Source organism: Streptopelia decaocto (genome assembly GCF_964273445.1).
Source record: "Streptopelia decaocto genome assembly, chromosome: 1".
Lineage (NCBI taxonomy): Eukaryota > Metazoa > Chordata > Aves > Columbiformes > Columbidae > Streptopelia > Streptopelia decaocto.
In genome coordinates, this window is record NC_138663.1 from 189,235,158 (window position 1) to 189,658,247 (window position 423,090).

General features: G+C 42.6%; 2 protein-coding genes across 4 annotated transcripts; one reads left to right on the forward strand and one right to left on the reverse strand.

The window, feature by feature from the left end:
- The first annotated feature begins 38,026 nt into the window (after positions 1–38,026).
- On the forward strand, positions 38,027–85,915 carry SLC7A1 (solute carrier family 7 member 1). 2 transcript variants are annotated; one of them, XM_082069510.1, is made up of 13 exons: positions 38,027–38,154; positions 60,707–61,090; positions 65,272–65,430; positions 67,732–67,906; positions 69,602–69,726; positions 71,242–71,464; positions 72,310–72,449; positions 72,531–72,593; positions 74,106–74,208; positions 75,979–76,190; positions 76,517–76,665; positions 79,100–79,208; positions 79,944–85,915. In XM_082069510.1, exons 2-13 carry the CDS (start codon positions 60,721–60,723, stop codon positions 80,051–80,053), a joined length of 1,938 nt encoding a protein of 645 aa, XP_081925636.1. In that variant the 5' UTR covers positions 38,027–38,154; positions 60,707–60,720; the 3' UTR covers positions 80,054–85,915. The 2 variants fall into 2 exon arrangements, with proteins under 2 accessions (XP_081925636.1, XP_081925637.1); XM_082069511.1 differs by lacking the exon at positions 72,531–72,593.
- Positions 85,916–91,240: 5,325 nt separating this feature from the next.
- On the reverse strand, positions 91,241–410,349 carry MTUS2 (microtubule associated scaffold protein 2). Of its 2 annotated transcripts, XM_082074597.1 has the most exons (17): positions 409,954–410,349; positions 409,437–409,537; positions 378,486–378,551; positions 275,128–277,705; positions 270,203–270,443; positions 259,538–259,744; positions 163,921–164,082; positions 150,964–151,062; positions 144,889–145,097; positions 115,828–115,894; positions 109,684–109,898; positions 104,035–104,140; positions 102,296–102,369; positions 100,631–100,729; positions 99,102–99,221; positions 96,398–96,495; positions 91,241–91,938 (listed from the first exon to the last, which is right to left on the reverse strand). In XM_082074597.1, exons 4-17 carry the CDS (start codon positions 277,405–277,407, stop codon positions 91,722–91,724), a joined length of 4,194 nt encoding a protein of 1,397 aa, XP_081930723.1. In that variant the 5' UTR covers positions 277,408–277,705; positions 378,486–378,551; positions 409,437–409,537; positions 409,954–410,349; the 3' UTR covers positions 91,241–91,721. The 2 variants fall into 2 exon arrangements, 1 of the variants encoding a protein (XP_081930723.1); XR_014186189.1 differs by lacking the exons at positions 91,241–91,938; positions 96,398–96,495; positions 99,102–99,221; ... (10 more) ...; positions 275,128–277,705; positions 378,486–378,551 and adding an exon at positions 407,111–409,307.
- Between the last annotated feature and the right edge of the window lie 12,741 nt (positions 410,350–423,090).

A 423,090-nucleotide genomic window follows, 5' to 3' on the forward strand; every position in this document is an offset into this window, starting at 1 on the left:
TACCCCAAAGACAGCACGTGGGTGTTGGGGTGCAGCATGTGTTTCACCTCCTATAAACCATGAAGAAGAGGGAGAATATGGGGAGGAAATCTGTCCCAGCAGCTTATCTTACTCACATGCAAAAAATTATTTTATTGCCTATTTAATGCCGGCAGAAATGGCTCCAATTTGGAGGGTATGTTGGATGCTCACACTCTGCCTGCGGAGATGGGCATGGCTGGATGTGACGACTGCAGGTAATCGATCTCTGCTTCTCTGTGTAAAGTCTTGACGTCCATACCAGAAAACTGTGATGAGAAACAAAAGTGTGCGGTTGCGAATGCCACCGGCAGTGCTGAGTATGTTGGCTGCAGTAAAGCACAGGAGCACTGAAGAGTGGCCGCTTCCCTCCCTGAGGAGCAGCCCCTGGGTTTTGCTCATCTATTTTTAAAGCACATTTTATTGAGACTTTTACGTGTGCAGCGGTGCAGAGCTGCAGCTGAGCTCTGAAGAGAAGAAAGCGTTTGGGCTTCCGGAAAGGCTTTGCTGAAGATAAGGGGTCCCAAGCCATGTTCAGAGGGGCTTCTGGCCCCTTCCCTGACTGCTGCTGCCCCAGCACAGCCTCCAGCATCCTCTTGCACCTGCTGGCCTACTGACCCTGTGGCTGGACACAGGAGATGCTGGTCTCAGTTCGTGTCTCTTAAGGGTATTTTTTAATTTACTTTTTGATCTCTTTTACTGCCATAGGTCTAAAAGGCTGCCACCACGTGAGCAAAACCTCCTGTGCCTTCCTCCAAGGAGAACTGGGAGGTTTGGTTTCCAATGGGCTGTACTCAGGGTAGAGGGGATCATAGAATCATAGAAGAGTTTGGTTTGGAAGGGACCTTCAAAGCTCATCTAGTCCGGTCCCCTGCAATGAGCAGGGACATCTTCAACTAGATCAGGTTGCTCAGAGCCCCATCCAGCCTGGCCTTGAATGTCTCCAGGGATGGGGCATCTACCACCTCTCTGGGAAACCCGTTCCAGTGTTTCACCACCCTCATTGTAAAAAATTTCTTCCTCATGTCTAGTATGAATCTCTCCTCTTTTAGTTTAAAACCATTACCCCTTGTCCTATCGCAACAGGGCCTGCTAAAAAGCCTGTCCCCATCTTTCTTGTGGGCTCCTTCTATAGTACTGAAAGGCCATAATAAGGTCTCCCTGGAGCCTTCTCTTCTCCAGGCTGAACAACCCCAACTCAGCCTGTCTTCATAGCAGAGGTGTTGCAGCCCTTGGACCCTGGCTCGTATTCGCTGTGTGGGGTTGCAGGTGAACTGTTTGAATAGTACCATGCGGTGTCCCCCTCTGGTCTCGCAAGCAGAGTGGGAAGGAAGAAAGCAGAAAACTTCAGCTGCAGACAGATATAGGGTCTCTGGGCTGGCGACCACCTGCATGTTGTTGGTGTAATTTTGCTGTGACTGCTGCCAGATGGAGCAGAAATGAACACAGCAAGAGAACAATTGCTCTGCTCTTTCCCCGAAGTCAAACACATCCCACAGACATGCCATGGGCCACCACAAGCCTGGCAGGCAGCAATGCCATCCCTTTGAAAGGATATGGTTGTGCATGGGGGCAAGTCCTGCACCTCAGCCTTACTGCTCCAGGCAACTTGTGTCCTTCCCTCCTCAGTAAGACAGATAAAAAGGACAGAGCATGGTTTGTCTGTGACTCAGGTGATGCACAGCTTTTCCTGCAAGGGAGGATGAGCTACATAAAGCTTAACTGACTGTTTTTTTGAGGAAGCTGAGCATGGGCGGGCAGTGGGTGGGCTGGGACTCAGCACTGCACGAGTGAAGGTCCTTCTGGTGGTGAGGAGGTCTCTGGGAGGGTCTCCATAACACCAGAAGTGTGGAGAGTGGGCAGATGCATAGTCAGCATCCCCCCTCCCCTGAGCCTGTGGCTGGCAGACAGATCCCCCACCCCAGGGCTGGGTGGGGGCAGAGGGTGACAGCTGAGGAGCGCGAGACCAGATTTATGTTTAAAGTCTTTTCCAGCCTTATTTTGTGTGGCCCTGCTTCTGTACTTTGTGTGGATTTATTTGTCAGCCACAGAAATAAGAAAATCTGTGTTATTGGGAGATTTTTATTGCCACATGTATGTATTGTTTGACCTTTTCCTCTTAGCTGTCCAAGATGTGCAGTGAGCCCCAGAGCAATCTTTTCACATCATCATAGAAACCGTTGCTGTCATAGCATGGAAACTTAATTTTAGCCTAGATTTTTGAAGGAATGAGGCATGCAAACTCAGCTAGCTGTCTGTCCATCTGTCTCACTGGTCAGGCAGCCAGCTGGGTCTGCCTGCTCTCAATGGCTTCTGATGCCATTGATCAACCCTAACTCAGCCTGGCAGGCAGGTGATGGTCCCAGCGGTGAGAAGCTCTTACAGGTGATGTGAAGAGTAACAGCTGTGTGGGTGAGATGGATGGAGACCTGAAGTGGAAGTGAGTGAGTGGCAGGAACATGAGCGAGGTTATTTGTTGCTGGTTTGATCCACCAATGGCCAAAGCAGGGAACTGGGGGGTGTGACACCAGCGCATGGAGATGGCCCATCTCCCACTGGAGTTACTGGGTAGGAGCCAGCCGGGGACAGAGGAGGGAAACAGGACATGAGTTATGATGTAAGGAGACGAGCAACTGAAGGGTGAAGATTTTGGGCCCAGCTTGGTATGAAATCAGGCTTTGCTCCCTCTGCCATCCCCAGGAAAACCAGCTACTGCAAAGCAGAGCTCAGGCTGGGCAGCTGGAAAGGCGGAGGTGGGGGAGCAGCTGCCCAGGGCTGGCCCAGAGGGCACCATTATTTCCCCATTATTTCCCCCTGGTCAAATCAGGGCAACGCATTCACATTTTGTGTGAGGTCCCAGGGACCAGGCGCTTCGCCTCCCTCCCCGCCTGCCCCAGCCTCGGGGATCTGCCTGCCTTTAGGAGGCCACATGATCATTAATTTAACTCCTATTGTGCAGGCTACAACTGCAGCTTGGGAAACCCTGATTTATATTGCCAGTGAGTGCCTAGCATGGCAGATAGAGGCCAGGGCACCAATTGGCACAGAACAGGGAAGCAAATGGTCCTTTTTTCCCCATGGAGGGAGTCTCTGAACTCAGGGAACCCCAAGGTTCATGGGCTTCATGTGGCAGGAGGATGGTGGAGTGCAGTGAAGAAGGGTTTTCCCATTTTGAAAATGATATTTTAAATAGCTTACAATAACTCCTGCCCCATTTATCCCCTTTTCTGTCTTTTTGACCCTTTAAACACATAGACTTGTTTCAAGAAAAATCTTTGTGAGATTTTTTTACCCCCAAATAATTCCAAATCTCATAAATTCAAACACACTGCATATTTTGTTTCCAAGCATCATAAGCCTCACAGTGAGACTGCAGGGAGAAGCACATTTAGATATTACCAGGGCTTGCTTTGCCACGTATTGCTGATTTTATGGAGATAAAACTCTGCTGCAGGCTGTGCTCCAAAAGCCCATGGTGTAATGGTGACTTTCTCTAAACTGTTATTATAGCATTTTTAACAGATCCCATGTGAAAAGTAACCTTCTCTGACTTATAGATGCCATTTTGCTGTATCCAAACACTTAGCCAATATTTAGACTCTTGCAAGCTATTTTCATCTGGAGAGAAAACAGCCCCAGGATGGCATTCAGTGTATTTCAAGGGTTTCTTCAGCTGTTGCTTAGTATTTGTGTCTGTTGCCTCTTGGTCTTCTTTACCTCAATTTTTAGAGTCATGCCTGTTCTCACTTATGAATATCCAGGCAAACCCACCCTTGTGGTTTGTTGTCTGTCTGGGCCTTGTAATGATACTGCAAGAAAGAAGCTGCATACATCTTACATTTGTCTGGAGTGGCGGCTTTTGTGCCAGTTGACATCAATGGGACCTCCAGGCTCCACTGTGGCAACACGCAGGGGAAGCTTTTCAAGGGCAAAAAGATGACCAGGTTGTAGGTGGTCACCCCCTATGAACCAGATGAGGCTATGCCAAAAAATACAGGTTTGCAACCCTGAAAGACCTTTTAACTCCAACAGACGAGGCCAGCTTTGCATGAATCTGGTTGCATAATGTGACCAAACATCGGGGCCATTCAGAGGAGCAGCCTTCCTTTGCCAGGACTTGCATTTCAGGAGCCTTTTTCCCTTCCCAAGCCTTTCAGAATCAGTGAGATGCGAGGCAGACTCCCGGGATGAACCCTACCACATGCAGGGGGTTTAGGTACCCAGCTGCATCCCCCTCCTGGGGCCTTCATGGCCTCTTACACTAGTGCCCATCACTATGATGATTTTTGAAAGTAATTTGAGGCAACTGTACATACCCTTAGTTTCATAAGAAGCAATGTCATGATGTGGTGGACCCAAAGCCCGTGGCACAGGACAGTGTTGGTGGAGATGGGGACACAAAGGGGGTTGATCTGAGCTTTCCGTGGTCTTGCAGGAGGGGTCTCCCAGACAGATCCTCCTCTTCCCACCTTCCCACCTTCCCCACTCAAGCAGTTTCCAAGCAGCAGCAGCGCTGCAGACCAGCTGTAGGGATGTCAGATCTCACCAGGCTGTGGGAGGAAGGACACAGCAAAATCAATGGGCAGTGTCCATTTACTGTAATGGACTTAGGTTTGGGTCAGTGGGTTTCTTCCTTCTATTAATTATCGTTGCAGCCCACTGTGCAAAGGCAGTGCTGGAAGCGAATAGGGAAACAATCCCATCCCTGCAGAGAACAAAGACAACCCATTAGCAATGCACGCAATGCTCTCTCGCTTGCATTTGCTCTGTCTTTTAATTGTGATGTGGGTTACACACGAAGGAGGGGCTGCGCTCAGTTTATATATCCATTTTTCATTAAAAGGATTACTTGGAAAGAGGTGTCCCACGCATAGGCTTCGCTGATTAATTCTTGACATTTCTGAGAGTCGGAGGTCTCCCCATGCAATTCAGCTTCCTGACAACCTTTTCTTCTGGCTTAACTAGTGCTGAAATTAGATTTTAAAATTACCTGGTAGTCCACACAACTGCTTATGGAGAAGTCTGTGTTTGCCTGTGATGGGAGCTGGGTGAAGGCTCCCATCCACGTGCTACAAACAGCCTGTTATCCCCTGGCCCGCCCAAAACCCCTGCGGGAGCCAGCCGCCGCATGTGCTCCCCCTGCCCAGCCTGGCTGGTGTCCGTGCTCAGTGATGGGGACCGGCCAAGCTGCCTCCACAGGTGTGTGTGAAACAGATTTTCAGTTCCAATGGGAATCTCTCACCTGCTCCTTCCAGCAGAGGGTATTGGCACCGAGACAGGGAGTGTCGCTCGTCTACCAGTGTTGGACCCAGGTGCAAGTCACAGGTGCTGGTGAGGCCAGGGCTTGGTGAGACCCAGGCGGGACATCCACAGGGCTTGGCTTCTGTAGGGTTGAGGAGCCTGTAAGTGAATAATGAAACTGTTGGTGATTAATGGACTTTTTAAATGGGGCTAGAACTTGGAGACAGTCCAGGGAAACACAACCATGAGACACAAAGGAGCTATGCTCATCAGATCAGATTCATTGCTGTTTTCCCAGCTCAGGTCTCTTGTTAGCCTGGTATCACTGATGATGAAGAAAGGTCTGCAGAAAATAACTGGCAAGGTGCGACCGAAAGAACAGGAAGTTTGGACAGAGGCTCAGCATGCAGGTAAACATCATGTCAAATGGAAGAGGCCAAGATTGAACTGGGAGATGAAAAATGAGGACAATCTGAAAAACCTGGTGAAGAATTAATGGCAGTGGTAAGAGCTGTGAAAATGGTACTAGGAGGAACTCAAGCCTAGAAACTCCACAAGGACTGTAGGGTCCTCCCAACATTTTGCTGAAGCTGGGAGTGAGCACATCTAGGACAGCTCCACTGAATGGGTCAGGGTGCTGGAGCATGAGAAACGGCAGCACCCCAGGGATGGGGACCGTGGAAATGAGCCAGCTGGAAAGAAGGCTGCCAGGGCTGGAGCTGGAGAAAATAAAACATGATGTGATGAGGGAAACAGCTAACACAAGGAAATGCCCTGCTACTGAAGAGCTGAAAAAGACAGCTGTGATGACTTGGATGTGTGTCAGGAATGGCTCCTAAAAGATACCCTACATGGCAACACACAGAGGAGTGTGAGGCACTAGAAATAGAAGAATCCTGAGCATGGGGCGGGCACAGTGAAGAGCAAAACTGACCTAAATGGTTTGAAGACACGGGAAGGTACTCCAAGACCAGCAGGGTAGAAGGAACACCCTTTACTGAGCTGATGGACTAGGAAAAAAAGATAGAAATTACAGAAATTGTAATTTTCTGTCTAGGCACCTACCTCCCACTGCAATCCCTGGAGAAGAGGTTGGTGCTGGAAGGGCACCATCATCCATTAGTTTTTTTTCTACCAGGGAGGAACCATGAGGCATCACAGCTGCCTGCTGGGAGCAGGGGTGGTTCAGGGAGATTTTCCATGCAGCTCTTTGATGGCTTTCCAAAATTCTTCTTTACTCAGATTTACGTTGAAATTTATAAGTGCCTAGCTCATGTTTTGGAGCTTTGAAGTGTATTTCAGGTAGTAGTAATGGGGTGGTGGATATGAAATAAATAATTAAACGAAGAGAAGCAGTTAGTACAGACACAAACCTGAAAGCTCTACAAAGAAATGACCCCACTGCTCTTCTTGATAAAATACATTCCTTATGCAGATCAGGATATCTGGCTTTCAGGAATTCAGATGGGTTTGACTTAGTTGAAATAACAAATATGGCCAAGAAGGTAAGAGCTTTGATTTACATTGTTGAAGGAGTGCTTATGCTCCAGGAGGATGGCTAGCGCTGCAGTGGCTCTTGTGCCCACCAAAACTGGAGGAGAACTTTGCTTCTGGGCACAGCTACCAGGGAAAACCAGGGTGGGAATCAGTGCATCGAGTAAGACAGGTTTGCAGGACCGCCTCGCCACAGCAGGATCACGATTTATGGAAAACAGGAGGATATGGATAAAGTGTTTGTATTTTTTTCTTACTGATGAAAACCTGTAGCCATAAATACATATGCAGAGCTGGTCTTACTGATAGATCCATCAGGGCTTGCTCTTCTCCAGGATTTAGCTGTCAACCCAACAAAGGCAGCTGCTCAGAGGCTGAGTTTTGTTTCTGTTCCCACAGTCATCAATTTTTCAGTTAATCCCAGCCTGGACGGCTGCTTTAATCCTTCACCACATCGGCTGTGCCACGCTCTTTCCCCTTGGCGGGGCCCTGGGATGTGAGGGGAGCTCAGGCAGGTACCACCAGGCTGTACCTCCAGCACCTCCCAGGACAGGTGGCACTCAAGAAAGCCTGGAAGAAAGCAAAAGGTTGCTGTCGTTGTTGTTGTTTATTTCCATAGGGCTGTTTTTCAAGCATTCAAGAAGTGCTGGAGGTAGACGTATGGTTGCAAAAGCAATAAAATTGCTTAGCTTCGTTAGCAGGGCAAATTTTTAAGGGAACATCTAAAGAAAAAGATTGAACAAAATCCTGGAAGCAAGTAGGGAAGCATTGCACTAAAGGAATAAAATCCCTTCAACCCTTCCGTGGTAAAATGCTTGGCTTGCTCTTTTGTGAGGCAGCATATTGTTCTGAAATTCATTTAATGTAAAAATAAAACTCCTGTCAGTTGTTGAAATGACAACAAACACTTTGACAGGCATCAAAGTATCTGCTCGTCTTTCTCAAGTTTAGTTTTATAGGAAATTCCAAAACTTATTGGTTTAAATCCAGCAGAGAATAAAAGCCCATTGCAAAACCGGGGAATTCCCCACAAAAATGGAAATTCCAGCTCCCACACAGCACTAGTTACTCTCATTAGCTTTAGTTTCTCACTCGCACGCTCCCTGGTTTCCCTCTGCTTTCTGGGACTCCCCAATGTAACTCCACACCAGCTCAGGCGAGTGAGGAGGGACGGGGAGCTCACCCGGCATGGGAGAAGGTGCCCACATTTCTTTGTGTTTTGCCACCAAAAGCAGTCCAGGAAAACAGCAGAATGGGGCTGGCAGTTTGGTCGAATATGGTCATGAGGGCTGGGAGCGTGCTTGTAGCACCGGGACGGGACACCTTACTGAGGAGGGAGAAGTCCTCCTCCAAACTTGCAGGCAAACTGAACTAAGGTTTGGGCAAATTATCTGCAAAAGGGGAAAACCCAAGCCCTGCTGGAGCTGCAACGTGAACCAAGCCGGGTTCCTCCTGGGCTTGTCCCTGTCAGGAGTGTGCCCATGTGGGTCCTCTGCCTCGCCATGAGTGAATTCTTCTCTACCTGCACATCTATATCTACCAAATGAACAGGATTACTCCTATTCCAGCTTATCTCCACTCTGTAGTTAGGTTATTTGTTAAGGGATAGACAGATGGATCTTGAAGCACTTGTGGGAAAACTGCTTTTCTCCCTCTCCAGCTTGACTGTGCCAGCTCATCCCCTTGAAAACTTGGCCAGGAGAGTGTTGAATGTAAAATGATTTAGCACTGGATAAAAAATTCATGGGAAACTTTTTCCTACCTCAGTGTTTTTTTTTCTTCTCTATCTGGTTTCCACACTTCAGCATCACATAGAGAATTGCTTTCCATGGAAAAACCATACCCACCACCAGGAAAATCAGCTTTCTGCTCTTACAAGGAACAGAGCTGCTCGCCCAGGCCAGATGTGTGTTTGTGTGGGCTCACCCTGGCTGCACCCGGGCATGCAGCCATGGGGAGACATGTCCTTCATGGCCCTCAGATCCCCAGCACATGCAGGTCCTGTGTGCACCTCAGTGTATCTGTGCATTCATACTCTAGTCCTTGACATGTTTTGGGCCCTTTCCAGCAAAATACTGCAGCACAAAGCTTGCCTTTAGCGTGAGAAAGCCATTGCACAAGAGCCCCAGCTGTGGCTCCACATTGCATTTCATCAAAACACGCTTGCATCATGTATGCAATTTTTACACAGTTCTGGCAAACCCTTCTGGGCACTGCTGCAGTGTGCATGGCAGCAAGAAGCATCACGACCTTTGGAAGCATCCCTGCTGGTGCCACATGACCATGACCATGAGCCAGCACTGTGCCCTTGTGGCCAAGACGGCCAATGGCATCCTGGGGTGTATTAGAAGGAGGGTGGTTAGTAGGTCAAGAGAGGTTCTCCTTCCCCTCTACTCTGCCCTGGTGAGACCACACCTGGAATATTGTGTCCAGTTCTGGGCCCCTCAGTTCCAGAAGGACAGGGAACTGCTGGAGAGGGTCCAGCGCAGGGCAACCAAGATGATTAGGGGAGTGGAGCATCTCCCTTATGAGGAAAGGCTGAGGGAGCTGGGTTTCTTTAGTTTGGAGAAGAGGAGACTGAGGGGTGACCTTATTAATGCTTATAAATATATAAAGGGTGAGTGCCACGAGGATGGAGCCAGGCTCTTCTCGGTGGCAAACAATGATAGGACAAGGGGTAATGGGTTTAAGCTGGAACATAAGAGGTTCCACTTAAACTTGAGACGAAACTTCTTCTCAGTGACGGTAACAGAGCACTGGAACAGGCTGCCCAGGGGGGTTGTGGAGTCTCCTACTCTGGAGACATTCAAAACCCGCCTGGACACATTCCTGTGTAGCCTCACCTAGGTGTTCCTGCTCCAGCAGGGGGATTGGACTAGATGATCTTTCGAGGTCCCTTCCAATCCCTAGCATTCTGTGATTCTATGATTCTATGCAGGTTGCACCACTGAGTCCCAGCACCCAGTGATGAGGGGAATGCACCGGCATGCAGGCCTGGGGCAGGATGTGCCTCCACCAAGGGACAAATAAGCAACTGTTAAAAGGAAAAAAAAAATTGGAAGGGGGAAGGGGAAGAGTAATGAACTGAAAGAATAAATTCATTTGCTATGACAGAAAAATAGCTCTGTATTGTTGAAGAATAGCGTATGGTCTACTTTGATTTTTAAGTTGTGTCTCCTATGATTCACAAACTGACTCAGAGCATTGTCAGTTATATAAAGGGATATATTCTTGAAGATTTGTGATGGCTGAAATTTTCATGATGAATAAAATTCAGATTGGAGCCTCTGTTGTTACACTGCTGGATCATCTTGGCAATGACACACCATGGGAAGTGTAAAGAACAGGCTTAAGTCACACAAACCTGTACTTAAAAATTAGGAATTCATAAAGTTTGCCCCAGATAGGTGCTCCCCTACACTCACTGTACTTGGTCACTGGCAGCACAGCAACTAGTCAAGATTCAGATGGATATAAATAAGACAGGGGCTATTTCTGTTTCCTAATGGAAATGCCCAGGGAGATTGAGGGCTGTAGGACTGATAGGACTCTTCTGGCTTATCAAATCAAACCTCCTTTTGCCCCCAGCACTTCACCACCTAGTGCGGCTTATAAAGTTACTGCGCTCCAGACCCAAGTGGATGGGGGCCCTGTATGCTGGGTCAGTGGCTGCTCCGAGCCCACCGGGACCCTCGGTGAATGTCAGCTAAAGTGCATGCATGGCAAGCTGCTGTCACTTTGCTCTTGTGACAGCGCTGGTTTGCAGTTCAGAAAGCTTCTTCAGCCTTCCTGTGCTTGCACTTGAGGTATGAGGGCAGCACTCACAGTCCCTCTCAGACCCTCTCATCAGGCTTGAAATGCGCACTCCACCTGCGTCCTCTCCAGACAGGGAAGAGTCGCTCCCCCAGACACCTGCAGCCATCTCTGCTGATTCCACACAGTTTTGTTTGCCTTGGGCATGGCTGAACAGAGTGACGAGGGCTTCAAAGGAGACTTTCCACCTCCTGTGTCAAATGTGGGACATGCAGAACTACCCCACACTAGCATTGCAGAAGATGCACATGAGTTTTTTGCTATGTCAGCATTCCTACCCCTCACCACAGGTTACTGCAGACATCACTACGACCCTGCCAGGGCAGCCCTTGCACACTGTGCTGTTGCGATGTGTTCTGTTCCTTCTGCTTTGGTCCTCAAGGTGGAATGGTTAGGGTTTGGGCATAATATTACCATTTGAAGGAGCTACATCACCAGACTTTGCAAGTTGTTAGTGTCTCACCCACGGGAATGGATATTCTCCACTGGATGTGGATAGCCCCTTGCATCATACCAAGCTCCAGGTGCTATGGAGGCACATAGACCCTGAAAGCCCTCATCCTGAGACATGGGCTTTCTCTGGGGGAATCAGGGCACAAGCAGGACCAAAAGGCTTGTGGACAGATGAAGCTTTTAGTGCTAAACAAATACATCTAACTTGTAGTGGCTGATGCTGATGCTACAGCCACATTCCTCATGTGGTTTGCTGCTGTGATGGGCATTAAATGTTTAGATTAAGTTTTTCTTTATAAGAGTAGTTGCATCATCTATTTTTTCATTTCATGTTTCCATTTATAAGGCACAACTATTGTCAGCACCTGGAATACTTAAAGTGAGCAATTAGGATAATTATTTTTATTAAGATAACACCAGAAAGCCCTCAGCGAGGGTGAGGACGCTTTGATTTCATGTGTTGTTCAAAGATAGGGCAGAGACTGTTTCTGCTGTACCTGATAGCCTGTCTCTTGCTTGTTATTTATTAAGTTAAAGAGCAGTCAACCTCCTAAATAAGCCCAGAACAAAGACTGAGTAAGAGCTGAGGATTTGACCCACTGCTGTTGCTGCATGGTCAGAGCCAACACCATGGAGAGTTGTCCCCGAGAATGCAGCTTCCTTTCAAATGAAAAGCCTGAGGAGATCTGATGGGCTTTGCAGCGTCCCTCAGAGGTTGCTGGGGCACATGAATTGCTGTTTGCTGGCTGCAGAAATGTTGCATCCAGCACCACCGTAGTGGGAAGCGCGATTCATGTGGACTGAGCAGTGCCAGAAGTAGGATGCTGAGGGCTCACAACCTCTTGCTGATGCAGAGCTGCTGTGGAGGTCAACAGAGGGGGTTTTCCTCTGCAGAGAGGGTTGTGACACTGGGCTCCTGCTCTACATAGGCAGTAAAAATGAAACAACCTGCAATAAACGCAACCTGGCTTGTTATTTATGAAAAAACTTGCTCCCACAGAGAATGATATTAAGGTCTAAGCCTTAACATAACAGATGGTTGAGCCCTTAAGTGTCCTGCTCAGATGCCTCCTATGACATTGACATCCAAGAGAGTGGTTTAGACCTCTGACATTCCTGTGTTAGCTCTACACAGCCTGGCTGAGAAGCGGGGCCTGTATTCAAACCATAATCTATAGGTACCTCCCTAGGGTGCTTTGATTGCTTCCCTTTATTGACCACGGAAGCAGGCAGGGCCTGGGAATGCTGGATAATTGCGGTTTGAATTGCTCACAACTCTCTTGAACACAGGCTTTACAGGAGGCACCAGTACCGGTTGCTGGTGTCATAGAAAATGCCCTGCACATCATAGTCTCTTTTTGAGATATCTGTCTAACCCAAGACACCATTGATCTGGGCAGAGGTTCTTAAATAATGATTTTCCACATATAGAACTCCAAATAAAATTCCAATATTAAGATCTTAATTATTGCCTAAGCAACTTTAGCCTTATTGCCAGCTCTGGCTGAACAGACCCACCCGGACATTAGGGAATTATAGCTAATGCAAACAGAACTCTGATGTATTTCTTCACAATATTGTGTTAAGTAAAATCCTTGAATTCCTCCAGTGTTATTTTAAAGAACTGCGTGTGATAAGTCAACTTGGTTATGTGATCTGTGTGAAAAATTGCCAAATATCCCACAGGGCAAATATGAAAAAGCAGCAGACAAGACATTCTGAAGTAATGAGACTTTATTGACTTTTTCTGTCCCACCTTCAAAGGCCATCAATCAAATATTGTTGAAGACTGTGATTTCACAATTTCATTGCGATTCCAAAGGTTGGGTAGTAAAGTGAATCTCATGTTGGCATATCATTGATTCTGTGATTTTTCTTTTTCAAACCAAAAAAGAAAGAAAGCAAGAGAGAAAACAGTGATGGAGACCAAGGAAACAATGAGAGTCCTTGATTCAGTCCCTTCCGATATCAATGACGGCTGGTGCTGGTCTATTACAAGGACAGGATTCACACAGAAGAGGAATAAGATGGGAAGGCAAAACTCATGATCAGGGAAATTCTTTCTGAGCAGATTAAGAAAATCTGGGTCCCGTATTTGGGTTGGTTTTGTGTTTATTTATTTTTTTTTTTTTTAAGTAGAGAAATTTTAAGTAGTGACACAGGTATCTATTTAGTCTACAGTATATTTTTCTTTATCTTTTCTCCTTTACAGTTGCCAAATACCACTGTTCCAGCAGATCACAACTGAATAAGGTCTTTCATTCTGTTCCATATCATGTTTCTGTTTTGCAAGTGGTATGTCTTGAACAGAAAAAACAGCCTATGATAAACCTATTAATTCATGGATGATTACCCACTGTTGCAGCCGAAGTTCAGGAGAACTCCCAGCGATGGGTCAATGCACAGGAGGACACCTGTCCTTCATGGCCTTCACTCATGCACAGTTGCAACAGCTTTCTCCATCTATCTGACCATGAAGACTTAGACTCTGCTCTACCACCTTGTTTCTACCATCCTCTCCAAACCTTTTAAAGTCCCAGATCACACAGTCCATTACCAGGGGCCATCTTTGATTTTTCTCTTAGTCATATCTCTTGTACTTCAAGGGCCAGAAGTTTTCTCTTTCTTCCTGTTTAGACTGCACATAGACTCTGACAGAATATTTTTATCTATTCATTTATATTTTTTCCTATTTCCACTGTAGTCCCTATCTCAAACAACTTACATGATGAACTTGAAAACAGAGGTCCATATCCTTCAGTGCCTTAAAAGGCCTTGAGCTGATAATTTTCAAGGAATACTATGAATGATACCAGGTGAGGATTTAGAGAAGCAGTGATTTTAAAATGCAATATGCTAAGTAAATTTCTGGTGTGAGCAACAACAGAGGAGGAGGAGGAACCAGGGAGAGCTGCATGCTGAGGATGCAACAAGGGATATCAAGGATGAACAAAATTGCACACGAAAGGGTAAAACTGAGGAGGAGACAGGCAATAAATAACCTGAGGTAGCTTGTGCTAAATTAGAGCACACAGCTGTGAGTGAATTCTCGCTGTGAGGTGGTGTCACAGGTGAACCCAAAGTGTGCAAGGGCCTTTAGAAGCTTCCCTGGGATCCTGTTTCCAGATGTTGCTTCTCAGGGTTGGGGTACAGCTGGAGATGAAACAAAATGAGTTCAAATGCTGCCAGTCATTGACGCTTCTTCCTGGAAGGCTGTGAGAAACTGTTTTTCTTAACATTTCAAATGAAACATCCTTGAAATGTCAGTAAGTGTGACAGTGTGATGAAAAGGATTTACTGCAAACCTGCCTGGAATGTGTATGAGGGGACAACGACAAGCAAGGAAAGAAGAAAATAAAGCAAGCAGAGCTGTAAATGAGTGAAAATAAGGGGTTTGTTTATTAACACAGAATTTAGCATCCCAGTAACAATGCCGTTATTTACTGTTACACCAGAATATGTGTTATACATCAGTATCTCCTGCAAGGCTATTTCTCTTAGCAGTGGGAGTCTTTCTTTCCTACTAGACATTGAATCTGATTTCCAGATTATCTTAATTACTTTCCAACTGAGTCAAGATACTGGAATGTTTCTTTTGGAATTGTCCAAAATGAGCTTTTTCTTCTTTTCTTGGAGATTCACTTCTGTTTCCGTATAGAGCTCATGGAGTGCTTAGTCTTGACATCCTCAGCAGCTGACTAGTTTCAACGGCAGCTCTGCACACAAAAGGCTTTGTCCGAACAGCCCCTTGGCAGCGCTGCGGGTGAAATGCATGAAACTATCTGTGTGAAACTGCCTGATCAGACAAGTATTTTCCGGTAAACTTAAAGGGAAGAGAGTATCCAATTTCCCTGGGCAACTCTGAACAATTCTGCAGTTATTTCTGTGGCGACAGTGACTGACAAGAAATGAAGTGAATGGTGGGGAGATGCATTGAGACACTTATTTCTGTCTTGATTAATACAACTGAAAGGCAGAAGCTGTAGTTAAACATGGGGTCCTGTGCTGAAGTCATTAACAGAAACATGCTTTGATGGGAGGAGAGCAGATGGGCCAAGGTGTATTTTGTATGTGAATATTGCTAAGTATTATGTTTACCTGAGTGTTCAGGAGAAGAAAAAAAAAAAGGAAAGAAAAATGTGCTTTTTTCTGGGTTTAAAAAATTAAACAGAAGCTAAGCGATTGGTTCTCAGCTTTGAAAAACCTGCTTACATGAGTCACTGACAAAGTGACGATGTGAAGCTTATTGAATGTATCAGTTCTTGGAATGGGACTTGAGGCTTTTCACTAAGGAAAAACATTCCCTGAAACTAACTGCTTTATCGATGGGATTAGTGCCATCCAGACTTAACTCTGTACTGAAATCAATGTTGCCTTGTGAGAGGTCCAGGATAGTACTGGGCTCTTGTGAGCAGTTCTCCTTCCTTGTGCAGAGGTGCTGGGAACAGGGAGAGCATAGCTGGTGACACAGCCATAGTTCATGGAACTGGATTTATCTGCATGCTGGGGAATGAGCTGCTCTTTGGCATCAGCTGATTTATTTCAAATTCTTGTTATGAATATTATTCCTGAAGCAGAAAGACTTCCTGACTGCAGTTATATTTGTTCTTATTACAGAGCCATTCCTCATTTCATTGTGCTTAATTTACTTCCATAGTGTTGTCAAGTTGCTCTCAAAATTAGAATCCAAGTTTTGACATACCAAAAATACCAAGCAGGACTCTCCAAAATACACGTAGTCTGAAGGCTGTATAGAATCACCACCCTGGAGACCAGTGAATTATGGGAGAGAATTTTTTAGAAAAAGATAACAAATAATAGAGCTATTTTTGGATGTTCTTGTAAAATCAGCGGCTGTCTAAGAAGGGTGGTTTCTAGCACAAGCTTCATTGTAACTGGAAAATGGATCCATCTCCAGAGCTAAATCACACATATATCACACAGGCTGACAGCTCATATTGTATTACCTTTCTTTAATGCTGCATTTCTAAGTGATAATTATTTTAATGGGTGATTTTTCTAGTTTTGAGCAGTTCAATGATTTTCTGATATGGCTAAGCAGGTGTAACTTTTAAAAACCTTTGCTTCATATAAATTTGCCCTATAATTGATCATATAAGTCTCTGTGATACAATCCCTAGAAAATTATATGAGTAAAACCTACCATTTTATCTCCTTTGAGCTACTTAGATCCATTAGACAAGGTTCTCCATTCTCTCTTTAATTATTTGTTCTGGCAATAAAACCTTTGGTGGCTGTTTAAGAAATAAACCTGGAGTTCAAAAACTCCCAGTAGGAACTGTGGTGAATATAATTTCATTATACATAGCACAGAAAACACATTATTCTGTTTGCTGAACCCTTTGTGGTCTAGTGGGAGAGTCCTGGAACAGAAAGAGGAAAATACCTCCTTCTATGGGTTGCAAATTGGATCATATCTAAGTTTTAATTTTGAGCTGAGACGCCAGTGCCAAATGAGTCACTGGCCAAGTGAAGAAGAAATATGACAGAGTCCAATTTTTCTTTTTGTTTGTCGGTCTTGCCCTAGCCCTGTTTTGGATACGGGACAGGCAGATGCTTCTATGAGCCTCCGTCACTCTTCAGGGAACCACAGAAAGCAGCTTCCTGGGCACAGAAGCTCATGTTTTGGGGGTCACTGGCTAAGAAAGTAAGCCGTGACCATGAAGGCTGTTCACACCATGTCTGTCAAGAGATTCCCATAAGGGAAAATGTCCTTGCCAAGAAAAACTGCAGCAAGTGAATACCTAAGGAAGGAGGACATCTGCTTTTCAAGAACTGCCATCACACGGGAAGGCTCCGGGGCTACTGGTGCCTCTGCTTCTCATGGTGAAAACTGGTGCATGGGTAGATACAGTAGTACTGAATTTTTTTCTCACTTACTGCCATTGCAAGGTAGGAGATTACCCAAGGATTATCCCTGTTCTGAACAGTCTCGAGGGCAGATGTGCAAGTCTGTGATCAACACATTGGGAACAGGGAGGTCCTGCAAATCACTCTGTTGCCTCCATATGCTCATGGAGGAGGAGGGCAGATGGGTCATGATCTGGTCTTGTCCTGTTTCTTGTGACCCAAAGAGGGTGGCCAGGAGGAGGCAAGGCAAGGAGAGGAGTATATGCTTTCCAGGTAGAAAATAAGACACATGACATCTTGATATTTTCTTTGACTTGTCCCTGAATGTATATACCTGTGCCAAAGACTAAATACGTCCATTTGATATTCAGGAAACCTGCGGTCTCCAAAATAACCATAATATTTTTTCTATTCTGGTTACTTTCTTATTCATTATGAATATATACATCATAAATTTGTGATAAACTGGAACAAATGTATTGGTAAGAGAGGACAGCCTTCCCTGTCACAGTAGGATATGTTAAGTCAATAATACCTCATATGTGCTATCAGTTCCTGCTAGACAGACCCTCATAGTCTTTATTACTGGCTCAATATGCTCTGTGAACAGGGAGGTTTCCAAGTGATGTGGATAAAGCTGCAGCTTTTATGAAAAGTCATCTCTCTTCTGGCATACTGTGACTTGCAAAGATGGACTTTATATGACTAAAATCAGTATTAGGAAAAACCCCACCAAGTGTTGCTGGCTCAGAACAGTGTGATACCAGTCAGACATGAGAAGACATAACTGACTGGTCAGGTGAAACAGATCAGCTCCTCTTCATTGACAAGGATATTTGGAGAGGGCTGGTTGCCTGAATGGTTTGGGCTCCTCTGTTGTTCCCAGACACCTGACATGCAAATCTAGAGACAGCTCAGAGAAAAAGTCTGGCCCTAGCACAGCATGTGGTTACAGACTCCGCAGTGCTTTAACATGCCTTGTGAAGACCTGGGAATATTTCAGCCTGCATGGTTCTTGGATGACCAAAAGTACATCTTTGTCAGCTCTCCAGGAGGACAGGCGATCTTTTGTCTGCACCCCTAGCCAATACTCATTCGGTGTCCTGAAGGGCAGAGCTCCTTTGATCATGTTTCATCAGCTTGCTTTGTCGAGCAGATTTCAGCCAACTTTTGATCTGTGGCTGGTAATGCAGTTCTAATTAGCAAGCAGGCAGTTCTGCAATCAGATGTCAGCCTCTGGCTTCAGGCAATGGGCTTCGAGAGGGCACCTGCTGTGGAAAGAGTCTTACCTGGGACGAGCCAGGACAGCCTCGTCACACACATCTGGGTTCACTGCACTCCCTGTGAGAGCAAGCTGGGGCACCCTGACAGGAAGAACTGCTCGTGGTCAGCTGTGACAGCTACACAGAAGCCTGTGGTGAAGTCTCAATAAGCAGTTAAAACATCCAGTTAAATGCCAGAACTGCTTCTCTTATCTGCAAATGTATTTTCTCTCTGTGCGGTAGCATTCCTGGGCATATGCCATCAGTCCAGTCTCACCATGTCCTTCTTCCCAGTAGATCTCCTCTTCCATGTCATGACAGTGGCACATTTGTGCTGGCATAAAACAGGTGAGCTCTAAGTAGAGTTAATTATCATCTTACAACTCCTTCTATGTTCGCCCTCACATTTCTGCACTTCAGCCACTGCAGAGCAATTCAAGGATTGGAAGGTGCCAGCCATTTTATGATACCTTTTTTTGTTTGTTTTTCAAATGAGTTGCTCACACACAGATAAGAGTTCAGCTCTGTGGTGCTGTCAGATGCACCTGCTCTGCAGATGGCCTCAGCCTGCTCTTGCCAGGGGAGCACTAGACATGGAAGTGAGAGCTTTCTCTTGTGAATCCACATCTGCTCATGTTCAGGTGAGTCTGCCGTATTAAAACAGTCATGGCATTTTGCTCAGATGATCGTGAAACATCTGGACAACAAAGCCATGGTCTAGAAGAGGCTGTTAGTGTGGGCATCACTGTTTTAGGTCCTGTGACAATAAAACACATCACATTACAGCTCTAAATGGTGGTGTGTGCTGAGAGGTAGCTCTTCTGCAGGAACCAAAGCTGTGCAGGGTCCATGGGCCAGCTATGGCTTGGTTTTAGCTTCTCAGCCTGAGCTGGGATTCTCATTAAGCCTCAGTCATCTGCCCAGTTTTTCATTTAAATTATAGCTCTGCAGCAGTGTTTTAAAGGCTTCAACTCAGCAGATGTCTTCCCGTGCGGACACCATCTCAATCCATGCTGGTACCCTGGATACTGACCCTGGCTGCAGGGAGCCCTTCGGTACATATGATTTCCTGCCAACAGGGTAGGGCTTGTACTGAGCCAGAAGAGATTTGTCCATCTTCTCGAGAGTATCTGTCCCTGTCACAATGTTGGAATAGACTGTCCTGTCTTGGTCTGAAACCTCTCTATTCCAGTGATTTATCCCCTCTTCTCCCAAGAGACACATGTGTGTCTAATGGCCCTTATGTCCTTTATCACCTGAGCCGTTGGAATAAGGCAGCTACTGCTGCACCAGCTGCATATAAAGGTTGTTTGGTTTTGCCTTACTGTGAGTGCAGGCTGCTTTTAGCTTGTTTGGAAAAGCTGCTGCAGATGCAGGTTAATGCTGACATTTCTTTAACTGTTGGTGTTGAGTAATAACATGGTTGATGTTGCCTAGGGGACTAGCTGGACCCTGCAATGTCTCCTGCTGATTCTTGGTGCTCTTGGCTTGTGCATCTGCTGTAATTGCTTTCCCTGGCATCCAATCAGTGTCAAGTTACAGCCTCTCTGACACCCAGTGATGTCTCTCACAGCAAAAAATAAAAATCATTCTGTAACATTAAATCATGAAACCTGCTGGTGAATTCTCTGCACTGTGCTGGGGTACACAGAGCTGTGAAAGCTTCTTCAATGGAATCAACTTTGCACTGAGAAGAAAAAAAAAAATCCTGTCTTTCATGAAATATTAATTCAAGTTGCCAGCATCAGCATTCTAGGATTTTGCTTTTTCAAACTCATCAGGTTTAAGGAAAATATATTTTCAGTCCTTGGCCCACCAAATACAGAACAGAGTTGCTCTGAGAGTTGTTTGTCAGCCTCATTCTTGCCTAAACTGCTTGAAACTTATTTTCCACTTAGTCTAATCATCCCTAGCCTTGAAATGAATTGTTCTGGAGCCAGAATCTGGCAATGGGAGCACTCAGACCTTGCAGGCATTGTTAGAGCTGGGTTCCTGCAGAGACTGTTCAGAGAACTCTTTTATTCCCTTCCCAAGTTTGTTTCCCAACTGTCATCATATAGTGTTTTCTTGTTTAAATAAAAGCTGCCCATCTGGTCTGGTCTTTGCAGTGTGCATTTAGTCAGCGTTTAGCAAACTAGCCTGAGGAAGTGCAGTACTTTCTGGGAAAAATCCCAGCAAACCCCCCTCTTCACTAGCAAATAAATCAAAGCTCACACTCCAGCACCCTCTGGCAGGAGGGTGCAAAAATGGTATTACTGCAAAGGGGAAGGAATCCCAGGAACACACAGAGAATAATAAGAGGAGACTCGTGATTAGGCATTCCTCAGCAATAACAGTGTTTTAGAGGCTCTTGGCAGAGCTTCTCAGGGCACGCTGCGGTGCTGTGCAGAGGCTCCTGCTACACAGAGCTAAAAAGCTAATGATCAGCTAACGCTGAAAGGAGCAGCCTCTGTCAGCTGTCTTAGTTACTGCATAGTTACTGAACACCATGTGGCATCAACTGTGAAATAAAATGGAAAATACCTCCAGTGAAAGAGGGAAGCTATTCAAGGAAAAGACACAGCACAAGGAGCTACAGGCTCTGTGGCAGACACCACAGAGACGACACTTGTCTTATGGAAGGTGACGCAACACCTGCAGTGGCTTCATCACTTGGCAGCATTGACAGAGGTTGCCAACAGCTCCAGAGCACACATGACTGACCAGCCCCAAACCAAACTGGTTGTTTGGGTTTTTTTAAACTTGGACACAGACGCCTAAATCAGCATGGTGGCAGAAACAGTTCTGTTAACACTGGAAGAGACACCACAGGTAACACAAGACATGCAGTAAACCCTGTAGACTTCGTGAACTAATCTTTAACAAGTAAGAGTATGAAATGCAAGCTCAGGTAAGTACCAAAGTGAATGTAAATTTGTTACATTCAGGAATGTGTATGTGCAGGGAACTGAATCTCTTCATTATCTGGGAAACTTTACCTGCTGTATTACAACAGAAAGGATGGCACTGAAGAGAGGAGACTGAAAGAGGTGAGAGATCAGAACTGGGGAACATACAAAAATCTCTGATGATGGAAAGAATTCAAAGGATTCCTGTAAACATTTTGGGAGGGAGTGACTTCACTGCATACAAAGGGAATGTTTTCTTAAGGGTATACTTGATGCCAGATATTTTTCTATTCTTGACACTCTATCATCAGCAGGTCTCTGGCAAGTCTGTAAAAAAACAGCATGTTTGTTCACATTCAGCATTCTGTTTGGGAGATATTATTTTCTCCAACTACCACTGAATTTGCATTCAGCAGCCCAGATGTTTCATCAGGCCAGCCAACCATCTTTTGTTTCTCTTACTGCAGGGAGGGATGGAGACTGCCCTCACATGTCTTTTAAAGAGCACATCAAGCAAACAACTACCCAGAGTAACACTGGTAAAGCTGACACTGCAACTGGGGTAAGAACTTGACACCAAGCTCCTTCATTCTGCATTTTTTCCTACAAAGACCTGGGAAAACACAGTAGAAGAATCATGCCAACACACCAAGCTGCTCTGACACCAGCTGGAGCGCTTGGGCTAAAGCAAAGTGATCATAATGGAAGACAGCTGCAATGTGTATGTCCTACCAGATAGAAAGATTTACAGAAAAATGTAAGCCACATCTTTCTCAAGCAACATCTGGAAGATGCACAATGCAGAGATGTCTGACAAAATGGGATGCAAATCTTATTCAGGTGGAGAAAACAAAGAAATCACTTGAACTCCTGCTGTAATGGCAACAGCAGGTTGGCTGAGATAGCTATGCGCAGAGACAGGAGATAGGTTTGTCCAGGCTGCAGACTTTTCAACACAAGTGCCAACACATACACCTCAGAAATGAACAGGACATTTTAAATCAGTGAGGTTGTTTGTTTATGCTGGAAGCTATGCATTTGGACCTTCTCAATTGTGACTTGCTCTTACAATTTGGTTTGGGAAAAACAGGCGTGGGGAGCTGTCTCTTTAAGGGAGCCTGGCAAAAGCTGGGCAGAAAGAGCTGTGCTTGCAGAGATGTGTCACAGCCCGGAGCGGCTGGATGTCAGGCTTGGAAAGGAGTGTGTCCCTGTCAGTGTCCTTTGCTAGGACTGATTGTAGAACATATTTAGCTTGCTAACATTTAAATGTACAAATGACTGCTCTGTGACTCAATTAACAGCTCCAGTGCTCCTGGCCAGCCTCTCTCCCTTGAAGGGCAAAAGGCAGCTCTCTGTGACTATTAATGCTCCTGCAACACTGCAGACTTGTTCTGATTTTCGTGTTGTGGCACTCCAGACCCACAACGCCAAGCCGATGATGGCATCCCAGCTGGCTCTCCTGGGCCTGCCTACTCACCATGCTCCCTCTGCCAGGGCAGCACGTCCTACTTCCCCCTCCTCAGAGGCAGATGAGAGGCCGAACTCTTCTTGTTTTGGAGGAAAACTGCTACCACTTCTGATAGAACTCAAGTTAGCAGGAATCGATCCATTGACTCTGAGAAAGGGTGCCCCAGTGGACAACCCCCTCCCAGACAGTGGGACCCACTCTTGACTTCTATGAGGAATTCTCTGCGACCCCACCAAATGACTGCGGGAAAGTACTGGAGCCTGGTCCTCCTCCTGCCCATGCTATGTATGGTCACCAACGTGAACTGCTCTGACCATGTCCTGCATCCCTGCAGTCCCAGGTCATCCGTGATCACTGTGACACTGGGCAGGAATGTGGTGTCTCTGTGGTGAGTGCCACAGGGACAGCACTTGCTGGGGGACAGTGATGATCTTGTCAGGCTCAGTGAACCCTACTCAAGGTCAAGGCCATGGGCCAGGTGGTGGGCCTCCAGAGGCATGGGCTTTCCCAGTGATGGAGACATGTTTTCACATAACACTTCTTTGGCTTCCAAAGACCAGAAAAAACAGACTTGTTTTGGCTGAAGACATTGCATATGGTGATTAGATACAGGTATTGTGCTCTGGAGAAAAGTATTAAACACCATCAATGGAAGAGGAAGGCTGGAGGATTTCTAGATGGCACCACAACTGGAGTGGAACATAATAACTCCTTTGGGTAAAAAACATAAACAACAGCAAACCACCATGACACCGCAGGGGACTGCATCCAAGACCTGTGCATTAAAATAAAGCCTTATTACAAACCCAGAAGTGGGAAGTAAATGGGTAAGAATGTCCAAAGTCTCCTAATTCTGCAGAGGAGCGAGGAAAACATCAAGATAAATCACCACATGCACATAATTCCATGTTGCATTTTCATTGTCATCCCCAAGTTTCCTGCAAGGGTAGCACCTTCTCCCTAAAGACTACATGAAATGTTCCTTCTCGATTTCCTGGTTGTAGGTAACCATCTCAGAGTAGGGGAGGGAGGCAGAGGAGAGAGGGTGAAGGAAACCCATAGGCAAGTAGAAGATACACATTTCACTGGAAGGGTGATGAGCAGAGGTACTGGAAACATGTTCCTGCCTGGGAACAATGTCCATATCGGCTTCTCACTGCTTTGGTATGATGCTGCCTGGGGGAGAGGGAACAGTAGGAAGCAGTTGCAAAGATGCTAGCTTGGGAGAGACTGGTTTCAGGCCACAGCTGATCTAGGCCAGTTTACCCCACACCAGAGGGGCTATGAGACTCTAAAGCAGAGAAAAAGATACAGGTCTGAACTGCCTCATCATGACAGGGCTATTGAACACAGAAGAAGAAAGATTAGGTCTGAAGGGCTGGAAAAAGGCTAAATAAGCCACCTGAAAAAGAGGATCTGCTCTGAAGCTTTTGAGCTTATCTTTAAAGACTTAAGAAGGAACAAGAACAGGGTCTTTGCAGGGACACTTCCAGCAATCCTGATGGCACCCCTACTCACTGCTGGTGGCTGCATCCAGGAATGTAGGACCTTGTGTGGCAACAAGCAGCAAAGAAAGACCCCTGCATTTTGACCCCTAGAAGAGGTATAGACAGTCAATCAAAACTGAGGGACTCCCAGCAACCAGCCTATGGAGTAGCTGCAGAAATAGAAAGGGATGTAGAGTGGACACTGAAGAGGAAGGAAGGGTGATGCTCCTGTAGTGATAGGGACTGCAATGATAAGGTGGCTTTGCCTAGATACAGGCTAAGATGACTAGGAAGAAGGGGAAGGTCCAGGCTGCTGAACGTTGTCCAGAACAAAAGGTGCCTTGTCCAAGGCATGAGGATCTGTAGACACAGGGAAAGGTACTGGCCATGTAAAGCTCTTTGAGGAGGGATTTTAATTGTGGGAATGCCTAGGTGTGCTAATGGTGACGGCAGAAGGAAGGGTGAAACAAGGAAGAAAGCAATGAGATTTTAGATCCCAGGGGGAAGGTTTGTTGGAGGTGTCAGAGGAGATCATTTGACACCTTTTAGTGTAGGGGTGGTGGCACAAGTCTTTTGTGAGATCTGGGCCAGGCTGTGGACAGTTTTCTGAAGGACAACAGTGTCTAGGTAGAGGAATTCAGGCAAAAAAAGAGCAATTAACTCAGAGGAAAAAAATCTGAGAAGAACAGACTGCAAACTTGTAAGCCCAAATAATATATGGCTTACGTGTGTGAGGTCCAGTTGCAAGGGACAAGAATATGAGCTGTGGAGGACACACACCACTCCCCATAGAGCACTGGGAAGAACAAAAGGCTATTTCTAGATGGTGTTTAATTTTTTGGGGGGAAGGACTGACCTATGTCAAATTTCAAAGTCCTTGTGTCCTTTGGTATAATTAAGCAGGTTCAATTAAAAGCTGCAATAGTGACTTCTTTTGCAGACAATACGCCATATTTGGGAACCTTCGAATACGGAAAAGGATGCTCAGGACTGTTCTTCAAGGCCACATCCAGGAAGACTGCTCTCATGACACCAAGAGCCAGCCTTGGGACTGCTTGAATTCAGCAGGTTCCCCACTGTGTTGTCCACACTGGTGATGTTAGCAGGACTTGGCAATCTCCCTGCTCAGCACCTGACCCGGCCAAGACTTGGAAGGCTGCATTAGCCCCACCAGCACCTTCCAAACTCATTGCATCCTGTTTAAGCCAACCAAAACACATAGTCTCACCAAAGTGCAGGCTTTGGGTGGGAATGGTTTTCCCCTTACATGTTTACTGCATTGCATCATGGGTGTGACATAACTTCTGGTTGAGAAATACAACCACCACCTCTAAAAAATGCAAGTGCCTAGCAGCTACAGCGGGTGGGATTTTCTCTTTTCTTTATTTTCATGTCAATAAGGGGGAATTTGTAGGGGTTTTGCTGGAGAGTTTCTCCATCAACCCAACGGGAAATTCCACCTTGGCTGGAGAATGTGGCAAGAAATTAGCACCTACAGAGGTATTTAGGTACCAACATCTCACTGAAATAATGGGATTTTGGTACCCAAATCTCTTTGTGGGCTGGTTCCTCCAAGGGGAGCAGAAGATTTGGGAGTGGGAGTTCAAGCCGTGGAACCAAGGGGCTGCCCTCCTTAAGGACAGCGGTGAGTGCTGTCACAGGAGCCCTCCGTAACCCCTGGGGATCTCAGCGGAGGGGACAGCTGGGGCCTGGCCCAGCGGCTTGGCTGACGAGAAGGCGAAGCCACAGCAACACGCACTGCTAGCCCAGGCCTGAGCGAGGCCGCGCAGCCGCCCTTCGCGGGGCCCGGGTCGGGGCTGGAGGCGTCTGCCCCCGGTCCCTGCCCGGCACGGCTGCCCGAGCGAGGCCGCGCAGCCAAGGCCCGGGCGGGCCGCACGGGGGCGCCGCAGGACGGCCGTGCCGGCGGGAGGCCGCTGGTGCCGCGGCCTGCGGGGGCTGCCGCGCTTCCCGTCTCACCAACCCCTAGGGGCCCAAGGGGGAAGGAAACGCCCTTGATCGCCACAAGCTCCATTCGGGACTCAGTTAACCGCTTTCTGTTAATTTGCACTGTACTTATCCCAGCAGCAGTGGTCACCGTCACAGTCTCCTTGCTTGCACTGTGACTTTCCTGGCTTTTTTTTCACGGACCGCAGTCGCACACCCAGAAACAATCATATAGACCAGTCACAGAGGGGCAGCAAGAATTTGGCTTATCACAGGCTGACAGGGTTATGAGGGGATGTGTGGAAATTAAGGAAAGCCACAAGTTTCTCCCCCGGAGGAGGCACGTGGAGCCCTAACATCGAAGTGTGATCCTGCTCAAGGAGGGACTGTGTCAGAAACAGTCGCCAGCAGGACCAGGGCAGTGATTGTCCCCCGGCACTCAGCACTGGTGAGGCCACACCTTGAATACTGTGTTCAGTTTTGGGTCCCTCACTACAAGAAAGACATTGAGGTGCTGGGGAGAGTTCAGAGAAGGGCAACGAAGCTGGTGAGGGGCCTGGAGCACAAGTCTGATGAGGAGCGGCTGAGGGAACTGGGGCTGTTCAGCCGGGAGAAAAGGAGGCTGAGGGGAGACCTTATCGCTGTCTACAACTACCTGAAAGGAGGTTGTAGCATGGAGGGTGTTGGTCTCTTCTCCGAAGTAGGAAGTGATAGGACAAGAGGAAATGGCCTCAAGTTGTGCCTGGGGAGGTTTAGTTTTGATATTAGGAAAAAATTCTTCATCCAAAGGGTTGTCGGGCATTGGAACAGGCTGCCCAGGGTAGTGGTGGAGTCACTGTCCCTGAAGGTGTTTAAAAGGCATTTAGATGAGGTTCTTAGGGACATGGTTTAGAGGTGGATTTAACAGTTGGACTTGATGATCTTAAAGGTCTTTTTCAACCTAAAAAATTCTATGATTCTATTTAATTCAGGTAGGAAGACAGAAATATCAAAATCTGTATTACTGCGAGGACTGAGATAGAAAAAAAAGAAAAGCAGCAGAAGAGGTTGCAAGATGTATATTAGCAAGACACAGGACCAAAGAAACAAAATTTGAGTATGGAAGAATATGTCACATAAAAATATCTGTGCTGGCTCAGACTGAGGATTTGTCTTCCAAAGTACTCTGCTTCTAGTAGCGGCTATGAGATGCACAGTGAAAAGTAAAAGCAGCGCAAGTATATATATGTGTGTATATATATATATATATGTGGAGATATATATATACGTGTATGTATATACACATATACATATATATATATACACACGTGTGTGTGTGTGTGTGTATATATATATATGTATGTATACAAGCATGTATTGGCTGTAGTCCCCTGGGAGTACTCTCCCAATTTCTGTCTCTTTTCAGTTCAGGTGATTTCCCAAGTCTGACATAATTTGTCTGTAGCTCTGACAGATCCCTCTGCCAAGCACTTGTCCCATGCCCCTGGACAGGTTTTGCATCTTCAGTGCTGTTTGCTGAAGGGCTCCACGAACTCACCTGGCACCATGACCAGTGCCACTTCTTCCTCCTAATTTTGATCCCATCTTAGTGTTATTTGACAGCTTGTGGTTCTTGTTCTGGAAGAGAACACCTTCTCCATTGAATCATGGGATCCACATTTCCCACTGGCCATTTCGCAGCTCTGTTAGCATATCTTCTGAAGTTAGTAATCTCCTTCTGAAGCTGAACCAGTCAAGCCTACTCAGCCACTCCTTACATGTAAATCATTCCATATTTTTAGTGTTCATCCAGCCCTTCTCTGAACCTTTCAGGTTCTGATATCTTCTATTTGAGATGTGTGCACAGTTCTCAAGATGTGAGCAAAGCAGAGCCATAGCAATCCTTTCTGTACCGTTCTCCCTTCCTTTCCCAATGATCCCCTGCATTGGATTTGTCTGCTTGATCATTACTGAATGATGATACTGTAACAGATGATAAAGAAAACTGTGACAAAGCAGGAAGAAAACCGAATTAGTTGAGTCAAAATCCTCTGGGAAACCATGGCAAAGAGGAAAACCAACATGGTGTTAAAGGCCGCTTTTGTAAAACCCTAGACTTCTAATCTCTCTGTAGTATCAAGAATAAATATTGCTGTGAATTGTCAATATGCAAGAGTTTAATGCTCCAGCTGCAAATTCAAGAATAAAGTGATGTGATATTACAGTTGCTTATCCCCACAAATAGAAGAGGATGTATTTTGCATGTCGTTTTAGTAGCAAACATATTATAGAAGAACCAATTGCAGTACATAATTTTGGATCAGTGTTGAAAACATAAAAATTGAACGCGAAAGAAAGAGAAAAAAGGATTAAAAAAATATTGTTCGCTGTTTCAAATAGTACATATAGAATAGTACTTCTAGAATGTCCTGAGTTGGAAGGGACCCACAAGGATCAAGTCCAACTCCTATCCCTGCACATGACAACCCCACAGTTCACATCATGTGTCTGAGGGTGTTGTCCAGTCTCTTCTTGAACACTGTCAGGCTTGGGGCTGTGACACCTCCCTGGGGAGCCTGTTCCAGTGCTCCACCACCCTCTGGGGGAAGAAGCATTTCCTAATGTCCAGCCTAAACCACCCCTGGCACATCTTCCTGCCATTCCCTCGGGTTCTGTCATTGGTCACTAAGAGAAGGCTTCAGCACCTGCTCCTCCTCCTCCCCTTGTGAGGAAGCTGTAGCCGCCATGACGTCTCCCCTCAGTCTCCTCTTCTCCAGGCTGAACAAACAAGAGACTTTGGCTGCTCCTCATATGGCTTGCTCTCCAAACCATTCACCAAGTTTGTAGCCCTCTTCTGGACACTCTATAGCAGCTTTTTTATCCTGTGTCACCCAGACCTGCACACAGTGCTCCAGATGAGGCCGCACCAGTGCAGAGCAGAGCGGGACAATCACCTCCCTGCCCGACTGGCAATGCTGTGCTGGATGCACACAGGACACAGTTGGCCCACTTGGCTGCAAGGGACACTGTTGGCTCATGTTCAACTTGCCGTCGACCAGAACCCCCAGATCCCTCTCTGCAGAGCTGCTCTCCAGCATTTCGTCCCCCAGTCTGTATGTACAGCCATGGTTGCTGTGTCCCAGGTACAAAATCCAGTACTTGTCGTCGTTGAACTTCATGCAGTTGGTGATTGCCCAGTTTTCCAATTTGTCCATATCCCTCTGCAGTGTCAACAGCTCCCCCCACTTTTGTGTCATCAGCAAACTTATTTAATATTCTCTCCAGTCCTGTGGACTGGTCATTTATGAAGACCCTAAAATATGGTGTTTCCGCCCGGTTTCGAACCGGGGACCTTTCGCGTGTTAGGCGAATGTGATAACCACTACACTACGGAAACACACACTTGTGTTTGTTTTGTTTGTTTGTCTTGGTTTTTGTTTTGGGTTTGTGCTGTTTTGGTTTTGTTTGTTTGTTTGCCTCACAGGGAAAATTTTGAGCAATTTAATAAAAGCAGTGAGTTGAGTTAGTCAGTGTGACGAGCTCAGGGATTGCATATGAAGTAGTGTAAGAATTCGTGTCAGACGTAGAAAATATTTCTGGAATTTGCATGCTAAACAAGGGAAAAATGAATGAGGCAGTTCTCCAGAGTTACCTGGATGAATGAATGCTCAAGGAAGGACGCTAGGTGTAAACAGTCTATGGGAACGGATAAAGAGGTCAGTCAGTCTCAGCAGCTATGTTTTGAAGGTCAGAAAACGTAGGAATTCAGCAGCAAGTGCCAGAAGTCAAGCTGAGTTAGACCTTGAAAAGATCTGTGAAGATAAGTGCTGAAACGTTTAATATCTTTATAAGTAGAAACAAAATTAAAAAGGAGGAAGTAGGGCTGCTGTGTACAGAGTAGGAGGCTGAGATCAAACAGATCTGGATTACACTTAGATCAAGGGCCAGATCCAAGAGGGTACGCAGGGCTGTAATGCCAGGAAGTTAATTTGTCTCTGGGAACAAAATTCACAATGCTGAATACATCTTACTCCTTTTTATAGTAATCGAGAGAAAGTTACATTCCCAGGACTAAGATCTACCACAAATTCTGTGGTGTCTGAGCTGCTCATGAGGAAATGCCAAAGACAGCTTTCCAAAACTCTATCTTGTCTGGTTCTAGGTCTGTAACAAAGCTTCAGTCTCTCTGGCTACACTTATGTTAGTAAATAAAATATGGTTGAGGGTTCAGATGCTGCACCAGTCCGTGATTGTCCCCACTGTTTATTGGTTCCTGCTACAGGTACGGTGTGTGCCTGACAGCCCTTTCCCAGGCAATGCCTGGGCACAGTTCATGGGACAGCATGGGATTGCTCTTCCCGGTGAGAAGTCTGGAGGTGGCCACCTTGCTTTGGACTTTTTTTTGGAGGAGAAGAGGGTCTTGCTGTGTGGATGCAAGCTATACTGTGCAGCTTGCCCTCAAGGAGAGAGAACAGGACACAACCCATCTTATTTAGCAGCACAAGTCTAGCCTCTGAGATTGGGATAATCTAAATGACTGAGATGTTACCGAGATAGAATCATAGAATGCCAGAATGGATTGAGTTGGAAGGGACCTTCAAAGCTCATCCAGCCCAACCCCCCTGCAATGAGCAAGGACATCTTCAACTAGATCAGGTTGCTCAGAGCCCTGTCCAGCCTGGCCTTGAATGTCTCCAGGGATGGGGCATCTGCCACCTCTCTGAGCTACCTGTGACAGTGTTTCACCACCCTCATTGTAAAAAAAATCTGCTTTATTTCTAGCCTAAATCTGCCCTGTTTTAGTTTAAAATCATTACCCCTTGTCCTATTGCTACAGGCCCTATTAAAATATCCAAGATACCTTGGATGACCTCAGTCATGTACTGTCAGAGGCCATTAACAACTGGGTAACTGGGTTTTTTTTTGTTAAATTGATAGGAATCTCCTACATAGTACCTTTGAAGTTTCTTGTATCTAAAATAATCTTAGATCTGTCTCCACTTAATGTGCTCTTGTCTGACTTGCTGGAGGAGTTCTCTAGACAGCAGGATGCACAGCATCTCACATCCACCCATTCAAGCAGAATCCTTAGGTTCAGAGGAGTGCAAGATTTCTGCGCAGAAAAGGAGAGCAAAAGAGAGGTAATTGCCCCTGCTTCTAGTTTCCTAGCTGAGAGTTTTACCTGTGGAGAGCAAGTGGGAAAACCACAGGACTTGGATGGAGCCTGTGAGCTGAGAGCAATGAAATTAAATTGTTTCTTCTCTAAATTCAGCTGAAATTTGTCAGGGTATGACGGCATATGAGGAGGCGAACTGGAACTGAAAGGACTTTATGTGGGTTAAATAATTTAGTTCACCCTAAAACACAGTTTTGGCAAACATAAAATTCTTTCTATGCATAATTCTGGGGTGAAATTGATTTGGGTCTTAAGACATAAAGAAACAAAAAAAAAAATCTAGAATTTCCCTTTCACCTGTAATTCACCCATTAACACATTTATTTGAGATACTAAAGACCCATAGATCAACCTGAGGGTGACTTGAACCAATATTTTTAAACTTAGGGCTTACTTTTACTGGAGAAATGCTTTATCTCTGAAGCTGAACTTTAGGATGCTTCTTGCCTGGCCCTACTATTCTTTACAATGGAAAAAAAATCAGACAGATTTGGCTCCCCTTGCATCCTAAGTTTAAAGAAATCAATCATACAATTTTTTTTCCTCTTGTTTGCTTAGGAAAAGTTATTATCGCATTTAATTCTTCCTTGACCCTGAGGAAGAGGTTTTCCACTAACTAGGAGGAAGACGAAGGCCTGGCCAAGTAGAATGGACAAATCCCAGCATATAATTAGAGGTGGAAGTTTAGACTGAAAACCACTCAATGGCTGCTTTGAGTTCAGTAGAGTCAGAGGGTGTCTCTTCAGATGGTAAAATGAGTATTTTATCCACTTTTACTTTCATCAAGACTCTGATGTGTTCCCAGGGGAGGTTACATGGCCTTTCTAAGGTGTCTTTGTCTCCCGTACACAGATGAGTTGACAAGCTGAGTCCTGCGACAGATGGTGATGAGGGTCCTTCTGTGGGGTGAGCGTCCTTCTCCCATGGGGCACAGCTTGTCAGGAACCAGCTGTACTTGGTGCAGGGGGAAAAATATCTGGTCCTGTCCTGCCAGTGAGTGAGGTATATAGAGGATCAGCTACAGAAGGATGGGGTCCAGGACATGATCAGCTGGAGTTCCTTGCTGTGCCTATCAGATGTGATGAATCTGCTAAATGTAATGCAGCTTACCAGATGTCAATAGTAAGACTGTGGTCAATTATGGGAAGACTATATAGCTGTATGCTTTGTAGGCCTTGAATACTTTATTTGGGAAGATTTATTTCTTACTGGCTTTAAAGATGCAATTCAAATTTCACTGGAAAAGCCCATTAAAATTCCCTGAAAATGAAAACTAAACAACCTGTTGTGCAACACATGGAAAGTCCATTTGAATCCCAGCTATTCCTCAGCTTTTAATAACTGTACAAAGCCAAAAGGGCAACATATGTCATAGACACTGTGGTTTTCCCAAGAAAATTGTCTTAGCGTTTCTCAGTATCCTCTGGCATGCCTGGATGCAGCCTTTTCCATGCTTCGCCTGTGAGTGATATCATTTCACAGCTTGGAAAATGCTAAATGGCTTTGCCAGAAACAATTATCTTTCAAGAGCAAAAAGTACAAAAGTCGTTTTCATCTCTGGCGCTTTCAGTGCACACAAAACACATGAATTATATCTAAGAATTTCCAATAAAATCATGGGCTGCTTCCCTCCAAATAAACACAGGATTCTGAAGGAAGCCCACCACACCCATTAAATCCTAATGGGGAAACAAAAAAAAGAGGGAGAAGTTGAATGAGAAAACTAGCCCCAGCATATCAGCAGGTATAAGAACAACTTTGTTAAGAACGCAACTAACCCAAAGCGGTAACAGGATGTTAGCTCTGGTTATTTTAAGAAAAGATTACAGAGAAAAGGGTGGGATTAAGGGTGGTAGTTTCAGATAAAAGTCCTCTGTAAATGAGTACAAAAAGCCTTGTGTTACACCACCCCCTCCCACAGCTTTGGCCAAGCGCATTCTAAGATGTCTCTTTAGTTTTATAATAAAATTATGAAAATGCATGGAGCACACTTCTTGCCATTTCATTGTCGTAAGTCTGGAGCCACTCCATTCTTGGCAGTCACACCTCATCTTGTTTTCAGCATTGCAGGGATACGATTTGGCCAAGAGGACTTCAAAAGCCACTTTCTGATTCCAAGGTGATGTCTTGGCCCCACTTTTGTTGCATCAGCTTTGTCTGATGCATCTCCTTTGATTCCTGCGTCCCTGAACTAGTTCTGGATTAATCAACGCACAAGCAGAGAAAAAAGAAATGGAATAAATCAGAAAGGATGAAGCATGAGAGTATCACTCTGGCCAAAGCAGGAAAGAAGATCCTCCCACTGAAATGGAAATACCTGTTTGTAATTACCCTTCAATAATTTTATTTGCCAGAAGTATGGCTGAATAACTTGGAAAGGAGCAAGTAACTCCCACAACAAAGCAAAAGGAGGAAAACAGACAGATAAACAGATCATCGGGCTTCATTTGTTTTGTTCTGTATGTTGCAATAAGGTACATTTTAAAACTGCTTTAGAGACTCACCTGCTGTTAATTACGACCATAAGGGCGACTAAAATGTCCAGGTTGAGCATCACTTTCCTCAAACATAACATATGTCCCCACACTGGACTGGGAGGCCCCAAGGTGGAGTTCCACCCTCCAGCCCATGGACTGTCTTGGTGGGCTGCAATGGAGCTTCTTTGCAACCAGTGCTGTGGAGCCCTCAGGACAGAGGCTTCTGCCATACACGGCAAATACTCGCCTTGTGGCAAGTGAGCGGCAGCTAGCAGGAGGTGCTGCCAGACCGTATCAAAAAGACATTTCTAAGAGAGCATCTGCCAGCTCCCAGTAAGACTCAAATGCTGTGGGAATTGGGAGGGACCACCTGATCCAGAGCAGAGATACCACCAGCATTTGGGCTCTTTGAAAGGCAGTGTTTCTTTGTTCCAATGCTTTATTCCAACACACTTAGGTGTAATTTGGAAAAAGGAAAATCCAAGCTGGTACACTACTCTTGGAAGCAGGAGAGCTGCGTTTCAGCCCCTGAGCATGGGAAACGAGTGCAACTTCCAGATCCTCCTCTCTTGCTCTGACATTTTAGTTCCAGGGCACACAAAGCACACAACTTTGGAGGTTGTGTTGCCTTATGTTGGGGAGCTGGCCCTACCTCCTTTCTCTAGCACCAGGCAGTTGGCTGGTTTGTGAGTGTTCGTGGAAGGGAAGGTATTGTCATTTCTGTAGCCATGGTGGTTTCCAACCCACACAATGCTGAGAGAGCCCAGACTGAGGTGGTGCCTGGCCTTTGTGAAGCCAAAGCTTTTGAAAATCTGATCCACCTCCACAGTCTCTCTGTTTTCCCTGGGACACATTCTTTTAGATCTTCACATTTGGCTAGACGAATTCTGCAGGGAATGTTCAACTGCTTAGTCACACTGGGTCTGCCCACCACATTGCCTTTTCTACCATGCTATTGTGGTAGACAAGACAGTATTCATCTTACACTTCCCAGATGAGAAAGGGAGGTCTTTTTAACTATCTATGATAAAGACATATAAAAGCCTCTAGAACACAGAGATGGAAATAGGAATAAATTGTTCACTGTCTTTTCCAGAGCTAGGAAAAGAAAGCTAGGACTGCCACTGTATCCAGATGTTCCTCAGGGTCTTTAATCTACCCCCAGGATAGGCTGGATGAACCTAAATTGTACACAACTAAAATACTAAAGACAATGATAACATCACCTCTCAATTAAACAATAGCGGGTGTACTGGAGCAATCGGTAGCGGTATTTCATTCACATAGCTTGTTTTATTTCATGGTGACCTTCTGTCAGAAATTCCAGCCTTGGAGCTAATGCTAGACAAAGGCTGAGCCTCAGGAGTAAACTCCAGAAAGGAGTTCTGGAATGGGACTAATTTTAATTAATTGTGGATGTCTGTAACACAAATAACAGCTGCTAAATTCACTGCTGCAGGCTTGCTGTAGTGTTGGGGAATAAACTAGGGACTCCCAGGGTTCAGCTGACCTGTTTTAGGCTTTTCCTTGTCTGTTGGCTATGAAGTCTGCTTGGGGGACTAGCTTGGATGTCAACAATTCCACTTGCTCAGCTCTTGATGTTGCCACATCTTCTGCAAAGAACCTGACCTGCAGAATGGATCATCTTTCCTTTCCTTCTCATCCGTTCCTTTTGTATTGCACAAAGTTCATGTAATCCAAAGAAGCACGCCATGAAAACTGCCACCTGGCACCTCCCACCACCAAGCTGTGAGCACACAGCTTCAGATCCTCCTCGGTTTTGTTCAGGTGTGACTACTAAGCAGGTAGTCATGGCACCAAGCCTGATAATATTCAAGAAGCATTTGGACAACAACCTCAGATACATGGTGTGAATTTGGGGGTTGTCCTATGCACAGACAGGAGTTGGACTTGGTGACCCTTGTAGGTCTCTTCCAGCTCAGGTCATTCTATGATTCTAGGTGTGACCTTTGCAGCCCCATCAGCAGACAGGACTTCTTCTATGAGTATCCAGGATGCCTATAGACAGCCTGACTGTGAGACATGACCAGCCCGTGCAAGGTCTGCAGCCTCTCCTTTGGCTGGATGTTTGCAGCCATGAGGTCCAGGATAGAAGAGAACACTGAATAATGCCCTTCCTCATTTCCACAGATTAGACTGAACTAGGACAGGCTGACTATCTGCTTAATCAAAAAGCAATGAATGATTAAGGTGCAACAAATTATTTTTAAATACAGAATTTCGTAATTCTAGCAAAAAGAAGAGAAATCCCAGAGCAATTGTTTCATTGTTTTTTGCCTGTTGTTTTGTACCTGGTGTTCCTGGGTACCTCAGTTTGGCATAAAAGAGGTTTTCTTTTTCCTGAAGAATTTTAGGAGCCGTAGTCTCAGACCACTGCTCCCTTATTTATGCAACCACATCCATTAATAACCACAGGAGATGAACCAGGGCTCTATGGCTGTGACAGGCAGAAGTGGACTGCAACACGACAGGTATAGCTGTTCATCTTGTGTGGAGCGGTTGTTACAGAAACATGGCAGCAAAACATCGCTCAGAGTTTTTCTGTGAATGCTCAGCCCAAAATGTCCTACAGCCTTTCCAGTGAATAATCACTAATGAGCGTGGTGCAGTCATAACAGACATTCCTTTGTTGTTTATGTCTTTGCCTGCTTATTCACTGAAGGACTGTTCTACTCTTCTGCCTTTGTTTTGGAAAACAAAACCAACTCCTTCAGCTTTTCATTAATATGTTTCTTATCAGCCTTTTTTTCAGGATTCTCCCAAGTAGGTCTATTCCTTTATGGTTAAATGTCAAAATAAGCACAGCACTCCAGCTGAGGTTTCAGCACTATTGATTACAGCTTCATAATTTCTTTCTACATCCTGCATGCGTTTCTGTCAAGATGCTCTACAAGAAAGATACAGGAATTTGTGTGTGTGTGTGTGTGTGGGGGTTGCTTGTTTGTTTGTGGTGTGGGTTTTTTTGTTCGTTTGTTTTTTGTGTGTGTGCTTTTTGTTTGTTTTTGTGAGTTTTTGGGGGCACTATTAGTATCCTGCAGTAGTCTCACAGGACAGTAATCTCCAGACCTTTTTCTAATAGGCTGCTCAGCCAGCTGTTCCCCACTCCTTATTTGCATGACCTTCCTAAACTATCACTCTCCTCCTTTCTAGAATTCCACTTCATTTTGGACAGTTTCTTCCAGATCCACGTTCACATGCTGTCCCACCCTGCCAACCTTATGAACGGTTATGGAAACGGGATTTAACCAAGCCTGGCATAGACCTCATGCTGTTCCCCTTCCAACATCTACAGCTCTTTTTCGCTGTTTGTCCCAGTTTGGGGGGCAGCCATGGCAATTTCATCAACAGCATATTTCCTTGGTTTGGGGCATGGTGCTTCATGGGAGGCAATGTCAAGAACCTAATCCAAGTCCACCAGACTACTGCCTGTAAAGAGATTTTAGACCTGTACAGTATTGCCATGAACCATATGTTGACCTAAAGAAAATGGGAAGAGCAACAGTAACTCCAAAGTGTCAGAAAATATTTAATATTCAAACTTGTTTTCACATGGACCAAAAGACATGCCATACTCAAATACAAAACCTCTTGTCATCAACAACTGTGACCACTTTAGAATGAACCAGTTCATTGCATGCTGAAGCAACATTGTGGGTCAAGAAACCAGTTTCTGGCATAGCGCTATTTGTAGTTACTTTTGCTGTCTCTGAGAGGCTGCAAAAAATAAGATGTAGACATTAACACCTTGTGAATACATTTAACTTTCCATTTAGCTATAGCTTTATTCAGCACGACTATAGATAAGCGTAGCAGCAAACAACCGTTGACGCTTAAAGAACATTTTAAAAATAAGTACCAAGGCCTCATATTTGTTCTGAAATGGTTTGTTTTATATTCAGGGAATTCTGTTTAATTTAACTGTCTTGGTTTTTTAATCCTGGCATCCCTTGGTGGGACATGTTCTGCAGAAGTTCATCAGCTGTCAGCGCAGCATTGTGACTGACTGGATCGTTCAGTCCAGCCCAGCCCCTCAGCTCGTATTCTCAGAGTCCGAGGGGAAAAGAATAAGTAGGTTTTCAGTACAAGCTGAACTGAAGGTGTGAGCAGTTTCCCTGTCACCTGCCTTTGAGGAACAAGCCCCTCCAGGAGGTGACCTCGTCCTTGTCCCTAAGCCACGCGTGGCCATGCCCAACCACGCGGTTCTCCGGTTACGTGCTTAAACCTGGATCTCGTCCCACGCTCCCTCTGCTGAGGCGCTTTCCCCCACCTGCTACCGGTCTTGCCTTGCCTTGCCTTGCCTTGCCTTGCCTTGCCTTGCCCGGCCCGGCCCATGGCCCGGCCCAGGCCGCTCCCGCCCGCAGGGCCCCGCCCGGCCGCCGGAAGGGCCGGGCCGCGGCGGCCTCTCCCGCCGCCCGCCTCCCATTCATTGGGCGGTGTGAGGCGGGGCCGGGCGGCCCACGCCCGAGGTGTAAAACGGCGGCGGGGAGCGAGGGGCTGTCGTGGCGCCGCCTCGCCTCCCGCCTGAGCCCGCCGGCACGGGGCTGCCCTTCGGCGGGGCGCGGGTGAGTGCGGGGCTGCGCTGCGGCGGGCGGAGCGGAGCGGGCCGGGCGGGCGGGTGGCGGCGGCGGCCCCGGTCCCACGCGGGGCGTCCATTTTGCATGATGCAAGCGGGGCGGCGCGGAGGGTTCCCGGGGCTGGCCGGGCTGCCCTCCCGCCAAGACAGCCGCCCCTCCATTTTCTCTCCCTGGCCCCTCGCTTCCGTACGCCCGCGGTGCCGGCCGGTCCTTCCCGGAGCCATCCCTCGCCTCCCCCGCCTCTCCATGCCGCTCCCCCATGGCCCCTCTGCTGAGGGAGGGATCCCCCAAAATGCCGGGGCCGCCCGCCCGGCGGGAAGGGCCTTTGCTTGGTGTGGGGATGAGAGCTGCCACCAGCGATGCGTGTGCCCTGTGCCAGCCGAGGTGGGCACTGCTGCCTCCAGCCGGGCTTTGCCGGTCCGGAGCCAGCAGCAAGCCAGGGCAGAGCTGGGCATCTCATATTTGTGCGTGCGCGTCTCCCAGCTAACCTGTTTTCTTGCTTATCTCTGCTGTGCAACACGAGCAGCGCCATAGAGAGTGTGCTTTGCTGGGCGGTGAAGGCCCAGGTGTCAAGGAGAAACCTTGGGCTGTTTCCCAGATGGTCTTTCCATGTCCAAGGTAGCACTGCACTGACTGCTGGGCTGTGCTTTGTCTTCTCTTTCAAATAGCAAAAGAGGCTGAGAATTTACTGAAAATGTTCACAGCACTCCACTCAGACCAATACCCTCTGAATTGCTGCTGTGTGCTGTTCCTCAGCCTGCTCCTGTGATGAGCACAGACTTATCTCCATTTCATTTGTCTGCATTTTGTAGGCAGCTGGCCTGATGGATTTTTTTTTTTTTTTTTTTTTTTTTTTTTTGCATGTGTATGTGTGAATGTTGTGGCAGACAGGGCAGAGCTGGGGGGGAGAATAAAACCCTAAAAAACCTCAAGAGGGATTTTATATGTATCTAAAGCTGGACAGAAAGATTGTAGCTATGTACAAAAATGCTAGTTAGTTGTGTTGTCAGCTCCTAGGAGCTGTTGTTTTGGAGCAGGGTGTCATCATTGTCATAGGTGCTCTACAGGCTAGGGACAAAAAGGCAGTTGCGGAACTAAAGAGTTCACAGGCTGCAAATCCAGGCAGAAGAGCTGAGGTGATCACAGTGCTGCAGCTTTATGAGTGAACTGTCTCTTAGCTGAGTGGTTTTGCCACCTGCACGTGGCATGTGTGGTCACTTACAACCGTTAACTTTGTGCTTGAGCAACAAGTTCATAGAATAGTTTGGGTTGGAAGGGACCTTCAGAGCTCATCTAGTCCAACACCCCTGCAATGAGCAGGGACATCTTCAACTAGATCAGGTTGCTCAGAGCCCCGTCCAGCCTGGCCTTGAATGTTTCCAGGGAAACCACCTCTCTGGTCAACCTGTGCCAGTGTTTCACCACCCTCATTGTAAAAAAAATTTCTTCCTAGCCTGAATCTCCCCTGTTTTAGTTTAAAATCATTACCCCTTCTCCTGTTGCAATAGACCCTTCTAAAAAGTTTGTTCCCATCTTTCTCAGAGGCCTCTTTTAAGTACTGAAAGGCTGCAATAATGTCTCCCTGGAGCCTTCTCTTCTCCAGGTGATGTCCATTATCAGGCGAACCAGTGGACCTCAGCCTCCCTCTGCCCACCTCTGTGGGCTTCTCTAAGCCGTGGGCACAAGTGAGGAAGGTGTCACACAGGACCCTCTGCAGTGGGGCAGCTCTGCCTCTTGAAGCTATTCACTCAGGGATGCTTGTCTCTCTGCCATCTCCAAGGCAGAAACAAATGCAATGAACACTTGTAGAGAACAGGCAGAAACATACCTTTCTGGTCAGGCACTCTGGCCTTCTGTTGCCTTCAGCAGTCGACTGAAATGCCTTTTAGATGGGATTTCTGTATAACTCAAAGAAGGGGGACTGCGTAATTGCACAGGCTGCATAGCTGCAAGTGTTGGCCCTGGCAAAAACAAGGAGCAAGCTCATTGATTGCCACAGGTCTTGAAAGTTATTTTGCTTTCAGGTATTTTGAATATCTTGCATTTTGAAGGGAACAGATCTTGACCGTGCTCCTCTGCATGCGTGCTCTAAGTAGTCCAACTGGATTTGAAATAGACCCATTTCCTGAAGAGGAGGACTGCTGGGTGTTTAGTCCCTGATTTTTGCCATTTTCCTGGAATGTGTAAAGTTAGGCTTGTGCTCATCAGTTAGGAGAGTTGTTCAGAGGGCACTCCTTGTTTTGGGTGAGCAGTAATGGACACCTGAGGCCAGCTTGGCTTCTGATTTGAACAATTCAGGTGTGGGTGTGGGTGAGACGTGTGATTGCACATACACAATGTGCTCTTGACTCCACGTGGAGAGAGAAGGATTTGCTATACAGAAAAAAATTACCTGAGACAAAAGGGGAAACCCATAACTCCTTATCTGCTCTAACTGGTTATTGGACCACCCAGCTCTAACTTGTAGTTTTACTGACACCTTTGTCCCCGCCTTCCCTACTGCCAGATTTCAGTCAGGTAGGATTCATCCCCATATGGTGTTGTGCCTGAGCTCTGTGTCTCTGCTTCAGGTTGTATGACAACATGAGTGAGGGTTGATGTGTGGCAATCTAACTGGTACTGAGCACAGTTGATGGTCTGGTCTGTGCAAGAGGGATGGCAAAAAAGTGTGATGGTCATGGTTTAGTCTCGGGTGAGAAAGAAGACAGGGAGAAATATGGTTTCGGTGAAGGAGGGCAGGGCTCTTGTTGCCGTTACTGCTTCTGCTACCTTTTGTTCACTTCTCATCTGTCAAATTCCTTGGCTTGGATCCACCATGACAGGTTAATGAGACTTCAGTGGCCTTTCAGACATCACACTTCAAGTTATAAACCAGCTTTCAGTGATGCCAAAAGCTCAACCGTGTGCAGCATGGAGCAAGAGGAAGAGAGAGTGATGTACTTTGGCTGGAGATGTGCCTGGTGGATGCTGGTTTGATTCTGGTGAGGTTTATTGGCCAAGCCACTGTGGTGCCAAAGGGCAGATGGGACCGTGGCAGTGTCCCTTTGCCTCTCCTGAAGGATGAGCTAAGAAGTCCACTGATTTAACAAACTATGTGTAGAGAAACTAGTGGCATTGACCAGCAGAACCAAGAGGCTGGGTGGTGTGAAGAACTAGTTCAGCACTGCTGGGCAAAATTGGTTGGGGTCAGCTCCAGTCAATACTGTCTCAGAGTTAGTAACCCAGGGTGGATCTTCTCTCTATGTCAGTGTGTTTGGCAGTATCTTGGGTTTTTTTGTTTTTTCCATTACCTGCTATATTACCATCTGTTGTTATCCTAGGGCCAAAATCCTTGCAAACCTGTCATGTGCTGAATGGTGTTGAAGGTAGCAGTCATCTGGCCAAATGTAGTCATCTACGTCAAGGTAGCCAGCCCTAGCTCCTGTTACGGTCAGACAGGGAGGGCTGGACGTTCCTGGGGGGTGATTCATCTCGATGCAGTACATTAAAGCGGATAAGTTGTGACCTGAAAGCTCTTTCCCCTGACTATAAAAGGAGGCATTGGGGGATTAGCTTGGTTGTAAAAGTCTGCACTATATATGTCTAAGTGTTTATCTCAATGAACTTGAAAGGTTCTCGGATTTCTCAGTGACTTTGGGAAGAGTTGTGGCTGTTTGCGTTATGGGTGGGTTGTTCTGGTATTTGAGCACTCCCTCTATAGTGCTGTTGTTGCAATGTCACTTAAACCTACAGGAAAAAAAAAAAAAAGAAAGAAAAAGGCATAGTTGAATGCATTGGTCAAACAAACCATGGAGGCTATCACCTGCCCTGTGAAAGACCCACCGGTTGCAGTGTTCCTGACAACTGCCTGTGGTTCATGGGCAGTTTGGGGGTGTCAGAGATTTGGAGCTGGGGCTCCCATCTTCCCGCTGCAGTTTGTAGAAACCTCGGGACGCTGCTTACCCCAACAGTGCTGGCCAGAGCTGCCTTCCCTTGGTGGTGGGTTGGGAACTGCTGCTCTTGCCGGGGTCCCTGAGTCTGCTGGAGACCACCAAGGTCATAAGACCCCTGAACGATATCTGGTACAGAAGTCCCTTATTTCAGAGTTTCCAAAATAAAATACTGTGAAATTTTTGGTTCCAGGTACATTTTTGAATTACAGTTCAGAAAAATGTGTTTTCATAGAGGTGCAGTTTTTGTGTGTTCAGGAGTTGCAGTAATTGCTATAGGAGAAAATATGCTACTAGCTCCTTTGCTGAGCAGGATCCCTCATTAAATTTTCCTGTTCATCCAACCTGTTCCTCAATGTCTACCGTGCTGTGTCTTGAGCCCTTTTCTGAGAAATCCAAACAATTACTATACTTACTAAAATACTAAATTTACTACCATCGACTTAATGGTAGTATTTAGCTTTGCATTTTCTTACATGTCTTTGTCCTACCTTTTTCTGAGATGAGGGATGACTCTTGGGTTCCCTTTCTCCAGACTTCCAGGCAAATATCCCAGCTGTCTTTTCTAAACTGTACAGATTTCGCAGTTTACTCTTGCTTCATTATTTTCCACATCCTTGTCATTTGTTTCTATCTTTCCGTGTAGATCTTATTTGCCCATTTAATTTTTAGATTACAGGGATGAGGATTTTACTTACTATCCTGTTTTTGAGGACTTGCAATTAGCTACTGTGCCTGTTTACTAAGTGAGCTATGCTTTTCTTGAAATTTAGTGACTATTTGACAGTCAGCCACTTCTGAAAGTTTATGATAAGACATTCTGGAATTCTAAAAAAAAAAATGGAACAATTGTTTTTTTATTTAACTAGGGATTGCCTCTGGTACTGATTCAGGCAGACAGTTAAAATCCACCATACCAGGTCATTTATTTATTCCTGGAACCCATTCTGTCAAATGAGAAAGTGTTCTCAAAATAAATAGCTGTGCGTGCCGTGACCTGTGTTATTCCTGGCTGTGTGTGAGCCTGACTGTCCTGTGCTGCCGGGTATTTTAATGTAGGTGGGAAGAGCGGAGTTGTAGAGTAGATGCACATCATCTCTGGCTGCCGTTGTGCCTGCTGAGAAGTTTGCTGCTGGCGGCTGCTCACTGGCATCCCAGCGACAGAGGCAATTGCTGCTTCAGTTTTCTGGCTGATGTGCTCGAGAGAGCTCTGCTCTGACTTTTTCGGCTCAAATAAGGCTGGTAGCACAGGTAGCACAGTGGTAGGGCTTTGCTGACTTGAGTTAGCAGCTAGGGTATGTGAAAGTTCAGCTAGTATAGTGAATATTATGGTGTGTCTGTAGAAAATATTTGCTGACCTGAGTTAGCAGTGTTTGGGTGAAGTGATCCGTGATGCTGCACAGATAGCTCAGTGCATGGAGCAGAGAGGATGATGACATCGGGGAGGTAGAAGGCAGTGGTGGTACCAGGCATTTGGGGTCACTTACCTCTGCAGCTGGTGAACTTGGAGCTGTTGGAAACCCAGCGTCTACATTGGTACAGTGCTGCTCTGCATGTCTGCAGTCGACCACGTTGGTTCAGTGTTTTGATTAAACCAAAGGTGAGTTTGCTTTGCATGTGGGGTATTTGTGGGGTGTGGTTTAGTGTCGCTTTCCACTGCTATAGAAGAAATACCATGCAAAATCACCTTTTAATTTTATGAGTAAAGCATGCTTGAGATCAGGGCTTTGGAGGACCTACTTCCAGGGAATCTGCTTCCCCAAGCTGCCTCTGCAGTGAGGTTGGGAGGTGGTATAATGCTGTGGATAGCAGAGGAACAGAAGGCCCTCCTATGAAATCTGAAGTCTGTAAGCAAAACCAATTCTGCAAAATAAGAAAGGAGGGGGGGGCAGGGAAAGAAGTGCAAGCTATAAACTGTAATAAAATCAGACCACTGGTAATGGTAGTAGCAGTTGGGAATGCTGATGTAGTAAGTTCATTTTGATGTATATGTGGCAAGAGTAAACTGACTGTGCAAGCAATTATTGTGATTTGAAAAATGAACTGTTTCTTTAAGCTGAAGAAGAGCTTGCCTTTGTCGTGTGAAAGTTTCTTAAAATAAACTAGGTAGAAAAACTGCACTGTTTAATTTGTAGAACTAGGTTATTTTGTTCAAGTGACCCTCTTATAAAAGAGTTTCAGCTAGCAAAGTAAATAATGTGATGTATCTTTAGAAAATATTCCAGAAGGGATTAGTGGGCTCGAGTAACCAAAATACAATCTTTCATCCTTAGGTTGATGATGAAACTCCCCTCAAGGTTGCATGCTACTTGACATGTGAGATAGAATGCAGCAGCATCCTTTGCTTGGGAACTCTGCTATTTTTTTTTCCTTCCAAAAAATTCACAAAACAGGGTGACCTGTAACATGTATTGTGAAGATTTTTATTCTTTGTCTTACTTTGCAGTGACAGTCTGTGCATTGGACGAGTTTGTGTGCTTATAGCTTCCAAAAGCTGAGAGCAGGCCATGAAGAAATATACAGCAAAATCAACCCTTCCTCTTTATTGCTTTACCTAGAGCAGCAACAGAAGTTGTCTTGGAGGTTATTTGCAATAAGAATCATGTAGCTATTAAGAGATATTAACAATGAATGTATGATTGGCACCATAGGAGAAAAAAGTCGCGCAGTAGAGGACATGACTAGCTTGTCCAACACCATTTTAACAACCTGTTAAATAAAGGCACGTGGATGCTGTATAGAAAGGAAGTAATCAAACCAGGTATTTAAAAGTCTGTCTTACAATTGGTACCTGAACTTGGCTGATGCAGGTTTGAAGCGCAAAGGTGCTGTACCATTGTATATCTGCACATGCTGACTACAGGTGCATCAGGCAGGACCTTTCTGGCCATGCAGTCTGCTGGAGGAGCAGAGTGAGATGTTCTGGCACTCTCAGCAGTAAGAAGGCACAACACCCAGAAGTCAGCAGCTGAAAAATGGATTGAGGTGGAGGTGCCACATCCTGGAGGAGAAAAACAGTAGATGTTTGTTGGGATTTTGGAAATGAGAACTTCTGAGAGATGAGAGTGGGAATTTGGCCTGTAGTATCTTTTCAGTTCAGGAAAGGTACCAACACAAGCAATAGAGTGAAAAGCGTAACAGTTAAGAGACTGGAGAGGAGCAGAAGCAAAATATTTATGCTTTGCTCTGAAGGTGCTAGAAACAGTGCTTGGGCAGTCGTGAAATCCAAAGCTTTGTCCAGAAAACACTTGTTTCTGAGGAACACAAGTGTAAGGAGGAGTCATTGTTCTTGTGAGGGAAATGAACCTTCTGAGTTGCTAAAGCCTCAAAGACCATTCAGAGACTTTCACATCTTTCTCTTAACTGTCCACAGAAAGGCGGGTTAAAATTCATGCAGCTGTTTTGGCTTCTGCTGACTCTTCAGTTCAGTCTTTTTTCTGTCTTGAGGAGTGGTCTGGTGGAGTTTTCATAAATGTCTGCTAGAGCCCTGCAGTAGCTGGGCAAGGCAGGTGTCTCTGGAGGATCATTCCTCCCATCTCTCTTCCAAAGTGATATATGTATACCTGGAGGTGCCTGTCTTTGCCTATGAGTTACAGAGGAGGGTTAAATTGATACCCTAAACCCAAATGTCTGCTTTGGAGATGGCTAAAGCTTGTCAAGGGGAACCCTGCCCCTTGTAACCTGGTTAGCATGTGAAGAAATACAAGGATGTCTCCCAAGGAAGATTTTGTAAGTGATGAAGCCACCCTGTTGTGCTTTGACTGCTCCAAATAAACCATCACAGATGTTCGGGTACTTTGGAACCTGCTTTTTCCTTCGAAGGAAGTACCTGGAGAGCAGAACAGCACGGTGCAGGCACCATCAAAAGCACAACAGCAGCTCTTGGCTTTTCATGCTGCTGTTCAGACCCTTGGGGCAAAAAGCTTATTACCAGTTGTTTCAGTTACTTTGCTTTAAAACCACCTATATATATATGTATATATTTTCTTTTCCAAGTCCCAGTACAGTGGAGCTAAGCAGAATATTTACAGCCAGTAGTTTGTTTCCTTCCTGCTGTCACTTGAAGAGCCTGGCAGCAGCAGAGCTTATTATACTTCAAAGTTTCTTCTTCTAGATAAGTGACATGGGGAGAGGTGGCACTGTACGTGCTCAGAGATGTATATTGTAATGTATAATGCAACACCTTGTGGAGATTGTCATATTCAGGTCTCTCTGTGTACATGCTCAGCCCTGTAAATATAATTAAGAGTGATTTCTTTTGATGCCAGAGTGATGATGTGGAAAAATAGAATAAGGTTTTTAAAATGTATTAGGAGACTGGATGATATTAGTCATTTTTCTGCCAATAAAAAGTGAACATGTACTCCAAACGTACTTTTGCTGATAGGCACACCATTTTTTTAAGGATAGCTGTGTAACTTCCCTTGACAGGACTGTGTGCTGGGTGGCTTCCCTTATCTGTGTCACTGGGTTCCAGGTGCAGGTTTGGGGCAGACCAGGCTTCTACATGAGGGGCAGGGAGGTGCAGGTAGCAATTCCAATAAAATCAGAACTCTGAGTAAACTTCTAGCTTATAAACTGGACAACTACTAGGCTGATGGAGTTGATTAAAAAGTATATGGTGAATCTGTCTTTTTTGCTGATGGAAGTTATTCTCTTCTGTAAGTTGACTTGCGCTTCCAAGTGAGCCAGAACAGGCTTCATTCACAGAGCGCTGTGGGTTGTGAGAGCTGGCTTTCTGCCGCACAGACGGCAAAATAAACTGTAGGGCTGGCTACGAGGTAATGCCTGTCCTTGTGCAAAACAGGCGGCTGAGCCCACACTGGATTTTGCAGCGGCCTCGTGGCTGAACTCGGGCCAAATCTGCCAGCTCTTTGCATTTCTTGCCTGCTGGTGTCTCTGCTCTTGCTGCGCCTCCAACCATCACATCCCTTAGTGACAGGGAGCCCAAATCCCTCCTTGGGCTGGCCAGTGTGGAGCCCCCACATCGAGGGGGTGCAGGGTCCTTCCACATGGCACTGTCAACAGTGAGACCTGAAACATATGGCTTGTGGTCTGGCTCCTGGTGTAGATGGTGGGTGTCATCTTTGCTGTTTTGGAAAAACAAAAGAACAAAGCACACCAACCAACCAAAAAACCCCACCAAAAACCAAAAAGCCACACACACAAAAAACCCAAACAAGACAAAATACCTGCCCCCCAGCCCCAAAACCAACCGACCAAGAAACCTTCAGTAAGTCTTGATTTGATCCCAGGCAGGAATGCAGATTCTTGTCATACTTTGAGAAAGGGTCTGAGATTAATATGAAATGGGCTGTGCTTGGACCTCTCTTTTTTTCCCCAGCCTGACCCCATCAGTAGCCTTGAATGTTTGGGATGGGTGGAGGCAAAACTCTCCTGAGACAACAGTTCTCCCATCAGGGAGCAGGGGAGAGCTGAACTGCGAGTTTGTGGCTGAAAAAAAATGAGCTTTTACCCAAAGCAAACAAACTCTACACCTACCTCGCTGTGAAATGTAATTCTGCATCAGTGTTGTACCTCCTTTCTGATTAGGTAGTATATATCAAAACTGAGCTCTGATATCTGTGTGAAAACAGGAGTGGTTGCTTACCCCATCATCAGACCGGTCAAACATCATGCTTGTATCATTTGCCATGCTCTGTACTGAGGAGATGCAGAGTCTTTACAGTGACAGCTTATGGGATTATTTACAAAACACTTCTGAGACTGAATTTTTTTTCCCCAGTCAGACTAATAGTCCCATTTCATATGCCCTTTTTTTATTAGTTGAGTGCTCCTGTCTTTTTGAATAGGGGATTCTACTAGCCCTGGTGGTGCATGGGACTGAAGAACTGCAGAGCCAGGCAGGATTCAGTCAAACACTGAAATGAAAATGAGTGACTTGTGCAGCGTGGAGTTTCAACAGCAAGTGGGTGAATGTGTGGGTGAAGCTGCCATGGAAACTGCTTGTAGTGTTTGCAGAAAAGACCAAACTCTGTGTTGCTGCCATTCCTAAATACTGGTCCTGTTTTAGCTGCCCTCTCCGCTCCTGTGGTCTGGGAAGGTTGTGGAGGGCAGCTGCCTGGGAAGGAGAAGAAGGTGGGGAGATGATGCACGTGAGCAGCATGTTGCAAGGCTGAAGGCAGGGCAGGTGATGGTGCTGCCAGAGCTGGGAGATGGCCAGGATGGTTTAATCTGGGGTGAGAAGTGTATGCCCATCACCCTGTCATGGTGAGGGATGGCTGAAGAAGCTGTGTTCCCTCACAGGCCAGGAGATCAGTGCGTTGTCCATCATCTCTGAGTGTGCTGGCTGCATACCTGGAGCGGTGTTACCCCTTGCCTCAAATGTGGGGTGGCAGGTGACTTTTGTCGTCTCCTGTTTCTTTCTCCTTCACATAGCCCTGTGCTTTACCTCCTCTGCTGCTTTGCATCATGCTCAGCTCCCGTTTTGCTGTGGGTGTCTGTCTAGACTACACTGACGTGGACACATCCTGTAGTCCTGGCAGCTGGGTTCTGTGGCTGCCCTGCCAGTTCCCATCCCGAAACAACGGTCTCTGGTGAGGCATATGTCATGGACTGGCAGGGAATGGGTCATTAACCATCAGTGAGTTGGGACATTGCAATATCCCATTTATAGTGGAAGTGTGCCAGTGGGCTCAGCATCTCCCTCTGCCTTGGTTTGGGCTGCTTTCGAGCTTCCTCCTGTGAGGTGCTCTCTGCTCGTCCTGCTGTTCCCAGGCAGCCGGGGCATCCGTGGGCCCTCTGAATCATGTGCTGTTGGCTTCTTCAGCACTGAGTGACCCTGCTCGGTGGGTATGTCTGGTGTGAAAGCAGTACTGGCTTAATCAGACGGTAGCATTCAGCAATTTTAATGCAGCGTGCATCAGGGCACTGTCTCTCGGGTGAATGTCTTCCTGCAGAGCTCTCCAGTGGGAATTACAAATCTGCTAGGCAGGTGTCAAGAGCCACCCCCAAAACTGCAGACATGTATCATCCCCTCAGCTGCAGGAGAGTACATGGCTGCACACACCAGCCAATGGGGGTGTGAGGTGCTTGTTTGTGCCTGCAAAGATGAACATGTGGGGCTTGGAAGGAGCTGATGCTTCTCCAGCCCTTGAATTATGGCTGGAATGCGAGAATACTGAGTCTGAAAGCAAACGTTTTAGCTCCTTTCATACTAGGCTTCTCTTTGATGTTACATAAATAAAATTTGCAGAAAACTTTAGTATTAGGTCCATAGTCAGACAAGTGCCCTCAGAAGCTTGTAATATATTTTTGAATGCAGCTGCTTTGCTTAATGATAAATTAACTTCAGTTTCTTCAGAAAAATGAAGTTTTTCTTAATTCTTCCGATATGTTGATCCAACAGCCACATCAGGGTGCAGGGCTGGCAGGTCTGACTTGGAGGTGTGTGTGAGGCACGTCCTTGAGAATGGCCTCCAAATCAGCAGAAAAACCTCTGGATTAATGAAAACATATTTTAGTTACTTTTTAATGGCTTTATTATGACTGCAGAAGCCCAAAGCACTGATGTAGTATAATTTGATGTTTCACAGAATGAGTGGTTTGGATTGGAAGGGACCTTTGAAGATCATGTAGTCCAACCCCCCCCGCCATGGGCAGGGACATCATTCACTAGATCAGGTTGCTCAGAGCCCTGTCCAGCCTGACCTTGAATGCTTAATTTGCAGACACAGTTACCTGGGGATCCAAAGTGTTTCTCAGAATCCTGGAGTCATCTTAGTGTAAGGCACATGGAGCTCCATGGCTTGACCATGTACAACGTCTGCTCCCCTTTCTCCCTGAATGGGTGATTGTCCAGGGTAAACTGAGCTGTCCCTTGTGTGAGCAATTCCTCCGAAGTTGGTTACAGAGCATTTCCCCTAAAACAGCTCTTCAGACAGAAACACCGTTCCTGCTTTCCCAGTAAAGAGTTTATTTGCTTCGAGTCAGCACCTGTTACAGTAATGGAGGAAGGTTTTAATTGGGACAGCAGTGTGGTGATAAGCCATGCGCCAGTGCTGGGAGTGTCCCTGTTTGAGAAACATCTGACCTGCAGACACGCTGATCTGTGGGGGTGGCCAAAGGCTAGTCCATGTTCTGGCGCGTTGCTCAGGCAGGATGCCCACACGTCCCTGGGCAGGGGCCACCAGGGTCTGTGGCTGCCGCATGGCTCTGTCTCCAGACGGAGCTGCCACTGCTCACCATGAGCTACCTGCTGGCTGCCACCTGCTCCCCGCTGCTCAGGAATGGAGCAAAATCCGCTGATTTATACCCACTTTGATCTACCCCTTGTCCCTACCTGAAAATCTCCACTCAGCTGTGCCCTTCCTCCTGGTGAACTGATGGTGTTTGGGGAAGTCTTCTTCCTTCCTTCCTGATGTCTGTCTGTCTTATCAGATGTGTCCCAGGTTGATGTTTGTTGTTCTGCGCGAAGGTTGACGCTCTTAATTTTTTATTTGTTTGTTTCTTCACTACTGTTTTAATAATGAACCAACTTCTGTCTCCAGCTAACTTGCTTCCTTATCTCTGAAGGGACATTTCCTACCTTCTTCCAAGGACTATTGTCCAAGAACCACGCTGAATGGCATGGCCAGGCATTTTGGCTAAGCAAGGCTTTGTCTTCACTTTATCTGGGTTTAAGAAGACAGAAGCTCACTTACTGTTTCCCAAAGCATAGATTTTTTTTTTTTTTTTTCTGCTCGATATCAGTGCTGAGTCCCTGGCAGATTATGGGCGATGTGTCACTTCGAGTAGGTCCCTGGCAATCTGTCACAACCTTTCATTTGGCAAGTCTAATTATCAGTGGAGATCCCCTCAGGTTTTCTGACAAATTGAGGGAGTTAAATCAAGCAATTTTCTTGTAAAGTGTAATTTGAAGCCATGCTGAGGAACTATTTGATGAGACTGTACTAGAGCTGGTGGGAGACTTTTCAATTACATGCTTTTTCATCAGAAAATAATGATTCGTGTAATGAGAGAGGTGTGCTATCTTATATTGGCTAGGCAGGAAGACATCTCCTTAACTTTTTGATCCCTGAGGAGCTGTGGATGGCAAATGTGGCACTCTCCTCCTCCTCCTCCAAACAGCTGGGTGCTGTTTTGAGGTGCTGGAGGATCCTCACCGGCTGAAGCCTGATATATGGGCTTAAAGGGCTGAGAGCACCGAAGGCGCCTTTCGCTGGAGGGTACTTCTCAGGTGGGAATCCATCCTGGAAAGTGTCCCATCCCTTGCCCCAGCTGCCGGCTGTGGTGTTTGCCACCTCCTCGGCTGTAGGCACAGCACTAGGTTCATTTCAGCAACACTGTTTGCAGCACAATTCCCCAGGTTATTCTGGTACAGCTGCAGGGGTGATATGTGGTAGCTTGGGGAGAGGAACATCTGCTTTTGTGGTTTAAGCCTGCCAAAACAAACATACTGTCTGGCTGCACCTGAGTGTTCCCTGCTCTGGGGCAGGATGCACTATATCCAGTTTGTGTCTAATGGGTATTTCTCTAACCTGTTCTTGCAACACTTGGGTGGTGGAGACTCTCATCTTGTATCCCATCCCAGCCTTTCATTATGCCTGCAGTTGGAAAGTGAGCATAACGTCAAATTCTCCGCTGCAAATTAAGTCTAATACATTGTGTGTTTGTGCAGCTGCCAAGAACAGTAATTAATGTCTCTCCAACCTTTTACCTGTTGAGTGGCTTACTGTTTTCCACCTTTGATATTAATCACAACTGAAGCTTTGTGGACGTCACTGAACTGCCATTTTGGAGGACCTGAAGCTTGAATTCTGAGGGCTTGGAGCATTCCCCTCAGGACTTTCAGAGCAGGAGCCTCCCTCCTTTATTCTGGTCCAAAATCACTACTCATTTCAAAATAGGTTTCATGTATCATCACAAATAACCCAGCTCAAGTGTTCTGCAGATGTTAAGACAAAACATTGAAGTTCGCCTGCTTTGAAAATTTGGGGAAGTTGAGACTTCTTGTCTAGACTTGGGGAAAAGGACAATCTTTGCCATGTCAGATGTTGTCCTGGGATGGGAGAGGAGGTTCTGACTATGGTCCAGCCGGTAGCTGTGACAGTTTGGAAAGCAGGAGGGTGTGCTGCAGCATGCTGCTGTTCTCCTGAGGCAACACTGGAGCACCAGCACCTTCTTCATGTCCAGCAGGGCTTGCTGTTCCCCTTTCAGTAACTGATTGCTGGTAATTAGGTGGCATAGGGATTAGAGAGAGCACCTCACTGCTCCTTTTCCAATGAAATAAATTCTCCAGGGCTAGGAGACACTTGAAGAGGAACGGGAGATGCTGCTTTGGAAATGTCCCTCATGCTTGGGAGCTTGAGGAACAAAAACCTGCACCGTGCCCAGCCATCTGTGACAGTGGGCAACATGTCCCTCATGCTGTTGAAGCAGCTGCGCTCAATGGAGGAGAGTAATACAGTCCCCTTCTTCCAGGCAGTGTGTCTCAAAAGCAGGTGATTAAGATTGTGTTGTGTATACACTGCACACCCACATTGTGTGTGCGCCCTTATCTCTTGTTTTGTGTGTAGTTTATATTTAACTGGATGGCTTCCTTCTTTTGAGTAGCACGTACATTGCTAGTGGCTGATCTTATTCTTTAATGATAGAATTGACAAAGAATGTAGCTGTATATACACACACTGATGTAAATGTACCTTCCTGTAATGCATATTGAGATATGTGCATACATAGGCACACGTGAAAAAAAAAAAATGACAGTCAACAAGGGGAGAATTTAACAGCACACAGGCAAGAGTTTCCTTGCCTGGTTAAAATACTTGAGCACAACAGCTTCCCTTTACATACAGTGAAACCAGTGCAAAGATTTGCAGTTACTTGGGTGGCTTTTGAATGGGGTTCTGAGCTGTTACCCCTGCCCTGTTGGGATATCCTGGGGCTTCACCCAATGCTGGGGCATGGTCATGCCTTTATTTTCATCTGCCTTTTTCCTGGTGAAAGGCATCTATGAACAGCTCTGGCCACAGCCCCTGAGCTGGTTCTCAGCACTTGTCCCAAGTGTGTCCTCTTGCAGCTGCCGGCCTTTGCCAGTGCAGTTGCTGAGGGTGCTTGCAGCAGCTTTGGGGACACAGCCAGACAAATCCTTGGGGTCTGACACCATGTCCTTTTGCTTCTGTTTCTAGAAGTTTTGAGATAGATGTTCAGGGGGAAAACTCAGCATCTGCTGTAGCTGTCTTTGTGTCTGCTTTGTCACTTGTTGCAGGGTAATTTAACAAAACATCAGAGATTTTCCAAGGCAAGGTGTTTTGGAAGGACATAATCTGACACAATTCCTGCTTTCTACTGTAATGGATCATGCCCAGGGCTGACAGACAGCAGCTGTTGGCTTTCCTCAGTGTGTTTCCGAATGATGGCTCTAGAAGCACTGAGTGGTTCTGGTTTGGTCACTTAAAACATAACCTCTTTGCATCTAGGAGTCTACAGTCAAATCTGACACTGCCAAAATATCTGTAATGCTAGTGGCAGTAGTAGGAATTGAGATTTTCTACCTCCTCTTTTTCTGCGTAGGACTTCTCTGTGAATGATGCGACCTTAGGGATGGAAGTAGCAAAATCAGCCTCTGGAAAAGGGCTTCCAAATGGGTTTGTTAAATATGTGTTGATCCAAAAGTTGGCATAATCACTATGTGCTTGTTTGGGGAGCTGACCCATGTTTAAGTTAAAAATACAGGGCAAAACTCATTCCGCATTGTTTGCTAAACATGCCAACATGGCTTAAGCACAAGTTCTTTGTTTGCAGACTAGTAGCAGTGCTAGTGCAGCTGTATGGGGGATACATTTGTTGAAGACCAAAAGGATGCTGAGGAAAAATAGAACTGCCCATAGGACATCACTTTGCTGTGAGAGAAGGCACTGATGGCAGTAGAAGTTTCCATGTGTTTCAAAATCATTATAAGCATATGTGGGACAATGTTGATAGGAGATTTCTGCTTGAACTTCCTCTGAGGAGATACCTGAGGAGTTCACTGGATGCACAGCAGGGTCAGGAGTGGGTTTTCTTCTTTCCCTAGTGGAAAACTCCTTGTTCTGCATAATCAGCTTTAATTTTATGCTCTTCTGGAAACTGAAGAAGAAAATTCTCAGGAGCAGCAAGGCCTTGAAATAGATAAGGAGTGGTTTCCAGAAGCTGAAACAAATTGTAGTTGTTTAGGAAGTGATAGTACTGCTTATGTAAAATGGTGCCCTGTCAGCTTATTTTTACACATGGTGTTTTAAGTTTAGCTGCACAGATGTTTGTTATGGTTTGCTTTTTGCTGTTAACCACATGCAAGATTGCTTATTTTCTTATGGGATTGTTTTGAAGAATGTCCCTTTTAAAATGTTGTTAATGGGGAAGGAAATCTATCAACCTGATATAATAGGTATGTTAACCATTAGATAAGAGGAGGAAGAATATCTTCTTTTATTTGAAAATACAATACAGTCAAGGCACAAGAATTTGGACAGGGAACAAAAGTAACAAACATAAAATGTGCTGTAAATAAAGAGAAGGACCAGTAGCAGTGGGTGGAATTTGTCTGCTATTGATGTTGGTGGGAGCTTTGCCATCGACTTCAGTGGGACAGGATTTCACCCAAGGATGTGGCCCCTGCGCCAGGGTCCACCCTGCTAAGTTATTGAGGTGCATCTTTGCTTCCCACTGCCCTCAAAGCCCTCGACTCCTGCTGAAACATGAAGGTACCTCTAGAACCTTGGGGTGAAGCCATTTCCTACCCAGGGTCTGAGTGGCCAGGGCTTGCAGCTCTGTGTTTCTCATCAGAGAAACGGGAGCTGAAGCAGGGATGAGGGCTCAGTGCATGCAGAACAAAACTAATCTGTGCTCATTCGGATCAAGTTTCCTCAACTTGAAGGTGGTTATATACCACATGATAATATTTCTGGGATAATTTATATTGTTTTATGTAATTAGGGCTGCATTATGCCACAGGAGTACTGACTGTACGTTCAAAAGAAGGCTTATCGTTTCAAGTGTGGTTGGGAGTGGGGGTGAGAGGAACCAGCGCAGAACACGTTTCCTTACTTCAAAGGCAAGAATGGGTGTTTCAGAAAGTGAGATCACAGCCAGATCCAACTTCTAAGGAGGGAAAAATCATAATCTCTGCCAAAATCACCCTTTGATACAGTTGCGGAGGTAACAAATGGTACCAGAGGAAAGGTTTTGAGCAGAGGTATAAGCCCCAGTGCTGCATTCTACTAAACCAAAAGCTTGTTGTTCTGAAAAAAATCCCACTTGTCTTTAATGAAGGTTTTTTTGCCAAGCTACAGTGAATGTAATTGAAACTGGAAAGGGTGATTGGGCACCTGCTGTTTGAAAAGCAATGAAAACATGTAAGAGATGCTTGGGATGGTGGTCAGTCATCTATGAGATGGGCTGTGCTGTGTGTGGGGGACAGAGAACATGGCTGCAGTGCGGGTCCTGTGCCCTGCTCCCAGCTCCTCCGCTGTGATCTGTGGGCTCTAGGACATATTTTATTCACAAGAGAGACACGCAGACATTCTGATGCTTTTGGGACAGGATGCAGTTGATATCTTGATCTTGAGATCAGCCAGAAGAGCGCTGTCTGCTGGCATTAAGCCAATTGCAAGACATTGACTTTAATTTCTAGGTCTGTCATAATTAAATAGCCCTTGTTCTAAACAAATTATCCACAAAAAGCAGTTCTGCTTTGTTCTTGATAGCCATAGTGTAGCTGGGAGCACCTGTAGGTATGCCTGAAGGAGCTTCAAACTGAAATAATTTTGAAATATATTTATTGTGGGATACTCTTGGCTTTTATAAAAGCTTGAAATAATTCACTAATTTTTTTTTTTTTAATTAATAAATCCTACATTCCCTTACTGCCAAAGACCTTGCCAAGCTGGTGCCCTGATCCTCCATCCTTGCAGCAAAAGGCTGTTTCTCTCCTGGGGATGTTGCCCCTCCCCAGCCCTGTTCTGGACCAAGAAGTGATTTGTCATGTCACGTGGCAAAGGAGGACATCGGGTACCAGATCTGCCTTCATTTTCAGTGCAGAGACAGAACTTCCATTGGTTTTGCAACACCGAGTCATGTTTGTTTTGCCAAACACCAGGTTTAGTTAAGTGACCAGGTAGGAAATAAAAAGTCTACCTTTATTGTTAAGCAGCATGTTTTTGAAGCAGAGGCCTTGGGCCAAATACTGGAAGAGTCTTGGCACCTGCAGCTCCTTGGGTGTCAGTGGTGGTCAAAGGAGGGAGAACGGCTCTCACCTGTGGGTATCCTTGGTCCACCTCCACCTGGAGTCACTTCATAGACAAAGATAATATCATGCTGCACAGCCTGACCCCTCTGCCTTTTGTTTTTGTTCACCACGGAGAAGCTCCTCGGAGATTTTTGAGGTCCGTGGGGACAGTAGGTTACTTACACGCTGCAAGCAAGCGTATCGTTAGTACCTCCTAGCTCTTAGGGCTAGCCCCGTTCCCATCACGTAGGTGGTGTAGAAACCCACTTGATGAGTGAGTGCACATCACAAACCTTTTCCGTCTGCACATTACATGGTCCAACCCTGCAAGACACCTTCCTTCTTCGCCTCATTTTTCAGTGTTAGAAATGTTCAGCACTTCGTATGATGAAACCCAGCAAGGTTAATATCAACTCAGAGGTGTAAACCCCAAGGAACACAAAACAATGCGTAAGTCACTGGAGTTTGGGGAGGCCTGGACCTGTAAGCTCACCCAGGGTGAAATGGCTCTGGAGGATCTCCTCTGAGCTTCTCTGGTATCCCACCACGGTTCATCCAGCTGAGCCTCAGGGGTCCCTCCAGGCCTGCCCACGGCCTCCATGCAAAGGCCAAGTGAGCCCTGCCCTTCCACACGGCATCTCTGCAGGCCTCCCTGGCTCATTGCTCAGCTTCCCACTGAGCTGGGCCATTTTCTCCCCTGCTTTCCTTTTTCTGTCTTTATTAATAGCATCAACTGGGACCCTCCCATATTATTCTGTGTTGTTCGAACTCCTCTGTTCAGGCCCTTGAATGTCTAAATCTTACTATAAATATTGACTTAGCAAGAAGCAAACTGGTTTCCACCAGTCCTTTGGCATTTCTCTATGTTTTTGTGCTGCAGAATAAACCTGTGTTTGTCCTGAAATCCAGAGTTTGGTTCTGAGTCAAACTGGTCTTGACTTTCAGACTAGCTTTGGAAAATAAATCCATCAACACATCCCCTGTGGGTACCTTGCTCACAGTTGGCTGCAGTTTATGGCAGGGATTTCTTTGGGTTTTTTGGAGGGCATTTTTCTATCTTCTGTAGCATTTCTTTCTTGGTGCACAGCACTGGGATCGTCCCTGTTTCCTGGAGCTCCAGACTGAGTGTCAGCCAGCACCACCACCACTGGCCAGGGCGGATGAGTTAGCCCCAGTGGTCTTCATAAGATGCAGGCATCAGTGGGATCTCTGCATCACTCTGAGAGGAGTTAACCAAAGCCAAGGACCCATCCTAGAAAGCAATGAAATTTACAGGGGATGCTCCAGTGCAACGCTTTTGTTGTCATTTTACCCCAGTTCAAAGTTCAGGACTGCCCTGTCCCTGCATTTGAGGAAGTGGGCAGGTGTCCAGCTGAAATCACTCCTGGCTGACAAGGATTTGGGTAAGGCTCAAGTGGGAAGGAGACTACATGAGCAAATTGACATGTGAATACACTTGGGTAAACAGGTCTGTCTTCCTTCTGAAGGGAGAAAATAGTTTTCCCCCTGTGCATATGTTGGGAATTCCCATGGTTCACCAAATGAGAGTTTTGTAACGTTGGCCGGAATCCTGCCTTGCTCCAGCAATCTGAATCCATGTCTCTTGGGAGCGTGTCTGAGAGCTGTTGCTGGATGAGGCAATTCCTGACACAGTGGGACTTGCACACCCTCAGCCTTGTTCCTGCAGCTGTAATTGCTTTCTCATAGTAGGGGAGTTAGCGTAAGGCCAAGAGAAAGGGGTTTAAACCAGTGTTTATGACTGGTGTCTTGAAAAAATGAGAAGGATTTTTGATTTTGTAGCTGATGTTATGGCAACAAAATTGAACCATTTGATTTAATAGCTGACCCGATTAAATTTCTTAGTGTGTTATCTTCCCATATTTACACTTACTTCTTCCACTGTAGGCCCATTCAAGGTGAAGAACATGCTTTGTTACAGATCCCCCAACACTGCTTTATTTTAGCATGTGTTTTTCTGTGTATCTGAATGAGGAGCAATCCAGCAGGTCCTGTGGCAACATCTAGCTGTGGAGAGCATCATATTATCTAACTGCCCAATTCTGAATGAGGATGATGATACTGGGATGAAGGTGGGATGGCTGAGTGTAGGCTGAGGAAGATGGCTACAGCCAGTGGGAGCAACACTCCAAAGAGGAGGGTCGGGGATGGGTAATCAGAAAGAACCAGGGCATGAAAATGGTGGTGAGCCAGCAGAGTGAAACCTCTGTTGAAGTTGGAGGTGGTGCCCATTGACTGGAGAAGAGCAAAGAGATAAGTGAGGTTACCTGTGAGAGACTGGCAGATTCCACTGCCAGTTTCATTTAGTAAGAGGCACAGGAGAGGTGGGAGACTATTGGGTTTTTTTACTTTTAAGCTGAAAGTGAAGAATGATATCTCTCTCTTTTGACTTGAATAAAGCTTTTGATGGGGTGCCACACAGTAAGTTATTTAAGAAGATGAGGAGTAGTAGGAAATTGGCATGGTGTAAAAGGGACTTTTCAGTGAGAAGTCAGGAAAGGAAAGAAGGAAAACAGACACTGGTAGAGGAAATACTCACTGGAGTTCTTAGTGGCTGCTCTTGTTGGTTCTTCTGGTACTTTCTCTTGATGCAACAATTAGAAGGGTGCTAATGGGATATATTGCTGCTCAGAGGATGGTTCAGAGGTGAACAGTTGCAGATAGGGTAAGGCACTGCCTGTGTCTTTGGAGCTTAGATCGCTTACCTTTGCAAAGTTCAGCCTGAGAGGTTATGACAGATATCTAAAGGTACACTGAGGTAATCACCTGCGCAGGGAAAAGCCATTCTTGGCACAAGAGCATGTGGGCAACGCTGCCTACTAAAGCATTTTGGCTGGATAATAGGGGAGTGTTGATGGAGCTTTCCAACAGTGGAGATAAGGCACCTAGAAATTTTTAAGGGAAGGTCTGATGTTACACCATGGTTGCCTGTGACAACTGGGGTAGACTTGGCAGTGGAAAAAGCAAGAAATTCCTTCTAATGCTGCACTCGTGGATTTGGGTAATGCTGTGAGGAGGAGCTCTCTACCCAGTATCTAAGGCCAAGGACAATTTTGAAGCAACATACCTAATTTTTTTCAGAAAGAGTAAGACAAACCTTCTATACCCCATGTCCAAGGACATATAAATCTTGAAGGGACAGACTCCCTAATGGCACTGGTTCCATGGATCTCCTCTAGGAGCTGACTCGGCTGCTGACCATGCTGGTTTGACCAATTGTAGCTTTTAATGAGTGCTGTTACTGGCTGTGTTAAGAGGATACCTATGCAGACAGTTGATTAAGTTGCATAACAAAATCTTCCCATACTGTAGCACCGCAAGAGATGTGTCTCGTGGGAAAAGAAACTCCAGAGGGATTTCCGAAGGGATCCCTCCACAGAGAGGGCTTTTCTTTATCCTGTTGCTAATCCCATCATGGAGCCCCATGCAGGGGAGCTGCATCTGAGCTGCTGGCACACTGAAGCTGCTGCAGGCCACTCTTTGGCCATGCCTGCAGGTCTTTACACAGGAATAGTGCAGTTGCTGAAATGGGACCATGGCTGGAAACCCACTCTACAGTTTCATTAAACACCCCCGTCCTGCTGTGCTGCTGTCCTGGGTGGGACAGGGAGGTTTAGGGAACCCCACTGTGCTCTCATTTCCATTGAAATGCAGAATTGCTTCAGCCTCTGCCTCATGTAACCACCCTAAATAAAATTCAATTCTACGTGTCCTTTTTCCTAAACTGTATCTGCTTCAGCCTGTGCAATTGTAGGCAACAGCAGCCTGTGCTGCTGCCTGTGGTTGGAGCTGGGGCTCAGAGAGGAGAAATGTCCCAGCGGGTCTGTTTGGCTGCAAATGGTGTTACCGACTGTGGCACGTGGTCATGTTCAGCTCTAGGTACCGTGACACGTGTGGTGCATTATTCTGGGATGTAATGCTCAGTTCTTAGTTCACCCTGAGACTTTAAAAATATATATAACTAACCTCTCTGTGTAACTCTATTTTTTTAATTTGCAGCCTAGAAAACTGCTGTGAAACCTGAAAGACGAGCTTTGTGGCTTTGGCTTGCCCACTTCTCTGTGGAATGGGTTGTTGTGGAGCAGGGTGGGAGCTGGCGGCGGGGGAAGCTGCTGTGTCTCTGTGGGATTGCGTTGGCTTCACAGCGTGAGAGGGAGTGGGAAGCAAAAAAAATGCTTGATTTTTGTCCAGTTTAATTCCTAAGTCTAGGTAAAGTACCAAAGGAGGCATTTTTCTGTGTAAAAAAAGTGGAAAGAGGGAAGATATGTTTGGTGAAATGTAACAGGTCTGTAGTGATGTAACTGTACAGTGATGCTGTTTTGAGGGGTGTCCTGGTCCAGGTAATGATGCAGCATCTTTCTTGCAGGCCCAAACACAAAGATGGAGTGTCAGAAAATCCTTAATTTTGGAAACCAGCTTCTCCGCCGGAAAAATGTGGACTGCACTCGAGAAGAGAGTCGGCTCTCGCGATGCCTTAACACGTTTGACTTGGTGGCTCTGGGTGTAGGCAGCACTTTGGGTGCCGGTGTCTATGTACTGGCTGGAGCCGTGGCACGGGAGAATGCGGGACCTGCCATTGTTATCTCCTTCTTGATTGCCGCCTTGGCTTCTGTGCTGGCTGGACTCTGCTACGGAGAATTCGGTGCTCGAGTTCCTAAGACAGGATCAGCTTATCTCTACAGCTACGTGACCGTTGGCGAGCTGTGGGCCTTCATCACAGGCTGGAATTTAATCCTCTCCTATGTTATCGGTAAGTATGGTGGGTGTGCTGCAAGACCTTGGCTTTAGTCCAGGATGGCATCCTGGTTTGTAGGATCAGCCTCGTTTAGTTGCTTTTGTTACTGTTAGAAAATAGAAGCTTGGCTCTTGCACTCACCAAGGATTTTGGGACTCATCTGTGGGTGTGCTGCTGGTGGCTCCTGTCAGTCAGCAAGGTGAGTGATGTGCTGCGGGCTCAGGGTTTGTCCTGAAGCTGGATTATTGATGCTGCTTCCTCTGAATCTCCACGTCACCCCTTTGTGATGCCCTGGCTGCTGCACACTTGTCAGGGAGCAAAAGCGTGTCCCCTCTGCTGAGAAAGAAGCTGCTGATGGAAGGATGTTTTTACACAGCAGCATCTGTACTCCCGACTGATCAAGGATTAATTTCTGGTCCCTTTGAGACGTGTTTAAAGGAACTTGAGATCAGAGTTTTGTCTTGTGAGTGGCTGCAGGATTAAGCTTAGGGTGATCTGCAGGTTCACAGTCTCTGAAACGTCCAAACCAAATCCCTTCTAAGCCCTTGGCTCCCACTAGGAGAGGCCTTGGATCAAGCTCAGAGCATGCAGTGTACAATTCAGCTGATACATGAAAACTAAGCCACACTTTGCTAATTAAGGATTTGTGTCTTTTCAAGCACATTCTGGGCATGCTTCTTGTCATTGTGCCTGTAACTAAGGCTGCAACCCACTTGTCAGTTGAGAGTGAAGACTTGCTAGTTAAAATGAAAATGAATGTTATGCTAAATTGTTATTACTTTTTAAAAATGCATTTTATGGGATGTCCAAGTGTTACCTTGGAGATTAGTTTCCATGGTGCCGGGGAGGGTAAGATCTTGTCAAGAATTATATTGTGGTATAGCGGCTGCTTGTCTGAGATCGTGCTGGCTCTTCTCTGTGTGCTACCTGAAATCCTTTTTTGTCCTCCTTTTTTTTTTTTTTTTAAATAAGAAATGAGAGGGTGAAAAGCCAGAGTCAATTAAACTCATCTCTTTAGGGAATCCGAGTCCAGCAGTTCTTTTATAAATCAGGTTCACTGCAAGGAGGGGATAAAAATAGTTTTTAAAAAAAGTAAGCATACAATTTCCTCCAGACTTCTAAAATGGACTCTGTTTAGGCTGCACATAGAAAAATTGAGCAGACTTCTTGGTAATTTATCTTCTGTTCCAGAAAGGTAATGATAAATCGTCTCCTTCATGCTCCTCATCTAGTTAGTTATTTGGACCTTCCCACCATGATACTGGACCAGCAAAATGACTGACACAGCTGTGGATGCTGTCCCAAAACCTGATTCTGCAAATGCATGATGAAGAGATTTACATACTGAATGTTACATTACCAGGCTCTGGGTGAGGCTGGTATTTCTGAGTTTTGTGGGTTTGGGGTTTGTTTTTTTTTTTCCTTTTTGGTCTCATAATGGCTTTTAAAGCACTCCCCTGGTTTGTATTTCAGAGTTGGCTGCTCATTGTGTTATTACAAGGCGGAAAATTCAGTGAAAAATAAGCAGATATTATCCATGAACATGTTCAAACACAACTTTGTTACTTTTAATTCAGTCCTGTGACAGAAATGTATATTTGCAACTGGCTTCCTCTTAATTTGGGAGGAAGGCCGGCTAAGCAGGAAAAGCAACTGTGGGAAGATGTGAGCTCTAGCAGGCCTCTTTATCTTACCCAGCCTTTTTTCCCCATGCTAATTGCCCCTCTTGTGAGCAAGGACAACTCCCAACAGCTTTGGGGGTGTGGAGGAGAAAGATACGCTGGCAGGCACACGCTGCCATTCAGAGCCGGGGGTTGAGAGGAGCAGAGAGCCAATTTTTTTCTCAGTGATGCTGCAGAACATGCTACACAGTGCCACTGGAACTGGGTGGAGTGGTGTGAGCTTGCACCTGTGAGGGGCACAGGCAACTTCTTGTTCTCACGCTGCAGTTCTCAGACATCTGTTCAGAAAGTATTGTGGGGGTGGAAAAAGAAATCCTGGGGTCCTGGGATTGGTGGCTTGTATTTAACTGAAGTAACTTGGCTTGGGGGAAGACTGGTGTGGGGTCTTGGAGGTGGGTGATGAGCAAAAATGGGTGTGCAACTCATCGGCTGTGGTCTAGATAGAAGGAGGAAGGTGCTCAGGACCAGGACCTGATGCGAACTTTCTTCTGGGATGATGTGGGTTTGGGAAACCGTGCCATACTGTGGGAGGCGCTTCAGGAACTAGAAGCTGGAAGGAGCTGGTAATACGATGAGTAACAGCATCCCTGGTGAGAAGCTGCTGCTGGGGTTTCCCGGGACACGTGGTGACCTCCCAGCTTGTGCCTGTTCCCGCAATGTGTCCTGTGCCTCAGCTCAGCGGCTCCCCGGGGAGCTGTGTGCTGCAGGAGGGAGCCAGCTCCATCTGGTGAGGTTATGCTGACCCAGAATTAGTAAATCCTCCCGGATACAAGCCAAATGTCTTAGCACCACACGCTCTAGCAACAGTAAAATATTATCCAGGTGTCTGCAATCTTGGAAGAATGTCAGATTGCCCCCACTCCCTCAAGGCTGTTGGTTACAGCGAGTTTGGGATAAATGACTGATAGTTACATGGAACTGGCATCCAAACAACTGGCATCTAATATAACACAGGTTGTTCCTGTACTAGAACATAAAATATAAGAGCCAGGACAAAAAAAACCAAAACAGTACTAAAGAAATAGTCTCTTCCCTCAAATTGTGCCAAAGTTAAGCTGAAAAATTGTGATGTGGTATACAATAACTTTTGGAGTTTTTCAAAATTAAATTGATGGCACCGATGTCACTACTCTTTAAAGCATTCACACTGTGCACTTTGCTGTCTCAGTGAACAGAAGAGTCTCCAAACAGGTCTGTTTGTTGTACAGCTTATTTTTGTACTGTTGCAAAGCTGGATGGGGTGGTGAGTGTCCCCAGCTTTGCTGCAGGGGCTGCCCAGTACTGCTGCAGAGAATTTAGCTGCAAGTGAGCATGGACGTGGTTTGACACAATTGCAGGTGCTGCAGTTGGGACGTGAACAGCCGCCCACAGGTGAGTGTGTCAGGACAAACTGTTCCAGGTAGAATGGGGCCCCTGACTGCGTCCTCTGAGGAACTGCTCTGCAAACCCAAACCAAAGCAACTTCTTTTTTTAACTAGGTAATTATGTACTGTAGTAATTATATCATGCAATTAGATCCTACTATATATAGTATACTATATAAGACATTGGTAGTGTAATGATAGCCACTTTAATGCAGGAGAGGAAGAAGTTTGCTGTTACCCAAACCAATTTATTTTACACAGTGCTGTCACTGTCTGGTGGTAACTCTTCATTGTTACTATTTCTGTTCTGTGAAATGACTCTTCTGGCCCAGACAGTGGCCCAGACTTGGTCATCCTGAGACCTCAGCTTCAGTCCTCACACTGGCAGGCTGTTATGTGGTTTGGTGCTCTGGGGAACCACAGCAAACAGCGGCCCCGGAGGGGTCAGCCTAAGCACTTGCTGCCGGCAGGAGTCGTGCTGCTTGCTGTGGGATCATCACCAGTGTCCTGCAATAGGCTGACTTAGGCTCAGATAACCTGCAGGTTATATCTCAGTCTTTATCCTGCTCAGATACTCCAGCAGCCTAGGTTGAAGCAGACCTGCATGTAGCTGGAGATCACAGCCTACAGAGCTGGGTGGGTGTTGCAGTCCAGGCTGCGGTGCTCCAGCATCGCGCTGCCAAGCCTGGCTGGCTTCGGTAAAGTCCCTCTGCCTGGGCTGCAGCCACCCAGCCAGGGCTGCCAGGGACTTCTGCCAGCATGTCACTCAGACCTCTGTAGTAGCAGAAATTACCAGGTTTGGGGGAAGTTCAGGCTGCAGGAGGTGTAAGAAAAAGGTCAGTCTAAGCAGTATCTAAGGCAAAGCTGAGTTTTACTAAGAAGCCAAATCACTGCAAGGATTTGTTTTAATCTTGTCAGCTGAGTAGGAGTCTGAGACCCACCACCTGTGTGCGTTACCATCAAAGCAGAGGCCAGGCACGAATACAGGCTGCGGGCTGGATCTGCAAGGACAAGCTGCTCCCAGCACCCAGGGAGCACATGCAAAGTTGCTTTGAGGTCCTCCATGGCCAAAAGCCATGCAAGGTATACACCTGTTTGGAACCTGTGCCAGCCATGAAGGGTGATCTGCATCCTTTCTGTCCTCTGGTAGGAACCTCAAGCGTGGCCAGAGCCTGGAGTGCGACATTTGATGAAATCATAGGCCAGCACATTGAAGAATTTTGTAAAAAATACATGACAATGGATGCTCCTGGAGTGCTAGCAAAATACCCAGATATCTTCGCCGTGGTGATAATCATCATCCTAACAGGTAAAACCTTGGAGGGTTTTTGAGTCTTGGACCTCCCATTACTGTAATTTCATTGTTTGCTTTTGGAATAGGCACAAAGTCCTCATTTACTTTGAACAACATATTGAAGACCTTTTTTTATTTTAATTACAAGTGTTGGACTGACCTGTGTCACTGCTGTAGTGTTAGCATGGGGCATAGCCTGTTTACAAGGTTTTTAATTATAGGGCAGCATTCTTGGTATTTTTTGAGGCACTTTTAAAACCCTCAATCAAATCTTATGTAAGGAAAAAAAGAAAAGATGACTTGTTATCCTCAATCAGGTATGGAAGTTTAATCCTTCCCTCCACAAATCCTATTACACAAGAATTACATTCTGTTGCTCTGTCACAATTATTTCCCCTTGTATAATCTGCCAGTTTTCCATGTATTGGAATGAGGAAAATGAGAAAAAAGAATATGGGACTCAGTAACAACTTAATGTAGTACTGGTTTTGGGTTTGTTTGGGTTTTTGTGTTGTTTGTTTTGGTGGTTTTTTTTGTTTTTTTTTTTGTTTGTTTTTCTAATATATTTGGGCTCCAGTTTGCAGCAGTGAATGCAAGACTCTAGAAGAATAAATGTGTAATAAACAGTCAGGTCCTCTTTTTTTCTAAAAATGTGCCAAGGCTTTGGTCAGGATTTGGAAAAGTTTCAAAAATTTGTAAAATTAAAACCCTTCTGAACCTCTACTCCAACTGCATCTTGCAAAGCATTGCCAAGTTTATGCAAATTTAAGAAGTTATGCTTCATGTGTACTCCTCTGCGGCTTCCAGAACACAGAAGCTGCAATGTCACCTCAACAAGGTTATCTCAACATTTCCCACTCTGATCAGGATGACGATCTAACAGTGTAACCTGTGCTCACAGGGACAAGCTTCGTGAGCAAGGGATGCTTTGGCATCTGGGTTTGCATTTGGATCCAGGACTATACTGAGGACTGTTGAAGTTGATAGCAGCCCTCCTTTTTTAGGACTGCTTCTGAATGGGAGAGATTTTCCTCTTCGTTCCTCTGTATATAATAGGAGTTGCTCTAGTTTCAAATTAGAATCTGGTCTTCAACTTCAGATACAGTTTACATAATTTAGGACTGCTCACTTAAGCATTACCGAGGTGTAAAACTATACAGATTACTGATATCTTTGTTCCCCTGCGTGGAGCAAATTCCCTGGATTTTAATAAAAATGCAAACCATTTTTTTTCTACAAAAAATCTGCTGAATGAGGAGCTGTTGTCCCAAATACAAGCACTCCAAGTTTATTTCTGCTTGCACCATCTTGAGCTTCAGATTTCTCCAAGGTACCTTGTAAGTTTTCCTGGGCAGATATGCAGTTTTATCTAACACTTCCTGATGTGGCTGTATCAGCTTATTTCCTATAAAAGAAGAAAAGGTGAGTCCACAGGTTGCTCCCCTCTCCTTGCAGTGCCTTGGAATAGCAATAAGGACACCCTGTCGTGCTTCTCTTCTCCTTCATCCCCATGTGAAGTGCTTTACCTTTTCCCTCAGCCACCTTCTTAGATTTGAGTTACAGGTTTGGTTTATTGAAAATCAGGCACCTGAAGAGCAAAAGTAAGTTACTGGAACTTGTTGTTCTGAATGCCAAGCAATGCCTCAGTGAGATGCTTGTTGCCAAAGCCTGTAAAACTGTTCTTCAGATGGTTGCTCTTAAGACCACAAGCTGAAATGCTGCTCTTGCTGAGCTCAGTGGCAAAGGTCCTACTGATTTAAATGGGAGCAGGATTCCCAAGATGCCACCTTCTTCTCTATCTTCAGCACTAGAAGCAGCTGTCTCCCTGGATTCAGTCTCTTCTCATATTTTCCCCTGCTTCTAAGGAAAGCTGAATGTTGTTCATAACTTCTGCATGTGGCCAAGATCTCTAAGACAATGTTCCTTCATGGAAAACCACCTGGGGTGCTTTCTCCAGGTCTCTGGGTGGAGTTTGGCTGTGACTAGGTGTCATCAAGGGGTGACCAGAGCTGTTGTTGAAAGCACTGGAAGCAGCTGAGCTGTGTTAGTGAAGCACTTTACCTGGGGCCTATGCCAGATGGACATGCTGGGTGGGACGGTGTCGCATCCCGCAGTAGTAATGTCTGGGCTGGAGTCCCTGTCCTCCTTCTGGGTGAGTTAATCCAGATTTACCTGAGCTACTTGGCTTTGTGGAGAAACGAAGTGTGATGAGGTGGGCAGAGCACAGCATGACCGCAGCTGGGCCACCCCTGCAAGCCCCAGCGCCTGCTGCTGGTAGGGAAATACCTGACCGCCTCTCTGCCATTGTTTCCTTAGGGCTTTTAATTTTTGGCGTGAAGGAATCTGCCCTGGTGAACAAAGTGTTCACCTGCATCAACATCCTCGTCCTCGGCTTTGTTGTGGTCTCCGGCTTCGTGAAAGGGTCTGTTAAAAATTGGCAGCTGACTGAACAGGACATTTACAACACCAGCCATGGCATTTACGGAAACAAGTAGGTTGGATCTGCAGGTTGGATTCGTAGCTCTGAAGTTGATGGTTTTTCGATGGGAAGTTTTATGGGAGGGTTTGTGGAGTGATTCAGAAAACTGGTGAACAGGATGGACCCCTCCTTTGCCAAATACCTTGGAGTCAAAGCTGGTTTTGGTGGGCATTTGCTGAAAGCAAACAGGTAGGGGGTAGGCTGTGTCACCATGAGCTGTGCTGGATAAGGGACCGTTTCCAGCCTCATGATGGATACAGTATCCAGATTTGAGAGGAAAGAGCTTTTTAGACAACCTTATACTCAAGGCTGCACAAAGGCTGACTCTGGCATCTGTTTGAAGCCATGAGCAAGTGTAGCTCTGTAGTTTCTTTGGACACTTGGGCACTGTGTACCTTGAGGCACTGTGTACCTTTTGGACACCTTGTCCCAAACGCCTCAGGCAAGTTGCAGATTATTTTAATGCATTGCAGCAAGCCTATCACAAATCCATTTTCAGTGGCATTTTGCTACTTGGCCAAAACCCCCTCTTCCTTTAAAGACCAAAATTAAAGAGCTTAGGAGAGTTGCCAGTGCTACAAGACTGTTCTTCTTTGCTTGAGACTGTGCAACATAGAATGAAGGTCTTTAAATACTGCCAAACTGGAGAGATTCGTAAATGTTGCATGGTTCAATTTTGTCTTGTAAAATTCAGCCTGCTGCGAACAAATTGCTGCCTTAGGAAAGGTCCCTCCTTCTTTCCTACTGGTATTCCCATGCAAGGAGCAATTAGTGCAATAGCTTCAAAATGTAACCGTAGCTCTTTGACCTGTAGGACTTACTATTTTCATGAAATCTGTCTGGGGTTTACTTTATCATTATTTCCAGACCAATCCACATTTGGTTTGTGCTATTTCTGCAAATAAAAGGACAGTTTTCATCTCTGTCTCAACAGAGCTTCTATGAGAGTTCAGATGCGTACCCCAATAAGATTTGCAGATTTGGGATTTACTTTAATTGACTTAATTCATCTTTACAAAGGCTTTTCCCTGAAAAAGTTCTGTGAGTCGCTTGAGCAGAAGGGTGTGTTATACCTGACTCAACACAGGCACATGGATCTGGGATCCTGATCCAGAGAGGACTGGGATCAGTGGGTGTCTGTCTGTTGACTTCAGTGAACTTTGGGTGAGGCCTTTGGTGCATCAGGGATGTAGGCTTCTCTCCTCCCTCAGGATCACAAGCACAGGTGAGGTATGAGCTTGGCACAGGTAATTTTGAAGTTAAAAATGGAGGATTGGGTGGATTTTAGGCAGTCATGGCACCCTGCATTGCTCTCTGTCAGCTTCAGCTCTCAGAATTACATGTTGTCCTTTTTCAAAAGCTTATGTTTAAATGAATGTGTCTACATACATACAGTAATATTTGAAGAGGAATTTTAATATTCATGCTATTTTCTTCCTTCCTTAGCTGAGACATTTTTATCCTCTGCAAAAAACAGGTGGTGGGAACAAACCATGAACCATTTTTATTCTGTGCATTTCCCAGGCTGTTGCAGGCCAGTTCAAGCTCAGCAGCAGGGTAGGGCTTAGCAGTTTTGCCTGGTACTTGTATGATAGCGCATGAAAGGGAGAGGGTATTCCTTCAAACTCCAGCTTTGGATTTTGTATGAATAGTTTAGTTACTTTCAACCAGGCAGGATGGCTTCTAACCCAGTGCCGTGCCTTTTAGTCACACACAGGAAGAAATGCTCTATGGTATCGGAGGGTTTATGCCCTATGGATGGAAGGGAGTCCTCTCTGGCGCAGCCACGTGTTTTTATGCTTTCGTGGGATTTGACTGCATTGCTACTACAGGTAAGAGAGAAGATGTCTTCATTCTACTTGTGAACCCGGTTGCTGATAGATTGGCTTTAAGTAATGCCGCACAGCACAGATAATGAGTAATTCAGGACACTGCATTCATCATCTCTCTGAACTGCAGCCCAAAATATACTTTTGGCTCAGCTGTTGAATTGTAGCTGCTGTGGCAGGCAGCTAGACCATAGAACCCACAAAACACACTTTGTTCCTTATTTGCCTGCAGGGCCCAGTCTCATGGTTGGTCACTGATGGCACTAACCACGTCAGATGCCACAGACAACACAACCAGCTTTTACCCATTAGCAAACAGGGAAGGCCCAAGTTCAGATGTTTCGTATGACTCGTGAAGTTCGAACCTGTAGCTCCAGACGATGCTTTTTAATCAACAGGTTATCCTGCAGTAGGGTTGTTCAGTGCCTTCGACTGAAGATGCTCCACTGGCTTGGAGTGTGTAAAAAGCTAGAGAAAGAGAGAGCTGGGGGGGTCGTCACAGTCATCTGCAGCCTAAAACTGTGCCTTAAAATAAGAGAGAGATTTTGTTACCAAAGGTTCAGAGATCTCCTCTGAGAGAGAAACCATCACCATTGTCATATTTCTCTTGGCTAAGAAGAATCCAAGTTCCCTGGAGAAAGGAAAGATTATCTTTAATTTCACATTTGTCAGGAACTGCGTGGATTCAAATCTGGAGCAACGGGAGGAGGAGATCATCACAAAGGCAGATAAAGCAGTACTGCCACATGTTTCAAGGAGTCTGAGAAGTGCTGGCTCCATTACTCCAGCCAGCCCTAGAGCCTCTCTTTGGAGGAGAAGCACGTTAATCCGACTTTGATTTACAGGATCTCTTTTATTGATTCATCCTACTGCAATGCCAAACCTCAGGAGCTCTTGCTTTCAGAGAAGAGCAGCTTTGGAGGACAAGGAAGGCTCAAAGCTGTTTCTTTTAACGTTTGTCCCAAATTTGTTGTCAATAACTATCCATAAAAACTAGAGGAAGTCCTTTTTTTAAGAGGAATTATCAAAGATTCATATGATTTCCAAGTGCTGTACAATGTCTGCCTTTCCCTGGAATGGGGCACTTATGGTGCCTTGTTCACTGTGTAATTGTTCTGGTGGAGATGCTAAATGAAACTGTCACCCAAATATTTGTCCTACAAATGCAAAATAATTTTTTGTGCCATCATTTGTGATCATTGAACTGTTCTTGGGGCTGCACCATCGGTGGGATAGCAGGAGTAGTAGGCAGCAAAAATAATCCTTTTTGGGGAAAGAAACATTTTTAATCCAGATTGTTTCTGTGCCTGATTTTACAAGACCTCCACAAAGGTTTGTCAGACGACACAACAGGAGCAGCAGAAGTGGGAGCAAACAGGCTGGGGCAGGCCAAGTGGATGGGGCAGCCCATCAGCAGCATCACAGTCAACTGCTTTTGACAGCCCCAACCAGAGTGCTGTAGGATGGGATAGAGTTCTTGCTCATTGTTTTGCTGATATTTCAATTTCTTTCTTCTAGGCGAGGAGGTAAAAAACCCTCAGAAGGCCATTCCTATTGGCATCGTGGCATCTCTGCTTATCTGCTTTGTGGCTTATTTTGGTGTGTCAGCTGCCCTGACGCTCATGATGCCTTATTACAAGCTGGATACCAATAGCCCTTTACCCAATGCCTTCAAATATGTGGGTTGGGATGGAGCCAACTACGTGGTGGCTGTTGGTTCCTTGTGTGCACTTTCCACGAGGTGAGACACTGCTTTTCCTTTGTGCATCTCTCCAGGCAAACGTGTATCTCCAGTTCCTTTAAATGATGGTGCATGTCAGGTCTGTGTACTGTTTCTTTGCCTTCACTGGATTCGTCTTGGTCCTGATTGGCAGAGAAGCTGGGACTAGGGATGAAATTCAGAGCTATTGACTTCAAAAGGGCCAGGATTTCACCCCGTGATAGATTTCAGAGGTGCACATGACCAGTATCACTTCAGAAACTCCCATCTTAGCAGCAGACCCATCAGGTGCATCTCTGAAATGTAGATCTGGAGTCAGTGACTAAGTCATGGAGGCAACTCTGCAGGGCAAGCATGGTTTTCCTGCAAGACATCCTGGCTTGCGGAGTGGAGAGCAGACTTGTGTGGGGTGCATCTTCTGGAGCATATGGGACTTAGCATGTCCAGGGCTGTCTGTCTGCAGGTTGCCTGCAGGACAGCCATCTGAATGGGAGGCAGGGCAGGCTGGAGGAAGAATATGTCACCTTCTGCACTCTGGAGACTTATTGTTTCAGATCAGCTTAGACATATTCAATTAGGTGAGCAACTCGTAGAGGCTTATAGAAGTTATGGGTGTTTTGCTACCTGAAAATCAGTCTTTTTTGCATGCACCAGGGCTAGGTTTAGGTATCCAAAATCACAGAGCTGCACCCCAGTTGCCAGCTATCAGCAACGTGGGTGTACAGAGAGAGCCCTTGAAGGAGAAGCTGAAGTGAATGAAAGCCACCTGTTCTGTGTTTGTACTGCCATAAACTTGTTTTCATTTATGTGGCTGTGCTCAGCAGGAGGTGATATAAGTAGATTATTTCACCCTTCTGTGTCCTTAGTCTCCTTGGCTCCATGTTTCCAATGCCTCGAATAATTTATGCTATGGCAGAAGATGGACTTCTCTTCAAATTTTTGGCTAAAGTCAATGAGAAGAGAAAAACTCCAATAATCGCAACAGTGACATCAGGGGCCATTGCAGGTAAGATCCAAATACTTACGTTTATGTGTGAGAAGGATACATAAGCTCATCCGAGGGGCAATTAAGTCTGCCTGACTCTAGCCCACTTATTATTCAGAAGTATTGCACAGGAGGGGTTCCCAGGGCATACCTTGGAGGGGCTGGGTGAGTACGAATAGCTTGTTGTGTGCCTGTCCCTCTTTCTCAGAGCTCGTTGCTGACGTCCGCTCCCTGTGTGCTCTGCTGGCCTTAAAAATAATTAACCCCCTGCCAGGTGGCAGCCAGTGGTCCCCCAGCATCCTTGTGGCTGTTGACCTGGCTTGGCTGAAGACACCATGCTGCCCATGGGCAGCAGTTCAGCAGAAGATGCCAGAGCAGCAGGAGACCGGCAGATGGCCCCTGTGGCACAGGCGTTTGTTAATCCCTTAGTCAAAGCTGGCAGCCGTCCCATCCTCCCCTTCCCTCTCCCAGGCCCCAGGAATATGGGAATTGGAACTCTCCTGTGGCAAGGATGAGCAGCTTACCCTTTTCTAACAGCCACCCCCTTCGTCGTGGTGCCCAGCAAAGAGGAGAGTCCTGCTGCTTTCTCTTTACCTTCTGTTGCAAATGTGGGATGAGCCGTCAGTGTGAGAACACGCCATGTTTGGTGAGGAGTTGGTGCTGAGCTGCCACCATGCACTCTGAGCTCCTGTGAAGCAGCTCAGTTCCTGCCGCTGGGACCCATGGACCCTCCTCACAGCTGCTTCTCTGGCATCTTCCTCTTCAGGTGGCCTCGGGTCCAGACTGGGGAAAAAATAGCCAGATAAAGTAAAGATAACGCGCTTTGCAGTCCCTTCAGGTCTCCTCAGAGTGGTCTGTAGCACCTGTGACCACAGCGCACACGAAGCTGCAGAGGCAGCACTTGCCAGCTGAGTGGAAAGGTCGGGTTGGTTGTTGGGCTCCAGGCGATGTGTTGAGGACAGGCTGGGCCAGGCTCAGCTCTGAGAACCCTGCACTCCCATATGACCAGTGGTGTCACCTGAATGTCTGACTGTGGTGTCTGTCCTCTGCTTACTTGCTTCTCCCTCTGCAGGCTTTTGTACAAAGGTCTGTAGAGCCAGGGGCTTCCTGGTGAGGGTGTATAAGCAGGGTAATCCCTAAGGGATAGCAGTCGGTACCTTTTTTCTGGTAAGCCCCATGACAAGGCATGCTAACTCAACATGCCCTCCTTGATGCTTGGTCCCATTGCGTGCACAAGCCTGGTTTCACCCTAGCTGAGCCAAGACACTGGAGTGAGATGTTGCCCATCCTCTGTTCCCTCAGGCTACTTCCAGGAGATAACAGTGGCCTTAGAGATGCTGCAGCTGCTCTGGGGGACTCCATCAATGAGGCTGTGGTTTAAATACCTGCTCATTGCTGGTAGTTGGGTGAACACACCCATGAGAGACAAGCAGACTGGCATTTACTGTAAATGGTTCCTCTGGTTCCAGTGAGTGAGGCTGTGCTGGGACAGCCTGCAAGGCTCAGGGTATTCGTGCACCAAGTCTTGTCTCTCCCCATCTCAGGACAGGTCGAGCCCCGCAGCTGGGTCCTGAGCAGTAGTCACACATGTGCTGCATCATTGTTAACTCTCCTGAGTTATGCGTGTTATGCCATGTTATTGATTCTTCTTCCCTCTCTCACCTTCTCCTCCTGCAGCTATTATGGCATTTCTCTTCGACTTGAAAGATCTTGTGGATCTCATGTCTATCGGGACCCTCCTGGCTTACTCCTTAGTGGCAGCCTGCGTATTGGTACTGAGGTATGGATGTAGAAACAGCCTCTCTTACCACACAGACAGAAATCAACACAGCAATCAGATGTCCTTATAGTTTCCATAGACCCAGTAAGACCATTAACGTCTCCAGCTACAAGCATGTGAAGAACTTGTTTCTTTAAGGTCATGGAGCATTGCGTTAGTTGGATCTGCAAGGGGGTCCTCTGAACTTGGTTAACCCTTGGTACATGCCACTCCTGCTGTGGTCAGCCCTGAATGCCCTGGGAGATAAGCCAGCGTGTAGGGAGGAGAGATGGGTGGTCCTGGATGCCTGTGTCTTGTCGTCATCACTCTTGTTCCCACTGGGGATACAGTTTCAGGTTGTCTTACTTTTGCAAGGAGATTCAAGATAAAGTCCAGCAGCAGCAAAAAAAGCTGAGCATGTGTTTGTAGGATCAGTGCCTTAGTACATGTCTTTCAGAAGTGCTGAGCTCCCATATCTTCCCTAACCTAAGCTGAAAATTGAGTATCTTCATTGCTTGGCACCTCATGGATAACAGCACTTTACCCATGAGGACTGTATTTTGAAGATTGTGTTACTGAAAAAATACCTTTATGTTGAATTACTTATTCAAAGTGTGGTGGAGGCTTTTTGCCTGCTCACAGCAAATGCATTGAACTAAGAACTGTCTTGCAGGAGGTGAAGGGCCAGCACTGACCATTGCTCTCTGCCTGTGCTCTCCACCCTGCCCCTTGAAAATTCTTGATGATTTTCCTTGCCCTTCTTACTTGTTCTTTGCTTTCCCAGTCCTCTCTTCTCCATACAGCTGTAAATGGCTTCTTAATTTATTTTTGCAAGTTGCTGTACCCATTGTGTGGCATTTTACCCATCTTGGATTTGCAGAGCTAGCAGCCTGGGCACTGGTTTGACTGCCCTGTTGGCTCCTAATGAAGTAGCAACTGAACTGTTGCCAAAGCTATAAGGTCCTACCACTAGTACTCTGCTGTGCCTAGAACCAAGGATTTCACTGCAATTCTCAATTTGCAGTGTTTCACAAATGCCCTCATTGCAAACACATCCCCGCAGGAACGATTTTAAGATGTCTTTCAAAATGGCCCTTTCCTTTAGTCAGGATTGTGGCTGAGAGTCACAGGCAAAACCTTCTGTGAAAAAGAACTGAGTCTGGAAGAGCATTTTTTCTTTATGGATGCACATGGTTGTGCATCAGGGCTCTGTTGAATGAGGTGCTGTCCACAAATGGAACAAAGAATTACTGTTCTTTGTTCACTTCTTCCGTCTTTATGTGGCAGCAGACGTGCCAGCAGAAGAGGCTGGGATGGAGGAGGATGGGACACCAGGAATGTCGCTGTGGGGTGTGATCAGCAGCTGTCAGGGTGTGATATCTGCTGAGCTCTTAGCTCAGCACCTCCATGCCAAAACACAAGAGCTGAACCGCTGCAGATAACCCAACAGCCTGGTTATGACTGTCTGTCCGTCCCTCTGCCACTTTATTCCCCAGTCCTCACTGCTATCATGTTTTGGTGACATGGATGATAAGGTTTTATGCAAGAGAGCGCTGTCCAGTGTAGAACACTGGCATCACCAAGTTGTAGGTGATAATAGCTGACTATATTTGCTCATGTTATAATTACATTATTCCTTGTATTTCACCCTGAAACAGAAGAGTGTAGATATTCTGTGTGCCTGTTCTGGTGCTGTGGTGATCTGGGGCACAGCTGTGACTGTGTGGCTTTTAAACAAACAGCACCCTGCACCAAACCAATATGCTCTTTGTTTCATTTCCCTTTTCCTAGGTATCAACCGGAGCAGCCTAATTTGGCATACCAGATGGCTAGGACAACGGAGGAGACGGATAACAACGAGTCTGTGAGCACCAGTGAGTCTCAGGCTGGATTTCTGCCAGAGGAAGAGGAGAAATGTTCCCTCAAAGCCATACTGTGTCCCTCAAATTCAGACCCTTCCAAATTTTCTGGCTCGGTGGTGAACATCTCAACCTTTACCATTGGTAAGCGGTGGGCAGTGAGCCAGCAAGGAGGTCCTTGTACCCACCATGGTGGGAAAGCTTGCCTGCTGGCTGCAATTTGAATGAGCTCTTGTATTGTCCAAAATATCTGAAGATCTACAGATTCAATTTCTGACTTGAAAAGAAATCCACAGATGGAGAGGTGGGTGTGTATAGGGGGAAAGGCATATTCCTTAGAGTTAGCTTTTTCATGTGTTGCTGTTTTGTTTGTTGAGCTTTCAGATTCTGCTTTGCCTGCTTGTGGTTTTGGGGCTTTTTTTCCCTGTTCCTAAAAACAGAATCAGTAAGCTTTTGGTGTTTCTTCACAGGTTTCCTTATCGTGGGTAGCTGTATCCTCACTGCCCTTGAACCAAGCATTCTGATAAAGGCTGTATGGATTATTGCTGCCATCCTTGTTCTTGTTGTCAGCTTCATTATATGGAAACAGCCTGAAAGTAAAACCAAGCTCTCCTTTAAGGTGAGTGTCCTGGGAGGTGTAGCTTGAAAAGAGCTGTTTGGGAAGGCGTTGGAGGAAGATGTGCATGTTGGCCTGCATCAGAAGGGGGGACTTGGCCAAATGGGCATGCAGAGAACATCGGCAGGGCTGCCAATAGGGCTGATGGTTTGAGCTCTCCAGCTAGGGTGGCTGTAACCTCTTACAATCTGCGCTTAGTGCATAAAGGTGCATCCTACCAGAGTCGAGCTCAGCTTCCAAGTCTGGTTTCCTCTTGGCGTCTAACCTCATATGTCAGTGTAGGTGTTTCGCTGTAGAATGCAGCACGGCACAAGTGTTGTGGGAAGGCTCTGTCCAGCAGTGCGCCAGGTTCAGCACAGAAGGGGCTGAGGGAGTTAACTGAGGGCCTGGAGGAGAGAATCAGGAGGGGGAGCCATGTGTGGTCGGGTCAGAGGCGACAGCAGAGGACTTGGAAGGAAATGTCAATGGTGCTGGAGTCCAGGAGAAGATGGGAGGGCAGAACCTGGTGCAGAGATGTGGCCAGAAGGGAAGGGCAGGACAATGCTTTTGAAAGCAGGTGGTTATTGGATATGAAAGAGACAGAGACCAGAGGAAAAGGGGATGGTTTTCAAGGTCCATGTCAGATGTTGGATACAGAAGGAGAGAGAACTCAAGAAGTAAGCTTGTGTGTGAAGATCAAAGGAATACTTACTAAAAGGCTCTAAGAAAGTGCACTTTCATGTCCTGCTTGGTCCCCATGGAGACCAAGGGATGACTCTTGTCTCCTAAACAGCCTTAAGTATGAGGAACTCTGTCATTTTCCTGCCCTGTTCAAGCACACCCTCCTTTCCATATTAAACAAACACTGGGATGTTGGGTCTTTTTCCTCCAATATAATCCTTCAATCATGTTCTATCATATTGGTTTCAGGCTTTTTCCCCAATTTACTGAATTAGTTCCGGATTCTAATCCCATCCTCCAAACTGCTCTTACTTTAACTGCTCTTTAATAACACTTTTTCAGTAAATTCTCCAATTTTAATTATTTAATCCAAGCAGAGTTGCCCCGGGTGTAGTGTTTGCAGCTCCTCTTGAGGTTATGGTCCCAGAAGTGGAAACAGAAATGTCCAGGAGCAGAAAACTTAGCAGAAAACCGTCATCTAGACTGTTTTCTGAACTTATTTCTGAGGAGATTTCTTTACCTTCTACTCAGGGTGTTTTACTTCCCGTTTTTCCCCTCAGCCACTGCGCTGTCTGAGAACAACAACAACAAAAGACCTGTCACTGCTAAATCTGTAATGGCTGTTTCTTATCTCCTTGTTGTCCTTTAGACATTTACAACCTGACCATGTAGTGATTTTTCTCCAAAGTCTCTCTGGGAATCCAAGGCTGACTGGTTTGTTCCCCAGTTGTTTTTTCTGTTTCTTTTTAATAGGTAATTTGTCTCTCCAGTCTTTAGAGACCTTACCAGTCTACCAAGAGCTCTCAGAGATGGCTACTAATAGTTCAGAGATCACCCCTGTGATCTCTGGGCATATAACTCACCCACCTAAGGAAATGTAATTTGTCCCTACTGACTTGACAAAGCCTAATTTAGAAAAATATTCTTCCGTTTTCTAATTTGTGTGCCCATCCCCTTTCTCTAATGATGTGAACATCTGCTCACCATGTGTGGTTTTTGTTGGTTTGGGTTTTTTTTGTTTTGTTTGTTGTTTGGTGGTTTGTTTTTTTTTTTTTTTTGTGAAGATTAAATTAAGAAAGGCCTACAAAATTTCAGTCTTGTTTCTTTTTGTAAACCTCATTTTCTCCTAAGGAGTGGGGTTCATTTTCCTCTTGGTTTCACCATATTCACGAACCTTTCTATTGTTATAATTTGTCCTTTCTGATTTTGTCTGTACATGCCTGTGCTATTTTCTTCATATTCTGATTTTTGCATTTTGGCTTTACTGTCTCATTCTTCTTTGTGTCTTCAGATCATTAAGGCATTCTAGGTACAACTGCACTTGTCTCTTACAATATTTTGTGGTTTTCTTCTGCTCTGGGATAATTTGCTCTGTATTTCTTAATTAGCTTGGTACGTCCTGGATGAAGTTGCTCAGGTCCCTCCTCTGACGTTTTCCTTACCTTCTTCTGTCTTCAGTAGGTGCCTGTCATGATGCAGTCCTTGGTTTTCCCTTCTTTCCCCCACAAGTATTTAGTAGTGCTGCTAAAATTTGCCTCTTGCCTCCTCTGGGCCACAAAATAAGGACAAGCATTCTTAAAATGTGTGAATAACATCATTCACATTGCTCTCCCGTGGTGGACTGATGTCCTGCATTTTGGTCTAACGTTGCCTTTTCTCAGACCTGGCAGCTGAAGAGCTGGTAACAGCCATTGCTGCCCATTTACAAGGGATGTGATGTTCTTCCCTGCCCATTGATCTGCCCTATGGATGCCATGTATCCTTCTTTCTTTTTCAGGTACCTCTTTTGCCTCTTCTTCCTGTTGTGAGTATTTTTGTGAATGTTTACCTCATGATGCAGCTAGACATAGGCACATGGATACGGTTTGCAGTCTGGATGCTCATAGGTGAGTTTGAGAGAGTAAAAAAAAAAGTTGTCTTCAAAATTACTAGATTTTGTTAACGACACATTTATTTCCAGAGAGAGATTCTGCACTCTCATCATCCTTGGGCAACCTCGGTGACTTAACTGAAGCTATTTAGGCAATGTGTCTCAAGCCTTGTTTTAAATTCAAGGGTCATGAAGCATTTGTGAGGACAGAACAACAACCCATGAACATCTTATGTGTCTTGTTACCAACAAGAGACTGTACAGCATTTCTCATTGGCTGGCCTTGAACTGCAGTCCAGGTGGTGGGGTTTCTGCTTCTGGAGCTGAAGGAGCTGATCTGCATCCCAAGATGCTCCTAATAGCCACATGGAGAAGGCTGAATTGCCTGAAATGCCCAGGAGATTTGTTATGATGAAAACAAGTAAGATTAACATCAGTTTCAGAGATATTTTCCGAGATGGAGGCTGTAGGCAAACAATAGGAGAGAGAAAGCTCTCTGCAGAATGGGCTACAGTGAACTCACTGGAAAGAATGTGAAGTTTGTTCTATAATCAGCCCCTCATTTGGGGCCTGGATAGATTGTCTTTTAAAGACTGATGTCTGTATTAATGTTATTTTTTCCTGAGGAAAGTAGTGGCTGTCTGCTAGAAGCTAGCTATCAGGATAGCCGGACTTACCCCTGGTGTAACCGGCGTTGGTCAGTCTGAGGTTTCTCTTTCCTAACGGTGCCCTCTCCCCTTGGCTTCTGCAGGATTTGTCATCTATTTTACCTATGGAATATGGCACAGCGTGGAAGCCACCTACGCGGCCTCAGCAGATGGGGAAAGAAACACGGATGCTGGTTCGGACAGCTGTAAATGACATCGTGTTTGGCTTACGGGCAACTGGGGAACGGCTACGGGGAAGGAAGCTTTGCAATGGGGGTCCTGGGCCAGGTTACCTCTGGTTAATCAGTAATGCAGGAATAAGGAAGGGTAACGCAGGACTCCCCAGCCCTGTTGCTGCAGCTTGCGGTTTGCTTAGCACAGTTTAAAGGGATCACAAGGAAAAAAAGCCACACGTTTGGCATACTCCTGGCAACACTGTCAGCTACTCTAGGGTTATGCACTTACCTTCCTCCTTCTCCTGTCTGTTTTTTTTTCCCCAGCGTGTAGAAAGAAAACTGCTTCTGTGTGCCAGTTAACCTTAAATGCTGCTATGAAACCAGGCCTCACAAAGGTCTTTCTTTCGGTAGCTCCAGGAATTACCTCCCCACAGACACTCTACCTGATTATAGATGGAGCAGATTTTGCAGTGCTACTGTCATGCTTAGCCCAGGTCTGTCCTTCACCCGACGTGAGCTGTACCCCACGTGTACGCACAAAAAAAAGGCTCTCGCCAAACACCAGCTTTCACCTGGTTAAGAAAGCACCTCCAAGACCTGCATTCTTCAGAGTATCAGGTCTCATAGTTTTTGTTGTTTGTTTTTTTTTTTTTTTTTAACTATGTATTCATATGCTTTAAGGCTCAGCACTGCTGTGGAATGTTGGGAGCGTTTGTGGTTGCTGCTTGTCGGGTGAATGGTCATTTGCCAGCACACAGGTAAGACCAGCAGATGTTTCTGCTGGCTCAGCAAAGGGATTCCCAGGTTTAGCCATAGAACTATTTGGTGCAAGTACTTGAATGGCTTGAAAGGAATGGGTGTCTCCAAAGAGCCGTCCTACCTCTTTGCCTCAGAAATCACCAATGGTGTGGCTGCAATGGTGGAGCACAAGAGAGCCCAGCTCTGACAACAAGGGGGAACCCTATTTTCCTCTCCCCACATCAGTTTTGTGTGCCAGCTGTGTGCGGTGTTAGCAAAGGATTTGGCCGTGACACCTTGGTTTGGTGTCAGTGGGTGGAGAGTGTTTGTGCCCCAGGAAGGGGAAGCACAGGAACATCCTCAGTGGCTTGAACTTCACTGGTGAGCAGTTCCTGGTGTCTGCCCCCTGCCCAGGGGAGGGTGTGGGGGTGCACAGGGGCTCCTCAGTCCCAGTGGTCCCAGTGCAATGTGCAGCCCAGAAAACACCTCTAAGATCAAGGGTCCAGCTTGCTAAGAAGAGCTTTCCATTTGAGGCTGGAGATTGTTTCCAGAACCTGGCCATCGTGAAAGGCGGGAAACTTGGAATTGAGCCCAGGGTCTGTGTTTGGTTGGCAATGCCTTGGTTTTGCTGTAGGATTATTTTTTTTTTTTAATTCTCTCTAATAGCTTTCCCCAGCCAAATTCGCTACCCTAAAAAAGGCTTGTTAAAGCATCAGGAAGGTGGGCCATGCCCATGTAGTGCCACTGATTTAAATTCATGCTTCAGCTTGTACTGATAAACAAATCACAGAATCACAGAGTAGTTTGGGTTGGAAGGGACCTTCAAAGGTCATCTAGTCCAACCCCCCTGCCATGGGCAGGGACATCTTCAACTAGATCAGGTTGCTCAAAGCCCCATCCAGCCTGACCTCAAACACCTCCAGGGATGGGGCATCCCAAATATATACTGCAGAAATCCCTTCTCCCAGCCTGAGTGGATGCTCATTGTCCTAGGTGTCCTCCACCATACTGCCTCTGGACACCGGGTGATCTTTAATCTGTTTATCAGCACTGACAAAGGGACAGGCTCTTGTCCCAGTCGTTCAGTTGGACAACTGAAGAACAGACCCCTGCATGATTTGATCAGGGTCTCACTGGGCATCTAGTGCAGCAGAAAGGGGAACCAGACCATCTCCTGGATTACACAGCCGGACGGTGAACCATCTCTCACAGAGAAACCTTATAGCCTTTCTGCTCACTGAGGAGTTTTAATCTTGGCCTCCTTCTAGTAAACTGGGAGACACTTCTTGCCAGGGTTGGAATTGGAGGGAGTGAAGGCAACATGTGCGTTGTGTTCTGGGTGCATTTTGGGGTGTGTTTTGAGTGCAGTTCCCGCACAGAATGAAATTAAACGCTGCTCCAGCCAATGGGTCCTAACCATCTGCCTTTGCTCTTCATGTGGATACGAAGTCTTACTTAAGCAGGACGAGAAGAATATCAAAAGCCACTAGGTTGAGGTCTGTTTTGTTTAAACACAGGCAGTGTTTAAACAGCTCTACACACTCCGCAGCCTCCCAAAAAGCACTGAATATGTGGTGGGAAGGGGAGAAGATTGTACATTGTACCAAAAGTGTAAGGATGTTTTTCCCTACCTTGAGCACCAGCTTCTGAGCAATTTAGACATTCAGCAATGACCATTTGGGGGTGAATTCTGACTGGAAGTGTATTTCCAAAGAAAATTATTTGAAAATTATTTAAAAATACGCAGATTTCTTGCTGTAAGTATTTTTTTTATATATATATAAATGTTAACTTATTTTTGTTGTCTACTTAGGGATCTGTTCTGGTATTTATATTTCTTAACTTCATTTCAGCTTTTGTGGCATATAATAGCAGCACGTAGAAGAAGGGAAGGTCTTGATGGGGGTCAGTTTTCTTCAGTTGCCTTTTCTCTGAGAAGGTTAATAGGAACACCTTTCTGTGTCACCAGATTTGGTATTTACATGTGCCATTACCTGTAGCAGCCCCAGCACCACCCGCTGCAAATTTGCTAGTGGAGACGGGGATCTTTAGCCCCATCTCTCACTTCTCCATTGTGACTTCTTCAGCCCATCGGTTCCCTGGTTGTGGGTGCTGCCGTCTCTCTTGTGTGTTGCTGCTCACCAGATACAAGGAGGTGGAGGGACCCTACAGCCTTGTGCAGTGACAGGGCGGTGTAGGTGTCTCCCTGGCTCTCTGTCTACCTGCTTCCCCTGTGTCCAGCTGGACCTGGGGACCTCCTGGCCTCCTCATTGTGTGACTTGACTCAGAGAGTGGAGCGGTGAGCAGGTGATGAGTTCAGCACGGCTGCGTGCTCCTGCCCCATCCCCTCCTGGCTGCGTCCACCGCTTGCTTGTACGTTTTGTAAACTGAAAGGCAAAATTTAACTGCTATTTTTTGGGTTTTTTTTAACATCTTCTCTGCCTCACTGCTGATGTCTGTGTGTAACATAGATCAAGCCAGATATCTTTAAAGCAGCTGCTGCTATAACCTTGTCATTGTGGATGATATACCTTCATTAATTTGAGCTTTTCTTTGTAAATAGTTCAGTTGTTATTTTATTAGAAGAATATTTTGTACAGATGCAGAGCATTTTGCTGTATGAAGAGGTGGGAATGGAGAAGCGATGACTGCTTGGTGCGAGAATAGATCCTTTTCTGCCAGAGCTGGGAGGTGTGATAGAAGTGGCCTGCCTGATCTTTCAGGGCAGGCTCTGGCCCAAAGGGCTGACCTTGTTTTGGTGTGTTCGGTTGCTCCCAGTCTCCTCGGCTGAGAGGAGCCTCCGGGGAAGCTGTTGGAAGGCTCCTACTGGCTGCTGGTGCCTGGAGGGTGGCAGTGCCAAGGCTGCAGCGTGTAGTTATATAGCAGATCTGGATATGTAGCCAGCCATCCTTTTTCAGTGGAAAATTATTGTTAAAACAGCTTTAAAAAAAAATAATAATTTGTTTGTGGAAAAATAACTAGCTTTTGCTTATTTGCTTACAACTTTTATTCTTTTCTCACTGAAAATCATTACCGGATGGGTTTAGGCTTCATTTTGCCCTTTTCCTATCCCTTGGGGTGGAGTTTGCTGCTGGTTTGGGCAGTGAGTGCCTGTACTGGGTGTCGGACAGCTGTTTGTCATGGGGGGGTGTGGGGCTGCTCCCCGTCCTGTCTGGGCATGGCAGGGCTGGGATGTGCTGCAGGCACAGTGCCGCTGGTTTGGCGCTGCTGGTGCTTGGTGGCTGCCGGGGGCCACGCCGATGGAAGCACCACTGGTGCCGATGCCATGCGTTCCTGTTTGCTGCCAGGGTTTTGGAAGGGTGAGGTTGTAGCTGGCAGCACTTGCCGTGGGCACTCTCTCCCTTCTTCTGTCCCATATTGGAAACAAGCTCATATTCCTAATGCGCAGAGGGTGCCCGTCACTGCCTGCTGCCTCTGTTCCTGCTAACTCAGCGACCAGAAAGCAATACGATATTATGTTTATTATTGTAAAATCTGTTTGTTTCTTTAGTGATTGCATTTTGTACACTAATGAATTCCAGTGGGATTTCTTAAACTCCTCACCCCCAGAAAGCCGCATACACGTGAGCATTGCTGTCATCTGCCTGAATGAATGGAGGGTGGCACGCAGGTATCACAGTATCACAGTATGTTTGGGATTGGAAGGGACCTCAAAAGATCATCCAGTCCAATCCCCCTACTGGAGCAGGAACGCCGAGGTGAGGTCGCACAGGAACATGTCCAGGTGGGTTTTGAATGTCTCTGGAGAAGGAGACTCCACAACCCCCCTGGGCAGCCTGTTCCAGTGCTCTGTCACCCTCACTGAGAAGAAGTTTTTTCTCAAATTTAAGTGGAACCTCTTGTATTCCAGCTTGATCCAAGCTGGATCAAGGTCTGGCAAGCTGGAGGGGCTTGCTCTGAAGAGGAGGAGGAGGGGTGCTGGTTTTCATGCAGGAGGCTCCGCTGCAGTCCCACCCCTCCATGTGCCTCAACGCCCTCCCATTTGGAAAGAAGCCTTTTCCATCTGGCAGAAAAAGCATCTCCCTTCCTAAACCCATGGATAACCTTGTGGCACCCGCTGGGCTTGACTTTACAGGGAGGTTCTGTTTCTTCCTTTCCCATACCAAAAAATTGCATTTGTTGTTCAAGGCTAAATCTATACATACATACTGCCCTTGCAGCCACCTCCCCTGTCCCAAAAGTGAGCTGAGGGCAAAGCTGCCTCACCAGTGCCATCGGTTGCTCTGCCCACTGCCGCTCAACTCATGGTTTATCATTCATTTCCCGCCCCAGCAGCAATGCCACTCCCACAAAACCCCCCGGGCTGCCTTACGCCCTGCATTACAGTTGCAGGTGGGGTCCCATGGGGTCTCTGACACCCGGCTGGAAACCAGATGATCCAGGAACGTCTCTGCCAGCAAGAGCCAGACCTCGGTTTTTCTCAGGGTATTTGCTCCTGGCTCACGCTCAGAGACGTGAGGTTCATGTGAGACCTGGCAGGCTCCAGCCAGCGAGAGGCACCTCTCCCACTCGATGCCTTGGCGGTGGTTTTGGCAGAGTCACTCGTGGTTTTGGGATCACAATGGGAAGCAAAGGGTTCCCCAGCAGGACACTGTGGCTTCCAGCTGCGCTGGGCTGGGAGCGAGGAGCAGGAGAAGACGCTGGCAGCCTGGAGACGGCGTGTGCTGGCAAACCTGGTGTGAGTTCGGGTCATGTCAGTAAAGGGATTTTTACTGGCCAAAGCCATGGAAAAGTCTGTATATTTTTATTTTTTAATTATTAAGCAAAATGTAAATAGCTTTCTGTTGTCTAACGGTCTATTTTCCTAATGATTTCTCAGAATTTCTTACAGGCGTGATAAATAGTTTTAATGCTTGTTCTGCAAATAAATCTATTTTTTATCTTTTTTTACCTCTGTTTTGATTTTTGTTTTGTGTTTTTACCATGTTCATGTAGCGATTTAAGCCTTAAGTTTTAAAATGTGAACCATGCCCTCCAGAGCACAGCGCGGGTGTGCAGCTAATTTTTATCCTGGCGACACTGTAAATACTTCTCCCCTGAATGATGCTTTTGGAAATTGGAAATTCACTTGCAATTATGTGGTACAGCATTAAAACCTTTTTCTTGATATCTAAATAAATGATGCCTATTGTTTACCCTCATTTGCAAGCCTGCTTCTGTTTTCCAGCTTGTTCCAGTGTCTGCTGGCTGTCCCAAGCTTGGCAGGAGATTGCTTGCTTTGGGAGCTGCTCGTGTTAACTCTGCCCCAGTCTTTGGAGTTTGTTGAGATGGGTAGGATAATAACATGATCTGAGGAATTTGCTGCGGGCTGGGGTCTGTGCCCAGTGCTGAGCAGCTTGTTGCTGCTGACACTGGTGAGTCTCTCCCCATCTTGTACCAGTTCAGGTATTAGGTGGGACTTGGTGAGCCTGCAAAGTTAGCCTAGAATTTACCCAGGTGGTGTAAATTTTGCTGGCTTTGCGAAATTTGTCTCAGGAAATGAGGGCTGTGTAATGAACGAGGGGTTGTGCTGGTGGGGTTCTGCAGGGCAGGGTCTGTAGGACAACCCAGAGACCACTGGGCAGGAGGAGTCTCAGCCCCTGCCACCCCTGCATCATTGGCAGCCTGGTTGTGTGTCCTGCTGTAAATGAGGCAGCGGCCCCACGGACACTGTGATCCTTCTCTCAGTCCTGGTCCTTCCCATGGCTTGGTCTGTGCTGTGTGAGCCAGGCACCTGGTGGGAAATCTTTCTTATTGTGCACATTCCTGAGGTGGGACGTGCCCTGGGCCCCTTTTTAATCCTTGTGGCACAGCCTGAGGAGCTGCGTGCCCTCAGTGGGAGGGCAGGGCGAGGGGAGAGGGTGTTGAAATGTGGGTGACCAGCCTGTTACAGAGCGTGCTTGTTTCCTGCCATGCCCGAACAACCAGCAGAAATGTTCCCCTTACCGTGTGCTGAAGTGTGACACCTTAATAAAAACATTGTGGACCACAATCCCTGGTCTCCTGGGGAACCACAGCCATGTGGGAAGCACCCGTAGAAAACGAATCCATGGGATTTTTATATAATTTATAGCATGTGAACCATAGTCAGGTAACCCAACTGACAAGCCCCATTGCCAGGGGGCTGATTGGCTGTCTAGCTTCAGTCTTTACTGTGATGGCGTGACACTTTAATGGGGTTTTGCTTTGTTTTTCATTTATTCCGGTTTCTGTGTGCACAGACATACAGAAAACACTGCAGGATGCGCTGGTTTGTATGCATTGGCCCACGTGTGTGCTGGCACATGTATTTATTATCAGGAATATATTACACTTATCTGTACATCATAACTGAAATAATACAAACTCTTCCTGTAATCATTAGCCACATAGTAAATGGGACTACAGAACTCCTGCTGTGTGGGAAACTGTACAGAGGCTCCTCAGCGTGTCCATGGGACACAACCACCATCAGTGCAGAGACGTAAAATACCTGATTTTGCACTTGACAGTTTTTCCTTCCCCACCCCTCTGCTGCCCACCACCACCACCAAAAGTCTTTGCGGTTGTGCATCTGCCAAGATAACCAACCTCTCTGTGCCACCAGCTGCGGGAGGTGCCATCCCAGGGGGGCTGAATGGAGCTTTCCTGCAGCATAAAGGAGCTTTCCAGCAGCTCTCCATGCCCCCGCTTGCTGCCGGCTCTCCTGCTGTCCCTGGGCTGTTACCCACTCCCAGTCCCTGGACCCCCTTCAGAGCAACTGTAGGCTGGTTTTATTGCCGCTGCAGCCTTCTGCCTTGAATAAAGATTAACCAAATCAAACGTCTCCTTTTCAAAGACACCAGGGCAATAAAACCCAGCTCAGTGCTGGCTGCGTTCCCTCTGCTGGGAAAGGGCACCCTACCCAGCAAAACAGGAAAGCCCCAGCAGTGGCCATGGCGCTTGGGAAGTCTTCAGCCCCACAAAAGCAAAAGCTTCCCGTTGCTCATCTTTGAGCAGGGATGGCCAGGGAGCAGGGACTAGAGATGTGGCCCCCACAACGCTGGGAATGCCAAGCTCACCATGCACCATCGCAGCTGCCTGGTGAGAACCAGGGTCACCGGCTTGGCCGTGCACTCAGGTCTCCATCCCCCTTCACACCTGCTCCAGCACGCAGAGACATGGAGGGATAGGACAGAGGAAGAGCAGGAAAAAGGAATGACCTTTTTTGGGGGGAAAAATTCTGTGTTTCTGGGCTTGCACCAGAAGGAACTACCCTTCACATCCCCACAGGGATGGGTTGCTGGGTCCCTTCTGGTCAGGCAAAACTTCCTGCAGATTCGCTAGCGATTGGGCAGACCCCAGGGGCCATGCCAAGGAAGAATCCTGTGAAAGGCAGGATTGGGAGGCAAAAATTAGATGAGAAAGTATTGGCAACAATACCAAATGATGGTGGAGCTGGGATTGGTCCCAGTTTTCCCACCGTAAAAGCCTCACTCCCAATGCACTGCTGGAAGCATCTCTTATATATGAGTTTAAACCAACAAAGTGATAAGGAAAGTACCAATAATAGAGGGAAAGAACAAATAAATTAAAAAAGGACAGGCTCAGCCACCTCATCCCAGGCCAGTAATATGCTCTAGTGTGTTTAGCATGGAAAAGTTTAGGTCAGTGTGATAGTAACAACTCTGGTTGTATCATCTGACCCATTTTTAAAAAGGTAAAAAGGAGGACCCTAGAAACCACCAAGTCAGCCTGACTAATCTGGTGGCCTATGATGTTGATTGTTGGTGTATGATTGTTGGTGGATAAGGGATGAGCAACTGATACCATGTACCTGGACTTCTGTAAGGCCTTTGATACAGTCCCACACCACATCCTTGTCACTAAATTGGAGAGAAATGGGTTTAATGGGTGGCCACATCCAAAGAGTTGCAGTCAAGGGCTCAATGTCCAAAAAGAGATTAGCAGCAAGTGGTATCTTTCAGTGGTCTGTTTTGGGACCGGTGCAATTCAATATCTTCAGCAATGACATAGTGGGATTGAGTGCACCCTCAGCAAGTTTGTGGGTGACACCAAACCAAACGGTGCAGTCAACAAGCGTGAGGGACAGGATGCCATCTAGAGGGACTTGGACAAGCTTGAGAAGTGGCCCCATGCAAACCTCATGAGGTTCAACAAGGCCAAGTGCAAGGTCCTGCACATCGTCTGAGGCAACCCCTGGTATCAATACAGGCTGGGAGATGAAGGGGTTGGAAGCAGCCCTGCTGAGAAGGACTTGGGGGTACTGGTGGATGAGAACTGGACATGAGCCGGCAATGTGCACTTGCAGCCCAGAAAGCAAATCGTATCCTGGGCTGCATCAAAAGGAGCGTGGCCAGCAGGTCAAGGGAGGTGATTCTGCCCCTCTGCTGTGCACTGGTGAGAGCCCAACTGCAGTACTGTGTCCAGCTCTGCGGCCCCCCGTGCAAGGAAGACATGGACCTGTCAGAGTAGATCCAGAGAAGGGCCACAAAAATGGTCAAAGGGTTGGAACACCTCTCCTATGGAGAGAGGCTGAGTTGGGGTTGTTCATCCTGAACAAGGCTCCAGGGAGACCTTATTGTGTCTTTTCAGTATTAAAAGGGGTCTATAAGAAAGCTGGAGAGGGGATTTTTACAAGGGCATTTAGTGATAGGACTAGGGGTAATGGCTTTAAACTGAAAGACGGTAGATTTAGATTAGATATAAGGAAGAAATTCTTCACCATGAGGGTGGTGAGGCACTGGAACAGGCTGCCCGGAGAAGCTGTGGATGCCCCATCCCTGGAAGTGTTCAAGGACAGGTTGGATGGAGCTTTGATCTATTGAAAGATGACCCTGCCCATGACAGTGGTGTTTGGACTAGGTGACCTGTGAAGGTCCCTTCCAACCCAGACTATTCTATCACCCTATGACCTCGCTGTATCAGAATTATATGGGCAGACTGCAACATGACAATGCAGTAGGTATTGCAGATATTGGCACATTTAGCAAGCATGAAAGTGATTAAAATTGTACTTGGCAAGGAGAAGCTTTGTATGCATGTATCCTACTTTCAGGTTGCACTTGCTGGACAGGCTAAAATCTAGTAATGCATTTCAACAGTAGCAGTTGGTGTGGCATGTTCTATTCTAACAAGTTTCTCAGTTTACTCAGTATCACAGTACCATGCAAAGCTGCTACAAAAATAAATGTCTCTAAAAAGGAGAAAGAAATAATTTTTTTTTTTTTTTTAACCGTTGTGGAACAGGCCACAGGTGCTTTGATGGTGATTGATGCTGTATCTAAGCTGCAGTCTGTGAATTCTGAGCAGTTCCCAGGAAAGCTGAAGCATGGCTCCCATCTGAGCAGCACGTCAGGGCTCAGCAATCCCACCTCTGCCCAGGCAGGGTGTCCTGGTGCCACCAAACACCCCGGTAGAGAGCTGCCCTCCCCGCAGCGCTCCTGCACCCTGGGGGTTTGCTGCACGTAACATCACCATACCCCGGTGCTCAGAGGAGGAATGTACACAAGGTCTTTGCCCCCAGCTAGATAGGAAAGCGTCCCATAGATCTATTTTATTTTTTAAAATTATGCTCAGGGATATGATTTTTCTTGTCAGCAGTGCCCATGAGGGCCCTGCAGCCCCCGCCGCTCCTCGGCCTCGCCACCCCTTTGGAGAGCGATCACCACAAGCCCGGGTGCATTTTTTTGCTTGTAGATAGAGAAGTTAAACGTAGTTTACCCACTCTTTTCCATGAGTCTTAAAAGTGCTCTGTAACTTTGGGTGAGCTTTAGCAGTGTGAAATAATATATATATAAGTGTGGAAGGAAAGAAATTCTGACCTCATTTGTATGCATGTAGTCCACTGTGCTCTATTTGGTGTTTCAGATGGGAGGAGGCTGGAGCTGCGGCGGGTGCCCCATATCTCATCCTAGTACTGTAAACCTCTTGGCCAGCAAAAGTCAAGGATGAACAACTCATTTTTTCCTTCTTGCTCACGGGACTTGAAATAAATCAAAATTGACAGGAACCTACATCCAGAGATTTTGATTGTATCCAAACCAGGACAAGGTAAAACAAGATTAACATCTAATTAGGATTTAAAGACACTAGATTTGAAACATGTTAACCAGTAACCTCTACCAATTTTGCTAAAACCCTTGGGTTTCTCATCGCTAGCCTATCTCCACTTACAATATCGATGCTGAGAGTTAAAAAGCAGTGAATGGTATGCGTATCCTATCTGGTGTTCAATGCAAAGGTGATGGTTTCGAAGGCAGTACTGTCTCAGAATTTCAAAGTCGCTGGTGTTCATGTTACATAGAGTACCACTTGGTGGTCATTTGGAAGGCGCTTCTACTTCTGTGTAACTTTCTTCTAGGTTGGGTATAAATATTCCTGGGAGGCTAAACAGAAATGCGTTTCGTTTAGATACGAGTCTTAGGCACGAGTTAGAAAACTGCTGACTGTAATGAAAATATATCAGCAATTAGTAGTATCCAATAATATAAAAAATGCAATTCAGAACATCTTCAACTACATATATATGTGTGTGCATCTATATATAGTATAAAGGTACAATACGTACATGTATATAAACACAAACACATATACAGAAATATTCACAACTTGAACTGTATGTGTAACTAACCTGAAATACTGCAGCAAAAGTTCATTCTAATGAACCATTAATATAGTATTTTCCAACTTTTGGCTCTAACCATAGTTAAAATGTCAGCACATCAAACTAAATGTTTTGCTATCCTATCTTTCTGCTGTCCTAGGTTTTGCTATCTTTTTTGCTAGCCTAATCAACATGTCAGAACCAAGAGCTCCTTTATGGGGACTATAAGAGTGCCCTGCCTAGTATAAAGCTATGCAGCTACCGAGCATGCTTGCAGCCACGAGCCCTGGGTGCCTGTTGATGGTAATACTGCCTTGGATGGTAACATATAGCAGATTGGAAATGCATAAAAGGCAGGGGACCTTCAGCACGCAGGCACCGAATCATCGCCGCAAGGTTCTGACTTTTGCTGGAGAAGTGTTCCCTGATGAGCAGCGATAAAAAGAAGTGGAGGATGTGGGTGGGAGTTTCACTGGGCTCACGGCATCTCCCTCCTGCAGCTTCCAGAGGAGCTCTTCATTAGTCCTGCTCAGCTTCTTCTTCTCCTCCACTTCTTTCTCAACGTACTCTTGAAGATTGGCATTCTCCTCTGACAATTGCCTGGAGAGGGAAGCAGGACAACACGTCTGGTGCGCCAGTGTGAAGATGATGGCATTAATGCAGAAAGCACTAAACAAGAGGCAGGACCACTAGCACCTCCCTCCATCCCATCCCATCCCATCCCATCCCATCCCATCCCATCCCATCCCCTCCCATCCCACAAAGAAGGCAAGGGACTTCAGAGATAACCCAGCATGGCCTGCCCCAGCAATGGCACCCCTGCAGCTAAACAATAAGCAGCACAAACTGCAGGTGGGCTCCTTGAATTCTGCATTCTCCCCGGCTTCAATGCCTGGCTCTAGCCACTTTTTCCCTGTGGTGTTTTACAGCCTATAGGTGCATGCAACACTGCCCCATTTTTTTCCAGAACAGCACAGGAGCTCAAGAAGTCCTCAGAGGGGAATAGTCCTGTCTGATTCAGGCTGAAAATCCAAAGTCCCAACTCCATGGACAGCTGGCCATCGGTCCTTCTCCAGCTCCTTCCTCCTTGGTCCTAACAAACCCTCTATTCCTGACTGCAATACCAGGGAAACTTCACCAGCAAGGACCAGGGAGGTGTTTTGCCCAGAATGCACTATAAACTGATGGCTTTTTGGGAGGTTGGCCATGGAACTCTCCCATGGGCACCACAACCTCAGTGAATCTCTCATCTAACCAGGTGACAGGTTTTAAAAGAAATGGGGCAGTGCAGGTAGACTGTGGGACCTGATCAACATATGCTTTGGGCATGTGCTGGCAGTACCACTGTCCCAGAAGATGCGTGCAGGCTTCTGCTGCCCCATTATGCTTGTGAGGAGCCTGGTCCAGATGTGGTCAGCCTGGGGCAGCTTTGGGCACGCACCTAACCTGATTTACAGGCAATTTGGGAGTTTATAGAAATAAACAGGGAGGCACCTAACCTCCCTCCTAGGTATTTCCAGGGTTCAGCAGCAGCTGGGAATGGATTTTGGATGCACACATGAAGTTCTGCACAACTCCTTTTCTGGGTATAGCCTGAAGCCCATGGCAGATGTCATGGACTGCTGGTCCACTCACTTTGTGCCATCAAAAGTCCGTGAGAGGGTGGAGATGGCATTTTTTATTTTGTTTAAAAAACATTTTAAAATAATTTCTGTTTTCTCAGCCTTGATTCCTACAGACATGATGCTCAGGTGATCAAGAATATATCTGTTCTTCTCACACTCCTTGAAAGTTTTGAACCATGAAGCAGTGGCTAGCAGTCAAAAAGGATTAAAAGACACAAGCTGGTAGAAGTTTTCAGAAAGCTGCTTGCATGGTAGAGGGGGAAAAAATCTATTCATGGTCCCACTGGGGAACCAGCTGTGGCATGAGCTCACGGTCTAATGGGCATGAAAAAGTCCACATGGGAGCTCACCCTGGAGAAATAACTCCATGGGGAACCTCTTGCTACACATGGAATTACTTTTTCTTTTGCAGTGTCTAACAAGACAGGCCATAAAAGCTATATACAAAGCCTCACTACATCCTTTTCCAGTCAGCATTAGCTGAGAAAAAAAAAAAAGGCACAAGCTTTCCCTGCCTTTTTGAGGCTCTTAGTGTCTGACTGGCTGGTAAAGCTCAATCTGGGTAACTGGGGAAAGGCTTATCACACCAGCACAGACCTCAGGGCATCGTGAAGGGCTCAGCTGCCTCCTCTGCTAAGGGCACTGCTGGGACACGGGTCAAGTGCAGGCCACAGCCTGTCAGCACATGTCCGCCTCCTTTACATTGGAGGCTTAATGCTGTTTGCTATAGATGTGGTGGGATGGATGGTGTCGGTGTCCCCTGGAGTCCCACACACTAGACTTTGCAGCACTAATACACGCTGCAATGTGCTGGCAGAGGCAGGCTGCATGTTATACGTGTGACCTGCAGGTAAGTAGGGAGATGTCTGAGCAGAGAAGAGCCTTGCAGCCAAGTGCCTGTGAGCACACCATGTGCCATGCATTCGTGTCCTCCAGAGAGATCTGCTTTGTCACACGGATGGAGAAAGGAGCTGTTGCTTGTTGCACTGCTTATTTTAGCCTTGTGCACATTGTGCTGGGAATTTACACTGTGTCACCTGGTGTACCATGACCAGACACAGCAGAGCCAGCTTCATGGCACATGGAGACAGAGGCAGCTGGCATGGCCAGCAATGCCAGCATCCTTCAGCCAAGCCTCTGCCTTCAGCTCAGCCAACCTGAATCTGCCTCTGCTGTGCCATGGGAAGGAGATGGACAGATGCAGCATCACTGCTTGTAAAAGATACAGATGCCCAGTCAGCCCCTCTTTATCGTTCAGGCAGAAGGAGGAAGAGAGGCAATGTAAAAGCAAAAGTGTTCTCACTATGTAAGTTTGTATTTTGAGATATATGTCTCAATTTTAGACCTAACCCACCTAGGGAAACATTTAACCCCAGCATGGCAGACTTATGGTCAGACGTGTTCCTCTCCTGTCCTCCTGACATTTAAGCAGCAGTAACAAATCACAGCCATTAAACCACAGAGGTCTGCAGGGACACACTGACATGATAGGGATGCAGGGGAAGGTGCTTAATTCATGCCCTTGATTTATGTTAAATCCTCTTCCAAAAGGCCCAGAGTTCATTAGGTGCCTGTGCTATGCCAACAGAGACCAGACATCCTCCTGGTCATCTTCATCTCTAGAGTGCCAGAAACTACCATTCCTCAAACACCCTCAGTCCAAAGCACCAAAAACATGCTTGTTGATCTGGAGAGAGAATCTGAGATACTGGGAAATCAGATCATTTATTCAAGTGCTTGAAGTCCCAGTAGAGGCTCTGTGGAGTTCCTCTGTTCAAAGCTGGTGTATAATCTACATGCAAGGAAGGATTCTCTCCCTTCCTTGGTAACTGCCCTTGGCTATGATTGAAAATATGTCTGTGGCATACACCTCAGCTCCTCAGTGCCTCCACGACCCCCTCCTGGCCATGCTGCAAAGCCTGGATTTGCTCTGGCTCCCATTCTTCCTGCTCCCCTCCCTCCTCTCACTGCTGCTGGGCTGCCCCAGCTGCTTGGGTACACAAGCTGCAAATTGGCAGACATATCTCTAATCCTGCTGTTCCCCAGCAAGAGCAGGTCCACAAGCTCCTTCACGCTGCGCTGCCCAGGCAGTGCCAGTGCCACAAAAATGAGCAGCTGGGGTGCCTACTGCTGCCAGGAAAACTCATGGTTTAGTAACTCTGGCTTTAAAGCCCCACTGGACACTGTCCCTATAGCTGTCCCTGTGGCTGTCCTCGAACTGTTACTGTTGAAAATCACTGTCCTCTAAGTTAACTTTCCAGGCTGACCTCAAACTGAGAATTTCTCCCAAAGGATGTTCTTCGAAACCATTGCCTACACACTTACAGGCAAGAAGCACAGCTCTGCGGCTGGATGCCAGTGGAGAGTGGAGGGGCTCTTCCTCCAGCCAGAGGCAGGTGCTGTGATGCAGAATTCAAGCACTGAACCAGGCACCCTGGCTGTTGTCACAGCCATGGATGCCATTTCCAGACCACCATTCATCTGGCCCAAAAGCAGGTGTCTCAAACTGGTCTGGTGAACCAGACCTCAAAAATTCCTTGTTTCCCCCCCAAGAGCGGAAAGGCTGTAGACATCCACTTCAGACAGCAAAATACATGTTACAGGTATTTACAAGCAAGTGAGATGAAACATAATCTTCACCCCAACTCACATGTTAGTAAGCAATGCTGCCTCTTAAAAATATCTACATGCAAGAGAGAATTTTATTTAAAGGCTGAATTGTTAATGAAGGAGACACTAGAAAGACAAAAGCTGCAATTGAATCAGAGATGAGATGCTGAAGCTTTAAAAAGTCAGCTAAAAGTTAAATTGCATTTTAGGCCAATGGCATAATTTCTGGCAACAATGACAGCTAGGCAGCTGGTGTGCTGGGACATGTTCAGCCCCAGCATTTCCCCCGGTACCCTTTCTTCCTGGCTACAGCTGTGGCCTCTTGCCTTACAGCAGATAATAAAGTCTGTGGGAGAGGGACTATCTTATCTATTTCTATACCACCTAACACAAGGACCTTTGTCATCCTTGTCAGGTTGTGACAAGAGTGTGAACAGACAGTGCGCATGAAAAAACCCACCAAAACAAAGGATAACCCTGCCTGGGTGCAGTGGCATCGTTAGGATGTCTCTCCTGAAATTGCCCCATTTCCCATCTTTGTTATCCACTGACTGATGGGTCTCAGGGCACTGACACTGAGATCAGAAGCCACTGGCAACTTTGCTCTCAGCAGCAAAATCATGGAAATACACAGACATATACATGGCCTTCCTTATGTTAAAGTATGCAAACCCCGATATAAAAGGGATTTTAAAATAAAACAAGTAGATCAGAACACCAATACGCTTTCAAGAGGAAATCAGTAGGAAATCAGTTTTTCCCCTTCTAATATGTGTCAGCCTTGGGGAGTTAAGCTCAGACAGATTGCAAATATCAGCACAAACCTTGTTATGACAGTATTTTGCTCAATCCTGGCTCTGAGTTCTTCATTCTGCTGTTGCAGCACGGTGATTTTTTCTTCCAGTTTTAAATTTTTTTCAGCCTGCAACAAAAGAAAGTTTGTTAAGTCTGAAGAAAGCCCAACACTTGATCCAGGAGGATTTGTTCTTTATCTTTATTTGTCTCTAGAGCAACTTCTAAAATTTAAGGGTAGAGGGAGGTGGTCATCTTGATTACAGCTGAGACTTAGAGGTCTGTTTCACACGACATCATACTGGTGAAGTGGGGTCATCAGCAGAGCACTGAGCAGAAGCAGAGCTAAACTAGCCCTTCTAACTGAAGAGGAGGAGGGTCTTAGTCTTGTCCAGCACAAATAAAACATCTTCCTCAGTGATGCTCCCCATACCTCAGGAGCCAGCGTTACCAGCTGCTGCTGTGGACAGGGAGCTGGTGGCACCTGGGGACCATGGGGATGGCCAGCACTGCCATGTGAGAGCTCAGTCTAGCGATGAAGGAGGAGTGCAAGGTGGTGTGATGTGCACCATCCAGCTCAGCGAACCTCATCAGGCACAAATGTCTGGTGTCCAACCTCTAGGACTGTGGTTCCCTGGTTATGCGGAGGAAGGAGTTCCCCACCATGGCAGACTACAGCCAGGATCAGCCTCAGACCGCTGCTGCATTCACAGGAGCTGGGCTGCCCTTTGGAGACACTCCTCTCCACTGCTGACAGCGTCAGCTTACACTAGACATTTAACTCTAAGCTACAATTAAGTGAAGTTAATCCTATCACAAGCATAGGTAGCTTTTACTCAGGAAAGTTCAAGGACAGAGTTCAAGGAGGTCAATAGCAGTGTATTAAAACATCATTAAGATGTTGATAGGCATGTACCGCAGCCTCAGATGCCTTGTTTTTCCCAAGTTTTAAATTTGACGTGCTTTATCACCTTAGTTCTTGGTTTTTCAGCAGCTTGAATTTTGCTGAATTCAACACTTCTGGAAGAAAACAAGATATCACAGGGTAACCTTATCTCTGTGTGAGGTCAGTTATTGGATTTCCCAGCCTTTTATAAAGAACCAAGAATATTGTGCACTGGAGTCAGCAATAACTCACACTTTATGGCAAAGGCATCAGTTTTATACAGTGGTTTCCAATCTGTGCAGGTAACCATAAAGGATACTCCTGTTCCTCAGATATTCTGGCCTATGCTATTAATAGCATGCTTTGTTAGAGCAGAACAAGGATTCTGGCCCCAGTTTGAAATGCTCTGAAAGAGGGAATACCATCACAGGCACCTCCTCTGTTTCTTCGATAGTTTTAGCATGTAACAGTAAGCATGAAGCACGGGAAAAGACCTGTGCATCTCTTTCCTGCTCCACTGCAACCCTCACCCTATACCACTCTTCCCCTGCTACCTTCATTTCCAGTCTCCCGTTCAGCAGAAAGGGAGCCAAGCCTGACCTTGTACTTGAAATGCTCTCCTGCTGCCTTATGAGGCATCCCATCTTTCAGAGCATTTAGAGATGCCCTGGAGATATTCTGGCACTTATAAAGGTAGATCCCTAAACAGAAAGCAGTTGTGCCTTTGGACTGCAGTAGACTCTGTTTTACTGTGATAAAGGGCAGGAGCAGGACTGTGTGCTCACATGTGGTAAATTAGCAAAAGCAGCTAAATGACCAAGAACCATGTAGGCTGTGGTGTTACTTTTTTTTTTTCCAGTGTAACACTACAGCGCATGTTTTCAGATGCTGGCTTAGCTCCAGGAGCAGCGTGTTGGAAGGAGCACAGTTAACAAGTCTCAGTTGTAAAGAGGCACTTTTCTCCACATCCACTTACTCAAGCATCTGTTCAGCAAAATAACCATCTGAGTTCTCAGATTTCCCTGTAAATGGAAACAAATCTTGCTGAATGCTGTGCTGAACCAGCTGTCCTGGCTCCCCAGCTGAGATAGTGCCCCATCCTGTCACCACACGACATGTTTACTGTCACTGTAGGTTATGCCTTACAAAATGAATCCCCTTTCCAATAAAAAATGTGAACTGGGGAGTTCTTTGTCAGGGACCCCCACAAGCAAAGGATGGGAAAAAAACATGGTCTGCAGAAAAGCATTGCTTTAGGGTTGGAGGGAGTTCTTCTAGAGTAAGCCTTTCTAGTGACTGCTTGCTGAATAATGCTAATTCATACTTGTGGCTGGGAGCTCCCTAAGTGCCTGCCCGAGCAGCAGCAACACACACAGATTGATTTTCCTCCACTTGCCCTCTCCAGCCCTGAATGTTTACCTGACTCTTGTAAGGGAGTGTGGTGCAGGCTGGTATACAAAATCAAGCCCTGGAGTACCACAAAGTTCCTCTTCCTCCATTCTTCCTCCACCACTTGCCTCACTGTCTAACATAACCGGCTAAGAAGGTATTGCATGAAAAAGCAATACAGATCAACAAATGTGTGGGAGAAATCAAGGGTATCAGAGGTGGGTGAAGGGACGAAAGAAAATCCCAATTTCTGAGTGACAACCTGAGACATGGTATAGCAGAAGGAGCTATATAAGTTGACAGTGGAACAACATAATATATAGCTATTTATGAACCCCCTTTAACTGTGTCTTGCCCCAGTCTCCTGTGTTTTTTCACCCCTTTTAAGTTCATATGCTGTAACAAAACTTTTACTTTATTACCTCTGTGATGTCTCCTCTGGAGCAAAAATGCCAGCTCACCTGCTTTTCTAGCTCCATAATCATCTTCTCCTGCTGGTGAATCTGATGATTCTTCATTTCCAGAACATGTTTTAAGCTCTTCAGGTCTTTTTCTAAGTGCAGATATGGAGCTCGTACAATCTAGGAAATATACCAGTGATTTGGATACCATAAACAGCCATAAACACATCTTCAGCCATAAGATAAAGTATCAGGAGTGTACCCAGTGGTTTAGGAGTCTCAGTGATGTGAAAAACACCTGGCCCTGGGCCTCCCCAGCCCATCTGAACCCTGATATTCTTACACAGACCACCCTGTTGGCTGGATGGCCAATGGTACCTTTCTTTTGACCAGCCTCATGGCTAGAAGAATGGGACACCAGGTTGTTCCTACTCATAGCTTGGGAACTGCATGAGGTGTTTTACGATTCTGCAAGGATTTTGGCTTGGGAAAAGCACAAACATGAAACTGAGGAAACTGGACAGGGGGCTGGAGGTGTGAACTGCAGTGTTCTGCCCTGCCTGCGCCACTGCAGCACAGTGCCTGTCAACCAAGAGCAGACTGGGTGGGAAAAAGTTCCTCCTCTGCTCAAGAACTTCAGATGCAAGGGTTCAACTCATGGGTAAAAGATGTGCTCTGAATTATACTGATGAAACACTGTCAGTGTTCTGGATTTCTCCCAGTCTAACTCACTCCAGCAAACCGCCTGGTAGTACTTGGCATTAACATCGCTGTGACAAAGCAGAATTTGTCCTTTCATTTAAATTAAATGCTGCAGTGGAGGTGGAAAGGGACAGATGCTACCTGCTTCCCATGGCCAAGCCTGTTCCAGACGTTTGCACTCCTTTCCTAAGGAGTTCTCTCACCTGAAAACTCCTTGACCTCCTTGCTCACCCACTATTTTTGCTGACTGTCCCCTGTGTCATGTTGATACAGCTGCCCATGGGGTTGTGCTGTGAACACAATGAAATGCCTCAAGTTAAAAGAAAACTCTTTTTGGAAGGTCATTTCAGGGTTTTTTCGTTTCAGATAAATAGTTGAAGTGTGTATTTACTTACACACTGTAAATAAACAGCACGGCCCAAATAGACAGCAGTTCAATAAATATTTCATATGATAGGACTGTCCTCTGCAAGTCCAGAAAAAAACTGAGGGAATACAGAGGGTATCAAAGAAGTTGGTTGAGAAGGAACACAGAAAAGAAGCCTAAATGTGAAAATACAAAAAGTAAAAGGAGAGAGGAAGATGGGAAAGAAGAATAGACAGTAAAAAGGACATAGTAAATGGAGCTAATGAAATGTTTTGGAAACAGAGCAACAAATTCTGAGTGAAAGAATAAAGGAAAATAATTAAACTAAAAAAAAAAAAAAAAAAAAGAAAACTAGACTAAGATTTCTGGCTCATCCTCAGAGCTCAAGATTTGGGGTGTCAATTGGGTCCTGCCCCTGTCCCTGGAGTGAGGATCCCATTGGTATCCACTGAATTGTGTGATGTGAGTCATACCGAGAAACACATATCTTGATGACAGTACAGCTATAGTTGCCATCTACCTTCAGTTGTTCCTCAGTGTTTTTCTTCAGTGCCTCTTCAAATCGGTCTGCTTTGGCCTTAAGAGATTGGTTCTGGAAGGTGAGGGTGTCTATCTGGTCCTGGAGGGGAGACACACCAATGAATACACTGTGTTATCACCCCTCTTACATTCATGCAAGTCAACCTGTACTGTGAAACCATCGGGAGAGCTGAACAAGTTTAAAAACCTCTGCAAGGTGGTGTTTTTAACATAAGGCTATTTGAACACACAGTGAGGTTTTTGACAACCCAGTGCCTCAAGCAATCCCCAAATCCTTGCAACTCCTGCAGCTGTCTGACACTGGCTGGCACTAGATCATAAAATGTCTCTGATGCTAAATCACCCCATCAGCTCAGGCTGGATGAGAATGAGCATGCCCTTCCTTAAGAGATCTGGCATTTATATCACAGGCATGGAAGAGATAATTCGTGCAGTCCCTAGAGTCTGAATGAGGTGGTAGGTACCACATTCCTGCTTCCTTCACCTTTCCAGGCTTCTAACATGGTAACAGGCAACGATGAGTTAGTGGTGTGGACTTAAAATGATTGTTTCATCTCAGAGCTAAACATGGGAACAAAATGTTATTTTAAGCAATCATAACTCTGTTGCCATCAAATGCATTCCAGTTACCTCCATATATAGCATCTGTAAAAGCCACAGTTGCTGTGAAACTGGTATTCTTATCTTTCCTATATGTAATGTCTTGGCTATAACATTACATTAGCGCTTATTGCAAAACTGCTGACATGCATCAAACTGTCACAGTGAAGGAAGGCTGTGACAGTTGCTCAGTGCAACGGTATGTGCTAGTCAGAGGGTTCAAAAATTGTAATTCATCTCTGTCTATGAAACCAGAGTTCGCATTATTTGCAGTGGCACCTTGTTCACACAAGTTTTCCAAAATACAGCATGAATCACAGGAGCATGCTTCTGCCCTCCCCTCCTTGGGATTTCTTCGTCTAGAGAGTGAGAATAGCATGGAGTTAACAGAAGGATTGAAAAAACCAAGATGATCCTGAGCTTGCTGTTGAATAGTGCAATGTAGGAGATGGGATGTGCGGGGCTGGCCCTGTCTGGCCATAGCCCAGCTGCACAGCCCTTGGGGCATCCCTCATTAGGGACCTCATTGCCCACTGGTGGGAATGGGGATGTGTCTGCACTGTAGGACCACATTCAGGCAGTGGGAAAGAGTTGAAAGACAGGTGTAGGGCTAGGCAGTTCAGTGTTTCTGAACCCCACGGTTGCCTGCTGGAGGGCACCATGTGGACAAGGTGATGCTCAAGCCACCACAGGTGCTGGAGCTCTCCTTGCTATGCAGGGAAAGGCTCTACTTTGCTCCTTGTGCTGGGCCAGCAGAGTTAAAAGCACATGTCCTTGCTTTATCCAGCTGCCTTTTTCTCCCTTTAGGTTTGTCCTCTTTTCTCTTTCAGGTAGTTAGCATTCTGCAGCACCAGCCAAGGGGGAGGAAAAAACCCAAGGGGTCACCTTTGCTGCTAGATCCCAGTTTGGATGGGCAGAAGACAAGAGGAACCATAGTGGTACAAAGCAGAGCTCTTGTGTGCTGGCAGCTGGCACTGGGGCTGGGGCTGCCCATCAGCTGCTGTGCAACATCGTCACAGGGGTGGGAAATAACGAAACTGCTAACCTGGAGTGACAGCCGCAGTTTTTCAAAATTCTCTTCTAATTGTGCCTTTTCCAGCTTGTGAGCAGTATTCAGTTCTGGGGAAGACACACAGACATGACACTGCTAAGTGACATCCAGCAAACCAGGGTCTGAGAGCACAGACATCACAAGCCAAGTGCAACTGGGGATGTAGTTCTAGGGCATGGAGGTTGAGTAGGAAACTGGTAGTAATACACTTTGTGACCTTATGAGAATTGTTTTGGGGATCAAGACTTCCTGATCTTTCACTGCTTGCAGGTACAGCTACTTCGACATGACCAGTTTCTGATGCAAAAATGCAAATGACAGTGTGTATTCAAGAGCTATGGCAGATGAGCTGTGAGGTTTATTCCATTAATGAGACTGACAGAGCCCGAAGACAAAAAAAGTCCTCCATTTATGTGGCATGATTAAAGGTTTCAGTACTAAAACAACTCAGCTTGGACGTAATAATAACCAGAAGTTTAATAACCAAAGTGGAGTAATGTTTAATCTCTAAACCAATGGCATCAAACTGTCATCCAGTAGCACCTACCTTTAATATACAGACACTCTATTTTTTGTCTCTTTACCCTCAATCTCATGGGGTTCTGCCCTCTAACCATTGCTCACTAGCCTTAATACCAGCAGTAATAATACCAATGCTCTGGTGCTGCACTAGACCTCAGCTGCTGCAATGCCCTTTCCATGCACAGGAGGGCATTTCATACCCGCATCAGGAGCAGGGAGCGCAAACCTTGGCCACCAGAGCTTTGATAAAACACAGCCAAGTTTTATCATTAGAAAATGCTAACAAAAATGAACAGCTGTGAATATCCTCAAGCAAGGAACAACTTTTTAAAAAAAAAAAAAATTCAAAATTGTATATGTTAATTTAAAAATGGTATGCTAGATACCATCTCTGCAGGGGAACTGACTGTTCTCAGCTCATGTTATGCCCTGAACTGTGTCTTTCATTGGCATAGTGCAGAGCTAAGCAATATGGTTTGGGGAAAGTTGGGGGAAAACCTACTAGAGCTATTTAAAAATTAGACCCTCATGCTTATGTAAAAAAAAAAAAAAAAAAAAAAAAAAAAAAAAAAAAAGGGGGGGGGGGGAGAGATTGTACAGATAACTGTTAAATGTCAGCTAAAGCATGTAGACAGATGTTTAGATACTGAAGTGGGAGGGAGGGAACAGCTCTGGTTGCAGCATCAAATCCCATGGAAAAACTGTCACACAAAATAAAGATAACAGTGCTGCGGTGCAGATTTGCACCAGTGTGTGGCTCTGGTCTGCTCAGCATGGCCAGACTTCTGCTACTGAAAATGATGAGCCCTTTTTTTAGAAGCAGTGCAGGCATTTAAGCACCTAAGTTCAGAGATGTTCAATGAGCTCTATCCTCCCTAGCACTGAGGATTCGGCTCTTGAGAAAAGTCTGTGTGTGAAGTGAGGTGGAATTTGGAGTCTATGGCCAGTGACCCATGGAGAAAGCCTTTTCTTTGGCCCAAAGACCTCTCAGATAGTCTCAGGTCCAAGTTAGATGCTGTACACACTGTGCACATCTCTCCCTTGCCCCTAGCATGAACCTGGTGGCCCACCCCACATGAAAGCACTAGACCAACACAAATGTTCTGTATCATCTGCTCTGATGGAGGAAAACCCAGGCTTACACAATCTCACTATAGCACTAATTTCTGCTCTGGAATAGCTCTGTAGCCATTGAGTTCTCTTTGGCTTACCTTGAATCTTGTAGTCATTCTCATCCCGCAGTACTGTAATGGCCACTATGTGGTTGTTTTCCAGCTGTAACATTGCAGCTTCGTGTATAGCTGTGATATCTTCCACCTGTTCCAATGACAACGAATAGAGGCATGGACCCACAATTAGACACGCTGTGGCACACTAACAAGCCACTGCTAGAGAGCTCCAGTGAGCTGGAACCAGCACAGGGATCTAATGAGTGTGACACTTCCAGCACCCCAGCCAGTTTTATTCATTACAGAACAGGCATGTTGTTGCCTTGAGTGGTTGTGTGTAGTCACTGCTGCTAGCATTTTTCTTCATTCAACTTAATGGTGATGAAAGAGGTATCTAAGAAAGCAAAATGCCAAAAAGCCCTAAAGTCAAGAAGCCATTTCATTAATGAAATCTTCAGAAGTCTTAACATCCCATTAATCTAAATTATATTAATGACCTGACCCTCTCTGATGGTCAGATAAACATGCACAGTTCTCAGACATCCTGCTTTTTTTCCTTCATGACACTTTTCTGCAATGATTTTTATTGCAGAATTAACTCCCATGGAAAGTGCCTATGAATTAGTCACAGTTGTAAAATATTTATTTCTAGAGAAAAATTGAAATGATTATCAGTGTGTATGTAAAATGAATCACAATCCATCACACTTTTACTTGAAAAAGAGTATCCAAAAAACTCAACCATACCCAAATTCCTGTTTCCTATTGAATCATGTATTTTGAGTCTACATCTAATAAAGTGATGAAATACATGACACCACTGTTTTCAGTGTAGACACAAGAGTTTTCAGGCTGGTGTGGAAGTAACCAAAATGACAGAAAAGCCACAAAACTTTTTTCTGCTCTCATGCTGAGGTCAGGAGGAGGTTCTGCTGTTGCAGACTGCCCAGCAAACTGCACCACTCACCCCATGGCACAGCTGTCATGGGAGCAGGGGATGCAGTGGGAATGGAGCTGTGGGCAACCTGAGCTCCTGTGCATCCCACGGGTTTGGGACTCCATTGTTACTACATCTCCAATGATGGTGTTTGGGTATGCATCATTAAAGAAAATACAGTGAGAGGTGGTGACCAGCGATAGGCCAGTGATCCACAGCAGTTTCCAAATGCAGTGCATTGATTTGCTTTTCAGAGTTTTGAAATCACAGTGATCTTATTCTCTACATTTAGCACATTATCAATGATATCTGGCAGTGCAGATGCAGAAGATCAAACCATTTTACTTTTACAATGAAACAGCCGTTCATTGCAAAGTGACTTGACTTGAAACAGCTTTTTTTTCCTCACTGTTATGTTAAAGAATTGTAGAAAGATAGTGCAGCTGAGCACGTCTCGACTAGAATAAATGTTATTTCACTGCATTTAACTGTCAAACATATGTGTTAGGTTACCCAAGAGAAGCAAAATCTACAAGCGTATTGGAGAAGGCATGCTCTTAGGACGAAAGATGGGCATTTAACATAGAAGTTAAAATTATCCAGACTCATTTTCATAATAAGATGGGAGACAACTCAGTGGTGAAGCACTGTTTGCAAAAAAAATGAGGACTCAGCTTGCTGATGTATTGCATGAAAAAGCAGGAAAAGGGGGGTTAGATGACTCCATGGGCTACTAATGGGACAGGGAGTATCCCTTGACTTTTTCCAGAGCATGATGTCCTTATATATGATGTCTGTGCGCTGAAACCTCATGAGCATTGCCATGTTCTTTGTCTTGCCCTTGTTGACGTCTTTATTCATACTCTAATTGCTTCTCAGCTGAGGAGCACCTCATAGGACTGATTATGCTCAACTCTGACAACTTCAGAAGGTGAAGGGGTCTCCTTTTGCAGCCATCATCCTTGGCAGGTTATTTATCTATAAAGCCAATTAAATATATTCCAAATGGTCTCCAGGGATTTTTCTGTCTTCAGTATGTTTCATATCCACATCCCAAATGAATCTTTTTAATCTTCCAGTGTGACCTCCTGTCTGCAGTTTTTCATAGCAGATAGTCTACTTGGCACTGGGAATCAGATCTCTTGGACACGAATGCCAGTTTCTCCACTAACTTACTCTATAGGCTTGATCAACTCACTTATGTCATGGTTATTTCTGGCTATAAAAAGAAGCTCTGGTGGAATTTTAAGGGCTTAATCAAGTTAAATCAAGAGGGAGAAGTTCAATAAGTTGGTGGACAAAACAGCTTGAGCCGAGATGCTCAAGTGTGAAACACTGGCAAACCAGGATCACAGCCTTTATAGGGTGTTTCAAAAAGGTGGACCCAATTTCAAAGCAGATTGCTCTTGCAGTTTTGCCCCTAGCTGCAAGGAGACCAGAGAAATGCTGGGATGCATTGGCACACCTGACCGGTTTGTGAGGAGTTTGGTGATCAAGCTCTGTGATGCTGAAAGAGCTGCCTCACCTCCTCAGGGATGCTGAGCCTATGAAATCTGACAACTGTGTATCCAAAGAAAAAACAGCTATATTGTGCAAAAGTAAAAGGTGACTACCACAATACAGGGTGGAAGACTAAGTTGTGACTGGAAACCATAAAGTGAGATGACTAATTTGAAAATTAGATGTGTGGATACAGAAATATCTGCAGATCCACAGTTAAAAGGATTTTGCTATTGTTATTGCCTTCACGAACACAAGCTCAAAATTCCCCTACGCATGTGGAAAGCTCAAGGACCAGGCTTTTCTCACACACAGTGTAAGCTCTCTCGCTGCTGGGTTAGGTGCCTCTGCTCTGACGCTGGCCAGGACCAGACCCGGCTCAGCAGCATCAGCGTTGAATGACTCTGATCCCTTGAGCAGGCTTGCTTGTTTTGGCACGCTCTGACCTTGGTGCTTCTCCTCTTCCTCTGAGCAGGGGCAGGAAGAACCAGAGGATTACAAACCCTTTGGGTCAGCAGATGTTAGGGATCCTTACTCCTCACACACCTTGGTTACTAGATGTTTTCTTGGCCAAGAAACACTGCTGGTAAGCAGCCTTCCAATTTGGCCTGTCAGCCTCCTCAAGTCCAAGGGCACTTGACACAGGATGGGTATGTGGTGGAGTGAGAATACAAAGGGAAAACCTGCTAAAACTCATCATGAGATGCTAATGGAACCATGGGCTGAAAATATGGGTTTAAAGTCTGAGATACTAGGGTCACGGTAGCACTTTCAAAGTAGTGCAGAGAAACAAGGAACAAAGACCTCTGGAGCAAACCAAAGGGCAGGAGGAAAGAGAATTATTTGCCCCACAGAGGGAAAAATGTGTTTCCATTGTTTCTGCATGGTGATTAATAGAATCACAATAGAATATGAGAAAAACAAGTCTACTTCTAGGCAAGTCCTATGATGAACTATATTATTCTTTCTTGCATCAATCAGCTTGACGGGGAAACACCTATCATCTATTCTTGTGGTCCTGGGAGCTTGCATAAACACTTCAAAGAGTAGCAGAGATAAGTTATAAACTGTCTCAGCAAAAAATTAGCTCATGGAACAAATTCCTTCATAAATGCTAATGCCTGGTGATCCAGGAGAGGCAAGGCTTGCCATTAGAGCTAATATCTTCTACTAGGCAAACTGACACACAGGCACAGTGAAAGGAAAAAAAGCCAAGGCTTTTGGAAATATTACCCCCCTTTCACATCAGAAAGCAAAGCAGAAAAATTGAGGGACGTTGGAGGAAAACTATCTTGCATTAACTGAAATGAGAACCAGAAGTCATGGCTCAGCACAACCTCTAAGAATTTACAGAGAAAGATTTTGAAAAATCTTGGTTAGAACAAAAAACCCCTATTTGACAGCACCTTCTAATACATCTTTCAAAATCAATGCACTAGAGAAGAAGGTAGTTTATCTGGGACAAATCAGCCCATTTGGAAAAAGCCTTTGTGTGGCATGTTACAAGCCTGTAGATCAGTAACAACTAGCAGGCACAGCAATTAAAATAGCTAAAATCCAGTGAGAGTGCTTCAACCCCCCCATCAAAGACCCAAACCATATTGCATGGTGGTAGCCAGAGCATCAGACACTCTGGGGCACAGGCTGGGATGCTGTGTGCCTGTCTGGCACGGCTGTCTTACCCATGTGCCAGTGAGGACTACGCTGTACCCAGGCCTGGTGTACCATTGGTTTTACACAAACATCTAATACTGGGCAGCTGTGACATGAGTGACATAAAATTGTCACCATCTCAGTTTGTGTTTCCAGTCCCATTCCAGGAGCGGTTTACAGTACATCAAATACAGACAGTAAATGGTGTAATTTTCATTTTTACAAAGAATTGACCTTAAAGACCATGGGCTGCCATCTCAGCTGTGCTGTGCTCACGCTTTCCTCCCCTGGGGGCTCAGTGGAGGCCTAGGAGCCTCTTTCCCTGGCTCCTGGAGGTGCTTCAGCTGTGGCCATACAGTGCTGCACTAGCCTTTACCTCTTCAGTGGTCTAAATCAGCTTGTGTACAGTCTCTGCTGTTGGGATTGGTTTGCTTCTAAGCCCACAGCAAATGCTGTCATCATCCTTGGGAGCCACATGGGGCATGTCTGCACTCTGCACCCCACTGCGGCACCTGCTGTCAGCCTGCTCCTTTGGTCACATCCATCCATCCATCTCACAGACCACATCTGCACTGCACAGTTGCTGACAATTTACATTGTCTCAAAGAGTGAAAAATCCACCCTCCACCACCTCCAGCTGCCCTGGGCTTTGGTAAAATCTCCAGGTTGGAGGGAACAATGCTGACAAACAGGGGGTCTGTTGGCTGGGCTCACATTTCACAGACAACTGGCCTTTGCCCTGCATCACTGCAGCATGTCAAAGCCTGATGGCACAGATTGCAGAGAACACCTGAGTGTGGCAGATACTCATGTGAGAAAAGCCCTCACAAGCTGTCATGCAGGGCAACAGGTAAGAGTTGCAGCTGGAAAAATCCGACCTGCACCTGCTACTCACTGAATGTAAAATGAGAAAAGACCAGGTAAAGGCATTATTGCCATAATCCAAAGCACAATGTTCTATTACCATGTGAGAGATGCCCATAGGTAAGTTACAATGTTTGTTCACTCCAGCTGTTAAAAATACGACTAAAGTAGCTGCATGTGAGAGTATTCCTACCTACATACATAAAGCAAAGCAAGGAGAAACATTTGGGATGTACAATGTAAGAGATTAGACTGAACGGTGGAGCAGAAATCAGGGAACCCAGCATCTATCACTTGATGTTTAGGCAACATATTGCATGGGCCCTGTCACTTCACTGTACCTCCCTTTAACTAGTATTGCAAATAACGATGGGCAGGGCTCTGCTGGCCTTATCTGTGTTGAGCAGATTAGCGTTCAACCCTTGGTTTCATATTAATTGACTACAATATGTGGGCTGGGAGCAAGTATGTGTGGGGAGCAGAGCTAGTCTTAATATTTGTGTTGTAAAACATCTGGAAGCATGTGAAGGCAAGACGTGGAAGTGCAATGTACTGCTATGTAGAAATACCAACAGGAATAATAAGGTGGAAAAGCAGTAAAGATAGTCAGGAGTGTATTTTTCCAGTCATCAATTCATTAATGGTGTCTTCATGTTGAGTGTTCAATGTATTTCACTACGTGAACCCAACCAATACTGGCATGGTCTACTCTTCAAAGGGAAGATGCAGAGACTGACCTGGTCCTGGTGCTGCAGTTTGACTTGCTCCAGCTGCAGCCTGTGCTGCTCCTGCAGGCTCTCCCTCTTGCTGCTGTACTCCTCCTGCAGCCGCTGCTCCAGCGCCCGCAGCTCCTCCTGCTGCTGCCTGCCCAGCTGCTTCGCCTCCTCCTCAAAGCGCCTCTCCAGCTCCTCCTTCTCGCTCTGGAGTTTCTTCCACCTCGCTGTATTGAGGGCTGTGGAGATACAGCCATACAATCAGGATCTGAACTCCTTGGGAGCAAACAGGCATTGGATCAGTTTGTACAGCACTGAGCACAGTGGTTCTCGCTGATTCTGGGGCTCCTGTGAATCTCAGCCAGGAAGCTCTTGCTGTTGATTGTCTCTCTGTCCCGCTCTCTCTCACACACACACACATGTATTTGTTTAAATAAAGGCACTGGCAAGGTATGAAAAAGCCCATTGAAACTGGGATCTGATGAAGCATAATAGTAATACTTTATTATTATTATTATTATTATTATTATTATTATTATTATTATTATTATTATTATTATTAAAAGCAGAGAAGTCCATGGACCTGGAGAGTGACTGGATATTCTCTCCTGTCTTGGATCCACAAATCGAGGCTTTGGGGTTTTTGCTTTGCCTTGGATATAAGAAACAGCATGTGAGACATTCACTCGACACAAAACCTTTCAACTGGGTCACAAGATTTTCCTTATGTCCTCTCAAGCCACAGTCTTGACTAAGTCCCCACATACAGTGATGTGACAGGAAGGCAGAAGATACTTGGGCTCTCAAGGCACATCTTGTGCACATGTTATGCAGAGGGTATGACTGACCACTTGACCAGGAAAAGGAGATGCATCTCATACAACCCATTTTCCAGCTGTTAGAAGCTGCTCACCCCATAAACCTATCTTTTTGCACCAGCTCCATCGAGGATCTCTTGAATCCATTTATGCACACTGCCTTAAAATATTTTCATATTCAAACCACTATCTTGTGTGCTTCATGGAATCAGAAAGCACAAATGAAAGGCTGGAACTGATAGCAATCAGAAAATGTGACATTTTTACTCTTATGAACTAACCCAGTGACCATGTCTCTGAATTCACAACTATGTCTACAACTGGTTTCAGGAGGTGCAATTCCAACATTTCCATCAAGTCAGAGATATTTAATCTATTTCCTCCATTTGGTTCCTCACCTCTAATGTTCCTCAGGTCCCAGAACAGCATTGTCATGAACATTGTGTCCTTGGCCTTTACTTTGCTAAAGAACAGTTGCAATCAGTACAGATATTGAAAACCTGATTCAAGTTGGACAAGGTCATCTAGACTACATTTAGAGAGCAAGGTTGCTCAGTTGCAAAGATCTAACAGGTAGGAAGTTATTAAGATCATCATGATCATAACATTCATAGAATCATAGAATGTCCTGAGTTGGAAGGGACCCACAAGGATCATCGAGTCCAACTCCTGTCCCTGCATATGACAAACCCACAGTTCACACCATGTGTCTGAGGGCATTGTCCAGTCTCTTCTTGAACACTGTCAGGCTTGGGGCCAAACTACACTAGAGAAGAAGAGATGCGTTTTTAATGGCACTACTAGACCTTTGTTCCGATTTAGACCCACAGTTGGTTTAGAAAAATGATTACCTTTTCAACATACCATCTGTATTAGCCATTCATCCTTCCTTTGCCTTCCAAAACACCTGTGCCATGCACAGACCTCTATGGTGGTGTATATCAGTGAACTGGAATGAGTTGTCTCCCTGGGCAGACAACTTCTAAATGTTTCAAGCCTATATTTATCCTATGACTGTATATTTGCTAAACATCTGGCAAAATTTCCCTGTGTTTTCCTTTATCTTTCTCCTGTGGCATCAGATTGTGCTCATTTTTTTTTCAGGATAGCAATAATTTGTCAAAGTTACCTACTGCTGTGACCACAGCTCATGTTAAGTGTACCCATGCAAGGCAGTTTGGGCACCCAAGCTAACCATCCCCTTCCCTACATAGTTATTTTTCGCCCTGTGTAGAGCTCTGCTTCTACAGTTACTGGACACCAATATCCAGCCTTGTTCAGTATGTCCATACAGATATCACTACTGGGGTCCTGTTCTGATCCTGATGTTTTCTGGAGCACAAAGGGGGACTCTATCACTTCCAAGCTCTCTGCTCCTTACAGAAGGAAAGTGAGCCTAAACCGGAGAGCTTAGCACCACATCAGTGGCACACAGAAAGCTTTCTCACCTGCCTCATCCCCAAAATGGAACAGCACAATTTATATGGTCATAAGCTACAATGCTTTGTCTCCTGGCAGTTTGGATTACAGCTCTAGACCCTGTTGTGCTTCATGATTGATTTTTTATTTTCTTCAGCATGCAAAGAGATCCCAGAGCTGGAGGACAAGAAGTAACACTTGCAGCTCTGTGTTTAGTAGAATTCAAACTTACTCAAGCTTTTAATTGGAGCTGTAATGAACCCCGTCTCTCTCCAGCCTCTCTAATGAGATTACCCAGCATTCAGGGAGAGCTGGGCAATGAAATGACATGCTCTAACTAAAGGAAAGTCCATCTGAAACACTTTCTCAACCTGACACGCAAAAATATGCGCATCTTGCAAATCAATCCCTGATGTAGGTGCAAAATGGAGGGAAGCGGAGAGCAGGGAAAGGGTGTCTGCATGGCATGTTCCTCACACACTCAAGGAGGAGGCGGCACACAGGCTTCAGCTTTCAAACTTTCAGGAACACAGATAATACTAATTTTAAACTTGACATCTGATTGTCTTCCATTCATCTAGGTTTTTATGCATCTCCATACCTCTTCTCAACTCACTTGACATGTCTTTTGCCTGACAGCAACGGAGCAGGTAATTCTGCCATTTAATTTCCATTAGTTTGAAGGCAAACAGCCAGTGTTCCAAATCTCTGTATTCCAGGAGTCTTAGCGTTGCAGCTGAAAAGTGCTTATATTTATAATTTATAATTTATAAAGATGGGTGTCTTGAGTGTAGAATGATTGCTTGTCATGTTTTTATAGTCTTGGCATTTCTAGCAAAATATAAGAGCAAATCTTGTTTCATAAAATACCAAGTCATTCAGCATTTATGGAGGCCACATTCCTCCTCAAGGGAGGGAAGGGAGAAGCACTTTCCTATTGCACTGCATGGTGGTTTCAGATGAGGTGCGATACTTCACAGCAGTGCTGGGGGTAAAGGTGGACAATGTTACTCAAGTATTTTGCCTGGCTCCAGAAGGGTGCAGGTCTCTCTAGGCTGTTTTACACATGCTCCATCACTGCTATTGTTTCAGCAATATTTACCAAAAGAGACTTCTTAAAAATATATTCCTACTTTTCTGAACAGTGGATTATATCTCATAGTTTCATTGCTTTGTATAGCAGAATTCTGAAATTTCTGTTGAAGTTAACAAAGACTGTGTGCTTTCAAAAGTAGGCACAGTCAGCACCTAAATCATAATTCTGAAGTAGAGCTACTGCCTAAACAAGTAAATGTTGGCCACACTGCTTGTATCAACCCTGGGTAGTCCAGCCTGGTTTTACTGATTCATCCAGGCATTTGTATCAGTGAGTCTGACACAGTGAATTTACACATGAGAAACCAGGAATTTCTGATCAACACCCATGCTGTTTAACTGGACTGGTTATTTTTAAATTAATGACAGACTACTTATCAAAGTGACTGAGACAACTCAACTATAATACAACTTGGTTGTAGTCAAAATAACATGCTCTGTATATTTTCCTTAGATTTCTTTATAGAGTCACCTATGATTACTGCTGTCAAATAAATGATGTTTTCATTCATTATTTGCATAAAACTTGGCAGAATACATACAATATTGTACAACATACTGATTCATCTAATAGGCCAAAATAACCCTCCTATAGTGCAGATGGGCTGCATATCTCCAGTAGCTCTCACAGCCCCAGCTTGCTTTAGAGACAGCAAAGACCTGCACTGACAAGAACTGCTCTCATGCACATGGTATTTGCTATTTCACCTTGTCCACAGATTTAAAACACTGGTTGTTTCACAAAATTTAATTTTATAACTTTCTTCCAAAGGAAAACAGACCATCCACCAATTTTTCATTTACACTGGAAAATGTAAACATTAGTATTCCATATGTATGGACACATACCAAGATTTGTACTGCTGATGAATTTTTTCACATCCTGCTGCAGTGCAATAACTGCATATGTTCATCTTTTTGTCCAGCCCTACTGGGAGCCCTTCCACCTGGGCCTGTTGTGTCTGAGTGCTGTACAGAGAGGATTACCTTCAACAAGCAGGACAGGTCACCAGCCACTCCTGTCACTCCTAAACAGCCTCTGCTGAGCATCTTGATGTCTGCCAGAGTGGTGACTTGCTCAGGAAGAGGTGGCCTGTGATGGCTTCTCTTCAGTACACATGCCCACAGGACCACTGAGGAAAGGACAATCTCACACCATGTTTGTCGTCTTTGAGAAAGAAAGCAATGACTAGTCTTCCTTTGGAAGCAATATGGCTCAGCTGAGACCTCAGACTGCTTTTCTGGTGTGCCTGGGGTTTTTACCAAAAACTGTCTCTATTGCCACATGCAGAAGAGCGATGGCAAGGGCAGGAAGTGCAGTGATCTCCTGTCACTGAACGTTCTTCACTGTGACCTCCAAGCAGGAAATCAGTTACATTCCTGGCAAAATTCTCAAGCAAAACCATCAGTGATTTGAATTGTCTTCTGCTATACAAACATGGTGTAACTGGAAGCAGAGCTCTTGACCTCCAGCACTGTACCTCCCTTTCCTTCCCATGTCATTGTCACTTGCAAAAGCACTCAGGAAAATGAGCAAACCCAATGCGCTAGAAAGAGGGAGAGAGAGGAGGCTTTCGAATGAGAAGTGAGTATTCAATAGAGAGCTTCAGATGTGCCTCGCCTAGAGAATGTACCAGTGGCAACAGCTTCTCTGTGGAGATGCAGAGGGTGGATGAAGGCAGGCATCAGGGAAAAACTGGAAAAGCTTTTTTGCTATTGCTGCAGTGTCCTTTGGCCACAGGGACAACCAATCTCTCTATGAAATGATGATCAGCCAAAAAATTTCAGAGGAGCACAGCGGTGAGCACAAGCTGTTGGGCATCAGAAAAGGGTTGAGCTCAGTTTTTCTGCAGTGAATTGTCATAGGAAAGGTGAAGACAAAGCACGGGGCAGATCTGCAGTTCTGCCCACCTCACAGCAGTTTGGGCTGAGCCCACGTTTGTGAACAAAATCATCCTCCCACCACACAGTACAATCAGTGCTTAAAGTGAGTCACAACACCTGGGGTCTCACATACAGGGAAAGCTGAGAGGTACCTCCTGTTCACAGCTCCAGTCATCAGTGGTTCTACCACTTTTGGTACTCAGGGTGTCCCCAGACCAACAGTCCTCCCTCTAGGTGGCCTTCCTCCTCTCTGTTTGCCCTGGGGTAGATGAACCCAACATCTCAACTATTCTGGGCAGATTTAAGCTTAAAAGAACTCAGCCTGTTGGCAGAAGCCAGTGCAAAACCCCATTTTCTCTCTCAAGAGTTGCAACGTCTTGACACCCGCCCTGTCTCTTCTGTCTAGATCAGAAACCAAAGACAAAAAGTAGTGTATACAGATAAACAGGGAATACACAGCCCGAATGCGACATGTTGCTTTTGCTGTCTTTCAACCGGGAAGTGACCTTAGTGATATTAATAAGCAAGTTCTGAGCTTGGTGTCCTTCAGTTTGTAGCTGAACAGCAAAACATACAAATGTCTCTAAGTAAGCGATGCACTCCCAGCCACCATGCACCACAATGGTCCCAAGTTCCCACTTCTAATCATGCTGTGCTTCCTCTTTGGCCATGGTGGTACATAGCTTGAGAATAGAAGCTATGGATTTATGAAGAATCATTTGTCTAGTAAAGATGACGCAAAACTAGCTCCATTGTGAGTCATGATGGACTCATCTCCAGAACAAAGAGTAAAAATCACGGTTCCCTGCAAAGCCACAAAACCCCTTATCACTGGGCTTCAGAAGACACTTTATCATATGTGTACAGACTCCCCACGATCAGGTCACAGGGAAAAACTGCTTTTGTGTAAAGTGAGAAAATGACTTGTTATCACTTTGCTTGTACTACTTACCAACTTCATCCCTGATCTTTGCAAGCTCGACTCCTAACTCCTTTATTTTCACAAGGGCATTTTCATTCTGTTTAAGGAAAAAGAGAGAGAAATATGTATAGTCCCCAGGTTTGTCTCCCAGATAAGTACTTTCACATGTTCATTTAGTAAAGCAGATTAGATTGATTCCTCAGATTTTTTTTTTTTTTTTTTTTAATGGGGGGAAATATTATAATGAACTCATTCAGTTTTTTAAATCAAGCTTAGGAGCCATGACTCACTGGCTACAAATACCTTGTATCTCTGTGAATATATGCACACACACTCATGTGCATAGGACAGCACAGAATATTCTGTTTATTCCAATGTGTCTAAAAATACATTTGTATTTTTCTATCATTTTTTGTGTTCAATCTGTGTACCATTTATGGCTGGACTGCATGTACGAGATGGTTTTATTAATTCTGTTTAAACAATTTATTTATGCCTGCATTTTACCAACTCTAACATAGTAATTTGCTCATAAAATCAAATTTGCAGAGCGGATTACCATACTTACACCATTCTAGGTACAATGGACATACCCATACAGACACCACCAGTGGCATGATGTTCATGCCTGTTTCCACTTCTATTTATGCTATTTTCTTGTCTGCAAAGGAGAAGAGCTCCTTTGCTTGACATCCCTCAAAAGAAATCTGAATACTTAAGTATTGATGAGCTGGTCAAAGAAAATTAAAACATTTTTACATTAACAATGCTAAGATGTTATTAGTAAAATGCAAGGACTTTGACAGCAGATATCTCATGAGTGCGGTGTAAACTGACAAAGAAAAGCCTCAGGAAAATCTATTGGAGTTTCTTTTAGTACAATAAATTCTAGCACAGTGGTTCAAGCATAAAGGCACTTTAAATTGGAATGTATCCTGAATTACATTAGGAAGAAGACAAAGGAACATATCCTGCTGGGAAGATCACTAATGATTAGGAAAACTAGATCAGTCTACTATAAATATGTCCCAGGTTAGAAAAGGCCAAGAATCTTTAAAGGACACTACAGAAAAATTGTTTTCAAGAGAAAAGGCAGTGTAGTAGCAAGTGGAATTAAATGGAGTCTTGGAAAGTAAATCTTTTGGTAATAAGCAAGCAAGCTAATAAAAATCTAGGGCACAGAAAGGATTAGTTCAGCAACAAGATACAAAGCAGGTAGGATAGCAAATCAGTTCCGTCTTACTGAAATGGAAGTGGAAAAAAAATATTTCAGAGCTTAATGTCTCTGTTTACTTTTCCCGCATCTAGTTTTTAACTCTGTTCAGAAAAACAACCCAACAGCTTTATTTTTTGGTAATACCAGGAAATTGGAATCTGGAATCTAAATTAATTTTTTGCCCACTACCCTTCTGGGATGACTTCTACCAGATCCAAGGGACACACTTTCTGGAACGTATTGCTGTGAATGGAGCAACTAACTGAGCTGATTCGAGAGCTGTGGGTACCTGAGGAGACCCAGCTGACATGGGCAACTTTCTTACTCCATTATGGGAAGAAGCCAGGCAGGCAAGGCTGGGCTCCTCCAGGCAGCCAGCTCCATACACTGCTGAGTAATGCACTAGAGGTAGTGTGCCAGGACTGCAGAGTGCCCAGTCCTGACTGGCTGCATCAGGCTCAGAGAAAAAGATGTGATTTTTTTTTTTAAATTATTATAAAAGCTATGAAAAAAAAATCTGAATAAATACAGCCTGGTATGTTTAAAACAAAACCAAAAAAAAGCAACCAAACAAAATTCCTAAAACATAGCCCTTCACAAAATTCCCAAACCAGCAGTCTTACAGAGGTAAGGTTTCCCCTACTGGACATTGCTGCATCTGCCCATACTGTTTAACTCACTAGAGTCATCTTAAGAAGTGTTCTTGACAGATTGGCAGGACTGGTGCCCTTGAAGGTGTATGCACGGGAATACACAGGATACAAGACTCATAGATGGGAGGGACCCACACAAATTACCAGCTCCCACTATTTGAAACAAAAGCCATTTAAAGCAATGGAGATCTGTACAAGTCATTTCCAGTACCTACAGATAAGTGGAGCTTAGTGGAATTGTTGCTATTCTACTTATATGAAGAAAATTAAAAATATATTAAAAAAACAACACCGGGGCGGAGGGGGGAGTTGTTAAAATTTTGATGTCCAATAAGAAATATTACAGACTCCTTTTTTAATGTTAGGTTTTATCTTAGATAAGGTTTGTCCTACCCTTAAGGATGCTTGGTGGTGAGATCCTCTCCAAAAGAGTGGAGAACCACCATAGCACCAGTTTAAAAATGCTATCCAGTAACTTGAGCTCCAGCATGGGCATCACCCCACCACGACAGGAGACCTCCTTGCTGCCTCCCACCATGCTGGGGCTGTGGTTTCCAGAGCATCCTCTGGGGCTCTCTCCATCAGCCAGTGTTGGCACAACTCAGTCACCTTCGTTCTCATGCACCTGCCCTGCCAGTATTTCTTGCATTGTGTTTTGTTTGTGTTAGAGGTTTCTGACTGCTCTTCGGGACCTCATTTTTATGTTTCCTGGGAGGTCAGATGTGCAAATGTTGCCTGTCACTGCCAAGGTCTCAAGTAGTCCCTCTTTCTCAGAGGGTTTTTTTCTGAAAGCAATAGCACACAAGTCCGTATCTTCCTCTTCTTTAAAAGAGGCAATGTATAGTTTTGGCTAATCATCATATCAGCCTCATGGTTTCCTGGATGCAGTGAAGTCACAAATCCCCGACATTTTCTGTTACTGTAACCTGCTTTGTCAGCATACCATGATAGGTTTGGACTGCACGTGTCCCTGTGACCAGTGTAAACATGACATTAATACAAAATGAAAAAGCCTCTCCTTGTTATCATCAGTGTGGCTCTGCAGATAACCAGCATTTCAGTGCCCATGCAGCTGGGGAATTAGGAACCCCAGTGCTTCAGAAACCAAATGTTACACTAGAGCAAAACTGGATCTGACGTGAGAATGTAAAGCTATCAAGTGCAATGCTGACATTCATATAGGCCCAATGTCAAAACATCAAAGCAATTAGAAAATTCACAAGCACGCGAGGAAAAATCTGCCAAAACAAATGTATGAGGAACCAAATCAACAGGCTATCCCATTGAATTAATCAATCTTCATTAATATTTATCTCAACAAGGTATTTGAAAGAGGAGAGTAGGCGGGAACCTCTTCCGCCCTCCTGAGAGTTTTGTGTCTAATGGTGTCAGCATATCAAGGGAGCTTTGTAGGTGCCCTTGGTTGGAGATGAACCATCGAGGGGAGTGACTAAGGGTCAATCCTAACTTAGGTTTAAAACGGCTCAGTGACTGTACTAGTGACACAGCCATTTCCACTGGGTGAAAAGGTCATAGACACTGTAAGGAGATTGTACAAATATCCAGCATTCCAGTGTGGCAATTAAATGGCAAGCAAGAAAAAAATACTTTGATGTGATTTGGGATTAATTTTTTTTTGTCAAAATGTGAAAAAAAAAAAAACAGTGGCTTTTGTACAAATTAAAATGTTGCATTTATTTTTCAGGTACTTAAATAAATGACGGATTTAATTATTGCTTGGAAAACTGATGAGAAACGTCATCCATTGGCTGCATCTCAAGAAATGACTCTGATACTGAAGTAGTTTACATAAAATAAGATTATGCTCATGATGGCGATGAAGGAAATAATCTTCCTCATATCTGTACTCTACAACACAATGGTTAAGTCTTCTCTCCAGAGTATGTCCCATCTCAGACAGAAACAAAAATAGAACAGAATGGATAGAATTATATATTTGCTCTGTGTTTAAACTACTTTACTGCTGAATAAAAGAGTAGTAACTCTTTTTCCTATCACCAGCTTTATAACATGCAGCCCTCCCAATATTTCTGCTGTGAAAGGCTCAGTGACGGACTGCATTTCAGCAAGTAAAACAGACCCTGAAAATGTCACTTACATGTTCTCCATTAAACTCAAAACTCCCTGAGGACAGACTGAGGTATGACTTATACTGGTGCAACAGCTGAGCAGCTCCAGAAAATCTGGCAGGTCATCAGGCAGGTGGGAAGGGAGGAGGAATTTCTCCAGTTAAATAACAGTGGCCAAAACATAGCAGTGTGGTTCAGAAAAAAATCTTCAGGATTTAGATATAATCATGTGTGCACACCTGGAAAAATAACTTGGTAAAAGATGCCATGATACAGGCGTGAGGATGGGCAAGATGCTGGTGTTGTCAGATGAAGAAGTGAAATAGTGATGAAGGCCTTGGGGAGAGGAAAGGCTCTGCTTTAGTTGCATGGAGCTTCAGTCGACAGCTAGACGTCCTCCAGGAGACATGGTCAGGGAGACAGGTCAAGATTTTACTTTGGATCCGGAATTATTATGGGATGTGGAAGCAGAGTTGAGGTTTGCCTTAGAGTATCTCTCCGCTGAGAACTGCAGACTACCTGAGATACTAATTCATTAGAAATGCTAATTAATTAAACCTCCTAGTACTTTTTAACAATAGGCGAGCCATAGCAGAGCCACTGCACAAATGGGTCAGGTCAGTCAAGGAACAGCAAAAAATTGCCCAGAACCCCACAGGAAGTAAACTGCAGCTAGGAAGTAAACACGGGAGCCTGGAGTTACCTCTCCAAATTGATGTCTCTCGTCTCTGCCAGCTTACATGCCTGCGTATATTCTGAGGTCCAAATCTATGTACTATGTACTTACAATGAACATTTCTGAGTTCTCTATGATATGTTGCACTACACACAGATTCTCTGTAGCACTTGTTATTAAAACTGCTCCTTCAGAATAGCTTTTCTGCATCCAATATCTTTCAAAATTTAAACAAAAAAAAAAAGGCCTGACCTGCAAATGGTGCTTAGTCACTGTTGTGCATGATTCAGAGTTCCCTGGGGCAAGGTCTTATATTATCATTGGAAAAAGAGAAGCATATATGTTGCGAATGCTCTTGTACCGGTAAATATTTCAGACAATACTTGTAGAAGCAATAACTGAATCCCACTGCAGCTGGTGTTCAAAATGATCTACAGTCTTCCTTCAAAAAAAGAGATGTTTTAACACTGCTGTTTCAATCCTGCTGGTTATCAGGTAATCCCCACTCATAATACTCTTTAGTTTAAAGTTTATAAGCACCCAGATATCCTCCGGTGACTGCACTTTAACAAGTTTTTTATTAAGACATACATTTTTTTCTTAACCTGGTTAATAGCATATCTCAAGCTGTATCCAAACATATATTAGGTAAATGGGAGACAGTACCAGCTTTTCATTAGACCTAAGTATATAAATATTCTAAAAAGCCAAACTCAAACAAAATATACTACACAGGCATGTGTTTCTGCCAAGATATTTTCTATTAAGCAAATTAAATGTTTATGTTCATTCTCTCCGTCTTTTCTACATGGCAAATTTCCGGAAAGATAATGTGAAAAGTTACATGTTAGAAATGTCCCACAAATTCTCTGCTACCTGTAGCTATGTTCTTACCTCTGCACTGACATTTGTTACACGACTCATTTTGGTGCCTGGGAATTTGCTTGGTTTAGATTCACCCTGACATAAGAAAACATGTAGTTTTGCCTTGTTTCACTTCTAGACTGGAGGATCGATCCTCCATCAGAAAGGAGGATCATTAGAGAGGTAAAACCTTAGGACAGCTAGAGGCTGAATAATCTCTCTTCAAACTTTGAAACTCTGTGCAAGTTTCCTTTAAAACTTGTACTCCACAAGGTTATTAAAAATGTATGAAATCGGTAAGAAATCAAACTGGCTGTTACTACAGAAGATGCCAGTGGTCCCTCCTTGTTTCAGGAGAATCCAACCCTTACATTTAGACTGCAGGATAAAATTATGTAAGGCACTGCAGTGCATGTGAAAGCCACAGCTAGACTTGTCCCTGGTGAACCAGAGTTCAGCACACTGTAAATAAGCCCAGCACCGCTCCCCTCTCTGCCACCCCGGGATGCGCAAACGCCGCCGGTGCCCTCCAGAAGCAGCAGCACCGGCTCGCTCAGGGTAGCGGCTGATTCATGCCCCTTCCCTAAAGGAGAAAAAGAGGCAAAAGTACCGTCTCGTCCTCGCACCGAGCGCGGGATAAACACTTGGAGCAGCATTTGCCCATCCTGGCAGGACCGCCGCCAGCCGGACCGCCACCCGCCGCACTGCCACCAGCCTCGCCCGGAGCCAGAGGGTGAGCCCCGGGCGACGCCACTGTCAACACGGGATGTCGCACCCCGGCACGCCTAGTCCGGCCAGGGCTGGGCGCCGTCCCCTCGGCTACCTGATGCCTCCCGGGGCGCCGGGGGGTGCCGGCGGCGCGGTGCGGGGGCCGGGGGCGCGGAGCTGTGAGCGTGGAAAGGAGGGTGGCTCGGCGGCGGCTGCCTGCGGCTGGAGCAGATCAGCGGAACAGTCCCCGGTTTCGCCTCCCGCGGAGGACTGCCCGCTCCCCTCCCTGCCTGCGCACCGATGCTCTCCGGCTTTCTCAGGCCTCTCCCGAAAAGGGGGGTCCGATCGCTCCGGCTGGCAAACGCTTGCCCAGAGCAGGGCACGTCCAGCAGCGCCATCGCAGGAACGTGCCGGAGCGAGGGACGGCAGCGAAAGGTTTTGAAACTTTGCAGTGAAAGAACCAAACGCGCTGAAATCCGGGAGTGAACCTCGGCTCTCCGCAGGAGGCGGCTCTGGCTGATGCTCATCTTCATGCCGCATTCTCAGCCACTGGTCACTGTAGTCTCCGTCCTCCGCAGCCACTTGAATGGTGCCTTTAACCCGAACGTCTTCCGGCCGGCTGCCGGCGCGGCTGCTCCCCCGCAGCGGTCCCAAATTCACCCTAGGGCGTGAGATGGGCAGTGCGGCTGGGATGCCCCTGGACGGCGGCTCTGCCGCGCTGCAGCCCTGTCGGCTGCCATGCCGGGTCTGCGGCTGGGCACGGCCGCTCCGCGGCTCTGCGCGGCGCTGCGCGGCCCCGGCGCGGGCACTGCGGCCGGCGGGGCGCGACGAGGGGACCGGACCCGCTCCGAGCCGCCTTCTTTCCCCGAGAGATTTTCAGCTTGTGTCGCTGCAGGCTGCGACACCGGCTGCCGGTTCGTTTGGGTCTGCTGGACGCTAGAGGTGTCCCCCCGCTCCCAGGTGTCCCCTAGCCTCCCGCGTCGTCCTCATCTCTCAACAAGAACTTCTGGTGAAGTCGTTTATTTAAATCCCAAGGACGATCACTACTCTCTGGACCTCGGTGACTGCCTGTGATTGCAAAAGCAGAGATCTCTACAGTGTACCTAGAGACTTCGGTAAATCCGCATGGCTTTTTGTTTGGCCATGTACACATGTATATACATGACATAACTCCAGCCCTAACCCCCGCCTGTGTATATATACATAGATGGTGTGTACGTCCACTCCATAGGTGTGTACCTACTGGGAATACATTTTCTTGGTGGACCCGGGGCATGGGGCTGCAGCAGTCTCATGGCACCTCGGCTGTTATCTCCGGCATGATTTATTTTCCTCTAACAACTTACATTAAAGATAATGTTGGAAAGACACAAAACAGTTCAATGACTTACACCCAAGGTGGTATTTGTGCTGCAAATGCCTACTCTGTTTAAACTTGAAAAATATTATTTTCCTGAAAGCCAAATCACTACCAAACATATGAAAATCTACATTGCCCTTAATGCTGAACAGCTCTGCCTTCTGGCAGGAAACATGTAATGCTTAGATCTGTGCCTCTCTGGATAGGCACTTTTATTTAATTGTATTTTCTACTGTGACTGGTGATGCCTGAAAGTGATTTGGAAAATGATAAGACCAACCAGGATCTCCAGCAAAACTTCGTGTTAAATTACATTTAAATGCTCAGGCGACTTCCCAGCTTGTGTCAGTTTCTTATTCTCTGTTTTTCCTCAACCCCAACAGGACTTTAAATAAAGTTTCAGAATACCACAAAGTAATTAAGAAACAAACACCGAACTCCAAACCAAAACAGCTTAAAAATCTCACTCAACATACATATATTTAACACGTGTGTCCAAGATCTAACTTTTCTTTACAGCACATGAAAATTCATTTGGTTGGCTCCTGGATAGCTACAGAGTGGCGGTAAGAAGAGACAACCATGTATGGTGAAACAATTTCATCCTCTGTTTTGCCACACAACCATGATTTGGACCTTTTGCAGTCTAAATCCTGACTGGATACATTTTAACTACTATAGAAAAAAAAATATTCGCACTTCTAGAGAAATCACCACAGCCGTTTCTCTGAGATGGCCATTAGAACTACAGTATTTACATTAACATGTCTGACTCTCAGGCAAAGAAAATAAAAACCTGTCATTACTCCTTTCGTTATGATTTTGAAGTGAAGCATCAGCTGCTTCATTAATAATGGTAGATTTGCTGTTTGCATCTGGTGATAAACCTAAACTAGAAGTTAGCTACCACTATTTTAGTACCACTTATGCACTAAATTGGAAGATAAAATATTTAAGTGGAACTTAAATTAAGCAGAAGCCATGTGTTGTCCTTCTGGCAAGGGTGAATTGGGCCCCCAGAAGCTGATTTTACTTGGTACATAGCACTAATAAGGTATCGAGACGTGATGGGGAGTTGCTGGGCTCTTTGGTCAGCTTAGGTCCTTTTGGAGAAAGTGACCCCAAAGTCATTCAGTTTAAATTAAGCCTCATCTTGCAGGTCAAAGTGTGTTATATTAAGATGATAAAAGATCCAAGCTGAGAAAGCAAAAGTAAAATGGAAACTATTTTTAAAAAGCAGTTCCTCAGTCAAATGCACAAAAAAGGAGGATGAAAAAGGAGAATTCAGGAGGTATTTTGTGGTGGGAGCATGCTCCAGGTTGGAGGTAGGTTACTACATGGAGGACTTCGAATATGCACTTGAAAGCATCAATGCCTATGGGAATAAGGATGTAGAAATGGAAATGAGTAAGACTGAGAGAGGAGAAAAAAAACTAGCAAAGCAGGCACATCATGGGAGAGGACAAACCCTCTGCTCAAATTCTATGGGAACAGATACTTTAAATGGTAGGTTCAGACCAAGGTTTTAAATTATTGATTCTTTTTAATTTTAAAATGCAAGAGTCAACTGCCTGATTTCAGTGGCATGTGGCACTTGGATCAAATACTGAAAGGAATTAAAAAAGGAGAAATGTCAAGGACAATAAAGCACCAAAGGCAGACAGATCCACACCAGTGAAGGCTACTGCCTTTGTACACCAAAAGAGTTTGTACTTTTAGATGAGGCTAATATGTAACTCCCACCTACTAGGGACCAAGTGACTTCAGATATGTTGCCAACCACAACATTGCTCATTAGGCTGGGAAAGATGGGGAGTTGCTGAAGAAGTGTTGAGCAGGGAGGGGCTGTTTGGGGGAAGATGGCAGGGAGTTGCAGTAAATGGAACCACTGCTCCAAGTGGAGGTAATTAATGGGATTGGTCAAAGACCAGTTCTTGGGGCAGATTACATTTACTTATGACGTGGCCAAAAATTTTTGGAGTGGTAATGAGATGCTGGGGTGCTCTGTCCATCAAGGAAAGAGTCAAAACACCATGCTTGTCAAGATGGATGATATTTAGGGCTATGATAGTGAACCTGAGAAGAAACATAAAATACTGGGAAGTCCAAAGTCATAGGGACGAATAACAGGAATTCAAGTAGAAGATGAAGACTCATCAGCTGAAAACAACAGCAAAAAAGACTGGTGTTTATTCAGTCACAGGATGACTGAGAACTATGCCTATGGTACAGCTCTGAATAAAGCAAATACAACCTTAGGTTGCAGGAAAGAGACAAGAAGAAAGTTTAAATGCTTTATGGAAAGCCTCAGAAAGATCTCACACAGCTCTGGTCACCCATATTTTGAGGGTATCAGTTCTGACCCAGGGAACCTACACCACTGGAGGGGTGCCATGTAAGTACACTTTCACTTCTCCCTAAGAAGACAACACCAAAGTTGAAAAGTTATAGCTGTCTATAAATACATCAGGGAGGAAAGCACTAGGAGGGGGAGAAGTACTTCACAGTCAAAAACTATATTTTACATAAGAATAAAAAGGTGTGAACTTGGGAATACATATCTTTCCATTGCAGGAGATTCTGTGACAGTCCTTTGGTAGGAATTGAGGAAAAGATGCTTTCTTTTAATCTGAAATTTGAAAATTTTAGGAAAGAGTTTATTAGGATTTGATTGTTGGCAACTGGAAGGGGCTGGATTTGATGACCTAGGAGCAGGGGTAATGGCTTTTAGCTAAAAGACAGGAGATTCAGGCTAGATAAGAGGAAGACATTTTTTACAATGAGGTGGTAAAACACTGTCTCAGGTTGCCCAGAGAGGTGGTAGATGTCCCATCCCTGGAAACATTCAAGGTCAGGCTGGATGGGGCTCTGAGCAACCTGATCTAGTGGAAGATGTCCTTGCTCATTGCAGGGACAACCTCTGAAGGTCCGTTCCAACCCAAACTATTCTATGACCCTACAATTCCATGATGAACTTTGTTAATCCTGTGCTCCTGTCCATGCAATACTGCTTCTTTGTGTATTGTCACCAATATATTGTTACACATCTTATTGATGGTCCACACCTGAAATGTGAGTGTCCCTCTGCCAAACTACTTTGCATGGAGTTCTACCCCAGCAGATTCTACCCCAGCAGATTTGATTCACATTGACCTTCAAGGCAGGTCAAAGTGGGTAAGACAGAGACCAACATGGCCTGGGAAAACCTGTGCTAGTAGTTAAAAAACACCTTATGCATAAGTTGTACCTTTGTTTCCTTACTGGAAACAGAAAATACAGGTATGTCCCAGAAAGAGAGGTGTTCCTTGTTATGTATAGGATTAGCAACTGGAAAAAGAAGAACAAAGGCTGTTTAAAGCATCAAAATAGTAGTACTCAATAAGTGACTTAACAGGATGTGGTTTACAAGGTACTGAATACTCCAACATTTATAGACTTCAGTGGAAACAAAATGGAGTTAGGACCTCAAAGGGTAAAGCTCCTTGTTAATTAAAGCTCAAGGAGGACATCAATATTTTCTTAAAGGGAAGTTGCTTAGTCTATAAGCAACCTATTCTAATAGTAAAGAGGCATCATAGGCATTGATTTTTTCCTACACTGACAGAATCAATGCCTTCCTCCACAACAGGCATAATACAATTCGTATTCACTACTTAAGTAATTCCAATATTTACATCTATTCAAAATAAATTGGGAGATGTGGGGTGTAATTAGACATTTTGTATCATTTACCAAGATCACCAAATGGATCACATTATTCTCTTAAATTGCATAATGGTCTTTATGTATCAGTGCATAGACTCTTTTATATAAAGGATAAAGAATAAATGATTTCATTTGGATTCTAAATATATATTCTAAAAAATATAAAAGCAGGTTTGGGTTCTTAACCATTAGTATCTGATGTTTCCCTATTTTGTGAAAGTTGGTTGTCCTTCATAGGAGAGACATAGCGCTGTGTCTGGATCTTCACGATGCTGGTCTGCAAAGGTTTCGCAAGTGTGAAGATGAAGGAAGACATGAGAATGAAAACCAGAGCCAAAGTCTAGGGAAAGCTCTGGGAGACAAAGGTAGTAACACCATACTGTGTGTATCACTAAGCAGGAGAATTCTCAAGTGAACTGTGTATTGTTAATCTTCTGTGGAACACTGAAAATGCTTGCTGAGAGGCATGGCATGTGAAGTATGTCAAACAAACACTTGACTTAAGCTGAATAGATGACAGTCTGAGGGCAAGAGCAGGAAAAGACAGTACAGGGACCCTCGAGGGCCACAAATTTGTTTGCAAGAGGACTGTGTGGTCGGGGAAGAGGTTGACAGGAGAGTATCAGTGGTTATGGCAATAAACAGAGGAAACTAGGAGAAAGCTGAAGCCAACAGTGGCTAGAAGTGAGGACCAAGAAGGCTAAAGACAACACCACAGGGATATGGAGAGAGATAATGGGGAGAGAAGGCTGAGGTAGGGCACACCACAAGTTGAAAAGCTGCTTAACCTGGAAAGGAAACACAGATTCAAAGAAGAGATGAAACAGAGGAGGAAGAAAAAAATTGTTCTGAAGTCAGCATTTCAGAGGACAAAGGGCTATGCAGCGGGGAAAGGGGACAGTGAGCAGGAGACTGCAGGAATGAACAGATAAGGAGAGATGTGAAGGTCACATTCAGATGACCTGATGCATAACCGAGACACCGCAACTTCTGTGATGTCTCAGCTCTGGAAGGTGACAAACAAGTCGAGCTATCAGCAACTGCCGCCTCCTGGCATTCTCTGCGGTCAACAGCGAGAGGTGATCCTGACACCGACATGAAGCACCTCCAAAGGATGATGTAAGGAAAAGCCTGTGTGGTGTTCAGTGAGGGTCAGGGGTTTGTCTAAGGCAGTGCTGAGGCAGGGTAGAACAAAGCTATTCCAGTAATGCACTTTGAACAGCAGTCTCAGAAGATGATTGAATGTCAAGGCAGAGAGAAGGGACATCCAGCACTGCCTATGCGATTACCGCAACCTATTTCTCTGCACGTACTCTTTTCAAACACTGTTATATTTTGTGTGACAGAACGTGCAGGTGGACTTCCCCAGAAATCTGATATCTACAAGAGAGAAGTTGAGTATACTGTCAGAATTTCAGACAAGTAGGGAGACTGAATTTATTTTTCAATAAGCCAAGCATAGACTGCAAAGCCTGCAATCCACTGCTAAAGGTATTATCAGTGTTGTTAATTTTTCGATGTCTGCAAGTACTGTAATTTGGAAACAGTTTCAATGGGTCCTAAATACTCTTTCAAAGTTTTGCTTATTGAAAGCGCTAGTCACGTTGTGTTTCTGTGAGCACTTAAAACCAATAAAGATGAGTGCTGCAGTTAAAGAGATGATTTCATCCTTCCCCCTTCTGGTCACTTGTTTTGTCTTTGTTTCCTTCCTTATGGTCACACAAGTATGTGGGCAGTGAATCAGACTGGGGTTAAAACTAAACCAGGGAGAAAGTGGCAAATGTGGGGAGAGACAACCTCCCTAGTGCAGGGGCAGCTTCTCCAGGCCAAATGCATTTGTGGAGTCTGTGTGGCAGCTTCCACACTTTGCTGCCAGCTGGGAGGAGGGTCCTGTCATGAGCCCCTGAACCCTTAATCTTGTCAGACTAAAAACCACAGTGGCCCAAGGAAATGAGAAAAGCAAATAAATCCACTATTAAGTTTCATCTTCCTTGGTGGAGGTACTTTACAAATTTTCTCTGATGCAGCTCTGTTTTTAGTGACATGGTTTTCCACATCGGTATACACATGTAATACATTATTTTCCACATTAGGTTTGTTATTTTTATACTTAGCTAACTTAAAAAAACCCCAGAAAACGTAATATCTGAATATATGAGCAGTCAGTCATGAGTTTCAGCTAGATGATTCAGCTAGAACTGAAGGTCATGCCAGATGACCCCAGAATGGCAATTTCCCTTGGAATTTACAGTAAGGTTTCACATTTGTGTATTACTGAGTACCATAAGGTCTTAATGATGCTCGGGCAGCTTATATGGAAGTAAACATATTTTTTAAATACTTTTTCAATTATACAATTAGACTATTGTATATCTAGAAGAATAGAATGTTTACTCTAGAATTCAACAAATTAGCACAGACTACATGCTCCTTTTTTCTCAAATGGGAGAGTCAAGCCAGCTGACTCCATTTTTAATTCAGTTCTCATATGAAAAGAATGTGAGGATATAAACAGAATTCCTTCAGACTTTTGTTATTTCTGCTAGTGTAGCCTTACATTTATTTTTATGTCAGTAGCTTGTAAGGCCATGGATTAAAATGCACCAGAGAACAATACTTTATTACTATGTTTTCTAGTTCCTGATGTCTGGAACAGTACAAAGTAAGCATTTGCAGTGAATTCCAAATTAACTAGCTCTTGTTGACAAGGAATTTGTGTTTCCTCATATGAAACATCATTTATACACCAAGATCACAAGGATCTAAAACAAATGCATGTTTTCACTGAACTCCTCACCTGCCCTCTACCCAGGAATATATCCCCTGCAGGGCTATTTCTAAATTCCAAACCTATGAGTAGATGGAAGCAGATGGCCATTTTCTTAAATCAACTTTGCGGAGAAATGTTCCCTTCTTCTACCAACAAACAGGGAATCTCCTCTCTTCCACTTCTGAGTTATTCTGGCCCAAACCCAAAGGCAACTTCAAACTGCTGTATTTTGAGGCCAACCAGAGCAAGTGACAAGTGCTGACATCCTGCGACAGCAATGTCAGTGGCAAAACATTTCAGTGGCTTTACATAGACCAAGGTTTTTCCTATTAGGAAGATTCCCAGTGCTCTGGTGAGAGGAGTAGCACATACTCATATTGATGAGAATCCAATATATCTGTTGCAGGCTTGGGATGTTTTCATACAAAGAAAACCTAATTCAGATTATTTTTAGAACTCATTTTTAAAATGCATGATTTATACTAATTTCTCTGTCTCCAGCATCTGTGTAGTTATAGCTGGCTTTAAGAAATAAACAATAATAAACAGTTCTCAAAAACTCCACTACCCTCTGAAAATTATTTCTCTAATGTGTGAGAAGTTAATGTGTGAGAAGTTATTGTAGGAAGCAGCATTTGAATCAGATCTCAGGGGTGAGAGCAAGGCCACGGAATTCCAGGAGATTGCAGCTGAAACCTTTCGGTGTTCATTTCTGGAATTGGAGAGCTCAGGCCTGATGGGAAGGTGAGAGACAGGCTGTATTTTGGGTATCTGATTCAAAGACATAGCTATGTGCTTTTGGATGGCTGTGAGGACACAGAAAGAGTATCAAGTTGTTATGATGTCCCCTTTAAATGACAGCAAAAATTAATGTCAGCGATTGGAACACAATAATTAACATGTGGATATGTCTTGGAGTCATGATCTGTCTAATCCAGATCCTGCATCTAGCAGTGATTATTGCCAGAAACATCAGAAAAAGGTGCAAGAAGTCCTGCATTACAGAGTGTGATCATAGAATCATATAATGTCCTGAGTTGGAAGGGACCCACAAGAATCATGAAGTCCAACTCCTGTCCCTGCACATGACAACCCCACAGTTCAAACCATGTGTTTGAGGGTGTTGTCCAGTCTCTTCTTGAACACTGTCAGGCTTGGGGCTGTGACACCTCCCTGGGGAGCCTGTTCCAGTGCTCCACCACCCTCTGGGGGAAGAACCTTTTCCTAATGTCCAACCTAAACCTCCCCTGGCACATGTTCCTGCCATTCCCTCAGGTTCTATCATTGGTCACTAAGAGAAGAGATCAGCACCTGCTCCTCTTCCTCCCCTTGTGAGGAAGCTGTAGCCACCATGAGGTCTCCCCTCAGTCTCCTCTTCTCCAGGCTGAACAAACAAAGGACTTTAGCTGCTCCTCATACGGCTTCCTCTCCAAACCCTTCACCAAGTTTGTGGTCCTCTTCTGGACACTCTCCAGTAGCTTTATATCCTTTTTATCCTGTGTTGCCCAGACCTGCACACAGAGCTCCAGGTGAGGCCGCACCAGTGCGGAGCAGAGCGGGACAATCACCTCCCTGCCCGGCTGGCAATGCTGTGCTGGATGCAAACAGGACACGGTTGGCCTGCTTGGCTGCCAGGGCACTGTTGGCTCATGTTCAAATGAAAATCTGAAAAAGTTTTCTGCATGGAGATCTCATCTAAATATCTATCTGAAAAAGGCTTCTGACCTTAAAATAGGTGTCTCCCCTCTAACACTTATTGCATCACCAAATGTTTTATGTCAAGATATTCTCATTGTCAATGGATCTTTTTAGAATTCAAGGACAAAGAGATGATTCAATCAAATAACATGATTTTTGTATCATAAGACGTTAAATTTTATGCAGTTACTGTTCTGTAACTGTTTGATGAAAGTATCCCCTCTACAAAGGTATTTGGCAGTGAACTGCAGACATGAAGCTGTAGAGCTGCTGCTGCTTCTCACAGTGGTTTGTTCTAGTATCTGATCATCTCTACTGATGTAAGTCTGTGCTTCCTTCATGTACTGAAGGTGCAAAGCTTCTGCCTCCAGCCAGTGGTTTCTGCTAAACTTGCCCTGCTAGAGGAAAGAACCTTTTGGTATGCAGGAGTACCTTCTTATGGTGATTCTTCTGCTCTGGACTTGAGACCCTTTGTCCTTTTTTACAAAGAAAATCAACTGTGCTCTGCAGTCTCTCACAACAAAGGATTTTTCCAGCCCTCACAGTTGCATACTGATTTTCTCTTTTTCGTCTCCACTTTTTCATTGTTTCCTGAAGAAGTGTGGGCACCAATGCTAAATGTCATATTCTACTATCAGTCTCCCCAGTGCTGAATGGGCAGGTGTTACCATCCTCTTACTTACACGAGATAAGTCTCTGCTTATTCAAGCAAAGATCTTGACTGTTTTTCATAACACATACTCATAGTAGGATCTCACATTGATATGCTCTGACACTAGAAAATCTAATTGCACCTGGAGTTATTCCTTTCCAGCTGATGCCCAGCCCACAGTTCTGTAGGAGTGACCTGTATTCTGCATTTGTGTTTATTCATGAACATCTAGTTACATTACAACACATTTCACTTGAGTGGGCCCAGCTCACTTCATGACCCAAATCACTCCATACCACTGCCAGGTCCAAATACCCTCTCTGAGCCAGGCTCTCCATGTGGTTTGTATCAGCCAGTTATGGGACAGTAGGGGTGAAGCCTTGGGCTTAGCTTTGGACAGGGGCAAGTCAGGACTGTACTGAGACAGCTTCAGGCAGAGCTGGCTTCAGTCAGGCTTTGCTGCATCCATCACTCAGCAAAAATGAATCAGTGCCAATGTAAGCATGTTGGTTTTTTATGCTCAAAAGTGTAGACAGCCTGCAGTCCACAAATCAAATATGTGGCTACCAATCTGCTAAAATTTGTGACCATAATCCACATGGAACGCAATGGGCATTTGAAATCGCACCTGCAAAATTGAAGATCTAATAAAGAAAGTGTTCCTTTTCTGTCAGTATGTCTATACAAGAGAGTTTTGCAGATATGGCACAGAGTCTTTAAAGTTTTAAAGGTGGGAATTGCCTGTATTTTCTGTCTGAATTTTCAAGCCTTTATTTGCACTGGAACAATCTCATATCTTCCAGGAATTTTCATCAACAGGGAAAGTTCCACTATATTGCTGAAAAATCCCTCTGTGCATCAGCTCAGAATGCATCTACTGATGGATCGACATAACATGACTTCTGATATTTACACTCTCACCCCCTGGGACTGCAGCAGTAATTCTGGACAGACAGAGAGTTGTATCAGTAGAACTTTCCAGCTCAGGAATAAGCAGTGGTGAGGGAACACAGTAAATAATCTTCTGAAGTCTTTCTCCAAATGACATTTAAAAATGCCTTTGGGGCAGAGGAGAGAAGACAACACTTTTTCTTAATGTGCCTAAAACTAAATAACCTGCAGTACTTCATTTTAACCAAAGACAGGTGAAATGCTGTTTTACACACAACAGAAGATATTCCAAGACTGTGGGAAAGCAGGTTGAACACTGTAGCCATGTGGATGACACCTACACAAACATATGGCATTATATTCAACTGTTCCACGCCTGTTTCTAAGTTAACCTTTGTAACGTATTTAGCCATTGCTCTGAGTATGTTATGCTCCTTTGTAATATGTCTGCTTTTGAAAATGACAGTTAGCAAACGGTGAAGGTGAAAAAGTCAGGCCAAAGATCTGGAAGCTCATGCTAAATCTACAGGTGATCTCTTTTTCTTTATAGTCAGAGCGGAAAGAAACCCTTGAAACTTTTTGTAACATGGATCCCACTGGAAATGCAGAGAGCCATGGAAAACATCCAGTCCCTCCTGAACATTTTCCTTTTATTTTCCATGACAGGATAACTCTGCAGGCACTTACACCTGCCAAGCATCTCTGTCCCCAGCCTGCAAGCTACCTGTGGGTTGTCATTGCTGCAGAGTGCTCAGAGTACCTCTCCCAGAGGCCATGGGGCTTTGTCTCCTGCCTAAAGTCTTGCCTTGGTGCTTATCTCCTGCTTGGAGTTAAATGTGAGGCAGCTTAAAGCAGGCAGCTCAACATCACACCGATGTTTTCAGGAAGCACCAAAAGTCATGTCCAGGAATACAGCCAACTTCAGCTGCTGCTGGGTTCACTACTTAACAGTCTTGTGGTCAGGCCAATCCCCCGAGCTAAGGCTTGGTCTGAGCGAGGTGACAGTGCAGGTACTGGGAGAATGTCCCATGTGCCAGGTGATGCAGCATTCCAGATTAAGTGAAAAAATACTTTTCTCTGGTCTTGGGGAAGCTGAGTCCCTGCATGAAACCGAAGAGTCACGGGACCAAGAGGGGCCTCCTGCAATGTGCAGCCAAGTACCTGAAGCACCAAACCTTAGATGTATAAAGGCATCTCAGGCACAGCCCTGGAAAAAGGCCAAGTTCAGGCATCTCTCTGGTAGGTGGTGGTGAACCCCAGCATTCCCCAGCAGCACAGTGCCAGGGTTCCTCATACAATCTGTGGGGAGACAGTCCGTATATGCCCCTCAAGGGGAAACATCTCTCTGAGTCTGTCCACTGACTGCAGAGCAAACACAAGTACTCCGCGAGAGCCCAGGCCCCCATAGCCCAACTGACACCTACACTGTGCCCGTGGTTGTGGGACTGAGTCCTGCACTGTACGCCTTGGTCCAGCTGGCACAGGAGCTCTGTTGCAGAGCAGAGGAGAGCCCTATGGTCTGTTTTCTAACATCTATTCATCTCTTGCTCAAAGGTAAGAGACCATTAATGACTAAGTCTTGCTCACATCACATCAAAGATTTCTGGGACTACTCAGTCTACTACTATCTATGTATGCATTTGTCTATAAAGGTATCTTAGCTTTCCTTTGCAACGCTTAGTGATTGTCTCCTGTTAGCTTAATGGACAAGATGCTGATGTTGACATTTACAATAAATGTATATGATTTCAGTTCTATTCCACCCTGCCTTTTTATTTTAGCAGTAGCATTCAATATATACAATTGCATAACACAATCCTTTTTACGTGTCTCCAAACAGAATTCTCTACACTATATATTTCAAGGTCCCTTTTTTCAGTGTACTAAGCAATAAAAAAAAAGGAAGAAATGTAGCTTATTTTTTCCCCACAGATGAAATCATAGTGTGATAACAAGAATAGCTGTGCAGCCTGTTTGCCTTGGAGGCAGCCGTCAGTGCAGCGGTGCTGGCCAGGACACATACTGCTGCTCATTTCTACAGCAGCCCGGAGACACGTGCTGCACCACAGGGAACACCACCAAGGGCAGGTGGGACGAACTTGTGTGGGATGAACAATATTCATCACACCCACTCGGTGTAAAAGAAGGTGAACAGTGGGAATATCCCTGTCTGCAGAAGGGAAGCTGTACTCACTGGGCTCTGTCCTGCAGCTGCTACAGAGCTGCACACACACAACCATTCCTGCCTCCACACCTCCTGATGTGTGTGGTTTTGCTTTGTCTTCTTGGTGCCCTCAATATGGCACTTAGGTGATGCACTGGCAGGAGATGTCACTGTCTGGTCCTTCTTCAGAGGTGACTGTCACTAGGACCCCATTGCTGATCTCAGGCACTGCGACACTCCAGCCCTGTCCCCCACACACTCGCTGAAAATGAGTGTCTTCCCAGAGGATATCTGAGACAGCAGGAGGGACTGTAGATGTGTGCTTGCATGCATGCAGGTGTGTGTATCCCTGTGCAGGTACACAAACATGAGACTATCTTTCCATATAAATCCCTGAATAAACTAGACACATGGCAAACTCCAAGCCTCTGTCACTTTGACTCTCCAGTTTTAATTGGGCTATTGCCTATTTAGATGCTAAGCAGTGCAGGACTGGAACATCTTCTGCAAAAATGTCTAGCACTCTGTTGGCATAACTGTGGAATAATAAACATGTTAATGTCCTAAATTCTAAAGAGATTGTCACATGGATATCAAATATTAACTAGAATGAATACATTAAGTCAGCCAAGTGCTTTCTGTTTTTAATACACCTAGTTCAATCCAGACAACATATTTTTGTTCCTTTTCCTGTATAATTTAATTAAACACAACAAGCTAATATTACTTAAACAGATTTTATTGCACTGGCAAACAAGAAGATAAAAATTGATTTTTCAAGGAAGGCTACCCTTTATGATTTGTGATGGCTAAAACCAAATCAAGGCAATTATACATTGAATTTGCTATCTCTGCAATTATAAAGCTGGCACATAGCTGGTTTGATGGACATTTAGCATAGCCAGAATTTTGTTATGGGTAATAAATCATTCCTCTTAACAGGCGGCAGAAGCAGTAAGATCCCTTAAACAAACTTAATTGTTATTACATTGATCATAATTGCCATTATTATTGTGATGCCTATATATCACATTATTGGATGTGTCCATGTTAATGGAGCCATGCCACTTTGCCCTGGGGGTAATGTAAACAAACGAAACAAAAGTGTTACTGACAGATGTCTTAAAATACAAGCAGGGAGAAGGTAGGGGAGGCTATGGATGTGTATCTGAGGGCAGGAGAGGTGCTGGGATACTCTGATGGGCATCTCCAGGTGAGGGTGCAGCGAGGGACTGAGCCATCAGGTGATGCCTGAGGTTGGCCACATGGGCGAGAGGGACCTGGATCTGCCAGAGGGACAGGTTACTGGAAAGTAACCACCAGCATGTAAATATGTGTCAAGAAACTTGGTGGTCACTTCTTCTTCCATGTGAGCAACCTGGTATCTGCCCTCTCTCTAGGTTGACTGTGACCTCCCTTAGAATTTTGGTCAAAAATTTGGTCTTGATGCTACTTCTGAAGATCATTTGTGAATTGGGGTGTGTCCTCCCATTTTACAGTAACTTTATAGATTGGCATTTGGTTTCATCATACCACTGAAATGAAAGAGGAATCTTCTGAATGTGCTGAGAAGTTTGTCTCTGAAGGGAGATTCAGCTTTTTGACTCCCAAAGAGAGGACAGGTTCCCTCCTACTCAAACAGGCCAGGTCTCAGCCATGCCACTGCTAATGAGAGTTACAGATTCTTTATTTGCTCCCTCTTAGTGAAAACTTTGTCCAGCCTTGCCAAATTTCTTGATGGGTATCTATAAAATTTCATTTGTCAAATACTTCTGTTCCCTCATGGAAGCAGAAAAATTCTTCCATTTCTGGCGTGATCAAAACTTTCATATATGAACCTTGCACCTGCTGATCTACAATGAATTACAAAGTCTTTGCTCCATTACGTTCTTACTAGAAATTTTGGGACAGTATCTGTGGAGAGCAACCAATGAACCAATCAAAGAAAATTTTAAAAAAATGATGATTGATCTGAGGAAAATGCCTTTGCAGTATCTGTCCAGCAGTAGCTGCTGCATTGCACTGCTTAACATCTCTGTGGGCCCTGTGTGAATCCTGTAGCTACCTTGCTGGTGTTGGACCTGCCTGATTTCAAGAACTTCATGAGGAAGGTGCAGGCTTCTCATCCCTTCAACCATGCAGGAAAGGTAATTTAGAAACATCTAATAGTATTATCTCTCCTATTCAAGCAATTTGAAAATGAAAATGGTTAACTCAGAGACAAGGTGATTAATTCAGAGAAAAGCATGCCTACTTCCCAGGCAGTTTGCAATTATTTCAGTTTATTCCACAGTTACTTCGCCATAGGTCTAGCCACTGCACATGCACAGCAGCCACACAGGATCTATGGAAGTGCCGTTCCAGACTGCCTCTACCAAGAACAAATATTCACATGTTTAGAGCAAATGCTGCAAATACATTTCTAGCACAGAGTACTCATCCAAGAGTGTCACAGTCTCTGGATGTCAGAATCGTTATTCACTAATCTATTTTTTTTTTTTCCTGATGAAACAAAGTTTCATGGAAAAATGCAGACACCCTGAGTCCAAAATATATCATCTGGCACACCTCAGTACTGACAGATTGAAGCTATGGCTCTAATAAACTCTGCCTAGATCCCTACTAGATTGCCTTGGATGGTTAATGTGATGCTTTCAGGGTCTACTCCTGAAACATAACCCCAGAAAGAACAAGCACCCCCGGACAACTGATGAAGCCAGAACTGGGTGGCTGTGGTGCTAAGACCAAGCAGTATAGAGATCCTCACATTGTCCTCACACCAGATATTAGAGCTCCCAAGCTCCCTGTTGTGGAAATGAAAGCCAAACCCTAACAAGAGGTCAAAAAATGAAGTTACTGTGACTTAGCAACGCACCTGAGAATGGTATGACCATTGTTTCTTGCAAAGAACATGATCCTTAACTAAAAGTAGATCCTTCAGTTTGAAGTGGAAAATAAATTATGGATCACAGAAAATGAAATTTTGGCTGATTGTGAAAGAGGAATTAAAAACTCATGGAGGGACAGGTTTCCACTGGTTCCTTTGCTGATCTTCAAGAACAGCATGAAAACATTTTGATTTGTGTTTTGTTCTGTCCCTTGCATGAGTGAAGGCCGCAATAACGCTGGAGTCTGTTACTCATCACTGCTTTTCACACAGCTCCTAATGCATTGCCAAATCTCCCAAGCCAACCACCCAATCTGGAGGCTGCCATCGTCACAAGAGCCACTCCTGACCCTAACTCTGCTTTCTTCCTCTGAATGAAGTATAAAATCAAGGCCATCAAAGTCAGTTGCTTACTACAGATATCAAGAATATAAACAAAATTAGAAAATAAATTCATCTTTACTTGATGCTTGGCACACAACCTAATTATGCATCTCTTTGAGGACAAGAGGTAAATAAAGAGATCTTTTATTTTTAATGGACATTTAAAAGCTCTTCAAGAGGAGTATTAGAATGCCTGGAGCTATTTTTTTGGCTTAAAATTTTGAAATATTTATGTGTAACTAACAAAATTCTTATCCAACCATGACTTACAAACATACTCTAATTGCGGGTTGTGGTGGTAGTGTGTGTTTCAAAACAAGGGCATGCAACTATCTCAGATCTTCCCAGGGAAGCATGTTCTTCCACCCCCCAAAACCAAAATTTGCTGTATTTGTCACAGCAGTGGCTGTGAGAAAGCCACTGAGGACAGGGGGAGAAGCCAAGAGGTTCCCTGCACTTTCTTCCTTGTGTCTTGCAGGGACTGAAGCAGGGCAGCCCATGCTGTCTGGGAGCAGAGCAGGGGCTCTGCAGCAGTCTAACATTTGCTGCCAGTTTGGCTGCAAAGCTGTTGAGAGACCCTTCTGGTCTGTCCCCAGCTGTGGCTGCCCCAGGACACCTGCATTCACTGGTGAAAACCTGTAGCTAATGACAGGATAGCAGTATTTTGTGTCTTACCTAAATGAACCCTTTTGAGTATAAGGACACTGATTTGCATTGGATGGTGTTGTGACCTGTAGAGTAAAACACTGAAGGTGCAGCCAGGTTCAGAACTCAAAAGCAGTGACATGTCTCTAGAGTTGCCCGGCACTAGTTACTGCTCCAAAAGGAGAGATGGAGAGGTCAGGCAGGACCACCAGGCAGCTTGTCCCCCTGTCCCAGCACTGCCTTTGCCAGCAGCTCTGTGAAACATCCCTATTTCAGCTGTATCATGGCGCAAGCTGCCTGTGCTGCCCATAGTTTCCCGTTCGCTTGCCTCCCTATCCCCCACCGCCTCCAGAGTCAGTGAGTTATTTCCATCAGGATTAGTCTGGCATTGCTGGACCTATTGCAAATAAGACAGGAACCTACAGCAGGCAATTTCCTTCAGTTCACAAACCCTGACCCCTTCCTTGGGCAAACTGACTATGAGTGAGTGCCCTGCAGGTCCCATAGCAGTCACTTTATAGACTCTTCTTCATAATTCTTGCAAGTAAAGGAGGACCTCTTGATCCTTACTGCTCTGTTTTCCTGTTATTAGTAGCCTCCAGTACCAAAGCTCATGTATTTCTACTTTAAAAGCAGTTTAGAAAGCCCTAAATGATGACAGAGTCTTCTTCATTTTTTCCTCCCAAGTAAACAGCATGTTTTGTTTGTTTTGCAAGAAAATGTTTTCAATTCATATCCCTAAACTGTTCAGGGTTTGATGAGTACAAAACAGATGTTTTCCAGGATACAGAATTAAAATATTGAGTTGTTCTGACTGCTCTGTTGTCCAGCAAGAGCAAAGACAACTTGCTCAATACAGGAAACCTAGCCAAGCTGTAATAGTGATGAGAGAGGAGTGGCACTTTTCTAAGGACTATTATTGGGCCAAATTCTAACATATTTTGCAAATGTTGGGAAAGTAGTAGCCCTGAAAGCCAGAAGGTCAGTCTTGCTGATGAATCCTGGCTTCTTACCACTGTGCCACCACCAGGCACAAACAATAGATATATTTCTCCTTAACTCATTCTCATAGTTGTGAAAATAAACCATTTTCAGCTCAGCCTGAGAGAAGCACTTGAAATGTTAGCCCAAATGTCTGTTTTAGAGACAAAGGTGGGAAGTGCTAGTCAACTTATAACTAGTGCAGCCAATTTTTCCTTTAACACAAGAGGTCATTAGCATTTGGACAAGGTAAGCTACATCACACTGGGTGCTGTATTGTCCATTCACAGGACAGAAATGTTACTCTGAAAAATACACACAAGCACATACATATCTCAGAGATTTGAATGGGAAGAAAAGGTTTTCATTGTCCATCCTAAATTTTGCAGGATGCAGCTCTGTGCGTTTACATGTCTGGAAGGTGTATATTGTATATCCGTCCAAAAGTAACCCACACTCAGGTATGGAGACAAACATGCACACTGGTTACTGCTGACATGTCTTTCCCCATGTTGGTGGACACAAAGTGCTGGGACACCACTGAGTACTGCAGTGCTGTTCCAACTGTTCAGGGCATTTGTGTGACTGCCCCATTCCCAGCTGATCTGATTGTGTCTACCTGCTGGGATCTGTCCTGAGCAGTTTTCCCCCATGACAAAGACTGCATCACAAGGCAATGCTGCAAGTCTGGAAACCCTTCCATGCCCATGTAGAGCACAGGACAGGCTACCCCAGCACAACCCTTTCCCTTACCTGTTCCCACCTTTGGGGTCCTCAGCCTAGAAAGGATCCCTTCCCCTCACATGTTGTGTAGATCTGTAGTCCTAATTTGAAATTTCAGAGGCAGAACTTGTGAACCAGATTCTGCTTTTCAGCTGTTTGGGCAAGCTGTACTGGCAGAAAGGCATTAACCGTTTCCAGGGCCTCAGTGCAGCTTGGCTACGACAGTCCTCAGCAAAAACACATCAGCTCTGGGTGTACTAGAGATATGAAAGTGGATTTTTTTTTTTTCTCCCTCTTTATGTCCAAAAGAATTTACCCTCCAGAATTTGTCACTTTGGGGTGTTCTCCTTTAGATGGCACTGTTATCACTTTCAAGAGGGACTGCTGCCAGCCACTTTGCTGAACAGGGCTGAAACTGGGCGAGAACTGTCATTACTACTTGGCTAACATGCCAGATAGGGTCAGGAATGACCAGCTGATAGGGAGCTGTTCATGATATTTGCTCTAAAAAGTCTTCATGGTATCATCTTCATGGTATCACTCCAGCTCCCCTCAGTCAGTTGTTCACTTTGGAGTATCCCTCACAGCACAAAGTTTGTATTGACATGATGAACATCCAATGTAAGGGACAAACTCAATCTACTCCTCTTCAGAATAAGTTTGACGTGGTCCCCAAAGTCAGCACGGGTCATGTGTGCATATCTGAAGGCCTTATCTAATTAATCTGCTAATTAAATAATAATTAGAAGCCACGCGGTCCACAGGCATTGCAATCATTATTTTTTATAACTAGCTAAATGCTTGTGTCAGAACCATTGGGTTTTGTTCTGTTTTGTTTTTTTTTTTCCCACTGCACCAGTCATCATGTGCTTCTATTGCTGAGGCTTTTCCCCAAGATAGCAAATTAGTTTAGCTGTCATTTAATGGGTCTGTATTAAGTACTGCTACATGTTGTGTACTCCTCAATGCCTATTAAATGCATCTTGCCTATTAAGAGCATTTTGAACTGAGAAAGAGAGATGATTCCAGGATACTATTCAGCAGTGGTCTGGAACAGCCAGAAAACAAATCCAATCAAGCCTAAAGAAAACGGTTGTGCAACCTTAAGGTTGTTACAGCAAGTGCTTAAAATTGGAAATCACTCAAAGAAACTGCTGGTGTGGGCTAACAATCTTTACTACATATTGACAGTCTCTTCAGCTAAACATGCCTGTTGGGCCACTTGCACTGGTGCTTTCCCCAACTTTGGAGAGAAAACAGTAACACTGTGAGCAAGATGAGAGAGCCACAGCCATGGCGACGCTCCTGCCTGTGTGCAGAACATTGGTCTTTGGGTTGCTTTTAAGACTCAGTCCAGTCCTCAATGCTTGGGAGCTCATTTTCTAACAGAATTCAGCTCCAGTTCAGAGAGAAATCTATGTTTTGGATATTATTTTGTTGTGATGTAAGGAGAGGGAGAAATACCAAAATCAGTCTATGGGTGACTGTCAGCCCAAAGAGGTTCCCTAGCACCAAAGTAGAATTGGTCCCTCTGTTAAGCAAAGCAGAATCACCAGTTGGACAAATCAACCCCGAACTTCTCTGCAATAAGGCCCCACCTTGTTCCTGAGTTAGTATTATTCCCTTGTCAAACTACACTTCTACTCAGACCTCAACCATTTTGCCTGCAGGCTTCTCAGAAACAAACACACACAATGATTATTATTATTTTTATAATGGGAAAAGTTTCTTTTGCCGAGCTGCCCTAACCCAAAGCCAGCCAATGCAATTTTGCTAAAGCTTTCAGACAATAATGTAATATCAGAAAATGTCAAGAGATTGTATTTTTGAATGACACTCAAAAACTTGGAAGTCTGTGTCTATGTTGCAAGATAACACACTGCGCAATTACACAATTGCCCGAGTAGTCCCAGATCATCCCACTACAAGTAGGCTCTCAAGCACCAAATTGAAAAGTGCAGCAGCCTTAGGCCTCCTTGAAGGCCTTAGTCAAGACAGGCAGGTACCTCAAGCAGAAATTTAGATCTTTGGTGCTGTAAATAGTCTTCCAAAGTGCTCACCTGCCTCCACTCACTAAAAATTGAGTCTAAAGTAACCATACTTCTCATGTATATAACATATCTAAGTGCCTAATGGATAAGTGTTGGGCTGATGTTGATTGAGTAGCTTATCACCCAGCAAAGCCAGGGATGTCTTTGTCTGGGAGAGGTCCATGTTACATAGCTCCCTGTAGCTAGCAGCATGACACAAATGTCTTGGACTGCACTGAATGATGATGTGCAGATGTATATATAATACATAGTCCGGGGCAACAAGGCAAGTCCAGAAGGGACTGACATGCAGGCTGAACACAGGTGAGTCCAGTATTGGATGGGAAAAGATCTACATCTAATACTGCACAGGCCTGAAGGCATTTAAATTCCACAGGTGTATTATTTTTTTTACCTCCAAGCCCTCAGAGGAGTATTAGTGCAAACTCCCAGCTGGTCTGAGTGAAGAGGAGCTGGGAATATGAGGCACAGCTGTGTCCAGCCAGGACTTGAAGAGGACTATTAAATAAAGTCCCTTGAGGTGTTCAATTTAGGGGGCACTCTCAGGACAGATCTAATGTGCACAAACATGTAGAGTCATCTCAGAGCTCAGCTGCAGCAGCTGTTCTCATTTAAAACATATCCAGAGGATATGAAGGAGATATGCCCAAGCCTCCAGAATTCCTTCATCAATTTGTGAATTAGGCATGAGAAGAAAAATCTCTCCCCAGTGGACAACGAATATAGACAAAGCTGAGCAGACACTGCTCTGTCCTTTTTTTTGTTTCACTCTACTTTAATCAAGGACACTTCACAGTCAGCTCAAAAAAAAAAAAAGAAAAAAATAATCTTTACAAATGCCCATCAAGCCCAGAAATGTCAAGACTACAGAAAAACTAGAGGGGGAAAATCCCCTGGGAAGGTACTTAAAATATTTAGTACTTTTTAAAAGTTCCTTGTTTTTTTCAGTTCAGTCAAGTTCCTCCCAGCAAGATCAGTTCCTACTTTGGAAAAAGTGTGAGACACAGTATTTGTTCAAAGATAACCTTTCCCACTAAAAAAAAAAACAAACAGCAAAAGAATAAAGTTTTCCAGAATTTGTAAAGACTGTTTCTGCTGAGTTCTGTTTTTTTTGGTTTCTTTTCTCCCATTTAATACTGAAAGTTTATTCTTGTCTCTTCCGAAAAAAAGGCAAACAGGCAACTAAGATTATTATCCAAACCTTGAGTCCTACTGCTGGCCATCATCTGCCTGTTTCACAAAGTAGTCAGGGCACCAGCTTAACCTGGGATAGTACAAAATGCGTGGGCATCAGGGGAGCCAGGTCTGGATCTCAGACCCTGGCTAGATTTCCCAGATCATTAAATGGTTTTTGAAACAAGCAATACCTACAGGTCCTTCATCGTTACTGTGGTCATCTTTTAAACTTTACTCATTTTGTCTCAGGTTTAGTGAATAATTAAGCTTCTCTAATACTGACATTTTCTTTATGTTCTTTATACCTGCTGAATGTAACCTCCTAAATGCTGAGATAATGTTATTCTAACATCTTCAGGAATTGGGACCTCTGTAACAGGGACCTCTCTGCCTGATCTGTGGTGAACAGGAACAGTAGATAAGTGCTGCAAGAAAGAAAATCTTCTCTTTCATCCAACACCTTTGGCTAACTAAATGCACGTGTGGTTTTTATATTTGTTCACAAGCATCAATATCTCAGTTACACTTCTCATTCCAGCTGTAGCAGTCAGAGACTGAGGCTTCTAAGTTTCTGCATCTGCTTTCCTGTAAAAAACATCCTGAAATACCTTCATGCTTGTGACAAATGCTTCAGTCACAATTCTTTCTCTTCCAAGTTCCTGAGCTTTGATTTTCAAAGTACTTACATGCTTTTCTTGCAAGAACAAACTTTCAACGACTGTGGAATAAATTTGGGCAAGTGACTGGTGTAAAGGCAAAGTATCTTTCCAATAGTGAAAAATACACATTGCACTCACCTGTCTGAAAAAGTGCTGTGTTGTTATAGCAAAGACGTCAAAGCCACAGATGGCCCTTTTAAGCTCATCTTGAATACTGCTTAATTGCCGGGACTGCTCATCGCACTTTTCCTTCAGTTTCTGAACGAACTGTTTTTCAGCGTCTCTACTCTCTCCTGGTTTGGGGGAGAATCCATTCTTTGGGGTGCTTGGCCTTTGCTTGGGATGTCCTACAAAGAAGAGACAAGAAGAAAAGATTATCAGGGTCAGTTACTTCATATGTATGGGCATGACCTTGATGTGTTTCTAAAGACTTCGGGACTCAGGTCTACAAAAGAAAAAAAAAGTCTGTAGCATTCACTCAGATCTGTAATGACTTTCAAAAAAAGCAAGAGCACAGCAAATTGTGCTTCCCTAGGCACCAAAGCTCAATGCTTTGTACAGTCATCTCACCTCAGCCTCCGAGCCTGAAGGTCTGCTGTGAGTTGAGGAGAGCTCTCCTACGAGTGTCTTGCTGAGGACTGAGGTTGTTAAAGGAAGGTTTCATCTCACATGTTAGGCATCTGCCTGCACCTTGATGTGTGATGACGGACTCTCTTGAATAGCAATGAGAGAAATGGGCATTTACAGGCTGAGATTCACCTTATCATGTTGTAGATGTGGGAAGCAGTTGGATGACATTTACACTCTTTGGCCACCTGAACCCCGAGCTTGGGGACTTGACAGTGGTACCAGATTTCCTTTGCCATTGCAAATTTCCTTTTGCCTCCAAATGGGACAATGTGGGACTGGAGCTGCTCTTCCCTGAATGCAAACACAGCATGGGTTGCTTGCTATTGAGGTATCACTATTTCTTTTTATCAACAATATTGCTGTCTGCCCTGCCAGTTCCCTTTGCTCTCCCATTTATGACACTTCTAAAGCTGCAACACAAACCAGATACATATAGAAATGCCACCAGGTATCACGTAATGATGACTGGTTACAGCACTGGCTGTTCATGTCTGCTCTCTGTGCACCATTGGTCACAACAGAATCACTGAATGGTCTGCCTGCAGAAACAGGTCCAGACAGACTCTGGCTCCGCTGATGTGCTCCAAGTTGGCTTGAAGCAAGCCTGATCCTGTATAAAGGTGTGAAACCACTGATGTAGCATGTCTGAGGGTTGAACTAGATGACCTTTAAAGGTCCCTTTCAACCCAAACAAATCTATGATTTTATAGTTAGCCCAAATACAGTGTCATACTCATATGAATGGCACAAGAACTAAAGCTTACTCACGATAAGCCACTTAAGGGAAGTGAGACTTTCACTCTAAGTTCATGTCCTACTTGAGTCAACCATCAATTTCTCTGGAAATACTCAGTGACAAGGATGAAGCAGGACGTACCCCTTCTAGTAGTGTCACTTTGCTCAGGCCACTGCTTGGACAATCTGTTTTGTCTTTATCTTCTTAGCTTTCTGAGAACAATCCTCTGCAAACATTTATGGTTGGCTGGGCCACACCTCAGCACAGGTTACTGATTCTTTTTGCCACTCTCAGTCTCTCCTCAGCTGATGCCTTTTAGCTCATTCCTGAATACTGGCCAGGAATATCTGGTTCTCTTCCTCAGCTTCTCCCACTACTCTCAAGCTTTTAGCCTAAGAGCTAGAGTTGGTATGAAAGAGGGACAAAATAGAGGCAGTCACCTTGTTCGCATGTGTTTCTAGAGATGGTCTGGATACACATGAAAAATGAACATTTTGATGTTAGCAGAAAGGGTTGCATATACAAGGATCCTGGTTTTGTTTTAAACAAGACCAGTTCTCTTTTAATGAATTTCTCTTTCAGCTAAGTTCTTCTAAGTAATTGCACTTTTCTGAATCTGGCTACATGTTTTTGAAACAGTTGCTCCGGAGCTGTTAACAGTAGCAATGGTATGCAGATGAACCACAGGTTTAGACTTATTGCTATGTCAGCCAAGGTTACTGATAAATTTTGTAAGTCCCTTAAGTGAGAGGGGCATATTTGCAAAGAGAGGCGGACAGAACACGTGACTAAAATTGACCAACTAAGTATTCCATCCCATTCATGTCATACACCCTATAAAAACATGAGATCATGAGGGTCTCGCTCTCTTTGACCTTGGCTGGCGTCTGAAGAAAACCCTGCCATTTCTGCTGGTGATCCTAGGCCTAGCTCCAGGCCCTGCATCCCTGAATCCAGTTCCAGTTTACTGCAGATTCCAGCCCAGGGCTTTTGGATACCTGCCCTGCAGGCACTGGAGCAATGCCACTGTGAAATTCAAGATTGGTTTTGCATTTTTTTTTTTTTCTATTTATTAGTAGCATTAGTAAAGCATTTTTAACTTTCCAATTCACAAGTCTCTCTCCCTTTTACACCTATTACCTTTCCTTAGTGGGGAGGGCAGGGGGTTAACAGAGAACATCTGCCACAGTTTATTGTCACCCTGCAGTAAATAGTGACAACAAGAATGTGAAAAAAAAATGATATCTTGTAGTTTTATAGTCTCATAGTATACAGTTTTTGAAAATGAATACACAAACAATGCCTCCAACCAGTTTTCAGCAATGAACAGAAGAGAGGATAGTATTCTGCCATGGACACTATCTACCCCTTTCCTAAAAACTAGAAGAATCCTTCCTCAGAGAAGCATCTGTTGTACGAGTTTCAGCCAATTTGTGAAGCAGAGCACTGTTCCAGAGGTGATTTTGTCAGATGTGCTTTAGATATTTTAGCTCTTTAAAACTGTGGCCTGGGTGTGCAAATGGATCCTCAGGGCAATTTTGTTAGATCAGGCCTGGAAGAAGTATGGCTTTACCAGAGCAATACGCCATGAGCATATTCCTGCTTTTTTAGATCCTCAGCTTGTATGGAGCCACTGGGAGCATATTTTCTAACCTACTTGACTATGTTCTGGCTCCAGGCTAAGCTTATGGGGAGCCATCTCCAGCAGAGATGTGCCCTCTTGTCTCCAAGTATCTCACGCTGCAGCTGCAAAGCACAAAACAAACTTTGAAACTCATAGAGCCTAAGACTTGCATTTGCAAAGAGGAATACCAGGTTTCACAAAATGTCAAGACTAACTTCATGATGTTGCAAGACCCAAATAATACAATAAAGGATGTTAGAAAGGACTTTCTGTAATTAAGAGAGCTCAAGCAGCATAACTATTGCCCTCTCTCCATCTTCATGTCAGTTAAAGCCTGTACAATTTTTTGTGCAGGAATGATATTTTCTTACAGATTCTGTCATTCATTCAAAGGGGCTTTTGACTGGGCAGTGGGTATTATCACAAAATTAAAAAAAATCATAAAAGCAACAACCATAAATATCTGTCCTTTTAGTATAAAAATCCTGGGTTGTTTAGACAGCATGGTGACGTTACAATAGAAGGCATAGGGAGAAGTGTAGGGAGAAGCCCTTGAAATCGGTCCAGTTTTAATTAAAACAGAAACCCATCAGATTGTTTGGTCTTATATCTTTGTAGCTTTCCTGTTCACTGGAACATTTGAAGTGCACATCTCTATGTTGTCCTTGTCAGTATTATAAGCTGTCCTTGTAAATTAAACTGTGCTATTTTCCTCAGGGATAAATCTGAATTTCTTGGTTCATTTGGGTCTGAAAAGCAGCTTACCAAGCTTATTCTGCCATTGATGCCTCTCTTCTGTTGCTCTGTGCAAAACAAGGTATGTATTAATGATGCTGGCCCTGATCCTGAATGTCCCTTTTGCTGATGGTGGGTCCAGGGGGGAAGACCCCCTGTACACTGAAATCACTGAACCTCTTTGATCCACTTCAAAACTCCCAGGTCTTTTTTATCTACCTGAATGTTTGAACTAACAGACATAACAAGTATATACTCATAATTAACAGACTTCATGAGGATTTAGATGGGGAATACAATTTCTTTGTCTTTTAACTCCCCAATTCCCAACATTTTGGTAAGGAAAGTGAGAAAATTACTTCAAAAAGATTGATAACAAGCAATCTGTAGAGTGACAGATGTCAGAAGCAGGTTGCACCATCCTGCAATGGGGTGGAAGGAGAACACCTGCATCTATGCACATCTGCTCCTATACACAGATTTAAGGAATGGTATTACATCAATAGATAAAACTGAGATTCCCTACAAGACTGCATCTCAAAACACCCTTGCAAGTTTTCAAGAGGATGGATCCAAATTGTAAAGATAAGATTCAAGGCTAAAAAAAAAATTGTATGACAGTCAAAAATGAGCACTGATTAGAAGGAATTGCATGTTAGGAGGCCAGTAGCATGGAAAACGACCTAGAAATGGCACTCAGAAATTTTAGAGCCTGTTCCATGGCCACATGTAGCTGTGGTGGAGTTAACTGGGGGATATATGCTCCCCTACCACAAACTATAAATGCTGCATGAGTTTGTGATCCTGACAGAGGAAGGTCTGTGTTACTGCCCCTTAGCCCCAGCTACACTCACTCCTTGTCCTGTTTAATGGTTGCTTTGGTTATTTTGTGAAATTGTTAAATAGGTGAAAAAAAAATGTTTGCTGCTATTGATGTTGTTGTTACTTCAAAGAATGCTAAAGGCTACTCTAAAAACATAAGTGAAGGTGAAGTTTATTTTCCTATTTGATCCTTACAGTGATAAACAATTTCAGGTTGCCATAATTTCAGACAACCAAGCTTAAGAAATCTTAAATCAGTCTGATGGAGAGAGGGCAGTTACTTAACCTCTCATAAGAATGAAGGAGCCTTTGAGGCCTCATGAGTTGGATATGCCAAAAATTTAAGCCAGGCGAATCATTAAGTCACCCATGGAAATGCAGGCCTCCTTAAGACAATACAAATACACAGGAAAATATACCCGTGTTTCATTTTACTTTCTAATTCTAGTGGAAGCTGTGCTGTAATGTGCTGGTACAGCCACAATCACTGTTGGTGTTTAAAATGGACTCCTACCATTATAAACGCCGGGGAGCTGCGGGTCTGGAACTCTCAGCAATAAAATTTTATTTGGATCTCTCTTGTTGATCTCACCAGGTACAAAACAGCCTGAAAATTACACGACTCAGAGGACAGAGATAAGATAAACTTTTTACCCTAGTATCTTAGTAAGAAGAAAAATTCTGAGTCCTGTTGGCACCTTGGAAGATAAAATTTAACCTTCCATTTTCTCCATTTTGTTGGTTGGGAAGGAGAAGAATAGGGCCTGAGTTCAGTAAACATGAAGAGGCTATTGATGCAAGTTATAGGAGCCAAAGTGCTGTTCTACATGTTTTATAGTTTACCATAAAATGAAGTAACATGCCCCACAATTATAACTCAAGTATCACATAGCTGTAAAGATGACATTTAAATTATTTAAGTCAAGTCTGAAAAATGAGGTAACAGAACAGAAGATAAACCATAAGCACAATGAAAACAGTGGGACTATGCCCACTCATTTCAGAAGCATTTAGAACAGCCAAAGGCCAGTCTTTCAAAAGCCTTTAGGTACCTTATATATTTGTTAATGTACACCTAGTAGACATAGATGGAAATAAGTTCTTTTCATTTCAGTAAAAACAAAGGTATTCTTTAGAAATGCTAAAACCATGTGTTCGTACCAATATTGAGGGGTAAGTTGACAATGGCCCAATAGCAATCTGAAGGTTATTTCTATAGATAATGCCTTTTTCAATTATGCATAGAAATAAGGCAGGAAATTTAGTGTCTCTGCACAACAGTAAGAGTAGATTCCAAGTAATATATTTTCATGACAGTTAATTGTCTGAGGTATCTTCTACTTCACTATATCTGTCTGTTCCCCTTTTATATAAGAAAATTATAATAATGAAAAAAATATTCCTGTAGCCTTAAACATGTAATAGCAACAACTCTTTGTTTTGCAGGAGAGATGATTGCACAGTTGTAACAAAGAGAACGTAAGTTTATTCATCTCACGCATTGGGATGATAAAGCCTGCTGTACTCACAGCCAGTTTAACGAACCTTGGATGCAATCAATCTTCACTTAACAATAGCAGGTCTCAGATTTTAATGTGTTAACAAGAGATGCAAAGTGATCAAGTTTAAATCTTCCCTGAAATAGTGCTTTCGGGTTCATAAATACCTGGTGAATGGAGCTTGGTGGCTGTTACTGCTGATCTCTTAGGGGATGAGACAGATGGTCTGTTAGCATCCTGATCTTTTTGCACTTCTTTCTTCTGACCTGTTTTAGGGAAAAGAAAAAAAAAAGAAGATAGAAAGAAACCCGTTTTATAATTTTGTTTGCAATTGTGCAGAACTATGTTGCTAAGATACATATCAGAATGGCAAACTCTAAGTATTTCACAATACACATCCTGGGCTTCACACAGAATGATGCTACACAGTACTTCTGTGCTGGATGCCAACTTGCCACTTGTGCAAGCATGACTGTGTGCATGTGGCTGAGCTGACATACGCAGCACTAAAGAAGTCAAAAAAAGGTCTTACACACTATCTTGATTCTCCAGCCATCTGCAAAGTGACAAATACCATTAAGGCACAAACAGCTACACAGGTAGCCCACACTATCTGTTCTGGGGTCTGTGTTCTGTCTCTTTACCTTGCTGTGCATCCTCAGCCAAGCATCCTCTGGGCTGGAGGAAGAGCTAAATAGGACTGTGCAAAGCTGACTTAAGTTACCTGCAGGGCCTTGCTCTATCAACTAGGTCAGGAAACTGCCTTGTCTGGTGAGCAGCTTTCCCCAGAGGGAAAAAGCCAAGAGACAGGCTTCTGAAGAACCAGAAGCAGGCAGAATGTGTCAGGGTTGTGCTGGATGTGGTGCCCCAGACTGAAGAGGGCGTCTCTGCCTATGCAGTAAGTCAGGCAGGGCCAGAGAGGTGCAGCACATTCAGGGCCAATGCAGGACACATCAGGGTCATGCCATTGCTTTGCTGTCCACAAGGCTGCACCAACACTTGGTTCATGCTCATCTATGACCCAGGCAAGTATCAAGCCTATTCCCCTCTCCTCTCCTCTCCTCTCCTCTCCTCTCCTCTCCTCTCCTCTCCTCTCCTCTCCTCTCCTCTCCTCTCCTCTCCTCTCCAGTTTGTAACCCTCCAGGTTATACCTGACCTCTGCATTTATCCTTTGTTTCTGCAGCTGCTAATTCTCCCTACTGACACCATGATGTCCCAGAGCTCTTGGTTTATAACATTGTGAAACTCTGTGCTAGCCTTTCCTCTTCCTTTAACTTTGTAGTGTCTGTTATTAATCCTCCCGCCACTAGAGTTCTTTGGTTAGGGGCTCAGGATGCTCTGTCAGTTGTCCAAGCTCTGCAGTCACTGACTGCCTCTTGTACGAGGAAGATACAGTTTCATCTGAAAGCCAGAGAGGCCACCCAAGCTCAGCTCACCCCTCCTGCCCACCCACAAGTACCACCAAAATAGCTGCAGGGATTGTGCTGAGTGCAGCAACAGTGAAGCCCTGTCGTGTTGCTTAGCCCACAGTCATAGCCATGGATTTCATGCAGAAAACACTCACCAAAGAAGTAAGAAGGAAGAGCAAGGAAAGCCAAATCCCTTAGACATTAGTGTATTCTCCTGTTTGCTTTCCTTTTTTATACATTAGTGTTTGTTGGGGGGCTGTATTTCAGCCTATAACACTCAAAATGAGATTATAAACATGTTGTTGACCATATTTCAAAGAGACTACAGCAAATAGAGTCCAAATCAGCACACTGGCAATGTGCCCATGAATAGCATTAAAATGAATTAAGAAGTAAATTAGTATCATAGTAAAGTTTCTGCGTTTCTTGGCTTAATGCAGGTGTGTTTCAAGTTTGGAGCACTTATCAGCAGACTTAAGGCAAACCACTTGTCATAAAGTAAAAACAATGTTTGCCTTATTAACTTTTGGTTCTTTCATGAGTACATTTATGGACGTCTTGTAGGTAAATGTCCCACAGTATTTGTCCCCTGAAGGATTTGAAGCCGGCAAACAAAATCATATTTTTTTGGTGATGCTTAAAGACAGTGCCAGTCCAAAATCTAACACTATCTTCCATTTTGCTTAATACAAATGTGATCTGGCTATTTCAATAGTGGAGAAAAGCGATAATTTTATGTGAGGATCTTAATCTTCAGGGACACTTACTGGATGACTAGCTTTTCGCCCTCTCCAAAGCCACAGCTAGTCACAGTTGCAGTATCAGGCTTATTTTTGACACATAATTCCCCCTTCGACTTCTGTCTGCATCCGGACTTGTAAGCAGTGAGCTGAGGATGCAGCATTTGCCACGCACCAGAAGCCAAGCTTCACATTTTCTAGCACTGCCTCTCAGCATTTGCTTGCAGACTGTTTCTGCAAAGACCACATGCACAAGCACAAGTCCTATGTCCAGCGATTTGTGGAGATGGCACAGGAGAAGGTCTAATACCCTCTTTGACTCTTCCCACTGTCCACAGGCAAATGACAGCATCAGTTGTCAAGGGCTGGTAAAACTGAACTCTTCATACCTTTACTTTGTCCAGTTTGTCTACTGTTTATAAATTGGACATGTTGAGGCTATAACTGTCATTTGTGATTAATACTTTTCACAGTGAAGGGACTGAGGATATAAATTTCCCGTTTCTGCTACCTACTACTCTATATTTACTAGATAGCAGAACATAAAATAAGTTTATGGTGCCAATTCATTACTAAGGATGAAGGGAAAGCAACTTGGGAGCTGTGAGACAAAATCAGAGCTTGTTTTACAAGGTATAGTTTATATAGTTACAGGTTCAAGCATTACTTTTTCATGACAACAAGGCCTTGGTTTTCCTGTGTTTTTCAAAATAAAAATGATGATGCACAAATGGGTCATATCAAGATCCTCTGTAAATTTCTCTATGGCAAATGTCAAACACAGACAGTGGCAGGGAGCGTTTTCCTTACACTTTCAGCAGAAACAAGAGGAAAATAAATACTTAACTATGTGTGTTTTTGAAAAGTTTTCAATGAGGAACACCTGGGGAATTAGTTCAGCCACTTAAGCACCAAGTGAGGAACAATTCCCCAATTAAAGGTCAGTTCAAAGAAAAGAGAGCAAAGAAGCCCAGTCAGCACCATGGTTCTGCAGAGGGCGAGGGGAGGTCTAGGGATGGCAGCCGGTGCAGATGGCAGCACCCATCAGGGACAGCTGCATGGGGCACAACGGGCCCAGAAGGTGGGAGACCAGCAGAGTGAGCCTGACGCAGGTTGTAAGCAAACATGCAAATAGATATCTTGGCAAGGACAGAAGAGTAGTATTTAATAACAAGGGAGGGAAGCGAAGATAACCACCCCCCCACCCCCCTTCAGTTACAAGATTAGGGCTCCTGAAATCTGGTAGGGGTGGCAATATGGCAACTGGGGAAGCAAGGAGGGGTTGTGCAGTGAGGGAAGAGCCCGGGCACAGCACAGTTCTGCTGGGAAGGGGCAGAGGAGAGGGGCAAGTGGAGCTAGCAACAATTCAGCTTCTCCTTCATAAGCAGAAAGGTCTTGGTGGCCTTCCTCAGCAGGGAGGGATTTAGGAATCAGGCAGCAGGCAAAAGAAAGGACAGTCTGCAGGAGCAAACTGTTATCGTTCTGCTAAGCTCATCACCCACAGGGAAATTTTAGGGGAAGAGCCATCCCTGGCATCAGGCCTCAAATAAGAGCTTGTGCTGAATGTTTTCCTGGAAATGGGGTTTGTTCTTTCTCTTCTCTTCTCTTCTCTTATGAAACAACATCTGCTAGATGGTTAAAAGAAAAACACTTAGGAAACATGTTGATTTCAAGAGAAGTTCCCACTGGGAAAATTCATTTCTAAATGACAAGACTCTGGGCTCTGAAGTTGTCATTTCACAGAAATCTAAAATTTCAGGTTTACAAAAATCTGTAGGGGAGCGTTGGCGTGATGATAAGCATAATGCTGTACCACAGGGTATGGCACAGTGGGAGGTTATACAGTTTGGTCTTTTCTACCTCGGAGTGTACCAGCATCAACTCAAAAGCTCTAATGTACGCAAAAAGTTTGACGATCCACTGTAACTCAGGAAATAAGACAAACATTTAAGCCCTTATTATGGGCTTGAACACCTATAAAACCTCAAATAATATTTGGACTGTCATATGTATTGTGAAATGTCAAAAGGTGCTATGCATACAATAAAAAGATGCAAAATACAATTATAAAATGAAATTAAGAACCATACTTGCATATTTTTTCAAACCAGCACACTGTTTTAATTTTCTGAATTTGTCTTTTAAAAAGTATATTAACTCTGACCTGGAACAAAATTTACTTCAGCCTCTTAGTGTTATTGTCCACAGGCTGGAAATACGGAACTCTAGTTAGCTCTGTGCTAAATGCCCGTACATTACCTTTATTGCTGCTGGCTGCATAATCAAGGCTCTTACCACTGAGCCTCCCAGTGAAAGGCTCCTGGCAGAGCAGGAACCACCACTGATACCCCCAGGCTTCCAGGAACAGCTGCCAAGGCTCTGTCCACCCCCTTCACCACAGGAGCTCATGGAGTGAGAATTTGACTTTCCACTAGCCAGGAATCAAAGCCACAAACTGTTAATTTTTATAGGAATTTACATTCCATTTAAGGTTACAGATGTCCCAACCTTTCCTCTCTTTAAAAAGCTATACTTATATAGAAATGGATATTTCAGGCCATAAGACAACGGTGAGAATAAATACTTGTTCATGTTTTCTACTGGTGTGGTTAACAGCATTTGCTTTTGAAAAATTGATCCAAATGCGCAGTTCTGTAAAGGTATTTACATTTCCTAATTAACACACACAGCCTGCTTCAAAACGAGCAGAAGGAGCAAAGGCAAAAATCATTAGAAATACAAGGCAAAACACTCAAGATGTTAAATCATTCAGCAATCACTTGGAATAACAGCAGACAAAGCCACTTCTCCATTCCCCTATCATTACTGAATGCTGACCTAGGAACTCGAGTTATATACTTCTTATTTGAGACATTTTCTCAAGAGCTGCTACAGAGTCAGAACTTATATTTGCCTGGACCTTTCTGACTCTTCAAAGCCAGGACAGTGGGATAGGCTTCGATTTGCTTTCACACTTCAAACTGAAAACTTGCTAACAAATTATGCAAATTCTAACATGCCGTAGACATTATTAACAATGCAATGGGACTGGCTGCGTTCAGCTGGATTTCAGCTGTTCTCAGGTGTATTTTATAAATTCACCAATGCAGTCTGCAAGTTTATAAAAACCCCAAGGAAGCGTTTTCAGTCACTCGCACGCACACAGAGCTGCTTGGAGCTTTCTTCTGCCTTTCCCCCTGATACCACAGTCGTGTCCTTGGTGAGTAATGACACATCCGTGCATGTACTGTTTGAGAGAAAATGAGCAAAGCTGGAAAGATGATGGATTCTGTAGAATAACAGCAGTCTAATTTTCCCTGGAGACTCTCTGCTTCCTTGATCTATGAGACACTGAAAGACTGTGAATAAGTAAGTAGGTGCAGAAGAGAGACCATGTATTTGTTGAAGAAGAAACTGCTAATGCTTTTCCCTTTGTGCTTTTCCCTTTGCATTTGTTTCAACTTTAAAGTCAATCTGATAAGAAAAAAAGAAGGACAAGGACTATTTCATTGACTTGTCTGAAACTGATAGTTTTCTTTCTATATTAAAAAGTCTCTTTATCTAGTACTAAAAAAAAAACAAACAAAAAAACCACAACCCCAAACTAACCAACCAACCAACAAACAAACAAAAACTAAAGGAAAAAAATAAACCTTACAAAATGAACCATTCTGAACTGAATAGAAAATATCAGGGTAACTCAGAACATCCAATGTAAGTTGCAGAGTTAAAACAACTACTCCTTCTCTTCCTGTCATTCACCATGGATCCCGTGGCATTTTATCATCGCTTCCTCCCAGAGTTGTGCTATGGCATGTTTCAGAGTGGATCTGAAGAGAGGCTGGAAGGCTTGCAGTTGAACACCTCCCTTTCACCTGCAGTGTAGTGCTGCATATCCCTATATTCAATACAGGAACAATATCAATGTAACTCGCTGTGGATTTACTATTCAGCTTTTGATTGAAAGTGTTTGTAAAGGGGAACAAAGCACCAGCGGACTCTTCTCTCTCCCTCTCTGCAAGCACACTGGTGCTCATTCCCCCCCACACCTCAGCTGACCTTCGTTCATCTCTCTCCCTCCTGCTGATGTTGTGTTGTCTGGATTTTGCAGAAGCTGATTAAAAGAGGCACATTTGACACTGCAAGCTTGCTAGTGAGAGCTGTGATAACACCAGCCTCCCATTTTTCATCTTGACTGATTGTATTTAACAGCCTGCCTGTTACATACGATTTACTGGTACTTGTAAAAGCACAGGAATTGACTGGGTTAGTTTTTTGAACAATGCTTTTGATTTTAATTTAGTGGACTAAGTAGAAACAAGCTGCTCAAATGAATTCTTTATTGCTACTGTGATGGCATACAAATTATGAGAAGTTTCAAAACATGGCAGAGTTTAGAGGTACCAAGCTGGATTTTCTGTGGGTTTCTGTGTTCTAAGGGAAGGATGTGGCTGAACAAGACCAGAGAGGGATGATACCACAGAGGAAGCTGTATTACATGAAGAGAATGAAAACTTCTCAGAGCTGGTCAGGTGTAAACCACTTCTCAAATTCTTACATTCAATGACTGAGCCATTCTTTCTTTTTCTTTCTTTTTCTTTCTTCTTTTTTTTTTTTTTTTTTTTTTTTTCTTTTCTTTTTTTCCTTGAATTGCATACAAGTCCTGTTGCCTTTGTGGTAGCCATGCACTCAGCTCCCCAGTGCAGACCTACCCTTTGGCTAGACATTTCTGCTCATGAGTTACTCCTCCTGAATGTGCAAGAGAGGCCACAACACATGTGTAACAATGGCAGCATGTGGGCCCAAGATGTTCATGGTGCACAGAATTGCACATTACCTATGTGGAGAGGGACCTCTGAAGTCCTGTGGTCCAGTCTCCTGCTCAGAGTGGGTTGCACTAGAGCAGGTTGTGCAGGGCTTTGTCCAGCTCAGTTATAGGTATCTTCAATGATGGAGGTTTCACCACCTCTCTAGAAAATCTGCTCTAGTGTTTGACCAGTTTCACAGGTGATCAAATGCCAACCACCTTCACAGGTGACAATTTCCTGTGTTCTAACTTGTGTTTGGAGTATCTTGTCCTATCACTGTACACCTCTGGGAAATGTCTGGTTTTGTTTTCTGTCTTTCCATTCAGTAACTGGAGACTGTGATAAGATCTCCCTTTGCCTTCTCTGAACAAGCCCAGAAATCCCAGCCTCTCCTCCTGACCTGTCCTGTTATGTGCCCCAGTCCCTTGACTATCTTGGTGGCCCTCTGCTGCTCTCACTCCAGTATGTCACATTGTTCTTGTCCTGGCATTCCCCAAACTGGACACACTTGTGAGTGGCCACACTGATGCTGCAAGCCACACTCTTGCAGTATGCATCTGGTCTTTCTTGCTGCAAGGGCACACTATAGACTCAGGTTCAACTTGCTGTCTAGCTTGACCTGCAAACAAGGCCTTTTGACAGAGCTGCTTCCCAGACAGGTGGCTCCAGCCTCTCCTGTTACATGACATTATTCCTCCAAGGGGCAAGACTTTGCATTTGCCTTTTTGAAGTCTGAGTTCCCTCCAGAAATAGAAGGCTAGAGCAGATGAAACCAACACTCCTGGCCAGGAAATGACCTAGGTCTAAAGCAACTTAATTATAACCAACTGATTGCAGCCAGTACTGCTTCTGGATCTACGCAGGTACACCTGCATGGTGCTGTACTTGGCGACTCTCCAGACCCATCACCACCAGCTCAGGAATCACTGCCTGTCTGAGTCCTCTCTCCATGCACAACACAGACCCGTTCTTCTTGGGTTACGAACTGCTGTGGTGTGTTATGCTGAGGGTTTTTTAATGCATCCTGAAGGGCTCACCAGATACACCACTAACTGCACCATGTCAAACTGAAGGGTTTTGTCCAAATTATGACAGAATTGAATCCTGGTTTGATTTAGGACCTGAATGGTGAGCATTAATCTAAGGGGTTTGTAAAACAAATCCCCTGTGAGGATAGGAAGTGGTCAATCTGCTGTCTCTGAACATTGCCTTCTGCAGATACTCCCACATTTTTAGAGAAGTTTGAAACAGAAAATTCAGTATATATCTGCCTCAAAGATTACATATTTTTATCAACATCTGTGGAAAGTGGAAGCTTATATGTCTTTACAGAGGTGGATCTTAGCTGCAAAGTTTCTGACAGAGAGCTGCTCTCATCTGTCTTTAAACAAAATATGAAACAATAATAGAAATGGTAAGTATCAGTTAGGTTAGCACTGTATTTCTCAAAGCAGCTAATGTGTTTAAGGGAGTTAAAAGGACTTGTCTCAGTTTTTCTATTCAAGCATGCTTTTTCCTCCCCATTTTCTATGTGTTGACAGGTATGCAAATATGGAAGGGGTCTAAAAACACACAAAAAGGGCTGTACAACACACCGGAATCTAATTAAATGTGTTCTTTTCATAGACTAGTCAAAAAGCAATCAGTTGATGTCTTCAAAACAATTTGCATGACAATGATCTTGCACTGTTGTTATCCCATGCCATAGTTTTTTGGGTTTTTTTTTAATCATCTGAATCACTGCACAGCAGCAGCAACAGGAGTCCATTTTCATTAATTAAATATGATTTATACCCTGTAACCCAATTTATTTGACAAACACTGTTGAGAAGTCTGAGAAGTCTTTTTTTTTTTTTTTTTTTAAAATAAGAATTTACAGCACAGGTGGTCTTCTCAGGTAACATCTAATACATGAAAGCTTTCATGTGACTTTTATTGGTTATTTTCCAATCATTAATATAGGTAGATATGCTCATTTCTGAATTAATTTCCTATTCATACATAATTAAAATCATGTATATCTCTGAAATACAAATGCAATTCTTACATCATCTGATATCCCACTCTTTCAGAAATGTTCTCTATGTTAAAATGACTGCCTTCTTTTTTCTGAAATACTTTCTTCATGATCCAGCTGCAAGTAAGAGGTAAGCAACAAGCATGTTCAAAAGGCTGAGGCTGTCCTTCCTAGGAAGGGGCTGTCTGATGAGCCACCTTCCCTTCTATCTTCCAAGGCTACCCTGGCAAACTAGAGCTGGATGTCTTATACATTTTTTAAAAAACTGGTGATGCTGCTAACCAGGAACATGACAAAACGTGATAAAAACAAATCCATGTCCAGCTAAGACTTTACGAGATGCATTGTTGACGCTCTGAGTCTTCCCTTAAATGATCCTTAAAACCCTTCTCAAAACTTGCATCTGGATTGCTTGTAACTGCATTACATGTGAGAACAAAGACTACCTTAAATACTAGGGCACCCCAAATGGTTACTGGATATTAGACAATCCGTAGTTTCATTCGTTCAAGAATATACTAAGTAAATTGTCTTTTCTATTGTTCTGTCTTCCTACAGCATGGATGCTCTTCTGTTCTTTGGTATGTCTGTGCACGCAATTGCCATTATGTAATAGTTTGAAAGACTATTAGAAATTTATTCATTCCACTGTTTTCAAGACATTTTGTCCCTTCAGTTTGAAGCACTGGTGAAAGTTTCTTTGGTGTTTCTGTTGCAGTGACGAGGTTGGCTGCTTCCCCAAGCATGAAATTAATTATCTTTATGACATGTCAGTAACAGTGACCCAAGGTGTGTGGATTCATTTTTAATATATCTTCAAACATTTTTTAAACATTGATTTTATCTCTCTGCTCCCTTATTGTTATCCATCTCCTGCCCTGTCATGTCCAGTAATAATGCCAGACTTATACAGCATAGACTGGTGGCCTGTGTCAGTGATTGTTCTTTCCACTTTGGAATGGCACTACAAGTAGACATTTTACCATGTCTGTACACGCAGACTTTAAACTTTTACATCCTCCACATGCTGCAGGACATACTTTTGGAGAGTGGCCTTTTCAGCACATCTATGCACTTTCTCTGCCATATTTAAAATATAGTATCTGACACAATTTTAAAGGGTTTCGTTAGATGCTTTTGTTTGCCCGGTATTAGAAAGCCCAAAGCAATATGAACACTTCACTGCCCTTTCTACACTTGCTTCATTGGATCTGTAGCATCTGCCTACTGATTTAATAAAGAGTTCAATTTTAAAAATACGGGTTTATGCTTCATCATTTAAAAGATGTGTAAAACTGTCCAAAGGGTACTTCAACAGGAGATTTGACATTCTGTAGGGCTCCCTATCACATTGGGATCTATAGGCAGTGTTCATATATTATTGCACAACAGGCAGGATTGGACTTGCTAAAACCCCTTGTCTTTATCTTTGCATTAATTTATTTCAGACTTCGCTTCCATCAGATACTTAGCATTGTGAGGAACTGTAACACTGTTTTAATAAAAAAAATCATGACTTGACCACAGATACATCTGCTGCTACCTTGAATCGTACAAAAGTCAAACCAGAACCTTGGACAAACACAGGGTTGTTCTTTTTTTTAATTCTCTCTGTTGTGTACACTAACTTCCCAAACTTGCCAGTTATCTCTGTTTGGGATCTGTTTCTGACTGTTTGCACAACACAGACAGGTACCCCTACTTTATGTTTAGTTTCCTTCCAGAATAAACCAGGCAGGTTTTACCTCACCTGACTGAGTCTCCCTATCGAGTTCAGACTATAAACTCACTTTTGGCCAACTTGAAGCATGGGCAAAGAGTTTCCTTTTGCGTGTGCCCATGGAAGCAGATATGGTTACTGGAGGGAGATACTAAAAAAACCCCAAACAACCAAACCAACAAATGCTCTGAAGAAAATTACACCAAGATTAAGTGATGACACAGAAAACATCCATTGACAACCTCAGGACAATGAGCAAATTAGGGTTATTTGGAAGGAAGAAAATTGGACGATTTTTCATCATGATCCAAATTCTTTATGACCTTTTATTTTTCAACTTTGTCTCCAGAGGTAGTAAAATCCAGGAAAAAAAAAATTAGTCTTTTGTTTCATAGATCAAATCACTTCATACATTAAAAACCTACATTAAAAGTCAACTTCATCTTTCTGACAGCCTCAGTAATTCTTTTCCCCTTCAGTGTTTATCCCCTGATGTGACAGCAAACATTCTTTCTGGAAACCTACTGCTTGATCACTGTTGTTTTGTATTAAATTGTAATTTCTGGTCTTGTGTGTGGGGCTGAGATTTGGAACATGTGCAAACTCAGATGTGACAGCCTGAACAATTCAATTAGTCCTGCTTGTGCTAGATTTTGCATGTCCACATTAGCATGATTGTATATCAAACACCACGGTTCCAGCTCATTGCAGTGTCCCAAAACTGAAACTTCTCTGGCAAGAACTCACTCATGTAAGGCTGCAAAAGTAGGAAAAGACACAGGACTTCTAAGAGCCTGTAACAAAATAATCCCAGAGGCCAGAAGAGCCTACAGAAACTTGAAATATCACTAAGTCAAATAAATTAATATTTCACTACTATCATACTAATACAGTATGATACACCTCATTCACCCTGTTGTCTCAGTGATCTGTGAAGTGCTTTCCAGGAACATAAATCTGGAAACCATACTCTTCCTTCTCCTCCCTATTAGAAGCTGAAATATTGACCTCAGTAGCCACATAAAAGAGTCCAATGATCAGTTCAGGCACAGGCTTCTCGCCAGTAAGCTTCTCCAATTATGGCTTTAAAAATGACTAGTGTTTTTAAATGACCACTAATGTTCCTTTCCGTTGAGAGGCTTGAAGGATCTCCTGGGGTATGAGGAAGCAGGAATGAATGTGGAGACACATAAAGACCATGGTGTGTAAGAGCTTACTTTGGTTCCAGCAGTATTTCTTGGGCCCAGAGGAACTACCATGCCCTTCCTGAGATCATGGCTGATGAAGTCCAGGGGCCATGGCAGTGCAGAAAGTTAAGTGCTGGGGCCACATCAGACAGAAAGGCAATGGGACAAACAGGAGCTGGCACAGGGTAAAGCAACATTGTCCACCAGTGTGTAGGAAAGTGCTTGAAGCCACCTGCCGTGAGATGTTATCTGTAACCAGGGGAGAGGGTGTCTACAGCCATGCTTTTAAACTTGTTTTATAATCATGACAAATAATCATACTGACCCTGTTTTCAAGTCACAATGAACATCCCTAACTCAATCATTACACCCAAACTTGAGTTTCTGTATTTCCAGCACTGAGTGTGTAATAGATGTTAACCACCACGGGTATTCTCATCAATCGCCCTGAGTGGGCAGGCAGGTGGGCCACTGTTAGCAGCCCTCAAGGGCAGGCAGCATGAACTGCTCCCTACTCCCTCAAAAGTGGTGAGTCCTACCCAGGAAGATACACCCCTATGTCCTTGCCAAGGGGAACCTAGAATTCATACACTGTGTCCAAGTGCCACACTAGAGAAGAGGCATCATGAAACAAGTGTTAGCAGGATATGGTGGAGAGATGCATGTTTTTCAATAAAAGATGCATTTGTCAGGCAACTGTAAACTTTTCTATGTGAGATGCTATGAATTATTGCTGTCTGATTTGAGATACAGTGCGATGAAGCTGAAGGAGGGCTTAGGTAAGGAAACAATCTGGAAACAATGCTATTTATTTATCTATTTATTTACTTGTCTCCTTCTCCCCCTTTGAGTCAAAACACCACAAATCACTTAAACTTAGAGTCCAGTATTCTCCTCCTTGCAAGGATAACTAGCAATTAAATATCTGCTCAAAGGAACGCTTTGGTCTCTAAAGCAATGCAATGTTTTCAAAAAGCTGTGTGGGGTGACAACCAATAATATATGCACTAAATCTCTGGCATGTGTAATTAGGAGTACTAAATGCCTTCAACTCGAGACACAGTTCACAAAACGATATTATAACCATGTTGTTGACTACAGCAAATAGAGTTCAAATCAGTACATTGGCAATGTGCCCAAGAATAGCATTAAACTTAATCGTGTAAGCAGTAAGTTAGCATCATACTAAGGTTTCTGCATTTCTTGGCCTGATATAGGTGGTGTTTCAGTTTGAAGGACTTACCAGCAGGTGCTGTGGTAGTTTTTGGCGCTGGGAGTAAGCTCCTGCGTGGAGTCGCTGTGCTGCTCGATACCTGCGTTGTGCTCTTGCTGCTCCCCTTGGGGACATCTTTAGAAGGTGCAGATACCTTAGGAGTGGTTTGCTCTTCATTTCCAAAGCTTGAACCTGCAGGAGACCAAAATTGCTCTAATTATAAGTTAATTAAAAATGTATGTAAACTGTGGCACACAGACTGAGTTTGTATCAGCAATTATAATCTACAAAGACATATTCTTATTGCAGCTTGGGCTAAGTTATAGGGACCTTCTCCAATACATATGGCTATGTAGAAATAGAGTTCCCAGCAACTTACTTAAATATAAAGTCTCGGCAGGTGTTGGAGTCTGACTCCAACAAGAATTTAATACCTATTTTTGGGCTAGCTCCATGAAGGTATCTGGCTGCAAGGTTCATTAAAAAAAAAAAAAATCTAAATATCTGGGTGGATGACTGTTTTTTTGGCTTTGTAGCTGCTACAGGAGCCAACCTACACACTCACCTTAACACTTGGGAGTTGCTTGTTGTCAGGTTAAGGGAAAATAGCAGGACTCAGTGGTGGAAGACATCGAATTCTCCTACCCAGGATGGATTTCCCACAAACAGTCCCTCAGACCACACTCCAGATGTTTGAATAATGACACTCAGACATTTGACACTGTCCCACATGACATCCTGTCTCTAAATTGGTGAGACATGGTTTTGACACATGGAACACTTGGTGGATTAGGGATTGGCTGGGTGGTCACACTCAGAGTTCGGTCAATGGCTCGATGTCCAAATGGAGACCAGCAACAAGAGGCATTCCTCCAAGGTTGGTATTGGGACTGGCAACATTTAATATCTTTGTTTGCGACATGGGCAGTGGGATTGAGTGCACACCCAACAAGTTTTCTGAAGACAGCAAGATGTGCAGCACAGACAGCACACTACAGGGAAGGGACAGGCTGGAGAGGTAGGCCTGTGTGAACCTCATGAAGCTCAGCAAGGCCAAGGGCAAGGTCCTGCACATGAGTCAGGGAAATATCAAGCACAAACACAGGATATGCAGAGAATGGACTGAGGGCAGCCCTGAGGAGAAAGGGCTTGGGGTGTTGGTTGATGAGCAGCTCAACATGATCCATCAATGTGCACTTGCAGCCCAGAAAGAAAACTGTATCCTGGACTACATCAAAAGAAGTGTGACCAGCAAGCAGAGGGAGGTGATTGTCCCCTCTAATCTGCTCCTGTGAGAACCCACCCAGAGTACTGTGTACAGCTCTGGGGCCTGCAACATAAGGAGGACATGGACCTGTTCGAACGAGTCACAGAATCACAGAATATTAGGGATTGGAAGGGACCTCAAAAGATCATCTAGTCCAATCCCCCCGCCAGAGCAGGAATACTTAGATGAGGTTACACAGGAGGGTGTCCAGGTGGGTTTTGAATGTCTCCAGAGTACAAAGTAGGAGACTGCACAACCCCCCTGCGCAGCCTGTTCCAGCATTCTGTTACCCTCACTGAGAAGTTTCTTCTCAATTTTAAGTGGAACCTCTTGTGTTCCAGTTTGAACCCATTACTCCTTGTCCTACCATTGGTTGTCAATGTCCAGAGTCCAGAGGAAGACCATGAATATGATCAGAGGGTGCAGCACCTCTCCTGTGAGGACAGGCTGATAGAGTTAGGGTTGTTCAGCCTGGAGAAGAGAAAGCTCTGGGGGGACCTTATAGCTGCCTTACAGTACCTAAGGAGGTCCTGCAAGAAAGCTGGAGAGGGACTTTTTACAAGGGCACGTAGTGATAGGACAAGGGGTAAGGGCTTTAAACTGAAAGGTGGTAGATTTAAGTTGGGTAGAAGGAAGAAATTCTCCCCCATGAGGGTGGTGAATCACTAGAACAGGCTGCCCAGAGAAGTTGTGGATGCCTCACCGCTGAAAGTGTTCAAGGCCAGGTTGGATAGGGCCTTGAACAACCTGGTCTAGTGGAAGGTGTCCCTGCCCATCACAGGGGGATTGGAATTAGATAATCTTTAAGGTCCCTTCCAACCCAAACCATTCTATGATTCTAATAAGAAGATGAAAAACCAAAAAAATCCCACAAAACAAAACAAACAAAGAAAAAACCCTGAACCTTTGGTTGCCAAGGTTTCCAGTTTATATTGACCTCTTTCAAAACCTCTAATGGGTTTAGCTCCTGAATTTGCCATCTAGGGAATAATCACATCCTACACTCCTTGTAGATATAAGGAAATCAATATTTTCTTAACTTTTGAAAAAGGCAAATTTAGAGTGTCTTCTTTAGCTATTGAGTAGAAAGCCTAAGAGGAGCAAAAGATTACAATATGTCTGGACATTTGCAGAAGGATGAACATTTTGTTTGAAAGTGGAGATAGTGGCAAGAAATACGTAGGATTTCAGAAGGGGCTATAATTTTTATTTCTATTGTTTTAAAAAGATACAATACAATGCTATTTATGTACTGCCTGCAGAAAATTGATAACATTATTTTAATAATTGATATGTCCAAATCTCCAGTATTATTAAGATGTAGGCTTCTTAAATGTGTGCAAGTAAAGGAGAGATTTTCTTTTTGCCTCTCTTACTGAAAATCCACTAGAAAAAAAGTGCAGGTTGGAAAAGAAAATCCTCTTTTCTGATAAAGGAAGAATATACCTTTTGGCTCTGACAAAACTGCTTTAAGTTTTGCTGTGTCTATAAGGCTGCTTGCATTTACATTTTAATTTAAAGCGCATACCTGCAGCATACATGGACTTCTACAAACACATTTGACCTTTGATCGAATAATAAGACACATTAAAAATTCAAACTAAATGGTGTACTGTACCCTACACAGGAAAGGGAAAAACTGAAGCATTTGTCATCTTTACACTGCTGTGCACATAACAACCCCTCAGCACATCAGGTTGTTGTTTTATCTCCAGACTACACAGATTCTTCACCCATGTAACAAACACTTAAGATTACGTGCTCAATTATCTGCTGACAAAGCACTGCTGACCTCAGTAAAGTCACATCAGCAGAAAACCTGTCCCGGTCTCCTCTGCAGCTGTGCACAAGGACATCTCTACCAGGTGCAGGGGGATGCTATGTGTATCCACCTCATTCCACCTGCATCATGCTCCCAAAAAGGTCTCAGGCATGTGCTCATGCAGTTGGTTTGGGTAGCACAACTTGTAGAAAATTTTTTCTTTCCTCTGTTATTCGTTTAAAAGTTTCAGTCGTAGAGACACTAACCTTGAAGAGGAAATTATTCCTGTTTGCAGAGAAAGGCCGTTCAAGTGCTGTTTAATTGAAACCCTTTATTATCTGTTGTGAAATGTATTATATGGAGAACGTTTCAACTCACAAACCTCAACAAATAAAGCAATTTCTGCTTTGAAGAATGAGGTGTCCCAGGGAGTTACCTAACCTTTTATTAAAAAAAATATAGTTAAAAAGCTGTTCTAGTTCTTGAAGATGAATTGCCACCAGCTACAAACACTTTTACTGTCTAAAGCACAGCACAAGAGCACAGCACAATTCTGTTAATTGCAGAAATGAGTGGCTGGGAAAGCTGACAAACACAGACTCATCAGGACCCCTGAATCAGAAATGCCAGTTGCCTGGAGACAGCCAGCCATCAACATTGTGTCATAGCTGGACAAACCCCTTCAGTAGCAAAAAGGCGAAGAAAAAAAGTGATTCAGCTTTTCGATCTTTTACTAAGAAATGGACTCAGGGAGACAGGCTGCATCGCTGTACTGGGTGTCTGTGGCAAGGTGTTGGAGGCTGCATGAGGAGAGGCCAGGGCTGCCCCATGCCAGACACAGCTGGTTCCAGAGGGTTTCAGCCAGCTCCAACAGACCCATCACAGGACACAGCTGGGACCATCAACCAAGCCGGAGGCACCCCTGAGAAAATGAATTTAAGAAAGGGCAAAAAAGTGAGAAAAAAAGTGTGAGAAACTGCCCTGCAAGCACCAGGGTCAGAGAAGGAGAAAGGGGAGAAGGTGTTCGCTGCAGCCCCTGGAGCAGACCATGGTGAAGCAGGTATTTCCCTGCAGCCTGTGGAGAGGGCCATGGTGGAGCAGATATCCACACTGCAGCCCACAGAGGATCCCACGCTGGAGGAGGTGGATGTGCCCTGAAGGAAACTGCAGTCCATGGAGAGCCATGGCAGTAACAAGCTCCTGGAAGGATCTGTGGCCCCTGGAGAGGAGCCCACACAGGAGCAGGTTTATCTTGAGGGACTGCAGCCCATGGTAAAGACCCAGGCTGGAGCAGAGAAAAGTGTGAGGAGGAAGAAGTAGCATAGAGGAACTACTAGGTGCTGACTGCAATCCCCATTCCCAATTCCCCCTGTGCTGCTTGGTGGGGAGGTGGGATGGAAGAGGGAGAGAATTTGGGAAGGAATAAGTGAAGTCGAGCCTAGGAAAAAGGGATGTGGGGGGAGTTGTTTTAGGTTTGTTTTGTTTGTTTGTTTTGTCTTTGTTTCTCACCATTTAACTGCATTTTAATTAGAAAGATAGTTAATAATGTTCCCCAAGTTGAGTCTGTATTGCCAGTGACAGTAAATGGTAAGTGATCTCCCTGTCTTTATCTTTACCTATGAGCTTTTTAATTTTATTTTCCCTCCCATCCTGTTGAGGAGGGTTAGTGAGAGCGCAGCTGGATGGGTGTCTGGCAGCCAGGCAAAGTCAACTCACCACAATAGCAATATCAATATATCCAGGATTTGCTGTGATAAGATAGATGTTTAATGTAAGAGACAGTATCTCCTACTTTGCTGTTCACTCTGAGATGGAGTTCAGAATGAGACAGTGGGGTACAAAAACATGTGCACGTACAGTATGCTCCAAAAAGCAAATGTTTGCTGCTTCCATGTATCATTAGGGCAGTGTCTAGTTCCCCAAGAGCAGGGCAAGCTGAGCTCCACCTTGCTACACATGGTGCTGGTTTCCACTTTTCAAATAGCATTCAAAGAAGAAATGAAATTAATGATGCAGGAAAATGTGTATTCCTCATGATCTAAGAGGAAAACATAGGTTTTCATTTACTTCGTGGAATCCACTTATTGAAGGAAAATCAGAAAGATTATTCATCAGATGGTACTTGTCAATCCAGGATAGTGTCTTCCACTATTATCTGCAGCAGGTGAGTCAGTAGTGTACAGTATCCAGGTGATCACATCCCCTGTTATATTGTGCCTCTTCTCTCCTACTTCTCTACTTTTGCATTTTATCTAAACCAGGGGAGACTCTTGGTTTCACTTTGAAGCACCTGGCAAGTCATTTAGGTGCTCCTATGTAAAATGCCTTGTATTTTGCAGACTATGCTCTATGAGGAGCAGCAGTGCTGACTTTGCAGTAGAATATTTAACAGACTATTAACAATCTGCTGGAGCTAAAGGCCTTCAGCCTCACTTTTATTGTCTCGTCACTATGAGCCCTAAGGAATCCTGCTCTTCTGCTTGTGAAAAAAATACAGAGAAGGAAAGGCCTTTGAACACTCGCAATTACTTTGGAGAGTCCCAGCTGGACCCATTTATCCCCTATACTGTTACGCCAATAAAGATGTGCAGAAGTAAGGGCTGACAACATACTGTAGGCTGCGTGTTCAAAGAAAACCATGATCAAAATCCCACTGGCTCCCAAATGGCTTGAGGCACCCTCTCTCCATATGTGTCACCGTCCCCTTCACAAGTGATAGAATGAGAAGAAACAGCCTCAAGTTGCTTCAGGAGAGATTTAGATTGGATATTAGGAAGAGTTTCTTCCCAGAAAGGGTTGTCAGGCATTGGAACAGGCTGCCCAGAGAAGTGGCGGAGGTGTTAAAAAGTTGTGTAGATGAGGTTCTTAGGGACATGCTTTGGTGGTGGACTTGACGGTGTTAGGTTAACAGTTGGATTCAATGATCTTAAAGGTCTTTTCCAACCTAAATGATTCTATAATTCTCTGATTCTATACTACATATGACTGTAAAACCAGAAGGAGCATGGTTTGGGGAAATTCTGCATTTCACAAGAGATTAATTAAGCCATATTGTATAGCAGGTCTTAATCTGAGAGGAGACAGTGAAAGGAAGGACTGCATTCTGGAGCCACACAGCCACAGATGTCCCTGCCTGCACTCGAGGGCAATAACCTTCAACCTTCTGTTGGAGAACTTGAATTCTTTCTAGAAAAATAGCTTGTCTGACAACACCTACAGTGCTCTGTTTTGCTGAGAAACAGACACCCAAAGAGTATTCAAGCACAAGCGCAGCTGCTTCTGCAGCTCCCTGTCTCACGGGGTGCTATGTGAAGCCTATCGAAACAGAGTATGTTTCCAGCTCTTCAGAGCAGGTCAAGCATCTGCTGCCCTGGCAGCATGCTTGGAGTTGTAGTCACACCTGAGACACTGGGAACATGCTGGCTTCGTGAATGTTCACTGAACCACAAACATTTACCAGGGTAATTGCAAGCTCTTTCCATCTTCGAGATCCTTAGACAGTACTCGATGCCAAGTTTAATGACAATGAAGGTATGTCTAGTTGTTGCAGCAGTGAGCCCACTTGGCATTTCTAAAGCAGTTTCCAGTCACAGAACTCAATGAGCTTTACAAATAACAAAGAGTTGAGTCACTTTCCAAGTTCACATAGCAAGGGAGTAGCAGAGACAGACTGAGAAAGTGAGCAGGAAAATCTCATGATGAATGAGGCTGGAATTACTTTTTTCACCTGCAAAACATTGGTCTGGATTATTCCTCTGTGTTTTAGTAGGCTGCACTTCTGTGTCTCACTTTTCAAGAACAAATACAAGCACAAAATGAAACTTAAAATCACTGCCATAGGGAATGATCTGATAAAGAAAATACCTAAACTACTCTGACTAATCAGATGATGTTTGAAACAATAACCCACAAGACACACTTTTCACTAAATTGTAACATTTGCCCATTCTTCAATTAATGTCCAGACTTTATTTCTGGTTTTCACCTGCGAAGTGGTAATTTTTATAGATTGATTACAAGATGTACAGCCTGTCAGCCGATATTTTTTCACTAATTTAAAGGTTATTGTTTTAAATTTCAACACTGTATATTCCAATATAACATTTCACAGTGTAATTATCAAAAGACACAATAGGATGTACAGCTCTGTGGCTCAAGCTAAAACAATGCTACTGACCAAGCGGTACAGTGCTATCATTAGTCCTGAGGGGCTACCATGCTGTTACGATGTTATGATAGTAGACGAGATTACTAGCTGGCTAATTTTTTTTTTTTTCTGTCTTTGCTAAGAGCCAGTGCCTGGTATTTCCTCATACAAGAGGCCAAATGTTCAATAGATCAGGGACAAGCTGATGACAGGTTTATTTTCCATCCAGAACAAGAAGTGGCTTAAGGATTGATGTTCGCACAGTGCTTAAACCTAGCTTAATTACCCTTAAGTATTTTTCCCATTGTGGTTTTTTTTTGGCTCAAAGGTGTTTGAGCAATCATCTCCTGTAACGTGTTGATTTTAGATAAGGTTTGTTCATGTCCACATGCCTTTATAAAAGCTGATTTTTCAGAATTCTTAACGTTCAAAACTGAAACCTGAATTTTGAGTTTTGAGCTTAATAACTTTCACCAAAATAAGGAGCCAAATCTGCAGTGCCTGTCAGCACAGGAGGCTGTGAAACAGACAGGAGGCTGTGAAACAGACCCTTCATTGCTAGAGAGGGAGTCTGCTGCCATCATTACTTATTAATGACAGCTATGTGATCGATCATGCCTCTGTGATTCTGTGATTTTGTACAGCATCACTTAAGTTTGTAGGAGATTGCTGCATATCCATCCTTTTCCTCATCCCCTCCAATCCTAAAGCCAAGCACCTTTCTCCTGCTGTCAGGTGGCTTTTGCCACTCAGATCTGGCCATGCAGATAGCTGTTGAGGCACCTGAAGGTTGGGAACTCTGCAAAACCAACCATCACCAGAGGAGCTGCAAGAGCATCTCCTGTGCAGATGCACTAGCAGGCTCCTCTTTCACCTCCAGCTGCCCAAAATGGTTCCTGCAGCCAGAGGCTGGATCCTGCACTTCCAGCTGATCCAGGTAAGCAAGAGAGAACAGGGTGAGGGATCAGGAGGCTGGGCTTAGCCCAGCTTCCAGGCTCTCCCTTGTCCACCAGCACAGCTGGACTTGCAGCCAAGCAGCATCCACCAAGCTGGGCTGTGTGTGCTCCTAGACTGTTGCAAAGGGGGTCATTCAACTTAGCCTCACCTACAACAAAGTGGATTTTAGAGAAGTGGAGGTGTTTTACCTCTGCGAAGTGGAATTGAAATCCTTCCTTTACATGTTTTACTGTTTTTGATGACTCAGGGTTTTTGAAATCCAGATTAAGTTTTGTGGCACAGAACCATCTTCAGTGTCCTTCATACATCATACATAGTAGAAATACAACCTTCTGCTGATGCACCTCCTTGCATCAATACTAACCTACTCATTTCACCTCACCTATTAAAATGCACATTTTAGGATGCAGATGAATGGATTTCTTACTTGAGCAGAGTTATGTGCTGCTCCCTACTGAAATGTTACAAGCCTCATTAGGCAAGGTGAAAATTTCACTACAAAGTAAAATTTTTGTATGGGTTAGTAGAAGTTGCAGACAACTTGCTGACCATGCCACACTTTGGAATCACAGAACACATTTTATTTGGGCTCTTGTGAAATGTTACACCTCTACCAGGCAAGATAAGCCTTTCATTATGTAATGAAATTCTACTGTATGTTGGTGGTAGCTTTGCCTACCACTGGTGGATTGTACAGCTGCTGGGCTAGCTGAGCTCACACATATAGCTGGCTAATTAAAGCCCCATAGGGTATAGAGTGAAGACAGCATAGTATTTTGCTGATCGATCATAATGTTTGTCAGAAGTGATAACATAAGGTTATTGACATCTTGCCAAAGACACCTGGAACTACACAGACATTTTAAAATGGGTCTGAGACATCACTGAGAATCCACCTTCTGAAAGGGCCATCTCTTGGCACTACTTGGATCTGAATTGTCAAAGGTCATTCATGACCAAATCTTCCCTGCAAACTTACCTCATTCAGTATATGACTCTGACCACAGGGACAAGAGACATCCCACATCATGAATACCCTGTTGAAGTGTCTCACGTGGTACCTTGAAGAGCTGTGGCAGTAGGACCACATTCTGGGGAAATGTTTGCTTCTCGAACTGAGAAGAGAGTAACATATCTGCTGTAAGCTTCTCCAAAACATATGGATTGAGTTTTCTAATAGATCAGATCAGAGTAACCTGAACTTATTGTATAATTACTGAAACCTGAAGTTGTCAGAAGGGCTGTTTCTTAACACCCGAGGTATGCTTGAAGGTGAATAGTCATAGTGCTTTTGGAAGTTTTACTTGCTGACACAAGTTAAGAAGAACATATTATATTCCAGTTAAACATTTAAATTCCTCTCAGCAAGTTCATTTTGGGAGAGAAAAAAAGCAGCAGAAATAAGCAGCAGATTTTTAAAAAATCCTGTGTTCACTTAATTTACTGAAATGAAGTGTTATTGAAGGCTGTATTTGTAAGAAATGCTATATTTGATCCCAGTGAGGGAAACTGAAGTGTTGCCTTCAATGCAAGCCAAGTTTGACTTAGGATGAGTGCTTTAGGAAAAAATGCTACACTCTATACTATGAAAAAAGCACAAGAAGTAAAACAGGAGCACAATTTTACTTCAGGTATTTTCTGGCAGTGGGTCACACGCTGTCTTACAGAGGAGATGGCCACTTACAGAGTCCAATGGCCACTTCCCCCCCTTGTTGCCCAACAGAGTTGTGCTCCACACCACAATTGCCAGGCACTGTAGAGCTGTCAAAGTAACACCAAGCACTGATGGTATTTTTGCCAAGGACATATCTGTGTTCCAATGTCCTCAGCTACCAGATTGACCCTTGGGATTGCCTGTGGATGCCCAAAAGTTAGAACCATCAGAAAGAAGATACAGATAACATCCATTTTCTACTAGTACTAAAGCATGTATGAACCTATTCAGGGGGAAATTTTCATGGGTAGGAAGATTTTGATGTTCCTGAATAGTACTTCAGTCCCAGTATTCACATTTCTGGAAACACTAGTTTTGTAACGTGACTTGCGCTCATGACCATCTGCTCTAATGGCACAATGCCTACTTCTGAACAGGCATGCCAGTTTTAACAGGGCACAGGCACCCATGAAAGATAGGATTAGAAGTGACATCTGCTCTGCAAGAAGGTCCCTCTGACGGCAAGAAGTGCCAAATCAGAGCCACATGATTTTATTATAGGGAATTACATCTGTTGACACTTATAGCACTATATCATCAACACACGCCTTTTTCCTGGAATTGCTGGTTCTAATTTGCTTGAGCACTGGCTTGGAGTTCCATATTTGGACACTTCAAGGGATATAAACCTTGGTAAAAGTGTTAATGGCATTCCAATGGTGTTAATGAATTTCCATCATCTTTAGCAATCTGTGCTGGATGCCACAGCTCACCAGACTAGGAGAGGTTAAGCAATGCCCTAAAAATTGTCAGTGCTTAAAGTCTGGTAGCATTCAGTCCTGCCAAGGCACAATAACCTGTGTGCTACGGTTTATGTGGAATTATGCTAGATCAAAGAGCTAGTAAATGTGTCTGTCTCATTCATTGGCATAACAATGACTTCAGAGCAAGCAGTATGGGCTAAGGAGGGGAGATAGCATGCTCAAACCTCAAGGATGGAAGAACCCTAAAGAGTCTCCACTTAGTCACTAATTAATTGCAATTTATGAGCTCAGACAGAGATCCTCAAAGCTGCTTAGGAACTTAACTCCTGTTTCATTTCACATTCAAATTAAACTCACACCACTTAATCACCATTTCAGCCCCGAAGGAGTTTCAAACCAACAGATGTCTCCATTTCAGAGCATGAAGGATGCAAGCAGCTGAGCAGAACCTCATATGAATGCTGAGCAGTGCTCTGAATGGAGAAAAAAGGTGGCGACAGGCACCAAAGCTGTGTGGTGCTTTGGAGACAGGCAGGGAGGCTTCTAAGCTGTTCAGAGCAGCCATTTGCTGTGCTCAGATCAGGTTCATCCTCTTGAATTATGTGCTGTTCAAGAAAAAATGTGTCCATCTTTTGTAGAATAGCTTGGGTTAGCCTAGCAGGCCGGTGCATCCTCTGAGCCTCCTTCCCCCACACCCCAGAGGACATCAGACCCAGCAGGTACAACTCTCTGTCCTGCTGGAGCTGAGACACTGTGCACCATCTGACAAGGAAAGAGGCAGCAGTACCCTGTCACTCATGTCCAAGAAACTGCCTAATTTGTGAAGAGTCAGTCCTGCATCTTATAGAAAATGACGTATGAAGCACAATATTTACCACTCCCCACGCTTAGTAGAGCAAGAGTTTCACAGTGGGCACATATTCCTTCCCCTTCTCCCCCAGCGTATCTCCTACAGGGAGAATAAGTGCAAGTGAGAGTTGCAGGACCATTAGAGGTTTCCAACTTTTTTGATCTGTTTGAATTTTCCTACTGGAAATTTTTCTGCTGGTGGTATGGACCTTTAGAGAAATGTCACATATTTTTTTCTGTATAGCATAGGAGGACCTGATTTTCCCAGTTAACTTTAACTAATTCCTTTTTTAAGTAATGCACAATGTGCACTGTCCTGCTCTGTACTGGCTTCTGTATAGATTGGTGTTTTGTGGCTATTTTAGATGTCACACAGAAAAAAAATCTATAGCAAAATAAAAATCTGATAAAAATGTTTGTGTAGTCCAGAGTTTCAACAGTCAAAAACATATTTCTGTGGAAAGCTTTATTTTTCCACATGCACTGGGTATATTGTCTTTTAAGGCTCCAAAAATGTGACTTGTAGAATTCTGCTGATTAAATGTTGTTTTCCTCACAAAACATCTTAACCAGTTTGATCATATGAAGGTTTGTTGGTTTTTTTTAATGAATATTGTCAGTTATGAAAAGTCTGGAAGTAAAACTGCAATTCAAAAACACCTGGGGAGAGAAACACACAAGCAAAACATTTGTCTATTATAAATGGCATTATCCATGGAGAGTAAGCATAAATTTTCAATGTGACCTGTTAAAAATTTTACTTATCTCACGCTTACTAAAAACAGTGCCTTTAGTAGATGATTTTGAGCAAAATAAGGTTTTTTACAGTAAGCTAATTTTACAATTAGCAACAGTAAATGCTGTGACCCAGTTAAATAAGTTTTACAAAGTGTTTTAGCTATGATTATATTTCTATGAACTAAAATAATCTGAACTAGTTGGCCTATAATATTTTGCAGGGAACAGGTGTTTAATTGTCTTTATTCCACAAAAGAAAATCTCTTAAAAGTATATGAAATCAAAATTCTGTTGAAAACCCCAGAGGTTAAATGGAAGAGGCAGGTTCTTAAAAGCTGACAGTGCTTTTATAGGGTAAACTTTTCTATTTGGTAAAGTATCAAACATTTTGTTGATTTGATCCTTTTGTTTTTTCCCCTTCCTATCTGAATTTAGCTGGCTGGTAGTAGCAGTATTCAAGTAAGTAGCATCTCTTAATTACAATTAATGCTTCTGATAAGTAATAAACTGTAAGACCATTTAATTGGAGCATGCAGAAATGATTTACACAGTGTCGTAATGGTACAGCCTGGAGTGGAATGGTAAAGCCCCATATAACTGGGCCCTGGGGAGCGCAAGGCACCAGGAGCACTACAAGCAGGCTGTGCAAACACCTCTCAGGCATCTGGCAGGAGACAAAACCAATAAACTAGATTCACAGGGAGAAACCACACCAGCACCACATATTAAAAGCTGCAAAAGGAAGTAACAAGTACTAGTAGTGGGTGATTCTCTGTTGAGAAGCACTGAGGCGCCCATTTGCTGGCCTGATTTATGGTCAAGGGAAGTTTATTGCTTGCCAGGGGCCAAGATCTGGGATGTCACAGGAAGACTGCCACAATTGGTTAAAAGCAAACTACTGTTCCCTACTTCTTTTTCATAAGGGCACCAATGGCCCAGTTAGGTAAAACCTGGGCAAGATTAAGCATGACTTCAGAGCCCTGGGGGTCCGAGTGAAAGGGACAGGGGCTCAAACGGTCTACTCCTCTGCGCTGCCAGTCAGGGATAAGGATGCAGGCAGACACTCATGCATTATACAGATAAATACCTGGCTTTGTGGCTGGTATTGTCAGGTCTTTGGTTGCTATGATCATGGGATGTTCTTTGACAAATACAGCCTTTTGAGGAGGGATGGCATCCACCTGTCTAGAAGAGGCAGAAGAGTCTTTGGTAGTAGATTGTCTGACTTAGTGAATCATGCTTTTAACTAACGAATTGGAGGGGAGAGGGTCCACAGCTGCAACACCTGTATATCTATAAGCAACAGGGTGGATGAGTGCATCTACTGGAGTAGTGAGGAATGCTCCCCAACCCTTTCCAAAGACAAGTATACACGTAGTCTGGGTAACACACAGGAGGAACTGGAACCCTGTGTCCAGTCTGAGAGTTACATCATCATAGGAATCACAGACACTTGGTGGGAAAATTCACATGACAAGAACACCAGTATGGGTGGCTACAAACTCTTTCGGAAAGATAAGAAAGGAAGAAGAAGAGGTGGAGTTGCAGTTTGTGTAAAAGAAATCTGAGTGTATAGAGGTCAGCTAGGCAGTACTGTCTCCATTTCTGATCCCCACAATTAAAAAAAATACGTGGACAGACTGGAGACAGTCCACCGGAGGGCCATGAAGATGATCAAAGGGCTGGAGAACGTGCCCTATGAGGAAAGGCTGAAGGAGTTAGGTCTTTTCCCCCTGGAGAAGAGAAGGCTCAGAGAGGACTACATCACAGTATTCCAGTACTTAAAGATCTCCTACAAACAGGACAGAGGCTCTCTCTTCACAAGGAGCCACATGGAGAAGACAAGGGGAAATAAGTTCAAGCTGCACCAGAAGAGGTTTCATCTTGATAGAAGAAAATGTTGTGGGTTTTTTTACAGTGAAAATAATCAGTCACTGGAACAACCTCTCCAAGGAGGTGGTGGAGTGTCCATTGCTGGAGTTTTTCAAGATGTGATTGGAAAAACCACTCTTGCTTCCTCCCTGAGCAGCCCAGGGTGCTTTTGCTCAGCCACAAAAGAGCTGTAGGTAAGGCAGAAATCATAATAAAAGATAGTAAAGATAAGAAAGTCCTTGTTGCTCTCTGTCATCAGAGATCTCTGGGGTGCTAGATAATCTCATCTAGGCTCCCTTTCCCACAAAAGGTTGGACCAAATGATCTTTCAAGATTCCTTCCAACCTAGGTTACTGTATGATTCTATGAAAGGGGAATATTAAACAAAGAACTGCAATTTCCAATGTCAAGTTTAAAAAAAAAAAAAAGGAGTATACAGCACTACTTGCTCAGATAGTTACAGTATAAATGATGGTGGTATAATACAATTTATGCTCTAGACATATATTTCTTGCGGGATTTGTAAGATATCAGTCTGATTACTCAGAAGACAGAAATCTACACTTCAGAGAGCAAACACAGCCTGGGCAGACAGGTGTGAAATTCCTTGTCTGACTGCAGAGCCCCAGCACTCTTGCCACATGCCTTAGTATCAGGGAATCTTCCCCAACTAAGTGACTTGTGGGCAGGAGCCATGCTATGCACATGTCAGCACATTGCATCATGGTATCTGCTACTTTTATACAGATGTTATAGTTACTCCTAAATCAAAGGCTGTCGATTTGAAAATACGTTATGGTGCCAGAGGCAATTTGTGAGTAGAATTCTTACTTCTAGAGGCTAATTAATACATCCAGGGGCACCGGCAATAATATCACAATTTTCTGGACTAGCACTGGTTGCTTGGATTGAAATTACACAAATTATAAAAAGGTCATTAATCCATTCCTGGTCTTCTGTGTCAGTAGGCAAGTTGCTGCCAGAGTAGACCCATGACTGCAGCTTCCATTTTGACATGATATAATACTGTGACATGCAGGGAAAAACCTTTTTTAGAATTGGACACTGACACTGTTAGTAAAATGACAGGTAAATGTGATTAAGGAAATGACATTCTGAAAATCCATGCTCGTACATGAAAGACTCCTCTGTTCTATTCCAACAAGCATCTGATTCCAGCAATTTTATGATTCTTCTTTTTTAAGCCAGCAAATCCACTCCCTGTCAACTCTCCTAAGTGGAGCATCATTACTCTTTTATGTTAGAACAACACTTAAAGGCCTCTCTAAAAATAACTAGTATGGTGCTTTAGTCATGACAGTGAATTAACTTGTTAGGACATTGTCAGGCACAGACAACCAAGCATCATTCACACAAAATAGAAGATGTCTTATTTGGGAGGAAAAAAAAATCCAAACTTCAGATTCAGTAGGAGAGCAAGCTTCTCCTTTGTAATGAAATTAGGATGTATATCATCATTGTTTTCCAGCAGCCCTCAGGAAACCACTGCAATGAAACACAATGAATTTGTAGTTCATTGGATACACCACACTGCTCTCAAGCAAGACCTTCCAATGGTGCCAATGGAAGATACATGTCCCACGTAGTCTTTATTTGTCAAACAAAACTATATGAGCTGTTTATGGCTTGAGCGCTGCACACGACCTACAGATAATACAAAATTTGATTCATTGGAGGTGCCCAGGAAAAATATCCAGTAGTTCAAAAGACATAATCTGCTGTTGTGTTTGACCCTACCATACTACAGTTGTGCATCCAGTCAGGAGGAGAGGGAAAGGGTGAGTACATACCACCTCAACACCCTTAAGGGCCTGTAACTGAGCCAAGGGCAGATCTTCCTTCCACATCCTTTTTGAGGAGCTTCTGCTTACAACATCTGCTAAGAGCCCCATGAGCAAGTGGTAACACAACATTCTCTCTGAAGGTGAAAGCTTCACAAGAGAAGAACATGGCTGTATAGATCGGGCTGTCTTCCATCTGGCCTGGCTGGGATATCTGACACTGTTTGGACTGACCCTGTGTTCCTGCAAGGAATGTGCAATGCCTCTTGGAGCTGGCTGGTATTGGCACTGGTGCTGTTTAACACCTTGGTCAGCAACAGGGACAGTGGGATTGAGTGCACTCACAGCAAGTTTGCCAAGAACACCAACCTGTGCGGTGTGGTCAACATGCTTGAGAGAAAGGATGCTATGCAGAGGGACCTTGACAGGCTTGAAAGGTGGGTCTGTGCAAACCTCATTCAGTTCAATAAGGCCAAGTGCATGGTTCTACACATCGGTTGGGGAAACTGCAAGCAGGGAATCCCAGGCTAGGTGGAGAATGGATTTGGAGCAGCCCTGAGGAGAAGGACTTGGGGGTGTTGGTTGATGAGAAGCTCAACATGAGCCAGTAATGTGCACTTGCAGCCCAGAAAACCAACCATATCCTGGGTTGTATCAAAAGAAGTGTGGCCAGCAGCTTGAGGAAGGTGATTCTGCCCCTCTATTCTGCTCTTATGAGACCCCCCCGAAGCACTGTGTCCAGCTCTGGGGCCCCCAACATAAGAAGGACATGGACCTGTTGGAGTGAGTCCAGAGGAGGGCCACAAAGACAATCAGAGATGATCAGACCTCACAGCAGCATTCCAGTACCTAAAGGGGGCCTACAAGAAAGCTGGAAAGGAACTTTTTACAAGTAATAGGATAAGGAGTAACAGCTTTAAATGGAGAGAAGGTAGATTTAGATTTCATATAAAGAAGAAATTCTTCACTATGAGATGAGTGGTGAGACACTGGAACAGGCTGCCCAGAGAAGTTGGGCAGAAGATGTCCCATCCCTGGAAGTGTTCAGGGTCAGGTTGGACGGGGCTTTGAGCAAACTGGTCTAGCAGAAGGTGGGAACTGGTCTAGCACATGGCAGTGGGAAGTTCTCCTTTGGTTTTGCTTGGTTTCAGCAACTCATAGTAGACTTGGAAAGCCTGAGGGTCCCTGCCTACAGAGCCCATGGCCAGGATGTGAAGGATTCAGGTAATTTCAAATTAGACAATGAAACAGAAAGTAGAACTTAAATTATGGTTGTGAATTGTGACACAAGTGTTCTGTCACAGGCAAATCCATGAGGACCCACTAGGAGCCTTCAGTGCTTCCAGGCCATGATCTTTTAAGGTTTGGGGTACTTTGTTGGATTTGGGTCTTAGATTGGGGCGGGAAGAGGTTACCTTGTGTTGCAAAAAGTCTCTATTTATAAGATCATGTTTCTAAATCCTTCACTTTCAAAAGGCAAGGTTCTCATGTTACAAAGAGGCATAATTACCTGTGCCCTTGCTATGGCTCTTTTTCTTAATTAGGACCTTTGAAGATAAATGCACTTGCCCATCTCTGGCATGTGAAAACAGAACTGCAGGATGAACCAGAAATATCCTATTAATTTCACCTCTCTATGCATCATACTGTAGTTAAGGCCTGTAAGAGACTACTTAAATGAAAGCTTTTTAATCTTACATTTAGTACATGGGTTATTGAAGTAGGAGAGCTTCTCATTTTGCACGGTTTTAAATCCCAGTAAAATTTTTAAGACACCCGAAATTTTTAACAAGGATCAAGAAAGAGTATGTGTATGTGCAGGGTGGGATTGGGGGTTGATTGTGAGCGGGCTGAATTATTTTAAAGAGACATGAAGTACAGCCAGAAGTATGAACTGTGGTGTTTTATGCCAACACAAATAATGTCCTTTTGTATTGCAGGCACATTTAATTAACTGTGTGTGTGTTGTACAAATGCAGAAATATTAAGACAGAACCTTGTCTACTGGAAAATTGTAATTCAAGTGATTTCCATACTACTTCAGTTTCAGGAAAAGGTCTCCAAAGCCCCTGTGTTCTTGATGAGTAGCTGGATAGCTCTTAGCACTGCTAAGGAACGGCAGAGGCCTCAGGAGGGTGTAAGTGGCAGATCTGCCTTGGAGACTCTGGCGTTGCTCTGCTGGCTCTGCAGTTTCCTGCTCCCCCACAGTGGCACAATCTGACAAGCCCACCACATGCCTTTGGTGTTTCTCTTATGTTCCTGGGCCCTGAAGGTAGGTGGTTATGTGAAAATCTTAGCTGCTATTACTGTAAAAGAAACTTTTAGTTCTTTTTCTTTTCTCCTTCTTCAGCACAGGAATGTAGCCTGAAAGCACCTTCAAGATCTTTCTTTTAAAGAAATGTCCTGGGGTTTTTTGATAGTGCATGATATCACATTACACTACTGTGATAATGTGCAGGTTAAAGGTGCATTGGCTCTGAGGAGTGCATAAAAAGCTCCTTCTTCTCTCAGTTAAACATGAACAAAGATCTCAGGCCGTTTGAGTCCTAGTCCCTGACATTTAAACATGTGGGTAGTAGCACAGCTTTGGAGAAATGATACTGAATATAAAGAAGGAGGGTCTAGGAGATAGAGCAGGTTTCCTACTGCAGAAAGGCCAGTATTGGTTAAAACTCCATGTATTTTCTTTGTAAGCTCCTTAGGATCAGGGAGACAAGAACATGCACCACGCCTGTCTGTGTCTTCTTCTAAACTTCCTAACTCCCATGGATGGAGGAGGGAGTGGAAGATACTGCTGAGGCTCTTTGCAGAAAGGATCTGACTCCTCTCTGCATCAAAATTAGGAAAGGTATGGATAAGATCTGATTTCACCAGAACCTAAACATAATGCAGGCACCTTTTATTTTGACTGTTGTAATTTTGGTAGTCAGTAGAGAATCACACAAGTGAGCACAAGTATTTCACATGGTAATGGAGAAAAGCGGGAGAGAAAGAGTTGCAGTTCACTACCTGAATTCTCCAAACAGCCTTCAAGGACAAATGGTCCCTCCTGTCCCAGCTGTGCACCTCCTATCCCCAACCCTGCCTGAAAGTGAGGGAAGGATGCAGGCTCACAACAAAGGATCACCGGAAGAGTGAGCTATAACTATTGACCCAAAATAAGGTGAACCTGCCACTCCTTTCCTCATCTTCTGTCACCTTGATCATCTTTTCTTTGTGACCTAAGTGACAATAGGTCACGAATTTGACATAACTGAAGACACTGCAAGTTTCAGCTGATGCACTCTATTCAGTTTCTTTCCCTATAAAGACAGCAGAGACCCTGCTGTAAGATCCAGCAGTCACCATTACAAGGTATCTTCTGCAGACATTCAGACTACAGGTTATTTGCTATCAAATGCAATGTAAATGCAAATGTTTTTCACTGAAAAATGGAATTTCATACATGATGATTAATAAGACAGTACTTGGTCTGTGTTAGAGGCGAATCCTAGGCAATCAGCCCAGCTTCTCCAGCATCATTTTGTCAATGGTCTTATTTTAGCAGAAGAACTATGAAGATTAATTGACTGTAAATTAATTGGGATGAAAGTATTAGATAAATATTACATACTGTTATGAAGAACATTTGAAAAAAAAAAAAAAAAGTTGATCTGCAGATGAGGTGAGGTTTATCTGCTTTCATTTGTGCCTATGCAATTCTGGTAAATGTGAGAATCTTTGTTAAAAGCCACCTCCAACCAAGCTGCTAGTGCCTGCAGTGCAACATCACAGAAGTCATTCATTAATGAAACCCACCTTTATCTTGACAGCTTTCATTTTAAAACAGTGTGGCAACCACTGCTGTTTGCCTAGAGGATGAAAGATGTGCTAAGTAATGAGTAATTCATGGGTGTAAATATGAAGGGAATAAATTGTGCTTTAAAATATTCATAAAATGCTACTAGAGGTCATTATGAATTTTCAGAACAAAACACCTAACAATTTATACTCACACTAAAAGCAGATTAAAAAATAGATTATATTATGTGTATATATATATATATATATATAAACCATACACATACACACACACACAACTTTTTTAAAACAATGGGAAATTTTGAAAATTAAAATTATTTGCATGAGGGATTTAAGAAGTATATGACACATAACAGGAGTGCTGGGTCTGTTAGCAGCATTGCTCCATATACTTACTCTTTTAATAACCAATCCTGAGGTTATTCCAGTATTATTTTAGCATAAAGATTTTAAGAAAATCAACATGGGAAGTGCCAGAGTAGGTTTTCAGGTGGAATCTGAAACAGATGGCAGAGCAACACTGAAAGCTCTGTTTCTTTTGAGTAATTCGCCTAGAACCTAAGCTATGAAATCCTGATGTCCTGACCTGCATTTCCCAAACCACATGCTGTTTCCCTAAAATTGAAGCTGCTAATGGGCTCCCAGTGGGTGGGGTCATTTACACTACACATGGGATAATTTCCACATTACAAAAAGTAGATGCATGACATACAAATGACCTCCAATATGGTAAGCAAGAACATTCACATGTTACTGCAGCAGAGCAGTTCCCTGCAAAAAGTTGAGTGTGAAGTAACCAAGAAAGATCCTCCTCTGCCAGGGCTGAGTTGAATCTGGGCTAATGGGTCTGCTAGGGCTCCTAATTGGAGAGTTCACTCCCTTCTTTAAAAGCAAAAAGTCATTTGGGGTTATATCCTCTTGGAAATATTGCAGGCTAAAAGGATCATGATTATAGTCCCATAGAATGAGAAACTATTCTTGTATCTATTAATGCCCTGTTGTTTAAACCTCTCTCAAATGTTGTTGCTCCTAGTTTGTGTTCTAACCAACCTGATTTAATGATCCAACACCCTTCAAACAGCTCATTCTAGCAAAAGTTGTGGGCAGCACACTGCCAAATCAACGGCCTTGATGGGCACTGCCATCCCCTTCTGTGTGACCTGAATGCGACAAGCACTTGCCAAACCCAAGATGCAGAATGAGCTGGTAGAATACAATGTATGGATCACCATACCAATCTGAGATATTCTGTGTTTAATGCTGTGAAAAAGCACTTAAAGAGATTCAACACTTGGTGGTCAGCAACACAAATACAGATCTTTTGTCATGAGTGAGAATTACCAAGAATGTTGTCTGAGAGCAAGAAAAAGCATTAGCCCTGCAGGACACATATGGAGATAATATTTTGTATTTTAGACCATATGTGTCCTAAGAAAAGTATAGCCATGATTAGAAACTGAGATCCACTCCACCAGAATCCCAAGCTCAAAATAGTCAGTGGCTTGTCAGTAGCTGGGGAAAAAAAACCAAAATCAACAAAAACAAAAACCAAACAAATAAACAACAACAACAACAAACCCCCCAAAAAACAAAAAATAATACTTCAACTTTTATAAGTGGTTAATTTTTTCTTCTGTGTTTATATGACACAGTTTCATGAACTTCCTTCAGAGTTTGTTTTGGGTCTTGTTTTCTTGTTTATACAATGAAAAGACAATGGAAAGCTTGAAAAACATACTGACTTTTTCAGATTAGACAACACACCAGATATTGCTGGTTTGTCTGGAGAGTTCAGTGATTTTGTTCCAATTCATAATGAAATTTTAACTGTTACACATGAGACAAGGTTTTTTCCTCCTTGTATTCTCTGGAATTAAGAAAACCAGAAAATTTTTAACAAAGGGTTCCTGTGAATTTGGAAACATGGCAGATTGTGTTGAAAAACCTCTAAATTAGATTAATTTGGGCAGAGGGAGATGGGAATTCTTTCACCTGTTTCTTGTTAGCAGAATGAAGAGAGTTGCAACAAACCAAAGAAGTTTCTGCTCTTTGGGAGATCTGGACGATCATTTGCATTTAACAATGTTGCTATCATAGCCAATTTCTACCCATCTATTTTTTCAGCAAGCTGTTTCATGAACAGAAGGACTAATGAAATGCGGTCTCCTTCGAATTTATGTGCTGCGTGCTTTATACAGCTCCACTGCAGTGACAGTGACAGCACACCCAGGTACACCAGTTATTCCCACCACACCGCTCCCAGCCCCCCACCAGAAACAATGTGAGCTTCCACCATGGTACCCGCAGATCATCCTTGTGTTTGCAGCCTCAGTGTTCCCCTCCTGAAAAGGCTTCACAAATAACACAGTGGACCTTCACAGAATCACAGCCTCTAACTACTCCACAGGCTACGGTGTTGTGGCAGGTTTTGTGCCAGCAGACCAAATAGATTCCACACCACTGACCTCACAAAATAGGATTTTTCTTAGCAGAGAGCACTAATTTAGATATTCAACCTTTATCAAGATGCTAATTCTTACAAAACCTCTAGGATCTGGAGTGGCTCCTGCCCTCAGAGAAGTTCAAAATGTAAGAGAGATGGAGGAACTGCAGTTTATTAATACAAGACTAATACCACCAGATTACACAAATGTTTTTCCTTTGGCAAATCATGGGGGAAAAAAAAAAAAAAAAAGAGAGAAAAAACCTAAACACTTAAGGCATTATGATAACATTTAAAAAAGGAACATCTCCTGAAACAATAGGGATGGCTTTTGAGACCCAAGGAAAGGAGGGAAAGCCCTTTGCTGTCTCTGTTAAAATGACTGCAGTGATACTACAAAGGAAGCCTAGTCTGGGCTTTCCAGCTGGTGAGCTGTCGGAATCCTCTCTAATGCAATATGGATACTCCAGTTGAAGCACGAGTACATTCCTAAATTGGGAGGTTTGACAATAAATTCAGCTGTCGTACATATACTACTAAAAGATTAAATATTTTTAAGAAATATATTATTAACTAAAATGCTACATGAATCCTTCAAAAGCTAAGACTCTGAGTGGATTACTGAAGTGGGAGTGCTTTCAGTCTATGCTTAATACATGTTTTATTAATTTAAAGCCTCATGATTGCCTTCAATGTGATTATGACCCAAAATCAACCTCTGTTGTATTTTTCAAAGTTGTTGTTATACTCTTTATGTGGTGGAACAATTACTTCTGAAAGCCTGACTGTTTTTCAGAAGGTACACACACGAGTCTTACTCAGATTACTTGAGCCTGGAGGTCTGGACTCCCCAGGGACTCATTCCACAAAACCAGGACCACCCAGCATCCCACATTGCGCATAAACAAACACACACTTGCATACAAAGAACTAGTACAGAGTCGTGTTTTCCATTTGCTACCCAGAAGCAGAAAACAGTCCATTAAGAGACAGGGAAGATCTGCTGACAGGTTCTTCTTCCTCGGCCCTTACAAAGTACCAAATGCAGGTGGGCATCTACAGCACAAAGTGGTGGGCTGCCCTGGGGAGTAGATAACCCCATGAGGATCCTTCTCAACTGGGAAGAGCTGAAGCCACAAGCTGGTTGCTGTGCACTGCACCATGGCCGTGGCTTAGCCAAGCAATCACAACATCAGAGACTTGCAGGTTCATGAACACTCTCCTTCCTATGGTCCAGAACAAATAAGACACTATGTTGCCTAGTAATCATATCAACAGGTACTATCAGACTATGTTTGACACAAACATAGCATCTGACAACTGCTATTATACTAACATTCAAGAAAAAATTGTCTTTATTTATGGATTGTCTTTCTGTAAACATTTAATTGCTTGCACATCAAGCAATTTTGAAAACACAGCAGTCTATATAAGGCCTTTTAAGTATTTATGAAACATGTCCTCCAGCAGGGCTTAAAAACAATTCAGGATGCCTTGAAACAATTTAGTCACAATATGAAACAGACAGAAAACAGTCACAGTTACAAAAATATCTGATATCTGGCAACAACTATGACAACAGCAATTCTTTGAAAACTGGGTGTAGGTCTATCTGTGTCATAGTTTTAAATGGGAGTACTCAAAGGTAGCAAACACCTCAATGAGAAACAAAGCTGAACTGTGAGAGCTCTTCACTTTGTACAGCCCTTAGCACAATGAGACTGAACCTGGTTGTGCTCCTTTTTCACCACTGCAATACGGGTGCAGTGCAATAATAGATAATTGAATCTTTCTAAACATCAAGTCCCAGCTTTGGGGAGGTCACTTAAGAACAAAACATCAGCCCTGTTGTCAGACAACACATCCAGCTAACCCAGTTTTCTGTTTTCAGTGGTTATCAGCAGCAGAGGCTGAGGAAACAGCAAAATAAAGTGAAACCTCCTCTCCTCCCATTTAAGCACCCACCACAACAATGCCACACTTTAACCCCTCCCCCCCCCTTTTTTTTTCTCAGTAGCCACATTTTGGCATTTCTGAAGCTCTTGCCATTTCAGCGTACAGTCAGCATGTCTCTGTCAAGGCAAACACAGGTGACCGGGTTCAACAGAAGGTTGCTGGAAGCTGAGGAAGGCTGGCAGCCACTGCACAAGCCCATCCAGGCAGTTCTGCTGCTGGTGCCTCCACGCTCTGCCCTGGCTGTCAGCTGCATGAACATGGTGCTGCTTTGCCTGCCATCTTGCCCGCTGCTGCCCAGCCCCAGAGCTTGCCCTTCCCCACCTTCTTACTTCCCAACTTTTGACAGTGGATGTATTTTTCTGACACAGAAGTTAGTCCAAATGCCTTACTTTGGAGCATGTGATGGGGTTGGTTCCTCAGAAAGCAATAAGATACCTTTGCAAAACAAATCCTCGAGCAGTGTTCCAAATGAGGAGCTAAACTGCATCTAGGCATTTCCAAAGATCTCTGATGAAGTGTACAGTCAGTGCACACATGATGCAGAAGTATTTGGTTTATATGGTCAGCTCCTACTTACATTTTGATCCTATGTACTGCTTCTTAAAATTCTAGAATCATTTGTGTTGGAAGAGAACCTCAGAATGTTCAAGTCCAGCCATAACCTAACTAGAACTAAACCATGTCCCTAAGAACCTCATCTAAATACCTTTTAAACACTTCCAGGGATGGTGACTCCACCACTTCCCTGGGCAGCCTATTCCAACACCTGACAACCCTTTTAGTGAAGAATTTTTTCCTAATATCCAATCTAAACCTCCCCTGGCACAACTTGAGGCCATTTTCTCTCTCATCCTCTCATTTGCTACTTGGGAGAAGAGACCAACACCCTCCATGCTGCAACCTCCTTTCAGGTAGTTGTAGACAGCAATAAGGTCTCCCCTCAGCCTCCTTTTCTCCAGGCTAAAGAGCCCCAGCTCCCTCAGCTGCTCCTCATCAGACTTGTGCTCCAGACCCTTTACCAGCTTCATCACCCTCCTCTGCACTCTCTCTAGTATTTCAATGTTCTTCTTATGATGAGGGGCCCAAAACTGAACACAGGGTTCAAGGTGGGGCCTCATCATTGCCAAGTACAGTGGCACAATCACTTCCCTGATCCTGCTGGCCACACTGTTCCTGATACAAGCCAGGATGCTGTTGGCCTTTTTGGCCACACTGCTGGCTCATATTCAGCCAGCTGCCAATCAACACCCCCAGATCCTTTTCCACCAGGCAGCTTTCCAGCCACTCTTCCCTGAGCCTGTAGCGCTGCCTGGGGTTGTTGTGACCCAAGTGCAGGACCCGGCACTTGCCCTTGTTAAACCTCCTACAATTGGCCTCAGCCCAACGATCCAGCTGGTCCAGATCCCTCTGTGTGGCCATCCTACCCTCCAGCAGATCAATACTTCCACCCAGCTTGGTGTTATCTGCAAACTTACTAAGGGTACACTCAATCCCCTCATCCAGATCATTGATAAAGAGATTAAACAGACCTGGCCTCAATACAGAGCCCTGGGGAACACCACTTGTGACTGGCTGCCAACTGGATTTGGCTCCATTCACCACAACTCTTTTGGGCTCTTCTCCTAGAAAAGATTCTTGGCTCCCAGTGAGTTGGAACGAGTCCAATATAAAGACTAAGCCTTAATGACCAGGAAAGCCTTTTGATAGATAGAAGGTGGGGGGTCTCCTCTCACTTTCATTTTTCCTTTCTCTGATGACTCTCTTGGTATGAAGGCATATGTGTGTCATGGATAGATGCTGAGCATAAGGGATGAGTCATTCCCTCTCCTCTCTGAGCCCTGTTCTGTGCAGATTCAGGCACAGAGAAGAAAAACAGACCTGGCATTGGAAATGGTCTGGGAACCAACCAGCCTGAGCAGAACCACACAAATCATCTGGATACACAGAGCCCATTGCTGAGAAATGTATTTCTTGCAGGTCCAAAGTTCCTTGTTGACTTGTACATATTGATGTTCACCAGCAAGTGACTCAGGAAGTTTTATTGTAAACCTCTGCCTCCAAGAAAAAAAACATTTGTAAAGCAAATTGAATTCAGGCTCAGCATAGTATTCCTTGTTTTTCATTACATTAATTGATTTTCATTTTTAAACAATGATGCATACTATACATTTGGAAATCGCTTGGTCCCCAGCTGAACCCGATGGGTCCATTAGCAATTTACTCCTCTTGCCACTAGAGGTCACCCACTGTCCTGACAACATCTTGTAAAAGCAGAGTAAAATCTATGGTTACATCCTCAGAGATTACACCTTCCGATAAACCAAATGAAGCCTAAGAGAAGACTTGAGATCTTAGTTTACCTGAGGTGGAGGTCGGCCTAGGAACAAACACAAGATTATTTGGTTTTCTGCTGGGGAGTCTATCCTGTTTTTACCATTTTCTTCTGTCTATGTATCTATAATTTCGTTAAATTAATTATTGATAACATCAGGAAAATATTTAGATGAAAATTAAGACTAGCTAGTCTGCTTAACTAGATAATGGGATAACAAATGAATAAACAAGGCAAAAATGCTAGAGGGTAAAGTGTTTTCAGTGAAGTTGACTTCAGTATTTGATGAAGCAGGAGAGTTCTACAAATATGCTGAAAGTGTTTTTTAGTTACCAGTTACACTTTAAATTCAGAATTTTGTGAAGAAAATATGAGTCATTTAACTAGCTGATATCAGTTGTCTCACATGAACAAAAATCCTTTCTGTGGAAAACAAACCCAAACAAACAAAAAACAAAACCCCCCAAACAAGCAAACAAATAAAACCAAAAACCCCAAACTAAACTAAACTAAACTAAACAAACAAAAAAACAACAACAACAACAACAAAAATCCCCCAAACATTCGTCTGTTCAATCTCTCTGATCCACTGATCCAGGAAATTAGCAGCCTGACCCAGCTTTGCTGATTCGCGCAGGGCTCCTTCTCTGTGTTCTGGCACGAAATGCTTCTGTGAGAACTGAGACCACAGCCCAACACAGCTCACTGCAGTGAAGGAAAAGGTATGTTGCTGTGGGTCACTGACTGGCTTTATTTTTGGAAATCAATACTGTCAAGAAGCTACATGTTTTATTCTGCTGCTGCACAATCATCAAAGCCTTAGACTAGAACAACAACATGTGTAATTACACCATAAAATACAAATGTGACCTACAATGTAGTTTGTGGGAAGTGCAGCAATGCCTGGATCAAGGTCGTGATGAGGACACTGGACCTTTTCTTGCCCCATGTGACTGCAACTGCTTCATTGCTGCCCTTGCCCCTGCATGGGTCAATGGCCAGCCAACATTTCCCTCCATTTGTCCTACATCTCAGAAGGATCTGAACAAAAGGCACAGAGGCCTTCTTCACTGTTAGCATCACGTTATATCTAAAAGGGGCTTTCTTTATGAACCTGGAAGCAGGAGAGAGAAGAAAAACAGGAAAGAAAAGAGAGGACGTTCTATTGATTTTCCTGCCTTCAGCCCCTCCTGGAATAAGGAAAAAGTGATGATGTAAAAAAATCTTCCTTGACAGAAGCCAAAAGTCAGGAGACAGTCATGATGTAACATCTATAGGTATCTTCTTTACCACCACTTTGCCACGTGGGAAAACACTTTTTGGCAACTCCACTGGGCACATCAATGTCTCCATGTCTCCTTCACTGGGGACATGGGAGCTACTGAAGGCAGCTTTCTGGCTCTACATATCAGAAAAAAATGAAGTTTAACAAAGATGAAACACACAAAGCCAAAACAAAGCATAATAACATTCTCATAATAACAGTTTGCATGATTAAGTTTTTAATAGGGATTACAAATTCACAGCGTTTGATATCAATAAACCTAACTGTAGTCATCCAAAGAGGATGCACGCCAAACAGTGCAAGATTCTTCAACAGTGTTTACCTTCAACGGCTTACAAATACCTCTAAACTTGGCTACAGTTAAAGTACTGGTTTCTGAAACCTCGTAACAATTTGTAGTCTCTTGTGGTATTGGACTTTCATGTCCAATCTGAATTAGCAAAACATGATCAAGTCGGGATCCTGAAATAAAATACGTTGAAACCCTGTGACCCAGTGTGGGACCAAAGCATTGCTCTAAAAGGTGGAAAAAAGGCCAAAGATGTATTCAGTTTTCACATTTGCTACTGACACTTTCGTAAACACGATTAACTCAGCAAAAATGAGATTTATTTGCCCTAAAACACTGGCTATTTGAGCCAGTCACTGCACAATCTCTCTAAAATCAGCAGAGAAGACATATATGCAGAGCCCCTCTTCTAGGAAGACCTGAACCACTTTGAAGAGGTGTCTATTGCTCTTTGTTGATTAGAAAAGAAGCGTACGGTGAGTACCGCAGACTGAGGAAGTCTAACTTTGAGATACCTAATTAGGGCAGATGAATCCCAAAGCTAATCTTCTTGAGCCTTTAATTTCTCATTTGCAAAATAACACAATGGGCCATAATAATAAAAGCAATGCTAATGGTGCCATTAATGCAGAGATGACAAAACTTAGCTCTCTGTTCAACTGTAAAACACTATATGATCCAGCAATGCATGAAGTATTATAATATTTGATCTCATTGTTTTGCTAAGCAACAAAGAAACTAAAAAGCAGTCAAGTGCCAGTAAAAGAGAACAAATACATGCTGCCAATGCAGCTATTTCAAGCTGGGTTAACTAAGTACCATTTACCATCAGAAGGCCCTCCTCAGAATGAGGACAAGTGCAGCTCTTTAGCACTTGCTTGGATATTAATACCCAAATAACCTATTGATTTAAATGGCATTTCTTGGGTATTGGTGCTTACAATTAAGTGTTGTCTTAAGTACTCTGCTAGATTGTAACCTGATCATGGACATTCATATTGGTACACCTCCATGAGAACCTAGTGTCTGTTGCAGTGGGTCAGATCCATGCTCCTGGTGGGTTTGCGTGCCACTATATCAGTGTACGATTTCAGGGTAAGAAGAATTACGACAATTGTGCTGTGACAGTACACAATAAGCCTATTTATTCTGGGGTATATTTGAGATTTTGAGAATTTTAGCATTGTAGATTTATTAACTTTTATTCATGGATGTGTACTGTAGATTCAAGAGAAAATGTCATGTCTTCAGAGGATACTGGCATAATGTAACTTGACATAAAAAATTTATAGGAACTTACTCTCTGTAAAAATAAAAATCTTTCATCAAGTATTCTGTGTAACCAAAGAAAATCTGCTTGTTCCATGTAAGAAAGCTTCTGAAGCAGAAGTTTTAGCAAGCCTTCTAAGTCCCTGTGTTATCAAATGTAATTCACAAGAGTTGAACTTCACCCTGAAGAAACAATCTTCACTAAATCTAAGATATTTCATGAATTGATTCTTTTAAAGCACGAAGCTGTTGGGTGAAATCCCAGCATGCAGTTTCATTTAACAAGTCTGTTCTTTTAGATATAAAATATTAAATAACCAAACTGATGCTGTGAAAGTCACAAAACTGAAGAGTATGAAAGTAGGTGCAATGTCAGGAACAGGGCACTTGTGACTGATCAGTTTGACTGGCATCTTTTCTGGGAGATACGTAGTTGTTGACCAAAAGCACCAACATTTTTAGGAAAAAAATATGGTAGAATGAAATGACCAGCCACTCATTTCCATACTTTGGTGAAGCACGATTTACTTTTCAACTGTGAAGATCTATCGAAAAATTGTCACCTTTACAACACATGCTATGTCATGAGCAAAAGAGAGGATGACTGCTGTTTTTTTCTGTGTTTGTTTGTTTGTTTTTGTTTTTCCCTAGATCTCTGTTTCTGCTAAAAGATAGGTACAAGCTGGAAGTTTTCTCACAGTTGGGATACCTATTAAAAGACCTACCCCAAGCAGATATCCTGGTGCCTAACACTATGTGAACTCACACTTTTTCCGTTCTCTCTGTTCAAACACTTAAAGGGTAGCTCTCCCTCTATGCAGAAGTTTACTTTCAGGAAAATTTAGGGATTTAATAGTTCTTAACCCTTGTCAAATTCAGAGTTCAAAAGAACTAGAACTGTGGATACACATGGCAGCCTGAGCTATATTTCCATAGGAAGCCAGGCTAAAGGACATATATGTGGCTCCAGGTATTATTTCTGCCCTCAGCACCTCTACCAGCACAGGTGGATGTTCTCTTTCTATCTGCAGAAACGGTAACTGTCTCTCCCCTCTAGCTGCATGGAAAACTCATACAAATGAGAAAAAACAATCATTAAATACACAAAATGAACTATCAACAAGACACTGTTACCCACACACATGAAAATCTGAGCCAAGAATTTTGCTTTATATTTAACTGAGGTTAATGTACTCTAATAAACTATAGGTTTGGTTTGGTTTGGTTTGGTTTTGTTGTTTGTTTTTGTTTGTTTGTTTGTTTTTGTGTTGTTTTTGTTTTTGTTTTTTTTTTAAATAGAAGTAATTCAAGGTCATAATTTCTAAGTTAAGTGAATTATGATTATCATGATTATCATGATTAAGCACCAATTAAGAATATGATATTATAAATTGCTGGAAGGTCCGAGACATCTAGTGTGACCCTTCAGGTTCCTCTGAGTGCACAGGATTATGCTTACATTGTACCAAATGCTGCATTAAATAGCTAATATTGCAGTATGGATGTGACATAGGAAAGAAAATTTCAAGTCACTGGATGCTGAATTCATGAGTTGCATAACATCTTGTGAAGCACAGGAACCTAAACAAATCTAAAAAAAAAAAAAAAATACAGTGAACAGCACTGTGAAAGGAGAAAAAATAATTTAATAAATTGGATCATTTAATAAACAATTGAATGCTTCCATTAAGAGAGGGTTCTTTGCAAAGTGATAATATTAATTATGGTATTCTCACCGGCATGGATATCAGACAGTATGTATCCAAGCTGAAAAAAAAAGTGGCAACCTCCCTATTTTCAGGGAAAAAAAGACTTCACCTCTATGTCGTGGTTGAAACGGACAAATGACATAGACCAAGTTCTTCCAGGATGAAAGTAGTAGATGCCATTTATTACCACAAGTGCATTTTTATACAGTTTTACCAATTCATGTGTCTCTTCCCTATTGGTCACAAGTTACAGCAGTAACATCTCATTGGCTAATTTTGCTATCATCAATGTTACTCTTCTACTCCCTTCTCTCTCATGGGTACATCCTTAACATCTCCGGATACTCCTTTACTCCCATCTTTCTCATTGGCAGGCCTTCATATCTTCAAGGCTAATTTCTGTTCCTGTGCCCTCCGTCAGGGAATCCACAGACCCACCGTAGTCCCCCACACCTCTAGAAAACTGCAACTGAAGTGAGTGTGGATTATTTTAAAATAAGCATCATTCAAGAAGCACTGTTTAAGGCAGGCAACATGTAAACCATGATCAGTGAAAAACCACTATATTAGGAACCCCCAGATTGTTTAAAATGTTAGTTGAGGCAAATGATAGACTTTCACTTCTCATGCAATCAGAAATACATTGTTCTGAAAAAAAAATTTCCACAAAATGCATTTGTTGTGAACTAGAAATGAAAAAAGCAGAGGCTGTTCCAAACTTGTAGTTTAATATTAGACCTAAAAATGTCTCTGATGAAGCCTGAGACAGACATCTTGACTCAAAAGTCAGAAAATCCAGCAAGACGAACAATGAAAGTCCATGTCACACCCAGTTTTAAAACCAAAATATGACAGAATGACAAACAGAAGAAAAATGAAGAGGAGCTGCTTTGCAGTTCAGTTCTTACTACACAGCCTTTAACACACCCTTTTACTTGAATCCAATTTGTTGAGCAAATATTTACGGTCAGAAGGGACTTCTGGCCCATCTAAATTGACCCCAGGCATGTAACAGATCCTATATACATCCTATATACATCAACACTGAGCCCCAGGACTTGAGGCAGGTATACACGTCTTTGTTCAGCCAAATGGGCAACAAAGATGATGGAGTGGAGCATCTCCCTTATGAGGAAAGGCTGAGGCAGCTGGGTCTCTTTAGCTTGGAGAAGAGGAGACTGAGGGGTGACCTTATTCATGTTTACAGATATATAAAGGGTGAGTGTTATGAGGATGGAGCCAGGCTCTTCTTGGTGGCAAACAATGGTAGGACAAGGGGTAATGGGTACAAACTGGAACACAAAAGGTTCCACTTAAATTTGAGAAGAAACTTCTTCTCATTGAGGGTGACAGAGCACTGGAACAGGCTGCCCAGGGAGGTTGTGGAGTCTCCTACACTGGAGACATTCAAGACCTGCCTGGATGCCTTCCTGTGTAACCTCATCTAGGTGTTCCTGCTCCGGCAGGGGGATTGGGCTAGATGATCTTTCGAGGTCCCTTCCAATCCCTAACATTCTGTGATTCTGTGAAATGACTGCTTGCCCTAACTAGAGAGCAGGCAATAGCATGGTACCATCAAACTTCTGCAGCCATGGGAGGGAGCTGCAATCTGCCTGTAGTTCCCAGGGTCTTTGCCAGCTGGATCTGTGGAAAAATCCTCACATCTAATCATCACTTGGACACGGGGAACTGATCAGTCACCTAAGGCAGGCCTGTTATACCACTTCAGGTCACCTTTCATGGTGAATTCAGCTGCACTGACACCTTTAACACTTCAGATGAAGGAGGTTGAAGTAGATGCCCAGAAAGCAAACAACCAGCTGCGTGTTGAAGGTGGTGATGGCTGGCGGGGTGCATGGAAGCATTCTTGCTAACTGCTCAGTTGCTGCAGGCAATGAGTTAAACCCTAGAGTGTCACAATATAGACTAATGTAGAATGTCATTAACTGGGGATTACAGCTGTATGTTTCTGCATTTCCCCTTCCCCAATCAACCTATTCTGACATTTTATTTTACCTCTACTAAGATGTTACATTGCTTTACTACACCTGAGCATTAAAAGTCATGTCATGTCCAAGTTGAAGATGACCAGATCCAACAGCTACGTCACTCTGCTGTCCTTTGGCCTGCAATATTGATTACAACATCCCTGCTCCACATGTAAGTACATAAACAAAATACAGAGTAATCAACCATCTATTTTGTAAATCATCCACTCTAAGTTTCACAGGGCAAGCCTTGATTCCCATCTTCTGCATCAATAAGAAACACCTCAGCTGAAGTCTCTCTAGCATGTCTACGCTGTTCCTGAAGTCAAGTAATTTAAACTAATTCTGTGCAAGGTAACTCTGGGAGATTATACCTCTTGGCCAGCCATCTCAGAAAAGTTATTAGAGCAAGTAGAGAATGGAAACTGGTTGCAGTTTCTGTGAAGAAGATGCAGGCAGGTTCTTCTTCTAACCATTGTGGTGTGTCTAAACATGCACCTCTGAAAAAAAAATGAAGTCAAAATATGTTTTTAAATGAAAAAATACTAGTAATTAAATATCAGGACAGATCCAGACTCTTTTCTACATAAATACAAACTGATAAGGAGTGCAGTTAAGTGAAACCAAATAATGCTTTCCCAGCTGTCACAGAGTATTTTCTGAAGTTTATTTTTAAAAAGGTAGATCAGCAAGCTAAATGTGATCGACTTCAGCTTCTTCTATCTAAACTGGAATCACGCATTTGAATTATTTCTACAACTATTGCTACTTCACAGTTTTTAGCTGCTCTCTCTTGTGTTACCTTCCTTCCACCTGCGTCCTGCCACTCAGATACTCTCTGTCCTCTTTCCTGAAGCTTTTGATGAATTGCCTTCTCTTGGATACTTTATTTTGTGAATGATCCTGCCCTGACAGGTAAGTCTTTTGTGTGAAAATTCTTGGTCTAAATCATAATATTTTTTATATTCTTAAAGCCCTAAATTTCCTTTTCCTCTTTCATCTGGTGAAATAAGTTCTTGGAACTCCCTTTAATCCTCTGAATGCTATTTATATCTATAATGTCATCTCCTGCTACATCGTCTCCAGCTTCCCTTGGCTTAGCAGGTACCACTTTGTTGCTTCTTCAGATTCAGCTGGATGTGTCTGTTTGCTTCTGGGCCTGCAACAATTCCCTGAGTTGTAAGCACTACAAATCCTCATCTTCCTTTCCAAAAGTGGCAGAGACTACAGATGTGAAAAGCTGCAACCCAGTCAGAGACAACATCTCCCACCATGACCACCTTCAAAACAGCTGTCCTATTTGGCAGGCCTGCAGCTCTGCAATATGAGATCTCAGCAAAAGCAGATTCTATTTTCTGTTCAAAATATGATAATGACCTTAATGTACCCTTAATGTAACTCTACAAATTATAAAATTCTTACCATAAAATGCCATTATTTTGGCACATCCTTTGCTTTTCCTTCTTTCCTCCTCCCCTATCCCATCACTTGTTAGCTCCTGTGCATGCAGGGGCTACAGAGCACTATGTGGAGATGACAACTATGGGCACCGTACACAACTTTTTTTGAGGCTCCCAGCAGAACATTTTCCTCTTCTCAAGGCCAGTGTCCCTTGTGTCTCCCATAGCTATACCATTGTCCCTGCTGTTCCACATCAACACCATGATGCTCAAGCCAGGGAATCCATAATATCTGGTATGAAAACCCATGCTGAAAAATTCAACAGAAGATGCTATGTCAACTTCTGCAGGACCAGGGATTCACTCTTTCTCAGCCTTCAGGTCCTTATGGGCTTAATTCCACATGTGTTTTACTTGTATATGTTATTTTAATTTGATATTTCTGAATTAGGCCAATTCTCTGCCTTTTTTTTTTTTTTTTAAAAAAAAACCACCTTCGCAAAAATAGCTCTCCATTCTAAAGAACTATATTTTCAAAGGATTTTACAGATGACTTTTGAGAGTCCTCTTTGGCATTGAAAGATAGGCTCTCAAATTCCAAGAACAATGCAAACCACACATTGCACAGTCACTATTTTATCTTTACTATATATTCTACTCCTTTTGTTTTCCTCCCTTGCCCAAAACAAATCTCACAGCTAAGACTTTTGTTGTTACCTGTTTCCCACTTCTGGCACGTACAGTATCTAATTTGTTTGTTGGTTTGAATAATTTACACATCTGCACAGCCAGGATCTAAGAGCAAGGTGTTTATGTAAGGTTGCAGGCAGGAAAGAAGATGAGACATCTTCTTTGATCCAACAACCTTTGTGTCTAGTGACTCATTGCCACAACTCTTTTGCTCTTGTTTGATTTCTTAAATTGTGTGCAAAGTTCAAAGCAGTGACAATCTTTCCAGAGCAGGGAGTCAGGAGCTCAGAGGCTTCGAAACAGCATAAATATCTGTGTAGACATCATCAATATTTAGCAACCTAAAACCTTACAACAGGCAAGGTTCAGAGAAAAGCTAATGTCGTGACAATGGAGAAACAAAGGAAGCAAATCTTCTCTGGAGTTATTGCCAGCACTCCTGAACCAGCACCCATTCCCTGCCGCAGCGCTAAAGCATCACTCAAATAGCAGCAGGGGAACATAAAACTTGAACTCTTTTTATTTTTATTTTTTTTTCAATGACGCTAGAAAGCTAAGAGCAAAGACAAGGTAAGAGCAAGATTCCTGAAAGGGCCTTGGGATATAACCTTACCTGAGTCACATCTGACAGTGTGTCCTTGAGCTGACTTGGCCCCACGGTCCCCTCAACTGTAGGCTGTGGGGCTGTAGGGGCATGTGAGCAGGCAAATACAGCACATTCTTGAAAAAAATGGTGCAACACATTCTTAGACAACCCTCTAAAAATCCCATTCTGTCTCCTGACCCCTAGGGTTGAAATGTAAGGTTGCAGCCTTTCCCTGCTTGTGTCTTCCTTCCTGTCCTCCTGAGTAGGCCCCACACAGCCATCTCTGTGACAGCACTGGCTGTCACCCTGCTGCTGCCCGTGGTACCAGTGATCCACATCCCTTCGTCCACCTGAAGGACCCAGCTGTGACACCTTTGCTCATGGTGAGCAGTGCCACAGAACTCAACAAGTGGAGGAAAGAAGTGTCAGGAGCAGTGCAGGGAGGGCACCGTGAACAAATGCATAATTTGCTGCAGTCTCTATCAAAGTCAGATTGCTGCCTTGCACTCATCAATACACTAATAGGTTGGATTGACCTTCACAGGGCAATAATATTTCTCTAGAAAGTTATAAAGCCTTCAGGTAGTGCATCTGATTCATACCAGCATGGTACTCCTCAGTGTGCCTGCTATATATGTTTGTAATTAAAGCATGGGGGTTATCAGGAAGACAATCTGTCTATGAAAAAGCATTTTAAAAAGAGACAATGGAGAATATGCAGCCAAATATGTTTATTTATCTGTGAGCAAAGTCCTTGGAATTAAAATGAGGCTCAAGTCATAATCCTTCATCAAGCCAGGCACCCATCCAACATGCAGAGGGAAGGCGTATGGTCCCAAAATGAGATGTATTCCTCTTGAGGATACAACATCAAGTGTTTGACTGCACTCTGCTCCTAAAAGTAGAAGACAATGATTCATCTTCTACTGGGGAAAGTAACTGAAGGCTTAGAAAGGGTGTTTTGGTTCGATTAGTCTAGAACAGGCTAAAAAGTCACTGCTCTGATGAGTGAATGTACCAGAGCTGACCCCAGATACCCATAGCTCAAAGGTAAAACTCCATCTTTCAGCAGGCTCATTTTAAACTGCATTTAGCATCAAGGCACATGCAATGCAGAACTTGTCTGTGGCAGCAGAGTGCAGGGGAGAGTAAATAGCCTCCAGGCCTGAACTACGGCTGGGGAGAGGATCTGAGCTGGCTGGGCAATGCTGAACCCTGCCCAAATCATGCAACCAGATGGTATTACATGGTGCAAATAAAATCTCCCAGCTGGAAGGTTAAACACTCATCCCTCATGTCCTCTGAGGGCTTTCGTGCAAAGCCAGCACAGGCCAGTGCTGCTCCAAGGCTGACCAGCGATATTGGCCCCTGGGACCAGGTTACTCCTGTTCTCAGCTTGCAATGAGATGCAAAAACAGCCTCCCTTCACTGGGGCTCAGTCCTTGTTGTCTTCAGGAAACCTTTGCAACCACAGGTATAACATGATCTATGATTATATGAAAAGAAAAAAGAATCTAAATGTTACACAGGGTGTTATTTCCCTTACGGCACAGCTTTTATCTGAAGTTTCTCCTCCTTGTGTGCTACCGAAAACAATTATTAACGTGACAGTCCCTGAGTACTTTCATATCCCATGCCACAGCACTTTTTCAGCCTCTGGTGACTAGTCAAGTACTCAAGTATGAAGGAAACATGTACTAGTACATGTCCTCATCTTTTTCTGGCTCAGGATATACAGAGAATAAGCAACTTTTTCACTGACCAAGACACAATATTTGTTTAACCAACCCACTCCTCCTCTCCTGCATTATTACAAAAAAAAATAGTAAGAACTGTTTACAGTCTTAGAAAATATTAACATATAACCACACCATGACCTCCTCCTCAGTCTCTCCTAGGAGAACTACATTTAAATGAGTTGATTTTAACTCCTTTGGTAAACTGTGAAAGACCCTAGAAATTCTATTTAAAATAACACATTTAAGAAAAAAAGAAAACACAAACCTTGCAGAGGTGGAAAGCAAAATTAAGCAGTTCATAACATATTCACTGGACTCATATGAACCACATGAGTCTTGCACACTATTAAATATATTTGTTAAAATAACAGATAATAGCGAACATTGCCTTTACATGAAAGTATGGACTCAATTGGGTAGAATGATCCAGTTATAAGGCAGAAGAGAGCATTTTATATAGTAAAAGAAATTATTTGCAAAAGATTTTTTTTTTAATACAGAATTTTTGGCAATATCACTGCTCTTGGATGCTCTCATATATACCATGCAGTCTGTGACCAGTAACACAGCTTTATCCAGCACCACTAGCCAAGGATGTGAGTGGATTCTTTTTGTTTATTGGTCTTGTCATAATTTAAAGTAGATCTGTAGGATTAGGTAAGGTAAATTTAAAAATGGTGAAAATATGGCATATTCTGAAGTGGGACACTGACACTGAATTTAAATTGTGTCCAAAATGTCTCATCAAGTAATAGGCAATTCATCATATCAAAATTTCCTCAACTGCAAATATTAGTAATTAGGCAAAGGCTGTTAGCACACCGTAGCAGAAGGGATATTAGTTTTATAAATACCAGCTCCACTTATGCTAACAATAATGCTAGTAGCTATATTTAGTACTCCTTCTAACATGTATTTAAATTTCACGGCATGCTACACAAGGAGAAGTTCTCTCACTTCAGTCAGAGGTTATCCTCAATAACAAATGTTTCCTAGCTATGGTGCATTCAAGTTGTCCTCAGACGTTATACCTCAGACTTATTGAGAGTCCCCCAACTGATACTTAGTAATGTAATCTCTTATTTTTCAGTCATTATCTTTTTAACCTGAAATGAATAATAGTTAGAAGAAGTTTTGGTTAGGATACCACTGGCTTTGGATGATCTCCATCTGGAAGCAGGACCTGTTGTGCCCCTCCTGACCTGTCACAGGCTCATGCAGCAGACAGTGAGTCGTAGGAGAAAGCAAGGAGTAAAAGTACTCCAGAAAAAATGCAATGGAAATGTTTCTTTCTGAAACAGTGAAGGCTGTGCAGCAAGTAAGGGGGTGGATGGGTACCTGTGGTGTAAATCACTGCAGCTCCACTGCAGTCTTTGATGGGATGGCATCAGTGGAAGATCTGGCCCCATATTACTGCGGATGAGAAACTGTTGAAATCCAGGACATGCTTTTTCTTCAGCATTTACCTTTAAATGTGACCCTGACAATACAGGTCCCTCAATTCCATCCTCAAACACTGTAAGTTCCATTTTGTACTTTTTTTGTGCAACCTTAGAGGCGGAGCTGAAAGCCGTAATCTGAAGTGACACATACACTGTTCAGAATTTTTCCACTTCACTTCTGATTTTCACTTCATAAAAAATCTTCCAGACAAAACAGCTCTCATGGAGAATAAAGCTATCTCCTAGATGAAAAAAAGTGGCTGAACTGTAAAGACAGGTTAAAAACCAAACAAAGCTATTTAAAAAAAGGAGGAAAAGATGTGTACCACTTAACAAAGTCTTCAGATGTGAGTTGATCAATATTGCACTCCCAAACCTCAACGTAACATTCTTTGCTTTTTGTCTCCACTAACATACAGCAGATCAAGACCCTCTTCTTTTCCAGCTGTTTCTCAGGCTTTCTTACGTTTTCATTTACAAGTACTGTAGGTGAGACAGCTGTTCCAAATTCACTTTCCACTTCTTTCTAATCCAGCTGACGATATGTTTTTGCATCTGTGTCAGTTTTACCACAGTGTCAAATGTTTAAACTTTTTTCAGCGCCCACAGAGCAGCAATTCAATCTCCACAAATCCAACAGGCATTGAAAATATACAAAAAAGGTTATGGTTACATCACCCTTGACGTTCCCTGAGGACACTGGCAACATCCACCTCATCAATCTAAATTTTCTAAAGAGCTGCCCGTACCCCTAACAAAGACTTGTATTTAGGGGCATGAACAGTGTATACACAACAGAATACAGAATGAAAACCTCAATGGTCATGTACTTCTGTTCATCACAAAAGACCTTATATGGAAACAGAGAAAAAAAATGAACAGTGTGGGTGATCTTAAAGTAACGTTTCCTGCTACTGCCTTTCTAGACGATCAGCAATCACCATCAGCTTGCTAATCTGCAAAATTATTGCAGACTAAAATACAGCATGATATTATGAGATACCTAAACTCAAAATCTGTCAACATGTCATCAGCACAATGCAGCCCCATTTAGGAACTACTTCCCACAACAGAAACATCACTGTCTGGGCATCTTGCAGCCTTAGATTGGGTACTCTCTACCCAATGCACTGGGTACCCTACCAAAAATGAGCTACTCTACACCAGAACAAGGGTCCTTCAGATAATCGACTGAGGACACATATACCTAGTTGTCAGTGGGAAATCTTTTTCCACAGAACAGCCACTCCACTTCTGACTTCTTAGCCCTTGTCCCCATGAAAGCCTTAAAAATACCTTCAAAAGACAAGTCTGGGAACTGAAATCCATAACTGAAGTGGACACTTAAAATTACAGACTCAGAGGGGAAGGTGGCTTCATGGCATATGACAATTTTTCTCACTCCCAGCTAGACTAGACCCTTGCTATTTCACAGCTGGTTATTACTTTTTCTTCTTTGTTCTAGAAGAATTAATGCCTTTTTCACTTCCCCCTTTTCTAATATCTACCTCTAGTCCTCAAGTACAAAGGACTTTTGTTTCTTTTAAGTCATCTAACTATTAACATAATCAAATTCAAAGAAGTATAAATGTAGTTTAAAGCTTATGACAACTATATCAGAACTGAGGAAGACCTATTGTGTCTGAAACCTTGCTTATTTTTTTCCAAATTCTGTCAGATAGTCTAATAAATAATATTACCTTTACCTGTAAATATTTTGCCTTTTTACATCCTCATACCACCCTAGCTATAAGAACACAGCTACACAAATATTTCAGCTTACAAAAACACCAAATCCATATTCACTTGGATTTTAAGAAACACCAATGCTTTTTAGCATCTGCATTTACAAAACATAGAATCACGCAAATGAGAACAATTTTACATGTGCTTGCATCTGGTAAAGCCTAGGGAATACATGCTATGACTGTTTAAAGTTGAGAACCTATAAAACCTCTGTGCAGGCAGTGCTAACTCTTCAAAGCTGGATTTGTTTTGCAGTAGTCTACTTATCTGAAGAAAAACATGCAGTTCCTGGGTGAAGCTGAAGATAAGAGCACTTTGTTTCCAAGCAAACACTATGAATGTCTTACAGGTGACAGGACTACAAGGTCTGAGACTATTCAAGTCTGTCATTGCCTCCCCAGCCTGCGCTGTGACCTGCCACGTGTCAGTGCCTTTTCAGTTTTCTCCGGGGGGGATTTCACGCTCCCAACCTGGGACCTGGGTTTGGAGGTGCTGCATATAAGCATTTCAGTGACTCAGACCGTGGCGATACTTTATATATTTCAGAAAATAATGTGACTGGTGGCTTCTTAAGCCCTAGCAGTTTAACCTGCCCTGTGCAGTGCTGCCCTCCCAGTACATCACCACAAAACACCCATGGGCCAGTTGAGAAGCAGCAGCTGTGGGAAAATACCGACGGAGGAGTTCAACATACCCTCCTGTCCTTGTGGCCATCAGCTTGGTGATCCGCATCCTTTCATGGGTCCTGGTGCCTGCACTGTTCTTCATATCTCCAGGGGCTACTTTTGCTTTTACACTGCATGCATCACTGCCAGGGGCTCAGCGCATCCTTCGCAGGCACAGCTGGATGGAGCAGGTACTACCCAAGCTTTTCTCAAAAAGACGTGCTCTTTTCTGATATAACTGGGATGATGTAGCCAGAGGACACTTCCAGCATTTTCCTTTTTTAAAAGGCATTTCTTGCCTCAGCCTGCCAGACCACTGACTGAATAGCATTTGGTAGCTTTCAGGACACAATGTGAAAACTTGTCATTTCCCAAGTTTTGAGAGCAGAGAAGGGGGTAGAAAAGGAGCTGCCCCCAGAGCCCCAAGGAGCACTGGGGGATGTGGGGAAGCTCTGGCAGTTGCTGACACCAGGTAGTAACACTGGTATAAAAATGAGCAATGTAGCTATGGCAGTAAATAAATAAATAGCATGATTTTTCTTTCTGGGTTGGATCAGGTAGATGTTTGACACAGGAAAGTAGATTCTTACTCCATCATTTTTCATACAGCACCTGTATTATCTTTCATGCCAAGTGAAAAAAAGGCAATGGATAACGAAAATTGTTTTACAAAATGTTGGCAGAGGCATTGTAGCCTATGAGTCAAATAATTAATGATTCCTCATTATGTTGAATATAATGTTATTTTCTGTCTCAACTTTGACAGTATTTTTCATTACTGCAACACAATTCTTTCTATTCACTGTCTTTGCAATCTTGTGTGAGAAGATTCCATTTATATTGGTTTTCCTGTGCATCTAAATACACTAGGCATTTTCTGAAAAATATTAAATCTTCCTTAACAAACTGCAGTGATTGAACGGATTTGTGTGCTTTCCTGTGGCACTGTGCACACTGGGTGAGTTGAGGGGAGGTCTCTGTTAGCGGCTGCCTCAGAAGATTCTCTCAAGATCATGTATTTTTAATTAACTATTGCTCTCATATAAGCAATGCAATTAGAAAAAAACACACAATTCATTCTGATATTGATACACTGCTGAGAAATCCTCATTTAGTTTTCCAAATGTAATACAATTCAAGGACCACAATTTAACCACAGCAAATCCCTAGCTCTAACCCTTCAATATTTAAAGAGCAAATTCAGTTTTCTCAGTCTCTGCCAGGCTGTGAAACCTCTTGAAAACTCACTGTCCAGGACTGGCTGTGTTATGTGAGTATAGATCTGGTGTGCCATAATATTATTCAGAAATCTTTCCACCTCACATAGCCACTCTTGTGCCTTTATATGTAGGACTTAAAAGGACTGTTTGTTATATTGCCATTATTCTTCCAGCTATTCTTTCAATTTTTTGCACTTCTGCTCATAAACAAATGCCTGCAGTAACATGTAGACATTTGCAGTGAGGTCACTTATGCTCACCTGCAGCAGCCACAAGCATCAAATTAATCTGATGGAGATTTTGAAACCTGGGAAGCACAAGACTTATTCAAGCTGCGTATATTGACAGTGCTTACCAACATAGATATCGGTTGTCAGCGTAGTGCAGATTCTGTCCCACTGGGCAGATCTGCTCTAAGATTTTAAAGCACTTACTTAATTATCAATTACAAATTAATTGCTTCTTGCAACTAAGCATACATGGACAAGTGAATCCAAAGCCATGAATAAGAAAAGGAATAATTGCCCAGGTTCTCAGATTGCTCTTGTTGCAACAGCTCATTTATTTTTCAGCCAAATGCAATGGTGACAAAGTGAAGGAAAAATAATGTACACTAGTTCGAATAAAATTATCTGAAATTAAAATATGTTTCAGTCCATCAGAAAATAGTGTTTTATTTTTTCAGACTTTTGAACACTTAGTGAAATGTATTGCAGGACCCATTATAACATTATGGTTTTAAAACAATATTACCTGCTTAATGAAACCAAAATTGCACAATCATTTCAACTCTATTATACTAAGGCTTCCAGAAAATAAAGATAATTTATTTTTTATACAAATAAATCCTATCAGCAATGTCCATGTCTTTCAGCTCAGATAAACTATTCAAGATCCTTCATTCCTAATCATCTTTCCTGAAATAATCTCTCAGCTGGTGGCTCATGATATGATTCAGGGGAAGAATGTCAGTGGGAATTTTGTAAACATGTGATGACACAGAAGAAGGTAAGACTGAACAATTACACTGTCTCAGAGCATCGTCGTTATGCAGAAGTTAATAAAGCACGTCTGCTACTTCACTTAATATCAGCAAGAGTCTGTGGATATTATTAGAGATTTTTAGCCACTTACTGTTTAATAAACTTCATGTAACCACTCTGATTTTCACAGCACGGTCTATAGGCCAGAACAGTATCTGGAAATTACATGTTGTCCATATGGATTTTTGAAATAGAAGTCACTGTTTTTGTGTTGACACACATTATTTGCTTTAAATTAGGTTAACGTGAGATGCAGTCAGGGAGTGTTAGAAATACGGCAAACACAGATCGTGCACTCAGGCATTCCCCAAGGGTGCACACAACCAGGCTGCAAGCTGCAGCGATGCACGTAAAGCCAGAGAGGGCACACGAGCAAGACACGATGCCAGTTATGCAGATGGGTGGAGCACAGAAATATCCCACGCTGCAGGATATGTCCGACCAGAAAAAATAAATGGCAAGTGGCACCAATAAGCACGTACACTCCTCAGGTCTGAAGGAAATAAGTCATTGCTGCTGGGATGAAAGGAAGATGTCAGGAGTCATCGTGAAACTTAAGAAAATAGCTGGAATTCTGAAAGTCTCTGTTAAACCAGACTGATGGGGACTGTTCCTTTGGATGGTGATGTCCCAGGTCACCCATACGCAGCTCTTTCCAAAGCTATCTAAAAAGGGGGAGGAACATAATACCAGGTATACTAACCCAATGTATATGGGTTAGTCAGTCCCAGAGCAATAGAGAATAGTGGTTATTATGGGCTGAAATATCTAATTCTCAACTTACTTGTGGATTGCAATAGGTGACGATATTTTTGCACACCATCAGTGAAAGTATGGAACTGTGACATGGCCTTCCAGATCAGCATTCAATCAAATCCACTGCAGAGACTTGCAAAGCCACTTTGTACTGATGTGTCTCATGCCCTTTCATTGTGTGCTGAACAGGACTTCAGTGCTCACACAGAATCAACCTTAGAGATGCATTTGTGACCCTGGTTTCCATCTCTCACACCTCTTAGCTGTGTTCTCCTTTTGCCTGCACCCATATTTTTCCTCTTCATGATTTTTTTTATGATTCCTGAGTATTGTTAGGTGGGTGGGTATCACCTACATGGGTGATATAAGAGATATCAGTGAAACTTTTTGTAATCTACCAACTGTTGTTATTTCAGGAGTCAGTTATTTTTGATGGATGTTGAGATTTTGTTCTTTTCCTCTCTCCAGCGAAAGAAACAAAACTCAGTTTTCATAAAAAATCCATGTGATTTAAAATAATTGTGATCTTTACTAATTCTCCTTTGAATTTAATGCAAAACTTTGTGTCTCTTCAGGTCTGATCCTTGCATTTCCACAATGCTGGAGACACTTTGTTACTGTGACTCCCAATGACTTGTAGATGGGTCATGCTGCTAACAAGCAAAGTATTACACTGAGAAATTATCAAAAGTCACATTTCTGCATCGCTTGAGACTGTGAAAAACATTCTGTTTGGGACTTCCGTGTGAGAAACTATAAACCTGCTTTATTTTCAAAAGAGTTGCTATAAAAAATTCTCTAGATTTTTATTGTTTGCTCCCCAACAGGCTATGAGGCATGATTTCCAAAGACAATATGCACATCCCTAAGGGATTACATCAATTCTTCTGAAGGAAAATCCATGTGTGTCCACTGAGTTTGAAAATATATTGAGCAATCAAGATGTAGCCCTGCAAGTTATCAAGGGTGAAAAGGTATAGAGGTCACTTCTGTAGTTTGTCTTTAATTGTTACTCCCAACTGCATGAAACCCCTACTCTAAATTAGATTCCCACATCTGCTGTGAACTGTCCAAACACTGCAACAGAAATGTATTTAGACGAATAATTACACTTTGAAAAATTAATGCAGTTTTAAAGATGGAAATCTTAACCAGCAAACAAGTCACTGAAGTCAAAATTAAGGTTTCCACAGCAACCTGAGCTACCTTTTTATTCCATACCACTGAAGGAGGGGAGTCCTTCTGGAAGAAGGATGCTGCAATGTAGAGACTGAAAGCCAAGACACCAGGGAGATAAGAGCCATTCCCTGTGCTTGAGCCCCCAGCACACTGGCATAGATTGCAAGCTCTGTGACATACAGACATATAAAAATTAGAAGCCTCACATAAATATTATGGCATACTAAATAATTAAAGATGAGAGATTTAATTTATCATGGGTTTTTTTGCCTGTTTCCTTTTATTCTTTCATTTCAGAGCAATAATTCTTCTGGTTAAAAGATTAACTGCTTTAGTAGTTTAATTAAAGCAAAGACAGGTTTATAGTTTTAGTAATATGTGAAGTCTGCTAGTGAGTATCTCCATGTATTATACCACTGGGTCCACTTTCCTTCCACTGTTTAAAACAAAAAAATATTTTTACTTGAAAAAACAGGTAAATGTTAATATTTTTTTAATTACACATTTTTACTTCTTTCTCTTCACAGTTTCTTTAAAAGAGTATCATAAATAAACTCTCATTCCCTCTGTTGTTACCAGTAAAGGGTCAGTGGAGTGTTCCCTGCAAAACACCAGCAAGCAATAACAAAACCCAACCCAAACCTCCAGGGAAAAGCAAGCCCTAAAGAGTGGAAGAGTAACCTAAGAGGCCTGCGAGCAGTGAGGATGATGGGATGTATCATCCCCAGTCTTTGGGAAGAAATACTGGTTTTTGTTACCTTTGACTTTTTCTTCTGAAAGGTCTTATAGGAGAAAGGTCATTATGGGAATGTAATGCTGCGTTGCTTTGAAAATAATGAAAATAAAGCTAACAAAAAATGAGAGATTCATTGTGGTTTTCAGCAGTAGGTTAAAATGATTGCTGCTTTTTCAAAGTGTTTGTTCTATGTGCTCCAAAACACAATTTGATGAAAAATACAGTATCTGGGACAAATCAATTATTTACTACATAATCTTGAACAAATCTCTTAAAAAATTTTTGAGCATGGAAATAACTCATGTGTGACAAAAATCACACCAGGGTCTCTAAGATGTACAGATAGGGAATGCATGACAAAAGAAATTAAATTTCCCAAGTAAGGATTTCAAACCTGTCAGATTTTACAGTATTCACAGTCCAGGGACTACTAGGAAAAGGTGTTCTTTTAACAGTCTTGGTTTTTTTTTCAACTCTCAAATGTTCCATTATGCTGTGAAATCCCCCTTCTGTCATCCACAGGGAGAAAAATATCCCAGTTCCACACTGGGACCCTTGGTAGGGTACTCACTGCACTGTGCTTGCACTGCAACAGCGAGGCTTTGAGCACCTGCTTCTCTCAAATGCCACTTGTAAAGCATAACCAGAAATCGAACAGGTCCCTGTGGACTGTTCTTCTGAGCTGACAACCAGGGAGAGAAGCAGCCTGGGTTGAACCACAGAGCAAGGCTGGTGCAATGTATGCTGTAAGTGGTCTGCATTTCCAGGCAGCAGATCAGCGGGTTACAGAGCAGGCTGGACCCCTTTGATCCCTGAGATGAGGGAGAAGCTGTGCTGCCCAAAGCCCAGTGCAATCTGGGGAGAAAAACACATTTTCTCAACGATTATTTTCTTTGTACCACTGTAGTCATTTGAAGCTCTCCAGAGGACTTGATGCTGATGGAACTCCCACATATCTTGGACTGATGGGCAAGAGACACTGCTGTAGCCTAACTGTGTGCGTCTAGGCCTGATTATATCCATACGCGGGGCAGTCTGTCAGAGGGACAGGCATCTCTCCCCATCAACTAGAAAAGTGTATTTATAGGCCAAGATGGCAGTACTGATGATGGTGAGCAGACACCTTCTATTGAAAATCCCAATTTTCAATAATGTATCATTTAAATAAGCTTTTTAAACTTGGAATTTTTTTCCCACCAATTTATTAGTGGGTGGTTGTTTGTTTTTAAGCTAGGAGTTCAATGTTTTCTTTACCTCAGCACTGCTGCCTCCTCCAGCCACAGGCTGGTTTATGCTCAGGGAATAAATCCAGGCTCTGTGCAGCAGGTTGTTCTGTGCAGACCCCCCAGTGCTTCCCTGCAGGTGCCAGAAAACAGTTTTCTGCTGGTTCTCAGCAGATGAGGGGGGTTTCCAACGCTATTGCGAGGCCGGCAGTCAACATAGCAAGGGATTAAAGGATGAGAAAGGACAACAAGGCAGCTTAGTGCCACTCCAGAGAGTGACCTGGCCTCTGAGACCAAATTGCTATGGGAGGGTGGTACATCATCCAAACAAAATGTTTTACAGGCGGTTGCTATTTGCACATTCCTCTTGCTCTGAACGTCTGACCTGAGACCTTCTCATGTGATTTCTGGAAGAGATGCTCAGCCTCTGTGAAGGAGTCAGAGAAAAACGTCCTTCCAGCAAATAACGAGGGTGCTGGTTGTAAAAAGTTCTCCTGCACTTATGTTTGAAGTTGACTACAGCTATTCATTATGTATCTTCAAATGGGCTGGAGAGCAGACAGTGAATAAGGACTGAGACCACACTTTACACAAAGAAACTGCCATAAAATGGTAAAGAACTCTTTTGTCTTCAAAGCTTTAAGGTGCTTTTACTGAAGTGGTGGGGTTTTTTTTGTGCACAGCTATAGGTATTCTTATAGCTGTAATTTGTGTGCTGATATAAAGCCACACATATGAGCAAGTAGGCACGTAGTCTGCATAAAAACTGAAGGAAGATATGCATCTTTTAAAAATTGCTCCATACTGTTTTCAACTCTTGAAATGAGATTTTTATTAATAGATAGTGGCTGGATTAAATGCAGCACTCTCAGTTTTTCTTCTAGAGTACCAAATGTGAAGCATATTTAATGTGACACAAAATTTCACATCTTTATCAATATTTTATTACTAGTGGAATGTGTCTTCTTCACTGCCTCTTGGCAATATTAATTTACTGCACCCTTCATAGTTAAAAGGAAATCACCTGCTGTTTCATATCAACACAAAGAAGGAAACAGAAGTCTTCAAATACTCATTACCAGCTCCACCTCATAAAGGACATCTTGTTTGTTTGATTTCCTTATTAGATTGCTCTTTTCTTTGTTATACAGAAAAAAAAGCACCCAACAACAATGAATCTAGTTAATTGTGTGAAAGGCTTTCATGTACTTTTTGTGTGTACAGGAACAAACAGATCTCGTACCTCTTGGTGCTTTTCTCATTTAAGTACATTAATATTTTCAAAGATGATAAATAAAGTCTCAATTTCAAAGTGTTGTAGCTAAAATACTAGTATATTTTTGAAGATTAAAAAAAAAAAAGATTGAGAGGGAGCTGCAGAGCTAAAGAAGCACGTTACAAACTGTGTCTGATGTTGGAACTCCTTTTAGTGTGGCAGCAGGAACAACACATATTTTGTGACCTTGCTTTGCAACCAGTTCATGCAATTTGGTGGAGGATATAATTTTAGTAATTACATATGGGTTCCCTGCTGCCATAGTTATCCATGGTGTTGTGGGGCTCGGAGGAGCAATGTTTCATTGTGATTGCTATGGAAAATTGCCCATGCTAGAAAGCAAGCTGTCTGATGAAAAAAAAAAGGCAATCATGCAATTGCTTCCTTGGTCATAACTTCAGGGATAGGGCTCAAGAATACAAAATACGTTTTAGTGACTGGAAAAATGGTGTTTCACACAATATTGTTTCCCTCTGATTCTCATAATCCACTTCATTTTATTTAAATGACAAATTCCCTGAAACTCATAGATCAAGATATAATACTATTTTACGTGGTCAGTGCATCTTTCTTCAGTCTTTTGAGAATATCAGGCGTGACCCTGGAGGTTGGCTAACCTTTGGTGCCTGCAGCAGAATGGGGTGCTAAACATTCCAAGTACAGAAACAAAGGCTTCCTAACCATGAGGAGACAGATAATTCCCTCCTGTTTTCAAGTTATTACAGGTTGATGTGCAGCTAAACCACTATATTAAGTGCATTTTATTTTTCTAAAGCCACTTTCTTTAGGAAGACCATTATTATCCTTTCACAACAATGAACTACGTGTAGTGAGCAATATTTTTCCTCACTACTGAGTTTTTATCTGTGAGCTCAGCTTCTTTCTACCTTGCAAAGGCACAGCCCATTTACAGCCAGGTTTAGGAAATCTCAACATGAATCTCCACTGAATTCTTTCCAGGCAAAAATATTTTTTCTGGTTTTCACGAGAAGTATTTTATTCAGGATAAACATTTATTTGCTTTCCTATTCCAATAGCTTGAAAATGCCATGAAAGTATTGTGGTCGAGTTCAAAATCCAATTTTGCTCCAAGATATACGACAAAAAGTTTAATTCCAAATTACATTATTTTATACAGTTTTTTAACTACAAAAATGAGACGTTAGAAAAAGGAATGTACTTGCAGAAAGCAACAGCAACATTGGAGTCAACAAACTGTTTAGGCTGCAAAATGGAGAATGTTGCAGAAAAGGTTGCCAAGGGAATGTTAACTCTATCCTCCTGTGCAAATGGATTATGGCACAATCTTTAATTACACAGCTGCATCTTGGTTTTCCACTTCTCCTTTCAGACCCCAGCTTCAGCAGTGTGCCAGAAATGATCCTAGAGGGGTGCTCACTGAGCAGTAAGGGCTTGGGACCGACTCATCTCCTGCCTCATGTGGCAGTTGTAATGCAGGCTGCCCACCAAATGATAACAAGCACAAAGCATTATGGAGATATTCTTTTATATGCTGCCCATCTTAAAATACTGTGCCTTGTTATACTCAGGTTCTTCAAGTACATAGGACTGCTTGTAGGACCATCAACCAAATGACCAGGAGTACCTGTAAAGGTTTCTGGAACAGCCAGCCTATTAGCTCATCCTGGCAGGCACTGATGCTGGGAAATTCACACTTCAATGTTTCAGTCCTTAAAGCTAAGCTTGAAGCACATATCCAAAGCTGGTAGAGAAAGAAAACTGAAGTGTTCAGTGCTTACAGAGAAATCTCAGAAATTTGCTTTCTGCTTTTTATCAGTTGGATTGATCAGAAATGGGTTATAGAGAGCACTGTGCAGAAAGATTGCTGCACAGGCATCCGGAGGTGGAAACCCTTAATCCAGCAATTCACAGAGAATTAAGAAAACACACATATGGATAATGCAGATTGTGAATTTATAGGACTGTTTGCACAAGAAGACGGCAATATCTCATTAGGGACTGGGAATCTGCACAAGAAAGACAAGGAATAGCTAGAAGGGACAAGTTTAATATGTAAGTAATTTCTTTGGGAAATAACTACAGTCAGTTCAGCAGAAATTATTAAATTGAAGATCAATGACAAGAATAAACAAGGAAATACCCTGAGTAGATGTCAGATCATTTATTTGTGATATGAACAGTGCTTTCCCTAAGAGCTTTACAGACACAGCCGATGCTTGTCCAACAAGTAAATACACATCTAAGAGAGTCATTAGCAGGAAGGTAACAGGAAGACTTGCTAAGATTCTCAGCCAAACAGGTAATTAATAATTAAGGGGCAGTTGGGTATATATATCTGATGCAGAGCCATTGAATTTTAAGCAATTACCAATACAGAAGAGCTTTGCAGACAACTAGCATATTTTGACAATCCCTCTTAATATTTATCTTCAGGATGCAACTTTCTCTAGAATAACTTCTGCATTTCTGTGTGTGCATGCATGTGAGATACATGTGTATGTGTGTACCAAACATTTAGCAGATTAGAGGTGCGTGCACATAAATAGGCACTACACTTTGAATGTTACTAGAAGGCAAGTTATAACTAAAAGCCAATAGGGAAAACTACTTTGAAAAGAAGTAGTAGAGAAAAAAAGAGAAAAAAATCTTTAAGCAAATGGAGACACACAGAACTACAAAACCTGCTGAAATCAGGGAAAATTGTAAAACAATACATCATGGCCAATTAGACCTAATGTGAATATCTTCAGCCTGTATAAGTACTCATGCACGATACATTTTTGTCGAATGGATTAATTTATTCCTTTGTGCATTTATTTCTCTCCTGTAGTCAATGAAAATTACACCCAGGAGAAATTAGACACTAGTATTGCTACATTAAGATGGTGCAGACCAAAAGGTGTTCTTGGTAAATCAGGATTATGCCTACTTAAAAGATGTACATCAAGAGTTTCCTAACCATTCTACAGAATTGTTTTTCATATAAACCTATCTGCTTTAATAAGCCAGGTTGCTAAAAAGTCACTTATGCACTTGAATCTCAGTGTTATGACTCCCATTTTCTGGAGCCTGACACAGGCATGGGCTGTGGTGGCCACATCATGGTGGGCCAGCTGTGGGGGAAACTTTTCCCCACTTTAAGACAGCTACAGGAGAGAAAGAGGACGGGCACACTCTGGACAAGATTTTCCCTATCCAACCTTTGCAGAGACTTTCACTTCCAGTTTCCCAAAGAGGAGGAAAGTATTCGGCTTCAGGGCTGGACTGCAGACACCACTATCCACACTTGCCACCTATCAGACCAGGCTCAAGCTGTTCTGCTGGAGAGCTGAAGGACCATGCTGCTTCCTTAGGGATGCATGTGCTAATTTAATGAAAAAGGGTTGAGCCTCTGTCCTGTGCAGCTGTGACTCACCAAACAACTGCACAGAGCCACCTCATGACTGAAAACTCAAAACCCGGCAAAAGTCTCAGGACAACAAATTGAAGTCCAACTAAGAAAGCTGTTATCTGGGACTGGAATGTGGGGAAAGCTCTCAGTTTGGGGCAGCTCAAAGTGCTGTCATATGGATGTAATTTTTTTTTTTCCTTTGGGCCACTGAAGATATCCTGGGATATGATTTCATGTGTTCGTGACTCTACACAGACACACATGTGCCTTAGCTGGCCTCTCTATACTGAAAACTGACATGCACAAGACAACGTACAATTTAGGTTCTTTGTATCTTTTTGTCAGACTTCATATTTAAGATCCAAATGCTGTGCCACACATTTTCAGTAATTCTTGTCACAGGTATTAAAAGGTATTTGCTAATAACAATCACAAATACAGAAAGTGGAAGAAATATTTCCATTCTCCTTGCTAACACAATGGTAGAGAGCAGCTGAAAAAGATTTCTGGTAAGACTGTCCAGAAAAATATGTCTTCAGAGTGAACCAACAAAATGAAATATTAAGACATCTAAAAGAAATTATTAATTATGCTTTGTAGTAAAACCACTTGGGAAGCATTAGGAAGTGCAGCCGTGCTTTCTGCATGTTTTATACCCTGAGACTCCTAGTCAAACAGTGGCGAACACGACTGTTGTGACCAGTTACCATATTTATGAATGAGATAGAAAGAGTGAGGAAACATGTGCTGAGGTTGCGGGAAAAACTCCATCTCTGTTGCTTTTAAAAGTACGAGAGCGAAGTGAGATCGCTGGGTGCGTGCTTCGCGAAGGCTTCTCGCTGTGTGCAGAGGAACCCATTCAAGCATGAAAAAGCAGCCAGGAAATGCTGTCCTTGAAGGAATAACTCATCTCTCCAATATTAAACATGTGTAAATTATTTAGCCTGACCTTTACACAGATTTTCAGTTGAGGAGAAAGCAATGAAAACTTACCAGCAACTAGTTAGCTACCATTAAAAATATTTATATGTAATCCTAAAACCTTAATATAATTAAAGAAAAAGTAAAGAATATTCTTTGCTTTTTCTAACACCTTACTCCTTGTGCACTGATGCTACTAGCATTGGTATCACCATGTCTCTCTAAATATTTCCATAATAAAGCAAATCTGAGAAATACAGGTACAACTTAGGCCTAAAATAGTCTCCTTAGGCTGAGTCCAGATACATAACCTTATTCTAGAAAGGAACACCTATTTTTATGATTCACATTTGCATTGGAGAAAACTAAATACAAAACAGAGTTTCCAGACACTGCCTGATGATCCTGTACCTTGAAACCCGCTATGTTATGAGCACGAATTGTCTTTAGCCCAATGGATTCAAAGTGTGGGCTGAAGTGGGTGGAGGGAGAGCCTGGGGACCCACTGTTGTCCTGTCCTGTCCCCATGCCCAGGGAGAAGATGGGCAAGAAGAGGGCACAGTTCACATCAGGGAGGAGGGCAAGGGCTGCCATCAGTGCAATGGTATGTTAAGGTGAATGCACGAAGAGGAGGTCACCAGATACCCTGGCAGAAAAAGAGCACAAGCTGCATGGAGGAAAATGAGCAAAAGGTATGCAGTGTGATTTTTACACCAATTAACAGTTGTTGGTTTTTTTGCTGGTCCTGTCTATACCAGACCCTGTAGAGAATTAAGAAATATCTATCAGAAGAATTGTAACTATTTGGTATGAGAAATTCTGTTAAGTCTTTGTATACACCAAATATATACATATTTACATCAAAAATCCCAGGGCTAGAAACCACCCACCTCCATAAGCAGTCTGACCCTCTGTGGCAGATGCACTCAACGCCCCCCCTCAAATGTTGGCTTACATCCCTCCCTGGCCCCCATTTTTTTTCTCTTATTTTTCCTGGGAAACTTCAACACATTGTAACAATCTCTCTTGCCTAAAAATTTAATTGCCTATACAAAGCCATTGCTAATAAAGTTTCCTAATACCTAATTCCTTTTCAGCTCAGCCCACTAGTCCCTGTGCGACCGTTTTCATCATTGATCTTAAGTATTACTGCTGAAGCAGTTTCAGGCTGCAATTGCATTGCTTTGTGTCTTTGCCGGTGTTAAACTCTGCTAATCTCTCTCCTTAAATCATTCCCTGTCAACCTCTTACATTTGTGTTTACTGCTTTGAATTTTACCACACTTTTCCTTAAAGAGAGAGTGAGAGACAAGTACAACAACTACCACCTAAGAGGAGCTCAGAATTCCATCATCTGTTTTGCACGTTGCTTCAAAGGCGATGCTTGTTTCCCCGACCTCATCATAGTGATAAATTGCTCTTAATTGTACAGCAGAACATTTCTTTCTTTTTCAAAGACCCTAACACTATCAGTTTATGCATAATCTACCGCTGTTAGTATTATTTACAACAACATAATAACATCCACCAGGTGTTTTACAGGTCAATATGAATAGAAGACAATGTTTATTATAAGTTAGTCCTAAAAGCTATCTCCTGAAACATTAACTGCAGGAAAAATCAATGTATTTATCTACATAAAAGAAAAAAAACAAAAGTCTTATCTATAATTTCTTTGTATTGCTTTCAGCCAGAACTCCTGTGGAGAGTTTGGTTGCCTTAATCTGCAAGGCACTGCTAAACACATCTCCTCACAAAACAGCACAAATTCATAACTTCAGACCCCCCCTTTAGGCTTCTGAGCCATGCAACAGGAGAACTTGGCAAAGAAATATTTCTGGGGTGATCAAAGCAAATTGCATCCCAACTTGTGGACACTGTAAAATAAAGAAATGATAAATATAAAAAATCTTGCCATTAAAAATGAGTGACCAATGTATATATGGGAGATTAAATCAGAAAAAGCAAGCATGTGAGTTTACATACCATGGGATGAAGCTAAGTTGCAACATGAGAAGATCGAAAAACTGCAATGCCCAGAGGAAGATATTTCCCCCTCTGCCAAGAGAATTATCCAAAACAGAGTTTCTATGTCCTTACTCGAGCTTTCTTCTTTTATCCCTTGAGAAGTCTTTTCAGTGTTATGTTATTTCAACCTCCATATTATACTAACCTTCCACTTTTTATCTTCAAATCAACCTCTTGTCTTTCTGTCACAAGGAGTTGCTTTTTTTTTTTCAGTGCCATCCAGCATAGGTGAGTATTTCACCAGCCTCGTAACTAACCCTCTCAGCCCACTCTCTTCTTGCTGCCGTGACCCACGCTTCAAGGCTCACAGCTCAAGTCTCATCACTAGAAGCAGGCATGTTCCTGCCTTTGCTGCTTCATGCTTCCTGAGGAGGATACTGTTTCATGTTTCATGGGTCTGTTTTGAAACCTCTGGCAGTTTGCTGAGAAGATCAGAGTATCAGAACCACATTTCTGCACCATTGCACTCGGCATAAGGGACACTAAAGAAACAAGAAGGACAATTCCTGTCCTTCCCCTCTGGTGCCTCCTCATGCCTGCACTAGAACAGCATCCTCCCCTGGGATCATCTCACATAAAGGGGATGACTCCCAGAAACAGCTGGATGATGGGAAACCATACATCTTTGTTACCTCAACTTTCCAATTTTATATTCTTTCTTACCAGTCCCATTATGCTTGAAGCAGATGTGCTGATCCAGTTCTTTGTTGGAGAATGAACAAATACAAGAAATCCACACTGCCCATTTAAATTAGAGTTTAAGAGCAGGAGGGCAAAAAAGGAGGCAGAAGGCAGTGCCAGGCAGGTTTCTTAACCAGTGGCTCCATTTCCCACAAGTGGATTAATAAAGTGATCACTGCTCTTTCTTCAAGCAGGGGCAGTCTTGAAGGTCAATGGCAAGCTCTGTAGTCAGGGCTGCCCAAGGTGACAGCGAAGCCCAAGCAGTCTGGACTGCAAAAAAAGGAAGATGTGTTTCTCCAAGCATGAGTCTCAGCCTTTGTCAGGCACCTCTACAGCTGTACCAATTGCAGCAATTATTAGAAGTGGTCTCAAACTGTTGTTGCTGCAGCCAATACCAAACAGGGAAGAAGAGGAAAACACCAACTAATTTCAAAGATGCATTCGATTTCTATTTGCCTGGTAGCAAAAATAATCACAGTGTACTTCTAAACTATTATCTCCTGTTGACAGCAATACAACCATCAGCGATTGTTGAAGAGCCCTTGGTGTGACTTTAAATGTTTAGCCAGGGCAAAGTTTTAATTGAGAATAAGGTAGTAATTCAAAATATGACATACTAAATTCATAGCAGCCATCAGTATTTCAGCTTAATTTCTAACTGTTCTATTCTTTCAGCATTGAAAAGATTATATGCTGTAACTATCCAAGAGAAATTCAGTGTGATTAGAAAAATGAGCCTGAGGTATTTCAATGCAATTACACAAGGAATAGATCACTACTGAAAAATTATAATATATCAGAAAACGCACAAGGAAAATAAAATACTGTATCGTCAATTGCAGCAGACAAAGATCTCCTTTCCTTAGGACAAGATCTTTGCTCAGATGATTAAGTACTTTACCCATTGACTTTACTGGAATGATTAAAGGACTAAGGCACTGTTTGGCTGGAGCAGCGATGTCAAAAGTGAATGCTCTGGGGAGCAAAAACCATTCAAATAACATGAAGTTCACCTGTGGCATAAGACCAAAAATTTCACAGGATGAGTGAAGGCATTATGCAATGGTTACGTGTTGTTATTTCTGAGTTCTTAATTAAATGTCTCAGAAGCAGTGTATTAACACTCCTCAAACTTCTTCGCTCCATGAAGACTTCAGATGCTCAGATCTTTTCCCTGTCATTACAGGATCAACATGACTGTCTCGTGTCAACCACTGTCACACAGAAGTATTATGCATAAACCCTTAAGAGTAAGGCAGAAATATAACCTTCTGGCTTCAGTGTGCCTAAATCTATAATTTTAAGGAAATAAAATATTTTGATAACTCTTATATCTTTTCCCTCCGCAGTGTCTCTAGGAACCATTTAATAACATGTATCTGAAAATCAGTACTTGTGTTAAACATTCAGCAGCTCTAGTGGCAAGGTCAGTGTTTACGCAGAATAATCCCCAAGCTTTTATGTACCATGAGAGACGTCTTTGCAAGTCTGGAAAAACTGAGTTATGTGCTTAATTTTGCTATTAGGAGTAGCCCTGCTGTTAGCAAAGTTAAATGCTTAGATTAATGTCTGAAGGATCAAGGCTGATCTTCCTTAAATGCCTTGATTCCCTGCAGTTTGGTACAGAACATTAATAAATTTGAAGACAAGTTAAAATCCTTTTTAAAATACCTTTATATTTGCAAATAGAATCATTGAAAAATGGAAACGAGAAGGACCCAGCAAAGTCACCTGGTCCATCACCCCATGGAAAGACAGAATCAGCTACCGGTGCACCACTCCTCAGGACCAGGCTGGGATGACAGCACTTCCACACCTCCCACACGACCTCCGCTGCTTACAACATCCCTTATTTTAAAAGAGGTTTTCTAATGTCTCGCTTCAATGATTCTGCAACTTTCACCCATTATTACTTGTTTTATCCATTCTGGGCATTGAGAAAAGGCTATTACTTTTTGCAACAGCTTTTTATGATTTGAAGACTTACTGTATCTGAACAAACTTTTCCTCCTTAGGCTGAAGAACCCCATTCTTGTCAAACTGACAGCAATATTTCATTATAAGTAATGGCTCTTTTCTGCCTTTTTCCTCCTCATTTTTCTGCACCTCACAACTTTTGTTATTCCAGCTATTACACCAACCTTTTTGGTTTTTTCCCCCTCCTTTTACCTATCTCCTTTTTCCACTTTACCTTATCTTTCAGTGAAATAATAGTGATGAAGAGAAAAACCACAAGGAATCCAAAAGTTAAAAGCCTAAAAAGAAAAGGCTGAAAACTTATACCAAAAATAATTTCGTTTTTTCCTTTGAATATGTGAAACTACAATTGTTTTCAGATTTTCTGGAAAAACAAAACACCAGTAGTTTTCTGCTGTCTTAACACATAAATCAGACATATGCAGAAGCATCTTAAAAAAATTGTTAAGAATGTGCTGCTGTTCCTAAGAGGGGGGATGCAGCTACAGTTATGATGACACATTTGTAATTCTGAAAAGAAAGTTGTGTAAGTGTAGGCAGGTTCCCCTATACTTGAGCAAGTTGAGATGAATGAAAGCACTGATTAAATAATCTTGGCTATTATACATGTGTAAAAATCAAAGAGGGAGCATCTCTCTTCACTAACTGCTGCTGAGATGTTCCTATGATGCTTAAAAATACTCTGGCTTGAATATGCATCTTGCACCTTAGTAGGAACATACAGCAGAATACAGGGACTGACTGGAAAATCTGTGTATTGAAATTCCCTGTCCTGATATGGTGAGCAAGTGTATCACATAATCTCTTTCACAGGCTGAAGAACCCCCATCTTAAAGGTTGTGGGGCTTTTTTAGCTGCTTCTACATGGAAACTATTCCTGAACGTCACTACTCCTGTATTAATAACCTGATTTCTAGATTTATCAAAATGTGAGGTCTAAATATCTTCATAGCCATATGTATCAGATGTTTTCACACCAACACTGTCTTTTGATTTAAGTTGTTCTTTTCCTCGCTTGTACCCCCCACACCAATATTTAGATGTAGCACTTTGCAAGGCTCAACAAGCCAAACTTTTAAGTGCCGTCTTACATACAAGGCTTTTCATCTCCCTCATCACTTTAGTAGCCCTTTTTCTGCATCTTTGGGGTGAAGCACACCTTCATGTTGCAAGCCAGGGAAAGGAAAACAAGCCCAGAGGGGACTGTCTGTCACTTCTCTCCAGTCAGCAGCTCACGTGCTCAGCTATAACTGCAATGTTCCCTTGCAGTATTTGCTAATAGTCCTCACAAAAATGATAGTGAAATGAAATAAATGCATTATAATGAATAAACCATCAATGATCACTAAATGGCCACCTCTATGTATTTATAGGCTACATCACCTCTGGGCTTTCACTTTGCCAAACTGGATGAGACAAGGGAATTTCATTTCACTTGCTGTAATGGGCTGTTTACTCCCATAACCACGCTGGCAGCACCTTCTGCCTCTGTCCTGGCTGGATTTAATCTCTTTTGATCAAGATGTGATTCTGGAAGAGGTCTCACCAAAGTCTTACAAGATGGAGTTCATGTCTGTCTATTGAAGCAATCTCTTTGAGTACTTCCTGGGATTATTTCTGATATTTTCAGGGCCACATGCCTTTGTTTATATTAATAGTCACTGGATATTCAATACAATCAGATCTTCCCATTGAGTTTTTTTTCAGCTGACAACCTCTTAGCTTGAAGTAAAAATTCCTTTTATTAGTTTCTAAGTGCAGGAACTTGTATTTTTGTACAATTGAATTTCACCCCACTTCTATTACTAGAGACTTCAAGGTCATCTGACTCTCTCTGTATGATAACCAAATATCTTCTTTATTGATGCAGCTTTCACACTTGAGATTGTCAGCAAATTTCATTAGCACACTCCTACCAAGGTCAGAAATTAAAATACTAAATAAGATTAGTCCCCAAATCAGTTTTGGAGGGACTCTATTAATATCTTCACCTTAGCCTAATACTTGGCTTTTCAGTAGCACTTGATCTTGTCTTTCCTCTGGCCAGTTCCTCACTCATAATGCAATTCCTGTAATAATCCCACTTTCTACAGGTAAAGCAGCACTTTCCTCAGTGATATTGTATCAGCAAACTACTGTGATTCAGAGAGCTGGAACCTCCTGTGCCCATACACCCTGATGTCTTACCAAAGAGCCAACCGACCCTTCTGAATGGAAGCTTCAGGAACTAGAACTTGACTGTCCTGGACAACCAACTGTGTTCCTGTCCTGTGAAATACATGGAAAAATATCACCCCTTCTTAGTCATTGTGGAAGTGAGAGGAAGAACTTTTCCCAGATGTCAAAGCAAGCAATCAGCACAGCATCCCCAGCAGATGGCTGTACCTCACCCTGCTCCCACCACTGATGTGTGCAGGAAGGGAGGTCAGGGCTGCTCTTCGCTTGGGGGACAAGGCCTTGAACAGGGGACAGGGATATAACTCCTACCCCTCACTTGCTGTTCCTAAATGACTCTCTCAGGGATGTTTCTCTGCCCACTCTTGTAAAAGACCCTGATCCCTCGATTCCTCTCTTTTTCTTCTTGCCAGTAAGACAGAGCACTCTGCCACCATACACATGCTCCCTCATCCTGGCTCTTTCATCTTTAATTCATGACATTTTTTTTTATCTGACAGAGAAGATTTATTTAAACAAGAATCATCGGAGTACTGGTTAATAGTCCTCTTTATACAAGGAGCCAGACTAGAGGATCACAACAGTCCCTACATGTTAGCATTGACTTAACCTAAATGATACTTTGTGAGAAAGCCTGGAGTGCCGTCACCTCTTATATTACACATTAAAGACTGTATGGAAACTCATTTAAAAGGAATGGAGTGCACTGACCTTCTGTCTTATTGCAGTGCTTCCAAAGATCATCAAAATCCAGTACAAAGCCGTCATGACAGATATATGGAGCATGGAGTATTCTTTTATTGTTACCAACTGAAAGCAATTTTTATCAATTACACACACATCAAGCACAGATTACACATTGGCTACAAGTTATTGCTGTGCTTATTGTTAATGTCAGCATCTTGTTTCATTCGAGCTGACAATATTTTTGAGCAGAAATAAATGTTTTCATTTAAGCAGTGAGGGATAACAACCCTAGTTAGTCCATACAAGCAGTTAAATGAATTAAGCCTGCATTCTGTATAGCTGCTCATCAGTATCACGTATGTAAATCTTACTTCTTTCCATGTGAAAGATGCAGGCCGACTCCAACCCTGATGACACTGTACAGAGACTGCAATGTGTGTCAGAAAAACAGCACAAAGGCATGAACAGTTTGCATTGTGATAGCTAATAACCTGAGTACGGGCTGAAAAAAAACACAGACTGTGAAAACATCAACAAGAATCAAACTCAATGGGCATTTTTGAGAGTCACAAAGATACTGTGTAGTGCTCAAGACATTTTATTTTTTCAATAATAGCTTTTAAGATACAAACTTAGTTTCACAAAATGTTCAGTAGTTTGTTTACTTGAAAAGAAAATAGAAACCACTCTCAAATACATGTAACATCTTACTGATGTGAGAGAGGGGGAACAAAAGAACAAGAACAGGTTTGTGAGTGACTTGGATCACGCACTAGAAATTTTAGACTATTTTGGGTTCTCTGCTTGGAACATCTATTAAATTAATTCCTCAAGGCTGAGTTAATTCAATGGCACAGGAGTCCAAAACAATGTCAAATTATGCATTTTTAAGCAACTCTGAGTATTTATGCATCACCAAATTATATACAAGTTTGATTTATCTATTGCTGGTGCAGTCAGGATTTAGCATCAAGCCCAGAATTCATCCTTTGCCTACTCGGTTTAAAATATTTAATATTTCCTAATCCAACATGGAGTGTTGGGAGGCAAAAATAAATGGAGTGCACTATGTGTTGCTCTCTTTTTGATAGCTCACTGATTTTTTGAACAGTACTGCTTAAAACGTGTGAAGGATTTCTCAAGGATATAAATATGCAAACTACAATGAGGCCTCCTTTTGTTGCCAGTAAATTGGTTTCCAATAATCTCAGAGGTAAATAAAATGCAAGAGAACCATGCACCCCAACACACTGTATGGGAAAAACAGAATGTGTTATGCAAAGTAAATGGTGCATGCCTCTCATGCAATTAATAGAATGCATGAAAACATCTGGACTCAGTGAAGCTCACCTTCCAAAAATTGAGACAAAGAAGTGACTACTGGGGAACAAAACAAAGAAAAGAAATATGTCTATGCCCAGTTTTCCCTCAAAATTAACAAATGCTACAATGACAGCAAGTGCAGTGACAGCAGCAGTGCCTTCCAGCCCCCAGCACAGACCTGCACCCACAAACCAGTGCCTGCAAACAAAAGCCATAACACTAAGCATGAAAGTGGCTTGATGGAGCAGAGCTCATTTCAATAATACTCCAGTTAAGCCCCCACGTTCTACCTCCAGGCCCTTGTGGATGGATGGATGGATGGATGGATGGATGGATGGATGGATGGATGTCTGTGCTGCAGCTGGGAGATGTAGCTGATCTGCATGTCCAAGAGACATTTAATCTAATAGTGGTGACAATGTGATGATTATCCAGCTAGTTTGAGCACATCAATCTGTGTGACAGCCATGTGTCTGATGATAGCATTGCTGGAATCACAAGCAAGTAATACAAACTCCTTAACAGAAAATCCCAGTGTCCTTGACCAGAAATTGGAAGTTAAAGTAAAATAGACATGACCCGATGTCGAAGATTTGCTCTGCAAGAGAAAGAAAGGTGGGATTTAACTCCAGATGAAACACCATTGCCATACTCATAGGTATGGCAATGCAGGTATGTCTGTGTGAGCCGGCTATGCTCTCAGTATCATCGTCAACCTAGATACCACAGGTGGAGGCATTTAGTGGGTTATCCATTCTCAGTCTCAGAGACACCCCATATGGGTCAGCTGAACAGCTTTCTGGACTACCGCCAGCTTGCTGTATGTACCACGTATTTCAGTTGGTTAGAGGAGACACCTGATTACAATACATCCTGACAGGGAAAGGGTTTACTTTTCTTCTGATCCTCTAGATGTTGATATCTTGCACCAGGATTTGAGAGAGCAATATCTGGAGTTGGAGCTCTCCCAAGGATGGGCAGATTTCATGAGCCTGAGCTGTTCCATAGAGAGCCATAAAATGTGCATAAATGTGAACCGAATCACTGTCCTGACTGTATGAGGGGCATACCAATATACCCTTGGCAATGAGATCTCATACTTCAAAGAAACAAGAATAGAGAGAGCTCCAGGAGTAGTCCAGAGACAGGAGGTAGCAGTATTTTCCTAAAGGTCCTCTCCCTTCACTGTGGGATAGACCTGGCCTAGGCAGTATCTTTATAGTTTTTATACAGTGAAATAAAAGAGTACCAAGGACCGAACTCAAGCACTGGGTCCCTGCTTGCCCTTAATGACTAACTCAATTACTAAATCTGTTTTTCAGCTATTTCAGTGACTTCTCTCCAACACAGACCTTCTACAGAGGGAGCAAGATGCTGGTAGTATGTTGCTAATTCACACTACTTGACTTCTGAGACAGGAATCAGTCCCTGACTATTTTACTTACAGTTTTGTCAAACTCTCAGACCCCCACAGTTCATTAAATATACAGCCAAAGATGCTGATGGCCCAGTGAACAAACACCAGGGCCTTGGCCACAAGACTCACCTGAACAGCTCATGAGCCACATGCATTTTAGAGCCAGTTGTAAGCCATAGCCTATATGGTGTTGCTGAGTCTGTGAAAGGATTTGCTTTTGAGATGAAGTAATTGTTGCTTAAGCATGTTCAAATGCTACATCATCCCTTCATTCACTGTAGTATATTATCAGCATTTTCTTTCTCCACCAAAACCACACATGGAGTATCACTCTGAATTGCAAATTCTCCCATGAAAAGGGAAAGAAATGCATTACATATACTGGGATATACCACCCAGCCTGCTTGGCTTTTTTAGTTTTAAAGAATCGCAAAGACAAAGTAAGAATGATGTACCTGTCAATGGCATTCTGAGATAAATCATCAAGGACATGGAAAAGGATTAAAGCTGAATAAACATATAAAGCTTTCAGGGTTAAAGTTTTTCTACCTCACTATCCCTTGTGAGCACACAGCCACAGAATCTCAGCTAAGAAGGAGACAGATATTTTCCTAATTCTGATTTTATTAGGAATACCTACTACATAGCTTATTCATTAGCACAGAAAATAACAGGTGCAGAGGCAAAATACACAGCAGGGACAAAATGACAAGACCGATGCCTAAAGTAATTCACAGAATAGCTTTGCAAGTATGAGTGCATAGTTGCCTAATGTCAACTCTGGTAGTGTCTCTGAAAGGGAAGAGAAGAAACACTCAAAAAAAAACTCTGCAGATTTCCACTAGAGTTTACAGTTGTGTCAATAAAAATATCCCAGATCAACAACAGCAGCTGTGTCAGGCAGATGTAAGAAGGTCATCACAGATACCTGAACTTCATTTTTCACTAGAAAGACATCATCAGCCAATGCAATCAGTACAGTTTTACTTTTTTGATCTGACTTTGAACTACTGAGCTCCAATGGTTGGGGTGTTTTTTGGTTTTGTTTTGTTTCTTTGCCTTACAAGGAAGCCGGAGCTCAAGATGGGAAAACTCTGTATCTAGGATAAAGTTTTTCTCCACCACAGCAGAAAGATCAGTCAGATGTGAGAAATTTTTATCCCCAAAGGAGCACAGCAATTATTCACAGTCAGAAGCTAGTGTAGGCAGTGAGAACAGCCTCCCTGGACAATACTGTGAGAATAAGTGAAGAATCCTTCTTTCTCTTCCTGTGCAGTCACAGTTCAAGACCTTCTCATAAAAACACTCATATTTGCTAATTGAAAGTATTCTTAACAAAGCAATGATACACCACTAATTTCACTTTATAGATGTGAAAATTCAGCACAGAAAGTTTATTTTTAGCTCCTTACAAAATAAGCTACCAAGTGCCTTGGTTCGCAATGAATTTGCTACCCAGTGCACCTCAGTGTTCGCACAGTATCACAATAAGTACAATCAGGCAATAAAATGACCTGCCTCATTGCAACAGACTTATCCTTGGACTTCCCTAATTACATGCACTGCACAGTAACAAGGGATGTTTGGAAAGATGAATGGTTCTGTAACAGCAGGAGGAAGGTCTTGATATCTATTTGATTGATTGCCAGATGCAAAGGGCAAGTTTAAAATTAGCTAATACTGATGTTGACAATGAATATGAGAAAAAATGGAAGGATTGAACTGAAAACATAATATTTGTCCTACCAGTACATTGCCACCAGACTACATCTTAAGACAGAGTTATACAGGACTGTGGAACTGCTTAATCATGCACCAATACCTGCCTTTGGGACTTAAGAGTAAATAATAATAATAATAAAAATAATTCGTGTTAATTAGCTTCACTCAATGACTCTTCTACACAAGTTTCAAGTTGGACTCGCAAGATCTCTTTACGCCAATCTGAAACTTATGAAGAGCACTCATCCATACGCCTGTAGGCTCATTTAACTAAATAATACTTCCTGTTGTCACTGCTTTATCTTTGGAACTTATGGCTGTACAGATAAGAAAATACAAGAAATTATGTTACTAAATTTAACATAATTGGGAGAAGAAGAGATAAAAATATCTATTCACAGATGTTCTCAAATAGCAGACATAAGAATGATTCTTGCTTTCAGTTAGATTCCATTAGCTACTGACTCTGGAAACTAATGGGAGGCTGTGCAGTGGAAAATTTTTTCAAGCCCCAGCAATATTTCATAAGGATCCTTCTCACAGGGCTTCGTTGTTTAAGAAAAGTTTTGTGTTTCCTGACAGGAAATCAGAAATCTTTGTTCAGAGCACTAACAAAGGAGCAAGTGGTGAGAGGCTACAGTAAATCACAGCTCCTCCTTAGAAGAAGCAGCAGAAAACTTCAGTGAGGCTATTTTAAAAATGTTCTGAGCCACAGGTTTTCACCACCTCCTTCATAGCCAGCTGCATGGCCATACGTATGTCACTCTTGGATATTTTATCTCTTCTGACTGCCACAGTTATTTTTCTTTCTATGTTGCTTACATCCCTTAGAGAAGTTACGTATCTATTTGTGCTGCCCTGACACAATACTTCATTCTTTTTTTTCATACTTGTGGACAAGAATTATTGTCCTCAAGTCCTTTGATTCTGTTTTCATATTATCCAACTACAACCATTTAGTTTAATCCTCTCATCTACTGCAAATTCGCCTTCACAGTCTTAATTTTTTTCTGTCTGTTCCTCTGAATTTACAGCCGGTGAAGGCTGCTGTGAAGAAAGGGCTGGAGGAAGACTGGGCGAGGGCTGCCCTCCTCCTCTTGGGAGCTGTCCTCAGGTCCCCGTCTGAGCTATATCACACTGGTGTCACAGCCGTGCCCATCGCTGGCCGTGGACCCAGCTGGTTCAGACCAGGCCCCTGGCCAACAGGCTGCCTCATCACTGTGGGCTTGTCTGGTGATCACTGGACTGGGCCCAGCTGTGCTTATGGTTTCCAAACCTGATCCTGACTCACTGATGTGTGTTCCCACCTTGAGCTCAGACCTGCCTCATTGCCACAGACTTATCCTTGGGCTTCCCTAATTGCATACACTGCACAATAACAAGGGATATTTGGAAAGATGGATGAGCATTATATGTCAAGATTTTATGAAGCTATACTTAACATTTTGAACTATACGTAGGCAGAGTACACCTTAAAAGCAAACTATCTGTATAGTTTCTGCAGAACTATGAGCTGCTCAACTTTTTCAGCTCTGAAATTAAACTAATATTTATAGCACTCCTGTGGTTTTCTACAAACACTATAGGAAGCCCAAAAGCACTGTAACCTTTTTTTTTTCTTTTGAAAATTTTGAAAATCTTCAGAAAAAAGAATATAAATGAAAATAATTGCAGGGGACATGGCAGCCTTTCAAAAACAATGCATAAGTTATTAACTAACTGAAATACACCATGAAGTTCTTTAATGGGTACAAATTATATCTAGGAGGTGAGAGAAAAGGGACCAGCTTGGATTTCATTTTGTTTCTCTGTATCTTTTTTACTCCATTCAGTTCCAATAGCAGGTATAATACAGCACACATAAATAAACCACAACATAAAAATTGTTCATGTTAAGATTACAAAGTTTCTGACAGCTTCCTACTATGACAACTACAAGGAAATTAAACCTCTTCCAGTTTTCTTTCAACAGATAATGTCAGGAAGGAAAGAGTTCTTTTTTTGCCATACCTTGCCTTATTGAGAATTTATCTACAACCACTTTTGAAGAGAGTCTGATTATACTTTCATATTACTGTTTGCAGTTGAACAAAGTATCAGGTGGTTCTTATAACAATAATATTAATTTGTAACTGAGAGCATGCAAGATACAGAATAATCAGATAGAGTTCTACAATACCAGGAAGAATTTAAATATTGTGGCTGAACAACTCTGCAAGTGAATGCACAAAGAATGCATGGATGGCAAAGGGGATGTTCAGATAATGAGAGAAAATATCTTGCAGAATTTCCTTATTTCTGTTCATCAACAGATTAAAAAAATAAAGACAGTAAAGACAGGATGGTAGTTAAGTGCTTGGCTCACAAGACATTAAGGAAATTGAAGTAATTCTTACCTTCTGATTATTAAAGCTAGAACATGAGCCTGCTGACATTTTAAATAAGATTTCTAAGATTTACAGGTCCCAGGCATGGAGACCTCAGAGATATCTCTTTATTTCTTTCTTTTGCACATATATATATAACACAGGTACCTCCACTTGTCTGATTAGCGTGGTGTGCTGAGACCTAGAACTGCAGGGAGAGGTCTGTGCCCAGAGGACAGGAGGCACAGTGCTCCGTTTCCACCTTCCACAGCTCCTATCAAATGTGCTTATCAAACATCCTCAGGCTGCAGAAGGCCCTCACAACTGCCTGGCTTCTAAAAGATAGGGTCCTCTTTTTGGGGGTGTAACAGCCTATGGTGGGTCAGCTGGCAGAAAAACTTGTGCTAAGGTGGATTTGTCTGGTAAGGCCGATGGCATTTTGTTATTTTAATTCTTTTCTCTGCAATTTCTCTGCTGCTATGAATAAACAAGTACCTCTTGGTTTTAAATAAGCTGTTCAGATTGTAGCTCCCAAGCAAAAGTCTACAGTGATTAAGTAATCAATAAAATAGAGTAAGGCCGAGAACTGACAAGAGTGAACATGTTGGGAGGAAGGATAATCCAATAATAAAACAAAATAAATCACCAGATGCCCCAGAAAAGTCAAGGCTTAGGTAATAATGGAATGGGGGCCAATGACAACAATGAAGGTTCAGGAGTGCAGAAGCCAAAAAGATCTGAGGAATACGCCAGATTTCAGACCCTAACATACAACCAGAGCCAGACACTGTTGTTCCCTACCAAACACTGTAGAACAAACCCATGGGACAACATTGTGTTTCTATCATTTCTATTTGCCAGTATACTGGAGGAGTTATTGGGAAGCTTTTTATTGTAATAGTTGCTTGGAAGCTGAGGGATGCTCTGCTGAGAGCTGCTGTGTGGAAAGCAACACCAGAGTTCCTCTTAGATTAACAGCTGAGCAATTAAAAAACAAAATGTGCCTCAGTCTTAGGATCAGAAATGCTAACATAAAGCAGTACTTTCCCAAGTACTGTGAAATTCTAGCATGGAAGTCCATACATGGCTCCTATTCATTTTTCAACAGCTCAATCTTATTGGCATTATAAGCATAGCTTGTTAAGTGTCAAATTTGTTCAGTTATGGTGATTTCTAAGACACATTCAGTTCCTGGTATGGGAATAGGTAGAAATGTTGCAGGTTTAATTTAAACAAATCCCGACAGCATTAATAAACCATTCCAAAGGATGCCGTAATTTATCATAATCAGTCAGTCAATTAGAACTTGCTCCAGTCAGAAATGCAAATTACTTTTAATCTGTTAAGACATCAGCACAACTTTTAAACCCCATTGCAATCTGTCTCACTAAACACTGCACAGATAAGGCTGCGAGACAAACACCAACCCAAACCAATTTTATAGCTTAAAAAAAAAAAAAAAGTTTTTGTCTTCTACATTCAAATATTGCAAACAAGCATTGATCAATAGACATAAACTCTCTCTTTATTTGCTATTGCAGACAGGCTATTACAGATATGTTTGCTGGGTATTCTTTCTTTTACAGGTGCAGAATGCCTGGTCTAAGAGCAAGGCAGGTAGCAACATTTCAGATTGACATTCTGTTTTTCAGGACTGTTAAGACACTATTTGCCATTGCATTTAAATGGTACCTGTTTGAACTGCTGTATGAACTGTGCTGAAGTGGTATATTCCAAAGTCTGCATGAAATCATTTGTGGCTAAATCTCAAAAATAGTCCAGTAAACAACCTTCAAATTTCAGATGAAAACATTATATTATAGTGCTCATTTACACATGTACCAGCAAAAAAACCCAAACCAAACCAAACAAACTACTAAAGTTGGAACCATCTTAAGTATTGGTACTCTTATGGCTTTTGAGGAAGACCAAGTAGGGGTTGGGAGGCAGTGCTTTATCCAATTTACTCTTTCTGAGTTGTGATGTTTTTTATAAGATTGCCAGGGGAGAGGATGTTTGCTTCTGGGTGAACACTCACAAACACCATATACCCCATGTAGCAGGGCGATTCAGTTCACCAGCCATTTATTTCTGGCAGCTGAGATCCACAGAACTGCAAAGATACAGAAACTTATCCTAAAGCATCTTTTTGAATTCTCTCAGATTTGGATGTGAAGATTTTTCTTTGCCGTGGAGCAACTGGTAAACTGCTGCTCTGACAGCTCCATCTTTAAGATACCAAGATTATTTTATTTTTCATTTTGGAGACCAAAAACGTGCCTTTGAGGCCCTTCATGAGACAATGCAAATGCAACCGCAGCAGAACAGGTCACACCAATAGCTTCGAAAACAAGCACAGGAAAAACCCACGTGTATTCATCAGCCTTTCATGCAACTGGCCATTAGCCCGTCCATGCTTCTACAGCTCTTCCACCTAAAATGAATATAATCGCTACAGAATGAAAATAATTTGACTTTCTAATTATAAAGTAAAACTTGTACAGCTTCTAAAATAACCACATATGCAGAAAGAAAATAATATCTAGCCATTGTTTGATATCCTCAGACAGCTTTGGCCCAGTTTCCTTTAAAAGCACATAAGCTAAATATGCCCTCTCCTGACACTCATGAATCACGAAACAAAGGAAACAACTGAATAAATGCTAGGTGGCAAACTGAAAATACTCTTAGAAACAAAGACAGCATTTGTAAGTGAGAGTATCTGATACTTGTACTAGCTGGATTTTCAGAAATGCATGGATATGCTCCATTCATTTACAGAAATAATAGTGAAGACCATCACCGCTGTGGTTTTGTCTTTTTAATATTTCTGTTGCAAGATACATATAGGAATCTGTTCTCTGTTTTGCAATACACTTTTTTCTTCCACTGTAAAATAGAAACAGTCATCTAAACATAAGAAAGATCATTGAAGACATAAATAACTCAGATTTTTAAACATAAAGAGAGAAATAGCAGCAAAATTTCTGTCAGAATACATTATCTACAATAAACCTGGCAGAGCTCTGTGACAGTACAAAGTTACTAAGCCACACATTTATTTAGTTTTACCCAAGTCTACTGGGAAAGTCACCTAAGGGAGAATATTAATGGAAGTTTGTAATTGTATGGGGAAATGCAAGAGTTTTTAAATAAAGAAGTGATAAGGAAGAGCAAATAGTTTTATTGTCAAGTTGAACATGTAGGTACTCTCAAAATCTCTGCAACTCAACAACTTCAGTTATAATCTTGAAGAGGAAGCAGTATGCAAGGTGGTGAATTTGCTGAGGACACAGAATTATTTAAGCTACAGAAAATGACTGAGAATGGAGAGGAATTCCAGGAGGATCTAATCAAAGTGGGTGATTGAGCAACACGATGGTAGATAAATTTTAATGAAGGTAGCCACAAGGCAATGCTTAGTAGGTAAAACTGTTCACTCTTCACTTACTGATTAGCCAGCACATCTAGGGGAAATACTCTAGCAACGATGATAATATTGTCTACCTTTTTCTCAATGTAATAAGAAAGGATCATTGAAGAAACAGTTTTTCTATGAGAGTATTGTTTCTTTTTCTCTCCGTGTCTGCTGTCAATTTGTTCAGTGGCTGTGATTTTTTTGACAGCGTAGTTCAGGTTTTCAAGAAGAGAGCAGAGAATAATAAAACTCCTGAGAATGTAAAAGTCTAAGAGACATCCTTTTTTACAGCTTTTGAAAATGTGTGGAAGGAACGAGATTGTGGAGAATAAAGCATTAACTGGTGGCAATTACACGATTCCAAATTCACATGAAAGGAAAATAATCTTATCAGCAATGGTGCTAATGCAGCTTGGTGCCTTGTGTCTCCTGACTGGACCCTCTGATGTCTAATAGGGCTAGTGTTTTTAATGAAGGTTTCTGCTGATGAGACACTTTCATTGCCATTCTCCCATGAGGATTTTTCTCATGGGAAATGTTAAAGATGATCAGCTCATTTTGCAGGCTTTCTCTCAATAAGAGCACCAGTAGGATACTGCCTCTCAGGTGAGGCAAATTCCTGAAAACTTGTAAAAGTTTATGTTTGATGTTTCTGTGGCTCTGATAAATTTGTTTGGATTGGGCCACTGTGCACTGGTTCTGGCAATAGAACACACAGGGGCAAGAGACAGATGGCATGGCCAGAGCAGATCCTTCCCAGACTTGGGCAATGCTGCTTCCTCAAGACCGGTCCAGAATATGTTATCCACCAAAATGCTGGTCAGATATATCAGCAAGCTACAGCACCCTTCTGTGTGGAAACTAGCTACGAGTGTCTCCCCAGGGTTGCTTGTAGTGCCAAGATTGAGTGATTTACCTGAACAACAACAAACAGGTCACCCTTGCTGGGGCCAGGCATGGGCTGCTGTGTATCAGGGCATGCACAACTGCCATGGAGAAGGTAGTCCTATAGACAGTCCTACTGGTAGAGGTAATAGACACTGGAAAACCTACTAGGGCTAATCCTGCTTTTACTGTCCAAACCCAACAATTTAGTCACTAGTATATTGATTTCAGCTGTACAAAGCACATACTCCTGTTTCAGCTGGGTACACTGCAGTTCAGGTACATAAGAGAAATCCTTCCTTCAAGAAATCAGAAGTGGCCTTTGGATGTGCATCATTAACTGTACCACAGGTGATGCAGCAGAAGCCATGCTCTGCTGCTCCGACACTGCCCAGAACAGCAGCTACAGCGGGTGACAAGTCCTGAGTGTGTCTGTGCTTTGTGCAGAGGAAAGTGGAGGGTATATGGTAAGGCCACCAGTTACTCTATGGAGAACTAGAAGAAAGTTGCCCACCAAGAACATCCCAAGAGGTATTGTCATACTAAAGGAAGCAAGAAGCTGTGGCTCTGCCTGCCTCACAAGTGCCTTTTCCCTGGGGTAAGATTCATGGAGCAAGACAAGGGGTGCATATTTGAATTCAACATCTCTGGTATCCTTCCCTGCAGATTCTCTCTAAGGGTGACCAAGTTATTATCAGCCACTATCGACAAGGCTTCTTGCTTGGGTCCAGCATGTTCATTGAGAAGCTCCTCATTTTCAGAAGAACAATTTAAAAATGCCTGCTTACTCCAGATTTCTCTGATGATTTACATGGCCCTGTGGGTATTAGTTAGGCTGGACCTCCAGTGTGCTGAAAAAAGTTCCTGCACTGGAAGTCTTGTAGCATAAAAGAAAAGATCCAGCAACAAATAAAATAAGAAAGGGAGTATGAGAAAATATGTATTATCAATTATTAACTGGGGACATCAAAATGGAACAAAAGAAATAAAAAATATAAAAACCCACCACCACTATCACCAACAATAAAATACTCAATATTCAAACCATGGGATCTTAATGGGTAGTCCTGCAGTTCTTTCTCAGTTAGAGCCTCAAACCAACTTCAACAGTGAGATTAACCCAAGAATACTCTTTGCCTCATTTCCTCTTGCCCCAGGATATACATCTTATTGAAGCTCAGTGGTCTAGGAAGCTGTAATCAGTATAACCATGTTTTTATACTGAAATGGTATGAATGGGAAATGACATGATCAGGATTCACTTTGCTTAAAGAATATGGTAACTCTTCAGTAGAGCAACGTATATCTGAAGACATTAATAAAGAAAGGGTTACACAAAGAGGGTAAATGCAACTGCACTAGAGCCAATAGGGTTTTGACAAAAAGAAATTGAAGGGAAACACTAAAGTTTTCAAAAAGATTCATTTAATAATAAATATTACATTACTTACCTTTCCTCAGCTGAAATTCCTTGTTGCCTGTGCAAACATTTTCAGGTATTAATGGAAGTAAAGACACCAAATGAAATATGGCAAATATCAGAATCTCGAGGATTTCATGCATTAAAAAGCCATCCCAGGAAGCGGTAGATATCATTATTTTAGTCCCTTATTTACTGTTTCCTAACTCAAAAATACCATGCTGCTATCAGGCACCTCCGAATTGTGTGTTACCATTTTCATTCTTGTTAAATATGCAGCTAGGAAGTAATCTGCTTAGCAACCAGCATAAACATATTGCACCAGAAGAAAAGAAAGGTTACTTGACAAGCAAACTTGGGTAGAAGCCAACTAAAAGACCCTAAGGCACCACCTCAGTCAAATGTCTGTGTTTTCTGAATAAACTATAAATTAATAAGAGGAACAGCAGGGACAGACTAAGTCAACAGTGATTTTGGGGCATAGCCATACAGGTGAGCCGTTGCTTGTGTATGCTGTTATTATAGTATACAGACAGAATAATCAGGAAATAGTTGCTTCCTTGTTCAAATTTTCCACCATGTAATCTATGTAGTTGAAACAAATAGTTTTGCCTCCTGGCACCCCTAAACCACCACAGCACTGTCCCTGCAGCAGCAGGGGTGGGTGCTGAGCACACTCACCAAGAAGGTACCAGGTTGCCTGGCAGAGTCAGATGCACAAGGCACATTCTCAGTGAGAGGAATCACTTTTGACTGTAAAGAATGATCCTGTGGCTGTATGAGCAGCTGAATGACATTGCATTTGGGGTATTCTGAATAAAAGCAAAGCAACAGAATCCAAGGACCAGATTTAGGCACCTTTTACAGAGCCAGACAGAGGAAAGAAGGAGAAGAGACTGGTGGTACTAATGGAGCTTCTTGCTTCCTTTGAACTCACAAAGACACCCAGTCTTTGAGGAGGTGGCCTCAAATCCTTTCAAAGACATCCACATGTTACTTCAGCATAGCTCTCACACTGTACTTACGGCCTGTGCACATGCAGAATTTTGTGAGACAGGCAAAAATATTTTCCCAGCAAGCAGCTTCCCTAGGCAAGCATGACCCTGTAGCCCACCAGTGGATGTTGCTGAGCTCAGCAAGGAATCATGGCCCTCCCTGTGTGTGTTTTCCCGTTGGATCCATGCCCAGGGCCTGTGAGGGCTTGGCCGTTTTCTGCTGCCTGGCTTCTAGGGGAAGAGACAGCAGAAGAAAACACTTAGGAACCCCTGCCTGCAGCAGAGAGGGCTGAGGACATCCCCAGCTACTCTTCAGGCCAGTCAACAACAACATACTCTCAGGATTTTATTTGCACCATGTCAGAGGATACAAGAGCTTGTGTGGCACCACCTTGGGATGTAAATGCATGAAAACTCTCCTGACAACTGATAAAATTCACACTCACTCTGTAAAACATGGCTGCAAACTTAGAAGAGCTGGGATACCTCCAATTCAGAAATAATTGGCAATGATGCAGCATATTCAGAAAGAAGAAAAATCTTTTGGATTCCATTCTGACAGAAGACCAAGACAGTAATGACTCTAATGAGGTAGAAACATGTAGGAAGTCACTAAGATAGGCTCCAAATGGATCAATAGCGTATAAGGCAGACCGGATGCTCTACTTGGATAAAAACATGCTATAAAGAACAAATGATTCATGAAGAATTGGTTAAGTGGGATACATTGTGTGCAGGTACAGAAGTGCAGTACACTGCTACTACAGACAACTGCTGGGGAGATATCACAGCCCAATATTATAATCTGTACATCAGAATAAAAAGAGGACAAAAAATATCAGAGTTGGGGGTGGCAGAATTGTGATCTGGTTTCTGAATATATTAAAATAGAAAATGCTGTATTCCACAAACTCTTTATATTCACAGAAATAATCTTTCCATTAATCTGCACTTGATTACAGTGACTGTTTTCATAACAAGAATAGCTGCATCTCTGATGAGACACATAGCAAGAGAGAGAGAAGATTTGGCCTTAAAGCAAACCCAGCTGAAGACGGAGGACAAGTTTTGCAGAGATGTGTACATCATCCGTGATGATAAACAGTAAGTTAACAGTGATAGAGTGGAAAGCAGTTAGATTGAAAGCAACCAATGTCCATAGCTCATCTTTAAGGATAAGAGATGGCATCAGAATTTAAGGTATGAATGGATCATAGCTGACTGAATACCGAGCAGGGCTTGAGTAAATATAGCTGTGTAGACCACTTCGTGTCTTTGTACAACATTAAATAAAAAAGGAATCAAACCCCTAAAATTATAGAGACAACTTACTGGGCAAAAATGACTTTTTATCTGTACCAACCCAGGCAGAGACCACCAGGAAATAAAGCCTTTCAAACCCTCCCACTAGGAAGCACAAGTTATTTTGGATGCACTTCATTTTTCAACTGCTCCTCACAAAGATTGCATAATCATTGTCTGAAACAGACATAAAACCCTGGGCATGAGGCAAGAGTAAATGCTATCTATTGTATCATAGATCTGAAGACATATATAGGGCAGAATGACATGGATCTCCTGGGTCTGGTGTGCATGGAGCCATGGCAGATGTAACATGACCCTGTAGGCCACCCTCTGGGCAGCAAGGGAGGCCTAAAATCATCAGCTGCATCAGGATGAGGCACGAAGCTCTGCAGGCTTCTCTGACCATACTGAGCCAGGTCTCAGGTAGCTAGCGCCATGTGGAGCTCACATGTGAGGAGCATTGCAAGTACCAGAGTCTGCATATCTGAATTCCTGAATCCTTGAGATGAGATCAGTGCGATCATAAGTGTCCAAATGCCATTTTTAGACATCTTAATGCACTTGAGACTTCTGCATGGCATTGCAGACATTGTATAGGCAAACAAGGCTGAGGGGATCCCCTGGGCTCTCAAAGGCAGCACCAAAAACCTACAGTCACACAACTGAATTACCTCTCCCAGTATCTTCCTTGTGCATTTGCCCAGGTACTACCCTTCATTATGTGTTTAATACAGCTCATATGTCTCATTTGTGATAGGAAACTTTCTTTTGGCTACAATAAAAAGGTATGTTTATTCCCATGAGAATAAACTGTCCCTCAGTCAAGGCCACCCTACCCAAACAAGCCCTTTCCTAACCAGGCCTTCTCAGATAATCCCTATCTAGACCTCAGCAGGTGGCTGTGAGAGCTGAACCTTCCAACTTCATTTTATAGGATAAACATGTCATTTTAATGTCTCTGACGAGGCCATGATTCATCAAGTTCACGAGCAGCATCCCTCTGCTGTCCCTGGCACTTACAGGCAGAGCTCCAAGGCCCTGATTTTTGTTTATGGTACTTTTAAGGACAGAACTTGGTGCTATGGAGGCCTTGTTTATATTTCATCTGTTTTCGAGGCCAAGATGTGGTTTTTAATGCCCTTATGCTGGAGCAAGCTACCCAAGGCTCTTGCAAGGGGAGGGCATTTATTCTGACCACATTATGACTTCAGAGGACGTGTGAAGGAGATGACTGTGTCTAAGTGACGAAAAACCTGTGAGCAAACTGAGTTGGTCCAATTAATCAAGACTACCCTGTTCTACCTGTGGTTTCTGAGTTACAAACCTAGGAAAAAATGACAGTTTCTCTGTATGCTAATATGCTCACAGTTTCACTCCATAAGAATTCTCCATCCTACAGTGCAGTTATTTGCAAACTAGCTTAACTGACAAAGCCTATTCATATGAGAAGAAAAAAAAGGTTTATTTGATCTTGATAAAAGAAATACATTTAAGACTGGGTGACAATGCATGTTTTTTCCACTACACAAGTGGTTCAGTGCCCTCTGAGAAGGCTTTCAGCTCAGAGGATGCGAGTGTTACATGACAGCAAGGATGGATGGATTGCCTTGTAGTCAAAGGAGAACCTCAAATGACATACTGCAGTGTGATAGGAGGAGGATCATGGGATGTGTTTTCAGAGAAGGAGGTACCTGGGGGCAATATTCAGGACAAGTGTACCCTTAATAGAGCTGCATCCTACAGCATCTAGCAATAGACAAACACAGATCATGGTGGGCTTTCCATGGTCTACCTGAAGTGCCATGACACAGTTCAGCATGGACAGCTGCAATGGGGACCCGGTAAAGAGCATTTTGCTTCTCTACAAATCATTCTTGTTCACCATGCAAATTCTTCAGTATATGATAATTAGCAGCCATCACTGGTTATGCTGTTTCCAGAAAGGATCATCTTCCAACTGCTGATGAGGTGTGCCCAAAATTCCCAGCACCTTGTAAAGCCAGTGCCACCTCAGTTGTTTAGGCAGCCAGAATCACGCTACTGATGAGGTGTGCCCAAAATTCCCAGCACCTTGTAAAGCCAGTGCCACCTCAGTTGTTTAGGCAGCCAGAATCACGCTACTGTCAAGGTTGCTCCTGGGGTGACATTTCCTCTTTCGTCTCCCCCAGCAGCAGCCTGGGATGCTTATTGGCACAAAAGCATCAATGCTAAGAGGACCCAGAGACAGGTGTGAATGACGTGTTTGGTCGCAAAGTATTCATGGAGCAGGTAAACGGGGTAGTGGTGTAAATAATGGAACAGCTGTTTAAGCAAATAGCAATGGGTTTTAGGGGAGACAGAAACCCTTAGAGTGCTGCCACAGGCATGCAGTGCTGCTGTGCAGTGCACCTCTCAGAAATGCTCTGATAGGATTATTGAAATTATATTGCTTAGACGATGACTAATCAGTCTAAATGGCTGGACTATCATTGGTAAAAACAGTTAGTTAGACTTTTTTATTGCATTCTTTCATTCTAACTACCAAAGGTACCATTTGAAACATAGAGAAGGAACATTTAACATGACAGTCTCTCTCTAAAGACAACTAGTTTAGAGGCAAGACATTAAAATACTGACAGCTGCTGATAAATATATACATATTTTTGCCAGTAACAGATTTTTAACAGCTTAACACAGTGCTTTTTATCATGATTAATACTGGTACATTCACACCAGTAAATACATCTCTATAGCTTCAAGAGATATAATTGTTGGGCATCATATTACTTCATGTATAGTAACATCTTGCTCCCTCCCTGGAACAGGAATAATTAATAGGTAAGAGTATTACTGGGTCATAGCAGGGGGTCCTAGCTAGTGTTACATAATAAAGCATTCAGAGACTGCAACTACCCTGAAATGCAGTTTAAATCATGTTAAGACCACCATTGTACCTCAAAGGACATACAGTGCACTATAAAGAAAATTCACATTTAAAGAAACTATTGTTTGAGTTGAAAACTTCTGGGCAATCTCCAGTCTGTTTCTTTGTCATGGTATCTGATATCACTGAAAGTTTCCAGTAACTACAATACATTTAAAAGATACTCTAAGGGCAGAGCTCACCACCTCAGTGCGCAATGCAGGACTGTGCACCTGCCACAGAGCATCTGGCTGGAGAACACCATTTGCTTAGGTTGCAAGCAATGCTCATTAGCACTTGCAAAGTCATAAGTATATTCACAGGCTTCAAAAATTATTTGGATTAATAAAATACAGATCACCTCCTGCACATAGCAGTGCAGAGCACAACTGGGTCACTATATCTCCAGTGTCTGGATTCTTAAGTCATTATAAGTGCATGTTTAAGAGATTAACTAGCTCTATCTAAGGATTCAGAAGGATTTTAAATGCTGAGATATATATCAGGTCAAACATATCTATGTCTCCATTGTTTTCAGTGATGGATTAAACACATGCAAAATATTTCCCTAATGTAGCTTCAGCTACTGTTCAAAATGAGGTAGCCTAACAAATGTATTTAGGACAATGAAAAAAAAAATCCATGCATGGAAATAGGACCAAAGGCTTTATTCAGAATCCTTTGAAGAACTGCCTCCTGTGTTTTTTAATCAGCAGTGTGCTGGTACGAGTGCTGCATGTTCATAAAACTATATTAGTACACCCTTTCTTGCACTGGGGTCTCTCTGGCATTGGATAGATTAAGCAATTGCTGGTATTAAATTAGCACACTGATTTCCACCGGTAAGAAAGTTCCTGAGTCTTAAATTACAGATGAACTATTCCAATAGAGTCAAGGAGAAAAATGAAGAAATGCACTTTTTTTTTTTTTTTTAAAAAAAAAAGTAAACACATCAGAGTAAAAAATATGATGTGCAGATCAGATCAGCTGAGTAATTATTCGAATAGTTTTAAATCAGATGGATAAGTATGTTTTTAATCAGTGTATATGAGCAGAGCTGACTGTGTTTCAGCAAACAGCATACAGCTAAGGAGAAGGCTGAACATTTGAATGTACTCACTACTACACAATAATTAAGGAGAAATATATTTGCTGCAATTGCAGCTCATGCTGGGCAACTTCTCCTACAAACTCATTTTAGAGCTACTTGTATTTTTACTTTATTGGGTTGCTAAGTGATCTTGGTTGGAGCAAACAGAATATGCCAGTTATTTTTTTTTTAAAACTCTGGTTTTCTTCACTAATCCATAACTAAAAGGCACAAACAAATTTACTGTGAACACAGCTTAAAGAGAACTTGTATGCTGACTTCCATTTATTAAAAGTTTTGAAGGTGACAGGGAAGAGGATAAAATGGATTTACAAGCGACATGCACCCAAGCTGCAAGAAACCAGAGCCTGCAGGAGTTCAGACGGGTTAAAGCCATACCAAGAGCAGCCAGCACATAAAAACCAAAGGCATTACTACATTTCACCCTTTGCAAGAAAAAGGGTAATTTCCTGGGGGCAGCCCAGACTTTTTAAGGATGCTACGTGGTACATTTCATTAATGAAAGTCTTGCACATAGTGTGTTTGCCAAGGGAGACCATTCTTCACAGGAACACAGGGACTGTCCGGGGAGCTGTGGTCTTGGGTTCCCTTCCTGGCTCTGCTGTTGCCCTGATGCGTAGCCTTGGGCAAGTCATGTCAGCTCTGAAAGGTTTAATTTCCCTGGTCTTGTAGTGATTGACTTACATTATGAAAAGTTTTACAAAGCGGGGTTTATATTAGCTCTCTATAACTGGTCCAGGTCTGGGAACCATACTCAGACCAAGCAGAAGTCTAAAGATGAGGAACAGAAAATTAACAGAGGTCTTTGAAAGTACGGCCTGGGAAAAAGCTGAAGCACTTGGATTGATTCATTTCTACAGAAGGCAAATGGGATGCAATGTGACAACGGTCTTCAAATATGTATTGCGCAGAAACAATTCTCTGCCTGTGTATAGGGCAGAAATAATTCTCTGTATCCTTTGCAGACACAACAAGAGAAACAAGTATAAACTCCTGTGAGAAAAAATATAGGTTAGACATCATGAATTATTTTCAAAAAGTGAAAAAGGAATAAGCTTCCTAGGCAAGCTTCATCTTTTAAACATACTATAAACAACAGTAGAGAAAAATCTGCCCCAAATCACGCAAGTATAGCTGATCATGCTTCACAACAAGGACAACTCACCATGCTGTCCTGTTTTCAATGATCCTATGTGTCTCATCTCCCTGAGAAAGCTTTGTGAAATGTCCTACATATACTCTTTATAATTTCTTAATTGGAAATGTATTTTTTATCAAATACGGTCATTTCTTGCTGCATTCTGCCTATATAGACTTTTATTCGTGCACCAGACTATAATACACGTTAGGACCATGTTTCTAGTTCGACATTTTGTGGTCTATATTAAAGCATCTTTAACGTCTAACTTTCCTCTTTGTTGTTCTTAGATTAGCTTGTTCTAATTTCCTTGCAGTTTGCACAACACTGTTCTCTCTTTTCCCTACCCAGTGCTAACAGGGAGGCAGTTCAGCTACTGGTTTTGTAGAAACATTACCCATGGGATTAACTGAGCTCCAAGAAACTGCTTCATAAATTTGAATACTTTGATATGTTAAATTAGAAAGCTAACTTTACAGAGATGAAGGACTATATGTACTTCACTGATGAGGAGTTTCCATGGAAGTTCTCCCTCAGCTCAGGATGTCTGAAGGGAACATGGTTGCATCACATAAAGGCACAAATGTTCCTAAAACTTTCCCTAAGGAAGCAGAGCTCTGTTCCACTGGAGATGAGAATAAGTGTCTAAATGTGACTTTTGTGTCAAAACACTTCAAACATGGTCCTGAAGCATTATCATGCTCCCTCCATTACACGGCTTAGGGAAACCATTTATTTCAGCACATTGTTCGCACAACTGGCGCTCATTTTCCCTGCTGTGCCCCCAGGAAGCTCATCTCTGGGTCTGTCAGACGAGCCACCCTGCAATAGAACAGATTCAGAGGGCTGGAGGCACACTGGTCTCCAAATATTCCACATAAACCTTCTTCCAAAATGTTCTGAGATGGCTCTGTGAGAAATGTGGCACATACACATGTTCCTCACTTCATCTTTCCACAAGGTAATGATAGCAACACTTGCCTATCACTCAAGTTTTCTGAAAGAAAACCAGTTGATGTACACAATATTCACCAACACCTTTCAACAGAAACTTCTTTAGAAGTATCAATACATTAACCTACACTTAGAGCAAAAAAAATGACTGTCTACTGAAAAGAAAGGTTTCTGTGTCTAGACATACCATGCAACACAGCGAGGATGAGGTCTGTCATCACACTCCATCACTTCAGCCAGTAGCAAAGTGCATGGCAATTTCTAAAGAATCAGTGGAGCTGGCACTAACAGCACCATGTGGAGAAGCTCTCCATATTTCAGATAACTGAGCTCTTTATGCAGCTGTAAAAAAAAAAAATACCTTTCAAGTGGCTACTATTGTGGTTGGTTGGTTGGTTGGTTTTTAATAAAAGTGAGATACTTGCAAATGTGGGTGGTTTATTATCTGTTGTTGCTGGAGTTCCCACTTACAATCACAGTGGAAACACCTTGTTCCCAAGTCACCTGAATGATCTCGATTCCCAGCTGGTGCTGCAGCAAGGTCTGCTGGAGACCTCTCCTTCTAACCTATATAGCACTGAGTAGTCCCCATGAAGCCAATTAAAGAAATTATTCATGTTAATATGAGTGCAAGTGATCCGTAAGCCCTTAATTACTCCCTGTATTTTTACTGTTTAATTCCTCTGCACCACTCCGAGTTCTTGAAGAGTTTGCCTTGAAAGCCTGTGCTGTGAACCACCATGGCTCATGAACAGCTCAGGACTCCTGATGTGGGGTGGATGCCAGGGCCAGCCCCAGCTAAGCCATCCCTTCCCATCTCTCAGCACCTGCAGATTGCTCTGAAACTTTTTATACCCTTTTATCCCTTTCCCTTGAATCACTACCAGAAAAATTGCTTCATCTCCAGCACAGTACTGCAAAGAGAGATGGAAAGTATAAAACTTAAAGACCTCCAACCCTTACCAGATGAATAGTAATTTATATAAGGTGATTTGTTACCATATGTTTACTAAAATGTTGCCAGGCTTGAATAATTTGAAATCAGCAGAATTTAGATTGCAGAGCAACAGAAGTCCAATGTCAACTGTGGATTATTTACCTTCAGGTCTGCAAGCTAATGCTAAAGAGAAGTCAAATTTAAATAAATTTATTCCAAGCATAACCAAAATGCTGTAAATTACATATCACTTGATAGGCAGGGATATACAGTACATATCGTGGGACATAAAACACACTGAGTGCTGTAGCAGCCAAGCTTTCAGTGGTTCATTTTGCTGCACTACGCTTCTAGACCTCACCTTTAACTTTCGAGGCACATTTGTATTACTATTAGCAGGTGCAATACTGAGCCAAGGACAAGGATGCAGAAAGTTGAGAGCGTTCGCTTCACAGCTGCTCTCCTGCTTGCAGTGGGACCCCCAACTTCAGAGCGCTGCGGCTGCACAAGATTAAATGTCGGCAACCAGCAGCAGCCAGCAAGCACGGATCCTGGACCACAGCCACAGCGAGACAAAGTGTGTCGGTGGCATCAGCGGCTCGTTAGCCACAGGCAGAATTTATGAACCCTCAGAGACCGTGGAGCTAACTTGATTGAGACACCGAATAATCCACTGCAATCATGTTGTTCAGCTCCAGCTGCCAATGTGAGAAGCCAGTGCACCCATCCTAGCCCCTAGGTGAACCAGGGCACTATTTCAAGTAGTGGGAGGACCTTGCGATGGAGATGGAAGCTGCAAGAAGTTCAGAAGGCTGTGTATGGAGAAAGCCCTGACATCTTTACAACCTACCTGGTGGGAAACGTTCCAAAATTCCAGTGAAGCTTACTTCCGCCAAAAACTTCCCTCTAAAATACCTCTACAATGAGTTGAAGTTTCAACAAGCATGCAGTAGTTTCCTGGAAGCATTATCAAAGCTAATTACATATACATTTTACCAGCTAATTACAAACTGCGAATGAGCAGGGAGAAGCTTTGTGCCTGCTGTAGCGGAAGCAAATGTTAACACAATTCTTATTTAATGCCAGTCTTCCAAATCACATGCATCACTGGGAGCATGCATGATGCCATGCAGGTGACAGACAGCACCAGTAAGACAAGAACTCCCTTGTCTAAAGGCATGAGATAAACCAGCAAAACAAATAGTGCACAGACATTTTGGAACAAAACACTGATTGAATGACTGTGTTTTAAAAACTGTTAAAATAGGGATCATAGCATATTTTAGCAGGATGATTAATCCAAATACACGGCTATATGGGAAGGGGGGAAGTCAAATGGGTGTCTGCAGAGACCAGGGGTCACTGCTGATGATCACAGGGAAAACATGGCTCAAGGAAAGGCTCTGTGCAGACAGGTATGAGGATATGAGAAGCATTAAGTAGTGAAGCTAATGTCTAATCATTCTTCTGAAACAAAAATATTCCTCACATGGATGACAATAATAGTAGTTGGGAAACCAGCACTTCCATCAATAGTAATTAAATCTCTATTGCCCAAATCAGAAGTGTGTAAATGCAGACAAGAGGCATTTACCCCTCATTACTGCATGGCTTCTGTCACACCTAGCTGTTAGAGGAAATTGCTCTCCCACGGACCAAGGACCTGTGACATTTCTCCTCACCCTCACCAGGGCTGGGCAGGACCTTGCTGCTCTGCTTCATCTCTGCCCAGATGGTGGTGGAGAAGCAATTCCCACAGCCCCTGGCTAAGGACAGTAACCAGCTTACGACAGCTGGTGAGACACCAGTTAGGGAAAGGTTTGCCATCTATCCAAACCAATTAAAAAACAAAATAAATGAAATAAAATAAATAAAATAAAATAAAATAAAATAATAAAATAATAACATGGCTACAAAACTGTGGCTCCACAACAAAGCTGGTCTGTTTTAAATTGTGACAATCTTAGATGTTGTAGACTAGTTTTTATATTTTTTTTAACGCAATAGCTGGCATGCCCTGAAGTGGGGAATACCAAATTAATCCTAGCTGCAAATTGTTCAGCCTGACAGTCCGTAGTTTAATCTTCCGACTGTGACTGATAGCAAGCTTGTATCACTTAGCACGCTTCTCAGGGGCTTGGTTCAATTAGTCTGACTGTTTTATCTGCAGATACTTTTGATTCACACAACCCGTAGATGACAGTTCAGGAGTGCACACATTCCCCAAAGCTTCCCACCATCACAGCGGAGCTCCAGCGTCTCTCCCGTGCAGGATCATTGGTAAGCCATGCATAATTCAGTACGTTTCTTAGAGCAACTATCACTTTGCCAAAGGAGCAGGACTGAGTTACGCGCTTAAGAGAGAGTTTCTTAGCATCAGCTGTTTTCTTCTACATTTTCATGCATCTTTCAGGTTTAAGCTTTTTAAAGCTATATATTAGACATTTTTAGAACCCACTAGCTATTAACATGCTTGGAAAGCATACAGAGACCATGACGCTACCTCTTATTCTTACTTTCCCACACAGCTTGACAGTGTACAGGCCTGTTCTGTATCTAAATTTACAAGCTGTGACAAGTGATAAATATCCTAATTCTAAAAGGCTATTGTGTACCTCTGAGACAATTAAAATTCCTTAGATACCTAGATGCAGTACATAATACATTTAGTCAACATTAGAACATGTCAGAGGAGGAACGTTTTATCCCAGGATATATCCAAGCATCTAAAAATAGGCTTTCTGTTTACATAGAATTATCGTAATAACGTTCATTGGAAAATCCCCTTTCCTCTGATTACAAAAGTAATATTAATTCCTAGATCATCTCATGCTGTGTAGTAAGAACTGAGCAGAAGATTTTATAAAAGTGCCAAATCAATTTTATATATGTGTGTGTGTATATATATATATATGTATATATATATGTATGTATTTTAAGGAGAAAAATACAGGCTAAAAGTGATGCATTTTTAAGTCTTTCATCTAATCCAAGAAAGTCTTGCCACACACTTCAGGGTATGGACTGAGCTCTGGCCCACCCTAATCCATACAGTTTAGCAGAAGGAGAAGAGCATACAAGGGTTTCCCAGGCTTGTTCATAAGACGTTTTGATCAAGGCATGCCATTTTATTCAGAACATATCATTCTTCTACTCAGTTTTGCTTAGTTTTCTCTGGAGGTTGTACATACATTTCCAAAAATGGCTGGCAGGAAGGCAGTATAACAGTAATTTGTGATAGAAAGGAAGTTAACCACTGACTAAATATAAATATTATGCTATCACGGCACCTGAAATATACACTATTTTTGAGATGCAAAGCAGTGGTAGGAAATAACTAATTCCTTCATTTACTGTATTCCTTCTCTATTTTTAGTGATGAAGTAAAAGGGTGACTCCCAATTCTTCTCTGCCAGTTCGAAGCTATTTTCTTTCTTTGTGCTCAATTAAGGAGTATCATGGAATTTGTCTTTTTTGAGAAGGTTGTTTTGAAAAAGAAAACAAAAAGAGAAGACCAATATTATGGTCAGCTGGAGGAAGGTTCATGATATGGAAGAACTAACTGGTCTAGGCTCATTTTGTGTCATCAAGGTCCACTGTGCAGAGTTGGTGTTGCTGCTGGTATCAGTCCACCAGCCAGCCAGTGTAGGCACCATCTCCATTGTGTTCTGGACAGCAAGGTCTTTTTACGTAGAGACCCACATGATGCAGCACCTAATAGCCCAATTCAAACAGTGTGTGCTCAAATAACACAGTAGCTTTATGACCATTTTGTGAATCTGCATACAGCAAGAGTTGTGACCCATTCTGAGGTGGACCTCACCGACACACAATCAGACATTGAGGTTTGTATGGGAACTCTGCTGGCTGTTCCAGTAAGGTCCTATCCACATCTGTAAATCAGAACACTTTATTCTCTCATCCTAAATGCTCGTATTTGTACGTAAGTATTTCTGACTATGTAGACTTCTCTGGGCATGAAGATGGTAACTTGAAGTGTGATAAACCATATCAGCAGTCCATGAAGTTAGCAACAGCATAAATTAAAGACTTGCACCATGTAGCCCAGCTTATTTGACTCCATGCTACAAGGAACGGAGTGTTGGGGCTTGTTTGCAAACCACAGTTCAAGCAGAACAGCAGCAGTTTTCTCCCCTAACCACACCAAAACCACAGGTGTACCCTTAAGCTGCCACATGGGAGGCATGCTACCATGTCTCAGGCTCATGTCCAAGGGTGTGAACTTTGCTGACTGCTGATGGTGGTATTGCTGATGTCTAGTGTGTCCATAGCCTACAAGTCTGTGATAACTCCCACCTGGCAGGAAAATATTGTGCAATTGTTTACATTCCATTCAGCTTAGTGTTCTTGGTTGAAGGGTCTCAGTTTGTCTTTTTGTTTTTTTTCCTGCCAGTGTTGGTTTTACTTATTTCAGACCTCAGTTAGCTTTCTTTTAGCATTTAAATTAACTTTGGAAATCCCAAATTGAAAGCCTGTGGTCTCGCACCTGTCACAAGACAAAGAACCACACCATTTTGAGCTGTTTACAGCCCCATGTAATCTCACCAAGGCCTCTAGAGACTGTCAAGCAGCAAGTCAGAAGGAAAGGCTGTTTGAGCTGCAGGTTTTAAGTTCTTGGATCACAACTCACACACTGAAAGCTGCAAAAGATGCTGTTTCTTCTTTTTATTGCAGATATTCTCAAGAGCACCTGGAAGACTTAAATAAATGACCTCAATTTTTACCTGTTTGGGACTAGATTAGTGTGATGGAAAACATGTCATGGGTGAGACTCCAGCCCAACATCTACAGGGGAAAAGTTCTTCCTCTATAAATAGGGCCATGGTCTTTTGGCTGTAACACTTCTCTCACTACTAAATTAGAATTCACAAGTCTTCTGCAGGATTCATAATGGGATCAAAGATTAGAATCTTCTTTGAAGTTTGTCTTCCTTTGCTCCACTGTGAATACATACCTGCACTAATCCACCATGGTTCTCCTAAACTAATCAGCCACTCTCCCTCCCCAAAAGGGACAAGTACACAGGCACTTATTTGTGTTCATTTTCCACACTTCATTTTGCTAATTGATTTTTCAGGTACTGTAAAGAGGCCAGCTCTGTTTTCTAAAACATTTTGGTCTAAATGTGATTTACCAGTAATATTTACAGTACTTATAACTTTGATCCTATTTATTGCTAGTAAGGCACATAGTGGATTGAACTGTGTGCATAAGAAATTAATAATATTTCACCTCTGACAACAGCTAGTAATAATATGATTCTAATGAGATAATCTCAGGCTCACTTTTCTAAATCTAGTCCCTCCTGAGTGAGATCAAAGAAACACCGAACCTTAGGTTATTTGCCTCCTTTTTAGGAAAACAAGCTAACAGCTTCATTAACCCTAAGAAGAAATTACACAAGGGAAAATATATTTACAAAAACCCTTTAAAAATTTCCATAATTCAAAATCGTGACATGGATTTTTCTTTGTCTCACTGTGACTCAGAATTGGCTCATAACTACCATATTGAACTTCTTGTATCTTTAAATTAATGCTCATTTTTGGCAAAAAAAAAAAAAACTAAACAAGAAAAAAAGAAAAAGAGAAATGGAAGAGCTCTCACTTCTTCAAAGCTTTATTTCTTAATTTTTCTTTGGGCTAAATTAAGAGATTAAACCATTCCAATGAATGCCCAAAGGGTTCACTTCTAAACGAGTATTTCTCCCCTTATCAGATAGAATAGGAAGATTAGAGTATGAAAAGGAGACAATTTATAGTGAGTTTTCTGTTCTTCAGAGGGGTTTTAATTTGGATGTGACAGATATGTTCCTGTTGCTGCTTGCCTTCGTATTTTCCAAAGGACATTTTAAGTGCTACTGTTCTGAGTGCCATGCAACCCCAGAAACACGTATGCTGTGCTTGTCCTTCTTTCAGACTCCAGAGTGACCAAGGCTTTTCCCCACACTGTCAAAGTCGCACTCCACTGGCAGGTCCCTTCTAGCCCTGGCTGCAGAGGGGACCAGCCTCCTGTTCCCCTCACATCCCTATCCAAGGGGATTTGCTTCAGGCTCTGGGCAGGCTAGATGCTTTAGAAAATGTGATTTAATGACTGAAAAAAATATAGTTATTTTAGAAATGGTTTCGCTGATTTCTTTGCATCCCTCTCAGAAATTAATGAAGCCCAGTTTACTGCAACAAAAAAAGGGGTCATGATCTCCTCTGGAAAAATGCAGAACAAAACCAGCCACAGGACATCTTCAAAATAAAGAAGGGGCTGATGAAACAGCCCAGTACAGGAGTACCTAAGCAGGTTGCCACAGTAGATACATTCAAGAGACTGATCATTGAGTCAACATCTCCTACCGCATCAAGAGAGAGATATTAACAGTTTGGGTGCCTGTGATGGGAACAGCCTAATTGCGGGGCAATGCACTACCTTCTTCAGTAAAACTGGTATTTGGCAGCCTGGTGTGTGAGTGGTTTGGACTGCTCTTTCCCTCTGCAGATTAAACACTAAAAGTCACAGTGACTAAATTAGGTGTTCGTAATCAGTCAAATAACCCTGTCCGGAAATGGGCCAGGAAAGAGGATTTGTCACTATCTATTTCTTCAGTGTGGCCCAATAACCCAATATCTGTGCAAACATTTGTGCTTTCCCACCTCATTTTACAGATGGGAAAGTGTGGTAAATAATTTAAGTCACTTTCAAAAAGCCAGACAGAAATAAGTGCCAAAAACTGGAACTGGAGCTGCCAGGTCTGAGCCAGGACAACTATAGCACACAGACACAGAACCTTGCAGAAAGGCCTTCTTATACCTAAACCCACAGATTTTATGTGGCATTTTACAACAATAACAAACATGATGATTAAGCACTCTGTTGAAGCTGAGCTGGCACAAGAGCTTGGTAAAATTCTTTCAACTGTTCTTTGCTCATAAAAAGCGGGGTTTGCAGAGTTGAGATTTTCACAGATTTTTTTCAGTTTTGACAAACTTCAGCTCAGTAAATTTGCCACCCCTCCAAATATTTCAGGTCACTATCTTCATAGAAAAATAGTTCTGCATTTCCAAAGCAGCTTGGTCTTCCTGCCTTTACTTATTCACAGCAGGCAGTGATGAAGACCCTCCCGTGGCGATGCTGCTTCCCTCTTCAGTGTGCTCTAACGGGCAGGGGAAGAGGTAACCGTGTAGACAGTAAAAGCATTATCTAAGCTATTAAAATATTGTCACATTTAAAATACTCTCACAAACACTGTATCTAAAACCCACTGAAATTGATGGACAATTTATACTTCACCACTGTTGTTTCAGTCTCTGCAAACAGAGAGAAAGCACTGTGCCTACACCTCCAAGTCATTCTTTGAAGGCTGTTTGTCTGTTTGTTTTTCAGCTGTAACAACTAGAGTACGAAAAGTAACTGCCGAGAGCCTAGAAGGCAGCTAAAATGTCTTTGCAGTCCTTGTTCTTCCTGGCTGACATACTGCACTTTTCCAGATGCTTTGCCCCACCAAGCTGAAAATTCTAATTTCACACAGTTCTATTTTAGTCCTATTCAGAGTGAAGTGATGGCATAAAGTGAATCTTTCATCTAAATATTGATATCAGAATAAGATAAAAAGGAAAAAAATGAATTTGTCATGTAGAAAAATGACCAGAAAATCCATCATAGAAACATGATTGGAATGTATTTTCATATAGGAAAATCTTTGTATTTACTTATGCATTTAGAATAATCAGTATATCTGTCCATCACATCACAGTTTTGAATATTCTACCATTTTTGCAGGCAATTAGCCATCTATTCAAAGCTTCTGTGATCACTTTAATTTCCTCTTCTCTCCTCCCACCTGAATCTGACACTTTGACATCTTTGCTTATTAGAATGGAAACTCAACATGTAGACAGGCCAAGTAACGGCAGGTCAAAAACCAGCAGGAAATCTATACATCGAAGAAGGGATTGTGAAAGTTTACACAAAACAAGCAGTTTCATATTTCTATAATTTTAAACGAAACAATAGCTGTCGTGAGATACTAATGCAAGTTTTGAAATATTCATCACCATTTTCTTGCTCAGTCTGAAAAGAAATTGCTTCAGCACTCAGAGCTGTGGATAGATATTGAATAGCATTATGTCTCCTAGTCTAGCACCTCACTGGAGAAGAATTGCCTCTAACATCATGCTATTATTCTATTTTAAGAATCTTAAACAACTGGGATTTCATCTCTTGAGTTGGAAGATTATTTAACAGACTAGTAGACCTTATGACTACAAAGTGTTTCCTGATATTATACCTACATTCTTCCACTTCTGGAACTCAGCTATCATCCCTCAACTCATTCTAAACAATCTGTCTGTCTTCCATTCCTCCACACATCAAACTGTTTCATGGTTCTTAATGAACTCTTTCCAATGTGGTGCTTATAGCATGTTAGAGTCTATTCTGATGAAGTACATAAAACTAATTACATGTACAGGATATTCAGCCCATCACTAGAAATGCAGATAAAAGCAAGTGGGAGAACTCTAAGACCCTTAAACTAGTCAAACAGACACTACAGCCTGGGCAGCGTGTTACTGTATTGGAGAATCCCAAGATAATATTGGGAGCCACATCTCACAACTGTGGGTATGATGTGAAATTGTTGTGTATTCAGATTCAAAACCTCTTAGGCAAATTTTATTGAGGCAGACACAGGAGAAGCTTCAATATAGTGTATTTAAAATTCCAAGAGAAACGTTATTTATTTTGTTATAAATTATCTATTTAGGTTTTTTCTTTACGGTGACACAATTGTTTCATTCCACTCCAAATCATACTGGTTTTAAACTTAACATGACACTGCTAGTCATTCACTTTTTCTCATACTTAGCAGAGAACACTCATGACCCTTATAGACAAATTGAAGTGTCTAAATGTATCAATTCTAGCCAATTTGGAGTGTAAACAAACTCGATAAGGTTTTTGATATACAAAAAAACCCCGCTTAAATAAATAAAATTGGTTTAGAAGATCATGGATTTTTAAACCTCAAATGTAGTAGGCCAGATATGAGGGTAAACATGAACTTTTCAGGTAATCATGAACACAAATGCTACTGGAAAATCTGTCTGTAGCACAGACCAAATCTTGGGGGGGACCTGATAGCAGGACCTGGAGCTGAGCCTCAGCCCAGGGTTTCCCAGCTGTCCCACATATTGTGGCACCAGGCCATGTGGCTTAGCTCCAGCAGAAGACCTCACCTGTGCCTTGCTGCAGCTCAGTACAGAGCTTAACATGTGAAAAGCCATGGGATGAGAGGTGTGAAAGTGGCAGGGAGAGCTGCGCACTCCACACTGAGCAGAGTGGAACATTAACCAAAGGACGGACCCTCTCCATTGGTACAGGGAGTTCTCACTGCCTCCGCTTCTCTGAGTTGTTTTGATCGAACACAACTTCCCTTGTTTGCCATTTGGAACAAAGAGCTCGCCTGAACCACTTGAACCATTTTATTTTGAACAAGGCAAGACAGCCTATGGTGAGCTGTGGTGATCTCCCCTGCCTGATCCTAGGATCCAGCTTTGAATGGAGTAGTATTCGGTTTCTGTTATTGCATCCCTCAGCAAGGCAAGAAGCGAGGCATCTTCTTTAGCAAGGGGAAAAGCTGCCTAACATGCCACCATCATCTCAAATGAGCTTCATGGACCCTGGCTTCCCTGTGTGCAAAGCACAAGTAAGCACCAGAGAGTGGACTTTAGGTGGTCAAAATGGGCCAGTGACCCAGGCTTGCAAGTCAGGACCCTGCCCCAGCAGCTGGTGAGATATTGGGTAGTTTGGCTGCCAGAATTGTCCCTCCAGCCCCAGCCAGCAATTGGGCACGACCCCATAGGAGCAGAGCCCTGTTATGACTGATCCTGATTAGCAGCTGATGGCTCAGCTGTCGAAGTTGGCATGTTATCGGTGAAGTGTAGCCTGGCTTATACTCACACCCCAGGGACAGTATTCCAGGAAAGACCAGAAGACAAGCAGGCGAGTGCCGTACAGCCTGCCCTGTCCCTACCAAGGGAAAAGAGCACAGTCCCACCGCTGCAAATCCATTTAATTGAGTCAATCAGAATACCTGAGCTATTGCCAGAAAGTCAGCCAAGGAGTGCAGCACAGGCTCCATGCACATCCAGGCTTACTGCTTCCAGAGAGGTCAAGGGAAGGGGAGAAATCTGGTGAAGAACAAAGCTGCCGCATCACAGCTCTATTAACAAACTTCCCCACAACACAAACATCATGTCTCCTTACTCTAAACAAGTGAGGTTTTATTCTCTAGACAGCAATTAATCAGTATTAGTATGCCAAAACGAGACACTCGTTGGTATTTCTGAAACCAAATGCAACCATGACAGGTTTGGGAAGAGCTAGCACTATGAGACATCAGGCAGGGGAGAAAAAAGCAAAAACAGCATCACACTAGGACCTCTACCAGAATCGCCATTTCCCCTAAAACACTCTGCCTCTAAAATAAATCTACATTCTACTGTCATCCAGCCATAGCCACCTGCTTCTTACCAACTTAGAGCACATTGTGGCTTTTCTTTTTAATGGCAGATATAAGATCCTGAGGTGATTCCCTCCAATTACAAAAGTGGCAGTTCCTCTATTTATAACATATGCACGCTTGTGAGATGTTTTCAATAACTTCTGTCTCACTGACATGTAGAGATGCTACTTTCATAGGAGATTGTGTTATCTTATATCTTTGAAGATTTCTAAAGCTAGATCATTTTGCATTTTCTACCCTACTGAGCTAAGAAATTAACAGTAAAACTTTACCCTGCCCTCTGGGAAGCCTGATTTGGTCAAAGACATGGTCTCAGGCAGTAACTACAGAATCAGCTATTTATTTAATGTAAAAAAACATACTCTTCCAGCAGACAGTGAAGGGAAGAAATAATACGTCATGCTAAGATTCCTGAGCCTACATCTACTCCTGGGTTACTTTCCGTGCATGTTGAAATGCTCTGCTGATCTGTGTTAAATAGGTTGCGGTAGAATGGAAGACAACTAATTTGTTCTCCCTGGGTGTCAGGCAACTACTTTAACTCTTGCTGGCACATAGAATTTAAATAGAAAAAGATGATACAGTTTCACAGCGTTAATATTTCTATGAAAGGTAATAACAGTAAGGAAACTATTTTTTTCCCTCCCTACCTGTCCTAATAGGATTGATGAATGGGAGTTGTGCTGCCTTTAATCCAAATAAAGCGGGTGATGTTATGTGTCTTCTCATATGATGACTTACCCAAGGGCTGACATCCTAAACACAGCATGTGCGCTCATCCCCTTGGCAACACACCTTTCTCCCTCTCTCATCCCGGTCCAGGAGGAAGTTTTATCTATTTGGAATTAAAGACAAGTAAAAGACTTCTGGGCTGGAGAGCCGTGCATGTGAGAGGAACCACGTCAGACAGATGACTATTGAGAGGTGCACATTCTCTTGCCCTACTGTGGAGATGAAGGGAAACTAGACTACTGCTTAGATGAGCTATCTAACTTATTGGCAAAAGCAAAAATTATATATCCTAATTTTCATCAGGTGACAAGCTGAGCTTGTCCCTGCAAAAATTTGTACAAGAAGAGCACCTCCCTCAGGTAATTTTCATATTCATCTGGAAACATTCTCGCAACATGCACAAGCTGGTCACAAAATCCTAATCTCAACATTAAAGAGAATTCGCATTTTCACCTAAGTGGGCTGGAACAGAATGTATTCACCAAATACTTTCACATCCTTCTGATGATTGGAATATGGTTTCAGTTTTTATGGGCTTAATGCACAAATATAATACAAAGATACACCAGAATATACAAATGAAATCAGCTTCTTTTAAGATGAATAGTCAGTTGTAACTTTCTGGGTCTAAGATCAGTAATGCTTCCTCCACTGTTTCTGAATGGAAATCAATTGACTCAGATTCTACAGTCTGGAGTACTTGCCTTTTAGAGAATTCCCATTTGTATGCATCCACTGTGTTCAAGGGTAGTGCTGTACCTACTGACGTTATTTTTTTTTCAGATTCACACCTGAAATTGTTAGACAACATTTCCTGCAGAGATGTAGCTTAGATCTAATCAGAAATCAGGTAATTCTGTCACTAACAAAGGCTTTACGTAACCAGAGACCAAAAGATTACAACATCATATGAAAGGAAAAGCTTTCCAAGGGCATAAATGTCGGGTAAAAGCACAAAGCAAAAGAAGTTGCCTACCATCAAAGTAAAGTTTATTCAAAAATAAACAGAAATGAGCAATCAGTCCAACAGTAAAACAGGACAGAAATGCATGTTTGAGGGCATTGGAAAAGTTAGAAGTTCCTGGACACGTTAGTCTTTGGCATTTCAATTATGCCTTATAGAAGGGGAACAAGAAAATCCCTAGGGTGTTTTAAACATTTTCATTTTATTTAATTCATTTCAAATTAATACGAACACTGAAAGATTTTGGAGCCTGCAGCATCTTGTCTCCTCTGGCACTTCAGATCACCTGGCGTGTCCCCCCACATTTCTCCCAGGCTGATATCACTGGCTTTGATATGGACACAGTTCAGGATCAATCCAGTCTTCAAAGAAAAATGGGCATGAAAATCCCTCAATCCCCCTTTCTGCTCTGACCCCAGGGCACATGCACACTTCCCAAGGACTGCACAATCCAGTGGGTATTATTTTGTACTTAATAAAATTAACCGTCGTTACAGAAATCGGATTTGAAATGACATTTCAGCCATGAGATCCTTCCAAGTCTGGTAGGTGAGACAATAGCTACGATATTAGTTCTGATCCCTTTCATATCACTGGCATTATTTGGTTAATTTTCTAAACTAAGTTTATTGCATTTGCATATTAAGAGGCAGAAGAAAAGCAGATGAGAAAGACTGTATTGCTCATTTTAGATAATCTTTGTTCTAAACTGTTCTACATGGCTGCAATGTACTTACCAAACAGTTTACTGTGATTATTTACTGACTTCATCTTGTAAAAAGGCATATTCTAAGTAAAAAAAAAAAATACAAAAATGCCTCAGGTTCACTCTTAATGTGATTTTCTCTGCAGCAAGGAAATCATCCCCTTTTATATGCAATGTACATTCAGCACCTACTCATCTATTATTAATAATATTTTTAATTATTACACTGGGAAATCAAGATACCAAATCTACAGCCAGTGGCACAGTAGGGATTAGTGAGTGCTGCAGAGATTACATGAGTCCTAAATTAGATGCTGACTCCAGTCGGGACAGTCCTGGAATACATCTATTTAACATCCCCCCAGAAGCAAGACTGCATTTGGACTTACGGTTGGTTGTCCTGCTTTGATCACTCTGAGCACTGTCATTTGACTGGTTGCTGGAGACAGAGGATACGCTTGAGCTCCTGACAAAACCAAATGAGGCCAGTTTAGCTGCTGGCAACCGTGAATAACCTGGAGGACGAAGTCCAGACTGGCAGGGCTTGGGGAGATTTGACTTTGCAGCACTTGGACATGAGCCTTTCTTAAGATCAACTGAAAGAAGGAAAAAGAAAGAATTTTTTATAAAATAAACTGTACTGGAATATGCTGACCATTACCACCAGCCACATAGACAGTATAAAGACTGAATAGAAGTTTTAACAGCTGCTGAAACTGCAGTGATGTCTCATTCTTTGCTCCACTGAAAAGTTCTGTGGAGCAACCAGAGGCCACAATAATTTTTAAAGTGTGAAACGCAGCAAGGACCCATGAGGCATAACTTAAACTTCCAGCAAAGTGATGTGGTTCAAGTCTACTAAGTTTTTTTTGTTATCTTCTTTTATGTTGTATCACTCTCTAATTTTACCTTTGTTATGTGCCAATTAAAAGAAACTCATACACAGAGACAAACATGCTAAACATAGCCTCCAATTTTGGAAACTGTTGTAGAACACGAACAATCCTCTTCAAGGACACAGGACTTCTTTATATTCCATCAAAGAAAATGCTTATTTGAAGCCCTTCTTTCAAATTTTGCTAAAGGAAAATGTCCTTTTCTTGCACCAAGCCTTGGAACAAGGACACGACCTGTAAAGTTGTACTTTTTAAACAAACCACCAGCCATTTCCACTGATGGACTTCTCACCGTAAACCATCAGCCTGTGTGAACTGGCACCAACTAAGTCTTAGAAAACTGCCCATAGTGGGCTTACAGCAGATGAAGTTAGACAACAACAGTAGCTCAGGTACCACCTCTGCCTGTTGTAACTACTAACTGGTCATCTGTCCTAACCTATATTCTGCTGCTTTTGCTCTGGTGAACTTTTCTAGGCAAATCCAGAACATAGGGCCATAAATGCCCCAAATCGTCTTCAAGGACCAAAGATTAGAGTTTGCTTTTGATTGGAAGGTCTGGATACCAAGTGGATCTGGAACTCAACTATACATAAAATTAGGACAGAGCTTTTCTTTGTAAGTTTGACAATGTCAGATTCCTGTTCCTGGTAGAATCCTGAGCAGCAAAAGTATATACTAAAAGAAAGGCAAAAAATAAAACAAGCAACCAACCACAACAACAACAACAACAACAACAACAAAACCCCAAACAACAAAAACCACAAACCCAAAAAACTAGCAAAGTTCTCCAAAAGCTAATGCTAAAGTATTTAATAAAACATCAGTACTGGTGGGTTAGGAGACAAGGCAGCATTAAAACTATCAACACAGTTTGCCAGAAAAGGCCACAAAGTCACCCTTTTTCCATTATTTTTTCAGTGAACTCTATTTGTGCTTCAGATTGACACATACTTCAAAGGAAGAAGTGAACATTCATAATATAAAGGAAAAATCGAAATTAACTGCACAGTAAGAATACAGTCTTCATATTATTACAGCGTTTAATTCTTCTGTAAACTATGTAGGTCACAGCCTTATTAATTTTAATGAAGCATTACAGTTTGAGAAGACTTTACAGAAAACAAGACTAACTCCTTTGAGCAGAAAAATGCTATGGGGATTTTGAAAGATATTTGTGTACCTCATCACAATAATAATACTAAGCTTTGTTTAACAAAACCAAGGCTTTTCTTTTGAAATAGAAATATGTGTTACACCAAGCTATAGAGTTTTGTTATCCTATAAAAGACATCAAAAACGCTCCTTGCTCAACAGTTTATATACTATAAACTCTTAAAAATGCATTTTTGTACCCACTTTTCACAAGTTGAGCTTTTATTACGACACAAAGAGATGGATATCTGACTGCAGCACCTTTACCAGCCCAGAGGAGGACATGCTGTGGAGACTAATCCAAACGAAAATGACAAATACCTACAGCGTGTAATAAAAAGCTGCTAAAACCTCATTCACTTTTTTTTTTTTTTTTTTTTTTTTTTTTTTTTTTTTTTTTGTACCAACAGGGACAATTTTGGACTCTATTTTGGATTCTGTTCCTGACTCTGGCTTCACTTGAACTACGTGAGGATGGGCTCAGAGGTAGCTGTGGGCTCCAGGTGCAGGTGAAGGGCACATCAGCACGGAGAAGACTTAAGTAGTGATGTTTACTACCAGTTTACTGCTAGGCTTGTGCAGCATTGCTTTGATAGTGGTCTGTTACAGCTGGTTTATGGTCATCTGCAAAGCACCAGCAAGCCAGATGTCTTCCCTCCCCACTGCCAGGGACATTCACATCATACCTATTCACATCCACAGCAAAGTACTGCAGAACCTGATCTCAGTATGCTCAATGCTATCAACACAACTTACAATCAGTGTGAATCATGTTAACTGATTTTCATGTAGGAATGGGAAAAAAGTGTCCAGTAAAAGCGTTTAAGAGTCCCAAGTGCTAAAAGTGGCATGCTAATTATCTTTCAGACGGAATTTCTATATATGAGAGGACAAATGATTGGCTTATACTGGTGTGAGGCTGCAGTTTTACCACAGAAGGATGATCCTGTGCTTTCTCTTCCTCAACCAGACTCAACATTCCCCCACCAATGCTGATACCTCTCACTACAAGAAAGATATTGAAGTGCTGGAGTGAGTTCAGAGAAGGGCAATGAAGCTGGTAAAAGGGTCTGGAGCACAAGTCTGATGAGGAGCGGTTGAGGGAACTGGGGCTGTTCAGCCTGGAGAAAAGGAGGGTGAAGAGAGACCTTATAGCCATCTACAACTACCTGAAAGGAGGCTGTAGCATGGAGGGTGTTGGTCTTTTCTCCCTAGTAACAAGAGATAGGACAAGAGGAAATGGCCTCAAGTTGTGCCAGGGGAGGTTTGGATTGGGTATTAGGAAAAATTTCTTCATAGAAAGAGTTATCAAGGACTGGAACAGGCTGCCTAGGGAAGTGGTTGAATCACCATCCCTGGAAGTGTTTAAAAGATGTGTAGATGAGGTTCTTAGGGACAGGGTTTAGTGGCAGTGCTAGGTTAATGGTTGGACTCGATGATCTTGAGGGTCTCTTCCAACCCAAATGATTCTATGATTCTATGGCTTCAGCAATATTTTTGATGGGCCAGACCATCTTTTCTTACCCATCTGGCTGCACAGTCACATGCTTGTTAGTGGCTGCGTATGGTCAAACATTAGCTTCACCTAAAGGACTAATTACACAAGGGCAACGGCATGTGACAAAAGGCACACAACTCAGTCACAGTGTGCAAATATTCCCATCAGGGATAGAACCAGGCCCAGGTACCCTCCAGATTTGAAGGAGAGGTGAGTACCTATGGTAAGTGGCCTCAAGAGCAAGGAACCTGCCCAGGTCGGTGGCAGCAGGGAGAAAGTATGGGATTATCTCTTGTGGGTTTTGCAGATTTCAAATAAACGCACCAGCAGGCCGGCAGTATAGGAGCTGAGAGTCGAGATTCCTTTTTCCTAAGAATCTTTGAAAATTGAGGTAGAGGGAGAAATCTTTTCATTTAACAGCAAAAAGCTATAAATATCCCAGATTTCCTGCAGCAGAATAGGGGAAATTCCACTGGAGCAGAAGGGAAAGTGGTTAGAAATTGTTTTGTTTAAAAAACATAAGAAATGTGCTTGCCTTAGGAAAGTGAGGTTCCCCCGGGACTCCCATGTCCCCAGCTTAACTGCAGGGATGCCCACACCGAGTCTCCAGCTGTCTGTTTCCTGCACCACCATGCAACCAAGCATCTGTAGCCCACAGCACACCGAGCACCATGGGTGTCACTGAAGAACAATTTCCTTAAAACCAGAACACTTTTAGTAACAAAATTGCCCAGCCATCTCTACCTTTGCTTCAAAACTCTTCTCCCAGAACCGGACAGAAGATTCAGTGGATTTTCTCACACTTCCTTCTATGTTCCACTTTGTGACTTCAATTCAAACTCCCCCCGAATTAACCATATTTTGTATCTTGAACTTAACATCAACCTTAGATTATTTTTCACTTATTTTCTTTGTAATCCAGCTCTTCTCCACCACAAGGACCTGGGGGCAGGATATTATCCTCATTAGGGATGCATTCAAATCCTTAAAGTTAAGTTATTTTGCATGTTCTTTCTCATTAAAATTCATGAGACAACAACCTGTTGTATGTATTTTCTGTTTTAAATATCATCAAGTTTTATGATGTACGTTCTTTCTTTATTTCTGTTTCTTAGAAGTATAGAAGCACTCCTGCAAACCAAGTCTGGGAGTTCAAAACAAAAGTTATTTTAATGAGCAGATTTCATTTTCATAAAAATCTGCCAAAATAAGCTTAAAAATTGGCAAAAAATCTTTCCAGCTGTCTCACTGCCTGAAGCTAATTATAGAATTAAGTATTGTTGTCTGCACAGCACACAAGCGATTTTCTATGACGCTTCAAGCTGTTCCCATCTAGAAACACGAAAACATTTTGAGGTAGCGACTGATTGACACAAACCAGATGTGCCTGGGGAGCCTTAAGAAAAGTCTGAGCTAGACTTCTTATACATCCTCATTGCATGTGAATCACATCTCCATGCACATGTATAAACAAAGAGCAACTTTCATGTGACTTTTCTGTGAAATCTGAAATAAGTTTTAGCCGAAATGAATGAAAAATTAAAGAAAGGAGTTACACAGATACGTTCTTATGAAAAAGGGTAGCAGTTCAAGACTTCAGCTCCACTTGCAATTCAGGAATCCTTGGTGAGCCTTTGTTTTCTTGCTGTGGGGTTTTTGATCATTCAGGGTTTGGTTTTTTTTTGACAAGAATTTCCATCAAAACTTTAATCATTAGGTGTCATTTTCTCTCAGAAAGCTGACTTTCTTTTACAGAATGCTACGAACACCATTATTCTCATTTCATATTGTGGAATCTGGGGCAAAGAAGTTACCTGCAAGGTCACTGAATTAGTCAGAGATAATACTAACAGGGTTAACCCACCTCAGAGTTAACCTAATAACTGATATTTTTGCAGATTAAAAACAAATTGTGCAAGTAAGATACCCATTTTGTTTCCACTACCTTTGCAGTTTTCCCGTTATAATGACTTGTCTCTGAACAAGAACTGGGGAAAGAGGCTTTAAAACCAAGGCTTTAATGGTTTACATCTAAACAGCAGTGAGCAGGTTGTGCCCTGCTCCCCTGATGGTCTCTCATGCAAATACTGTCAACCCTGGGAGAGTTCAGTTCCAAAGGCAAGACAGTTGTCACTTCTGAACATCAGTCAATTTCTGATCGGCCAGTCCACTGTCATACAGTAGGAAATGCTCATCTCTTCTTGATTCAGATTTAATAGTCCCAAAAACCTGTCCTGTGCCTTTCCAGCTCCCAGGCAACCCAAAGCTGGTTAGCATGTTCTCACTACCCCAAGAATTTGTCAGCTAGTGCTTCATGCAAACTGCAAACGTCCATGCTCACTTTACAGCTGATGTGCAAAGCAGCAGCATCCCACAGAAAGATCCAGCACAGAAGTTGTCAGTGCCTGAGCCACACTCACTGTGGTTTCCACTGAAAGCCCAGAGCAGCAAGAACACTCCTCTGTGCATCAGAGTCAGGGCTCACTGACAGGGCTCACTCAGCTGCTACTCATCGGCTGCTCAGAAGCGCTGAGGGTGCCCAGCCAGCAACAGCACTTGGGTCTCTGCAGGGAGGAGGTAGGGTATAAAGCATTTGCCTGCTGCTGCGTCTAAATTATTACTGATACTGTTCTTCTGACTGATGATTTAGCACAACAGTCATATAGACAACCCCTCTCATATGACGCATTTTAGTTCTTTGAAGATGCAATAATTGTTAGGAGCAGAGAGGTGGCATATGGCTAAGTCTCAAGTGTGGTGACAACATCAACTCTGATGAAGAATTGTGTGTCTCCCTTTGAAGCACTTAATTTTTTTCTTTACAAAATACAGCCAGATTGTTCTCCCAAAGAAAGCAGAGAGTGCCAACTGAAAACACTGCAGATCGGTGGAGGATAGAGAATATTTTCCTCTCTGAACTCTCCTCTTGTCACCTCTTGCTTTAAACAACTGAGAAGTTTGCTGCCTCAAATCCAAGTACCTCAGACTGAAAGCCTATAAAATGAACACAACAGTTGGAGTAGCAGTAATGCAACATTTCAGGAAGTAAGCTCAAAACCTATTTTTTACCATCAAATCTCATTTACTTGTTTAAGCATTATGTATTCATGAGAATAAATGTGAAAACAAAGCTTTCCTACAAGGACAAAGCTGTAGACATATTGTACCATTCATGATGAAATGCATTATACATATGCAAAGACACAAATAAATGCATATGTCTGTGTGTGTCTAAATAATCAGAAACATTGCTGTCCTGATTTTTATATATATGTATATATATCTATATCTATGTATATAGATAGATAGATAGATACAGATATAATCTTTAACAAGAGTTGACTTACTTAGAAATGAGAAGAACTGCTAGACCCTCAGGACTGGTAAATTTAATGCTCAGGTGATAAGGAAACAAGATCTAATTAACTCACTCTTTGAGAAAACAATACCCTAAATATTACCCAAAAATGTGGAATTAAGTAAAGTTAATGAGTAGAAATAAGTGAAATGTTAATAATAAGATCTCTGTTACACTTTTCAAAATCAGACATTAATCCCAGAAAAATAATCATCAAGTTAATGAAAATCCTAACACACTTGCTCCAACAAGTCTTCAAAATCAAGGAAAACCTATTCATAGTTTATATAGACACAGTATCTTTCAATTTACATAAAATAAACTAATGTTAAGCTTTCAGAAACACTACTGCACCTTTAAATACATCGCAATACAATGACTTCCTATCTTAGCTAGAGTACAGAGAGCTTTTTCTTAGAGTCAGGCTGCTTGTCTGACCCATCTGATGTAAAGCATCACCTAAAGAAAGAGCACAGCTTAATAAGGAACTCACAGCCAACACCAACACACATGTCATGTCCTGCAGACGAAGAAGGTTCACTGCTCCAGTCACATTTTAGGCATCACATCTGGAGATCACAATTGTGGGATCATTCATTGTTATTTTACTTTCTACTTGGCATGTCTTAAAACTAATGAAACCCTTAATGTACTTATAATACTTGCAGTCCATCACAGTAGTTCAGGGATTTAATTATCAATTACTTTAGAGTCATTTTTATGAGTATTAGTATTATACACGGGCCAAAACCACTCAGCTTATCAGTGCTGCTTAAGCAGACTGCTACATTATGAATGGCATGGCAAAGGGGAATAAAATCCTCATTATGAGGTACTGCTTCTGTCCTCGATATCGTGCCATGGCGATTTCGGTTTAAAAGCCTCTGTGGTACCTCGCACTTCGTTATGGGATGGCAACTGGTTACATCCTTCTGCTTCCATTACCCCAGGGCAGGACTGAAATCACTAGGATTAGAAACTGGATTAAAAGCTCAGGATGGAGCTGCAAGACATGCTGATTAGCAATCTTGAAGGCAGGATGGTATCAGTGAGAGAAAAACACCTCCTAGTCCCCAGCTGCTTTTGCCACAGTCAGCCAAACCCTCACACCCCACAACACATGTGAGCAAGAGGCTCACCAGCACCCCTTCCAGTATGCTGACCATACAGGCTCATGCATTTCATCTGCTTGTATTTGTAAATATTACTCTATCAAAGCTATGTTTAATCCTGTTTCTCAAATATTTCATCAAAACCAGTCATGCAGATTAAAGTTTAATACCACAACTAACTGCCAAATTAAGGGAAAGTGGTTGACAAAAAGCTGAAAATGGTGGCAGGCACCTTAAAACAATTGGCTAGATGGTGCCTGACCCTGCTCTGAGCTCCACACCAGCTCTGGCATGCCAGGGGTTGCCATCCCATCCAGCCCCTTTGTGGGGGGACCCCGCTCTGGTCTGTGTTTGTGCACTGGCATGGACGCAGCTGCAGGAAACTGCTGCCCTTCCACTCCTATGCCAATCTAGTCCTGACTGCTGTCATTTGAGCCTCTTCCATGAGCATCCTTCTTAAAATATATCATTAAGGAATAAAAGATTAGTATGCTGACTTAGGAAGTCATATATTACTGACAGAAAGATTAAGTCATTAGAGGTATACAAGGAAAAAGGCTTTGGACAATGCAAAGGTGATTATAAGCCAATCTTGAATGGATAATTGGGAAATAAAATGCCAAAAATAAAAGAATGTAAAGTAACTAATAGAGGTATCAGGAATACATGGAAGATCAATAAGGGGAGGCATTGAATCAACAGATAACAATGGGAAGTACTTTGCAACAGAATACGATGTCACAGAGAAATGAAACATGTTCTTGATCTCGCAAGGAAAATGGAAGGTGAGATGCCAGAAGTGAAAACAATATATCCCGGGGTGGACAGTGAAAAACTAGAGAAATTAGCAACCTTCCCAGAACAAGTCTTGGGTAGTTTAAAATCAATAAAAACAGTCAGAGCCCAAAGACCAAATCAGGCAATCTTCGGGATCCCGCAAGAGATGGCAGACAGATTATTGTACTACCATGAGTTATCTTTAACAGCATCTTTGAAACAGCAAGGTATCAATAGACTCAAGAGAAACGAACAAAATAACAGTTGTAGAAAGGAAAATATGGAGAGCTATGAATTAAGTTTGACCTCCAAAGCAGGAAAGGTCCAAGAAATAATCAGTGATAAGATCAAAAAACCCCAACTTCTGAGAAACTGGAAAACTTTAGGAAACAGAAACTTCAGTGGAATAGGAATTGCACTAACAGATAGTGCAATTTCCCCATGTATTGTTCTCTTTCACTGGCATTTTTAAAATCAGTGTTAAAGGCAATTAATAAGACTGAAGGCTCATACTGTTTACAATTGGAATGTCACAAGATATAGAAAGACAGTAAGTTAATACACAAAACACAAGTTCTCACAAAATAAAATGGATAAAAATGACTAAGGAAAAGTAATGTCTGTAGTCACCAATGATGCAGGATAATTAAGCTGGATGAATAAAAATCAAGGCAACATTTATTTTTGAGGATCAGAAAAGACAGTGGATTGTTAATAAATCCTGTTCATATATTCCTCTCATATCTATCTCCCAGGCTGGCTCCTGTTACTCAATGGCTTACCCTACTCATATCCTGAACTTGCAGGCTCTTGCAGTTTCATCAAATGGAAAATATGATCCAATTGCTCTCTGCACCTGTATTCCCATGTTCAATGCTGACTGAACTCAACTTACAGGGCTCAAATGGTATTTACTGCTCAGTGTGCAATCTTGCAGTTTCTCGGAAGTCACACACAGCTCATCTTGGTCCGCTTCTGCCATGACATCAATGTAGACAAACTCCAGATGCAGGGTCAGATAGTAAATGATGGTGGCAAGAGGCACTGTGTTACAAAGAACCTTGATTTTCTGATAAGCCCCAAATCCTGGTAACCTATTTTACTGACTGGTACTGTTCTCTCAGGGTAAGTCAAGACACTCTGGCCCATTTTCATTCTTCTCATAAATATTTTTAGCAGCTTAGTATGGAGAAATAGACACTTGGGAAAGAGAGCAATAGTTTTCAGATACCTGCAAAGAGGAGAAAACCCCACGTCCACTCCAGACAGAAGAGAAAGTAAATTTCAAAAAAGAGGATTAAACAAAACAGTAGGGAAAACTTAACTTGAAAGCAGGTAGTGCATGGAAACAGCCTGCTTCCAGAGGCTGCAGGAGCTCAGACTGAAGGTTTTTATAAGTAGTTTTTCATGAGCAGTTTACATAAACATCTATCAGAAGGAAACTTGTTCTGGGGCAAGAGGAGGGACCATGTCACTACTTAACTTTATCCCTTATGACCATTCTTAAAAATCTCTGCAGACTTGTAGATTGTTAAACAGCTACTGTGTTTCACTCTGGCAATGACTGATTTTCAGTTGTCTCTGAACTTGCTGCTGTTTAAATGTACATTGTGAAAACCTCCAAGCTTTTCCAGGCCACCAAGGAGTGTCCTGTAGAAGTAACTATTATCTCTTGTCTTGTGGCACTGGACACTTCTCCTTTCAACTCTTGTCTTGCTTTTCCCTCCCCTGTAATTCTGCCCAGGGTCATGCTCAGCTGGGCAGTAGCTGGGAAGAAAAAGGCATTAGAAATGATGTCTCCAAAGAGGTGTGTACCAGGGCTTCAGAGAATCAAGATCTCTGCTGGCACATCTGAACACTGCTTAGGCTTTCAGAGCACAACAAGGTGGGGAACATCATATTCAGATTGAACAACGGGGTCTTCATGGTGGAAGAATATGTCCCATTATCTTCTGCAGGACAAAAGCAAAGATTTTGCAGGCATTTACAAGGAGGTGGAAGATAAAAAAGAATGCAATGAGAATTATTACTGAAATTGATTCTCCTTCTTTGGCAATGACCTGTCAAGCAACCTTAATGCAAGTCCCAGACTCCCTAGTCAGCCTTGCCCCAGGGTAAACAGACACACCTCAAAGAGTGCTGCTCGAGCTTTGTAGTATCAGGTCAAGATGCTGCTCATTTTGTGGTAATTCTGTTTGAAAAAAAAAATCTTATTGGTGACTACAGTTAAAGGGAAGGAAAGAAAGTTCATACTTTACCTGAAGCATCAGGATGATAGAGGCTGGGAGCACTCGTTATTTCTCCTTGCTGATGGAGACAGCTACCTGAGGATCTTTGACTTGCAATGAGAATCCTGCTCTTCGCAGATGGTAACCTCGACACTGCACCCAGTCCTAACTGTGGCTTCAGTATCATGGCAGATCGATAAAAACTTGGCGGGACCTCATAGTGAGTATATGGTGGAGGGCAAAATTCATCTTTTGTAGGCCTTTCCCCCACCTACAGAGAAATCATTAATACAGATATTATGCAATAAATTAATAAATCCAGAAAACATAAAGCTCTAAATTGCTTATAAAGGCTGATGTTGCCTCCTTGTAAATATGGGCTTCTGAGCACTACAAACTGATGATCACTTTCAAAAAGTGATGTTCTTACCATATAAATAGCTCTCCACAAACATATATGTTACAGTCTCAATACACAATTAAACACAAATAAAGAATTGTTTTATTTCCCAAAAGCAAATAGACGAATGGAAGACCTTCAATTAGTGAAATCAAAGTTACTGTTAAGTGTCCTAAAAGGTGATGTTAGTAACAGACATACACAGAATCACAGAATGTCAGGGACTGGAAGGGACCTCAAAAGGTCATCTAGTCCAATCTCCCTGCCAGAGCAGGAACACCCAGATGAGGTTACACAGGAAGGCATCCAGGCGGGTTTTGAATGTCTCCAGAGTAGGAGACTCCACAACCCCCCCGGGCAGCCTGTTCCAGTGCTCTGTTACCCTCACTGAGAAGTTTCTTCTCAAATTTAAGTGGAACCTCTTGTGTTCCAGTTTGAACCCGTTACTCCTTGTCCTACCGTTGGTTGTCACCGAGAGGAGCCTGGCTCCATCCTCGTGACACTCACCCTTTATATATGTGTAAACATTAATAAGGTCACCCCTCAGTCTCCTCTTCTCCAAGCTAAAGAGACCCAGCTCCCTCAGCCTTTCCTCATAAGGGAGATGCTCCATTCCCTTAATCATCTTTGTTGCCCTACGCTGGACTCTCTCCAGCAGTTCCCTGTCCTTCTGGAACTGAGGGGCCCAGAACTGGACACAATATTCCAGGTGTGGTCTCACCAGGGCAGAGTAGAGGGGAAGGAGAACCTCTCTCGACCTACTAACCACCCCCCTTGTAATACACCCCAGGATGCCATTGGCCTTCCTGGCCACAAGGGCACAGTGCTGGCTCATGGTCATCCTGCTGTCCACCAGGACCCCCAGGTCCCTTTCCCCTATGCTGCTCTCTAATAGGTCACTCCTCAACTTATACTGGAATTTGGGATTGTTCCTACTCAGATTCAATACTCTACAATTTCCCTTGTTATATTTCATTTAATTTTTCCCCACCCAGCTCTCCAGCCTGTCCAGGTCTCGCTGGATGGCAGCACAGCCTTCTGGCATGTCAGCCACTCCTCCCAGCTTGGTGTCATCAGTAAACTGATGTACACTCTATTCCCTCGTCCAAATCACTGATGAATACATTGAATGATACAGGCCCCCAGTACTGACCCCTGAGGCACTCCACGAGGTACAGGCCTCCAACTAGACTCTGCCCCACTGACCACAACTCTCTGGCTTCTTTTCCTCAGCCAGTTCACAGTCCACCTCACTACCCGACCATCCAGACTGCACTCCCTCAACTCCCTCCCTACACCAAGAGAGTGTATAAGTTGAATTTTTATTATAAGTTATTTGAAATATCCTTACTGCGATACAATTTTGGAGGAAGCTGGTTTTAACTTAGATAGTTAAAAATAAAGCTGAAGGTATTTTAAGTTCATTTTGACACAGAAATGATATTGTCAAATCAGTTGTGTGAGAAAAAACTCCCTACATGTTCTTACTGTAAAATGTTCATTGTGATCTGTGCCTTTGAAGCTTCTGAAAAGAGACCTGGTTGTGTAGATGAGCACATTTCTGCACAAGACATTTTCAGGGGCCTGTTGAATATTCCAAATCAGAGCTATAAAACCCAGCTGCCCGTTTGAATTGGTGAAAACAAACAAACACAAAAAAAAAATAAAAATCAAAAAACAAACAAAAAAAACCCCAACAAATCCAACCAACCAAAGTAAAAAAAGAGCAGATGTGAAACATTTGCTGTTCATCACAAATGGATGCTGGTTTGCTAAAATCCCTGACAAATCCCTCAGTATTTCAATGGGTGTATACTGTGAGGACAGCACAGTAAGTCCCAAGCTGGAAATATTTCCAGCAAACTGGCTGTTACGGGGGAACTTGCAATTAGGGAATGACTTGGTTCACCAATTCAGCCCTTGCATCTTTCAACACTCAAGCTGGGCTCTGACTCCCACCTCGCTGTGCTGCTCTAGGACTCAGGACAAAGGCACAGAGCAACGTCAGTAGCTTCCACCTCTCTCATTTGCAAAGAATCCTTTGCTCTCTGGGGTAGAATCCAACTTCTTTACCATTTTTGTATAAAATGTAAAAACATCATCATCTAGAAAGGACCCATGAATATTTTTTCAATGCATCCCATTTAGGCCAGAGGAAAAAAAAAAAGGCTCAGGAAATAGGAATTCTGAACCAAATTTGTTTAAAAATTAATCATAAAACTGCCATAGGCTACCTAGGAAGAAATGTAACTGTCAATTAATTAACTCTGCTGTAAGTTATGATGCGTATAATATGCCAAATCAATTTCTATTTAGCAGTTATAAGCATTTAGAATATGCACTTCAACATTGACTATAAAAGCTTTGATCCTAGTTGCTTCAAGAGCTTCCATCCTAATTTAGCAAATCTTTAATATGCTAAAAGAGACAAGATTGGCCTTAAATGATTAAATATAGAATCTCTGAGGCCTTTGCACGGGAACTAGGAGAGCAGAAGTAACAAACACTGAGCATTATATTTTTGTGCTATATTTTTTCCTTTGTTTGCAGTCCTGTTTCCTACCATTAGATCATCCAGTTCCCTTTTTTATTATACTCCTATGACCTATTTCTACAAGTTTGGTTGCAGGTTTTTACTGTATAGATGATTCTCTAGATTTGTACTGCAGAAGATGGTTAGCTTCTTATTTTAAACTTCTGGATATGAGATTGTTTTCCTGGAAAAGATTCAGTTATATTTTCTCTCCCTGGTGAATTTATTCCGATCAGATTTCACTATATACACACATTCACAAGCATAAAAACTCCATCTTCTTCCAAGCTGAGAGAAGTGAGAGGCTTTAGAACAGAATCATTTTCGTTGGAAAACATCCTTAAAATCATCAAGTCCAGCCATAATTTACCCCAATATCTCTCAAGAAATACGTTACTTTTTTGAAGATCCTGATTAGCATCCTGTACTAGATTTTTCTATGAATGACTTTTAAAGAAAAGATCTGTTGCTGCCTGTCAACTGAAAGGAAGCTCAGCTCAGAGTTTTATTGTGTGTGGCTGTCTGCTCATTCCCCACTCACCCCATTTGATGAACTTGTTATAAAGAGCTGGAAAGTCTGAAGCAAATACTTGGAGCATACATGAATTTCCATAGGTTGGTTAATCCCGAGCAGAGCTGGCAGCACAGCAGCAGGTAAGGATGCCCAACGCTTTCCTGTGTATTACTTAGTTTATATCATCATCAAACATTAACACCTCAAGCAAGAATTTTCTCACCAAGTGCCTGCTTCAGGCAACTATTTGGGAAAAGAGTCATCAAAATCAGTTCAGGCAGTTCAGATAATGGGACACAAAATAAAGGGACAGAGCTGGAAACTGAAGGTAGAGGGGAAAGGGCAGTGAGCACTGTCCTTTCTGTGTTTGGGATGACATGGTGTTTTCTGGAAAACTATAATCCATGATCACTTCAGTAGGTTGTCTATTAACGTGCCATAAGGGCCAATCTAAAGTCAGACATGATATCCTAATTCGGGTGTTTGCTGACTTCTGATTGTCAACACTGTCACCCAATTTATTTCAATGCTATTCCTTTGATAAATGCTGTATGCAGAATGAGGCAGGCATTAAAATAGCCTCAGTAACACCACAAGACACACAGAAAAAAAAAAAAAAGCAACAAATATTTTTTTAAAGACTGGTTAAAATTAAATACACTAGTGTTATCTTCAGTATTTATATAAAAAAGCCTGGTTGTTGAGCTACCACATGTCTCAAAGCAGATGCAAGGGAGCATCACAGAACTGAATGTAGCTCCCTCTTCCCTGTTCTTTCTTCACCTTCCAAGCAAGGTCCATCTTCCTCCACTCTGCTCACCTCCCAGCAGGGATTTCAGGGAACCAGGGCTCCTGTCCAGCTTATCAAAGTGGAAACACAATGTAACATCAGGAGCCAGAACTGGACAGAGGGACTTAAATCACCCTTTGACGCTAGGGAAGGCTTTCCAGGGAAAGAAGATTTCATCTTTGAGGTGCAGATCAATATAATACATGGAATTAAAATATTTTCCTGTGTGATATGTATAATCTAACGAAAGCTCTGATAGTCCCTGGGTTTCAGTACAGCTAAACAGAAAGGAATTAGTTTAGACCTCTAGCACTCTGTCTGCAAAAACCTGCCAAATTTCCCATTAAGGAGGAAAAGTCCTTTGTGGGCAAATCACATTCATTTCCCAAAGCTCTTCTTGGGGAAAAAAAAAATCCTTTTATGGATAAATTAAAACATGTCCTTTCCTTTCTAAACATTCCTGTTTATACTACTAGCAGGTGACTGGTTTGGTGGGAAACACTGGACGAACACAGTGACAACTTCCAGCCACAGATCAGACATTGCAACAGGGTCAGTGCCAGAAACAGTTAAGTCAGTTTATTTCTAATGGTCACACATTGCCTTGATTTAGAATTTATTTCTTATTTGAGGTTTGAGAACTAACTTCTAGCAGCAACAAGTAAGCAAATGATCACCACCTGGCATACAAAAGAGGCTGTGAAAGATGCCTCCTTACCTCCTGCAGAAACTTCTCGCTCATCGGACCAAAGTGATGGCCCGGGGGCCTAATTCCTGACACCACCAGCCCAGAACTGAAGAGCCTTGGCTTCTGAAGGTCAGGTTTAAATTTGTCGTAGAGGACATTGGGGGGCTTCGCCTCCCCTCCGTTGGATGTCTTCTGTTCTGTAGAGATGGGCATGCCACACGCAGGGGTACTGAAGGGCAGCCCTGCTGGCGCAAACGAAGGGTCAAGCTGCTCTATTGAACGAGGGTTTCTTCTAATGTATGTGATGATTTTAGGTCTCACGGGTTTGGGCCTGGGTATGGCAGGTTTCATCTCGATGCTTTCTTCCAGCTTTTCACTGCAGTCACTGTCCACATCCACCTTATCTGTGAGGGAGCCCTTGGAGTGGACCAGGATAGGTTTTGGGATGGCACTGCTGCAGGCAGTCTTGATAGGCACTTTAGGGGATATGTTTAACAACTGTGTACTGTCAATGGGAGGTAGGACTGAAGAGGGTGACAGTTTTTCAACATGAAGTGCATAAAGGTCCTTCAAATTACTGTTCGACAGCACAGGCTGACTATTAACATCCAGCATTGCCACCGGGCGCACAGGGGTTGGGACACATAAAAATGCATCAGCTTTTGCCGAAACCTTACAGCTTTCTGGTGCTTCATCTGGAGAAAGTTTCTGTGCATTAGCTGTCTTTTTACTAGGAGCTGAAAGGTTCGAGGTTTCCACATCACTGTCATGGTTGTCAGGTGGTTGGTTTGTCACTGTCTCTGCACTGCACGCTCCATGTTGATTCAAAAGATCAGAAGCAGGTACAGTAGGATCTTCAGTACTTCCTTTGACTAGCATCAGTTTGTTCTCATTAACTTTCAAAGGTTTGCTGTCAGGTAGATTAATGTTATGTATAAGAGATATCTGCTCACCAACTGCTTCAGCACAACCTGCATCAACCTCATGTAAATTTTCATTTTTTCTAGGTGTCACTTTGCCACTGGATTTACTACTGCAGGTGAGTGGGAATATTGTTTCCACTTCTTTGTCAGGAAAGTATTCCTCATCAACCTGACTAGCTGCCCTGTTGTTACTGTCATTGCTTCCTCTCCCTTCCTCACTGATGGTGACATTATCACTTAGCAATTTGTCATCAGGATAGGTTACCACCTGGCTTGGCAATGGATCCTCTACTTTATTACAGATGTCTTGAAAATGAGATGCTTGAGGTTTTGATGTGTCAGACCCAGAGCCTTTCTGCTCCTGCATTGCTGTATTTTCATCTTTTTGACATCCCAGCAACTCTACCAGCATAATTCTCTCAATCTTCTGTTGACACGTATTTTTAGATTGTAGAGATAGTGCAGTCTTAAGCTCCAGTTTTCTGCTTTTATCACCCTGACCTAATTGTGCTTCTGATTTACTAGGAATCTCACTGGGCTTAACAGCTGACTGTTGAGAATTAGAAGTATGTAGTGTGCTTTCAATGTTAACATTTGGTACGTTTTCTAGTTTATTTATTTTCTTGTTCCCTGAGGTAGCTGGTTTGGAATAAAATACAATATTTTCCTCTGAGGTATTGTCAAGTGGATGAAATACCATCCCAATAAAATGATCTGTGGATGTTTTTTGTGATTTCTCTGTATTTCCTATCAAATGGTGTGACCTGTCAATGGAGTCCAATGATGCAGAAAGCAGACGTTTACAGGACACACGGCCAACGCAGTCTTTTGTGAATGACTCAGACTGAGGAGAGAATTTACTTGGTCTTCCCAAAGAAAGCCTTTTTATCTTCTCCATCTCCACATTCCTGGACATTTTACCCTTAGAAAAGTTCTGGGTGAAGTCAACATCACCTTTGGAAATAACCTCCAGGTTGGCATCATTTGTGCTACTTTTTAAATTGGACAGACTTTGTCCTCGGCTAATCCTGATATGCCTCGATATATCCTTAGCTTCGCTGGTCCTACAATCTTTCCCCATTTCCCTGCTTGTGGTGGAGGGCAGCTTACTTTCCTGTACACGGCTGTGACAGGTCCGCGAATCTTTGAAGGTCAGAAGTTTACTCAGATGAGTAACTTTCTCTGATCCTCCAGGGTGTATATTCCCACTCTCATCTGTCAAATCAGGTTTCTTAACATCCCCTTCAGTGGTTCCAACTTTTGCCACAATTTGGTTGGCATTGGTATCCCCCACACTCACTATGTTTTCATTATTATTTTTTATTTCGCTGCAGTTGTCCTGAAGCTGGGCATAACATGACTTGTTTGGGATTAAGGGAGCACTCATTTTGAAGCTTCAGGTGACTGCCTTTTTGGCAGTCCTAATTAATGAGAAAGGCTTATTGTTTCAAGTTAACTACTACGCATTCTTTGTCTATACATTTAAATTATAAACTGATCAGCAGAAAATTCCTTGTCAGAAAGCCTGGAGTCTCTTGTCAGAGTCACATTTTTGTGCTGCTCAGGTGTCTTTTGTGCAGCCTCTGGATCTAGGAAATCTTTATGATGTGCAGTAGAGAAGTTCAACAAAAGCAGAACAGATCTGCCAAGTTCTGTCTGAACGGGAGCCAGTTAATCCAGTCAGCCTATGAGGAAAAACAAAAAAAATAGACAACATTACTCTGATGTCAGGAATCACGCTAACTAAACCAAAGTTAAAATCAGCAAGACTTCCAGGTACACCTGAGGTTACAACACTTACAAACATGTTAGAACCTGTTTCAATCACAGCTTTGCTCCCAGCAAAGATCCCTAGTGTGGCACAGATATCTGACACAGTTAAAACTGTCCTGGTTAGAAGAGTGGTTGCTGCTGTTTTTAAGCCACATAGATTTACAACTGGCAATAGAGGCATAAATACCTAGGTGAGAATAGGACCCCACACTGAATATCTAAGCACTTTCTTATGGCTATAGCAGTGTCTTTATTATACCAGGAGTGTCTACTGATGCATTTAATGCAGCACTGTATAGACAAACTGTAAGTAATAAAATTCCAGCTCCATTAGGGGACATTTCTGTGTTTCCTTGCCTTGTACAAATCACTGGCATACTTGTGCTGACACCCCATCCCCTTTGACATTTCTCAGTCAGATCTATCAGTGCCAAGAGAGCAAAAACTGTGGCTGGAGGCCTGCAAAGAAAAACTGTTTTTCTGAGACAGCTACATATGTGTATGTTCAAATATAGAAGATTATACACCAGCCCAATCCAGGGCAGCTCCGTTGGGCTCCCTACCACCTGTGGCTTTGGGAGCCAGATTTTGTCCTCTGTCTGAGACATTTCATGTACCCTGTTATGTTCATATGCTTCATAATAAAGAAATATTGACACTGGAAACTGGAACATGCTCCACCGTTCCCAGAAGGTAGAATTCAAAGCACCTGCAATGCTCCCAGCTGTTCTGGGTTTCTAATCAAGGGTTCACAGGGGCACTAATTAGAAGTGCTGATTAAGTCCACTGCTCTGTCTACAGCATCTGTGTGCAAGTCTGGGATTGTGTTTCTAACACCCACTATGAGCAGGTCCTCCAAGCCTTCGCATTCAGTTCAGCTCTGCTCACAAAATCTGGCTCTGAGCTCAGTCCAGTTTCTTTATACGGTGCACACACATGTTGTTTGAGTCTGGATTCAGTCTCCTGGCATAGTTCCAGCTCTTCAGTAAACAATAACTAATTCAATTAATTCATGAAACAGAACACAGTATTAAGAATTTCACTTCAACACCACAGAACTGTGTTAATAAAGATCTCATGTGCAAAGCATTGTAAAGCAAGACTTCTAAACTAATTCTGTGTTCTGTTCTTATTCCCAGAGAAAAAAGAATTTAATACTTATTAAATTAAATACATGCATTATGGAGTGTTTTGGTCCACTTCTTGTTGTTCTTTTTTTTTTTCCCCCAAAGAAATGACAATACCAGAATTTACATATTCAACCTGAAAGGTAAACTCTAAATGTTCTTCACAGGGTAAAGCATGTCTGTTATTTGTTTGTTTAGCTAGGAAGGGGCATTAATGGGTGCCAGAGGGAGCCGAGGCTGGTCAGCTCATGTTTCTCCCTCAGCTGGCAAAAGGTAACACTCTGTGGTACCAAAAGTGAGTGCCGTGAAAATGATCAGAGGCTGGAAGAACTCTCCTATGAAGAAAGGCAAATTTAATAGAATGTGCAGTGAGGAAAGCTTTGGGGAGCTGAGAAAAAGATGGAGGGAACTCATCCTCATCCAATGGCCCAAACTTCAACAGATTGTGGTGGTAGCTTTAACAGACCATGGTGGTTGAGCTGCCAGATGGCCACCCAGCCTCTCTCTCACTCTTCTTTCAACATGACACAGGGAGAAAACAAGATGAAAAAGCTCATTTGTCAAGATAAAGACAGGAAGATAACTTACCGAATATCATCACAGGCAAAACAGACTTGACTTGGGGAAAATTAATTTAATTTATTGCCAATTAAAATAGAGTTAGATGGTGAGGAGCAAAGACTAAAATACCTTCCCTCACCCTCACTCCTTTTTTTTTCCCAGACTCAACTTCACTCCTCGACTCAGAGCTCCTAAGTCCCACCAGTTGCTCCTTTTCTGCCTTGTGCTCCCAGAGACACTGAGCCTTCAGGTGCTATGGCAGTATATATAAATAAACTGGGAAATTATGATAATGATGTACATTGAACCCTAAGTATCATATCAGGCTGCCCACGTTTCAAATGTACAACTAGAGCAATACATTAATTTCCCACTTAGTTTCTTCTCTAAATTGCTTGCAGGGGTTTAGAACAAAGTTAATTAAGGTATGTAAGATTATGAACATGATGCTAGGATGTCATTGGTTCTTCTTGTCTATGCTGCCCCCAATATGATTAGTAACACTACAAGTGAGGATAGTTTTGAAAAAAAACATCATGAAAATATCTATATTCATTCAAAACACCTTCACACACAGCACCTGAGACAGGCTATGCCGATATGCTTCAGACACCAGACCAAATAATTTGATTTACTATTGCTGTCACAAACTGATCAACATGAGGGTCAGGAAAGATCTGTCCCCTCTCAGACACAGGGCATTGCACAACCTGAGTATACTGCCAGTTGAGATAACCCCTTAAAGCAGTCAATCCTGGCCAAACACACGGACTTCAAATGTATGTATAATTACACTGTCTTTAAGAGAAGGGACAACAAAATACTGTCTAGGCAGAGATTTATCTCAGGCAGTGTCAGCATTGCTCCTATGCTTCTTCCAGAGTCAGATGGAAACCTTGGAAAGGTGGTTCATCCTGTGCTAACACCTTCCAGGATGGACCGTACGCATCCAGCCTTCCAAGTCCATCTCTTCTGGTGACATGCAGTTTCATATTAAGGATGTCACAGACTTGAAGAAGCCAATACATCCTTACAATTAGCATGCATACAATTACCTAAAAATATTTTCTTCTCCAAAGTATTGCCTGTTTAACTTTGTAATTTTTTTTTACAGTGGCTGTCACAATGAATATACAGAACAATTATTCTGTGTTTGAAAATAATACAAGATGGCATTCTACTATAGAACATACCAACAGCTCAGGACTGCTGCTAAACTAATATAAAAATATAATCACATATCGATGTCAATTAACACCTTATTAATCCAGTTTACCCTGTTGAGGAACACAAGCTTTTGGTTTCAGTTCAGTCAATGTAATAAAGACTTATATATTGTGACAGGCATATTTGAGAGTAATATGTCTGGGTTTATGCTCCATTTGGGACCTTGGAAGATTTGTTTTTCTATAGACAGTTTCTATTTAAGAAGTCTTGTCTTCTATTTTCTGCAGGATAGTTTATTTTACATGGCACTGTCTCAGCTCAACTTCACCATGCTCTTTGGAGTCAGTGAGATGAAAAGACTCAGCTGTGCCTGGGTTCTGCTGGCTCTTCTTCTATTTTTTATTGATTGCCTTTCTAGACTGGTGTTGCCTGACATCCACACACCAAAAGTCACTCTCTGCTGTGCAGAGGCTCTGAGATGACAGAGATGTGAACCTCCTAACTCTTCAGATGCCCTCTTTAGTGCAGGTGCAGGGGGTACGAGGGGACTCCATCCCAGCAATGACACCACCTCATCACTTAGCAGCATTTCACTGGGGACCCTGGACAAGAAACATGACTGCAAGTCTTAAAGACTGGACTTGGTATATGTAAACCCTGATATAAGTAAACATTTCTTGATACTGTATAGTGTAAAAGTGTCTCCTCTGAACTGCTGAGTGAACTCATAGCTTTCCATTTCACAGCATCTTGGAAAGATACAATAACTATCTTCATGAAAAAAGTTTACAAAGTGAAGTGAACATGCTAGGCAGTATGTAAAATAAAATGATACCCACCAGACTACAGTTAGCTAAGAATGCCACAGGGACGAGAAAAGTTCAAGGAGCCAAAAACGTAATTAAATATTTTTGTTTGACTTGAGCAGTATCACTTTCCTTCTGAGATGTCAATCTCTTAAGAGCCTTTATTATAAAACATCATTTAATGATGATCTAGGGAAGAAGCCTACAAGAGTTCCTTCCTGTCTGCTAATGCAGTTCCACCCCGACGCTCTGCTCCATCCTAAGCTGTATTTAGCCGTCAGGTCCCACCCCACGCTCTGGAGACACCAGGGAGAAGGCGAAGCTGAGCTGGATGATTTCTGTACCATGACATACAGCATGGACTGTATCAGCAGAGCTCAAATTTGTAAAATCAGCTGAATGGAGAAAAGAAAGCAGCAGCTTGCTTCTAAATAGTAACAGCAGCTTTTTTTTTTTTCCTTTGGTTAAACAAGCAGCATGGAAATATTGTTATCCTCAGTAGACACCAAATAAAAGAAAAATGGTAAAACATTACCACATTATTGGCAGTATGTTTTGTTTTCAATTTGCAACAAAAATAGAACAGTAATAATTATGAGATATGCAAAAGAATTATCAAAACACACAGCAAAATAAAAGTAGAGATAAAGAAAAACAACCTGAAATGTGTTGAGAAGTTTGACTCCTGTATAAACGTTTCCTAAAGCAGGCTGTCACAGCTGCTTACCCATCCCAGTACTGAAAGTCTAAACCAGAATATTTACGGTAAGATACACCAAAACCATCTGGTTGTACTATTAACACCATGCACAGCTTAGGCTGATAGCTCTTTCAGTATATAGTGTATGATAAGCACCTGAATAGCTTATGTATCGAGTTTGCTTGACAAGGTTTTGGTAGCTGGGGGCTTACAGGGGTGGTTTCTGTGAGAAAGTGCTAGAAGTTTTCCTCATGTCTAACAGAACCAACACCGGCCGGCTCCAAGATGGACCTGCCACTGGCCAAGGGTGACGGTGGCAGCGCCTCTGGGATAACTTATTTAAAAAGGGGGAAAAAAAACCTGCACAACTGCAGCCAAAAAGAAGAGTGAGCATATGTAAGAGAAACAGCTCTGCAGATACCCAGGTTGGTGAAGAAGAGGGGCAGGAGGTGCTCCAGGCACTGAGCAGAGATTCCCCTGCAACCTGTTGTGCAGACCATGGTGAGGCTGGCTGTCCCTCTGAGGTCCATGGTGGAGCAGAGATCCACCTGCAGCCTGTGGAGAACCACATGCTGGAGCAGATGGATGCCTGAAGGAGGCTGTGACCCTGTGGGAAGCCCAAGCTGGAGCAGGCTCCTGGCAGGACCCATGGCCCCATGGAGACAAGAGCCCAAGCTGAAGCAGGCTTGCTGTCAGGACTTACGACCTCATGAAGGACCCAGGCTGGAGCAGTCTATTCCTGAAAGACTGCACACTGTGGAAAGGACCCATGCTGGAGCATGGACTGTCTCCTGTGGGAGGGACCCCACACTGGAGCAGGGGAAGAGTAGTCAGGTATTCTTCCTCTGACAAGGAAGGAGCAGTAGAGACAACGTGCAATGAACTGATCCTGTCCCCCAGCACGACTCAGAGGGAGGAGTTAAGAGAATTCAGGAGTGAAGTTGAGCCCGGGAAGAAGGTAGGGGTGGGGGAAAGCTGTTTCAAGAGTTAGTTTTTATTTCTCATTATCCTACTCTGGTTTTGATTGGTAATAAAAATTAAACTAATTTCCCCAGGTCTAGTCTGTTTTGCCCATGACAGTGATTGCTCAGTGATCTCTCACTGTCCTTATCTCAGCCTAGGAGACTTTTGTTATATTTTCTCTCCACTGTCCAGTTGAGGAGGGGGAGTGATAGAGCAGCTTTGGTGGGCACCTAGTGTCCAGCCAGGGTCAACCCACCACACCTTATTAACCATCTGCCTCTTGCTACTAACATAAGAAAGAGGCAATGGGTTTTTAAATGGAAGGGCTTGAGCCAGTGCCTGCAGATGGTGAGGTACAGATCAGCTCCTGTGGGTTGTGCTGCTGGGGGGCGAGGATCATGCTTCCAGCTGCACATCAGCCCACTCTGTTGTGACTCAGAGGAGGCCAAGAGGTGTGACGGGGTGTTTATCCTCCCAGAAGACAGCCATGACTAGGATATTTGACTGTGTTACTGCACTCATAGATAAACTGCTGCAGAAATGGTCCCCAAGAAAAAAATCTCATCCCACAGGGAAGATGCTCCCATTGTCTGACCAATGCAGCAATGGAGGAAGATGGATGAAAAGAACATGAGGAATATATTTGTATGAGACAGGAAACATGCAGTTCTTACAGTTACTACAGAAAACTGGCATGAAGAGCAGCCTCCTGATATGCAGCTGTCCCTAGAAATGCCACTGGGGAGGGCTGGCAAACCAGCCACAGCCTGAGTGAGGAGAGATACCACCTCAGCTACTGCCAAGAACTGAGCCCCATGCATGAAATAGCACTGGAAGGAAAGGAGGTGGGAGTTTCTTCTTGAGAAGCCCAAATCATAACAAACAACTTCCAAAGGCAATGGAAGTTGAAAGGGACATTAAAAAGAAAAAAAAAAAAAAAACAAACACAAAACCAAAAAACACAACAATAAACCTCTTGGAGTGAGTAACATACAATCGGAATTAATTAGAAGTGGTGTAGAAGCACTCACCCAGGCATGTGACAATTCTGTTAATGTGATTTGGAAGGCTGAGAACTAAAATTTGGATACACTGCCCGATGGTTTCTATTCATAATGAAGCAGATCCAGCTGTTTGGGCAAATTGCAGCATAATCTCATCGTTGGCAGATTCTATGGAAACGTTGCTGTATATCATGAAGAGGACAGTACTTCAGATAGGCAACTTTCTGCCTGATGAGCCATTGAGACATAGGCAGAGAAGAGAAATGGTGAAGCAAATGTTAAATTTCTACACACTGGAAAATGATAAGAAGGCAGTTCTTATTCACTTGTAAAACTGAGAATATTAGAGGCTTTTGTAGAGTGTGATTCTGTAGCATTTCCAGAATTTCTGTGGTTTAGTGGTTTTAATGCCTTTATAGTCAATCAATTGTAATCTTTTCATTACTTACATGATTACCTATTTTATATCTATATAAATATAGATATAAAAACTGGATATAGAATAGCTAATGGTAAGGAATTACAGGTTTCATATGCCAAAACAAATTTTTTCAGTTATATTTAACTTTTTACTCACTGCTAAGGCATGTTTTAGTTCATCAAAATTATTAATGAAATTATGCTGTTTTATCAAATTACTTTTATCAAAATTATTATGAAGAAAACAGATTTTAAATAATTGCCACAAAATTTGCCTTCAAAATTTTCTAAATTCAACTTTTTTGCTTTACAGTTGCAAGTAATATGTCAAGATAAAATTTATTTAATGTTTACCTTTTTAAAGCTTTCTAAATGGCAAGTCGGGTGACACAGAAATGTTACCTCCTCTACCCAAATTAGTATTTATTTTTCCTAAATAACAGGGTGATAATGAGCCCTGTGGACAACTCTGGTTCACCCTTTCACTAGGCCCATGAGGAGATGTGTCGTCTTCTTTTTTTGACTTGAGTCAGTGTTTCCTCTTTACTTCCAGCTGTCATGTCACACAAAAGACATCACACACACCAAATGTGCCAGGTATGGCCACATACCCACATGGCCACTCACCAGGCTCCTGAGCTCCTGAAAACTGAGCCCATGATGAACAAGATGGCAACATAGCTGGAGGAGGGCTGCTGAGAATGATTCAGCCCAGGTCCTGCCTACCATCAGAATCAACCGGAAAGCGAAAAATTGGAGTATGGCCTCATTCTCTAGGTCCTGTGTGTTTTCACTCTTCGCTCTCTTTCCTCAGGGATTTTGGGCTCAAGTATGCAGTAATATAACGCAATTTGCTTATACAACATCACTGAGAGATCCCTGGGAAGCAGCATAACTCTCTGCTGGAAATCATGGCCACCTGCATCACTACCAAAAGCACAGTCAAAGGTAAAGGTGCTAAAGCAAGGTTGGCTCTTGGTTTTCCCAGGGGAAGGAAGGTGGCAGCATGTCTCTCCTCAACCTGAAGAAACAGGACTGAAAAATCAGGTGCCAGCATGAAACCCCAGCCCTGGAAATCACTGCAGCTCCTGGCAGTATCACAATGTATAACTGGTTTGCAAGTGCAGCTTTCATTTCTGAATAAAAGATGTTCCATGTTAGAAGCATTTATATATATCCTTAATTGCCTATGTATGGCAACGGGACAACATCAGGCCAGCAGGGAGAGCAAAGAGATTACACTGTTTTTCCTTTGGCTGAATACCGGTTTTCAGCACCGGAGTGTTTTATCTCACAGGCCCTATGCGGATGGGAAACAGTGCAACTGCTTGGCCAAAGCAACCTGCGGCTGCTTGGTCTCTCTGAGGAACAGACACAGAACCTTTTCTGCCATGCAAAGAGCAGAAATCTTTGTACAGCTACTTAATTGACTTCCAGTTATCCTGTGGGGATCAATATACCTTCAATGCAAACAGATAAAAAAACCCTTCCCAGATAATATATACAAATTATTAATACTTCCTTTTCATAAGAATCTTGTAAATGTGTGAGTTTGGGGTCTTTGTTTTGTTTTGTTTTCTCAAAACTCCATTTTGTAACACAAATCTGAAGAGCTACCCTAATAATTTATTACCTGTGAGGAATGAATTCCCAAAGCACATTACGTGGAAAGGATCTTGCTTACTATAATTTCAAAGGAGTAGGGGATTTGGGATTAAAGATTCTCATTATCAAAACTGATAAATTATTTTAATTATTAACATCAATCAAGTCTCCACAAGGCATAAGCCTTAATATTTGTTTTTCAAGACCTCTTTTTTTAACATTTCCATTTGCTTTCAAATAATCACTGTAGCATAAGACAACATACTCTGACATAAGCAATCCTATTAATCAGATCCCCCCTCATAAGGCAGAAGTCTCTGATCGTCTCAGCAATGGCAACCAGGAAGCTGATTTGATAACCACAGCAACTTATCTTGAACAAATGTCTGGTTTTATTGCAATTCCAAACAAGCACAACTGGTTAAAGGTATAGGAACAGCTCATACTTTCTAAGGTACAATGCTATTGAGTTCAGGACTTCAAAGGAAAACAAACAGCAGAACCTCAGCAAAAGACACTGTGTACAGAGATTATATTAGATGAGGGCAACCTGGCTGTTTGAGTAGTAAGACCTGGTACACCAAGCATGGCAAGACCTCATCCCAGAGCTATAGACCTATAGACCCATAGACCTATAATGCCACAGCCATGAGCAGAACACACGCAGTACAAGAAATCTTTGAATCAAAGGGCAAAAGGAGACAAGTTTATCACTGATCACCCCAAAGCACCAGAGAGTAAATGAAATGGCAAGAAAGAATGCAGCAGAGAAGTTTTCTTGGAAGCAAGCCTAGTCAAGGCAAAAACTGATTCTTCCCAAACAAGTGGAGACAAACAGAAGAAAAACAACACATCAAGCCAAGGCCATGCTGCCATAGCTCATCCCACCTGTTACATATGGCCACGTTACCCCAGGGCTGACCCCAAACACAAGGCGTGGGGACAGCCCTTTGCACTGTTCCGTCTGCCTCTGGATGCCAGCAGGGCCACCATGCCTGTACAGCTTCAGCACCTGGCACTCTTGGGCACAGTGCCACTAATGTAAATAGGAGACAGTAGGGAAGGTTGCAGATGCACCATTAGCTCATGTTGTTCTCCCCTGTCAGACGGGAGGGAGCAGCAAAGGGATCCTGTCCATCCATTCTGGGGACCTTCACCCTGCGCAGCCGAGCCAGCAACTTACTATGTCCCTCTCTATCCAAAAACATGAACTACAGTTTATCATAAAATCTGCAACAGCTGGACAGTGGATGTGTTGGGCCCCAAAACACTGCTTAATTTATTTCTATACTGCACGAAATCTTGACACAGAAAGGAGATTGTGAAACATTTCCAAAATGATCGTTGTTTTTTTTTGCTAAGACTGCTAAATTTTTCCTGCCTTCCAAAAAACATCTGGGAGACAGAGCAAAACATATTTAGTTATAATACTCAAACATGAAAAAAGTTCATAAATTTGCTTCCTGTTGAGCAAAAAAACAGACAGAAGCTTTGTCTACTCCAGCAAATTTACCCACTGCTGATAAAGCAGTTAGAACTGGTGCTGAACTCAGTTTAATTTCAATCATAACCAAGGATAAACTGTCTTTCCACATAATTTTCTGAATTCTACCGAATTCAATGGCAAATAAATGTGTCAGTTCTTAACTGAACATCTAAATATTAATTTGGGACCCTAATTTTAGTTTGCTAGGTTTACACATTTCAGTTTGAACCACCACCAGTTTTGTAATGCTGTCAAACTTTCAAAAACATACAGAGGCAACCCATCAGTAAAATGCAATGCAAATGTAAAACATTATCAGAAATTCTGCTCATTTTCTTTAACTCCGGTAAAAATCATCTTCCATAATTTGACCTACATTACCAAAATATTTTTCCTTGTGACTTGATACCTAAGGGGAACAAAAACACTGTCAACTTGTTTTAAAAACAGTGGAAAGATGAAAACTCTGGTAAAATCCAGACTGGACTTTGGACTAGAGGACTCCAGTTACACGGACCTAGGGAAGGACATAAAGCTTAGCGTGTTTTTATTCATAGTCGTACTTTCCTACCAGTCTCTGTAAAGCACATGAAGTAGATTTCCAGGTGTGACTCCAGCTGTTAGGAAAGCAGAAGGAACACATATAATTACTCCATTCAAGCCACTCTGACTGACCTAGAAGCTAGAAGTGCAGAAGCAGTAATGCCATGCTGCCCACCATGCACCATGTGTCTGTGGTAGCTGGGGGCTCACCAAGGGCGAATTGGCAAGGAAGCTCTCATTTAAGAGCACAGAAGGCAGAACATAAAATCTTACTATTCAGAAAGGTCAAGCACAACTAATGCATTACCTGCCTGCTGCTACTGATCCTGAAAGTGTACTCTGAGTACTGCACAGTAAATGCTGCTCTGTAAATAATTAATTTTTTTTCTGCTTAGAAAAAACAAAACCAAAAACATTTGCAGCATCTTGTCTGTCAAAAGATTGCATCCCTGTTTTCATAAATTATCAGAAATTGGATTCAGCTTTAGCACTCTATCACCTTTCTATTTACCATGCACTCCTTACGTGTACAAATAAAATAAGAAATACTTTATTTGTGAGCTTTAGGGATTTTTTTTTCCTACTGTATTTTTCAACAGCAAATTTATATACAATAAAATGATAGGATATAAGAGTTTTATGCTCATATTTATTTTTTATGTTGTTGATTAGCACCCACAGTTGTGCATCAGGAATTTTTACTATGTATCAGGTACAGATCAAATGAATAACACCCAGCAAGCACTCACTCCCTCAGCCCAAGGAGAAACAAGCGTTTCTTTCAAGTATCATGCCTCAACTTGCAGTAGTCCCACTCTCTACTTATCCCAGCCATACAACTTTTTCCCCTCCTTTTGAAGCTGGGAAGAGGTTCAGGCTTTCCAGCATGTACTGAAGACCAGCCAGGCTTCCTGGCAAAATATGGAAATTAGTTCCAAAGAATGGGGTATTGCAAAGGAAGCACATGCAAGTTTCCTTCCTTCCTTCTTTCTCCAGTTTCACTGTGTCTGCAGACTCGAGGGAGAAAGATGTAGCCTCCCAAGGGGCCGCTCAAGACTTTCCAGCTTTGCTGTTGGAGCTGGTTGGAGGACAAGTGCCAGTGGGGGGCAAGCTGAATATGAGTCAGCAGTGTGTCCTTGTAGCAGTGAAGGCTGACCGCGCATCAACAAGAGAGTAGCTGGCAGATCAAGCAAGTGATCCTTCCCTCTGCTTTGCACGCATGAGGCATCTGGAACCTGCATCCAGGTGTGGGGCCTCAGTATGCTTATACTGGAGAGGATCCAGTAAGGGCCACCAAGATGCTTACATATCTGGAGCACATGATGTGCAAAGAGAGGTTGAGGGATATGGTTTGGTTCAGCCTGGAAGAGAGGAGTGTGGAGGGGATCTAATTGCTGTCCTCAACTATCTAAAAAGGGGAATATTTAATAGAGAAGATAGAGTTAGACTTATAAGTGCCCAGCTAAAGGAAGAGAAGGAAAAAGTAAAGAACAAGTTGCAATAAGGAACATTTTAGCCGAACGTAAAGGGAAAAAAATCATAATGACAGGGTAAAGCACTGGTATAGGTCACCCAGAGGGGTTACATGATCTCCATCCTGGAAGTTTTTAAAAATGTCACTTAAAAAACCTATGAGTAATTCGACCTAATGGGGAAGTTGGTCCAGCTGTGAGCAGGGCCTGGACTAGGGGTCCTCCAGAAGGCCTTTGCCACCAAATTATTCCATGACGCTAATAATGACAGATTCACAGGAAGAGGAACCAAGGATAATTTCATTACATACTGCTGGAAACTCCTCTGAACAAGACACAGTGCATTTTGCCCAAAACAGAACCCAGAAACTGTATCAGTCATCATTTGCTCATCACTCCAGGGATGAAGCAACGATCACCCACAATGTAAAGCAACTTTGCAGTTAAGAGCCCTGTTCTTGGGTTAGGAGCAGTGATAATGCTGGAACCAGCAAGGATGTGGCAGTGACATGGAATGTAACATTTACCAGTGAGTTACAGTAGCTCAGATAAAACTAGCAGATACTGGAAAGATACTGTAGACGTTTGGAAACAGTCATAGAAAGATATGGCACTGGAAAACAGGAGACAACAACTTACCTATGTGCTCCCAGAGAACCACAGTAGGAATGGATATGGACTATATGATATGTTGTATTGACCACATTTTAATATATTTTGAATATGCATAGAATATATTTAATATGCATAGAAGTTGTTTGGAGTGTTAAGCAGACTGTAATACAACTCTTGTTAGTAGAAATGTTACACTAACAGGAAAACTAAGGATTACTTTTGCTTGAAACTGGAGGGATCTGCACCTCACATACAGCTCTGAGCATGCTATGTTTTGGAAGCTCAATATGAAATTGGAGGACATCAAGAAAAAAGAAAGAAAAATGCTTAACAGAGTAGTAACGTCCCATACTTAACCACTGCATACCACTAAGGTACTTAATCAAGCACTGTACTTAGATTTTATAAGATTACATGGAACTATCATTGGATGTTTTTAAGAACACTTTAGACAATCCCCCGAGAAATTATGCAATTCCAGTTTATATTGCCTTGAAGGAGAGGAATGGATGATGTGACCTCCCTCCCCATATTATGTCCTAACTCATCTACAAAACTTCAGGAAAAAAAAAAACAATAAAAGAAACTAATACATACAACATGGATAAATAATTACTATGGGAACTATAAGCTCCTGGCCAGCAAATGCTTCCATACATGCTGAACTTTATTATCTTAAGTCATCTTACAGATGTCAAGGGATGACTCAGAACAGTAAAATTATGTGCATGCCAAAGTGTTTGCACTATGAGTGCAATTACTCTCACTTCTGTACAGCATGAGGAAAGACGACTGTTCACACTTCTATGCTGCCTGTACGAGAAGCTGCAAATCAAAATAATTAATGTCTGGAAAAGCCTGGCTAGTGAAGAGCTTTGGTAGCTTGTACAAGAAACATTGGTAGGACTTTGGGCATAGAAAAAGTCATGGGGCAACAAATCAGTAAGCTTTCTAATGCCTTTGTACGTTCACTTGCGGTGTATGGAGATGAAATAGTAAGGATGATTTAGAGTCAGAAGCTCCCACTGGTGAAGTCAGGATGTCTTGACACCAAATATTTTAGGATTCTGGCACACTCCTACCATGATCTCTAAATGGACCTTGATGTGGTCAGTCTCAAAGCAAAATGAGGTATCCTTATTAAATATTACAGAAAATATGTATGTAGTTAACAAATAGTGAGTTAATGTGATAATGTGGTGGTGTAAATCCAACTGTTTACAGACTTTTTTGAGTGGTTGTTTCCCAGGATGGGATCCCTGAGAGATGTCATCTCTCTCGCCAAAGTAAAGATAGTACACGTGATGACAGTGTGCCAGGGATCTTGTTGAAATGCTTACACATATAGAACAATAAAGACTGTTAAGTCACACCTGGTTTGTTTCTACTGGACTAATATGCATTTTGTCTGATAACCACTTTAAGAACTTTTATGTAATTGTGTCGAGGATTGAATCTGAAAAAAATAAATAGCAGTTAAATCCATCTATCTAACAGACAATACTCCCAAAGTCGCAATATTAGTAGTAACAGAATGAAAATGAGAAAATGAAAATTAGAGTTAAATGAACATTGCTGCTGCTGTTGTGGCTCAGTTCTGCACCATGAGCATTACGAGGGGCATTTTTTACTGCCTTGGATGGAGCAGGACCAGGCCTATTGCTTTAATAATAAAAAAAATTATTAAAAGAGAGTACTGAAAAATAAACTTTAGGAAACTATTGCCTTCATGCTACAGAATGGATTATATATGGAAAAATTAGTGGCTTGTTCATTTAGTCTCATTGTTTACTTACAGTAACTTCTATGAGGCACAAAGGGAATGTAAATGTCCAAAAGCACAATGAAAGAAAATACCACCTTGCCAGAAGTAACAATCTGAAGAAGAAGGGTGCCTCTTAGATATGCCACCCTTCTCAAAATGAGTTACTTTTCGAGAAGATTTCCCCTGGTAAACTGACAATGATGGCAGTAAATACAATGCAAAAACTGCAAGAGTACGTTTTTAATAACTCTGTGGCTTGTCTTCTTTTATTTGGCAAACTGTCTAAACACCATTATGGCATTATATTAAACTATCTCACAAGAACTTGATCAGCTAATGTATTATTGCTGGGCTTGAAAAAACATCAAGAAGATGTATTTATAAATAGTTTCTCTGTGTTTAGTGTATTATTTTTTTATTCTTCTAAGGAAGGAACACTGTTGCCAAAAACCATACGCCAGAATAATTTGGCAATCTTTTTGTAACCATATCTGATCTATAGAGACATTAAACCTGTACTGCAAATACATATTAAAAAAAAAAAACAACTGATTATAAGGTGGAATCTACTGTATATTACACAAACACATATACAGTTGATAAGACATGCTATGACAGTATAGCTGCTGTGGAGGTATTTTCCTGAAATTCATTTAGTGCAAGCAACATATATGTAGATGACATCTTCCTAGTGAAAAATCTTGCAAAGCTTGCTGACAGAAGTCACCGCACACAATCATTAACCATGCTACCATTTTGAAAAACCTTTTCCCTCATTTGCCTTCATTGCACTAAAAAGTTTCATCTTACGCTATGGGCAGCGCTTTAATAAGGGATCGCTTATGTAGAAATTTTTGCATGTGAATTGCTATAGACATGGTAATTTCAGAAGCAGGGAATAGCCATGTGAAAAATCTTCCCTTGTCTGCACATAATGTTATATTTAAATTACTTCTTCAGGAATGGCACACTACATGATAAATTTCAGCTTAGAGTTATTTTTTCTAATTAATTAATACAAACCATTTACAGAAGTTTTTTTTTTTAAAGGCAGACAGAGATAGACCCTTCCCTGTACAGCAGCAGCTGTGAGGATACCTCTGCAGATCTTAAATCCTTGCAAAATCTATCCAAGGCCTTAATTGCTTCCTCTGTAATACATATATACCTAATCATGTTTCACATTCCATTTTCTCTCCTTCCTCTCCCATAGTCTTGACATCTAACGTTCTGCTTAAGCACAAGAAAGCAGAAAATTCTTTTATCTTATCCTTGAGGAAAGTGCAAAGCATCAACCAGAGGTAAGGAAGTCCCTTCAGCATCTCTCCTCTTTAATAAGTGAGAAATACCATCCAGTGTCATATTTTGCAGGAGTGGGCAAAAATCTAGTGGTGGGAGTGTATAAGAAATCAGGTGGTGCCTCTGATCTTATCTCTGTTATGTGATATGAAGCCCATGCCCCTATCATAGATATGAAAGCAAAGACTATACAACCGCGTTGACAACAACTGAAATGCAATCAAATTCTCTGTGCTATTGTTCCACTGCACATACTTACATTTTTTAGGATGTTTTCTATGATTATACAACTTAGCAAGAACTTTTTCTGTTAAAACACAAAGATCAGTTTAAATAAGCTTGCAAAAAAAATGACAGACCACAAGGTACAGATTTCAGAAATGACAGGTTATGTGTGTTAGGGCATACTTGATTTGGATTCTGTGAATTGATTTTAAGGATAAAGGGAATATTAGATCACAGAGCCCACAGTATTTGATCATACAGTCCAATTTGATCTGTACAAAGACATTATGTGTTGACACCAATAATGTGGATAGATTAAAGCATTTCAGTCCCTAACAAACCAGGCAAAGATGTAAGGTTAAGGTATAAGAATGCCTGAGGTCCATGCACAGCAGGCAGTTGACATGCTGCCTGCATAGGCAATGCCACTGGCAGGCAATAGTGCTCCCTGATGCAGTGAAAAAATGATGAATTCTCTGGTCTTTGTTGATCTGATTTTGCTCATTTCTTCCCAGTCTAAAATCTGGTCAGGATTTGGAAGTTAAGCATCTACACAAAAACTCACCAGCCAAGTAAGTAAGAATTAAGATTGCTTGTACCTCTTGTCTCTCTTACTTGTGTCCCATCTCCACCAGTGTTTCATCCCTGATTATTTACAAAATACAAAAAACCCACAAATTAAAGCAAGCCTGCGTTCCTCCCTCACTACCCTCATCAAATACAACTAAAACCAGAAAGCATTTGATAAATTGCATGTTAGAGGAAAAATACCACCAGATCAATTAAGCCTATTGGCAGAAGTCCTGTATAATAATAGCAAGGAATTTTAAATTCTAAGCTATTATACTTCTGTATTTGTGCATTGCTACTTGAGAATGACTAGACATCTTTGTGCTCAGAGATCACCTGGAATTATCTAATTTTACCTTGCTCTGACTTTGAATATTGCAGCAGGGATGGTGGAAGAAGCCATGTGTGAGCAGTGTCGACATAAACACAGCAGCTAGAAGCCCTGGGTAAATAAGACAGGGCTCACATGAAATTCAAATCTGCCCTGTTCAAACCCTGTGTACTGAAGAGAATTTAATGAATAGTCCAGTAAGGATCTGTAGAAAAAAAATGCATCCAAATCAAGCACTGAAATAGTTTCAAGAGACAGATGAATTCATACAAAGTAAAGCCTCTTCAGAAGTACATTGGAGAGAAAATGCCTACATTTATTAAGCAGCTTACTTGTTAAACATAAACTGTCCTGTTTTAGCTGAAAAACTACTCTGTGTTTCTATGGGAAGCATAAGTGAGTTCTTCTATACAATAGCTCTTACCACCAAAAACTGTATCTTTGGATCAGGTTTTGCACATAAAATGAAATTATCTGTGAAAATTATCCTATGTGAACTGTCTTACTTTGTTTACACAAAATGTGCCATTTCATTTTTTTTATAATGAATGGTATTTTAAATTCATCATGTCAGATAAAGATATTACAATTACACCTTTCAGTTGCAATTACTGCTGTTTGTGCAAACGTTTTCCACCCACTTGTTTTAGATCTATTGTTTTATAAGTTATGTTGCCCAGAATTTTTCCAAACAACAAAAATGCCCCTTGACACCTAATTTTTCATAAAATACAGTCATTTCTTTTTCTTATAGAACAGCTCTCTTGGTGAAATTCCATACTTCTAATCAAAAAGAATATTAAGCCTTTAAAACAGTAAATAGAAGAAAATGGTATGGTAACACTTCCAGCCTACATCTAGGTTAATGAAATAAACATGGCTAGAAACACTCCTGGGCACTGGGGCCAGCTGGCCCAGAATGTCCCATCTTTATCCTCCCAAACATTCCTATCCCCCCAAACAGGGTGGGTTTTTGCCAACTTCATCCTTGAATGTTCAAATGTTGAAAATACTCTAAGGAAATGTTTGGGATAGTGTCAACCATCATAGGCTAAAGATAGGCCAGCCACTGCTCTAATGGTTTAACCAGGTAGAGATCAAGTGTGAGTGCGCAGGACGGCTCCCCATTTAGTTGACACGCATAGACGTGGTCAGGGGTTATAGAAAAAAATGTAGCAAATAAAACCGTAACTTTATGAAATCCTGTGGAAAGCTTCACTGTACTCCTGGGCTACTAACCCAAATGAAATAAGCCCAAAAGGTAGGAATCAACCACTGAATAGTAATGGCTATTGTCTTCTTCAGAGCCTGCTCCTACTGAATCAGAAAAATTTCTTCTCTATCTTCCAACCTCTTCACTCTGGAAAACATTTGATGTAAGAAATACTCCAGTAAATACATTAATGTGGTATTCATGGCTTCAGGTTTTAAAAAACATATATTGTCAGTGGAATCCCCTAGAGTGCAGTTGTGTGTGTTCTGCCCACTTCTCGCATGGTACCAAAGCCAGAGCCAAACCCTGTGGGGAGGGGATGCAGAGACTCGAGCACCCCATCACCTCCTGGATTAAAATGCCTTTTTCTACCTAACTGCCTAGAGCCCCACACAGCACAAGCTTTCATCCTCCAGATGCACCTGAACCTTGCATAAGTTCCTGGCAAGAAATGTTCACAGCAAAACATCTGCTGCCTTGAAGAGAACAGGCTTTCACCCCTGAAGGGGGTTAATTTTTTTTTGGTCGAAAGTAAGTATATTTTTTAAAAAACTAATTCTGAAAAACTACTTCCAATAATAGATTAAAAAATTCCAAATATATGTATGTATATATATATTTCTTAACATTTTTCACTTAATATGGCAAAAACTTTTTGACCCACTGTTTTTATTTGCCATTTCAGGACAAAAGGGTCTGAGTCAGCTGGCATGAAGTCATACCATGACCTACAAACGTAGTGCCAAGCCTGTATTAATTAGCCTCATCCCACAGCGGACATGAGGACAAATATCAGAGTGCTGAAGAATATTTGCATGGACAGCAGAAGGAAAGCTAAGGGAATGCAGGAAGGCAGGAAACAGTTAATCAATCTTAATGGATAACAGGATTATTGTAAAAAATAAAAAACAAAACAACAAACAAACAAAAACAACACCACCACCACACACCAAAAAAAACAAAACCCAAACCGTTGAGAACTCAGTTATTTGTAATGAAATGGAAAATAAAATCAGTAGTAAAAGAAGCTGGAATCATCTGGAAAACAGGAAGACAGCAGAGAAATATAATAATAGAAGAGGAGGAAATTGCACCCACTTGCAAAAAAACAGCTCTGGCCTTTCTCAGACAGAACTGCCACTCCCAGGAAACACTTCGGATTTTAGAAAAGTTGAAGAAACTAGAGGAAAGCACAAGGTATGCAATCAAGAGTGAAGAAGTAAGAACGGAGTCAGGCTACTTAACTCCCTGTTACATCTTGTTTCCTAGTATTTTGCTAAAAAGGACACTTGGGGTGACCATAACCCTTTCTCCTCTGAACTAGATACTGAAAAATTCCTCCCTTTCTTCACTGTCTCACTGACTTGTCTTGCTTTAATCCATTTTCTCTGCAATGAGGTGCAGACTCTGCCCCTTGCACCTACCGGGAAACCTAAGGAGAGAGCTGCTCAGCTTGGGGAAGTCCTCTGGCAGGCTGAGGAACCTCTGCCTGCCCTGCCACATAAATAAACAACCTTGGTGGTTTGCTCCACCAGCTCCCAGCCAGCCTGGCCTAGCCCTGACCTCTCTGGCAGGAGGAATATGACGGTCAGCCAAGTCCTGGCTTAGCCCAAGCCCTGTTTGATCAGCGGAAGATTATGCTAAGAGCTTTCCTATCTGAATACAGCATGTGAGCATTCAGACTGGCTTCTGCCTTCCTGTTGTAATTACCTGATAATCATCGGCAGCACACACACCTTCTACAGACACCACCCAAGCAAAGGGTCCAAAGCTCTCCTGTCATTGGCCTTGGGAAAGGGATCGTGGGGTGAGAAATTGTGGCATGAAGCCATTATCCTTGTCATATACTGTAGGAAATTTTTTGAGAAACAAAAGTGATTAGCCATGGCTGTGCCCTACAGAAATAATACTGCTTCCTTCTGATAAGCAAAGTAACTGTTTTGAATGTGATTTCACCTTATTCTGTGCTGTTACACAAATCGGGGATGTTATCTTGGAGACAAGGACAATAATAAAAATAATCTATTTTCATGACTTTCACATTATCAACGTTATCTTGCTTAAAACCAGAAAGTTTTGCAAGTAAGTCTGATGTCACATCTGGCTCTGGTGGGATCAGGCCATGTCCAGGTCTGTTCTCCTTCCAGCACTTCCTTTCTGTGGCAGTCAGTAAGCCTGTAACTTTTCTGTCTTGCCCTTACGGATTAGTAACAGAAGTATTGCCTACAACCTGAACACTGATCAGCTGGAAATGTGTCTTCTTGAACTAACTGCTCATAAAGCAGCTGTGGGTTTCTGACATGACACAGCTAAAATAAAGGCAAATACAATCTTACAGAGGCATTTCCAACATAGATTCACAAATACAAGTGTCTCTGTATAAAGTATTGATGAAATATCAAGCAATCCAGCTGGCAAGCCACATTCAACATGATAACGCAGGTAATGGCACCTAATTCAGGGAGATGAAAACCTGTTTTGGAAGAGGATAAAAGAAAATGTGACTTATTTAGCCTAGTCAAACAAAAGCTGAGACAGAGTGATGTCTCTCTCTAGGGGAGCACAAGGGAGTTAATCTAAGAACATACGCTGTAAGAATGGTGCCTAAAAAATTCAGGTGAGTACAACCTAGCAGTCAATATATCCAGGCAGAAAGTAGAAGACAATTCCTGGCCTTTACAGCAGAGAGCTTTTGCTACCCAGGTACTTCTAAAATGGGAGATGGGAAACTTCTTAAAGGATTATATGATGTGAAGCTTGTGGCAAGCGGAGCAGGACTCATGGACCAAAAGGTGCCCTCTAGATAAAAAATGTCACTGTGATGCTCCACTAAGAAAAAGAGCAGATAATTTGACCCTCATATTGAGGGTTCTTTCCCCTCAGCAAGCACCAAACTGCACCTGCAGCTCCTGATGGGAGCAGGGATCTTGGTGTGAATGAATCTGTTTGGGAACTAATCCTGCCTAATCCCGTTAACCTGAAGAGACCTCAGAGATCAGCTATGACACAACCCATCTAGGACAGAAGAATATAATGAAATACATTACAGATATTCCATTGAGAAGTATAATCCAGTGAGAAGGTTTGAAACGTTGCAATACAAAGCTAGGGTTTGGGGACACAGAGAGAGATTCACTTAATCTTTAATGACACTGGTCTTGCTCATTCTTGGCTCCACTTTAGTCTTTGTTAAAAGGGTTAACTTGAAAGTGTGCTAAGTAATTTATAAGATCAGATCCTTTATTGCTGTAGCACTTTTGAATTCATTGTTTGGGTTCGATTCACATGATACAGGTGTCTTTCACACGCATGGGCCACTGAAGTCATCCAAGAAAAAGCTGACCAAAACATAAGCTAAAATTTTAAAAAAACAGCATAGATGTATACTCCACTTCTTTGATTCATGGTGAGTTACCCACAGACTTGTCTCTCCCTTTTGCTCCTCACTTGGCCTGTATGTTTAGCTTGCATGCGTTTCTTTACTCAAAAACTGTTCAAGACTCACTACAAGACCATGGTCTCTTGTCAAAGACTGTACAAAACTCCTTGTACTTCCCACAGCAAAGTCCTGTTCCCAGTTGGATGCTCTATGAGGCAATGTGGTATAAACAGCAGCTGGAAAGTTAAGACTGAGCATTCAGAACTCACATCCAGCCTACTCCCCTTGTACAGACATAGGTCAAGCACACAGAGCACCATCACACTGGGATGGAGCAACAGATTTATATCATCTGCGATACTGAGGTTTATCCTGTCTAACATTCTGTCATTCAGTTCTTCAGTGGGAAGACAGTTCAGACTATACAGTTCTGCTTTATTTCAATTTTTCTCCCCTTGCATGTTGCATAAGCCAAATGAAGTTGCTGTGACAACAGGCTGGTCCTGTATTGAAAGGAAAAAACCTTGGATAATCAGAAGCAAGGGACATATGGGAGAAAGAGCCACAGTCCTGTAATCCAGAGAAAGCACAGTAGGCAGATGTTTGTGTGAAAAAAGGGATCTCCAGAGCACTGAGCAAGACAAAGTGAGATGATAGCATAAACTGCTGAAAACCATGGGGGTGGGGACCTTAAATTTAAACAACCCTTGTAACTAAAGCTGTTTCTTACTGCTTCATGCCATATCTGTAACAACATGTGACAACACATCCTTGGCTTTTTAATCTGCAAAAGTGACTAGAATCAAGATTTAGGATTTGATTTACTAGTTATTCATCGCTCACAACACAGCAGCAGCAGCAGACCTTCTTAGCTGGCATTAAGGCTGAACTCCCAATTCACAATCTCCCAACAGTCCAGTCTATTCCCTATACCAGTGCACAAATCCAACAGATGCTACAATTTGCTGCAGTCTACTGTTATTATTAAAAGCCAGCATTTGTACACTAAGGGCTACAACAAGAAGTTGGACTCATCTCAACTTCTGCAAGCATCTACAGCTGAACTAGTCACCTCAAGTTCGTTTTACAAACAATAGAGAAAATAAGGCATTTTCAGGACATGATTCATCTGACTCATTCTGTGTACCTAGCTCAGATTGAGATGAGACAATTTTCTCTGCTGACCTGAATGCTGCCCAATGGGTGGTTCAGATACAGACACCTACAATGTAATCTCCACATCTGGCCAGAATCTCAGCCTTGGAGGTCTGAACTTTGGTCTCTAGGCTCCAACTAGTTTTAGTGGTGGGCAAATCACTTCATCTCTGCAGAGAAGGGTTTCTTTTCAACAAACTTTAGCCTCCTAGGAGGTAAATGTTGAATGCAGGCAAGTCATGCAGGCTTACTCCACAACCTGCTGAGAAAAAAAGGCCCTTCTTGATGGAAATTCAAGTTAGACTTGTGGCCTGAATCATTCTGACTCTTTCATATGGTTTAAGTCAGGTAATTCTTGGCTCCCTGCTTTGCAATAATATTTCCTACAGTTAGTGTGCTGAATTCTATGGGCAGGGCTCTAGAAAAGCCTTTGAAAAACAGGTTTGACTCCTTCAAGGAAAACCACCACCTTGGCTTCTGGTAGCTGAAAGTAAAGTGCAATCATATAGCCTGTTTTGTAAAAACACTTGTCTTCATGCTGTTCAAGAGTTTGCCTTCTGTTCCAGCAGTGACTCAGCTTCTTTATGTTACCTACTCTGGAGTTAAAACCACACATAAGAACACAGACTCATTGCGAAATGCCACATTGGGAGCAGACAGTTACTGCATAGGAACAAAGCAACTTCTCTGGGTCATTACGAATAGTCATGCTGGCAGCATTCTGGCTTTAAGCCACAGGTCTCTCTGCTGGAGTGTAAATCACCTCTTCAGCCAGAGTCAGGGTTAGGCGGTCCCTGTATTAAGAGCAAACTCTTGTGTTACGCTGTGCTACAGCTCTAAGAGGTTCATACAAATAAGGAAAACCTTTGCCAAATGCAAAAGTAATCAAACAGAAAGGATAAAGATTTTATTTGGGTATTTGTAAGAGGTTTCTAGGTTGACTGCAGCAATCCTAGTGACAAGAAACAGATAGTGTAACCCTGAAGCAGTCCAATAATCTAAGATATTGAGTTGCATAGTCTGATCCTGCCCGTTCCCTTCTCAATAATCAGCTGTGATTTTTGTGATTTTTTTTTTTTCCCCTGAAAGGTTCATGTACCTGCTCTGGGGCTAAGGGGAGGTGGATATTTCTGAACATAGTTTGCAAAGCCCAGAGATTTCTCCTGTGCAAGAGCACCCTTCTCCCTGAGGACTGCATTCCTGCTCCATTAACAAGGTGCTTCTTGCTTCTCCATCATGTTTTGCCTTTTCCACCTTATCTTATCCCAGCTGTCCATGCACAAATTCCACCACTTTCCTCTGTTTCTACTGTAAGAGTCTAAATTCCTTTTATTTTTCCATATAGTCATCCACCCTGAAAATATTTTTCTTTTATATAAACTCACCAGTGTTCTATAAACTCTTTGATTCCTTCTTTTTCTCTCTCTGTAGGTATAACATGATGTTTCTTCCCTCCCTGAGGTTTCACCAGAGATTTTCTTTTTACCAATAAATATAGGTCAGTGAATTTAGACCATATGTGTTGCTCCACTGGGTGATTGTTCCATTTTACAGTAAATAAGGCAGGACATCTGTTTTAACAACAGACAAAACCTGCATGACTTTGTCAGACCGGACCAGTTTTGTACACCTTAAGTGTTAAAAGAACTTGAAGCCACAGTAAGTAACACAGAGGTCAAAAAGAACATATGGGCATTTTAAGGTGAAATTATTCTTAATATGAGCCCTACAGACAAATAAATGAAAAGGCAACAATCCTTTAGATAGATATGGAATTGCATCAGATTTCTGTGCTGGAAAGAAGATCATCGTCAAACAGAATCCAGTGAAGCCATGAAAGCAAAACTCATTTAAACTCCTTCAAAATATTTCTAGTATTTTGAAACCAGGAATATTTCTATCATTGTTTTAAAATTTAAAATGGTTACATTGATTATGCTGATATCTTTGATCAAATTATTGACATGTTTCTCTGTGCAGCACAAGTATTTAATATGGATAGGCAATGTGGTACTTTTCATATTTACATTACAACATAATTAAATATTATACCTTAGTTACAAGGTATAAAAAAGAAAAGTTTTTTTTAAATATGAGCTATGTCACAGTGACATTCTTTGAAAAAAACCCCAAATGATGGAGAAGTTAATCAATGCATAAGATCTAAACGTAATTTAGATTGCAGTGCCTGAGAGCAGTTAGACTGAGAGTAAATCTCACCGAGCATGCTGTTAGTGAGCAGACTTTGACAAGTTTTGAGAGGAAAACTGAGTTGAAAAGTAAGGTTGTGTCAATGCCTTGTGTTATAAATTACTTAATCTGGGCTCACAAATCTGAAAATGGAAAAATATCCCAAAAGATCTGACATAAATACTATGGTATAGCCTGTGATATACACAGATGGTGATGTTGAGGCAGAATGCCAGCATACAGAATCACAGTATTTGGTGAATCGCAGGCGAAATAATTAATGGCATTTCTAGTAGCATAACACCCCGCAAACATACACACTGCCTCATGGAGTACTTGTCAGCAATATTAATCTAGGAAATAATTAGTCCCTGTAAAGAACTTTCGCACTCTTTCACCAGATGGTCAGGGAAGATTGTCAGCTAAAATCCTGCTGTTTCAGCATGGGAGAAAATGGCAAGGAGTTATGCTTTATGCTACCCTGTGCAAGATCTGGGCATGCTACACTGTGCTCGTGGCTTCAGTCTGCCAGGTACTGCATACCAGTACAGCATGCTTCACAAATCACATCAGATCATTTCAGATCATTTTTCAAGCATCACCACACCCCGACATTTGTAAGCCACTCTGCAGAAAGTTTTGCCATCTGCCAAAACACAGGCCTTCTCCAAACAGAATGAGATCAGAATTCATATATTTGGAGCAAAAGGAACTCCAAAAGAGACAGCATGCTTGTTTAAAAAGAGAAATATCTTATTAATAGCTCAAAATTACAATGGCTGTCCAGCTCCAGCTTTATGTTCAATTAACTTTCACTTTACCCCACTTCACTTCGTTATTGGCCAAACATTCAAGGAACTCTTCAGTGACATATTGACTGTTCCCATAGACATCCAATATGGTTTTACTCTACACAGACTGTTATGATCAGCTACTGATTTTAATGGAAGCCTGGTACAGCAGAAGCAAACATCTGGGCTAGGGTTATCCAGCAGAAATGCAGATACTGGCCTAGAAATAACATGCAAGCACTGGAATATGAAAACATACCTTCTATTTTCTTGGGGTTTCCTATATCCTAGAGCTAGCTCCAAGGGTCTGGAAATCAGAGTAGAACAGCCTTTTCCTAGAAACTCAGACCTGCTCAAAGACACGTAATACTGGATACAGCATTTGACAGCGTCTATAAGACTCGTAAGCAGCAGCACAGGGAATTCTGGAAAGTTAACACTTCTCCTTTGAACAGGGAGCGGTGAGCCTGATTTGGCTGACGACGGGAAAAAGAAAACAAAATAGGGCACTGAGCAGCACTACTGTGGCTGTAGCTGAGGCAGAATTTCCATTTCAAAGCCTGGTTTGCCATGGCCTACTTCTCCCTTATAAATACAAGCTGCAAGTTAAAACTTGGCCCAAAGAGTTCACCTGTCACATTTAGGAATGAAAGACTGAATCAATTGCTAAAAAAAAAAGGGAAAGGAAAAAATATACTATTGTTGATACAAATACATTTATGAAAAAAATTTGCTGTTCTTTTTGGGGAAGCTGTGGGAAGGAGAAATCCTTGTCTGCTTGGCTTTCACCAGATGTCAACAGCATAGCGCAGCTCCAAGCTCCTGCAAAGACAGCGATTACAAAAGCCGAGATGGCTCTTTAGATGTGTTTGTTTTCAGTAGAAAGTCACCTCAGGTCTGAACATGAAAAAAGAACTTTGACTTTGCAGATAAAGTGTTGACAGTCATGGTATAGAAAACAACGGCACTAGTCTCAGCCAGAGCATTAGGGAACAGAAGTTGGCCTCAATGGTTTGATACGTTGCCAGAGTTTGGCCTAAGCGACAGTCTGGTTAGTCAGTGACTGATGGACCAATAAATCCAGCCCTGGCTGGTAACATCCAAACGCAGGATGGCTTTCTAGGGAAAGGCAAGTCTTCACAGAGGTTTCAGCTAGCTAGCCTACAGTACAAATACAGAAGATGCTGAAATGCCAGGTTGTTCTCTCAAAATCCCACACTGCTCAACATGGTGCTTCAATCATGCAGGATTAGCCCAAACTGAAATGCTCCATCAGGAGCAGGAAACAAAGCAGTCAGGCTTTTACAAGCTACTGCCTCCAGTCAGTTTGCAGGTCAGAGATGCAGAAGCCTTCAAGACACAACATAACCACACTACTTACCTATAAAAACTGGCAAAAAAACAAAAAGGCACATGGTGCAGGACGAAAGCTAAGTATTACCTCTCCTATGCAGCTCCTTGTATCAGCTTCCTCCTAACAGCACCCAAGCACCTTCCCATGGCCCATTAAGTGGCTAACATGTTATGTATGATTCATTCACTCCTCCATCCCATTCAATTATATTATCAATATGTGGCAAGTTTCCCACTTTATATGTAACCATGACCTTAATTGTCTTTGGCACATTAACCAGTATGCAGCTTGCATTTTTCAATGGTACATAGCTTTTTCAGTGAATAATAAAAACTAGCAACAAGCACTCCCCACTACCTTAGAATCACCACTAAAATGTAACACTGGTGAGCTTTGGGGACCACTGAGATCCTTTGAAGGGTCTGCACATTCTGGCTGACATCTATAATACCATTAGGGAAATCCAGGGGTTCATTTTCTCTGCAAGAGCAATGAACAACTCACGCAACAAAGCAGTCAAAGAGGAGATAATTGGAAAAAGACTTGTTGAATAATTTATTTTGTGAAAATGAAGTTTAATGTTTGGAGTTTCTTATTTAGGGAAAATGTCAGCACTCCAATGTAAGTTTTTTTCTGAAGATACAGAGATGTGAGAAGCACTAAAATATTAAGATGTGTAGTAGAAAACAGTGAGTATGTTCTAAGATTGTTTAAAAAGTAATGACAGCTCCGCTGCATTTTACACACATTCTGCCCAAGACAAAAATCTGTTAGTACATTAATCTGACTTGTGCTGTTTTCTACAACATGAAGAAACTTTAACAGGCTAATTGTAAAATCAGAATTGATTTCTTTAGAAACCTGCAATTCAGACACTGTTGTTGTTCTCCTGCCATACACTCAGCATTGCTCTCAGCAAAGATTTAGATTATATTTGACAGTGGCTAAATTGTCAAACAACATCAAATTTCCCAATGATTAATGACTAAGAAAGCAAAAGTAATACCCTGGTGGTATTTCGCAATGCAGTTATAAAGCTATACTGCACATCAGAAACATGCAGTAGAGTGAGGGCAGTAAGCAATTATCTATGTTGAAGTGATAGTTAACAGGGCTATGATTTCCAAAGATCCTTTTAGAGCTTGCCATACTGTTCCAGTTCAAGCTGAATTAGAGGCTTATGTTGCAAGTGCCTTGAGCAAAGATACAGGAAGAATGTTTTTAAGAACAGTCCCCATGTCCTTCCCTCCACCCCACCCCCTTATCTTCTGGAAATAGTTTGGGTTGTAAAAGTCAATTAAAATAATTCTAGTAGGTTCCATTGTTCATGTTAAGAGTTGAGAATGGCCACAGAAATGAGAACCTGCCCATTGATCAACGTCCAGTTGATCTGTGTCCATGAGGCCGTGTATGGGTGTACACCAATGGGCGTGAGGGTCTGGAGCAGACAGAAGTCACCGGCAAAGTGTTTTTCCTTCCAGTTTAGTTTCATTGCTAGAGACAGTGTCTGCTGGAGCAGCTGACATTTATCCACTTTACCTACAGAAGGGAGATGAGTGAAAAATGCATCAGCAGAGGGATCGATCTGACCTAATTTTGCATGCCTACACCATAGACACTACACCTAAACTTTTGGCTTTTGGATATTTAAGATTAGCATTTACACTTTTGTCACAGGCTGCAGGCAGAAATAATCACTGTAAAAGTCTAAAATAAGTCTCATGAATCCTACTTTAGAAATACCAATATCTGTGCACTGACTGAATGGAAATCTAAGCAGCTACTTCCAACATGAACCTTAATGTGTGCCCGCAATTAGGCATGAGAAATGTCAGCTGGGATGTGATGGGTTTTATTAGCCAGCCTCACTTGTAACAGAATTGTAGGGAACTAAACATGTGCATCATCCCGCCATGCCTAGTCATCAAGAGCTAACATCCATACCAGTGTCAGATCTTGCTTATCTCCCCCACCACAGCAAAAGAGCTGCAAAGTCTGACTGAGCAATGAGCAGAGCACCAAGTTGCTAACTGTGAGCCACTGACTGAAACTGAGCAGTCAGGGAGATGGAAGATAGGACAAGAAATTATTAGGGTAACATCAAAATAGTCTCAATTCATCCTCTGCAGGCAGCAAAAAGTCAGCAAAAAAGGGTGTCGGGGAGAGAGGCAAAGGGAGATGGAAAGAGAAAGATTCAGCTCCACCAGACACAATTTCCCTGATTAAAGAAAACCTTCCCAGGTCATCAGGTAAAACACAGTCTTTTGGCTACATGAGCCATTAACATTCCCCATGACACTGAGTAGGCAGAAACCCCATTCTCAGTGCGGTGAGATCAGGGCCACAGGACACATTCTGTCCTTAACTACTCCTTTGGGTAGAGGACCAACAGGGACTAGTGCTAAGTGAGATACCATACCTCCTTTTTTTTATCTGTAAGAATTATCATATGAATTATCATTCCTTTTTCAGTCTGAAAATAGGCACTTAATTTCAAATGCAACTGACTATCAAAATGAAAATCTGATAAAGGTTTGGTTCTTGTAAGGTACACTGATTCCTTCATCTGAAAAGACTTTTTTTTTCTGGACCCTGTAACAGTAGTATTTATTGTGAAATAAATTCAGATATGAATGGCATAAAATGAATGGAAGAGGCTAGTCACAAAGCATTCAGTCACACAGTTTACCCATCTGTGCACTGTTTATCTTCTGGTATGTGCCACGAGAAGTAATCACTTAAATAAACAACTCCTTTAGTAGGTAATAAAATGTTATTGAGTTTCCAGACTCACAACATGTGCTATAGCTATAAATCAGACTTATTGTAAACTTGTACTGATTTGCAGCACTGGGAGGCATTTTAGAAATGCCTCATTTGAAAGGGAGGTGCTGTATTTTTGTTTCTCTATAGTTTCTGCAGCAATCCTGAGAAGGTCTTGGATGTTTAGAAATGTGCCCATGCTTTTTCAGCTACATCAGCTATTATAATATGCAATATTACCTCTCCTGCAAACCTTGCCTAACAATTACATTGCCCAAGCTTTTAAATTAGTATAAACCACTTTCAGATGTCACTTATAGTTATTGCTAAGAGTGTTCTGCTCTAAATTACCAACCGCAGTGCACTGGGAAAATCTGCCAAGAGATGATACAAAAATGACTTTGATCAACACTGGCAACTCAGACACAAAAGAACGAAGTAATGAAAGAAGCGTTTCTCATTGTCCTAACCTCCCCAGCTTTGAGGTGCATTTGGGTTTCCAGCAACCCTCTAACTAGAGATGGTAGACTAAAATTAGTCCTACCGCCCTCTGCTTCTGAACTCCTTGAAGAAGAGAAGCTAGAAGCCAGTCATCCCTTTACACTAGTCTTTTCGACTGGGATCTTCTCTTCTGATGAAGAGATGGCATCTGTGAGGAAGGTAGGGGCATTTGTTTCCCTGAATGACTAAGCTGGCCAGTGACTCCCTTTGGTAAATGTCTGTCTGCAGCTCACATCCTCAACCACACAAGAGCTTCTGCTGTCCCAGGAAAGTAAGGAGGTCTGGATGCCCCGGGGAAGGGATTTCACAGTACTCTAGGATGCATGAAGCCTTCATGACAGCTCAGAGGATGCAGCAGGGTGATTAATGTTGCATGCCATCATCTCAGAACATCTGCAGAGAGCCGAGGGCATGCATCATCTGTCCCTCCCAGATAAACAGCATGTAGGCAAGAAAGAGGTTAGCAGGTTTTGGAGGAGTCCTTGTATCTGGGTGGTCCCATACTGGTCCCATAAAGACCTCTCTAGAAAACACTTTGCATTAAAAAAAGTATATTAACTTCCCTCTGATTCCAGCTCATAGTATGTCTGAGAATCTTACATGCCAGTTCAGAGCAAAATTGCACAAAGCAGTTACACAAAAAATTAACTTCTCAGATCTGTACTGGGTAACTGATGATAAAAATCCTGTTCATTTCCTCATGGTTTTTGTACTTTACCTTTGAAACAAGGCATAGCTACACATTATTGTATGAAGTCCTAATTCTTTCTATGCAACAAACACGGATTTTAAAAACTCTGTTTCAAAACCTGAAATAGCACCTAGGCATTCCCCAAAATATAAGGATTCCAAATTTTTTGGATGAGACTGTACAGTCTGCTTTTAGCTCCACTTGAAATGAGTGAGAAATGCTATTTGGAACCTGTTAATACACAGTACTAAACTTTCTGACCACTGAGGATCTCTGCCCAGTGGCTGCTGACCTGCAGTCTTATGGTACTACCAGAAGTTTTGGGAAGGCATGGACTGGAGGTACTTGTGCAGGGAAATCCAGTCCAGTGTACCTGGATTATAGTCTCTTAGAGGTTCTTGGTAGAGATTTCTCTATTAATTTCTCAAGGTAAGGCTTAGTGTGGAAGTGCCATGGTGTAACAAACTACTTATTCCTGAACCCACCTGGATACACCAGAATGACACAGCACAGGGAAACATCCAGTCTGGGTCACCATTTACCAGAAGGATCTGAAAGATGTGCTCTAGAACAGTTAGGGGTTTTGTTTTAATTTAAGAAAGAAATTAAATAAATGCTCAAATTGATTAAGAGATAACAGCCCTCTGCTTTCTACATTATAGGCCTTAGTCAAGTTCAGTAAAGACTGGTTCAAAGACTTCTTGATGTAAAATCAGGGTTGTGTCAAGAAGAGAAACAATTGAGATAATGGAGCAAGAGTAAGAGACACAATTTCAGAAAGGAAGGCAAACATACCAGGCAAAAGAGACAAGTGAGTGGATGGCGTAGATGTTGGCCACATGGCTTACACTCAGGTACACTGGTGGTGCCAGTAGGTGGTATAAGGCAAAATAATCAAATATCAGTTCTAACCCAGGTGGACCACTCAAGACTCTTCTGTGAGGCAAACAGTCTTTGGAAGCTGTACGTACAGAAGTTGGAAAGGGAAGTTACTGACACCAGACAAATAGGTCTTGTTCTGAAGACAAGTACTGGTTTTTGAAACTGTAAAAGCTTCATCATAATCTGTGGGGAAATCCCTGTCTTCTTCAACACAATTTAGATTAAAGCTTTAGTATCTGAGAAATTGCTTCTCCCTCTCAGACTAAGATTTTTTTCTTAATACCTTTAATAGCTATATTGCTGACACAGAAACTTCAGGGTTTTTTAATTTCCATTTCTTGTTATAATCCCTTTTTACTATTGTATTATCGTATTACTACTTATCTTTGTCATCAGTATTATAGTAGAAAGTGAAAAACTGCATGAAGAAAATTACAGTAATTAACATTTTACATGGAATGGAAGACCTTTAACAATTCCCTCCACTTCCATACAAAATCTGTTGCCACAGTATGTATGAGCAGGGAATGGGAGCAGGCATCTAATTTTTCTGGAAACATTAGCCATGAACTGCAAGTTACTAAAAGTTTTCAGAAACCAGAAAGGGGAAGAATATTGTTCATTTTACCTCATATCCATTTCTTCTAACTGAGGTTCAACTCTTTCAGGGACAGGCTGTAACTTTTTTTTTTCAGTCTAAGCATTTTTCAAGTAGCCCCATTACATTTATTTATAGCATATTGTGTTATTGAATGCACTGCTGGCAGGATCTGGCTCTGCGCAGATAAACAAGTTGCCCCATACAACTTCAAGTGTCACCATCATGCAAAGGAAAATATCTGAGGTTAGACAGATGTGTTACGATCAACACATTCAGAACTTTTACTCCCCTTCTTTTGATTGATTGATTGAAGCATTGTATCTATGAAACAGGATGATTTATACAATTGCATTGCCCCTTGGCTAGAATAAGCTTTTGCCAGCCAGATGCTTTTGAAGAACGGCTGCTTGCAGCATAAATCTGATGTAATTTGATACACAGCATGGCACACAATCAAGATTAAATGATCCTTAGATGATTCTTCCATGTGCAAATCATTTCAGGAAGACAATTTTAATAATGATATTTTCTTTTTTATTAAGTTTTTCAGAATATTATTTCAGATAATGAGGAATTGCATCCAGGAGACATAGCTAGTGTCAGGTTAATATTTTATTAATCTTTTACCTGGGGCCAAAATCCTAAGAAACCAGAGAAGCTAGCTGCCACTGAAATAATCCATACTGAAAGCCTTTTCCAGACTTGACTTCCACAATGCCTCCCATTATTATATATGATTATTTATTTACTATTATTTGCTCATTTTTAACAGTCTCAGCTTCGTTACCCAGTATTTTATTTGTTCCTCTCTTTTTCTTCCTCACCCATGCCCGTACATTTTTTATTCCCTCTCAGAAAGCAATAATAAAGGGAAAGCTTAGGATTGACAGGTATGAATATAAATAGATAACAGTATTTTAAAAATATGTGACTCTCTCCAGCCTCAGTCAATGCAGTGTGGCTGTTTGGCATGAGGGAAAACCCCTGTCCAGGACTGAACCCATGAGCTGCCTGCGAGATCTCCTCCACCCAGAGCAACAATCATGTTCAGATTTTCCAGCAGTGATTAGGATGAAATGGTGCTCAGAAAGTGCCTAGTCCCTGTGTTTTCAACATATCAGGCTTCAAATGAGCATGCCTTTTTTCCTCATGTCTAGACTTTTCATCTGAAGGAAAGACAAGCCAATGACAGTGTTGCCAAGAGTAAAAGCTTCCATGCAACATTGAGAAACTAGCCCCAAAACAATTTAATTTCATTTTTTATGGCATGGCTCTCCCAAAAAGCTCTTCATGGAGGCAGGATTAGCGTTTAAGAGATGTGGAGGGTGGAACACATATATCTGTGAAAACTGGAATTAATGTGATTATGCTAAGCAGAACAGATTCTGGGCATGAGTGGTTTGCAAAGATTTAATGAAATGTGCCCCAAGCTTAGAATTATCTCTCTGGAAAATAAAGTGTGGTATTTAGAGAAGTTTGGGATAAAGGGGCATTTTACAGGCAAGCAGAGGAAAATCACCTGTCACTTTACATGAAACACCTTCCCTCTTTTGTTGTCTTTATTCCTCCCATAATAAAGCAATTATAATAAATTTATGATCCTGAAGTGCTATTAATGCCTCCTTTCCACATGTCACATTTTTCTCTTGGGGAAAAAAAAAAAGGAAGGAAACAAAGTAAAAAAAAAATTACAACACAGCAGATAATAAACTGATAAATGTGTGAGAAGTGTACTAGGAATGAACATTAGCAGTTGCTACTCCTTCTAATACTCCACTATCAGGTCTAGTTCTGTGAAGAGATTGTGCCTTGGAGGATGTAAGAAATCCTAAAATGTTATGCAAAGTCCATGAAGTGTCACTGTTTTGATGTTACATGTTGACAGGTTTCATGAAGCATGAGCTTATCCAGAAGAGCAAACAGTCTGCAATGCAAATAATGCTGATTGCTTTGGAAAACGTGCACATCCAGATCTGAATGTGAGGGTTTCCCCACTGCAACAATTCTGAGGTTTTTTATTACACACATGACCACAAAAGAATTTTAGGTTTTGTTTATCTGCTGCTCACCTTGTTCTCAACCACACCACATGTCCTGCAACCAGACCAAACATCCCCTACAGCACAGTTAATCAATACATGTTATAGCAGTTTAGTGTTGCAGAATGACGGTGTTTTGGGATACATTAGCAGAGTGAAAAGCATGACAGGTCATTTGTAGTGTAACGTGGCTTTCTAGAAACCAAGCTCTTCCAAGTTTCTTGCTTCATAGTTCCTCTAAATGCCACAGTCACCTTTCACGGCTTGTGTAAGCGAGCCAGCCTTGGTGCTCTGAGGCATATCTGCACAGCAGAGTACTCCAAGCACAAAGTACATGTTCAGTGATTCATATTTGTATTTCTTCAGAAAATAAACAAAACTGTATCTATTCACCTATAGGATGACCAAGCAATCACCTGAGTCAACTTAATCTACTGTTTTGCTTTTAGAGCCACAGTCAAAGCAATTACAAGGCACAAAATATTTCAAAATGAGAGAAATTTGCAGCTGGGTAACTCTAACAATGAACAGTTGCTACTGAATATGTATGTGAGAGTACTTATTTTTGTTGTTTTCTTCCAGCATCAAATTTATAATATTCAAAACTGTGTTCCGGATGCATTTGTTCCTGACAAGTGTGTACACACCATTTCTGCATAGCAGAACTTGTAGGACTATTGCTCTCTCACACAGACAGACATGCAACAGCGGAAATAACCTGCGCTATCTACACTGGCAAGAGGTGGCTTTCAAAAATACCCATGCCCAAGTACTTGTGCACAAAATATAGCAGAGGGCAAAAACAGGATTTCTTCCAAGCTACCTCTGTACTCAGAGGTAAAGTAGAACTAGACTGTGTATATATTTACAGGTGAAAAATGAATAACTTCTATTTCTACTCTTTTCAACCAATCGTGCTCCAAGTATCATTATTCAGTGATATCATGGGATCATTTTACCAGTTCATAAACTGATTAATAAGCAGCTCATTTCATGAACTGAAAGGAGATTGTAGTGAGGAGGCTGTTGGTCCCTCCTCCCAAGTAACAAGAGATAGGACAAGAGGAAATGGCCTCAAGTTGGACCAGGGGAGGGTTATACTGGGATATTAGGAAAAAGTTATTCACCAAAAGGGTTGTTGGGCATTGGAACAGGCTGCCCAATGAAGTGGTTGAGTCACCACCGCAGAAGTGTTTAAAAGACACATAGATGTGCTGCCTGGGGACATGGTTTAGCGGTAGACTTGGCAGTGTGAGGTTTACAGTTGGATTTGATGATCTTGAAGGTATTTTCCAGCTTAAATGATTCTGTGATTCTATCAATTATTTCAAGGTACGGAACTCAAAAACTCTGAGCTTGGTTCTGTTCATTGGGAACAGTCTGATAGAATAAGGTAGAAATATTTCTGAACTCTTAATTTTCTTTCTTATTTTCACTAAACTTCTGAAAAGATTAATTCTAGACTTTACTAATTGTTTTGAGATTTACTGAAGAATACAATCAAGGCAAAAGTGAAACTTCACCAAATACCCCAGAATACCACTGGCCATGGCCAAATACCCCAGAATACCACTCTAAGCTTAACCACACCTTTGCATTTTTAATGTAGCTTTCAAGAACAGCTTATGGAAGGGAATGCAACTTGCCTCTATCCAGTATAAGAGCAAATATTTGTTATATACTTACTATTTCTATTTTTGTGTATCCCAAAAGACCCATAATGCTAGCAATGCTCACAGTAGCTGGAGTCCCAACTTAAAGTGATTACCAAAATGCAAAGACAATGGCAAGGCATAGCAGTACAATAAAGCATAACAAAGGTATAGTTTTTACACCAGCTATATAAATTGTCTCTGTTATTTCACTGATACAGTATCTGGTGTACTTCTGTCCTTATATAACGCTATATAGATATTTGCAAACAAAGACTATTTATGCTAATTTAATTTAACTACAAGGTTTTTGTTAAGTTGATGTACTTACTAGTAACTAGTTATTCTGTGTTGCATAGTCAAAACTCTTCCTTGAGAGAAAGTATTTGTCTTTGCTTTTTACGCTGATAATTACAAATATGGATGTCCACTGGAGTTGTGATACAGTAGAGAACTCAATATTTTCTTTATTTAGCAGGTAAAATTAGAGAATTAGACCAGACTACACTAGCACAACTGAAAAGCTGAGTAATTTTCATAACACAATTGATTTCTTACAACATGGTGCCATTTAAGGGATTATAACAACTCACCAGGGTAATATCAGACTTGATTAGAAGCCAGGGGGTCTAATTGTTATCTCTGCTAAGCCAGTGAAAATCCAGACAAAATGTACTTGACACCAGCAACTCTCAATTTGCACCAGTGTAACTAAAAGGAAAGTCAAGTATTGTATCTTTGATTGGGAAGTGGCTTTTCTTTTTTGCTTGGATAAGTCATTTCCATATCTTTGAGTGGTTAATGGTAATTGTTTCACCCCCTTGAAGATATCAAAGACTGTATTTGGTGTTTTCACTGCTACATACATTTATATTACATGGATTTTAGGGAGTGCCTTCATATAAATAACAGTTCACACAGCAAATAAAAGAAATTTCTTTTATGAACTTCTCTGGTGGTAAGAAAACCTTTAACACGCTCAGCATGCCAGGCCCTTTGTGCCTCCATAAGTAAACATCTGAATATAATGGGCTGAATTTTTCCACAGATATTGAGGTATACAGGAGTGAAAGCAAGGTTTGGACAGCTCTTCAGGAACTCCCGAGCTAGACGCCACACATGAACAGATATTTCAGGGCAGGGTTCATTTACAATGCAGCTAAATATGTACCAGGTAGTTGGCTAAACTCCCTCTGTCCACACTGGGAAAAACAGTAACTTCAGTAAAGTGGGATTAACCTCAGCCTAACTAAAGTCATAGATGAATGTAGCCCCCAAATTGCTTATTTTTCCTTATTGACTATAGGTGGAGGGGAAACCATTCAGGGTAACCAACTCTTGTACACATGTCTATATTACACATATTTGTAGTTAATGGAAATAAATCCTCAAACCTAACTATGCAGATTAACTTCTGGTTTGCTTCTATTTCAGCCTGTTCTAACAGTGACCCACCTTGAATCCTGTGTTCAGTTTTGGGCTCCTCATATAAGAAAGACATTGAGGTGCTGGAGACTGTTCAGAGAAGGGCAACGAAGCTGGTGAGGGGTCTGGAGCACAAGTCTGATGAGGAGCGGCTGAGGGAACTGAGGCTGTTTAGCCTGAAGAAAAGGAGGCTGAGGGGAGACCTTATCGCTGTCTACAACTACCTGGAAGGAGGTTGTAGCATGGAGGGTGTTGGTCTCTTCTCCCAAGTAGCAAGTGATAGGAGAAGAGGAAATGGCCTCAGATTGTGCCAGGGGAGGTTTAGATTGGATATTAGGAAAAAAATTCTTCCTGGAAAGGGTTGTCAGGCATTGGAACAGGCTGCCCAAGGAAGTCACTGTCCCTAGAGGTGTTTAAAAGGCATTTAGATTATGTTCTTAAGGACAGGGTTTAGTGCCAGAGTTAGGTTATGGCTGGACCCAATGATGTTAAGGATCTCTTCCAACTGAAATGATGCTATGATTCTATGACTCTTCCTCACTGGTCCATTACTGGGAGCACCAGCCCTGCACACTGTGGATGACTGACCATCAGCTCCCAAAGCTTAGGTCTAAGAGAATGACCCTTGGTGCTGTTTTATGCCATCCTACAAGTAACCCACTGAGGCTGCATCTATGTAGTGGTAAAATCACATCAGTATTTATCTAAAAGCAAATTAGACATGCCTGAGACTGTTCTCTGGCACTGAAGCCAGCTGCCCTGCAATAGCCCCTGTCTGTCTTACTGAACTCTCATAATTCAAAAGGGAAGAAGCTGGTGTTATAGGATGCCATTCATAAGTGTTAGCAGTGTTTTTTTAATAAGGTTACCTTCCTTGTATACATAGCTACAGGCTGTGTTAATTACTTCTGGATACAGTCTGGCCTCCAGTATCCCCTTTGTGCTGTGGAAAAAAGCTGCTGCACCACCTGGCTGAATGACCTATGTGGTGTTGAAGGTGTGCCAAGCAGATTTGTATGTCCTGGCCACTTCAGGCACAAACATCCCATTGGCTTTATGGCACCTCCTATCCACAGAGAAGAGGGAGTTTCATCCAGTGGCCCTAAAATTGTATTTAAATTTGAAAGCAGAAGGACCCAGCATCAAATGAAATGTGGATGAGCTATAATATGCATTGAAGCTGAGGTAATCTGGGGTTGTTCACCATTGCCAGTGAGCTGCTGCAAAGGATCCTCACAGCACAGATGCCCTGTAGAAATAATGATTGTACGGAAAAAAGCAAGCAGCATGTCCTCGCTTGCCAGCCTGTCTCCTAATTTTGTCTGCTTACCAGTAAGATACCTGCCAGCCCACCTTCTCTATCTTCTATTAATTTATTTTTCTTTTTTGTTTCTAGTTTATTTTTGTCATCTACTGAGTATCATAAGTAAAGGTAAATAACACATATTTATCTACCCATTTAAGCATACATTCATAACTCCAAAAACTGACAGATGCTGTGGATAGAAAACATCCTCTCATGGAAAATTTTGTCTAAATTTACACTCTATAAAAGCAATAAAAATGTTTATACTATTTTAATTATATTTGAGTCGCGGCTTTCTCTAAACAAATAAACCTGGTCCCTCAGTGTTTATAATTCACACCTTGGAGAGGTCTGGTACCACTTGAGAGGGAGTAACTGACTGTAAACAAAAGCAAAACTGATTAGTCAATTTTCCTTCTCCATGCTGACTGAGGTCCCGAAAGAAAAACCACCTGAACAGCAAATTCAAAATTATTCAGCTCTTGCACTGGGAAGACCTGTAAGAAGCAGGTCTGCTGTGCTAGATAGGTTAAAGCCAGAAGCATTCAAGGACTCAGATGAGGCAAGTCCCAATACTGCTCTTAAAGGTGGATGGCTGCCAGCCTCAACCTCTTCCCCAAACACCAGGTGAGTGCCCCTCTGGCCACACTGCAGGAAGCACCCGTGTTGTCCAGATGTGCACCCCATGGCACGACCGAACACCCCAGCTTTGGTCCTGCCCTGAGCATGTGCCTGGCCCCTTTGACTGCTGAAGCTGAATTCCTCTGCAGTAGGTGCCTCCTTCAGGCAGAATCTTTCTAGGAAATATGAACTGAAACAGGGTAAGCATTTCTAGGCATCAACCTAAGGAAAATGAACACTAAGAGACACCTGTGTGACACCTTCTGTTACAAGTTTTAGTGTCTTTATTGACTGCAGCTCACAGTTTGGCAGAGAGTGGCTTGTGTCTTGCATGTAATTTTTGTCCTTCTGGAGTCAAAATATGTCCAGTTTATGAGCGTCTTTAAAAAAATAGAAAAAAAAATCACAGTTCAGTCAAGATATTAGTAGCTAAAAAAGCGATTATAGCAACTGGAAACCGTGAAGATTTAATCTTCTCTGACTGTGCTCTGTCCCTCCACAACTCCTGCTGCTGATTAAACATCACAGGCCCTGTCTTCACAGAATAACAGAAGAATGAAAACCCTCAGGAAGAAATACTGCTTCTGTAAAAACAGATAAATTTTCTCCAGACCCATGGCTCCCAACTGACTAATTACATCCCATTAGCAAGGTGCAATAGCAGCCCTTTAAACTCGTTTTATCGGATCTGTCCAATGATTTAGGAGGTGCAAGGGAAGGTGTGGGATGCTGTGGGTAAAATTTGCCATGAAAAAGTCAGCAACAGCCCTAAAGTAATTCTGCTGCCTGTGTATTTATGCTGGGTCTCTTCTTCATTTCTTTCTCTCCACTAAACAAGCACACGTGACCTATTTCTCAGCAAGATTTCTGTCTTCCAAAGAGGCAGCTTACATCTCCACTCTGCCAGTTCTCTCAGGAATAATGTCCTGCTCTCTGCCTGTACTTGTGCTTCGTTGTTAGCAGAGCACTTTCCTACCACTAGATAACATTTTCTCAGTTGGTTTTCATTTCTGATGCCACACTGATGATTACTTTTGGTACAAGCAGTGGTGCTTATGTTGTCGCCTGCTGCTGTTGCTAGCGTAGCATCCCACAATCTATGTAAGGCTAGAAAAACTACTGAACTGCACATTTCAACAAAACAGCAGGTACTTTGAACACCCTCTATAACTTTCAATTCCAGTAGTGGTTTTGTCAGTCCTTCCCAGAAGCAGTCCTAATGGGTATCAAATGAAAAAATGAGATTCAGCTGGTGAAAGAAAAGCAGGATAACACTCTGAGGGAAGGGAAATTATTATCATAAGACATTTGTATAGCCATGTGAATTCTGCACTGTGCCGGACAGTGATCACAGCCCACCCCTACCCTAAACTTCTTGCCGTTGCTAAGACAACTGCATCAATGTAAGAGAAGCAACACAGAGTCCAGTGCTGAGACCTCCTAAGGGCATGGAGTGGTTACTGAGCTTTGCTAGAAGAGAGAAAGCATGTTAGTGCAGAGGGCAGGATGGCTGCTCTGGCTGTGGAAGTCTCCCTGATATTGTGGGAATATCCCAACAAATAGCAGGGACTCCCTGTTCCCAGAAGTGCCACTGTTTTCTTGGCTGAGTCAGGCTCTAGGGAACATCACTGGGAGATCCCAGGGGCACCATCAGGAGGTCCAACAACAACATTAGCTCCTCAAACCGACCACCCCTTCTCACTTCTGCCTGGCTTATTACAGGAGTGATGTATCTGCCTAAGCCTTGAGCTACCAAGCCTTTAGGAAAAGCTTCTCCCTCCAGTAGTGGTCTTGAGGTCTTATCCCAGGGTAAAATGAAAACAACATGTAGCAAGCATATGTGGATAAAGGAGATTACAATGTACTTCACAGTATCAGCTTATGAAGCCTATGTAGAAAACATTTAGCAGAAGCAAAATCCTATGCTATCAAATCACCCACATCCCAGCTCCCCCAATTTTATTCTAGACGCTTCATATCACTTTTGCATAAGATGTCCTTTGCTTGACCCTTCTTACACTATTCACAGACAATCTTCCACAGAATATGGCTTGGAGTATCTGTCTAAATCAAAATGTGGATCCTCTAGTATATCACAGGACACTGCAGCAGTGAAATTAACAATTTAACATTTTCTGGAGCAAAGCATCCTTACCTGTGAAGGAAGCATACAGAAAAGCCTACCTGACACAGAGCTCACCTAGACTCCCTTAGGATGTTGCACTGCTTAACACTGCTGACTAGCCCTTCCACACCCAGTTTCTGGGTTTAGATATAGATGAAATAGATTCAAGACTGGCAAACAGAACACATGTTACAAGTAGGCAAGTCTCTATAACCCACCTTCTCAGGTGTTCAAGATTTAAGCAAAAAAGAATATTAATACAGTGAACTGCAGGTAGTAAAAGTGAAACCTGATATCTTGTTTACATTATGGTGTTCACAAGCATCCACACTTTTGCATAAATCATAAAAAAAATCTGGCTTATAAATTGACAAAAGAACTCTTCCCAACAAGGAAATCCAAACCCAGCAATTGTACCTTTTCTCTATCCTCACTTTGAAAGACAACTTGGAAAATAAGAAAGGTTTTTGTTTCAGTTCCAGAGATCTCTGTTGATGCACCTTTGTGGGAAGAGAAATCCAGCAGCAAATACATCTTTTAGCTCCTACCACTGGTTTGCCACAACCAGGGCTCAGTCACACTCCTCAAGATGACTGGTAGGGAGCTGGCGTTATTGCCTACATTATAATACCTCCCCTCATGGTGACAACTTATTCCTCATTGGATTTCCTCCTATGTTGCTACAGCTTCTCTAATACAGCATTGAAAACACTTGCACTAACACTAGGATTACACCATGATGTTCAAGAATTTTTATTCTCCTCCCAGCTCACGTATTTAATGACTCAAGTTAACTAAGTGGCAGAATGGGGTACTGCCAAATGTTTATTTCTCACTGAAACAGAGATAGCCATTTAAAGAATGCTCTTAACACTAGTCACATTTCACCACAAAGAATTAATACCTATAATTACAATATCTGTGATTATATAATGGCAAACATCATAGTAAAAATAAGCAGCCCCATATTTCAAGGAATAGATCGTAAACCATATTATCCACATTCAGGCTAAAAACACTGGATCTTGTCCCAGCCTCAGAAATAAAATATAGCCAGCACTAATCAAAAAAGAAATTAATCTGATTATAATCTTACTATAAGCTAGCTTTTGCATTCCTCAGCTATTCAGCAAACAGATGGAAAAATCACATTACGTGCACTGGGAGACAAATTTTTAAGGTATCTCTGCAAGCATTAGTTATCTTTGCACTTAAATATTTCTGGCCTTGAAGCTTGGGTCATATTGCATAACATGTGTGAAATGTTTGGCTGTTGGTTCATAATGTGTTTTGACATTGGCAGTGGAATCACTGATCAAAATTATTGCTGGGTTTGCTTTCTCATTCAGACTGAGGACAGCATACAACATGAAGACAATTAGAAGATGCCAGATTATTTTGCAGCTTTTGAAGGTACTGTTACTAAAGACAAATTTCAAAGAGTAGGCTTCCAGTGTTCCTGGAAAAACTCATACATTCAGATAGGCAAAGATTTCACTTTCACTTCAGTATAGTGAAATTTATTGAGTTATTCCAGCGGGTGCATTCAGGGCCCAGCAGAGGAGGCACATCCCAGGCGCTGACCACTGGGTTTCACCGCAGAGACATCGCAGGGCCACTGCCCAGGCTGTGGAAGTGGCAGCCCTGGTTTCCATTTCACCTCATCCCCAATATGCCATTTGTGAGGGTTCAAAAGCTCCTCCCTGAGGAGCTGAGCAGCCCCTGTTGAAGGCTGTGATGGGGACACACACCCAGCATCAGCCAGAGGCTGTCAGGAGGCCATATATGATGCTGAAATCCTGAGAGGAGCAGAGGCCCTCCCGCTCCACAGAGCAGCCACACTGAGGGACACCAGGCAGGAGACACAAAAGCACAGGGCAGGGAGGACCTGTTTGAGTCACCTGGCCCAGTCCCTTGCCATTCCTGGGATGTTCAAACATGCTGGGACAGAATACAGGACACCATGGCCATGTGTTGGGGCCTGTGGGGGGAGAGAGACCACCAGGCCATGGCTGCCCAACCTCGCAGCTGGGATGCCAGGTGGTCCCTCTGCCTCAGGCTGCCTGCACTGCACTGCCACAGCCAGGTACAAAGAGCTTCATGGCACAGGGAAGCTCCACACCAACTGGCTTCAGTGCCCCAGGGACACTTACTGCATTAGCAACGCCATAGTCCAAGTTCACAAACTGAATGGGTCTTCCACAGACATAAGCTGACACCACAGCAAGCAGAGAGGCTTGTGCCGCCAGATCCAGTGGGCTTCTTTCCTAGGGTTTTGGAGATACAATGATAGGAGGTCAACTTCAGCTGATTTTTTATTTGAGACTGGGGCATTCCCCTTGCACTCTCTGCTTCACATGCTGGTTACAATTCTGCTGCTGAATTCTCCCTCCTCAGGGCTCAGGTAGCACAAATGAGGACTCTTCCCTCCATCCAGCTGGCTATTTCTGGAAGTTTTGTAATGATGAAGTTTCATCTGGAAAAATGACACATTCTGTCAAAATAAGTTTTCCAAGTGAAACACTCAAAACTCAGTGGCTGTTACACAAACCAAATGAAATATTAGCATGTCCTTCCCTCCTGTAGGGAGAGAAGGACCTTACACAAAAATCAACCTCCACTGAAAATGCCTGCAAATTTCTACTGATTTCAGCAGAAGTCCACATTTGTGTTAATATAAAAAAAAATGATCCTGCATGTTCACTACAGCCTGAAAAAAACATGATGACAAACAACTTACAGGTGACAGTCCCTTATTTTCTCCAGAGCTTGCTCTTTTTGCAGCTTGTTGGGCTGCACCTACCCTTGAGGAGCAGCTGTATAAGGCAGGCTGTCAGAGAATCATGCTATCATTTGCCTTCAACTAGAAACCAGAGGTTTCCCTTTCACTGAATGATGTTCAACTCTGCCTATCAGCTCTTTCGTTCTAACTTAGCAAGTTGCCTTTATGTTATTGCCTCTGCCTTGTATATAGCCTTATTGATTTTTTTTTTCAGTACAGAAATGCTTTAAGAAATTCAATGTTTCAGCAAATGGAGTAGAGCAGGAGTATTGTAGAATCCCATTTACCACTCCAGCATCAGAGATCATGGTTAAGTTAAAGGAAATAACATGTACATTGGGACAATGAATATAGAGAAAAAATGCAGAATGCTCTTTCCCTCAGCTATCCCAAAGTCTAGATGATGGGCTCAGAGGAGACACAAAACTTTTAGATGTTTAAAGGGAGGTGAATACTTGTCTGTAAAACAATGCTTTCACTCCTATTGAAGGAAACCTGAACACAAACTTAAAAATTGATGTTGAAACACTTCAGGGATTGACACTCAATTGCTTGACTATGAAATGCAGTGAGGCACAACAGCCCAGCTGTTGGGAATAAAGGCTGTCTCTATTCTGATAAATAGGAGCAGACCAGGGCTTGAGTACAAGCACCCAGCCCAATGGCCCACTCCTCTTGATCATTAGTTTACTCCCTGGCAATGATTGCATTGCTCCCACTAGCTCCATCTGAGATAAACATGTGCTCAAGAGGACATTAGCTTATCTGTGCCATTTGTTAGTCACAGATAGTCCTGATACCTCTAGCAACACAGACACAAACAATAGCATTTGTAATAGATCTGCTATGGATTTTATCATATTCTATGATCATAAACTGTTGGCTGGATATCTTTCAGAGGTTTATTCTGGAAAATCTGAAATCATAAGGTATTACACCAACCTATATGCCCAGCTATCAATTAGAAAATGATTACTAGTGCACTGAGTTCAGAAGCACTCTGGAACTACAGCCTCTTCAAACTACCTTTTCAAAGGCTTTGTGCTATGGTCATGCCATAACTCTCTGACATGGTAAAAGAAACAGTCACTAGTGGGTGACATTATAAATGTTATAGAAAATAAAAGGCCATATTCAGTGTGTTCATCCTAGCTTCAATACACATCACTATATCTACAACTATTTTCCAACACGGAGGACAATGGACATGGTACCAGTCGTCATCTGCACTTAAATACTGAGGACTTCTGAAATAGGGCACCCCTGCTGCAGATTCACTCCTAAACTGCACCCTAAAATGTCTGGCCTATGGCACATCAGCGCAAGGACTGTCTCAGCAGTGTGTCACCACAGGTGACTGAGTGCCAGTGCCTGGGAATTTTCTGTGGCATTGTTCAATTTACTAGTATAATCTTTGTGTTCTGCACGTTTCAACAATTAGTCTCACTGCTGTAACTGTAAACAGGGCTCGGCAGTAATTCAGAGAGATATTCCTCTTCTCTGCACTCATAGAGGTGTGACGTGGATATGATTAGCTAAAGACAGTGACATGAATGCTTTCACAGATGTGAAAGCAAGTTCTGTAGGTGTTTTGCTTGTGATACGCAAATCACCATAAATGAAGAATATAAAAATGACATATACAAAACTGACTGATTTTAAACCACAATCATTAACAATATGAAAGTCAGATTTCACCCTCCAGAATGTCATGTAAAACTCAAAAATCAGAACAAGACTGCTATTTTTGTGCATAAAAACACAGATTAACAAGTTTCTCAGCCCACAAAGCAATCTGCTTACCAAATAAGTTCAAATCTGACCCTAAAGATGAGTTTTTCATTAAGGCACTTCCCAAGAAAAGGAAAACACTAGCACAGCCTTTAGGCTGCATTGTCTTCTCCTCATACACAGCTCTGAGATCCAAACATTTTTGGTTTAAAAGTGAATCTGTCATGAAAACATTTTTACATGGGTAATTAAAGTGGGAAGGAATATCCAAAGAAAGTGTCAGAACACAGAATGTCCTAAGGACTATAACATATAAAGTGTTTCTATCCCGATCTATGGTGTCACTCAAAAATTGATTTATGATATTGATGCTTACAAGTTTTGGAACACAGATTGCAAAAGGCTTCTTAAAGTTTTTTGTGTTTTAACAGCACTGGTGTTGATGTGGCATCGTGAATCAATTTGGCTGTTGTACCTATTGAATACATGGTCGTTCAGTTCAACATTTTTAGATTTGAGGATCAAATTCATTTGGTTTTCTTGGCAATATCTGACATTTCTTGTGTCAGAGGAAAGATTTTCTTATAATTGCTCATCAGCAAGGCCTTGTCTGAACACTTAAATAATTTACAAGCACAAAAACTATTTGTTGTATTTTATTAAAAATGGGCCAAACCTGCCACTGGTAGAGTTGCATGTAATGCCATTCACTTCAAAGCAGCTACATATGCTTACACAGCAGGGAATTAGCCCAGATACTGTCAAAATGCTTCATTACTAGTCAGGTCAGACAATAAATCAGATCTTCTGTTTGCAAAGTACTGCAATTTATGTTTAACGACTGGAAGAATTGGTATATAAAGTAATTATCAAAACTTGAAAGCAATCAACTCCTAAATGTGCAAAGCCTCATCTCAATTTGAATTACACAAAAAACCCCAAGAAAAATAATTAAAAAAAAAACCAAATAAAACAAAAATAAGCAAACAAATATAATAGCGGCAGGCATAAAAAACTTCTTGCTTTCTTGTATCCTCTCTCCCTTTCCTGCAAGGATCTAACCTTTAGCGCCTTTTGGGCTCATTTAAAGGCCCACTGTCATAGAATTACTGACCTTTTCAGGCTGGAGGGGATCTCAGGAAGTCTCTAGTCCGGAGTCAACACTCAGTTCAGGACCTGGCTGCTCAGAGCTTTGTCCTGAAAACCTCCAAGGACAGAGAGACTGCACAAGCTTCACTGTTCTAATGGGACAGTTCTGTTCTTATATCCAGTCTGAACCTTTGCTGTTTCATCTTATGCTCACTGTCTCTCCTCCACCTGCTATGGACCACCACAAGGAGCCCAGCTCTGCCTCCTCAATGCACCTGTGAGCACTGGAGGCTGCTGTCAGGTCTCTCCACAAAGCTGTCTGTGCTCCAAGCTGAAAAACTCAGTTCTGTCAGCCCCTCCTCACGTGGGAAATGCTCTAGCGCTCACCATCTCAGTGGCCTTTGATTAACTCCCTAAAACATGAAAAATTCGTTGTCTTTGCTGTATCAGAAGGCCCAAAACTGGAATGAAGTATAACTAGATCCAGTCTACCAAGTGCTGAGTAGAGGGGATAAGCTTTTCCCTCTATCTACTGGCTTTGCTCCTCATAACAGAGCCCAGGATGCTGTTGCCCATCTTTGCTGCCAGGGCACACTGCTAGCTCATACTTAATTCACTGCCCACCAAACCTGATGTAGAAGATTTGTCCATCACCAGCACTAGAGCTTGCATTTGTCCTCATTAAATTTCATGAGATTTCTGTTGACCCAGTCCTCCAGCTTGTCCAGGTCCCTCTGGATGAGAGCCCTGCCTTCCAGCATATCACCTGGCTCCCAGTCCAGCTTAATGTCATATACTGACTCAATGGGTGGTCATCATGTCTCCTTCTCCAGGTCACTGGTAAAAGTATTAAACAGGATATGTCCCCACACAGATCTGTGGAGAATTCAGCTCACAACTGGCCTGGAGGTAGAGTGAGATCCACCAATTACCAGTCTGTGGGACCAACAAACCAGCCAGTTTTTCACCCTTGTAGTTGTCTACCCATCTAGAACGTATCTCAAGTGGAATACAAGGATTATGATGCATCGAGCTATACTAAACAGGTTTGCTGTATTATAGCCACCCTCAAACTGAACTTTTGAACAGGCAGCTGAGCTAGAAGATGACAGACACCTGCTGTGGTTGCTGATGAGCCACACATCATCTGTTTACCTGTCTTCATGTCAGATCATGGCTGGAAACCAGCAGCCAGGCAGGAAAATTGAGAAGATGCACCTCAGTAAACCACAACCCTTACTCCTACCAGGAAACAGGCTTTGTGCCTACCATGTCCTTCTCACCCATACCATGAGTTTTAGCATGTTTTATCAATGAGGACACCCCTTTCCCATAAGAACCTGGACACTTCAAACACCTACCAACAACTCTGAAATTCCCCAGTGACACTGCCAACTTTCAGTACACAGACAATTTTCTAAGATTCCACTCTTTTTATATTCCTCAGAATATGTATCTTCAAGAAGGTAATTAATATGATAATATATACATCTTCTAATTAATACACAAGTGTTCTAAATAATTGGCATAAAATGTCAGTCACAAAGTAGGACAAACCTTTACAGTCAAGTTTCAAAAAAAAATCTAATTAATCACTTCCCTTCTGCATTTTAGGTGATGAGTCTGTTGTACATCTCTGCAAGTGACCTGGTTTTTTCTACAAAACATTCACAACCCAAAGGAAATCCCCAAAGACATGTGAAGCAAACTCACGTTAAGTGTCTAGTCCAGCTCTTGTAGAACAGGGATGACAAACTGAGACCTTTTGACTCTGAAATGAGGTGAACTTTCACAATTTTACCGAAGTCTCTTTCTCTAACATTCTCAGAAATCCTGATTCACCATTAAGATTCAGCATGTGGACTTCCAGAAAGATCAGGCTTTCCTCTTGGGAAACAAGGGATGGGATTAAACCTAGTTTTGTATTAGGCACCTTGTTTCAGTTTCAATGCAGCTGCTTGTTTCTTACAAAGTGACTGATACGAAGCACCTAAAACCAGGCTGATTGAAGGGGAAAAAGGACACTTAGATCAGCTGTTTAGAAAATTTTGCAGTCTCCAGTTTGTACATCTGACAAAGAGCAGAGGACACAGAAAGGTAGCTGTGAAATATGGATTACTGGCCCACAAATGCAAGTCTAAGAACAGAGCATGGAGGTGTACATAAATTGGGTATCACATGCTACTTTCCAGTTACAAGTGAGTATAATTTCTGGAGGTATCAGATTATGCAGAATCAAGTAGCTGTCTGCAAGGTGTGCCTTGCATGCCTACTGTACTACTTACTATCTGGTTTCTGCTGAAGATGCTCCTTTGGGAAGGCTCTTGTTCTCTGTACATCAGAAGTCTTGAGATTATATCAAAATGGGGAAAAAAAATAATTCACTCCAGGTTAATAGGGAAGTTTTTCAAGTTATAGAATATTTATTAAAATGTCAGTTCATTTTTTTTTTTCACACAAGCACCAGTCTACATTACTTTTGAAATAGCTTACCAAAGATTTTCCATTCATTTTATCGCCCAAGTTGCTGCTTGCAACTCAGCTCAAACTTTGAGCCTGTGCAGTGCTACAGAAACTGAACACACTGTGAACAACTTTCAAATGTGGATGCAGCACTTTTTTATGGCAGGATGATGTCCTGGGTCTTAGAAGTCAAAGAAAATGAAGTTTTCAGCTCAGAAATTTAATAACTCCGAAACCCTAAAGTATGCAATCTTTGGGACAGCGACGTGTTGCCAGCTGAAGTGCTGTGTGCTGGAGACAATGTAAGTAAATAACACTGCCCAGTAAAAACCCACTTCTTATACTGCTATGTATTGTGTACACTATTCTTTACTCACTCATTTAGAGTACAAGCAGTGATGTAAACTTACTTCTTCAAGAGGGTGTTCTGCAAACTTAAAGTTTTATTTTAGTATGCAGGTAAAGCTTTTTTCTCTCTTTGTTTTATCTTACTATTTGCAGTTGGATTCCTTTGCTACATACTGTTCCTGAATCTTCCTAGAGAACTATTCATACTCAGGGTATGGGTGAAAAGAGTCAAGCGCCTGACTGATATCCTGGAAGAATGAGATTTTGGCTGTGAAAATGAAAAATGTGTAATGTGATTAGACTGATCTCTTCCCATCCAGAAAAAAAAAAAAAAAAGCATTTATAAATCAAAGTTACTCTATAATTTGCTTACAGGTATTCAATGGAAAAATGATCCTCTTTCTCAGTTATACATTTCCATTTATATTTAAAAAACTATTGATTCTGCAGGATTAAGAGGGTATCTCTCTGCGCTTCATTATTCCAAACGACACATGATAGATTATACTTTTCTGTGGACTTCCATATAGTTTCCGTCAGACAAGACTCCTTTTCCTCGAGTGCTCAACTGTTCATCTATTATTTTACTGGAAGTGATACTATGGCAGAAGATGAAAAAAGTGCCTGTGAGCACATTAATCACAGAGTGATTGATGCTGCCATTACAAGGAAAGGTTAGACAATTGGCTCAGCACTTTCTACTGCTATTTACAACACAATGCCAGTCATCCAAACCGAGGACTGATCAGTGCACAGGCTTCAAATTAATTCAATATGATTTCTCTGCACCTAATGGCAAGTCTGATAACATTAATCTATTTTCATTTTCCCTCCCTCTTTCAGCACATGGTTGAAGTTTGAAAACATCTGAAACTCATGACACTTTCATAGTCTAACTTCCAAAGGCGACTTGTTGCTCTGCCTCCCTTTACACATCCCTTCCCATGCCAGGGTCAGCCCCCACAAAACCCACCTATCTAACAAAACAGAAAAAAAATGCAGTAGACAACACAGCAAACTAGAAAAAAAAAATCCCTACTTTATAATTTCTTCTGTGGAATACAGTTTCACAGAATACTCTTGCACCTCACATTGTCAATATGACTTCATGTATTTTTATTGGAAAAGATGTAAATTCTGGAATGCGGGTATGCTATTAATCTAAACAGTACTGTGATGTAAGTCTGAAAAGGTAAACTTAAAAAAAAAAAATCTGTAAATGCATTTGTCTTCACAAATTAGTTGAAAGCAAATATCTTTATTGAATCAAAGAGGAGGAGTCTGTCAACAGGGATAAGTTCCAGTTGTGCAATTAAAGCAAGCAGAAAGAAAATGCAATCTAGAAAGCCCATGACCCACTCCACACAACTCGTAAAAGAGAAGTGTACTTTCTTAAATATGTGTTTTCATTTCTATAGATCTTTCTGTCAGCTGCCAAAAAAAAAAAAAAAGGCCTTCTAAACATATTTAGCAAAAGTAGTCCACACATTCTCTACCAGTTAATAAGAAAATTTATTGGGAGGAGACCTTGTTTGATTTTGCACTATAGATTATGATGTCCTACATATAAAGTTTAAAGGAAAAAAGTTTCAATGGGTGGGGGGGGCTAAAATAAAGACACTGTACGCTGCTGTCTCTTCTTTTTCATACTTAAGACTACATGCTATCCATTAAGTCAGAAACACTACCCCACTTGTCCTATCTTTTGCAGCAGAAGGCTGCACAAAACCCTTTATCAGACAACATATGATAGGGCATGTCTTTGGCTTTCCAGTTCTAACTGTTACTCCTTGCAATAAATCTCACAACATACTGCAGCCTTTAAAAAACCTTCCACAACTGTCTTTTTCATGCATCAGATACAAGAAGTACATGAAGAGAAGGCAAAGACACCCATGCATTAGCACCTCTTCATCTGTATGCAGCAGACCAGATTCCCACTAGTTTGTATCTAAATGTCAATCTTAATACAATTTAGTTATCACAGACAGATAACCTAAGTGATTTATTTTAATCATGAGGTAAAAAGATACTATGTTTCATGGGTAAAATAGCACATTTTGACCCACTTATTTTGTAATATCTGAAACTATAAATACATATATTTCAGCTCTTCCTTCATTTCAGCAAGTATCTATTGCTGCTAGGGGCACTACGGCTTGAAAAATGGTTCTTTGGATACAGTTTCCTAGGAAAGTACAAATTTTAAAACAGCAGTCTTGTTTGCTGTGAATCAGAAAATGCCCATAAATGGTTCATAAAATCTTTCTGAAATTGACAGTTACAAATTGTGCTTATGGGCAGTGATAGACACCTCTTCTAGATCTCAAGTTTTCACAGAAGAGAGGACCAAACAAATCTGTAGGATTAATCTTCTTATTCTACCATACCCCCCTATATAATGCCATTATCAAAAATGTGAGGTCAGTGGAAAGAGATCTCTTTGTCCTCCATATTGAACCCCTTCCTGGGGCCAAGGGACATTGAATTGTATCTTATGAAAATGTACATCCAACTATTAACTCAACCAATGTCCTCAAAAACCAAAGAATTATAATAATTAAAAAAAAAAAAAACCTAGAATAAAAAATAAAAGGCCTCTCTACTACCTACTAAAATTGAGAACAATTATGAGGAAAAGGAAAATGCTTAACTTCTCCTACAAATAAAGAGGTTGAATAACATTCTCCACTTTCACAGGAGCTGTAACTTAATGCAATACTCAGCAGGATATGTGTCCAAAATATGCATGCAAAAGCCCAAAATAAGTGTTAAGAAAAAAGATCGTAGCTTGGCTATTATCAAGGGGCTTCAAACCCTTTGCCTCCTTCAAGAGCATGGCTCCCAGCAGGCAGGTAAACTTCCAAGTGAAGACAGTTTGGTTGAATTGACCGGAGAGCTGATGTGTCCACACAGCAGCTTACTAACAATGGATGAGGCAACCAACACTTCTTGCCTGTCACAGCAATGACTTTCCTCTATCCACTTCCCTTCTTGGAACTAAAATTGCCCAGTTTAAACCGAAGCAAACGATGAAGATTCCAGTCCTTCTGTTCTTGATGACCATAAGCAATGCTGCTTCATCATAACTAGAAAGGCTGTGGTCAGTAACTGAACTTTGGAATAGGTCTTGGTTACCACAGTGCATTGCTCACCTGGGAACAAAGGCAATTCTTCTGGATCCAGTCTATAAGCTGTCCCTTTTGCCATTGCCTATTGTTGAACAGTCATTGTGGTTTCTACTTGCAATCTTACAAAAAAAAAAAAAAACATTTGCACAGATTTTTTCATGTTCAAACAGTAATTCAGCCATTTAAATCCATGGTAAAACAAATCAGTGTTCCAGACTCCCAAAGGCCACCGTGATTCACAGGCAAAGTATGTCTGCCTATTTCACTAGTATTTCCTAAGAACAGTTACTTTCTGCCAATTTACACACAAATCCATCACCAACAGGGGGTTCATAAGCCAACAGTATATTTCTCTACTGTCTTTAATTTAAATTCATAATAGAATTCGTGGAGATAAACACAAGTTAGAAAAATACTGGTCATACCACAAAGAGTTTAATTTTCCTTAGGGGGAAGTAGATGCCAAATTGTGATAGAACCCCAGGAGGCCACAAAGACTAATTTTAAGTCCCCAAATATTCTATGGTAAATCCACTAAACAACTTTTTTTTTCCTGCCAGGGGGATTACAGCTGAATTGCTCTATCAGCAAAATCCATAGTCCTTTACTGCTACAAAATTGTTTTCTGTTTGGGTCCAAGCTTTATGGAACTTGGCTTCCCGCTCATGGAAAGCCATAAATTATTTACGAATCTTTGAGTATAAGTCTGTTATGAATACATTAACTGTTCTCTTACCTTCAGAACTCATTAGCAACAGGAACAAGTCTTCGGATGCTATTTTCCACATATATCCATTGCATGTGCTGAACTTGCTGTGCCACTCAAAAGTGTGTATTTTCAACATTAGTCTTATTTTAAGTGTGAACTGAAAACAAACCAAGTTTAATGGGGGGAGGGGGAAGTCTTTAAAAGAAAAACCCAAAACATGTTGACCCAGTAGATAAAGATGGATTAGATCATCTGTGAACTCTGCCTAGACAGGGTTTTATTGTCAAAATACTGCAGACTTCTTTTAGCCTGACTTCTAAGGAAATTGAGGCTTACATTAACACATTGTATATATATTTATTTGTCAATAATTCCTTAATAACATTTGAATCTGTTGGCTAGTTATAAGCAAATTTGACGGCTGGAGATGGGGAAGATAAAGGTCACAAGTTTCGTGAAAATTAGAGGCTGAGTACAGAACATAGAGGAATATTTTGCCTGTCCTGGGAGGCAGCAGCCTGCTGGCTGTCCCTGCACACCTGACTCAAATGAGCTGCATCCTGGACTGATATTTGCCCAGACTAGGAACCCAGATCAAGCACGGACTGCTGCCAGAACCAAGAGGGATTAGGGGATGGAGGATACAAGTTCACATAAACCCAAGTTCTCGTACTGAGGCTGCTGGACTTTTCATAACTCTTTTCATAAACAACATCAGTGAGAAGAAAATTTAATGTTTTAATTTGGAGTGCAAACATATGTATGAATGAGTAGATACTGCGAGGCTGGTTATAAGAAATAGGCAGAATCTGGTCATATGGGGCTAAATGATATAAGCCAGACTCCCTGCACTGAACTCAGTGGAAATATGGCAGTCTGGTGCTACAGCTTTCCCATGGTCTTTCTGGTTTTTTTTTTTTTTATTAAAAAGGTGGCTGTTGGCCTGTCCTGGAAAAGATCACAGTCCTCAGCCCTCGAAAATAGCAGGAGGTAGATGAGGGGCAGGCAGCCTTCCTCCCCAACACCTTGTTGCTACCTGCCAGCACCTCGGGACTTGTGCAGAGCTCACAAATATCCCCTTGTGTGCTGCCAAACTCTCCCTATTTGCTGTGCATCTCAGGTGTTTATTCATGGGGAAGCTCAGAAAAATGGCTCCTGCAAAGGGCAGACTGGCCTCCAGGGAGGTTCATGGGAAGTCCCAGGGAAGCCCAGAAGCACAGGTGGGGTGCAAGACCAAGACGAGATGGGGAACTCCCTTCCCTGCACATCCCAACTGCGCAACCTCACGGATTGCATGTGAGCAAGACGGATACCCTCCCCTCCTAGGATCAGCAGTATCCCACACAAATCTCTCATCAGGGAGAGAGGCCATCGCTGTGTTAAATTGCAGCAATTTAGGTGAGGACCATATTGGTATTCTGAATTGATGTATTTTGTCTCTGCATTTGTGTTTTGCCAAGGATTGCACAGATAGGCAAGTTTTCATATTTATAAATAAGTAAATTATATATATATATACACATATACATATATGCATCTATTCTCTCAACGGGTAAAACCAGTCTTAAGTACTGAGAAAGCAGACTGCAGTGATTTGTTTTTAGCTAGTTAATCAGTGTGAAGTGATCTAAGAAAGAGAAATCAAGGAACATTCTTTCACTCTCCAGTCAGTGTGCTTAGTTACAAGACTCTCACCAAATACAAATGTGATATCTCTGCTAAAATTAGGCTATTATTTCTAATTACTGGGCACAAAAAATCACAGAATTCTGGAGCCAAACTGATAGTGTTGCTATGGAAATAAGCTTAATTACTACAGACCAGCTAACAAACTTCTCAATGCTCCTATCTTTAAAAGCAATCTCTGCTCCCGAAAGTTTCTAGTTTTTTCCTCCCTCAAATGGGGATAAATATCTCTAGTATTAACAGTAATTAAATTCAGACATTCCAAGTCTGAGGCTATTCTAAGCCTGACAGAGGCTAAATGCAAGGGAAGCACAAAGAGCGGTACTTCAGTGTAACCATTCCAAACCATTAAAGCCACATTTTTATCAATATACTATTTCAAACACACCAGGCAATGCTAATTCCTTAAGTACATACTGATTGCATGCTCTTCCCACACCTCTTCTCCACCTCACACAGAAGGAAAATTCATGAAGAGGAGAGCCATGCAGAAGAGTCTTCTCCTCCCCAGACTTTGGTTACTTATTGCTCCTTAGGAATACATACGTGTGCATATGTATATATATTCGTATATGCACACAAGAAAAAGGCTATTCACAAAAAGACCCATGTGTTTTCCTTTCCCATGGTGTGACGCTCCATGCACAAGCTCAGGCGCTGAGGAATGAGCAGGTCGCAGGGCAGAGGACAAGCAGCAGGACTCATGCCCCAAGTTTGGCCCTGACTCCATGTGCTGGATACTATGGGGTAAAGGCTCCAGAGGGTATAAAGCTGGCTCTGCTGGTGATGGAGGGGACAGAGGACAGGTGGGAGGCCCTTGTTCAGTCCGGGAACCATCTGACTGCAGGGGCAGAGACAGGGCTGACCCTACAGGTCTTGCACGCACTGACATGGAGGACCTGACTCCCTCTCGCTTCCTGAAAGGATTTCCATTTGCTGTATGTGTCGTGCACCCTGTTTGAAATATGTCAGTGCCTCAGCCAAGCTGGGACCGTAACACAAGATGAACATGACCCACTGGCAGATTGCCAAAGTGAACTCCAGAAACACCCAGCGGCTGAAAATACTTCATTTCCAGTATTCAAAGGCAGTCTGCAAATTTTTCACCCACAGAAAAAAAGATTCAGCTTTATCAGATAATTTATACACCATGAATAATTCAAGCAGCCCTAATAAACAGCTGAAACCAGAAAACCCAGAAGGGGCACATTTTGCAAGGTTCCTTGTCCTTGGACTGCAATATAAACTTACTTACATCCAATGTGACAAATGTCACTTGGTTGGCTTCAATTTAATTACTCCTAATTTATACTAGTCTGAAAGCAAAATATTTTTTTTTAATTTCCCAAAGGAGATAAAATACTTTCCAGTTCAGAAACATTAGGTTTTTAATGGGTTCTTCATCCATATTATTTTCCAAAGATGTCCTTAGATCTATTTAAAACCACACATACTTGCAGAACTGCACACAGAGATTCAGAGAAAATTGATCTCAGAACTTTACCAAAAAAAAAAAAAGTGAATAAAATAATGCCTCTGAACTTCTAACACTCTGAAACTGCATTCTAGATTGTAGAAAGCATTTTCAAATTGGTTCAGAGCTGAGGAGCTGTGGCTGCTAGTTAGTACATATTTTTTTCCTTGATGAAACTGCAAAAGGTACATCAGTTCTTGGATTCAAAGAGCTTAAGCCCAGAGGAATGAACCAATTATCTGGTCTGACCTCTGTATATCACTAGTTATTAAATTTCATTCATTAGCCCCTTTATTGAGCTGTAGGAGTAGTGACTTCCCATTGGAATTTCAATGGTATCAGCTTTCAACTATTAGTCCTTGACAATCCTTTTCTTGCTAGTCCTTTACCGTCCCTATCCCTTTACAGTCAAGTTTATGTATGACATCAGGTCACCTCTCAGGCTTTCTTTGAGGTGTTCAATGCTTGTCACTGGATTTTCTTCCCTTATTTCTGTGTTTCCTTCCTGCACTTTCTTCAAATTTCAGTGTTATTTTTAAAACAAGCATGCAAACTCTTCAAAGGCAAAAAGCATCCATTCTTGCTACCCTCTGGTTTATATACCCAAAGACTGCAATCAGCTTTTGGCTGTTGCCTCACTGGATGCTTCAGCTTTACATTAAATACTTGGAGGAAGCAAAAGCAGCATTATGTAGAACTTGTTTCTGCAGCCAGGTGGATTGCTTCAGGCTAACTACCCTCACTAAAAGCAAGTCATAGGTCTGCATCCGTCTAGGGCTTCCTAAAGGAAACACTGTGTAATCTAACTCGGAAGGTAAGTTCTACTGGAGCCGGAATTGAGTACCTCATATAGGAATAGTATCTGTATGATATGAAACAGCCCCTGAAAAGACGTCTGCAGAGTTTAACTTCCTATTATTTTTAGCAATACGACTGTTTGCATCAGTGCAAAAAGCAGGCACTGCCTAAAGAGTTCAGTAGCGTTAGCAGCCACCTGCACCAGGGCGCTTCCCCGTAGAAAATCCCTCATTTGGCTCAGAAAGGCAGCACACACGCTGTGCAAAGGGAAGAAACAAAGATGACATGACCTGCATTACTCTAGCTGCTGCTCCTGGAGCAAGCCCTCGGGTCGCACACAGCTCCCTGTAGTTTGCTGCCTAATGATAAATGGTTGGGGAGAGAGACGGCTGGTGAACTGGTGCCCCAAGTGCTGGAACAGACAGAAGGTAGGCTTAAAATGCACAAGGTGTGATGCACAGATCTTCAGGTTAACTGTTCATAAGCTACTTCTGAAATCTCCTGAGGGATTTAGTAGCTTATTACTTATTAGCTTACTCCTTTCTAGTGCAGTGCCCTGCTAATGCAGCTCTGCTACCTGCGGGACTTGCTGTAGTTGGCACACGCCAGCAGATCTGTGGCAATAGCTAAGGAAAGGCCCATCCCTCTCATAGGTCTTGCAGGAAACAAGTGTCCCGGGCAAGTAAGTGACAGGAAAACCTGTCTCTGAAGGAAGCAAACACCACCCAATGTCTGGGCCAAGCCGGCGCAAAATCTGCACTGAGCTCTCCAAAGGTTTCCACCCGTGTGAGTGGAATCGGAGCCAGCAACTTTTCTCTTCCCAGTGGTCACTGATACACTGAGCCCAGAGAGTCCTCTGAGACATATTTAAAGTAATCTTTATAGCCTGCAGAACAACCATGCTGTGCACACACTGTCCCCTGGCACAGGACACACACATCACCTCTGGAGCAGAGACAACAAGGCTGCATCTGCTCAAGAGGTGACGCACTGGCCGTGCTCCAGCCACACCTGCACCCATCCCACACCACAGCCTCTGGTTCTCAGACTTAGAGAGATTAAACTCTTCCAGCACAGGTAAGGGCACCCCCAACTCACACACCAATCAATTTTGAGTAACCTCTCCCAGCAAAGCAGCGTATGCTGTGTCTTCCCAGCAATAAATCATTTTTAATTGAGCCCTGCTGCTGCACGTCTCCTTTGGTTTTGTTTCTGGTAGTGCCGCCAGCCCTCGAGTGTCCACACAGACCTCCTCTCAGCCTCTGTTCCCACAAGACCAGCAGCCAGCCAGGGTATGCTCACACACCAGCAGACCTTTGCCCTCACTGGAAGATGTAGCAGCTCTGCCTGCTCCCTCCTCCTTGAACACAGCCCAGAGCACTCATCTCCCCTGCTACACTAGCTACTCGATAAGCAATAGCACTGCCCTCCACCCATCCCCAGGGGAGTCCCTGGGGACAGAACAGCTTCTTGCATGGCACCTACTTGCATGAGCAGCCTCTCTGCTTCCCCTGGACACTCTTTCTCCAACCTAGTTGTGCTTTCCCAGGAAGAGAAAAAAGCTGCAGTGAGGCAACTGCAGATGAACACAATAAATGCAGGGTGGAAAGGGAATGGGGAGAGTAAAACTGGGCCTTTAACCTTATTCTTGACACATATTTGGCTTTGAGTGCTCCACTATGTAACTTTAATAGAGTTACCCTGCAGTGAAGCTACACGGACCCATGGAAGCACCTGCAGCATCAGCAGGCTGGGGGGACAGAGAAAAGCTGGGGCTCTGACACCCCTACTGAGATGATGGGACTCCAGTCTCCAAAGGCTCCTCTGAATTCCCTGTACGTTGCCAAGTTTATTTTTACATACTGAATGACATGGATCCCCTCCAGCCAAGAGGGCGCAGAAGGGCCTGTGCTGCTACAAGAAGAAGGTCTGTTTGCCATGACCTTGCATTCCCTGAAACACTTGGAAAGGTTTCTGAGACAGCTCAGAGCAGTTCACTGGATCAGGTGGCTCATTATAAAACTCACTGAGTTTACATGCATACCTGATTCATATGAAGATTGACAGCTGGTGACATGGGGTTTGTGCTGTGTACATATATCAGCTTGTTTTTAAATGACCATTAATACAACTTTCCCGAATTCTGCAGTTCAGTGAATCCTTGCTGTACAAGCACAACCAGTCCATCAGGTTTAAAGTTTCCTAGGATCCCCACCTTCCCAAGAAAGCATTTCAAAAATTTATTTAAATACATTTTCTTTTCCACTTTCCTCTCTCTCAAAAATATTCTTAAATGGATCTGCAAAACTTCTAAAATCAGGTTGTCATCTTTGGACATAAGCCATGTTTGGGATATCTCTCCCAGAAAGGCAGATCTTTCACAAAGTTCTGGCCGTCTAAATCCAGGAAACTGTGTAATGAAAACTATTTAGGAATCTTGTGTATAGTTGTTGCCTTCTATATCCTTTATAATAGGCATTTATAATACATGGGAATGTAAAAATCTGTTAGCCTAGATAGTAGTCAGTCAGGCAAAAAAGAAGCAGCGTGGCATAACACCATAGCAGATCTTAGCTTCTGCCTTTTCCAGAGAATAATAGCTGACTGGCTTTGCAAGTGATGGATTACACAAAACACACTGACACCTTTGCAAAATGAGTGGTCCAACGTTAAGAAAATGTGGGCATCACCTCAGGCTAATTTTTCCCTCTCTGTTTGCTAAGGGCAGTACTTAGCAGAATATGTGGTATTGAAAACTATTACATACTGAATGACTGATGGAAATGCATTTGAATCTTACCACAACATCTATGCATCCCCAAATCCAAGGCAAATTTCACTGAATGTGCAGCTAGTTCATTCCTCTGCAAAAATGCTTCCCAGATGAATTTAATATGAGCATCATTTGATGATTCCCTGCTTGCCAACCAGTTCAGGCCCATTACAGCACTTCGATTACTGCCCAGTCAAACAGCAGATAGTGTTTGCAAATGTTTTTAACAGCCCTACAACACCCTATCTGAAGAGCCAAATATAATATGCCATAATTCATCCCAAACTGACACACGATACCAGCTACCTACAGCAAAACTTACATGTCATCTAAGTGTAAAGTACTTTTCAAATTTTTTTTCCCATATTAAGGCACACAGCATTGTGGTTCAGAAGTAGCAATCAGTAGTAAGATCATTACCATCTCAAGCATCTGGGTGACTCGGATAAGTGTGCAGCTAAGGACTTGCCTAAGGAGGCTGCAATAGCAGCACAGAGCACTGAGATAGAGGGGCTACCCCGGGAAGGGATGGGACAGAGCTGAGATGCAAGCATGTCCTGCCAGGGCTCACAGCCCCTGGAAACAGATTAGTTAGAGCCAGGAGAATGGGCATTTGATAAATTTTGACTAATGGTGATACTCGCAGAATCTGAACTGATGGTTACGGGATGAAATAAAGGTCTTCCCACAGCCACCCAGAAGTCCAGGATGGGCAAACACTCCCATGTGTCCCGCAGCACATGCCGCAGCCACTTCTGGGACCTGGGGTGGCAACATCCTGAGGCCACATAAGACTCATTGTGAGCATCGAGGTGTCCTGAACACCAAATGAGCAGCTGACATGCTTGGAGAGATCAAGACACATGGAGTACTAGAGGAAATCTAGTACTTAACTCTTGAAAGACCCTCTTAATGAGTGGGGAACAAGGAAAACTATGACACCATGACAGTGATCTCTGCTTGAGGAAATCACTGTGATCAAATGGTTAAAACTGTTTTTCTGCAATGTTAAAATCTTTTTTGTATGGACACCATATAAATAGCTGGAAGAAAATATATACTTATTAAGGATCAAAACTTTCCAGGCTTTCAATTAAGGAAGAAAAAAACCCTAGCTATTCACATCCAAGTCCTCAAAGATCCCAAAGTGGGAAAAAAAAAAAAAAGACAGGGCATTTCCAATATTTTTGGATCAAGAAATTGCTCAAAAAAAAAAATATTTCAAATGATCCTGAATAATCATGCTGAGGCAAAAGCAAGTGAAAGTGCTATCTTTCAGTTCCTGTACTGATGACTTCACTGTATGAGCCAGCTTTACAGGACTCTGATCAGGGTGCAGAGCCTCCAGCTCCTCCTGGGGCTGTCCCACACAAGGTAAGAAGGTGCTCTGATGCAGCAGAAAGACACAAGCATTCCAAGGGTGGAGATGTGCCTCCATTCCCTCTGTCTGTCTTGCAGGTCTCCCAAGACCCTCGGGGCAGGGGCACTGGACTCTGCGCTTTTCAGGCCCCTCCTTCGGACTCCTAGGTACTACCAAGACACCTTAGCAGAACAACCCACTGTCACCTCTTCGATTACTGGGGATGAGACCTTTCAACCTTTCAGGCTGCAAATTACCAACTGTCAAGCAGACCTAATGATACCCAGCTCTACAGTAATAAAAAACACTATAGAAATGTTAATCAATTCTAATCAATAGCAGGTGCTGTATCTGAAATGAGTCACTGGTGGCAAAATGGCAGAGCTGAGGTTCTCCAGCAAATACTGAGGGTACAATGGGAAAACCACTGGCCCCAAAACATCCTTTGTATTCAAAAGCAGGACTGCAGGATTGATGCTGAGGGGCACTGGCATCACAGGAAGCCAACATGAACCAGCTGGTGAAGAGAAAGGGATCTGGTTTCCATTACTGCCCACTCAATAATTTTCATTAAGCTGAATCTCACATGAAGTTTTCCAATCTGTACTCTCAAGACCACTCACAATCACCATGTCAGGACAGGTATGCACCTGCTGTCCCTGTGCCACAGAGACCCACACAGCATGTTTCCAGGACAGCATCTCCTCCTGCTGATCACACTGCCAAAACTGTGGAAAACCAGAAAATATGCAGTACCTGGGTAGGTTTAAACCCCTGACCAACAGTTATGGTTGTTTTCAAGAAAAGGAGAAAAAAGGCTGGGAAGAAAGTTCCATTATTCAGTGGAGGAAACGTGACATGGCCTAAAACTTAATTATAGAAATGCATAGCCAATAAGATATGTATTTAAAAAATAAGCTGTCACTAGCAGAGTTAAGTCCAAGAATTATTCAGGGAAGGAACACACAGCAACCAGACACTTGCAATACACCCCACACAGTATGTTGATGGACAATAAACCTGTCTTAAACAATACAACAAATTGGATGTGGCTCCCTGCATCTTTCATGGATCACCAGCTGCCATCTGTATGTTTCCATATTCATCTATCATTATCACATACTTATTATAACTGTCACCAGCTTCATGAGGCCACTCCTCACAGAGGTCCCAGTCTGTCTGTCACACAAAAATCAATGGCAAAACTGGAGTCCCAATGGACTGAGCCTTTGTTCTTTCTAATTCTGGGGACAGAATTTATTATTTTTTTTCATGAGTTAAGTAGCAAATTAATATGACCCTAAAATGTTCAGAAAAGAACAGTGATATATGTAGTACTTGGGAGAATAAAATATATTAATAGCACCATGATACTGCTTTATTTTACCTTTTATTTTTGGTATAACAACTACTTTATTTTAAACCCCCCAAAATTATAAACAATATCCAATTAATTTCTTTTGAAAATGTAGAGGTGTCCTGTTCCAATTTCAAAACATTTTTAAATATTGTATAAAATGAAAAATTCATCTAAATGTAACAGTTTTGAGTTTGATACATCTGCATTTTCTGAGATAAAAGAGAAAAACAAAACAAAACAAAACACCACCCAACCCTAGTCCAAAAAAATCTTCGTCAGCTTTTGTAAAGAGGTGCTTTCAAAGATTCCTAGCTGGGCTGGTAAGAGGCATGAGATATCAAATGCTTTAAAGAGGAAATAAACCTAACTACTTTTCTGTGCATTCATATTAAAAGACCCTCAATTTTTTGCCCTCCTTACCTCAAAAACTAGAGATGTATCGACTGAAAAATTGGAATTGTTTACAAGTTAACATTGAAATTCCAGTTCATCGCAACATAATGCAGTAGGTTGCTCTAAAATCACAAATCTTTAACAACTTTGTATTAGATGCAAAGTGTTATTAACTCTGAATTCCTGGTGGTTTGCCACTTTAAACTAGGTGCTAGATAAGGGTTGGTTTTTTGGTTGTTTGTTTTGGGTTTTTTCCTGTTTGCTCATTCTTGTGCATTTATGAAAGCAAATTATGAGATCTCTAGAAGTTCCCAGGTAAAATACTGTAGAAATATTACAAAAAATTACAAAATATTACGGTAAACAGCTAAGAGATAAAGAGTTGTGTCTTCTGATAAACACCACTCTTACTTGTGTATCCCAAATATTAATGAATGCAAAACAGTTTTCTTCTGTAAGGCATAATTTCATCCACTCCAGTGACCTGAAACATAGAACCAATCATCAATATTTTAGGCTGACACCCAGACATCCATTACAGGGTCCCACTCTGACACTCATCTCCTGAGCAAGGAGCTCAGTTCTCGTAAATCAATTAATCTACGTTTACTTACGTGCTTCCCCATCTATAATGGCACTGATTTAGTAAATCCCTTCAGAAATTAAATCTCTAACTTCAACACATGAGCTGGCAGAATTCATCAGTAACACATGGATATTCCCCAGCTACAGGAAACAGGAATTTATTCTGCTCAGGTTTATTGCTGGAAGTGGTTCCCTAGCACACAAGAGGTTTAGCTCTGCTGAAATACGTGTTGCATACAGTACAGCTCAATAATAAGATGTACTTGTACAAACCAAAATGTTTCAGTTCCTGGCTCTGGCCGGGAGCTACACACCTCACACAGCTCCGTGGGGCTGCTCCGCCGTCTTCTGAAAGAAATGTTTGCAGCTCACTGGAACAAAAACTCATTACATGCTCACGGAAAAACAACCTTTCCACTCTGTAATTTGACTATAGAAAGGTATATAGCCCAAATAAGGACTCAGTACTCTATTGACTCCAAAGTTGGAGTCAGGGTCTCAGCAAATCCTGTTGATTTGCCATGGCAAGTGTGGCTTGCTAACTTTGAACACAAAGGGAATGGGCAAGACCAATTTTGCCAAAAAATAAAACAGCCTGATGAGCGGCAACAAATTGCTGAACTTTGTGTTAATGTTTTTCTTAAAGAACTTTGCTCTAGGAAGCATGAGATTAAATAAGCTTTCACTTTAAAGAAAGAAGTTTTCAGCCTCCGGAACTGCACAGAAAAGCTCCCCAGAGCTTCTTGTTTTAGCATGTCACCCTCCTACCAACAAAGTGCTACTATCGCAACCTAGCTTAAAAATGAGATTTTACTCATTTTTCATACCACACTATAAGCCTTTTTTTAACCACTCTCTCTTTGGGTGCCTATGAATTATACTTTCAATTTCTTTACCAGGAAGACTAGACTCTTGGTTTCTGTCAACAGCAGAAGCTGGGAGCTTCATATGCAAGTCTGGCTGCAGGAGAGACTGCACCAAATGCTGCAGGACTTGCAGAAAAATTCAAGATCTGCTCAAAGTGACAGTCCATAGCCATTCACTGACACAGGTGAGCTCTTAGCTGACTTTTCTCATTGATTTTAAGAAAGAGAATTAACACAAAAATTGTGAAAGGCAAAAAAGGGTTGACTGTTTCTTTAGCTCATCCAACCTGTATACCCATCCAAAATCTGAAAGGAAATGCTAAAATCTCACCACATGTAGAGCCAAGTTTCTCTTTAGCCAGGATTTGTATTGTCCTGTTCAAATACACACACAGCACCTTGATTTGACAGCATGCAATTACTATCCCCAACTTCACACTAAAATAAGTGAACAGTAGTACTTCAGAAAGCCAAATATATTGAGCCACTCCAATTATTTTTAATAAAAGCATGGCCAAAAAAAAGTAATTTTTGTTCAAGTTTCCCATGCTGGTAAAAGAATCTGAAATATTGCAAGACTTTAACAAGCTCTCCGTAATTTTGCAGAGAAAGATGAGACATTTTTAGATCAGTTTACTTTATTTAGAAACCCATGGTAAGACCTGTAAGAGCATGAACAGGCACCTGAACGCGTAGTAAGTGAAATTTAGCACCAATATTCAAGACGATAGTGATCCAAGAAGCCCTGACCAACCCAATCAACAGCACCCCATGCAACACATGTTTTGGTAAACGTTTTCTTGAGTGCTCATAACCCTGTTCTCTTGAGTGCTGAGAAACTGGGCTATCCAATATATACTGACCTGCCACATGAGGCCAGCAGGGACACAAACCTCACAGCTCTCTATACCCTTTAGGGCCTCATCTAAGTCCTAAGGGTCTGATTTGCTATTTTTGCTCAGAACCTAAAATTCCTAACTGTGCTTAAGGCACAGCTTTAGGATTTGCTATGGTTTTAGGGATCTCTACTGTGAGCAATCCCAGCCCTAGGCTCAAGCCCTGAGGTTAAACTCCCGTTTTCCAAAATAAGAATCACTCAAACTTGATTAGAGCATCTCTGAAAACCTTCCACCCTCTGTGGGAAGGCATGTACACCCTAATGTTTTCATGGGATCTGCTCTGCAGCACTCAGAAAAAAGGAACCCTGCAGTCCTCCCCAGGTCAAACCATCCTCATAGGGCTCATCCATCCCAGCCAGGTCACTGCTGAAGATCTCCTCCTTGCTTCCCTGAGGTGTGGGATATGTCAAACCTACACCCCATGCCTCACAGGCACCAAGGCCACAGGAGCCTCTGCTGGCACAGGACCCATCCCTTTTCCAGCAGTGGGAATAAGTATATTAGAGCACCTTGCTGCATACCCTGGAAAGCAAGATCTGTGCCCAGTTTCTGCCAGGGCTGCTTCCATTTGCTGAACCCCCTTCTCCGAAACTGGAATTTCCTTCGGTGGAAAGCACTGGAGTAGCCTGGGCAGGTTCAAGCTCTGCAGCAGCCTCTTCTGTCTATGTTATTAAAGGGTATGGTATGCATAACATCCCACTTTTCCTTCTACTTTATCATAGAGGAGGTTTTGCTGTGTTAATATATCTCAGCCACCTCTCTTCAGCACAAAGAGACAAAAAAATAAAGTAATGAATTGATACTTCTAATTCCTTAACTTACACTTCTTTATTAATGTTCTACTCTCTGTGTACAGTACACTGAAAAACACTGCTGCTGAAAATCCTCCTGGCAAACAATACAGGATCAAAGAGAAGAACAGAATTCTGTGTGACTTCTTGTTCAGGAACAAATGGTGAGTTTAAAGAACAGCTCAGGAAATTATGCAAAGAGTAAGTATACATTCAAAACAACCTCCTATAAGCAATGCCCTGCATACTCCATATAACAGTCTTTAAGTGGGATATAATAACTGTTGTGCTATCTAGTTGCCTTGATACAAGCTCACCAAGAAAATGTCAGTAAGATAAACCTTACCAACACAGTCACAGAAAATAAATCTTAAGTGGCAGTCATTTAAAACTATATAAAAAACAAACAACAACAACAAAACAAACAAACAAAAAACCCACAAAACAAAAACAACAAAAAAAACTTTAAATACATCACAGAGCATCTAATATGGTTTTTGCTGTAGAGCTATAGCCAATTGCCATCTAATATTAAAAGGACCAAACTCCTCACCACTGAAAAATACACACAAGAACCAAACCCAGCCTGCCCTTTGTTCACACCACACAAACACAGCACCCTTCTCTGGGATGTGAATCTTACCAGCTTCCAAGCAGGACTACGAGTCTCCTTCAAAACACCACAAACACAAAACCACCAACTTTCTGTTGCAGCTGTGTGGGGCAGGAGAGAAAACTGAGCAGTATTTTCTTCAAGCAGCAATAGGAGTCAAAGGCTGCTCAGTGCAGCCAGCAGTAGCCATCACTGACCCCAGTCAGCTCAGCTCTTTAACAGAACTGAAATGCAGAGAGCACGTGTGTCCTGTGAAGGCAGAAAACATTTCCTTGCTAATTAGCGTCCGAGCCTCCTACCTGGGGAGGCACTAAACTGCACTGATCATGAAAAATTAAACATCATCAATTAAAACAGAAGCATTTGCTCTCATTGTCAGGCTTTGGAATCATAACAGGAGATGAGAGACTCTGTATAAAATACTGGTCACAAGAAACAAAGGCTAACTAGTCACAAACCTCAGCTTAGCATGCAGAGTATTACACTGGTGACAAGTAGAAGATTTTGTTCTCAGATCTGTTTGTTAGAAGCAGTTTTGTGCATTCAGCAGAGAAATCAGAAGGGAATAGTAATCACAGAGAGCTGCCGCAGCTGAGCTTTTCAGACCATCACGCCAGTGCACCCCATTTCCCAGCAGGATGCTCCTACTGGGAAAACCTGATATCTGCTTGACATTACTCTTCTTCCCATGGCGGTTCAAGCAGTAGGATGTTTGTGAGCAAAAACGGTAATGATTCAATAGAGAAATGTTCCACCCATAGCGGGACAAGACATTACCTCACCAGAGCCAGCAGCTTCAGTGGATTTATTGTATATTACCCCACAGTGGTTGTTTTTCCTCCCAGTTTTAATTTTGTAGCACATAGTGGTTCCTTGATAAAAGAATAATTTGCATAACCAAGCAGAGACTCATTTTGAGGCACATGTACAATAGCATCCAAATGCCATGCTGTAAAGCTCAACTGGGCTGGGAATGGCACATCAGGTTTCAGTCTTGTTATTAAATCTTAATACTTCCTGAGGGCTGTGTAGTCTTAATTTTACTCTGTGTTTTTGCCATAGCACATCATGTCATTTCATTACAAATCAGAAGAAAACTTGCACAGATTTATCTGATCTGTTCCACTATCAAAGTTTGTGAATCCTGTTTTCTCTGCAAACCTAGGAGGAAAATATAAGGTGCAATACAGAGAAGCAAAAGATTAAAATGTATTGCTGTGGCTTTGTATTTTTATGAAAAGTGAAACACTAGGGAAGAAAATAGAGTAAAACGCTTGCTGTTCTCCAAAAACACGGAGTGATGGCTCTTGGCAACTAGCCCACAAATTTCTGCTTCCTTGCAGCCCCTCAGAATGCACTTTTTTCCTTTGCTTTTGTTATTATTTAATTTCCCTGCAGAAATACAGTGGGATACCACTGCATGATGTATCTGTATAGATGGCATTTTAAAAAACAATCATTTTAAGAGAACACGCTGTCCCACATTCATCCCATCTTACAGTGGAAAGCAGGTTAACAATGCTGCTTTGCTATGTCAGCCTGTTTCTCCACACTAAATTCTGTAGTTAAAAGTACAAAACAAGCACTTGATGAGGGTATTGCAGCACTCATCAAAAACCACTATACATGCATAATTTGGGATACAGCTTCTGGATTATGTTGGCTTTTATGGAGCTCTTCATTTATCTTTGCAGTTCACCCCATGATCTGCATGCTTTATTGTATATACAGCTTCTGTGATGGTCTTCAATGATACATTTTCCCTGTGCTTTTTTTTCTTTTTAATTATTCAGTGTTGGAATTAATAAACAGCTTAGCAAATGAAAATGTCACAGCTTAGTGTAGAATGCATCAATTAATGAAGTAGGATGCAGGACAATTTAAAGGTACATTTCCCAGTGGCAGGAGAGCTGATCCCCTTCCAGCTGGATTCCAAAGCAAAAATATCCCATTGATTGCAAAAAGAGCCAGTGAGCTTAAAAGATTCTCATGATTTTACAAATGAAGACAACCTGTTTTCCATTAACAGTGACAGAACTTCGAGCTTAAACATCATTTAAAAGCTATAAAGAGCACAATTTGTTCAAAGGGATTAAATTTACTTTTAAAAAGCAATTTGCAGATCTCACAAAAAATGCTACAACAATTTGATCCAAATATGCATGTGACCCAAATTACAAAAACTTGCTAATCCCTACCTTGCTTTCTACCTATCCTATAATGAAATACCTTGGAGAAGAAAGCAGGCCAGAGGAATTAATTTATTGTTTGGTTTTTGTTTTTAAGTCTTTGTGGTGCTTGGACCAGGCATAATCAGAGAAGCTGATGGGTGCTTTGGAGATCTAAGGGTAGTTTGGGTGTTGCTTTATCAACTGGATTTAAGGAAATCACTGAGATTTGATTGAAGCAAGATACTCTTGTGAACTGGCCTATACCACAGGTTGGTTCTCCCCTCATGCAAGAATGCTGTACTAATGCTTACAAAAGTGTTTGCAGGGCTCTGAAAAAAACATAGCACAATCAAAAAAATCCTGATATGCACTTTCCAGAGGCAGAGAGAAACAAAAGAAGGTAAAAAATTGTCACTGTGGTCCCTTACAGCCTCTCCAGTCCAGATGCAGAGGTGGCCCCGTCTTGTTCTTGCAGTCCTCAAATCTCTGCTCTCTGTAACTGCTCTCAGCCACGCCACAGAGAAGAGGGATGGGGGGAGATTTCCCGAAGGTGTGTCCTGGTACCAGCTCGGGGACATGGGCCTGCCGGGGGACAAAGCCCAGACAGTGCAAGTCCAAAATTACATTTGATACCTGTAGACATGTAAAGCAACACACACTAAATATGCCTATTAGAAAACCGCTATTTCTGAGGGATCAATGGGAAATTAGAGATTACATTAACACAAAGAACCTCAGCTCAGCAAAACAGGTATTTCTTAGCAACTCTCTTCCTCTCCGGCTGAATTCTTGTGGATTATATCCAAGGTACTCCTGCTACTAGAAAACAAAGCTTTCTTCTAGAAAATAAGCCAGGCATTTTAGGTCAAACAAAAAAAAAAAAATTCATCCCAACTGCTTATGTTTAACCCCTTGAGACATTCATCTTCTACTCTTTTTTGTTGCCAAATATGCCCACATTCTCAGGTAGACAGTCAAGTGTTGTAGGCTTTATACAAACACACATTAAGAAACGGACACTACCTCAAGGAGTTTATCTTAGGACAAGATAAAACAAAGGGCAGGGAAAACCCAAAGTCATGTGGAAGAAACAGAGCAGTGAAATGCTTCATCCCAGGTCACCAGACAGATAAATAACAGAATGAGGGAAGTGCTAATGGCCTACTGATGTTCAGTTTAGTGCTTTGCTTACTGAAAACCCTTCCTTTCTTATAAGCACCCATCCTTCTACTATAAAAAAAAAAAAAAAATCTTACATTGTTAAAGAGAGAATAGGCTGTGTGTTCACTTTAAGAAATCTGGAATTTCAAACACAATGATGCGCTAAAATGTGATTCCCTGGGGCATCTACGCAAACCCCTGCTCTTCGTGGCTGGGAAAGGAGAGGGAGAATTCACACGCATTATGTATGCCTAAAAGCATTTTCTGAAGCAACAAAAAGTAAGTCATGTTTTAACTGAGAAAACACAGATTTGAAGTTAAAGTGGAAATTACAATCTATCATCACTCTGATCCTTATCAGGGACAGACAAATTAAGTACAGAAGTGTTAATCTTTGAAGGCATATAGTTATTTGATTTGGCAAAGCGTATGGATCAGTAAAATTAATTCCAACATCAAAATCTGTATTGACTGCTGTCCTTCTGCTTGCCTGGTTGAACTAACGTGACCTAAGTGACTCATGTTTCAGTGTTCACTTTTCCTTTCCTGTTGTTTCCTTCCCATCTATCTTAACAGGACTCCAGGACTCCATGGTGGCACCCTTCTGCTCACACTTCTCCTGTGCTCTGCCCTTTCTTTGCACTGCAACACTGCACAAAGAAAAGGATTGTTTATAAAAAAAATCTATGGCATTTTGGAAAAGCACGAATGTAGTTGTCTACATCTTAAAACATGCCAGAAATACATTACTACAGTGAACTATTTTGAAGAAAGTTCAGACCTTGTGAATGGCCACCAGACTTTTCAGGAATCCCACGCCACATGGAAAATTTGGCATGTTCTTCCTATTTCCCTAAGGCATATCCATGTTAGAATCAGCCTTTGCCACCTAAAAGTTAAACACTCAGTTTTATCCAGAGATTTTAGTTCTACAGGGGTCTTAGGTCTACCACAAACAGAGAACTGCAGGCTTTTGACACAGTGTCCCACAGCATCCTTACAGCTAAACTGAGGGAGTGCGGTCTGGACGATCGGGTAGTGAGGTGGACTGGGAACTGGCTGAAGGGAAGAAGCCAGAGAGTTGTGGTCAGGGGGGCAGAGTCTAATTGGAGGCCTCTATCTAGTGGAGTCCCTCAAGGGCTGGTACTGGGACCAGTATTATTCAACATATTCATCCATGTCTTGGATGAGGGAATAGAGTGCACTGTCAGCAGGTTTGCTGATTGACACCAAGCTGGGAGGAGTGGCTGACATGCCAGAAGGCTGTGCTGCCATCCAGCGAGACCTGGACAGGCTGGAGAGTTGGGCAGGGAAAAATTTAATGAAATATAACAAGGGAAAGTGTAGAGTCTTGCATCTGGGCAGCAACAGCCCCAGGTATAAGTTGGGGAATGACCAATTAGAGAGCAGTGTAGGGGAAAGGGACCTGGGGGTCCTGATGGACAGCAGGATGACCATGAGCCAGCACTGTGCCCTTGTGGCCAGGAAGGCCAATGGCATCCTGGGGTGTATTAGAAGGGGGGTGGTTAGTAGGTGAAGAGAGGTTCTCCTCCCCCTTTACTCTGCCCTGGTGAGACCACACCTGGAATATTGTGTCCAGTTCTGGGCCCCTCAGTTCCAGAAGGACAGGGAACTGCTGGAGAGAGTCCAGCACAGGGCAACAAAGATGATTAAGGGAGTGGAACATCTCCTTTATGAGGAAAGGCTGAGGGAGCTGGCTCTCTTTGGTTTGGAGGAGACTGAGGGGTGACCTTATTAATGTTTATAAATATATAAAGGGTGAGTGTCACGAGGATGGAGCCAGGCTCTTCTTGGTGACAACCAGTGGTAGGACAAGGGGTAATGGGTTCAAATTGGAACACAAGAGGTTCCACTTAAATTTGAGAAGAAATTTCTTCTCAGTGAGGGTAACAGAACACTGGAACAGGCTGCCCAGGTGTGAGAGTCGGTCCGAAGATGGAGCAGTATTTGCCCGAACATTGCCATCAAGAACTTAGAGAACTGAAGCTGAGACCAAAAGAACCCATGGACAATAATTTGGAGATAGGCCCGAGGAGAAGCATTGTGTTGCACTGTTTCTCTGATATGGGGGGGGCTCCTGCTTACAATGGCTGTTGTGTGGACTTTGCCTGCTTCTCCAGCCAAACCAGCCCCTGCCTCCTGAAGGCTATTGTTATGAGGGTCTCTTCAACCCAGAAACAATAGCCGCTGTCCAGAAGAATGTGTTCTCACCTGCTGCCTCAGTTACACGTGTCCCTCACCTGTTCCCTCAAACAATGGCCAACAAAAAGGAGCATGCCCAGAAGCTCACCAAGGGTCCTGAGGTCACTCAATGGACCAGAGAAAGACCCTTGAATGCTGGACACGTAAGCGTTGGCAAAAGAAAGCGTGAATCTCTCAAGCCTGCGCAGTACAAGCCTGGGTTGCAAAATCAAGGCGGAGACTGGCCTAAAACAATGGGAGCAAGGGGGGGTGAAGAAGCATAAAAGGTGACTCCAGAATGGACACCATTGAAGATCTTCCCGCCAGAGGATCCCGAACCATGACGGAGGACCAGCAGGACTCCACGGGACCGGAGACCAGAGGGACGCTTTCTGGAACTGGGCTGGTGATAAATGCAACCTCATTTCTCATCTTTACCTTTACTTTTCCCTGTTTCTTTTCACTTTTCTTTTTCTTACTCTCTCTCTCTATCGCATGCCACTTTACGGGCAAATTAATAAAGTAACACTGCTTGATTGAATTATAACCCCTTGGCATTTTGTGCTCTGAGATCAAGGTAAAAGAACCATCACGAGTCCATCGCCGAACAGACTGTGACACCAGGGAGGTTGTGGAGCCTTCTTCTCTGGAGACATTCAAAACCCACCTGGACACATTCTTGTGTAACCTCATCTAGGTGTTCCTGCTCTGGCAGGGGGATTGGACTAGATGATCTTTTGAGGTCCCTTCCAATCCCTAACATCCTGTGATTCTGTGATATGTAGAGAGAGCAACTCAACCCACTGCCCCAGATACCTACTGTAAAACTGGCTAGGACCTGTTTTGCCGAGTTGAATGTCTCTGTTCATCTTCAGCCCACACATACCGTGGTTGTCTGCCTGGTCTGCATATACTTAATTCGTAGAATTATAGAATAGCTTGAGTTGGAAGGGATCTTCAAAGCTCATCTAGTCCAACCTCCCCGCAATGAGCAGGGACATCTCCAACTAGATCAGGTTTATCAGAGCCCTGTTCAGCCTGGCCTTGAAAGTTTCCAGGGCTAGGGTATCTACCACTTCTCTGGGCAACCAGTACCAGTGTTTTACCACCCTCATTGTAAAAAATTTCTTCCTCATTAATTAATTCCATTTTTATCTCTGTTGAACACCATCAGGGGCTAAGACTGACCACACGGATGAGTGTAAGATGCAGAATGAGGCAAGTTGCTGCAGACAGAGATATGTGTGGCAGCTCACTGCAGTGACGGGCCAGTCACTGCCCCTCACTGAACCCTCAGTGCTGGCAGGGATCTCAGGACACTCGTGCCAGGAGGGACACAAGGTTTGGCTGCTCTGTTCACAGATACCTTGAACGAATAGTGCTGTTTGCCAGTGTTTGGCACAGTCAAGGATTTAATCCTTTTCCAGTATTAAGAGATTGCACTACAGGCTTATGATTTGAACCTCTTTTCTTTCCTAGAGTTACTGCTTATGTATTTTCAGATCATTCTCCACATATATTTCTGTTTATATTTGTATTGAGCCTTACAGATAGGAAATCAAGTATTTCTAGCTCCCCAGCTATATACTTCTCTCTGTCATCAGCAGAGCTTGCAATACCTGCCAGTCCAGTACTACCACCAAATTCAACTGATTTTTGTATTCACAGGTCATTAGTTACAACCAAACTTAATGTGAATTCCTGTGGAAACCAGTAGACACAACATCTCAATTCGATGTATGACCATCTGCCATTACCATTCATGCCATGTCCAGTATGTCTGACATCACTGGAGACCAAGAAAATTTATTTAGTGTGGCAGGCAAGACTAGGAGACTATGAAATATTTCAATACAAGGACAAAATCAATAATACTGTACATGTCACCTTTAAAAATAACTTATCATTTTAATATTCTATTATTTTCCTCTATTGAAGTCCTTTACTTTCAAGATAACTTATAATTTTTCTCTTACAATCATTCAACAATTATTTGACTATGGTCAGGATTTAATATTATCTAATGGCATATGCCTCAATAATTATATTATCATTGCAATATTTCCCTTCTCAAATTTAACGTATTTCCAAAATTCCCATGACTGCTAAACAAATGTGCAATGATTTAGTAAAGGTGTAAATAATTTCCTACTTCAGAGTACATATTCCTCATGCTTGCAATTATATGCCCCTTCAGCTGCTCCTTACTCTCAGTGTAGCTGTTTATTCAGCATTTCATTTGTCAGTTACCTGTGCATATCAGGTGATACCTTGTTAGGGATTTTTTTTCAGCATAAAATGCATAGAGGAACAAGAAGGAGTGGGAGAGAGAAATCTGCTACAATGAAAGGGTCAAAAGGCCCTTTTGAAGTCTTACTTCATTCATTTCTGGGCTGCTCAAGATAAATGTGAATGACCTACATACTGTGCAAATGCATGAACTTATCAATTGGGTTAGAAAGGCTACATCTACAGTGGCCCAGCCTCAAAGCAGTTTGAGAAGAGGCCTTGCAATCAAAATCTCAGCCTTGCATTTCCATGTTAGTTAAAACAGAGCAATTCCTCTTTATAATCTGCAACTGCTCCGGAGTTCACAATTCTCATCTCTGTTGGTATTCACTTTGGTGCTGGAGCCAACACTTTTTATTCAAGTAAGGAAGGATCTTCACAGATATAAAATGTAAATGGCAAGTTTCACAATACTTTTTCTTTTTGGACCAGCATTTTTATTTTAAATTGCCATCTTGGTTAATGAGTAGTTTAACTCCACTATGACAGCAACCCAGAAATCAGTCTATAAAGCTTTCTTCTGTCCATAAGATTAAATTCATGTTTCTTCTACGCATCTTTGGTGTCACACTAAAATAAAGCAGACCCAATGTTGCCACTATGCTTACCAAAAGCATGTAAAATGTCATGCAAAGACTAAACATGCAGCAATGTAAAGCACAGTGCACAATTACACAGCAAGCTGTGTGCTGGCTCTGCAGATATAACCCTGTGGGCAGAACTTGGCCTGATGGTTTGGAATAGAATTCAGATGCCCACATTTCTCAGGTGGCTGAGGCATGGTTTAATATTAAAGCACAACATCAGCTACGTCCATACTATCTTGACTCTTCGTAATATCTTTTGTCTAGGATATGCAGTCATGAAAAAACACTGCTTCAGTGTCAATCCCCTTTTATTTCAAATCTCATTTTGCTGTTACATCTGCTTCTGGGATCTGGCAGTGCTCTACAGAAATGGCAGGTGTGTGGCTCCCCAGCCCAGAAGACTCTTGAAGAATGCAGATGCTGAGGGAAATACCTATCCAGCACACAGAGTTATTATGGGTTCTGGCACTGCCCAAAAATCCGGAAAAGCAATTCAGGAATTCAAGTGCCTGCTCCCCCCTCAAATGCAAAAGATGCATCTCCAGCTCTTCTCCCGGCATGAAACACTGGGTTCCAGGGCATGGTACTGCAAGACACCAGAAGCTTAAAAATGAGCAGAGATTAGCACCTAGTTTTAAATAAGGCTTTTTGGCCCTTTACTGGATTTAGGCCTAAAGCTTTCCCATCAGAAGTGGCTTTTGAAATGGGACATGGCTACTTTGAAAATCTCAGACATTAGCTAAGTCAGGGACACTGCTCAAAGGGAGACAATAGCTTTACAAGGAAACCATGGGAGCACTGGAAAAAGGCACTTTAAAGACACAGCCCTGTTTGAAGTTACCAACGTGAGCATCCTTTTGGGGAGAACAAGCAATTTCCTTTGCAAGAGTTGTACCAAACAGCCCATGGCCTGCTCCAGCACTGATGCTTCTGCAGGGAACAGGGCACCTGCAGGATGTCTCCATCTGGCTCATAACCATCTCCTGCACCACCAGTGAACAGGGCTCTGCTTCAATGGGGCAGCTGGACTAGGTGGCCTCCTGAACTCCCTCCCAGACAACACTGCGCCATGATCCCAAAAGGAGCTGGGAATAAGCTTGTGCCTTCACCTGTTGTGGCAAACACCACTGTCTCATCCACTACATAGGGAAGAAAGGGAGCTGGAGCCAAGCCTCCTTCAGTGTGTGTATATACACACAGAAACACACAAATATATATGTATGTTTGACACACCCACAACCTGCCACCCCATTGAACAGGGAAGATGGGAGAATAGCTCTCCATATCAGAACCTGGGATCCATCAGATTCCAGGATGCAGAAACCTGGGTAACCTAGGTAGCACACTGTTACCAGATGACAACAACCTTTAAATGTATTAAAAATTCAGCCAGAAAGGTGATAAAGTAGATTTTTGGGGGAAAGATCAAAATAATACTTTCAAAGCACTGTACTTATTTTAGACATTCTTACAGCATGTTTCCATAGGAACTGGAATGCAAAGGAGCACACTGCAGCAGTGTTCACAAATGTTGCATGGTTTAAGTGGCTTGTAAAGGATCAGTTAAGGCCACCATGACTACTCTGATAGTGCCAGGCACCTGCTGCCTTTGCTGCACAACAGGATCCTAGCTATGTTTTGCAAAATCTAGGAAAAGAACCATTTTTCCCTTGGTTTTCTCCTCTCATCCTGCAGGCATGGCTGGTTTCACAACCTGACATAGCCACAGTGCCAAGCACTGCCCAGCCAGTGGGCAGTGGGGCATGAAGACACTGGTGTTTAACCAGGTTTTTCACAAACCACATGAGAATGAGGAAAGCACAAACAAAGCAGATTTGCTTAGGTGCTGGGGAGGTGGTATATCCTAGGGAGCAACACACCAGCCTAGCTTTTGCATCTAGCTTTGGCACTCAACTGCTGAGTGACCTTGTGCAAGTCACAACAGGTGAGATCTGCTCCACCTGTCAGCTGCCTGAAATGCATCCAGTCACACTGAGCAGGTAAGCACTTCCCTGGCCAACAGAAACGGCATCTACCCTGCCAAGGACACCCACCCCACAGACAGATCTCTTGTCCCAAAGGCATCCACACAGCTAGCCCTGTCTATACCCACCTGGTCACATCCTTACATTAAGTGCTTCACCCACACCTCAAACTGTCACATGGCAATTAATTTTTTTCTCCATTTAAAACTGTGATATAATGTGAGGTCTGTGTTGCAGCTCACCAGAGTAGCATTTAACTGCATGAAGGTTGTATTGCATGTCTTGGAGCAAGGTATAGGCATGTGCATACTTTTGGTAACCCTTCTGCTGGGACAGCACTGGAGGCCCATATACAACACGGGGACCTGGTGTGATGTCACCTTTAACTCCTCCAGCATCAGCCTCTTCAGTAATCTGTCCTCAAAACTAACAAGGGTTTTGTCTCAGTGGGAAATAATTAGTTGTCTCCAAAACACAAGCATTTTAAGCAAAGACACACAGCCTATCTGATCCTGGGGACCAGGACCTGGGACTGAGTAGGAGAATTAAGCGATTTAACTGCATGGGCATCACATACTCAAAGGGGACAAAAATTGTCCAGAGTGGGATGGACTGGGCACGTCTCCTTTTGATGTGGCAGGAGTCCGAGTGACCAGTTCAACTTTTAGATGGCAAAAATGAGACAAAAACTCCTACCTCCTGTGCCATCATTCCTGAATGTGTGCAATGACAGTAGTGGCAGCAATCCCATTTGTAAAGGATTTTCTCACCAAATCATGACAAAGGCTGTTTAAGAACCAGTACTTATGGATTGAGAGTATAATAGAACTTTGTTACTTACAGATTTGAAAACCCCTTAAAATGCATAGAAACCTGCCAGCCTCATCCCAAGTGAAGGTGGATAATGTCCAACAATTAGGGTAAAACACACTCTTCCTTAGACCTGCCAGGTTTATCTTCATAGCCCAGAAGGAAACTAAGCCAAAAAGCTGAGGACTCTGCTTCTGGCCAGAAGCATCATCCAAGACTATAGCTGGCAGGGTAAAGCAGTCTCAGCCCAAATGCTCCATTTGGGCAGAAGCCAACTACAAATACCTTTATATCATTGTGGAAGTGCAAAAAACTATTAATGTTTTAAAGTTAAATTTTGTAAATCAATAGAGGTATTTTACAAACACTGAAAAAACCAATATATTAGTTTAGTTATTTAGACACTCCACATACTGCAATGTTTCTTGCTCATCAAAATTTCAAACCGTAGGTATTGCCATAAGTATCCATATGTAAATTACAGATTTGACAAACACAAATATTGATACAGGATGTCTGAATCCAAGTCTTATTTCAAATGCTACAGTGACAGTTTCAGTCAGTGGAGGGATAGAAGGTATCTGGGGAGCCCTGACATCCCTACATCGAAATAGAATTTGACTATTAAGTTAAAAACCAAATTCCATCTTTAGAACCTGATTATTTAAAAGAAGAAAATCCTGGTCATTCAATCTCTTTTCACACCTCTCCAATAAATTAACTGCAGGGAAGGTGCTTTGAAACTGTACCCCATTATGTCTGCACCTTGTATTTTAAGGATTGGAAGCAGTATGTTACAAATACACATTATCTATATTTCAGTGCCTCTGAAGTCTTACACTGAAGCAGCAGACAGCGTGCTTTAATTCTAATTTTCCAATCTGACTGAAATTTTCTGGCTCAAACCAGTGCTATAACAGAGAGTCAAAAGCAGAGTGTAAGTTTTCCAGGTCTGCCTGTGTTTGCAGGACTCCACATGCAAACTCTGATATTCCCAGCTGGGAACAAAGTCACAAACCACAGTGACCTGTACTAAACACAGAGCACAGTTTACATCACAGCCCAAACTAAATGAAACAACACATGCGGCATACAGTCAGTATATTGTGTATAGATGCTAGCAGTTCTGATACCATTATTTTTTACATCTAATAACTCTGTCTATAATAAAGAGTAGAGTCCTGCATTGGACAAGCCAGCTGCTGTGAACTCACCCAAGCACTCAGCTTTCTGTTCCGGGTCCCCTCGCAAGCAAGTCAGATCCAGGTCTTCTCTCTTGCCTCCAAACTCTGGCTGTCGTTACCTGAAGCCACATCTCACTCCAGGAAACCATCACTTTCACAGAGAGCACCGATGCACAGGGCAGTGAGTGAGCCCAGCAAGGGCCAGGCTGCAGGACCTCCCTAGGGGCTGAGAACAAGTGGGGACCTGCTGACACAGCCACCTGCTCCTGAAAGCATTCCTCCAGCTTAGCTTTCCCACCGTAAATTCTTGATGCAGAGAAACAATTAAAAAAAAAGCAATCCTGTCATTTATCCTCCAGGCTGGAGAGAAAGAAGGAAGCTGCCACAGCAGTGCCTGTTTTGAATGCTTAGCAGGTACACAGGCACAAGGGAGATGATGCTATAGATAAGCACAGACAGAAATAGCTAGAAGGATGAGCTGGCTCAGGGTGGTGGTGGTGAAAGGCAGCAATCTCCCTTCTCCTGCGTTTTCACCAAAACCAGCACCTAACCTGCAGACTCACCGAGCAGGCTTGCAGGAGAATGTCTCCCCAAGCTCTGAACATCACGCTGGAAATATCCTCCTTGCACAGATCCCCTTCGCCAGCTTGGGTGGGTGCTTTGAGGACCGCATCTTCTCAGCCTACTTCTGACTCAGAGCACAGAGCCTGCTCACTGCCTGTCATGGGTTTTGGTGTCGTTCCCAGAATCCTGCCAGGAAGCCGCTTGCTCACGGATAACCCTGCACCAGTGGAGAAATCCAGCAATTACGGCTCAGAAAATACTGCTGAAGGACTGACCAGGGGTATCTGGGCAGCCACCTCGCCTCTCCCCCACCTGCAGCCTCACACAGTTTTCTCCTCTGCACTTACCAGCTCCCAAGGAGACAAGCAGAGCTGTCACCTGTCACTTATGTAACTTAGCCGCAAAAACACAAAATAGCTAAATGTGAGTATTTTGCCCAGCTGCCACCATTTAATAAACCCTTGTTCCCCCTCTGTAGGGCAACAAAGTCTCATTTTTTTCTAGAACTGGAAAACAGTCTCACCTAACTGTACTTGCACTGGGAAATGAGGATTAAAAATCATGCTTTTTAAAGCTGCTTGAGCAGGAACGATTAGCCAATGCCTCCTCTACTCTGTGCAGTATCAATCCCCAGGTCTGCGGCTGTCCATACAATGGGGTGATCCTGAGAAACCCCACAGCTTAGATGGAGTTGAGATGGGCACGTACCCTCTGAACTTAGCTTGCAGTGGCAGTCTGGGAAGGGAAGCAATCCTACACAAACCTGAGAAAAAAGTAGAAGAAAAAGGAGGAAAAAAAAAAAAAAAAAAAAGATGGAGGGAAGAAAGGGGAAAGGCAGGAGAGGAGCATCACTGCTGTGGTTTCACTGGGTGGGGGCAAGGGTGGTGAGGGCATGGCGAGGTGTGCACTGGAGAAGAGGGAGACCACAGAAGGCCAGGACTGGGGCACAGACAAGAGAAATTAAGTGATAAAGCAGAATTCAAGAGAGGAACAGGCAACCAGGGATGTGGGAACACAACAGAAGGAAGGAACAGGCATGGGAAGAAAGAGTCATCATGAGAAAATGAAGGAGAAGAATGATCTGAGGCACAAATGAAAGCTCAGCCCTCAGAAAAACACTGTGAACAAAATGAGGAAAAATAAAATCACAAACCAACCCTATTGTAAATAACTTTATTAATATCCCAAGACTGAAAACTCATGTTCTGATATGTCCCAATTCCTTCTCTGTTTGCTCCCTGTAACTGCAGCAGAGCTGCTCCTGTGGTACATTACTTCACCCATTGAGCCATGCTTACGTGGCCAGGATGAGGTGAGGGACATTCCTGAGAGCAAGGGGACAAGAGGCCACCAGCAGAGAGTCAGGCCACTGCCCCACTCCAACATCACCACTACAACTGACCTGGTGGAGAGGCAGCTACAGACTTGGGGTCAAATACCTGTAGTATAGGAGAGCTGCTCCCTTAACCACCAGCTGCCAGCACTGCTAGCTTAGGTTGCTGGAGGAAACCTCATAAGCCAGATCCATCCTATTAATTTAATCATGCCCAGGTAGTTTCGCAGGGATGAGGCCACCTTCCATGACAGGAATGAAGTGGGTGACTTCATGCCAACTGCCTAATGTGACTAACTCCCAAAACAGGCCTGGAAATCTACCAAGAGACAGCTGGCTAGTAGGGGCCAAATTCAGGCCAGGGATCGCTCCAGCGGTTCCCCCCATGCAGGCAGGCAGCCTCTCCCCAGGGCCTGGCAGTGCTTTTTGCTAACAGAGACATACCTGTAGTTCACCATAATACTGTGGTTGTTCAGGCAAAACCTACTATCTTTTCATCCCCCTTCATTTGTCCCAGCTACTCTGGAAAAATCAGTAAAAATAGCATGTTTGCCATTGTAGGAAAACTCAACAACATAAAATAAATGGCTTTTGAAATAGGTCTGAAAAATAGAAACCTTAGGTTCAGAAAGATAAAACAGCAGAGATATAAAGGGAAACTTAAACTTGATGCAAACAACTGCAATACCAATGGCTAGGTTTAAACAATTTGTGCCCAGAAACAGTCTTCAGATAGATTTACTGGCTGTTTTTCAGGACATAAATTATTTTTTTCTAAAAATTACTGCTCATTTTTCTGATTACGTTGTCCTGTTAGACAAGAACCAATGTTGCATGAAAGTGCTTAGGTGGTAGCACTAAGGCAACTCACTGTAGTTTAGATTAAAGCTTCCCAAACTCATTAAACGGGAAGTATATGCAGACCATTAAAATAAAAATGTGTTTGAAAAACTTATACGGTGTAAACTGCCCCTTTTAAAAATATCCATATCAGCTATGGTTACCTCCTTTCAAGTCAATGAAGAAGTAAGTTTGAAAAGCAGGTAAATGTGTGACCAGAAGCTAAGTGAGGAATTTTTGGCAGTCCATTGAAAATAATTATTTTGCATAAAGCAGATGATTATTTCAGACCTATCTTTGTGTGTGTTTTGCACTGCTTTCACAATAAGGTGAACAGTTATCACATTTTTTTTTGTCAAAGGGAGGTACACAGTTGCAGCATTTATGGTTTGATGTTTACCATGTAAATGATGGGTAAGAAAACAAGAACAGTAGCAGATGGACTTTTTAAATTGAATTTCCATTATTATGAGCTGGTTTTGGTTAGAAACACCAAAAAGCAAACACAGTAGGCCTCCCTGCTACATAATACTTTAGGTAAGATTCAACATCTGAATTTTTTGAAATAAAGGTAAGCTGGAGTCCAACTTTTAACACATATGTTTGGTACAGTTTACACTCCTGTTTTTGTTTTGCAAAATTGTTTGAAGAATTATTTTATTTGCAAATAATTCTTAAATATTTTTTATTTTTTTACTAGGAATTGGTTCCTGACTACTTTAACATCTAAAATCCTGCCTTGGACATCTATAATCATCCTCACCATCACTCCAAGTTAAAAAACAGTCTGAAGCTTTTTATTCTACCAGGAATAAACACTTTTGATAACTAACTGGGAATTTTCTTGGAGGCAACAATACACATACAACTTATTTGCCAGTATAGTTTTAATGCAAGGGACACTTCCACCTGAACTGTCACCAACTTTAGTCTTGCACAAAGACCACCGAGTCAGCAAAAGAGAGGACACCCAGTTTTCCTCTAGGAAACAAATACTGGCTCCTTATCAGTCAAGCCACCAATAACAACAACAAATAAAAACCTGTCTTGACCACACCAAAAAAGGGATATTCCCAAGAACCATTTAAGTATGAAATCAGACACAACAGGAACACCATGAACCTGACCAGCTCACCAGAACAGAAGCAACAGTACTAGAAATAAAAATCTAAAATGCTTCCTTCATCTAACAAGAACTTCTCTGTCACCAAGATCTACATTTTAAAGGGTGCTGTTTTTAATCACAGCTTCTAGAAAAACATTGCTGATTTGCTTCAGAAATAACCATCTTTTATCTCAATAAACCTGCATAGATAACCCTTTTTTGTCTAATATGAAAGCATCCAAATAATACAGTTATTGTATACCACAGACCACACATGCAACAAGGTAAGACCACTATCAGAATCAGTTTTCCTCTAATATCTATATATATAATTGCCACTACAGAAGCAACTTTGACAGAAGAGCTGAATTCCCACAAGTTTTGTGACGGTCAATGACCAGGGAGAGGAGTGAAAGCTCTGTAAGGAAAGACTGAGAAAAGGCTGTAAAGTAAAATTTAACTTCATGTGACAATAAAGTCTTCATGGGAAAGAGATTTTCCTTAATGACAGGAAGGCTGCAACTCAAAAAGTATTTTATGAGACTCCAAAGATTTCTCTCCCATGCATGGAATCTGCATGTCATCCAATAAGGTGCAGCTGTACTGATGTTTCCCCAGCATTTACAGTATCACTAAGAGCTCTGCCACATGTGGCTCATCTGATGCATAAGGGTGTAGTATGACTAGTTCACTTTTTAGCTGAGTTATGAGACACAAGCCCAGCAGAAACCAAGTTTTCCATTAGTTATTCTGCAAGATTTGTGATCATTAGCATAATTCTGAAGTCTTGAAATGCATAAAATTATAATCTGGTTTTAATTCTACAGATTTTTAATGTACATTGCTTCATGTACATGGTACAGTTGATGAATGCTACAGTTTCATCTGCTCTTTTAAAGGGATTTTTTTTTCCTGAATCAGTGTGGATTTGCCAACTTTGAATTTCAGAGAATGTCCCATTGTTTTTGTGTTAGAAAGCAGGGAGAAGTAGAGCTCCCAGTGCTCTTAAACAAGTTCTCTAAAATTGACTGAACACAGTAGGAAGCATTCCAGTTAGTTCAGAAACAGCTTAGTCTTCCCACCCTTATCTTTGCTGATACTCTTATTTGGACATGCTGTATAGTTTCCTGCATTTAGAAGCATGGAACTTCTTGTTCTAGCTCCAGCTTTAAGGACCAATAACTCAAACATGGCACAAGTGAAGAAACAGGAGCATGGGGATGTCCACCATCCTCACAAATGGTGGTGAATCACACCAGTAGCAGATCTCTGGTGAGACCCAAAACTTCCAAACACACAGAGAGATGCTCTAGTTACTAATGTCCTCCTCTCTAGCTACCTCCCATTGCCAGTTCTGTGGATGCTAAAATCCAAAGTGTCCTGCAACAAAAACAACTTCAGTTCACTTATACTGTCATTGAAGCTAAAATTACTCCCAGCAGCATAGAGAGATTTTCCCCTGAAGGACTGGTTTTCCAGTTCTAATACTAGTACATGTTACTTGTATTGAAGGAACTAATCTAGTAGTACCTGGATTCAACCTCCAGTAATGCTTGGTATCAATTAAATATTTCCAGATGCCTGAGCAGAGCCAGTCTAAAAGAGTACCCATGCAATTAATGAGTGCCATGCATTCTTTTCAGCGCACATGAAAATGGGTCAGCAACATTTTGAAGTGTGCACATGATCCTGCCCTGGGGAAAAGAAGTATAGAAGATGATGTCTTGAGATTATTTCCTGCTCTCCACTTCTGATTTTACAACATACACCATTGAGATAAAGCCTATGTTGGTCAGTATCTCTAATGTACTGCAGACCATTCCACCTTCCTCTTTGAAAGCTTCTGTTGGTTCCCAGATTTTACTTCTTCCCATTCCTTAGTCTCCTTCCAATCTTCTAATCTAATTATTATCCTTGGTCTGTTTTCTCTAACCTCAGTTTCATACCTTCGCTTCTATATTTCCACTTAAATTCAAACCATGCTTGCGATTATACTGTACTGATTGTTTCATTAAATTGTGTATCAAAACAAGTGATAAATACCATTCTAAGACACAGTTGAAGCTTCCAAGGATTCTCTTGCACAATTAGGCTAAATTAGCTATAACAGACCTTGCTAATAGATTTCATTTTACTCACTATACCTACTGTGGCTTAGCGTCATGCCCAAAGACACTCTGACACTAATAGTTAACCAGTGCAAATTGTTCAGTTTCAGACTTGGTGAGCCAGATATTTTTTAATGTTATTTCTACATAATTCCCAGCAGCCAAGGGCAGAGCCTGTGTAATGATGCATGTCATTCACAGCACCCTCGTGCAATCTGCAGAGCTGGGACATGCCAGCAGCCAGTCTGCTAAACGATCAGTTAAGAGCGAGAATGAAGAGTTGAAGTTGTGCAAATAAGAAGCATTCATGTAGCTGGGACAGGAGGCATTAGTCACTACGCTAACAGCATATCCTGACTACAAAAAGGACCAGAGCATACACAGATCAAGGTTCTGCTTATCACTGATATCAAATAAGAGGATTACACATTGCATGTAATCAGGGATGTTTTCATATTCACTCTTCTGCATGTCTCAAGCAATTTTCTCTGGCCTTGCAAAAGTGAGCACTCGAGATGAACTCTTAGAATATGAAAGTTAATAAGCAGCAGAGATTGCAGAGTTTTGCTAGATCTGTGGAAAGGTGACTTCTCAGCAGAGAAAAAGACCACTTCTGACCTCTAAAGATATTTCATAGAGTGCATATTCTTATTACAGCAACAACATAAAGATTGCATAAACTCTTCCACCTTACTTTGATGACGAAATGCATACACTTTATTGGTCTACAGAAGACAGGCTGTTCCATTATTGACTATGGGACCAAATAAAGGAAATGGTGTCTGGAAGAGGGTTTGTGTTTGCAGACTAATACACAAGGCTCAGCTTTTGCACTAGGAATGGATACTAACTGACTTCTCTAGTGATGAGCAGCTATTTATAGTTTTAGTCAATTAAAAGCAGAGAGGAAGCTCTGCCTCACTCTGTTGTCTCACAGGGTTGTAGTCACTCTCCTGCATTAAAAGCAACATGTCAGCTCCAAAGGATGACCGTGGCACACTTTCAGGAGGTGTTCGGGAAAAGGAACCTCCTTATAACATTCTCGAATCATGTGTAAGCAACCACATATTCTGAAAAGAGCAGCACCAACTCCAAGGGACTTCAAAGTCTCAAATAAAAGACCTTGCCCTGGTAAAACAGGTGTCCATACCTGAATGTGATAACTCAGGTATAACATCACAGTAAGTTGCTGGAGCTGCCTCAGTGCAAAGTGTGACAAGACATCAAGCCCCAAGCAGCTTTCTCGCTTATTCATGACCAATATTCTGTTGTGATATACTTAATCCTGAAAGTCCAAAATGCTGAAGTCAATCCATACGATTCATTTAATAGGTCATTCATCTTAGATAAGAGATTAGTTATTACCAGGAAAGGCTTGTGTCAAAGGACAGAAAACCATATTTTCTAACTTCCTTGCTAGTGATTTTTTGTAGAATTAGAAAAAGAAAAAACTTAGAACTGACCCACCACTGTTGATCAAGCACAAAACTTCTTACACAGCAAAACTATTTTACCAGCATTTTTACTCAGCTTCACCAGCTGACAATCTCTAGAGATACAAGCAGTGAAGTGTAACAAAAATAAACGTGCTGTGGGCGGCACATACAAATGGTTGATGAGCAAGGCATTAACCTGGCCAAGGATCCGGTGAAGATGTGAAGGGTTTCAGGACTGAGGATAAGCACTTTCTGCTGTCTCTGCCACAGAGCAGAGGCAGCAGAGGAGGGTCCATGGCAGGTGGTGCAGCAGGCAAGACCAGCCAGGAGAGCAGCGCACACAGCTGTGACAGGGAAGCAGTTACATCAGAACTGGGCCACTGACGAGCTAAGGAACACTACAGGAAGAATGAGAGGATTTGAAGTAGGATGATGTGCAGGGAATTCCCTGCTGTGAGAGTGGGTAGCAAGTAGTCAGCTGTGCCCTCCACACAGAGAAATGTGTATAGAAAAGGAGTTAAAACATCTATTTTAGGTACATGCCTTGAATACTGATCAGCCATTCTCAGAGAGGAACCAGAGATGGGCTGAGGTGCACAATGGCACAGCAGGAGATCAGGCAGGCCAGGATTAACAAGGTTCTCTTGGAAAGAGCTGACCTAGCAGTGGTAACTGCAACTGTGAAAGGTGGTCAAACCAGGTCAGTCCCAGCCAGAAAATAAAATGAAAACCCCATCCCAAGGATGAAGAAGAGAGGATGGATTTATAAGCTATAGCTGGGCAAAAACTGCAGCATGTTTCCAAATAAAATGGATTTCATGTGAAGTGCAGTGTCAACAGTAGGAACTTAAATTTGAGAACATTTGATTTCATCAAGCAAAAAAGCTGCAAAAGTTGAGGAAGAAAATGTGGTAGGTATGGCAGTGTCTGAAGACACCCATTAATAGTAGTAAAAAAAAAAAATCTGAAAGCTATTTCCTTCTTCCTTTACCAAAAGGTAAGTTTTCCCTCTCCCTCTTGCCTGTATCCAGACTTGCGTGGCTATGATACCACCTGACACCATTTCAGGTCCTAACTGAACCAAAACATTATTTTCAAGGCACCTCAGTATGAATCTATACACGCTCCATTATAGTTTGTGTCTTGTTCTCTTCTAATTAGGAGATAAGCCTTTTGGCAACATGACATTTCCTAACCCTCACCATAGTCTTCCTTTTTGCCCAGGTGAAGGAGTGAAAAACAACAACAACAAAAACACAAACAAACAAAAAAAAACCCCAGATCCAGAAGATTTTTACTGAGAGTAAAGCAACTGAGAAGGGCAAAGCAGTCAGGCCAGGAATTAGACCAAGGGAATGGGTAAATTAATTTAGGGAGATCAGGAGAGAGACTCACAAAAGAAAAACCTGGTTCCTGATTTTCAGGGTGCAGAAGATGGTGACAGTCAGCTCATTATCACATCATTTTCAATCATTTGTATGACACAGGGAGAAAATTTTGTGCAAAGAAATTCTTCACATTTGGGGTCAAGTTTGATGTGGGAAAAAAATCTTTGTGTCCTTCACCTACTGCCCCAAACTTCATTCTACCCCTGTCACCACTTGCAATATGAGCAAAGCAAACCCTTTCATATCCTTCAAAGTTCCATCTTCACTGAACATTATCAGTAGTCCCCAGAGTTCTCATTTATACCCTATTACAGTTCTATATGGGAATTAAATTAACAGATGCCAAGGTACTTGCCCAGAAAATTTTAGCAAAGTAGTCTTTGAAATTTAGTACAAGTGGAACACGTATTCACAGAAACAATAGAATAATGTAGGTTTATTTTAAAACTGTAGCAGGTTCATTATTTCCTATACCCTATTCTAATCTAGAAGTAGCACAGACCTTTAAGTATATGAAATATTTATATTACCCTTATGAGTTAAAACTGAGAAATATATACATTCTAAAGCTAACTAAACACCTATACTCAGGCTTCGCCCATTGAAAAAAGTCTGAAGAGGCAAATATCCAAATATATTCTTCAGGAGAATTTGAGAGACAGACTCTCTTTCTTTAAAGAAAAGCTCTTAATGTACTCTTGATCTTTCACATATTGAGAAGTGGAAATACTATTTACTTTTCTTCTACTTTCTATGGAACCAGCATGCAAAGCACACTTGCAACTCCATAGAAACAGCATTTTATGTATAAATCAAATTAATAAACCTCTGAAATTTACAGGAACCAATTCTTAAGGAGCAGCAGGGGCAGACAGAAAAACAAGAATGCTCTTGCAAGTCAGAAAATGGAGGACATGCTCCAAGAGTCCTACAGTTATCTTTTTAATAGTTTATTCTTGCAGTGAAGACCTTCTTTGCCTACCTTAATAGTTAAATTAACTTAAGCAAGAAGCAGCCTGAATCTTTCCTTTAGAGACATCTTTATATGTGATAACTGTTCACACCAGAAGTAATATTTGGATGAACAAAAGGTTCACAATAGAGTTAAATCTGGCGAGTTTTTCTTTTTCAGAAAGTAAAAATTATTATGAAGAATTGTATCCCAGTATTCAGTGATATAATATGAATGAAGATATTAAAGGGAAAAAAATTAAAACCCTTGAGAGGCAAGAAGAGGATCATTGCTGAGGTTTTTTTCTGGGAAACTTCTTAGGCACTGTAATGATTAATCCCAACAGAGGAGCACAGACAATTCCATAAGTGCAGCTCAAATGTAAATAGATGAGATCTGACAAGAATTATTTGAATGTTAGAAAAAAAATATAAATGCCAGACTACAATCCCATTTACTTCCAGCAGGGAAAAAAAAAAAAAAAAAAAAACAGAGTCTACATTTATTTACTTGTAAAAGTCATTAAAACAAATGTGAGTAGAACAAATCTAACTTTGAAAAACACTCTAATTCAAAAATTGAGTCATTCCTCCAAAAACCTCATCATTAAAAATAAATAAAAATACATGATACATTTATTTATTTATTAAATCTTTCAAGTGTTAGTTCAGCCTTGGAGGGAAGTTGCATTTTTTTTTTTCTATCTTTTTTCCCATCAGACTGTAAGGATTAAAAAAAGCTAATACACGTATACATAAATAACATGTGCAAATCAGGCACTAAAAAAAAATTCATAAAATATCTGGACACTCACAGGAAAAAAATAGTAGGATTGCAATGCATATCACTAAAATCTACTAGTGAAACAGAAACTGAGAAAGACTCTTTCAAATTTGGTCCTTATAGCATACACAAGCCATAGCAATCTCTCCATGAACACTAGCTAGGTGAAAAGATGAAAACAAGCTATTTCGGGAAGAACAGAATCCCCAGACCTGGGGCTGCCCTCCCACTACATCCCCCCCCAGCAGAGCAACAGCTCCATGCTGCTCTGTCCTCATCTTTCCCATCTAGTTAAGAAATTCAGATGAAATGTCAGCACAGGGCCCCAGTGGATCCCAAAGTCCTTGAGATGGAGGAGGAAGGGTCACCCTCCATCCTGCACCCCATGCCCAGCTCAGCAGACATGGGCACAGTAAGTGGAGAACAGGGATGCACGCAGAGAAAACTCCAGGAAAGTCTGCAGAGCTCTACAGACTGCAGTGCTGAATTCTGAATATCTGAAGTGCTACCAGCATTCAGACCGGCTAACAGAAAGGAGTCTCCCGTCCTACTGTAAGTAGCTCAGTGATGGCAACTACAGATCTGAACAAGATACAACATTGCCTCAAAAATGCACACCCTAGCACGTACCACTTGATTTATTCATTCTCCAGAACTATCACAAGTTCAAAGCCCTATGTGGAAATATGTGTATCACCAAGATCAATAGTGCTGCCTTTCATATATCAGAACTCTCCAGCTCCACAGTTACTACTTCAGCATATGAAAGATTATGAGGATATAAAGAGATCTGGTTCAGCTTGATGTGTTAAGCCACTAGGAAAAAAAAAAAAAATCAAACAGGAGTGTCTTTGACTCCAAATTACTTCAGCGGTTAACAGAAACCAAACAAGTCAACTGCCATAGCATCCTCCGAGCAGTACTGATATTTACGCTAAAGCATTAGATCATTCACCTTGTTTTTTAACAGCCTTGATGCCAAACACAAACCCAGCCAGCAACAGAGTCACACCATCACTGGTGTAGCAGTCACCAGCAGAGGGCTGAAAGGTCTTCTGACTTTCTGGAGTGTCCTTGTCCAGTTACTTATCAGCTGAAGTTGTGGGGTTTTTTCCCCTATTCGTTATCTAACATTAAATTGGGATTTATATTTATGAAAATACGTAAGCTTCAAAGGGGGAGGATACTGCTTTGGTAGAGACTGCCTACTCCAGCATACCTCTCTTGTCTCTGGCTGCCACAGCCCCTTCACAAAGTGGTGGTTACCAGCTCTTCATCTGAAAAGAAGCTGTAGGATTTGAGAAAAGGAGGGCTACTTCCAGCTGAAAGAGTCTGACAGCCACTTGCAGCCAGTCTCTACCTTGCATTGGTTGAATAATTCAAAAGTCAGTTCCCGCTGAGAAATCATTTTCACTACTGAAAAAAAAAAATCCTCCTCTATCCACTTAAGCTTATTAAAAGTGTAATTCCCACACGTCTTCCAGAGGTGAACACTCTAGCACTACTAGACAAAGAAAGGACTGTCATTTAATTAAGGTAAGTTTTCTTTAAACAGTCTGGCAACACTCCAGTGTGGTCTGGGGGACCATTCACACTAGGGACCACACTCGGTAGCAGCATGGACAAGATCAAATCAGGTTTGGCTCCCGCACACTCCCCCCAGTTTCCCATCACCAGATTTGCACTCCTAACACTCCTCCTTGCTGAGCCGGTGTGCCCACAGCACATACCCTCATTTTTACTCTATAAAAAGTGCTCTGGTGCTCACTATAGTTCATGAGTTTTGAATGAAAAAAAAAAGGCACACAGAGTAATGATGATGTTTTACAATGCACTGAATGCACTGCACAGGGTCCAGAAAAGACACTGGACAGAGTGCTGCAAAGAGCAGAACAACTCCCAGCACAGCGCACCAAGCAGCACAAGTCACTCCCTGCCATGTACCCATCTCTCATTCAGTGGTGTAGACATGGTCTAACGAGATCTGATGAGCTGTCCCACAGGTAACATAACTCTGAGACTTCACAAGATTTTGCTTCACTTCAAAACCATTTGGGACCCTATAAATGTGATGGTAAAAGAACATACCTAGGATGATATTTGAAGTGAAACAAACTGCAACATTGCAGCTTATATTGGACAAGAGCAGAATACAGGTAGGTTATAGAGGCATCAATATAAATGCCACCTATTTCTCCTTGCCACATTCAGTTCACAATTTGATTAAAACCAGAAAGTCATTTTTGCCCTTACCAGGAATTGAGAATTTCTTCAGAAAAACTAAACTTGATAGAGCTCTCACATACATTTCTCTGTGGACCAATATGACCACAAGAAACTCAGTAGTCACCTTCTTGATAAATAGAGCCAAGAATCAGCGGAAATGAGTGTTTCATTTTTGTGGTATCTACCTTTGGAAAACTTTGGGCCACATATGGCTCCAGATAAGAATATCTGCTCAAACATGCAATTTTGTCTGGTAGGCATCCAATCTCAGAAAACCTTGAGTATTGTGGATGCTCGAATATCTGTACCTGTGCATCAGGCATTGGTCTATGATGATGTCCTGGAGTACACAGCTTTACTTCTTTGTGTATCCTTTTCCTGTTTGAGACAGTAAGTTATATAAGCAGCCGTTTTGATGATTCAGGCAGCTAGACAGAACAGACCCCAATTGCCTTCTTTTTAAAATATGTACTTGTAAATTAAGAAGCATTTCAAGATTAGGCATCTGTCCAATTCTTTTTATCATTTAGTGTATTATGCTAATGAGGATACTGTTTCTTTAATTATCATTTGCAGAAAAATTGCATTGGGTCCCTTGATCTTCCTTAAAGCCATCCCTATGCTTGATTCCCCCACAGGCTTTTAATCACACTGCTTCAGTGTGGAACTCTGCATTTGAGAAAAAACTCTTCTCAAAACTGGTTCACTGAGAAAGTTTAAATTGTTTTCTCTCATCTGAGCTATATCCTGTGCCACTTGGCAGCTTAGGAGGAAGAGCTATAAGACTCAAACTAATACTAGCTTATGCACTAAATGCAGCCTAATGCCAGAACCTATTATACTGCATATGTAACGAATACTAAATGCCAGGACTTGTCAGAGCTAGAGAGACAACTGAAGTGAGCTATAAAATAATACTGTGAAACTACAGTAGAATTCAGTAAACCCTATCCAAGCCTGGCAGTGTTCAAGAAGAGACTGGACAACACCCTCAGATACATGGTGTGAACTGTGGGGTTGTCATACTCAGGGACAGGAGTTGGACTCAATGACCCCTGTGGGTCCCTTCCAACTCAGGACATTCTATGATTCTAAAAGCAGTTATAATACACACATCATCAGCTGTTAACTTCATTATGCAAAATTACCCATACATGATGTTCATGGGCATTTGTTACTAGTCAAATGGCTCTACCCATTTAGTTTCGGTGTAGTTTTCTGGTTGTCCTGGTAGAGGTTCCTGTAACCAAACCCCTAGCTGGGTGGGAGCCCAAGGCCCACTGGGTGTACAAACCCACCCCACTGGTGGTGGCTCTCCTGCACCCCTGAGCTCACCCCACAGCATCGCCATAACTGTGCACTGCCAAAACACAGCAAAGGCTGCCCACCTGGTCACCACATCAGCGTCCTCCTGTGTCCATCCACCCATCCTGGAAGCAGCCCCACCAGGGGGTGGGGAATTCACCCTCTGTCCTTTGGAGATAAAGAGTTGCATAAACTTGTCTTCCGAAGGGAGGAAAATCCCATCTTCTGAGTCACCTCTGGAAAAGTGCTGGCTTCAGCCTCCAAAGCAGGCTCAGAAGCCCCCAGCATTCAGATGAGAGGTTGTTGGCATTTTTTGGTTTCAGCAGCAGCCACCTTTGAACAAGCCTTTGGGTATTTGCTTCACTGCAGCCCCCAAACTATTGATGCTTACCAAGTTAGTGTCTCATGCAAGCTGAGCTGCATATGAGTGATAGATAAGGATGCTAGGGATGAGTAGCAACTCCCTAGGCCACTACAGAAAGGAAGAAGAAGGAAGGTTTTTTGGGGGGATTTTTTTATGTTCTAGCACACACACTGCTACGACAAAATGTATACTCCAGTTACGGTATGCACATTTAGGGCTTAACTGGAATATATATTTCATGCTTTGCATTCATCCTACAGTGAAACTGAAAGAACTACTGCATTTTGTTAAAGCTAAGACCCAAACTGCACTAACATCTTGAAGCAAAGTATTTTACAAATATTCTGACATCTTATCTGTTTTGCCATAAAATTGGCTTATACATGATTAATTATGAAAAATAAGCACAGCGTGCTTTCATGCAGTTTTACTTTGAAATCAAGGTCACACTTTGTTTTGAAATTCAGAAAAAAACAGTATAAATAATATAATTAACATATCAGAAGATTCTTTGCAAGTAACTTTATTTAAGCAGGCTAAACCAGGAGTTTATGAAGTTGTTGCTATTCTATCATTGCAGACAGATAATTTTTTAGCCCTTTTTTATACTTCCATTTTATTTTACTCAACCTTTGTACTGGAAAAATGCTTGGAGTAGCATCCCTCATACAAAGCCACACAACACTGAATGAAAACGGTGTTTTTTTCCCAAAGCATCTACAAGCTGATTCTTCCCCTGTGGACTCAATTCCAGCTAGGATGCTGCTACTTAAAAAAAAAATAAAAATCAGTAATAGTGTGGTTACACATGGAAAACCAGTTACTTAGAGTCATAGAACCCTTCAGGTTGGAAAAGTCCCTTAAGATCATCAAGTCCAAGCATAAACCTAACACTGCCAAGTCCACTAAACCATGTCCCTAAGTGTCGCATCTACACATCTTTTTAAAACCTTCAGGGACAGTGACTCCAACACTTCCCTGGGCAGCCTGTTCCAATGCCTGACAACCCTTTCCATGAAGAAATTTTTCTTAATATCCAATCTAAACCTCCCTGGATGCAACTTGAGGCTATTTCCTCTTGTCCAATCACTTGCTACTCAGGAGAAGAGACCAACACCCTCCATGCTACAACTTCATTTCAGGTAGTTGTAGACAGCCTCAGCCCTTTTCTCCAGGCTAAGCAGCCCCAGTTCCCTCAACCGCTCCTCACAAGACTTGTGTTCCAGACCCTTCACCAGCTTTGTTCTTTTATTTGGGCATATTCGACACATCAATGTCTTTCTTGTAGGGACAGGCCAGAAACCAGACACAGTGTTCAAGGTGTGGCCTCACCAGTGCTGAGTACAACTTCCATAAGGCACCTGAATACATCCAGTAAATAATTGTGCAGATTTTCTACCCAGGATAATCAGCTGCCCACATACTTTTGTGCTAAGCACTATATAGTAATGGGAGATGCAGGTCTCAGGCATTTGGGTTTGACCATCTCACACAAACCATCCTATGCGCATACAGCTCCTTACAAACCCTCACCCAGGGTATATGTGCAAGTCAGTTCTGGTGACGGAGCAAGACCATGTGTTGAGAAGCAAGTTGCTCCAAATAGTATGAAGCCAATTTCCACATACATGCTGTTTTAACCAGGTAAATTTTAGTAACCTGAGCAACAACCATTTGTTAAGAGTATATCTGACTTTCACAAAGCATAAGAGAAGAAAATGTATCAACTTTTGACCTCAGCTCCTGTCCTTTCCCTCTGCCTCAGCTGCTCTCCAGAGCCAGCCCCAAAGCCAACCATAGCATGAACTCTGTCTCATGAAGTTTACCTTCTCTGCCCTCTGCTACCATTGCAGAGCAGCCTGGCAGTGACCACAGGATTGCAAAAGGCCATGTGGACTGGGAGCTGCTGACTGGAGGTCTGACTGACAAGTAAGAGCCTCCCCATGTCAACATGAATTGTCAAAAGAACCGTGATTCATGTATTACAGAGCTAGAAATAGAAAGCAATACTTCCCCTGTGCTGGTGATATTTGAATAGCTTCTTTTTTAAAAAGGGCAAACAATTCGTTCCACTGAAAGCTTGCTTACAACAGCAATGACTGTGCTCAATTTCAATAGAAATTAGAATGGCCTTTTTCAAAAGGAAGCTCAACTCTATTAAAGGTTAAGAAGGTAACAGACAAAAACACAAGATAAAAATCAACACTAAAAACCACTGTACTTATTTAAGAGAAACAGGGTGTGCAGAAGATAAAGCCATGGATACAGCATGTGCAAAGAGAAAAACAGAATCTGGAGTACTGGCAAATGACAAGCTGAGAGAGAAGCTAAGTCTGCTAGAAATCCACCAAATGAGGTAAGGGAATAGAGTGAGGCACTCCTCAAGTGTATATCCTTGAAGCTATGAAAATATTGTCACATTGAATTTTATTGTAGCAGAGAATCTCTTCTCAAAGAACCACTTTACTAGTAAGAATTGGGGAAAGCCTGCAAGTTCTAGTTCATGGCTTAATACAAGAAAATAGTGAAGCCAACTCTAGCTAATGTTATATTGGACTCCTGCTGGATACAGGTGAACCATTTGACTAGAAAATTGTGACTCACTCCAGGCAAAGGGCAATGCTCCAATTTCTTTTGCAATTGGAAAACAATGTCTAATCTTGTTTGTATATTTTGGAATTACAATTTCTCAACCCCAAAAAGAAATAATGAGCAAACCTGAGTAGGGGGAAACGGTCACACAAAAATATAAAGAGGACCTGCTAAAGGATGCTTTGTTACATGTAAAAAAAAAAAAAAAATCATTGCCATGAAAGGAAGCTTTTTTTGTTTGAAGAATCCTGGCTAAGTAGAGTGACAGAAGCAGCAGAGGAACCTGTAAAACAAACCCACAGTACATAACAGATGGGGAAAACAAGGCACTGATATCAATGAATACAAATTAACATTGCAGAAATACAAGCAAGCTATGGAAGCAAAAAAAAAAAAAAAAAAAGTTAAAAGCTATGGTGGAGTTTATGACAATAGGAGTTCCTCCCTAAATGGAAAAAGAATAAGTGAATGCCAAGCAATGACTTCAGTAAGTCATTCCAGATAAAAACTATCAAATGATTCAGAAAAAGACATATTTGACAACTACTTCTACTTCGTGTTCAGAAAGATGCAAGATGCTGTATTCACATCTTATAGTGACAGTGACATACCTCCCATGCCATCAGTAACTGGAGAGAGTTTTAAATACTCCCTCAGTTAAAACCCTGTGTTCAAGAGTTGAGAGCAGATGAACTAATAACTTTTGATTCAGTGACTGCTTTTAAGAAACACAGGAACACTAGAACTTCCTGGTCACCAGAAAGAGTTAATACCAAAGCGGTATTTAAAAGGGTTAAGCGGAATAACCTAAGCACCTATCGAACAGTTGCACTGACATCAGTAGTAAGCAACAGCAGGGAAAGGTTACCATGGGACACAATCAATAAGGCACTGAAAGACAGTAGTATAATTAACACCAATCAACACAGCTGTACGGAAAATAGACCTGGTCATGTAAATCTGATCATTTGTATGCAGTTACATCATTTTATAATGGTAGTGTGCTGACAGGACATATTTCTAGTCCTAATTTCACACTATGCAGCAATTTAAAGTCATGCTATACATAAAATCCTGAATTAAAAGATTCATCATACTACAACATGGCTCATACTAAATGAATTTCAAAACCTGCTAACTACATGGACAACTAATTGGAAAATCAGCATCCAGATAACAGATTCCTTGTCAGTACGGCAGGAAAAAAAATAGGTACAAAATTTAGAAGCCAAAAAGATCTACAGACTGCCCTGAAAAGCAAGGTTTATTATTTACTGGAACAGTTTACCTGTGAGTAGATACATTACTACTGGTACCCTTTAAATCAGAACCTTGATCTGTTTCAGGAAGATATGCTAAATAAAGAAAAATTAAAGGACTATTACTGATATAGCCTCAATTTTTCTGATGTGAACTTAGCAGACAGTAAGAATAGATATTCTTGTGGTCCCCTCTGGTCTTTAAATTTATAAGCCTAGGAAACAATGATCCAGACATTATTAATTCCTCTGGAATTTAATGAACTAAGTGAATCACGCTTAATCCATCTGATACAATATGAAGTGTCTTGAGTGTTTCTATGGGTTTTCAACTGTGATCCAGTGTTAAATTACTGGATGACTGTAAAATTATTATCAAGTCACTTCCCTGAATTCCTGATTTTTGGCTGAAAGCAGAAAAAAAAACCATTTCACTAGCTATTTGCAGAAATACGGAAGTATTGTATCAAACTCTTGACCCACAAATTCCCATGTAGACCACTTCGACCTATTCCTTAGCATTACTTAAAAACCACACACACAAACCCCCCCCCCCACACACACACACACAAAAAATCACACATATTTCCTATCAGAACAGTATTTGCATGGTGTGTCAGAATGCCTCCCACCAGGTACAACTGTGACTGTAATGCACTGTAACTTCACACAAATCTCTCTTAAACAGGGTGATGCTCTTGTATACCCATCATCTTCCCACACAGTACTCCAAGATCAGTACAAGAAACATAAAAGTCACATTATCTCCACAAAACAGACATTATTTTGTCCTGTCTATTTGAAACAAAACACAGGGGTTTGAAAATGCCATTCTCGCAGACAACTCTGGAACAGGCCAGAAAACTTTATTCTCTTGGGTTTGCAACAAGTGCTCAAACTCCAAAATAGCCTTCTATGTTTCTTGCTCTATTTGACACCTACTTCTGGCACAATTTTCCCCTTCAGAAGCTGAGCATCTCTAACACTTATCACAGCAAACTCATTTCAAAGATTCACAAAGCTTTGTTCCAGATGATGGCCTTCAATTTTCAATTCCTCTGGCCATAAGGAATCAAAAACTTCAAGCTGCTTCTCACAGGCCTTACTTTGAATACCATTGACATGTTCTCTTCCTTTCTGAGCAGACAAGTACTCAATACCTGTTAGCAGTGAAACAACATACCTTATGGAAGGGCAGGCTTTAATATGATGTTTTGGAGAAAACTACTAAGAAATTACTTCCTCTGCCTTTTTTTTTTTTTAATCTCATTTAAATGTTATTACAGAATGCTGGAACATTTTACAATGCCATTTTTTAAATATTGACATAGTTCTTTTCATAACCACCATTCAAGCACTAGAGTCCTCAACCAAACTGGGAAATCCACAGGCATATATAGAAAATTAAGAATACTCAGCAAGATTCATCTGTATTTATCACTTCAGCTCATTCTCTTCCAACTCTGTAGCCAAGTTCCAAATCCAGCATCCAGCCTTTGATCTTGCCCCATTGGCAACAGTGAGAAAGCTGTACACAGGAACACTCTTTGTGAGGGTCCAAACAGCAACTCCCTCCCAAAGAGTCATACAGCTTTAGCCTCACTGGCTCAGTTACAAGACTTACAACCCAGTAATTAGAGACAGAAACAGTTATAACTGCTTATAAACCAGAAGTCATTTGTATATGGGAAATGCACAAAAGGCATTTTTGTACGTCCTTCACATCGCTCAAGGCAGTGTCCTGCAAATGTTCTCAAATGGGAGATGTGCATTGCACTACACCTTCCCTTCTTTCGTGTGGGGCAACAGTGCTGGAGAATCACATGCCACCTGCAAGCCCATAAACATGGGATTTCTCTCATTTGGTTTAGCCACCTGACTGCTGCAAGACTGTAACCAGATGAAGGTGCCACCCAGAAGACAGTAACACACCAGCTCGCCCATTTTACAGCCAAAACTACATCATCTGTGACTGAGCATGACTGCTGCCAGAAAAACAGCTTTTGACTGGATAATGGATGGGATATTTTTCCCCAGGCTCCTCTGACCATACCAGTTCCTATCACAAAGCACTGTCCCCAAAGGCATCTCCATGTATGAAGAATTCCTTGAAAGCTGGGATCATGCTATGCTTGTGTCTGCTTCACCTTTCCAGCCTTGCCAGTCCCTATCTATCGGCCAGGCAGCCTGAGTTGGAGAGGGAGACAGACATGGTAAGGGATTTCCTACGTTGAGAATCAGAATGGAGGGAATGTATTTGCCAATGACCTGAGTTTGCTTTCTCTTTGATCCCATCTGCTTTCTGCCCTTAGTCTGCTTACCACTGAAACATCACCCCAGGTAAAATATCATTGCTGACCTCCCAGAAGCTTCAGCATGCATTGTTATTGCTCATAACTGAACAGAACCTCATGCCACCACAACACAACTTTACCAGGATCCATGTCACAGTCATTTCCCAGCCTACAAAGTTATGTCTTCCCAAGTATGAAAAACTACCTTCAAATATTATCATATTATCTCAAAAAGTAGACAGATTTAATTTAGATATATAATACATTTGTTTAGATATTTATATTTTCAGTTTATAATATGCCTACCAGACAGAAATAAAAAACATTAGGAAAACAAACACCTATATTTGTTTGATAATTCCCCCCCAGTAAGAGTCTCATGGTCTGTTCTGAAGTCACCTTTATCACCATTGTTTGTTTATAAAGTTGGTAGAGAGAGTCTTCATTGGATATACGAGCACTAATATGAAAATCAAAGACAACTTGCAGAAGAGTTATTTGGTGGCAAATACATTTAAAAGACCAAATCAGATAATAATATGGAAGACGAACTTACCCAGAATGCTTGAAAAACAAATTTCACTTCCATTAGTGCCCCAGAAGACACTCCCTGGGTGGAAACCTTTAAAGAAACAAATAAAAGACTCATTAGAATTAGAGTAGGTAACAAGGGCAGACAGCATCAAGTCTTTTGTAAACACAGTGCTCAAGATTAAACATCCTGCTCTTCTGATTATGATCCTGTCCAAATTTCCTGGCATTAACTCACAAATAAGCTGTTCCATGTTAGGAGTGAGTGAAATGAAGCAATGCACCTAGTCTCAAGAGAGGAAGAGGATACAAAAACTTTGCGAAACAAAAACTCCTCATTTTCTGTTCCTCTTCCTCTGAAGTATCTTTAGACTAAGTCAACACTCAAGTCAAATTTAGGTACACAAACTAAGGAGGAATCATGGATTAAACCTAGACAGGTTTTCATATAGAGATCACTGTTTTTAAGGGGCTCTGTGCTATTTGACACCTTGTTCCTATGCCACATTTTGATGGGGTAAGGGTGCTGTATCGCTATTCAGGAAGATTTAGCTGGTATTGCTTGTGATGAGGTCACCCAGAAGTATGAACGGAAAGAGAAGAAAAAAGAAAGGGCAAGAAAAATCATCCAGAAGACACACAGAAGGAGCTTCTCCCATACGTCAAAAAAAGATTGCAACCACAAGAAATAAACATCGTGAATGAGAGAACACAAGTTATGATTTCAAAAAAAAACAGGTCAAGGCAGAGAAAGAAAGCCAGTCCTGAGATCGTATAAGGGGTCATGAGATGTATTTTTTTAACACTGGTAAAAGGGTCCAAAGACAAACTGCTGAGAATCAAAGATGAAACCAGAAGAGGTTTTCCCAAGTAGGACTAACCAGATCATAAGATGACAGAAAAGCTGGAAAAGTATTTGGTTGGTTTTTTTTGGTTTTTTTGGGAGGGTTTTGTTGTGTTTGTTTGTTGTTGTTTGGGGGGGGTTGTGTGTTGTTGTTGTGGGGGTGTTTGTTGTTGTTGGGGGGGGTGTTTGTTGTTGGGGGAGTGTTTGTTGTTGTTGGGGGGGGGTGGTGTTTGTTGTTGTCGGGGGGGGGTGGTGTTTGTTGTTGTCGGGGGGTGGTGGTGTTTGTTGTTGTCGGGGGGTGGTGGTGTTCGTGGTTGTCGGGGGGGGTGGTGCTTGTGGTTGTTGGGGGGGGTGGTGCTTGTGGTTGTTGGGGGGGGTGGTGCTTGTTTGTTTTTAATATCGTGTCAGTGATGTGTATTTATCCATGTTATGAAGGAAAAGAGACAGGAGATAGATTTAACAACGAGTGCAAGGAAAACCAAGAAAAAGGATGTGACTGTGGGACAAGCAAAGCAGGTGGAGATCAGAAGAGCCCTGAGAATACAACAGATGAAAAGGCAGAATCAGAGAAAAAAAAAAAAAGGTAGGACAGCTGAGGGGAAAGGGGGAAGTCATATGACTCTAATTTTTTCCCTTCTGGTAAAGATCAAGTGGAGAAAAGTTAGATAAAAATCTCAGATATTAGAAGATGGAAGATACAAATGGGATTTTAATTTTATGCAAGACATTTAATCAAATAGTCTTTGAAAATGTTTTAATGACATGCAACTGATGGTCATGAGAAATTTCACATAAGTGTGTCAAATCCCAAAACCAAAGTAACTCACTGCAAAACACGCACTAATTACAATGACGTTTATGTTTTAATAGGAAATTTGAGGTAATTTCTATTTTTCCACCCACCTTCCTTTCCCCAGCAAGGCAGGTTGCTCCTTTTCAAATAACTCAGTTAAATTAAGTTGTATGTTCAGCCTCATTAGCCACCATCTCCATTTCCCTGCAGTTTTAATTAGATAGGTCTCTTTGTGCACAGCTACCTCAATCCTTCCCCCTAAACAATCCCTCGATTTTGCTTTTTTTATGTTATCATTCTTCAAATGCTCCTAATTACACTGGAGGCAGCCAAGGCGATCAGGGCAGAGCGGTGCTCTCCCATGGAGAAGGCAGGGCAAGATCTGCAGCTGGCAAGGCACACGGACCCCTTGGGCAGGGCTAAGGGTTTAGATGCTTCTCCACACTGTTTTACTCTCTTTAATCAAGACAACCCGTCAACACAACAGACTAAAGTGAAGGGTCAGACCCTCTCCATAGACACCAAACCCCAAGCACATGGAGCTGACTTCTCCCAGCAGCCTCCTTCCTGCTTCACAAACCCCCATGCCGGTCCACCACCTCCACATCCAGCACATGAAATCACAGGGCAGGAACAAGGCCCCACCAAAGCCAGACGGACACAGGAGGCCCCTGAATTCAGGATGGTGCCTGGCTGCAGCTCTTCCCTCAAAGCACCCACCCTGGCAAGCCAAACGCATCCTCCAGACATCAGGCCACAGCACTGTCCTGAAAGACAGGAGAAAGTCTCAGGAGGACCAGCTCCAAGGGTCTGACCTGGCCTTTAGTCCATTTTTTTAAACAAGCACAGAAGCAAAGGTACTGAGATCATGAGGTGACCTGTTTCCAGGTGGAAATGGGGGATAAAGGCTGATATTTCAGAAAAGAAAAAGGAAGTGAGGAGGATCAGCTCTGCCCATAAAGAGCAAGACAGGACATTTTTAAGGGCAGGATTTCTGCTTCAGCCCCTCTTTGCACTCTATTAGCAGAGAAAGACTACAAATCCAGCAAGAATGACTGGCAGAAAACCCCTCAGAGCAAAGGACCTCTGCTCCATCGCTACCCCGCAGCCCCAGAGGAGAGCGCAGGGAGCTCAGCACCGCTCCCGGGCTATTCCTGGCTGCCCAGGGTCAGTGACAGCGCAGAGGGATTAGAGCAACTTGGATCAGTTATGTAAAGGACATGTTGCTTGTGGCTTCCCTCAAATCCCAGAGACATTGCTATTATGTAATAGGAACAATCAAACAGTGCAGCTTTATCATTATTTGATTTTTTTTTAAAAGTGCTGAACAGCTAAAAATGAACATTATGTGTCTGTCAGACTCAGTGTTATGTTTTCCACTCTAATCAGTTTAATCTTAGAGCTGCTGTAGCTTACAGAACAGTGACTCAGCTCTCACTTCGCCTGAGGTCTTGACACCTGGAAAGGTGAAATAAAGCAACATTTGTCCACCTTCTCACTGGATCTTTTGTGGAGGGCAAAGCTTGTACCTTCTGAAGTGAGCCCAAGGGCTTTCATTTCTTCAGTATCAGTATCTTGCTGGCTCTGCTGGCATGAAAGGATTACCCACATGAATAAGAACTGTCGACCTGGCCCTGAACTTTGCTTCATGACTGGATGGTGGCTGTGAGCCCCTGACACTTGGGCTTTCATCAGTGAAAAAAAGCAAGCTCATTTGGCAGAGTCTCCAGAACCTTCTTAAATTATTACTGTAAATAATTCTTATAGTAATGTGCAGAATTTTACACTATACATCTATGCATCCACATCGTGCTATTTAAGAAAATATGCATATTAACAACAAAATCCACTGTTTGACCCAGCTGTAAACCACTTAACTCATGTATTTGGGGCATGCTCCAGCAATATCAAGGATGGGTAGATACAGATATTTCATGGACTCTTAGATGGTAATTTGACCAAGCTGCTGTCGTATCAAGATTAGCACTTTGCGCAGTCTGGTTTGTTTTAGAAACTTACTCCTTCCTTTCCAGTTTACAGCCCAATTTTAGTGCCCACGCTGAATACTTGTCTTGATCCTCATAGCATTAAACCCCAATGTATCCAGATTGTGATATAGCAGCCCTGTCCTAAGCACTTGCTCCTGATCTCTGTAGCATTTCTAGTCTTGTCCATGCAGCTGTTTGATTTCACCAAGGCTCATACAGACCATTTCCAGAGATTGTTTTACCTTTCCTCCCATTTTAAAGTCTCACTATTATACCCAACCAACAGGTAAACAACCTTTCAATGTAACAGCAAGAGAAGTACCTAAAATCCCAATGGTCTGGTAGACCAGAAGGAATGCATTCGTTCTGAGTGTAGGGCTCTGCCAAGCACACTCAAGTACAATTTACTTACGAATGTCTCATCTGTGCCAAACAGCCTCTCAGCTTGCCCTGTGCATAACACATCGTGATTCTACTACCTGAAATGAGGTTGTGGCAAGGAGGGTGTTGGTCTCTTCTCCCAAGTGACAAGTGATAGGACAAGAGGAAATGGCCTCAAGTTGTGCATGGGGATGTTTAGACTTGGATATTAGGAAAAATGTATTTACTGGAAGGGTTGTCAAACACTGGAACAGGCTGCCCAGGAAAGCAGTTGAGTCACTGTCCCTGGAGGTGTTTAAAAGATGTGCAGATGCAGCACTTAGGGACAAGGTTTAGTGGTGGACTTGACAGTGTTAGGTTAACAATTGGACCTGATGATCTTAAAGGTCTTTTCCAACCTAAACGATTCTACAATTCCTACCAGCATTCTGGCATGAGCTTACATTGAGCTTGGAAATGTTTAATACAAAGCTTTATTTTTCCTCCCATCACAATCTAATTCTTGCTCGGTAACACTAACATACCCTGTAGCACAAAAATATAGCACTTGGGAGTTATCTGGTCCCTCTGAATTTTTCTGGCAGTATGAAATTGAGATTTATCATGAGGATCACCTTGGACTGAAAACATCTCAGGTGGCGTAGAGGGCTGCTGTTCCACATGCCCCATGCAAAATTTGGCAGAGAAAACACATGCCAGAGGGTGAACTCACTATTGAAGCATCTCTGTTCTTCACGCTATGCCTGCCTGACGGACTGGCCCTTTGGCAGCCTTAGCATTTTGCCACAGCTTAGAGCACCCTGTGGGGATAACAAATACAGAAGCCAACTAATTTACGATAAACTAGCAAATAGTTACAATCCAAAAAGTAAAACCTAATAGAGGAACTAATTAGCCCAGCATGTGTTTTAGATGTTTGTTTATTTTTTAACTATGATTTCAAAGGGAAGTCGTTCTCCTGCAAGTGTTGAGTGATTATGCCCATGAAACACAGTTGTGCAAAGAAGAACAAGTTAGACTTTTCTTCCAGCTCCGCACTCCATGCAATATTTGTTTCAGTGAAGTTTATCTCTGAGCAGAATAGCGCTCAGGCTCATATAAGGAACAACAACCTGTAATACGCCATCATCTAAATTAAGAGTTATGATTGCAGGCTGGAAGGGGAATCCAAGGAATTTTTTCAGCTGATGCTTTTGCTGGTTTTGAGGATTGCATAAAATCACTGATCTGTAAGTGATGTCACTAACAGCAAAAGCCTGGGAACTGCTGCTATACCAGATGCTTCTGAGGATTAAGTCATTTGCAGAGACTTTTGATGTGGATGCCTCTGCTGGAACAAAATGGACTTCTCCATTCACATTCCCCAAACACCCTGCAAGAGTGGGACAGTATATCCCTCCCCGGTTTTGGAGAGGAAGCCAAGGCACAGTCTTAAACCAACTTTACTACAATTATATGGGAACATAACTTGGATGTCCTTAACTTCCAGCCAGGGCACCACTGATGCCACTTTCTTTGCAGCACTTCATGCTGTGCCACACTACACCACAACAGCAGCAATAACTTTTCCTTGAGCAGAAAACAGTTCCTGCCCTGAAGCATGAAGAGTCACTATGCCAGTATCTTTGAACCTTTTTGCCTGACTGCCAACTTTGTAGCCACTTAATTGAAAAAATAAAATAGAATTCCTTAAATTTCTAGTAATTTCTAAGGTGGCTGCTTAAATAATGTCGTTTAAACAGCTCTTTCCTGTATTGAAGACCTATTTTTTTGATATTTTGAATGTTTTACAGCTATGCCTTTTGGCTGCAAAATGTTAACCTGGTTCTGTACCATAACATAGTAACATGGGACAGAGTTTTAATTGGTATAAATCACTTGGTTGTGAAGTTACAGCAATTTCTAACAGCTAATAATTTCCCCTCTTGCTTCTCACCCTACAAGCCCTCTCTAAGTAGGTCTTTCTCATTAAACCAATGACACGAGACAGTTAGGTGGTTACAACACTTGGCCAAACTCTGGAGATCTTTCTGGTGACCTTGGTTGAAGTGTTGTACCTTATCCTCCTTCCAGTTCCCCACTGGAAAATCCAGAACAGCAAGATTATACTGTATAATGGCAATGGACAGCATAAACAAGTGAGATTTTTGGAGAGCAAAATGTCAAATGCATACCCAGCAACAGAAAGTGACAGTGTTCCCAGGCTCATGAGGATGCTATTTACATTAGGATAGTGCCAGAATAAGTTACACAAAAATCCATCAGAATTATTTTCCTGAAGGAAGACTATTTCAACAGGTTTGAGTTTGCAATAGCCAGCTCAGGTACAAACCATCATGCACTTCAGCTTTGCTGCTCTTCGCTACTTTCCGATGTCAGCTACTTAATGACTTCTTTAACAAAACTGACTGCATGCAGTTTTCAGTAAAAGTTGCATTTAAACAACGCCAGTATAATTATAAATAACTTGTGATAAAATGCAATACTTGTGTAGAGAAAGCATTTGCTAAATCAGCTGTGCTACGGTAGTCTTTTTAGCAAACCTCAGCATCCAGCCAGGGGTGGAGGGGAAGAGATGATCTTGCACTGCTTGTTGCTGGCATTTTGGCAAATATTTTTACTCAGATGTCCGTTATTATGCCTAGATCTTTTATACTCCAAAATGTTCAATCAAATATTAAACCAACCACTGTGTATGAGTCTCTACTGTATTGTGCTTTGCTTCATTTACCATTGTATGGCTCTCCAGAGAGAGCACATTTCACTGGAGCCCGCAATTCTGGCTGCAATTCTCTGTCCTATGCTGATTTCTGCTGCTTTTTTCATGAACTTAAGAAACAGAGAATGCACACTGGAAGCTGAAAGTCTTGGGTTTTGTAACTTATGATGAGGGAGGACTATTTCTCATTGGTTACTGAGTTCCCTGCACAGGCCTCTGATGTGCTGTTGTGCTTTACAGATGTGGAGAATTGCGCTTCTGTATTAGGTGTGCTGCTAGCTCTTATCTCCCCATTATCTTCCTAAATATCTAGCATTGCTTACTAGTCCATAAATGTGCTTTGCATAGAAATACACATTCCAGAAACTTAGGCCAGGAGTTTTAAGCTTCTTTCTTTTTTATTACAGTCACTATCACTAACACAACAGACAACACCCTAGAAAACTTTACCATACAAGAAACTTTGCTGTAAAGAAATGAAAAAACTACTTATCTGACCCAAACCTATACCTGGCATTTGTTAGATAGGCAGGCAAATACCTGCCTCTGTCCTTAAAGAGATGAACATAAGGAAAGACATGGTACTGTATCAAAAGCTACTTCAAATGAACCACATGGACACAGACTTGCAAAGATTTTGCTCAACGTCCCCCCATCTCAGGCACTGATTTCCAGATTCATAGTGCATTGCTCAAAGGTTCACATCAGAAACCCCCTTTTGCTCCTTAAAATAGGACGTTATTCTGCAGAAATTAAGGTGATGATAAATAAAGCAAAATGAGAAGTTTAACATTATTTCCATACATGTAGCTCACTGCTACCACTCTCCTGCAGCACAGGCTGTACTGCTCTCCACAACAAATTGCAGAGACAGAAGACAAGTAGCCGAGTATATTTAATTGCATTGGAAGAGGGCAGACTGGTTAAGAGTTTATGCAGCAAGACATATAGAAAAGCCCACACCTCTGCTTGAAATTGGGAGTGAGAAACAATAAAACCCACAAACATGACACTGAATTTAGAGAGCATAAACCAATTCCTGTATGAAATCAAATCACACAGACCAAAACAAGGCAGTTATGCATCACATTATACCCAGCTCAATTGCTGCCAAGTGTCTCCTTAATGCAGTCATCCGTTGCAAAGTTAACCTCTATGCAAACACTTGACATTTAATTATTTTGCTACCGATGCCTTAATATCAGTAAATATTTCTAATTCTTGACCCACTGAGAAATATTTTTTTTTTTTTGATCTTACAGGCTTTTAATGCAAGTATACACATCAAGGATCCGGCTGGCTTGCTCATTTCATGTTTAGAGTGATCAGGGATCACTGGCTCCCTAACAGAGGTGCCTATAGGGAGCACAGGCTGGTGCCAAGGCTGAAGCACAGTGCACAAGCACAGAGCTCAGCGCTGCTGTTACCTTCGGGACACGACAGGGGCCAGGGAGAAAAAAGCAGAGGCAAAGGTGGCAAGAGAGATGAAGCAAGGAGGAGGAAAAGGTACCCAGACTCACCTAAAGAGAGTTGAAAACGACCAACCTGGATAAACAGTTCTTCAAGTGGAGATGTTCTATATGAGTAGGGAGATCTGGACCCACTGTCCTATCTTGCACAGATCTGTTATCTTTCCTTTCATACCAAAACACTGGCTTATAATTCACAGTAGCTGCTTTATCTTTCATCATTTTTCAGAAAAATAATGAGACGCCGCTTAACCCCTCGGAAGGGTCAGGGTGTAATTGCAGCTGCAGCACCGTGAGCCGCTGGGGCTGCTGCAACTCGGCACTTGCCCGGAACTCTCTGCTCGCCCGGGCTGAGCGCTCGGCCCTGACCGGCGATCCCAACCCCACTCCGGGACCCTGCTCCCCGTGGCACTGCCACGCCGTTGACACTCTCCTGCCATAAAACGGGTATTTTTGCTCTTTCCCAGGTGCCACACAGAGAGCAATGCCCACTTGAGCCAGTCCATTTATTAGCATCCTCAAAACTTTTGGCTGAATAGATCTGATAACACATAATAAGCTGGGCTCGCTTCGCTGTCTCACCACCCAAACGTGCCCCTTTACCACAGGTACGCGAGAGGAGGAGCCCACAGACCTGCCGCGTTCCGGCATCCGCGTTTCCCCCCGCGCAAAAACCATTCCCCATCTCGGAGCGCTTTTTGCCCGTGTCCCGTCCCCCGGCCACGGCACTCCGGCGGCGCAGCCGAGACCCCGCGGACTGGCCGGGCAGGGGGAGCACAGGGCGACCCCCAGGACACCCGCCAGCCCGGAGGGGCGGCATTGTGGCTGCCAAGTTGCTGTGGCGCTTCGGGGCAGGACGGGAGCACCCCCACGCAACACCCACCCGTGCCGCCCCGCGGACGGGAGCGGAGCCCGCGCTGCCCACGCCGGGACAGGGGATGCGCGGGCGGTGGGGATGAGCGGCGCTCACCTGCCTCCGCGCCGGTGCCGCCGGTGCTGCTGCCGCCTCCTCCCGCCGGCAAGCCGGGCGGCGGGCGCGGGCCGGGTTTATATAGCGGCGGGGCGCAACCGCCCAGCAGCGCCCGCCGCCGCCCGCGCCCGCCGCCGCACCGAGCCGGGCCGCAGCGCCCCCTGCGGGACCGCGCCGCACCCTGCGCCGCCGCCCCGGGCGGGGCACCCCGCCCCCCGCGGGTCACCCGCAGCCCCATGCCCCAAGGGCACCTGCCAGGGAAAACACGAGCATCACGACAGAGGTGACGATATAGATAGCAGAGAGTTCTTGTGACTGCATTTGGGGGGACGCTTCTACTTCTGCCCAGTTTTCCTGGGAACTGCTATGATTACGCATGCAAAAAAACACCCGGTAGGCTAATATGTGGTTTATAGTAGAGGAGTAGTAGAGTGCACCCTCAGTAAGTTTGCAGATGACACCAAGCTGGGTGGGAATGTTGATCTGCTGGAGGGTAGGATGGCCATACAGAGGGATCTGGACAGGCTGGATTGTAGGGCTGAGGCCAATTGTATGAGGTTCAATAAGGTCAAGAGCCAGGTCCTGCACTTGGGTCACAACAACCCCATGCAATGCCACAGGCTCGAGGAAGAGTGGCTGCAAAGCTGCCTAGCAGAAAAGGGTGTGGGGGTGTTGACTGACAACCAGCTGAACGTGAGCCAGCAGTGTGCCCAGGTGGCCAAAAAGGCCGACAGCATCCTGGCTTGTATCAGGAACAGTGTGGCCAGCAGGACCAGGGAAGTGATTGTGCCACTGTACTCAGCACTGGTGAGGCTGCACCTCAAATCCTGTGTTCAGTTTTGGGCCCCTCATATAAGAAAGACGTTGAGGTGCTGGAGAGAGTGCAGAGGAGGCAACGAAGCTGATGAGTGGCCTGGAGCTCAAGTCTGATGAGGAGCGGCTGAGGGAACTGGGACTGTTCAGCCGGGAGAAAAGAAGGCTGAGACCTTATCACTGTCTACAACTACCTGAAAGGAGATTATAGCATGGAGGGTGTTGGTCTGTTCTCCCAAGTAACAAGTGATAGGACAAGAGGAAATGGCCTCAAGTTGCACCGTGGGGGTTTAGTTTGGATATTAGGAAAAACTTCTTCATGAAAAGGGTTGTGAAGCACTAGAACAGGCTGCCCAGGGAAGTGGTGGTTTAGTGCTAGAGTTAGGTTATGGTGGGACTCCATGGTCCTGAAGGTCTCTTCCAACTGAAATGATTCTATGACTCTGTGATTCTATGACTGAATGAGGATTTTCCTGGGAATATAGATATGGGTCAATATCTCTTGGAGAAGGCAGAAGGGTACCTCAAATGGCATCAGACTGAAATGGGACTTTTTTGTGGCAAGGCTTTCTGTTCCTTGACTGACCACTCTAGCTCTCCCTTTGTCCAAGTTCATTTCTCTTTCACTTTAAAATTATCATGAAAATAAATAAATAAGCAGACACATACATTTGCATTTTGGCAAAACTTATAACTCAGACTGTAATCTCCATCACTTTTGTTATGTTTAAACTCTTGCCCAGGGGTTTTACTCCCGTTAGGGAAGCAAGCCTTGTGATATAGGCAGAGTCTCTTTGTTGTATGTTTAAAGCCTTATCTACACATACAGTCTGTGTTACAACTATCTCTGTCAGTGTTGTTATATTCCCAGTGAGCCAGCGCTCATTGTTTCAATCAGCTGTTAAAATCAGCAGCAGGCATGAGATCAGATGGGAGTTTTATGATCTATGTCTAATGCTGGGCAACTCAATTAAATTTTACTAAGTCCTCTGGGCAAATGCATGAAGGGGGATGGTAAAGGGGTTCCTGGTTCGCGAGGCCAGACAGATACTACACAACATCCACCTGCCTCGGAGCCCCCACAATGATGCTTGAAGGCACCAGAAGATCCAGGACCTACACACACAGAGGCACAAGAGAGCAAGTGTCTGGGAGTCTGGGCAGACCTGGGAAGAAATGTCCATGGTTTGCATCCCAGCTCCAGCCTGGCCCTTTGTCAGCTGGGATCCAGCATAGCATCCTAGAAAGTCTTCCCTTACCCAGTGCCCATCTGATGAGGCTGATGTTACACCCTCACACAGCAGGACAGTCACTGTCCTAGGATATATCCTTATTTCCCAGCAATGCAATAGCTTCCTTATTTCTGCCTGTGCTCAAGCACACTGTGCTCGCATCTGTCTGCAGTTGGAAGTGCCAAGTATGATCCTTGTGGCACTGTGAGTCTCTTATCCTTAAAAGACCTTCCTTTAAGGTTTGCCTTCCCTGCTGAACAAAGCTGTGTTCCCCACCCCTAGCCCCACCAAGCTGGACTAAATGCTACACTTCAGTTACAAAGACAATGAAGATAAAGCATCTTAGCTGGTAAAGTCACTAAGAGCATCTCTCTGGCTGGCACAAAGGAGGACCCTGATGAGACAGGCACTGGCAGGTTTATGGTGTAAGGCTCCCCCTCCAGCTCTGTCAGAGCTTTCCAGCCCCCAGCAGATCAGGCAGAACAGGAGACATGGCTTCACCTTGGTTCACAATTCAAAATATTATTTATGTTCATAATCAGAGCTTATCGATGGTTAAAATAAGGGGAGAGGAGCTTGAGGAAGTGAACAAAACCATCCGGCACCTCCTCAGCCATTCATTTTCAGAAAGTAGCAGTACCATTTGTTGTGTCCAAAGGCATCACCATGAAAGTGTTGATGGGGACTTACAGAGGAGGCAGGCTTTCACTGCCCTCTTTTTATGTTAACACTTGAAAGGATCCATTGGCTGTATTAAAACAGGGACAATAACTGAGCAAGCCCAAATTCATGCAAAATGTTAATCAGCCTGCCAAGACCTATTATATAAAAAAGTACCTGTCAGCATGGAGTTTCTTCTGTCAACAGAACATTTTTGCAAACAATCATCAGTCCCAGCACTTGACTTCTGATCGCAGAGCTATTGCACTCTAAAAGATAATTCATACTATTATCACACCTAATTAAAAGCTACTTAGCTGTAGAATGTGGGCTTCACTTTATTTTTAGATTTTGTGCAGAAGTGAAATTATCTGCTGTAGATAATCCACATAAATTTGTTTTTCTTCAACGTTTGGCAGAGAGATTTGTAGCCTGTACAAATGTATAATGAAGTAGTTATGTGACTCCAACAAACAGAAAGGATAACAAAAAAACAGTTGCTTAAACTAGAAAAAAAGATGAGAAACTGAAGCAGTAGTTGGCTTTTATAGATGTAGGCAGAGCAGTTTCAAGCCGAAACCATGTTGTTGATGTGTTTAGGAACAAGCTGTTACAGCTACAGAGAGGTGGCAGAATAGCCTCACACATAGACCTGGAAATTTAAGGCAGTGAGGAACTCATGGCCCAAAGCAGGGACAGCCTGCCCATGAGTACGCAGGACTATGGCCTCGATGGAACTGAGGAACAGAGCAACCACATGCCTTGGCCATGGCTGACCCACCGAGACTCAGGTCTTCCCTCCCTGTCATAAGGGCATGCATGGTTGGCACAGTGGAGATGCCCTTTGGTGTACATCCAGGATTTATCCATTGCATTGAAATGAGCATCAGGACATCTTAGTGGCTGTGTTTGCATTGAGGAACATGGTGGGATCAGGGAACAAGTCGGATTGGTGATCACCCATGCTGCTTGTTAGGGTACTCTGGGGCACAGTCTTGGTCACTGCCACATAGCCCAGTATGGCCAGACGGTGCCGGGGCCCAGCCCAGGGCCTGCCATGCAGGGGGGACTGTTCCCAGCAAACAGCAGAGTTGGGACTGCACGGCTTCCCATGTCACCCTACATGATCTTCCAGCTCTGCCTCAGGAGACTTTGCAGCCACAAACTTCCTTCTTGTCCCATCCCAGTTCATGCACTACAGTCCCTGTTTCATGCAATAAATCACTTGTCTTGTGGGCTGCAGCACAGTTATTACATTAGTTCAGACAGTATAAATTTAAAAAAGAAAAAAGAAAAGGGAATCATCTACACATTAATACCAATGTCTTAGGGCTCCAGGGGCACCAGATGGGATAGCAGGATCAAGCACTATGCAACATGGATACAGCCAGTCTGTGTCACTTGGCCTTGGGATCAGAGAGCAGTTCCTGGCTGTTTACTTAGTGGTAAATACAAAGCCAGTGATGCCAGAAGACTGCACAAGGCATATTTCCCAGCAGAAATAAGCAAGAATCGCAATCAGTGTTCAGCTTTGAAGATTACCTGGGAACAAAGAGAGTCGGAAAAAAAAAAACGAAAAAAAAAAACCACAAACCAGCACCAGCAGCCCCCTGCCCCATGCTTAGATTGAGCTGCAACATCGTATTAAGGCTATTAGCTCCAGAACACTTTTAAAAGGTGTTTGTACCAGGGATGATGCAGCTTGGATCTGCAAGAGGGAGGGTCACAGGGCAGCTCCTGGGCTGCATCACCAGGAATGCGAACACTGCTGAGGGCACACGGAAAAGCTGAGGGCTGCCTGGCTGCCCCTGGGAAGCCATTGGGAAGGTAACAGGCAGAGCCTGATGCGGGCAGGGAGACCGACTGCTGCCAGGCAGCTGCCTGGGGGCACAGACATGCAGATGCCCAGAGCTGACAGCCTGCCTGCAGCCCAGTACCCGGCTCTGGATGTGTAAAATGCTTAAGCTATTGTCTCCAAAGGGAAATTTTCCTTTGCCTTCCAGGTCTGGCCCACACACATTTTCCCAGCAAAATGATTGCAGCTAAAACTATGATTAAAAAAAACCCAAACAACTTTTTTTTTTTTTTTTAATTTAGATAATTACTGTAGTTCTAGCAGGTATTTTTATTTAAGAGACATCTTAATCTTTAGTTACACCAGCTAAAACTGAAGCACTGGCATAATCATCCCAGCACCAAGCTGTCTCATACCAACTTGGATATCTTCTGGTCTTGAATAGATGTACCAACATAAGCTCTTTTCTATTGCATCAACACGAGGGGTGATTGTGTCACTTAAACTGTTATCAGTGTAATTAAAGTCGGACAACCCTTGTGTCTCGCTAAACACTGAGGTGCTGGCTTTGGCTGTGACTGCTGCTCTTCTCACCAGGGGACAGGCTGGCTTGTCACAACCCCCCAAATAAACCTGTGCTGTGTAGATGAGGCAGAGCTCTCTATAAATTAGAGCTAAAGCAGCTGATTCCCTCATCTGTGATTGCTGGCTGGCTAATTTAATGAGAAATAAAAGGCTGTAGCCCGAGCAAATCTGTCATGTAAAGCAAACAGTCTTGCCAGAGACATATCACCTTAATCTATCAAGTCGATTGCTCTTTCATTCAAATTACGAGGGCTATCTTGTACACCCAAATTGCTAGTGGCTGAAAATCCTGCAAAAACATATTGCATTAGGCACGCTAACAGCAATAACTTGCCTATTTTTGTGTAGACTACAACCAAGTGGTGAGGATGACTTCAAATACTCTTTTCAAATGGCTTGGATTATTTTAAGCCATAAAGGCAAGGTCTTCTGGGATCACAACAGTTGCCTCTCTGAGCTGTGTTACTGCTTGATAACAGCAGTGAAACACTGCAGACAGATGATAAAGCATTTTGATGTGAGCTCTTGTGAATGACACCATGGAAGAAATCTGTCCCATGGGACCTGAGGAATGCCAACCATGAAGATGAGTAATTGAGGTCAAATAAAAATGGCAGCTTGCTCAACACATCAACTTCCTATCTGAATGAATAAAATTGAGTATATTTGCTTGGATGAAGGGGGTTTTTGATGTGAATAATTTCTAATCATCATGAATAAGGATTGCACAATTTAAGTAACATATATACAGTTCTTTAATTTTTTTCCCAGTTTGTTTTGAGGAAACATTATAGTTGAGGAAAACAACTGTCATGATAGTATGAGCAGTGTGACAGCATTTTATTAATTCTTATGGTTTTATGTAGTTGCATACATATATGCATACATATATTTATATGCAACTGCATATATGTAGCCATCAATCTGCTTGCAGGCTTGCATCTAATGTCTTTTGAGCCACAGAAAATGGGGGGTCCTTAGACAATTCCCACTCAAACAGTGTCTAAGACAGGATGGTCACACCCCAGGGGAACCATTTTCCTCCAACTCTTCTCCCACAAGGTGGGACTTAGAGACCAGCAGTGCTCAGAACAGGAAAACAAAAAGCTCTGATGTTAAGCCTGTTAAGCCTTTTGGTGGCTGCTTGCCCAGACTGGGGTGCCATCAGGTGACTGACATGCTGTGCCCAAATCGCACCTTGCTGACTCCAGGTGGGGTGGGGAGGTCTGATCCTCCAGTCCTTTCCCCACACCACCAACCCCAGCAGCCAGCCTGCTCCCTCACTTTCCCCAGCCCCGCTGCTTGTTGAACCTGTGCCTGAAGACATTCACTTCACTAATGCTGCTCAAAGCGCTTCAGCTGCCATTGCACAGCAGGACCACAGTCCTGTTCCCCTCAGAGGGGCTTCAGCACTTGTTTGAGCTGCTCTGAGCCACTCCAGCATTGCAAAAAAACTAACAGAACAATAGCCAAATGATTCACCTTCTCCCGAGTTAGCATGTTGAGCTGCATGAGCAACAAGGCTGTGGCGTACCATGGGGGATGCAAGGCAGGAGGCAAGACACCCAGAGCCAGCAGCTGAATGGGCTGAGCACTGCTTTGGCATCACAGACAGGGCTTTATATAGGGGTTCATTTTCTGTCAGGGTGTTAAACTGAACTGCCCCATGAAGGGTCTCAGTCAGTGCCAGCATTGGTACATGGGGTGGGGAGAGCAGGAACGGGAAAAAGGGGCATGCAGTGAAGAGGAGAAGGACTTCAACTTTTGACACAGCTGTTTAGATTTGCTCAGCTGTGTCATGCAGCTTTGCTCACTGAAAGGCAGCTGGTTGCCCAGAAAACCTTCTCTACCCAACAGCCAGGCCAGGTCCCCCTCCTCCATGTGTGCATGGCTGGAGGGCTGCATGAGGAACACAGTGGGAAGGAGTGGGCAGGGGGAAGGATGGCCAGTGGGAGCTGCTGCTTCACCTAACATTGGTTGTGAAACAACAGCCTTAGTGCTAAAACTCACGGCCCATGATGTAGGCTGGCTTAGGGAACTGTGATGCAATTTTTAACACTTCAAGAAAACGATTTTAGAAAAACCGCCCCTGTGCAATGTAACAAGCCATTGCACTTCCACAAATAAGGGAGCAGAAGCAGCAGAAGCAGTTGCAGACTGTGGAGTCCAGCAGCTCTTGCATAAGGTAGCATTGCACGCCAGCCACGTTGCCTCTCCCGCCACCCAAGCACACACAGAAACAAACAGTAGAAAGGACATGAGTAGCAGAGTTGTGCAGTATGAGCAGCGGAGGGAAAAGGGAACTACCTGTGCAGAAATGCAAGGACCTGGACTTGGATTTAACAGCATGTTAAAGTTAAGTTAGGGTTATGAATGCACACTGCTCTCCTCCAGCAGCCCAGCAGCATCGCTTTGTCCATCATGTCCCTGTCCATCACTTTGGAGATCCACCACAGATTGTTCAAGCCCCTGCTCCACCAACCATCCTCACTATTGCATTCTCTATCCTTCACCTTGATTGACTCTTGATTCATCTGAGGAGGAGGGAGAGAAAGAGGAAGATGTGACTATTAAAAAGGAGCAGCCAAGAATACTCTCAGAAATTTTACATCAAACATTCAGCCTCACTGGTAAAGTGACTGAATTCACTGGGTAGTGAAGCAGTTTTCCTTTAGAATTAATGAAGCAGAGGAGGATGTGTGAGGTACTTAAGAGATACAGCTTACATACACAAGAACACTGTAAAATTATGTAGAGGATGAAAAAGCAGGAGGAGGATTGTCCAGATCATCACCTGGAGGGGACACAGGCAGTCCACTGTCTTGGCGGTTTTATCCATGAGAATGAACACCCAGCACAAATCTTTTACTGTGAGTGTTTTTGACATCTTTTTCTGAACAGCCATATTCAGCATCATCTTCCTCAGATGAATCAAGATCAGTAAAGTCAATCAAGTGTGAAGGACAGAAATAGAGAATAATGCTTGGGTGCTCAGTCTCTCAGACAAAGCAGCTAAGATCATTTCATATAGCGATCTGCTCATTAATTTTGATAGGGAAAACTGCTTTGTTATCCATTGTATGGCTAAACCTCACGCTCCTCAGGAACACATTTTCAGTGGGAAGCAGCGGTAGGGCTATGTGTGTTTTCTTCACACTAGCCAAAGTAAGGAATGTAGGTGCTTCACAGCTCTTCTAGGCCCATGATTTTACTTCCTGAGGCACTGAACATTGCTGCGGGGTGAACAGGAAAACCCAAAGGCACCTGCAACTGGAGCTTTGTATTTGAAGATGCTTACACTGTTGGAGAGGCAGGCTGGTTGTGAGGGCTGTGGTGGTTTAATGCCAGACACAGATTCTCACTCATTCTTTCTCTGCCCCACAGTGGGATGGAGGAGAGAATTGGAAAGGGAAAAAAAACCCTTGTGGGTTGAGATAAGAACAGTTTAACAGGGCAGCAAATGAAGATAATATTATAAAAATAAATAAAAAATTAAAATTTTATATATATATATATATTTACAAAACAAGTGATGCACAATGCAATTGCTCACCACTCGTGACACCAAGAGCCTGTTCATTCCCGAGTAGAGGTATTTGCCCCTGGCCAACTCCAGTTTCTATACTGAGCATGACATCATATGGTAAAGAATACCCCTTTGGCCAGGTTGGGTCAGCTGTCCTGGCTTTGCTCCCTCTCAGCTCCTTGTGCACCTGGTAGAGCATGGGAAGCCAGAAAGTTCTTGACTACCAGGCAACAGCCAAAACACAATGACAGTGTATTATCAACATACTTCTCATACTAAATCAAAACCACAGCACCACACCAGCTATTATGCTAGAAAGAAAATTAGCTCTAATCCAGCAGAAACCAGGATAGGGGCTTAGGCAGGTCATCTTCTCAGCTGCCTACTTGTCTGATTTTCACCAGGATGTTGCAAGTCAGCAGTAGGAAAATACACCAAATTCCCTCCTCCAGCTGTCACCATTTGGACCTGTGATAAATCAGACATATTGTATTCACAGAGGAGAAGAACAGACTAATTTCTTAAGATAAGGTTAGTTTCTGTTAGGATTGCTTCTTTTGAAGTCTCACATCTTAGTATGCACCCTAACGGTGACCAGAAAATACAGAATAGAGTCAAGTCCTAGCTGAGTCCAGCTAGCACTGCTGAAGCAATGGTAGATCTACAGGTATGCAAATGCTTTTCTCTGCATCTCCTCCTGTAAGAGCTGGAAACTGTCAAAATCAAGGATAAATTGAAAACAGGACTATCTCAGCTTTATCACGGTATCAGCTAGATTTCCTTGGAGAACGTTTAGATAATAGCACTAAAGAAAATAACAGCTGGTTTACAGTAGAGCTGCCGTTACCTGTGGCTTTGAACTGCTGGTAGAGCTGCAGCAGGTAATTTTCAGGGAAAACTAATTGCGTATAAGTATGTGAGGGGGCAAAACATATCCACAAATGAGGAATGGGAGGAAAACAACAGCCATACAGTCACAGCCAGGAAAGCAAAGGGAACTGACGCTCATATGAATGCAGAATAATGATGTTTGTGGAGATACGACTGACTGTGTGGCTTAGCAGAAGCCCTGAATGGCAGGGACTCTCTTCCAGAAAATGATATTGCAAATGAAGTGGAAGAAGAAAAAATTATAACAGTGACTGACAGACTCCAAGGCAGGAGACTGCTTCAGCAAGCGCCTCAGCAGGCCGGCCAGCAGCACTGACATGCTGGCTGCAGCTCCGCTCCTGAGGGCAGCTCAGTCCAGCAGGCACAGAGAGAAGGAGTGGTGGGAACAGAGCTCAGCCCTGACAGACATTCCTGCCTGCTGCAGACAACTGAAAATCTTATGAGGACCATTATTTACACAGTGCTTATATTAAAACCTGTGCCGTCTTATGTGCCATCCTCTCTGTCAGCTTCTCTGCCTTTGCAGTACCATCCAGCCTCTGCAGGGTTTGTATGCAGTTGAGAGCTGAGAGATAAGGGCCCTCTTCTGGCTTCCCCAGGAGCCAGAGAAAAAGATTGCTCAGGGGCTCCTTGCAATCCCTTACTTTACAGCCTTCCCCAGGGCAGGCCACTTGGCAGCCTCTTTCTTGATGGACATTTCCCTTCAGATATTGCCTTTTGCATTTGTCGTTGCTTTGTAATGAGGGTACATGGACTGCGAAGCAATTGAAAAAAAAACCATTTAAAAACTAAGATGTGTTTGCTCTTCTGTGAAGAACACATCAATTATTAAGTCCTACAGACAGGGCTGGGTGTCAGAAATGGGATTTTCTTCTTCTCCTGTTTCTTTATCTTCTTCCCTCCTCAGCACACACTTGTTTCGCTAAACTTTCCTGTGCTGACCTCAGAGATGAACACGTTCTCATTTCAGGAACTTGACCTATTATCCTGGGTATTGTATTTAACCAAACTCAGCTCTAAGCCCCTCAGAATAAGGGGATTACTGTCTCTGTATGAATTTCTTAAAAATGCTGTAGGAAATGTCAGCTTCACTGTTTCTAGAGTTCATGTTTAAGAAAAAAGGATTACCATGGCAAGCAGAGAATTACCAGCTCCTGACCCCTGCAAATGCTGAGGCAGATGTGGATCTCCACACTGGAGTTTTGTTCCTCAAAGGGGGGCAATGGCCCAGCTGCTGTCCAGCTGGAATACCTCACAGCCTGTGTATGGAGAACCCCCTTGTTTTCCCTCTGGTGCACCCTGGTGAGACTTTCAAGGAACATCACAAGCCTCCACCAGTCACAGAGTTGCTGGAGACTGTTTTTCCGTAGATTTAGCACTGCCTGCTTGGATTACCTGTTTAATAAGGGGAGGCAACCAACAAAAGCTTCTCCTGCAGTCAAGGCAGCTGTAAAAATGACTCCTGTGTGGGCTGCATGGAGCTGAGCTAGGCTGCTGAGAGCATCCTGAGCCCGTGTGGCTTCTCTGGTGTCTAATAACACAAGTCAGCTCACCTGTGTTTGCAGGAGGAGCACTTTGGGCACTTGGCTACTGCCTTCATGACACAGGCAGCTACTTGAGATACGCAAGATTTTTATTTCCATATCAAACTCGGCTGGAACTAGCCAAAAGGAACTAGGAATCCAAGAGATTCAAAACACAAATCTTATTAGCGTCTATTTGAAAGTGTAAGCAAGCCTCAGCACAAATTTACTGTATTTCCTTTACTCCATCTTGCCTGTGGTCTTGATCTTTTGCCACACTGAGTCCTGTCTCATCCTTTACACACAAAAGTATGGGTAGAAGCATTATCACAGCTCTTCATGGGCATCCTCCCCACTAACCAACATCTCCTTTTTAGGATACTGCCCAGCCCTCTGACCATGCTCAGGTGCCTGGAAAGGTTGGTGGTACCTGATGGAGCTCATGGCAGCCCTTCCCAGAGAGAAAGAAGGTGGAGGAGAGCCATAGTAGGAGAATACGTTGGTATAGGAACAGTGTGGGTGAATATAATACGTATGGGGAAAAAAAGAAGAAAAAAAAAAAAAGAATGAAAGAGTGTTAAGAACCAGGTCGTGAAAGAGTCTAGGAATTACAAGGAAAGTGCAGGATGAGGTAAAATAAATTCAGTATTAATCTGATGCAGTTTTACTTGCAACCTCCTTCCATTATTCTATTAGACACTACAGTGCTGATGCCAGTATAAAAGCTGTAAGTGGTGTTCAGGAATTCCTTCCCAAGGATTAACTGCTTGCTGTTCATTTCATTTCCACCAAGGAGAGCTTTCATATTTATAAAAAAAAAAAATTCTCGGGGCAGGAGATGAGAGGACACCTGGCAGCAGTTCTTACCTTGTAAGTGGGCTCCAAGCTAGAAATAAGATTTGAAGTAAACAAACAAACCTGCTTATCTTGCTGTTCTTAAAAATGAGCAGTATTTGTAGCTCCCAAGTACAGTGACATCTGTTTTGTCACTAATGAGTGAGAATCAAAAATGTCTCTTCCCAAAAACACTATTGACATTATTGGCATAATCAGTCATAAGTCATTCCAATATGTGTAGGCAATTAGTGATAATCACATTTCAAATAAGAAGTAAATCTACCATAAGTATATTCATCTAGAGTGTAAGAATCTTTGCATCGTATTTAAATGAGTTTCCTTAATTAAACTGACACAGAAGCTGGTTTGCATTTCTGAAAGTACATTTCTTCTTCTGTCATCACAGGTAAAAGCAGTTATCTGAAGTTCTCTCTTCTTTCTCTATTAAACACTTGTAGAATTGAACCAAGTTTGATTTTTTTTTTTTGCAGGCTTGCAGGTGTCATTATACATGGGCTCACCCATGTGGTTTGGGTGCTCACAGAGAAAGAATTCACACTTAAAAACACTGTAGCACTTCTGAGCCTGATGTGAGTAGGGACAGATACGAGCCTGCATTGATCAGCTGTTACCTGTCCGAGGATGATACAACATCCATCATTGCATGCAATGATACAGATCTACATTCAGCCTTGTTTCTCCTTTTCAAAAAGAGATTACACATAAAAAGATGGAATTATGTGCGAAAAAATAATATTGCTGTTAAGATGGAATTTTATAGCATATCTAGAATGGAGCAACTCTGCTACCAAATGACTGTGCAGCTGCACTTGCTTTTAGTTTTCAAAATATGGTGCTTATTAGCAAGAAGCTATCTCATAACCAAGTGAGAGCACAAACCCAACTGCCTAAATCTGTAAATGCAGGACTTTCCTGCACAGATTTATTAAATTGACAGAGTGAATATCACTCTCTGAGCTAATAGTTGTTTCTGCAAGGATTTCGGGTTTTTTTAGTGTGTTTGAGATGTTAGCTCTCTAGCTAAACCGATCTTACATCCTCTTATCAGCCTGTCCTGAGCCTGAATGATTTAAAAGGGACTATAATCCAGGATGAAATTGCAAGTCAGATCTAGGGCATCTGTGCCTGCATTATTGTTACTGGCTGTTACATTGTCTACCAGCATCATTCAGTCTCGCTTTACTTTCTACATTGAGTCCTTGTGGATAGAGCAAATATTGCCTCCAGCTTAGGCTCTGCTTTTTCAATTGCAGATGTCAAAGCTGACAACAAATAGGAGGTAAGCATTATCAACAAGAGTTTGCTGAAATCTTGGTAGAGCTATTCAAAGCATTTTTATGTGACAGACACTGTGTTTAAGATAGGAACCTGCCATGTCAAAGAGCAAGCTTGTCTTTCTGCATCTGACACAAATCTCTCCATTAATGTTTTAATAAACGTCACTCCTCAGTCACCTTCTGAGAAAGGATCAAGGTCCAAGACAACTGCTTTCTTAGGGAGTGCAGGAGAGCATGTATTTTTACCAAGTAATAGAGTTTTCTTTCAATTCTGAAGATGAGTCTGGAGTGGTTCATGCCCTGACTACAAATTCATCTCTGGCTTCACATTTCCTGCTGGATTTCTCTCTTTGCACAGACTTGCATCTATTTTCAAATAATTGCCTTTTCCTGTGTTTGAAAACTAGCTCTTGTGTGAACTAGTGTCAAATTTTAACCTCCCTTCATACCATGTGTCATCTTGTGCTTTTCTTAAACCATGACGAGAGACATTAGACACTGTTCACGGGTGACAAAGTGTCTGTATTAAAGCCTTACTAATTTAAGTTTATTTGCTAATTAGAGTCAAACCTTTAATAAACTGAAAATGCTAATGCAGGGGGGTATTCTTCTATTTGTTGAGTTATTGGGGAATTCATAACTATGGCTACACAGCTAACTGTGGATAGAAGGAGAGCACGGTTAATATCCTAGGTCAAAACACAGCCCTCTATGACCTGTCAGACGCCTGCAGGCACCTGAGCTGATCTGTAAGAACCCTGGGGATCTTCCAACCTGTCACCGGTCAGCAGAGGGCAACAGAAGCACAAAAACACGGCAAAGCTGCCCAGGCTCTTGGCAGAGGTGTAACCCAGGCCCACATCTCCCTCTGCTAACGTGAGCAGGATCAGGTTTCAACCTCCTGCAGCCAAGGATGAGACATTTTATGTAATCAAAACCTCTTTTCTCCAAATACAGCTGATAAGCGAATGAAAGAACACAAAATAAGTAAACCAAACACAGTTGTCAAGGTCCCAGTAGAATAACTCGGAATTTCTATGCAATAACCAGGTAGCAACTAACTATGGCAAAACCTGTGAGCTAGCTACATACATTTTAAATGTGAGTTCAGTACAGGAAAATGGGGCTAACTCTAAGCTGGAGAGCTAAACAAACGGGAAACCTAGCGTGGCTTTAAAAATAAAGTTGTAAGAAAGCAATGGTCACTCTTGATGGCAATGGTACAAACATTGGACCAGATCCTGAGGGTGCACGATTCAGCACAACATGCCTTACACCTACACGGTACCCTGGCACCTGAGGGGCAGGTGGTATGGAGGGTCTCACTTGCACTCTGCACCTGGGTTTTCCCCCATGAAGCGGGGACTTCATGTCAGACTAGGGCTCAGGTGGGAGCAGACACGTATGCAGTGAGGATGCTCAGCAGAGCCACAACTCAGGTGGAAATAACAGACAGGAAAAGTGGTGGGACAGAGGCATCCACTTGACATTTCTGGCCCTTTTTAAAAAATGGTCATTGCTTGTATGCCAAGTCTCCAAGAATATGAAAACTGTATCAGCTTGGATCAAATGCCATTTATGCTCTTCTGGCAATGACCAGAAGTAGATGATACCTCCAGAAACGTTTAAGGCAAGGAAATACCTGTAGAGAAACTGCCCAGAACATCCTGCCAGCTGCAGGGCAGAGACCACCTGGACCATACAGGCTGTGTTTGTGCTCACTGGCTCTCCATCAATTTCTCTGGTGACTCTTGAAACTCTCAGAGACTTTATCACCCTCCACCTCCCATGGCAAGGACTTGCACAGAGCCTGTACATGGTGTTTGAAGAGCCACCCTGGTTTTTGCCCTGAAACCTCCTGCTATCTGTTTTCCTTCACATACTTGCACTGGAAGAGATCGTGAAAACCATTCCCCATTCTCCGTCACCCTGGCACTCAGAGGCTGCCTTCATCTCTCCTGTCACCTCTTCTCCAGCTAGAAGAACTGTACTTTTTATTTCTTGTAAGGAAGAAATTTCATTCCTTTGCCCACTTTTGTCACCCTGCTCTGAACATTTTACAGTCCTACTCCACCTCTTGAGAGGGAGCTGAACTTTCCATTTCTGTATTCCAGGGAATGACTGTGAACTGTGTTAAAATATCAACTATAACAGAAGATTACTAAATTACAACACTCTTGCAGCCACCTATCTGCTTTCTCGTGATACAGCAGAGATGTGCAATATGTATTATATACCTATAAAATAAACTGATGACAATCAGAAATCAGAAGTCAAATGAAAGTAAAGAAAATCAGAGACTAAAAAAATCATTCCATCTTTATTCCCCATCCTAGAAAGGAAAAGCCTCATGATCAATCGTCTCGTTTCCAATCTTGTGACACAGCATCCTACATCTTATTCTAATGGCATCTGTTCTGATCTCATTCCCATAGTTGAAGCAGCACTTTCAGGTTTCCAAGCCATGCTCAGCTTTTCTTTTCTTGCCATGAATTCTGCTGTTCCAGCATATCAGACCTAGTGCAGTTGCTATGGAATTGAGTGTGCCTGTGCTGTCAAAAGATGATGGGCTTTCTAATTTAGCAGCATGCTGCTCCATGGTAAGGGCCTGGAAGTGCCTCCAGCATCTGGCACACCAGAGGTAGCTGCTGTTCCCCCTTCAGGTCTTTATGACCCAATTTGCATTTTTCATATGGGTTCTCACCAAACAACCACTCGTTACTTTTTTTTTTTCCTTCTCTTCATTATACACAATCAGCCACTAAGGATCCTTGAACAGACTTTTCCATTTTTGGAATGGGAAAAAGCACAAATATAGAATCTGTTGCTTTAGCTGTTACCCGTCTGCTCGCTCTGACTGCAAGAATTGATGCAAACCCTGTGGTAGTCTTTGGGTTTGCTACATGTGCCTGCCTCCCAGGGCAGGGCAGTCTGCTGCAAAATGATACCAACATTTGCAGTAGAGTGGGAGGGATGCATATTGTTGCAGCTGGATAGATATTCCACAGGTTGCTCTCTTAGATCAGTGTTACCGGCTAGTATTACTTGGCACCCAGAAATAATGTCTCCCTGTGCATTAATTTGTCACATGGAGCCATGCAGGCACTCACATGGTTTGCCAGAATGTCGTGCTGGGAAACACGGACGCACGGGTCCAGCCCCCAAATGCCTGGAGGAAATGAAATCCTCTCCTCCATGTACGTAAGGTGTCTATTCTTGCAGATAAGAAGCAGCATGCGCAGGGCCTGCAGCGCAGTGGGGATACCTGCACGCCGCCTGCAGAGCAGGGGCCGTGCCTGCGGGCAGGCACGCGGGCCACGGCGCTGCCAGCACACCAGCATGGCCACAGCTGTGCGCTGCTCCACACGTACCCGGAGAGCGGAGGAAGGATTTCCTCTGCTTGCTTCCCCGCAGTGCTTGCACGCAGCTCAAGGGCAAGTCACGAGTCTACAGCTGCAAGATGCCACAGAGATTTTCAGCAGCTCAGCCCCAAAAGAAAGTACCGACTCAGAGCTGTGCACCCCCAAGTTGTGTGAAAAATATAAATCAGCTGCATGTTCCATTTTGCTGTGCCTTATGGTGGGTGGAGGCAGAAAAAGGCAGAATTTCTATAGATGTGTTATGAAGAGGCTGGAAAAAACAATGCAAGTAATAAATTTATTTTTTTCCAAATTCTTGGTTATCGAACCCTCTCTCTGAGATGACACTGGATAGTTTCAAAACCGATTCATGAGTGTTACACTGTTGACTGCCTTGAAAAAGATAGCATCCTACTGGATCAAAGCAACAGGCTGCCTCATCAAAGAAAGACCAGACACAAGGGATTAAATCTTGGATGTCACTGGAAACCCACCTATGAAATCAAAAGAAAACCAGAGATTCACAAGGGATGTATCCTCAAATATCAGACTCCAACCCAAACCATGTAAAAGCACTGCAATTTTCAGCTAGAAAAGGCTGCCAGTTGATATGCAGCTGCTTGACTACAGAACATTGATTTTTGTCATAGGAAAGGTAGGAAATAGTTAAAGTAACCACAGGTGCTTCTTTTTAAAAAATCAAATAATCTTCATCTTACAAAACAAGTTAAACCTGTTTGAGTGATTAACGAGTAGAGAATCCAGGGTCAGGTTTTGTAGGGCTTCATCTGCTGCCATCTGCCCACAGGCTGGGTGGTTTTCAGAGAGTAGAGCAGAAGCGCATTCTCCACTGCAGCAGAACCCAGAGACCAGGACAGTGCAGGAGCTGATACATGGTGCAACACAGTCACTGAAAGGAAATCTTATGTCAATATTCTTGAATCAGTGATCTTAAACTCAAGATCTCCTTAGATATCGAAAACTGAGAGTTTAAGAAACTTAGCAGAACATTTTGGGATTTGCTTGTTGCAGCCTGGCTAGGTCAGAAGAAAGCTGTGAGATGTTGGAGTGGGATATCTCCCAATCCATTCAATCAAACCCATACTGGGGAACAGAAATCCCTGTTCAGATGGACTCTGGCTAATGCTGGAGTCAAAAGCACATCCAGTGTCTTCCCATCTCTGGGAAGATCTGTGGGGGAGGAAAAGCCTGTCTTGGGAAGTGGTGGCAAGTGGTTACACATCTTAACCTGCTGTGGTAGGCAGGTAGGCAGTCTGCCATGGGGCCAGAAAAACTCCAATTAGGAAAACCGAGTAACTCCCCATGAGCCACCGTGCTGCTACAGGAAAGTGCTTCCAGCAATCCGCTGGTACAGGAGAGTCCCCCCTCTCAGCTTCTGGTTTACTCTCAGCCTCAGGGTTTGGTCAGTGAAATGATGGCAAAGATACATTTTAAAATATATGTTTGCATTCTTAGGCATGGAAGTACACAAAGTACTGCCTATTTAAGGTGAAAACCAAATATCCTATATGTGACCTATTAGGTTTTTGTTTATATGTGAACACTTGTCAGCAGTGTGGAGGCTGGTCCATGCATATGATCTCCCAGGACATTGAGTGGCCCTTTGATTAGAAAAAATTAAGAAACACCATCCTGTACTGCACCTGAGAGACTTCTAATTTGGATGTCATCCCTCCCTGAAATCCCCTCTCCACAAGAGGAGTTGGCATTTTAAGTGTGTGCTCTGAAGATTGCCAGCAGCTTGTAGACTTCTGCCAAGGACAGGGACCTGGATATACTTGTATGAACATGTCAAATCAACAGTGTGGGGAAAAAATGAGGCAGCTCCCTCCTGGCATTCATCTGTCGTGCCTCATTCCCTTCCCAGTGAAGCACCAGCGGCCGAGGCTTCAGAAGAGCAGGATGCAGCAGCAGGAGGTGGTGTTGCACCACCAGCACTGAAAGCCACTCTCAGTTTTCCCTTCACAAATCAAGGGAAAGTATCACTCTTTAAAGAGATTCAGAGCAAGAAACTATATTCCGCTGTCTTTACCAGTGGGAGATTTCAGTTTTCTTACCCTATTTGAAACAATGTGCCTTAATGCTCTAAAATAATTCCTACAGAATCAAGAGAGCTTAGGAATTGTTTTTTGCCTAGAGATAAAGTTATCCACTTCATGGAAAACTGTTACTGACAGACAGCTTCAGGAATGGAAATGTCTTTGCTCTAGATTAGGCAGATCTTATTGCTCCTCCTTCTAATCAAATCAGTGTTGATGAATGGAAAGTTTGTTTTACAGTTGGGAAATGAATTAATCTAACTCCAGCTCTCTGGAAATGGGACTCTGCTGTAAATCAGTTTTCAGTGTCACCTTGATGATTGGTGGTGCATGCCAGGTGCTCTCAGACAGGGTTTCATTCTCCATGGTAGCAGACCCTGTCGTTAGATGCCCACACAACTGCTGGCAGAGCGACACTCAAAATGTGGCATTATCGTCTTGGGAGTCTGCAGCTGAAGGAGCTGAACTCAGCAAACTCTCCGGAAGCACTTCCTGATGTTTGACTAATTCCACTTATTTTTCATTTATAGCTGATAATCCCACATGCTGCTTTAAGGACATGAGGGTCATGTGGCTCATTATGAAACATTTGCTATATTTTTTTTTTCCTGGAATTATTCACCCTTTGTTTCTCCTGAAGTATCTGTCTTGTGTGTCAGGACTGTCGTGTCAGATAGAAAGACCTCAGAGCCACAGTCAGGTGTGCTTGCATTTCATGTTCTTCTTCAGGGTTTCAGGCTGAAAATAGAGCTACCAAGATGAGAATCCAGCCTTTGACTCATTGAATATGAATAATACAAAAGTTATTGTTTTGTTTCTTGCAGTCTGCTTAATTTGTACTCAGCTGATTAAAAATTGCTCTTTGCAAAAATAAATCACTTTAATGACTTAATGCCAGACCACAAAATAGGATGTGTACTAATCCATCTAATCCTTTATTCAGCTGGAGGATAAAAAAATCACAACAAAACAAAAAACACCACACAATGCTTTGGTTTTATGCTCCATCCATAGAGCTGTTTGCTGGGGCTTGTTTACCTGCAGGCTCTAGAGCTACAGTTTCATCTTTCTTGTTTAAACAAGCCTCACTCCTTGGGAGTAGGCAGACACCAACCAGCGAGCGCTCCACAGCAATCCTGAGATATGTTGAGGGAGTTATTTGGTCTCCAAAACACCTCCTGCCAGGCCCTGGCCACCCATGTGCATCCAACTATAGCTGAATTGCCTCCCTAAGTCAATGCTGTGGAGCACTAGGCCAGGTGAGGAGGCAGAAGCTAAGGCAGCCAACACACACCATGAACCACTGGATGTGTCTGCTGACAACCATTGCTGCAAGTCCAGCTCTGTCATAGCTGCTAAAACTCAGGGTGGCATTCATTCTAGGATGAACAGAGAAAAGAGGTGATAGGAGTGTAACCTATTAGTAGGTATACCTCATAAAAGGATCAGCTCTGTGTTTGAAACCATAGCCAGATTATTTCTCTAGTTTTTCAAGGAAGTGTTTTGTTCAGACATGAAATCCCTGACTCCTAAATTCATCCCTTTCCCCAGTTACACACAACCACAGTTGGTTCACAGAAATAGACTTTGAATATGAATGCAACCATTGTCATCGACCTTCACCTGAAGTATGTGTGATGAAAGCAGTGGGTCTGCAGCGATCATCTATATTTTTTTCTCAGTCTTTGCAAACTCTCTTTTCTTTAAGAAAGGATCCTACTGCAATTAGCAGTGCACTGACATACCACAGTGTTAATTGTCCCAAGAGGTTGCCATGCCAAAAAGATCAGACCCATGATTTTTAGACAACAGTTTAGGATACATCAACAGCCAGGTACTTTCCAAGTACAGATGATACTGCCATTTCCCCATTGAAACTGAACATCTGAACATTATAAAAAAGAGCTGAGACATTTTTACTGTTCACCTTCACAATTTTTATGTAAGACCACTAGTAGTGCACTGTTTGAAAAATGAGATTCTTATGCATTACATTTCCTGCTTCTGAACATGTATTATTTCACCTCCAGTCCTCATACACACATTTGCACAGATTTGTTGTAAGAAACGTGCCTGTGCACCATTAAATCACCCACTGTAGTACTAAAACGTGTGCTCCAGAGTGTCTGCTGACACTGGTCTCACATCCTTTCAGAATGTATATGAAGGAGGCAACAAGAATAGTGCCAGATAGCAATGGGAATGGAAATTATGTGACGTACATATGTGATGCAATTTTTTTTTCTTGTGAATAAAATATCTTGTGAAAAGAGGAATTAGAGGCAGTATTTATAACAGTCCTTCATAAACATCCCCAAATTCCAAGCAGAAGACAAAAGGCATGAATCATATCACAGCAGGCACTATAGCTGGGGAAGTGGCCTTTATGAAGATTGCTTCCGTAATTTGGGCTGCAGATTGAAAGAGAGCTGCTCTTAGAAGATCTGTAGGAAGCTGATAATGGCTTATTTAATAGTAGTATCACTAATAAAATCTAGGTTTTCATCAAGAACATTTCCTTTGCTAAAAATGTCACGATTCTTCAAGCTGTAGTTTGATCCGGTTCATTTTGTCTATAAATGATATAAAGCCAAACCAGTAGATTGGGACATTATAGTTTCCTTTAAAAGGAAACTTCTAGACTGTGGCTGCAATCCACACAACACCTTACAAGAAGATAAAGCCCACAGTAAGAGACTTGGTAGGTAGACATAAAACAACTACTCATACAACAGATATTATAAAACAGGGGAAATTATTCTCTAACAATTACAGAGGAAATCATAGAATCATAGAATGATGAGACTATATTTTGCTCTTTATGACTTGGCAGCTGAATATCTTGTGCCAATTGACAAGAATTGAAGGTAATTGTCCTCTTGCAAGATTCTCCATCAGTTTTGTTGGCAGTTTTATGTTATTAACCCAGAACAGCATCTGGACACGTTAAACTTGCATTATATTCCTCATACCAGAAGAGTATCACACGTTCATGTTATTCATGTGGAAATCCTGAAATAGAAAGGATGCAATCTACAGCAACTTCTGATATCTACATTAAAAATTGTAAGACCATCTAGATTCCCAGCATTGACGGACATCACCTGTCACATCAAAAGGATTTATACATACCAGTCACTTTCAGATGTATCTGACTTCAGGCATCCACAACAGAAAATAGTAGATATAAATATAATTAAATATTAAAATTCAAATATAAAGTAATAGCCTACCTGTTTTCCCCACTATTAAACAGCATGAGTTTGGCAAAGATTACAGCAGATCTTAGATGATCCAAAGATGCCAGCTCTGATTTGTACCTAGGTTTTTCCCTCTGAAAGCAGATAGAGATTTTTTGGGAAACACATTGTTAGGGACATTAGTGAGCTGTACATACTGCTATACCCAGACAGCTGCTGAATACATTCCCTGGTACACCTACAACAAAAGAACACAGGCCAGTGGCTCCTGTAAATCGCAGGCAGAAGTAGGGCAGGGATAGCCAACTAATACTCAATGACTAGGTGCTGACATTTCCATGACTATCACTGTACCCAAGATGCTGGCTTTGTGTCCTGTTTTGTGCACCTTGAATGGACTAGTTTGGAGTTTCTTTACCTTTGTATCACCTACCCCCCATGCAGATGCTGCAGCTGGATCCAGAAGATGCACAGAGGGCACAAAAGATGTGTGGATCAGAAAGATGAAGAAGGTCTTTCTCTTGCACACAGACATTTTGGCACAACCTACCTCACCCTGTTTAAGGTGCTCAGCAGCTGGGTGTCACTTCATAGCATTTATCACAGAAGAACTGCTGAAGATCAGGGCAGAGAGTCAGGCACGATCCAGCGAGGAATCCTGCATGGTACCACTGCCTTGGTGGCTAAACATCAGGAAAGCCAGAAGGAAGAGGATACAATAAGATGCTTATGGGAATATATCGCTTCCAGCTTGTTAGGACTGCAGTCCAAGCCTTGGGAAGATAAGGCTGGAGCATTCCTTTGCACTGTCCCATCAAGCCAAAGAACTGAAAGTGACAGCTGACAGCAGCTTTGAGGGAAAAAAAATGGATTAAAGCAGAGCTTCCTCAACCAAATCTTCAAAGCATGAAGAGGCAAAAAATTCTCAGAGCTGTCTACTTGCAATCAGTATCAGGCTGTCTGCAGATGACTCCAGACAACAATAATAGTCTCAAGGGAATAGGCAAGATAAGATACTATGAGAACTGCAAAATCAAATACTGCCAGCTACCACCGCCCCAGTCCCACATAATGCATGGCTGAAATGATAACCAGTGCTCCCTAATAGCCATTTTACAGGCTGTATGATGTTGCACAGCATTTGAGAAAGTTCATCAGCATGAAAAACAGGGTGGGAGGGAGGAAGGTTTATTGTGCAGAAATGTAGAGCATAGTCATGGCTGAAAGCTATTGCTCTCATGCAAACTGGAGCAAATTTGATCACATTCAACATTGTACACATTTTCATCAGCAGGGAAAAATCTATATTCAGTGTTTTACAAAATGAGAAATTCAAAGTATAATCAGAAAATAAACATTGTCTGGCAGTTTTTGCTAGCTGAAGAAATTGTCAGTGTTCAGGGAAAAAATGGCTTTGGGTGGTATAATTATTACCTTGATTTCAGTTTTGTTGTCTATCTGGCGGGACTCAGTAATTGAGACAGGCTTGCTCTGATAATGCCAGCAATGTCATAACACCCTGAGGATGATGACTTGTTTTCTCATGACTTCTTAAAATACAGAGGACTGTCTAACTGATGCCATCTCACAAGAGTCAGTGAGAAGGAAAGCAAAATCATTAATATGACAATGCTGCAGCTGCATCCATCAGATGCGTTCCTGAGGGATGCTAAAGCATCTGTTACTTTTCACCTCTCTGAAGGAACTGCAATTGTTTTCTACCTGCAACCTCATCACCCTGCTGAGATATTTCTATATCATATCCATTAGCGAAGGGGAATGCACAATATATCATCACCAAGCAAACAGCCACTCACTTGGTCTTCCTAAATTCCTTTATCACTACAAAACACACTAATGCATTATAATAGCTATACTCATGTCCTAATCTGCATCTACTGCATTCCTTCCATTATGTGCAGTGATGATATGGTTGTTGCACAGGTATTATTGCCAACAGCCATGAAATATCACAGTCTCTTTTCTTTTGGCATAAGACCAATAGAACTACAAATCCCACCTTGCTCACATTTTTTTTTCTATTGAAAATTCATCTTTGAAGATAATTTTCATTGCATTTGTCCTGGTTTTGTTAAAAACAAGACTGGTTCTCTTTTAGTGATTTTTCTTTCAGCTAAGTTCTTCTAGGTGCCTGTACTTTTCTGAGTTTTAGCCTGCATATTTTTTCCTAGGATGCTGTACTCGGTGCTGATAAGAGATCAACAAAATGCTGAAGAAGCTCAGGTTTAGATTTATGACTATGGTAGCTAAGAAAGACTGATAAGTTTTCCCACATTCCATTGTGAGAGGGACGTGTTTGAGGAGGGGTGGATGGAACAGGTGACTAGAACTGACCAGCTGAAGTATTCCATCCCATAATCATCATACCCCCTATATAAGAGGGTGATCAGGAGAGTCAAGCTCTCTTCAACCATGGCCGGCATCTAGAGAGGACCCTGTCTGTCTGCCTGTGATCTACAGGCCTCAGACCCTGCATCCCTGCAACCAGGCTCCGGTTTGCTGTGAAGTCCTGCCCACGACTTTCCATGTGCCGCCAGCTCCGCACACCCAGCTCTGCTGCTGGAGTGACACCAACTCCACATCGAGCACTCAAGATTGGTTTTGTATATTTTGTATATATTCTCTATTTATTAGTAGTATTAGTAAAACCCTTTAAAACTCTCCAACTTGAAGTCTAAGTCTCTCTTCCTTTCCCCTTATCTTTCTTATCATCTTTCCGATCTAAAGGAAAAGGGTGGCAGGAAATGAGGGGATAACAGGGAGCGTCTGCCACGGTTTATTGCCGCCTTGCCTTAAACCTTGACAGCATTTTAACAAAATTTTCCCATAAGTTGCTCAAAAATAATATTACTCCTCAACAGCCCAGTGATTTTTCAGCATTTGGTAGAGGAGGGGTATCAAACTTCAAAAGTTTGACACCCCTGCAGTGGAGGGTTGGTGTGGTGTTGTTTGTTTGTTTTTTCCTGTTGTTGCTGTGGTGTGGCTGCTGCAGAGGCAGGATTGGCAACACTGGCTTGGTACCTGACACCATATCCCTGCATTAACAAGGTAAGTGGGGGCCATGATCAAAAGACATCATGGAGGAGAAGGAGAAGGAGGAGAAGGAGGAGAAGGAGGAGAAGGAGAAGGAGAAGGAGAAGGAGAAGGAGAAGGAGAAGGAGAAGGAGAAGGAGAAGGAGAAGGAGAAGGAGAAGGAGAAGGAGAAGGAGAAGGAGAAGGAGAAGAAGGAGAAGGAGAAGGAGAAGGAGAAGGAGAAGGAGAAGGAGAAGGAGAAGGAGAAGGAGAAGAAATTTCCTCCCTGCTTCCCTTTCAAACATGATCTGCCTCTCCTCCCCGCTGCTACATCCTCTGTTAGAGAGTAGACAAAGACTTGTTTATCCTTAAGAGAATAAATATATAAGTGACACTTCATAAGCTCCGTTTTCAAGAGACTCCATTGATTGTCCCAATCCATGTGCATCTACTCTGGGGTTTTGCTCATTCATTCAATCATTCATTCATTTATTTTCATGCAGTATCTTCTACCTCAGTTTAGCTTACTTCATCATACAGGACCACAGCAGAGTAGCAGGTGAGTTGCTGCACTACCATCCCCTCTCGTCTTCTGTGCCAATTTATCCCCTGGCTCTGGGCCATGCTTTACTGGTGAGCTGCTTCTTGCCAAAAACAGATTTCCTTCGCTAGATCCTTCCAGGCAGGGCTTAGCTACACAAGCAAATAGGATCAGTGCTGACTGTGTCACTGAGCAGAGATGCCTGGAGGGCAGGTCTCCCTGGGACTGTGGGGTTTTGCCTGGCTGCACTGGGGTCCACTAAAACAGCCCCTGAGAATGGCAAGCAGTGACACTGGGGATGTGCTTTGCTTCTGGTTTTTCCCAAGGAAAAAACAGAGAGCCCACTCTGGTTAGAGCCAGCCCGGGTGGTTAGAGCCCGCTGCAGCCTTTCAGCTGAACATGAATCAAAAAAAAGCACGTGGCCTTTGCACGTGTCCCTGGAATATGACACTGGTAAATCTTCGACACTATCTTAAAGCATAGAGCTTGAAAGAAATGGTAGCAGAGGAACCTCTATCTCTGAGTCTTCCCCTTCACTTTGCTAGAGTTGTCTTCAGTGTTCTGACCCTCCCTGCATCCTCTTAAAAGCCACTTCTTTCAACAAATCTGGCCACTGAAATAGATGTAATCAAAGAAGACTTTCATAGAATTTCACTTTCCTGCATGGTAGAGAATGTGATTCTTTCATTTGTTATTATTACTATAATTTTCCAACATTTACTATGGGATTTCACACTATGTGATTCTGAAATTGGGCTGAATTTTCTACTAGCTTAGAAAAAAAAAATCCACTATTGAAATGCTGAGAATAATATTGTTCTTTCTTTCATATAGAGTTCTCTGGACCCTATAAGTACACCCATTTCTTTCAGTTGTGCTCATTAAAAAGGTAATTTGTATAATGGGTTTATAAGAGTCTGAGGTGATTTCACAAAACAGTATAAAATATTTTATGCTGAGCTCAGCATGAATGAACTGTGAAATTGTATTGGACTTAGGCTGAAGTATTGCACTAGGATGGAAAACTGAATCAGTATTTAATCAGTAATTTCAGGATGTTTACTTATTAAAAAAATGTATTTTGCTCCTCTCCATTAAAGTAGGCTTGAGGCTACATTCATTTTAGCAGCTTTTCAAAGATAGGTAAATAATACCAATCTTACTAAGAATGAAGAATCAAATGTAGTGCAAATTAGTTAAAATATCAGTACCAAATTTTCTTCAGAAAATGCAGAATACTGATGTGCTGATTACAGCTGCAATTAATACTGTCAGCCTAATGGGCATGCATTAACAAATGTGATTTATACTTACAAGATCCAAATGCCCTGTTTTCCTTATGGTGCATTTATCTGCCTGCTATGGAATAGCTGATATTTGTCATCTGCCTCTTCTGGACAGTCTTTGTGTCCCCATAACCTTTGGGAGGCTGTGACATGGCAACAGCATATTCTATTTCTCACAGCAAATAAAAATATTTCAGAGATTTCAGGTTGGACTTTGATTGTAATTGTTATAAACAAGTGTGTGCTGTTTTCTCCCCAGAGCCTTTTTGGGCACAAACCCGACTTACAGACCAAGTATGAGGATGAAGCCAATCTCACCTCAACCATCTTGAAGTTAGGTATCTCATCTACACCACACTCAGGTAACCGTATGGGAAGAAGAAGGATGGGAGACTCCAGAAGACAATTCCACCCAATCTCAAACACCGTTCACCTCTCTTCATCCAGGCTCTGACAAGCTGTCAACAAACACCATATAGTGTATTATAGTACCTGTGCTTCGCTCAGGACCCAAAGAAATGACAAGTGCAAATGACATTGCAAAAGCAATCATGTCAGGGCTCCTGCAAATGCAAGTTGAATTTTCTCACAGCAATAAGGAACAATTTCCAGAGAGGACCCCAGTGTAACAGCTTAATGAACAGTTTGGTATCTTTAGCCACGGCCTGTTACTTGCTGTCACACCATGAAAATACAGTATTTAACTGAACTGAATTATTACTTCAGTTTACTGTATGGCCAGAAAAGCAATTGTAAAGGACAAGCGATGGATAAGCAAACAGCCAAAGAGTAAGGAAAACTGAGACCTGGCTCAGCACAGCCACCAAAAAGCTGTGGGTCCATTTCATATGGGAAAGCAGAAGAGGTGCCTTTGTGTGCAGCCAACAGCACTTAATTGTTCCTCACCAGCTGTGGAGAGGGAATGGTGGTGGCAAGAGCCCATTGCTGTGGGCTGGATCCCTGCTCCAGGCACCCTGGAGAGGAAGGCAGCATGTCTGGCCTGGGTTGCCTTGAGCTCAGCTTCATTGTTCACCCTTTGCTAGTCCCTGAGTTACAGACTGCCAGATCACCTTGCAGGACAAACTTCATCCAAATTAGCTGTAGACATTAAAGTCATGCTTAAGTTAACTCAAAACAGGGTTTTCTTAGGTTCATATTTTCACACTGGTTTTACATGGCAAAGAAGACAGACTGTGGCTGTCATATAGGCAAAGCATTGGAGTGATCTGGTCAGACACTATCTGATCTGTGATAAATCTTATCAGTGTAAAGTAGCATTAGTGGTTTGGATCCAGGATGAGGCATGCTAAAATTGGATTTCCTGTTGTATTAACCCAAGGCCTGAGGACAATAACAGCGCCAATCAGAAGTGTTACTCCTGATCAGAGATTAAAAAGAAATAGCTGAGTGTGGAGATATCATAAATTAATCTCTCCTTGATTCATACAGTAAATCAGTAAAGATCTTTTAAATTATTATATTAATTGTTGACACGTTCTGAACACGCTAAAGAGTCAAGCCAAAGAAACACAGCACCCTGTTGCTCTCACGCTAACCCAGGCTCACACGTGGGCTGTAAAAGTGAGCAAGGCTGGTTCCTCCTGCACAGGCAGAGCTCTCCCGGCACCCAAGAGGAGTGAGTGCCAAAGCCTCAAGAAACGCAGAGCCAGGCACAAAATGGGGAGCTCCCTGGCAGTTCTTACACAACCTTTTAAAGACTAAACAAAAGCCACAGTCAGGACATACGCAATAAAAAACACAAACTTCAAGATGTGATATTTCTGAATAAGTGTGTCTCCATTTATCTCTTAAAGCATTTTCAGGTTTTTTATAAAACAACAATACTGTGTCTAGTGATGTGATAATCCAGTCCTCAAAAAGTCTTAAACAAGGGAAGAGGGGGGAAAAAAAGGGTATTTCATGTACCTGATGTCTCACATGGCTGGCTTTTTCTGAGGTTAACATTATTCACATTTGAATACAGTATGTGAGACTGTAGTTTTATTTCATTATTCTCTTTGAATTATTGAAGATATTTAGTAATACCTTCATTAACACCTTTCTGTTTTAAAAATAATATAAATGTTGGGTTTTGAAAAATAAACTTTTCTTGTGTTGTCCTGGAGAATGCATACAAGTCCAGGCTCAAAATGTCATTCTTGTAAGGGATTTTCTCTCAAAACAGAATAAACAGGGTTTGTTTAAGTTTAAAAAGAAAAGCTATGAGAATGTGTAACCACTTCAACACAGAGAATGGGTTGCCAGTGTTGAAATATGTGCACATGGAGTAGGACAGACAGGGAGTTAAACTGGTGAAAAACAAAAGTGCAGCTAAGGACACTGGCTGTTTACATGGAGAGCAGCTAGGCCTGCTGGTGACACCTCAGCTTTTTGGTTTCCCGCTCCTTTCTGTGATTCCAGACTTCACTCACCTGACATATCTGCAAACAGCTGGAAACAGTTATGGAAGGGAGCCCAGCTGCTTCTCTGAGGTGTCAGTGCTGGGGAATAAGGCACACAAAAACCAGTAGGTATTCCCAGGCTGCAGACATGCTGGGGGTCAGAAGCTACCTCTATTCTTCTAGCAGTATCAAAGTCATACTAAAACAAGTAAAACACTGGCACAGGTTGCCCAGAGAGGTGGGAGATGCCCCATCCCTGGAGACATTCAAGGTCAGGCTGGATGGGGCTCTGAGCAACCTGATCTAGTTGAAGATGTCCCTGCTCTTTGCAGGGGGAGTGGACTAGATGACCTTTGGCAGACCCTTCCAATCCAAACTATTCTATGATTCTAAGTATGACCATACTGAGTAGATAAAAGCCCATCTAGTTCATATTCCCCTCTCTGACAGTGGCAAATAGCAAATACTTAGGAAAAAAAGATAAAGAACAAGCAAGTATGCTGACTGTTCTCAGTATACCTTACCTGCTTCCAGGAATCAGCAGTCTGGAAACTTTTTGAACTTGGAACTGCATCTGTCATGGTTAGGTTGTCAGGTTTAATAGGTCCCCAAAGGACATGTTTACTAGCTGCTTAAACTGAGGCTTCACACTTATGATTGAACTGGGTACAGTGAACACCTCCTATTTATAAGTGGCCCAATTTCCAAAGGAATTGAGCTGCTCTATTATTTACTCTCCCTGTGAGAGCAGTAAATAGCATTCAGTGCTATTCTAAAAGAAATTCACTTCATATGATGGCTAAAGCTGGATCCAAGTGCCATATTATTTTCAACTAAATTAACCCATCTTCCTGTATAAGAAATCTTGGTAGGAACTTGTCTGAAAACAGTGCAGGAGAAATCTATTCCAGGCATAATTTAATGATAATTTAAAGAATTCCACAGAATTTCCTGCTGCTGTTCAATGATACCTGAAGACAGCCAGAAAACTTACTGTCCCCACAACTATTTTAAAACAAAAGGAGTATAACTGGGATAAATACCCTGTGATGTTTGCACAAAAATGACAGCAGAACTGTTCCAAGGAAGGAGATATTACAGTGGAGGAAGTAACAGGGCACACTGAACACCACTTTGCAGATCCTTCTGAACAGACCCAGAGAGATGTTTGGAAAATGAGGGAAATGTTATATTTCAGTATTTTCTGATGGATAGGAATAAGAACTGATAATTTTGTGCCCTAGTGCTTTGAATGCAAAGAACACTTTTAGTGGTCAGCTGGTTAGGAAAAAATGCCATTAGCACCAAAACCAAAGCAAGGCAAGGTGGAATCTTGCTTCCACTGAAACCTCTCACTGATTCCTCCTATGAGACCAGTTATTTTTTCTCCTGAGAATCCAAAACTGGAAAGAGCACATGAGATCAGCTATGCCCTCCCTGGGGTACTGGCACAGTCTCATTCACCCTAATTCAAACTCCTCCAAGTGATGGAGCCTTTGTCACTTGTCCCTGAGCCCTCGCAGGGCTGCCCAGCCTCAGGCCTGATGCATGGTCCCCTGGAAGAACAGCATCAAATCTCCCACTGGCTCTGAAAGACCAGACCAGGTCATCATCTATCACCACCAGGAAGTCCTCCTGATGGTACTCAGCCTAAATACTTGCATACTGAATACACTGCATTCTGCTTACTGGTCCTGGTGAAGCTCCCCAAAACGCTGCTGCCTCTCTTGGGGGTGATGGCAGATGATAAGTCCTTATCTCTGAAAAGGGAATGCAGCTGGCCAGTCCCACCAGCTTACCAGGAGTAAAAGGCACTTTTCTTTAGCAAACTGAAAAAGCGCTTTGCCTTAGCAAAATTTTAAGAGCAGATAAAATTTAACAGCCTCCACATGCAACCAAACAGCATGTGACTTATATGCAGCCACTCCAGCTCTGCCTCAGCTGCTTACTTTCAATTCCTCATTCTAAGGAATTGTTTACCTTAAATTTATAAAAAAAAAAAAAAAAAAAAGGAAAGCAACCCAGTGTTTCAGATTAAAACATTATTTTATGCAGAAGGATGCCTTTGTCCACTTCTGCAAATGGATAAAGGAGAATACAGACCAAAGAGCGAAGCACTTTGCTGAGTCACAGTAACCAGGAATATCTCCAGCAAGCTGCTGATCATCCCCACTGATAAACAGTTTCTCAGGGAGGGGACAAAGGGTGACAGGCCGGACAGCATTACCATAAATTATTTTTCAAAGTGCTTTTGCAAAGTAAGACTAAGGTGCTAAACTGAAGGTGTAAAACAGCTCAATGTAAATTCTGTGTTAAGCAATACTGTCAGAATAACACAACTTTTATCATCCATCTGCAGTGAAGAACTATCAAATGTCTAATACATAAATGTAATGGAAAGCAAAACAGGAAGAAAAAAACCACACACAAACAAAAGGAAGTAGCTGCATAAAATCTAAGGTGAAAAGCCACCACATTTAAGGGCTTTGAATAGAAATATCTAAATCTGAGATATGAAATAATCAGAAATAAGCACAGAGGACTTGCAAATATTGAGTATGAGAGAGGAGTAACTGAAAAGCAATAATACTGAAAACCACACCATTTGGAAATGGCCGCTGTTATTTGGTGTGTGTAATGGGAGGCCAGAAAGAATGACAGTTCTGTTAAGATAATCTAACTCAGAGAAAATAAGTGCATCCTGATGCCTTACATGTGTCTAAGGACTCAAACAAGCACAAATTTTCAATATTTAAGAACAGTAATAAGTACCATATGGCATGGAGATGACAGTGAGAGGTAGGGCTCATGCTGTGACAGAGGGGTGCAGAACAACACCCCATTTTCAGCGACACAGGGCCAGTGGGATGCCCTTCCCCATACATGTTACCCTTCAAACACCTTCTTTCACACTTGCATTAACTCCATTACATTGTTTCAGGTATTCTGGACTGCAAAAAGACAAAAATGTTATTATTTATGATTATCTGTGGCTTTCAGCTACCACATGGGGCAAGAGGAGACTCAGATCAAAATCATTAAGGATGGGGCCAGTGGGAGGAGACGTTCTCTGCACGACTGGGGTGTAGGTCAGCGAACACCTGCTGGGGCAGATGCCTTTAGCTGTGCGAATAGTCAAAGATCTGAAATGCCATTTGAGGCCCTGAAAATCAGTGATGATCTGCACTGAATGAAAAGCAGTGATATGAAACCTGTACAGGTATTCTCTGGGTTGCATGATGGTGACAGTCTCTCCTTGTGTGTTCAAAACTGTGTGGTTTGATTTGTTGCACAAATTTTCTTTAATCATGTTTTCTTTGAGTCTCATAGTTAAATCTACTCTCTGTTGTCAGTGCTTGCATTCAAGCTTCAATCAACTCAGTTATAATGAAAACAAAACAAGCAGTTACACCTAAACCCTGGCAGGCCTCTGCAGAATTTTGCTGCTTATTCTCTCCTTTCTCCCACCAGTACTATTTGGAGAACTTGCCTCATGTATCTTCATCTGCCATGCTTGTGGGCAAGAACCAGGGTATGCAAGGTTTTGCAGAACTGCATTGTATACAGGACTGACTCTCTGCAGAAATTGTGCTTCTCTCTTCCCTCTTTAGGTTTCTTTTTCAAAATTTGTGTTAACCATTGTTATCAAGATCGTATTGAAAGCGTGAGTTGAATATAAGTAGATACAGTATTTCTTACTGTTACTCTGTAATCCACAAATGATTTGTAGAGGACTAAGGTTCTCTGTGACCTCAGTAAACTGTTAATGTGGAAAATTAAAGTCACCTCAATTTAAAAAAACTACTTAATTTCTTAGACAGCAATTAAAATAATATTTTACATAGCAATACTATTTATTAAAGCATTACTATTTTTTTTCAGCAAAGAAATGTGACTATCCAGATCTCCAAAACATCTCCCACTTCATCAAAAGAATTTGGTAGAAGAAATGTTTATAGTATCAATGATTTGTGTGTGTATATATATAAAATTAAAAATGGCTTCTTTTTTCAGCAACAAAGTTGTCTGAGAATGCAGTCATAGTTATCACTGAATACCAAGATCTTGCCACATAAGTCATGCATAATTCCTTGCAGTGCAGGAGGCTTTGTTTGAAGATTTCTGTCACAAAAACATAATGTTTTTGCCCTTTGACCAGTGCTGTTGGGATCTCTCAAAAATCTCCTATTGCTCTGAACTTTGAACTTCATCACATGTCTCATTTTTTCCATGCCCTGACACACAAGCAACATACCACCTCCAAAGATCAGTAATCTGTTTGCTTTTTGAATTTTTTGATTGGAAGCTTAGCAAGTGCTCCCAGAAAGCCTGACCTTTATAATGAATACATGTGCTCCTGTGGTTCTTCACACACTGAGGATGTCAGCAAACAAACAGTGCAAACAACAAAGCTGCAGCCACCACATGCCTGTGACCTTTGTGAAGTCTGTTCACCAGCATGTCACTCAAATTTGAGTCAACACAAATATTGGTAATAGAGGAGAAAGGAAGGTATTACAGTTGCCATGTATTCTCTTATTTGGAAATGCTCAGCTTTTAAGCACAAGCATCACCCAGCCAAGTCTGATCTTAAAAGTTCAATCACATTTATTGCTTTTAGTTCCCCTTGCAGGTGGACCTAGAAACAAGGGAGGGCCAAGACTGTTCCAGTGCACCTGTGTGGAGGGTATATGCTACCTGGCAGCACTAGAAGACACTTATGAGCCTGCCGTTGGGTGCCCAGCTCATGCTGCAGCCTTGCCTTCAGCACTGGTGAGGCCACAACCTTGCTGGAGCCACTTGGCTCTGCAAACCCAAACCCAAAGTTAAACACAGTTACCAGAGATGGGAAGGACAGAAGCAGAGAACTTCTCCAGAGCACAGAGGCAGAGCTCCACTCTTAGGCACTGGGAAGGCTGGCCTGAAGGGACTGCGAACTAAAATGAGTTTTGCCCAGCAACCTTGGCTGCACTCAGACGCTTGTGTTCATGAGTGACACGCTCTCCAGTGCAGCTGGACCCAGCAGGAAACCTAATGGGGCTCTGTTGTTCCCTCTGTGGAACAACAGAAAGTTCCTACTGGCTTAAAGTCCCTTCTTCACCACATCCAAAAAAAAATATCAACTGCTGAATGGACTGAACAGCCCCTCACATCTAGCAGCCCATTTGTGTGTCACTCTCACATGATTGTCTTTGCTTTACCTTGTGACAAACAAAACACTGTCACAGGGTGAATCAGACTTTAGACCTGGATAGGTAGAGGACAAGGACAATATTGTCTACCACTGATATCAGGCCAGAGTCACAATTTTTTTTTAATTACTGGCTGGCTGTTCATCTCTGTGAGCAGGCCTGTATGCCAGACCAAACCAGCTCACCAACTGAAGCAAATGATCCAGGCCACTGAGCTTGTACATTGGGTTGATCCTATGCTAAAAGACACATGACAGGACAGTGTTGTTCCTAAATTTGGGACTGAATGACATGTCACATGCCAGTGAAACAAAGCTTTATCTGAGATCATATGACCCAGGTTACAGTTAATGTGGCTTCAAATCAGTTTATGAAGGAACTGAATATTCATGAAGTTATTAAACTGCACTTCTTGTTTTAAGATAAAAAATACATCACGGAATCTTTGAAGTTTTGATGTGCTTTTAGCAAATTTTTTTTTTCAACATTTGCAGTTGAAAAACAGTATTTAAGACTGAAAGGAGGTCCTTTGGGACTCCCCAACTATGTCACTTCTCCTTGTTGTACCACACCTGCAAGGAGGCCAGAATCACCAGTGTCTTAAGATAACAGCGCACCAAAGAGAAAGAAGAGAGCGGTGGTACTGTGGTGCCCATCCCGGAGCACCCCACCTCAAAGCAGAGAGAAACCAGTGTCCATAACCCCACAAGCAGCCATCATCAGTGAGCAGTCAAGGCTTCTGCAGTTTGTACAAGAAAACATGTTCTGCAGTTTGACAACTCTGATGCCAGGGCGTGCTCCCTCCATTGTGCGCACCAAGATGGGCAGAGGTCACATCTAAACATCACAACTGCGGAGCTGCACCAGCACGACCTTTCTTGTAGAGCTGAAGTATGTGCCACAGCAGCTGTGCCAACAGAGACACAGGCCAGCACACCTTTGCTCCAACACCAAGCACCAGCTATGTCAGACTCAGCATGAGATGTATTAACTGGAGACCAGCTGGTGGCCAACAAACCTTACTTTTACCCACTGAACAAGCCAACAGAGCATGTGGAAGGGAAGCAGCTGTAATAAAACCTCTTAATAATCTCAGCTGAGAGCAGAAGACACGGCAGCAGGCAGCAGAAACGACCGCGTCAGCCGCCCCGGGCAGGCTGAGCCCGCGGGGCCGCGCTGGGCAGCGCTGACCGTGCGCGGGTGCGAACCGAGGCCGGAGGCAGCGCTGAGGGG

Excerpts from the sequence above, each read along its gene's own strand:
- SLC7A1 (XM_082069510.1), top strand. The coding sequence starts at position 60,721 with ATGGAGTGTCAGAAAATCCTTAATTTTGGAAACCAGCTTCTCCGCCGG. Across the intron at positions 72,450-72,530 it reads GACATCAGGGGCCATTGCAG|CCCACTTATTATTCAGAAGT; the intron begins GTAAGATCCAAA and ends GCCTGACTCTAG. Across the intron at positions 76,191-76,516 it reads CATCTCAACCTTTACCATTG|GTTTCCTTATCGTGGGTAGC; the intron begins GTAAGCGGTGGG and ends GTTTCTTCACAG.
- MTUS2 (XM_082074597.1), bottom strand. The coding sequence starts at position 277,407 with ATGAGTGCTCCCTTAATCCCAAACAAGTCATGTTATGCCCAGCTTCAG. Across the intron at positions 270,444-275,127 it reads GCGAGAAGTTTCTGCAGGAG|GTGGGGGAAAGGCCTACAAA; the intron begins GTAAGGAGGCAT and ends ATTTCTCTGTAG. Across the intron at positions 91,939-96,397 it reads CAAAATACTGTCATAACAAG|GCAATTGTCAGAGGAGAATG; the intron begins GTTTGTGCTGAT and ends TTCCCTCTCCAG.